General features: G+C 43.3%; 3 protein-coding genes and 1 non-coding gene across 5 annotated transcripts; 3 read left to right on the top strand and 1 right to left on the bottom strand.

The window, feature by feature from the left end:
• Positions 1–27,787: 27,787 nt before the first annotated feature.
• XKR6 (XK related 6) lies at positions 27,788–348,077 on the top strand. 2 transcript variants are annotated; one of them, XM_047091360.1, is made up of 3 exons: positions 27,788–29,087; positions 322,768–322,964; positions 347,113–348,077. In XM_047091360.1, exons 1-3 carry the CDS (start codon positions 28,342–28,344, stop codon positions 348,075–348,077), a joined length of 1,908 nt encoding a protein of 635 aa, XP_046947316.1. In that variant the 5' UTR covers positions 27,788–28,341. The 2 variants fall into 2 exon arrangements, 1 of the variants encoding a protein (XP_046947316.1); XR_006964325.1 differs by lacking the exons at positions 322,768–322,964; positions 347,113–348,077 and adding exons at positions 117,868–117,980; positions 120,025–121,648 and having other exon boundaries at positions 29,011–29,087.
• Positions 130,408–130,514, bottom strand: LOC124521378 (U6 spliceosomal RNA). The gene has a single exon (XR_006964477.1). It is a non-coding gene; the product is annotated as a U6 spliceosomal RNA (small nuclear RNA).
• A 65,615-nt stretch (positions 348,078–413,692) lies between the features above and the next one.
• Positions 413,693–500,856, top strand: PINX1 (PIN2 (TERF1) interacting telomerase inhibitor 1). Its single transcript, XM_047092226.1, has 7 exons — positions 413,693–413,806; positions 419,175–419,284; positions 421,196–421,288; positions 423,099–423,177; positions 437,552–437,644; positions 444,164–444,240; positions 500,165–500,856. The coding sequence occupies exons 1-7, from the start codon at positions 413,788–413,790 to the stop codon at positions 500,630–500,632; spliced, it is 939 nt and encodes a 312-aa protein (XP_046948182.1). The 5' UTR covers positions 413,693–413,787; the 3' UTR covers positions 500,633–500,856.
• A 37,335-nt stretch (positions 500,857–538,191) lies between these two features.
• Positions 538,192–543,259, top strand: SOX7 (SRY-box transcription factor 7). The gene is made up of 2 exons (XM_047090859.1): positions 538,192–538,429; positions 542,337–543,259. The coding sequence occupies exons 1-2, from the start codon at positions 538,192–538,194 to the stop codon at positions 543,257–543,259; spliced, it is 1,161 nt and encodes a 386-aa protein (XP_046946815.1).
• The last annotated feature ends 24,861 nt before the right edge of the window (positions 543,260–568,120 follow it).

Consider the following 568,120-nt stretch of genomic DNA (forward strand, 5'->3'; position numbering starts at 1 on the left):
CAAATTTTGCATTTTTTTTTTGTTTTGCTTAAGAAACCCATAGTGTGTCTGGAAGGTGGGGTGGGGTGGATGGGCTAAATAGGTGATGGGCATTAAGGAGGGCACTTGTGATGATCACTGTGTGTTATATGCAAGTGATGAATCACGAAATTCTACTCCTGAAACCAATACTACACTACATGTTAAGGAACTTGAATTTAAATAAAATCTTGTAAAGAAAAAAAAAAAGAAACCTGTGATGTGGCTTGGTGGAAGGGAAGGGAAAGCAGCCTTTTTATAGGGGAATAATGGAATATAGAGAGCTGTAGAGGCAGGAGGGAGAATGGTATTTTGTCAATTTGAAGATACAATAAGCCCCGGGGTTGTAGAAAGAGAGGGCTCCTGAATAAGTTAGTGGAAAACGTCAAAGCCCATAATTAGTTTATATTTGACTCAAGAAACAATTGGAAGCCTGTGCTAGTTTCTCAGAAGAGTATGACAGAAGCCAACACTTGCAAGAGATAATTCTTATGGTACACCTAAGCCCTGCAAATGGGAGACACGGCATGTCATTGGGAGCCATTGCGGAGAAAGGACAGGACTTCGTGACAGAAGGAACTCCAAGGAAGACAGAAAGGAATCATAATTAGTTTTAGAATAGTAGCTGGGGTGGGGGGAGGGGCGGGTGTATTGGAGGCTGAAAATTGGGGTCACTGAAGAACTCACTGAAATGACAAAAACCTCATCCTCCACATCTATCCTGCTCTCATGCCTACCTCTCAAGATTTCAGGTAGATTTTCTAGGGGTTGGGTGTGTCTTGGGACAACCTCTCCAGCTGATTCTGACAGGGCATAAAAGGATGAAAAATGACCCCAGTAAAGCTCAAGTCTAACACACGCGTAAAATAGTAAACCAGAACTGCAATATGTTGTGTCATGCGGTACGATGGAGATGTATAGAGAAAGCTCTGGAAACTCATGTGAAGGAATAATTCCGTCTACATAGAGGGGAGGGTCACAAAAAGGTACAAAGAAGTTGTTCTCAACCCTGGTTGTACATTTCAAACAACCAATTAAATCAGGGTCTCTGTGAGGGTGGGACCCAGGCACTATTTTTTAAAATCTCCTCAGATGATTCTAGTGCAGCAAGGGTTGAGAATGGCTGTTGGAGATTGAATTTACCCCAGCCTTTGAAGAAAATGTAGACATTTTCTAGGCAGAAAGAAAAATGGGACACACAAGGGCATAGAGACATAGAAGTAGCATGTTTGGAAAATGGGGAAAAGTCGATTGTGGCTAGGACTCTGGGACTCAGGAGGAGACACTGGAAAGGTAGGCTGGGGCTACATTATGAAGATGATGGTAATGGTGAAGAGGAAGAGAAGGACGAGGAGGAAGGTAAGGAGGAGGGGACGAGGAGGGAGAAGAGGAGAGGGGGCTGGAGGAGGAGCAGGAGGAGGAGGAGAAGGGGAGAGAGAATGACAGCAGCAAGCAGGAGGAGGGAGTGAATGAGAAGGGGATCACCCTGAAAGCATTACGACAGGTGTTTTGCAAGAGTGAAAAGGGAGACCTATGTTATACAACAATTCTGAAGGATGAGGATGGATAAAAAGAGATGTAAGGACGGGGCGCCTGGGTGTCTCAGTTGGTTAAGCATTTGACTCTCGATTTTGGCTCAGGTCATGATCTCACGGTTCATGATATTGAGCCATCAAGAAGCCTGCTTGGATTCTCCCTCCCTCCCTCTCTGCCTCTCCCTCACTCTCTCAAAATAAATAAATAAACTTTAACAAAAAAGAGAGAGATGTAAAGATATCCAAACTTTGGCTCGATTTCTTTGGGCCATGGGGCCCATTTTTGCCTATAGTTGTCATAAAACAATGGTCAGTGAGTCTTTGAAAGTAACATGCTTGATAGTCCAACGATGATTGTCTTAATTCTCCATGAAACACATATTTTTAAAAATGAGAACTGTCAAGGCCCATTTCCCCTCTGACGTGTGAAGTTGTTTCCCTTCCCCCCACTGAAAATTAGAAGTGATTTCAAGATTGTTTCTGCTTCCATGTTAGGAACTTAAAATCCCTGCCCCAACTCTTTGTAACAATTTCACCCAATGCATACATATCTTACACATTTAAACGCAGGCATCGTAAAAGTAGTTTTAGACATTGAGGTCCGTCCTTGCCCCATGGGGCACAGGAGCCCAACCTCAGATCCTTGTATCCTTCATTTTCCTTGTCCTGTCCTTTTCTTTCTCTGTCTCCTTTAAGTGGTCTTAATATTAAACTGAAGTTTATTTTAATGGTTCATAGCTCTTACTGAATAATTTTATTTCTGCTTTGAAGTTAAAAAGTCACCCAGGCACCCTTTAAATTAAGGAGTGCCTGGGTGGCTCAGTCAGTTGAGTGTCCAATTCTTGATTTCAGCTCAGGTCACGATCTCACAGTTCATGGGATCGAGCCCCGCATCGGACTCTGCATTGACCTTGCAGAGCCTGCTTGGGATTTTCTCTCTCCCTCTCTGCCCCTCCCCCACTCTAACTTGTGCGCTGTTTCTCAAAATAAATGAATAAACATTAAAAAATGCTTTAGGGATTCTGGGAAGATGGCGGCGTAGGAGGACGCTGGGCTCACCGCGCGTCCTGCTGATCACTTAGATTCCACCTACACCTGCCTAAATAACCCAGAAAACCGCCAGAGGATTAGCAGAACAGAGTCACCGGACCCAAGTGCAGACGAGAGGCCCACGGAAGAGGGTAGGAAGGGCGGCGAGGCGGTGCGCGCTCCACGGACTGGCGGGAGGGAGCCGGGGCGGAGGGGCGGCTCGCCGGCCAAGCAGAGCCCCCGAGTCCGGCTTGCAAAAGCGGAGGGGCCTGACGGACTGTGTTCCGACAGCAAGCGCGACTTAGCGTCTGGGAGGTCATAAGTTAACAGCTCTGCTCGGAAAGCGGGAAGGCTGGAGGACAAAGGGAGGGTGAGCTGCGGAGCCCCCGGACGACAGAGCTCAGTTTGGCGGGGAACAAAGGCGCTCGCCAGCGCCATCTCCCCCGCCCATCCCCCAGCCAAAATCCCAAAAGGAACCGGTTCCTGCCAGGGAACTTGCTCGCTCCGCGCGAACACCCAACTCTGTGCTTCTGCGGAGCCAAACCTCCGGCAGCGATCTGACTCCCTCCGGCTGCCACAGGGCCCCTCCTGAAGTGGATCACCTAAGGAGAAGCGAGCTAAGCCTGCCCCCCCTGCCGCCGTGCACCTTGCCGTCCCACCCCAGCTAATACGCCAGATCCCCAGCATCACAAGCCTGGCAGTGTGCAAGTAGCCCAGACGGGCCACGCCACCCCACAGTGAATCCCGCCCCTAGGAGAGGGGAAGAGAAGGCACACACCAGTCTGACTGTGGCCCCAGCGGTGGGCTGGGGGCAGACATCAGGTCGGACTGCGGCCCCGCCCACCAACTCCAGTTATACACCACAGCACAGGGGAAGTGCCCTGCAGGCCCTCACCACACCAGGGACTATCCAAAATGACCAAGCGGAAGAATTCCCCTCAGAAGAATCTCCAGGAAATAACAACAGCTAATGAGCTGATCAAAAAGGATTTAAATAATATAACAGAAAGTGAATTTAGAATAATAGTCATAAAATTAATCGCTGGGCTGGAAAACAGCATACAGGACAGCAGAGAATCTCTTGCTACAGACATCAGGGGACTAAGGAACAGTCACGAGGAGCTGAAAAACGCTTTAAAGGAAATGGAAAACAAAATGCAAACCACCACGGCTCGGATGGAAGAGGCAGAGGAGAGAATAGGTGAACTAGAAGATAAAGTTATGGAAAAAGAGGAAGCTGAGAAAAAGAGAGAGAAAAAAATCCAGGAGTATGAGGGGAAAATTAGAGAACTAAGTGATACACTAAAAAGAAATAATATACGCATAATTGGTATCCCAGAGGAGGAAGAGAGAGGGAAAGGTGCTGAAGGGGTACTTGAAGAAATCATAGCTGAGAACTTCCCTGAACTGGGGAAGGAAAAAGGCATTGAAATCCAAGAGGCACAGAGAACTCCCTTCAGACGTAACTTGAATCGATCTTCTGCACGACATATCATAGTGAAACTGGCAAAATACAAGGATAAAGAGAAAATTCTGAAAGCAGCAAGGGGTAAACGTGCCCTCACATATAAAGGGAGACCTATAAGACTCGTGACTGATCTCTCTTTTGAAACTTGGCAGGCCAGAAAGAATTGGCACGAGATTTTCAGGGTGCTAGACAGCAAAAATATGCAGCCGAGAATCCTTTATCCAGCAAGTCTGTCATTTAGAATAGAAGAAGAGATAAAGGTCTTCCCAAACAAACAAAAACTGAAGGAATTTGTCACCACTAAACCAGCCCTACAAGAGATCCTAAGGGGGACCCTGTGAGACAAAGTACCAGAGACATCACTACAAGCATAAAATATACAGACATCACAATGACTCTAAACCCGTATCTTTCTATAATAACACTGAATGTAAATGGATTAAATGCGCCAACCAAAAGACATAGGGTATCAGAATGGATAAAAAAACAAGACCCATCTATTTGCTGTCTACAAGAGACTCATTTTAGACCTGAGGACACCTTTAGATTCAGAGTGAGGGGATGGAGAACTATTTATCATGCTACTGGAAGCCAGAAGAAAGCTGGAGTAGCCATACTTATATCAGACAAACTAGACTTTAAATTAAAGGCTGTAACAAGAGATGAAGAAGGACATTATATAATAGTTACAGGGTCTATCCATCAGGAAGAGCTAACAATTATAAATGTCTATGCGCCGAATACCGGAGCCCCCAAATATATAAAACAATTACTCATAAACAGAAGCAACCTTATTGATAAGAATGTGGTAATTGCTGGGGACTTTAACACCCCACTTACAGAAATGGATAGATCATCTAGACACACGGTCAATAAAGAAACAAGGGCCCTGAATGAGACATTGGATCAGATGGACTTGACAGATATATTTAGAACTCTGCATCCCAAAGCAACAGAATATACTTTCTTCTCGAGTGCACATGGAACATTCTCCAAGATAGATCATATACTGGGTCACAAAACAGCCCTTCATAAGTTTACAAGAATTGAAATTATACCATGCATACTTTCAGACCACAATGCTATGAAGCTTGAAATCAACCACAGGAAAAAGTCTGGAAAACCTCCAAAAGCATGGAGGTTAAAGAACACCCTACTAACGAATGAGTGGGTCAACCAGGCAATTAGAGAAGAAATCAAAAAATATATGGAAACAAACGAAAATGAAAATACAACAATCCAAACGCTTTGGGACGCAGCGAAGGCAGTCCTGAGAGGAAAATACATTGCAATCCAGGCCTATCTCAAGAAACAAGAAAAATCCCAAATACAAAATCTAACAGCACACCTAAAGGAAATAGAAGCAGAACAGCAAAGGCAGCCTAAACCCAGCAGAAGAAGAGAAATAATAAAGATCAGAGCAGAAATAAACAATATAGAATCTAAAAAAACTGTAGAGCAGATCAACGAAACCAAGAGTTGGTTTTTTGAAAAAATAAACAAAATTGACAAACCTCTAGCCAGGCTTCTCAAAAAGAAAAGGGAGATGACCCAAATAGATAAAATCATGAATGAAAATGGAATTATTACAACCAATCCCTCAGAGATACAAACAATTATCAGGGAATACTATGAAAAATTATATGCCAACAAATTGGACAACCTGGAAGAAATGGACAAATTCCTGAACACCCACACTCTTCCAAAATTCAATCAGGAGGAAATAGAAAGCTTGAACAGACCCATAACCAGCGAAGAAATTGAATCGGTTATCAAAAATCTCCCAACAAATAAGAGTCCAGGACCAGATGGCTTCCCAGGGGAGTTCTACCAGACGTTTAAAGCAGAGATAATACCTATCCTTCTCAAGCTATTCCAAGAAATAGAAAGGGAAGGAAAACTTCCAGACTCATTCTATGAAGCCAGTATTACTTTGATTCCTAAACCAGACAGAGACCCAGTAAAAAAAGAGAACTACAGGCCAATATCCCTGATGAATATGGATGCCAAAATTCTCAATAAGATACTAGCAAATCGAATTCAACAGCATATAAAAAGAATTATTCACCATGATCAAGTGGGATTCATTCCTGGGATGCAGGGCTGGTTCAACATTCGCAAATCAATCAACGTGATACATCACATTAACAAAAAAAAAGAGAAGAACCATATGATCCTGTCAATCGATGCAGAAAAGGCCTTTGACAAAATCCAGCACCCTTTCTTAATAAAAACCCTTGAGAAAGTCGGGATAGAAGGAACATACTTAAAGACCATAAAAGCCATTTATGAAAAGCCCACAGCTAACATCATCCTCAACGGGGAAAAACTGAGAGCTTTTTCCCTGAGATCAGGAACACGACAGGGATGCCCACTCTCACCGTTGTTGTTTAACATAGTGCTGGAAGTTCTAGCATCAGCAATCAGACAACAAAAGGAAATCAAAGGCATCCAAATTGGCAAAGATGAAGTCAAGCTTTCGCTTTTTGCAGATGACATGATATTATACATGGAAAATCCGATAGACTCCACCAAAAGTCTGCTAGAACTGATACATGAATTCAGCAAAGTTGCAGGATACAAAATCAATGTACAGAAATCAGTTGCATTCTTATACACTAACAATGAAGCAACAGAAAGACAAATAAAGAAACTGATCCCATTCACAATTGCACCAAGAAGCATAAAATACCTAGGAATAAATCTAACCAAAGATGTAAAGGATCTGTATGCTGAAAACTATAGAAAGCTTATGAAGGTAATTGAAGAAGATTTAAAGAAATGGAAAGACATTCCCTGCTCATGGATTGGAAAAATAAATATTGTCAAAATGTCAATACTACCCAAAGCTATCTACACATTCAATGCAATCCCAATCAAAATTGCACCAGCATTCTTCTCGAAACTAGAACAAGCAATCCTAAAATTCATATGGAACCACAAAAGGCCCCGAATAGCCAAAGGAATTTTGAAGAAGAAGACCAAAGCAGGAGGCATCACAATCCCAGACTTTAGCCTCTACTACAAAGCTGTCATCATCAAGACAGCATGGTATTGGCACAAAAACAGACACACAGACCAATGGAATAGAATAGAAACCCCAGAACTAGACCCACAAACATATGGCCAACTCATCTTTGACAAAGCAGGAAAGAACATCCAATGGAAAAAAGACAGCCTCTTTAACAAATGGTGCTGGGAGAACTGGACAGCAACATGCAGAAGGTTGAAACTAGACCACTTTCTCACACCATTTACAAAAATAAACTCAAAATGGATAAAGGACCTAAATGTGAGACAGGAAACCATCAGAACCTTAGAGGAGAAAGCAGGAAAAGACCTCTCTGACCTTAGCCGTAGCAATCTCTTACTCGACACATCCCCAAAGGCAAGGGAATTAAAAGCAAAAGTGAATTACTGGGACCTTATGAAGATAAAAAGCTTCTGCACAGCAAAGGAAACAACCAACAAAACTAAAAGGCAACCAACGGAATGGGAAAAGATATTTGCAAATGACATATCGGACAAAGGGCTAGTATCTAAAATCTATAAAGAGCTCACCAAACTCCACACCCGAAAAACAAATAACCCAGTGAAGAAATGGGCAGAAAACATGAATAGACACTTCTCTAAAGAAGACATCCAGATGGCCAACAGGCACATGAAAAGATGTTCAGCGTCGCTCCTTATCAGGGAAATACAAATCAAAACCACACTCAGGTATCACCTCACGCCAGTCAGAGTGGCCAAAATGAACAAATCAGGAGACTATAGATGCTGGAGAGGATGTGGAGAAACGGGAACCCTCTTGCACTGTTGGTGGGAATGCAAATTGGTGCAGCCGCTCTGGAAAGCAGTGTGGAGGTTCCTCAGAAAATTAAAAATAGACCTACCCTATGACCCAGCAATAGCACTGCTAGGAATTGACCCAAGGGATACAGGAGTACTGATGCATAGGGGCACTTGTACCCCAATGTTCATAGCAGCACTCTCAACAATAGCCAAATTATGGAAAGAGCCTAAATGTCCATCAACTGATGAATGGATAAAGAAATTGTGGTTTATATACACAATGGAATACTACGTGGCAATGAGAAAAAATGAAATATGGCCTTTTGTAGCAACGTGGATGGAACTGGAGAGTGTGATGCTAAGTGAAATAAGCCATACAGAGAAAGACAGATACCATATGGTTTCACTCTTATGTGGATCCTGAGAAACTTAACAGGAACCCATGGGGGAGGGGAAGGAAAAAAAAAAAAAAGGACGTTAGAGTGGGAGAGAGCCAAAGCATAAGAGACTGTTAAAAACTGAGAACAAACTGAGGGTTGATGGGGGGTGGGAGGGAGGGAAGGGTGGGTGATGGGTATTGAGGAGGGCACCTTTTGGGATGAGCACTGGGTGTTGTATGGAAACCAATTTGTCAATAAACTTCATATAAAAAAAAAATAAAAAATAAAAAATGCTTTAAATTGAGTTTACAGATATTTTTGCATATATGTTGATTTTTACATGTATGTTCTTGGGTTGTACTTTTTTCCTTGTCCTCTCTGAGTCCATAGCCTTAAAACAAATACACCAATACAAACACCGTTTCCAGATGGCAATAAAAGCTTCATGGTAGGATAGGATCGCTGAGGACCTGAGGTTTACAGATGCCTGATCTTATTTTTAGATTCTTTGGACGAATTTCCTTCTTCAAGGCACCTGTCAAGCATTCACTGAATACCCACAGAATACCCACTATAGGCCAGGTCCCTTGTGGGAGAGGGTTTAGAGGTGAATAAGTAGTCCTTGATCTCACCTCATCTTCCTAAAAACTTTAAGATACATGAAGGGGACAAGATTATTTTTACCTAACGAAACTGGAGCCCAGAAGGGTTATGGGCATGGATCAGGTCTAAACAAAAGTGGATCCAAGATGATTCTATCCTTGGAGTGGTGCTCAAATTAAATTCCTACATGATATGACATGTTTCAATAGTACCTGCGTTACTTGAGGAGATGGTGGCAACTGCTAATTTACGTCACTACAATGGAAAATCTCACATTTCCATTACATACTATTGTTTTGAGATTCTAAAATGTGGACTGAAAAAAAATGAGAAGCTGGTAAAGCAGTTATTTAACATACAGAATGAAATACTTCATCTTTAACTAGTTCCTGTTAGAGAAAGAACAGAATGTCTGAAGAAAACATTTTAATAGTTAACATTTTAAAAATGCTTTAATAAATGGTTTTCCTCAAACTCCTTTCATAATTACAAACCCTTAAAAAAGTTTTAATTGAGCCTGTGACCATTAAGTTCCAAATGATTCATGCTTCTATTTTTTTTTAATTTTAAGTAAGTGTATCAACAATTGTGATAATGATTATGTATTTTCATGTAACTGTCCTAAAACTTTGAAGTGCCTTGAAAATATTAAACAGTAAATACTAACATCCTAAACTATAAGGAATCCTTTTGGCTTGACCCAGACTAGTGTTTTACACCTTAAAAAATTCTTACCGTATCCTTAAGTGATCATATAATTCTTTATATCTCAGTTGACACTGAGCTTCATTAAAAAAAAATGGGGGGGGGGTTCCTGGGTGGCTCAGGCGGTTGAGCATCCGACTTCGGCTCAGGTCATGATCTCATGGTCTGTGAGTTTGAGCCCCGCGTCGGGCTCTGTGCTGACAGCTCAGCTAGGAGCCTGGAGCCTGCTTCAGATTCTGTGTCTCCCTCTCTCTATGCCCCTCCCCCACTCATGCTGGAGCGCGCTCTCTCTCTCTCTCTCTTTCTGTCAAAAATAAATAAACATTAAAAAAAAAGCAACAGCAAAATTTCTGAGGTATTGAATAGATACATAAATCTACCTTTCCCTTTCTACTCACTCTAACTCACTTTTCTTCCTCCATGAAATAAGCCTTCCCTTTTCCATTGGATAGTAGAGATGATTCTGGTAACTTCCTTCAATTCATCTAAGTAGCTAAAGTATACTTCATTAACTTCATATTTTACATTTTCTAAGTTGAAAGTTTACCCACAGTGGTACTAAGCCCTCCGTCCCATTTCCTACCCAACTCTGACCACTTCTGTTATCTTCCTTTGCCTGCTGGGTATGCTATAAAGATCATGAACCCCTGCAGCCAACTTTCAGATGAACCTGAATTAAAACCCCAGCTTCACCATTTACTGGCTGTTAAGTTGGGGGGAAATTACTTAACTTCTCAGCATCTCAGTTTCCTCCTGGGCAAAATGGGGATAATTTCTTGTCTTCTGGAGGGTGGTAAAAATTAAATAATAATGTATGTTAAACTCCTGGCCCAATGCCTGGTACAGAGTCAGTTCCTAATTGAAGTGAGTTTTCCTGTCCCTGCTTCTAGGAAGAAAATAAATAGAGACAAACAAACATCTTTTTTTTTTTTTTTTTTTTTTTTACTCTGGGTACTTGCCTTCCTAGGTCCTCTTTGTTTTAAGCCACAAATCACTTTCACGGGCTCTTCATCTGGAATCAAACATTTTCAGATGTACACGCCATGAGAGTCAGTTCTTATTTATATTCTCTAGAAAAAGAGCACGTATATTACCTGTCGTCTCCTTTGGGAAATGCTAGTTTCACTTCAGAAATCTGAATCCTAGGAGTTTGAAATAAACATTTTTTTTATTATGAAATTTATTGTCAAATTGGTTTCCATACAACACCCAGTGCTCATCCCAACAGGTGCCCTCCTCAATGCCCATCACCCACCCACCCCTCCCTCCCACAGAAATAAACATTTTAAAAAATTGTCTGAGTTGCAATTTTAGGCACAATTAGAGTATATTTTATTATTTCTTTTTAATATTAAAAACAATATTAAAGAATAAAATATTAAACAAAATAAAAATATTAAAGAATAAAAAGAATATTAAAAATGGGTGCTCATATTCATTGGATAACTAGCCATGGGTATAAAGGATAAAACTGTTTTTTCTGGACTTTTATAGGAGTTTCTGCCCAGTCTCCCCCTTCTCTTGGGAACCCAGCCTTCCCACGACCCACCACGCAATGTTCTTACCTAACTCACTGTGCCCTCCACCCAACCATGACCCATCGATGGGCTTAGGAGAGGGCACCTAGAAGCAGAGACCATGAGTTCTTTCTCTAGGGTTTTTGGCCCCAAGGCAAAAGAGGTCAATAAGCATTTCTCTGGTGGCACAAACTATGAAGCGTGAAACTTGCAAACGGGGGACACATTTCCTACTACCTAGAGAAACCCAGTGCAACAAGTAGACAAGAGAGATAGAGAGTGAGTCTTGGAAGTGTTAAGTGCCAGCCATGCACCCATTTCTGTGTGGGCTTGGAATTGTCTAGCACTTAGCAGACCCTGGGGGGCTGCTTCTCTTTATTCTCAAGATAAAGCATTTTGAGTGTGGAGGTGGGAGAGGAAAAAAAGAGGAAGGGAAACTTAAGTCCTCTCTCTTTTGAGAAAGTCCTACTGGAGACGGTTTTAAATCAATCTATTCATACTCAAGCATTTGCAGACTACAGCCTGCAGTCAACTATTCACGGGGTTTCTTCCTCCTTTTTGCCAACGAATTGGCCCCTACCGTTGATAATATGATGATTTTGGATGAGGATCAGAAGACAAAAAGCATGTGTTTGTGTGTGTGGGGGGGGGGGGGGGTGGAGTTCAGAACATTTGGGGCACGGTATTTCAAAATGAAAACAAAACGATAGCTAATAGTTACTGTGTGCCTAAGATGTGCCATGCACTGTTCTTAGAGTTTACATATACCAACCCATTTAATTCTTACAACAACCAAAGTTAAGGTAGTTGTCCTCCACAGAAGATATTGTGGCACAGAGAGACTCAGTAACTTGTCTAAAGTCACACAGGTAGAGTGCAGGGGTAGAATCAGGATTCAAACCCAGGCAGCCTGGCTCCAGAGTCCTTGCTCTCTCTTACTGTCCAGTGCACCTGTTTTTTTTTTATGACTGGATGCAGGGTACGATGCTTCATAGTAACGATTTTTGAGCCCCATGGGATCACTGGACTCCACTTGGGGAGGGAAGGTTTTTCCAGACCTGCTGTCATTCTCTGCCCACGGTGGGTCATGGGCTCAAGTATGGTCCAATCACTATTATCTGGGGCTTGTTGGGGCATTAACTCACTCTGTTGTAAGAAAGGCTGCATTTAGGGAGTTATCAAAAGCACAAGGATTTCTTTACATATAGTAAACATCAATATAACTGATGAATGAACAAGTGAGCAACAGCTATTTACAAAAACTGTTTAAGTGTATACCAGGAGTCTAAGACTTAATGGGCTGTTTGTGGGTGGTAAGATTACAGATGATTTTCACTTTGAGTTCTTCAAGTTTTTAACCAAGGATATGTATCTTTTTTTTGGTTTTGTTTTTAAAGTTTATTTATTTATTTTGAGAGAGAGAGAGTGAGAGAGCACGTGCAAGCAGGGGAGGAGCAGAGAGAGAGGAGAAGAGAGAGAATCCCAAGTAGGCTCCATGCTGTCAGTGTGGAGCCCGAGTTGGGGCTCAGCCTCATGAATCGTGAGATCATGATCTTAGACAAAATCAAGAGTCGGATGCTTAACCAACTGAGCCACCCGGGTGCCCCATCCCTTTTTTTAAATCAGAAAAAATGGTATGCTTCAAAAGAGAGATACTCAGATGCAAGGATTATCATGTGTTGGTTTTTGTTTCATTTTTGTATTTTATACCCCAAAGTCAAGAAATATTTCTTGGGTCCCCAGTGTAAAGTTTCATGTAGATACTCAACAAATACTTGTCATATTTGTTAATAATATATTTGTTAATAATATATTCTATTTCCATAAGACCCTGTCATTTCTGACTGAAAAAAAAATCATACAATTCTTTTTTTTTTTTTCAACGTTTTATTTATTTTTGGGACAGAGAGAGACAGAGCATGAATGGGGGAGGGGCAGAGAGAGAGGGAGACACAGAATCGGAAACAGGCTCCAGGCTCTGAGCCATCAGCCCAGAGCCCGACGCGGGGCTCGAACTCACGGACCGCGAGATCGTGACCTGGCTGAAGTCGGACGCTTAACCGACTGCGCCACCCAGGCGCCCCAAAATCATACAATTCTAAAATATCTACTGGAACTCTTAAAACACTGGGATTAGACAAAGTACAGATCCTCATACTTATTAAGAATAGTGTAACTAAATAGCACTTTGAGATCTTAATTTTTTCTGCATTTTTTGTTTCTTTCAACTCAAGCAGCTGCTTTATAACCTTAGGGAAGGCAGTGGCAGTCAGGGAGTAGAAAGAGTTCACCAGATCTCCGGGCTTTTGTTTCAAAAAGTCAAATTCATCAAGGACGATAAGGTCTGAGGTAAAGGATATCTTCCCCAAACCAGAAAGAAAAATTTCCCATTTGGATGACAGGAGTAAAACCTGGAGGTGTTGCAAGAGCAAAGGCCTCTCTGTCATCACCGTGGGGTGCAGGGTGATAGTGGGGGGCTCTCTCATGGTACAAAACATCCTCAGGGATCCTACCCTACAGACCCATTTTTTTAAGTTTATTTATTTATTTTGAGAGAGAGGGAGAGAGAGTGTGTGAGTGGGGGAGGGGCAGAGAGAGAAAGAGGGAGAGAATCCCAAGCAGGCTCCGCACTGTCAGCACTGAGCCCGAGGCAGGGCTTGAACCTACAAACCATGAGATCATGACCTGAGCCAAAATCAGGAGGCAGACATTTGATCAACTGAGCCACGCAGGCACCCCTGGACCCGTTCTTATACCCCAACCCAGCCTGAAAGCAGCAGAAAGCAATTGGTCTGAGTGGCTCTGGTGTCTCATGGCCAGAGATAAGGCTCTGGCTCTCTGTGTGGAACACTGGCTGTTGGCAGAAGGAGTTACCCCTGGGTAACTCCTTGGTTGTGATGGGCTGAGTTGTGCTCTCCCGACCCCTGTAAATTCATATGTTGAAACCTAACCCTCAGGACCTCAGTATGTTACTGTATTTGGAGAAGAGGTCTTTGAAGAGGTAATTAAGATAAAATGAGGTCTCATGGGTGGGCTTTAATCCAATCTCATTGGTGTCACTATAAGAAGAAATTAGAACACAGACACACAAAGAGGGAAATCCTGGGAAGACAAAGGGGGAAGATGGCCATCTAAGAGCCAAGGAGAGAGGTCTTCAGAAGAAACCCACCTTTCTGGTGCCTTAATCTTGGACTTCTAGCCTCCAGAACTGTGAGAAATACATTTTTGTTGTTTAAGCCGCCCAGTCTGGGTCATTTTGTTGTGGAAGCCGGAGCAAACCAATACATGGGCGTTGACCCTTAGTGAGACCTCAGAAACTTAGTACACCCCGGAGAGGATCACTCCAAGAGGACTGAGGCTGAAAGTTTGCCAATCTTATAAGACTAGGGCTTAGAATAGAAATTCAATTGTTTAATGGAAAATAAAATAATGCTGGGGCACCTGGGTGGCTTAGTCAGTTAAGCATCTGACTTCGGCTCAGGCCATGATCTCACAGCTTGTGAGTTCAATCCCTGCATCAGGCTCTGTGCTGAAGCTCAGAGTCTGGAGCCTGCTTCGGATTTTGCATCCTACCCCCCCCCCCCCAACTCTCACACTCTCTCTCTCTCATAAATAAGTAAACATTAAAAAAATTTTTTAAAACAGAAAAGAAAACAATGCCTTATTTCTTCCACATGTAAATTGGAGCTATATGATTCAAAGTTATTACCCATGCTATTTGGTTTCATGTCGATTTTGCTGCACTGCATTTTGAGGGATCTGTTTTTATTTTTACTATTTGTTATACATTCTTTTAATGTATCTCTCTTAGAACTCGTTATTTTATGACCCATTGTGAAGTTGCTCAAAATCACCTAGTACATTTCTCACTTCTTTATTCTTTCCAGGAAGCTTGGCTATATTGATTTTTGTGTTTAGGTGTTCAAAATTCCACTATAGAGAAGAAACTTGGAAGGAGGAATTGGAAACCAACCCCCCCCCCCCCCAATTTGCAGGAAGAACTAACCAGCAATAAACAATGAAAGCAATGAAAAAGCTTGGACACTTCTGTGATTTTATCAGCAGATGGCAAGTGTAATTTAACATAGACAAACTAATAATTAACCAGGGAGGAAAGAGGCCAGCCCAGTGATGTGTCTAGGCAGAAAATCATCTTCTAACACACAGATCAAGAAAAGGATTTAGGGATTATTCTTGAAAAAATCATTAGAACTATCAGTCTAGCGCAGAGTTCTGGGAACAAAAGCAAACACTGTGTTAGCAAAGAGAAAGCACAGAAACTGGAGGTGCACCTGTTAGCTTGAAAAGAACTTGTTTGATCTAGTCAGCAATATCATCATGTTAACCGTTGTTATGCAAGAAGGTAATAGAAAAATGATAAAAACCCAAGAATGAAATGTATCCACTTATCCAAGAGGGATGCAAATTCAAATGCCTTCAAGGACCAAGCAGGTAGGGAATTGCGTGAGCTGTCATAGTAAGACTTTTGGGAATGGTGGGAATGGGGTCAGAATGGAGGTGTTTAAACTTCTAGATTAACACACACACACACACACACACACACACAATGTGGCAGCCCCACAAGATCTGCCTGCCTAATTCAGTGCTTTGGTTGCCAGGGCGGATCCCTGACTTAGAAAGTTTTGTTTTGTGCCTTTCTTCTGATTCCTCCCAACTCTGAGGGTCCCTGGAGGATAGGCATCCTGCCTGGCATCGAGCATAATACCTTGCCCCATGAAGACTGGCTGAAAATGTTGCAACAAAGAAAGAGCTCCGGGCTGTATGGGGCAGAAAAGGCTGCTGCTGATCGCCGGGCCTAGTACTCAGTGGCGGCTGTGTCTCAGGTCGCATGTCTAAAAGAGCTCTCGAGTGGGCCCAAAAGCCCACTCTGTGCTTGACTCAGCCTCCCAGTACCTAATTTCCATGCGGTGCATAAATTATTTCTGTCTCTGTTCTGCATAATGTTGCGTTTTCTCTCTTCTGCCTGCTCCTCTCATCCCAGATCTTTGTCTTCTCCTCTTCAGCAACATAAAAAGGACTTTTTCAGCTGGCTTTTCCTTTTCTGTCCTCTCCTCCTGGTTGGTTTTGCATCTTACCTTTTCCTTTGTCTCCTCATACCTGTGCTGCAAAAGATGCGAGACCAAAACAATTTCATTGAATTACGTCCTCAGGCAGTATGACATTCTGCTTAGCAGAGTTTATGTTGAACTGACTATGTTAACTCCTTCAAAGAGCACAAGCCTTTTCTGGTAGGTAACAGAAATAGATTAATAATTAAGAAGCACATTACAGTGAGGATAGCATCATGTATACACCTGAAACTACTATAATATTTCGTGTCAACTATACTCAAATTAAAAAAAAATTAATAATAATAAAAAAGAGGTACTTTAGGCTAGTCTTGATGGTTATTCATACTTATAAATTGTGCTTTGATGTATATGAAAGAACCAATATAACATATATGTAAATTATAAAGCACAATAAAATGGATACCTGTGAGCCCACCTCTCAAGAACTAGAACATTAAAGGGGCGCCTGGCTGGCTCAGTCAGTGGAACATGTGACTCCTGACCTCAGGATCGTGAGTTTGAGCCCCATGTGGGGTGTAGAGATGACTTAAAAATAAAATCTAAAAACAAACAAACAACAAACAAACAAACAAACGAACAAAAAAATTAGAACATTACAAACACTGTTGGGGGCATCTGGGTGGCTCATTTGGTTGAGCATCTGACTTTTGCCCACGTCATGATCTTGTGGTTCAAAAGTTTGAGCCCCGCATCGGGTTCTGTGCTGACAGCTCAGAGCCTGGAGCCTGCTTCAGATTCTGTGTCTCTGTCTCTCTCTGCCCCTCCCCAGCTTGCACTCTGTCTCTCTGTCTCTCTCTCTCAAAAGTAAATAAAAGCAAAAAAAAAAAAAATACAGTTGAAGCTCTGTATTTTACCTGGTGTTTCTTTGATGGCTTCCAATCGTCCCCTCCCTTAAGATCATTATTATCAGCATCAGTTATGACTATATAACACTATGGATGCCCAAATATATAAAATGAGCCAATGTTTTCTCAAAATATAAAATGAAGCTCTGAGTTGTTTCTTGCTTTGGTCACCTCTTTGTTCCAGATGCCACTGCAGTGGCTCAGGCCTGAGAAACTTCACTAGACTGTGGCAACAGCCCCCTCCTGTATCTCTGTGTCTCCATTTTCATCCAAGTTTGAACCAGCAGCTGCTGGATGAAGGGGCAGGCCAGTAGGGCAGCTATGGGTGAGGGAATTCCATCTTTAGGAGGCATGAAAATATTTGAAATAATTAGAAATACAGTGCCAGTTAACTGATTCTCCTTTTTAAAAACGGGACACTGGAGAAAATAATGGTTTCTTTTGGCTCTATTTAAAAAAAAAAATCAATCAGGGGCACCTGGGTGGATAAGTCGGTTGAGCGTTGGACTTTGGCTCAGGTCATGATCTTGCTCGTGGGTTCGAGACCCACGTCAGGATCTGTGCTAATGGCTCAGAGCCTGCTTCAGATTCTGTCTCCCTCATTCTCTGCCCCTCCCCTGCTCAGGCTCCATCTGTCTCTCTCAAAATAAATAAACATTAAAATTTTTAAAAAAATCATTACAAGAACTAAGAGAATGGAAGACAACATATAAATAAAATTAAAATGTGTGGTAGAGATTCTAAATGCTACATGATTTTAGAGCAAGAAGGTATCATTCTCTGTAGGAGTCATCAAGGACATTTTTGCTGAAGAAGGTGGGATTCGAAACAGGTATGAAAAGAGGAGAGTGATTTGGGGCCATGGCTAGCATGACACCTTCTTAAAAGCTTAGTGCTTTGAATTTTTGAACTGAATGATGGGCAAAGAGAGGAGAAATGACTTTGTGAATGAATAAAATGCAAGCTCAGAAGCACCAATGCAAGAATGAACTGGATAGATGTGGACAATGTGGACATTTTCATGGTAAGGGTGTGTTCTGGCCAACAGTGAAATTAATTTTGATTATGTAGGTTAGAAGAAGATAATGGAAGATCTGAAAACTAAGGGGTGTAGTTTGGACTTGGTACAGTAGGCAATAGCAAGACCTTACATGTTCTTACAATAGTATTTGAAGTTTCTTAGTCTGATAGTACTAAGCAGACTGGATGGGAAAAGAAGAAAATAAAGTCAGAAACATTAGGTAGGAGGCCTCAATTTGGATAAAAAATAGTTCCATATTTTTTACACCTCCTTATGATTTAGAAAGCATCCAAAAAACCCACAAAAGAAGTACTCACAACAAGCCCTGGAGGAAGCTAGGGGAAATATTAATATTCTTATTCTACATGAAAACTGAGATTCAATCTAGATTTGCCCAAAGTCATAAAGCTGGTAAATGGTGTCATTGGAACTCAGATCTACTTTTTGCTTTTTTAATCTCCAAACCCAGCATTCTGGTCATTAAGAGATAGAGATGAAGGAGAAGATTTCAAATACTGAAAATGAATACTCTATGCAACTTTATAAGGTAAATGAGTCAGTATAATTCACATTATATAGTGGTAAAAATGCTGGCCTGAATATCAGGAAAGTAAATCCTAATCCCTGAGTTCATGTGACCTTAAATAAATGCCTTCTATGCTCAGCTTCCTCTTCCTAATCTGTAACATGGGAGTTGTACACAAAATTCTCTTTATTTTTTTTTTTTAACATTTATTCATTGTTGAGAGACAAAGTGCAAGCAGGGGAGGGGCAGAGAGAGAGGGAGACACGGAGTCTCAAGCAGCCTCCAGGTTCTGAGTTGTCAGCACAGAGCCTGATTGCAGGGATTGAACACATGAACTGTGAGATCATGACCTGAACCGAAGTCGGATGCTTAACCCAATGATCCACCCAGGCATCTCCAGAAAATTTCTTTAAATTTGTTCTGGCTCATCGGGCTTGGAGTTTGTGAATGAATCATCAATTAGCCATCTGGATGACCAAGTGAGGTAGGTATCACAGCGATTAAGAAAATTGGCACAGTCAATTTGAGGGCTAGGGATGATGAGCTCAGGTTTACATATCAGGAAGGAGTTCGAGGGAGTGGTAGGCAGAATAACAACTCCCTCAATATGGCCATGTCCTAATCCCTGGAATCTGTGAATGTTGCTTGACATGGCTGAAGAAATTGAAGATGTAATGAAAATAAGTATGTCGCCGCGTAGATTATTCTGGATTACCTGGGTGGGTCCTTAGAAGGGAAAGAAGAAGGAAGAAGAGTCAGAAAAGATGGGCTCACAAAAGCAGAGGTGAAGCAATTGCTGGCTTTGAAGGTAGAAGAGGAACATGAATGAGCCAAGGAATGTAGGCAGCCTCCAGATCTTGAAGAGGCAGGGGAGACGATTCTTTCCTAGAGCCTCCAGAAGGAACACAGCCCTTCCGATACGCTGACACCCACTGAGACCCATTTTGGACTTCCGACCTCCAGAACTGTAAGATAACAAATTTGTGTTGCTTTAAGCCACTAAGTTTGTGATAATTTGTTACAGCAACAAGAGGAAACAAGTACGGGGGGTGGGGGGGGGGAGTAGGGAAGGACAACTGATATTTACTTAGCACTTTTTAAAAATTTTATTTATTTATTTTAAGAGAGAGGGGGTGGAGGGGCAGAGGGAGAGGGAGAGATAGAATCCCAAGAAGGCTCCCATGTCCCTGGGATCATGACCTGAGCAGAAATCCAAAGTTGATTGCTCAACTGACTAAGCCACCCAGGTGCCCCTTAGCACCTTTTCTAAATTGGGCATTGATATCACAATAGGCTTGTTGTTGGGGAACAGTAGGCTATTTTACACATTAGGAAAATAAATCTGAGACCTGAAATAACTTGCCCAGGGAAGAGCCTGAGCTGGGAATTCAGACTCAGGGCTGCATGACTGCCTGTTGTATCATACAATTTCTGGTATGAAAGGCAAAACCTGTACAAAGCCTACACAGTTACTTAACCAGATAGTGCTAGAAAATCAGGAAAACGTATGATATGAATCAATGAACCGGGGACTTGGGAACCAGGAAGACTTTCATAAGGATCTGGGAACATGAGGTAGGGAAAGGCCAGCATTAACCACTTATTCAGAAGCAGATAGTTTTTGCACACATTATTTCATTAAACCACCACAAATCACACCACGAAATAGATTTTACTCTCCTTATTTTTGTGGTTGAGGGACTGGGGCTTAAATAAGAAAGTACCTTGCCCCACATCCATAGCTAATTAACGACAAAGCAGTGATTTAAACACAAAGCTTATTTCCTGTGAATAAAAAAGTTAAAAATTTTATATATTTTTTGAAAAATAGGAAAATCTGGAGGAGGGCATGAATTAATCATCACTTGAAAATATATGATGCTTATGCCCCCAAACATGCACAGAAGATTGTAAAAGGCTTGAGGTTACGAATGTTTATAAAATTTTTTGTTCTCCAGGATCCTTAGAACAGTCTTGAGTATATTATTGGCACCCAATGTATACTCATTAAATGAAATCAGTTAGTGGGATAGAGGGACTTCTGTATAAGATTAAGTAAGAAGTCTGGAACTCCTATGTCTGGAAGGATGAAGGTTGAGAGCTGGTGGGACCCGAATGTAACAAGGTCTCCTCTTCCCACTTAAAGATTTCCTGGCCCGCCCCATGACTTCAACCATCCTAAATTTCCTCTTTTTCTCCTTTCTAATTGCCCATAGTGCATGCCTCAGCCCCAAGCACTTGGGTACTTGATCACTCAGTTTAGCATTTTACTTCATCCTTCTGCCTTGATGGCAAGGGCTGCCCTGCTTTGGGCATTAAGCCTAACTTTCTGGTTTCCATTTCTCCCTCTCTCATCTTTCCTCTCCAGCCTTACTACCTGTCCATGCAAATCCTTGTCTCTGTTTGACCAGATCCCATGCCTGGAGTCAGGGAATCCTTGCCTCACACCAACCACTCCTTGTTATATAGATCCTCCTTCTTCATTGCACCAATGTTTTTGATTAATTCTCCCCTCAGCCACAATGCCTTCTTTAACTCTTCTCTTCCACTTTCCTAATCCTTTTGGTATTATTGCCTGTACTGTATAATTTACACTGCAAATAAAATAAAAATTCCTTAATGTGGTGCAAATGCTTCCTTCTTCAATCTCACTGTTGATTTTTCCCTCCATTTTTTTTATTGTGGTAAAATGCACATTGCATAAAATGTACCATCTTAGCCATTTTTAAGTTCAGTGGTATGAGGTACATTCACATTTTTCTGCAACCATCACCACCATCCAGCTCCAGAGTTCATCTTGCTAAATAGAAACTATCACACAGTCTCCCTTTGGTCCACCCTCCTTGTTGGCCACTAAGTGCTTACACACTGCCCTCTTGTCAATTTCTCCAGCAGGCTACAGTGACAATTTCCCCAACAGTACCTTCCCCCACTTTTTACAGAAAATGTAGCATGCTTTATTGTTTTGCAGGTCATAGTTCAGGCCCTGAAACAGGCGATTTTCTCCATCCAGAAGGCATTTCTCCAATATTATTCCCACTCCCACCCGATGGTCAACCAAGACTGGTCCATCCTCATTTTTTGCTCTCAACTTAAATGTCACTTTATCATTGGCTTCCTGATTTCTCACGTTTCTGTAGATTACCTACTTAAAAACCAACCAACCAACTAACCAACAAAACACTTCTTGGGTATTTTTTTTTTATGCTTATTTATTTTTGAAAGAGAGAGACAGAGTGGGAGTGGGAGAGGGGCAGAGATAGAGAGAGGGAGACACAGAATCCGAAACAGGCTCCAGGCTCCGAACTGTCAGCACAGAGCCTGATGCAGGGCTCGAACTTGGGAACTGCAAGATCACGACCTGAGCTGAAGTCAGATACTCAATCGACTGAGCCACCCAGGCGCCCCTTGGGTACCTTTTAAAGCTTCTATAAATACTTTCTTGTTTTTATTTTTACAATTATTTACTTGTTCACTGTCACTTCCACTTATCTGTAAGCTTCATGGGGGTCACAGCCATGTCTCTTTTATTCTTAGTGCCTACTAGACTGCTTGGCATATAGTAGGTAGGCACTTAGATGTTTGTTGATAAATGCATATCCTATATCTTACTCTCTAATCTCTAATTGTTCTCTAAATTTTAACATCATTTCATGACGTATTTATAATGCTGTTTTGTTAACTGCTATTTGCAAGGTGTCTATTTTCTTTCAATGGGACTGTAGTTTGTAGAAATTATATTTCATATTTCTTTGCAAGAAAGGAAGATAGTGGATTTTCAATAAACGCTTTCTGAATTAGGTTAGATTTAATTTAATTTGGTGTCTATCACTTTCTGAAATACTACAGCAGGAAACATGTCTAAAATGTGAAGGAGATCTTGCTGTGGGATTTCATATGACTTGGGGGGCCAGTGGTATCGGCTAATGTCTGAGGTCAGCACCGAGCATAAGAGCCGTGTATGCTCAAAATTTTCTTCGCATTGGAGACATCATATCAGTTTGCCAAAAGACCAATTCATCAAGCTTTTCCTCTAGCATCAGACCAAGTCTTATATCTTTGGTTGAAGATCAGAGAAAGGACTTACTTGACTTGGATTTGGGGGCCATATTATAGGCCAAATACAAATCTTTAAATTCTAGAATCACACTTGGCCTGGCAAGACAATCATATGAGAAACAAAGGAATGAAAGTCTACTGTGGAAATAGCATACTTTCATTACCCATCTCACACTCTATGCGAAGTCATACACCCCTTCTCTGAAGTGGCCTATGTGGGTTGACTTATTATTCCTTGTTCTTCATTTTCTTTCGGTTGAGCATGAATAGTTGATTTCACATGTTAAGTGTATATATGATGAACTTTTGCTATACTCTGCTCTTTGGGGAATTAACTCATGGATCTCACTATCCTTAGTTAGACAATAAATGAGTAAGAATAAAAGTATAAGAAAGTTGAAGAAGGGTTTAAGTCATTTCACAGATATCAAAGTTCTTGAGACAAACACCTTTACCAAATGATTTTCAGCGGTGTTCCTGCACAGAAGAAATACTGACATGCTTACCCCTTCGTTCCTACATTATCTCTCCCAACCCACATATGTGTGCACATTCCTCACCGTGTCCAAAAGACTCCTGTAAACATTTATTGTTTTTCTCCCATCCCACCCCTGTCATCACCCTATAGGTGTTTCTTTGCTATCTTTCTTGAACTACTTTATGTGAATACAAGAAAATAGGAATAGATAACCTTCTGCCTTCCCCCACTTTTTACAGAAAATGTAGCATACTTTATTGTTTTTCACCTTATTCTTTTTGTACAACAACGTGTCCTGTAACTCACTCTATATCATTAAAAATAAAACCATAATATTTCAATATCACTGCATAGTATTTTGTCATGTGGATGTGCTACAATTTGTGTAACTAGTATTCCTTTGGACTGACACTTGGTTTTTTTTCCTCCTCATTTTTCTTCCTGTTATAAACAACAAACAATGCTGCATGTATAACCTTGTCCACGTGTCATTTCTGACATGTGCATATTTATCTGTAGGATAAATTCCTGTAAAAGGAATTGCTGTTGCAGAGAATGACTGCATTCGTAATTTTGATAGATCATGCCATATTCCCTTCCATAGATATTGTACCATTTTGTAACACCAGCATGAATCTATGAGAATGCTTGCTTGAATTGCAAGTCTTAGAATCAAATAGAAAAAATGGAGCTTTTAGGGATAATGGGCTCCACGAGCTTACTCCTCTGTACTCAAAGAAGTCCTGCTTCTAGAGACCATAGATACAAGGAATAAAATTGATTAGGATGACATCCATCTACTGGTTTTGAGGCTTTATCCAAGCTCAAATTAGGAAAACCTGGTGAAGAATGTATGAGGAAGCCCCCACATAGTGCTTTTTCTGGGGCAAATCCCCACGCTGTAATTCAAGTATTCTGTCTCCCTAATATGTAACAGATTATAACAGGCCCCTCTAGTGACTAGAACTGTAAGACTGGCTTCATTTCAAGAGGCCAATAGCTGCTTGGCCCAGAGCAATGTGAAGGTGAGAGGTTTAGGCTTTGGAATTAGGCCTCCTTTGGACTGGAGGCTGTTTTCCAGCTATTAAAATTGGGATATCCCCATGCCTTTTGGGATGGTTGTAAAATTAAATAGAATGCTGTTTGGGACGGTGGCTAATACATAATGGCACTTAACAATAAATTCCCCTTTTGCCTTTCTGAAAACAGCAGAGATTCAGGAAGAAAAATGCCAAAAGTTTGGGGGCAGTGAAACTGTGCCACAACTTCTGTGTATTAGGTCTGTCTTACTTTACTCACAGAAGACGCTCTAAAAATCGATTTACCATTGTATTGCATGTAATTCCAACATGACTTCCCAGCCTATGTCAAAGTGGAAGTAAAAGAAGTCAAAGTTGGTAACTGACTGAACTACAAATAGCAGAGATTTAAAAAAAAAAATTTTTTTTTTACATTTTATTTATTTTTGAGAAACAGAGTGAGACAAAGCATGAGCGGGGGAGGGGCAGAGAGAGAAGGAGACAATCTGAAACAGGCTCCAGGCTCTGAGCAAGCAGTCAGCACAGAGCCTGATGCGGGGCTTGAACCCACAAACTGTGAGATCATGACCTGAGCCGAAGTCGGACGCTCAACCGACTGAGCCACCCAGGCGCCCCTAGCAGAGATTTTTTTAAAAAAATGTTATTTAGAAACAACAAGAACCCAAGTATCCAGCAGGCCTGGGGTGGTTTCTTAGTAGGCTTGTTCAATAGACAGAACCTCTTAGCATAAGTGTACCTTAAGGTCAAGTCATCAAGAAAAGGTTAACTGGTGTGCTTGTAAAAAAGCAGACCAGTGGTCAATGAATTTCTTTTTATTCCTTCCTTGTTTACGAAAGGATCAAGGTATCTCTGTAATACATCAATGGTTTTATAAAGATTTATATCATCAGATGCAAAATACCTATTTTGGGGGGGGGGCTTTGAAAGGGTAAATTTCAGTTATTTCAAAAATTATTTTAATTCACTTATTTGACTAATATTTATTGAGTGCTTACTATGTGTTCAGCACTGTGCTAAGCTCAGGACTTACTTGGTATAGCTAATTGCCCCAAAATTCTGGGTTAAAAAAAAGTATCATTCATAGCACAGTTCTAATTTATGTTAGCCTTTCAGTGAGTTTTCATGATAGCTTTATTATCACTGTAACTGATTTTAATTTTAGAACCTTCTGGGTTCCACACTGTATACCTTCCACAGAAGTCAGAATGCTAAAATTGTTGAAACAGCAAATGTAAAGTTGAAATCACTTGACAGCCTGCAGATCTTATGCATCCACTTGAAATTTCAATTGTGATAAACCCTTTTGATTCAGTCTCATTTGTCAGCTTTATACAGTAAGTATAATTTACTTAGCTAATTTCACTAGTAGATTATGTTCTTTCAGGGCATAGAGAAATAGGAATCATAAATATGTCATTGCTGCCTGCTATTGTATCTCATTTCATTGCCTCCCAGGCTTAAACAGAGAAAATATACTTAAAGATACAAATTAGTTGTACCCGTTTCCTGGAAGCATTTAAAAATGCCTTCATTTATTAGAGATACCAAATCTATCTACTGAATGATAAAATTTAAGTAACTATATGTTGGTACCATACAAACATATCATAATAGCAATAAAAATAATAGCAGTTATCATTTATTTAGTGCTGACTACCTATCAGGTATCATGTTGAGAGTTTCAAATGGATTACCATCTTTAATCCACCTAACAACTTTTCAGAGAACATGTCAACATTGTATGATGGTATTATCCCCATCATACAATGGAGGGAACTCAGGTTTAAGGAGGTTAATTATCTTGCTCACAGTATTCATGTTAAAGAATAAAAATTCAACCGAGTAAATGCAAAGATCTAATTGGCTTTATTAAATGATTCATGAATCGGGCAGCATCCCATCTAGCAAGTAGAGAGGAGTCCCAAGGAGTTCTACAGAATGGAAGATTTTCATAGGAAGGAAGGTGGGGCAAGAAAGTTACTAGCAAGAGGAAACAAAGAGTTGTGCCAGACAAGGTCACCTTCCCTTAGCCGCAAGGGCAGGGGTTCTTATTAGGTAAATTACCTCATCTTCCTTTGGGGGATGAAAAGGGCCCTTATGACAAATTACCTCATTGGTGCTGCTCAGAAAATTCCTGACTGACTGGTTAAGACTCCATTGGGGAAGGTAGAAACTGCAGTGAGGTATTAAGCCCTGGTTTGGTGACTTGGCCAAAGTCATGCCATTTTGGGCCTATGGTTTTCTTTTTACCATTCACATTATTATTTTAGTGGAACTGGGATTCAAACCTAGGCAGTCTTAATCTACACTTAAGCTGTTTTTCTAAAATGTTATTAATTCAAATTCAGTAAAGAAAGAGGCCATTTATTTATATGAGGAAATGTCCTTACCTGTTGGCTATAAGTTTTGCTAGCACAGGAACAAAGAGGCTTAAATCGTGGTATGAAATCAAAGGATAGAGTTACTTGTTTCCAAAAGCAGATTTTGGAATTACTTGTCTTCTTTCCCCTCCCCCCTCCCCAATGGCTGGGGTAAAAATTCTCTAGGAGTACTTTCTGTAAGGTCTTTATAGGATTTACCGTGGCATACTGACGAAAAGTTGTGTCCTAAAATATGGAATCCTTGTTTGCCTTGCCACCCCCAATTAAGTAGGTGCTATAGTGTTAAGTATCATATACCTCAAAATAATCCTGAAGATTTCATAGGCACCTTTCTTCCACAGAACTTCGGTGCAAATATTACCTAATTTGACCTCAGCATTCCAAAGAAAACTACAGTATTATTAGGTTTTACTGAAGAGAGAAGTAGACAGGGTCAGAAAAATGAGTACAAAATTCAGGGTTTAAAGAGAATTCAGAGTTTAAAACATTTTTTCCCCTCTTTTTTTAATCTCAAAATGTTTCTTTCCCTTGATCAGCAACAATTGTAACCATGTAGCTTGCTTTGTCTGGCTTCAAATGTACTTTCACTAGAAGATCATTGTAATTCAAATCCATTCAGTGCTGCTTCACTTTTGTAATTTGTTAAGATTAAGTAGTGTACCCTCCACATGTTTTAATGATATAGCACATTGATAACATTTTCACTCATTTAAAGCCGTGTTTACTGACAGAGTTTTAGCACCAAAAACATTCTAAAAGGCAATCTTCACACATTCAAATAGCTTGAACAAGTAATTGATACACCTTAAACTCTGGCTAGTTCTGAATTTTCCAAATTAAGGTCACATAATATAAAAATCACATACTTAAAAAAAGTTGGTAGAAATACATTTCAAAGATGAAGAAAATACATTCAAGGTCACAGATGCCAATTCAATCATCGCTCTAACATTCAAGGTGCAATAGGCTGACTTTTAATTGGACTTTGGATTTTTCTTAAGGGAATGATGGAAACTTTATTACTAAAGATGGTAAAGTTGTCAGTGACAAGAAAATCAGGGGGTCAACAGAGGGAGGTGTCCAAATACAAGTGAGAATCAGTCAGTTGTGTGTGGGAATCTAAACTGATTTATGCAATTTCTCAAGACCCTCAAAATAAGAAAATAAGAGAATTTTGAAAGAAGGAAAAAAAAAAAACCACCAAAGAGGTGAGACACAGCCATTTTGATGGGGGGGGGGGTGCCTAACTACTCAATGAGGTCATCCTATCTCCCGGAAGTGACACGTAATCACCTGCTTTGCACGAGCTCCGCCCCTTCCCTCAGAGGTCCCGCCCCTTTGCCAGCAGCCGGGAGGGTGTTAGGGGGCGTTTCTCCAGGAGGAAAGCTGTGAGCTGCGACGCTGAGGAAGGGGACCCCAAAACGTCTGGCACTGCCCCCTCCAGGGATCACTTTGGACCGCATCACTCGGCCCAGCGGGATTCAGAAACGCCGAGGGGTCAACCTGATGGGTTTCGGGGTCAACGGAAGAGGGGAAGGGGAGCCCTGGCGGGGAGAACCCCCCGGTCCCCCGCCCAGCAGCTGAGGCACAGGAGGGCGGCCATCTTGGCCGGGAGGGTAGGGCTGGGGAGCTGCGGGCGCCGTGCGATTGGGGGGCTCGCCCGGAAGTGACGCCAACTACCCGGAAGCGGAGGGGGTTCCCTGGCCCACTCCCCCCTCGTTCGTTTGCTCCCCCGCTTCCTCCCCGCCCCCCTTCCTCTCCATTCGTTTCCCCCCCTCCCCGTTCCCTGCCTTCTTCCCCCCCCTACCCGTCCCTCCCCCCCCAACCTCCGGAGCTGGGAAGAGAGTCAAGATGGCGGCGAAATCCGATGGCGGTGGCGTGGGGGTGGGCTTTGCCCAGCTGCACAACCTGGACGAGGCGGTGGGCAGCGGCGGCGAGGAGGACGGGGAGCCCGGGGGAGGCGGCTGCGGCGGCGGCGGCGACGGCAGCGAGCCCGGCGAGAGCAGCTCGCTGCACATCTGCCACTGCTGCAACACCTCCTCGTGCTACTGGGGCTGCCGCTCCGCCTGCCTGCGCTCCCTCCTGGGCAAGAAGCCGCGCCGCAGCGCCGCCGCCGCCGCCGACGGGGGGGACCAGCCGCTGCAGCCGCCCGCGGCCGCCGGCGCCGACCACCACCCCCCGACGCCTGCCGCTCGGCCGCAACCGCCGCCGCCGCAGGTGGAGCGGCCGTGGCTCGACTGCCTGTGGATCGTGCTGGCGCTGCTGGTCTTCTTCGGGGACGTGGGCACCGACCTGTGGCTGGCCCTCGACTACTACCGCAAGGGGGACTACGGCTTCTTCGGGCTGACCCTCTTCTTCGTGCTGGTGCCGTCGCTGCTGGTGCAGAGCCTGAGCTTCCGCTGGTTCGTGCAGGACTACACGGGCGGCGGGCTGGGCGCCGTGGAGGGGCTCAGCAGCCGGGGCCCCCCCATGATGGGGGCCGGCTACGGCCGCGGCGGCCCGGGCTCGGCCACGCCGGGGGCGCAGCGCCTGTGCCGCCTCTCCGTGTGGATCTGGCAGTCGGTCATCCACCTGCTGCAGATGGGGCAGGTGTGGAGGTAAGAGCACTGCGGGGGTGGGGGCGGGGGCCCGGGCAGCCGGCCCTGCGGAGGGCCCCGCGGGCGAGGCCAGAGCCCTCCAGAGCGCGTTCTGCCCTCGAGGTGCCTCGCAGTTGGGCCCCTCGGACGGGTCTGCCCCGGGGTCTTGAAGGAGGGGTTTGCCGCTCACTTCCCCAGGCGTCTGAAAAAGACCGTCGTTTGATCTGGATCCCTGGCCACGCCTTTTGGCCCTGGGAGGCCCCAGTCCCGCTGTTTGTCTATCTTCTTCCCGGGTTCGCACTTACCGGAGACCCTGCCTCATCCTTTCCTTCCCTCACATCTCTGTAGACCTCTTATTCCCGTTGTCCCTTTCCCCTGTTTCCCAAGGTAACCAGCCGCTGGCGCTTTTTATCTGCACCCCAGCTCGCCTCCTGTTGAGGGGGGGGGACCTTCCTTCTTCCAAGCTGGGTTTGCATTCGGTTTTGTCCCCTGGTGAGACATCTTCCCCCCTTCCCCGTCTTCTCTCCGCAGTGGCCTGTGTGGGGCCCTGTGCAAAAAACCCCTCTCTGCCTCTCCTTTTAGCACTCCTTTATTCCACACGCCCTCCCCCCTGCAATCCTATCCCCTGCAAATGACTCTAAACCGCTGCCCTCCTTGAAGGAAAAATGACTTTTGTTTCTTTTTTCTTTTTTTTTTTTTTTTTTTTTTTTTTTTTTTTTTTGCTGGATTAGACCCTTTTTTTTGGTGACAGGTAAAATTGTGTCGTATATACTGGGTGTAAGCGTTTGTTTTTAACTCTCACCTCCAGAAAGTCAATTAGCCACCTGGACACTGGAGGAACGTTGTTTTTGATACCTAGGCCAGTGCGTAGGGGATTTATGTTTACACAAGCCCATGCTTGGCCCTGCGGCCCTTTCCTCTTTTGTAAATTTCCCCTGTGCCTGGTGAATACCTCCCAAACCACTTGCAGAGGTTCTTTTTGCTACCCACCTTAACTGGCTTAACTAAGGAAATGATCCCTTTAAAATCTTGGTAAATCTTTGCCCTCCAACTTAAAAGCTTGAGTGTATTCTGGAGACTGTGAGTTTGTAGGTAAACATTTCCAAGAGAAGCGAATCTTAACTGAAGCTGAATTACACAGAGCTCTTCGGGTACATTGCTTCTGTGAGAAGACATTTTGCCTAGATTGCCCTGAGTCCGGCACCTAGTAGGAGGTTTTAGGTGCTCTGTATTTCAGTTAACTGAGATGTACTTAGGTTAACTGACATAAAGTTCATTGTCTTTTGAATTGTTTGTCCAGATCTCTGTTTATAGTTTCGAATAAAGACGTTTCAGAAAGCATGGGATTGAATTAAGTCAAATCATGAAAGTGACTGCAAGAACTTTGTCCTGTAGGGTTTATATGCAGATTCAGAATTGGGGACCTGTGAGTGGTTCTTGATTTTTCTGATACTTCTAGGCTTGTTTACTGGTGCTCCTAGATTGAACCTAGCAACCTTTTTTTCCTAGCTGTACTTGTCTGCAAATAATTGGTTTCCTGCTGATAAGTTTATAAGAAAGGGGTAGTGGGATAAAATAGGGGGGAAAATGATGATTAACTTTTAGCAATTTTGAGTGTAGCATGCGGTCAGGTAAAATTTTGAAATATGTTTTGCATTTGAAATCTAAATCTAAAAACCTACCTGAACACCCAAATCCATATTGAATCAAAGGTAGTACGTTTGATACTGGAGATACTTTTTTTGATTTCTTGCAGGTTGGTAAGATGCAAAAGAATGAAGGGGGAGAGGGACAAGAAGGATGGGGGAGAGAGATTTTGAAATACTAGTAAAGATAAACCGCATATATTTAATAACTAGGTTTCTGAACAAGCCAAAGTCCCCTGTCGCTCCCTGTCTTTAACTCCTAAAGTGTAGACAATCAGTATCTTGGTGTCAGGTTCAAGTTCCTAAGAGAATGTTTCTAATGTAATCCATCCTAGGTATTTATTAGTAGTGAGCTTTTGGGACATGATGGAATTGGAGTTCAGCTTCACAAATTCTTAGAACAATTTTTCCCCTAATCTTAATTGCATTTGGATAAAGAAGTCCAGATTTTGGAACAAACTAAAAAGTACATTTTAAGTGTAATTTTACGCTTTTATACTTGTTTAAAATAGGGTAATGTATTTCTTTCCCAGATCTTCCTTGAAGTTTCAAGATGTGCAGTGGTATAGATATTTCAGAAAGATGCCTGTGATTTTACTATGTTTAAATTTTTTTTCAAGATTAGAATATGTGTCTAAATTTTTCATAAAGCTTTCAAAGTATAAAGTACTAAAAGATACGTTAATTCAGCTAAGTTATTTATTCCAACGTAGCAGTACTTCAAAAGAAATAATTGCTGATGAAGGATTTTCTTTCCTTGCTTTAAAATTTTTCAATAAGCTTGTTTTGTTTGAAATGTCCCAGGAACAGAGTCTCCTCTTTACTACCTGCTAGGCACGTGGCTTGCATGCAAATCATTCACATGAAAAGCATTACAAGAAGGTTTTCATCCTTTTTTTGTTTGAATTTCTGGGCAAACAATTACTTATTGTGTGTATAAACACACATCATCTCAGAGTTTACTGCAGATTTTTGGGGTTACAGTTGTTCCCTTAATTATATTTGCTACTTAAATTTTGCTATTTCATGTGGTCATGTGACGAGGGTAAGGCCTAGGAATTATATCACTGATTTGGGCTACATTTCTAAGAAACATGTTGGTAAAGTTGTACATTGTTAAAACTGATTCCATTAAACCATGAATACCTGTCTCTTCACCTGCTTCTTTTTTTTTTTTTTTTTAATGTAAAATCATTTGACTCATGCTTGGACAGATCTCAGTGCTAATTTAAGAGAATTTAGTTTTCCTTGATAGTAGGGTGATACACTTTAACGTGTGATGCCTTTCCTGTCGAGATGCAAAATACTTGATAGCTCTTTCACCAAATGACTTTACAGAATGTGAGAAAATATTTTTGGCTAGGCCAGAATTGGAGCGTGGAAGAATAGTTGTCTGTGGGATGATTTGGTTTCATGAACCTCCTTTTGCAGAGTTTTGGTGTGTGATTAAGGTCTACTTAATGTATGTGTTACTCTCACTAATTACTTAACATGTAACTTAACGGTGTAGCTTTATGTGCTCTATTTTTCAGGTGCTTTTCCCAAGGATGGAAGGTATATGAGTCACTCATAACAAGAATGTGAGTCACGCCGGGCTTCAGTTTAGTGAAAGTGTTATTAGAAAGCGCGATCATTTTCTTAGAGGGTTAGACCTTAGGAACGGTTTGATTTAGTTTGTGTATTTGCATCGTTGTAAGTTTTTTCCTTCAGTGTATCAGCCTTCCTTTGCTTTTGTGCTACCTTTAGAGGGTGTTTAGCGTTTCGGCAGTTCTCTGCAGTCACGAAGCAACAGTTCTTTGAATGAAATTTCATCTAATGTCATGATATCGCAGCCAATCGTTAATCTCCCTATTTGTTTTTATGGGTGTGTTTACACCTTTCTTTTTCACAAAGTCAAAGAAGAATTTATCTAAAATCTTAATAATTTTTGCCATTTTTAAAGTGAGTATCAACTGTCTTTTCTCCTAGGAGATGGTGTGGGGTGGAGGGTTGCCTTCAAGGGAGAAAAAAGAAAAAGGTGTTTCACATAATGGCCCCATCCATCTATGAACAGTTAAAAGCTTTGTGTGTTTTGCAGTTTTTCCTGTTTTAAGACTGGCATAATGTAGGGACACAGCTTAATCAGCAGCAGATGTTGCTGGGCTGGTGAAGATGGTTTTTTCATTACTGCTTCTTCACCCCCCCCCCCCCCAAGATATAGGGATGCTTGGCATTTTAAGGGCCTTTGTTCTTGTTGAATCTTTTAGAATGTTGGTTCCTAACTCTGGCTGAAACTAGAACCTACTACAGCTTTAAAAAAAAAAAAGAAAGAAAATGTTTAAGGTCCCAGAGTGGGACCCAAGTAATCTTATTTTTAAAAGCTCTACAGGTGATTACATGGGCAGCCAGAGAAACAGTTGAGAAACAGTTTTACAATTGTTTCAGCTTATTCATTTGGAGATTGTTGTTGGATTTGTGTTTTTAATAAATGATGGAACAGTTGGGAATGGAATGATGTGGTACTATGACTTTAGGTTCCTGGACCCACTGTAACAAAAAGACTTTGCCTTGGAAACAGTATCTAAAAATGTACCTGGAGCTGTTTCTAGTATATGCCCTTAAGGTACTCTTGTTTTTTGTTTTGTTTTGTTTTTTTTTGTTTTGAGCCCAGTATGGGTCTTCTAAAAGGATTTCTAAGTTGAAAGTACTCTTGAATAAAGGTAACTTCTTTGCTTTTGTGTGATCCAGGTAGTACTTTTATGATTATGTTGCATGTAAAAGGTATATTACTTTTAACTTTGAAATGAATCTCGGGCAGGCTTAAGGTAAACATAACTGGGCTTACAAGTGGTATTGGACTAAGTGATCTATAATGTTCTTCTTGCTCTAAGATTTTGTGATTTAAGAATGGAAATGTTACCTTGCAAATAAGGAAATTTCGTTCGTGTGGGGCCAGACTGCCAGTCACTGTCAAATGAAGATTGTATACACGTGTGTGTGTGTGTGTGTGTGTGTGTGTGTGTGTGTGTCTCGGGGGCTTTACATATCTGCTTATTACTAGATGGGAATCTAAATATTTTAAAAATACATTATATTTTATCCATAAATTTAATGGAATTCTGTTTCAAAAGAAAGTGGGATTTTTTTTTTGAGGGGAAACGAGAAAAATTGAGAGAAGTAAATGTTTTTGCACAATCAAAAAAAGTCTTGTTGAAAAAATGTTGAGACTTACCAGAAAACGGATGTGCTGTAAAGTGTCAATAATTAGAACAACGTGTGGCTGGCAGAGGAATTAGGCAAATAGGTAGTGAAACAGAATAAGGTGTGAGGTAAATAGACAGGTTTATGGGAAGTTAGCAGATAGTAAAGCATTTCTAATCCATGAAGGGGTAAAGGGTTATTTAACAAATGATATTGGGGCAAATGACTACCCAGTTGGGAAGAATTGATTTCTACCTTACATAAATAAAGATTCTAAAAGAATTAAAGATATAAACATAAAATAGTACATGTAAAAGAAAATATAGAATAATTTTATAATTTTGCAGTGGGCAAGACCCTTTGATACCATAAAGGAAAAAAGAAAGGTATCACAACATTAAGTAGTCTTATCTTAGTAGTTATTCCCTTCCCCCTCCCACCACCCGAAAAATCATAGAAATACATAATTAGTGGAAGTTATATATGTAGATAAAGAGCTACTTCCTCAAGGAGAATGACTATGAAGAGAGCTTCCCTGAAAATTATTTCTCATTTTTCAAAGAATAGAAACAGTAAAACTTGACATTTATGGTAACTTTTCAAGGGAAGGTGATGAAAAAAATGGCATGGCGTTGAGTAACATTGCAACTAGTGATGAAGGATAGTATTTCCAGAATGATAGAGAAACAAAGCCTTAAACTCTATGTTACAGAAATCTAGCGTTCTAGAAATGTAGTAGGCACATGTCAGAAATCACAGGCAGTTCATTTCTGTCTCTTAACAATACACATACTGTTTTGCAGTATGATTTGATTTTGCAAACTTTATCCAAAAGTCACTTAGGCTTATGTAACTGATAAATTCTGGACTATTGCAAAGATTCTGTGGGATTCAAAAGTAATCTGTGTCTGACGTATTGCCATTTTCACCCTGGGCTGGTAGCTTTATGGTGTTACTTCTGCAAGGAAGTTTATGGCTAAAACTTTAGTTTATTCCTTCATAATGTTCTGTTTACCTACTTTCTTCTAATTAGAATTCTGGATTTCTTGTTTCTTTCTGAACAAGTTAAATTTTTTTAAAATGTCATGAACATACAACCTCATTTAAAAAGTTCAGTGACTTTTTACATTTGCCTGAAGACAATCCACTACTTATTGTTATTGGAGATTTTTTGTTGTTGTTAAGGGACAGGACATACATAGTGTGGTATACAGGGAACACTGTGTATTGGAATTAAGAAGTCTGGTTTATCATTCTACAAGTTACAAAAAAATCTCTGGCTTCAATTTTCTCATATTTATCAAATGAGAAGTTAAAGTTAGTGATCTTTAAGGTCTCTTCAGTTTTAAAAAGTTTATTATGCTGATAGGGATTAACACTCAAGTTTTAAAGAAGCAATTTCATGCTTTAGTTTGAGCAGTTAAAATATTTTAAAATGTATAGGTTTCCCAGGAACTGCCTTGAAATTTTACCATGTGTTATTTTGATATACTAAACACATTCTCATTATTTTCAATAACTTTGCTGCCTGTAGAGGCATTTTTATCTCTCTGTAGTTAATGTTAGAATTCATAGCAGATTAGACTTTCTAAGAAATGTGTTAATGCTGGTTTATTAGCTAATTTTGTGAATTTGCAATTTCAGCTAAAATTCACATCGTTTAAAGTTCATTTTTTGTAGTCTTCAGTTATAAATTTTTTACTGTTAGATTAAGCTTAAAGCAATGTATGTATCCAAGTTCTAGATATTGGAGGTTTTCCTGGATTGTTTATTAGATTAATTTCTTTATTGGGGAGGAACCTCAAAGTCACCTACTGCAGTTTATTATTTGCTATGTGTTCTCTAACTTTGAAAAGTTAGTGTTTGTAATTATTGTTTTTTAATGGTAGCTTCTATGTCAGTTGTGAGCTGTTCTGGGAAATAATTCTAAATGAATTTTGGTTTTGGTATTCTTAGATTATGGCATAGGTACTTTTCTGGTTCTAGTTGTATTTCCTGATTTTGCTTGGAGGACTTAGTGAATATTGTTACAATGACATTGATAACATTTCTACACAAGATTCACCTTTACATTTTTCTTTTCTGTGTATATGATATGTATATATCTTGGTATATTACATTGTTTTTATCCATTTTAAAACAAATCACTATATCCCTAAGGTATTTTACGTATTGCTAACAAAGTTTCTCATATATCACTTTTACCTTGAAATGCCAGTTTTTAAAATAACTTTTTTTACTGAAGAATAATTGACATACAGTATTTCATTAATTTCAGGTATACAACATAGTAATTTAATAGCTCTGCTGTGTATTACATAACTGTGTCATATGCATTTTATAACTGGAAGATTGTGCCTCTTAATCCTCCTCACCTGTTTCGTCCATCACCACACCCCACTCCTCTCTGGCAACCGTCAAGTTTGTTCTCTGTATCTGAGTCTTTTTTCTGTTTTGTTTTTTAGATTCCACATATAAGTGAAATCACTGACTTATTTCACTTAGCATGGTACCTTATAGGTCCATCCATGTTGTCGCAAATGGCAAGATTTCATTTTTTAAGACAGTTTATTTGAAGTTAGGTTTTATGTGTTTATTTATTTAATCAATCAGTCTATCTCTACACCCAGTGTAGGGCTCAAACTCATGACCCTGAGATCAAGAGTCGCACGCTCTTCCAACTGAGCCAGCCAGGCACCCCGAGATTTCATTTTTTATGGCTGGGTAATATACCACATCTTGTTTTTCCATTCATCTATTGATGGATACTTAGGTTGCTTCCATATCTTGGCTATTGTAAACATTGCTATAATGAACGTAGGGGTACACATGTCTTTTCAAAGTGGTTTTTGTTTTCTTTGGATACATACCTGGAACTGGAATTGCTGGATTGTATGGTAGTTCTATTTTACATTTTTTGAGGAACTTCCGTACCGTTTTCCACAGTAGCTGCACCAGTTTACAACCTTAACTACTTACAGTGCACGAGATTCCCTTTTCTCCACATCCTCGCCACACTTGTTACTTCTAACAGGTGTAAGGTGATTTCTTGTGGTTTTGATTTGCATTTCCCTGATGATTACTGAAATTGATCATCTTTTCATTGCCTGTTGGCCATCTGTGTGTCTTTGGAAAAATGTCTCTTGTTTTGTCCTGTTTATTGTTTTGTTTTTAGAGAGAGAGAGGCAGAGGGAGAGAGAGAATCTCTAGCAGGCTCCACATTCAGAGCAGAGCTTAACGGTGGGGCTTGATCTCATGACCTGAGTGAAATCAGGAGTCAGACCTCAACCAACTGAGCCACCAGGCACCCTCCTCTCCCTCCTCTGTCCATTTTTTTAATTGGAGTGTTTATTATTAGTTTTTAAATACTGAATTATGAGTTCTTTATATAGTTCACATGTTAACCCCTTATTGTATATATCATTTGTGACCGTCTTCTCCCATTGCCTTTTCATTTTGTTGGTCATATCCATTGCTGTGTAAAAGCCTTTCAGTTTGATGTACTCCCATTTGTTTGTACAAAAGCTTTTTAGTTTGTTGTAGTCAAAAGTTTTGAGTGCGGTATTTTGGTCTTTTTTTTCTTTTTCAATTGTGAGGATACCATTTCTGTTTTATTTTGGTTATCAATTTGTAGACTATAGACTGTGTACTAGTTACCCATTTCTAGGAAGAAATTTGAATATTCAGTTCAGAGAAAGGTAAACAAGAATTCTTTAAAGCACTCTTGGGAGTTAGAGTTGCTAATTATTGTTTACCGTGGGGAGATGCTCTCAAGGAATCATAGGTACATGAAATAGAAATCTTTTACTATTATGCCTCCTTTTTAGTCCATCTTAAATATACTGGACACATGAAGAAAGATGGCAACAGTGAGGAAGATACCAAATCCATTGCTTGGGAAGCCTGCCAATAAAATAGAGCTGGCACAGAGTTTAGAACCCAAGCTCTTCCAGATAGTGGACACACCTTACTTTCTGTCTTCAGCTGTGTTTCTTAGAGTGGTCAGAGAACATCTTGTATTTTAGGATAGGCCCCGGGGCTACTTGAATGCAGATTTATGGGCCTACCACAGGCTTAAGGAATTAGAGTCTCATAGAGTTGGGCCAGGGAATGTGTTTTTCTTAGTCTTCATTATGGAAACTTTTAAGCATACAGAGAGTTAGAAAGAGTAGTGAACACCTGTTACCATCTACCTGGTTTCAATAATTAACGTAGATATCTTTGTCAGTGTATATTTGTGTATCTAACATATTATGAGGAAGCACCTCTCTGTACCTCAAATACTAAATAATTAGAGTAATTCTACATAGCTGTAATACCATTATCCCATCATTATCAATGATTCCATAATTTTACAGAATCATGTAATAACTGCTTATATTCACATTTGCCCATTTGCCCCCAACAATTTCTTCTATAGGTTTTTTCCCCTCCAAACAGGGATTTAATTATAATTCACTCATTGCTTTTGTTTCTGTTACCCTAGAACAGTTTTCTTACATTTTTTTCCCCTCGCGACATTGACTTTTGCAGACTCTAGGCCAGTTCATACATGTTCTATATTTTGGATTGCCTAATTGTTTTTTCCAAGTATCATCTGACCTCTCTGTTTTCTGGGTCAACTTTAAGGTGCATCTAGGGGCTTGATTTTATTCAGGGTACATATGTTTGCCAAAATACTGTTTCCTACTTCCTTTTTGCATCCTGTCAACAGGCACATGGTATCTGATGTGTTGCACTGTTAGTGATGCTAAGGTTTATCTCTTGGTTAAGATTCTGACTGCCAGATTTTTCTGTATAGAGGTATATATTTTTTCCCTTTTGCAACCAGTAAATAACTCGTGGGATAATACTTTGGCAAGATGTCAGTGTTGTTTCCTAGCAACCTTTTACCCACTGCCATTAGCAGCCAGTGAGAATCCTCCCTGTTATCAATTATGACATTGTTGGTGGGAGGTGGGATTTGTATTTTAAACAAGCTCCCCAGTAATTCTTACCTTTCTTTAAAGTTTGGGAGCCTTTGCTCTAGAGTAATCAGTACCTGAGAATTAAAAAAAAGAAATTCTGTCCTGAAGAAGTGAGTATGAATCTAGGCCCTGATGAGTTCTCAGTGGGTTGTCAGTAGACAAAGTTTAAACTGCATGTTAGTTTTGGAGGAGCAAAATTAGTGTTCTCATGTGTTTCTCATATGTAATAGCAATAAGTCAAGGTAAAGACTAACAGAGATATGTAGTAACTATTAGTATGTATGACTTAAAGGAGAGTGGTATAGAAGAGGCGTATAGAAATTACTAAGGAGGAAAGGCAGCTGTATTGAAAATTCTGTTTTTGCAAATATTGTCTCATTTAAATTTTCATAAGTTTTTGTGCTCATTTTATAGAGGAAGAAATGGGTTTAGAGAGGTTAAGTAATCTGATGTTACTGGTAACTAACTGGTGGAGAAAGGTTTTGAAGGTAGATCTCATTGATGGCAAAATTTGTGCAGTTTTCTTTATCAGACTTCTCTTGTAATGATCAGAAGGCTCTTCTCACTAATTACTTTGCTTTACTTTGGGACTTTGCTGTTCTGCTTATAAAAAATGGAGAAATGATATTCTTGAACCACTGGGCCCTCTTGATGTAAAGCTAGGGTCCTTTGAGACCTCTGATTTCTAGTCTAATGTATTAAACTCTGAGGAGTGTGGTAGGCTTACGACTCTTAGTCAGTTGTAACTGCTGTTGTGATTCAAGCAGCTGAGTGGTACTGCTGAGTGTATATCTTTAGGAAGTTATTTTCTGTACTTCACCCTAGTCTCTTTCTTGGGATAGGTGATCCTTCCAACCCCGTGATTTCCACATTACAGAAAGGAGTATGTAGGGTTGACCACACCCTCTTGGCCACTCTTTATCCTTGCAGGTCCCACCTAAAGGCTGCACCCATATGTTGGTTCTTAGGTGACCTGTTGGAAACACTGAGAGCAGCAGCTCTTAAGATTCCTAAGATTATAAAGCTATTATTTCCAAACTTTGGCTGTGCATTGGAATCATCTGAGGAGTTGGATATTTGGGTACTACCATAACAGATTAGGATCCATTAGATCTGGAAGGGCCTTGGAATCTGTATGTTTTAAAAGCCTGTGTTTTCACAAAGGTCCCCCAGCAGTGCACCGAGATGAGAACCACAGTTGTATAGGTTGATTTCTGCCACTATTTGCAGTGATAGTTCTTGAGAAGCAGTTTCTGTTAGGATCACTTGGAAAGTTTTTATAAATCTGAGCACTGGGCATGCCAGATTTAGAGCGGTGGACTATACAGAGGAAGTTGTGATGATGATTTTAATGGATCACACCAGTGTTAAAGCAATCTCTGATTTGACCTTACCCTTAGTTGGAATGGGTTGGTGAAAGTGTGTATTAATCAAGTAGTAGCAAGATTTGTCATCTATTATGGCATATGGATTACCATAAACTAAAGCCTTAGAATATTGTAAAGACATTTAACTTTAAAACTGTATGGTGTATAATTGAATATTCCTTTGATTCAGAAGCTTCTTTGGAAGTTTCAAGTACTTCGGGGTCATTATTAACACAAATTACCACTGTTAGTGTTCTAGAAGTGCCAGGTTAGGTGTTGGGGAGATTGATATTCAATCCAGAGTGAATTTCACATCTCGAATTTTCAGAAATGTTGTATATGTTGAAGTCAGTACTAAGGTAGGATTCCTAAAAAGAAACCAGTGAGTGAAAGAGGAGAAGTGACCTAAAAGGTATTAAATGGGTGTCATTACACACAGGGATGAAGGAAGCAGAGAAGAAAAATGATTTCACTACATTTTGCTTGACAGATTCATGAGCAGAGGGTGGATAACTAGGGAAGGGGATCGGAAGGGGTCATGGAGTGTTTTACTCTGTTACTCCATGTTGGTAGGATATCAGTACAGTAGATCAACAAGGAAACCTAGAATCCGCACATACCAAAATAGTGTCCCTCGGGGTTCCATGTGGGAATGTAGTGTGGCAGTGGTGAGGCAGTTCAGGCTCCTTGTAACTGGGAAGTTTGGGGTCAGAAATCCTAGTGGAGGCTGGCAGAGATGGGGCACAGAGTTTATGGGCGAGCACCATGTAGACCAGGTTGGATCCTCTGATTTTGGATCGAAATGAGCAAAATTCCCACATCTGTCATTTTGCTTGGTTATGAGGAATGCAGCTCTGGAGGAGTCACCTAAATAGTATAAGGAGCCTTGTATGTTCAGGATGCTGCCATTTTGCCTTCTTTAAAGCAGTTTTCATGAAAGCTGACTCCGAAGGAAAAGATTATGCTTTCTAAAAAGGAAATTATATTTTCAAAATTCAAGCAATCCCAAATGGTTTGGTTAGACCTAGTGTGTGGTGGTGTGCCTTTGGACTAGGAGAACAGAGAAGCTACCTAAAGGATTTATTACTCTGTTTGCAGACTAAATGACAGTTGTAAAAGCGAAGCTGAAGTTAAAAGCAATTATATTGTAGATTTGGAAGAATAGAGAATTAGAATATGTTTGTAGCATTTATGGACTATATGGTTTCCATTGTTTGCTAGGGACTACATAATTTTTAGGTAGGTTTTCAGATGGTAGTTGTCTAGGATTAAATGAGATGGTGTTTGTCAGGCTGCTAAAGGATTTGTAATGGGGACCCATGAGGTTGGATTGTGTCATTTTGCCTGTTTGCTTGACATTTGCAGTTCACGATCTCAATTTGTGATATGCTCATACCTATTCCTGAAAAACCTCTCATTCTGCAAAATCACGCACTAAAACTAAGGCCTGTGGGAAAAAAAAAGGATTAAGGCTAGACTACTTAAAACTATGTAACTTTGTAACCATAGCATTAACAAAAACAATGAGAATCCAGATAAAAATACCACTACGGTAGTATGGGTGACATTTGCACTCCCTGCCAAGATGATTCTAGGTCTTATTTTATTCTGGGACATGTTTTTCTTTGATATGTAGGTTCCTGTAGCTATTAGCTTCTATTGGAGGCCGGTTTCACCGTAATTAAAGCTCTGATGTAAGGTGTAGCCTTCATGTGTGTCCACAGCATCACAAGATAGTGGAGAGCATAACGGACCCTAAAGCCAGTAAAGTGACCACCGCTATTTGTGCCACAGGAAGGTAAGACTTTGGTAAGATTCTCAGTTACCACTTTTCTTAAAATCTTTATTTTGTTTTTCCCTCTAAGTCTTTCTCATTATTTCTGAACAATCTTGTCCAGGATAGCTTCAAAACATTAACATGCTAGGAAGAATCACTCAAGAACCAACATTACTTTCCCATCACACTGTTGTCATTCCCATTTTGCCAGGCAGGTGTGAAGGAATCCATGGGACAGAAGCATGCATTTTGGCAGAACTGACATATTTTTGAATCTGATGGTTTCATGATGCAGCTCTTGAAAATACCAAGGTTCTATTGTTTTGGGAAGTTCTAGTTTGGGAGACACTAGTGTTTCAACGTTAAGTGAAATTGGTACCCTTCTCAAGTTTTGTTTTGTTTTGTTTTGTTTTTTTTGGCCCTTACATACAATAAGTAAGTGAAGAGGGGCTATTTTAATCCATTTTAAAATGTCTGCTTCTATCACATAGTCATTGGATGGAATGTGGGGATGTCTCAGTGCCGCATCATTTGAACCACATATGTGGAGCAGGAATGGTTTTAAATTTTGGTTCATTTGAAATGTGGTTTTAGTGAGCTTTTAAATTAAAATTCATCTGAGCATACAGTAAACAGAAAAAGGAGCAACAGTAGCCAGTTGTCAAGGAAAAGACTGATGGGTAGAATAAACAGACGGCTTTCAGCAATATAAACAATCTGTTTTCAGAGAGTGTTTTTTTTTTTTAAAGGATGATTGGGAGAATTTCCAAAATAAGTAGAAGTTAGTTAAATGTGAAAGGCAGCAGATATACAACATTTATGTTAGTGACTCTTACAGTTGGTTTCCTCAGTAAGTATAATAGCAAAAATTTCGGTGACTTAACACAATAGAAATGTCTTGTTTCCTGTGGGTGATCCTGGCTGATAGTGGCTTTTACATCCTTTAGGGACTCAACACCCTCAGCATTCAGCCAGTGAAAGGAAAGGGAAAATGGAGAAAGCATAATTGCTTCCTAAAAGCCCTACCTAAAAGTGAACACATCACTTGTGCTGAAAATCCATTGTGAAGAACTAGCCCTGTGACTGTAACCACATCAGGTGAGGCTGGGAAATGTATTGGTGCCCAGGCAGCAGCTTTGGACCATAGAAGAGGAAGCTTAGATTTTGGTGGACGCGCTGAGAAAGGAAGAATTCTGAGCTTAGACCAGGTATCCTTCAGATTAACGGAAGGTATATACATGTGGGTGTGTGATGTAAATTGCTATCGACTGAAGTATCAAAGAGAATTTCTTTTTTAAAAATTTTTTTTTTAATGTTTTATTTATTTTTGAGACAGGGAGAGACAGAGCATGAACGGGGGAGGGGCAGAGAGAGAGGGAGACACAGAATCTGAAACAGGCTGCAGGCTCCGAGCTGTCAGCACAGAGCCCGACGCGGGGCTCGAACTCACGGACCGCGAGATCATGACCTGAGCCGAAGTCGGCCGCTTAACCGACTGAGCCACCCAGGCGCCCAAAGAGAATTTCATTTTAGTTTGATTCATGTTTTAATTCAATACTTTAGGATTTGTGAGTCGTGTCAGGCCTCCGTCTCATTGTATCCTTTAAAAAATGTAAAAACTATCCTTAACCTGAGGGTCGTATAAAAACAGGCCAACCCCTGTTTTAATTGGTCAGGTAAAAACAAGTAACTATTTAAAGTAGCCTTTAATAAAAATAACTAAGTTCAAACATTTTAAGTGTGATCCATACTAAATATACTAAATTAAAATGTAATGGAATAATACAACTAGAGTTAAATTTTTCAGATGAAATTTAATTGAGGTAAAAATGTCCCTCATAAACTAAATAAAAAGTATTGTGGCCCTATGTCTAACCCTTGTCAGTATTTCAAGTCTTTTTTTTTTTTAAAGTTTATTTATTTTTGACAGAGACAGAGTGCAGGCATGAGCTGGGAGGGGCAGAGAGAGAGAGGGAGACACAGAATCTGAAGCAGGCTCCAGGCTCCAAGCTCCAAGCTGTCGGCGCAGAGCCTGACGCGGGGCTTGACCTCACGAACTGTGAGATCATAACCTGGGCCCAAGTCAGACGCTTAACCAACTGAGCCACCCAGGCGCCCCCAGTGTTTCAAGTCTTAAAAAATAGTTCATCTGATTCAGGACAGTTTGGGATCTTGCGACCTGAGCACAGCTGATGTGAAACAAAGCTATGTCCCATACTTGGAGACCTGGTTGGGCACTATTCCCCAGTAAGTACCCCTGAAAGTCACTTCTTGTTTTTCATTTGTTAATTGTAAAGGCCACCAAATATATGACCTAAATATATGTGTAAAATTCATACTTAAGTTTTGAATTTTATGCTAAACTTTACATCATTAAAATTCTAGATTCTATTTGTATGCTAGTAACCACTGGGGATGGATTAAAATTATCTAAAAATTCCTTACAAAGTTGTTGAGGCATCTAAGTATTAATCAGTGTAAAACTCAAACTAAAATGTTTTCATCAAAACATGTCAGCGTGTTTTAGAGGTTCTTATCGAAATCCATAAAATATTTAAAAAATAGAACCTATTACTCTCGTATTGAAGGTTTAACAGTCAACTGGTTTAAGATGTTTGTTCTGTTAATTCCAAATATTATTTAGGTTATGTTTTCTGGTATTCTTAATTGGCTTTAAATATTAGCTTACTGAAACGTTAAAATAATAAATACATGTGTTATTTAGAGGCTATTTAATAAAGTTCCTCTACATAATATCACCATCAGTTGAGACTCTATGAGGGGTCTAGATGAAGATCCTTGTTTTTTCTACAAAGCCAAGATCTGTGACTTGTATGCAGTTTTCTGAGACTATTATACTGTAATGATAAAACTGCAAATTAGGATAAAAATTATACACCAAAACCTTTAACAGAAGCTATATGGTGTTACAGGTCAAATACACATTATTTGAGATAAAACTTTTGTCCCATTGATCTTATTAATATAATTTAATACTTTCAGTATATTTATTTATATTATCTGGAGTTGGCTTAGTCTTTCCCTCCCACTAGTCTATCTGTTGTAGCTATGCACTATTTCCCACACTACAAACAGATCTCACTCCCCAGTATTGTATAAAGCCACAAGGTGACCCTGTCTGAGCTTGATCAAAATAAATACTGGTACATCTATGCATTCCAGTATTACTGCTTCAGATGTTATAATGGTTACGCTGTGTTTAAAAGCTTATTCATAAGGCTTTTCAGGTTTTAATTTATCAGCTCACTTTTGGGTGGACTCTTCCAAAATCATACTTAGTGGCATTATAGTAATGTTAACACAGATCTTAGGGAACTCTAAGGCCAAATTAAAGGCCAAATTAAAAATAAGTAAATTAACTTCACATAATACTCTTGATTGACACAGATACAATCTTGAGTAATATTTTTTTAAAAATTGAGCAGATAACGCTTCACACCCATTAGGATAGCTACAGTAAAACAACAACAGCAGAATAACAAGTATCGGTTAGGGTGTGGAGAAACTGGGACCCTTGTGTGTTGCTGGAAATGTAAAGTGGTGCAGCCATTATGGGAAACAGTATGGTGGCTCCTCAAAAAATTAAATGTAGATTTCTATGTGATGCAACAATTCCACTTCTGGTTATAAACCCAGAAGAACTGAAAACAGGGACTTGAGATATTTGTACACCTGTGTTCATAGATGCATTATATATACTAGCCAAAAGGGGGAAACAACCCAATGTCCATGGATGGATGAATGGATAAGCAAAATGTAGCATATACATAGAGTATTTATTATTCATCCCAACGAAGGAAGGTCTGACACAGGCTACAACATGGACGAACCATGAGGATGTTATCCTAAGTGACATAAGACAGTTAACGAAAGCAGGTTACTTAGAATAGTAAACTTCATAGAGACAGAAAGTAGAGTGGTAGTTACCAGGGAGCAGGCAGGGAGGGAAGAAGAGAAAGTCAGGTACAGTTTCAGTTTGGGAAGATGGAAGGAGTTGTGTGGGTGGATGCTGGTGATGGTTGTACCACACTGTGAATGTATTTCGTGCCACTGTACACTTAAAAATGGTAAGGATGGTAAATTTTATGTTAAGTGTATTTTACCACAGTTAAAAAAAATCAACAAACCCTTCAGATATTTTGACTTCTTTCTAGCCTTACAACTTAAAACATAAAAACGTGAACAGATGAAATCTTTTTCTCTTCCTCACCCAGGACCGTTGGCCAGTTTAAAAAACAAAATACTGATATTTTGTTTTTTAATACTGATGAATACTGTCCTCATAGTCAACCCATTTAGCTTAAGGCATACCTCTTATTAGTGTTGTAGTTAGACTGTCCAGCTGGTGACTGGCTGTTGTGTTTCCTAAAAATGCTTAAAAAATTTTTTTTAATGTTTATTTATTTTTGAGAGAGAGAGAGACATACACACATAGAGTGCAAGAGGAGGAGGGGCAGAGAGAGAGGGAGACACGGAGTCCAAAGCAGGCTCCAGGCTCTGAGCTGTCAGCACAGAGCCCAACGCGGGGCTCGAACTCATGAACTGTGAGATCATGACCTGAGTCGAAGTCGGACGCCCAACCGACTGAGCCACCCAGGCGCCCCAGCTTCCTAAAAATACTTTAAAATTGGTCATTTCCATAACACAGTGTGATCACTGTTGGGTAAAAAGTTAGTCCTGGTGTTAGCCTCCACAATGATAACCTATAGTGTCAGATTTGAAAAAGAGAACCCCAACATTATTAAATCTGAAATTACTCTAGTGAAAAAAAGGTAGTATTTTGTATCAAAAGAATGTTCTTCCAAATTCTCCCTTCTATGGCATGACCTGTGGTTATGAGGCCCAGTGCTGCCTAATAAGGAGGACTGAGGGAGCCAGTAGAGTCTGAGCCTTCAGGGCATGCCTTCTGGAGCCTGAGTGATTGGTCTCAAGCTTGCCTCAGGCCAGTTGTTAACTTGGACAAGTTATTTAACCTGTCTGCTTCTGAGTTTCCTCATAGGTAAAATGATCAGGAGAGAGATCAGGAACAGCTTTATGGGGGAGGGTATCACTATCTTACATAGTTGTTTGAGAATTAATAGTTAATACACGTAAAGTCTGATACATAGTAAGTGCCCACTAAATAAATGTTTGGGACACCTGGGTGGCTCGGTCAGTTAAGCGTTCGACTTCAGCTCAGGTCATAATCTCGTGGTTTGTGAGTTTGAGCCCTGCATCAGGATCTGTGCTGACAGCTCAGAGCCTGGAGCCTGCTTCAGATTCTGTGTCTCATTCTCTCTTTGCCCCTCCCCCACTTGTGCTCTCTGTCTCTCAAAAATAAATGTAAAAAAATAAAAAATAAAAAATAAAAGAATGTTCAATATTAACAGCTTTTTCTACGTGGCCCACAGTCTTTAGGATTGTACCTGGCATTGATAAGGTTCTACTTGGCCAAATTTTCCTCCTTTATCTATTATCTAGATCTCTTTCTATACATACCAAGTACCTTGCTTAGGTATTCAAAGTAAATTCTCCAAATAAAGATATGATAATGTTAAAGGAGTTATAAATATGTGTTTATTAAGTGACTGTTCTTAGTGTAAGTGAAACCAAGGAGAAAACTATAGTCACTTTGTAATTCGTTTACATTTGATAAATGCTTGTGTAAAAAGTGGGTTGTGTATATTTAAGAATGAAGTTAGGTGGCTATGTCTTTTGAAAGAAAAGTCAAAAACATTATCTACTACCCCCAAAATCTAAAACATGAGCTTTTAATTTTGTTATTATTGATTGATTTTTTTTTATGTGAACTTTTTAAAGAAAAAATGTTGGGGTGCCTGGTTGGCTCAGTTGGTGGAGCATGTGACTCTTGATCTTGGGGTTGTAGGTTTGAGCCCCACGTTGGGTATAGAGATGACTTTAAAACAAAAAAAGAACGTTGCTGTAAAATACTGTCATGCATGTATAAACTTTTGATGGAAAAAGAGTTCACCACCCTATAGTTGATGAGGAAAACACTGTGTATAAAGGTTTAACTATGCAACAACCCTTTAAAATCCTTTCAGCAAGGAAGGATGTTAACTAGCCATTTTACAACCTTTCCAAACAACATTATTGACAGAGCTTCTCTGGACCTGCTACTACTGGGTCAAAGATCTTCAGTGGCCCCTCTTCATTCGCAGAATATACTCCAAACTTTTAACTAGTATCTTGGAGACTTTTTGGTTGTCATAGCTGGAGAGTGCTGCTGGCATCTAGTGGGTTGAAGCAAGGGACGCTACTAAACATTCTGCAGTGAACACGACAGTCCTCTGCGACAAAGAATTACTCAGTCTAAAAGATAGAGTGCCTGTGTTGAAAATCCCCCACATGGGTAGTCCTTTGTATTGCTCTGTTCAAATTCTAACTATCTTTTTAATGTTTATTTATTTATTTTGAGAGAGAGAAAGGGAGCATGAGTGAGTGCCAGGGAGGGGCAGAGGGAGAGAGAATCCCAAGCAGGCTCTGCACTGTCAGCTCAGAGCCTGACTTGGGGCTTGATCCCACCATCACGACATCATGACTGCGCTGGAATCAAGTCGGACGCTCAACTGACTGAGCCACCCAGGCGCCCCTCTAATGATTTTTTATGACCTTTTTAAATGGTTAACTTTTCCATGAAAATGGGTACTGGTCTTTCCATTCAAATCATCATTCTTGACTGTTCGCTTTCTCAGGGAAAGTACTTTGGCACTTAATATTTTTATTTTATTTTTTATTTTATTTATAATTTGTTCTCTCCTTTAAGAGTGGGCTCTGTGTCTGATTCGTATTCATTTCTTGCAAAGAAATTTGTACATAGAAGGGTGCACTGTTTGAAAGAATGAACAAACGTGGCATTAAAGCATTGCATGGTGTTGACACAGGGCAACTAAGCCACCTGTCTAACTGAACGGTAGACACTCAGTACTTAGAAGATGGGTGTAAATGGGAGTCTCTGAACATAGGGTTTGAGTTGGGCTTCAGTGAAGGGGTAGGACTTCAACACCAGAATTTTGAGGGGGAGACACAAGACTGTGATGCGAATATTAGTATACACACACACAAACACACACATACACACACACGGTATTTTCATTCTAATGCTGCCTTGAAAATAGCCTTCACCAATTTGGGAGGTTTGCTTGTGACAGTTTCTTAGGGTCTGGTTGGCTCAGGTGGTGGTTTTAATCTCTTGCCTTTGAAATGTTACATGAACTAAAAGTATGTAGTGGTTTATTTTAATCTTTTTTCCGTGTATGGTGGCTAAAGGCTAGGTGCCCGGTAGGAATTAATAAGAATAATCAGTTATTTGCTTTTAAAAAGGAGACATCTGTCAACTTGTAGTCCCAATTGTCAACCGTATCTTGGTTTTCTCCAGCTAGATATCTATTCTTTGGGCTATTGGGCTCCTGTAGGCTCAGACAGAACCAAAACCAGTCAGAAAATGGAGAATTAAAGAAGGATGTGTTCATCTGTATTTTAGCAATTGTGTTTTTTTAAGGGCTTTGTCTCAATTTTATTTACAGCCCAGATTACAGTGAAACTAGAAGTTTTCTGTTTGGTCCACGCTCTTCTCTCATATCTTTTTTTTTTTTTAACCTTTAAATGTTTCTACTTAAAAATTAAATTTTTTTTTCTTTTCCTTTTTTTTTTTAGTGATTTCTTCATGGCTGGGAAATTTTGTATCCTTTCTTTTTCTCTCCGAACTTTAATGTGTATGTATACAAAGTTTCTTTTTGGTTGGAATTTAGTTGTACTCTTCAGAAACTGCTTGATGACCACCTGACATCACATGAGACTATTTAATGAAGTAACCCATTTTTAATACATTAATTTTTGGGCCAATTTATAATTTTCCAAGTTTCATAATATTCTTGAGGTTGCTGCAGGTCAATCCCAGAGCTGATAAACTTTCAAAAGATTATACCAGAGTAGACTGATTCGTTGTTGAACATGTGAAATTATTGATTTGACCAGAATCCACGTTTGTGGTCTGTTTTTAGTCATTTTGCCAGTAATAGTGTCGATTAGGTTAACCTCTTTATCCATAGGACGGTTTCCTGCCGCTGCCTGTTGATTGGAAGACCTGGCTCCCACCCAGCTTCTGTGGCCTGGTACCTTGCTGTCTGTTCTATACCCTGATTTCTTGCCTCTGTTACAAAACTTAGTACGATGGGATCAGTTCTGTGTAGTTCCCAGTACAGAAGGAACTCAGGCTTCAGGCTTTCTCTGTCAGAGAAGTATCTTGGAATATACGTTAGATCATTGTTATCAGTTTCTTCCTAAAGGCTGCTGTAACAAAGGATCACAAACCGGAGAGCTTGAAACAACAGACATTTATTCTCTGACAGTCCTGGAGACAAGACTGAAACCAAGGTGTCGGAAGGACCATGGCCCTTCTGAGACTGGCTAAAGGGCTCCTTGTCCATTCCTAGCTACTGGTGGTGACAGTTAGGCCTTGGCACCCTTTGCCTTGCAGCTGCATAATTTCATTACCTGATTCCATTGTCACATGGCATTCTTCCCTCTGTGTCTGTGTCCAGAGTTTTGTTTCCTTACGAGGACAACAGTCATAATTGGGTTAGGGCCCAGCCTACTCTAGTATGACTCCATTTTAACGTATTACCTTTGCAACTACACTGTTTCCAAATAAGATCATATTCTGAGATACTGGTGGTTGGGACTTCCACATATCTTTTTAAGGGACACAGTTCAGCCTGTAACACTCAAGACTTTAGCATAGCAGGGTTTAAAATTCTCTTTCACAGCCGATGCGTCGATTTGACTAAAAATGAAGGCAGTTAGGGTATAGGTGGCTCTTTGAATAAGGGAATTATATGCCGTAATGGTTACAAAGTAGGTAAATCTACAGCTTTGCCATGTGACAGGTAGGAGTCTTTGTGGCTATCCTGTTATGTGCGTTGTCACACAACTTGTTCCACCCAACTTCGTATGTAACAAGGGGAACTCCGGTAGGGCTTCGTTACGCATTACCCTGCAGATAATGCCTTTTTCTCAGTTTCTGTATAGCGCCATTTAGGCTTTGGAACAGATGACACAGTTCTTAGTTTGCCCACTGGTGGAACGAGAACTCTACCTCCCTGGTAGGGTTATTCCGAGGTTTGGACGAGAGGATGTTGGCATCGTATCTGGCGCACATGGCGTGTTTGCTCTGTGGGAGTTGCCCTCTCCTCCTCTCCATCTTCTCTTAGCCTTGGCCACGCTGGAAGTGGCTGTCAGCGGAGCAGCTGGAGTTCGTCGCGCTGCCAGCAGTAACATCTTGCTGCCAGTGGTGCCAGACTTTGCCCAGTGTTGAACTGGCTAAAAATAGTAACCAGGAAGACGGCCAGGGGAGGTCTCTCTCGCTCAGATTTCGAGACTTTATGGCGGTTTTTCTTTGAGAATGGTACTCACACCTTACCAAGATGCACTGATGGCTTGTGGACCTTGGTCCCGTTGGGTGCAGTGCTGTGCAGCACCGTGACACCCTGTGTACTTGGGGGTGGACCTCATCTGCCCTTCTCACCCAGGTGTTTAAGTAGTCCTGGATTTGGGGATGGCGGGAAATTTTGTGGGACAGACAGCACCCGAATATTTCAGAGAAGAGGTTGATAAGAAATTTGACTCAAGTTTTAAAAACGTATATGTGTTCATTTAATAAATAAAGGGATAATATAGTAAAATCACCAGTTTACCAGTATATTTGAGACCATTTCCTAACCCTTTAAAGTGTCAATATTATGCTTAAGTTTTCTTTGGGGGGAATTTGTTCTTGATGTAGTAAATCTGTCAGATCCTTGCTTATCATCTGTTGCGTTAGGCGATTTTACTCAGCTCACCCTCAGTTTCTGATTCTGTAAATTGGAAATGATAGTACCTATTTTATTAATCTTAAGACCATTACGAGCATCAGGACAGGATTTATACGTGTTTGTCAATTAGGTCACTTCTCAGGTTTGTTTCAATTACGAGATTTTTCAGCTTTTTCAAATCAGGTAGCTGGTAAAAGTGCGTTGAAGATGCTAAGTGTGCAGAGCAGTGAAACCGGCAGTTTGGAAATACCGGCACACAAGTTGGGAACCTTGTAAAATGAGTTTTGCGAGGTTTGTTTTACACTCGTGGAGTAGTACATTATTCAGCCCGTCTCTTGGGAGTCAGAAATTAGTATTAATGTGTCAGACTTTAAATGTAAACAGCACTTGTCTGATTTTTTTGAGAGGGACACAGTTGCATACCTGTATTTTTGTAGCGGCAGTTAAAAAAGATCATGAAAAATGCTGACCGGCACCACTGGTAATGCTGACAGACAGCTGAAGATACAGTGATTATGTTGGGGTGTCATTGGTCTGGTAGGTGAGGAAAACATACTGGACAAAGTGTAAAAATCCTGTATTGCTTTCAAAGTGAAATCATTATCTTCAAGTAGATATCAAAAATTAAAAAAAATTTTTTTTGAGACCCTACTACAGAGGGACCTGAGGACTAGATCTTGCAAACAAATTCTCTTTCCTTTTTTCCCTTCTGTATTTTTGTAAGATCAGTTGTCACTCATTTAGTTTAGAAAGGAGGAAGGGGTAGGGGTACCTGGGTGGCTCAGTCGGTTAGGCATCCGACGTCAGCTCAAGTCATGATCTTGGGGTTTGTGAGTTTGAGCCCCTCCACCCCCCATCAGGCTTGCTTGCTGTCCGTGCAGAGCTCACTTCGGGTCCTCTGTTCCCCCTTTTCTCTTGCTCACTCTCTCTCTCTCTCTCACACAAATAAACATTAAAAAAAAAAAAAAAGAAGAAAGGAGGAAGGGGATCCTAATACTAAAAATTACTTTAGGGGCACCTGGATGGCTCAGTTAAGCATCTGACTTGATTTCATCTCAGGTCATGGTCTCACAGTTGTGGGATCGTGTCCCCAGTCAAGCTCTTCGCTGAGAATGAAGCCTGCTTGGGATTCTCTCTCTCTTCCTCTCTCTCTGCCCTCCCCCCCTCAATAAATAAATAAACATTAAAAAAAAAATAAATTACTTTAGAACTTTGGCTAAATGTCCTCAAAACTAGAATGTGGCTTCAGGTGTTTGAGGGGTGAAAAGATCCTTTGGTTGTCCTTTTTTTTCTTTTGCCTCACAGGATGGTGGGAAAGGGGCTAATGGAGAGAACTGCAGGATGTGCTCAGGAGACTTTAGGTGAGAGCAGGAATTGGAAGAAAGCTAAGGGCAGGGTCTCTTCCCTGTAAGTCAGTATAACCTCTGAATGGATTAATAAGCAACCAAATGAAGGCACTTTGTGTTCTCAGCTATAGTCACAGCCACTTTGTTCCTTGAATCAAAGGAAGGAACAGAATGTCTAATTATAATAATCTCCTAATAATTACAATATTTTGCATTCATTTTCTTTTAAAAATCTATTTGAGTAACTACTAGCCTTCCGAAGATGTTGGAAAATAGTATTTAGGCAGCAGCTGGCAGCTACCAGTGTTGGAGCCTGCAGTGTATAGCTCGTAGAAGATTTCATTAGTTGGACATACACTTTGATTTCCTTCTTGCGGCACGAGTGCATTCTCTTGAGCAGCTGCTTTGGAAAGGAACGTACAATAAACATTTCTACACTTGTTTTAAATATGTGGGTTTTGTTGGAGTGTCACTTGCCATCTGGTAGAGAGAGGAGTGACTTAACTGCTAGAGAGGAAGTGATTGGAATCTCAGCACGTGTTCCTAATGCAATCTCAGGTTCCCTCTTCGTTTCTCATTCACCGAGACAAAAATTGACAGCTGTAATTATTTTGTTCTGTCAGATCCTTAGAAAGAACCACACTTAGGATAGGATTTGCAGAAATACATTTTGAGCTGTACCTGGCTTGAAATTGTTTTAATTGGAAAGCAAATGTTTTTCGTAAATGTTTATTGACATTTAGCATTTTTAAACGAAAAAGATACTGTGAACAAGTCAGACAATTAAAAAAAGTGAAAGTCTTCTCCTCATGCCAAATCACCATCACCATGAAGGTGCTGCATTCACCACCACCCCCAATTTTTTTCTGTGTGCTATCAACTACCTTGATACCAGAGTGACTTATGAGAGGAATTTTTTCTAGTAGTGACTTGTGGTTGCATTATAATCACATTGATTGCTTTGGATAATGGCAATCTCGTGTTGGTTCTCGGGAGGCTGCCGGGGCATTGAGGGACTGATGGGGGTGGGCTGAGTAAAGGAAAACCCTGCTTCATCTGGGAAGTGGCCAAGAAGGGTCATTGTCCTTAATTGGTACTTACATACTCCTAATTGGAAAAATGCCATCACAATGACTAACTTATACTGAGGGCTTCCTAAGTGCAGGGCATTAAGCTCTTTACATGTGTATTACTTACTGAATTCCCACAGTAACCCTGTGAGGTAAGTACTGTTATCCCCATTTTAGAGATGTGGAAACTGAAGCACAGAGAAGTGAGCAACGTGCCCAGTGTCTCAGAGCTTAGTAAGAGATTCACAGTTAACTAGTCTGGCTCCAGACTCCCGTTCTTATTCTGCCATCTCTTGGAAACATACCTGTGTTCGCTGGAAGCTGCTATATTTTTAAAGCATACCTTTTGGCCCAGGAGTTAAGTGAATGGGAATTATAGATATGTTAATAACTTAAATACCAGAGAAGAAATTTTGTATAATTAAATATGTGTCTTGAAACAATTCTGTTGCCAGACTGCTTGCAGGAATCCTCCTTCTGGTTTTGCTTTGTTAAAGTAAACGTTTCCCCCCGTGAGTCTTCTGTAGTATTTTATTCTGGGTATTTTTCTTTGGAGCCTACATGTATTCTGGCTTTTGCTCCTGCTGAGTAGGCAAACATATCTAGAGACAGCCATGGAGTAAAGGAAAAGAAAAGCTTTGCAATTTAAAATTGATTTATGTGGAAGCTTTTTCTGTGGTTCCAAAAAAAAAAAAAAAGAAGAAAAGAAAAAAACCCTTCTGTTCTTTCTATCTTGTCATCCCCAGCTACAGTAAATCAAACCCATTTTGGGGGGCGGGGTAGGCAAGAGTCTGTGGAAAGCACTCAGGACAGGAAGTAAATGCCACTGTGATAATCAAGTGACTTTCATGAGAAGCTCTATTGTTAAGAAAGGGTACTTGTGTGAAAGTAAAATGTGCAGGAGAGAACTCCTGGAGGTCACCAGACCCACCTAAAGTATGTGCTGTAGTGAATGGCATTTTAAGGGCCACAGCTCTTAATTTCTGGTAATTCGTAGTGAAACAGGCAAAATGTCCCGGACTGATTTTTCCCCTCTCCCCACCGGCTCTTGAATTAGCTGTGTGTATGAGTATGTGCGTGTGTGTGCGTACCGTTAATTTTAGCACTAGCAGAATTCTTTTTTTTTTTTTAATGTTTATTTTTGAGAGAGAGAGAGAGAGAGAGAGAGAGAGAGACAGTGTGAGTGGGTGAAGGGCAGAGAGACCGAGAATCTGAAGCAGACTCCAGGCTCTGAGCTGTGTGCACAGAGCCCGACACGGGGCTCGAATTCACAAACTGCTAGATGACAAGCTGAGCTGAAGTCGGCCACCCAGGCGCTCCTAGCAGAATTCTTAATGGCAGTTTTTGTTCTGAGGTTCTCTGTGTACAGTTAATCTCTCCAGTGGCCCACACTCCAGCGAATCCTTTTCTTCCTTACGCTCTTCTGTGGGCACAAGGCATGTGATACTTATAATAGCATACACTTGAGGAACTCCAGAATAACATATATATAGAGGACAAAATATTTTCTCAATTTTTCCTTATAATTTCTAAATTAGTAAGAGTCAAGAATTCAAGGTTGCTAACCTAAATCCTTAAGTTGGAATAGCCATTGTGAAGGGTGAGAGAACAGATAATTATTCTGTTACAGCAGTGGAGGTTAATATGTAATGTTCCTCTGTAAATTATTCAAATCTAAGAATATTTTCCAACATTGCAGAGACTTAAAAAACAAACAAGAGTTTTCAGAATGCGTTGTGTATACAGATGGCATTGTTTTTATCCCACTGAGACTTTGCTTCAACACTTGAGATATGAGGATCAGAATGTCAAAGAGCAGCATTTATTTTTAGCAGCTAAGATCTAATTGGCAACCATAAAATTTACCCACTTAAAGTATATAATTCCGTCTTTTTAATATAGTCACGGAATTGTGCAGCCATCACCACTATCTAATTTTAGAACATTTTATCCCTCCAAAATGAAACGCTATGCCCATTGTTAATCACTTCTCTTTCTCCCTTTTCCCCAGCCCCTGGGAACCATTAACCTACTGTCTGTAGAGCTCTGGACATTTCATATAGAGAGAATCCTACAATACCTACAGTGTATCGCCTTTTCTGACTGGCTTCTTTTACTTCCACATAATGTTTCAAGGTTCATCTGTGGTGTAGCCTGTATCGGTGGTCCATTCCATTTATGGTTGAATGATATTCCGTTGTATGGATTTACTACATTTTGTGTATCCATTTGTCAATTGGTGGACATTTGAGTTATCCCCACAATTTGACTGTTACTAATAGTGAAAGTTTTTGTACGGACTGTATTTTTATTTCTGTTGGGCATATACCTAAGAGCGGTCTTGCTGGGTCCAGTGATAATTCTGTGTGTAATATTTTGAGGGACACTGTGGACAGTAGTGTGATAGCATTATATTCATTCTTTGTTTAGCACAAGACATTATCTAAGGCCCAGAGCTTGTTTAAGTCACTCTTGTTTAAGACTGTCATGGGAGCACTGCTGGGGTGGCTCAGTCGGTTGAGCATCCAGCTCTTGATTTTAGCTAGGTCATGATCCCAGGGTCAAGGGATTGGGTCTTGCATTAATTCCACACTGAGCATGGAGTCTGCTTAAGATTGTCTCTGTCTGTGTCTCTCTCTATCCCTCTCCCTCTCTCCCTCTCCCTCACTCGTGCACTTGCTGAATCTCTCTAAAAGAAAAAAGACTATCCTGGGATACTAGTCACTAACCCAGATCTAACATCAGATCCAACTAGAAATTGCAGACTATTTTCATGCCTATACAGGAGAAATTTTATTATATACCTCTGTCAAATCATATAGATTCTGTGTCTTGCTCTGCTTTTATATTTAAAAAAGTTACTGTGGTAAAATATTAACGTCAGATCTACTGTATGTGTGTGTGCGTACCGTTTAAGATTTTTATCATTGTGGTAAATATGCATAATATAATATAAATTACCATTGTAGTCATTATTTTTTTTTATTGTGGTAAAATACGCGTAACAAAATTTACTGTTTTAACCCATTTGCCAAGTGTATATAGTTCATTGGCCTTAAATACATTGACAGTGTTGTGTAATCATCACCACCATCCATCTCCAGAACTTTTTCATCATTCCAAACAGTCTCTCTACCTGTTCAGCATTAATTCCCCAATGCTCCCTTTCTCCAGCCCCTGGTTACCTCTTTCCTACTTCCTGTCTTTATGTGTTTGCCTATTCTAGGTGCCTTGTATAAGTGGAATCATAAATTTGTCCTTTTGTGTCTGGCTTATTTCACTCAGCATATTTTTTAAGGTTCATCTATATTACAGCATGTGTCAGAATTGCATTCCTTTTGAAGACTGAATAATAATCCATTGTACAGACATATACCACATTGTATTTAGCTGTTGATCAGTTGATGGATATTTGGGTTATTTCCACCTTTTAGCTTTCATGAATAATGCTCTTGTGAACACTGGTGTACAGATATCTGAGTTCTTGCTCTCACTTTTTTGAGTACATACCTAGGTGTAGAATTGGTTGATCATATGGTAATTCTATGTTTAAGTTTTTGAATAACTACCAAACTTGTTTTCCTCAGCAGCTGCATAATTTTACATTCCCACCAGCAATGTGCACATGTTCTGATTTCTCCACATCTTCACCAAAACTTATTTTCCTTTTTTTTTCCCCATTGTAGTCAACATAGTAGGTATGAAGGTCTCTCATTGTGGTTTTGACTTGCATTTCCTTAATGACTGATTATGTTGAGCATGTCATGTGCTTGTTATTAGCCTTTTATATACCTTCTTTGAGGGAATTGTCTGTTCAAATCCTTTATCCATTTAACTGGCCTGTCCTTTTGTTATTTAGTTGTAGGAGTTTTTTGTATATTTTGATATCCAAATACATGATTTGGAAATATTTTTTCCCATTCTGTAGGTAGTTCTTGCACTTTCTTCATATATTGAACCATCTTTGCATTCCAGGATAAATCCCAATAGGTCATGGTAGATAAAATTTTTTTTTAATGCTCTGTTGGATTTGCTTTATTAATACTTTGTTGAAGGTTTTGTGTATATATTCATAGGGCTTTTGGTTTTTAATTTTCTTGTGATGTCTTTTTCTGGCTTTGGTATCTGTGTTGCAGCCTCATAGAATGAGTTGGGAAGTGTTCCCTTGTCCTGGAAGAGTTTGAAAAGGATTGATGTTAATTCTTTAACAGTGTGGTAGAATTCACCAGTGAAGCCATCTGGTTATGGACTTCTTGGGGAGATTTTTGTTTTTTCTTGAGTCAGTTTATATAATATGTGTGTTTCTAGGAATCTGTCCATTTCATCTAGTTGACTAGTTTGATGTATAGTTGATATAATTCTTCTGTAATTCTTTTTACTTCTGCAAGGTCAGTAGTATGTCTCTACTTTCTGATTTAGGTTATTGTGTCTCTTGTATTCTTTGTAAGTCTAGCTACAGGTTTGTCAATTTTGTTCATCTTTTTCAAGAAGCCACTTTGATTTTCATTGATTTTCTTTATTACTTTATTTCATTTATCTCCTCCCTGACAGTCATGGTTATTTTCCTTCTCTGTTTCTTACGATACAAAGTTAGGTCATTGATTTGAGATAATTCATCTTTTTTGTTTTTTGTTTTTTAACTTTATTTATTTGGGGGTGGGGAGAGGGAGTGAGGAAGGGACAGAGGGAGAGGGAGAGAGAGAATCCCAAGCAGGCTCCACACTGTCAGTGCAGAGCCCAGTGCGGGGCTCAAACTCACAAATTGCTAGATCATGACCCGAGCTGAAATCAAGAGTCGGATGCTCAACTGACTGAGCCACCCAGGTGCCCCTCATTTGTCTTTTTTAATGCAGGCATCACAGCTATACGTTTCCTTTTGAGCATTGCTTTTGCTGCTTCCCATAAGTTCTGATATGTTTTGTTTTTGTTTTTGTTTTCATTTGTCTCAAGGTATTTTCAATGTCAGGCCTTGTCAGGCACTTTTTTCTGTCAATTTTGTTTTTTTGCATGGGCCATACCTTCCATTTTCTTTTCATGCCTTGTGATTTTTTTTTAATTGAAAAATGGACACTTGAATTTGATGTTTATAATATTTTATCTCTAGAAATCAGATTCTCCCCCTTCCCTGTTTTTTAATTGTTGAAGGCAGTGGTATTTCTGATATGTAGTAACTTTTTGCAAATATTGTTGTAGGAATCGTATTCCTTGTTGTGTATAGTCACTGAAGTCTCTATTTCTTGGCTTGTGTTCAGTCAGTGATTTCATAGAGAGTGCCTTGTATGCCAGAAGCTAGAAAACAAATAAACCTCTCCGATTCTTTGCAGGCTGGCTATGTGCTGGTGCCTGTTTTCCTAAGATAGTCAGACTTGGAACTAATTTAGCATTCAGCGTGTGGTGAAAGCTTAGGGTTTTCTCTGAGCATGCGTCCTATCCTGGGCATAGCTGCACCTTTCTAAATTTCCTTAGATACTGGTGCTTTTGACTGCCCTAATTTCCCAAAGAAACTCTCTTCTTGACTTTTCCTCCTAGATCTTGGGTAGTCGATTGTATGTTTCAACTATAATCCTTTACTTCAGGTATCTGCAGATGTTCCTGCACCTTAGATGTTTTGAGCAGTGCCCACCACTTCTCCAGCCTGGATGAGTTTGAGTTAGGTGAGACAGAAACCCTATCTTGCCCGTCCTTCAGATGATCCTGAGATAGGTTATAACACAGTTAAAAAATAATTCACAAGTCAGGTCTGGTCTGCTTTTTCTAGAACCAGGGAGCCCAGGTCCCATTTTAGGAACATAGGCTGCTGCCACACCAGAGATGGGGTAGGGCAAGGACAAATGAAAATGCCACAAATGTTTCCTACCATTTTAAGTTGACTTTTCCTTGATCCAGTATTCAGTTGGTTGCTGTGTTTTCCAGAGTTCTGATGAAGTTGGTTCTGACAGTTGGTGTTTGTTTTGCGACGTCATGGTACCGTAGGGGGCTGTGGGTGGGAACATGGAGCCACTTACTCCGCCATGTTGCGGACTTCACCCTCACCCTGTCAGACCTAGATATCTTCTGGTAGTCCAATTTCAATGCCCACAGAAAGCATTTTATTCTACTGCATCTACAAATTCTGCAGATAAGAGGTGCTCTTTTTATATATCCCTGGCAATCACCAGTTTCTGTGACACTATTTTCAGGAGTGTTGTTGACTGAGTAGTAGCATTAATATTTTTTTCTGAGTAAATATTAGATTAAGTACTAAATACTAAATACTTTTAAAAGTTTGGTGCCCTAGGATCTTTATCTCTTACGGCCATGTTTTTGGATATCTTTTCTCCCTGTGCAAATGCACTTTTGAAATAACCCGAGGCAAGGGTAAATATGATTTGATTTATATACAGTTATGCATTTACTGGCAAAACTGAGGTACAGCTAAAATGGTCTTTTATCTATGTGGTGGAGAGTATGCATTTATAATCAGTTTGCAAATATGGAAAGGTGGCATCATTTGGCAGGACATTAGACAATGACCACTGCATGTGGCTTTTTAAGACCTTACTGCCCTCTTATGTAACATGAGGTGGTATAAGACAGAGTGTATTCAGGAGAAGACAAATTCTGTCACTATACACAAACCAGAAATGACCACTTGAATAAGAATTTGAGACCTTTGGATGTAAGAATGTATGATGGTCCTTCTGGCATTCTTTGGCTGCTTTTAATGTTGATCAATCGTTTTGATACTAGATTGGGATCACTGTTTGTTTTTCAGGACTTTGACCTAGAAGCTAACCTATCACATTCATTCTGAAGACTGAGTTGAGCCCAAAAATGGAAAAACAGTTGGTAATAAATTGCTTACATGATGTGAACCTGAGGCTGCCGTGACCCTACACTGCACACCATTTTCCCAGTTGTCTCTTACTGTCTGGATGTCAACTCAAAAACATAGTTTGGTTAAAATTCTCCATTAAGGCATAGGAGTTAGTAGATCTGTGCTTCTCTACTTAAAATAGTTATTGTCAAGGGAAAGAGTGGATGATTTAGTACTGTCCTGTTGTGTCAGGGGATTTTTTTGGATTGAAGGTGTATCTTAAGCCTGTTGGTACCTCTAGTTCTTTGCTGTCCTTACATATCATCTCCTTTGAACCTTAGATTATGGAGGTGAGAGGAAGTGGGATTACCTTTGTTTTATGTATCAGTAAACAAAACTTCAGTAACATCATTTCTTAAGTAAGTGATGGTGTTCTAGGAGCCAGGTCTCAGGTGTCTAAGGCTAATGTTCTTTCTAATTTTTCACATCTGACAAGTGGATTTTGAGAAATAGTTGATTATATGGTGAGAGAAGAACAGTGTCGTTAGAAATTAGTGGATAGAAAAGGGGGATGCTAAGAATCAAAGACCCTCACTATTATGGCATATATGTTTGTGCGTATGTGTGTGTGTTTATTTCTTTATTATAGTTAGGCCATATTCATTGTAGTTTAATGCTTGGTTCTTTTGAAAGGAATGAAATTGGAAATAGGATTATCTGTTAAAACAGTGACTTAATACAAGAACCTCTTGAATTTTCATTTCAGTTTTATTTTATTTTTTTACTTTCCTCCTTTCAGACCTTTCATTTTCCCCATAGTAACCCATAGGGAAGAAGACTTAGAATAACATAAACGTAGGGGCAGTAAAACCAAGGGGAAAAGGCTAACAACAGTTCTGAGCAAGTGCTGGGAAAAGAGCTTGAACACCAGGGGAGGAGAAAAGGGAAAAGTCTAGTGCCTGCAGTAATTGACCTCATTCTAGCATGGCTGCGATGACACACAATTGCAGAGTTTGATACTGTAAAGGATCAGAGAACTGTTGGCTCTGCTTGAGGCACTTTCAAACCTTACTACTCTACCTGAATTGAAGCTGAAGCCTGCAGGTGGATTGGCTACTGGCCATGAACAGGCTGACTCCATAGGAAAGTAAGTAGGAAACAGTGCTGGCCCGGTCACGTTCATTCTTCCTCGTTCTAGACAGGGGTCTTCGTCATATAGAAAGGGAGAGAACTAGGGTAAAACTAAGATGAGAGTGACTCTTCCAGAAACTTACCTCCACGTTCCCATTTTGAAGCATATGTCTACAACTTACCAGGATGACTGGGTTGAGGAATGGTTGTCTTTTTAATGTCTGTTTACCTTTTTTTTTTTTTTTTCACATTAATTTTTCAATGAGGGCTGGGCCAGTGACAACAGAGAAGGTTTAGAACAAAGTAAAATTTAAACCCTTCATTCAGCTCTGTGATACCTTGGATACCTTGACAACCTCTCTTTCTCTCTCTCCCTCCCTTCCTCATCTGTGAAATGAGGTACCAAGAGTGTACCTACCTTATAGGTACAGTAAGTGAGTTTATGGATCTTAAGTGCTGACACACTGCCTAGCACACAGAAGTGTTCTTGTCAGAAACTGAAAAACTAAGTAACAGACCATGCAGACAACAAAATGGACATGGATTCTATCCCACCTGAATTAGTGCTTTTACCAAATTCAGTATATATTTTGTTACTCTTCATTTTTTAATTGTTACCCTTAGGTTTTATTAATGAGACTTAATTTTGTCATGGATGTGTATCTCCCGCAGATCAGGATGTGGTCAGTTACGTGACCAGGGAAAGACCTAGCACATGCAGACTTAGGTGGGTTTTGCGAGCTTCACGCGAGAACCTGGAAAGTGACCCTGGCAACAAAAGATGCCAAGTCTCTGGTGTGCGGGTCACATTTTTCCTGCAACAGTAGTTATGTATTAGAATTAAGAATGTATGGAAGTAGACTTGGTCATATATTATTCTGGGTGATAAAGGCTGTGCGGTGCTTGTACTTTACACAAAACTATGTTTTTAAAACCTTCTCATGTTTGAAAGACGCCAGGTTTTAGGACTGACCCTCCCAGAGTATGGTTTGATGTTTTCTAACAATTTTTTATTATCAAATCTGTTGATTTTTGATCATTTTAAATGGCCCTGATTTTATTAGAAAATAATTTTACGTTTTGACCACTTGTTTTTTTTGTATGTCATTGTATTCCCTGTTTTCAGGTACAGGGGAAACAAATTCGATAAAATAAACAGTTTCTCTTTAAGGAAGAGCGGTTTTCTTTTTCCTAAAATGGTATTTTTGGAGGCTCATGGTCCAAACAGATTAGCTGGGCTGAGAATGAGATTAAGTGATGAATCCATAAAAATGTGGGGTCTGAAATGCTTATACTGGGTAGTTCGGCTAAGACTCAGCCATCAGATATGTCTTTACTGTTTATGTGTAATGATTTAAAGAGTCCCTGAACTCATTGTGGCTCTCCAGAGTTTTGTTTTGTTTTTTTTTTTCTGGCTCCCCAGTGTCAGTCAGACAGACCATCTTAAAACTTTGAGGTTCATTGCCTCACTGGATTAACCACTGGGCCTTTTGTAATAATGTCCTCAAAATTTTTAGAAAATCAAAAGTCATATTTTTATATAAGCCAAAACAAAAAAGTGAAGTTCCTCTTTTGTAATTGTGGAGAGTAAAGTATGTTCTGTAACTTTTCACTGCCACAGTGTCAGTATGAAACATTTTGAAATTCCAGTTTAGCTGCCTTTAATGAAATGTGAAATAAAACCACCTAGTAACTATTATAATTAAAAGTTAGGATTTTTTTTTCTCCTTCTGCAATTGATCAGTTGTGAATCTCAAGTCACAGTTTGGAAAATTAAGGCCATAAAGCTTCAGAGTTGGGGATGTCTGAGGATGGTTCCTGTGGACTAAGAGAAGGTGACGGAGAAGGAGACTTTTTCTGAGTTTACAACGTGGAAGGCATGTTTATTCCTGTTTGATTTAATACAGTCATGTGCTCTGTCTGCTTCTCCCTCCTTTGCCTTCAGCTTCTTGGATTCCTAACTCTTGGATTCATTTCTCTGTTCATTCTTTAAAAATTTCTGGAAGCTAGCTCCTTTAACTTCTATTTATAATTAGGTAGTTTCCTGTCTCAGAAAATAAAGAGAGAGTTTCTTTATCTTGGGTATATCACTCAGAATTGTTCTGGGTCACTGTTTTTTAAATATAAAATATGATGGGGTCAGATTACTTTTCAAGAAATGTCATTCTGTGAAGTAGGATAAGATGAGATGGATCGTCCCATAGACCTTCCTCTTGTTTTCGTTATTCCGCACTATTTATTTGCTAGGACTTGGACAGCTCAATCCAATTCTTCTTTACAAAGGCAGATTAACCCTTTATTCTTTTCCTTCTTTGCCAGTTAAGCCAACCAGAATTTGAGTTACAAGTTCCATGATACAAAGTTTAATAAATATTTTGCTGTTTAAATACTAAATTCTGACTGAGAAAGACTTGTGATAGCTTGTCTTAGCAAAGTGATAGCAAAGTGATTGATTAATCAGTAAGATTTATTAAGGCTTTAAAATGCTGCTAACATTGTGAAGAATTGTGGGTATCCCTGAACATGTTTGTATTATAGGAAAATAAAAATATCTGAAAGAAAGAACAAATCAGGTGCTAAATCTTGCTCTCTTGTGTAAATACAGTCCCAGTATAGAGGATGATGTATGTATTGTGGTAGTTATTGGCAGTTGCTGGGAAAAGAATCGTGGATCCAACCTAATCATGGAACTGGGTATTTTGGTTGCACTTTGCAAGATTTGCAAATTCCACGTGGGCAGAAAGGGTTAATGATGTGCTAGGCGTGTATAGGAGACCTTATGAGCAAAGGCATTGGACAGGAATTAGACTGGGGGCATAGGGAGAGAGGAGGGTCTTGGGTAGCTTTGGGATATGGACACTGAGTAGACTCCATAAGAAGTGGAAGCTGTATTAAGGTAGGTAGTGGTAGTGGAGAGAGAACTTTAAATCCCAGGCAGAAGAGTTTAGGTTAGAGTAGGTAGGTATTTAGAAGTCTTTAGACTTCTCTTCTTCTAGCCTTCAGATGTTATTGATTGTTGATTTGATGCTTAGAGCTGCTGCATCTTACAACCCTGTGAGGGTTGTGAATTCCATCCCATATCCTTGATTTCTCAAATTTAGTTTCACCTAGATACTCTGCTTGGATCAGGTCCAGTTGGCAGTTGTGATTTGGTTTTGTGTTTTAATGCATCTTTTTACCTTTGCTATATTCTAATCTCATAATATTTTAGAGTCTTACAGTTGGAAGGATGCTTGGAGGTAATCTGATCCACCTATCAACCAGTACAGGAATTATACGCTTAATGATTGAAATGATTGTTCTGTTTCTGCTGGAATGCATGAACCATCTTTTAATACAACTCTTTCCATTGGTAGGTTTCATTCCTTAAGTTAAAATATGCCTTTTCTAGCATTATCTGGAGCTATACAAAGTCTAATATTTTTTTTTCAGGTATTCCAGCCCTTCAGATATTTGAGGAAACTTATGATGATGTCTTCTTCTAAACTGTCTTTTCTCAGTCTCAATATTTTACTTTCTCTTACTTTATACTTCAAGATTCTCCACCATCACTCTTGTCCATCTTTTGTGTATTCTGGTCTTAATGAAGACCCGGAATTGAACATAATACCCTTCTTTAAAAAAATCAGTTATTGGGGCACCTGGGTGGCTCAGTTGGTTAAGCGGTTGACTTGGCTCAGGTCATGATCTCACAGTTTATGGGTTCAAGCCCCACATCAAGCTCTGGGCTGACAGCTCAGATCCTGGAGCCTGCTTCAGATTCTCTCTCTCTCTCTCTCTCTCTCTCTCTCTCTCTCTCTCTCTCAATAATAAACATAAAAATAATTAGTTAAGATTTAGCAGGCAACAGAAATCCCCTTCTCATTTGGCTTAAACAATAAGGAATTTACATTTTCTTCATAATTGAATGTTCTTGAAATTGAGACATTTTGAACCTTTATTTAAGTGAATAGAATGTTGGTTTAGTGACAGCCTCCCCCCCTTGATGATTCATAAAATAATGATGCATCCAAACCATTGAAATGTCTTAACTGAGGAAACGTGATGTTATCTCAGATATCAGGAGATCTGATGGATAGAGTGGATCCATGATTGGATATTTTTTTACCTTGATTATATCAGCAAACAAGTGTGGCAGAGAAGTTTTTGGCTTGCCTTCTTATGACTGCGAGATGGCTGCAACAGCCCTAGGCATCAAATCTCTGTAATCAAAAACATCTAAAGGCCAGAAGAGGGAAAGTCCCTTCTTTGTGTTCTTTTTTTAATAATCAGAATTTCCGAAGTGACCCTCCTTGGTCAGAATCATCATATGCCTGTTCCTAAACCAGTTACTGACAAGAGATAGGGATTACCATTAATGGCTCAGTGGTTCTCAGGCTTGTGTGCACCAGAATGACCTGGAGAACTTGTTAAAACACAGATTTCTGGGCCCCACTCCCAGAGTTTCTGATTTAGTAAGTTTAGACTGGAGACTGAGATTTTGTATTTCTCCCAAGTTCCTTCTACATGATGCTGATGCTGTTGATCCAGGGAATGGAAATGTCTGTCTCCAAATGTGTGCCCGACTGATACCCAAACAAAATCAGGATTTCGTTAACAAGTACGGTGGGCCAGTGGAGAGAGATAGGCAGTGTCCATTTCTGCTGTAGTCTAGATCAGTATTTCTCCTAGATGTTGTAACACACTGAGAAGTGTGATTGTTATTGTGGGTTGTACAGAATATATTACTAGTAGTAAACTAAGCTTTGAGAATGAATATAGAGTAGATCAAGTAGATTCAAGATAATGTTTGTTATTTTCTGACATGCTTTCTTGAAGGGGAGAGAAAAGGGTGGCTATTCAGTGAGGGCACAGGGAATGTACACCTTTGGAAGTATAGAGTGTGTATTAATGATAGCTGAAATGTATTGACTCGGTTAAACATCAAACTGCATCTGTGAAATAGGTAATATCCATACCTTCCAAAGGAGGAAACTGAGGCCCAGAGAGCTTTAAGTAATTTGCCCAGTGTAATACAATTAGCAGATGGTAGAGTTGGGTTTCAGAGCCATGAGGTTTGGCCTCACAACCTGTACTTTTAACCATATGTTTGACTGTCAGGTAGGTCCTCTGTTGCAGGAATGTCAAAGCTAAGATGTTCATTGTATGTTTTTGACTCTGCCAGTATGGTGGGATTGGTGTTCTGGTAATTATACCCTCCCTTCCTTTTCTCCCTGGTTCATAGCTACTTATATTTAGTGTTATTGATAAATTTGAACTTAAGTGTGGAACTTAAAACATGTTAGCAATGTCTGCCAGCTTTTTGCCATCTACGCATTTTATAAACCTGCCTTCCTTGTCTTTTTGCACATACTAGGGCAAAGAAAACTGTGTAGATAGGATCGAACATAGAGACTATGGTTAAACATTTGTTTTTTCTGTTGCTGTTGAATGTTATGGTGTGGAGGCTAATTATCTTTGTAAGAGGGGTTGTGTTGCTCAGTATTTATGGCAAGTAACAAACTAATATGAAGGTTTCTAGTTGCTCCAGAATTATTGGGAAAGGTAAAGAAACTTTAGGCCAGGCTTCTAGGCATGACTCCCAAAAGCAGACTGAAAAATTGGGCGGCTGCATTTTTTGCCATGCCCTGCTTAGCACTTTAAGCTGTAGCCACACTGAACAACTGGCCATGGTCTCTCACTTGTAGCTCTTTGTGCAGGCCTGTTGCCTTTGCCTGGTATACTCAATCCTCTTTTCTTGGCTAATGCTTCTTAACCTTCGGATCTCATTCTAAATTTTACTTAAAAAATTTTACTGATCCTCCCATCCTAATCTCCCTCAGACAGTCCTAAGAGTCCAGAGAGCTCCTGTTTTCCTCCCGTTGCATCCTGTATCCCACTGTCCTAGTACTTACCCCTTTATTACTGCTTATTGGTCTTTCCCCGATTCCACATTACATCCTAGTGCCTAGCACAGTGTGATGCTTGAATGTAGAGAGTTGAGTGGTTCAGATTTAAAAAGCCACTAATGACACATTTGAAACTTCCTTATCAAGAAATAGATGCCAGTCACTAATGTCTAAGTTGTAATTTATAATTTTCGTAATTATAATTGACTGGACAGATTTTTGCTTTGGTTTGAGTATAGCGTCTTTTTTTTAATGTTTGTTTATTTTTGACAAAGCACAAGCAGGGGAGGGGCAGACAAAGGGAGACAGAGAATCTGAAGTGAGCTCTTGGCTGACAGCAGTGAGCCCGATGTGGGGCTCGAACTCACAAACCGCAAGATCATGACCTGAGCTGAAGTCAGATGTTCAGCTGACTGAGTCACCCAGGCGCCCCTGAGTATAACACCTTTTATTGCATGTCTAATGTAACTTACTGGAGATTGGACAACAAATCTGTTGCTAATAATTCTTCAAAAGTTTGGAAGCTGGGAATCTGAAAGTTTGTAACTACATGAAAAAAGACTCAAAAAATAATAAAAAGTTTATTTTTTGAATAATTGTAAGTTTACCAAAAAACGGTACAGACCACACAGAGTTCCTGTATACTCCCACCCAGTTTTCCCCATTTGTTTAACATCTTACATTACCATGGTACCTTTGTGCAAAGTAAGACACCCACATTGGTACACTGCCATTAACTAAACTCCAGATTTTATTTGGATTTCACCAGTTTTTCCATTTGTGTCCTCATTCTGTTCCAGGATCCATTCCAGGATACCAAAGTACATTTTGTCGTCATATCTCCTTAGTCTCTTCTGGGCTGTGACAGTTTCAGTCTTTCCTTGTTTTTCATGCCCTTGACAGTTGGGAAGTCCTGGTCAGGTATTCTGTAGAATGTCCCTCAATTTGGGTTGGTCTGATTTTTTTATCCATGATTAGACAGAAGTTATAAATTTTTAGAAAGAATACTATAGGGATGAAGTGGCTTTCTTGACACATGACATCAAGGAATGCGTGATACCTGCATGACCTCGTGGGTGAGGTTGACCTTCAGTTAAGTAGCTAATCCCTTGCTTAAGGTGGTGTCTTCAGGTTTCTCCACTGTAAACTTACTATTTTCCTCTTTTCCACTCTATTCTTTTGAAGCAAGTCACTAAGTACCCACCCCCACGGACTGTGTGTGTCGGGGGGCCAGAGGATTAAGCTCCGCCTCCTAGAAGGGGCAGTGTGTGCATATGTTATTTAGAATTCTGTAAAGGAGATTTGTTTTTTCCTGTCCCTGTGCAGTCACTTTGTATGTTTATATTGATGACAATTTAGTAGATGCTTAGTGGGTCTCTACTCTGTGACAGATACTGTGCTAATTTAGGGGGCAGTATTTTTAACTCTTTTGGGGTCACATGCGCCTTTGAGAGACTGATAACTGCTATAGACCTCTCCAAAAAACATAAGATACACAGAATTTTGCTTCTAATTTTAAGGGTTTCACAGATTTTTGAAACTCTTAGAACTTGAATTAAGACACTGTCTACTAGTAATTTAGAACAGCTGAGGAGACAGGCAAGTTAAAAACAATGGAATAGGATGTGTTGTGTGCAGTCAGGGAAATTTGAGTAAAGTATTATGGGAAAACAGTTACGGGAGTAGCTTTACTTCGGGTGTAGGGAAAGCTACAGAGAGCAGCTACAATTTGAATTTGGCATTGAAGAATGAGAAAGAGTTAAATCAACAAGAGGTTGGAAAAGCATTCTAAGCAGAAGGAACACAACCAACAAAGACCTGTGCAAAAATGCATGCTGGAGGAGCTAGATCTTGCGCGGTATAGATGAAGTGGCAGATGGCTTGGATATAAAATTGGTGGAGAGGTAGGAGAAGGTATAGAGCGGAAAGAGCCTTGGATAAGTTTCTCAGTTGATAAATTTTGAAATGTTTAAATGAGTATATAATGGTTTTGTACACAGATTATTTTCATCTTTAGTTTTATGACTCAGTAATTTACTTGCATCATGCATGTATGAGCTAAGGAGTGACTAGGACATGAAGAAACGTACACCTCTTTCTCAAGAAGCATGGATATGAAGGGGTGTGGTGAAGGAGACAGCTAGAAGAGATTGTGGCATCCATAGGAGTTTTGTTTTGAGTTGGGAGAGACTTGAGTGTGTTCAAATGAAAGGAAGGAGCCAGTAGAGAAGGAAAGTGATAATTGAAATGACGCTCCTGAAAGGGAGGAAGGGTTGAACTAACACAGAATAGATAGTTTGCATTAGGAATTAATCTAACTTGTACTTAATTGCTTTTGTACATTTTATTTAGAACGGTCTTACATATCATATCGGACATAACATTTGACTTATAGGTAAGTTCAGGCTGTGACCTGACCTTCCATCTTACTGTATTCAGTATGCTTATTTAATCTCTTGTATTAATATATTTAAGGTCTTTGCTAAATTCTGGTGATAGAGAAAGTGTCAGAGAGTCCATACCCTTTGTGAACTTGGTTGAAATAATTAGGATACAGGACAGATATATAAAAGGATCAAAAATAAATATGTGAAATTCTCCAGTTCTTTCTCATGCTTTGGGCTTCAGCCTTTGGCCAGAGCAGTCACTCTATCTTCCTGTTTGTTTGTTTGTTTGTTTGTTTGTTTTTTTACGGTGCTGGAGAAAATGAGGTTATGATTGGCGGTAGTTTATCTTGTTCTAAATAGTGTTTCTCAATTAGGAGTGAATTCAGCTGTTTCTGCACTAGAGAATCCTTACTTGATATTTTTCTTTTCCTCTTAGATAATTTTAACTCTGAGCTATGAAGAAGACTAATTTTTATGGTGACCTCTTTTCTTCCTTTTCTTTTAACTTAGGCCACAATGTTAATCGCTGGTTTCTAATCTGATAGATTCTATTTATAAAGGAATTGAACCTCTTAGGAAGGAAATTATTCCTAAATAAAGCATTAAAATTTAGCACATGTTTGAACATAGATTTGACCCTATGCTTAACAAAAGGTTTTTGGTTGTGGTTTTAATAAAATGCCCTTTGGGCATGGTATTAATTGACTTTGGAAATTAATTTAAAATGAAACTTCATTAGGCAGCCAGTAATCTTGCATTTATATTCTTTCTGCTCTAAATCCTTAGAAAACATATGCTCTTTAAATAATTAAAAAGTGTGTACTGAAGTTTTATTGTTGAAAAACCACCTAGTATTGTAATGGTAAATAAACAACTTTCACTTTAAAGCATTTTCCTTTTGTGATGGATTTTTGAAAAGAAATTTTAATAAAATTACATTATTTGCACTAACAATTGACTTTGAAACCTTTAAAGTCAGTATATTTTATGCTTCTGGACTCATTCGTTCATTCAGCAAAAATGTGCAAAGCATGGCTGGATGTAGCAGTGAGTAAGAAAGACTTGGATCCTGTCCTCAAGCTTCCAGTCTAGTGAGACGAATGGAATAGGTGTGCTTAGTGCTGCAGAAGGTTAGGGTGTCTGATGTGAGCCTGTGAGGGCACTTTCCTCGTTTGTGGGAAGGCATCAGCAAAGATCTCTTTGGTAACATGAAATCTGCAACCAGGGGTGAGTAGAATCTGGGAGAAGGGTGAGGGAAGGATGTATGGAGCAGAGGGAATGGTTCTGAGGGAGGGAGTAGGGTCTGGGGAGGGTGGGGGTCCTGTGCAAGCTGACCCTGGAGGCTGAAGTATACACATGCAGGGGAGAGCAGCACGTGGCGGCAAGGGCCATGTCGTGAGAGTCTTATAAGGATTTTGACTATCCTGAAGGCTCCAGAAAGCCATTGATGGGAGATCAGATTTGCATTTTGAGTAAGATCAATCTGCAGCAGAGTATAGTGGCGTGAGGCAGAGTGGAAAATGGGTGGGAGAGTTGAGCAAATGCAGGAAGGCCAGTTAGCCTTCAGTAGTAGTCTCTGCAAGGGCTGGTGATGGGTGCTTTCTGACAATTCAGTGTTAAACTCCACATTCTGAAAGACCACTGAAGGAGTGAGGTGAAAACTGCGTATGTGTATTAAACAGACAGCATATGCCGGGTGTAAAGCCTTGTAGCGCATGCAGTTTTCAAATTTCATTTAAGGATCCATATCCTGAAGATAATGCACAACTACTGTGAAATCTTAATAATTTTTTTCTTTTGGGGGGTATCCTGTGTTTATTTTATAAAATGAAACTAATATTCAAATTATGAAGTCTTTGGTTATAGCGATACAAAAACACAGTTCTAAACATATTCGATTAGCACTCTGGAACACTTGACCCTCAATTAACTAGTAAGGCAGGGAACTCAGCGTGCCCAAATGTTAAATAATGCTGTTTAACATTTGGAAGCCTGAAGCAAGACAAGGCAGTGATGACCATAACCAAGCTGAGAGGACTACTTTGTTTCTTTAATTATAAAAAAATGTTTATTTATTTTGAGAGAGAGAGTAGGAGGAGGGGCAGAGAGGAGAGAAGAGCCAAGCAGGCTCCACGCTGTCAGCACAGAGCCCAGTGTGGGGCTCAGTCCCTTGAACCATGAGATCATGACCTGAGCCGAAACCCAAGAGTTGGACACTTATCCGACTGAACCACCCAGGAGCCCCAAGAGTACTCTTTTTGCGTAATAAAGTAAGCTTGTAAAATGTATACAGTTCTGGACAGTACGTCATATCAAGACTAGAGAAGCAGGTGCCACTGGTTCGGGGCCTCAGGTTGAAACCATGGGCCTTGCCAGAAGATTCTTACTGTTTTTATCCCTAATGAAGCTCAAATAAATATGAGGCTGTGCTTGTAGAAAATCTTTTGTATTCTCTATTTGTCTTTCTTTTCCAGGGGAAGTAGAAACTTTACATCACAGACTTAAGAGAATATGATGAGAAAATCTTACAATTCAGTTTTGAGTCCATAAAGTGAGGGTGGGCTGCTGAGAATATTTGAAGAGGATTGAAGCAGCAGCAGAGAGAAAAGAGAATGGAGGGAAGGGTACTTTTGTTTTCTCCTGAAGAATGAGAGGGTAGACCACCATATTTAGAGGCAGACAAGGAACCAACAGAAAAAAAAAAAAAGATTACAAGTATGCTAAAAACTCTATTAATTTGTAAGAAAACTATAAAAACACTCTGATACCTTCCTGGAGTTAACCAAACTGCAGGTTTGTGGGTGCAGGCCCCAGCACTGTCTTTACCCCTGACGCCAGCTGCAATTTCAGGGGGTTGCCCAAATCACCCTGAGGTTCAATAATTTGTAAGTACTCACAGAACTCACTGAGAGCTGTTATTCTTACAGTTCTGCTTATTACAGAAAGAGAATACAGATCAAAATTAGCCAAAGGAAGAGACTCCTAGGGCTAATCCTAGGGCAAGGCCTGGGAGAATTCTAAATGTGTAGCTTCTTTTCTCTTCCTCCTTGGAGCCAGAATGGTTACCCTCTTGGTATCAGTGTGTACATGATGTGTAACCCTTTGCATGGAGTATTACTAACCAGGGAACTCACTCAAGCTTTGGTTTCCAGAGTTTTTAATGGGGCTTCATTACATAGGCATGATTGGTTGATTGCCCATGGAGTTGAACTCACTCTCCATGTCTGTTGGTTGTGTGTGACCTGAAGCCCCCATACTAAATTGGTCTTTCTGACATGGCTAGTCCCCATCCTAAGACTGTTGGGTATGGCCATTCCTATGCTAAGATGGGGTATGACCAGCCCCTTCCCTAAACAAGGTCACTTCTGTCAGATATGACTTAGATTACCTCCCGAAAGCCTAGGCAGTGGCTAGACCTCTTTTTGGGCAAGACCAACTTTACTACACACATATTTTTAAAGGATTGTTTTGAGTTTTATGTTGAGATTGGTCTTGAGTAGGGGCAAGGGTAGAAACAAAAAGACCAATTAAAAGGACTGTTGGCAGTAGTCCAGAGGAAATGTGCTTAAGTTGACATGTTAGTGGTAAGGGTAAGGTAATAAGAAGTGGTTTCATCATTAATTCTGGGGTACCTGGTTGGCTTAGTTGGTTAAGCGTCCGACGTCGGCTCAAGTCATGATCTCATGGTTCATGAGTTCAAGCCCTGCATCTGGCTCTCCTCTGACAGTGCAGAGCCTACTTCCAATCCTCTCATTCCCCTCACTCTGCCTCTCTCCTGCGTGTGTTCTCTCTCTCTCTCTCTCTCTCTCTCTCTCTCTCAAAATAAATAAGCATTAAATAAAAGTGGTTTCAGTCTGGGAATATTTTGAAGGAAAGAAGCAGTAGGATTTATTGCTCTTAAGGATGGAGTTGGCATTATACTGAAAGCCAGTTGTCCATCATAAGAGTTAGGTGGCTCCCACCACTACCATCAAAGAAGAAGTCTCAAAAACTAGTCTGATATTGATGATATGTTGAGGTTTATTAAAAGCAAATCATTTCTTGTGTTTCAGATACTTGAAAAAAGAAATCTGTTGTACCTTATAATAATGCCATGTGAGGACTTTGAATGAACAAAAGGCCAACTTAACTGATACTAATACCTTTATATTGATTCTTCTCTCATAATATTTTCAAAGTGATCCAAACTATATTTAGATGTTTCAAATTATTTCTGAATAGCAACAGTAGTAGAGTTTCTGGACCTAAAATTATTTAGCTTATTAAAACTGATAATACTTTCAGAAGTTTTTGCTGTGTTATACATGCTACATGCATGAGTTATGTCATATTTCATAGTTTCTTCATGCTATCTGCTGACCTAGTGAATTGGTTTATTTGGGTCAATTGAGAGCATTGATCTAAAGGAATAAATTAATATTGAACTCAGTTGTTCATTATCTTCATGTATCTTTCCTTAGCTTTGATGATGGTTATTTTTATACAGGTTCAGTTTCTTCATTGAGTTTAAGTGTGAATGTTGGCAGTTAGTTATAATTCAATGGATAACACAGGGTAATCTAACTGTACTCTAATTGTAACTTAAAAATTGATAATTAAAAAATTCTTCCAAATAGCAAAATTTTGTTAGTATCACTCTGTTGATGTTAAGATCAGAATAATGCCAAACCATTTGGCTATTCATCTATATATCAGTACATAACTTATCATCTGACAAATCTGTCAGCTAGAATTTGTGCTGTTCTCAAGCCCTAGTGACCCAGTAATATCTTTGCTGCATTATGGAAAGTACAAGGTTCGCTTAAGACTGCTTAGGAAATTTCTCATCATTGGAAATTGTGACTCAATGAACTCAATTCTAATTACATTTAAATTTGTTTATAGCAGTTAAAAGGGTTAACTAGAAAAGAAATACAATTGACCCCTGGACAGCATGGGGATTAGGGGTGCCAACTTCTGTGCAGTAGAAAATCTGTGTATAACTTTTGAGTCCCGAAAGCTTAAGTACTAATAGTCTATTGTTGACTGGAAGCCTCACTGATCACATAAACAGTTGATTAACACATCTTTTGTATGTTATATGTATGATATACTGTCTTCTTACAATAAAATAAAGCGAATGTTAAGAAAATCATGAGGGACAGAAAATACATTTACAGTTCCGTGCTGTATTTATAAAAAAAAAAAAAATCCTGCATACAGGTGAAATTCAAAGGTCAGCTGTATTCTGTTCAAAAGCAAGTTAAGGATCAAATTGTCATTTCTTGACTTTCTGTTCTGGCTTAGTTCTTTGAGCCACTAACTTAATTCTATTCATTTGTTTTGGAAAGCAAAGATTAGTGAAATAAAACAGATTGGTGTTACTAATGTTAGAACAGAGAATGAAAACCTTTGGTCACGTGTATACTTTATTTAGGAAAAAAGTTCAAATTGAAGTTCTTCAGGTGCCAGAAATCTTATCCTGGTAGTGACCAGTTATTCTTAAGTGGTAGAGTACATTGCCTTTTCCTCCCTCCTTTCTTCTCTCCATCTCTCCCATCCTCCTTCCATTTCTCCTTCTGTCCTTCCCACAATTTATATATCTAGATTCAAAGCTTAAAAAATTAATATTAGTCTGGCTTTAAAAAACGTGTTACACCTTGAGTGGTATAGATGAGGCCAGCAATATGCCTAGGTATTTTATGGAGTCAGAGCTGAGGATATTGTCCCGAATATTTCAGAGAGGACCATTGTAGACAGTGCAGGGAACCATGCTGTTACTTAATGTCTTCAGAAAGACCTCTCCCCCCCAACTAGTATCACACCCCTGATGCCACTGATTTATTCCAGTGTTTTAACTGCCCTTACTGCTAGCAGGGACATTTTCATCAGGTATCATTTGAATTCTGTGTACTTTAGCAAAAGTTTATATGTATGCTCTTAATGTAAATTGGGAACTAAAAAAAGCCTCTTTTTAATGTAGTTTGTTAATAAGTATGTTTACCATTGTCATTCTCCTGTGATCTTCTTGTCTCTAAGTGGCATTCAACCTTCAGTTTAATAATCTATTGAACAGGACCTGTAATCTTCTTCCCAGTCAGTTATGAGAATGATGCCATTGCTTCTTGTAAAGCCAAAATCACATTAGTACAAGTTTATTAATTATTTCTCTTGCTGGTGGGAGTTGTTTGGAACTTTTGAAGACAGATTTATGATATTTTTAAAGTGGGAGAAAATGTGAAGCAAAGGGGAATGTGAATTGATAAGTTGAAAAAGATTGAGAAAAATGTAAATAAAATACTTGCTGAGAGATTCTCAAATGGATCTTGGGTGTACATCTTCTGAAACTAGAACTCAGTTTGATCTGAATTCATCATGCTTTCTAGCTGCTTTACTTCTTTTGCTATTAACGCTGTAGTTTTTAACATGAAATTTTAGGAAATGGTACATTGTGTTTACATGGGTGGAATTCTGTTACATTCTTCCCTTGTTATTCATGAACAAAGTTAAAGTCTTGCCATACGAATAGATGAAATAGTAAACTATGTTCATGTTCTTTGGTCTTACACGATTACCTACTGCAGTCCTACAAAATACCTTTCAAAGATAAATATAAATATTTTGAATTATGGCTTTTCATATACACGTTTGCCAAATGTATTAATGTGTGATTTTTTTTAAATTAGTATAAGATCACTTAGGTGTGTAAGTCCAGTAGGCATAGTGGTTTAAAATAAAATTAGGAGAGAAAATTCAAGACAATTTCAATGTTGCTTATTTTTATTTGCTTGTTTGTTTATTTAATTTTAAGTAGACTCCATGCCCAACATTGGGTTTAAACTCATGACCTTGAGATTGAGTCACATGCTGTATCAGACTGAGCCAGCCAGGCACTTTTCCTTACTTTTGTTTACTTACTTTTAACAGTAGAAACTTTCACCTTGGAAGGTACTTTTTGGGACAAAAAGTTGTTTTCTGAATAGCCAATGAATATTTATATCATTTGGGAAAAAAACAGAGGAACTGGAAGAAAATCCCAGAGAGATTAAGGAATGCTTTTTCTGGGCTGTTCACATAGAATTTATTTATTTATGTCTTTATGTCTCTATTTATTTACTAATTTTTAATTTTTTTAATGTTTATCTTTGAGAGAGAGAGAGAGGGTGTGTGAGTAGGCGAGGGGCAGAGAGAGAAGGAGACACAGAATCCAAAGCAGGCTTTAGGCTCTGAGCTGTCAGCACAGACCCTGACGCAGGGCTCCAATTCCCGAACCGTGAGATTATGACCTTAGCCGAAGTCGGACGCCTAACTGACTGAGCCACCCAGGCACCCCACAAAGAATTTATATGAAGCAAATTAGTTTGGGTTTCTTTTTATCTCGGGAGAAATTCTAACATAATTTTAAATTAAGGAAAGAGAAAATAAAACTCAGTGAATATAGTGGAACAGCACACATCGTTATTATGGCTAAAGGAGGTAGAAGAAAAGGGAAGGGAAAAGATAAAGGATTTCAAGGTTGGAAGGAATTTTAACTGATCATTATGTTCAGCTCCTTTTTTTTCAGAGAGATAATATTGCAGTTTAGGAAATGAGGTGGGAATCAGAGGGAAAGTAACTCAAACTGGAGGGTAAAGGTGGAGAAGGAAGTTTATCTATTAAAATTGCTTTCACCTTGTGTTTTCTAGAGGGTTTTGCATAAAGGATAATACAACAGTAGGTTTTTAAAGGAGATTTAAAGCATAGGCATTTTTGAAATATTATCATCTCATTAATTTTGTATATAGTTTTTCAGATTATAAAAGCATGATACATGCTATTTCAAGCCAGGAAACCATTCTGAATATGAAGTGTAGAGATTCCTCACAATTTCACCCTCACAGAAAAAACCACTATTAAAAGTTTGTTGAATAAACATTATTTTTATTCACTTTTATAAAAATGGGAGTATACCATATATATTATTTTATAATTTGGTATTTTTAGTTAACATCTTGCATGCCTTTGTATATCTGTATATATAGTTCTGCTAATGTTAAATGTATACATAGAAATCCACTGGGTGGCCCTTTCCATTGTGCCGTGATTTGTTAATATCGTTTCTTAGTGAAAATATTTAGTTGGTTTCTAGTTTTTTAATGAATACAGAGAGTATACATAGAAGTACAAATAGTTCTTCAGTGAAATTGGTGGCATGTTTATTTACCTTTTGTACTTGTGTTAGTATCTAGTAGGATAAATATTTCTGGATTTCAGAATGCAAACATAAAAAAAGACTCAAAGTGGCTACTAATTTATATTTCCTTCAAGGAAGTATTTTCAGTTTTTTAGTCTGATAACCAAAACATGTTTATTAATTTGTAGTCCTTAGTTTGTGTCTTTTTTGTGAATTTTCACAAAGTGAATACTCCCATGTGACCAGCACCAAGGTCAAGAAACCACATCCACAGAAATACCCTTGGTGACTGACTCTTTAGGCACTAAAACTATTCCGCCCTCCTCCCCCCCACTCCCACCCCAACGGTAAACACTAACACCATTGATGAGTTTTTACCTGTGTTTGAATTTTATGACTGGTATCACACAGAATTATATAGATGCTTTGGTGTCTGACTTATTTTATTTTATTATTATTTTTTAATGTTTATTTTTGAGAGAGAGAGACTGAGTGTGAACAGGGGAGGGCAGAGAGAGAGGGAGACACAGAATCCAAAGCAGGCTCCAGGCTCTGAACTGTCAGCACAGAGCCTGATGCAGGGCTCGAACTCATGAACTGGGAGATCATGACCTGAGCCGAAGTTGGACACTCAACCGACTGAGCCACCCACGTGCCCCTGGTGTCAGACTTCTTTAATTCAACATTGTTTTTGAGATTCAACCATGTTGTTGTGTGTACTAGTTGTAGACTGTTCTTTTTCCTTGCTGTATGGTGTTCCATTGACCGAATATACAGTTCACTTACCTGTACTAATATTGATGGGCATTTGGGTTGTCCTACTTTTTGGATATTAAGAATAATGCTGCTGTAATATAAACATGCTTGCGTTTGTCTTCTGATGAACATGTATATACACTTCTGTTCGGAGTTACATTGCTATGTTATAATTTTGTTTGTTTTAATATGTCTTTGGCCCATTTTAATATTAATGTTTGGTTTAGTTCAATGTTATGTTATTCTTTACTGTTTTTAAATTTTTTTTTTAACGTTTATTTTTGAGACAGAGAGAGACAGAGCATGAATGGGGGAGGGTCAGAGAGAGGGAGACACAGAATCTGAAACGGGCTCCAGGCTCTGAGCTGTCAGCACAGAGCCTGATGCGGGGCTTGAACTCACGGACCGCAAGATCATGACCTGAGCCGAAGTCGGCCGCTTCACCTACTGAGCCACCCAGGCGCCCCTATTCTTTACTGTTTTTTTTTTTTTTTAATTTTTTTTTTTTTTTTCAACGTTTATTTATTTTTGGGACAGAGAGAGACAGAGCATGAACGGGGGAGGGGCAGAGAGAGAGGGAGACACAGAATCGGAAACAGGCTCCAGGCTCTGAGCCGTCAGCACAGAGCCCGACGCGGGGCTCGAACTCACGGACCGCGAGATCGTGACCTGGCTGAAGTCGGACGCTTAACCGACTGCGCCACCCAGGCGCCCCAATTCTTTACTGTTTTTATTTGGCATTTTCTTTCTTCTTGTTCTCTCTGCATATTATGATCAGTTTTAGTAGATACTGGCAAACATTTCTATAAAGTGGCTGTGTCAGTTTGCACTCCCAGTAGCTGTTTGCTTCACATCCTTGCTAATATCTGCTATTTTATTTTCCCATTCTACTGGGTGTGTAAAACTCCAAACCATATTAGTATAATCTATACGTTTGATTTGATATCTGGTACTTTTTTTAATTCAGAATTTTCTGGTCAGTCCTGGTTATTTATTCATCCAGTTGACCTTTAGGATTATTTTGAAGTTTATAAAATAAATATGCTGGGATTTTTATTTATAATTTTATTGATTTATAAGTTACATTGATGTGAATTAGCAACTTGTATTATTTAGAGTCTTCCAATTCAGAATAAGACATGAGTTTTCAATTAATTTAGGATTTCTTTTATGTCCCCCAGTTGAGTTATATGGTTTGTTTTGTAAATCATTCATATTTGTTACTAAGTGGATACTTCATTGTTTTATGCTTGTGAAAGTGTGAGTATATATTCTTCTTTTTAATCTTCTAATTGGTATGAGAATCCTGATAAAAGTGTATTATTTCTTTTAAAGTTTTGCTGTGTTCTTTCTATTGGATATTGGGTATTCCTCAGTTTTCATACATGAAATTAACATGTCTTTTTCATATGTGTGTGTTTATGCATTTCATTATTACTCTTCTTTCTAAAAGGAGTTGACAAATTTTCTTTTATCTGTTTGCAGGAACAATTTGAATAGCATCAGAACAGTCTACTCTTTGTATAAAAGATCACAAATGAAAAATCTGGACTTGATTTTTGGACTGTAGCTTTTTGCTTTCTCAGTTCCATACAAAGCATTATATTACCTATTTAGGTTTACTGTTCCATGAGTCAATTTTGCTGTTTATTCATTGGACTTTATTCTCAGATTTATGAACATTAGTTAAGAAAATAGTCTCCTATAATTCTTTTTGCTTTCTTATTTTTTTCTAATTTCAGTTTCAATATTTATAGTTTCTCTTTAGATTTTGAGTAGCTGATTAGTGATTTATACGTTATATTGAATTTTAATCAGAAATACAGTCTTTGTTCTTTTCCTATGTGGACTTCAGTTGATATTGTTATTAATTCCTCTTCTCTGATTTTGTAGATTCATGTTATTCTTTCTCTGAATTCTTTGTTTTATATGCTTATTAATTTGTTTTTATTCTTAGTAGCATAGATATTTAAACTTCGAGCTTTCTCAGATTAACAGGGTAATGGCCCACAGATTTTGACATGGTTTTCATTTTAATTATAATTTCCTGGATAATCTATAATTATACCTTTGATTTCCCCTTTGGCCTAATATTTATTAGAGAGTATTTTAAATTCTCAGATTAGTGAATTTTGGGCTGCTGTTATTGTTTTGTTGTCATAAATCTCTGGCTTTATTGTATATGATTAGACTGTTTTGTTAAGATGTTCTCTACTAGTCCCATGTGTGTTCATTTTTTGTGTAGTGTTGTGAATTCTTTAATAAGAGCATAATTCTCTTTTCATGATACAGAGTTAGGTGCGTGAGTATGCCCTTGTATGTTCCAACTTAATATTTTCTGTATTGTTAGTTTTTTACCTCCTCCGTCAAGGCCTGAAAGAAATTTATCAGAATATTATGTCATTTTCTCCTTGGTAGTTTCAAATGTTTGCTATTTAAATTTTTTAACAGTTTTGTTGAAATACAGTTGACTTACAGAAAACTACACACATTTGAAGTGTTTAATTTAATAATGTTTTGAAATACATATCCCTACCGTGAGATCCACAATCAAGAAAACCAAAATATCCATTACCCCCCAAAGTTTTCTTGTGCATCTTTATCACTCCACATTGTTTTCCTCCCTGTCCTCAGGTAACCCCTGAATTGCTGTCTTTCACTGTAGTTTACCTTTTGTAGAATTTTATTTTAATGAAATTATACACTATTTTTTTTTCCTGTTTGGTTTCTTTTACTCAGCATAATTATTTTCAGAGTCATCTATGTTGTGTGTATTCCTTTGTGTGTTGTGTTCCTTCCTTTCTATTGCCCAGAAGTATTCCATTGTATGGAAACACTTCATCTGTTAATGGATACTTGGGTTTTTTCCTGTTTGGCGCTATTATACATAAAAATGCTATAAACATTTGTGTCTAGTCTTTGTGTGGACATGCATATTTTTTTCTTTGCTTTTGGGTAAATCCCTAAGAGTGGAATGGCTAGATCATATGATAAATATATATTTAAAGTTTTAAGACACTGTTCCTGTTTTCCAAGTTGGTTATACCATTTGGCATTTCCATCAGCAGAATGAGAATTATAGTTGCTTTATACCTTTGCTGTATCTGTTTGCTAGGACTGCCCTAACAAAATACCACAAACTGGGTGGTTTAAACAATAGGGATTTATTTATTTATAGATCCGGAGCATACGATCAAGGTGCTGGCAGGGTTGATTTCTCTGAGGCTTTTCTCTTGCTGCCTCTTCACATGCTCTTTTCTTATGTTCAAATTTCCTCTTCTTAGAAGGACACCAGTCAGATTGAGTTAGGACTCACACTAACCTCATTTTAACTTAACCATCTCTTGAAAGGCCGTATCTCCAAATAATGGCCACATTCTGAGATACTGGGGAATTAGGGTTTCAATAATAGTTTGGGGGGGCACTTAAGCCCATAGCACTTGTTATGATCAGTTGTAGTTGTATAATTTAGCCTTTCTAATAGATGTATAATGGTGTCTCATTGCGTTTTCAATTTGTATTTCCCTGATGATGTTGAGCATATTTTCATGTGCTTATTGCCATCCATGTATCTTCTTTGGCAAAGAAGATTTGGGGTTTGGTTTCTTACTAGTAAGTATTGAGAAATCTTTATTTTGGATGCAAGGTCTTTATCGGGTACACGCTTTGAAAAATACTTTCTCCCAGTCTCTGGCTTGTATTTTCAATCTTCTAATGAGTGAAAGTTTTTCATTTTGATTAAGTCCATTTTATTAACTTTTTCTTTAATAGATTGTACTCTTGGTATCCTATTTTACTTTTAAAGTTTATTTATTTATTTTTATTTTTTTTTTTAATTTTTTTTTCAACGTTTTTATTTATTGTTGGGACAGAGAGAGACAGAGCATGAACGGGGGAGGGGCAGAGAGAGAGGGAGACACAGAATCGGAAACAGGCTCCAGGCTCCGAGCTATCAGCCCAGAGCCTGACGCGGGGCTCGAACTCACGGACCGCGAGATCGTGACCTGGCTGAAGTCGGACGCTTAACCGACTGCGCCACCCAGGCGCCCCTAAAGTTTATTTATTTTGAGAGAGGGGGGGAGCATGCAGGCATGAGAGAGAGGGAGAGAGAATCCCAAGCAGGCTCTGTGCTGTAAGCACAGAGCCCAACGTGGACTTGAATGGTGATGGTGAGATCACCATCTGAGCCAAAATCAAGAGTTGGATGCATAATAACTGACTGGGCCACCCAGGCACCACTTGGTGTCTTTGCCAAACCCAAGAACACCAAAGATTTTCTCCTTTGTTTTCTTCTAAAAATTTTATAGCTTTTGGTTTTACGTCTAGGTCTATGGTCCATTTTTCAGTTACTTTTTGTATATGATATGAAGTATTGATCAGTTCTTTTTTTCCCCATATCTGAATATCCATTTGTTCTAGTACCATTTGTTGAAAAAGGTTATTCTTTCTTTAGTGACTTTCTTTGCACCTTTGTTAAACAGCAGTTGACCATAAAAGTATGAGTCTGTTTCTGAGCTGTGTTCTGTTCCATGGATCTTGTTGTGTATCTTCAGGCCAATACCACACTGTCTTGATTACTGTAACTTTAAAAAAAATTTTAATTCCAGTATAGTTACGATTACTATAACTTTTAAAATGAGTCCTGAAGGTCATGCATTGTAAGTCTTCAAAGGAAAAGTTCTTCCTTTTCAAAGTTGTTTTGGCTCTTCTTGGTTCTTTACATTTTCATATGCATTTTAGAGTCAGTTTGTAAATTTCTTCACAACAGTGTGTGAGGATTTTTATTGGGATTGTATTGAGTTTCTAGATCAGTTTGGGAAGAATTGAAATCTTAACAGTATTGAACCTTTTGATCCATGAACATGGCATATCTCCCCTCCTTTAGGGGTCTTTAATTTCTCTCAGCATTATTTTGTAAGTTTTAGTGTAAAGTTCTTGTATCTTTTGTCAGAATTGTCTCTGAGTGTTTCATATTTTCTGACCCTATTGTTAAAGGTATTTTGTTATTAATTTCAATGCTGATTGTTCGTTGTTGGCTTACAGAAATACAGCTGATTATTTTGTATTGATATATTAGTTTTAATAACTTTTTTGGTAGATTTGATGGGACTTTCCTTGTAGATGATCATGTCCTCTACCAATAAATTTTATACCAATGTACTTTAATATGGGTCTTTTCATCCTTTGTTCTGGTTCGTAGCCTTTTCAGCAAAGAAAGTCATTTTTAGTTTTGGGACATTTTTCTAGTACTATTTTTTTTCTTTTTTGTTTTCCCCCATATTTCTGTTGTGAAACCTAGCTGTCCATATTCTAGTGTATGAACAAGAAAGGGCTCTGGAGATAAGGACTTGTATTTCTCTTGTGGAATCAAAATAGAACATAGGGGTTTTTTTTTGCATATACTTTCCCCATTCTTCCAATTGTTTCTTTCCCTCAAGTTTTTAACAGTTGTACTGTGTCAGTATATTACAAAGCTTTTAACTCTCACTTAATGTTACTTCTTCAAGTAACTATATAGTTAGCTATACTCGTATCAGTCTTTATATATGTCTTTGTAATCATTTTAGTTTTCTGAAGCTTTAGTTTTGTTCTCTAATAGATTCCCCAGAAGTTGAGAACAACTTTTCTAGGGTTCTTACATAGTGTCACCTTGATACTTGAAGGTTAGTTTTGCTGGATGTAAAATTCTTGGCTTGCATTTTTGTAAGTATCTTAAATATATTTGTTTTATTCTGGTATAAAATATTGCTGGCAGTGTCCAATGATAATTAAGTCATGTGCTCTTTTGCCTAGAAGTACAAAGGACTTTTTCTTTAAAGTCTAATAATTTTGGGGGGTGCCTCAGTGACTCAGTCAGTTAAGCATCTGACTTTGGCTCAGGTCATGATCTCATGGTCCATGAGTTTGAGCCCTGCATCAGGCTCTGTGCTGACGGCTCAGAGTCTGGAGCCTGCTTCAGATTCTGTGTCTCCTTCTCTCTCTGCCCCTCCCCTGCTTGCACTCTTGTCTTTCTCTCAGCAATAAATACACATTTTAAAAAGATTTGGAAAAAAAAAAGTAATAGTTGTTTTTTTTTTTAGAATATCTCTGATGTTGGTCATTCAGGGCTGGTAGTCTCAGATATGTGGTATGTTCTTTCAGTATTTAGCTTCACATTTTTTTCAAGCAGACGTCTTTTGTATTATAGTTTTCAGTATTCAGTTCTATTTCTTTCTTGTTTTAGTCAGCAACTCCTGTTTTCTGTGTTATGTATCCTCACCCATCTTTAATATTTGTTATTTTCTATTGTATCTTAATTTTTATTTATCTCTTCATTTTCTTTTATTTAAAAAATTTCTCATCTTCCCTGTTTCTCTTAAAGCATGTTTGTGTTTATTTGCTCTTGTCTTCTAAAATAATGTTCATTTATTTTTTAAAAATTATTTATTTTTAAGTGATCTCTACACCCAACATGGGGCTTGAACTCAATGACCCCAAGATCAAGAATCACATGCTCTTCCAACTGAGCCAGCCAGGTGCCCCCATAATGTTCATTTCTAAACTGGTGTTTTGTTTTTCCTTGAGTTTTATCCCCTCTTTTCTGAATTAAAAGAAAATTCTGACTTACATTCTTTCATGCCTTATATCATCTTAATATCTTTTATCTGGCTTTAATTAGTTAGGTGTGCTTTCATTGTCTGTGGAGGATTTGCTGTTTAATCTCTTCTTCTTATAATAACTTTGGGATCTGATTTTAGTGCTTTCTGTTGCTCATTTTTATGTGAAGTTATTTTTCTCCAACTCTTAAAGTGAGGATTAGTTTAGGGTTTTTTTCTCCCCTCTTGCACTCCTTGTGTGTGTGTGTGTGTGTGTGTGTGTGTGTGTGTGTGTGATGTTTATTTACTTATTGTGAGGCACAGAGAGCGTGCCCAAGCCTCCAAGAGTATGAGTTGGGGAGGGGCAGAGAGAATGGGACAGAGAATCCCCAGCAGGCTCCCCTGTCTTAATCCTCAAGGCTTAATCCTTCCAACCATAAGATCATGACCTGAACCGAAATCCAGAGTTACATGCTTAACCAACTGAGTCAGCCAGGCACCCCTTTTGTGGTTTTTGTGGTTAAGTTGCATTTTCATCTTAGCCATATTTTTAGTTTACAGGACGTTTATCAGGAAATAACTCCATTGTAAGCTGAGGAAGATCTGCATATTCATAAAAGATTGTACCAATTTACATTCATACTCACAGTTAAAAGGACCATGGTATCCTCTTTTCAAAAAATATTAAAATATTCCATGTGTAAATTCTGGGTTTCGGTTCCATAAAAATCTGATAAATGAAAACACTAGCTAGGATATTATTCCACACAGTCACGCAGCACACACGAATGCCTGCCTTTGTGCCTCGGATACAGAAATGGGTCACTGGGTGTATAGTTTTTTCACTTACAATAGTTGTTGCCAAATTGTCCAGCAGTGTCTGAGGCTACCCATTTTTGTACATCCTTACTTATATTTTTAATATAGTTTCAGATGTTTTAATTTTTGCTAATGTTGGCTAAAGATAAGACAAAAATCCTTTTTGTTAGGGCCCTTAAGGTATTGGGGGTGGGAAGGGTGCAGGACAGGGGATAATCCCAGCAAACTGTGACATGCATTGTGGTAAGCTCTATGAAGGAAGCGTGGGGTGCTTTGGAGAGTCAGCCTCACTCCTCAGCACCCAAAGCACCTACTTCTCCAGGTTCCTCCAGGATGAAGAAGGAAGGACCAGCCCACATTTACCCTCCAACAAGTTGGAATAATATGTGAGTGTCTCTTAAAAGACTCTGAAGATAACATTCAGGAATATGAGCAAATCCTCAAGACCAAACAAGCAGAACAATATGAATCTTTTGTGAAATGCACATAGGAGCAGGTTATGCGACAGTATGGGACAAGGTCAACAAGCTGTTTGTCCTGAAGCTTTCTTGCATGTCTGGGTACCAGGTTTGACCTCAAGAGATGGCTGCTGTGCACTTTTTGCAACTGGTTTGGTAACACATTTCGTCTCCAACTTTGCATCCTGAGAACACTAAACGTTTTTGCAGGTCCGTTTTATACAATTTGAAAGACCTTAAAACTTTCTGGTTGCCACAAGCATATCTTTCTTTTCATCAGGATCTTTCATCCTGTTTTGAAGAGGTGGAAGTTAGGTGTACATTTATTTTTCACATGTTACTTCTTCAGGACCACATTTTTGAGAATGGCTTGTTTCCTTTATTGTTTTTGGAAAGGAAAGTTCTATTGAAATTGTTTTAGTGTGAATGGAATAGTTTTATTAGTTAGAGCTTAGTTTGAAAATTTCTGAGTTTAATTCAAATGTATGCCGGTTCCTTCCAAAGTAAGGTAATATTCAGAGACAGTTCTGAGCAGATGGCTTGGAGAAATTTCCGCCATACTCATATTCACAGATTCCTTATCAACGAACATCTTTGACTTTTAAATCTAACCAAAAACTGCAACATTATTTTTTGCCCATTTCATTATATATTGTTAACAAGCTTAATTGCAAACAAATAAAGTACTTCAGCTATTTGGGGAAAAAAAGTGCAGGGAGGTTGCTTGCGGACACACATGAGCCATCTTGGGGTGGTGGATGAGGAAGGCATCATAGAGGAAGAATTGCCTGGCCGGTTTGAATGTTGAGTGTACGGAGGTACAGAGGTATAAGCCTAAAGGATGCTTTTGGGGGGAAGTACAGGTGGTTTGAGGATGAAGTTTTTTTTGAAAGAAGTTCAGGGCAAAAAGGTAGGAGGCCAGGTCATGAGTGGCCACATAGGGAAAGTCAGAGTAATCAGACTTTATTCCATAAGTGAAGGAAAGTCGTTACTAGATTTTAAAATAGGAGATGACATGATCTGATTAGGTATATGATGTAATAGAAGGCATAGAATTAGTTATGTTTTGAGCTTGGGAAATAACTGGTTTTAAAAGGAATCAGACTACTGAGGACAGGGAGGGTTTTGGGCAATGGGTGTCACAGCTACCTCCCTATTTGTAATGCTTTTTCTATTAAAGGCCAGACCATTCTTGTGTACATAGTTCTTCCAGAACTCAGGCCTATGCCGAGTCTTAGCCTGTAATGTATTACATTTGTTCCTCTTTGAATCTCCCTGGAGAATTCTAAGGGAAGCTCCACTCCTCTCCAGCTCAGGGTCTGTTCTCAGCCTTGTACTTTCCAAGAGAAAGTTGGAATCCTCAGTTTTTGCCCCCTTCCCAGGAAGGGAATGCTCCCATTTGGCCCAAGGATCTGAGCGTAGGTCCAGAGTTCAGAGTTATGATTTGTTGCTCCAGTCCACCTCCGGCTTGCCTCACAAAGAGGTGCTCTGCATGAAGCTGTCACCATATGTTTACAGATCTGTCCAAATATGATCCTGGCTGCTTACACAGTAATGATAATACTTCATTCTGATGCCTAAAGGCTGTAAAGATTTTAATAAATATGCATTTAAATTTCAATTCCTGGTACTCATTTGCACCCTCTCCCTTGTGTGCTTATTTTTAAAGCCAATTATATTTATGTTTGCAGTATAACTTACAGTTCAGTATTTCCCTTCATTATAACATTTGGTGTCAAATGAATTTCTTTTGCTCATTTTCCTTACAGAGGTATTTGATCTCAAAAATGTGTAAATTTACATCTAATCCTTCTTTTTAACTTGAGTCTCTTTAATCTGACTCCAGCAGACTTCTGTCCTTGGGGCATTTATTTCTGGCATTTCCATTGGAAGACCTGTATTCTCCTTGCACATCACATGACAGAGAGAAGTGTAAGTGGCAGAGACTACTACCAACAACAAAGTCTGCCAAGCATGAAGAAAAAGTTGAATATTGGGTTATTAGCAAGTATGACAGAGGCTTGAATCAGAGGTTTAGATGAGAGGAAATTATGTAGACTGTAGAGGAGAGTTTCTTAGTAGTTCTGGAACCACCAGCCGAGGCTGTGATACATAGACTTCGATTTCAGAGATATCTGATGTCCATAGTAGATTACTCGGTTATATTAAGATCAGTTCTTTTCAAAGTGTGGTCCTGGCACTAGCAGCATCCCATCACCTGGGTGCTAGTTAGAAATGCGGATTCTTGGACCTCACTTCAGACCTCCTGAACCCGAATCTCTGGAGGTGCCTGGGGCACAGCAGTTTTGAATTTTAAGGTTCACTGTTACTAGTTAGAACGTAGAGAAAATAGAGCTCATTGGATCAACAGTGTTAGGAAATAATGCTAGTTATGTAACTGAGTACCTGGTATCAGAGATTCTTTCTCCTGGAGATTTCTTTTTTGTTGTGGTAATCCTTGTTAGGAGCTATAATTTCAATGAAAACAGAATTCCAAAGACTTGACATTATATTGAATTGAGCATTTATGTGATCTCATTTTACGGAGTGTCTTTCATTTTCTATAGCTTTGAGATCTCAGCCTTTCTCTGTTTGTACTCAAAGAGTACAACTACTCTCTCCTATTTCTTTCAAGTTCTTAATCCAGATTATACCTCTTTAGATTTCTGTGTGGAAATGTGTGTGTGGATTTAGGAATTGAAATTTACTTGAAAGATGTAAGTAAGATATAAGAAAGAGAGAGGTAGTTCAAATAGAAGGTACAATGGAAGACATTGAATTTTCTTTTAAATTTATGATATGGAAAGGGAAAATTCCTTAGAAACATAGTTAAATTTTATTATTTAACTAAAACTAATATTTGAAAATTAACTCCTTATTCAAGACCTCTTTGACATGGGTCTTGGCTTTAAGTTTTTGAATCTTGACACCAAAAGTAAAAACAAAAATAAACAAGTGGGATTACATCAAACTGAAAAGCTTCTGCACAGCAAAGGAAACCATCAACAAAATAAAAAGGGAACCTACTGAATGGGAAAAAGTATTTGCAAATCATATATCTGATAAGGGGCTAATACCAAAATATATAAAGAACTCCTACAACTGAAGAGCAAAACAACAGTCCGATTTAAAAAGTGGACAAAAGATCTGAATAGACGTTTTTCCAAAGAAGACATCCAGATGGCCAACGCATACTTGAAAAGATGCTCAACATCACTAATCCCTAGGGAAATGCAAATCAAAACCACAATGAGAGTTGTTATTTTACACCTGTTTGACTAGTCAAGAGAATAACATGCTGGCAAGGATGTGTAGAAAACAACCTTTGTGCATTGTTGATAGGAATGTAAATTGGTGCAGCCACTGTGGAAAACAGTATGGGGTTTTTCCTCAAAAAATTAAATTTGGAACTTGTCATTTGCATCAAGATGGATGGAACTTGAGGCATTATGCCAAGTGAAATAAGTTAAGACAAAGACAGATACCATATGATCTCTCCTATATGTGGAATCTTAAAAAAAGAAATATAAATTAAACATTACAACCAAGCTCACAGATAACAGATTGGTGGTTGCTAGAGGTGTGTGTGTTGGCGGAGTGAGGGGGTGGGTAGTAGAAATGGATACTGGGAGTCAAAAGGGATAAAACAAAACAAAACAAAAGAACTTATTGGAATGAAAATACGAAGTCTTTTAGGAAATGTTAACCTAGGTTTTTGAACTAGTATTAAAAAAAATAAGATAGAAGGTATGAGAAATATTAATGTAGTAAAATTTCTTGATCTAACTAAAGCTAATATTAAGAGTATTTTTGAATGGTTTAACAGAATAAAATTTAAAAAGTAAACAAGGATATATAGTAAAAAGCTTTCCTCCATCTTTTTCCCTTTGAGGTACCCAGTGTTTGCCTGTCCTTTTATACACACACACATACATTTGTATATATTGCAAATAGTATCTTACTACTATACCTTTAATAATAGACAATCACATTTCTTTTTTAAAATTTTTTTAATGTTTATTCATTTTTGAGAGAGAGAGAGAGAGAGAGAGAGAGAGAGACAAAGCATGAGTGGGAGAAGGGCAGAGAGGGAGGGAGACACAGAATTGGAAGCAGGCTCCAGGCTCTGCACTGTCAGCACAGAGCTCCACGCAGGGCTTGAACTCACAAAGCACAAGATCATGACCTGAGCTGAAGTCAGACGCTTAACCCACTGAGCCACCCAGGTGCCCCAACAATTACATTTCTTAAACTCTTTTGCCATCATTGCTGTGATACCGTGCATATATGTATGCCACACATGCATACACACACATATATACATCTCATCTTCACACATATGTAAGCAGAGCTATAGAATAAATTTCTAGAAGTTTACTGGTTGTGTCCAAGAGTATGTATGTATGTGTGCAATTTTGATATATATTGGCAAATAGCCCTTCTCAATGACGGTCAATTTGGACTCTCATCAGCAATGTTAGAAGGCGCCTATTTCTTACAGCTTTACCAACAAAAAGTTTTAAATTTTTGCTAGTTTGGTTGGTGAAAAATACTTTCTCGTTGTAGTTTTAATTGTGTATAGTGTTGATCTTTTTATTTGCTTGTCTTTCTTTCCCATGAAGTATGGATAGTTTCTGAATATTTTTTGAGGAATGTCTCTCCAGCTCCTGTGGGCTTTGGGGATACCAAAATAAAAAATTCATTGTGAGGTTAGTTTTTGTTTTTGTTTGTAATTAAGATGGAAAACACTTTGTCTCTCTTTTTTTTTTTTAATGTTTATTTATTTTGAGAGAGAGTGTACCTATACTCACACAAGAAGGGGAAGGGCAGAGAGAGAGGGAGAGAATCCCAAGCAGGCTCCACACTGACAGAGTGGGCTCTGTCTCACGAACTAAGATCATGATCTGAGCCAAAATCAAGAGTTGAACACTTAAACCATCTGAGCCACCCAGGCACCCTAAGATGGAAGACACTTTGAAATGGGCAGCACATGCTGAAGAAGACAAGCCAAGAGAGAGGGTGTGCTTGAAAATAAATGAAACATGGCACAAAAACAGACACACAGACCAATGGAATAGAATAGAAACCCCAGAACTAGACCCACAAACGTATGGCCAACTCATCTTTGACAAAGCAGGAAAGAACATCCAATGGAAAAAAGACAGCCTCTTTAACAAATGGTGCTGGGAGAACTGGACAGCAACATGCAGAAGGTTGAAACTAGACCACTTTCTCACACCATTTACAAAAATAAACTCAAAATGGATAAAGGACCTAAATGTGAGACAGGAAACCATCAAAACCTTAGAGGAGAAAGCAGGAAAAGACCTCTCTGACCTTAGCCGTAGCAATCTCTTACTCGACACATCCCCAAAGGCAAGGGAATTAAAAGCAAAAGTGAATTACTGGGACCTTATGAAGATAAAAAGCTTCTGCACAGCAAAGGAAACAACCAACAAAACTAAAAGGCAACCAACGGAATGGGAAAAGATATTTGCAAATGACATATCGGACAAAGGGCTAGTATCTAAAATCTATAAAGAGCTCACCAAACTCCACACCTGAAAAACAAATAACCCAGTGAAGAAATGGGCAGAAAACATGAATAGACACTTCTCTAAAGAAGACATCCAGATGGCCAACAGGCACATGAAAAGATGTTCAGCGTCGCTCCTCATCAGGGAAATACAAATCAAAACCACACTCAGGTATCACCTCACGCCAGTCAGAGTGGCCAAAATGAACAAATCAGGAGACTATAGATGCTGGAGAGGATGTGGAGAAACGGGAACCCTCTTGCACTGTTGGTGGGAATGCAAATTGGTGCAGCCGCTCTGGAAAGCAGTGTGGAGGTTCCTCAGAAAATTAAAAATAGACCTACCCTATGACCCAGCAATAGCACTGCTAGGAATTGACCCAAGGGATACAGGAGTACTGATGCATAGGGGCACTTGTACCCCAATGTTCATAGCAGCACTGTCAACAATAGCCAAATTATGGAAAGAGCCTAAATGTCCATCAACTGATGAATGGATAAAGAAATTGTGGTTTATATACACAATGGAATACTACGTAGCAATGAGAAAAAATGAAATATGGCCTTTTGTAGCAACGTGGATGGAACTGGAGAGTGTAATGCTAAGTGAAATAAGCCACACAGAGAAAGACAGATACCATATGGTTTCACTCTTATGTGGATCCTGAGAAACTCAACAGGAACCCATGGGGGAGGGGAAGGAAAAAAAAAAAAAAAAGACGTTAGAGTGGGAGAGAGCCAAAGCATAAGAGACTGTTAAAAACTGAGAACAAACTGAGGGTTGATGGGGGGTGGGTGATGGGTATTGAGGAGGGCACCTTTTGGGATGAGCACTGGGTGTTGTATGGAAACCAATTTGTCAATAAGTTTCATATATATATATAAAAAAACACATAAAAAAAAGAAAATAAATGAAACAAAGTATTGTAGAGGAGTTAGGGAAGCAGGAAATACCTATTTAATCAGAGACACGTTGTGTGTGATACCATGACACCATTTCTTGGTCTTGTGCTCAGAATTCAGGTAGTTTGACGACAGAATTTACTATTTGAGAACACGTGTTTTTCCACAAGATTTGTGTTGACATCACTGCAGTAAAGTGCAATCTAAAAAAGGTCTGAGGTTTTGGTGTCATGACACGTCTAGTAGGTGTGCACATATGTGGATCCAGTGTTCTTTATAAAGGCTCCCTAACTTTACTTCTCCCTTCCACATTTACTTCTACTCCTCACACATTCCTCACATCAAGTGAGGAGTCCCTTGGACTCTGATGTCCCTTGGCTTTTGATGGAAGGCCCACAATCTGTACCTTACTCTGAAGAATGAGATATATAGTGTTTCGTACAAGGTTCTCAGTGACCAACTTGTAGGCAGAGTACCCAGAGGAGAGTTTGGTCAGAAGCAGATCTCAGGTAGGTAGGAATGAGAACCAATTATAAAGTAGTCACTAAAAGATTTATTTTATTTTTATTTTATTCTATTCTATTCTGTTTTACTTTTGAGGGAGCGTGAGCAGAGCAGAGGGAGAAGGAGAGAATCTTAAGCAGACTCCAACGACCATGAGATCATGACCTGAGCTGAAATCAAGGGTCAGATGCTGAACCAACTTGTTCTTTGGGAAACTTAAAAACTTCAAACTCAGATCTTGATAACAAAGTGAAGAGGAAACGAGTTTTAATTATTTATTGAAAAATATGTCAGTTTGGAAGCATTTTAAAAAGTTAAAACTGGAGGGAGCCAGGGTGGCTCAGTTGATTAACCAAGCTACTTTGTCTCAGGTCATGATCTCACGGTTTGTGAGTTCGAGCCCCACGTCGGGCTCTGTGCTGACAGCTCGGAGCCTGGAGCCTGTTTCAGATTCTTTGTCTCCGCCCCTCCACTGTTTACACTCTGTCTCTCGCTCTCTCTCAAAAATTAATAAATGTTAAAAAAAAATTTTTTTTAAGTTAAACTGGAAACTGAGAGTGAACAGTTTTAACAGCAACCCGAAAATAGATAAATAAATCAGCCATCAGTAGTTTTACTTTATCTTAAATGTTAAATGCTGGTCTTGTTCTGGAACTGAAAAGGACTTCCTTGTCTTTCTAAAAGTATATGTGCTGAATATATAATGACATTGCTTCTTCTGTGGCTCTGAAGAATTAATTTTGCTACTTTATGGTCAGACCTTGTGTGTAAGAAATCTGATAAGGAATATGATCAGGGATTTCCCATGCAACTTAGAACCGAGAATTCCAATTGACACTTGAGCTTTTTATCTCAAATTTCCCTTTCCTTTATCTCTTGTTATATATTAAATAGGTGAGTATTTTTAAAAGTGACAATTGTTTTCTCATTTATTGTGAACTGGCAGAAGAATGGAAAGGATCGTCCTTTAAGACAGTTGACTTGGATGGATAGAAAATATTCCTCTCTATTTCTCATCTCCCTGTCCTCCTTTTCACCTTGATTTAAAAAATTAGACACAAATACAAAATCCAAAACTAACAGATGTGGAATAAATTAAAATTCAGGTAAAATTAAACTATTGTAACATATCGCATTTGACTCTAAATATGTGTAACCTTTTTATTAAAAAAAAGGTTTTTTTCAACGTGTATTTATTTTTGAGAGACAGAGCATGAGCAGGGGAGGAGCAGAGAGCGAGGGAGACACAGAATCCAAAGCAGGCTCCAGGCGTTGAGCTGTCAGCACAGAGCCCGATGTGGGGCTCAAACAGACCATGACCTGAGCCCAAGTCAGATGCTTAACTGACTGAGCCACCCAGGCATTCCTCTGTGTAACCATTTTAAAAATGGTATTTTATGTTTGGCCTTGTCCCATGAATATTCTCATTAAATTCTAGAGTTAGTTATTAACTCTTAAAGAAGAGATAGTTTGAATAGCTAGTGGTTTTCCTGTGGAAAATGGAAGGCAGATCTCCTTTTAAGCCAAGGAGAAACTACTCAAGAAATGTTTGATGATAAGAGTTTGGTAAAAGTTCCATTAGCGGAATAGTGAAAAATCACTTTTTTTACCTGATTTGGAAAACATGACTGCAATAATAAACCTTTCAGCTTTGAACACTGGGAGGATTTTCTACAGAAAGAAGAGTGTGCTGCCCTCCCTCCTCACCCCAATCTATTCTACTGAATTGAGGAATCACTCAGCAAATGAAAAGGAACTACTCCTTGAAGGCAGAAATTTATCTTATTCTTTTTTTTTTCCCAATGTTTGTCTATTTTTGAGAGAGAGGGAGAGAGACAGGGAGGGAAACTGAAAATCCCAAGCAGGCTCCACACTGTCAGCACAGAGCCCAATGTGGGGCTCAAACCCACGAACTGTGAGATCATGGCCTGGGCCGAAATCAAAGGGTCTGGTGCTCAACCAACCGAGCCACCCAGGCACCCCAGAAATGTGTCTTATTCTTGCTTTTGAATTGTGGTATCTGTTTTAAAACACATGGCACAATAGGAAATATTCATTAGGGTGGTTGTCATTAAGGAAAGGTTAGTGTGTGCACTCTGTTGTAGAGCAGGGAAATGTGTGCTACACAAAAGCTTGCTTTCGAAAGAGGTTAACAGCAAGAGTTTCTGCAGGTAGAATGATTTAATTCTGAAAGCCAGAAGAGAGGTCAGAGATAATCTAATTTAGCCCATTCTCCTAATTTTTGTAGCTGCAGAAGCTGAGACTCAGAGCAGTTCGATAGCTGAGGCACAGGACACTCAGCCCGTTAGATAGTGGCAAAGCCGGCATTGCATCCAGAGCTCTCACTGTGTAGTGCTTGCTTGTAAGCCAGAGTCCCCTGACAGGTTTCCTGGTGTGCATTCCACCTGATGACTCTGCATTACTACCTCACAAATCAAGGCAATGGTGGAAGGAATAGAAATTTTAGGTAATAGCAATATTTTTGAACCACTTGATGTAATGTTCACTGTAATGTGAACTCCTAAAAGGTACCTACACATGTATTTGGTCTGCAGTCTTCTTTGCACTGTTTATTTCTAACCAAAAATACTAGTTCATTTTTAGTTTAAAATATTCCATTTTCTATCCTCTTGAATTCAGAAGAGGTGCTTTTACATTGCCAAGTAGACAGTGGTCTTTGACTAGGCCTTTGTTGTTAATTTCCAGTTCCCTTCCAGTTTGGCTAGCAAATTCGGCTTGTGTTGGTGTTTCTTGTGGAATGTGTTGAGATTTTCTTCATGGTGGTCGAGTCTGATGACAGGCCTTCAAAGAGCCTGGGATGTGTGACAGTAGAAGGAGAAGAAGTGGCACTGAGGTCATCAAGAGACAGATTGCCCCAAAAGGGCTCAGGTGTGTGGCATGTGGGAGGAAGACAGCCTTCGCCTCTGAGAACTGCAGGAGAAGCTGTGTTGTCAGGTGACTGGATGCAGCTTTAGCACAGGAAGGTGAAGGAAATGTTCACAAGAGAAAGACTTCTGGGTATTGGACACCCAGTGATTTTTTTTTTGTATTTTAGGCTCTGTGTGGCCCTTAGCTTCAGATGAGCTCTTGAAAAAGAGATTTTAATGTTCTTGGGTCATACTTTACTTTGCCTCAAAACTAGATCGAGGTTTGCTCCATTGCCTTCTCCCATGGAGTGTTGCCGTAAGGAAGTCTGAGGCCAGCTTGATTTCTTTTCCTTTCCTAGGGGCTTGCCTTTTCTGCTTGCAAGTTGGAGGAAGAAAAAAAAGACAAAATAGCAGCCACATTAGATAATGGACTGGTGAGCCACATTAACTAACTCATAAAGTGACAAGAACTCTGGCATTTCTGTATGTTTATTCCTTTACTTGTGTGAGTCTCATGGGGTCTGCAGAGATGCAAAGAATTGTTCTAGATATGGGCTCTGTTTTTGCATTCTTCAGTGATTTAGCCCTTCCGGGCTTCCCCGTGGGCAGGGTCTGATTGTGACCCTTCAAATCCAGACTAGCCCTGAACCAACAACTGCACCTCAACCAGTTACAGACAATGTGACTCCATTCTGGAATTAATCCCTTTTGTCTAATTATTGCTCCCTGATGTTTAGAATCAGATTTATCTTGAATAGTAAAATAACCATATACCTTCCAAAGTTGTATTCAGTAGAGTTGAGAACCTTAGGAATTAGAACTTAGAGTTTTTTCTGGGGCTGGGTGACAGCAGGGTATGATGGCTGGAGCGTGGGCTTCAAAGTCATCCCCACCCTACATCAAGTCCCAGAGTTGCCTCTGATTACTTTGGTTCAGCACAAGTTGCTTGGCAAAATGGGGGTTAAACAGCCAACATTCCTTGGTTGTTGTAAGGAATGCAGATAATATTTGTAAACTCTGTTGCACAGTACCTGTCATGGAGTTGGTTAAGTGGTAGTAGTTTTCATTAGTATTTGTAAATTTGGTAGCTGTTACATATGAAAATTTAACAACATTAAATTAAATTTGGACATGTTAAATCTAGTTAAGGCTACTTCTACGTGGCTAGTTATATGTTGGGGAGTGTTTTTCCTTGTGTAAGACATAAGCGAATTACTGTAATCAGACTGTTTTATTACCCTATGTTAATTGGGATTAAACTTTGAGATGGCATAATAGTTGACTAGCACCCTGTTTTAACTCCTGAACACTTGGAGATCTTAAACTTACGGCTTCAGGAAAGTAGCTTCTTTTCTTTCCTGCAATCTTTCTTCAGCCCTTCTTACTTTATAGTAACACTATATAGTGCAATGTTAAAGCATTGACTGGGGCTGAGGACAATCTTAAGTATGACCTTTGACAAGCTAGGTCATTATAGAAGCCAACAGTGAACACTTTGCTGATGTGGCTTAACTTGGATTCTCCTCATGCCTACAAGACTAGCTGTTCAAAATAGTTCTAGCTGCCTGCCTGAGAATACAATGCCTGTATTTACCTGTGGCCCTCCCAGTCTGAGCATATCCTCTACCTGGTACTAATAGAAATATAGTCAACTTTTTTATACACTTTACAGTGCGTTTCATTTTCATTATCTCGGTTGATCCTCACAATAGTCAAGTGTCTTCATTTTACACATGAAAAAAAAAAAAAAACTACAAAATCTGTAAAGCTGGAAAGACTTACTCCAGACTACATACTTTAGTGAAATAACCTAAGTCACACATACGGTGGTGTTGACACTGGATTTTGTGTTATTTTGAATTGCCTGACTACTGTTCTGTTTCAAAAAATAAAACATTCTGTATGGGTCTTATTGTATTTATTTATTGAAGTGAAACGTATATAACATTCATGTATATGTGTATGTATATAACATAACTGTTCATGGTGAACAGTTTGGTGGGATCTGTTACATTCACAGTATTAAGCAACAACCATCATCTCTGTTGAGCTCCAGAACATTTTTATCACCCTGAAAGAAAACCTGCTACCCATTAAGCAATGGCTCCCTATTTCTCCTTCCCCTCAGCACCTGGCAACCACCAATTTGCATTCTGTCTCTATGGATTTACCTATTCTGAATGTTTCATATAAGTATAATCTTTAATGTCAGATTTCTTTCACATATCTTAATGTTTTCCAGCTTCATCCACATTGTAACATGTATTAATACTTCATTCCTTTTTATATCTGAATAAGAATCCATTGTATGGATGTACCACATTTATTTAACCATTTATCTGTTGATGAACATTGTTTCCACCTTTTGGCGATTATGAATAGTGGCGCTCATGCATGTGCATGTTTCTGTCTTATTACACCTACCTTTGCTGTAGGTACTTACCTGAGGAACCCATATGTCCACAAAAAGACTTATATAAGAATTTTATAACTGCTTTATTCATAGTAGCCCAAAGTTAGAAGAATTCTGTCTTGATTGGGGTCTTGATTACATGGGTGTATGCAATTGAATTGAAACCTGACGTCTGTTTAATTTCACTAGGTGTACATTTTACATTATTTTAAAAGAGAGAGGAACAATAAACCATGAACCATAATTTAAAAAATAATTCTAGCTGTTGTCCATTCAGGCTGCTATAACAAAATACCACAGACTGGGTACCTTATAAACACAAGAAATTTATTTCTCATAGTTATGGAGTCTGAGATCAAGGTGCTGGCATGATTGCATTTTGGTGAGGGCCCTCTTCCTGGTTGAAAGCAGGCACTTTTTTGCCAGGTACTCACATGGCAGAAAGGGTGAGGAAGTTCTGTGGGCCCCTCTTTTATAAGAGCACTAATCGCATTCATGAAGGCTCCACTCCCATGACCTAATCACCCTCCAAAGGCCCCACATAATACTGTTACCTTTGGGGGTTAGGATTTCAACGTAATGAACTCTGGGACAGAGGGGACACAAGCATTCAGGAATAGCCTGGGGGCACCTGGCTGGCTCAGTTGATAGAACATGGGATTCTTGCTCTCAGGGTCATGAGTTCAAGCCCTACAGTGGGCATGGAGCATACTTAAAAAAAAAAAAAAAAGGAAGAAATAGCATATAGTATTAAATAAACCACAGGAACAATAGTAGAAGTGGAAGCAGATTGTTGCTGTAACCTAAGTAAGAGATGATGATGGCTTGGCTCAAGATGGTAACGGTGGAGATGATAAGAAGTGGTCAGATTCTGGATATATTTTGAAGGGAGAGCTAATTTGGTCTGTTGATGTGACGGTGTGGTGGATGTGAGGGAAAGAAAGTTTTCAAGGATGATACTAAGGTTTTGGTGAGATAGTGTTCCCACATACTGAGCTGAGAAAGACTTCAAGGAGCAGGTTTATAGGGAAGATCAAGAATTTGGTTTAGGATATGCAGAGATACCTGTTTGATATATAAGAGAACCTATTGGGGGAGGTAGTTGTGATATAGAAGACTGGACACCAAGGATCTGATACAGACCGAAAATACAAAATTTGGAATTGTCAGCACAGATAGTAATTAAAGTCCTGAGACTGAATACCTTCTCAAGGGAGTGAATGTAGACGGTGAGGCCTAAGGCACTTTAACTTTTAGAGTTTAGGGAATCAAGAAGAATCCAGCAAAGGGGAGTGGGAAGGCCTGGCCATTGGTAGAAGGAAACCCGGAATGGTATGGTGTCTTGCAACTGAAATGTGAAAAATGCTTCATAGAAGAGAAATTGATTGTCTAGGTGAAGTAATATAAGGACCAAGCATTGACCTCTAAATTTAGCCATGTAAAAATTATTGATGACCTTGATAAGTTTTTGCTGTGTGTTGAGGGTGAGCACTTGGTTTGTGGGCTTAGGAAAAGGTGTGAGGGAGGTGGTTGGAGACGTTAAGTGTAATGGGAAAAATTACAGACCTGTTTGTATGCTTATGGAAATGATCCACAAGAGAGGAAAAATTTGATGAAGCAGGAGACAGGGGAGGATTGCTAGAGCTGCAGCCTTGAGTTGGTAACAGACGAGAAGTGATCAAAGGCAGAGTGAAGCAGTTGGCAATTATCCAGACTAACAGGAGGGAAAGGAGGGTATAAGGGTGCACTTGGAGTCAGTGGGTAGATGAGTAGATGATGAGGTGGGACCTGATGGATGTTCTGTTTGGGAGGGTAAATAATTATGTGTGGAAAAAAATCACCTGGATTAAGGAAACGTAGTTTGATTAGAGGGCAGCTGTAAAGGGCCCATTTGAGATGAGTGGTGGAGGTTTTCTCCTCCCAATGTTCTACTGTCCTTGGGCTGGAATGAAGTAGATGGAAAGTTGTACAGAGGAGTGTTGCTGGTTTTTGCTAGCCAAGTACCATGAGATGAGAGAGGGGAGTGATTATAACAACAGACTATGAGACCTAAGTTGCAGTGTGAGGGTGAGAACGGGGTAGGGAGAATGAAAGGTAGTAGGATCCCGGATTTGAAGGTTGAGGAGTTGTTGGAGCTGGCATTTACATATTCCTTATTAGTTTAATTTGTCTCATATTAATTCATGTAGCCTTGAGGGTTTTAATGATTGCCTAACCCTTATATTTTCTTTTCCTCTCCATTGATGAATCAAACACCTGCCATTTTGTATCTGAAAACTGAAGTAAAAAAATGCAGTCTAATTTTAGTATGAACATGAAAATAGCTGTGTCCTCCCAATTAACAGTATTGAAGTTTCAAGGTAAGATGGAATTTTTTCACCAAATTTAAACTGGTTAATATAAAATCAGTGGTAGGGCTTCTGGGTGGCTCAGCCAGTTAACCATCCAATTTCTGTTCAGGTCATGATCTCATGACTCATGAGTTCGAGCCCCACATTGGGGTCTCTGCTGTCAGCCCAGAGCCTACTTTGGAATCTCTGTCTCCCTCTCTGTCCCTCCCCCACTAGCATGCTCGCTCTCTCTCTCTCTCTCTCTGTCTCAAAAATAGACATTAAAAACAAAACATAAAATCAGTGGTGAAACTATAGTACTGCACCTCTGTAGTAGGCAGAATCATGATCTTCTAGTGATGTCACATCTTAATCCCCAGAAACTATAAATATGTTACCTCACATTCTAAAAGAGACTTTGCAGATGTGATTAAGGATTTAGAGATGGAGTGATAATCCTGGATTATCTAGGTGGGCCCAATGTAATCACATGGGGGCCTTGTAACTGAAAGAGGGAGCCTGGAGAGTCAGAGCGTGATCTGAAGATACTGTGCTGCCGATGATGTTAGCTTTGAAGATGGAGCAAGGGGCCTTGAGCCCCTGAATGCATGCGATCTTTAGAAGCTGGAAGAGGCAAAGGATCCTCCCTGAGGGTCTCCAGAAGGACGAGTGGGCTTTGAACTCAAACGTTAATGACTCCCAGGCCTTAAGATAGGCTAACCTCCAGGTCATTGGCACTTGATCAGAACTTGGTGGAGTTGCATTGCAACTAATTAAGAAGTAGGACTGTCAAGAAGGAAGTTTCTTCCTCATGTAACCAAGACATATTTTAACAGTGTTCATTCAAGTACCAGGCACAGTACTGTTTAGAGAATGATCCATGAGACTATTTACCCTGGTATTGTTAAATATATGTTAGAAAACTGATTCTTTTGCTTTGATTTCTATGCTGAGTAAACAAACATTTGAGTATAATTTGGCTTCCTGTGTGGTATGCTCACATGGAAAGAATTAGAGTTTGCTCTAATGATTTGCTCAAATGATTCAATTATCTGGTTTCTTTGGACTATATATTGATTTCCAATATGGTTTGTCTGTGGGCAGGAGTGGGCAGGTGGGAATACATTGGCCACAGAACTCTAATTTCTCTCAGTTCCTTAGCTGTTCTAATTTTCACTTAACACTTTTGAGTTGACATTCTGGTTTTAGTCCATAGAAAGTCCATCCCTGGGAAATGGCTCTTTTCAATGCATCTAACAGATTATTTTGCTCACCTTATGAGGATTAGTCTCTAGATCTTGGAAATTCAACAAGTTAATGCAATCCCAGAAGGCCTCTTGTGAGAATAAGATGTTTTCTCAAGGTGACATATCCCTGCTTCTGCAAAGCTGAGAAGTAAACATGAGTGTGTTTTCCTTAAGTTTGAATTTCTGTAATTGAAAACTAGGAAAATGGCAAACATTAGTTTTTAGAATTAAAAAAAAATTCCAACAACTGCTTAGGTTGGAAAGATAGGCCAAAAATAAGGTGAAGTATAGGATAATTAATTGTAGAGTTTTGCACTATATCATCTTTACAAATAAAGTATAGGATATAGAACACAAAGAGGCTTATCGTTTCCAGCAAGTTTATTGGAAGTCAGGAGGGGAGTACCAGAGAAGCAACAGAGTGTATTAGATGGCATTGATAGAACATGGGAGATCATTAGTTTCATTTTACTGGTACTAAACATTTTAAGAGGGCCTGGGCATTTTTATGAGGGACATTAGTGATCAAGATGGTAAAAACATGTAGAGAGATACAAAGTCATATATGTAGAACAGTACACCAAAACGAGAGGAATAGGAATTTCGGATTGAGGATGAGAGCACACAGTATTTTTTTTTTTTTTTTTTTTTTTGCATATATAGAGTTTGTGTGTAGTTAAGTACAAGTATAACAATTTCTCCAATTAGATCTAGAGGGTTGGGGCACCTTGGGTAGCCTCAGTTAAGCATCCAACTTCAGCTCAGGTCATGATCTCACAGTTCCTGAGTTTGAGCCCGACATCAGGTTCCACACTGGCAGTGCAGTTTGCTTGGGATTCTCTCTCTCTCTTCTCTCTGCACTTCCCCTGCTCGTGCTTTCTCTCTCTCAAAATGAATAAATAAACTTAAAAAAAATTATTTTAAAAAATATAGAGATTAGAAATTGCTGAAAGAGCAGATTTTGAGGCCATGTACCCATAAGCAAATGTTGAAATCACTTTTACTTTCTCTGCCTTTCCTCTTCCCTTCCTCCTAAGAGAATTTTTATTTTGTTTAAGTAATCTACCCTTTCTTCATAGCTTTGTCAAGAGAGGCAAACCCCAGTTCAGGGGGGCTGCGGGTGGGGGTGTGGGGCAAATGATAATCATTCTCAATCACAATGGACCTATTTTCCTTGCCAGTGATTGGCCAGGTGTAGTTCTGGCCAATAAGATGTGTGCTAGGGAACTTCAGACACAGATATTCCTCTCTGATAAAAAGTTATAGAAGGGAAGAAATAATCTTTTTATACTGGACATTATCATATCCGCATGTGAAGCCTGGAATGATGGGAGCCATCTTGAAACCATAAGGAGAGCTAAACCAGCTTGCTAATGGCAGAGTGAAAAGAGCCTAGGCCTTTGATTGTTGAACCACTGGAATAACAAACCACTGGAGATTCGTGACCTTGGAACTTCCTATTATTGAACAATAAAAAAACAAATGAGTTGGCCTTTACTTGAAGTAATTAATGTAACATTTTTTATTTTTCCTAAATTGTATAGGACCAAAATGATTTCCAACAGAGCCTCTCTGAAATGGAAAAGATTATTTCCAAAGAAACAGCCTTTTTGTCCTCTGAGATGTTTAAACAAAAGCTGTAAATAAACCACTTAATAGACTTGGGATTCTAGCACTGGTGAAAGTCTGGACTAGATGACTTTAGATTCTTTCTAACTAAAAGATTCAGGCTTTACCATTCTGAAAACAAAATACTGGAGCAATCCACAGTTGAAATTGGGTCCACTTAGCTTCTCCATTTTGTGCCCTCTTTGCTCCCTTAGGATCACTGCTTTGAGAGATGAATGTGGAGCATTGTTTGTCATATCACATAGCCCATTTTCCTTTCTCTGAATATGTTGTCTGCTGCTCATGTGGAAATACTGGGGTTCGAAGCTGATGGCCAAAAAAGAATTCTTGAGACGTCTTTGGTGCAAAAAGGTGGTTTTCTTATAGCACAGGGACAGGACCCTTGGAAAAAAAAGCTGCCCTAGGATTGTGAGGAGTGACTGATTATATACTTGGAAGTTGGGGGAGGTAAGGACACAGGGAAGTTTCCAAAAGGACTTTCATATGTTAAAGACAACTCACCCTGAAGGCCTAGCTATTGTCAAGCTAAGGTTGTTTCCCCTCTAACAAAGCATTAACCTTAAGACAGTGGGGATTTCCTGGAGGAATGTCCTACTCTGCCTGCCTCAAGTATCTGTCAGTGGGCTGCAGGTTTATAAGGAAATTTAATTTTATCTACATTTCTTTCTGCCTTTGTTCCCCTACATCACTGCTATTTCATAGTTTCCAGAGGGAAGGAGATAGAACATGCTTTAGTGTAAAAGCATTTGTTGTTCAGATGCACTAATTTATGGAGAGAAGAAAGTGTCTTAGAGTAGATGCCAGAAGTTTTGTTTTACTTTAGTAATTTAAAGAATCTTAATCTTTTTAGTTTTGTTCTTTTTCTGCTGGAAGATGAACCAAGTATTTCTAGTCTTACTAATAGAGGATGTTGTAGGGACATACTGAAATGATAATCCTTTTGGAAAGTAATAATAGTGGTAAGCATTTATTAGAAATATTTTGTGCTTTTCGAGTTTGTAAATTGGGAATACATTATTTGACGTCAAAATAAGTGGCTTGCTTATTAAATTGATGTCTCTACCCTTTGAATTTCAAGATGATAATGAGAAGCTAAAATAATTTAAAAAACAAAAATGGAATACCAATGAATCTACCTTTATACATGGTGGACATTATCAGAAACATCAGGTTTAATTGTTCTCAATGTTTGAGCTGTCTTATATCAGAAATAAAGGCAAAAAAGAGGGACTGTCCATATATTATTGTGAAGCTTTTTTCTTTCTTTTTAGTTTTTTTCTTATAAAGCGTATTTCGTTTAATCTATCAGGATATCAGGAAAATAAATTAACATACATGGTTTATAAAAATGACAGTCTTTTCTTACACATTACCACATTTCAGAAATTAGAAGATAAATTCCAAAGTAAACAAATTTGTCTCCTGGAATGGCAGTGTTTAACTGATAGTTTTGTGAGATTCTTTTTTTCCTCTTTATTTTAGACTTTTTTTTTTTAACTCTCCGAAGACCCATTCTGGTATTAAAACTTGTTTCCTGTCCAACTCCAATTCCTCCATTTCCTTGCCTAATGGGATTTTTTTTTTTAACCGTGGCCAATTCTGAGTATTAGTCAATAGGGGAAATAGTCTTAGGTCTTTCCTATTCTTTATGTTACATATTTCAGATATCATTTATGGGTTTCTTGTCTTCTTGCTCTCAGTCAGCCATATTGATCTTTCTTGGGTGGTAATAGAATCCAGATCTAATTCATTATGCTTCTTCACCAAAATGTATCTACTGTGTTTCCTGCTTAGTAATCTTCTATTCAACTAGGGAATTGTGTTAATAGCTGTTAATGGGTTACCACTTCCCCCCACCCTCTTAGTTAAACAAACCAACTTGGAAATGCCTGAAGAAGTATTTTGGCCTTGCTCTGCCCCTTAAATTGTACCATGAGTGCCAGTGGCTTCTGTGAATGCCTGCTGTACTTAAAGGTGGGGGTTCACTTTGGCCTTCCCCTGCTTTTGCTGCTTGGAGCAATTAGTTGTCTCACGTTAGGTCTTCAGCTCAATATTCAGGGCCAGGGTCCCAGGGAGTGCATTGGGTCCCACAACTGCTCTAATATTTTTCTCCTGCTACCCTGAAAGTGTTTTGTGTTTTTTGTTTTTTGTTTTTTTGTTTTTAAAAACAAGGGCCTGCATTTCCCTTGTAAGCTAGGCCCTGGAAATTATGTAGCCATACCTTGCATAAACTTTGATTATTTGTGGGCTTTCTCTCCTTTTGTTTCCAGTTTTCCCTGTGAGCTTCCTGTACTGCCTGATAACTCACCAGCTTCTGCTCACCCTACTTTGCCCCCACCCCATCCCCCTCATATTTTTAACTCTTTTTTTCTTAACTTCTCTCTTTTTAAAAGTGTATTCTTTTTAATTTTTATTTTATTTATTTATTTATTTTTAATTATTATTTATTTATTTTTAAATTTACATCCAAATTAGCATATACTGCAACAATGATTTCAGGAGTAGATTCCTTTAGTGCCCCTTACCCATTCAGCCCATCCCCCCTCCCACAACCCCTCCAGTAACCCTTTATTTGTTCTCCATATTTAAGAGTCTCTTATGTTTTGCCCCCTCCCTTTTTTATATTATTTTTGCTTCCCTGCCCTTATTTCATCCGTTTTATATCTTAAAGTCCTCATATGAGTGAAGTCATATGATATTTGTCTTTCTCTAATTTCGCTTAGCATAATACCCTCCAGTTCCATCCACATAGTTGCAAATGGCAAGATTTCATTCTTTTTGATTGCTGAGTAATACTCCATTGTGTGTGTGTATGTGTATATATATATATATATATATATATATATATATACCACCTCTTTTTTATCCATTCATCCATCAATGGACGTTTGGGCTCTTTCCATACTTTGGCTATCTATCGTTGATAGTTCTGCTATAAACATGGGGGTGCCTGTGCCTCTTTGAAAAAGCATACCTGTATCCCTTGGATAAATACCTGGTGGTGCAATTGCTGGGTAGTAGGGTAGTTCTATTTTTAGTTTCTTGAGGAACCTCTATACTGTTTTCCAGAGTGGCTGCACCAGTTTGCATTCCCACTGCATTCCCATTGCAGTGCAAAAGAGATTCTCTTTCTCTGCATCCTTGCCAACATCTGTTGTCATCTGAGTTGTTCATGTTAGCCATTTTGACAGGTGTGAGGTGTTATCTTATTGTCGTTTTGATTTGTATTTCCCTGATGATGAGTGATGTTGAGCATCTTTTCATGTGTCTGTTAGCCATCTGGATGTCATCTTTGGAAAAGTGTTCATTCATGTCTTTTGCCCATTTCTTCAGTGGATTATTTGTTTTTTGGGTGGTGAGTTTGAGAAGTTCTTTATAGATTTTGGATACTAACCCTTTATCTGATATGTCATTTGCAAATATCTTCTCCCATTCTGTCGGTTGCCTTTTAGTTTTGCTGATTGTTTTCCTTTGCTGTGCAGCAGCTTTTTATTTTGATGAGGTTCCAATAGTTCATTTTTGCTTTTGTTTCCCTTGCCTCCAGAGAGGTGTTGAGTAAGAAGTTGCTGCGGCCAAGATCAAAGAGATTTTTGCCTGCTTTCACCTTGAGGATTTTGATGGCTTCCTGTCTTACATTGAGGTCTTTCATCCACTGAGTTTATTTTTGTGTATGGTGTAAGAAAGTGGTCCAGGTTCATTCTTCTGCATGTCGCTGCTCAGTTTTCCCAGCACCACTTGCTGAAGAGACTGTCTTTATTCCACTGAATATTCTTTCCTGCTTTGTCAAAGATTAGTTGGCCATACGTTTGTGGGTCCATTTCTGGATTCTCTATTCTGTTCCGTTGATCTGAGTGTCTGTTTTTGTGCCATTACCATACTGTCTTAATGATTACAGCTTTGTGATACAGCTTGCAGTCCGGGATTGTGATGCCTCCAGCTTCAGTTTTATTTTTCAAGATTGCTTTGGCTATTCGGGGTCTTTTCTGGTTCCATACAAATTTTAGGATTGTTTGTTCTAGCTCTGTGATGAATGCTGGTGTTATTTTGATAGGGATTGCTTTCCTAACTTCTCTTCATCTTTACTAACCCTGAAGTACTCTTGTATTCACAGGGTTTGGCTTTTATAATTACTTGATCAACCAGTTACAGTACTGTCTGGAACTTTGACAAAAACCTTTATAAATATTCTGTTGAGGAGCCCCTGTAATAATTGTTTCTCCAGCTTCTGCTTGTGGTTTCTGTACTTCAAAAAAGATAGGCAATATGTGCTTGTTTCTAGTTGGTTGTGTTGTGTGTTTAATTGAGGTGTAACTGCATTCACGTTGAGTTGTCTCAGAGATGGGTGAGTTATGGATGACCTCGGGTCCATCACAGGTTATGGGTAGAAACTTAGCTGTAACAGTATCCTGGTTTGCTATTTTGCAGATAGAGTAAGTGGGTAAAGTATACGATCTACCCTCTAGATAATAGAATAGCATTAAAGCTTTTTTTCTTCCTTGAATGATTATACCATAAAATACAGTTTCAGATATAAATGCCAGGAAACTAGAATCAATTCTGGTAGGGGAGATAGAAAATAAATGAGTTAAACTATGGGATAATGTTAGCAGTACATTATTCTGGGCAGAAAATGGCAGCACACAGAAGGGGCTCTGGGTTGACTGGGAAGGGATGAGTAGGAAGGGCTGTTTGATTTTAGACACATTGATTGGATAGGGTGGCCTCCCTGAGGAGTTAGCATTTGAGCAGATACCTTACTGAGATGAAGTGGGATGACTGTGACAATTACCGAGGAAGAGCCACCCCAGAAGAGACAATACAAATTCAGGTTTCTTCAGGAGATTCAGTCCCTTTGAAAATGTAAAATACAGAGGATGTATATTTTTTGATGGTAAAGTATCTTAAACTCTGGCACACTTGAATTTTTAATCGACGTGTGTATCAGCCAATGAGTATTTCTGTTCTTAGGTCCAGTTTGAGGTTGGTGATGGCATTGAAGAAACTTCAGGCTTTACAATGTAGCAGATGGTCCTAAAGGTGGGGCATATCTTCATGCAGTTTTATCTACTTTAGTTGACTGTCCAATATGAAGTAGAAAAGCAGATTTGAGTATTTATTTTAAAATAGAATTCCCTAATTAAATAAATCTTTATTTGGGGGTGCCTGGGTGGGTCAGTCAGATGAGTTTCTGACTTCTGCTCAGGTCATGATCATGCCGTTCCCGAGTTCGAGCCCCGCTTTGGGCTCTGTGTTGACAGCTCAGAGCCTGAACCTGCTTGGGATTCTGTGTCTCCCTCTCACTCTGCCCTTCCCCTGCTGGTGCTCTGTCTCTGTCTGTCTCAAAACTAAATAAAACGTTAAAAAGAAAACAAATCTTTTTTGTAAAATATACTGAATAGGATTTTTCCAATTTAACTTTATAAGAGCATAAGTTCTGCAGTCATAAGTTCAGCAACTGAAAGCAAATTGTCATGAAAAATATTGTATTTTTATTTATATGTGGGGCATGTACTTTTAGTCATTTAAATTTTAGAGCGTTAGTGAATTTGTTTATTCTGTTACTAAACAGTAAATATAATTGGGTGTTTATTTTTCCTTCCTTAGTTTTTCCCTAGGAAAACATTGCCAACACTACAACTTTTCGGCATTACCCCAAGAGGCTGTTTGCTTATTTGAGAGAACTGTAGTAGATTGCTTGCTGCCTTATGGAATGTTTCCAGAAATTTTTCCAAAACCTGTTATTTTAACTTTGAGTTTTTACTGGTAGATTTTGTTACGGCATTTTTGTGATTTAAAAGTAGTTTGTGTTTTTCTGACTTTGGTAAGAACAACAAGAAATCTATTATTTAATAACTAGCTGGTATCTGTCAAGGCTACAGGTTAAGATACAGCTGTCTTAAGGTTAGTTTTTCTTTGGGAGCCCCAAGTAGCATTCCACTGTATTTTCATTTAGGTCTTTTAATTCCTGTACTGTTAATATTTTTAGCATTGAGTGAGCTATAAATCTAATATTGTGTAATATAGTCTGCTTAAACCAGCCTGATTAGAAGAAAACATTTATTCAGAAATATGGAGGGGCACCTGGGTGGCTCAGTCCGACTTCGGTTTAGGTCATGATCTTGCAGTTCATGGTTCAAGCCCCATGTCGGGCTTGTGCTGACAGTTTAAAGCCTGGAACCTGCTTTGGATTCTGGGTCTCCCTCTCTCTCTGCCCCTTCCCCACTCACACTCTGTCTCTATCTCTCAAAAATGAATAAACATTAAAAAATTAAAAAAAAATACGTAAAGAATGGTGATAGATTATTAGGGATCTTGAAATACTTGCTAACAGATTGGGACTCCAGCCAGTCAGTTGTGTTTGAAAAAGTTATGTAACATGTAAAATTTGTATACTCCAAATTTTTATCAAGTTTCAGTTGTCTTAAAAATAATTGTTTATCATCCTTGTACACTATTAGTGGGAATGTGCTATGGAAAACAGTTTAGAGGTCCCTCAAAAACTGAAAAGTAGATGAGCCATTAGTTCTCCTTCTGAATATATACTCAGAAGAATTGAAAGCAAGGGTCTTGAGAGTATTTGTACACTCGATGTTCATAGCAGTGTTATTCACAATAGTCAAAAGGTGGAAGCAACCCAAGCGTTCATTGATTGATAAGTAGATAAAACATGGTCTGTACATACAAATGAGTATTATTCAGCTAATTTAAAAGGAAAGGTGCAGGGGTGCCTGGATGGCTTCGTCGGTTAAGTGTTCAACTCTTGATTTTAGCTCAGGTCATGATCTCGCCTTTCATGGGATGGAACCCTGCATTGGGCTCTGTGCTGACATCACGGAGCCTGCTTGGGATTCTGTCTGCTCTCCACCCCCCACCCCCACTGCCAGCTTACTTTCTCCCTCTCAAAATGAATAAATAAACTTAAAAAAAGAAAGCATGCATTAACAAAACAAACGGATAACTGGAGGACATTATGTCAAGTGAAAGAAACTAGATACAAAAGGATGCTTACTGTAGGATTCTTGTGTGAGGAGGGTCCTAGAGTAGTCTCATTCATAGAGACTGAAGGTAGAAGGTGGCTGTTGGGGAAGATGGGGAGAAGCAATGGGCAGTTACTGTTGAATGGCTGCAGAGTTTCAGTTTTGCAAGATGAGACGAATTCTGGAAATGGGTGGTGGTAGTGGCGACACCACAACGTGAATATATTTATTACCACCAAACTGCACGATTTAAAAATGGTCAGACAAACAAACAGAAAAACAACTTAGTTGTAAATTTTACCTCCAGGGCCAAAAAAGGAAACTAACAGTCCTCATTAGTTGGGGAGTGAGGAGTGGGCAGAGACACTGGTGAAACAGAAAGGGCAGGATGTTGATTAGCTTAGTTGTGAAACAGAGTTGAGGGTACTTGAGGGTTCATTGCACTTGTCTGTTTACTTTTGTATACGTTTGAAATTTTCCATAATACAAAATATTTTTAAATGATGATTTGTCATTCAATTTAGAAGACTGAAGTTATTCCCCCAGGGGGTCATAGTGGCTGCAGTGGCCCTCCATGACTAAGGAGCGTTTCCAGTGTAGAGGGGCTGTGGCTGGTGAGGAAGGGAACAAATTGTGAAGGATGCTGTTAGCTATTAACAGAAAGGACGCTGGAAGGGGTGGCACTTCGTGTAGGCAGTTAAAGTCTGTGAGTCCTTCCCAGTTGCCTTCCTTTTATTAGATTAGTACAGCTACTTCTGAGACCAGGAAGGTGCCAACAGTTTTTACTGTCCCTCAGTGTTCTTCATTCCTACGGCCTTTTTCTTCTCAGGAGCCCAGGCTGTTACAGAACCTGGTCTGGATCCCCAGGCGGAAGACCCAAGCGGCACTCAGGGATCTTGCAAGGCAGGGGTTTATTTCAAACCCTCGGGCTCAGAGGGGATCCCATTCCAGAGGTTTGATCCCCGAGTAAGCAGAGGGAACGATTTATAGTCTGTTACTTCCGCATTCCTCATTAATAGTAATTTGGTGGGCGTGCCAAGCGGGGTGGGAAGAAGAACCTGGAAGGGGAGTCTTAGGTCGGGGACTCGAATGCCCCTGTCAGTCCTGTCGGCCGTCTTACAACAGATTTTTCCTATCAAGACGGGGCTGTACTTGTTGTCTGTGTTGTCGGGAACTACCACAAAATGACATGGTCATTTCACACTGTAAAGATCCCATTTAGACCATCGTGGGCTGTACTTCATAGAGCCTGAATTTGTGACAGATGTTTCTACTTTAGGGCGGCATGCGTCTCTTTTGCCTCACTGGCACTGTTTTCTGCTCCAGTACTAAATACAGACTCTTTTTCCTGTCCCGGTCAGATTGTGCCACCCGGTTGTTGGATGTTTAGTTATTAGTCTGATCATATCTTTTGGACAACGCTATCTGTCTGTTAGCGCGGCTGAAGCTTCGAAGGCCTGTAAACATCCTATCTACTGCTGTGAAAACTAGACTTCGGACCCATATCCATGTTAAACTTCAAAATGTGCAAAATCTGGTCTTTTTAACCCATTTAAAACCAAGTGTGAAGCAGATGAGAATTTTTTAAACCAATAACATTTAATCTTTCTAGAGTTATCACTCTTGGTTATAAAGACACATAATATGGGGGACTTAGTATGAGAACCATGAAAGTACATTTTTATTTGTTTTGTGTAGAAAATATCTAATTAAGTGTAATTATATGATGGCCTGATTCTGGGCACAACTCAGATCATTCTGCAGACACAAAAAGATCTGCTTTGAAAGAGCTGAAATATCTGCAACTCATGGTAGAGGAAGTGTATTCCTATTTAAAATAAACAAATCCTACATTTCTTTCTAAGTCTGTACCAATAGATCCGTGGGATGTGGGCAGAGCCGTTAAATGTTGAACCCAGCAAATTTGACATCTTGCCCTACCTACCAGAATAAGGTGAAAATACCCGGTGCTTGTCTTCATTTAGAACAGAAGTATGGTAATTTCCTGCTAAAATCTATAAGTGTGGTGGCCCTTGACTTTTAGCGTTTGTTAAAATTATCAAAAATGGAAGAAATAGCATATTCTACAGTTACTAAATGATAGATTGCCCCTAAGTAAAGCGTACCTACAATAACTTGCAGAACGTGATGGCTAGTTTAATGTGAGAGGTCGTTGGCTTGTACTGTCTGTAACAGAAGAACAGAGGAGTCCTGCTTTTCAGTTGAATGTACATTTTAAATGCTGGGAGCCGGTTGTCTAGTTTTTATAGGTATACTATGGAGGAACGAGGCCACTGCCATACTTACACCTGGTGGTGAGCACAGAGAACGGCCGGGCCACCTCAGCATTGTGTTTGTGGACTAATAAAGTTATAATTGGGCATTTGTTTAAAGAAATTTCTGGAGTTCATAAATATTTCATCCCCACAAGAGAAAATCAGGCAAGTCCATAAGTTGAATTAAAGCAATTTCAAATAGACATCTAATAGAGAATCTTATTAAATATGATTGCATTTTGTACTGTCGTGATTAATTTTTCATCAGTCTGTTTTCTTCCAAGACTGATTTGTCTCTGTACAAACTTTGAATACCTAGTACGTATAGAATGTTAAGCTAAATACTGAGAGACGTAGAAGACAGGAAAATCGGTGACAGATTATGTTTTCAAGCTCAGGGTGGAAGCCATTTCAGAAGCTGAACGTAGGCATTCCTTGTCTTATTGTGCTTTTACTTTATTGTACTTCACAGGTACTGCATTTTTCTTTTTTTTTTTTTAACTCATTGAAGGTTTGTGGCAGCCCAACGTCAAGCAAGTCTTTCAGTGCCATTTTTCCAGCAGCATTTGCTCACTTCGTGTCTCTGTTACATTCTGGTAATTCTCACAATATTTCAAGCTTTTATTATATTTGTTATGGTGATCTGTGATCAGTGATTAGGACTCTCTGAAAGCTCAAATGATGGTTAGAATTTTTTTTAGCAATTAATGTGCTTTTAAATTAAGGTATGATTACGTACAGGGCCTTTTTAGACATAATGCTATTGCACACTTAATAGACTACAGTGTAGCGTAAACATAACTTTTATATGCATGGAAACCAAAAATCATTTGACTTTGCTTCATTGCGCTAGTCTGGAACCAAACCTGCAGTGTCTCTGGGGTATGCTTGTAGTCAGTTCCTGAGAACTGAGAAGACCCTGTGTGTTAGAAGTGTATGGCTGGCTGTTAAGAGAATAGGTATGAGTAGTAATCGTGCTGCAAAGAGCTAGATGGTTAAGGGTGATCAATGCAGTCCCCACTGCACTTAGATTAAAGCCCCAAATCTTCATCGTGCCATTTGAGACTGGTTAGTCTGCCTCATACCTGTTTGTTCTTCTTCCGTGTGCTCGGTCCTCATTGCCCTTCTTTCTGATCCTCCCAAGTCACCATATTCTTTCCTGTCCAAGGACTTTCACATAGTTAGTTCCCTCTATGTGGAATGCTACCTCTCTTATTCTTTGCCTAGCCATTTCCTGTTCAGCTTTTAGATCTCAGCTTAAATGCTGTTTCCAACAAGAGACCTCACCAGCACTGCTGTATGGTAAGACCACAGAGCTCTGTATGCCAGAACACCTAGCCCAGGAAGAGAAGAGCACCTGCTGAGGTTGCTCAGAGTGGCAGCCCAATCTAAACCCCCTGTTGATGCTCTGTCATATGTCATAGCCTTGGGTGTTACTCCTTCACAGCAGTTAACATCTTGAACCCACAGATATCTATTCTCTGTGTAATGGAACTAACTTACTGGAATTCGTTGATCTTATTAGTGGTTTTTATTTTTTTTATTTTTTTATTTTTTTATTTTTGAGAGAGACTAAGCATGAGCAGGGGAGGGGCAGAGAGAGAGGGAGACACAGAATCTGAAGCAGGCTCCAGGCTCTGAGCTGTCAGCACAGAGCCTGATGCAGGGCTCGAATTCACAAACTGTGAGATCATGACCGGAGCCGAAGTCAGATGCTTAACCGACTGAGCCACCCAGGTGTCCCCATTGATTGTATTAAATGGGAGACCTCAGAGTGACATTCCTGATGTGACAAGTGGAGTTTTATGATTAGTATAACTTAAGATGGAGTATAATATTACTTGCCTCAATAAGCTGTAAATCATGTCTTCTGAGTCATAAAATCTCATGACTTCATCATGAAAGGCCTTGATCAAAGTGGCAGTAGTGAAAGTTGTAGAATTCAAGAAATAATGGTTACATCCTCTGGGCTGGGTGGATTGGTTCAGGGAAATGATAGGACTGTAACTTGTAGAACAAAACGGACTATGATTGATGCAAAAAGGAATGAAAGCTACTTAAAGGAAAGATCCAAGTTTTGGAGAGGCCAGTGAAGCCTCTGGTTGCTTTTTGTTTTTGCCAAAGAATGGTAGCAAACTTGAGTTGAGAGGAGCTGTGAGCTAAATGATAGGTTTTCTTGATGGATGCGGGACAAATTTGGGACTTACAAATAAGTGAGTGTTCGAGGCATAGAGTAGGAAAAGTGTGTCTATCAATTAGTTATGTTTTCTCTGGAATTTACTGAAAATGAAAGGGGTAGGGAATCTGTGATGCATGTGGGAAAGGAAGAAGTAGGAACTGCTTCCAAATAAGGCCAGCATTCAGTTTTCCTTGGTTAAAATTTGAGTGCATCAAAATACAAAACGGTTAGAATCATTTTATGAACTTTCAAAAGCTTTGTTGATTAAAAAAAATACATTTTCACTTAGTGCAAACCATATTCTAAAACCTAGGTATAACTCAAAACAGTTCTTTTCTTTAAATATTTACGTGGAAATGGCAAGTTATTACTTTAAAGAATGGTTCAGAAACCTATAAACTTCAGAGTCAAGCCATTTAATTTTGTAACTTTTGTCTAGATACTAAATGTACTTGGACTTCACATGAAAAACTGCAGAAGCTAAGCTAATTCAGAAATCGTTTTACTACTCTTTATTTAAGGTGAACATTGAGCTTAAATTGATTGATTTTGATGTGTTTTGGTAATGTACCGTGTTCCGCAGAATTAAAGACTTTCATTGGTATACATAGATCCAGCAGAAAAATGCAAAGCATTAAGCAGTAATGTTAGTATAGACTCTAGTGATGATGTATTAATTCTATTTAACAAAAGTATATGCATGGTGTAAAAAAAATCTCATAAGCAATTTGTCTTCATTATGTTATAGTTAAGGCCAGTTCTTAAAGCGTAACTTTGGCAACAGAATTTCTGCATTTTAAAATATGGCTTCTGTTGAATGAAGTATTCCCCTATTAAGTGACTGTTGAAGGTGCTTGGCAGATTTCACCTTACCAAATAATACGAGACATTTATATTGAGGATTGAAACTACCATGCTCTACAAATGAAGGAGAATTAATTTTCAGGATTAATGAGGATTTTGAAAATATAAGCTTCGCATTGCAGAGACCAAATACTGACTGGACGTCACTTACAGCATAAGATTTAGGCTTCTCAGTGGATTTTGTTTTAAACCCTGTAGTGTCATTCTTTTGTCATATATACTGCCCTCCTCCCTCTCGTGGAAACATAGCAATCCTTATTTTCTGTCTCCTTCGCAATATAGAGCCCAGACTTGAGACAAAAACTTAGGAGATAGAAAGCCAGGATGCCACTTGCTGAGGTCTGGAACCCGGCTTTCCTATTCAGCATTTGGTTTCCAGCACTTAGAAACATTCAATATTTGTGGAGTGAGTGAATGCCTTATTTTGATTGTAGAAACAAGTTAATTTTCATGTACCACCATTGTTGCTGTTGGAATTCAGAGTTTCTAAATACAGAAAAATAATATTTCTAGGGCCAGCCCATTGTTCTGTTTCAGCATTATGCTTTCTTTGCTCGCCTTGGTTTATTTGCATAAAAAGAGCTGAGTTGCTATCTAATGTCATTAGATTCATTAATGGTACTGTTGTATTTAACTTTGTGAAAAAAGGAGTGGGGGGATGTTTCAGAATCTCAGGAGATGAGTGTAATACTACTGTAGCTTTGTGGAACCACCTTTGGTATTAAATTGTCATTGTTACTATCAGAGCCAGCAGCTGACGGGCAAGAGTACTCTTTCCTTCTAAATAGGATTGTGATGCTCTGCATAGAAATGTGTATGTTTTCATTTTTCTGTGATAAAAATGGCTTCTGATATTTTCTATTTTAGTGTCATGTTAGAGATTTCATTCCATGCTCATTTGTTCATTCACATGTATTTTTATTTTTAGCTCTAAGCGAAAGACATGAGGCCTAAGACTGAAATGAGGTTGTTTTGAGGCCATCTGATTTCTGACTAGAAGGTGTGCGATCGCCTCGTCCTGAAACCACTGCAAACAGAATGGTAATGGCAAAACTTAAGAGAAAGAGAGGCCTTCATGTTTTTCCATGTCTGTTCTCTTATCCCAATTCCTTCCTCTTTAAGATTAAAACAAATTTTTTAAGTTACGAACAAAAAGTATTAAACAATATGCTAATATACCCTAACTGGGTCTCAGGTGAAGAGTTGTGTAAATCTACATGGTAAGCCTTGTATAGTTGTTTGAACTTTTTAGTGAGCTACTTAAATTAGTGACAAAATCTGTATTCTGTGAAAACGCCTGAGCCATTAGGAATTTGCAGATTGAAATAATTTTCTTCCTTTGAAAAATGATAGGGTTTGCTCTTAGAAGGGACTCCAGACTTGTGAGGTGTTTCAGACTAGGAAGTTAGGGTTCTTGTCACAACTTTCTTTTGCTGTCATAAAGAATTTTAATGTCTTATGTATATGTTTCTGTTTTTCTATTTAAGATGTAAAGTCCTATTAAGAATGTTAGTAGTATCAGTTAGCTCTACTTTAATTATTACCGGTATCTTAGTTCAAAATGTATTTTATAGTTGAGAACAGCACTGTTTGTTTTTATTACAGTAAAACTTTTTTGAGAGAGTGCTACTATTTATTAAGTTTATTCCAGTGGTCCAGGTCCTGTTAAAATAATGTTGATGTGGCAATTACTAGGCTGAATCCCGCTGGGAATAGAATTCCAATAGGGTCTTTGCTCAAGTTCAGATTTTATGCAAAGCCATCTTTTCAGAATAAATGGTCACTTGTTATTTCTTGTACTACATGTAATAGTGTTAATAGCAAAAATAGTATCACAAGTTTACTTATATTTAGCCTGAATTATATGTTTGTTTAATTGATGGCATGCCAAGAAAATGAAATTGTCATCCCCTTCCAGAGGGTAATGGGGTGGGGGGGGGGCAAATTCTATGGAACTGTGACAGCATTAATATATTTTTTAAAGTCATGCTTCTTTCCATGTTTTCTTCTAGGGTCTCGGTTGTTGGTATAGTGCTACATTACCTCATTTCTCTACAAACAGTATTTTCTTATAAAGAGTATTACAAATAATATCTTATAAACAGTATTTTCGCAGATGTTGAGAGTGACTTAAAGTTTTAAAATGTATTTTTATTTGTATATGTGGCTTTCTGTGACGATAGACTTAATCACATGCCATGCAAATCCAGGCACCAGTTAGGCTCACAGCAGTGTAGTTATCTTCTGTCTGTGATCTTGGTTTAGCCTTCAGTCAGTCAGTCTAGCTTTGTTCCGAAGAGAAGCAGTTTTCCTTTGTTTTCTAGGTCTCCCTATGTGTTGTTTTAATTCTTCTGGAAATGTGAACTCTGACCTCTTGCTTTTCTATGGAAAAATTAAACAGGCCAATCTAAAAACATAGTTTTTAAGCCTGTAGTAGCAGAATTGTTCATATAGTTCACTTTTGTGTGTTAATGCTTTAATAAGAAACGAATAGATTGTTTTTATTTTTTTGAAATTCTTGTTTCTTATGTTTACCCAAACACTTTTTTTCTTCCCTCAAATAAAGCCTATCTAGTTGACCCTGTTTGAAGTTAGAAGAACTTTGAAGGTCATCTTTTATATTTCTATTTCATGTGCTAAAAATGAATGTGATAGAAGTACAAAGACTTTAACCACTATTAATTGGCTAAAAATGTGGTTTCTAAAGGCATGTGTTATATAAGAATGAAATCAGTAATCTCATTTATACATCTGAATATCTGTCACCATAATAATAGCTTATTAACAGAAAATATAGAACTGATGCCACTTTAATTTAAAGCCTGAAATTGTAAATGTGAAGATATTTGGACCCAATAAATATTAAATAGGTGATATATATGAGTATAGTTTAATATTTTTTAATAAGTAAACTGCCTTGTTTCTAAGCAAAACTTTAATGTTAGACTTAAGAGCTTATAACTGTAAGATGAGAAAGAAACATTAACTTTAAAATGTCATTTTGAAAATTATAAAAGTAAATATTGACCTTAGAAAGTTTTTTCCTTTTGACATTGTTTAATTTTTTTTCCTTTTTGTTTTTTAGGTTTGCAATTTTTTTTGGTGATGGCATGTTCAGAATCTTGGATCCCTAAGTTGAATATGTTGGAAATATTTAGGAACTCTGGAAATTATTGTTTTGTGTATATAATGGCTTACTAGGTGAATCAGTAGATTTAATAAAAAGTATATAAAAGACTAGGTATTATAATTTTGTGTTTCTAAGTTGACGTGCATATCTCAAATTGTCATCTATCAGTATTAGTGTCATTCTCTGGAGATAGTCCTATTTTGAAGATTTGGGGGTTTTTATGGACCCCGTATTTTCCCAGGCAGTTTATGTATTCCCCCACTCCTCGGGCCAGTTTGTTCAGCTCCTTTACCTTTCTACTACTGTGCAGTGTAGCTTACTTAGATCAGTGGTAATTATTGAACAGGAAGAGATCAAGTGACAGTCCTAGAGATAGTAATTATAAAATTTCAGCCTGGAAATGACCTCAGAACGGTCTGTATTCGAATATACAGATTATATCCAAATACACTTGTGACAAAACGCTGCCGATTTTCTCCTTGGATATTATTATCTAGGAGCAGAAGTGCTAATAGGGAGGAAAAAGAACTGTTCAGTTTTACCTCTTCCCTCTCTCCCTATTGTTGGGCGAATGGGTTAGGGGGAAAGTAAGATGGCCAAGAGATAGACCATGTAAACGAAAAGGAGGAAAAACAAATTTTAATCTCCAAGAAAGAATATTTCCCTTTAAAAATTCGAAAGTTAGCTCCATTCTGTGTACCTGAACATACTGTTTTAAAACTGTGGGCTCACTTTCACATAGGCCCAGAATGTGAGCTAGGGTATGCTTATGCTTAACCATAGAAATGGCTGGAGAACTTGTTATTTGATAGGAGAGTCAGACAGTCCTTGGGTGACAGTCAGTGGTTGACTTGTTCCCTGACCTGTTCCTGCTGGGATTAACAGATTTGAGGAATTTTCTGGGGCAGTTATTTTGATGGTCAAATGATACAACAGCCTCTCTACCCCTTTGACCAAAACTGAGGAAAAAATTGATTTTTAAGACTGTATTTAGAACAGCCTGAAAAAGGATCATGGGAAAAGGCTGAGGTAGTCCAGTAGAATGTTAATGTATTTGACTATTACAAGGTTTATTATTGGTAGATTATCCAGTAATACGGAAGTTGGTGTATAACCCAAGTTTTCATAACGTTTCTATTAGAAGACTTCCAGAACTAAATAAAATACACCCTCCACCCCTTTGCTTTACTTTGCTTTGCTTTAAGAGGATTTGACTGATAGGTATATTTAATAGGTGGCACAATGAAGACATTAGATTTTTAAAAATCAGGTTACATTTTAATTTAAATGTGTGTTGCCTCTTTGCTGCTTTCCCATTACAACTGGCTTTTTAAAAACTCTCCTTCTGTGATACTTTTGTCAATAGAGGTGTTTCCTCTTAGCCAATTCTAGCCACAGTATTGACTGGGCCTCGGCATTTGATATACCCAGAAGGAATTAGACAGACAGGAAAAAAGTTGGTCTATACTGAAATGAATATTTTAAAAACCTTCTTAGATTCTGAACACTTTGAGTACAAATGAAAGAGACCCAAGAGGGGGGAAAATTTAAGAGCCCAAGAATAAAAAAATGGTGGGGGTGGGGGTGGGGGATAACCCCTTACATAGCTAACTAAGGTATAATAAGGGAAGGAAATTAATTTCCTGGAGATTATGAGATAGAATATGAAATCCCTTGGATAGTAGGCATTCTTAGACTCATTAGGGTAGTTCACACTAGCACACTGCAGTATTGTAAGGACAGTGGTATGTGATCTGGGGAAATATTAATGGATTTCCTAACACAGAGTTTGATATTTATTGTAGTGTGTTATAAATGGGTATGCAGCTCAAAAATGAATATAATTCAAAATAAGTATCGTAGATACTAGAGAAAATATTATAAAATCTGGATCTTTTGTCTCTATTTTGCAACGTTAGAGAGTAATGTAGAATACAGAGCATAGTAGAGAATTGATGGCATGACTGTAATCAGTATTTGATGGTTGCTTACTAGAAACTTCTAAATAAAACCTGACATTTGTCTAATGTTGTCCTTAGTTGTACTGTAACAATTTTAGTGAGAAAATGTGTACCTTCTTGGGTCACTCTACTCCATAGTCTGGCACATCACTGTGGAAATGTAGAAATCTAAGCTTGTTTACCCAGAGAGGAACGGATCTTTGTAAATTTGGATACAGTAAGTGCGTAGGGACACACACAGAGTGTGAGCCTAGAACAGTGGTTCTTGGTATTTCGGCACTTTTCGACCCCCTTTTGAAAACCTGAAGGTAACTATGGATCCTTTCCCCAACAAGACTGCAATTTCTGAGGGTAGAGGGACTGCCCTTGGCTGTCAGGTCAGGAAGCCCTGATCTACAAGATCATCTTCATTTTACTTCTGACCTTGCTCTTGACTTTATTGTCAACTGTCTGTCAGGGGTTCTCGAATGGAGCTTCAAATCTTGAAGGACGCTTACTGCCTTACTCATTGAACTGAAGCCCCATGTCCAGAGCTCTGTAACGTAATGGAGCAGACGTCGTTCACAAGACGCTGCCCCACAAGTACAGTGGTAAAAAGAGAGCCTGAGGCATCTGTGTGTGGCACAGCCTCCTGGGTAGTACCTCCTTCCTACTGGCACAGGGGGGTTTATTCCATAGTAAGTTGAATCTTGATGTTCTGTTTTTAAAATGAGCATATTTCTTCTAAAACCTCGAATTATTATAAAGGTTTCTAACTGTGATTTTTTCCTCGTGTCATAGGATGTCACATTAATGGTGTAAAATGTGCACTTCAAATTAACATAGTAACTGGGAACCTGGGATTGTTATTTTGTGACTCAAATCTATAACACGTTTTCAGGGGAATTGTTGAGATGACCGGATAATTCAGTCTTTATTCCTTTCAAGTTCCTGAATGTATGATTGTTTCTGAATCTTATTAAGCCATTTATAAGATGAGACAAAACTGTCTTCAGTTCGTATTTTGACACAGAATGCATACATTGAATTGATCTTATTAGAAATGTGTTTTTGACAAAAAATTCTATTTGAGTGGCTCTAATCTTCATTTTGGAATCTCAGATCCCCTGCTCGTTATGTCGTTCACTGGGACTTTGCTGCAAAATACAGCTTCGATGAGAAGGCCATCCTTGAAAAATCAAGAAATCTGAAGAAACTTACTTTGGGACTTGAGTAAAGAGACGGAAGAGCATCGTCAGATTGACAGCGCAGCACACTCTGGAAACATCTTCGACTGCACTGCTTTTGTACATGAAACAATTTGACTGTTTTATGAACTGGACCTATAGAGAGAGAAAACAACCTCATAAAATGTATCTTTAATATAAGAAAACAGGACTCTGGCCTTTGAAACATTTCTGTCAGGACAGTTTGTTCTGACTACTCACTGAGGGAGGGAGGAGCTTGGGTCATTGAACTCGACTGAAAGTTAGTTGCCATGTATTCTGGATTTGAAGGTGTTTTTTTAATTTCCTGTCAGAATATAGTGTTTTGGGCTTTTGCACCATCTGCCTTCCATGTGCCTTTCCTGTCCCCTGAGAGAGGAGCTGGAGTTCACCTGTGCCCTGATACTTGTTCTCTGTCCTTTCTTTTCTATACTGTTGACTTAAATGTGGGGAAATGTGGAGCAGGTGGAGGATTCCAGGATCCTGTTAAATCTATCCCGCTATCCCTCCCAGGTAGTTGTACTGCATTTCCTTTTCAGCTCCTCTCAGTGTTGCCCAATTTTAGCCCCTCGGTTAGGTCGAGGCGGCATTAAAATCACACCTTTTGAGGCTCCCTTCCCATCGTCCTTTTTGTTCTGCCTGCAGTGGGCGGTTTTCAGTTGTCCTACTGGGCCACATGTGCTCTCTCATTTCCCTCCCCCTTCTTGCGTGTTCTGCTGGAGAGAGAAAACAGGTCTAGACTTGGGGATTTGAGTTGCGTGAGGTTTGCCCCCACAGATGCACAGCACGGTGTTTAAAATACAGCCTCTTAGCTGTGCTGTCCACAGTAGTCTCCTTCATACCTCTGCTCTGTGCTGGGCACTGTCCCCTCGTCCTCTCCACCGCTCGATTCTCCTGAGGCCGGGAATGGACCGCATGGCGCCATCCACACAGGGGGAACCGTAGTTGACCTCTGTGTAAGCTTGCTAGTTCTGAGGTCATGAGTTAACGAGGGAGCTGAAGAGTTCCCCGGGTCCTCCACCGGACTCTGGTAAAAGCAGATCATGTGCAGAGAAAGTCCTCATGCCAGAATGATTTTGAAAACAAGATTTGTCCAAAGAAATAGGCCAAATTCCAGGTTAACCGTGAACCCACATTGACTCTCCTGGTGTGCCTTACTTTCCACAAAATAAAAACCTTACCAAATGAACCCTGACGTAAGTCAAATGTGGTATTACTCAAAAAGAGTTTTTACAAGTAGTTTTCAGAAACATGTGCAAATAAATATGTTTTGTATGAAAGAGTATATACTATGTACAATAATTTTCTGATTCTTGCTCTAATAAATATTAAACTTAAGCGGTCTCCGCATTTGAGCCCTAATAGTTTGAAATTATTTTTTTGAAATTACTTTTCTTGAGTAACATTTTAAGGTACACAATCTTTTTACTTTTCATGTAACGTGCAAGTGTTCTTAGAAGCTGTTGACACGTGTTTGTTTTCCACATGTGAACCTACTGTGTCTTCAGTAAGAGTTTCTGAACCTTTGGCTGTAATTACCAAGCGCTGGGGGTTGGGCTGGCTGGAAATGGCGTGTTGAGCTTTTCTGTGTATGCAGCAAACTGTGTGCAAATAAAGTAGCTTTGTACCCTGAAGGAGCTTTTAGTAATTAAATTTTTATGAAACATGAGCAAGTTAGACAAGAGGAAGTGAACAAAAGGAGCTGTAAACGATGGTCTAAATTAGAGGTTTGGGAACCTTTATGGAAGGTAGCAGTGGTAGTGAGTCGGTGGGAATGGGGTGGGGTGGGCTGTGAAGTTTGGAGAGGAGCGCAAGACCCCCATCTGGAGTCAGTAGTGGTGTGGGTCGGTGCGCGTAAGCTGTGCTCCGTGGACGCGGATCCAAGGTCAAGGAAGCTTGGTAGCAGAAGTCTATCCCCACCGTTCCTGACTGATCAGCAGATGGGTGCCATGAGGCAAAACAGGAAAAAGAAAATCAAGGGTGGGGTGGGGACTTCAAAAGTTGTTTTCACTTTAAAAAATTGACCTTTTAAACTTCTGTGTCGTTCTCTCTATTGTGTACCCCTGGTAAAATAAAACTCTTGCCATCTCAAATTAGTTCTCTACAGATACCCAAACAATTTTTTTTATTGACCTGTGAAATCAAAAGGCTGGGTGCTGCTGTTTCTTGGAAATGTGCAGGATTAGCATAGTCAGGTCTTAGTTGTCCATCCTACAACCCATAGATCATGGGACGCTGTTTAACGCGCCAAAGAACAGGGCAGGTTTACATAATTCCTTCAGCTTTGCTGAAGAGTAGAGTGGGAGACCCTGTCTCAAAAAAATTAAGGTAGCTGTTAAGGGGCGCCTAGCTGGCTCGGTCACTGGTAGAGCACGCGACTCTTGATCTCGGGGTCGTGAGTTCAAGCCCCACGTCGGGTGTAGAGCTTACTTTTTAAAAAAAGGTAGTAATTAAAAGGACAGCTGTTATCATCCTGTTTCAACCAACAGTTGGCCGAGAAGTCATTCTGGAAATCTCTTGAACAGATTTCCAGTATTTTACATGAGGATGAACTGAGACCTCTAATAATGCAAAGATCCACTACAACACAAACTGAAGAAATCATTTCACACTCCCTTGCAGATAATTTTTCAACCTGCAAAGTAGTCACAAACCTCCAAAAAATTTTACGCTGATAAGTGAGTGGCCAGAAACAATGCAATGGTTAGAACTTGTCTTATGTCTGCCTGTCTCCAACTTTTAAGATTTACCCTACATACCATCGTCTTGCATGACTAGACTGCTTTTTAATATCCGCTTACATGCTAGCCCCTGCAATAAGGTAAATGTATAAAATGTGTCGAGGAGTGAATTTTCAAGAAAGATGTGGAGATTTCTTCCTTTGGCATCTAAAGATGAAGGTTGGTATCCTTCCTAAACGGGTGCTTGTATGCAAGTTCAGAGGAAGTCCGTGATCTCTAGTCATGGTTCACAGCACTCCAAAGTACGGCCCTTTATCTCGGAGATATTGCAAAATTCGGAACCGTATGGCTCTACTAGTATTCCACGCTGTGTTCCTTAGAGACTTTTTCTTAGGAGGCCCAACTTTGAATTATTCAACCCAGGGCTAAGATTAGTGAGGCAGACACCTGCTTTCAGTATTCCCTGGGACTCGAAAGCGAGAATGAAATTACTAAATAAACTTGAGATTGAGGGATATTTTGGACTTCGTTAGCTGTGTGCTATGCATCCGTTCCTGCAGGCAGGGCGCTCAGAGGGCTGGTAAATTTCTCAGTACTAGAAGGCATCACTTTGCCGTGAAAATTTTGGATTAAATATTTTTGAACGTCCTCAATTTTGTAGCATAGCAGACAAAAGATTATAAATAGATACATACTGATTGAAATCATTTTACCTAAAGTATGACATGACCAAACTAGATTTGCAATTTTGTATTTGGAAGAAAAGACACAAGTGACTTGCTAGGGGTCTTTGATGACAGTTACAAGCAGGAAATTTAGTTCTGCCTCTAATACCAAGTTACGTGTTTAGTCAAAATAATACCTCAGAACTTTTCCGTTAGGATTTTCTTTAGCTCTTGAGTGGCTCTTGGTGGCCTGTCCAGGCCCCCTTTTTACCTAAGAAAGCCACATCAGAGAATGAGTTCCACAATTTTAAAAGCCCCATTTGTGGGATCTTCTGGAAAACACTAAAATACATCACTGTAGGATAGTTTCCCTCTTTGAGAAACGGGGAATTATCCTTAAGTGAGAGGCCAAACCAAGGCGAAACAGGTGGTTCACAGATGGCTTGGTCTGTGTCTGTGGCTGCCTTCAGCACACTTCCGGTGTGGGGGCTGAGTGGCAGTGGGGGTGGGGGTGGAAATGTGGCAGGTGTTGGGAGAATGGCTTTTCACATCTACTAGCGTAAGCAATTCCTGTTTGCCTACTTTTTATGTAACATCTTTCTAAGGAGTCAATTGTAGCAAACCGTAGTTTCTCCCTTCCCCCAGATTAGAATTTTGTGACTTATCTGTTTAAATTAAGAAGTAAGGTTAACTCCATAGCTGCCATTTCCTCAAACAAACAAAAACAAAAAACCCAGCAGCAGCTGACCTAGACTTCCATCTTGTACTCACTATTATGTAAGTCCTAAATTCTGATTTAAAAAATGATAAATTCGGGGCGCCTGGGTGGCTCAGTCGGTTGAGCGACCGACTTCGGCTCAGGTCATGATCTCGCAGTTTGTGGGTTTGAGCCCCACGTCGGGCTCTGGGCTGACAGCTCAGAGCCTGGGGCCAGCTTTGGATTCTGTGTCTCCTTCTCTCTCTGTTCCTCCCCTGCTCACGCTCTGTCTCTCTCTCTCTCAAAAATAAGGATTAAAAAAAAAAGTTTTTTAAGTGATAAATTTGGTCTGAAGCAGAAAGAGTGTAATAAGCCTTTTCTCTAGTCTTTCACCCTTCAGATCCTCTGGCCCCCTATGGTAGTGAGGCCGGGGACCACCTGAAAGGTTTGAAATTCAGAGCAAGAATCAGAAAAAAATAAGAGCAGGGGGCCTGGGTGGCTCAGTTGGTTAAGCGTCCGACTTGATATTGGCTCGGGTCATGATCTCACGGTTCGTGGGATCTTTCATAAGGGGGTGTTAGGAGGAAAAAGGCCAGGCAGAAGCAGTGCCAGGAGCTGAGGCCCCAGATTGAGCAAGGTCCAACTTACTGGTGATTAAAATGAAAGAGATCGTGGAGGCCCCCTAAGTTCATGCTGAAGAGTAGGGGTTCAATTCTACAGGCAGGAGGGGACCTGTCCTCTGTGGCTTTGCTCATGTGGGAGTTTCATCTGAGTATGGCCCAGAATTGTTGGCCCCTGTGGGTTCTCAGTTGATCATCTCAGGCAAGGGAGGAAAGAGAGAGAATTTGATTAGTAATCATTCCCTCTCTCCTGTCTCTCAATACTTGCTTTTCCAAAATGCACATAACTTTTTCCTCATAAAAAGGAGATGATTTATAAAAATTCACACGGTGCAGAAAAGTAAGAGTAAAGTTCGCTATCTTACTGCTAATATTCTGATCATCAGCAGTTTCGACTTCTACATCATCTGTGCTAACGGCCTCCTTGGTAAGGGCTGCTGTGTGTGGATGCAACCATCTCACTCCCTAGTGCTGAAAGTTAGGTGGTCTACAATTTTCATTATTCATGTTCTTTTCATTTTCTCACTCTTGCAAAGTTGGTTTCCCGTGAACGTCCTTATGCATAAGATCTGCATTTACCCAGTTATCTCCTTGGTATAAACAGAAGGACACCTCAAAAACTTGGGATGCCTAGAGTCACCTGGGTGGCTCGGTTAAGTGTCCAGTCCCTGATTTCAGCTCAGATCATGATCTTGGGTTCTTGGGATCAAGCCCCGCGTCAGGCTCTGTGCTGGCAGTATGGAGCCTGCTTGGGATTCTGTCTCTCTCCCTCTCTCTGCTCCTCCCCTGCTCATGCTCTCTCTCTCTCTCTCTCAATAAATAAACAACAAAAAAGTTTGAAACCTAGAACTGAGGTCCACAATACCAGAATTTAGTACAGACATTACCGTTGAGCAGTTTGTGTGCGTGTGTATGCCCACATGTGCACTTTTCAGAGCACTTTAGTAGCAACTTCCGTCTTGAGATCTGCATAAAACATTGCGAGGTGGGTTAGTGGAGATGATGGTCGTTCCTTTGGGTGGGTGTGGGGGGCTCCCATCTCTCCTCAGCACTGCTGTCACATGGCAAGTGCCTGCTGCTCACAAAGCACATTTGCAATCAGCTTTCAGAACATCAACTCCAAGGCCAATGCCAACAGAAGCTTTTGGAATACACGATGATTAGCACACATGATAGCCAAACTAAAAATGGAACTTTCCGGCTTCCACACATGAAACTGCTTTGATTCCAAGTTTTCCTATTTTAATTAGGCAGATCAAAGAGACAACACGTTTTTCTGAGAAGTTGAAAATCATATGGCAAACCGCTCTATTTTTCAATGTAGGAAGTCTTTACAAGGGTTAAGTGTGAGCGATGTTCATTTTGGTTCTTTCAGGGGAAAGTACCTTCTGGAAGTGGTCTAATTGGATCCCTCGGTGGTGGTCTTCTACCCAGGCCCCCTCCCCAGCCATTTCTCGTCCATAAGATCTCTGGATGGTTCCTGGATTAAACCACTTGTACTAAACATAATGAGAACTCAGAGCTAAAGACTCCTTGTCCTGTTATGTAGAAGGCTTGGTTTAGGTTGTAGTCATAAGTTCCATTCTTTCTTCTTAAAAATGAGCCCTACTTGGGGTGCCTGGGTGACTCAGTCGGTTGAGTATCTGACTCTCGATTTTGACTCAGGTCACGATCTCATGTTTCGAGGGATTGAGCCCCGAATCAGGTTCTATGCTGGCAGTGCAGAGCCTCCTTGGGATTCTCTCTCTCCCTCTGCCGCTCCCTCTCTCTCTCTCAAAATAAATAAACATAAAAAAGAGAGAGAGAGAGCCCTACTTAACAAATTGTAGCTCTAGCACTCCTGTACTCAGCAACCAGGCCCCTTAGCATACTCCCACTCTTTTGTGTCTCAGGGCCTTTGCACTTGCTGTTCCCTTGGCCTGGTCTGCTCCTCCCCAGATGCTCACATGGCTCTCTCCCTTGCTTCTGTTAGCTCTCTGCTCAAACGTCTCCTCATCAGAGAGCCCTTCTGACCCACCTGTCTATCTAAAATAGCATCTCATTCCCTCCCTCCCTTATTTCCTCACAGCAGTTACCCCACGCTGACAGCAAAGATTTGTCTCCTCCACAAAGCAAAAGCTCAGAGAGGGCAAGGCTTTTGTTTTGTTCCTGGCTGTTCCTTCAAAACAGAGAACAATACCTGACCTATGTTAGAAACTCAGTAAATGTATACTTTTTGAATGAGTGAACAAATCCCCCCATGTTCCTACCTAGGAACGTGTGAAGACACTTGGAACTTTCAAACACCAGAAGAAAGTCAAGGACTTGGGGAAAAGGAGCAGTGATCTCAGGGCGGGATCTCTGTGTCGGGCCGACCTGGCCCAGTGGCGCCATTTCTGCTTCCAGCTCCTTCTCTAACTGCATGTTCACATGGAGCCATGGCTTCTTTCTTTCTTTCTTTCTTTCTTTCTTTCTTTCTTTCTTTCTTTCCTTTTTTCTTCTTTCTTTCTTTCTTTCTTTCTTTCTCTTTCTTTTTATGGAACGCTTCACGAATTTGTGTGTCATCCTTGTGCAGGGGCCATGCTAATCTTCTCCGCATCGTTCCAATTTTAGTATCTGTGCTGCCGAAGCGAGCACGAGCCATGATTTCTAACATCCCCCCCCCCCCCCACCAGTGGAGGGTGACTTGTGCTAACAGTAGGCACTGCCTTTAAAAAGCGTTTCAGTGGGGGAGTCTGGGTGGCTCAGTCGGTTAAGCGTCTGGCTGGATTTCGGCTCCGATCGTGATCTCACGACTTGTGATTTTGAGCCCTGCATCGGGCTCTGTGCTGACAACATGGAGCCTGCTTGGGATTCTCTCTCTCTCTCTCTCTCTCTCTTTCTGCCCCTCCCCTGCTTGTTCTCTCTCTCTCAAAATGAATACATTTTTAAAACTTAAAAAAAAAAAAGCATTTTAATGGATTAATACATGCAATAGATATTTACAGAGCAACAACTACGGTCCCAGGCATTGTGCTAGAGGCCAGGGTTATAAGAGGCCACAAGACACTCACTGAGCTGACAGTTTTTCAGTATGAGTTTGGTTGGCCAAGATTGCCCTCCTGCCACCTCAAGCTAAGAGAAGAGCCCTGAAAGAGGCGAAGCTTTGCCCAGTGGGGAGAAGGGCTGTGTGGGGCGGAGCCCAGGTATTGGTGGGCAGGTGGGCTTACTGTGTGGTGTCAGGGTTTGGCTTCAGCTCCCCCAGGGCTCAAGAGGGAGGAAGCTCTCTGTACGCTTGTTTTCTACTAGACCACATCAATAAAAAAAATTCTTAAAACTACCACGTTTTTTGGTTTTGGTTAGACTTCTGTGGACTAAATTCAGAAGCTAGCAGTAATTTTAAATATTTCCATGGGTGACTCTTCGAGAAAGTTCCAAAGCCAGAAAGTCTATTTAAAAACAACTTTGGAAACAACAAATTTGTGTTTCTCCCCACACTTAAGATTCAAAAGAAAGAAGAAGAAGAGGAACAACAAAAACTTTCTCCAACAATGCAAATAGACTAAAATATAAGGAAACAGGAACTCCAGGTGATTTTTCTCACTTATTGAAAGCAATAAATAATGAGTCCTTCAAATACTCTATGAGAGGTATCTTGAACTTCTCTGTAAGGAATATTTCGCTGAAAAGGAGTGTAATGCAAACATGAATGACCATGTAATCCTCCCCTGTACGTAACTCAGGGATTTGCACAGAGGCATAGTTTTTGGCCTCTAGTTATGTAATTACTGAAATACAGTTCTATGGTGCTTTTACAGTGTTTTAAGGGGGAGACATACACGGCACTCAGATCATCAGGCGAAACCAAAGACTGGTAAGAATAGGGCCTCCTTTTCATTTCACTTTGTTGTATCCTGTCCACTGGGTCCTGTAGCTCACATTCTGGCTCCCTCTTTCTCGCTCTCTCTCTTTTTAAATGTTTTATTTTATTTTTGAGAGAGAGCGAGAAAGAGAGAGAACACATGCGTGCACAAGTGGGAGAGGGGCAGAGAGAGAGGGAGACAGAGGATCTGAAGCGGGCTCCAAGCTGACAGCAGAGAGCCTGATATGGGGCTCGAACTTACGAGCCACAAGATCCTGACCTGAGCCAAAGTCGAATGCTCAACTGCCTGAGCCACCCAGGCACCGCTTGGCTCCCTCTTTCTCAAAGTGTGTGTGTGTGTGTGTGTGTGTGTGTGTGTGTGTGTGTGTGTCAGAGACAGAGACAGAGATGGAGACAGAGACAGACAATAACGTGGGGACAAAATTCAATTGCAGATTCAGACTCAACTATTTCTGAAGTGAGACTTGGGAATGATTCTGCTTTTCTAACGAGCCAGCTGGTGAAGCCAGTACAACTGGTTCACAAACTCCATGGAATAGTAAGCCTCTTAGCCTACCAGGAACTTTCACATGCATTTTTTTTTTCATGGAACTTTGTAACTATCCTGTGAGTTGAGCACTGCTGGTGGCACCTGCTTTTATACATAATAGGGCAGGTCCCAAGAGGCAGATTGCCTAAACAGAGCTTGATGCTAGAACCCAAGCTTCCTAACGTCCCATGGAGTGTTTTTATTAAGGGAGCTCTAGCTTGGTGGTTGAGTCATGAATACGTGGGGAGTGGGGAGGTAAAATTAAAATTTTTGGAAACCCAATAGAGAAAATGCACCCTTTTGTTATTACTGTTGTTATGATGTCCCCTGAGGTCCTAGAGCCAGCGCTAATAGACTGGGAGATGGTCACATGAGAGTTCTTACACTTGCCATTTTTAGGCAACAGGAAGACAGCAGGTGGCGAGTGTCCTTCTGGTGACAAACTTAACTATCTTTGGGAAAATGGGATTTAACTTGACTGTAGGCTGCCTTCCATCTACCGGATGGAGCTAGAACTTGAGAGCTGGGTGGCTTTGATTTATGGAACACCATTCCTGTCAGATGGTACAAAGGATGTGCAAATCATATGCAAGTGGGCTAAATCTCACTCAGAATTTGCCAACCGGAAACACAACGTCTTGATTCCAGCTGGATTTTAATGTGATCTTTGGGTAACTTTCAGTGAAGTCTCCACTAGGCTTACTTTTAGCTGAGAAATAGCTAAATCCTGTCAAATGCAAGAAAGGTCCGAACATGGAAGTCCAGAGTGGCATTTGTGACCGTGGGTCCTGTACCCCATCTGGGGAGAGGAGCCCCAGCTGGCCTTGGGGTAAAGTGAGTCTCCTATGGTCTTTCACTTTCACAAGTTCTCTTTCTTTCTTTCTTTCTTTCTTTCTAAGAGGTTACTTTCTTATCTGTGTTGGTCCAACCTTCTTCCTTTTCCAAACTGTCCCTCTCAGGCATTTGCTGCTAAGCAACGCAATGGTATAGAACAATTGGATTCATGTGGGATCTTGATTCAGTTCAAAGACATGACCACCTTGATTTTGGTGTTCTAAGAGTGTCTTGTTATGCACATAATACCTGTTCACTGCAAAAATTTTGGAAATTAACAGAAAGTGTAAAGGAAAACATTGCTATACTCCCACCACTCAGTGATAACTATTGTTATCATTTTGGTAAGTATCATTCAGGAACATATTTTACCAAGTTGAGATGATGACGCTATTAAAGTTTTGTTTTGTTTTACTATTTAAGTCTTGTAACCTCCTCTTTCCCATGAGTATTAGAGTGAATGTTTTCCCAAGTTCTGAAATATTATTGAAGAGGTTTTCATTGGCTTGTTAGTTTGTTTTGCGGGTTGGTGTACCATCAGATGGATGCATTCTAGTTTATGCAGTTCTCCCTTATTGATGAGCATGTAGTTTGTTGCCTGTTGTTTAATATGTTATGCTCCGAGAGAGAATCCTTGCAACGAATCTTTGTGCACATCTCTAATTATTCTTTTAGGATAAATATGGAGAAGTGGAATTACCAGCTCTAAAGATATATGTAAAATCGTTGTTGGATAAATGATGCTTTTTGATAAATGCTACCGAGGGGTGTTCCAGAGTGGTTGATCCAATTTATATCCTCAACCAACAGTGCACTCTGGCTGTTTTGGGGTATTGTGTTTAAACTGCCTCTTTGACAGTTCAAAATGATATCCCTTTGTTTTAATTTGCATATATTTGATCTCCCGGAGACTGAACTGTTTACAATTTCTTTCTTTTCCTTTGACAAATGCCTCTTAGGTCCGTGGCTCCTTTTTTTTTTTTTTTGGAGTTTTATTTTGTTGTTGATGTTGTTTTTCAATGATCCTTAAAAGCTCTGTCTTGTACACATATTTTCCCTCATTTGTTTTTTTTTTCACTTTGATTATAGTTGTTGGTTGACATTCAGCAAGTGTTATGCTTTCACCTAGTTGGATTTTTCAATCTTTTATTTTAGGCTTTCTTTCTGCTTGAAAATGTCTTCCCAGTCCTGAACTAAAATAGGCTAGTGAAGGTAGCTTTACCTGTACACTTCACTGGAAGATGGTGGAATTAGAGATTGGCAGAGTGTTGAGGAAAACACAACCACTAATGAAATGTGATCTAGTCTTAACCAGATGTGTACCTCAGAATCCTGTTAGAGCTTTAAAAAATTACCAATTCCTGGGACACAGTCCAGTACCACTGAATCGGAAACTTTAAAAAAAAGGGGGCACCTCGGTGGCTCAGTCAGTTAAGGGTCTGACTTCGGCTCAGGTCATGATCTCATGGTCTGTGACACAGTTTGAGCCCCACATCAGGCTCTGTGCTGATAGCTCAGAGCCTGGAGCCTGCTTCAGATTCTGTGTCTCCCTCTTTCTCTGCCCCTCTCCCACTTGCGCGCGCGCACGCTCTCTCTCTCTTTCTCTCAGATAAATAAATATTAAAAAAAAAAATCAAAAAAAGAAACTTAAAAAAAGAACCTTACACAAATCCACAGACTTAGAAAGGATCAGAGCCAAGTTGCATGTGATTTTTTTTTTTTTTTTTTTTGCTTGCTTTGAGCATTACATTTTATTAGCGTACCGGATGTATCTTGTCTTATGCGTTATCTGTTAATAATGAAGATCAAAATGCTTTTGTGAGGAGGGGAATTCAGAACAGTATGCTGTGTGGGGTGTTCTGCAAAATTACAGCGGTTCTCTAAAAGCATCAGTCTCATGAGTTCCGTGGCTGATTCTGCCTTCGGTGTCTCTACACTATGGCAAGTGGACTTTTTTCAAATTTGAAGTGACAGTATATTTACAAATGTAATGTATTTTGAAGAATATCTGGAATACATAAACTATATTAGAAGATATATTTACAAATTGCAAATGTTAACACCTTGCATTTGTATATATATATATATTTTTAAACCAGCATTCGTTATTCTTTGATTTACAGTAGTATCTCATTTGAAAATGGGGTATGAGCCTGCAAATTAGCATTTACAACTTGGGAAAAGAAAGTCAAACCAAAAATGGCCAATTTGACATCTCTGTACAAACTTGAACTATGCTCATTGGTTAACATTGAAAATACCCTCTTATTTCTCTAGCCTGGAACTGCTTCATTAAAAGGTTTTACTTTATAAGGGGGCTGGTTCCTGGGTGGCTCAGTAGGTTGAGTGTCCAACTTCGGCTCTGGTCATGATCTCACAGTTCATGGGTTCTAACCCTGTGTGCCTGGAGCCTGCTTCAGATTCTGTGTCTCCCTCTCTCTCTGCCCCTACCCTGCTCGCACTCTGTCTCTTAAAAAGTAAGTTTTTAAAAAAGGTTTTATAAGGGAATTTGCCTATGAATCAACCTATTTGTTTTAGTGTCCACCCCATAAGCAGCATCTTGGGTTTAAAAAAAATTTTTTTTAACATTTATTTTTATTTTTGAGAGACAGAGCACAGCAAGGGGGCAAGCAGAAAGAGAGGGAGACATAGAATCTGAAGCAGGCTCCAGGCTCTGAGCTGTCAGCACAGAGCCCGACACAGGGCTTGAACCCACGAACTGTGAGATCATGACCTGAGCTAAAGTCAGACCCTTAACTGACTGAGCCACCCAGGCTCCCCTCAGCATCTTGGATTTGAAGGAGAAGGCAGTCAGCCTGTAGGAGGTGAGAGGGAGGGCATGGAAAGGCCTTGGCTTTGGGCAAGGAACTTAGTATCTCAGAGCCTCAGAAATGGTGGTGGTGGTGATGACGATGGTGATGACAATGATTGTGGTGGTGTCACTTCATCGGGGAGCAGGCATGGTAACATAAGTCTAGCGTGTGGTGGCTAGCAACAACTTTGTTACTGTTGGTCCCCCCATCCCTCACTCTGTTCACTGCACTGGATCAGTTAAAGGAAGATGTAAGGGGGTAAGGGGCAGGAAGCAGAGGGTTCTAAGGAGGTTTCTATGTTTGAGGTCCCCTGATCAGTTTGAGAAATTATATATGCTCCAAACAAAAAGTAGTATAAAGTGCTAAAGTTAGTGTTACAGTTAATACATTTATTTTTTAACTAGATTTACTTATTTATTATTTTTGAGAGAGAGAGAGAGAGAGAGCACGAGCAGAGGAGGGGCAGACAGAGGATCTGAAGTGAGCTCTGTGCTCACAGCAGAGAGCCTGATGCAGGACTCAAACTCACAAACCGTGAGATCATGACCTGGGCTGAAGTCAGATGCTTAACTGACTGAGGCACCCCAGCGCCCCAATAGATTTACTATTTATAAGAAATCAAAAACAGGAGAGACAGGTGTGGCCTAAAGAGTTACTATGCTCTTTTGTATATCATTTTCATGTATAAAATGCTTGAACCAGATTTGGATGCATCTTAGGTAATTTCAAGAAGGAGGAGGAGAAGGAGGAGGAGGAGGAAAGGTCATGTTGCTAAAAGTCTATTATAACTAAGAAGCTAAGAGTATGTGAAAGGGTCTTAAGTGCTGGCAGGACAAAACCCAGTCCGTGGTCTGGCACAGGGGACAAGGGACGCACCAAACTTGATGCCAGATGAGTTTTTTTTTGCATAAGCATCTTTGTGCCATGGTTGAAGTTATGACTTGAGCTAAACAACGGATGAGAACTCTGAGGTAGCAGATGGTGCTGCAGGACGGGCCACTGTAGCCATTTGCAGGGCTATGGGGTGCTCAGACAAGCAGCCAGGTCAGGTCTCCCCACATGGTGAGCCCCGGGGCCGCCCATCCAAGGTCTCCTCGTAGCACACAGCCTCCTATAAGACGAGGGAAACGACTGGCTGAATTGTGTGGTCTTCAGGTCCATTTCAGCTCTGACATTCCAGGATGAAAAACCAATTTATTGATTATTGCAGGCCAGAAAAATTGAAAGAGGTTGAAAGGGATTCTGAGTTCTTTTCTGGCTGAGGTTCGTCCAGAGGCAGAGCAAAATGAGCTTCTTGATCGCCATCCAAGAGGAAGAGTTTATCTCTGGACCTCTTTCCAGTCTTCTTGCTGATTTCTGCAGGGCAGAAACACGGCCAGCTCTTGGCAAACTTGTGAACTAAGCAATTTCTCCCCCTAATCTGTTATCCCCTTTGATGTCCCTGACCCCCAAGCACAGCACCCCTCATATCACACCTGGGGTTCCCGCCAGCCACCCCAAATTTAGAGGGGGTCTCAAGGTAAAAAACGTTGCACGTACAAAGTCCATAGTGCTGTTTGTACACTTAACGCTCTTCATTTTGCTCGATAGATATTTAGCCAGCATCTATTGTGTACAAAGCACTGTGCTCGATTCTTGGGCAGTAGTTTTCCAACTACACGTTATCGCCCATTAGTGGGCTTTAGTCTCAATTTAATTGGCTCCAACCAGAATTCCAAACGCAAGTAGAAAACACATCAAAGTGTCTCACACATAGTAAGGCTAAGTACTAGTTAATAAAACATTTGCTTCAGTTTTACATTTGTAGATGTGTGTGTGTGTGTGTGTGTGTGTGTGTGTGTGTGTGATGAATGTCCATGGAAAATGTATTTCTCACTGCAATATAGTTAGAAAAGTTTAAAAACCAATGCTGTGGGCTCTCAATCCCTTAACTGCAACTCCATATTCCAAAACATGAAAATCTTTTCTTAAGTTTGGCACAAGTTCATTTGGCAGCAAAATATGACCCAAAGTGATTTGAGGGTATTTATAGTCTTTCTCTCACTTACTGCAAATATTTGTACACTTAACTGCAGAATGGAGTCATACCTTTGACCCCACTGGGCATGTTGCACTCAATTACTTTCCTAAGGGCCAAAAACTTATGAACCATAGCACTTTCCACAAGACACCATGGATCTATATAAGGGATATAGCAGTTTTCATCCATTGGGCAAATATTTATCGAATGCTTACTATGAGCTTGGTATTGTGCTGGGTGTTAGATATGGAAGGAAGAAGACTAGTATGCGATGAACTCCTGCAAAATTTCACAATCCCATGGGCGAGATAGATTTGGGGCCACCAGAGCTGAACTTCAGTACTCTCCTTATACCTTTCTTCTCGCTGCTAGTTCACTCAGATCCTTGGCTGCAGAGATTTCTCTGCTGATGGCTTCTAAGTCTCCTACATCACATTTCTAACCTGACTTCATAAGGGCACTTCAGCACATTTAAAACCAGACTCCAAACTACTTCCTCCTGTATTTCTATATCCTTAGAAGTACCACTGTCCATCTCACTTGGACACAGCCTTACTCTTGTCTTTGACTCTGTCATCCAGTTATTGTTCACTTCTGTTGATTTTTTTCTGTTGGTACAGATGCGAATTACTACTTCTACCTGAACGAATGGTCTGGAAGAGTAGTTGGGAAGAGCTTGCAATTGTCATAGGATCATAAAGACCTGGGCTCAAGTTGTATCTCTTCCCCATTCTGGCTGAGGGACCTTAGGCAAGTCACATAGGATCAGTTTTCACATCTAGAAAATGGAATTGGTGATATATATTTTATGACTCTTATAATTAAGAATAAAAATATATTCACTAAAAACAATATTAAAAGATAAGTCACAGGCTGTGTGCAGATATTTGTAGGGCATGTAACTAACATAGGGTTAGTATTCAGAATTTACAAAGAACTTTCTCCAAATCAGTAAGGGAAAAAAGATCAATATTTTTTAATGGGCAAAAGATACGAACAGGCAGTTTCTAAGGTGAAAATCAAAAGACCAGTAAATATATAAAAAGATGTTTAATCCCATTAGCAATCAAAATTTTAAAACAGTGAAATACCGTTTCACATCTATAATATAGCCCAAAATGTAGGCAAGTACATCAAGCAATAATAACTCATATTGCTGGTGAATGTGTAAATTGTTCCACCCTCTATAGAGGGCAAGTTAGCAATATCTAATAAAGTTGATGATATGTATACCCACCACTCAGCAATTCCTTTGCCAAGTATGTCCTTTACAGCTTTGTTTTTAATGACAAGAACATTAGAAATAACAAAAGCATACGTTAAAAGGAGTCTGGATAGGGGCGCCTGGGTGGCTCAGTCGGTTAAGCGGCCGACTTCAGCTCAGGTCATGATCTCGCGGTCCGTGAGTTCGAGCCCCGCGTCGGGCTCTGTGCTGACAGCTCAGAGCCTGGAGCCTGTTTCAGATTCTGTGTCTCCCTCTCTCTGACCCTCCCCCATTCATGCTCTGTCTCTCTCTGTCTCAAAAATAAATAAATGTTAAAAAAAAAATTAAAGAAAAAAGGAGTCTGGATATTCATTCAATGAAATACCATACAGCAATTAAAGTGAATAAATTTGAACTACATTTGTATCACCATGGATAAAGCTAAAAAGAAAGTTGAGTGAAAGAAGCAAGCCACAGAATATCGACAGTATGAAAACATTCATGTAAAAAACATTAAAGTATGCCAAACAATATTATTTATATATAGTAGGTATATGTGGGTGCATGTACCTGCATATGTATAGGTGAATATATACCTAGCTTATGAATAAGTGTATATCTAGCAAAAAATACTAAACTGTGCATGAGAATTCAGTGCAATAGTTATCTTGGGAAGGAGAATGGAATGGAGAAGAGTGCAGAGAGGGTTGCAATTGTTAAGTGATTTACTTCTCAGAAAGAAAATGAAGCAATGAATGCAAAGTGTTAAATTTTGACAAAGCTGAGTGGGTATATTATTGTTCCTTGTAGTGTGCCCTTTACTTATGTGCTTGAAATATTTTATTTTAAAAACGCATTCAATCCCAGTCTGACACTCAGTGAGAGTATAATAAATATTCCTTCCACCCCATTCAGAAAGTTTCTAAGGCTTCCTTTCACCTGAGTAGTTGAGTACCATTCCCTCCAACTGGCCCTCTAGATCAGATGAGGTCTAAACTGCCTGGGGAGGCAGTCTTTACCCTCCAGTCCAGTCTGTATTTCCAGCTTTATGCTCTAGCACTTTTCTCAATGGACCTGATGTTTCAGCCATGGGATCCTAGGTCATGCTTGATGATTTACTGCCCCTTTGTCTTGGTTTGTGTGGTTTTCTTGGCTGGAATTCCCTTATCCCTTTTTTTCTGGTTATACAAACCCAATCTTTTTTGCACCCATCCATCCGCCCATCCACCCATCCTTCCATCCATCCATCCATCCATCCGTCCATTCATCCATCTATTCATCCATCCATCCACTCATTCATCCGTTTATTGATCATCTTTTATGTGCAAGGTGCATACAGCGTAGCCTAATCATAAAGTAATCACAACTTTCAGAAAACCTCCAAAATCCCTTATACATCTAATATGGTATTTATCATATTAAAATTTACTTTATCTTGCTAGACTAGGCACTGAAGGGCAGTTACCATTCTCTTCATTTTTAATGCCTTGCACTTATAGAAACTCATTAAACACTGGTTGAAGAAATAAATGAATTTCAGATTATATGTCCAAAACACTGAAATCAGTATTAAGATTGTGGTTTAATCCTCATTACTTGAATTTAAATATTTAGTGTCTTTAGCTCACTGATTTTCATAAGACTACCATTCATGCACTCCCTTCCATCTTTGTCACCTGAAGGAAGGGAGGACGTTCTACCTCAGCCATTCTGTCTTCACGTTTTCTGAAAACCCAGACTCCAGTGCACCAGGCATGATCTCACCTCTCTAAGGACTTTGCATTTAGTTAGAGAGGAAGACAATGCCACAATAAATTAGTTAACATGACAAGACAGTATGGGGTGTGGGTCAAATAATTGGTGTTGACATCATGATCTGAAATCATCCTTAATGAAACAGCTTGTTTCATGCTTGGCTGTGTAAGTCTGGTTTTGAGATTCATTCTTTTGCAAAGGGATCTGGGTCAGATTTATCATTTTGTGTCAGATTGGGTTTCTGTAAAGTCCCCCCACTCCCACGCTTTTGGCTCAAGTAGATATTTAACAACATCTCTATTATATGTAAACTGATACACAGGTGTGGATTTTAAGATGTCTTCTGATATCATTTCAGAGATGGGAGCCTGAAATATCTTTCTGACCTGACATTGAATGGAATTTTCTTTGCACTTTTTCAAGACAGGTGTCTGTGAATTCTTAAAGCTACTAGCCTTCCTCACACCCCTTCCTTTCCAGTACACTCCTGGAAAACAATTTTCAATCTGACAGCAGCTATACTTTATGTTTCCAAAAACAGATCTCAGGCTGTTTGCTTGTTTTCATGGTTATTCCTTATCCAAGCAGGCTGTGTGAAAACTTGCGTTGGAGAGTCATTATATGGACTTCACTCTTTCCCGGACAGAAGCCGCTTCTCTGCCTTATGCCTCTGCTTGAATATTTCTAGTGGTGGGAAACTCAGAATTTCTCATTGTTAATGACCTTTACATGTGGACTTAGAGACTCATGGGTTGTCTGAATATAGTGGGAGGGTTGGCCTCCAGTAGTGGGGCTCACAGAGCATTCCAGGAAGACCTTATCCTCCTCTGAAGGTTCAGGATATGCTGGCAGATCCCAATTTTTTGGGACATTGGATCTATCGCATCTTCTTTTGAGTCAAGAATTATTGGAGTGCTGGCTTCAAGAATGCTGGTCATATTCCTCTAAGATTATTGTGAATGAATGTTGTCTTCTGAGGGGCAAGGAATGGAATCTAATTCTGGCTGTCTGATTGGGGGGGGGCAGGAAGAATGAGCATAGAGGTAGAGGAAGAATTTGGGCGCCTGTATACATCTTGGACAGGAGACCAAGTAACCAGGTAGAAGCTGCAGGGGTCCTGACAAAGTCCTCTCAGCAGGGACAGGCTGGTCAGTGTTGCGGGTATGACCCTGGAACCTCCAGACATCAGTCGGTCAGCACGTCTGATTGGCTGAGACGTAATCGTGTACTTGAGCAACACTCCAGTTGTGTTCCCAGCAAAGGAGGGTCTGGATGGAGCTTTCCACCTCCAGGGTGGACAACTGCAGTACTGGGGGCTGGGGACCCAGTGGATGGGTAGGTGGCTACTAGACTGCCAAAACAGCAACAAGGATTCCTTTTCAGTAACAAACTATGAAGAAGTCTTCAAGGCACCATATTGAATATGACACTGTATGAAAAATAAAAAGTATATAAATTGGTTTACTTTTTCTGATTCTTTGCTTTGAGCTTTGGCATGTCTGTTTTATTGGCTAGGGAGGTAAATGTGAGTTACTAACAAAACCAGTGCCAGTTTGGCCCTGCCTGATAGGATCCAGTGACCGTCTGCCAAGAGGAGATTGGAGCTGGCATTAGGATGTATGACACAAACGATAATCAAGTTCCTCCATGACTGTAGTTTTCTCACTTGTACAGCACAGTCCTTCTCTTCTTGAGTAATCAATCCCAAAGCATGGTCAACGTTGTTGGGACTGAAGTGTTGATATGCTCTTTGTATCACAGAAAAGTCTGTTTTCTCTTTCTTTGGGTGATGTGTGGTGTGATGGAGACCCTGGAGACCCATAATGCCCGCCCCTCACTGCTGTGGAGCCCTCTCCACTTGGCTGGGCCATGTCCTGTCCTGGGATCCCTGCCTGCATGCCTCCCTCTGGCATCATCTTGGCACGCTTTCTACTTGGTTTCCCCTGTCTGCCCACCTTGCTCCTGTGCTTACTGCCACACATCCCTTTCTGCTCTGGTTCTCCCAGCTCTTTGACTTGGATTCTAGAAGCCAGTTTCCCAGCATCAACTCTCTAAGGAATGTGAACATAAAGAGAAGGTGCACTTTTCATGATTTTTTTTCTTAAGGCCACCCTTAGGTCCCTTAAGGCCTTTTAGGTCCCTTTTAAGGGACTTAAAAGCTGAAAGCAAGTAATGGATTCACAGCCAGCTTAAGTTGAGTTAGTGGGAGCTGCTTGCTGGATAATTAATAGCTGCAGGTGACTGAATGGAAGGATCTTATAAGCAGGAGTCATATTCAGACCACTGGAAAGACTTGCCAAGCAGATGCCCCTGAATCAAAATGAATGCCCCCTTTGGCTCCTGGGCTAGGAGAACTGCCTGGTTACTGCACTGTGATGAGTTTGGGGGGTCCTGACCAGGGGGCAGGGGGACAGGAGGACCACTTGGGGTGGTGGTTTACCATGCAGGAGAAAACTGACCAAGATGTAGTGTATATTTCCAATGCTTCTTTTTCAGAGGACGGGATTTTTTTTTTTTTAATTTGGTTTGCTTTTTCTGTTTGGATTGTAGTTGGATGTACACCAGCCTCTACATTACAAATCTTCTCTCTTATGCCAGTCTGAGCCTTCTCATTACAGTTGAGAGGGACATAGACTCCAGAGTGAGAAAACTGGAACCCACCCCATCTACTCCACACGGTGGCTGTGTGACATCTCGTAAACCACTACTCTCCTCTGTAAAGTGGGCCTGATGGTACTTCCCTTTGGGGGACATTGTGAGGACTCAACAGGGTGATGTAGGTTAAGCATCTGGCACTGTGCCAACCACTTCAGTTATATCCTGGAAAAGGCACAACCTTTTAAGAAAGGCAAGGCTTGTTTTGAATCCTGGCTCTACCATTTACTATCTATGTAATTTCAGGCAAGTTAACTTCTCTGAGCCTCAGTTTCTTCATCTTGCAAATGGAATTCATACCTGTCTCACAGAGTCAGAAAGATTAATGGAGATAACATATGAAATTGTCTAGCCCAAAGCTAGGGCCATGGAAGATCAATGAATAGCAATGTTTTGTTCATATCTTCCTTTCTCTCAGCCATTAAGATCTACTGTCATGGTGGTAGTGGGTCTTGCAGGGACAGTATTTTAAAGAGCCACTTGATGGGGCTATAGGTTGGGGGATGGCTGATCATACTAGCTCCAAGCAAAGCAGGCTGCAGCTCTCACGTCCTCTCCACCCCTCACCCCCCAGGAATTCCTTCTGAACTTGGAAGCACGGTTGGTGGCAAGGCTTGGAAAGCAACCAGACAACACTTTCAGATTTATGGATGGATCCTACGTTTTTTCTTAAGATTTTCAAAAATGTTTTTTATTTATTTTGGGAGAGGGAGAGGAAGAGAGAGAATCCCAAGCAGGCTGCTCCATGCCGTCAGTGCAGAGCCTGACACGGGGCTTGATCTCATGCAGTGTGAGATCATGACCCAAGTGGAAATCCAGAGTCGGATGTGCAACCGACTGAGCCGCCCGGGAACCCCACCTCTGGGTCTTGTTTTTCTGATTACAAGGTGTTGATATAGAATACCTCATCCCAAGAAGGCACCACTCTAACTTCAAAGCAAAAGAAAAATATATATGAATCTGATTTTTAAAAAACTTATGTGTCATATAAAATGCATACTCAAGGGTTAAAATTGAAAAGATTGTAGCCAATGTCTGCATCTGGCTATAGTTTAATGATAAAATAATCAAGTGACTTTTGTGCCACTCTCATGCAAGGGGAGGCGTTCATAACTGGCATCTTTGTCTTTGTCTTGCACTCCATCTTAGTATGGCAGTCCTTGCGAAAGGACCTTGTGTGCCACTGAAGAGGGGAAGGGTAGCGGGTTGGGAGGTACAAGGTATTGGAATAGTCCTCACTCTTCCACCAAGTAGCAGTGAGGAGACTTAGTGAGCTGACCCCCAGTAGCTTGTCTGGGGCCAGGGTTCTGATCTGAAGAACAGTTTGCTCTGACTGTAATTGTCACCTTCTTCCTTGATAGAGGACACAAGAAGCCAACCCCACTGGGTGCCTCTGTTCCCTGATCTAGAGCAACAGAGAAACAGAAGGCTTCTCTTGGTTGACCACGTTCAGACACGTGTGTGGCGCCTAGGTCTGCACTGTAAATACTGCCCTCCGAGCCTCTTACGCAGTGGATGTGCCACCATTCCTTGGCACTTTCAGATAGGGTTGGACAGCCTGCACCCTTTCCCCTGTCTGATTCCCAGTCCCCTTTAGCTGGGCATGACTTCATCTGGGAGGCCTTTCCTGACCCCTCCAGCCTGGCTGTTTTCTCCTCCCACTGCCTTGGTTTTACACATCTCCCACTGGGCTATTAGCATCTAGAGGGCAGGAACTGTCTCATTTCCTACCATACCCTGTAGTGCCCGGTACTGAGTGAGCTCTCACAGTAATAGCATCTGTTGAATGAATGGCCAATGAGAATATGGCCAAGAGAAAAAAATTATCATGGAGATGTTGAACTGGAGCAGGATTTAAAGCCTCCATTAGCTGTACAGATATGCAAGGTGGTTCTATGGATGGGGGTGGTTTTCTTTCAGGGTGGGCAGAGCTGAGGCTGGAATCTGGTCTGAGATTCTCAGGACTCTCAGCACCATTGCGGCCCATTGCCCTCCCCTTGGTCTCAAGCTCACCCTGTGATTCGGCAGCCCCTAGGCCCGTTGATCTTCAGCCCTCTGTACTGTCCTTGTTTGTATCTCTCTCTCAACACAGAAGGGACTCGATAATGTGTTTTGCAATAAATGAATGAACAAATGAAGCCTCAGACAAAAGTCCCTGAGTAAGACAAGAAAAACAGTCAAAGGGTCCAGATAAAGATCCTCCCCTTTCTCAGAGGTTTTACTGCAATTAGAACACTCCAGACTTCTAATCATGGGATCCCCGAAACCAGTCTAGCCTCTAGAGAAGGAAAATGGGAAGGACTATTTTAATGAATTTACTTTTGCCTCATGCCTATGGGTGTCACAAGCCCCCTCACAGCCATCTCCTCCGAGCCTCTCAACAGCTGGGGGAGGTAGCATAATTTATCTGTGTGCAGCACTTAGATATTGCCTGGCCCGTGGAAAGTGTGATGCAAGTGTTAGCTATCATTATACATCAATATCCCCACTTCACAGATTAGAAAAGAAAGGCTGATGGAGGCAATAACAATGATCTGTAGAAGGTCATTCGCTGGAAAGTGGCAGAGGTGAGATTTGAACCCTGGTCATCTGACTCCACAGTCTGTCCCTGTCCCCTCCTTGTGCAGAGCCCTTCTATATCTATAGGTCATTTCCAACCTCGAGCTGTATCTCATCCCTTCAGCAGGATGGACACCTCTTAGGTTTTTGAGATTTCACATAAAACCCTCTTAGGAGGCCATAGCAGACCCGACATTCTTCTGGGCCTTTCTCCCACCAAGCAGAACCCAGATGTTAACCATCTGGCTTATGAGAGCATCTCATATATCCATGCCCCAATATGCCACAGAGTCACTGGCTATTTCATTTCTCTCCTAGATGCACATATGACTTGGACAGCTGGTGGAAATGCTCTGTTTCTGCTATCCAGGTGCTCCAAAAAGACCAGGGAGAGAGGCTTATGGTGGAACCACTTAGGTTGGCCTCCTCTGCTCTTGAGAGTGGACCTGTTGATGTGTGTCAGGGTCAGGGAGCTCAGATGAAACCTGAGTCATTAGCCCTATTTTCCTAAATCCTGATTACACTAGTTAATGCTTGCAACTTAAACACCAAAAAAAAAAAAAAAAAAAAAATGCCTGTAGACTGAAGTCGTGGTGTGATTCTTAGTACAGAAGGGATGGTCTAAACACACGATCTCTCCTCCTACTGGTGGATGATGAAATTGGCCTTACTCACCCAAATACTCCAATGATATCACTTGTTATTGATATTTGATTCGGTGCCTGTGGCGAGCAGGATGCTGGCCATACTCTACTCACTAGTGAAATGCATCCATGTCTTCCACAGAGTTCATAACTATAGCATCGGTCGATTGTCATTTATTTATTATGTCTGTTTATACAGACTTTCCCCAAGAAAGGACGGAGGAACGGAAGAAATATAAGCTATGGCTCGTGATCCCCCATCTTAGACTCTGGAAGAAAGAGAAGGCATGAATGTTGAAGGTGTGAAAAGTGCAGTGCAGAGCTATATTTGGTAAGAGGTCTGTGTGAGCCCCAGGTAATGGATGCTGCATGAGTTCAGAAGCAATACAGAGCTCTCGAGGCTGGGGTTGTCAGAAACGGCTTCCTCTCAGTAGCCTGGTGGCAGTCCCCAAGGGTGAGTCTGGGACGCTCCCTTCCCCCATCCTGCAAACTTGGGCTTCCTTTTCTGCTTTGAGGGACTTTCTACTGGGTCACAGTTTCTTTGGCTAGAAGGACAAGTCAATTTCCATCTCCTCCATTACCAGGAAACTCAGATATAAGGAGGTTGAAAGCAAATTCCAGGTCCAAAAATGTTAACAATCCCACATTAATCCATGTAGCTTTCTCTGAATCCCTGCTTACATCAGAACCTACAGAGGCATTGATTACTTGTGTTTATTTTGTTTTGAAGTCATGATTTGACCTCCAGACTGTCCAACTTCAAGAAAAAATGATTTATCTTCTCCTGGATTTAAACAATCCCACAGTAAAAGGAGCATGGCCTTTGGTTAATATTCAGGTTCTCCCAGTGCTGGGGAGCCTGCTGGCTTATGCTGGCAAACAAAGTGACACTACATGATTGTAGTGATTCTGCATGATTCTGCCTGATTGTCTTGCCCCCAGAGCCAGAAAACATCATTCAAGTCCTATTTGCCAGGGGGGCCGTTTATTGTGGTCTAAACGTAAAAGGCTCCACCAGGGACTTAAGTTTTTAGAAACTGAGGGAGTTTAATTTACATTCCAGTCACATAAAAGTAATCTCTAAACCGCTAAACATTTACACTTATATGTAATATGTTGGTCCTATGTGTAGTTTGGAAATTGGTGTTGGTTCTATTCTGTCTCATCAACTAAACTCCAAGAGTAGAGAGATTGCTAATCAGTTTGGGAGCTTTTGTCTACAGGTGCAGAGAACATGCTTCAAAGTAGCCTATATAATAAGGAAAATGTATCATGTCATTTAATAAGAGGTCACTAGGGAATGTGATGGTAGGATTGGTCAGTTCGGTAGCTCGGTGATGACTTCATAGACCCAGGGTCCTTCAATCTTTTTGCCCTGCTGTCCTTATAACATCAGGAGGGCTCCCTTTGTGCTCGCTTAGGGTCCTCCTACTTGGCTACCTTCCCTAGAAGTCCTTCCTTTTGTGATTGCAAAATGACTTTCACTGCCCCCAGTATACTTTTGAGATATGACAGTGTCCAGAGGAAGAAGAGAAGGTCGCTTTCCATGTGTCTCTTTTTTGGGAAACCTTTCCACAAGTTTCCCCCAGTTCACTTCCACCATATCTCACTGGCCAGAATCCATCATGTTGCTGTGCTTCAAGTTAGTCTCTGGAAAGAGGAACAGGGTTGTTGAGCTTGACAGGGGCAAATTAGAATTCACCCTGAACCTGAGATCCACACGAGGGGAGCAAAATCAAGATCAGAGTTATGTTATCAAGGAAGGAGGGGAGGAACGGATGTGGGTGGTTAACCAATAATAGCAGCCAAAAATGTTCTTCACTGAGACAGTCATTGAATGCCTCCTCGAAGGGTAAAATTAGCAGTATTGAAACACTGAGTTCCCACACTGTGGTGTTATAGGATTTGGTAGGAGGAAAGGAGGCACGTTATAGACAAAGACTTCTCAAATGTACTGGATTTCAGACCTTAGAGTGAGGCGAGTGCGGCGAGGGCAGGACAGAGGAGAATGAGTGAGTGTATGGGGCTGCGTGAGGCAGGGGGGAGTTTGGGGTTGATGGGTTCCACTTGTTCACACCCCCAGCCCTTGAATGTGGGCAGATCCCTGTGGGAGGCAGTCTCAGCCTCGGAGCCATGCCTTGGAGATCTCTAGGGACAGGACTGATCTCTGTGGGACAGGTCTGGCCCGGTGACCTCCAACGTCTCTGTTCTCTTTCAGATATTTCTAGCATTCAGCCTTTTCATAGGATGCAGGAGACAGCCACACCACTGCCTCTCTTCACAGCAGACCAAACTACTGGGCTGACTTTTTATTTGAAGTCTCCCCTTTCACTGAGGAGGCAGCAGGATCTAGAAAAGAGATACTATCAGAGTGGGACACGGGAGACCTGGGTTACATTCCTGCTGCCGCTGGGGATTTACTTTGTAGCTGAGGTCAGTCACTTAACCTCACCATGCTGCTTTCTGGAGTATGCAACTGGACTCAATGCCGTTGAAAGCTTTTTACTCTTTCTGACGTTTTAGATGTTTCAGTCTAGGGTTGCCTAACTGGGTTGGGCAGGATACAGTGTCTTCATTGTTAGGGTCCTTTTCAGGGACGGTGCTAATAAAATGACGACATACAGTTTTGTTTTTTTTAACTTTTTTTTTTAATGTTTATTTTTGAGAGAAAGAGAGAGAGAAGAGACAGAGCGTGAGCAGGGGAGGGGCAGAGAGAGAGGGAGACACAGAATCCGAACAGGCCCTGAGCTGCCAGCAAGGAGCCCGACCTGGGGCTCAAACTTGTGAACTGTGAGATCATGACCTGAGCTGAAGTTGGACACTTAACCAACTGAGCCGTCCAGGCGCCGCTGACAACACACAGTTCTGATGAGGACCTCCACGTTTCATGTCCACCTCGGTGGAAGGCTGTCATTTATGGGCAACAGCAATGACAACTTGTACTGCTTGGGCACCTACTGTGCACTAATGGCCCTGGCTCATTAGTCCTTAGATTTTCAGAATATTCCGTGGGTCGGCCAGGTTCTGCCCTTGTGTTGACCTGTAGTGTGATCTTCTTTCTCAAAGTAATTACTTGTATTTAAGCAACCATTCATAAGCCACCGAGTGAGTGCATTAGCAAGAGTCTGGGGGAGGGACATGCACTCTACTTTTTTTTTTTTTAAGTTTATTTATTTATTTATTTTGAGAGAGCGAGTGAGCACAAGAGGGGGAGGGGCAGAGAGAGAGGGGGAGAGAGAAAATCCCAAGCAGGCTCCATGCTGTCAGCGCAGAGCCAGACTTGGGAATCGATCCAACCAACTGTGAGGTTATGACCTGGACTGAAATTAAGTGTCAGACGTTCAACTGACTGAGCCACCCAGGCACTCCTCTACTTGTGTTTTCAAAACACATTTGGTTTCGCTCTTAATTCTTCAGCTGAGGGGATGTGGACAGCGGGCAATGCTGTGGGCACGTACAGAGAGTGTCCTGCAGGCAACTCTGGCCTGCTCACTGAAGAGGGGACCTCGTTCCTTCCATCAGTGCTGCTCAGACTTTAGTGAGCGTCAGAATTCCCTGGGGAGTTTGTGACACCCTGGGTCCCACTTGAAGATACTCCTCAGTCCCCATCTGTAGGCACTCCTAGCCTCTCCCCCACCTGCATACTTTCCCGGGTCCCACCTGCCGACAATCTGACCCAGTAGATTTGGGGTGAGGCTCATGTGCCTTCTCACAGCTCCCCAAGTGATTCTGGTGCAGAACATCTGTGGGCCCCAGGTTGGGAAACACCAGTCTCACTGAAGTGTAGAAGGCTGGCCCATGGAAGCAAAGTAAAAGATCTTTGAAGGACAATGGAACTGGGACACAGTGACTCACTCAGTGCTCTGGAGAGGCAGGCGCTGATGCCAACAGCAAAGGGAACAGAGCCCAGTCAACTTGCTCCCACTAAGCTTTTTTGGGAAGAGATAATTTGAGCTGAGGTGTGAAGAAGGTGGGGTAAAGATGGCAGGATGGAGACCTCTGCTGTCCCAGATCCACACTGGTGGTCCAGGGATAAGAGTCTTTGAGGAGAGGTCTGTGGGTGGCAGCTTGAGCCCATGGCCAACCAAGCCTGGGCCAGAAAGCAAAAGTTACCAGCGGCCTGACCTCTGGTAGGCTTTCTTTCCTGGATACCACACTGGGTTCACCTTGCCCCCTCCGCATCATTCTAGCACAGTCCATTCTCCACTCTTCTGTCCCTGGTCAATGTCATTTAACCCTTTGGAAATTTTGGTGATCTCATCTATAAAATGAGGAAAACTACCTTTTCTCATGAGATTGGTGTGAGGATTAATGCAGTCATCTCTCTCTCTCTCTCTCTCTCTCTCACACACACACACACACACAGGAATCCCTTTCACATCTAATGAACATGTCCTTAGCACTCTCCCTGGGCCAGCTCCCTGCACAGGGCTGTGGACTCCCTGAGAGCAGGAACAGTGCCACATGGCACCTGGTACACAGAAAAGGCAAGGCATGAATACCTGTTGAATCAAAGAAGTCTCATTGCCAGGGACATAGAGTTGATGAAGACATGCAGTGCCCTAAAATAGCTCCCCATCTAACACAGGGGAGCATGGAGGTAAATTTGTAAGTATAATAGGGTGAGGTAAGTACTCATGCTGATAGAGCTTTAGGCAGACCATTGTGGGGTGATGGGAAGGATGGGGCCGGGCCTGGAGGGGTCAGGAAAGCCTGCAAGGAGAGCCTGGAAGAGAAGGAGGTGACCACAGGCACAGAGAGGGGCTGGGGAAAGGCCGTGCCAAGCAGAGGGAGAGCTGGGAGATGAGAAACAGAGTAGGGGTGCACCTGGAATACTGGGGGCACCAGATCCCAAAGGCTTGTTTTGAAGTGAAGGAGACTGGGATTTCCCTCATAGATCGATGATGAGTATCCCTTGAATTCCATTATTCAGAAAATACTGTATTTCATAGACATAAGTCAGTGTTTCCTTGGGAGCTGACCGACTGCAAATTTGTGAGGAAGACAAAGGGCGTTAGAGTTCTCTTCCATCTTGTGTGTGAGTAGTGTCCCCCTTCCCTTGAAGCTGGCAGCAGGCCCAGCACTGCCACAGAGGAGCACGGAGAACCTTCCCTGAGCCTTGGGAAATAGCTAAACCGTTACTGGCCAAGTGCCTCTTTGAAAAAGGGAAAATATAGATCCCACACATTAACTCTGAAAGCTGGTGAAGTCTGGTAACTTACTTCAAACAGATTTGGACTGAATCAGAAATACACCAGGCTGGTGGGTGGAGCTCTAAATTTACCCCTTCATCTCATCATTAAGACCGGGTAGAGGTTTCATTAGCGTGAGGTGCTATGTAAATACGAAGTGCTTTCTGAGTAACTATGTTCTGCACACCACCCCCCCCACCCCCAATTAGGATATGCTCAGTGGTAAATAGTGCGATTCTTAGAGACAGGAGAGCTTTATTTATAAATGACAGTATAAATCATACCTAAATTCTGGGAAGTGCTAAGTTATCTAGCCTTGAAGCAATATAGTAGTTTCCGTTCGTGCACAGGAAAGTCAGGCGCGGCTGAAATCGTATGTGGGAAATTGCTCTAAGCAGATTTCCAGCTCCCTGGGTTTGGTAAATATGGATGGTGGAAGTCATGAGCTAATTAGGTCAGTTCACACTGTTTGTGGGTGGACACCGGATCTGGAAGATACTCTGGCAGTTAACACTGTGGAATTAGTGCATCGTTGTGGAAACTGGGGTTCCAAGAGGTGTGTCCAAGGCTACGTGGTTAGATAGACCAGAGACAGGACGAGGATCCGAGACTTAGGGACCTTCGTTTAGGACCCCTTTTGTTGCCGGCTTTATTTTTTTCATTCAGTGTTATTTATTGTAAAAACAATAATGAGTTAACAAAATTTATATCTCCCTAACTCAAGAGCTTTAAATAAATCAAGCAAATTTAGATTTATTTAAATTAATCAAGTAAATTTAGATTTATTTAAATAAATCGCATTATTTAGATTTATTTAAATAAATTAACATTTGCAAGAAAACTTATATATTTGCAAATTATATATTTATAAATTTATATATTATATATTAAAAATATATTTCTGCATTTTCTTGCAAAATCTAAAACACACAGTTATAATCATTATGGCATACGATTCCATTTTCCTTCTTAATGTAATATTCAAATCGCTTCCCCTCATAGTTATGTGTTTCTCATAATTGCTTTTATGACAGTTTACCAGAGTTCTCATTGATACTAAGCATTCCCTTCATTTGGGGCACTTAGGAGGATTGCAAATTTTTAACTTTGACAGGGGTGCCTGGGAGGCTCAGTCGGTTGAGCGCCTGACTTCAGCTCAGTTCTGGGTTCCAGCCCCGCATGGGGCTCTGTGCTGGCAGTTCCCAGCTTGGAGCCTGGAGCCTGCTTGGGATTCTGTCTCTGTCTCTCTGCCCCTCCCCTGCTTGCGCACTCGCACATGTGCACTCTCTCTCTTTAATATAAATAAACGTTTAAAAAATTAAAAAGATAATAAAATGTTTTCACTTTGACACGTAATGCTGGCATTAACATTGTTATGCAGTCGGCTTTTTCACCTTGAACTAGTTAGTCCCTTGCCCTCTTCCCCCCGGTGAGGCATTCCCAGGCTGAAAAGCGGAAACCCAGCCCGGCACCAGTATTTTGTACTCTGGCCCAGCAGGTGGCTAAGGAAAGCTTTGACCCCAGCTGGGAGTAGCCCACCAGTGTAATAAAAATCCAGCCAGACCCCAGTGAGGATGCCACAGCCTGTAGTCCTCTGTGGGATCCGGGCATAAAAGAGGGGTGAAGGCGTTTCAGGAAGGTGCACTCCCTGCTGATGGTGGGGCCTTTGTGGGAAGGGAAGGAGCCAGTTTTCGGGAGAAGGGGGTAGAGGAGGAGCGAGGTTAAGGAGGGCACTGGTTTGCCTCCCCAGCTCTGCCCCAGTGCTTGATGGGGGTGTCACTAGCAGAGTGCAGGGTAGCCCATTGGCTCTGGGAGGCGGCTGGGCTCCTTCTGTCTCCACAGGGAGGTCCTGAGAGTGGCCTCCTTCTGCAGTGACAGCCCAGGAGTTCTGGGGAAGACTCAAAGGATCAGGAACAACAGGGTGGGGAATGCTAAAGAGCATGGCTCCAGCCCACTGGCTTTGTAGAAAGGACCAAGGTGGGCAAGCCTTGCTCCCCTTCCTCTGACCCTCTTTTGTGGAAGGAAGCTAGAAGCATACCAAAGGCCAGAGCAACAGTAGGGCCCAATCCTTGTTCAGGAAAGCCTGGTGTGTCCACTGAATATGTGCACTGTGTCAAGCCTCTGCAGAGTCTCCTAATCCGCAGGAATTGCAGAAAGCTGGGTGCCAAGCAAGGGCCGAAGGGAGGCTTTGGGGGTCACTTTTTCATGATCTTCTCCCAGGCTGCAAGTGGAACCGCACTTTATTTCAGCTCAGATTTGATATTTGCCGGCGATCTTAACTGAGTGCCTTCTAACCTTGCCTGACTCTTGCTCCTGCTGTTGTAACACGGTACCAAGTGATCGCACATTATTATTTGAGTCCCACCTCGGCTATGTGAGATGTTCTGGATCTTGTCAGCAAGACCTTACAAAGAATGAAGCTAGACTTCACAGACACCATCCCCCCAAGCAAGGGCGGACCAGCTTTCTAAGTTCAGAGGAAACCATCTCCTCAAATTTCCTATACCCAGCTCACTGCTCCTGGCCACACAGCAGAACATTCTGGCTGTGGAAGGGGCTGTCTCTGTTCGCAAAGCCAGAACTGCGCCGGTCTGACTTCTGGCTCCCCTCCACCTGGGGTCTCTGGACATTCATTCCCTCCTGGGTCTTAGCAGAGGGGGCAGGCAGGCAGGAGCATCCTCGGTTGGGTTCAGTGAACAGTGACTCTCTGGCCAGCTGGCTCCTTCCTCATCCTGCTGCAGAGGGCAAAGAGCACGTGCTTCTGCCGACTTTGACCGAGGCAATGAGGCTGCAGACTGAGTAGCACCGGGGGAAACAGTGGAACTCACATGGACTCCTAATGAACTATTACAGAGTAAGCCCCCGACTAATTAATGCACATTAAAGCTTCTCTATCTCCCCATTAAGCCGACAGGGCTTATTCTTGTTTACATCTTCTTTGATTGTAAGATTCCCTTTGAACTTGATGGTCAGAACTCAGGGTGGGGAGCCGTAGGGAAAGGAGAGAGAGAATCCAGGCTGAGCAAAGTTGCCACCAAGGGCTCACCGGAGCCTGCTGACTCGGGAATTCCTGGGATGGAACAGCCCCGGGAGAGGAAGCAAGGCAAGATGCATTTAATTTCTTGATTAAAACGAGTTAAATGACCACAATTTTGATGTGTAATCAAATCATATTTGAAATACACTGGGCCAAATATATTTGTGATGAACTGCTGTGCAGATAATGGAAATCATTTCAATAAAACCCTCATCCATACTAAGACCTTAATCAAGGGATAACCTATTTGACATTGGATCACAGAGGACTGTGTAATTCTGCCCCTGCAGGAATAGATTTATTCCATTTGTGTGATTAATGCATTAGGAAGCTGAGGTCATGATGAAGTTAAAGTCCACCTTCTGGATTTCTGTGGCACTTTCCAGTTTTTTAGTTTCCTTGGGAGCAATGGTCTTTAATTTTTGTTTTTTAATGTTTTAAGTTTATTTATTTCTGAGAGAGAAAGGAAGTGAGGACAGGACAGAGAGAGAGAGAGAGGGAAGGAGGGAGAGAGAATCGCAAACAGGCCCCACACTGTCAGCACAGAGCCTGACATGGGGATCCATCTTACAAACCATAAGATCATGACCTGAGTCGAAATCAAGAGTCCAACACTTAACTGAGCCACCCAGGCACCCTGGGAGCAATGGTTTTTAAAGTGTGATTCTCATGCTTTTCTCAGTAATTTTTACTTTTCCCAGAATCTGGTCTTCTGGTCATCAAACCGATGCCAATTTTGAGGTCAGTGTAGCCTAGAAAGTGGGGGCTACTCCCCTCCCTACCCCTAGAGGTTCCCTGTGGTACTGTTACCTAGACTTATTGGTTTCCAGCTTACCCAAAGTTTTGCCCTGGATGGGCTTTGTCCCGAGTAACCACAGACCACTGTTTTTCCTTCATGATTCTTTACCAATGGTCAATAGACATTTTGTTGGTTTCGTATACATCTCTTATTCTACCACCCTCAGGCTCCTCACATGTGAGATGGGGATCATATTGGCTCCATTCTCCTTCCCAAAGAGGTTGGCAGCTCCAATGGGCAAACGGTGCCCGAAAAGGCTTGTGTAAACCGCAAAGTACTGCCAGATAACCGTGACCTCTGGTATTATGGCGTCCCTTCCAGGGGTCTTCTCTTTCTGACTAGGTTATATGCTTTTTGTGGACAGGGGCTCTCTGTCTCCTCCCCCAAACCATTTCCTGGCACAGACCAAGGCTCAACAAAGACTTCTTGACCGACTAGCTGGATAGACTGGAAGTGGGTTGTACAGATGGGTCTGGAGACCAGCCAGGGGTGCCCGCCCATCTTGTCACCAGGACGAGGAACGTGGGCAGACTCAAACTGGTGGCGGCCACTCACTTTACGTCTTCAGGGTTCTGATTACTCCATTCCGCGGAGAGAAATAGATAGTTAAACTGTTAAAATGAGCCCAATAATCAGGTCAGTGGCATTGTAAAAGATATCTCTTTTGACATGTTCTGATTTCTTTTTTCCTCTCCTTTTACCCTCCTCTTAAAATCTGTCCTTTCTTATAAAGAGACAGATCCCTGATTTGGCATATGCTGTAGCTTGGACAAATTACGTGAGAAGAGATCTCTTTTTGTTAGTTTGCTTGGAAGCTGTCTTATTATGGGGACTGAGATGACTGGAGAGGCCCGAGCTCGTGTAATTAGGCAGAGAACAAAAATTACATGTCAATTAAAATACGCAAGTGGGCGTTTTTCTTGCTTTTTGAGGTGGGTCTCTGCAAACATTTCAGGATGTTGCTCATTCATGGACGGACACAGGTCTCAAGCACGCACTCTCTAGGGGTATTTGGGATTCTTTCGTGATTATTGAACTTTATTTTTTATTTTTTTTTCTTTCTTGGTTTTTCTGACAAAATGTTCCATGGTCTTTGTAGCAAAATTCAAAGTGTATAAATTAAAATCATATTATCTTCCTTCTTCCTACCTCCTCTCCTGGCTCCCCTCCCCGCTTCCCGTCCCCGAGGTGACTGCTATTAACTCTCGGTGTGATGGCAACTTCCAGACGATTTTATATGTATGCTTAGTCAAACTCATATGCAGATACACAGATTTTATTGAACCAAAATGAGATAGCAGGAGGCATAGTTTTCTGCAGCTTTTTTCACCGTGGACATTTCTCAAGTCAGAAATAGAGATCTATTTCATTATTTTTAATAGCTGCGTTTACTCGATGGCTTGATATAACCGTAATCAAACACTCTGGTGCTGCACCAGGCTATATTCATTTACTGATAGACATTTAGGTCAGACCCCACCCCCACCTCCAACACACGCACTTCCTTCTGCCGTTACAGGCCGGCTCAGAGATGCCCACGCTCGGCTGTGTGCACTGGGTATCTCTTGCTCAGAAGTTACTTTTCTGATGGGGCGGAGGTGTTTGTGCCCTGTGAGTAGGTGGCTGGAAATCAGTCTTGGGTCTTCATGTCCTTTTCCCTGATCCCAGAGGAGCAGAGCTCTGATGGCAAAATGGTGTTTTTAAGGCCCACGGGTGCCCTGTTTCTCTGGCCTTGTTTGCTCTCCTTCCACCAGAGTCATCCTGCTGTGGCCCCTGTGCTACTTTGCCTTGGCCATCAGAAGGTATGCTTGGCCATTAGCCTAGGTTGGTTGGACAACTCATGGGGACAGGGCCCTGATGGGAAGGTCTCTTTGCCTTGGGGATTGGATAAGAAGGCTGGTGCCCACGCTGTGGTCCCGCAGCTATACGGCTGGAGGCCTGCAGGGCTGGCTGGGTGGATATCCCCTTCCCTTCTCACCATCCCTGGCATGCCAAGAACCCCCAGACGGGCTCTTGGTGGCCAACTGCTAGGATCCTCCTGGATCGCCACTGAGACTAGCCTTTACCCCTATCCTGAGGTTGTCCTCTGTCAGGCAGGGACTGAGTGGCCCTGCACCAATCAGCCGTGAGGTGGAGGAAAAGAAACAGGTGTTGTATCAGAAGACACTGAGGTGGTGACCCTTGTTAGACAAGGCAGTGGTCAGAGAAAGCACATGTCAGCTGAGGGAAGAGAAGGAGCCAACGCGAGATGTGCTCTGCAAAGCATGTTCTGGGAACGGTCATGCAGGGCCTACAGCAGAGAGATCCTTCAGCCAGGGACATGCGGCAGCTCTGGGACCCGGTGGCAGGGCGGCACTGGACAGTGAGAGAGGGGACAGTGGCAGGAGAAGAGTTGCAAAGGGGGCTGGACAGACACCGGGGAGAGCCAACGCACCCACATCTGTGCCTTAACACATTGTCAGGTACTGAACTTCTCGTCGGGCAAAACTACCTCATTTGGGGGACCTCGGGGATGGAGGCAGAAAAACGTACTTGTGTTCACCCGGAGGCAAGAGTGCTATGGCGAGACCGGTCAGAGCACCATCAAGGGCTGGCGTCACCCACGTGGTGGGAGCAGGGCAGGCAGCACAGGGCTGGCCCGTGAGGGAGGCCGCTGGGACCTGCAGACACACTGGGGGGACATTTCTGGCAGAGGGAGCTCTGCACTAATGTTCAGAGGCTTGGAGCAGGGACAGGTGTGGGGAACAGCAGAGAAAGGCATTTGGAGCAGAGACGTGTGAAAGTGGAAGCGTCAGGCCAGGCCTAGGGCAGGGAGCCTTGAAGGCTGAGATGTGCACTCATTTCCATAGGAAAGAGGATGGGGCAAGCTGTTTGTTTCTGAGCTGGTTTGGGAGAGAATAGAGGCCTGTGCCTTGTTTGGTGTGCTTGTGGCTGTGTGATTCGGTAGCTTATTTCACTCCATCAGGATTTAGGGTGTGGCACTCTAGCCAGGACCTTGTCTTGAACTGCAAATGGGCAGGCCTGGGAGGTCACCAGGGCACCACCTGTCACCAGCTTCAGGCCCTCACAGAGTGGAGGCTTAGTAGGGATGGCCAGAGTGGGGCCTGCCAGCCAAGGTCACACAGAGAACCTGGGGTGGGAGGGCCTTCAGCACGACCCTCCCTGTAGCCAGAGAACATTCTCTGAGCAAAGAGGTAGAAGGAAAAAAAAAAAAACTGGCAATCTGATCAGTGTTCCGTGTTGGGCACTCTAGAGTCCCAGGACTCACGGGAAGGGAGTTGTGACATCTGGGTCCCGCGAAGACTGCCCCATCCTACCCACTGGTTGAGGCACATGCACTTCCTTCCTCCAACCGTTCCTTAGAACTGCAAGTTACCTCAGGGTGCCTGGTGACAGGAAATAGCCTGCCCTCACATGTGGTCAGAAGCATGGTGGCATAGTGGAGAAAGTGCAGGTAGAAAAGGCAGACCTCATCGTGGTCTGGATTCTGACGTCAGGATTCCAAAGCTGCGTGGCCTTGGAGAAGTAGCTAGAGCTCTCTGGGCCTCATTTCCTCATTTAAAACAGTGGCAATAATCCCCAGGCTGGCAATGCTGATTAAAGTTGGCGACGTCAATAAAGTCTCAGGGTGCACAGTAAGAAATTCGATAAGAGTCAGTTCTCTTTTCCCTCTGGAATTCCTTCCCTGACTTTATCCTTCCAAATGAAATTTTTAAAATAGGCCTGTCTTCCCAGTAGACTTGGTGAGACTCAATAAATCCTAGAGTGAGGTACCAAGAGGATTGCAGAATACGTTTCCCCAGAGAGCCTTAAGAATGCAGGTGTCTGGACTGGCTTGGGGTCAAGCTCAAGGTCAATGGTGAGGCCTGTCCACCTGAGGGTAAGTGCTGTCCTCGCACCTGCCCCTCGCGCCCCAGGGCAGCGTGGTGGCCAGTGCAGTTGAACACTGCGAGACTGTTCCCAAATTCAGCTTCTCGCCTTTGAATCCCTGGGGTCCTGATTCTGAGAACAGGCTAAGCGTGTGAGGGTTCCCCCTCCTTTAATTTTAGCAGCAGCAGACTACTTTGTGCTGACACAGATTGCAGCGGTTGCCATGGGGACCAGAATCTGTGCCCAGATTCTTTCTGGAACTGGGAAGGCAGAGTGGGGCTCCCCCAGAGAGGTTGGAGGGTTTCTACTTTATAGAGGGAGCTGGAGGGGAGGAGAGCCACAAGCCTCTTCCTTGGCTGTTCCAGCTGCTTCAGTCAAAGGTGACCCAAATGAGACTGAATGTGGAAGGTCACCGCCTCCTGGAGATTTGCCCCTCAGTGCCTTGGGGCCCTTCCTCAGGTACCCAGGGAAGCATTGAGCCTCACCCATCGCCTGGAGCCACCTAGCTTCCTCCCACACTCTCCTCCCGGAGCTTGGTGAGAAAGAAGATGAACTGCTCACCTGGGTCCATGGTCCTTTATCCAGAACACCTGGCACCAGTTGTGTTTTGGAGTTCGGAGTTTTGGGGGTTTCGAAAGGGGATGTGGCACGTATGTGTAGATTGTGCGACTCCGTCAGTGGGATTCCGGGCAGCACCTCGTAATCAAATGCACGAATGTTTCTGGGGCAAAGCACAGGAATATGCACACACATAAAGATTATAAATAACCTCCTGTCGGTTCAGGGCAGATCTCCCTGCCAGGAGTTATGAAAAAGCTTCTGGCATCTCGAGCTTTTTGGATTTGGGAGTTGTGGATAAGGGGTTGTACTTCACAGCTATTTCTACTTTGTCGGCAGTTTTACATTTGTCATCGTGTTTTATTCTCCAGCAACCCTGGGCATTACTACATCTATGTAACAGATGGGAAAAGTGGGTCTTAGGGTAAGGGACTTCTAGGGTGACAGCAAGCAAGTGCCAGTGCGGACTGGATGCATACACCCAAGTTCCAGTTTCTTTCAGGTACACTGGGTTTTACGGAATTTGGAAAAGAAACGGTTTGCCTCCAAATAATAATGATGATGATGGAAACAACAACAATACTAGTAGGTGGCATTGCTGGAGCACTTAGGGCAAGCCGGGGGTCATGCTAAGTCCTTCTGGGTGAAGCCCTCAAGTAGCCCCGCTACTCCCCTGCACCATGGTCAGGCCCATTTCACAGATGATGTAGCAGCACGTGCAGATGAGGTGATTTGTATAAGGGGCACAACTGGTCCATGGCAGGGCTGGGACGTGAACTGGGGCCTGGGTGATGCCAGAGCCTCTGGGCCCACCCTGTGTTTACTGCCAGAAGCTAATGATTTTTGAGAGCAGATGGTCTCACAATCTAATATAAACTTCTGGTCGCCATGAGGGGCATAGGTAGTTGCTCTGGCTGGACCAACAGAAGTACCCAAGCCTGGTTTTGAGGTTTTGAGAAATCACAGCGCTGTGTGCACCCTCCCACCCCTAAAATCTGTATGTTGAAGCCCTAACCCCCAATGTGATTGTATTTGGAGATGGAGCCTTTGCGAGGTAATTAGGATTAGATGAGTTCGTGAAGGTAAGGGGACTGTGTTGGGGCTGGTGCCCACAGAGAAGAGGCCATGTGAACACACACTGAGATGGTGGACATTTACAAGCTGGGAGAAGAAACCTTTCTTCCCAGCTCCCTGACCTTGGACTTACAACCTCCGGGACTGAGAGATGAATGTCTGTTTAAGCCACCCAGTCTGTGGCACTTTGTTACGCAGCCTGAGCTAACTAAGACACACAGAGATAGTTTCCCATCCTGAGTTCTTCCTCTGCATCCATACTGGGCTGTGGTAGGTTCTGCTGTGGGAGGATGCCACCAAGATGGGGATGGAGGTGTGTGAGAACAAAGCTATCCATTTCTCCATTTTTATATTGGGCACTGGTCCTTATCCTGGAATATCAGGCTTATCCTGGACGGTCTCCTCCACCCTCCACTTGGGGGACCCCAGAGGCCCAGCAGCAGCCTAGGTCCGGCCCACTGCTGGCGTTAGTCAATCATCAAATCTTAATGTGGGGATAATACACCCTTTAAATCCAAATGAGGAGCCTAGGGTCAAGGGTTGGGTTACTCACTTGAAGGAGGCACAGCCAAGAGGGGCTTGAGTTCTATCTCACCAATCCTAATGGGTCCTGAATGATGCCTCACCCACCTCTCCCATCTCTTTCTTCCCTCCCAGTCTCATGGCCAACACATGGTGCAGGCTCTGTGCTCTGAGCCCCTTGCTTGGTGTCCCTACCCTGTGCTCCCATCCCCCTACAACTGCCAGAGCAAACTTCTCATTTGGTGTTCATGCTATTCCCTTGACCTATGCTATGGATTGAATTGTGTGTGTCTTTCCCAAATTCATATGTTGAAGTCCTAATTCCCGATGTGGCTGTGTCGGAGAGGAGGCCTTTGAGGAGGTAATTGAGGTTAAATGAGGTCATAAGGGTGGAGCCCTGATCTGGTGTCCTCATATGAGAGGAATAGACACCAGAGGTCTCTCCCCCCTCTCTCTGCCACGTGAGGACACAGGGAGAAGGCAGCCTTCTGCAAGTCAGGAAAAGGGCTCGTACCAGAGCCTTGTTCCTGCAGGAAGCTTCACTTTGGACTTTCCAGCTTCCAGAACTATGAGAAAATTAATGTTTGTTTTTAAACCACCCAGGGTATGGGCTTTCGTTATGGCAGCCCGAGCTGACTACCACCACCTGAATTCCTTTCCCCCAAACCTGTGTGTAAGCACTTCTTCTGAGACCCAGGTCAAGACATCCCCCAGTAGGAATGCTCCTACTTCTGAGCTCTTGTCCACTTGTGTTAAAAAGAACACTGACATAGTAGCCAAAAGGTGGAAGTAACCCAAGTGTCCATTAACAATGAATGGATAAACTGAACGTGTTTGATTCATACTATGGAATATTACTCAGCTTTTAGAAGCAAGGAAATTCTGACACACCCTACAACGTGGATGATCCTTGAAAACATTATGCTACGTGAAATAAGCCAGTCACAAAGGACAAATACTATTTGGTCCCACTTTATTTGAGGTACATAGAGCAGTCAAACTCATAGACACAGAAAGTGGAATGGAGGTTGCCAGGGACTGGGGGAGGGGGAAGGAGAAGGTTTCCCCCCCCCCTTAAGTGTTTATTTTAAAGAGAGAGACAGGGACAGAGACAGAGAGAGAGGGAGAGAGAGAGACAAAACACGAGCAGGGGAGGGGCAAAGAGAGAGGGAGGGAAACATAGAATTTGAAGCAGGCTCCAGGCCTCTGTCAGTACAGAGCCCGATGCAGGGTTCAAACCCACAAACCGTGAGATCATGACCTGAGCGAAAGTCGGACACTTAACCAGCTGAGGCACCCAGGTGCCCTGGAGTTTTGTTTCGTTTTTTTAAGTTTATTTAGTTATTTTGAAAGAGGGAGAGAGAGAGAGAAAGAGAAAAACAGAGCAGAGGAGGGGCAGAGAAAGAGAGAGGGAGCACAGAGCCGGAAGCAGGGCTCAATTTCATGAACCGTGAGAAAATCAAAAGAGTGGGGCACTTAACCGACTGAGCCACACAGGTGCCCCGAGAAGTTGTTTTTTTAATGAACGATACAGAGTTTCAGTGTTGGAAGATGGAAAAGTTCTGGAGATGGATGGTGGTGATGGTTGCACAATAATGCAAACGTTCTTACGGCCACTGAAACTACCTCAGAATGGTTAAAATGATCAGTTTTTTGTATGTATTGTTGCCACAATAAAAAAAAAACAACAACACTTATCAAGCTTAGGAAACCTTGTAGGCCGGGAATTCAGGCTATTAAAATGGATGAAATTAGTTTAACTAAACAAACAAAACAAACAAAAAGAACACCGGGTATAGGATCACAGTCTTGGTCTGGTTCCTTCTAGCTGTCTGGCCTGCACACTCCCCGACCTTTCTGGGCATGAAGGGACGTAGTGCCCAGCAGTTCATGGCTGTCGGGCAAGAGCGCCTGTTGAACATTATGGCGCACGCATGCGTATTCATCGATGCAGCAGTACATATGGAGCACCCGCTGTGTGCCAGCGCTGTTCCTGGCCTGCAGGATACCTCAGTGAACACATACAGGCAAAGATCCTGCCCTCGTGGAGCTTACACTCTCGTGGAGGGAGAAAGACAACAAACAGCGGATAAGAACCATACACGGTGTTTTAGAAGGTAGTAAATGCTAAGGACTGTGAAGCAAGGGAGGTGGGTTAGGAGCATGTGTGTGTGTGGAGCGTGCTATGAACTGGGTGTTTGCTTGCCCCCCAAATGTATATGTTGAAATCCTAACCCCCAAGGTGGTGGTATTAGGAGGTGATTAGGTCACGAGGGTAGAGTCCCCCATTAATGGGAGTTGAGACCCCCGAGAACTCCTTGGCCACTTTCACCATGTGAGGACAATGGCGAGAAGACTGTGAACTAGGAGGAGGGTCCTCAGCAGACACTGAATCTGCCAGCACCTTCATCTTGGACTTCCCAGCCTCTAGGACTGTGAGAAATAATTTTCTGTTGTATATAAGCTACCCAGTCTGTGATATTTTGTGATAGCAGCCCGAATGGACTAAGACAGAAGGGGTTTGTTCAATAGGGGTTTGTTCAATGGTCAGTGTGGGGCTCACAAGAAGGTGACATTTGAAGTTAGTGGTGGAGTGCTTTCCAACATGGTAGCCACTGGCCACGTGTGGCTATTTGAGCTCTTGGAATGTGGCTGGTCCACACAGAGATATGCTGTGAGCGTAAAGCACACATCAGACTTCAAAGACAGGTTGCAAGACAAAAAATATAAAATATGTCTTGAATAACTTTTTATTGGTTACATGTTGAAATGATCATTGGATATAATTGGGTTAAATATATTATTAGCATTAATTTCAACTTTCTTAAATTTTTTATTGTGGCTACTAGAAAGTTTAAATTTATATATGTGAAATATAAATTTGAATGATATATGTGAAAAAGCACTTCCATAGATGGTGCACATTTGTGGCTGTCATTATGTTTTAGTGGATGGTGTTCTAGGTGGGGGTTGCTAAGCTGAGAGCAGGCCTGGCATGGTCTGGGATGGAGAGAAGGCCAGAGTGGGGAGGACGCAGTGAGGGAGGGCCTGAGAGGTGCAGAGACTCAGGATTTTTTTTTAAAGCTCATTTATTTATTTTGAGAGAGAGCGAGAGAGAGAGCAGCATGAGCAGAGGAGGGGCAAAGAGAGAGGGAGAAAGAGAATCCCAAGCAGGCTCTGCACTGTCAGCGCAGAGCCCGAGGTGGGGCTCGACCTCATGGACCTCGAGACCATGACCTGAGCCGAAATCAAGAGTCAGACACTTAAGCTTAACTGACTGAGCCACCAGGTGCCCGCAGAGACCCGGGATTTTGAGTGTAGGTGTAACTTGGGGCTGGTGATGTCCTGCCTCGGTCAGCTTGAGCTGCCATAACAGAGTAGCACAGACTAAGTGGCTTAAACAATAGTCGTTTATTTTCTTGCAGCTCTGGAGGCTAGGAGTCCAAGACTAAGGTAGTACAGATTTAGTTTCTCCCGAGGCCTCTCCTTGACTTGCAGATGGCCTCCTTCGTGCTATGTCCTCACATGGCCTTTGCTGTTGGCACGCATCCCTCGTGTCTCTCTGTAAGGACACCAGTCATACTAGATTAGGGCCCCCCTTATCACCTGATTTAACCTTAATTACCTCTTAACGGTCCTATCTCCAAATAGAGTGATTTTGAGGGTTAGGACTTCACTAAATTTTTTGTGGGGGCACGCAATTCAATCCATAACGTAGCCTTAACAGCCATAGTGTGTTTTGTTTTGTTTTTTGTTTTTTTTTCTGCCGGCTAGCGTGAGGGAAGGTTGCTTTGGGGTAGGACTCTTCCTGACTCTTCTTCCTGTCCCCAGCTTGAGCACACGGTCAGTAGTGGGTGGTCCCAAACTCCTTGCTGTGCGCCCTGGACATCTTCTCCCCCCACCCCCGCCCCAGAACCTTCTAGGAAGCTTTCCGTGGTCTTACTGAGACCCCCTGTATGCCGGTCCCCGAAGTCCAGGACCCCATATAATTCTCTCAGCCACCTTGAGGATGGGCCACGGTTCCCCACACTTTCCAGTGGTGCTTGAAGAAATGCAGAAATATGCCCAGGGTCCCACAGTGATTGGAGGCCATGCTAAGCCCATCAGACCCTGAGCCTCTCTTCTGACCTCTGTGTGGTGCTGCTTAGGCTTCCTGACAGTTGGACACAGCTTTCCAGTTTTTGAAGGATCAAGTGAGTCGGACTATTACTTGTAAAGGACTGGACTTTCTTGTCCCTATGGCCTGAGAGTCAAGGTTGCAGTGGGTAAGTGGACATTCCTGTGCCCATCCATTCATGGGCGGCGAACACCTGTGCTGACCGAGTCCTGGGTCCTGTCTGGACTTAGCCGAACCCTTTCTAACTGACCCTGAGGCTCTCACCTTAGTGCCCTGGGAGCACTTTACTGTCATTATTGTGTTTTGGCTTCAATTTATAGCTTAGAATTGAATCTCAGTGAGGTGAGGGAGCACAGTCACATGGCTAGTGAGACTCACCCAGTCGCTGGCCTACGTCCAGCCTGTGTGCTGTCTTGAGTGTCCCGTGATGATGGGGTAAAGGTCAGGCCGGTGGCCTGATGGTCAGGACGTGTGGGTTCAAGTCATTTTTTACAAAAAAACTAAACATTAAAACAATTTTTGATAAAATACAAATAACATAAAATTTACCATCTTAATCATTTTTTAATGTTTATTTATTTTTGATGGGGGGGAGGGGCAGAGAGAGAGAGGGAGACACAGAATCTGAAGCAGGCTCCAGGCTCCGAGCTGTTAGCACAGAGCCCAACATGGGGCTCGAACTCACGAATCGCGAGATCATGACCTGAGCCAAAGTCAGACACTTAACCGACTGAGCCACCCAGCCTCCCCATCTTTAAAAAGAACTTTTTAATGTTTACTTACTTACTTAATTTTACTTATTTACTTATTTACTTAAAAATCTTAATCATTTTTAAGTGTACAGTTCAGTGGTGTTAAGTTCATTCACACTGTGCTGCAATGAATACCATCCAGCTCCAGAACTCTTTCCCCTTGCAGAACTGAAGCTCTGTACTCATTAAACACTAGCTCCCCATTTCCTCTTCCTCAGCCCCTAGCAACCCACATCCTGCATTCTGTCTCTGTGAACTGACTACTCTAGGTCCCTCATGTCAAGTGGAGTCATAGAGTCCTCGTCTTTTTGTAACTGGCTTCTTTCACTTGGGTTCATCCGCTTTGCAGCACGTGTCAGGACTGCCTTCCTTTTTAAGACATTTGAATGATAGTCTGTTGTATGGATATGCAGCATTTTGTTTACCTATCTGTCTGACAGTGGACGTCTAGTTTGCTTCCACCATTTGGTTATTGTGAACAGTGCTGCCGCGAACGCGAGTGTGCAGATATCTCTCGGGTGTCAAGTCACCTTGTTAATCGATGCACTGGGAACAATAATACCTGCTCTGCCTTCCTCCCGGGACTCTCTCAAGGATAAAGCTGTGAATATGTGTGGAATGTCTTGTGAAGTGTGAAGTGCTGTCTGATGTGGGGAGCGGGGTCATTAGAGTCCTTCCTGTCCTCCACCTTGATGGGAAGGGTTAGCTTTCACCACGAAAGTACAAACTGGGAATATTTTTCTTAAATCCCAACCCTAGAGGGAATTTATTTGGCAGAAGAAGACACTGACCTAAGGCCCTAGTTAAAGGGACCGGCCTAGGGGCGCCTGGGTGGCTCAGTCGGTTAAGCGGCCGACTTCAGCTCAGGTCATGATCTCGCGGTCCGTGAGTTCGAGCCCCGCGTCGGGCTCTGTGCTGACAGTTCAGAGCCTGGAGCCTGTTTCAGATTCTGTGTCTCCCTCTCTCTGACCCTCCCCTGTTCATGCTCTGTCTCTCTCTGTCTCAAAAATAAATGTTAAAAAAAGAAAAAATTTAAAAGGGCTGGCCTAGAGAGCTGCTTCAAGGCCAGGCTCTTCACCTGTGCCCAGTCTCTGTTTACTTCCCAAGTAGGGTTGAACAAGGAGAACTTGGCTGAAATCTTCAGTCAAGGGACCCATGGATGGTGGATGGACCTACCATCTTCTTTCCAGAGCTCAAGTCTTAGCAGGCTTCTTTCACTTCCACTCCCAGACATGACGGGCCACCTTGTAGGAGCCTTTGCAGGGCTGGGGCAGCATTGAAGTGGTCCTCCTCTCCTGTCTCCACCTTTCTCAATGCCTCAGCTCCCCAGGATGGTGCCACCGGCCATGTCCTGTGGCCATTTGGAAACTCTCCTGTTCCCAGGCTGTGCTCTGAGTCCAGGACTGGCCTGTCACCCGGTGGGAACACTACTGTGGTTTCTACTGAGCCTCCAGTGGTTTTTCCCAGTCCTTTGTCACCTTCTTGCCCTCATCCTGGGTCTCAGCACCGCTTGTTCTCATTCTGCTGCCAAAAGACTGCTGCCTACAGAGGCTCTGCTGGTTAAAACTTCATTATGGACCATTCCTTATCTCCTTGCTGGGGCCTGGCATGCAGCTTCGACTTGACAATTTCTCCCTGGCACCCAGGGCCCCGAGGCTGTCCTGGCTCACCGCCTGTGTAGCATGTATCACTCCACCATACTTCCGCCCATCTCCCACACTGGACTGTGAGCTTCCTGGGGCAGGGATGCTGTCCCCAATGCCTCGCATCGCTCTGGTACAGAGCAAGTGCTCAGAGCATGTTTGCTGATGGAATATGTAGGGCTCTCCTGCTAGGCTGTCCTCTCCACAGCAGAGCTTGTGACTCAGTAATCACCTGCATCTCTTTCTCCATCCCCCACATCTGGAAGAATGCCAAGACCCAAGAAATGATTGACTGAATAAATGAATGAATCATGAGGCAGGAGGCTCCATCAACCCAGGGCAGGGCTGGGCAGTGCAGCTGGGTGGACCTTGTTGTCACATCATCAGCGTCACTAGATTGAACAATTACTCTGTTATATGTGACTGTGGGCCATGGGGCCGTGGGGCGCTGCCAACATGGGGAGACCTGTGGTGGGAGAAAGGGCATATGAGACACAGGGCCCGGCTCAAGCAAGACTTCTGCTAACCATAGCTCTGGGTCCCCTGGCTTCTTACTTTCCGCTTGGCTGGAGCTGACAGAGCATGCCTGTTGCTGCGGCCATGTGGGTGCCTCAGGGATAGGACATTTGAAAAGCTATCCAGGCTCTTGTTGTCCCAAGAATAGACAACACTGCTTTTTTGAAGAGTCTTGTCTTCAGCAACAAAAAGTCTGTAATTCCTAACCTGCCGTGATATCATTTATCTCTCTTCTTTTTATCTCTCTTCTTTAAACTAGCCAAACAGACTGCTAGGTATTTTCTGCGTGTCTGGTTTGTTTTCTGGTGGCGCTCTGGAACCTGTCGCCTGGGCTCCTGGCCTATCGAATGGGCAATAGAGCTCCAGGTCACCCGTCTTGGAGCAGCTCACCAGTGGGCGCCTGGATTGGACAGTTCCCTCAGGGCTGTTAGCTTTCCTCTGGAGCTTTAGTTCCCCTGGAACTCTTTGCTCCACCCTGGTCCCTTTCCATCTGCCAGAGGCCAACAGAACAGCCTCTTGGCAAGGGTTTCTACTTCTTAATCCATTTTCACAACCTGTGATTGAACTATGTGCAATGCAGGCATCAGAATTCAGTAGCATCTTTTAATTCTCTATTATTGATGAAAATTTTTGGAGTGGAAAGAAAAACTGGTTTGGGGATTGATTTTCGTCAGTTTAACTCATCTTCGGTATCGATCCGTGCATATCTTAGAGTGAAAGACTAAATCTGGGCTGTTTCAGGTGAATGGGGAATGTTATTGCAGAGCATCTAAATTCAGGGTACACTTATAGCATAGGATCACTGTCACCATAGGGTGCCTTTTACAACAGTCCTCCATGTACTGGGATGCTTGCCCCAGGTTTGAGGTCTCTGAATTACCCTTCTAATCCTCTCCCACCCCAACCCAATAGACTACCTGACACACAGTTGGCTCTTAGCCAACATTTGTTAAGCACGTTTGTTTAAACACAGTCTCCAGAGTTCATAACAGCCCTTAATTATTATTCATCAGAAGGGAATCGCAATACTCAAATCATGCACGTACGTATGAATTCCATAGGGACAAGGATTCTGGGAAATGTACTGGATATTAATCATACAAGATGATGAACAATTACTCTTCTCAGGAAAATACAGATAGGACCCTAATTTCAGAATATGCTAATCGAAGTTTCCTTTAGCATGTGGCAGCGACTTTAGCAGACAGCTCCTGGCACAATCCAAATATATTGTGGCCACAGCTGTCCTGACCTCTGATCACCAATGTCCTCCTACCCCCACCCTGACCACACAGGTTGTTGCCTGATGGGTATGTCCCACTCTCCCTCTGCCCAGAGTCCCAGGGCAGGCTTGGGGGTGCACAGAGTTTCTTCCCTGTTTCTCCACTCAACATGAAACCTAGGGACAGAAATTCTGATTTGACTCTTGGCCCCACCAGTGCAAGACTCACCTTGAGCAAGTCCCAGAACCTCTCTCTGGGCCTCCAGGCCCCCTTGTGAATGTGGTTATTGAGAGTTGTCTTCCTGATTCTCTGGTGGACATTTCTAGAATGCAAAGAGGTGGGGTATGTGAGGGACACCTGGGTGGCTCAGTCAGTTAAGCGTCTGACTCTTGATTTCTGCTCAGGTCATGATCTCACAGTTCGTGGCTCTGAGCCCCACATCGGGCTCTGTGCTGACAGCACGGAGCCTGCTTGGGATTCTTTCTCTCTCTCTCTCTCTCTCTCCCTCTCTCTCTCTCTCTCAAAATATGTAAATAAAAATTAAAAAAAAAAGAGGTGGGATATGTGAAAGGACAGTGTTGGCTGTAAAGGTCATTTATTGTCATTGATGTCATCAGCTGGCTGGGTGTTGCAGACTTATGTGGGGGCAGAGCCACCCAAAGAGTTCACTGCTTCTGAAGAAACATTCTGGGTTAACTCACAAAGTGGCTTTCAGTGTGTTTTCTGTGTTAAAAAGCAGAGTGCTTTCTCTGTATTCACAATCCATATTTTTATCTTACTCTTCTGCATTTTAAGGTTTTCAGAGGGAGGGAACAGATGCCACATCTGGTCTGATTTTCTTGGCATAGTGCATATATTCAGCGGACACTTAATATTAGGAAAGGAGTCATGAATGCCCTGTGATGTTAACAGAGGGTATTTACATGGACTATTGCCCACTGGAGAGAGGGGGCTGGGCCACCTTATACTTCCTTCTTGAGTCCCAGCCTGACCTTGGGCCTGTTAGTCAGCCAGAGCATTTTTAACAAAGTACCACAGATTGGGTGGCTTCAATGGTAGAAACTGCTTTTCTCAGTTTTGGAGTCTAGGAGTCCAATATCAAAGTGGTTTCTCCTGAGACTTCCTTCTTTGGCTTGTAGATGGCCCTCCCTGAGTCCTCACATGGCCTTCCCTCTGTGTGTGTCTGTGTCCTAATTTCTCCTTCTTATAAGGACACCAGTCATATTGAATCAAGGCCCATCCCAATGACCTCGTATTAACTTAATTTCTTCTTTAAAGGTTCTATCTCTAGGGGTGCCTAGGAGGCTTAGTTGGGTAAGCATCTGACTTTGGCTCAGGTCATGATCTCAGGGTCTGTGGGTTCGAGCTCGACGTCGGGCTCTGTGCTGATAGCTCGGAGCCTGGAGCCTGCTCCAGATTCTGTGTGTGTGTCTCTCTCTCTGCCCCTCCCCTGCTTGTACTCTGTTTCTCTCTCTCTCTCTCAAAAATAAATAAACATTAAAAAAATTTAAAGGTTCTGTCTCCGAATACATTCTGAGATGCTGGGGGTTAGAACTTCAACTTAAATTTTGGGGTGGGGGGGACACAATTTATCCCATAACAGAGCTTATCTTGTCTCTTTCAGTACCTCTGTGTCCCTAACTGCTGAGCCATGAACACATGCCTGGAAAGCAGCTGGACCTCCCCTCTGAAAACTTGCACCCATTTCTCTGTACTGTCCCAACCCGGGCCCAGCTATGAGAATGTGGACACGGTTCCCACAACAAACTTCTGCTTTTACCATTATCCTGTTCCAGTGTATGAGGTGAACTTGCCAGGAAGAGATGGTCACTCAAGCAGGTCACCAAAGCCGTGGTGCTGTGCTCCTTGTCACAGCCAGGCCTCTGTGTGCCGGTGATTATCGAGCCTCTTGGGATGGCACTCCAATGGATGGTTGATTCATTCATCCATTTCTTGGCATCCTTGCCCTCCAGATGCTCTAAGTCTAGTGGCTTCAGCAGGAGAGACGAGAGGCAATGGGCAGAAAGGCACTAAGCTGGGAGATCTTAAGCAAGCCACTTAATAACTGATTGCCAATCCATAAAATGGGGGACTCTTGCTTCCTTGCCCAGTATGCGAGGATGTTATGAGGATTAAATAGAATAATCTCCATGAATGTGTTTTGTAAGCTGAAAGTGCTACCTAAATGTAAGGAACCCTTATAGTCACACTTTTATCCTGTTTGAGTTCCTGTTGGGGTCTAGTAGTTAGGTGCTGCTGTGTTTGGGGATGGGATTAGCTGTGTCCACTAGCCTGCTCACTCATTACCTGTTTGTTTTTTTTACTGCTGTCACCACTAGCACCCCAACTTGCCTCTCTCTGATCCTCTTATCCCACCCAGAGATAGGTCCTAAATCCTCAGAGTGATTGATTATATGTATGTGAAATCTAGCAAGCACATTCCTTTAGAATTATTGAGAAAATACGCTCTCTCCCCTTATTGGAAATTCATGGTGCACATTGATGTGTTAAAGCTTTGGGGGGTTCTGCAGTAAAGAAACCTTGACCCCAAAATTCTACCCACTCCCCTTTGTTTTGTTTTCTTATTACTACTCTCTGGAACACTGGGAAATGTCAATGAACTAATGGCACTTTAGAGAAATTTGCCTCTACATTCAGGTTTAGGGTTAGGGAAGGTGGTGATTGGGGTTTGAGGCCCTGGCTTATAAAAGTACCCATCAGGGGAGTCATCGGAGGAAGTGTAGGAGAAAGAATTATAAGTTCAGCCATCCAATCTGAGCCCCATGTGACCCTGAAGTTCTGTCTGGCAACATCAGCCCCAGGCAGGGCTCCAGGGAGGGCCTTGCAGGAGAGGTGCTTCAGGTAGAGTCTGGGACAGATGGAAGAGTTGGCTTCCTCCAGTGGGAGTTGAGGCTAGTGGAGCTGCTTATTCTGCTTCAGACAGAGAAGGAACCACAGAGCACCTGTCAAGGCTGAAGGACTGGGCAGGGTCCTCCCAAATGTAGATTTCTCAGCCAGATCTTTCAGGGGAGAAGAATATGCTTATCTCATGAAGGACAGTGGGCCTTTACTATTTATTCCATTAAGGAGGAACCCTAGAGCTATTTTTTTTTAAGTTTTATTTATTTATTTTGAGTGAGTGAGTGAGAGAGAGAGCATGCATGAGAGCAGGGGAGGGGCAGAGAGAGAGGGAAGAGAGAATCCTAAGCGGGCTCCACTCTGTCAGTGCAGAGACTGACACGGGCTTGATCCCATGAACCATGAGATCATGACCTGAGCCAAAATCAAGAGTTGAACAATTAACCGACTGAGCCACCCAAGTGCCCCAAGCCAAAGACTGTGAGGTGAATGTGACAACCACTACACTCCAGAAACTAGCTGGTGGCAAAGACTGTGGTGTTGGTTCCAGCCCTGCTGATGGAGAAGAGGAGGTGACCGACATGCAAGGCCAGGTGGTTGCTCTTGGAAGTTAGCCACAGTTAGGGACACCAAGTTAGATTAAACTTGGAGCACTGGGTAACTGCTTGGCTGAGAAGTGGTAGTCTGGGGTGGGGTGATGGATGAGAGAATACAGGCGTGGGAGGGAGTGAGGGTGAAAGTAGGAGTTAACTGCCTATCAGATGCCTTTTGAAGGACAAAATCAATTATGATCAGTGTGGTGGGCAGTCAGGGATACAATGCACATAACTGTGCTTTTTGGTGGCCCATGAATGTGTGTGTGTGGGTGTGTGTGTGGAGGGGGGATGACAAAGGGAGTAAGGTCCCATATCAGCCAGTGTGGGTTGTTTACCAATGGGAGCCCATCTGGGGGTTAGTGTAGGCTCCTGTAGGGTTCCAGCTGACCTCTTTGCTAGGAACGGGGAGCTGTTTTGTGGTCCTTCTCTGGGAGAAAGTCCTGCTGGACAGTCTGTGTTCAGACAAGAAGGCCATGCTACCCCGTGTCAACCCACATGTGTAGGACCTCGGCCCAGCCACCAAGTCAGGGCTGCTGGAAGCAGTCAGCTCCTCACAGAGGCTACTGGAGAGAAGGAGGAAGAAGGCGCTGTGTAGATGAGGAGTAGGCAGGGAAAAGAGAGAAAGCTTTCAGCATATGGGAAGGCAAGGAGGGCAAGAAACCATGGGAAATGTCACAGGAAGTGTCAACATCATAAGCATCAACATCAGGCCAGTAATGGCATTTGAACAGGACATTTTATTGCAGCTACTGTTGTCCCCTGAAGAATGTTTAACCTTCCCAGCCCACACCTACTGTGTGCCAGGAATGCCCCCCACTCAGTCATCAGGGCAACCAAGGCCACTCCACTCATCTTCCAATGCCCCCATGCTGCCTATGCTTGGGAATGTTCACCAAGGCCCCTGTTATCACCAATAGTTTGAGCTGATGGAGCTGTAAGTGTCCCCCGACTCCCCACCCAGGATAGTCACAAAGGCCATAAAGAGGAGATGGGCTAGAAGAGGCTGTTCAAATGGTGACATTTTTTCCAAATAAACAAGCCACTATTGAGTCAGGCACTGACACAAACCCTGGAGGCTCGAGGAGAAGTAAAACCTGACTCTGGACCTTAAAGAGCTCAGGGTCCAGCAGGGCGGGCAGGCAGACAGACATCAGACATATGACACTCAGTCAAAAATACAGGGTTAGAAGTGCAATAATGTATCAGTTAGTGCAGGTGCAGCTTCAGTAACAAATAGACCCCACAAGCCTGGTGACTTAAGTTCATTTCTTGATCATGGTGTGGTTGGAGGTGAATGTTCCTGCTTGGAGGGTGATGCTCCTCTGTAACTGGAGCAACCCAAACTTGCTTCATATCTGCCATCCTTGTCACCTGCATCCAGGTGGCATATGGAGAGGCTCATCCACTTAAGTCTTGTCTTGGAAGTGACATATACCACTTCTACTCCTATTGTATTCTCTAGATCTAGCCATGTGGCCACATCCAGCTACAAGGAAAGCTGGAGATTGGGGTCCAAGAATAAGACGAAACTGCATGTTGGCAAACGGCAAGCTGGTTCTACCCCAACAAGCACAGGCCAGGGGGAGAGGCAGCCTAGTGGAGGGCAGTTTTTTCATCTTGGGAAACTTTACCTTTACAGAAACATCTCTTGTTGCTTGGTTCATATCTAAGACAAATAATCCTTCACTTCATGGGGCAGAGTAGCCCCTCAAAATATTGTAAATGTTTATAATCATGTAACGTTAATACTAGAAGGGACATCAGGGATCGTCAAGTTCAACTCTTTATTTTTCATTTTTATTTTTTAGCTTATTTATTTATCTTTGAGAGAGAGAGAGAGAGAGAGAGAGAGAGAGAGAGAGAGAGAGAGAAAACGAATTGGGGAGGGGCAGAGAGAGGCAGAGAGAAGCCCAATCAGGCTCTGCACTATCAGCACAGAGCCGAACACGGGGTTCAATCTCACAAACCATGAGATTGTGACCTGAGCCGAAATCAAGAATCAGACACTTAACCGACTGAAACACCCAGGAGTCCCATCAACTCTTTAGATTTTAGAAGGGAATGCTCATGTTCAGAGAGGAAGTGACTTGGTCAAGATCACCCAGGTTGGGGAGTTCTGCCCAGGCCACCACAGTGGCTGGTCCAAGTGTCTGGAATTTGAGGGAACGCAGGAAAAAGTTGCAAGTAAAACTACATGTGCAGGTTTATTCTAGAACCTCAAGCCACCCCCACACTCTCTTGCCCTTGCCTCTGCTGGGAGAGTCAGAGCCACATCCTCCTCAGCCAAATGAATTGAGTGCTTGTGTCATGCTTCCCACGCAGACAGCTGCTTCTCTTATCCCCTGCCAGCCTCCGGCAGCGCCCTAGGCCATCCATGGCTTACATGAGCCACCTCTTCTGCTAGAAGAGGCAGCACCAAGCAACTCTGTCCCCACATTCATCCTGACCTGGGGTCTTGTCCTTTCTTTGCAACTTCTACATGCACCTGTGCAGCCCCATCCCATTCCACTGACTCAGGGCTCTAAGCAGCGGGAGGTAAGGTGGGGAAGCTCTTAGCTCCTGCCTCTGGAAGCTGAGGGTCTATGGAGAAGAGGCCTGCAGGGAAGAGGCAATGACAGAACAGAGTGACCAACCTCAGACCAGAAGCAGGCTCAGTGGGACCCAGAAGAGGGCAATTTAATTCCACGTGGGAGACCCGGGAAGGCTCCCTGAGAGGGACCAGCTAAACTGAGTCCTGTAGAAGGAACACAGGGCAAGGTGGGTGGGAGAGCAGAGCAGGAAGAGGGAGCACCTGTTCACACATCACAAGGTGGGAGAAATGTGGCTTGTGTGGACAACTGCTGTATTCACCCCAGTCCGCCCACGTGGCAACGGCCAGACATCCACAGAGTGTGAAGATGTTGCAGGCGAGAGATGCAGGTGGGAGCCAGGTGGAGGGGAGCGAACTTGGTCTTGGGGGCAAAGGACAGCAGCGTCTGAGGGTCTGTAAGGCCAGGGCCGACAGGCTTCCTGTGCTGTGGCGGAAGGGCCTAGGGCTCCTTCCCTGGGCCCTGAGAGGCTGCTGTGTGCTGACACCTGTGGCTCATGCTTTCCTCCAAGGCACTGGGAATGGGGAACCTGAGGTCAGAATGTTGAAGACCCGGATGCATGTCCTAGGTGAGCCTATCCGAGTCCTAGCACCCTGATCTGGAAAACGGCCACAGTGATTATAATACTTTGTTTTAAAAAATGGTAATAGTTGGATATCTTTAAAAAAATTTTTTTCAATTGTGCTACAATACACGTGACATAACATTTGCCATCTCAGGCATTTTTAAGTGTACATTCAGTAGTGTTATACTCACATAGTTGTGCAATAGCTCCAGAAGTTTTTCATCCTGCAAAACAAAGCTTTGTTCCTATTCAATGAAAATTTCCCATTCCTTTCTCCCTCAGCCCCAGTAGCCACTATTCTACTTTCTGTTCCTATGAGTTTGACTACTTTAGATACCTCATGTAAGTGGCAGTATGTATCTTTTTGTGACTGGCTTATCTCACTTAATGTCCTCAAGGCCCATCCATGTTACAGCATGTGTCTAGATTTCCTTCTCTCAAAGGCTGATGAGAAATCGTACCTCAATTTGTGTGTGTGTGCGAGGATCAGAGGACAGTATATGAGACAATGATGTGTAAACTCTCAAGTGCTGTGCACATGCTTCAGAGGAAAACCCCTTCACAGGAGTGGCCTCCTTAGTTGGTAGAGTAGATCGTGGGACAGGGGGCTGACTTGAGCTGGGCCATGAAGAACAGAAGGAGGAGGTGCTAATGACCACACTTTGAACACCATGGTCTCAGTTGGTAACCATGAGACAGTCTGGGCCATGTCATCCCTACAGGATACAAGTGGAAACTGAGGCTCAGAAAGTTTAAGCCACATTCTCAAAGTTATGGAGCCAGTAAGTAGTAGAACTGTGGCTAGTACAGAATGCTCTGATACCCTGTGGCTTATGTGCAAAAACAAGTCTTTTTATATAGGACAAACATGTCTTCTATTTCTGAGGGTGCCATAGAAAAGGTGGGAAGCAGAGAAACTGAGCAGAAGAAAATGGAGGCTGAAAATAGGCTGTGTAGAACCAGCAGCTACCAACCAGTTTAAGGCAGGGATCAGGAACATAAGGCTGTCCAAGGTGCTGGGACATGTCTGCCATGAGCATAAGGTGGGAAGTAGAGGGAGTTGTTTTACAGACAAAAATGTCTACTGACTGCTAAAGAATTCACTGGTAGGACACTGGATGGAAATCGCAAGACACCTTTGCAGCAGAAAAAGCCAGTGTCAGGGTGCACACAGGGGAATTTATGGAGAGGGCAGTGGGTACCAAAGGAAGCAGGAGTTTAACATGGTGGAGGGGCAAGATGACAGAGACCTATGTAGTTCATAAGGGAACATTTGGCACAAAAGAGAGCCAGGGACGTCAGAATTGCGCTAACAGACTCTCAAGGATGGTATTGTATTTACAGGCATTTATTTAATGTGTATTAGGGAAAACATCCTGCAACTCACATGCCAAAACAATGACTTCCTGAATGACACAAAATTTATTAAGTAGAAATGTGACTAAAGAAAAAAATATGTCGGGACGCCTGGGTGGCTCAGTCGGTTAAGCATCCGACTTCGGCTCAGGTCATGATCTCATGGTCCATGAGTTCGAGCCCCGTGTCAGGCTCTGTGCTGACAGCTTGGAGCCTGGAGCCTGCTTCGGATTCTGTGTCTCCCTCTCTCTCTGCCCCTCCCCTGTTCATGCTGTGTCTCTCTCTGTCTCAAAAATAAATAAACATTAAAAAAAATTTAAAAAAAGAGAAAAAATATGTAGACAAGACTACAGTTGGTATGGCTGATATGGGCACATATCAAGGTCATGGTACCCAGATGACTGGGAAACACTGAGTCAAAGGATAAGGGGAAGTCACATCGGAGGGAGAGAGCTGATAACAGGATGAAACCATTGGACAGTGTAGTATGCCAGGCATTTGAGGATTATGTGATAAGAATCCTTGGAAAGTTCTTTCTAAAGATTAAGGGAAATGACAAGACCCATATGACAATTTCCTCTCATAGTTCTTAGGAGGCAATCACATCTCTGCAGCTGTGGTTAGGAAAAATTCAGTAATCTTCCCACATTTCCATTTTTGCTGTGGGTACTCAGAAGCTCAGAGCTAAGTTCTGTACTCAAGTGTGTTCATTCCCTTGAGTTTAGCTTTTAAAAGAAAGTTACAATTATTTCTGCTTCCACACATATATTCCCATTTAGCATGTCTCTTGTCCTTATTTTTATGGTAATGATTTTTTAATGTTATGCTGTGTCGTATCCTTTTAGCAAACAGGCAGGAAGTAGAGAAATATTTTAGAAGCATTTCCAGGACTTTATTACAAGAGTAACAAAGAAGTCAATCATGTACAGTATGCTTTCTAATATTAACCATTGGGATCTTTGTCCCATTCCCTTCCTGCTTTGTCATTAACTCTACTTCAATTGAAGTTTAGGGCTCAATTTTATGCTCAATGACAGTAACTATCCTTAGTCTAAGATGCACAGATCCATTGACGTTGCCCCTTCCTTAATTGGCTCACAGTCTTTTGTAAGTTATTTTAGTATTTCTGTGCCTTCTGTTGTGAGCTGTTACAATTCTATTTGGTAGTGGAAGGGGTATAAATACCCAGAGGTAAAAAGGAAAGGCTGGAGTCTGCAAGGATTTGAAATGTATAAAAAGATTTGATAAAAGTTGATGTGTATTTATTACAATGGCAGAAAATGGAGTGTTTAAGGAGGTGAAACTGGAGAAGAAATCCTGACAATTCTTGTAATATACTTTTGGCTCAGCAATTTATTTCCTTTACAAACTGTTCTGCTTCTTTTCCTGAAAAACAGTGGGGCTTTTATCCCCTCCTTAGCATGAGAGAATTTAGGACATGGGAGATCAGAAGACAAGGGGTTCCCACCACAGGAAGCAGGGTAGTAAGAATGGCAATGACCAACTAACTTTTAATTAGTTTTCCACATGGCTCGACTTAACTAAGGCAGAAGTTAACAAGCATCAGAGGGGAAGTTTTAACTTCTCTTTCCTAGTTGAAAGCAGGACATGTGTCTTGGAGAATAAGTGGGGTTAAGATTGGGGTACTGGGAAGGGAGGAAATGCCTGGAAGATGAGGGAAAGCATTTCTTGGGAAAGAAATGGCAGCAGGGCAGGGCGGAGAATGAGGCGGGAGGACCTGAAGAGGCCGCGTGGAGAAGTGATGCGTGAAAGGGACAGAGCCCAAAACACAGTATAAATGGAAGGGTTGGTGCGTCTTGCTATAAAAGGCAACTTTAGAAGGTTGAGTGAAATAGAAGGTTAGAGCAAGGCACTCAGTAAGCTTTTTGTCAGACCCGACGGCAAGTTCAGAAGATTTTAAGGAAAATTATTAGCTTAAGGAAAAATCTGGACAGAAAGAGATGCATTCACTCTGTCTCTAATTGAAAAAAAAGGCGGGGGGTATGTGCTCAGTTAGGTCCAAATGTCTGGCAGAACAGTCACTAAGGGGGAGCGTTAAGGAGAAGTGATCAGTGAGTGTCCGTGGCCAGGTCCAAGTTGCAGCTGGGGATGGTGGGGGGGTGGGAAAAATTTGCACTGAGACAAATGTCTCTGTGGGTGTTCCCAAGCATGGGCCCCCTCCCTGCATCTTCATACTTGACTCTTACCTGTACATGCCCTACCCTGGCCTGGCTTGCCATGTGCTGTGCACATAGTAAGTGCTTTTTTAGTTAGGCTAATGTTGGATACTGTGATCCATAAATGCCAAAATGTTGGTAGCTTTACAGGATTTAAATTTATTTCCTGTCCATATAAGAGTACAGTGGGGTCACTCATGGGCAGCCTTCCATATGGGGGTTCAAGAACCCAGGCTTCTCCATCTTCCATCTCTAGCCAGCACATGGGGAAAGAATATGGTTGGTTACCCGTGGGAGAGTTTTGCGGGCCAGGCCAGGAAGGGATGCTCACTTCCGCTCACTTCCCATTGGCTAGAATTTTGTCACGCTGATTGCTACGGAGGCTCGGAAATGCCGTGTGGCTGTGTGCTCAGGAGGAGGGAAGGATCCTCCTTATTTTTGGTAAATACATACTTGCTGATGTCACAGTATTTAAAAGAAAGTTTGTTCCATAAAATAAGCAGAACTCAAACTTTAAGACCAGATCTCATGAGAGGGCAATTGTGTTTCTTACTGTGGGATTCTTTGCTCTTTTGAAGGATTTAGCAAAATTGCTTTAAATAGAAGCTTTCTGCCTTTAGTGCATTTAATTAGTCTTCAATCCCCATTTTGTCTGTACCAGGTACAGAGCGGAGAGGCAGTGAGGATGACGTGACTCTTGACCTCCCAAAGCCAGAGTCTTGGTGCCTGCACATGGATTTCTGACTGGGGGGTTGTGGGGGAGTGGGGCTAAGTGAAGGAACATACAAATCCAGGCATCAGCCTAGCTGGAAATGTGATTCTGCCCACAAACATGTGGCTTGTAGATCACATGTTCACCGCCTGGGTCTCCTGAGAAACCCTGAAGCTTCTCCCCACTCTTTGGCCTGGACTCCCCTGATTTCCTGGGTACATGAGTGAGCATTTCTCCAGATAACCCATACCTCAGCGCAGAGAAAGCACCTCGTACACACCAGGCAGAGTGCCTTTCCAGGGAGAAGATCCTGGCCAGGTGAGCCTGGGCACAAGTAATGGAGGACGCAGGATGGCCCAGGTGTAAGCAGCTTCTTCTGCCCTGTCACCCTTCCAGATTGGATCTGACTTGCTGGCCACTGTCAGGTCTGTTTTCTCTCAGCATGCTGGTTATCCCGGCCTGTCTGTCCCGTGGAATTCTGGGTTTTCAGATTGCTTTCCCCTGCGTGTGTTAGCTTGCTGCTGTCCTGGTTTCACCCCGTTACAATTCCTGCCTGCTCCTCAGAAGGGGGGAGCACGGCCAAGGGATGCGGGCCGGGGAGCTAAGAGCAGCAGCATCTAATCCTGGCGGTGTCCTTGCCTGACCCATGCACACCGACTCAGACTTGTTTTAATGGGCCTCAAGTGAAGTCCTTGCTCTCCCAGCCAGCAACTCTCCTCTGTCTTCTCTCTTCTGCCCAGCCTCCCTCCCCCTCCTCCGCCTTTGGGTCAAGAAAGTTGAATGGGCTCAACCTGCCCTTGGGCCACCTGCTCCCCGATTTTTAATGCTTCTTCCTCCTCTGTGTTCCCATAGCACCCTGGACAGGGCCCTTCCAGCTCTAACCTTGTGTGGGATGTGTGTTTCCATCTCCCTGATTGGGGTTTAGAGTTCTTCAGGCACAGTTTCTCACTGTGCATTGAATGAGCAAATGAATATGTGGGCTGGCATCGGGGGAGAATGGGGGGAGGCTTCTGTGCATCTACGCAGACTTGGGGGTGGGCCCGATGGCCCTGTGCTTCTGCCAAATGGAATTGTCAGATGGTGGCTCCTAGTCCAAGTGTCTGTTCACATTTTTACTGGCTCAGAATTTTAAAAACAGGGCTCTCCAAGTATAGCCCTAGTCCACGTTAGCCTCAGCAGAGTTTTTGCCATTCTCGGTTTGAACGTGGGGCTATATAGCCCCACTGTTTCCATCGGGAACTGGGAGTTGGGCCATTTCCAACCCCTCCCCTCGGTGGCCATTTGCAGTCAGGACACCGGCTTTGGTCCTGCCTCCAAACCTTGGCTCAGAGATCTTGGTCCAGTTGTTTCTTCTCTTTGAGCCTTTATTTCCGTATCTGTAAAATGGGAGATAATCATGTTTACCATTCAGGGTCATAAATAGGGTTGGTGTCAAGACTGAAAGAGGTATTTCCCGTATGGCACATGGATTGTCACTGAGATTACAGTGGGCTCTTGAACAAGGTGAGTTTGAACTGCACGGGCCCACTTATACATAGATTTTTTTCGATAAATACAGTAAGGTACTATAAGTGTATTTGCTCTTCCTTATGATTTACTTAATAACATTTTATTTTCTTTAGCTTACTTTACTGTGAGAATACAGTATGTAATACATATGACCTATAAAAATGTGTTAATTGGCTATTAATGTTATCAGTAAGGCTTCCGGTCAGCAGTAGTTTATTAGTTGAGTTTCTGGGGAGTCAAAAGTTGTACGTGGATTTTTGACAGCATGGGGGATTGGTGCCCTAACCCATGTGTTTATTCAGTGACTGACTATTTTTAATTGCTTCTCCTTGACTACAAGACTTGCGCTCTGCTCCATCCTCAGGGTCCAGTTCATGGTGCAAAAAGTATTTACTGAATAGATTGCCAGAGAAGCACCAACTTAGTCCTTGGCACAGAGCAGGCAGGTGTAGTTCCTGCGATTTGTCTCCCTCGCCTCCTAGAATAGGAGTTCCTTTGTGGACAGAAACGGTGACCAACTCTTTGTCATCACTTTGTAACCTCTTCAATGCTTACACCTGGGGGAAAAAAATCCAAACAAACCAATTGTACAGAAGCAAGCCCCTGGGCACTGAAAACCCAGGACAGGCACTTCTCACCACCATCCCTTGGAGAGTGTAGGGGGAGCAGCTCCATCTCATGCGGGAGCTCTGGCACCATCAAGGCTCCACAGGCTTCCAGAAGAAGCAGGAGATTCAGACACAGGTGCCGGCTAGGGGAGGTCTGCAGTAGAGGCAGGGAGGAAAGGCTGCCAGCTCGCCTCTGTCCCCCAGTTGGTGTCCCTCCACTAGCCCAAAGCTCTTGTGAGCCTGAGTGACCGCCCTTTACCTTTGGGATGGCAGCCAGTTCCCTGGAGACCTGCGCTTAAGGGTGGAGTTTGCACGACGTGATTCAGCGTTGTCTGTATCCGCTCCCGCCAAGCTCCGAGCCTGCCCTGGGGCTTGCGGCTGCATGAAACGCACTCGCATCAGAATGATTTTTTCAAAATGATTTTTTTCCCCCTTAATGAATTTTAATCCAGGCCTCATCGTCTGTACCTGGGACTGTCTGAAAGGGGATTCCTGAGTTGGGTGGGAAACTGGACTAGAGAGACATTTTGTAAAATGCTCATCCAATCACCCACGGCGATACGACGATAGCTTCTGTGTAGTAAGTGCCGCCGCGTGCGTTACCCCCTGTAATCCTTAATAACACAGATACTAGGGTTCCCGCGGCCTGCCTTCCAGATGGGGTCGTAGGTGCCTCTGGTTGGGGCGGGAGCCGAACTGCAGGGCGAGCCTTCGCGGGCGGGTTTGGGGTGAGCGCAGGCGTGGCGGTGTGGGCGGGCGGACGGCCCGGAGACGTGCTGGCCGCGCCCCCCGCGCGGGTCCGGGACGCGGCGCCCACCCCGGTCCCCGGCGCCCCTCCTCCCGGGCTGGCAGCGGCCGCGGCGCGCCTGGAAGCCGAGCGCTGTTTCTCTCTCGCGCGCAGTCTGGTTTGTAAACAAACACTGGGGCGGGCGCCGCCGCCTGCGCAGCAGATGGCTCCGCAGCTGCCCGCCCGGCGGTCCCTCCCTCTCCGCTGCGAAGCGGACGCGCGGGGCCGATGGCGCCTCCCAGTGCCCGAGGCCCAAGGGACACCGTCCCACCTCCTCCTGCAATCTGGAGGCTGGAGACTGGGAGCGTGAGCCCGGCGGGCCCTGGGGTGCTCCTTCTGTTTATTTCACTCGTTCATTCGTTCATTCAACGAAGATCTCTAGTGTTGCAAGGACCGGGTGATCCCTCCCTTCACGACATAGAAGGGAGACGAGCAAGTAAACGGGTCACTGTGGTTTCGTTTAATGGATCAAGGAAGGCTGCCTGGAGGAGGTGCTGTGGGGGCTGACAGAATGGGCAGCAATTAGGCAAAGTTTGGAGGAGAATAGGAAAGAACTGCCCCAGGTGGAGGTAAGGGCACTTTCTGAATATTTGGAACAGGGGAGGAATTAGCTCTGAGAGTAGTAGAGGGCAATTAAGGGTTCAAGGCACAGGGTGAGCCCCTTGGGGTTTGTATTCCCACCTTCATAAAATGAGAGGGCGGAACTAGATGATCCCCAAGGTAGTTCCCAAACTGAGATGACCCTGGAGTGTACAATAAAATACAAATTCCAGGCCACACCCCAGACCCGTTGTATCAGAAGGGGATAAACTCTGGAGTCTGTATTTTTAGCAGTCTCTCCAGATGACTCCTGGTTAAGGCTTGAGATCCAGTGGTCCGAGGAGATGGCAGAAAGGAGGCGAGTAATCACACCGTTGGTGAGGGCGATCTGTCTTCATGATTGTTGGATGAGGCTGATTCTTGGCATGGTGAGCGCCTGAAGCAGGTCACAAGTGCATGGTGTCTGTCCCCGGAGAGCGTCACAGATGTGTCAGAGCTGTGGACATACAGGAGAGAAGGTGCAAGTTGGGGCCCCAGCTCCCTGTCTGAGTCTCTGCTTCATCAAGTGTAACATGAGGAGGATACCAGCCTCACAGGAGTATGAGAGGGACCAGGAAGTAGCCAGAGGAGCCCGGCCACTGAGTGCTCTGAGCATGTGGGCAAACTTCGGCTGATCGTTGGCTTTGTCAGTGTTTCAGACTCTGGTCCCACACTTGACCACCTGTGGGAGCTTTGCAACATGTCCCCTCCTTGCCCCTGCCGAGAGCTTCTGAGCTGGCAGAAGGACAGGTCTTCATGGTTTCAGTAGGCTCTATCGATGATTCTGATACCCACCAAAGTTCAAGAGAGTAAGCTGTCGTCGGTAAAAGGAGTTGGCTAAACTCTTGCTTAAGTGCCTGCGACTTAGTTCCACCCAGCGAAAGCACTAGCCGGGGGGTGTGCAGTAGCATCAAGGAGAACAAAAGCTTTAATGAAGGACTGACACACGCCACAGCGTGGGTATCTATCTTGAAAACGTTATCCTCAGTGAAAGAGGCCAGGCATAAAACACTATGTATTTTTTAAACTTCATTTATTTATTTTGAGAGAGAGAGAGAGAGAGAGAGAGAAAGAGAGAGTCCCAAGCAGGCTCCATGCTGTCAGCACAGAGCCCAACGCAGGGCTCAATCTCAAGAACTGTGACATTGTGACCTGAGCTGAAACCAAGAGTCGGATGCCTAACTGACTGAACCACCCAGGCGCCCCAAAAGACCATGAACTGTATGATCCCATTTACAGGAAATACCCAGAACAGGTAAATCCATAGAGATAGAGAGCAGATTAGTGATTGTCAGGGGCTGGGGGGAAGGCATGGGGAGTGACTGTTAACGGATACAGGGTTTCTTTTGGGAGCGATAAAAATATTCTTTTTAAAAAAATGTTTATTTATTTATTTTTGAGGAGTGGATGGGCAGAGAGAGAGAGAGAAGGAGACAGAGAATCCCAAGCAGGCTCTGCACTCAGTTCAAAGCCTGACGCGGGACTCGAACCCATGAACTGTGAGATCATGACCTGAGCTGGGCATTTAAGTGATTGAGCCACCCAGGTTCCCCAGCGATAAAAATATTCTTAAATTTGATGGTGGTGATGGCTGCACAACTTTGTGAATATGTTAAAAGCTACTAAATTTTACACTTGCGTTTTTTAATTTAAAAAATAAATTAAAAAAAAAAAAAGAAGCCATCCTATCAGGACAAAGGCTAATGGGTCAGTTTTGCCTTTCTCGACCATGGTCCTCAAGGGTGCTGCCCTGCTGCCTTCCCCAGCCAGTGGGGAGAAGCGGGAAGCCATGTGTTTTTCCCACTTTGACTGGTGCATGTGTCACCGCTGCTCCATATCGAGGGGAGGTTTGGTCACATGGCCAAGAGAGGCTGGGAAATGTGGCCTAGCTGGGCAGCCGTGTGCCTAGAAGGAAGGAAGAAAGGATGGATTGGGGTGGAGGGCTGGGCAAGAGAAGAATCTTTGCCAAAACAGTAAATTACACAACAATCAATTTCCATTTGGTTATTTATTCTTGCAGATATTAGTAATAACAGCTAGTGCTGTAGTATAGTGCCAGGCCTTCATTTTAGCTCCTAATGCACATCATGTCATTTAATTACATCAAAATGTATTACATATGTTACCATACCAACTTAAAGATGGGGGAGTTGAGGCACAGAGCATTCAATGTTATCTAGGGCTATGCATCTGGTAGATGTCTGGCTTCTTTCACTGAGCATGTTTTCAAGGTATAGATCCATGGTGTAGCGTGTGCCAGTCCTTCATTCATTCTTATGGCTCAATAACATTTCAGTATGTGTGTATACTGTATTTTGTTTATCCGTTCATCGACTCGGTTGTTTCCATTTCTGGCTATGGTGAATAATGCTGCTCCGAAGAGTCATGTACAAGCTGCTGTGTGGACATGTGTTTTCAGTTCTCTTGGGTGTAGAACTAGGAGCAAGCTGCTGGGCCACATGCAGGTTTAACGTTTTGAGAAGTTGCCAGATTGTTTTGCAAGGAGGCCACACCATTTTACATTCTGAACAGAGCTGTCTACACCCCTGGACTATGACATGCAAGAGAAACGAAATCATATTCTGTTTGAGCCATTGCCTTTAGGGGTGTCTTTGATACCGCAGGTCAGCTGTCACCCCAGTATATTATTCCACCGAGTCTTCTAACTGGTCATGAGAATAAAAGGAACACCCACAACCCATGCATCCGGTCCTATGTTTGTTTATTCATCCGTCAAAAAGATTTGAGGGGAGCCTGAGTGGCTCAGTCGGGTGAGCATCTGACTTCAGCTCAGGTCGTGATCTCACGGTTTGTGGGTTCAAGCCCCACATCCAGCCCTGAGCTGACAGCATGGAGCCTGCTTTGGATTCTTGTCTCCTCTCTCTGCTCCTCTCACACTCTCTTAAAATTAAATAAACATTTTAAAAAATTAAAAAAATAAAAAAAGATTTGAGCTCTGAGGATTTGCCAACCATAATTAGCCAGAGTCTCTGCCTTCAGAAATCTTACGGTTTAGCCGGAAAGCCAGGCAGCGTGGCCACCAGGATAGACCTTAGGCATGGAATCCATGCAAAACTGGTAGGGTCCAGATTCCGCCTCATTTGCTGGACGAAGGGCTCTGGGGGAATTGCTTCAGCTCTCTGAACCTCACTTTCCTCGTCTGTAAAGTGGGGATACTAGCATCTACCTTGCAGGGAACTTGTGTCGATTAAAAACAGTGTGTACTGGGGCACCTGGGCGTCTCAGTCGGTTAAGCATCTATCTTCGGTTCAGGTCATGATCTCGTGGTTCCTGGGTTTGAGCCTCATGTCGCGCTGTACGCTGACAGCTCAGCACATGGAAGTTCATGGCCTGGTTGGAGAACAGTTCTGAGCCTTCAGTGGAGAAAAATCTGAATCTGTGCTCCCCCTACTCTGTCCCTGTCCCCCGCGCCCAGAGCCAGTCTGGCCCTCACCTGGCCCCAGGGGCTTCTGTGGCCTCTGCTCAGGAGGGCTGGGTTTCCACAAGCCTTTGAGCTCACTTCTTTCCTCCTTCTCTGACGTGAAGCTCTGCTCATTCAGATGCGGGCTTTAATCAGATCTTAAGACCAGTTGAACCCCCAAGGATCTTGGTTGCCTGCCCTGGTTTTTTAAAAAATCCAGACTCCATCTGGGGTTGGGGGTTGTATTTCCTTATTGCATTAGGGACAAAGGAGTTCGGTTTTTCCATTCAAATGAAAATCAGGGAGATGATGATGGAGACGACTATGATGAGGGCTATACTGGGATTAATAAAATAATAAGCTTCTGTTGAATAACTCAGGGGGTGGGGTGGGAAGAGCACAGCATGGGTTAGCAGGGGATCTAGACTTTGATCCGGATCCTGTGAAGCATTCTCAGCCCTTTCCTCTTCCGAAAAGCAAGGGACTTGGGCTGGATACACTTCCAGGGTTTCCCACCCGACAGTCTGAGATTCCACAGAGGGACTCTAGACTGTGCCATCCAGTTTACCATCTCTAGGAGCACTAGTCTTGTGTTAGAACCCAGCCTTGCCTTCCACCAGGGGACTCGGGTGAGTCTGTCCACCTCCCTGAGCCTCTGCTTCTTCCCACAGGTTGTCTGGGGGTTGCAGACAGCTATGTGAACTAGCAGGGTCTCGTCCTGAAATGGAGGTGTGGGGGACCATTTTCCTGGAGGAGGATGAGCCCCGGACCTGGTGTGACAAGAAGTTTGAAGGCCCAGATCTAATGAACCAGCTCCTTGAATCAGAGGGCGTAGCCTCCCTCAGCGGGGCTGTGTTAACTGTGTGTGTCATTTATATTTGTGTGTAGTCTCATGCTTTGACATCTGAGGCCTTGCTGACCTTGGAGGGACCGCCCCTCCCAGAGCTGGACAATTCCTAGAGATAGCAAACAACTCACCAGCTAGTGTACTTTTCAGACGTAGCCACCTCCTTTATTGGCTTCAGAGACTTGCCAGGTCCAGGATAATCACCCAAGGGCCAGGTACCAGACAACTAGGGACACTTCCTATGTGCCAGGACCCACCCAAATTATTCGGGCTAGCCAATCCTAAGCCTACTTACCCTGCCTTGCTGTTCTTTGCTGCAGAAACGACAATAAAAACTCTTGCTCACAGATTCCCCCTCTCCTTCTGCCTCTGACCCCAGAGCTTCGAGTGGCCCTCTGTGGCTTGGTTTACCCCCTTTTATTGGGATCTGTGAGTAGCAAACTCTCTTTTCAATGTCTCCAGTCTATTGGTAACTCAAATTTTCTATTAATACACTATGCATGAATACATAATATACTAATATATATTACATATACTATATAGATAACATTATATAGAGAATATATTAAGAGATAGCTAGATTAAGCTTGAGAGAAATATCTGGATGTTGAAAAGGAAGGTTAGGGTTAAAATACCTAGATGTTGAAAAGGAAGGTTAGTGTCATGCATGGCAGTATTTACAAACAAGAGTCTAAGTATTTTTAAGAGCTTATTTAGTAACATTTCAACAGTGGAGTGAATTTGAATATATGAAAATCTGAAAAAGTATTAGGTATATTTATGAAAAATTCTCTCTATATTTTATCCATTCATCTATATCTGTTTCTGCCTTCAAAATCTATTAGGCACTGCCTCCATTATGGTTCAATCAGCTCAGACAAAGCAATTTTAAAGCTATTTTCTTTCCCTTCATTCATTTAACAAGTGTTTATTGCAGTTCATTATTTGTGAGATGCTGCATGTGTTCTGGGCTGTGATTCAGATCCATGCATTGTGCCTTCAAAAACTCACCATTTAGTTGTAGAAGATAGATGTGCATATCATAAAAGATTTTTTTGTAATGTGATTAAAAAGCCAAGGCCCAGCAGTAGGGATTAGGGACAACTTCATGGAGGAAGTGGTGCAGACAGGAAGACGTTGAAGGTGGGCAAGGTTAGGACTGAGGATTAGAGGGGGATGGAAAGCTCGGGAGGCAGCCTATGGGGTGCAGGGCTCTGGAGCAGAGAGTGACATCTATGAGCTTGGGCGCTGGGGTCAGTCAGGCCTGGGTCCTTCATCACCCCACCATGCACAGAGACTGTCTAGCCAGATAAAACTACCATGTGCTCCCGCTTTACCGCATCCAGACTGTGTGACCTTGGGAATTCATGGAACTTTCTTGCACAGGTAAAGAGAACAAAAGTACCTACTTTTAGGTGCTATGGCAAAGATGAACCAAGATAATGCAGGTGTAGGGAGAACACTGGACACATGGAACTTCTCATTGTTCATTCATTCAGTGCCTGATGTTTAAGCCCCTGTTGTGTGCCCGGCCCTTTGTGTTTCATAGCACTGAGCAAAACAGACAAAGATCCCTCCCTTGGAGGCTCCTGGGTGGCTCAGTTGGTTAAGTGTCCGACTTCAGCTCAGGTCATGGTCTGGCGGTTGGTGAATTAGAGCCCCACGTCAGGCTCTGTGCTGTCAGTGCAGAGCCCGCTTAGGATCCTCTGTCTTCCCCTCTCTCTACCCCTCCCCCACTTGTGCATGTATGCTCTCTCTCTCTCAAAAATAAAAAATAAACATTAAAAAAATCCCTCCCTTGTAGAGCTTACATTGCAGGGAGATGGAAACTATGAGAAGTCAATAAAACATATACTTGAGTTAGACAGTGACAGTGAGATAAAGACAGTTGTAACAGGGGATGGAAAATACTGGGGGTGCCATATAGGATAATTGACCTTATCATTGTTTGTTGCTTAGTTTGGGTGGAAAACAGGTTCTGTGAAGTGGGGAGAGTAGCAGGAAAATGTTTTTGTGAGTAGGTTGGGACCAGGGGCACCAAGAAAAGCTTCCAAGCAGTGGTGTGACCCGAGCTGTGCTTCCAGAAGGTAGGGTGGTTGCTTCTTGTTCTGGGATTAAAGGGGCCTGGGTGCAGCCAGCAGGGACACTCTGGCAGGGAAGGGAGGGGAGGACAGGGGAATCAGACAGTCTGGGATGAGGCGTGGGCTGGTGGGCACTAAAGTGGGCAGGGTCCCTCTGGCCAGTGGGTTCCTCGGCACAATGGGAGCCAGCCTGGCTAGGGAGAAGTGAGGCCAGGGCTGCTTAGTTAAGAGACGTGATGAGATGTGTAGAAAGCTTCATCCTCCCAGCTGATCACCTGCCTGGAGCCTGGGAAGGTGAGAGGGGCAAGAAGGTAGATACACAGGAGGCTGTTGGGGCGTGGGGAAGGAGTTAATGTCTTTGGGTCACAAAGAGTACAAGTAACCTTCGGTTTCAGATCAACTGAGATTTTACTTGTTTCACTGATGTGGCTGTTTCTGTGAACTCCATGGCCCGGATGCCCTGTCACAGGAAAGCTGGGGTCTGGCAGAGAGGGGTGCTGTTATGACAATGGTTCTCTTGGCGGAATTGCCTTTGGGCTAACCGTACATCTCTCAACCAAGTGTCAAGGGACTAGTTATTTTTTTTTAATGTTTATTTTTTGAGAGACAGCGTGTGAGCGAGCACACAGACGTGCAAGCATGCAAGGGAGGGGCAGAGAGAGAGGGAGAGAGAAATCCCAAGCAGGCTCCCTGCTGACGACAGAGTCAGAAGCAGGGCTCGGACTCAGGAACTGTGAGATCATGACCTGAGCCGAAACCAAGAGTCCGATGCTTAACTGACTGAGCCCCCCGGGCATCCCCAGAGCCTAGTTATTTGTAAAGAAACTCCAGCCTGCTCTTTAGCCATTTTCCCGTGAACATGGGGGAATATTTACTCAGTAGTTCTCAGAAGAGCCTTGTGAGCTGCTGGCAGTCTGAAGCAGCTCTGTAGTTTAGCAACAAGGAGAACAGAGGGGATCGGGGACCCGGGAACTGGTGGGAAGTGTAAATTACAGCAATGTCAATAGAGAACTTCTCAGTAAACGTGTAAATAAGCAGGCCGAAGTCTCCTGGGAATAGTAATCAGGCCGCGCTGCCTTCACCCTGTTTGAGAACAGCCAGTGACAGGGCGCCTCCACCTGTTTAACAGAGGACTCGCCTCCACTCGAGGGTACTCCAGGCCACAGGGTGGAGCTCAGTGGGGCAGGACAGCTGCACATGGGGCATCCAGCAAGGGCAGCGGAGAAAGAAATGAAGGGGTACAATGAGTAACGTTTAGAGAGTGACGAGGGCTAGAGAGAAAAATCGAGCAAGGAGGGTGGTGGGAAGTTCAGATAAGTTTGTCGTGGCGGTAGTTGCTGTCTAATGTGGCCCGGCTGGAACGCAGGGTCTGAAGGGGATATGTGAGGGAAATAAGGTTCCAGCGGTAGGTGCTACCACCAGAACTGTGATCCGAGGTCCCCAAGCTGGGCCCGAGGCCCGAGAGAGCCCCTCCCCTGCCCTCGCCTTGGCCTTCCTCTGGGTACAGTGGGACCTCTGGGCCTTCTGTGCTGACTGGTCCTGGGAAGGTCACCGCAAGGCCGTGCAGGTCACTTTAGAAAGTCCTAGGTGAGTCCAAGATGCCCCACTCATGCTCTTGCCTTTCAGGGCCAATGTGGGGGAAGTAGAAGCTGACTAGGGCTGAGAATAAGGGGTGTTGTTTGTCAGAGCTCTCCTGGAATGTGGAATTTAGGGGCAATGGGCCAGAACCCCCAGTGGAGCTGAGCTTCAAGGTGGAGGGGCTGGAACGAGAACCTCCTTCCCTGCTGCTACTAAGGAAGGCCTTCCCGGACCCATGAGCTGTCTGCCCACAAATGTCCGGGCAAGACCCCTGGATGTGGCCATCTGCCTTTGCAGCCCCCTTAAGCCACCCTTTGGAATTCTTATTTACTTATTTAGAGTGCACGCACAAGCTGGAGAGGAGCAGAGAGAGAAGGAGAGAGAGAGAGAGAGAGAGAGAGAGAGAGAGAGAGAGAGAGAATCCCAAGCAGGCTCCGTGTTGTCAGTACAGAGCCTCATGTGGGGCTTAAACTCAGGAACTGTGAAATCATGACCTGAACTGAAACCAAGAGTCGGGCGCTTAACCCACTGAGCCACCCACGCGCTCCCTGGCATTCCCCTTTTATAGAGGAGAACGCATGACCTACCCCCAAACCAGGCCTCGGCGAGCCTATGAGGTCTTTGCATGAATTAGAAAAGGGGCCCCTATGCTTTAAATAAATACAATTTTTATTGAATGAAAGAAAGAAAGAAAGAGAAAGAGAGAGAAAGAAAGGAAAGAAAAAAGAAAAGGGGCCCTTCCTTGAGTAACTCCTTGAGTAAGTTAGTACCACCTGAACCCCTGTATAAGATGATTCAGCTCGGGGCGCCTGGGTGGCGCAGTCGGTTGGGCGTCCGACTTCAGCCAGGTCACGATCTCACGGTCCGTGAGTTCGAGCCCCGCGTCGGGCTCTGGGCTGATGGCTCAGAGCCTGGAGCCTGTTTCCGATTCTGTGTCTCCCTCTCTCTGCCCCTCCCCCGTTCATACTCTGTCTCTCTCTGTCCCAAAAATAAATAAACGTGGAAAAAAAATTTAAAAAAAAAAAAAAGATGATTCAGCTCACCATTGCTTGGGGAGCTCTCAGATCCCACTGGGCAGGAACCCCTACAGGCCCCACCCTCTGACCCTGCACATAGGCCAGCAGAAATACACATTATCGACCCTTCACTTCCTTCCCTGCTTCCCACCCACCACCAGGGTGAGGCAACTGTTCTATATTGTTTTCGTGGTGGGGGCAGGAGTTGGACTTCCTAAGGGACAGGAGCGAAAAAGAAGCTGCTGCAGGTCCCTCCCAGAGCATAGTTGGGACAAGGTGCCATGACACAGGCATGTACTACTGAGTACGCCAGGTGGATTTATGGAGGAGGGCTCTTTCCCCTGCTGTTGTAGGGCTCAGCCAGGAGGCCTGGAACCTCTGTGCCCATCCACAAACTCTCAGATAAGTTGGTATATGTTTACAATGTAAAGAGCACCTCTCCCCAAGATATTGCATTCTCGGGCAGTGTACAACTTGAACACCCACACATGAATGGCATTTTTTTTTTTTTAAAGTAGGCTTCACATCCAGCACGGATCCCAGTGTGGGCTTGATCTCAGGACACTGAGATCAAGACCTGAGCTGAGGGGCTCCTGGGTGGCTCAGTGAAGCATCCATCTTTGGCTCAGGTCATAATCTCCCAGTTTGTGGGTTTGAGCCCCGCATCGGACAATGTGCTGACAGCTCACAGCTTGGAGCCTGCTCTGGATTCTGTGTCTCCCTCTCTCTCTGACCCTTCCCCACTCACGCTTTGTCTCTCTCTCTCAAAAATGAATAAACATTTAAAAAGAAAAAAAAAGACCTTAGGTTAGATCAAGAGTCAGAGGCTCAACTGCCTGAGCCACTGGGGTACCCCCATGAATGGTATTTTTGTGCAGGGCACACGGCCTGTGAGTTAGGCTTTACACTCAGGTCTCATGGAGAGTTAGTAGTAGTTAGAGGTTAAGTTTGAATCACGTTGAGCTGTCTTCCTTCTCTGATCCTGCTCAGCATTCACTGCCCAGAGGTGGCTTGCCTTGGACCAGTGGGGGAAGGCCACGGAGAGTGGCCATCTCCTGGAGAAGGAAGGTGGTTCCATCCCCTAAGCCGCCAACTTCATTAAAAGATGTTGATTTATGGAGTGCCTGCGTGGCTCAGTTGAGTGAGTGTGGACTTCCACTTCGGCTTAGGTCATGATTCAAGGTTAGTGAGTTCAAGCCCAGCATCGGGCTCTGCGCTGACAGCTCAGAGCCTGGAGCCTGTTTCAGATCCTGTGTCTCCCTCTCTCTCTGCCCCCCCCCCGCCTCTCTCAAATAAAAAAATAACATAAAAGATGTTGATTCATAAGATAGCATTGCTAGGTGCTACCCACCCAGAAGGCATGACATTCTGTTCTGGGAACTTGCACCCTTTGATTCCCCATCCACTATTCCTATCCTATTTCATTTTCTCATAAAACAGTATTGTTGCAACATCAGAGAGAGTTTAAAGAAGAAAAGACCTCCACTAAGATTCTGCCTTTGTAGCGCAGCGCTCCCGCAGTTTTCACATTTCCGGTGTTCCCGCCGCCCACGAGCTCACGTGTTTGAAGACCCGGGGCACATGCACTTTTAAATCACTGAATTCTAGGGAGCGGAATGATCTAGAGAACAGCTCCCTCTCCCAGCTTCGGTGGAGTGGGGGTTGCCCTCCCCCCCACCAAGGCGCGTGAGACATGTATGTTGGAGGGAAGGAAAGGGGGTAAAGAGAAGTACTGTGGACTGCGGGGGCAGGGGTGGTGTTTTTATTTTTATCCGCAAGGTAAGTGAATCTTGATCCCCGTGGGGATTCTCAGGAACAGAAGGCTGGAAACAGATTTGATCAATGAAAGCTGTTTCCGAGAGAAGGAGCCATTGATGAATTCCCCGCACTGGCCAGTTGGTTGGAGTTCATCTGTTTGTGGGAGCAGAGCGGAGCCGGGAGGGTGACTGTGCAGGGGCGGCAGTCCGCTGCCTTCTGGGAATGAGGAACAAGTCCAGCTCCTCAAAGCCAGCCTCTTTGTAATTAGCTCCAGTAAGATCAGGGATTGATCTTTGGCCGTGATTGATGGGCTCCCCCATGCTGGCTGGGGGAGGGGCAACTCATGGAGAGGGTTAAGTGTGCAGGGCCGGAGAACTTGGGACTCCTTAATGCAGGGGCTTTAGAGACTTCAGAAGTAAAATGAGCCATATCCGCCCCCCCCCCAAGTCCTTGTCCCCTCCCTTTTTTGGTAACCGAGAGGAGGCCTCCAGGAGGAAGTGATTCTTCCAAAATGACACACCCATCCCATCCCAGGTGCACAGCATGGCAGGTGCAGGGCAAGCTGGGCGTCAGCCCCCCCCAGGTGCCTCTCCTGGGCACGCTCTAAGCTCTTCCCCACCCCTAACTTAACAGCCCTTCAGCGCTGTGACTGCAAGTCCTTGGAGGAGACCCCCCCCCCTTACGGTCAGGCCAATGACAATTTTATCTGGAAGAGTTGAGTGGGGGGAGGGGGGGTGACTGAGGAGTGGGTGGAGGTGCTGGTGCTGAGTGGGGTAGGCGTGACGTGGAAGAGCTTAGCCAGGGGGTTCCGGAGCCAGAATGCAGAATCCGTGCCTTCCCGAAAGCTCTGGTTGGTGGGGGGGGGGGGGGGGGGGAGGGAGTGGCGCTGCAGCGGAGGGACACTTCTGAGCAGAGCATAGGGAGGTGGCCCTGGGGGCTCGAGGCCAGGCTGGCAACTCTCTGGGTGCAGGGAAGGAAGTGTAAGTGACAAGGAAGTGTAAGTGACATGATGTGCAGGGAAGGGCTTGCCAACAGAGGAGCTAGGACTCCATACATGCAAACACATGTGTGCACACAGGCACAGGCATGCACGCGCATGCGTGCATATGTCATACATCATTGCTGTTGCTAGAGGCGCTGGTAACACAGTTGTTTCCAACAGCTTTTACCTAGGCAAGAGCATTTTATTCATTTTCATTCAGATGGCGTTGTTGTCTGAGTGACTGGATGCTGTGCTGATATCATGCCCTCCCTTCTGCTTCCAGGCCTTCTCCCATCTCCTCCACCTCCTCTCCTTCCTGTCCCTCTCTCTGCTCTTGTCTGGGGCACTGGGTCCCACACTTGTCTATCTCTTGATTTGCTGGCTTTTGACAAAGTGTGTGTCACTGGACATGTGGACATGACCTTGTCTCATTCAGCCGATGCAGGGAGGGGGAAAGGGGGGCTGAGCCAGAGTGGAAAGAGGTGGAGGTGTGTCAGAGGGAACAGGAGAGAGAGCCTCTGGGTCCTGCAGTGGCTGTAGAGTGGAAAGGGCAGGCGGGCAGACATAAATCAAAACCTTTTTTAAAAAATGTTTATAGAGAAAGAGAGAAGGAGAGAGGGAGAGAGAGAGAACTAACAGGGGAGGGACAGAGGGAAAGAGAATCCCAGGAGGCGCCATGCTTAGCGCAGAACCAGACTCAAGACTCGATCTCACTGTGAGATCATGACCTGAGCCGAAATCAAGAGTTGGACACTTAACTGACTGAGCAGCCCAGGGGCTCTGAAATAAATCAAAATCTTAAATCTGTGACTGCACAGCTGTGGTGTCCTTGGGTGAGTTATAGAACCTCTCTGAGCATTTGTAAAATGGGAAACCAGGGTTGTTATGATCCAGTGGGTGGAGTTGGGTGGAGCTGGCCATAATGGCAAACCTGGGCTGGAGACAGGCACAGAGTTCTCCCACCGCAGGGTTTCCCTGACCGAAGGCGCTAGTGCATAAGTGATGGGGCATAAACCACACCCTTAGGGGTCTTGCCTTTCTTCTGTGTGGATTGTTCTATGGTCTTCTCAGCTATCCCAACCGACCGTCCAGCTCAGACCCCTCCCCTAAGGAGAGCTGCCTGACTCTCTCCAGCTGGGCTCTGTGCTCTCTGTGCACCCCATACTTGCCAGTTATGACTCCTGGGTATGATATTCTGCTATTGGACATCTCTGCTTAGATGCTTGCCTCAAGCATCGTCTGTGTTCTCCAGAGTGGACGTCGGGACTGTTTCAAAATCCCCAGTTCTGGCTTGAACACAGTACCGAGGTGTTTAGCAAATGTTGTCCAACTGAAAGGCAAAAACAAAATAAAACAATACCCAGAAACCACAGCTCTTGTCCTCAACTCAGGATAGCAGAGGAGACAGATGTGAAAATCAATTTCAGCCATGTACAGAGTTCCTACTATGTGCCAGCTGTGTTAGCTGTCACATGCCCTGCACCACTCCCCTCGCCCTGAAAAACAACCTTTGTAAATATAATCTCTATACAATGCCGGGAGTGTTCTGGAAGTGTCTGAAGAGCGTAAGTAAACTAGTGCGTTAGGGAAGGCTCATGAATCAAGTCTTGAAGGAATGCAGGAAGTTCACCGGGAGACTGGAGTTCCAGGTAGAGGGAATGGCATATGCAAAGTTACAGAGGCATGAAAGAATGGGAATGCAAAATGTGATTTGGTTTTATGAAAGCTAACTCTAGCCAGGTAAGGAGGCTGGATGGAAAGAGGCCAGGTGAGAAAGACAGGTCAAGGGGTGAGCAAGGATAGGTACAAAGTCCCAGGGCATTCACCACACCCTGTAGCCCTGGTTGGCTTTCTCATCTCCTGTGCCCTCTGGCCTCTCTTCCCTACCCCTCCCACTCCCTTAAGAAGTCTAGGATTTTCTGTCCTGCCATTGAGTGACATCTGGCTGCAACCAATTTCTGCTCCTAGACGAGATGTAAGATTTCAGGCCCTGTGGTCAGAAGGCTGAACATTGAACTACCTGAGCTTCAGTTTCTTCATCTGGAAAATGGGTGTGCTCAGGAGGTCTGCCTGCCTGCAGATGACAGGGTAGGCAGGAACACGTCCTCACACGTAGGCATGAGCGGACTCCTGTTCAACTGTGTGCGTTCACCGGCAAGCGGCGCTTGCACACGGGGCCGCTGGGGGTTTTCATATGCATTGGCTGCAGGGTTGCTTTTGCAGTGTTGTCTCCAGCCCATCGCTTCTTTTTGTTTGCCCAGCTGGGCCCTCGTCAAGTGCCTTGTCGGACCCCAGCTGCATGACCACCCAGCTACCTCATTCCTCTCTGTGGCTCTTGCTCCGCTGCCTTCAACCTGCTCACTAAGCCCCGGGATGATCTCGGGTCCCTCCCGCGGTGTTGTAGAATACAGACTCTTTAGCCTGGTCTTTCTAGCCACCCATGGGCTGTTTCTCCCGGCCACCCTGCCCCCCCTTCCAAGTTGCCAGTTAGTCACCTGCCACCTGAGCCTCTCCATTTGTCCCCACCTCCACAGGGACATATGGCTCCTCTGGATACTTCTTTTCTGACCACCCACAGCCCTTCCAGGAGCCCTGAAAGTGGCTCTGCTCCAGGAAGTCCTCCTCCCCCTTTCCCCCAGCTCGCTTCTTCATTTTGCGTCTTTGGCCTTTCCCCATAATTGTTCCCTTTCTCTCCCTAATTCCATTCCTTAAAGTCTTACAGATTTTACTGTGCCAGGACAGTGCTGCATCCCCGGGACCTCCATGGGTGGAATGGATTTCTCAAGAATGCTTGTATGGACCCCTGTGGTTTAGCAGCAGGCCCCCTGTGAGGGTGCCGAGGCGCCCAGGCACCTCACCCCCTGCTCGGCCCCCAAGCTCCTGGTAACGCCTCCTCCTAGCATCATGTGACACACTCACACGCATGTGTGACACGCATGTGTCACATGTGACACACTCACATACATGAACACGCCATCTTTTCTGCTTTGGCTCAGAGACCATGCACAACCACATGTGTCTCTCCCTAAGCCTCTCTGTTCATTACGATGTGTGTAAGCCAAGTCCAAGGGCTTTGAGAATCTCTTTCCTTTCTACCCTCTGGTCACTCAGTCTTCCCATCTGTCTTCCTTTCTTGTTTTGCCTTCCCATCCTTCAGACCTTAACTCAAAGGCCACCCCTGCAAGGGGTCTATCCCTGACAGCCAGTGTATGCAGCCCCTCCTCTGTCTCTTTTACTCTTCCTTATTTTGACCTGTTTTTGTCTTTTATACCTGTTTTCCCACACTAAAATGATCTCGTTTGTTTGCTTGCTTCCTCACGTGCCACCTGCCTCCCCCAGGACACTCGGGGGTCTGAGGGTGAGGACTTTGTCATGGGCACCGTCCTGTCGCCTGCACCTGCACAGTGCTTGGCACTTACAGATGCTTATGCAGACGCTGGGGGAAGGAATCTGAAATAGTCAAACAGGAAATAGACAGAGCACTGCCCCAGAATCAGGAAGCCCTTGTTGGGTCCTTGTGTGGTCGAGGATGTTCGATTCTGCGGCTCTCCCCTCCAGGAGTTGGGGTCTTCTCACTTCCCTTCCTATTGTCCCTCAGAACCAGCACATTCTAGGCCCCTGAGGGGTGTTCTCAGGTGCCTTACTACTTTTCATTTATTAATTCAAAAACTGGTTATGGGACACATGCTAAGTGCCAGATGCTGGGGACACAGGAGTCAATAAGACAGATGTGGTCTCTGCCTGCTGAATGTAGTTTCTAGCCAGATCTTCTGTGGGACAGACGACAAATACTCATACACTAAATAGTTAAACTTGGGGCGCCTGGGTGGCTCAATCGGGTTAAGCACCTGACTCTTGATCTCAGCTCAGGCCATGATCTCATGGTTCATGGTTTCGAGCCCCGCATCCGGTTCTGTGCTGACAGCTGACAGCTGACACAGCCTTCTTGAGATTCTCTATCTCCCTCACTCTCTGTCCCTCCCTTGCTCCAGTGTTTTCTCTCTCTCTCAAAATAAAGAAATAAACATTTAAAAATGTATAAATAAATAAACTTTGCAGCAAGTGCTAGGAAGCAAAATGCAAGGCAAAGAGGGTGGGTGGGTGGGGTGAGGAGGATGTACTTTGCAGAGGCTCATTCCTAAGACCAGAAGGGGGAATAAGTCTCTCAGCTTTCTCTACCTTACTCTGCTTGGATCAATAGCTGATTGAAGAGGAGGCCGGAAGGGCACCGCAGGGCACGGGTGGCTGGTCAAGCTTGCAGGGTTTCAGGGATGGAGATGTCTCCAGCCCTGCTCAGAAGCTTCAGACAACCCAGGGGGCTCCTGAAGAGCAGTTGATTCAAGACCCAGAAGCATAGAATTTGTATTAGATCCTGCTTGGGGGCAGGGAGAGAGGGAGGGGAGAGCCGGCAGCCAAGAGCCTGTTGGCAGTAATTGTGACTGGTTCACAGAAGTCCCTGAGGGCTAGGCCTGGATGGTCAAGGTGATCCTGCCAGGAAAGGGAGAGAAGGAAGGAGAGGAAGGTAGTGGGGGTGGGGCGGGGGGGTATTGACTGGATGACACACCCCTCTGCCGGAGGCAGGCCAGGTCATTCACTCTTGAATATTTATCAAGTACCATCTGTGTGCCAGACTCCTTTGTGAGCACTGGGGATTCAGCGGTGAGCAAGACAGACAAAATTTCTACCTTCGTGGAGTCTATAGTCTCATGGGGGAAGGCAATAAACAAATACAATAAATCATTTTAATTTCTAATGATAGTAAGTGCTATGTAGAAAAAAGAAAGCCGGGGAAGAGGATAGCACCTGGGGGAGGGTGCATTAGATTGGGTGGTCAGGGCTGTGACTTTTAAGCAGTAGTGATGTAAGAAGTGATGTGAGCATAGTGATGTAAGAAGCATATCAGCTCTGAGAAGCCCTTGGGGAACGAGCCTTCCAGACAGGGGAACAGCAAACATTAAGGTGCCAGAATGGAAACATGCTTGGAATGTGTGAGCAAGGAAGCCAGTTGGAATGAGTGAGGGGCAGAGTGACTGAGGGGGACAGTGGTAAGGGATAGGCAGGACCTGGGAAGAAATTTGGATATTATATTAAACATAATAGCCATTGGGGGCTTTCAATATAGGAGGATGTGTTAGTCAGGATCCTCCAGAGAAACAGAGCCAATAGGATCCATACAGATACATAGAAGAGATTCCTTACCAGGGATTGGCTCATGCAATCCTGGAGGCCGAGGAGTCCTATGGTCGGTCAGCGGCAGGCTGGAGGCCCAAGAAAGCAGGTGGCATCATTCAGTCCAAGTCTGAAGTCCTGACAATTAGGAGCCCTTCTGTTGTCAGAGGATCGCAAAAGAAGCATGTTCCAGCTCAAGCAGAAAGAGCAGTTTGCCTGTCCTCTGCCTTTTTGTTCTATTCATTGGATTGGATGATGCCCATCTACAAACCCCACCCCCCCAAAATGATGGTGTTGGGAGGGGGGACTTTGGGAAGAGATTAGGATTAGATGAGGTCATAAGGGAGGGGCCCCATGATGGGATTGGTGCCCTGGTAAGTCACCAGAGAGTCTCCTTCCTCTCTGCCCTCACCTTGTGAAGATGCAGCTAGAAGGTGGTAGTCTGCAACCTGGAAGAGAGCTCTCACTAGAATCAGGCGGCACTGGCATCCTGATCCTGGGCTCCCAGCCTCCAGAACTGTGAGAAATAAGCCACGCAGGCTATGGTATTTTGGTATTGCAACCCTAATGGGTTGAGACATTTGGGCAGACATAGAGCTTGGAGACGTAAATTTAAGCTTTCAGTGTGTAGATGATATTAAAAGGCACGGTGTGGATGAGACCACCTAGGGAGAGAATAAAGAGAGATGCAAGCTGAGGTCTGAGCTCTCCAACATTTGAGGGGCCGGAAGTGGAGGAGGGAGCAAAGAGAGTGGGAATAGCCAGTGAGCCAGAAGAGACCAAAGAGGATGTCTGGGAACCTAGGGAAGAAAGGATTTCAACAGATAGAGGATGACCCACTGAACTAAATACTGCCACAAGGCCAAGTAAGATGGACACTGAGAGATGATCGTTAGACTTGGGAAGACTAGGGCCTGCGCTGATTTTTGACAAGGATGATTTTGGTGGGAGGTGAGAACAAAAGCTTAATTGGAGAGAATGGCAGGTGATGGCGGTGAACACTGACAGTTTCCTTGAGACATTCTGTTCCAAGGGGAAGCCAAGAAATAAGGGCAGTAGCTGGAGGGGACTGTGAGGTCAAAAGATGTTTTTCACTTTTGAAGGTGGGGAAATAGGACAGAATGCTTTTATGCGGAGGAGAATGACCCAGGAGAGTCATTGATGATGCAGGAAAGAGTGGGGATAGGTGCCAGGTTAGGTCCCTGAGCAGGCTCTGGGGAATGGGGCCAGCTCCGAGCCATGACCATCCATCCTCTGGGACAGGGGCAAGGCCAAATACAGGGGTGCACGTGTGAGGGCTTGGTAGATGTGGTAGTAGGAAGGAGAGGTTCTTCTTTACCCAATGTCTCTTCTCTTTGAAAGAAAAATATCTACATCTGTTCCTTCTTCCCACATGGCTTCCTTTGTCTTCCTCTATTGCCTTGCTGGGGATCTGAAAAATCAGGGTGCGTTTTCTCATGAAGAGAAAGTTTATTCCCACCTCTGTTTCTCTCCCTCTCTTCACTTTTCTGTCTCTTGGATTCAGCTGGGGACCGAAAAAAATGTGTCTGTCAACACACTTGTTTTTCTCCTCGTTCTTTTTTAAAAAAAATTTTTTTTAATGTTTATTTTTGAAAGAGAGAGAGAGAGAGTGAGCATGAGTGGGGGAGGGGCAGAGAGAGAGGGAGACAGAATCCCAAGCAGGGTCCAGGCTCTGAGCTTTCAGCACAGAGCTCGACGCAGGGATTGAACTTGCAAACCGCGAGATCACAACCTGAGCTGAAGTCGGACGCTTAACCGACTGAGCCACCCAGGCACCCCCTCTCCTTGTTCTTCATAGAACTGTAGACAGGCAGAGCTGGGGGACCTCCAAGGCCACCTTTCCAGGTCCACTCCCTTCTTTTTACAGATGAGGAGGTCATGGCTTGGAGAGACTGAGTGACCTACTCCAGCCAGGGCTTTGATATGGCCTCCGCTACAGGTGAGGTCAGCTGTAATCTCGCCAGAAGCCAACAGTTGCTCGGATGCTTGAAATGATATCCTTGCCCTGTTGCCAATGTTGCACAGGTCTCCATCTGTATCGGGCGTGTTTCTCTGTGCTACTTAGTCTGGCATCATTGAATTAGCCCGTGTGACAGAGCTCAGAGAACAGACAGTGGGTGCTGTGCTAGCCACTGCAGCCCCAGCTCCCGGTTTAGGGCGGTTTCTTTGCACGTATTTACATTGTGCAAGTAAACGTCCTGGGGAAGAGAACATATCATTCAAGGTCGCAGAGCAACTACTGCTGGGCCTCTTCTAGCTTGACAGTTATGGCAGGGGGCTGGGAAGGCCACAGATGTTGTAGTTCCTATTTGGTGAGGGTAAACTGAGGCAGAGTAAAGGAAAATGTCCTTTCAGCTGCTCTGTGAGGGCACTGGGACAGCATTTCTGTGCTTGCCTGTGTTGGCTCTATTTGTCCCTCAATGATTCTTGAAGGGTGTTTAAAGGTGAATAAAAAGAGATGGTAGAAAAATCTGCCCATCAGATTTGGCTGACTTTTTATTTTTCTGTATTATTTGTCATCCATTGCTAGAAGGTATTAGCCATACCCTTTGGCTTTGATAGGCTGGGTGTTTCCCTTGGAGTGGCCCTCCTAAGACCCTGGGGAGGTGGGCGCATCTAGCAGGCTTTGCGGTTCTGCCCTGCGGAGGTGGGTTTGATTGCCAGGGACGCTCTGTTGCCTGCTGTTTCATTTCCTGCCCTTGGGTTTCCCCGTAAAGAAAGACTTGGTGGTGGTGGCAGTGACAGATCCAGCTGGCTTTCCAAGGTTTTGGTCCTCAGGCTGTTCCCTCTCCTGGGCATGGGGCTGCCCCTGGACAGGGCTAACCCACAGCCCCTACAGAGAAACACGGGGGTGGGGGCGGGAGCAGACGGTCAGCTCCAAGCCTGAGGCTGTGTTCTAAGATCTGGTTCTGCTTCAGGCATTGATGTCTCTGCAAATAAATAGACCTAACACACAGCGAAAACCTAAGGGGGGCTCTGAGCCCTTCTGCCGATCCTGAGAAACGGGCAGGATCAGAGAAAAGCGGGAACAGACAGAAGTTTGGACTACTCACCAAATAAGAATAAAGTGAGGCAGTGGGAGCTGCTAACAGAAGATTTCATGAGGCCAACTGGCCCATTCTAGCCATGAAAACTCCAGTTAAGACTTTTATAAAAATAAGCTTCCCCACAGCAAGCTGGGGAACGGTGCCTGTTCCCAGGGAGGGCTTCTGAGCTTCCCAAAGTCTCAGCCCCATTTGCTATCCCCAGAAAAGTTTTCTGCCACCAAGACCAGCCACTTCTACAGGGTGACCTCTAGAATGCCAGCCAGGGCGGCAGTCACAAGGATCTTGTCCTGACTCATCCCTAGCAGATGCCCTGCTGATCCCATTGATAAAAACCTGCAGCCGCCGCCTCCACTGAGTACCCGGGCAGCCAGCCAAGCCCGGCTTCATTCACTGACAGGCTGCCCGACCGGGGGGAGTGGGATAGGAAAGCGAAGTGCAAGTTAGAGAGGAATGGAGCAGAGGCCTGAGGTCTGGCACAGGACAAAACAGAGCCAGAGACACCAGCCAGGGGGTGGCGACCTGAGGTTGGGGCTCCTGGGGTGGGACAGTAACCCAAATCCTAAAGACTGTAGGTATGCTAGAGGGTCCAAGAATAACCCGGACAGGGACACCCACACTCTGAGTTTTCTCTGGCTTGCAGAAGGCCTCTGGACACCAACTGGATCAGTTCTTCTCACACCTTGGGGCTCATCAGAATCCCCTGGGGTGCTTAATTTTTATTTTTTTAATTTTAATTTTAATTTTTATTATTTATTTATTTTTATTTTTTAACCTGTTTTATTTATTATTTTTTTTAAATTTACATCCAAATTAGTTAGCATATAGTGCAACGATAATTTCAGGAGTAGATTCCTTAGTGCCACTGACCCATTTAGCCCATCCCCCCTCCCACAACCCCTCCAGTAACCCTCAGTTTGTTCCCATATTTATGAGTCTCTTGTGTTTTGTCCCCCTCCCTGTTTTTATATTATTTTTGTTTCCCTTCCCTTATGTTCATCTGTTTTGTCTCTTAAAGTCCTCATATGAGTGAAGTCATATGGTTTTTGTCTTTCTCTGACTGACTAATTTCACTTAGTGTAATACCCTCCAGTTCCATCCACGTAGTTGCAAATGGCAAGATTTCATTCTTTTTGATTGCCGAGTAATACTCCATTGTGTATATATACCACATTTCTTTATCCATTCATCCATCGATGGACATTTGGGCTCTTTCCATACGTTGGCTATTGTTGATAGTGCTGCTATAAACACTGGGGTGCATGTGTCCCTTCGAAACAGCACACCTGTATCCCGTGGATAAATGCCTAGTAGTGCAATTGCTGGGTCGTAGGGTAGTTCTATTTTTGTTTTTTTGAGGAACCTCCATACTGTTTTCCAGAGTGGCTGCACCAGCTTGCATTGCCACCAGCAATGCAAAAGAGATCCTCTTTCTCTGCATCCTTGCCAACATCTGTTGTTGCCTGAGTTGTTCATGTTAGCCATTCTGACAGGTGTAATGTGGTAGCTCATTGTGTTTTTCATTTGTATTTCCCTGATGATGAGTGAAGTTGAGCATTTTTTCATGTGTCGCTTGGCCATCTGGATGTTTTCTTTGGAGAAATGTCATTTCATGTCTTTTGCCCATTTCTTCAGTGGATTATTTGTTTTTTGGGTGTTGAGTTTGATAAGTTCTTTATAGATTTTGGATACTAACCCTTTATCTGATATGTCATTTGCAAATATCTTCTCCCATTCTGTCGGTTGCCTTTTAGTTTTGCTGATTGTTTTCCTTCGCTGTACAGAAGCTTTTTATTTTGATGAGGTCCCAGTAGTTCATTTTTGCTTTTGTTTCCCTTGCCTCCAGAGACATGTTGAGTAAGAAGTTGCTGCGGCCAAGATCAAAGAGGTTTTTGCCTGCTTTCTCCTCAAGGATTTTGATGGCTTCATGTCTTACATTGAAGTTTTTCATCCATTTTGAGTTTATTTTTGTGTATGGTGTAAGAAAGTGGTCCAGGTTCATTCTTCTGCATGTCACTGTCCAGTTTTCCCAGCACCACTTGCTGAAGAGACTGTCTTTATTCCATTGGATATTCTTTCCTGCTTTGTCAAAGATTAGTTGGCCATACGTTTGTGGGTTCATTTCTGGGTTCTCTATTCTGTTCCATTGATCTGAGTGTCTGTTCTTGTGCCAGTACCATACTGTCTTGATGATTACAGCTTTGTAGTATAGCTTGAAGTCTGGGATTGTAATGCCTCCTGCTTTGGTTTTCTTTTTCAGGATTGCTTTGGCTATTCGGAGTCTTTTCTGGTTCCATACAAATTTTAGGATTATTTGTTCTAGCTCTGTGAAGAATGCTGGTGTTATTTTGATAGGGATTGCATTAAATATGTAGATTGATTTGGGTAGTATTGACATTTTAACAATATTTTTTCTTCCTATCCAGGAGCATGGAATCTTTTTCCATTTTTTTGTGTCTTCTTCAATTTCTTTCATAAGCTTTCTATAGTTTTCAGCATATAGATTTTTCACCTCTTTGGTTAGATTTATTCCTAGGTATTTTATGGTTTTTTGTGCAACTGTAAATGGGATCGATTCCTTGATTTCTCTTTCTGTCACTTCATTGTTGGTGTATAGGAATGCAACCGATTTCTGTGTGTTGATTTTATATCCTGCAACTTTGCTGAATTCATGAATCAATTTTTGCAGTTTTTTGGTGGAATCTTTTGGGTTTTCCATATAGAGTATCATGTCATCTGCGAAGAGTGAAAGTTTGACCTCCTCCTGGCCAAACTGAATGCCTTTTATGTCTTTGTGTTGTCTGATTGCAGAGACTAAGACTTCCAATACTATGTTGAATAACAGTGGCGAGAGTGGACATCCCCATCTTGTTCCCGATCTTAGGGGGAAAGCTCTCAGTGTTTCCCCACTGAGGATGATATTAGCATTGGGTTGTTCATATATGGCTTTTATGATCTCAAGGTATGCTCCTTCTATCCCTACCTTCTTGAGGGTTTTTATCAAGAAAGGATGCTGTATTTTGTCAAATGCTTTCTCTGTGTCTATTGAGAGGATCATATGGTTCTTGTCCTTTCTTTTATTGATGTGATGAATCACGTTAATTGTTGTGGATATTGAACCAATCCTGCATCCCGGGTATAAATCCCACTTGGTCGTGGTGAATAATTTTTTTAATGTATTGTTGGATCCAGTTGGCTAATATCTTGTTGAGGATTTTTGCATCCATGTTAATTAAGGAAATTGCTCTATAGTTCTCCTTTGTAGTGAGGGTCTCTGTCTGGTTTTGGAATCAAGGTAATGCTGGCTTCATAGTGTTTGGAAGTTTTCCTTCCATTTCTATTTTTTGGAACTCCTTCAAGAGAATAGGTGTTAACTCTTCCTTAAATGTTTGATAGACTTCTCCTGGAAAGCCATCTGTCTCTGGACTCTTGTTTTTTGGGAGATTTTTGATGACTAATTCAATTTCCTTACTGGTTATGGGTCTGTTCAAATTTTCTATTTCTTCCTGTTTCAGTTTTGGTAATGTATATGTTTCTAGGAGTTTGTCTATTTCTTCCAGATTGCCCATTTTATTGGTATATAATTGTTCATAATATTCTCTTATCATTGTTTTTATTTCTGCTGTGTGGGTTGTGATCTTTCCTCTTTCATTCTTGATTTTATTTATTTGGGTCCTTTGCTTTTTCTTTTTGATCAAACTGGCTAGTGGTTTATCAATTTTGTTAATTTTTTCAAAGAACCAGCTTCTGGTTTCATTAATCTGTTCTGCTGTTTTTTTGGTTTTGATAGCATTAATTTCTGCTCTAACCTTTATTATTTCCTGTCTTCTGCTAGTTTGGGGTTTTATTTGCTGTTCTTTATCCAGTTCTTTTAGGTTTAAGGTTAGATCGTATATCTGAGACATTTCTTCCTTCTTTAGGAAGGCCTGGAGGTTTTGGGTTGTGGTATTATCATTTTCACTGACTTCCATATACTGTTTAATTTCCTCTTTAACTTCTTGGTTAGCCTATTCATTCTTTAGTAGGATGTTCTTCAGTTTCCAAGTATTTGTTACCTTTCCAAATTTTTTCTTGTGGTTGATTTCGAGTTTCATAGGGTTGTGGTCTGAAAATATGCACGGTATGATCTCGATCTTTTTGTACTTACTTAGGGCTGATTTGTGTCCCAGTATATGGTCTATTCTGGAGAACGTTCCTGTGCACTGGAGAAGAATGTATATTCTGCTGCTTTAGGATGAAATGTTCTGAATATATCTGTTAAGTCCATCTGGTCCAGTGTGTCATTCAAAATCATTGTTTCCATGTTGATTTTTTGATTAGATGATCTGTCCATTGCTGTGAGTGGGGTGTTGAAGTCTCCTACTATTATGGAATTACTATCGATGAGTTTCTTTATGTTTGTGATTAATTGATTTATATATTTGGGTTTCCCCACATTTGGCACATAAATGCACCAAATTGTTCACGATTGCTAGGTCTTCTTGTTGGGTAGACCCCTTGATATGATATAATGCCTTTCTGCATCTCTTGATACAGTCTATTTTGAAGTATAGATTGTCTGATATAAGTCTGGCTACTCTGGCTTTCTTTTGTTGACCATTAGCATGATAGATGGTTCTCCATCCCCTTATTTTCAATCTGAAGGTGTCTTTAGGTCTAAAGTGGGTCTCTCATAAACAGCATATGGGTGAATCTTGTTTTCTTATCTGTTCTGTTACCCTATGTCTTTTGATTGGAGCATTGAGTCCACTGATGTTTAGAGTGAGTACTGAAAGATATGAAAGTATTGCCATTGGAGTTTCTGGTGGTGTTCTCTGGTCCTTTCTGATCTTTGTTGCTTCTGATACACACACACACACACACACACACACACATATATATATATATATATATATATATATATATATATATCTTTTCTCCCCTCAGAGAGTACCCCTTAAAATTTCTTGCAGGGCTGGTTTAGTGATCACAAACTCCTTTAATTTTTGTTTGGGAAACTTTTTATCTCTCCTTCTATTTTGAATGACAGCCTTGCTGGATAAAGAATTCTTGGCTGCATATTTTTCTGATTCAGCACATTGAATATATTCTTCCACTCCTTTCTGGCCTGCCAACTTTCTGTGGATAGGTCTGCTGCAAACCTGATCTGTCTTCCCTTGTAGGTTAGGGACTTTTTTTCCCTTGATGCTTTCATGATTCTCTCCGTGCCTGAGTATTTTGTGAATTTGACTATGATATGCCTTGTTGATAGTTGGTTTTTGTTGAATCTAATGGGGGTCCTCTGTGCTTCCTGGATTTTGATGTCTGTGTCTTTCCCCAAGTTAGGAAAGTTTTCCACTCTGATTTGCTCACATAACCCTTCTATCCCTATTTCTCTCTCTTCCTCTTCTGGGACCCCTATGATTCTGATGTTGCTCCTTTTTAATGAGTCACTGATTTCTCTAATTCTTAAATCATGCTCTTTTGCCTTAATGTCCCTCTTTTTTCTGCTTCATTATTCTCTATAAGTTTGTCATCTCTATGGCTGATTCTCTGTTCTGCCTCATCCATCCTTGCTGCTGCTGCATCCACCCATGATTGCAGCTCAGTTATAGCATTTTTAATTTCATTCTGACTATTTTTTACTTCTTTTATCTCTGCAGAAAGGGATTCTAATCTATATTCGACTCCAGCTAGTATTCTTATTATCATGATTCTAAATTCTGGTTCAGACTCTTGCTTGTATCTGTGTTGGTTAAATGCCTGGCTGTCGTTTCTTCATGCTCTTTCTTTTGGGGTGAATTCCTTCATTTTGTCATCTTGAAGGGAGAAAAGGAATTAATGAGGTAAAAAATTTGAAATTAAAAAAATTAAAATAAAAAAATATTAAAATTAAAAGTTACACACACACATGCACAAATCGAATAGATGATGCTAGATTCTAGGTGTGTTTTGGTCTGGGTGTTGAAAGTGGTTTGACAGATTAGAGAAAAAAAGGGGAGGGGATAAAAAAAGGAAATCATTTGAGAATTTGAAATAATGAATACACTGAAGTAGACTAATATGAGATGATGGGGGTAAAATAGAATTTGAAAAAATATACACAAAAGTAAAGAATATAGTAGAAAAAATTAAAGGAAAATATTTTAATAAAAATTAAAAATAAATATGAATTTTTTTCTTTTTCTGTATTCAAGAGAAAAGAAACAAAAAAGATAAAAAAGATAAAAAAGAAAGAAAAAAAGGAAATTGTTTGAAAATTTGAAAAAGTTAATACACTGTAGTAGACTAAAATAAAATGATGGAAGTAAAATAGAATTTGAAGAAATTTACCTAAAAGGAAAAAATATAGTAAAAAAATTAAATAAAATATTTTTAATAGAAATTGAAAGTAAAAATGAAGTTTTTCTCTTTCTGCATCAAGAAAGAGAAAAGAAACGAAAAAGAAAAAAGAAACAGAAAACAGAAAAAAAGGCAATCGCTTGAAAATTTGAAAAGGTGAATACACTGAAGTAGACTAAAATAAAATGATGAAAGTAAGATAGAATTTGAAAAGATTTACACAAAAGTAAAAAACATAGTAAAAAAATTAAAGAAAAATATTTTTAATAAAAATTGAAAATAAAAATGAATTTTTTCTTTCTGTATTCACGAAAAAGAAAAAAAAAAGAAAAAAAGAAAATTGAATAGGTGGACCTGCTGACAGATTGAAATAGGACTGAAATTACTTCGTTTTCCCCTAGAAGTCAGACTATGTAGTGCTTTATAGTCCATAAACTAAGTGGGCAGTGAGACTTGTGTTCTTGAAGAGCGAGGTTGGCCGAGTTGGGCGGGGCTCAGTGTAATGGCTCCATTCTCCACTAGATGGCGCTGCTAGCCTACTGGGGTGGATTGTTGTGACGCCCGTAGGTGCGTATGCGCATGTGTGGGAGTGGTGAAAATGGTGCCACCCAGCTACCCAGTCTGTTCTCCCAGATCAGCAATTGCACACCTGTCCTCTGTATTCAGCTTTCGTCCACTCCCTGCTTCTTCACTGTCCGTGACCAAGCCCCAGGCAGTGCCTCTCTCCTGAGTTTTGTCTCAGATGCGGCTGTTTTCCCCGGCCCCTTATTTCTGAAGCACTGAGGCTTTGACCCGTTCGCCCCCTCTGCGAGAGGGTCTCACTGAGCAATGGCTGAATGAGCAATGGCTGAATGTCGGCTGCACCCAGGAACACTTGCTGGACCCTGCTGCTGCCGGTGCCCCAAGACTGCGGCCAGGTGCCAGCCTGTCCCAGAAAAAGTTTGAGAGATAGTGTAGCAGCAGCGTTTCAGGGATTATGGAAAATCACAACACACATCTGGCATCAGGCTTCACCCTTAACGACCTTGTTCCAGCACCAGCAAATGTGGCCATTTTCTGGGGTCTGCTGGGACCAGGTGGCTTGAACAGTCTCTACCAAATGTCCTTCCAGCAGTGGAACCGCTTTTCCTCATGTGGCCCGAGAACCTCCTGGACCTCACTCTGTTCCTGGGGATTCGCCCTTCCTACCCGAGCACTGCCAGGTATTGAGCTGTGGAATTGCAGACTTTGTGCTTCCCTTGTTTATAGTCTTAATGGAATTTCAACCCTTTACTTTCTCCTTTCTCCCTTTTTAGTTTAGTCCCTGCGGCTGTTTCCAATTTTCTACTTTCTCTCCAGCTGCTTTTGGGTAGGGGTGCTTTTCCCATATTCTCCCCTGCCCCCCCCTCCCCCACCCTGCCAGTCTTCATCCTCTCTCTGCCTGCAAAAGCAGCTCCCTGCCCACTGCCGGCTTCTCACTCACCAAGTTCACCTCTCCACACCGAGTACCTGCTGAATTCTGTGGTTCAGGTCGTGCAGATTGTTGTGTTAATCCTCCAGTCAGTTTTCCAGGTATGTAGGATGGTTTAGTGTTGGTCTGGCTGTATTTCATGGACATGAGACACACAAAAAACTTCCATGCTGTTCTGCCATCTTGGCTCCCTCCCCCTCCTCCCCTGGGGTGCTTTAAAAAATTTCTGGGATACCTGGGTGGCTCAGTTGGATTAACACCCGGCTTTTGATATCAGGTCAGGTCCTGATTTCTTGGTGGTGAGATTGAGCCCCGTGTTGGGTTCTGTGCTAACAGTGTGGATCCTGCTTGGGATTCTCTGTCTCTCCTTCTTGCTGCCCCTCCCCCACTCGCACTCGCCCTCTCTCTCTCCAAAAAAAAAAAAAAATAAACACTAAAAACCCACAAATTTCTAAGTGCCATCTGGAAAATTTGACACTTGGGAGTTGGCTCCAGGAACCTGTATTTTTAGCACATTCTCCAGGTATTTCTCAGGGCCCATGGAGTCTGGCCTGGCCTGTGGGCACCAGGGTAGTGGGCCACGTCCCCTTCCAGGTACCAAGGGATCTCAGAAAGCTACAGGACTCTATAGCTGCTCATTGGGATGACACCTTTGGGACCTACAAATTGCTTCGGTTTAGATGCTCCAGCCATCTTGTGGTGGTTGTAAGGGGACATACATACAGACCCGCAGGCACAGGAACGCTAGGCTGGAGATACTGTCCTATCACTCTCTGTCACATTGCCCGGTTTTATTTTATATATTGTGCTTACCACTCTCTGACATTATTTTATTGCTCGTTGATTGGTTAGTTGTCTGTCTCCTACCATTGATATTGGGTTTCCATGAAAGCAGGGGCCTCATCTGTTTTGCTTACTGCTTTCTGCCTAATACCCAGAAATGAGCTGGCGTGTCACCAGGCCTGGATTCCTGCTTGATTGGTGAATCTGAGTTACAAGATACCAGAGGCTCTCAGGCAAATGCCCCAAGTCATCTCGGTTTCCAGGGAAGCTCCTGACATTCCCAGTTCCTGTGTGTCTGCTTCAGGAGTAGAGCAGGAGGATATCATGGGAGATTGGACCATTCACCTCCTCTCTGAGTCAGGATGTCCCAGTGGGGCCTGGCTGTTAGTATGTTTGATTGGTTTTAAAATGAGTCTCCCTGCAAAATGTCATAGATATCTTACTCTAGTGTAGATTCAACAACATTCCTGGAAAAATAGAGACTGTACTCAAGGTCCCAGGCACAGTCCACATCTCTGCCCTCCAGTACTGGTAGACCTAGGAAGAGATCTCTATGTGAGCTTCTGCAAGTGTGAAACCATCTCATTGGAGGGGCATAGAGACGCTGGCTAGTGGGGAGTGGGAGAAGACAAGGACCCCATAGAGGCCGTAGTTTCTCTTCCTGCTGGAAGAATCAGACTTCCCCTCTGGGTGATCTGCTCTAAATCGCACCCCTTCCCCTTCCCCCTCCGCCCCCCAGAACTGCAGGCAGATAAAATATTGAAAAATAAGGACAGGATGCTGCTTGCCGATGGCACATTATGATCAAGAAGGTTTCCAAGGTCAGCCCTACAGTCCATGTAGGCACTAGCTATCCACATGGCTAGGTGTCACTGGAACAACATGTGACTTCTGGCTACTGCTGTGATCAAGTGTGGGCAGTGTGTGGGTGCGTGTGAAAGAGGGGCAGAGGGAGAATTACATGACCATCACTGGGTTGCAGAAGAGGTGATCCTAGTCAGTGTAGTGGTCAATCCAGCACAGGCTTTGGGGTCCAACAGGCTTGTATTTGAGAACCTTCTGAGGAAAGCAGTTAACTTCTCCAAGCTTAGTTTCCTCATCTGCAAAACTGGGACTTTTACCACCAGTTATAAGGTTGTTTTAAGGAGTAACTGAAAAAAGTACCATTCACTTAGGAAAGTTCCTGGGACCGTGTAATTATGTTTTAGTTATTGTTATGGTGTGTGTGTGTGTGTGTGTGTGTGTGTGTGGTAAAACATACATAACATAAAATTTGCCATTGTAACGATTTTAAGTTAATTTATTATATATATACATATATTTTTTTAGAGAGAGTGAGAAAGACTGTGCATGCAAGTGGGGGAAGGGCAGACAGAGAGGGAGAGAGAGACTCTTAAGCAGGCTCCACATTCAGCATGGAGCCCAACATGGTACTTGATCTCATGACTGCAAGATCATGACCTGAGCTGAAATCAAGAGTTGGACACTCAACCCACTGAGCCACCCAGGTGCCCCTTAACTATTTTTAAAAAATATTTCATTTAATCTTCACACCCAACATGGGGCTCAAATTTACAACCCCAAGGCCAAGAGTCGAGTGCTCTACTGACTGGGCCAGCCAGGTGCCCCTTAACTATTTTTAAGTGCACATTTCAGTGGCATTAAGTACATTCACATTGAACCATCAGTGCCATCCATCTGCAGAACTTTTCGTCTTCCCAAATGGAAACTCTGTCCCCATTAAACACTAACTCCTCACTCCTCCTTACCCTCAGCCCTTGGCAATCCCCATTTTACTTTCTCACTATGAATCTGACAGCTCTAGGTACCCATATACATGGAATCATACAGTGTTTGTCCTTTTATGACTGGCTTATTTCACTTAGCATAATGTCTTCAAGGTTCATCCATGTTGTAGCTGTCAGAATTTCCTTTATTTATTTATTTATTTTTATTTTTTTTAATGTTTATTTATTTTTGAGACCGAGAGAGACAGAGCATGAATGGGGGAGGGTCAGAGAGAGGGAGACACAGAATCTGAAACAGGCTCCAGGCTCTGAGCTGTCAGCACAGAGCCCGACTCCGGGCTTGAACTCACGGACCGCGAGGTCATGACCTGAGCTGAAGTCGGAAGCTTAACTGACTGAGCCACCCAGGCGCCCCTAAGAATTTCCTTCCTTTTAAAGGCTGAATCCATTGTGGGCATATGGGTGGCTCGGTCAGTTAAGCATCCAACTCTTGATTTCAGCTCAGGTCGCAATCTCACGGTTCGTGAGATCGAGCCTCGCATAGGGCTCTGCGCTGATAGCACGGAGCCTGCTTGGAATTCTCTCTCTCCCTCTCTCTCTGCCCCTTCTCCGCTCCCGTGTCCTGTCTCTCAAAAATAAATACATAAAGTTAAGGGGAAAAAAAGGCTGAATCCATTGTATGGACAGACCACATTGTGTTTATCTGTTTACCCATTCATCCTTCAGTGGGTTGCTTCTACCCAAATAATGCTGCCATGAACGTGGGTGTGCAAATACTTCTTCATTTCCCAACTCTCCGTTCTTCTGAGCGTATACAATTCACTGTTCTTCCATGTATATGCATATATGTGTATAAGTATAATTGCTAAATCATATAGTAGTTCTATGTTTAACTTCTTGAGGAAACTCCATACCGTTTTCTACAACAGATGCACCTTTTTATAGTTCCACCAACAGCACACAGGGTTCCAGTTCTCCACATTCATGCCAATACTTGCTATTTTCTCCTTCTTTTTAAAAAATAATAGTCATTCTACGGCTACTTTTTTAACTTACAAGCATTGAAACATACACAGGACACATTTCTTTTCCATTTTTCTGGGTGGTATCTGCTAAGCCACACCAGTCTGCTGTGTGGTGGAGACCACAGAAAACCAGTAAGGAAGGACAGCAGGAAAAAAGGCAGGGAGAACACTTTGTAATTTATCAGGAGAGAAGTGTTCTATGTTTTGGGAAATGTGTAGAAGGAGTACACTTCCACGTAGTGCACGCTGTCGGGTAGCATATAGTGGTGCTCAGTGAGCGTGTGTTGAGTGAACTGGGCATTCGTGTGGGAGGAAGACCCAACTAAGTGCCCATTAGTTGTCAGACCGGTTGCTAGGAAACCCTTGGAGGAAGTGTCGAGTCTCTTTACAAATGAGAAAACTGAGGCCCAAAGAACCTGAGGGTGGAGGTGCATGGGTGACTCAGTCTGTTAAGTGTCTGACTCTTGGTTTCAGCTCAGGTCATGATCTCACTGTTCGTGAGTTCGAGCCCTGCATTAGGCTCTGTGCTGACAGCATGCAGCCTCCTTGGGATTCTCTCTCTGTCCTTCTCTCTCTGCCCCTCCCCTCCTCTTGCTCTCTCTCTTAAAATAAATGAACTTAAAAGCAGCTGAGGATGAGTCTGTGCACATATGTCTGATGAGGGGCAGAACTGGGATCTGAACCCAGGTCCTCGGACTCCACGTTGGGGCTGAGGAGATGGCGGCATTTGCTCTTGCCCTGGAATGAATACACAGCCTGATTTCAGACAAATCACCTCTCTTTTCTAGGCCCTGATTGCTTCTTCGGTGACACAGAGGTGGGATGGAGGGCTATTGGAGCCCCTGAGGTTCCCTGGTTCTGTGGGGCTCTGCCCTCCATCTGGTCTCCGGAGAGCCTGAGCCTGAGAGCAGCCAGCTGGGAAGAGAGGGGCCACCATGTCCTGCAGGGCACTGAGCGGCACAGGAGCGTGTGTGGGGGTGTGTGCGCTGGCTGGGGAAGGCCCAGCGGACAGGAGAGTCACAATGAGGATCACATGAAGAGCCTCCTAGATGTGTCCATGGGCACTGGCCTGACAGCAAGGGGCTCTGCTTTCTGTCCCAGCTGTAGCCCTAACTGCTGTGTGGCCTCCAGCTCCCAGACCCAGTGCTTCCCTTCTGTGGATGATGATAATGGTGGCTGGGCTTATGAGACCACTTAGTGTGTGCAAAGGTAAGCGCTAGAATGAGTTATTCAATTTCACCCACCCCATCACCAGCTCTGTGAGGTAAGGGGTAGTAGTAGTCCTGTCCTATAGAAGAAATGGAAGCTTAGAGTTCTTATAAAATGAATGAGTCCCACAGACCTAGGAAGTAGGGGCTGGGTTGAGAGTACCTGCCCGTCCTCCACTCCCGGCATTATTGGGACAATCAGAACCAGACTGATATAATGAGCATCTATAAGAGTGATTTCAGGGTGCAAAACAATGCAAAGAACAAATAAGGCATTTATGTGAGCAAGCAGAGGTCCCTGCCGTGGAGGTCAGAAAGCTAGTGTCCTTTAGCAAGCTGCTCATCTTCCCTAAGCCTCAGTTTTCTCATCTGTTAAAATGGGAAAACCATTACCCCCACCTGCTTACAGGACAGAGGTGGAAGGAGGAAGATAGAAGGGCAGATTTGTAGATATGCTTGAAAAACTATAAAACACAATCTACACTGACTGGTAACAGAGAGACTGCCTGTGGGAAAGTTCATGTGAGAGAACTTTCTCTTCCCTCCCCTCCCCTCCCCTCCCCTCTTCTTCTCTCCCCTCCCCTCCCCACCCCTCCCCTCCTCTTCCCAGGGTAAGTTTCTTGAAGACAGAACTTCCAGAGGACACTAGGTGGGTAAGGGTTGGAGAAATCAGGGTAGGCTGCATGGTGGAAGTAGGAGCCTGGGAGGAGGAGGGTTTGTTTCAGATTTTCATACACTTGCAGCTTGGAAGCTGAGCTCCCACTGTGCCCTGTCTGGGAGACTCATTTCCCCAACGCCCCCCCCCCCCCATTTCTCAGCCTTGCCTCTGCTGTGAGTCTTCCTGTTAAAAGTGTTTTTTTTTTCTCCTCCTCTTCAGCAGAGGTGCACCAAGCATGTATAATTTATAATAAATAAATTAATATTTTATATTTTATAAGCCTAAATCGTTCATAACTCTCATAATGCACAGAGTCGCTGGGAAGCCCAGAGTGTTATGGGCATTCCGTGGAGGTCCTGCTTGAAAAGAAGCCCCTCTGGGCAGGCCTCAGCCACCCACGGCTGGCGAGGGGTACTGCAGTGCACAGAGCCTGGCGGGATGAGCCACTGGCTATCACTATCTCTGAAGTGCAGTCTGGCTGCCAGACCGAGGTAGCTGGTGGCCCCGGGGTAGCTGGTGGGGCTGGCCGGTCTCCTCCACCCATGTTCACTGGGTTCTGGAGACCTGGCAGGAAAAGGGGTGTGTGGGGCCTCCTTGGAGCCTGAGTGCTAGGATGCCCAGGGCGGCTGCCCCCAATTCTGTGATGGTAGGGGCCATGACAGAACTCCCTCTGGGGACCCTAGTGTTAGTAGTAAACTGGGGAGTGAAAAGGGCAGGTGCAGAGCAGTGTGTTTTGAATGCTTCCTATTGATAAGAAAGGGGATATCAGTGCATTCTTAGTTGCTTATACAGCATAAAGCACTCTGCACAGTTACAGGATGGTGCCTACCTCTGGAGGCTGCTGGAGGCGTGGCAAGAGGACTGTATATGCACACATGTTTACATATAATACGTATGTGTGGGGGTGTATACACAAACTTTTGAACAAATTAAATGTATTAAAACCATTTTTTAAAGTTTATTTTGACAGAGAGAGAGCGTAGGAGCAAGCACAAGCAGGGGAGGGGCAGAGAGAGAGAGGGAGAGAGACTCCCAAGACATGGGGCTGGAACTCATAAACCATGGCTTGAACTGAGATCAAGAGTTGGACGCTAAAACTACTGAGCCACCCAGGCACCCCTGTATTAAAACCATTTTAAATATATTCTGCCAATAGTACAGGGCTCCAGTGTCTTTCCTGGCCTGGGCCAGATGGAAGGTGGCTTACCTTCCAGCCCCTCCAACACCCCCTGCAATCCTGGCCAGGGCTTGGACCTGCTCCTCTTCCCCCTGCTTCTTGTTTCCATCCCCTGGGGCACTCAACCTCTCCCACAGCTCCTTCCTGCCAGCCCTCTGCTCCTCCATCCTGTCTTCATGACCTGGTCTTCTGCTTTTTGATGTGCACCTTCCATGCCAGCTCCCCTGCTCCCCTGTCTCCTTGGGCCCTGGCAGCTTGGCTGGCCGGTCAAATCTGTTTGCTCTGAGATATTCACAGCCGATAATGACACGTCAGATGCATCAGATGTCACCCTCCCCCCAGGCTGTGATAGTAATACCTTCTCATGGGATAGAACTTGGAAAATATCAACATATCAATTTCTGAATGACCCACAACCTCACTACCCAGAGATCACCAGCTATCTACCCTTCAGTACCTCTTCTGTTTCAACATTCGTGTCGTCAACATTATTTTCAAAAGCTAAGTTCATATCCTGCTCTTCTCACATTTTTCTGTTCTGCTTGTTTTCCCTGAATGTTCTGTTAAAAGCATTCTCCAACTTTTAAAACCTTCTCATGGATAGGGGCAGCTGGGTGTCTCAGTCGGCTAAGTGTCCAACTCTCAATTTCAGCTCAGGTAATGATCTCATGCTTGTGAGATCCAGACCCTCGGGTTGAGCTCTGAACTGACAGCACGGAGTCTGCTTGGGGTTCTCTCTCTCCCTTTCCTTCTCTGCCCCTCCCCGCTTGCATGCATGCACTTTCTCTTTCTCTCAAAATAAACAAATAAACATTAAAAAAGAAAACTCCTCATGGATAACACTTTTGAAATTTATTGCAGAGATGTACCATACATTGAACTGCTCCCTAATTTCTTTTTTTTTTTTTTAATTTTTTTTTTCAACGTTTATTTATTTTTGGGACAGAGAGAGACAGAGCATGAATGGGGGAGGGGCAGAGAGAGAGAGAGACACAGAACCGGAAACAGGCTCCAGGCTCTGAGCCATCAGCCCAGAGCCCGACGCGGGGCTCGAACTCACGGACCGCGAGATCGTGACCTGGCTGAAGTCGGACGCTTAACCGACTGCGCCACCCAGGCGCCCCATCTCCCTAATTTCTAAACAGCATTTACTCACTGACCCTGGCTGGAGTTGTAACCACTACCTCAAATGCATGTTGACAGAACGATGTGCTGAGATCCATAAAGGGCCTAGATCCTCACCTAATGCAGAGTAGATGTCCAAGAAGCACCTCATGCATGCACTTGCCCAATACACCCACCTGAATTGACAGCTCTTCTTTAGGTTCCTAAACTCTGAGGTTTGGTTTTCCCTATGGGAATGTAACAGCTGTGACCAGTGATTCCTGACAGGAGGCCAGGTGAGCCAGGAAGGAAGAAAGAAAGGAAGGAAGGAAGGAAGGAAGGGAGGAAGGAAGGAAAGAAAGAAGGAAGGAAGGAGGGAGGAAGGAAGGAAGGAAAGAAAGGAGGAGGGAGGGAGGAAGGAAGGAAAGAAAGAAGGAGGGAGGGAGGAAGGAAGGAAAGAAAGAAGGAGGGAGGGACAGAGGAAGGAAGGAAGGAAAGAGAGGAAGGAAGGGAAGAAAGAAAGAAAGAAAGAAAGAAAGAAGGAGGAAGGAAGGAAGGAAATGCCCTGTTTCTGAGGAAGGGAAGTGGAAAGTGGGGGCACCTTTGCCTGTCTTCCTTTGTCATGGCAAAGCCTTGTCCTTTCTAAGGAACTGCTTGTGGTTATTTTTCTTCCTGACTTCTTCACTTCCCTAACCTGGGGGTGGAGGGCTGGCTGGATGGGAAACGTGAGTGGTTGCTGAAAGGCAGGAAACTCCAGCCAGGGAGGCATGAATGATTCCTGAATAATTTTGTGCATCAGCAGTTAGCAAGTTAGGCTGCTAAGAAGTGAATGGGAAGCTTGTTCTGCTAACGGCTGACGTCCTTTTGCTCTCTGGAGAGCAGCTTTCCCCACTTGGGTCTGCTGGTGAGCGGGAACTGTATGCACAGGTGGGGCCTTGGACATTCATTCATTCATTCAACAAACACGTATTCAAGCACCTGCCATCCCGGGAGGCTGTGTGAGGGAAGGGGGGAGTACAAAGGGGAGTTGGTGCAAATCCTCATGGAGGGCTTGTGGTCACCAGGCTGGCTTTCCAGCCACCAGTGTCAGCCTGTTGTTCCCTGACCCCAGTAATCCCACTCTTCATGCTCACTTTGGAAGACAGGGTGCTCTCTGCTCCAAGTCCTTTGTTGGCACCAGCCATGGTTCCATCTGGGCCCCATTGTCCTCATCTGTGAAAGGACTTGGTCCACAGAGGTCCCTCATGGGCCTGCCAGGCCCCAAATACTCACCCAACACACACAGGCCATGCCCAGTAAGAAGGGACAGGGTGCCTCAGTGTTGCCATGGTTGCTGGGGGGGGGGGGCCCTGAGCCTGCAAATCCCATGCTCCCGGGTTTCACCCACACTGTCAATCTTGGTCACCTTGTCACCTTGGTCACCAGGTGCTCAGTCTCTCTCCTTCCATGCTGCCTCTCCCTGCCTTTTTTGCTACACTTTTCCTCTTTCCTATTTCAGACCAGTAAGTTAGATCTAAAATGGATTTGTGTGCCTGGAATACATTTGCTTGCTTACTTATCTTGGCTTTTCATTGGCCAAGCAGGTGAAGTGAGTGGTGCATGTTTCCTTTCTGGGTCTCTGTGGCAATGATTACACCTCAGGCTTCTTCCCACCAAAGTCTCCTTGGGTCTTCTGGCTCCAACTGGGTCCTGGGTCTTCCCGGAACCAGCCTCCGTGCCCAGGGGAATGTGAGCTCCGAGTGGCCAGGTCTGAGGGACCTGCCCTTCCCACAGTGAGAGTGGACTGTGGGCTGAGATTTTGGGGGTGCAGCAGGGGGCTTCCCATTTTCTAATGGATAGGTGTAACCATGTAGTTAAGGCAACAGAAGCCCACCCACTCCCCTCTGGCCAAAGAGAACAAAACTAATGATTTCTCCAAATCCTTAAAGGATGAAAATCACTAAAGTTATTAAATGACTAAAATTACTTCTCTGAGTCTCTGAGGTATACCCTTCCCTTCTCCCCTCAATTTATTAGTGTTCCTCTGTACAACAAATGTTTCCCTGGTTTCTGGTTTAATTATATTTAAAATACCTGTATGACCTCAGGTGACTCCCATCACCTCAGGAAGATTCAGATCCCTTATCTATAAAATGAAAAGATTGGCTGAAATTATTAATTTTCTATCGTTTTAAAAGCAGAGGCATCTTTCCCTCAAATGTAACCTTGTATGAAGTTCTCAAATACAAAATACATACAAGTAGTGTTGTTCATATAAAAAAGGGTCCCATAAGTTAGAGTTTAGAATGTTTGCTTTTTTGAATTAGTAAGTGGGGGGAAAAATGGGTCCACTCTGCCAATACGCAGATTTGAAGTCAGGGGCTATAGTTAATATACTTACACATCATTGTTGACGTTAATTACTCCCATTAAAAAAATTTTTTTTTAATGTTTGTTTTATTTTTGAGAGAGACAGAGTGCAAGCGGGGGAGGGGCAGAGAGAAAGAAGGAAACATGGAATCTGAGCTGTCAGCACAGAGCCCACTGCAGGGCCCGAACTCATGGACCACAAGATCATGACCTGAGCTGAAGTTGGATGCTTAACCGAGCCACCCAGGCGCCCCTAATTACTTCCATTGTGTGTGTGTGTGTGTGTGTGTGTGTGTGTGTGACAATATTAAGAAAATTCTGATCAGCTCAAATCATATAGCTCTAAGTGGCAAGAGTTTTCTAAGAGTCCAACTTGTAACTGTTGAGCTATTTCCTCTTGAGTGAAACAAATCCAGAAACTTGACAGAGGAGTCTTGGATAATTTTTGTTCCACAGTGAAAACATTGAATGACATGCATGCCTTATCATAAACATGAATGAGACCATAATAAATAGAAAAACCTACTGAAGGCAATGATGTTATCTATGAAATGACGAGAACAGGACAAGTTGTGCATTTCCTGTGATTGCACAGCTGGCTGTCACACCAAGTCAGGAAGGCGTCTGAAGCATCTGCACGCCTGGCATTCAGTGAGCATAGCCCACGGGAGCCAGCTCAGTGGGCCAGCGAGTGCATTTGACAGGGTTGGGCATACACAGCTCTGTGCTCACAGAAGACCTCTGCACAGCCATAGCCATCTTCTGGGGAGTTCAAACTTGAGTCTCCTGGCCCAGTCTGCACAATTGTGATGCAATCCTGTGGCCCAAGCTCATGGTATTGGTGGCCTCCCAGGTAGCAAAATTTGGTACATAACTTAGAGCATTAGGGCTATTTTTTAAAATGTTTTTATTTTTTATTTTTGAGAGAGAGAGGGAGAGAGAGAGAGAGACCAAGGTGGGGAGGGGCAGAGAGAGGAGACACAGAATCCAAAGCAGGCTCCAGGCTCCAAGCTGTCAGCGCAGAGCCCGATGTGGGGCTCAAACCCACGAACCTCTAGACCATGACCTGAGCAAAGTCGGATGCTTATCCAACTGAGTCACCAAGGCGCCCCAAGGGCTATTTTTTTTATTGTGGCTTAAAAACATCATTATATCAACCTCATGAAACTTGCCTCCAACTTCTGTTGAACCCTCCCCAGATCCCTTTTCCTCACTCTTGACAGCAATGTTTCACAAATTTCAAAGTGCACCAGAATTAGTGTGCTATGTGCTCAAAATTTAGCGTGCAGTCACCTGGAGGGTTTGGTAAAATACAGATTCCTGGGGGGGTGGGGTGCACCCCCAGAGATCTTGACTCAGCAGGTCTGCGGTGGAGGCTGAGAATTTGCATTCCTAACAAGCTCCCAGGTATCGCTGATGCTGCTGGTCCACAATGAGTGGTGAGATTCAAGTTCAACAGCTTGAAAACTACTTGGTCAGAACATCTCTATGGGGTCCTTCTTATGTTAAACATACACGATTCACTGAGGCAGGGCACAGAGTGTGTCATTCTAGGATCCCTCCTCTCATCTAGAACTAGGTGACTATCATATCAGACTGGAAACTTTCTGAGATCCTATAACCTCTGAGATGCTCTTCTCTGTACTTGTTAGGAAGGGACTTTCACAGGTGACATCTAATCAGACACAGAGCAGCGCTAGATGAGGAGAGGAGCAAACCTGCCTTTTTCCTTGCTGTGAGCTGTGGCACTTTGGGGAAACCACTTGCTTCCCTGTCCTCAGTTACCCCATCTGCAGCATCAACTTACAAATCTCCTTGCCTCCCCGACAGGATGATGTATCCAAAAGTGTTTTGTAAATGACCCGCCACTGTCTGTACGTATGTAAGGGACTGTTACTGTCAATACCTACCAAATCCTTTCATGTGCTGTTTCTGGGCAGAATGGGACATTTCAGGCCTCCGGATTCTTCATCAAGAACCCCCAGAACTCCAATATACAGCCTGGGTTCTGCAAGCTTAGCTGTAGAGCAGAGCATGCTCTCAGGCTTTGGAGTCTCTCTCAGGATGCCCTTTGTGTGGGTGCAGTGAGCCCCAGTTCACCCCCATTTGGACTCTTTGGCCCTTGGAGGCCAGACAAGCCTGTCTGGGTGCAGAGATTTGGTCTTGATCCTCCAGAGGCTGTGCTTTGCCCAGCGTCTGAAGCAGAGGGCTTCATCTGTGTTTTGGTCTCCTGGTTCCTGCGTGGCTAATAAGGGGCCTGACCCACCGCAACGCAGGAAGATGATTTGATGATATTCATCATCATCCAAGCCCATGCTGTGCTGGGCACTGAGCCACATGTGTCATACTTTGTCTCCCAACCTCAGGGCAACCACTTAAGGTGAGTATCATCATCCCTGTTTTACAGATGAGGAGACTGAGGCTCAGAGAGAATCTGCAAATAGGTCAAGATCACGCTACTACTAAATGAATATGGATCTGAGATTCAGAGTCTTTGGGGCTCCCGCTGGTGTTACCACCTCCTTCACCCACCCTGCCTCTCAGGGTTCGGCCAGCACGTTAGCAACATACCCCAAGAGAAGCCTGCCTTATTTATTGTCACAAGGGAACAGACAAGGCTGGACTGAGATATACCGAGTATACCGATGGGTGCGCTGGGTTGGGACACAGCATAGAGCAGCCTTGGGCATTAAATGTCACATATTCACCCTTCAACCTGTCACCCCATCCCCATCAAAGGCAGGCAGGAGATGGGAGGGTGGACAGGCCTAGGCAGCTGTCCCAACTGGCATCCCCTGGCCTCCCCGGGTACTGTCTCCCATCCATCTAGTTTTAAGTTGCCATCGTGGTGATCTTCCTAAGATGCATGATTCTCCCTTACTGGAAAGCCTCCTGTGGCTCCCCGTTGCTTATACGGTAAAATCCAAGCTTCTCAGCATAGCACTGGGCTCATGCTGTCTGGCTCTTCAGCCTTGTGCCTTATGTGGCTCTGTCCCACCGGGAGCTTCTTCCTCTTACCCACAAACATCCTCCACATTCCTTCAACCTTTTTATGCCTTTGCTTGTGCTATTCTCTCCGCCCACAGTGTTCTTTTTATTTTGTTTGGCAAATTCTGCTCATCCTGCAAAGCTCATCCTGTAAAGCTCCTTCCCTGCACACTGTCTCACACAACCGTTGAGACGCTCCATGGCTCTAGCCGTGCAGCCCCTCCCCTGCTCCCCTTTCCTGGCACTCACTTTCTCCCCCACCCAGGTGGTGTGCTTGTTGAGGGTGGGCATTTCATCTGATTTGGTTTTGGTCCCAGATAGTGCTCTGCAGACAGTCGGCACTCAACATATCACTGTTGAATAAATAATAGGCTGTGCTGGGGTGCAAGCACACTGCTCTTGGATTTTGAGGATCAGGTCTGGTTTGGGCTCCACCATCCCTGGGCTGCTCACCTGTTTCTCTCCAGGCCTCAGTTTTTTCATATGTAGAATGAGCGAGTTGGACTTCACAGGTGGTTCTCCACTTCCAGTTTCATAAGAACTACCTGGGGAGTGTGGCTTAAAATGTGCTTCCAGGCCCCACCCCGAGAGTCACAATATGAAATTCTGGGGTGAGCTGAGGATCCGCATGGTTCATACACACCCGGGGAGCTTTCTGGTGCTGGTGGTTCTCAGATGATCTTTGGGTGACTGTGGTCCAGGTAGGCTTTGAGGCAGGTCCTTTCTGAGACAGGTAGAGCTGTGGGAGAAAGAAGGGGCTGTGGAGCTGTGCCCATGGTAGGTGAGGCAAGAGCCACCATCACCATCACCATCATCACCATCATGATCATCTTCTTCATCACTATCAATACCATCATGGCCTTTGTCGTTGTCGTTGTCGTCATCATCACCGTCACCATCCTCCTCCTCCTTTGCACACCATCACCAGCAAAGCCACCACCACTCCTCAGTGCTCACCAGCAGCTAGGGCTGGTGCAAATGCCATTTTGGGCATTGTCTCCTTCAATCTTCTCAAGTTCCTTGTGAGGCAGGGCTCAGAGGAATGCCTCGCCATGACCCCGCACAGACCCTGGGTGCTCCAGTCTGTGGATGGCCCCATGTGCCAAGCCATTCTGCTATCGGAGGGAGCCTACACCTTCCCTGGTGAGCCTGGAGAGAGCAAATAGGGTGCTTGTCCTCTTGGTATCTATTCCTTCATCCAGCGCATCTCTATTATGGGCCTCCTTCGTACCAGATGCCAGGTTTGAATTTGATCCAGGCCAATATTTTTTTTTCCATTTTCACAAAACAAAGATTTTATTTTTTCTTTCCCCAACCCCTTCCTTCACAATTTAAACTCCTGCAAAAATAGCATGCGTAGCTGAGCCTCAGGCCAATTTGTGTCTTTGTACTCAGCACACACACTCCATCTTTCACACCACAAACAGCTTTGCTCAGGAAAAATATGTTTTCCCTCTGCAAAACTGCCATTTTAGGGCAACACATAGAAGGCAGAAAGAGACTATTTCACTTTTTCTTCCCCTGGAAAAACCCACCAAGATGTTGTTTTCCCTTGCTTTTTCTGGAGGGGAGATATTTTTTGACAGCTTTCGTCGCTAATCTGGCTCTCAGCCCTACGTCTAGTGCCAACTTGTGAAGGAGGCAAAGAAAAAACTAGATGAGCAAAGGCAAGATTCTCCTAGAGGGGCACCAGGACCCTGTAGTTCAGGAGTTGTAAGGGACCTTGTGGTAAGCCCAGTCTCCTGCCCCCAGGGGAAGCCCCTCTTGGAAGCTTTGGATGGGGACACAGCTGTGGCAGGGTACCTGCTGATAAGGGTCTCGATGTGCACTCATTCGATAAACATCCATCCATTCTTTTTACAGGCTGGAGAATGGACTGGGTGTTTTGGGACTCCACAAATAAATCAGTCATGGATTCTGTCTCCATACTTTCCAGTCTAGTACAGAGTGAAGATTTATATATTAACTTATTATAACATTGAGTAGAAAGAGAGATGTATAGCAGCTCCTGGGTGGCTCATTCAGTTAAGTGTCCGACTTCAGCTCAGGTCATGATCTCATGGTTCGTGGGTTCGAGCTCTTCACTGGGCTCTGCGCTGACAGTGTGGAGCCTGCTGCAGATTCTCTCTCCCTCTCTCTCTCTGCCCCTCCCCCACTCTCTCTCTTTCTCTCTCTCAAAAATAAATTAATAAACTTAAAAAAAAGTGATGTATAGACCAGGAAGTGTGACTAGTGTTCTAGTTTCACATGGGAGGCTCGTTTTAGCCTGGGGAATTAGGGGAGATTTGGAGGACGAGGTGGCTTGAGCTGAGACGGAACTTTCCAGTGAGGTTCTCTCCAGTACCCTGAACTTGGCCTCCATGGGGCTTCCAGCCATTTGTCATCCCTCCGCCCCCTGGTCCAGCTCAGAGCAGTTCTCCATTCTGTGTGTGGCAGCTCTTTGGGTCCTGGCAGACAGCTGCTGAGTGTCCCTGAGTCTCCACTTTCCTGTGCTAGCTTTCTGGACCTGCGGAGCCTCTCGGTTCTGTTCTCATGGCCCATCTCCATGTGGGAGTGGAGTGGAGCGGAGTGTTTCCTTCCACCGTGGAGCCAGCTTCCTGAGCCAGGAGCCTCTGGGGGCTACGCTTGTCTCTGCAGCCGCAGGGCTGTATGTAGTCCAACCTTGATTGCATAGTAGCCTTCTCGATGTAACAGAAACCAGCGAGCTGCCATAGCCCGTCGGAGTTATCTCAGGAGACCCAAGGCAAGAGCTGGGCCCTGGGATCACCACAAGTCAGCAGGTGGAAGTCCAAACGATCCCAGGTGCTTTCTCTCCCTCCCCTTCTCAATCTGTCTCAGCACTTTTCTCTCCCAGTGCCAAGTTCTGAAGGGTTCAGCTTGGGTCAGGTGCTCTTCTGCTGAGGGGGCGGAGTCTGGGGAAGGGCTTCTGATTGGCCCAGTTTGAGTCAGGAGTCCATCTCTGATCCAGCCAGCAGTAGCCAGTGGACAGGGTCAGCTCCGTGAGGCGAGGCTAGCGGGGGCCCACCCTTGAGACTGGGGGAGGGGCAGTTAGAGAAGGAAGGTTCACCGTGAGCCAGGGAGGTAGTCACTCAATGTCCCGGACACCAGCTCTGCCTTTTTCTAGCTGTGCAACCTCCACGGGCTTGAATTGTCTAATCTTTAAAATGGTAGTAGACCGACCATTTGTTTGATAGGATTCTTGCAATATTGAAATGGAGCAGCACTTAGGGCTCTTACCCCAGGCCTGGCACATGATTCACATCTGTTAAGTGGTAGCAACATGTGTACTCGGTGAAGGAGCTGAAGGGAGGCTTTCCCTGGCTGGCCTCCCGATTCGGGGTCTTTCAGATGAGGGCATTAAAGTAGGGGGGTTTCACTTGATGCCATTGCCACCCTCCGCGCCTCAGAGATCGTTGATACAACTGTTAGCACTGTGAGTCTTCTGTCGGAGGTGGCAAGAGGCCCCTCATCCTTGTCTAATAGGAGACTGGACTGGACCTGGTCCTGTCATCACAGCCCCCAAAATATTAACTGAGCCATACCCCCTCCACCTCACAAACATCCCTTTGACAGGGATCTCAGGTTCTATGGGACACTTGCACGAGGTCACTGCATGGGTATCATTCAGCCACATACCAGATTTCTCAAGAGGAAGGTTATATTTTATTGGGTGTTGTCACTAGATTATTTTTTACTTTCATGTTGATCAAAGGTTTCAATCTGCGGTTTTTTGGGATACCTTCTCACTGTAGATACCTGCTGTAGGTACTAACTAGTCTACAAGGGACTTGAGCTACCAGGTGTCAGGGGAGAAAAAGCAATGGCAACACCAGGCTTCTCTCTTTGGACAGTCAGGAAGGACCAAGGCCACAGGGATGGCATTATGAGACAATTTTCCTGGCGTGGCCAGATTTGGGACCATTCTGGAAGGCCTGTTGGCATCCAGATGGAAAAGGAAGAAGGACCAGGGCATTTTGGGTCAGGGGATGGTATGTGGAGCCACTTGGAGATGGAAATGAGCACAGCTTGGGCAGGCAAGAGACAGGGAGCTGGCTGGGCTAGGGCAGAGATCTATGTGGGGTGAGCTGAGACAGGCACAGCCTGGGGGCTGGATTACTGAAGACTGTGAATACTAAAGAGTGGATTTAATCCAGTGAGCACTTGGGAGCCATAGCAGGTTGTAGAGTGGTGTGCATGGTTTGGGTATTATTGTTTGCAGATTTATACATAGGATGGACTGGATAAAGGGACACTGAAGGAATGAAGGCCAGCTAGACTGTAACAGTTGTTCCAAAGTGGATGGAAATCACTTGGAACAGCAGAGTGTAGCAGGGATGGAAAGGAAAGGTTTAGTCTGAGGGGAGTTCTCAAGGGAGAATTGAGAGGTGAGAATTTGAGTAAGAGAGAGGAGTTAGATTTCCAGGTTTCAGGATACTGGCAGAAGGGCAAAAGGAAATACCACTGAAATGGGGAAATGGGGATGGGGTGGCTTGGCAAGGGGAGACAATGAGATCTTTCTTAGTCAGATTGGGCTGCAATAACAAATATCACAGACTGGGCAGCTTGAACAATGGGCATTTATGTCTCAAGTTACTGAGGCACCTTGACCCAGCATAGTTGGGTTCAGGTAAGAACCCTCTCTTCTTACGGTGTCCTTGTATGATAGAGGGAGCAAGCCCTGTCCCTTCACCTCCTTATAAGGGCATTAATCCCATCATGGGGGCCCATGACCTCATCTATCCCAATCACCTCCTAACTATATCTCATTGAGGGCTAGCCTTAGGTTTTGGTTTGCTTAAACAGGTTGCTAAGGTATTTTTTTTTTAGATGTTTATTTAAGAGAGAGAGAGAGAGAGCATGAGCGGGGAAGGCATAGAGAGAGAGAGAGAGAGAGAGAGAGAGAGAGAATCCCAAGCATGCTCCACACTCAGTGTGTAGCCTGATGTGGGGTTCGATCTCATAACTGAGAGACCACGACCTGAGATAATACTGAGAGTTGGACGCTTAACTGACTGAGCCACACAGGCGCCCCTCAGGTTGCTAAGGTATTAGAACCACCTGAGGTGTCAGCACATGAATTCTGGGGGGACACAAACATTCAGCCCATAGCTGAATGTGATGGCAGAGGGCCATTTAGGAGAAGTGCCCATGGTGTTCAGAGATAGAGAGATAGAGAGCCTTTCAGGGGGCCGGGTTAGGTGTGAGATTTGAGGGTCGTCAGCCCAGAAGGAAAAGTGGGGATGTGAGGGTGCAGGAGCCTGGGAGAGAGGGGCATGGATGGCAGAGAAACAAGTCTGCGTTCTTGGGGACAGCCCATGTGAGAGGAAAGAGCAGTGCCTGTGAACATAGGACAGGGAGGGTCACTGAAGGCTCAGCCAGCATTCACAATGACCGCCAAGAAGGCACAGTTCCAGGTGAGTGAGGCATGGTCCTGGTTCAGAAGGAGCTCACAGCTAAGACAGAGACACGTGTGTCAGGAGCAGCCCAGCCCAGGGGTAACCTGCAGAGGGTTTGAATCCCACCACTACCACCCTCCAGCAGCAGGGTCACCTTGGCAAGCCATGATCATATCTGAGCCTCAGTTTCCACACTTGTGAATGGGGATAATGATAGTACCCACGCAGGGTTGCTGTGAAGATTAGTAGGAAGAGTTTTTCCCAGTGCCCAACTCATATTAAGTGCTTTCCATTAGCATAATTATTATTAAGGAGCAAAGGTACATACACCGAGAGCTAAATACCCACAGGAGCCTCAGTAAAGTTGGATAGCTGGGGTCTGGGCTCAGCAGGCAGGGGACACAGAGGCACAGCTCCTAAAAAGTAGCATGTTACTAGTGGTAACAGCTCATCAACAGTAGGGTGGTCTCTTATTCATTGCCCGTGGGAATGCAAAATGGTGTGGCCACTTCGGGGACAGTGTGGCAGTTTCTTAACAAAACTAAACATACTCTAACCATATGATCCAGCAGCTGTGCTCCTTGGCGTCCACACAAAGGAGTGGAAAACCTATGTTCACCAAAAAACCTGCACATGGATGTTTACAGAAGCTTTATTCACAATTGCCCAGACTTAGAAGCAGCCAAGATGTTACTGGATAAATAAACTGTGGTGCATCCAGACAATGGAATATTATCCCTCAATAATTACCACTAAAAAAGAAATGAGCATATCAAGGCATGGAAAGGCTAGACGAAAGAAGCCAGTCTGGAAAGCTTGATTCCAACTGTATGACATTCTGGGAAAGGCAAAACTATGGGGACAGTAAAAAGATCAGTGGTCGCCAGGGGTTAAGGGGAAGGAAGGAAGAACAGGTAAAGCACAGAGGATTTTAGGGAAGTGAAACTGTAATAGTGGCTGCATGATGTTACACATTTGTCCAAACCCACAGAATGTACAGAACCTAGTGAACACAAGAGTGAACCCTAATATAAACTAAGGGTTCTGGGTGAGAATGGTGTGTCGATGTAGGCTGATCAATTGTAACACACGTACCATGCTGGGGTGGGAATGTTGCTCACGGGAGATCTGTGTGTGGAAGCACGTGCAGGGGATACATGGGAAATCTCTGTACCTTCCCCTCCATTTTGCTGGGGACCCAAAACTGCCTTAAAAAGGAAAGTCTGTTATTTAACAAGAAAGTAGCATGGCTATGCAGGAGCCCAGGCCTCATGGCAAGTCGTGGAGCGGTTAAGCGATCATCTGGGGACCATGGTGTCGGGCACAGAGAATGCAGGGAGGAAGGAACCGCTCTTGTTAGGCAGGTAGCAGCCATTGTGGCACCACAATGCAGGGGTGTGGGAAGGGCCAGGTGAGGACAGGCCCTGGGAAGGGCGGCACCAGGGACGAGGGGGCTCTCAGCACAGCCTTGGGAGCTGTAACTGTCGGTGGTTGTTGAGAGCAGAAGACAGTGCATAGAAGGGTTATTTTTAGGATATGTGATATTAGGATGATTGTCTCCGCTTGAAAGCTGAGAATGTATTTCCTGCTTGTTACTATACCACATCAGGTGAGGAAGCAGGTGAGGCAAAAGTGAGTTGTTGATGCCTAATGTGGTATGACCTGGGCCAATTTGCCACTTCTCTGAGCCTTGGTTCGCTTGTCTTTAAAATGGTGCTGGGGCCCCTGGGTGGCTCAGTCAGTTAAGCTGCAGACTTTGGCTCAGGTCATGATCTCGCAGTTTGTGAGCTGGAGCAGGACTCGAACTCTGTGCTGACAGCTCAGAGGCTGGAGCCTGCCTTGGATTCTGTGTCTCCCTCTCTGTCTGCCCCTCCCCCACCCTCAAACATAAATAAACATTTAAAAAAATGTTTTTAAATGGCACTAATGCTGGGTGGCTCAGTCGGTTAAGCGTCCACCTCTTTATTATGGCTCAGGTCATGATCTCGCGGTTTGGTTTGAGTTTGAGCCCCACATCCGGCTCTGTACTGACAGTGAAGAGCTTGCTTGGGATTCTCTCTCTCTCTCTCTCTGTTGCTCTCCTACTTATGCTCTCTCTCTCTCTCTCTAAATAAATAAACTTAAAAAAATATTTTTTAAAAAAATAAAATGGGGCTAATGCCTACTTTGGAGACTTGTGAGTTTTAAATGATGCTCTAGACCTCCACTGGCCAAAGGAAACATGACGTGGACCGAAAATGCAAACCATGTTTGGGAGTTTACATCTTTAGTAGCCACATTCACAAAAGTAAAAAGAAGTAGGTGAAATTAATTTTAAGAACACATATATAGTGATGTTTCATTAATCCAATATCTATCAGAAATATCATCACTGAAACATGTAATTGATACAACATTTATTCTTGAGATATGTCAGTGTTTTGTAGTAACTCTGATATCTGGTGGAGACTTACCATGCGCAGCACCTCTCAGTTGGGACCAGCCACATTTCTGGCGCTCACTAGCCCCTTGTGGCCTGAGGCTGCCCTGCTGGAGAGCACTGCTGTTTATAAATATAGGGAGTTTCCACCCCTCCCTCTACAAGCGGGGATAACAATATCACACCCCAGAGCCTCACTAATTATTCATCCAGTCACACTCTATCTAGCGTGTATTAGTATTATTAGATCAAGAGCTTTATTTCACGCACCACGATTGTATATTCATAAATTCTAACTCATGAATTCGCAAGCTTGCAATCACAGGCCATGCAAACCCAGGAATTAGCCTTTTGTTCCTGAAGCAATTCGTGTTCACCTCTTTCAGAGTAGTTACCAAGCCTGGCATGTGTTGGGATTAGTTGTGTGAGTCTTTAGTTTCCCTCACACTGCCCCGACTCGGAGCTTTCTGGAGGGAAAGGATGTGTCTCTCGCATCCTTCTTTCCCCCACGACCCCTCCCTGCACCCCAAGTGTCTAGCTCCTGGCTGGCCCCAGCAGGTATTCAATAGGCATTTTTGAATAGACTCCATCAACCAAAGTATCGTTTCCTTTTAGAAGAGAAGCGTATTATAAAGAAAGGCTCTAAAGTCAGATGATGTAAAACTGTGTTGAAAGGCGCCAGGGACATCAAATGTAACCACCGAATTGAAGTTTTTATTTGAGTAGACATGAATCTGGAGAGGTGAGTACAGGGTTCCAACAGATGGGTGGCTGTTTGGGAGATGATGCCAGAACAAAAGTGTCTGGAAATTTGTCACAGGCATTTGAACTTCTGGTGAACTAAATTCTGTCTCAGCCCTGCGGGACATGCTCTAGTCAGCTTCAAGGCGCTGTGGAAGGTGAGAGCACCTTGCTCCCCGTGTTCATGTCAGAGCCCTCTTCAGGAGCAGATCTGACCCTGTGGCCCCGCCTGCAGGCTTTGATTACTGAGGAACTGCAGGGACTCTGAGACAGCCGAGTCAGGGAGCGGGCTTTGACCAGGTTAGTGGTGAGCATGAGACTTGGCTGGCCACAGTTGCTAATGCAACTCAGGACACACCTGCAACCTTGGAGGAAGGAGGGACAGTCCAGCTTTGGGTGTCCCCAGGGCTCTCAGTTCCCACCCTGTGTACTGTCTCTTTAAGAGGCATCAATTCTAGACTCTCTTCCACATCTCCTCGGCAGCCATGGAGGCCAGGTGATGGAAATGATGGAGGGAGGGCACCTCTTAGAAGTCTGGGTGATTTGGCAGAGGTGCGATGGCACTGGCATGGAGGTGGATGAAGTCCTTGAGTAATGAGCATGAGGCAGGGGCTGAGGACAGCCACATATTTGGTAGGTAGCAGTATTTCAGTTCATTAATAGCAGTGATGATCAATTCATGCTATCATTTATGGAACACTTTTTATGTGCCAGAAACCCTACTAAGCCTTTTACCTGAATTACCTTCTTTAATACTTGGAGCACCAAAAGCTTGACACAGCTTTTGTCTTATGCCCATTTCACAGGTGAGGAAACAGATCAGAAGTTGGGTAACTTGTCCTAGGTCACCCAACTGGGGAGGGGCTGGTGGGACAGGGGGACAGGAGTCAACAACCCAAAGTCACAAAATCAGAAAAGGAGTAAACTTGGATGGAGAATCTCTGTCTCTGCCTCTGCCTCTGTCTCTGTCTCTCTTTCTCTTTCTCTCTCTCACACACACACCCCTCTTAATTTTGTCTGCAACAAGGGAAAATAATTTATTAACATTTCATTTAAAACTATGGGAGAGGTAATTCCTGTACTGCTTCTATGGAGCAAAGAGTGGACATTGGAAAGCAATTGTACATTATCTTCTATGAGTACTTTAAGATGCGCAACATGGCTTTGGCTGAGGGCTGTGTATGCAGTGATATGTGTGTTATAATGTAAGAGCAGATAGTTTTGAGGACTTTCCTCGGTTCTTTTGCAATCATGATTCTCCTCACGCCCGCCTGCCCCCGCCTGAGCGTCCCCCCCCCCCCCCCCCCCGGCAGTGTTTCTCAAACTGTGGCCTATGAACCACCAGCTTCAGAGGCCCGGAGGGGCTGGTGAGGCGCCCCAGCCGCCCGGCGGGCAGGGCGGGGCGGGGAGTCTGCAGGTGTCTGTTGCGCCCACGGGGTCTGAGAGCAGCGCCCCTGGCGGAGGCGGGGCGGGACGGCGAGGGTCGCGCAGCCGTGAGAAATGGGGACACCGCGCCGAGGGCGAGCCGTCCTTCCCGCCCCAGCACTTTCTCGCCGCTCGCCCCGACTCACTGATTGAGACAAGTTCCTGTCTCTGGTTTTTGTTCAGCACATCAGAGGCTGAGTCTGAGCCTTTGGTCTGGAGTTTGAACAAATTGGAGCTGAAATTGCCTCAGCGGGGTAACTGGGAGCTCTGTTCTGTTGGCGCCAGCGTTGCGGCGGCGCCGGATCGGGGAGGAGGGGCACTTTCCCGCGGGCCTGGGAAGGCAGGAACCCAAGTTTAAGGAGACTTGCTATAGAGACGCCTAACCGAGGCCCTAAGACATTGAGGATGTTTAAGAGTGGCCTGATGGATTAAATATTGATTCAATATTAATAACAAATATAGAAATTGAAAGTATACCTGACAAAGCCCAAGCGTTAGGAACAAAAATCCGGGGTCTTGGTTCTGCCACTTACCAACTGCAGCACCTTGAGCAGGATAACCCCTCTGAGCCTCAGTTTTTGCATCTGTAAAAGGGGAATCATCAACCATAGTTGTTGCAAAGACAGGAGAAGATAACAGGTGGAAGCACAGAGGTTCTCCACTCCCACCACCTGGCTTGTCCCTTGAGGGATGACTCACTTTGGCAATTTGACACTCAGTCGTTGTCCCACACACCGAGTCCGGGATCTTCTGGCGTTGGCCTAATGTCATCATGTGCCCTCGCCTTTGAGGTGGACCCTCTGCCTTGGATCCAGGGACCAGTTGGCCACTTCTTATCAGCCAGAGAGTTTTGGTTCACTGAACCCAGCACACAAATTCCCAAGTCCACGTTTGAAGATGCTGCTCCTCCCAGTGACGGTCATGGTAACCTAGCAGGTTGGTGGGCTTGGTCACCACTGCAGGCCTTTTCCAGGAGGGCTTATGGGAAAGCTGCTCTTCAGCGCCCTGTTCTAGACTGCATGTGCTTTCTGCCCCCACTGTCTGTTATGTGTCATAATCACATGCGTGAGAAGCACTGCTGTCTTTTAAAGTTTTTCTTTTAATTTTTTGTAATGTTTATTTATTTTTGGGAGACAGAGAGACAGAGTGCAAGCAGGGAGGGGAAGAGAGAGAGGGAGACACAGAATCTGAAGCAGGCTCCAGGCTCTGGGCTGTCAGCTCAGAGCCTGACGCGGGGCTCGAACCCACGAAGCATGGGATCATGACCTGGGCCAAAGTTGGACGCTTAACTGACTGAGCCACCGAGGCGCCCCAATGCTGCTGTCTTAAAGAGAGGGGCTGCTTTGTCTAGGACACGCTGCCAGTGAACTGCAAGCGTTCCAAGGCCCGGCCTGCTTTGATTACATTCCTTGCAAAGTTCTGCAGGGGGCTGTGGACCCCTTGTGGCTGGTGGCTCTCTTCTCTTTGTGTTCTGCGGTGTCCAGTCCAGTGTTCGGCTAGAGGCAGGGGCTATATATAAATGCTGGTGGGAGTACAGAAGCAGTCGTTAGTACTAGCCAGCAATAATGGTGTGAGGGTCACAGGCAGGAGGAAAGAGGGCTAGGTGGAACGAGGCCAAGTTCAAGGAGATAATTGTTCCTTGAGGGCAGGGATTGTGTCTTACCTATCACAGTGACATCTTTGGAGGCTGGTTAAATCTTAGCATAGTAGAATAAAGCAGCAAAGCAAGGAGGGAGGATTTGAGGCTCTGTTTGGATTTTTTTTTTAATTAAAAGTATAGCAGGACCAAGAATATACAGCAGGCATGAACTCTGATGTGCTTCACAACAAAGCCTCCATGCACTTTGGAGCTTTTGAGGATCCTACGTGATGTTGGTTGGACTCTTGGTCACAGCTTCCTCTTACTCTTTTGGGGACTGTTTTCTGCCTGAGGGGGCAGAAGACCAGAAGCTACTATGAACTGTGCCAGGCTCCAAAGAAGCAAATAACTATCGATTAATATTTGTGTTGTGAGTGGTAACCATTATTTACAGGCCGTGCCTCTGCCTAAGGGTTTGTATACTGAGAGCATCCTTAATCTGATAGAATGCAATGGAAGCCTGCAGCATCTAGAAACCCTCAGCTGTCCATCGCTTTAGTTGTATGCCTTGTTCTTCTCCTTATCACAGTGAAAATCCAACATGTTCACCCACCTGACTGTAGGGAGAGCAAAGATAGCGTTCTTCATTTACCCCTTCTTCCCCTGTGAGACTCTGTAGTGTCTAGTCTGAGTTTCCAAGAGAGGCCCTGAGTCTCCTCCCCAAGAAAGCTGTTATATGGAGGTGGGTTAAGGTCTGGGGAGACTAGGGTTTGATGTATCTTCAAGCCAAAAGCAATTGTCCAATAGACTCCCTGAGGTCCTTGGTGAAAGGTGAGCCTGAATCCTAATTTCCCATGGGCATATGGCATCATGGTCATAAGCAGCTCACCCTTGCATACTGTGTGCCGGTTGTTCAAAACACTGCATATGCAAGCCCTTCAGGTTTTCACAGTGGCCCCGTAAGAGAATTACTCACACTATCCTACACTTTACAGGTGGGAAAACTGACACACGCAGAGGTCACCTGACCTGCTGAGGTCATACAGCAAGTTTTGGGGGGAGCATACTTTTGTAAAGACGTCAAAATTATATCTTCAATCTTCATATTAGGATAAAGTACAAAGCTGGCCTGAGAAATTAGCCAGTGATGTCAGTCAAGGACTACCTGGCTGGGATTGCAAGGACCAAGAGGGGGAAAGGCGTTTGTTAGGGGGTCTCTTGGAAGCATCCAAAGGGTTTCTCCCTGTCAAGTCACATCTCCCAGCATGCGCTTAATACTTCACAGGCTGCAAGCCCGTGACATTGGCTTTCTCATTTGATTCTCATGAGGGCCCTATGAAGCACAGGTCATAGGTAGAACTACCACCATTTTACAGGAGGGGGTCACACAGAGTAGGGTCTCAATTCTTGTTTGTTGAATTAATTCTTGAATGACCAGGTGTTTGAGTGACTGGGTGTATGGATGAGTTTCTGTAGGGACTGAGGAATGACAGGAGAATGGGCTCGGGTTTCTGGGTGTGGTTTGTGCATATAGCGCCCACTTCCTGCATTCATTCACATTGACTGGAGCGGACTCCTGGCTCCACAGCCAAGCTCCCTCACCCCATTCCCACCCTGTAAGCCCCCATGTTCCAGGAGTCAGGGCAGGTGCAAGCCCTTCTGACAAAGGCCAGGGGACTGTGACAGGGCTTAGCTGGAAGGTGGCCCTTTGTCCCCTGTCATCTGCTCTAACTAGGCCTGGCTCTTCCCTGGAGAAGCTTGCCATGCTCAACCAGGGGGAAAAGAGCCTTCTTCTCTCTTTACCATTGATATCTCAGTGGTTGCTTCCCCACTATTTATAACCCATTGCCTTTCTGCCATGCTTTGGCCCAGCTGGAAGTGAGCACCACGACCTGTGATCGGATTTCTCTTTTCTGGGTTCAAGCTTATAAGGAAGCAAAGAATCCTCAGAGGTCACACCTCCTGAGCCCCACGGGTGCCCAATCAATGCTCGTACTCTTAGTTGAAGGTTGGAACCAATTAACCGCGTTAGCCTTGCCTCTGCAGGCTGTGTCTGCAAGCTCTGCTGAGGCCTGTCAGGGTTCCCCCCCGCAGCCTCCCCAAGCTGTGTTCTGGAGACCAGAGCCTGCCGCCAAGCTGCTTACTCCCCCACTAGGTGAGGTCCACACCCTAGGGCTAGGCCTAGGTGTAGCTGGAGCACCATGTGCCTGTTCTAGCTAGAGGCCTGTTACTGAGTCTCTTGTCTCCTTTGCCTGATGCCAGGGAGCCCTGTCTCCATCCCCAGAGGAGAAGGCCCAGAAACCCATCTCCCTTTGGGCAGCCATAGCTCTGAAGAATTGGGGGGGGGGGGGAAGTACCATTACGAGGGGGTCCAAAACTCCAGAGGGGAAGGATCTGGCCCCTCTGCTCTTGGAGCCCCATCTCTTTACCAGGGGAGGGAGGCTCGTATGGCTGGATGTGTGATGGCTAGTCCATCCAGGGTCTCCTCACTTATCTTTGGTGAAGCTTTTCAAAACCAACTCAGAGAGGGAGGGCGAATCCGTACCGTGCAACTTATATTGGTTTTGGCTCCAGTCTTGGCCCTCTGAAGGATAAAGGGACACCAAAATAAACAAATCCATGTGTTAGCCTTCAGGGGCCGTGTGCCATGGTGGGTGATAGATACACTTAAATCCATATAATCCATGACAGACTCAGTTTTCTACTAGGGGTCCAAAAAACCCCTAGTAGAGGGAAGGAGGGATGTCATTTGAACTGAGGATAAGAAAAGGACGAGGGAGCCTGAGGATTGGGGCTGAGCTTTGAGGCTGAGGGTGACTTGAGGATGTGGACATGGTGAGAAGCCCAGTCTAGCGTGGGCTAAGCATACTGGCTGGAGAACCTCTGGGAAGCAGGAAGTGGTCTGCCAAGGCTGTGGCATTGGGGGTGGTGGGACTCTGTCAGGGGCAGCAAGGATGGTTACTAGCCAGGTCACGAGAGAGAGGTATAAAAGGGAGGCTGGGGCCAGAGTGAGAGTTTGGTCTTCCTGGCACTGGGGAGCTATTGAAGGTTTGGGGCAGGAGAGTAATGGATCATGTTTCAGGAAGAGTATTATGGTGCTGTGTGTGTGTGTGTGTGTGTGTGTGTGTGTAGATTTGATGAGAATTTTATAGCATTTGACAAAAAAAGTGTGCCTTTCTGCCAAGTGTATTCTTGAAGGCTACATATGTGTCATGACTTGGAATAGTGGAAAATCCTGGGTTTTTTTCCACAGACGCTAAACTCTGACGGTAGTTCTAGCTCCTGCCTTCACGTTCTCTGTCCCCCTCCCTCTGGAGACTTGAATCTTATGGAGAGAAATACCAGCCTAGCGTCCCCACAGTGGAGGCATCTGTCATGAGGTCCCCCCTTCCCTACCACTCCCCCCATTCTGCATTCATGCAGGGAAAGAAGGCCCTGAGATGCCACCTGTCAAATACCTCTGCCGGTGAGCAGCTGTGTACCCGTGTTGATTTCAGGAGCAATTTAGACACCCAGGTCTCCTCGGGAAACATAGGTATGAACTGGCTCCTTGGGATCACTATGGTAACCAATTACACATCTCAGCCGGTGGCAGGAAGTGAGCCATGAGCTGAGTCACCCTGAGGGGGAGGCAGTCCTGGGTGGGTGGGGGGATTTAGGTCAGACAGATGGAGGGCCTGCTGACAGCAGTGTAACCCTTTGACATCCGGAGCCATCTCCCGTGGGAGGGCTGATTAACTCTTGTATTGTCATGTGTCCATGGTTGGAAGTCCTGGCCAAGAGGCCCATGTCACCTTAGGTGCCTGGGGACAGGTCTAGCAGAGGACTCTGGAACGGATAAAGTAGACTGATGGTCAGGGCCCCTCTCAGCCTGGCCTCAGTCAGCTCTCTCCTCTTTGAGCACAGTTGGCTACCCACCTGGCCATCCAGTCCCGCAGAACTGCCCCCATCCCAGAAGAGGTCGGGCCCATCCCTCCTATAGGCACATGATGGTGCCTCTACGTAAAATACCTTTCTTTCTTCTGGAAACCCCCAACCTATTCTTCAAGACCCAGGTCAAAGGCTTTCCTTCCTGTGTGTTCCGTAATCTCCATCTATCACCTGTGCCAGGGCGCCTGTCACGTGAGGTTACCGTGCAGGGGTCTGATGTCAGAATGTCAGCCCCTCACAAGCAGGCACGCGCCCTGTTACTCTCTGGCTCACAGGACCCAGCCGTGTGTGACTGCACAGTAGGTCAGAGAGGCTTGTTGAAAGACTGGCAATGCCAACAATCCAGCCCAGTAGAACCAGAACTGTGCTCAAACCATCTGCAAGCAGATCTTGGGTTTCCAGGCTAAGCTGCTCCAAGCACTTTACAGTTTGCACAGCTTAGGCAGCTGGAACCCTGCAGCTTCCTTTCTATGAAGCAGGTTGTGAAAGCCTGGGTACTGTCCTGGCCAGCCTGGAGTCCTGGGTTATCCCTTTTGTATATATTTGCGTATCTACATATCCAACCATCTATCCATCCATTCACCTGCCATCTTCCTATCCATCTACCAATCATCAATTTATATTTATCTATTATTTTTCTATCTCTATTGCCCATATATCCAACTATCATCTATCTACATGAATCTGTTATCTATATATACCTACCTATCCGTTTATCCTATCTATCTGTCTATTATCACCTGAAAGTGACTCCTCAGGACTGGGCACTGGAGGGTCTGAGAGGAGGTGGAAGCTACGGAGGAACTGGGAAAACAGAGCAAGAGGAGGCTAGTCTGGCTTTGGGCCTTGCCAGCCCTGCGCGGGAAGAGATGAGGTGGGTGGGCAAAGATGTGCTGGCTCCGAGCGGGGGTGTGGAGGATAGAGGGCCGAGAGCAGGCAGGGACGCCTCGGTGCCGCTGGACATCGGCTGCAGAAGGCTAAGGCGTGGGGGCGAGGGTTCCGGGGGGGGGGGGAATGATGTCATTTTCGGCCGTGGCGAGGAAGGCGGGGGCTTTCGAAACGCCCCCGCCCAGGGCTCGGCGCACCCGCAGCCAACCGGTGAACGGCGCTCGCTCTCGGGGCGCGGACGGGGACGTCCTGCTGACAGCCCCGGCGACCCGGGGCGGGGACGTGCAGGCGAAGGCGTCGGGGCGCTGGGCCGAGGTGCGCGGAAGGGTCTTTAGGCTCCGGATGCGGGGGGCCCAGCGGCGAGCGTGCTGTCCGGCGCGCACACTCACCCGGGGTCGCCCGCCCGGGCGCGCAACGTCACCCGCGGCCGCGACGCCAACTTGCTGCGCGAAGCGCACTCTCACCGTCCAGGGCGGGGGTGGGGGCGTAAGGGTGGAGGAAGGTCCCTCCCGGAATTAGGGCTCTGGATCCAGCCTCTAGACCAAATCCCCATCGCCAGGGTGCGCGTCCCTCGGCCTGGCGGGCTGCGCTCAGGGGAGTGCCTACCGCGCGAGTTCCGACGGGCGCCCGGAGGAGGGCGCGCGGAACCGAGGGCTCAGCTCCTGCAAGGGGAGATCAGAGGACTGGGTGGTGTCGCCGAGCGAGGGGAGCGGGCCAGGCTGGGTGTTAACGAAGGATCTGCTGAGAGAGCCGAATTGTTAAAGTACCTCTGCCCTCCCTAGTCGCCCCCGCCCAGCAGTCCGGCCAGAAAGAGCCCAGATTTAGAGACAGGTGTGATATGTTGGCACCCCCACCGACGGATGCCCAGCCCACCCTCAATACAGGTCAATTTTCTTTCTTCCTCCTTTCTTCTCCTTTCCTCCTCCCCATCCCTCTCTCTCTCTCACTCCTCCAGACCCCTCCCTGGCTTTCTCTATCCCCTCCTTCCTTCTGGTTCTGAACTCCAGCCAGTGTCTGCCCCATCTGGCGGTGGGTCTCAGGTTGGGCCTGCTTTGCATCCTGCCAGAGGATGGAGAAACCCAGTCACCTGGCCTGGCGTCAGTTCCCAGCTTCAGAGACTTTCAACAGGGAGACATCCGTCTTTGTTACACCTGGCTGAGGTTTTGTCGTCAGCCCCCACCCACCGCTAGGTACCCCTCTCCAAGGTGGTGGGGTTTCTATCAAGTGTGGGAATTAAGGGGCAAAGAATCGCAACCGAACCCCCAGTCCATTTAGAGACATCCTTGTTACTATGAATACTCCCCTTCCCCCAGACCTTTCCTAAATCAACAGTCTGGACACAGGATGAGGAACCCCTTTCATCCAGAACGGGGCATCCGGGATATGCCCAGAAGAGCACAAATAAAGGGGCAGCAGACAGTGATTTAAGAGCAATAGTAGAAGAAACTGGGGAAGTGAAACTAGAACTAAGGAGATTTGGATTGCCTCAAAAAAAAAAAAAAAAAAAAAGTATAGCTCTGTACTTTTAGCCAGAGTAAACACACCAGGTAAGTAGCACCTAGATCAAGCTATTATCAGCACCTTAGACAGGCCCACACATTTTTCCTACCAGCCCTAACTCCGGGGCAACCAGCATCTTGGCTTCTCCCATCATAGAGTAGTTTTGTCTATTCTAGAAATCTGTAGGAACAGAATCATATGCACTCTTTCAGACCTGGTTTTTGGCTCAGCATTATGTTGGGGAGGGTTGTCTATGTTTTACCTGTGGTGCCAGGTGACTCATTCAGAATTTGGGTAGCCTTCCTAATGGTTCAGATAATTTTTCTATTCCAGAGACTAGAGGGGCAGTAGTGTAAGTCTTTCTTGCCTTGGATTTATCTTACTAGGGGCTTTTTCTCACTGTTCCTGGGGCGTTATTTTGATGACAGCAGGAATCAACTTCCCTGTTGCCCACTGGGCAAAGGCTTTACCCAGGATGTTGGCTGAATGGCCCACAATCCTGACCCCTGAATTTCTCTTAGCAAATTGCCTTTCCTTTCCCCAGGAAAGGCTTTGAGCTGAGACCCAACTGGAAAAATGATGCTGAAAAAGATGTTTGGATGAACCTGTGCTCTTCCTACATGGCCTCCAGGAGGGAACCAATAGGGGCGGGGGACGGAGGGGGAGGCCTCTGACCTGAATTGAAATGTTTTCAGGGGCCAGTTGTGTAATTAGTATCCTTGGGAGCCCGTAGGGGATTTTCCTGCCTTCAAGGAAAGAACATTTGCAGGCCTACACAGGTTAACAGCTTCCCTTTAAATATTTTCCTTTTGTGGTTAGCTCCGTGCCTGCCTTTGAAAATGTGGTCATTTTAAAAAACAAGAATCAATTCTCCCAGAAGGGAATGTGAAGGGCTGCTACACTCCTTGGGAGCCTTTTCTTTCTCACGCATAATAAAGATTGAGATTATTTGGTAGGACAAATGCTTAGGGGCTCTGAAAATATGGATTATGCAAATGAGCTATTTAAGGACCTTTAAAAATGCTGACCCGGTCCCAGAGTATTTACTAGCTGTTAGAAAATGTGGATTGTCTAAATGGGCATTTGGGGACCTTTAAACACTCAGATTATGATGGATCTGGAGAGCCTAACAAATCCCTCTGGCCCGTTAGGCCTGTCTGCTGTGTAAGTAAAGAAGTGTTTGGACAAAGAATTTTTGCGCAGTGGCCTGGGATGGATTTGGGTCTGTCTTGCAGGCCTAGATGTTGGTGAAGGAGCACAGATGCTGGAGGAGGTTGGTGGCCTCACATGGAACCCCCCAGGAGTGGTTTGGGTACAAGTGGGCTGGAAGATGACCTCTGGTAAGTCAGCCTTAACAGGATGACTCCAGAGGTCCATCTGTGGCCCCCAGCCTTCATATAGCAAATCTCTCCTACTTAAGGACCCCCTCTGAAGTAGGTTTTGATTTTTGTTTATTTCCTTCTGCAAAGCACGGGGGGGAGAATCAATATAAAAATGCAGGCACCGGTTTCCATACCTACTGCAGGGACATACTCTTCTCTCCACTGGTTATGGATTAATGGTGGCATGGTTCCCATCGGCAGCACAGATCCTGGCCAGATGTAGGCGCTGCAATTTCACAAAAAGGGCCCAATAGTAAGTGAATGAATCTGTGGCGACAATTGCTGGTACGAAAGTGCATCCTTCACCGTCTGGAGCCTGTCTCTGCCAGGCCGACCCAGACAGAGCCCTTACAGGTGGCTAGGGAACCGTGAGCATAAGTCTCGAATAAGCAAACACACAGCCTTGTTTTCTGACATGGCCCCTCTTTGGCCTTAAGAGACAGTATTTCTAGACCTCACTTTATGAAGTGCTGTGGTAAATCCTCCTCCTCTTCCTCCCTCAAAGCCCTCCTTCCCTCTCTTCCTTGATGGAGAGCCTCCTAGAAAACCACCTTGTGGATAAGATCAGTCTTCTCAGCTTCCTCCTCCTAAAGGTAGACCTACCTTTACAAGGAGATCTTGGGCAGTTTCTGTAACTTTTCTGAGCCTTGGTGTCTTTCTCTGTAAGAGAGATATTGATGGTACCTGCTTTGAAGATTAAGTGCCTGGCATGTAATAAGGGCTTAATACATGTTAACTTGGAAACCCAGGTTCCCATTTCAACTTGGCCCCCAATCTGCTGTGTGACCTTGGGAAATTCACTTCCCTTCTCTGGGCCTCATTTTTATTTTCAGACTGAGGGTAGGTGTGGTCTAAAGATGTATCAAGGCTCTTATAGCTCTTATAAGTCAAAATACTGCAACTCAACAAGGCACTGCTTCATTCTTGGGGCACCAGGACAGGTCAGCAAGGCCTTGGGTGACAGATGTCCTCAAGTGCAGAAGGCAATTATTAGAATGGAGTTGTGTTTGTTACAGCAAATGATTAGAAGTGGCCCGACATGAGGCAAAATGTATTCATTTGTGGTCATTAATGAGCTGCTAATGTACTTACCAGTGAATTTACTGGGGAAGGCTATCAAAACAAAGATTAATCCAGAGAATGAGGGTACTAGACTAGAGAAGAAGGAGATGGCCATGGAGAGGAACACATAAAACTGGGGGTGGAAGACACGTAGAGAGAAGGGGGAGGATATCTTGTCCAGTGTTTACATTCTTCCAGCTCTCCTCCATCCCGGATGGTGGCTGGAAACTCTTAGGTCTACTAAGAATGTAGTTTGGGGCTATTGTCAATCAGAATGCTAATAATAATAATAGCAGCAGTTACAAGGACACTAATAATGAATAGACACTCAGTTATTGAGCTCCTACTATGTGAAAATGGTGTTGTGAATACTTCACATTTGTTAATTCATGTAATCTTACCTATGACATAGGTGTCATTATTACCCCCATTTCACAGATGAAAAAATGGAGGCATGGAGACATAAAGTAACTTGCCAGGTGAAATTTACCTGCACAGCAGTTCCCTAAGCAACTGAGATTCTTTTTTTTTTTTTTAATTTATGTTTTTGTTTTATTTTAGAGAGAGAGAGAGCATGCGAGCAGGGCAGAGGGGAAGAGGGAGAGAGAGTGGGAATCTCAAGCAGGCTCCATGCTCAGTATAGAGACAAACACAGGGCTCCATCCCACATTCCTAGGATCATGACCTGAGCTGAAGTCAAGAGTCAGGTGCTCCACCAACTGAGCCACCCAGCCCCCAGCTGAGATTCTAAATAGGCTTGGGCCATTACTTTCCTGCGTGTCCCCGTGCTGGTATTCAGGGTCAGGGTAGGGGGATGTGGTGAAGGTCCTGTGCCTGGAGTGCCAGGCCAGGGATCATGTGTGCAGGCACAGGTGAAGTGGGTGGATTTCCCCGTGTGCGCTGATAGGGGCTTCACAGTCCTGCCTCCTGTGCTCCCAGTACTCCTCACTCAGGTCCTAAATGGGCACGAAAATAACTAGGGCTTCCATCATTGACACAGCTGATGGTCCCAAAGCTGAAAGCATGAACACACCTGAACTGTTCTGTTGCACCTGTAGGTGTGTGTTACTCCTCTAGCATCACAGGAGCCCCTCAGTGAACCCCAGAACAAGTGGCAGCTCTTAGCTGGGGGCTTTGGTGGCTTTCTCCCACTGGGCTCTTTCAGCCACTCTTACCACCAGGACCTTGTTCACTTCCTCCTGCAGGTTTTTACTAAAATATCTCAGTGAGGCCTTTCCAGCTACTGAAACTCACAACCCTCTGACCCCAGATAGTCCCTGTCTGTCCCCTGTCTGCTTTATTGCTTTATTCTCCATAACATTAAGGCCATCTGAATCACTTGTTTGTTTATTGTCTCCTTCCCCATTAGATTGTAAGTTCCCTGTGGCCAGGGGGTGTTTACCCCTTGTGTTCTCTGCTGTATCCTTAGCAGCTAGGATGAGCCTGGCACTTAGTAGAATCTTCATAAATACTTGTTGAATGAATGAATGAATGAGTGAATGAATGAAAAAATGAATGAAAACTTTCAGGACCCTTCTCAGCCTGGTACCCACCTCCTTTCCAGTCTCATCTGCTATGTACCTGTGTCCTTCGGTAGAATGCTCATCCCCTCTGTGGCTGCAGGGCCAGATGGCCCTCCCCTCTACCCAGCCCAGCCTGAGAACCCTGTCCCTTGTAGTCCTGCTGATTTCCTGTGAGAGTCCACATTCCCTTCCTCTTCTTCTTGTGGCATTCCCCACTTGCTTATGTGAGGGCACTGTGTCATTGTATTGTTGTAATGGCTTGTTTTTATCCCAGTCTCTCCCTGTTAGGTGGGGGTTCCCTGAAGGGACTTCAGTGTGTGGGAAGGAGCATGAGTTTGGGGCCAGAGTTCAAATTTCAGCTCTATTGATGACTGCTATGGTTTTGGGACTGTTAAGGTTTTACTTAACTGTTCTGAGTCTCAGTTTTCTCATCTGTCAAATAGGGATAATAATCTTGACTTTGTAGGGTTGCTGAGAAATATAGAGGCAATGTGTACAGTGTGCATAGCAAAATGCCTAGCACACAATAGGTATGGCATAACAGGAGGTTATGAGTAAAAAATTACCATGTCACTCCAGCCAGATTTTAGCTGCTACTGTGGCAAGAAGCTTGTGTTCAGTCTACAGTCATACTACCCTGAATGTGCCTGATCTCATCTGATCTTGGAAGCTAAGCAGGTCAGGCCTGGTTAATACTTGGGTGGGAGAGGAAGCTTGTGTTCTTTGGCCGGCTGGGAATATCTGGTTTAACTCTGTGTCGATGTCATGAAAGAAAGAAAGGTAAGAGAGGGCTGCTGTTTTAGACCAAATGTTAATAAAGAGTCCTGATAGTAGAATGGAATATATGAGGCTTGATGTTGGACCAAAAAAAAAAAAAAAGTCTATAAAGGACATTTGGGGGAAAATAGGGAAGTTTTGAATATGGACTAGTTCTTATTGACTCATAAATACATTTCTTGGGTGGTATTTTAAAAAAATGATTAATGAGTGCTGATTGCGTGCTAGGCATTGTATTGGCAAGTCATTTTACATGTGCTGTATCACTCCCATGAAATACATATCGTTATTCCATTTTATAAACGAGAAGCAGAGGCTTAGAGAAGGGAAATAATTTGTTCAAAGGCATACCACATGTAGTGCTGGGACCAGTTATTATTATTATGTTTTTTTTTAATTTCTAAAAACATTTTATTTATTTATTTTGAGAGAGAAAATGTGAGCAGCAAAGAGACAGGGAGAGAGAATCTCAAGCAGGTTCCATGCTGTGAGCACAGAGCCCGATTTGGGGCTCAATCCCATGAACGATGAGATCATGACCTGAGTCAAGATCAAGAGTCTGGTGCTTAGCTGACTGAGCCGCCTGGGCGCCCCTATTATTATGTTTTAATAAACATCTTATTTTATTTTATTATTTTTAAAATGTTTATTTATTTTTGAGAGAGAGAGAGCAGGGGAGGGGGAGAGAGGGGGACAGAGAATCTGAAGTAGACTTTGCATTGACAGCAGAGAGCTTGATGTGGGGCTTGAACTGACAAACCACGAGATCATGGCCTGAGCTGAAGTTGGACATTCAACCAACTGAGCCGCCCAAGTGCCCCTAAACATCTTACTTTAGAAAAGTTTTAGATTTACAGAAGTATTGCAAAGGTAATGCAGAGAGTTCCCATATATTCCATACCCACTTTCCCCTATTATTAACACCTCACATTAGTATGGAATATGTGTCACAATTAATGAATCAACATTGATACATTATTAACTAAAGCCCATACTTTATTCAGATTACCTTGATTTCCCCAATGTCCTTTTTCTGTTCCAGAGTTCTGTTCAGGATACCACATTGCTTTTTTGTCATCCTGTCTTCTTAGACTTCTATAGACTGTGACAATTTCTCAGATTTTTCTTGTTTTTGATGACCTTGACAGTTTTGAGGAGTACTGGTCAGGTGTTCTGTAGAAGAAAGAATGGCTGGGACCAATTTTGAACCCAAATTTGTCTTATTCCAAAGTTCATGCTACCTCCACTAGGTCCTGTCTCTTGTCATTGAGAGAGGTAGGAGAGGGGGACGGGGAGAGAGAGGGAGAGAGAGGGAGAGACATTGATTGATTTACTGTGGAGTGATTTGCCAAAGGCCAAGAAGTTATAGAATAGAACCCACCCACACCTACTGACTTTCATTTTTTTTTTAACATTTTTAAATTTATTTTTGTGAGGCAGAGAGAGAGAGAGCATAAGCAGGAGAGGGGCAGAGAAAGAAGGAGACACAGAATCTGAAGGAGGCTCCAGGCTCCGAGCTGTCAGCACAGAGCCCAACATAGGGCTCAAACTCAGGAGCCATGAGATCAAGACCTGAGCCAAAGTCAGATGTTTAACCGACTGAGGCACCCAGGCATCCCAACACCTACTGACTTTCCAGGAGAGGTGTAACTTGGAGTCTGGCTACTTGTCTGTGCTAACAAACCCCCTTTAGACAACAATTTAAGAAGATTGACTCTAGCCCTTGCTCTTTTTGAGCTTGATGGTCCTCTTGCATCTAAATGGTGTCCCTCAGCTCTGGGAGAGCCCCACTAGGCTGCAGTGGACACAGGTGCTCTTTTCCACTAAGCCTGGGGCCCTATGACTGGATTTCCTTGCATGATATGAGCAGCTTGGCCTGTGGCTCACCCAGGCTCCCAGAAGCACCTCAGCCCAGACAGATGTGTTTCATCTGCTGTTGGACTCTGTGGGAAGCCTTTGGAGCCCCCGAGAGGCTGAGCACAGCAAGGGATGGGATGCTCCAATCTGAGGAAGAGGGAATCAGAGAAATCCTTGGAGATAGGTAGCAGTTTTTCTATGCACTGCCCACCTGCCTGAGTGTCTGGGCCAGCCTTTAGGGTAGACATTGGAGCTAGGTGGGAGACAAGGCCACTGTGGTGGGGTATTGTGGATGATTGGGCTAAAGAGATCAGGCTTGATTCTGTAGACAGCAGGAGCCAGTGAGGGTGTTTGAGCAGAAGAGGGCATTATGAGAATAAAATGAAAGAATGGTTCACTAAACCAGCAGCTTCTCCACAGGTGTTTTCCAAGTGAGGTGCAGATGCAGAGCTGACAAAACCTGGTTGGCAGAAGACTTCATTGTCCTCCCCCCTTGAGCAAATGCAACAGAGATGCAATTCAGTCCCTGCAGGCAACATCCAGAAAAAAGCATACACATGCTTCCCTCTCTTTCCTCACTCAGCCCTGGTTTCTTTGTCAGGGCCCTACACGCCTCTGCCCTGCCATCCACCTCTGTGACAGCAAGCTCCTTTCTCCTGGTTGCCACACTCACCTGGATTTTACCTCCTCCACTCCAAGGGAAGGAGAGCAAGCCCAGAAGAAGGAGCCTAGAATGAAGCCAGGGCCACCAAAGATGAACTTCAGGAACCCACAGTGCTACCTGGATCACCCTTGCATCTGAGTAGATGAGATCTGGGTAGAGTCTTTTCCCCCTTTTGTTTTGCTTCCTGCGTGTTTCACCTGTTTTGTTGGGGGGAAGAGAGGAGCTAACTCCACCAGTCTGTCTTCCTCTGTGGGTTTGATATAATTTGTCCTGCACTGGGCTCGTTGACAATTGATGGCAGTCATGGTGTTGATAGCTGGGTGGAAGCTATTTTAACAGCGTCATTTCTTTGTATGTGTAAAAGGCTGCAGAAGGTCTGACCTGATATAAGGGAAGTATTGGTTTTTAGGCACCAAATGATCATTGGGACCCAGGCTTTGCTGCCAGACCAACAAAAGCTCTCACATTATCACCTGGTCTCAAGGAAGTCATATTACTAGAGATGCATTTAGTGGCAAGGAATAGAATACCCAATTAACAGAGGCCAAATAACAAAGGAATTTAATTATCTTACATAACAAGATGCTAGAGATGGGTATTTCCAATAATGGTCTAGCAGTTCAAAAGTGTTAGGATGTTGGACCTTGTCTCTGTGACTCTCCTGACCTGTCCCTCTTGGTCATAAATTGGCTGCCCCAGCTCCAAGTATCAGAGCAGCATCCCTAGCTGGAAACAAGAGGACAGGTATAGAATGAGCCTTTTCCTTAGCAGTTCTTTCCTTTTATAGAGGAGCAAAATCCTAGAGGGTTCATCTATGTTATAGCATGCTTTGGAATTTCCTTCCTCTCTAAAGCTGGACGATATTCCATGGTATGTGTATACCACTTTTAGTTTTTCCATTCATCCATTCATGGACACTGGATTGCTTCTACCATTTGGCTATTGTAAATAGTGCTGCTATAAAGATGGGTGGAAAAATACCTCTTCAAGTCCCTGCTTTCACTTCTTTTGGGCATATACCCAGAAGATGAATTGCTGGATCATACATACCATCATTTTTAATGACTGCAAGGTGTTCCATTGTTTGGATGAGCAATGAGTTCATTTAACCAGTTTCCTATTGCTGACCTGGTAAGCTGTTGCCACTTTTTATAAGCATCAGAATAACAAACATCCTTGTCAATATATCTTCATCCCACAGTGAGCTTTTTGAGACAGATTTGAGCATCTCACTGCTTTGGCTCAAGACTCCCAGGGCTCCTCCAAACTCACAGACTTAACTCTATTCTGTAGCTCAGGGGATGAGGCCCTTACATTCTGGTCCCAGCTGTCACTGTTCTCCCTCACTCCCTAATTACTCACTCATACAATGTTCTAGGACCTTCTGTACACTGAGTGCCCAACACTCCTTCCCACTCCCTGTTTTTGTACATGCTCCCTCCTCTCCTTGAGACATATGGCCATCCCTCTTTCCCCTAGGATTTGAAAGCCTTCCCAAGATGTCTCCTTGACTGTATCTTCCTCTGTGAACTTCCTGCTCACCATCCCAGGCAGAATTAACCACACTCTTCTCTGTACTCCTGGAGTTCCTTACCTATGTCTGTTAGAGCATTTATCATGTGTTAGCATAATTGTTTGTTGATGGAGGCAGCATGAAAAAGCAAAAAGAGGGAATATTTTGCAGTCCCACTCCAGAATCCCAATTCTTACAGTATAACACTGGGCTTATCTGAATAAGGTTGTGTGGCTTATCTGAATCTTACTTTGCCCATTTGTAAAATGGGGATCATAATTTCTACTACTAAAAGATTATTTGAGGATTAGAGGTGATGAATGTAGCCCATAGTAACACAATTAAGTGTTTTAGTATTTATATCAGTATTGTAGCTATGATGAGCAAAGCTGCTGCTGCTGCTGCTGCTGCTGCCGCTGAAGACGGAGTGATGACGATGGTGGTGGTGATGATGGTGGTGTTGGTGATATTGGTGGCAGTGACAATAATGATGGGGTTGATGGTGGTGATGATGATTATGATGATGATGGTGATGGTGGTGATGGTGATGATGGTGGTGGTGGTGATGATATTGGTGGTGGTGGTAATAATGATGGGGTTGATGTTTGTGATAATGATGGTGATGGTGGTGGTGATTATGACTGGACTGATGGTGGCAATGGTGGCAATGATAACGATGGGTTTGATGGTGATGATGGTGGTAGTGATGATGATGATGATGATGGTGGTGGTGATGACAATTAAGACAATGATATACCTATCTCTCTGACAGAATGTGATTACTCCTCAGGCAGGTGCTATGCAGCTTCATCTCTGCTTTGTCAGTGTCTGCTAGAAAGGAAATCCATAGTAGAAAATACATTAATTGCTTCAGTGCTAAATTGCTTTGGTGGGGGACAGTCCTTCCTGAATTAACCTGTTTAGTCCCAGCTGAGCCTCCCTTCTGAATCCTCCCTGACTATGAATTTTGTGAGCTGAGGCAGCACAGTGTGTAAAGCCCTCAACCTAGAACTATGAAATTGGGGTCTGCCCTCAGCACTGCCCTTAACCAGGCTGGGCACCTCCTTCCTCTCAGTTTTGGAGCCCCCATGGGGGATGCCTAGTCAAATCTCTCATGCAACACTGGTTTCCATCCAAGGTGCCTTGCTCTGAAACTGTACCCAGATTATTTCCAGGATTGAGTTTGACATTCCAACTGGAATGGGCACAAGGGCCTGAGGATGGAGACTACACTCCATTTCCATTTTGCCTCTTTTTCCTTGCCCTCTGAGTGCCCAGGGCTGTGCTCAGCACAAAACTGGCATCTTAGCCATGATGGTGGTGGGGCTGGATGGGAGAAGACAATGCTCAAGGTCACTGAACTCATACATCATCATGACTTAGTCTGTCCCATGGTTAGGGGGTGGTAAGAGCAATTAGCTGTTGCTAGTGTATCACCTGTTGGGGATGTTACTGGGTGCCTCCTGTGCTGGGCTGTGGGGGGGCGGAGATCTGGACATTTACCTCACCTATTCCTTTCCACTTGCTATATATATTGGTCAATTTATGTTCTCCATAGTTCCTTTCTCCCCCAGCAATGAAGAGAATGACAAGCACTGCTGAGTGCTTGGTCTATTCAAGGGTTATAAACCTGCCACATCTGTATACAGAAAGAGTCTTCCCCTGAAAAGCTCACAGTCTAGGAGGGAAGATCATATATGGACACAAGTAATTACCAAATGAAGAAAGCATGCCTTGGAGAGCTTTTGGAATTCAGAGGGGAGTGTCCTTGTGGAAGACTGCACGGGCCCAGGATGGGGGAGGGCAGAACATTCCTGGCAGGGGTATGCCTTGAAAAAGTGCACAGAGGCAGAAGTGGTTTGAAGTAATTTGTACTTCCTGGGCAAGAACTTGGAATGACTCTATATTCTTTGGAACCCATACAGTGACAACATGGATTCGTCCTCTGAAGGCATCTACTAGAGAAGAAAAGCAGAGTTACCCTTATAATTCTAAAGGTCTGATTAGAAAACGGAGGTCTGTTGAAAGGAAGTGCTGTGGGGAGCAAGGGGACGATGAGAGAGTGTGTTTATAGACTTGGGAAGCCTTTAGTGCAAAGGGATGTGAGCACCCTAAGGTCTCCTGGGCCATCGATGGCACAGGATCCAGAGCCTGCCTGCTGCTTGCCCGTGACTGGCTCTGAGCGGCCCAGCAGGGGACACTGTGGTGACTCTGGGGCCAGTGAATTTCTGAGGCATGCAGGGCCAGGAAATTCCTTCTCTGTCTTGTCCTGGCTTTGCTTCAGCACATGGGCTCTCTCTTTGCTCTCCTTTCCTTACCCTAGTGAGTTTCCAAGACGCAACAGTGACAGCATCCCCTCGTTGTGGAGGCAGGTGGACCCAGAAGTAGTGATGGAGCAAGCCTCGCTTGCCATCTGGGGACCAGCTCCAGGGGGCGGAGGAGAATTTTTCTTTACATCAGACAAATTTCTGCTCAGTTGGAATAAACTTGTATTGTTGTCAATGAGATAATAGTTTGAGTATCTGAGAATCAAGACACTGTCTCTTCCTAGCTGTTTCTTTCAGCTTCTATTTGAGGGAGCCTCAGGGAAGTCTGTAAAAAAGAGACCACTTCCTAACTGGGTGACTCTGAACAGGTCACTTTTTAATTCTCTGAGCTTTGGTTTCTCCATCAAAAATGGGGTTCTTCTTTCACAGGGTTGTTTTCGAATTAGAGGAGTGTATGGCATCTAACACTTAGCATGTGCTCAATAAATGTTAGTTCCATTTCTCATTGCCCATGTGCTAAATCATTATATAAATCCAGCGATTGTTCTGTTCCTTCCTCTGCCTAGATCCAGATTTCAGATATATATAGGGTTTATTTTAAGTGGGGGAGGGATACACTTTCTGAAGCAGAAAGGCAAACGCTTAAGGAGATGAAATTACACAAAGAATCTCTAAGGAAAGAATAACGATGTTCCACAACATGTAGTATATGTATATAAAAGTGCAATTATGTGCTCAGTGAAGAAGAAAACAAGATGCTGTGATGCATTGTTACCCGTTTCTCATTTCGATCCCATTTTAATCTTGAGAAGGGCTTAGCTGCAGTCATCTTGTTTCTTCATTAGAAGGCGCGGGGGCAGTAAGGCTGCACTGGCCTCTGTTCCTGCCCCCTTCTCCATAGAGCTTCAGACAAGCTTCTAAGTGTGGACTTTACCATCCAGAATTAGTGACAGAGGACAGGACTAGGAGTCAGGAGGGCTTGATTCTTATCCAAAATATGTATTTAATTGGTTCCATGACTCTGGGAAAAAATACTTCACCTCTGTGGGTCTTTCTTCATCTATGATCTGAATGTCTTGAGTTAGGTGCTCCTTGAAGCTCCTCCAAGGACAAAGCTTTTGGTTGTCCTCACAGATGGAAATCTCGATTAACTAAACGTATGGTCTGGGCAAGTCATAGGAAACAGTGCATCCAGACATTTTCCTCTCTCATATTCCTTTAAATTGTTCATAAGCAACGGGAGAGTTGTACTATTTGGTCTTAAATCCTGGAGAAGCTTTCTCAACCCTGCCCCATGACTTTCATTATAGCATGGAGCTGACTGTCTCATGTGTCCCAAAGTGACTTCTGGGCTCTGTCTGCACACATTTATGCCCACCCCATCTGCAGGACGGCAGCCAGTTCCTTTAAAGCTTCCTCTCAACTCACTTTTTAACCAATCAAACCAGATGTGGAACGAGATTCATTCCTTCTGTTTCTTTGGGCTACCTCACTATTTGGTGAAATATGGAAAACAGCTTTTTTCAGAACTTTTAATTTATTTTGGTGTCTAGGAAGAGACTTTTTGTTCCCCCACGATGTCAGCCCAATTTTTCTCTTTTGAAACTAAAAATCTGGCGACCGTTGACTTATTTCTTTAAACATTTTGTTCTTGGAATAAAAAAGCGTAAATGAAAAGAAAACTCTCACTGATAAGGCCTCTACCCAGTACCAATCTGTCAACATTTTGCCTAGTTTTATTTTAGTGTTTTCATTCACATTAATGAGATTATATTATAGACACAATTTGCATGCTGAATTTTCCCCTTAACATCATATTGTGTGCATTTCCTCATGTCAGTAGAATAGAAATTGAATGCCTGCACACGACTTCATAGAAGAAATGAATCTTAACTTAGTCATTTCCTCAAGGTTGGACAGTGAACTTGCCTTCAGTTCTTCAATGCCGTAAATAGCTCCATGATTGAACCCCTACACAAACATGGTAGCTCCTTCTGACTGAAATTTCCCCTTACCTAATGTTACCAAAGTGTGCTTGAAAGAGTAAAACAGCTGGGCATACAAAGGGGGAAGTAAAAGAACAAACATTGAAAGATTTCTGTTACCTTCCAGGCATGGAGTGGAGGGTAATTTATAGTTCACATTTATCCTTAGAACAACCATAGGTTTTGCGGCTGGAAAAGAGACTTCAAGAGATTTGGGAATTTGGCTGTCAAGTCACCCAGCTAGTTAGCAGCTGTGCCAGGATTTGACCTTCAGTTTGTCTGACTGCAGAGTTGGCTTCTCCTTCATTGCCATGCTGCTTGGAGACAGAAGGAGCAGAGTCTGTGGGGTGTGGACCGGGATGCGGGGAGCTGGCATGCCCACCACCAACAAGAGGTTTCAGATCATAGGTTGAGGTGCTTGTCTGCTCAGGGGAACCAGAGCTGGCTGGGGGCAGGAGACGAAAGGAGCACCCCACCTGGAGAGCTGAGGAAAGTTGACCTGTTGGAATCTGGGGCTGAGCCTCTGCCAAGGTTTCTAGCCTGTTTTGTTGGACAAACAGCCCAAGTCCCTGCTTCATCGGCTCCTGCTCTTGTCCTCCCCTTTTCTCTACCACTTCTAATAAATCTGAATCACAGTTTTTGGCTTTGTTCTCATAAATTTGAAGTGGAGTTCTTACCAGGCCTGTCAGTAAGATGGAGAAGGGAGGGTGAGAAGGAGAGGTGAATTCCAGGAATCTGGACTATTTTTAAACACATCCTCGTTATTCTAGAGCTTGCAGGTCACTGGTACCAGAGAAGAGTTTTGCAGACCTGACAGCTGGTGTTAAAACAATTAGGTTCAAAAATGACAACGACAGGATGTGTGTATGTGTGTGTACGTGCATGTGTGGCCACTCTTCCTCATTCTTTTCCTTACCTCATGGGGAAGCTCTCCTGGATGTGTTTTGGACAGGGCCAGCTGGGTCAGTGAGAGGATGTGCAGTTTTGGGGGGTGAGTTCTAGACTCTGTCTCAGGAAAAGCTGATGCACCCCTCTGGCTGCACACACAGGCATCACCCCAGACCTCCTCTCCCTAGACCCAGCCTTCTCTTGTATAAACCAGAGGGTGGGATTAGGACCTCTCTAAATTCCCCTTTAGCTCTAGGATGCATCCTATGATTGGGACTGCAAATGCCTCTCACTGTGCTATTTTATGGTCTTTGTGAAGTCCTTTCCCCATTGTCCCTGACCTGCCCTGATCATGCCAGACACTCCACTTGGAGAGTTTTACCTCTGGAATTCTCTGGAAGGGCAAGAGACAGCTTTGTCTAGCTTCTCGTCCATGATCTCAATCCCTTTTCATTATTTGGACACAATTAGCCTTTCTTTTCATTCCCCCCAGCACTTCCTACCTGTATTGGTTAGGGTTCTCCAGAGAAGCAGAACCAATTAGAAGACGTAGAAAGAAATAGAGAACACAAACAGAGATGGAGAGGTATTTATTATAAGGAATTGGCTCATGCAATTATGGGTGCTGATAAGCCCCAGGATCTGTGGTTGGTGAGCTGGAGACCCAGGAGAGCTGATGTGTAATTCCAGTCTGAATCTGAAGGACTGAGAATCAGGAAAGCCAAGGGCGTATTTCCAGTCTGCAAGCTGGCAGGCTCAAGACCCAGGAAGAGTTGATGTTTCAGTACGAGTCCAAAGGCAGGAAAAAAGTCATCCCCATTTGAAGGCTGTCAGGCAGAAAGAATTCTCTCTTATTCAAGGGAAGTTTAGCCCTTTAGTTCTATTCAGGCTTTCACTGGACTGGATGAGGACCACGCATATGAGGGAGTGCAATCTGCTTTACTCAGTGTACTGATTCAAATGTTAATCTTATCCAGAAACACCCTCATAGAAACACTGCGAATAATATTTGACCAAATGTCTGGTCACTCATGGACCAGTCAAGTTGACACATACAAACTGCATACCACCCAATATTCTTTACCCCACCCACACACTCATTGCTTTTCATGGCCCCTACAAAGGTTCCTGTCTACAGGCTATTAACTGTGCTATTCCCTCCCTCTCTGCAGCCCCAGTCTGTAAGAAGAAATTTTAGGGACTCCTGAGTGGCTCAGTTGGTTGAGCATCTGACTCTTGATTTCGGCTCAGGTCATGATCCCAGGGTCTGGCTCCATCTGAGCGTGGAGTCTGTTTAAGATTCTCTGTCTCTCTCTGTGTCTCTCCCTCTGCTCCTCCCACACACTTGCATGCATGCACTCTCTAAAATAAACTTAAAAATGAAAAAAAAGAAGGAATTTTACCTGTGGTGCCTTAAATATTTTTTCATATGGCCATCTCACCAGCTAGAAGGAGATATCAGGGTCTGCAATGTTCTGAGGAGGTGAAAAGCATAGATTCTGGCATTCTACTCTCTGGGTTTACACCCTGGCTCTTCCAGTTACTAGCTCTCTGGCCTTGGGTTAGTTTGTGCTCCATCTCCTCAATCCGCACAAAGTAAATAATAATAATACTTAACTGGTGGGGTTGTTTTGAGGATTAGGGTGATGAGATATTTATAAGGAATTGCTGTGGTTGCTGTAGTCCCTGGGTTGAGCATGGAGCCTGACATATACCAGACATTCCCTAAGCCGTTGTTGAGTGGAGTCATTTATAACAAAGTGTGTAGAGAAGATATGAAAAGTGAGTACATATGAGGTGATCTGAGGAAAAACTATGAAGACATTTGGTGTCCTTCCTGGAGAGACAGTGCACATGATTAGAAAGCTTGTGGTGTGTGTGTTTGCGTGTGTACGTGTGTGTGCACCTGCACCTGTTTGGTTGGTGGGGAAAGACTTTGCTTATTACTCTCCTTTTCCCCAAGGCCAGTCCCTTTTCTATGGACCAGGGCAGTCTTCACAACAACACCATGTGTAAAAAGTTCCATTTATATCTTCTCTGTATACAGGAGACAAAAAGCTAAGGGGATGCAAATGGGTGGGTGTAGTGTTTTATTGTTCTTCAAAGAGGAAAATTACAGAGGAAACCTGTAATTGGGAAAATTTTATTTCTTGCTCTCAGCAGTGTAGAGATGTGCTCTACTTCTTCACACTTAACTTCTGCTGTATGTAAAGAGCATAAGGGAAAAAGCAGAGACTATAGAAAAACAATTCAAAGCCTTTCCTCAAATTAGCTGGAAGCAGTCAGAAATATTGTCCGGAGAGAACAGAAGTCACTGACACAGGAAAGTGCCTTGTAGAGCTTCGGACACCCAGTTGATATGAAGCTTAGCATGCCCACTATACTGCACACCCCCGAAAGTGATTCTTAATAGAATACAGATAGTCATGGTGAGTTACAAAGGCTATTTTAGTCAATATCTATGAAAAATATTATTGATGTGAGAATTTGACAGTAGATAATGATTATTAAAGAAAAGTATTTAATTTTCTGGGTATTTCTTCCTTTAAAAGTTCTCTCTCCATTTATATTAGGTGGATCTGTATCACAGACTATGATAACTTTAATCCTGAAAAGGTTTTAGAGAAGATCTACTTCAACCTCTGTTATCATATAGATGAGGAAACCGAGGCCCAAGAGGATGCGCAACTTGCCCAAGGACACATGACAAGTGTAAAGTTGCAGGTCTTTCATATGATATGATCACATTCACTTAGTGCTCACCTGTCCATGTCCAGCAAAGAAAAGAGATGTTGTCAAAGAGAGCCAACCAACTGAGGGGAGGGTGTGACTCATGGGTAACTGATGAATGGTGTGCGTGTGAATGTGTACAGATCTACAACCTCTCAAAATTCCATTAGGCAATGGAATAATATACTAATTCCTAATCAGTAGGACCTTGTCACTTGGCCCAGTGATATTGTTCCCAATAGGAGGAGTACTGACTCTAGGACAAGCTAACCTCTGTGGAGCACATGTATAAACTGTGATGGTTAATTTTATGTGTCAACTTGTCTGTGCCATAGGGTGCTAGATTAAACATTATTTCTGGGTGTCTGTGTGGGTGTCTCCAAAAGAAATTGACATTTGGATTGGTGGACTCAATAAAGCAGACTGTGCTCCCCAATGTGGGTGGCCTCATCCAAGCCATTGAAGGCCCAAATAGAACAGAAGGGGAAGGAAGAACGATTTTGTTCTCTCTACTTGAGCTGAGACATCCCTCTTGTCCTGCCCTCAGATATTGCTGCACCTCATTCTCGGGTCTTCAGACTCAGACCCAGAATTATACCACAGGCTTTCCTGGGTCTTCAGCTTGTAAACTGCCATAACTGTGAGAGCCAGATCCTATAATCACCCTCCTCTTCTATGTATTTGTCCTACTGGTTCTATTTGTCTGGAGACCCCTGACTAATATGTAGACATAGTTCCACTTAATCCTTACAACTGCCCCATGCAGTAAGTAGTATGAGTCAACCCCCTCCCTCCTGCCCCCAGTCACAATGCTCAGTCCCCTGCCCTGTTGCATCTCATTCAGTGTGTTACTGGTGCTGGACATCATCCAGGCTGGAATATAAGTCATTTTCAAGAGAATCTCAGGGGGTAACTTGGATCTGTGATAGATGATAAAGAAAGAGAAAAGTTGGAGCAAAAGCAGATTAAAGCCCCCCAGCCCTACTCCATTAGAGAGTCCTGTTTATGGAATTGGATTCTGTTCTCCTTGGGTACTGATATTCCCATAAAGTTCCCCAGAGACAGTCTCTGCAGGCAGAATCTTGGCTTGATGTAGGGAGACTTTCTGGAGCAGGGCTCTTCCCTGGCATTGAATGTAAACATGTAGGTAACTGGGTCTAGATGCTTTTTCCTGCAGATTCCTACAGAATCCTAAGATTCTCAATAGATGAGTGACTTCCTAAAAAGGCTGAAGACCAGGTCTGAATGTGCAGCATTTCAGTGGCAGGGTGTACATATGTGTGTGTGTCGGGGATGGGGGAGCTTTCCTTCTAAGGATATGGGTCCTCACACCCTCAGCTGTGGGATCCATCATAAGAAAACATCTTGAGAAATGATGAGAAGAATAATCATGGGGAACCTCGCATGTCCCCAAAACCCTGCCTTTGAAGGTGACCTAGAGAATGGCTGGAAGGACCCTTTGGGGCCACCTAGCTTCTACCCCTCTCATATTCGTGCCATCTCTACTGAAGGAGGCTCCTCTTCCTCCATTAATTTCACCCTCTGGCATGCTGCAGCTTCCAATTAAGCAGCTTTCTTGATTTCCAGTTCAGCCTTGCAAATTAACATCCCAAATTTAATAGCTCACAAATTGATTTTTCCTATCTCCCGCCTCTTACCAGCATGCACTGGTAACAGAGACAAAAATGCTTTCGTGTCTATATATCTTGCATGGTCACTACTTGCTGAGGCTTCTTGCAGCGTTGGTCTAGCCTAAGTCCCCCATGTTCTCAGACAGTGCTGTCTAAATACAAGCAGTCCTTGCCAGGAGACTGGTGAATGTAACTCAGGGGTCAACCTTTATCTCTTATAACAGCCTTGGCAAAGATGTAACTTGTGATACAGGAAGTTTGTTTTCTGTGTGGCCCTACCCATCTTCTCCTCCCATTCCCAAGCTTTTTCTGTTCTTTTCCTGGGATGGTGGGGGGAATATCATGAGTTTTGGAATTAGATAGATTTTTATTTGCATTCTGGCTATACCATTTATTAGTTCTTGAGATCAGACCAAAGTCCTCTGAGTTAGTTTCCTCATCTGTAAATGGGTATGATTTTTCCTGTTTATAGTTGTTCTGCTGATTGAATAATACATGTACAAACAGAGAACAGGCATTTCATAAATATTAGTCTCCTTAAACCTCTCAGGCACCTGAGTGTGGAGATAATTTGTAAATAACACAGGGGTCACCTCTAACTCTGATTGTTGAGTCTGATTTCAAGATTTGATTCTTAGAGTGACTGCAACCTCATGACCAGGCCTGAGGACAGTTATCTTGCCAAGCCTCCTCTGCACTTCCTGGGACAGGGTGCCTCCTGCTGGTCTCCCACTGACTTGACATGACATCCCCCCTAATTCCAGCTCAAGTCCTTCAGCCAAGTCCTAACGGGGAAGCCTCAAACTCCAGAGGGCTTTGCTGAGTGCCACCCTCAGGAGCAAAGCTGGGAACCAGGCCTGAGGAGGTGGAGCAGTGAAGACAATGTAGTAACTAAAGAACAGTAGGGTCTGAAGGTATATAACAAGCTTGTGCTTGATTCAGGTTGTACTGATTTCCCCAGGGTCTTAGTTCTTAGTAGCTCCCTGGCATGGTGACATGGGTGGCTGGTCACATTACATTGTGGGTTGCTCTGCAGAGGGACTTCAGCTCCCAGCTAGGGGTTAGGGTCAGGGCCCAAGGGCTGGCAGGGATTTTAGGAGCCCAGCCAAGGCAGCTACAATTTCTAATGTGTTCTGACCATAGCAGTTAAGTCAAATACTAGGCAGGATCTAGGCCTTATGATGGGGGCAAACGAAGGCTTGGTGGGCATGAGGGTTTTTTGAGCTCTGAATTCACTGTAGGCCCCACCCTGATTAATATGGGCTGGGCTAAGGCTGTGGGTAGAGGGCTTGTATAGCTATGGCTCTGTGGGGTAGGGAGCCCTAGACTCTCTTTGGAAGACTGAAACTCCAATGGAACCATTACAAAGGACAACAGAGGAGGATCTACGGTATATATATGGGCAAGGTGGCTAGAGCAGGACTGTTCCATGACACAGGCCCCCCAGCACGTGGTGGGACGGAGCTGAGGCAAGGAGCAGAGGAGCAGAGCAGAGGGAAGATGCAGAAGACAGCTATTTGGCCTCCCTCCTGCCATGCACTTCCTATCCATTCTGCGTCAGGAGCTTTGGTTGGCGGGGCACCTGCTCCTCAAACCTCTGAGCATTGCAGCATGTCCACCCTGAAGACACAGGCCCTGGCTCACAGTTCAGCCCTCCACCTGGCTGGGAGAGTTACACCAAGGAAGGAAGCATCCATTCAGAATGAGGTGGGGGCAGAGGGGCTGGACAGTTGGGCTTTTGCCTCCTCCCCCACCTCACGAGCTCTTTCCCACCCCCCTTTCTGTCCTTCCTTCCTTTTATGACGTCACCTCTCGCCACTGCCCTCACACCCCGTCCTCTCCTGCTGTCTGCTCCTCTGCTTCCTGACTGCGGGGCTGCTGCTGCAAATGGTAGGTGCTGATTAAGATGGATGGATTCGTAAGAGGCATTCAATGTGACTAGAATAAAAAGCACCACAGCCTAGCCTGGACGTGAGGGCATGTGGCCAGAAAGTAGCATCACTCAGGAGATTACTTTACTACTGCAGCTTGTCCTTAAAATAGCATGTGCCCCTCCATGTTCCATTTTGGTTGCTATTTATATAAATGTAGATACGCACATATATACATTTTTAAACAGAATCTTTTCTCTATTTCCCACCTACCCTCTTCTCTTCCTCTTTGGTATTTATTCATGGAGACCAGACACCAATTTTTTAAAGGAAGTGTTAAGGGTCCAAGGTCGTTGGGGAAAGATGACATTCTCTGACCTTCTTAGGTAGTTTGCTGCTTCAGGTCAGCTTGAGGCTTAGCACCATTTAGGAACTTAGTGGAGCTGGGCTTGAGATCATGGAGGTCCATCTGGTGGTGCTGTCCCAGGGGTTGTGAGTATGTCCAAGGATCACTCCTTCCTCCATCTCCTGCAAAGCTCTCACTGCAACACTTGTCCTCTTGGAGACTTTCTCTCCAGATGCAGAATTGGCATGCTTAATACACAGTCACTGCTTGGTTAGCAGGATGGAGGAGGTCATGAAAATTGTTCAAGGTCATGTGTAAGTGGAGGCTTTAGTCCCAGGTTCTTTCCTGAGGTGTCCAATCAAAGCCTCACTTCATGGTAAGAACGAGGGAGATTAGAGTTCCCTTTAACACATCAGATCTATTTTAAAGGTTCACAGGCTGCTACTCATTCAAGGTTAAACCCTGAGTTTCTCACTATACAAAGAAATAGAGACCTTGTTTATAGACAATGCCAGTGAATTATGGAGAGAAGCACATCTGCCCCTCTGGACATGGAGAAGGCATTAGGGACTAGCTAGACACAGGAGCTCTGGCATACAATCAGAAGGGTGGGCTTATTCATTCTAATAAGTAGCCATTAAAATCTAAAATCTATTGGTCTGTGGTATGTGTGTGTGTGTGTGTGTGCACGTGCATGCGCACACATGCATGCTTATGGTTAAATGGTGCTATAGAATTTACCACCATCTATTAATTTTTTTGTAAGCTCTTTAAAAAATAATTGATAGCTGAACAGCAACAGGCTAGAAGGTGATGATATCATCACTCTGCTATTTATAGATCTCCATTCCCTGAAGAGTGCAGATCTTGATATTTAGATTATGGAGGCCTGTGGGTAGGACTCCTGCCCAGTTCTGTGCTTCCTGCTGTACCCATCACATGGCTGTCTCATGACATCCGTTGTTAACCACCTGTTTATAAAAAGGAAGCTGAAATATGAAGTCAGGATGTAAGTGGAAAATGAAATTATCTAGTTCTGTTTTCCCACTTTTTTTTTTCACTAGGCTTTACTCTCTTCATGTATTTAGAAGCAAAACCAGAGGCAAACAGCATTTGAACCAATTCCATTTTGGATGTATGGTCAGGAATAAAAGAAAAAGTGCTATCTTACATAGCATGAGGAAAGAAAGTTGAGAGTGAATAGGAGATAGACATTGAATATAAATTACCGAAGACAGTAATCCTGCAACTTCAACTTTAATGAAATTTAGACTAGAAACCATGGCTCTGGTCTGATATGGGTCCAGAGATTAACCATTGACTGCTCACTCAAGTCCGTAGAGAACCTTGCTTGAGCCTGAGTCATTCTTTGTGTGGAAGGTCCCCTGAGTCTGCTCCTGTATTGATTTGAGCTGTGGTTTTGCTGCAAATTAAGACCTCTGGCAATCCTGAGGACCCAGAAAAGATAGACTCATCTTGTCCAGATCTTAACATCCAAATTAATCTTGAAATTGAACCTTCTTTGAATCCTCTGAATCATAATGATCCTCAGGCTTCAGTTAGCCAGAAGATCAAGGAAGAACTAACTAGAGTTTAAAAGGAAAGGGGAAGGCACTTTCAGCTAGAGCAAAGCTTTGAACACTGAGAACAAGTATGAGCCACAGTGAGTTGTGACAGCTATTGTTTGGACCAGAGAAGGCTTTTTGAATCCATGGTCAGCAGCTCTTGGTGTGAAAATAACAGTTAACTATTCTGCAGCTACCTCACACTCTGCTAACTCCTAGCCCCTCTGGCTTGTGGACATGGACAGCTCCTGTTGGAGCCAGAGCCAGCTTTTCAGAACCATGGCCAGCAGCAGCCCCATACACTAACAGCCCCTGGATAGAATCTTCTCTGTACTGGAGCAGTTCTTTGTTAACATTGCATTGAAAATCACTACGCAATATAACCCCTACTCATCCAGATACTTGGCTGTTACAAAACTTTTTTTTTTGTTTTAATATAGTAAGTCTGTCACTTTACAGCCTTTCAAAGGAGGTGTGGCATATCGTGATGTCAATCAGGATTTTACAAGGAGCGTCACTGCTCTCTGGGAGAGAATGATGATGTCCTGTAGATCACATGGTACAACAGTGACATGACCTGATTCCCAGTGTGTGATCTGCTCTGCAGATCATATGATCTCCTGAATATGGGTAGATAAATATTGAATCATGACATTTCATCTGACTCTGTTACATGTAGCAAACAGAAGTCAGTCGAACGACACTAGAAGTGAGGGACCAAGGAAGTGAGTTTGGCTACATCGTTTCTTACATAACCTCTGCCAGACTATTTCCTATTCACAAGGAAGCACTTTTTTCCTATAGTCTGTGACTCAGACAGGATACTTGTCCCCTGCATTGTCACAGTATTATTAAAATACTTTTTGAGTGCATACTATCTGCAAGGCACTATGCTAAATGCTTTACATGTATTATCTCATTAATTCTCATAACTTTAGTTATGTAAGGTAGAATGATATTGGCCCAATTTTATGGCTATGACTGAAATTTAGAGAGATTAAGTAAGGAACTTACTAAATGTTATGTATGCATCAGGTGGTGGAGCCAGGAATTGTGAAACTATTCTTCCAGACACTGTGCTATATTGAGGGCTTTTCATTTTAGCCTCTTCTCTCCTTCATGACTTCTTTCAATGATGGAAACAGATTTGATTTTTAGAATATGCCTAATATGGATACTGGTGATCTCATGTCTCATTTGGTTTGTGATTTTGGCCTAGGCAAGTTTCAGCTAACTGTTACGTCCAATTGCAAGTCATTGTATAATGATCCCTCCCTCTCCAGCTTTCTTGTTTTCTCACAGACGATACAACCAAAGGAATTGTTAGAAAAGTATTAACCCACAAACAGTTTTTGTCAGCTTTGGTGATATTTCACAACTCATTTTCCCTCATCCAAGCAAATGAGTCTTTTATTCACTTTTTCTGTTCAACCACTGGGTTCTTCAGGTGATTGCACTCACCTGGACATTGCTCCTCTTAGGCACTACCCAACTCCCTATTTAATATGACCTGCACAGAGATCATGCCCCTTACTAGACTGTAGATGTCCCCTTCCTTGTCTGTTTCCTAGTACCTAATACAGGTAGTTGTGGTGAATCAACAGAAGGATGTAGCTTGTTCCCAGCGGTGTTCAATGAATGTCAGGATCGAATCCCACTGGTAATGTCAAGTATGTCTTTTGTGTCCAGGGTATTGTCCTCTGTCTTTTCCCTTGAGTCACCTAGAATGGTGTGAGTTTTTGTCATTGGGATATACTCCACAAGCCACTGGGTGGAAGAATAAATCTTCAGTCCACAGCAGGGTCTATGGCAGATTGAAGACCTTGAATTCATAGAGTCATGGTTCTTCGCTTTTTCAGGTTTATTCTGTGAAGAATTGGGATCAGTAACTCTCGTTGTCTTCTTTCTTCCTTTGGCATCCTAAGCTGGTACCAAGTTCTGGGATTGTGATACATTTTATACCTCTTGGCTGTGAATTGTTGACAGGCCTCAGAACAAGCACAGAGTTATTCCCCTTTGTAGCCAATATGTAATGAAATCTACACTGTCTTCCTCCTCAACAGCCCTGATTTCTAAGTGTACTCTCTATGGAAAAGCAGAGAAGGGATGGGAAAAAAATGGAATTGAGCTTAAAGTCCCTCCTCCTTCAGATCATGGTTATATTTGCATGACAATGGAGATTGTCAGCTTTCCTGGAAATGATGGTGATGTCTACATGGTGTTGATAGGTCTACATAATGTGTATAAGGTCTACTGGGGATTTCCAAAGAATGAAAGCAAAAGATACCAAAGGAGACCAGAATTTGCCAAACAAAATCACTGAATATCTTAGGGAGAATGACTGAGTTAATTCATTTACTTGTTTATTTAACAAAAATTTACTGAGCACCTCTTTTATGTCAGGAGCCGTGCCAGGTGCTGGGGAGACAGCAGCAGGCAAAATGGATCAAAAATCCATGCTGTCATGGAACTGACATCTTAGAGGGGAGTTAGATAACTGGGAATATAAATAAAGAAAATGTTAGACAGTGAGAAGAAACAAAAAACAAAGCAGGAGATGGGGATATGAAGGACTATTGAGATTTAGATTGGATGGCCGGAGAAAGCCCCCCTAAGAAATCAACTTAAATAATACTTTTTCAAAATGTAAATACTTAAACATGTTACAAAGCAGAGAGGACAAAATCATTAAACCTCCAATGTACCCATGCCGCAGAGAAGGTGATTCTTGAGTAAAGATGTGAGAGAAGTGAGGACTGGAACATGCAGGTATAGATGAAAAAGCATTCCAGGTTTCTTCAAAGGCCCTGGGACAGGATCTTGCCTAGAACTTTTGAGGAGTAGCAAGGAGGCCATTTGAGCTGGATGGGGAAGAAACTAGGGAGGGTGAGAGGAAACGATGTCAGCCCATGAACATCTCCCGAAGGAGATTGGGGCCCATGCCATGAGGAGTCTTGGGAGCCATAGTAAGGACTTTGAGTTTCTTTTTTAGTCTCTGTGTTTTACATTAGATCCTCAGACATTATTCATCTAAGCTGAAAGTTTGTACCCTTTACGAATCTCTCATTTCCTCCCATCCCCCAGCCCCTGGAAATCACTGTTCTATTCTGTTTTGGTGAGTTTCATCTTTATTTTTTAAAAAGGCTTCCATATTTAAATGAGATCATGCAATATTTGTCATTCTCTGTCTGGCTTATTTCACTTAGCATAAAGCTCTCAATTCCATCTGCATTGTTGCAAATGGTAGGATTTCATTCTTTTTCTTGTGGCTGAATAATATTTCATTACACACACAAACACACACCAAATTTTACTTATCCATTCATTCATTAGTGGATACTCAGGTTGTTTCCATATCTTGGATATTGGGAATAATTCTGCAGTGAACTTGAGGGTGCAGATGTCTCTTTGACATAGTGATTTTGTTTCCTTTGGATGTATACCCAGAAATCAGATTAGTGGAGCATATGGTAGCTCCATTTTCATTTTTTAAAGAAAGCTCCATACTGTTTTCTTTAGTGGTTGTACCAATCTACACTCCCATTAACAGTGTACAAGTGTTTCCTTTTTTCCACAAAATCATCAACCCTTACTTATCTCTTGTCTTTTTAGTCATGGCCATTCTAACAGGTATTAGGTAATATCTCATAATGGTTTTGATTTGCATTTCCCTGATGATTAGTGATGTAGAGAATGTTTTCACGCACCTATTGGCTGTTTGAGAATCTACTTTGTAAAAATGTTTATTCAGTATCTCTGTCCATTTTTAATGTTTATTTATTTATTTTGAGAGAGAGAGAGAGAGTGAGTGAGAGAGAGTGTGAGCCGGGGAGGAGCAGAGAGAGAGAGAGAGAGAGGGAGGGAGAGAATCCCAAGCCGGCTCTGCACTGTCAGTACAGGGCCCAGTGCAGGCTCCGATCTCATGAGCCGTGAAATAAAGAGTTGATGCTTAACCAACTGAGCCACCCAGGCACCCCCTCTGCCCTCTTTTTAATTGGATTTTGGGGGGCTGAGTTATATGTGTTCTTTATATAGTTTGGATATTAATCCTTTATCAGATATATGATTTGGAAATATTTTTCCCCATTCTATAGGTTGGTTTTTAATTTTTGTTGGTGGTTTCCTTTGCTATGCAGAAATAAGGATGTTGGTATTCAAAGTAAGGACTCTGAATTTTGATCTTAGTGAAATGGGAATCATTGCAGGTTTTTGAGGAGAGACATGAAGAATAACTTACAGTTTAACAGGATCCCTCTGGCTGCAGTGAAGACTAGAGTGTGGGGACAAGGGTAGGAGTTTTTCCTGCAGGGAACATCTATTACACAGGAATAATCAGGTGGGAGAAAAGGTGGTCACAATAAAGACTGGTGAGAAGTGGTTGAAATATGAATATATATTTGAAGTTTGCAATATACACTAATAGATTGGATGTGAAGTATGAGACACACACACACACACGCACACACACACACACACACAGAGAGAAAGAGAGAGAGAGAGAGAGAAGTTTAGGCTGACTCCAAGGTTTGGGACCTGAATAGCTGGAAGGATGGGTTTCCTAGTTTTCTCAACTCTAAATTGCATGATAATGCTGCTGCTCTTATCAACTGGATTATTGAGAGTTTTGAATGCATTGATGAACTGGTGATGACATTTCAGATTTCTAGCACAGAAGGTGTCTCTCCAGGATATAGTATTGTTGCACCCATTTGTTCAGCCTATATATAGATGCATTTCTGTGTTGTATTTTGGACTTTCTTAAATATTTGAAGCTGCTCAAACATGACTTTCTTAATACATTGGTAATATTTATAGGTTGCTATATATCATGCACTTAGCTAAGCCCATTATATACACTTCATTTAATCCTTAAAACAAACCTGTGAAAAAGATCTCAGTATTCTTACTTTGTAAATAAGAAGACTGAATTCCAGTGAGATTAAAAGAAATATTGCCCCTGACCACTCAGCTGATATGTGGTGAAGCTGCATTTTAAACCAGCTGTGTCTAATTCTAAAGCTTGTTCTTTTAACTGTTGACATTTCTACTGCCTCCCACTTCATTTTTCTGCACCAAAATTGCCAAGTCCCTCTCTTGCTGATCACAAAGTTCCACCACCTTTTTGTAGGAAAAACTTCTTTTAAAGCTTCTCCAGAGGACCAAGATCATAAAATACAAAGATGATGGTTGTCCTTTTATCTTTAATATGAGTTACAAAAATTTCCCCAATTGGTTGTTTGTCTTGATTTTTTGGTACCTTTTTTTAATGGAAAAATTAATTAAAAAAAAATCCATACATTTGGGGTGCCTGGGTGGCTCAATCAGTTAACTGTCCAACTCTTGATTTTTGGCTCAGGTCATGATCTCACACTTTGTGAGATAGAGACCCGTATCAGGTTCTTCGCTGATAGCACAGAGCCTGTTTGGGATGCTCTCTCCCTCTCTCTCTGCCCCTCCCCTGCTTACACATGGTCTCTCTCTCAAAGTAAATAAGTAAACTTAAAAAAAACCCCACATTTGTAGATCCTTTTTTTTTTTTCTGGACATGTCATATTTAGAACAGCTGTCTGAGTGATGAGATTATACAAATATTTTCCTATTGGTTTTCTAATCCTAATATAATTTCATTGTATGTCTAAATATTTGATCAATCTGAAATTAATTTGCTATATGTTGTGAAGTATATATCCAGTTTCCATTTTTCCAGAAGTCTAATGATCTGTGTGACTATCATTTATTGAATAATCTGTTCCCCTCCCCCACTAACTTGACATGCCACTTTTATTTATTTTACTGCAGTGTGCTTTTCACTCTATATCTGGCCTTTCTCATTTATTCAGTAGATCTGTCTGTATCTGATACGTCAGAACCACACTTTTATTTTTTTAAGTTTATTTATTTTGAGAGAGAGGGAGAGCGCATGTGCATGTGCACAAGCAAGTGGGGGAGGGGCACAGAGAGAGGGAGAGAGAGAATCCCAAACAGGCTCTGTACTGTCAGCTCAGAGCCCAACATAGGGCTCGACCCCATGAACTGAACCAACCACGAGATCATGACCTGAGCGGAGATCAAGAGCTGGAGGCTTAACAGATTGAGCCACCCAAGCACCACAGAACTACACTGTTTTAACTGTTACATAGCTTTGCAATATTTTTAGCATCTGTTAGTAGTCTTATTTTTTCCAGAAACTTGTTAAGTATTCTTGTTTGTTTATTTTTCCATGTGAATTTGAGAATCAACTTATCTAGTCAAGCAAATATCCACTGGTATTTTTGTTGGGGTCATATGAAATTTATGGATTAACTTAGGGAGGATTTAAAATCTTTACCACATTGGAACTTTCCAACCAAGAACATAGGACGTCTTTCCATTAACGTAAGTCTTAGTAGAGTTTTAATATTTTCTTCACACACATATCCTGCTAAGTATATTCCTGTGTATTTTATCCTTTGTGTTACTATTATGTTGGTATTTGCTTTCATCTACCTGTCATTTTCATTTGGAAAGCTGATGATTTCTGCTTATGAATTCTGTACAACCACCTACTTGGATTCCTTTACTTACCAGATGATTCTCTGGAGTTTTTACCTGAAAATCAGGATAATTTTATCTTCCTCTTTCCAACTGTGTACTCTGTCTCTTTCTTATTCGGTCTCTAGTTGAGTTGACTAGTACCAATGCTAAAAATTTGTATTACTAATCAATGTTCTGGGGATACTTCCCATGTTCCCTAAATAAGTACAACACAGACTTTTGAGTTGAGATGTGTGTATATGTGTGCATGTGTATGTGTGTGCATGTAAGAATTTTATCGTATTTAAAGATTAAACATGAGTTTTATTTTGATTGAGAATAGATGCTGACTTTTATGAAATGCCTTTTCAGTATCATAGAATATCATATGATTTTTCTCCTTTGATGCATTAATATGGAAAGTTATGGTAATAGATTTCTTAAAACATCCCTGTGTATGTGGATACATGACTCATTTGTGTAAAAGGTACCCTTCTTTTACTGTGCTGCTGGGTTCTATTTGTTAATATTTCATTTAAAAGTTTGCAATAATATTCCTAAATAAGGTTAGACCACAGTTTTTGTTTTGTCTTTTTAGGTTTTGACGTCAATGTTATACTAGTTTTATAAAAGAACTAGTTTTTGTAAGCTTTCCTTCTTTTTCTGTGCTCTGAACAGTTTCAATAGCATTGCAGTTGTCTTGTTTCTTTCTATTGAAGGATTAGATAGAATTTTTCTATAAATCCAGTTGGGTCCAATTTCTTTTAGAAGGATCAGCTCTGTGACAACTTTTTTCTATGGTAATTGTTCTCTTTACTTTTTCTGTCTTTCCAGAGGTTGGTTGTGGGAATTTGTACTTTTCTATTAAATGTTCATCTCACTTAGGTTCACAGATTTCGCTGTATAGTTTGCAAATAAGTCTTATATAATTCCTTTAATATCTTCTGTATCTGTGACTATTTCCCCATTATCATTTCTTATTTTGTGCATATCTGTTTTCTTCTTTTTTTTGTTGTTATAACTAATAATTTATTCTATTTTTCTCCCAAAGAAGCAACTTTTGAATTTATATATCTGTTCTACATTTAAAATTTTTTGGTTCAGTAATTTTTTATCAATATTAATTCTTCCCTTTTACTTTTCTTAGGTGTATTACATTATTTTTCTTTCCAGATCCACCTCAGAGTCTACATTTGTACATTATTTACATATTGTAAAACATATTCATATATATTCTTTTATTTGATTCTTACAGATCTGTGAGGTAATTGGTATGTACCCCCATTTTACAGATTTAAAAAGGCCTAGAGAAGTTAAACGGCTTGCCCAAGTTCACATAGGTACAAAGAAGCAGAAATGGGGTCCCAGGGGGGCCACCCTACCCAGATGCTCTTCTCCCAGCCTGTCCTTGGACACACAGCCACGTGTCCATGGAGCTGCCACAGGCCTGCTCCCTCCGAATACCTTCCAGTCTTTCGGTCCTCCCTCAGCCATGTCACCTGCTACAGGTGAAGATCACAGCACTTAGAGGCTTTGAGAAAAGCCAGGGCTCTAATTCCAGCTGCAAATTGGTTGCTGGTAGTTTTTGACCTTTGTACCCAAAGCACTTCCTCTGAGCTTATAAAACTGACTCCAGAAAGATCTCTCCTGGACTGTGGTCTCTTTGCCAATGCTAATTGGACAGCAAAGAGAACATTCTTCCTATTTTGCTCATCATCACAAAAAGCCACTAAAATTCCTTCCCAGCCTTCAGGGGTGAGTTAAACATTGGTACAGGGCCCAGGCACAGAGTCACAGACAGGCTCAGACATAGGAGAGGGGTTGCTCAGAAACAGCATTGCATGTTCTGTTTCAGAGGTGGGACCTGAGCTCAGCAAGTTAACTGTGCCTATCATTTTTGCATGCATTATACTATGGCATCTTAGAGAAACCAGGACACGTGGGAAATCTCCCCAGACTGCTTTTTTCTTGGAAATGATTTTCAACTGGGAGAAATCAAAGGGAACGTGCAGTTCTTGCTGTATCTTTTATTTATCTTTACTTTGTTGCTACATATTAATTTTGCCGCTGCCATTCCCCTTTGAAACAGAGCTTATTGGAAAGATGTCATAAAGAGGTGAGTGCAGACTTCACTGGTGTTAACTGATTTGCATTTCCACTTTGAAGTGTTTACCCTCATAGTAGCCTCCACATAGGGCAGCAACCACAGCTTCTGTGCTGACAGTGGCCTTTAGTGCACAAAAGTTTGTTTGGCCAGCATGGGCCTTACTTTATACAGGCTTAGTAACTAACCTTGGAATCCTGAATAGCCTTAATATAAACCATGAACTATTTCTAAACAATTAGGCTTTTGAATAAAAGCACAATTCATGGATTTACCCATTTTCCCATCAGCCCTTATTTGGATTTGACATGTGATATCTCTGCATAATAATAGGTGCTATTTTTTAACCACAAAATGGTGGCCCTTCCACTGGGAAAAGAAGGAATAAGCAAAGACAGACATAAGGTACAGCGTGAAGGATTAAACTTAGTTGTAAGGAACAGATTGCTGGACACAAGCATAATCAGACACAAGAACAAGTTTTGAAGGAAACTGGGCAGTGTCACTGCCTAGACATCTTTAAAAGAAATTTTGTTAGATTTTATTATTTATAAGGTATAGCTGATAGTAAATTGGGAGGTTTATTCTAGATCCCTGGATCTATGAATTTCTAGATTCAGGGTTAGAAATGGTAGGCTATCTTTTCTCTTAAACTACTTCTATCCAACCACCTGGTGATAGGGTTCAGCTAGACCGGCCACTTCCTGAAAACCCTTCATCTCTTTCCAAAGCTGTCCTCCTCACCCTTGTCCTCCTCATATCTGATCTCTTACCAAGCCCTGCTGGCTTGATCTTGGAAACCTTTCTTTTCCTTGTCTCTTCCCTGCTGTGCATTGGTTCAGGCCACTGTGGGCCCCAGATGAAACACACCCATGGATCCCAGACCACATACATGACTGATAGAATTCATCCTGCCATAGGAGTTCTGAATAAGTTCACTCTCAGAGAATCTATTTACCTCCTGTCTATGCACTCAAACCCACACCTGTGGGCACACCGATCTGTGGGAAATGGCCATGCTCCTTGCCTCTGAGTTTTTGTATGAGTTTTGTGTCTATGTGTGTTGCTCTGCTCTTTTCTCATTGGGCTTCTTGCCTGAGCCTACCTAACAGTGGATAAGTGGTAGCAGACATTGAAAGTTTCTGGGGTGGGGGCAGAAATGGGATACGAATTTAAAATTTGAAGAAGTGTCTGCATTTACTGGGTATTTATCCCCCTAAAAACTTGCTTTTGCTGGCTTTTTTTTACTACAACAATTTATGGGGTCCTACTGCCACCCCAAAGTGTTGCTGTCCCTAGTCCCTCTAGCCCCTAGTTACTGGTCATAATCTGAGAGAGAGAGAGAGAGATCATAATCCATCAGTCACAACCCATACAATGCCATTTGAGCATCTACTGTGTGTTAGGCACATTCTCTGTATTTAGGACCAGCAATGAACAAGGTGGATGAGAATCCCTGTCCTGAGTGGTCCTTTCTGCACATAAACCAGAGAGACCAATCTGTTGTTTAACATCCTAGAGTAGCTCCCTGTCACCCAGGAGATCTGGTGCCAACGTCTCTGCCTGGAATCAGGGTCCTCCTCACTTGGACCTCTGAGGGTCTTGCCAACCCTTCTTTGTCCCTTCCCACTTGCAGCCCTAGCCAATGGCCCCTTCCCAACCTCCTGAGCACCCCCACTTCTGCCGGCTGCTCCCCTGCCTTGACCACCCCCAAAGAGACAGGGTGCACCACCTTCAGAGCCCAGCCCAGCGAGCCTTTCTGAGACCCCTCTGCCTCTGTACTCCTGGCCTGCCCAAGGCATCTCATCGTGGCTACTGACGATGACCACCCCCCCCGCCCTCAACCAAACTTTGGCCAGCCTCGTCTGAACCGGCTTCCCAGCTAGGCCTCCATCTACCTTTGCACTTCTGTGTCTGTCTCTGCATTGACCAGTGTTAACAAAAGCCCTGCCTAATCAGTTTAGCCAGAATCCCCACCTCATATCGAATCAATTCCCGCACTGCCCCCCTCTGCCCCCCACAGTGAGGTCGGCTGACCTGACCTGCTTTAGTGAGAATCCTGGTAGGTGGGTTTCACCTGAGTCCCTACCTGTTAGAAACTTTCTATCCACCGACCTCCTTCCTTGCTCCTTGGTTATAAATCCCCATTTTTCCTTGTTATTTGGAATTGAGCCCAGTTTCAGTTTGAGGTCTCTTTCTCCTATCGCAATAGTTCCTGAGTAAAACGTGTATTTACCTTTAACTACTGTCCAGCTCTGGTTTCCTTTGGCGCCCCCTGCTTGTCTGCATCAGTTGGGGAATTCCCAGGAACAGAGTTCGGCCTCAAGGTCCACATGGACGAGGATGGGGCATAGCTGACTACAGCTGTAGGCTTGGGGTTGGGGCGAGTGAACCTTCCCATGGACCCTTTTCTCAGGGTCACTGTAGAGGTCCTTATAGGGCCTCCAAAACACCAAGAGGGGTGGGTCCTCTAGTCTTTTGCAAGATCTCACCCACCACATCTGCACAGCAGCTCACCATCGTACATCTCCTCTTTCCAAAGCACACAGGCCATGGTCAAAGCCCAGAGAGGAAACTGCAAGAGGCCAAGGCAGCCAGGAGCTGCTACAGTCATCAGCAGTTCCAGCTACCACACTTGTCCGCAAAGGACCTGCAAACATGTGACTTCATGTAGCCCCATGAGAACGCTGGGACCCGGGTAGGGGAAGGCCTAGCCCACTTCACTGAGAATGAAATGCACTCAGTCAAGTGAAGTGATTTGCCCAGATTTCCATGTGCATATCTTGGTTGTGTGGGTGGCTGGAGAGACAGGAGTCTTTTTAAAAGACCTGGCTAGAAAAGAGACTGTCAAAGAGGCTGGGTCTGATGTGGTGACCCTGGAGTTGGCCTCAGTTCCAGGTGGTTCCACTAGGAACCAGGATCATGCTGGCTGCTGGGCAGGGCTGAAGATGCCTGGGGCCACCAGGACTCCTGTGCCTGTGGGTGCAAGCACCTGCTTGCTTCCTTGTTTTTCTGTGAATGCAAAGGAACATTAGTTGGTTTTCTTGTGTGTTATCTCAGCAAATGCATATTGAGTCCCGTTGGGCCCTGCAGGGGTGAGGGGACAGGTGAGTGGGCCATGGCCCCTCTGGGAGCCTTTCTAGTAGGAGAAAGGTTGGAGGTAGAGTCAGGTATGCCATGAGACCCTCAGGGAACCTGCAGAGGAAGGTGAGCTCTTTTCCAGCTGGGGATTCAGAGAGACTGTAGAAAGGACAGTGGAGATGGGGCTGGTCCTTGACCCTCAAGCAGGACGTCAGCAGGAGACATCAACAGGATTCCAGGCAGGGGAAGCACAGGACGGAGAAGTGTGGGCATGACAGCAGGGTAATTCGCCTAGAGGGGCTTTCGGTGTGGGATTATTTAGAGCTGTGGCTGGGAAGGTGGCAGGATGACACTCGGGAGGCCTGGAATGTCCAGCTAGGGAGTGTGGCCTTGCCCACAGGCCGTGGTAGCCACTTTATTTCCTAGGCAGAGAGCGACAGGACAAGGTGTTGCGTCAGCCTGTGGGGAGAGTTTTCTGGCTGCCTCTGGTGCTGAAGAGGGTGACTGGTGGGTAGTGGCCCACAGCAGCATCAGTGTGCTGGGCCTAAGACACACAGTCTGGTGGAGAAGCCCTTGGCAGCCTGGGGCCGGGCTGTTGAATGTGAGTGAATCCATGGAGACAGTGGCTGAGGCTGAAGGTGAGCACCTTTGTCAAAGCAAAGAAGGGAGGAGGGTCAAGGACAGAGCTGGGGCAGGAAGGGAAAGAGGAACCACATTTCCTTCTGTGTTAGAGTCAGAGGCTAATACTGTGTCTAACACAGCCCCCATGAACAGGGTGTGTTAAGGTGACTCTCTGTTTCTTTGGAAGAGAATGCATAAGAGTCCCTAATAGAAAGCTCAACTGATAAAATACACCTATTTCTTGTTAAATCAGGCTTTAATAAATTGTCCTCCCCCCAAACACATTATTTAACTTGTTTGAGACAGAGTGCATTTCGTAGGATGTATAAATCCACAGAAATTTATTAAGTCTTGACAAGAGTTATTGAATGTTATATTAAGTTTTTCAAATTGGCAAATGTTGGATGGCTTAAAAATTATTAATTAATGTATAACATTAAATACCAATAAATTGCACAGTGTATTTATGAACTATCTTTGAAGATCATTAAATATACATATTAGGCAATAAATCTATTCCCGCTTATAAATCTGTTCTGAATTGTGGTAAGTTATGGTTTAGGTGGTAGCGGAGGGGGAGGTCTAGACTGTCATTGGATGTCACTGGGTCCCCAGGCAGTGCCCAGGAACTAGGGGCCAGTCCCCTTCAGTTTCCATCCCTCTGGCTAATGGAATGGGAAGGAAGTTCAAGAAGGTGGACTCTTTAGGTTTCAGACATGGGATTAAAAGAGTCAAAATATGGAAGTTGGAGCGATGCAGATGACAATTTCTGCTCCGAAAAGCCATGTCTTGACATCATCACCCCATCACCACAAGCAGCCAAAGTGCTCTGACAGCACTTTTCAAAAATTAGCCCCTCTGATTCTTACACAAAGTTGGGAGGTAAAACAGAGGTTAAGTAGTTGGCCTAATTTACTCTCTCAATTCCAAAACCCCACCTCATTCCATGACCCTATGCTGTCTCCATTCCAGGACTGGCCTCAGTTATAGACCATAAGGGATGGAGGGACTTGGCTCTCCTACCACCTCTGAGAGGGTGACAAAATTGATAATTGGAGAGCCCAGGCTCTGCTCTTCCAGTTTTCAAAAGCTGTTGGGGCTTATTTGTTTGTGTAGTGCCACTTGCTATAAAGTTTGAGTCACATCCCCACTTATCGCCTGTCTCATCCCAGATTTCTCCAGTGATGGGGGACTCACCACCTCGCAAGGCCCACTGACAGACTATTTCAGTTTTTAGAAATTCTCCTGTTTCTTTCTTTTATTCCCCAAATCTTATTAAGATATAATTGACATGCAGTACATATAGGTGTAGGGTGGACAGCATAACAATTTGACTTGCATGTATTGTGAAACAATTACTGCTGTAAGTTTAGTTAACATCCATCATCTTATAGAGATAATATGTAAAAAAGAAAGACAAAGAAAAAAATTCTCCTTGTGATGAGGACTCTTAAGATCTACTGTCTTAACAATTTTCTGTGTATCATGGGACAGTGGTAGCTCCTGTCATCATGCTGAACACTATATTCCGAGTACTTATTTATCTTGTAACTGGAAGTTTGTGCCTTTTGGACATTTTCACCCAATTCCCCCTCCCCCAAATCTCCCCTCGAGTAACCAAAGTCTGATTTCTTTTTCTATGAGTTGGGGAGGGTGTTATGTTTTAGATTCCACACATACAGCATTTGTCTTTCAGTATCTGACTTATTTCACTTAACATAATGCTCTCAAGGTCCGTCCGTATTGTTGCAAATGGTAGGATCTCCTCATTTTTAATGGCTGAATAATATTTCATCACACACACAGACAGACAGACAGACACACACACACACACACATACACACACAACTTATTTACCCATCAGTGGACATTTGTTTCCATATCTTGGCTATTATAAATAATACTGCCATGAACATGGGGTGCAGATGTATCTTCTACTTAGTATTTTAATTTCTTCTGGATAAATAAGCAGAAGTGGAATTGCTGGAACATATGGTAGTTCTATTTTTAATTTTTTGAGAAACCTCTATATCTTGTTTCTTTACCTTGGATTAGAGGATTTGTCATTTTTCACAGGTGTTCTCCAGATGGCCACCAGAGGGCAGTGTGGCAGGGGGCGGGTGAGAACAATAATGGGATTAGGAGTCAAGGGTTCCAGACTTTGCACCACTCCTGAACACATGCCTTCTCCATCTTAGAAACGAGGGTACAGGCCTGGACCACCTCTGTGGTGCCAGCCAGCTATGGGAGGCTGCCAGGTTGCTTCTAATGGGAGCTTCGATGAGATGAGGTCTCATGCGGGAAGCAAAGGGTCCCAGGTGTGAACTCAAGAAAATTTACTAGCTTTGTAATCTCAGGCATATCACCTGGCCACTTTGAAGTACGTTTCTATTAGGGGGGGCATCCTTGGACCTTGGAAGTCGTTCAACATCTGGTGGCCCAGGCCTCAGTAAAGTGGAAGAGTGAATGAGGCAAGCAAGTGAGGAATGGCCCACGTGGGGGTCCGCAAGCTCAGGCACTGATGAAGTGCATGCTCGGTCATGACCATGTCCTGTATCCACACATGTGTTCCTGGTTCACTCGAGCCCTCAAGTAAATGGGCGCTCAGGCAGCCAGATGTGTTCTGCTTTCAGTGAGGCCACATCAGTTTTGGAGGAATTCATTGTTAAATTAATTAATTGCAAAATTGTCCTGCATACCCTGCTCTGAGAGAGTGACAGAGAGGGAGAGAGAGAGAGAGAGAGAGAGAGAGAGAGAGAGAGAGAGAAACAGAGACAAATAGTGAGAAAGTCAGCAAGTGGGCTGGTTTAGGAACACTGATGCCACGAAGCCACTTTAATGGCTTCATGATGTTCATTCACTCAATATTTATTGGGTGCTCTTCTGTGCCAGGCACTAGAATAAAGAGAAGAATGACACCCGGTTGGTCTGTGCCCCATTGCTCTTCCTAGACTGTGGAGTTAACACTTCTGAAGGCAGGCTGTCTCTTTTCCATACTCACGCGCCCACTGTCTGGCACCCGGCAGACTCCCAATAGTCATGTATTCAGTGCACGAATGCGGAAGCGCTGTCCTCAAGTAGCTGGTGGTCTGATGAAGACAGCAGTGCATACAGATCTCTCTACCACGACTAGGTGAGGTTCAGAGCTAGCATGTGCTGGCTCCTCTGGCTCGCGGGTCCCTATCCTACAAATAAGGACTGGACCAGTTGCTGTCTGGGGTCCCCTGGGTCTCTGGGAATCATGTCTTTCCTCTGGCTCCTTCCCATTTATGGAGCCTCCATGGTAATGGAGAGCAATGAAAACCATGGCTCTTTGCTGGGCCCATTTACTCTTCTATTCAGTCATTCAATAAGTACAGATACTTTTCTATTCATGACCTCATAAATGCTCTCACAGTGTTGGGGACAAGTTTTGATACTATCATGTTTCCAATGGGGGAGACTCAGAGATGGAGTTGTTGGTCCGCGGGGTAGAGCAGGAATTCAAACCCAAGTCTCCCTTGGAGACTGTGGTAGAGGCAGCAGTGGCCTGAGCAGAGCCCATGTCGAAGTATTGTCAGCCCAGCTCCCGGCCAGCCCATCTCTGCCCTGGGATTGGAGTTCTGCCTTCCTGACTCTCTGGACAGTGCTTCTACAGAGGGCTGTGCCTCCACTTTCTTGAAAAACTCCCTGGAACTGATTCTTCACCTTTTCTCCAGCCCACAGAGGAACCACGCAGATCAGCAAGAGCACATGTGTTGTTGCCAGCGTGGGCCTGAGCAGAGATATAATTTTCCCTCTTTCAGCCCTGTGCCCAGAGCAGGCTGGTGGGCGAGGGCGCAGGAACACTCCTGCAGAGGGAAAGAGCCACCATTCTGGCCCACTCAGATGACAAAGGTTTGAAACACATTGCTTAGCTGGTGTTTGCTTTTCATCACAACTTTATTTGAACCTGACTTCTCAGAGAGCAGGGGGATTGTGCCAGAGTGGTTTTTATTCGTGGGCAGCAGTCCGCCTCAATGCTGCTGTGTCCTTTGCTGGGAGAAGCAGTTCTGTTGACCGCTCATGAGTGGGAGACACAGGAGTAGCTGGGGTCAAGTCAGCCACACCGCCTCCCACGGCATTGTGCACCTGGGGCAGCAGAGGGGGCTGTCTGCCAGCCTGCAGCTGCTGGTTCCCTCCTGTCCCCTGTAGCTACTGGTACAAATGCTAGAGCTTTGCAGGTCATATAATCATAGGGTCGCTTGACAGAGAAGATACTGAGGCTGAGGGAGGCTAACCCCACCCTAGATCACAGGCCAGCAAGTGGCATAGCTCTTAGATGTCTGCCTTCTCCCTCTGCCTTCACATGGCCCTTTCTCAGAGTGTGTTCATGGAGGGAGAGAGAATTCTCTCTCTTCCTCTCCTCATAAGCTCACTAATCCCATCATGGGGCCCCACCCTCATGATGTCATTGGGACCTAGTCACCTCTCAAAGACCCCACCCCAAAATATCATCACATCGTGGGTTAGGGGCTTCAACATATGAATTTGGGGGGACACAAACACTGTCCCTCTTCTGCCCACGAACCCTGGTATGCTGACATTGAGTTCTGTGTTCTTTCCTCTGCCCCTTGCCACAGATGGAGCCTTTCTTTGGAAGCAGCCCTTGGGAAAGGAATGGAATCTCACAGGAGTAACGTTTCTCAGCAAGAGGGAAAGGGGAGAGTGGGGATAAAAGCAAAATTGTTCTCCGGGCATCCTAGAATAACCTAGTACTCATCTGTCACCTTCTCCCCCACTGAAGCTGGGCTATGGATGAAAGAAAAAGTGATTTTTCCTGCAGAAGGACCAGCCCAGGATGTGGCCGAGCTGCCCAGTGACTAGGGCCTGGCAGGGACTGTGGTCAAGTTTCAGGCTGGGGCAGAAGTACCCTTGCCTCTCCTGGGGTCATCCACCTCCCCCTGAACTGGTCACCCTAACTCGCTGCTGCCCATGCACTGTTCTGAAAAGGAGGGGATATGGCAGCCCTGGTCCCACTGTGTGACTGTGGGTGAGATGCTCTCCTCTCTGTCCATCCATTTTCCTGTCATTAAGAAGCCCTCCAGTCAGGCTTTGCTCATCCCACACTCCCAAGGAGAGGTGTTTCTCCCTAATTCCCAGCTTACATATTAAAACTAGAAGTATACAGCACAGTGTTCTCTGAAGACTGACATATCAGAGTCTGCTACCATCTGTTGAGGCCCACCTACCTGCCAGGTACCTACTAAGGTACCTATTCCTCCTTCCCACATCCCACAAAGGCAACTGGGATATAAGGAGGAGAATTGCCGGGTGATTGGAAAGATACGTGTTCCATTCTGACTCATGCACTCCCTGTGTGATCTTAAGCAAATGGCTTAACCTCTCCGAGCTTCAATTTCCTACTTGTAAAAAGAAGAAGGGGCACATGGGTGGCTCAGTTGGTTAAGCTTCCAACTCTTGATTTCGGTTCAGGTCATGATTTCACAACTCATGAGATCAAGCCCCACGTTGGGCTCTGCACTGATAGCACAGAACCTGATTGGGATTCTCTCTCCCTCTCTCTCTGCCCCTCCCCCCCCAAATAAATAAACTTAAACATATATTTAAAAATTTTTTTTAAATAAAAAAGGAAGAGGAGGATTACGAGGGGGAAGGGAAGAGGAAGATCCAGAAAAATGAGATACCATTTGGAAAGCACCTAGTCACAGTACCAATGCAAAGTAGGCACTCAAGAAATATCAGTAGCCTATGCCTTTCTTGGGGCTCAGTTTTCTCATTTGTGAAGTGGGGATAGAATAGATTTCAGAGGGCAGTTGGGAAGATTGAAGGAGTATATGGGAAAGTTTGGTACACTGAGGCTCAGTTCATGTCACTCCTTCCCTTCACAGACTGGAGCCAGTAGCCATGGAACCCTAAACTTAGAGGAACTCTTTGCAGGCATTCTGAGCAGTGGGCATTTTGATGACTGCCCCGGGAGGAATGGCCAGTGTAACATCTCTTTTCCATAGTTGTTTTGTTACTCGTAGTGATCTTCAACTAAGATACTGAGACATCTGTGACAGTTGGTGATGGGTTACTTTAAATTCTTAGCTTATAACACGGGTCAAGTTCATTCTTTCAAAATAGGTGTTCCATCAATTCCTAGTAATTAAAACCCTAGTCCTATGATGCATATTCTCAAGGAACACTCCTGAATGGTGTACAGGAATGCCCTAATAGTCCAGAAGAACTGAGTCGTAAGCCTCATCAATTAGCCATATTCCCAAGAAATAGGAGAGAACAAAACTCTTACTGAACAGCCAGATTAAATCCCACAAATTCCATACACAAAGACGTATGAATATTCCTCCCAGAGGCATGCCAGTGTCTCCCTTGGGACCTGTGGTGTGTGACTCCTGGTATAGTTCTTTTTTAAAAAAAAGTTTATTTGTTTATTTTTGAAAGAGGGGGCGGGGAAAGGGCAGAGAGAGAGAGAGGGAGACAGAGGATCTGAAGCAGGTTCTGCTCTGACAGCGCTCAGCCTGATACTGGGCTTGAACTCAGAACCTCAAGATCATGACCTGAGCCAAAGTCAGAAGCTTAATCAACTGAGCCACCCAGGCACCCCGTATAGTTCTAAAATTTTAAGTTCTTTTCTTTTATTGTGGGAAAATACACACAACATAAAACTTACCGTTTTCACCATTTTTAAATGTATAGTCAGTGGCATGAAGTTCACTCACAGTGTTGTGCAGTAATCGCCACCACCCCCTTGAGGACCCTTTTCATCTTCCCACACTGACACTGCACAGAACTCCCTATGTCCCCCCCACACCAGTCCCTAGCAACCCACCTTCTACTTCCTGTCTCTATTTACTCTAGGTACCTCATGTAACTGGAATCGCACAGTACTTGGTCTTGTGTGACGGGCTTATTATCACTTAGCATAATGTCCTCCAGGTTCATCCGTGTAGCATGTCTCAGAATGGTTGCACTTTTTAAGGCTGAATAATACCCTATTGTGTATATAGACCACATCTCATTTACCCATCCACCCTCAGTACGATTTTAACAAGCTTGTCCACTTCCACCGTTGCTGACTTATTCCAAGATGCTGACCGATGGCCCTTTGAGTTTACAAAGCACCTTTATGTACGTGTTCTGTCCATCTCCTACCAACACTATAAGATAGATATTATCCTGAGAGAGGCTAAGTAATTTGCCCAAGGTCCTACACCATCAATTAGCAAAGCAGACACTCAAACTCTGGTCTAATGTCAAACTCCAAACACCATGTTATTTCTCCTTGAAAGCTCTGTTCTGTTGAACCTGGGCTGATAATTCAAAATAGTGAACCAACTGTGAGGCACAGTCACTGATAGACCTCCTTGGGAGGGGGTGACCTGGGGCCCCTGGGGTTTGGGCCAGACAAACCCCAGAGTAGTTGGGGATGGGGACAGGGTGTCTCAGCCTGTGGCTAATCACTACTCAGAACAGAAATATTTCAACAAATATTTAATAACAGGTGCCTGGTACCGATGCAAGTCACCGATCGTCACTTATGGGATTAGATCCTAGCAGGACTTACAGAGATGGAAGGGCATCATCTTAAGAAGAAAACACTGCAAATATATTTTTGGAAACTGAGAATGGAGAATCGGCCCCAAGAAATTATATATATATATATATTTTTTTTTCTCACATCTGTCATTCACCAAAAGAAGTGATGCAAATGTATCTGATTGGTGAGCTACTCATTCTCATAGTTGGCTCCATGCTCCTCGTGTCCGAGGAAGAGGCTACAGGATGCCAGAAAGGTGGGGGCAGCCAGAACCCTCCACCCTCCATTAGTGTGCACAGTACACGTTTCTCCTGTGTTTGGGATCTCAGCTGCCTACTGGGAAGAGGAACTACTACCAGGGTCATTAGGGAATCGTGTGAAGGGTGAAGGTAGTTAGGACCACTGGGCTGGGGGGTGGGCTTTGACTTGAATCCCCTTTCAGTCACAACACACTGACTAGCATTAGGTAAGTCACTTACTTTCTGGTGCAAGAAAAGGGCTCTTGAAGCTTTCACCTTCTGTAACTCTCTGGAATATTTATTCCTACTCAGTTCCAAAATGTATTAAGCCTGCTCACAATTACAAAACACACAGGAACAAGAAAATTAAGAGTCTAAACTAAAAACCCAGTTACAAGAGGCCAAAGAATAGATGTGCCAGGTGTCGAGATGAATATAACTGCAGTTAAGCATTCAGTTTGTCACTGCGCTTCCCAACAGCCAAGGCAAAAAGGGAAACATGTCATATTCTCTGATCAAAGAGTACTTCAGATTTTTCTTAAGAGAGACATCTTGGCACTAGAGGAATTTACTACCTGATATTATCTTGTCTTCATAGCAAAGGCAAAAATAACAGTGTTTGGTGGAAATTTTGTTACAGACCCTTTTTTCAAATGGACATTTCTCATTTTGCTCCCTCATACAATCTAAGAGCAAACACATTAAATTTTATCCCAGGGAAATCATCCCAATGGTTAAAATAATATGCTCTATGTCTGTTACCTGACTTAAAACTGAGGCACTTGATGAGGAACGACAATGAGATTCTACATGAATGAACACTTAACATTAAATGTCTCAATGAGTTTGGAGCATTCCTGGGTCCTGGTCATTTCATGTTTAAATCCTCTGGGGAGGGCCTGTTGTGTTACTAATTTGAGACTTTGTGCCTTGGCATCTATGACAGCACCAGGCACATGGTAGGCACTCAATGAACATTTGTGAAATCATATGCTGATTTCCAGACATGGAGAATTCAGGCCACAAAGGACCTGAGAAAGTGTTTGGTCCAGTGCCTTCATTTTACAGATGCATCATCTAAGGCCCAGAGGGCTGTCTGGATCTGCCCATGATCACACAAAGGCTAGTGATGGGTTTGGGTTTAGTACAGAGTCTCTGCCCTGGGCCACCACTCAGCACTGTGTTGCTGCCATGGTCTGGTCCCCTGACCTTATAGGACGGTGGATGCATTTATAGAATGCACGGAAGTTGTCTGTGTCTCCCATCTTGAGAGAAGTGCATCGATAGGTGGGAGCATAGTTATGGTGGCACAGAGCACGGAGAAGAGCCAAGGTGTCTGACCAAAGATCACTTCTCCCACTTGAGCCCAAAGGCTATTGACAATTAGCCCGAACCAAGCTGTTTGTGAGCCCTGCTGTGGTGAGCATTTAGTGTCTGACGTGCATTTTCACTTGAGCAGGGCAGCCTCAGGGGGCTCTCTGGGCATCTAGGGTTGGCATGGCATTTTCCTAAAGAACCCACGCAGGAACCCAGGGGAACATTTGCCCGCTCCCCTCATACAGGTGAGAAAGCTGAACAACGATTGTTAACAAAGGCCACCGGACGCATCCCGTCTTTGGCTGAACTGCAGATAAACTGTCCCAGTCGGATGAGAGTCAGGCTTGGTATTAAGCTCTGTGGGGGACATGCTACCTGCATAGTCAGTGTCTAGTGACCACTGGGCAGGAGTCTAAGGCTGAGTCTATGACCTCACGTGAACTCAGCCCTCAGTGAAAGAGATGGGCGGTGCTTCCGTTTCTCCTCAACGCCCTTCATACTCAGAGTCTTTTAAGTTCTTGTCTCAAGGCCGAATTGCAGGGGTCCTTTGGCCTTTTATAATCACACCCACCCAGCCCTTAACTCTGTTGTTGCACTTCCTTTTGGGCTAAGTGCACATTCTCTATTTCCATTAATGCTGTGAATTCTGGACAGGCATGCCTGTGTGCAGTTAGGGACCCACAGTTATCTTTTCTTTAATGTTTTAAATTTTATTTCATTATATTTTAATCTTTTTATTTTAGAGAGAGAGAGAGAGAGAGCAGGGGAGAGGGGCAGTGGGAGAGATAGAATCTTTTTTTTTTCTTTTTAAATTTATTTTAATGTTCATTTATTTTTGAGAGAGAGAGAGGGAGAGCATGAGCAGGGGAGAGGCATAGAGAGGGAGACACAGAATCTGAAGCAGGCTCCAGGCTCTGAGCTGTCAGCACAGAGCCTGATATGGGGCTCGAAACCACAAACTGTGAGGTCATGACCTGAGCCAAAGTCAGATGTTTAACCGACTAAGCCACCCAGGAGCCCTGAGAGAGAGAATCTTAATGAAGCAGACTCCATGGCCAGTGTGGAGCCTGACACGGGGCTTGATCCCACACCCTTGGGATCATGACCTGAGCTGAAATCAAGAGTCTGACACTTAACCAGCTGAGCCACCCAGGCACTCAGGAACCCACATTTATCTTATCCTGCTTGATTCATAGACTTTCCACCTACTAATTTATATAATCCAACCCATCATCTTCATTAAACCTATTCCTGAACAGTCCTTTTCACTGAGTTTCTTTAGATACTACTAGGTAACATCTCTAGCTGGGCCCAGCCTGGTTTGAGAAAATAAGACCGTGATTTCTTTTCTTTTTTTTTAAATATAATTTATTGTCAAATGGGTTTCCATACAACACCCAGTGCTCATCCCAACAGGTGCCCTCCTCAATGCCCATCACCCACTTTCCCCTCTCCCCCATCCCCCATTAACCCTCAGTTTGTTCTCTGTATTTAAGAAAGACTGTAATGTCTTTAAAACAATTTTTTTAATGTTTATTTATTTTTGAGACAGAAAGAGACAGAGCATGAGCGGGGGAGGGGCAGAGAGAGGGGGAGACCCAGAATCCAAAGCAGGCTCCAGGCTCCGAGCTGTCAGCACAGAGCCCGACGTGGGGCTTGAACTCACCAACCATGAGATCATGACCTGAGCCGAAGTCAGATGCTCAGCTGACCTAGCCACCCAGGCGCCCCAAGAAAGACTGTGATTTCTTAGGAGTCCAGACAGTTTCTAAGAACCGGCAGCTCATGAGTGTTATCGAGACACTCGCATGCAAGACGTGAGTAAACTGAGACTCAGAGAGAACGAATGCCTTGTTCATGGGTCATACAAAGTAGGTATGGGCAGGAGGGGGTCTCTAAATCAGTGAATGGAACGTAGGCTTCATTGTGCAGACCAACCACTTAGAGACCGCGTTGAAATGTAAATTCTGGCACAGCAGACTAGAGCCTGAGCCTGTGCACTTCCAAGCAGCTCCTGGATGGTACTCAAGCCACTGGTCCTGAGACCACACTTGTGCAGTGGGGCTCTAGACCTGAACATCTCAGGCCTCAGCTCATTATAATTATCCGGGGAGCTTTAAACGTAAGGGAGGCCTGTGCATCACTGCCAGAGATGGGAGTGCAGCTAAGCACTCGGAGTGTTCCTCAAAGGTTCAAACACTCTGCCCCAGCCCAGCGCTTCTCAAACATGAGTGTGAGAATCCCCTCAGCATCCCCCAGAGGTCTTGCTGAAACCCACACTCCCGGGCACTGCCCCTAGAGATTCTATTCTGGAGAGCTAAGTACAGGGCCTGAGAACTTGCATTCCTACAAGTGTCCAAGGGATGCTGGCCCTCCTGGCCCAGCACCATGCTTCGAGTGGCAAGGCTATATAGACCTGTGGTCTCAAGGGTGGTCCTGGACCAGCAGCATCAACATCCTTTGGGAATCTGTCAGAAATGCAAATTCTTGGCCACCCCCACCCCCGGACACACTGTATCGGAAACTCTGTGGGTGGGGCCCGGCAATATGTGTTTCAGCAAATACCTCCCCCACCCAGGTAACTCTGATGCACTCTGAGGCTTGAGGGCCCCCACTGTAGACCTCTGGCATCACTGCACCTGAAAAGATTCCAACTCAGTCTCCTGGGCCCGGGCCGGCAGGTAAGCCTGGTGCCCTTGAGGAAGCCTAGTATTTGGGATGTTGAAGATCATTCTTTGGTTCCCAGAGAACTGGGAAGCCTGCACCTGCTGGGCATGAGCCAGTACCACAAGGAAGTCGGAAGTGCCTTTACTAGGCCCAGACCAGATGCATCACAAGCTTCTCTCCACTGCGTGAACGGTCGGAAGCAGGAACATCTGTTAAATCGTTCTCACTTTCGTGTTTTGTGCGAGTAAGAGTTAAATTGCCAAATCCTGTCAGACAGCCGTCTGTTGCCCCGGCAACACCCTGCAGCTGCTGGAAAGAGAGAGAGAGTGCTTTCAGGCACCAAGCCCTCAACCCCTCCCACCCTTCAAGTCTCAAGTGAGCTGTTTGCTGTCTTCCTTTTCCTTCTGGAAAGAGAGTAATCTGGAACTGCTCCCCCAGGGCCCCTGAGTGCCTGAGATTACCATGTAAAATGACCAGAAAGTGAGAGCATTGCCATGTTCTTGTATTCCTCCTACCTGTGTTCATGGAGCCAATTATTCTGTGAACACCAGGTGCTGTGCCAGCCGGCAACAGAGGGACAGTTTCCTCCAGGCAACCCCTCATGTAGGTATGTCTGCGAGCCCTCAGACCCTCAGAGGACCAGTGCTTGGGGGAAGCCTGACCTTCCATTGTAGCTCTGTTCCCTCTACAGTGAGCAGATCAAGGGAATATGCCCAACCCAGAGCCATGCCACCAGGGAGTATCCACGAGTGGGTAGCCCTTGGCCAGCCCTTTCAAGGAAGAGGGAAAGGAAGGAGATCTAGAACAGAGCTTGGCTGCTTATGGAAGAGGGTTGGAAAAATATTGTGATACTGTGGACAGCAGGTTTTGCGGATCGTGGAGTGCCGATCAGGAAAACTGAGTTAAGCGGCAGCTCCCGAGGATATAGGCCCTGTGCAGGGAAAGGGGCTTTAGAGAATGCTGCTGACCTTAGCCCAGGCTCATCCCCTTGGCATCAGGAGCAGCTCTGGCAGCAAGATGGTTCCCATGCTGCGGTTGCTGGAGAAACCGAGAAGATAATGGGCCCCTGCCCTGGCCAGGGCCAGCTCCAGGATGGGCAGGGAGCATCTTGTGGGTGCAGGTCATGGTGACAGGCAGGTGCAGATTGTTGGAGACTTCTGGAAGGTGATTACTAGGATTTCCTTTTGTTTTCAAGACCAAGACAATGTTGCTAGGGTGTCACTTCCCCTGATTGAAACGATCAGGGTCGGTGTCCTCACATGTTCCAGGTGAACCAGGTTGCACTTTGGGAGTAGTGTGCGTCATGATCGTTCTCCATGCCCTGAATATGGGGATCTGAGGCCCTGCAAGTGGGAGCCATTGTTCCACCTGTGGTTTTGAACCTCCAGCTTTGAGCTCCAGCCCTGAGTAAGGCTCGGCGTCAGCAGGACAGGCCCTGAGGGTATCAGTGTGCTCTCTCTGGTCTAGCAGAGCTGAGAAGACCCGTATCCTGGAAGCCCCAGGAGGATGTGGGGGTGCAGGGTTTATAGAATCAACCACTTATTTCTCCCACAACTACCTCTCCTTGCAAGGTGTTCCCTGGGATACATAAAGGCTGTAAGCAGCCCTTGCTGTGGAAAGGTGGGTTGGGGGAGTAAACCTAGTCCGGGATGCCCAGGAGAATGTTCTTGGAGTTCACAGACCCCCAAGTGGTACCCAGGGCTAATGGTCAGTGAGGGCTCAGGGCCCCTTCCAGTCTGTGGACTCTGGATGGCTGGCGATGCCCTACCAGGGCTACCCCTCTGGACACACTGAGCTCTTCCATTACCACCAATGAATTCTGCAGCCACTGACATTGGGGGTGGGGGTGTGCAGGAGATGGCAGAATGTTAATATCTGTTCAGTCTTCATTCTGTGCCCTTCACTGTGCTAGATGGTCTACATGTTCCTCACAGACACCTTCTGAGGTGGGGACTATGTCACCCATTTTAGAGACACGGAAATGAACGTTTAGACAGAGATTCACTAACTTGCCCAGTGGCACATGGCTAGGAGCTGGGATTTGAATCCAGGGCTGACCCCATGTTCATGCTTTGCTCACTTCATTCATTGACTCAATAAACGCTTATTAAGGGCCTCCTTTGTGCCAGACTCTGTTTTAGGCCCTGGGGATTCACACTGAGCCAAAATCCTTGCCCTCATGACACGATCATTCTCATGACAGCAGACAGGCGATAAACAAGTGTCTAAGTAAAATGGTACAGCGAAGTTGAGACAATAAAAATGGCTTGGAGAAAAATAAAGGAGAGAAGGGAGGAGGAGCATTCAGGGGGAGGGCTGAGATTTTGACAAGAGTGGTCAGGAAAGGCCTTGCTAATAAACAGAGGAAAAGAGCATTCCAGGTAGAGGAAACTGGCTGTGCAAAGACCGTGAGGCAGAAGCAGGCCTGAAATGCCTGAGGGCCACCTGTGTGGCTGGAGCCCAGTGAGTGAGGGGGACAGGAGGCGGGTCAGGGAGGGAGCAAGGGGCTTTTGTTAAGACCACAGCTGTGGCTCTGAGTAAGCCAGTGGCCACTGGAGGGGCCAAGCAGAGTAGTGGTGGCTGTATTGAGTATTGAGTCTACTGGCTGTAGGGGCCCAGGGGGGTTGTGGGCGGACTACTGAGGATGCTCAGGGTCAAAGAACAGTCGATACTTGGAAGTTCTGACGGGCCCAAACTGAGATCTTCAGTAGCTTTAAAAACAGATGAACCAGGATATCAGCCTAAAAATGGAGCAGGGGAGATAAAAGACATTGAACCTAATCCCCCTTCCAAGTTCCAAAGATGCAAAACATGAAAGATAAACAAAAAATACATTTGCACCTTTTAGAGAAAATTCTCCCTGGACCACAACTCCGGAAGGAGGCAGTCAAGTCCTCTGTCTCTCAGAGTGCCCAGGGATGCCCCTCTTAGGGTTTACTACAGCTGGATTCCAAGCCCCGCAGTGGCAAATTGGGCCTCAAGTTGGGGGCCTCAGAAGCACAGTGCGAATCTGTCTCCCAAAGCTGGTCACAGAACTAAATTGTATAATGCGTTTAATAGCCCCTCCATTGTATGATAATATTATGCTTCAGAAAAAAAGCATTTAAGCCTACTTATGGTTTGCATTTTCTTACCTCTTAAAAAAGATTGAAAATAAGTCCTCTCTTGTTCTCAGGAGGCACCCCCTCCTCCTAACTCCGCCCCCCCATAAAAGTCGAGATTAGACCAAGGTTTCCTTCCCTGTACTTCAAAGAACAGCATGCAGCGAGATCAGCATTTTAAGGGAGAAGGCGCTTAATGCTCTCCCCCTGAATAAAAGGTATAGCTTTTACTCTGAAAAAGGTAGTGTATAATTACACGTGCATTTGCGGTTGATGAATACAACATGGCCCGTTTTATTGTCAATGAAATAAGAACAATTCTTGTGGCCCTCGGCATGGTGAAAGCTGGCCCCACTCACTGGCCTTTCTTCTCTCTTATGAAGTCCTCTAGGACAGCAGGGTCACAGGGGAGTGGTGGGGAAACAAAGTGACCACAGCCTCACATTTAAAAGGTAAAAAGAGGCAAACCCGAGTGCACACTTCTGGTTTCCACATTCTGGGTCCCGGTTGCCACCCTCTGGGGTCCACATGCAGTTTTGGCCTGATGATGTTGACGAAGCTGACAGCACCCTCAAGCCACATATGTCCTCCATCTGGGCTGGCCCACATGACTGAGATTCTGCCTGAAGGGACAATCTTGAAATTCCCTTGGATTCCTTCCTTCATTCATTAGATGTTGACTGTGTCTTGCTCTGAAGGTCAAGCTGGTGTCCGCAGTCTGGCTTCCAGCGAGTCCCCTCCCCGATTCCTGTTTTGGCCACCAGCACCCAGCTAGTCAGTGACAAAGTCATGCAGCTTCCTGTCTAAAAGCCATTCTGTACCACTGACGTCTCTCCACCTCACAGCTCCCACAGTCATTCTGGCCACCGCCCTCCCTTGTCTGGAATATTGCCAGTAGCCAATCGGCTACCCCGCGGCCTCCCAGCTTCCCAGCTTGATGGCATATGAGAGCCAGTGTGATCTTCTTAATTGGCAAATTGGACCATGTGCCACTCCACTGTTTAAATCTTGTCAGTGGCTTCCATGTGTACTTAGAAAAAATCCAACTTCTTATGTGGGCTCATGGGCTCACCTCTGCTTTTCTTTCTGACCTTGTGTTATGTTACTTTTTGTCCCCTGCTCATGGTGCCTCAGCCATCTGACCTTTCCTCTGGTCTCCTAGGCACCTGGGCCCTCATTCTTCCCTCTGCCCTGAGTGTTCTTACCCTGGACCTCTGCGTGGCTGTCTTCTAGTCATTCAGTTCTCAGGACAAATGTTTCTTCCTCAGAGAGAACTCACTGACTGGTCAGTCCAACCTGGTCATACCCGTACTGTCCCCTATCACATTTTTCTGCTTTTGCTTTCTTTCCTTTTTTTTTTCTAAGTTTATTTATTTATTCTGAGAGAGAGAGAGCGGGAGAGGGGCAGAGATAGGGAGAGAGAGAGAGAGAGAGAGAGAGAGAATCCCAAGAAGGCTCCATGCTGTCAGAGCAGAACCATATGTGGGGCTTGATCTCATGAACAGTGAGATTATGACCCAAGCCAGAATCAAGAGTCAGATGTTTAACCAACTCAACCTCCCACATCCTCTCGGTTTTGCTTTCTTGATGGCACTGTTGCTTAGCTTATGTGTTTCTTCCCTGCCCATCTCTAAAATGCCAACTATATCCCAAGCTCCTAGAACAATTCCTGCCACACAGTAGGCCCTTAAATAATCTTTCTTTGAGAGACTGAATGGATGAGTAGATGAGGCAGTGAGACAATAAATGAAAATTCAGGCTTTGGGGTCTTGAGGCAGCTGGTTTTGGTGTCAGACTTGGGCTTCTGTTTCTCTGTGTCTTTTGGCAAATCCTTTTAAGTCTCTGAGCCTCTGTTTCCTTATTTGTAAGTTGAGAACAGCCCTCTCTTGCTGGACTGTGTTGCGGGTCAAATAAGATAACTATGCATTAGTTCCTGACCCACAGTGGGAATGTGATGAGTTTTCATTTTCTTCCTCTCCAGTGGAGACCTGGCCTTATTCCATGATCAAGGGGAGGGCCTCACCTGTTACTTTAGTCAGACTCTCTCCTGCCTTGGAGAACTCAGGACTCCTTTCCCCAGGGGCTGATGCTGTCAAGGTAATGCCTCTAACACTGCCTGGTGTTCTTGGGTTAATTGACTTGAGGGTTCCCTTGACGTCCCAGAGGAGACTATACTTGAACCAATCTGCATAGGAAAAGGCATTCCTGAGGCATTTGGGACCCTGGGGCAGGTTGAAAACAGGGCCAGGACTCATGAGAGTCAAGCAAGGCACCAGGGCACCAATGTGAGGAGGCCCTCACTTTCAGGGTTGGGTAAGCACAGGGTCTCACCTGAGAATGAGTGCACCTTAAATTCTGCACTCTCTGCTCCTCAGGTCTTCACCCTAGTCCTTTGCTGATCATGGAAGCTCACGTTTGGAAGGGACACTGAAAACCACTTCCCACCCGTTCTCAGATTCCTCCCAGAGCCATAAAAACACAGAGAAAAAGTGTTTTGTCCAGCTGCATATGTGGCTGATTCCTCTGCCTCTTCCTCCTATCTTTTCTGATACAGGCTGTGATAGACTGAATCCTTGTGTCCCTGCTCCCCCAAATTCACATGTCAAAGTCCAATGTGATGGTATTTGGACATAAGGCTTTGGGAGGTAATTAGGGTGAGGTGAGGCCATAAGGATGGGGCCCCCATGATGAGATTGTGTCCTTAGAAGAAGAAGAGGCCAAATCTCCCTCCCTCCACCATGTGAGGATGCAGCGAGAAGCTCACCATCTATAAGCCAGGAAGAGAGCCCTCACGAGAGCCAAATCCGCCAGTGCCTTCATGTTGGACTTCCAGTCTCTAAGACAGCGAGAAATAAATGTCTATGTGTTGTTTAAGCCACTGGCATACTGTATTTTGTTATAGCAGCTAGAACTGACTAATACACTAGGCAAAACCAGTTTCCTTAGAACATCTGCCCATTGCTCCTATCTGCTCCCACCCTTTGGGACCTCAGGGAACAAGTGTAGCCCCTTTCTATGTGGCAGCAGGGAGAACTCTGTCCCTCTCTCACTTCTGTGGTCTCCATATCAAGCTCACCTGGGAGCAGGGAAAGGAGAATTACTAGAGAAACCCATTGGCCATCTTGGAGAGCAGGGAAAGCCACACAAACCATCATTATCTCTGTGTGAGCCCATGTTTGGGGAGCTACATAGCAAGCAGATGCCCATTGTGACCCAGGAGAGATGGTTGGAACTCAGGGGGTCAGTTCCCCACTTCTGGCTGCAGGAGCCCTGGAGAGATGTGTGCTGCAGTCTCCAGGAGGGTTGGCCCCCCTTCTTAGGCTTAATGTTTTCCCACTGAAGTGCAGATGTAGCTTTTGCACAAAAGGAGAGACCCATCCCCCAAAGCAGCGATGCTTCCAGGACTTGCTTCCGAGCAATCAGAGCGAGATGAGAATGATCCCTCCTAATTCCTCCTTCTGCTTTCTGTCTCCAAGGCTCTCAGTGTTACTTTCTCAGTTGAGCTCCTCATTCGTCTACAGGACAGAGAAGGAGTGCATCACTCCATTCAAAGGCAAGAAATCACAGGTACAAATGGGCACCTTTGTCAGCTAGCTACCCAGGCCTGCTTCTCCAGGAGAAGGTTGGCTGGGGTGGTGGCCCAGGGCTTTCCAACCCCAGTTCCTATGTTCTGCCCCTGACAGAAGTAGGCACATTCTTTCCCAGGCAACAGAAGCCTCCTAACCTGCCTGCCTTGCTAGTGGGTGTTCAGATCTCAGGATGACCCCTGCCCAGAATAAATGGGGCCTCCTGGGAGAATGGCATCACCCACCAGGCAGCTCATTGTCACTTTTGATTTAACCAAATGAAGCACAGTGAAAACCAAGGTGAATGTCCTAATCACATAATTACATTAGTGCCGGCTCCAAAGAGTCAGCAGGCTTCCCTAGTCCTAGGGTTCGGTCCTCTGTTTCCCAGGCTCCTCACAGATGGCACATATAGAACATTCCTTTTCCAAATGACTTGTCTTGGTTATCATCCAGACAGAGAACTGAACCTCATGGAAGTCTGTGCAGAGTTCACTTAGAGACTATTTTGAGATTTAGGGATTAAACAGCAGTAAGAGCCATTGAGACCTTCTAGCCTGACATAAATAAGGGAAACTGAGGCCCCAAAAGAGCAAGTGACTTACCCCAGGTCACACAGCACATCATTGGACCAACACACTTTCCAAATCACTGTGGGTTTTTTCTTTTTGTTTTGTTTTAGAAATTCTAAAACAAGTTCTAAAATAGACATTTTAGAAAATGTCAATGTTTAATTAAAAATCTAATTATAATTCACTAGTTTTTTTAAGAGTTAAAAAAATCAGTAAAAAATAGCAAGAATAAGAATATTGGGGTGATTCTAAGATTAGCTATACTGTTGGCTCTTAATTTGGGTTAGTTCAAGTTCCTGCATCAAAAAAACTGAATTCTGGTCTGCATGGGTTTCCCCAGTCCCCAGTTTGGCTGGTTCTGAGGAGGGAAGGAGAGGCCTGTCTTGGGATGAGGTGAAGGTCCCTGTTGGCAGGATTGGATGGCCAGAGAGGCATGAGAACATGCTGTACGAGTAAGATTGGGCATCAGAGCAGGGAGTCAGCGGCTCTTGGCAGGTGAGGTCTCCATCTGTCCTGCCTTCCCTCTTATTTTTTCTTCCTGTGACTGTGGCATCAGTATCCCAGGGTCTGCCTGTCTGTCTCCTGGGAGGCTGCCAGACGTTGACACTTAATCTCCCCATCCCTGGGGGCTTGTCACTGTGAAGAGAAGTAAGTGGAGTCGAGGGCATGCAGTGGACCTCAGGTCTGCTTCTCAAAGCTCTCTTCAGACATGAAGTGCCCAGCTGAGTGGAAAGACCTGTAAAGAGAGAATCAGTTCTTCTGATGGGGATGCAGATGTGATAGAGGCCTCACTTGTATCTGAGAAGCTGAAGGCAGTTTAATCCCAAATTCTAGTCCAGTCTCTCCTCAGTAGCCACTGGGGTACAGGGTGGGCCGGAAAGGGCAGAGGGAGCAGCCAGCCATTTTGCTGTGCTAATTGGCTGTGTCCTCTGTGAAGTCACTGGTTTGACCTTCTCTTTTCTTTGGTGCCTGTTGAGTTTCTCATGGAACGCCCTGAGCGGCTGCAGACTCCTGATTCCTTGGAGCTTGCTGGGCTCCCATTGTGCCTTGAGTGTCCCTCCCTGCTGATAGTCAGCCAGGGTCTGAAGTCAGGGTGAGGGCTCTTCACCCTCTCCCACCTCGGCATGAACTCTTTGCTTACTTGGGGGGGGGACTTCTCAGAGTGTGGGACAGGCCTTTGGTCCCCACTTTGTAGGAAGGCTGGAACTGGTGCCTCAGGGCAGGGAAGATAGGCCCACAACAGGGCTAGAGATGTGGCAAGCCACTAGCATCCACCCCCACTGTCCACCTGCTGGCGCATCTCAGGCCGGGCTAAAAATAGAGGGAAACAAAACCAAGGAGGTGACCACTGAGATGAGGAAGGTAATCTAGTCCTTGGGTCACAGAGGGATGTTCTGTGTCTTCACAACTTGTGATTAACCAAGTGGCCTCTGCTCTCCTTTCTGCACCCTACTGGCAACATCTGGCCCTGGAAGACGACCTGCAAGGGAACGCAGCAGGTGGCAGAAAAAACACAGGCCAGGAGCCAGGAGACCAGGGGAAAAATCACAGTGAGGCACATCTCTCTTGGGCCTCCGTCTTCTTCATCTGTAAAGGAAGGGGTTGGATTCCTGCCCATTCTACCACTAACTTGTGAGTTTTGCAAAGCGAGACAAGATGTGTTACCTCATTTGGCTTAAGTCAAAGGAATGACTGTATGACAGCAGGAAAGGGATTGAAGCTTGAACTTCTAGGTTCAGAACCGCTTCACCCACACTCTGCACCCCACCTCATCTCCTTGCCAGATGGTCACCAGGCCCGGCGCTCATGGGGCAACAATTTGCTGAATGAATAAATGGAGGCTCCCTTTCTACATGGTTGGTCCTAGGACTCTGTTAGTTTGTAATTGACTTCCATAACTAAGTACCACAGGCTGGGTGGTACTTACACCCGGTAAGTACAAACAACAGAAACCCATTTTCTCACGTTATGGAGGCTGAAAGTCTGAGACCAAAGTTTCATCAGGGTTGCTTTCTAGTGGGGCCTCTCTTCCTGATTTGTAGATGGCTACCTTCCTTTTCCCTGAGTCCTTTTCCCTGAGGTGGGTTCCCAGCTGGCCTCTAGGGGCTCCTGCAGGGGTGGGAGGAGTCCTTTTCCCTGAGGCCTTCCTTCCTGTGTGTGCATGGAGGGAGAGAGATCTCCAGTGTCTCTCTCTCTTCTTATAAGGAAACAAGTCCTATTGGATCAGGGCCTCACTCTCATGATCTCAACCTTAATTACCTCCTCAAAGACCTTACCTCCAAATACAGTCACAGTGAGGTTAGGGCTTCAACATATGAATTTGGTTGGGGGGACACAATTCAGTCTATGTCAGCCACCTTCTCACTATGTCTTCTTTTCTTTTTAATTATTACATTTTACTTAAATCCAAGTTAGTTAACATGTAGAGTAATAATGATTTCAGGAGTAGAATTCAGTGATTCATATAACACCCAGTTCTCATCCGAACAAGTGCCCTCATTAATACCCATCAGCCATTTAGCACATCCCCCCTCCACCCAGCACCTCTCCAGCAGCCCTCAGTTTGTTCTCTGTATTTAAGAGTCTCTTATGGTTTTCCTTCCTCTTTCTTTTTATCTTATCTCACTGTGTCTTCTTATGATCATCCTTCAGTCCTCCTGTGTCTGTCCTACTCTCTTCTTATGAGGACACCAATCATATTGGATCAGGATCCACTCTAATGACCTTATTTACCTTAATTACCTCTTTAAAGATCCTGTTTCCAAGGGCAGTCACAGTCTAAGGTGTGTTAAGACTTCAACATATGAATTTGGAGGGAACACAATTCAGCTCATAGACCCCTGGGTATCCATTTCTGGGAGTGACTTCCCTGTACAGATGACTTGATATTCCAGGATGACTGTGATGGATGAAGCCAGGGAGAGCTAGCAGGACTTCCATGGCTGGGGAGGGTGATGTTGGAGAACCCAAGAATACCAGCCTGTCCAGAGGTGCATGACTTTAAATGTCTCCATGGGTGAAATTCACTGAGTCCAACCCTCACAGCCCTCGGTGTCCTCATCTGTAAAGGAGGAATAATAATGCCTATTTTATCTACATCATCGGCTCAAGGGAAACAATAAATGGGAAGTGCGCTGAGTTCCATACATTGGTTACTCTATCTGGTTTGGGAAGAGGTGTGTGTTTTGGCCCAAGGATGGATTTTTGTGGTTGGTCAGACAGACTTCTCTACAGAAAGGAGATCTGTGAGAGTAAGCAAAGCCAGTTTTTCCTGTAGAAGAAAGGAGAGTGGGGTCCACTCTGCAATGGGAGCCTATTGCATTGTCTGAAACATCATTCCTTTTATTCCAAGCATTTAGCTCCTCTGTTTGGAGGGATAATACCTTAAGCCATTATCATCTTAGTGTGAATTAGCCTAATCAATTTTTCTCTTCTGTGACAGGAAGGATTTGAGGGGCATGTGAGTCCTGACCGTGGGAAGAGGGAAGGGCCAGGATGGGCAGGTGGGTTCCCAGCTGGCCCCTGGGGGCTCCTGCAGGGGTGGGAGGAGGCTTGCTAAACTGTCATCTGGGTGGTCTGGGCAGCAATAATTCACTAAAAGCTGTCTGAAGACTAGCTTGATCGCTGAGTGACTTTTCTAGTGCTTTCTCTGAGGCAACCTGCAGTCTCATTCATCCACTGATTTAGTCTCTACTCATTCATTCCTCCTTCTCTCCCTCTCTTTCTCCCTCCCTCCCTCCATTCCTTCATTCCTTCATCCTTCCGTTCCTTCCTTCCTCCCCCCTCCCTCTCTCCCTTCCTCCCTCCCTCCCTTCTTTCTCAGAAAATAACTGAACATGGCCATGAGCCTAGCCTTGTGTGGACAAGTCCTGCATTAGGAGCTCATGATCTTATAAAGGGGGCCAAAGGAAAAGCAAATCACAGAACACAAGACTAAGACACTGAATGCCATAGTGACAGGTGCTGGGGGAGAAGGGAAACAGGGGAGGGGCACCACACTCTCCCCTGGGGAGTAGAGATGGGGGAAGGAGAGTGAATTCCCAGAAACAATAGTTGGGCTGGGTCTTGGATAATGAGGGGTTAATCACTTGAATGGAAAAGGGCATCTCAGGAGTCTGTAGAGTATGAACAAAAAGAGTGAGGAATAGTTTAGCTTAGGATGTGTTGAGGGGGAATGTCTTGGGACAGACAGGAGGGAGGGGAGAGGCAGGTGTCTCATGAGTCAGCAGCCCTACTTCCTGCCTGGAGCAGGGGAATTGTCAGCCACCCCAGCCCTGACCTTCTTGCTGGGTGGGCCTATTGTTCATAGACAGGTGTGGCTTAGGTGCCAGGCTCTGTGCAGTGGGGCTCTCTGCAGGGGTGACAGCAGCTAGGAGGAGGCTGCCTCCAGCACTAGGGAGGTCTAGGCAGTGTTAATCCAATGAAAGCTGCTGACTAACAGCCTGGGGAGACTAGATCCCAAATGAGGGAGGCTGCAGAGATGACTCAGTCACCCTGTTCAGCCAGTGTCAGCCAAGGCCTGCTGTGTGCCTGCTGAGGTGTGGGCTGTCTGTAGCAGGGTCACAAGGATGGGAAATGGGGCCACTAAACTCCTGGAGCTTACAGTTTCAGGAAGGAGACAAACTCCAGGGATACTGCTAGACAGAAAGTGATGGGTGGTACAGTATAGTGGGAACAGTGACCCCATGCAGTCCTGGTCCTGAACTTGCTTCCTGGGCAGTAAGTTTAGGCCCCTTTACCTCTGAGGAGGACCAGGGATCTGTTTAGGCCCTGGCCCAGCATCATGGCCCCCACTCTCCTGGCCAGGAGCCAAAGGAATCACCACATGGCCACTGTGTCAGTATTTTGACAAGGCAACTTCACACTGAAATGAACATGCAGCACTACATGGAAGCAGGAAGCGGCTAGTGTGGGCAGAAGAGGCCAGGATCTGTAGACCTGGATCTCATCCTGCCTCTCTCACAGTGAGCCTTAGATAAGCCTCTTTACACCCCAAATGTTTCTCTATAAAAGGGGAGGCCCAGACTGGTTCACTCCCATGTTTCTGGCATCACCATGGGTGTCTGAGCCACATGGCTCAAGTTCATCTCCCAACTCTGCCACTTACCACTTGTGTGGCCTTAGGCATGTTACATGACTTCCTTGTGCCTCAGTTTCTTCATCTGCAAAATGGGACCACATGGAGCCTACCTCACAGGTCATGTTAATTGAGTTAATGCACACAACACACTTAGGCTTATATTTGACATAGGTCTGAACTCCATATATGTTAGAAAACAGAGAGAAAAAGAGGGAGGGGGCAATTCTGAAAAAGAATAACAAAACTGGAGCAGTTATACTTTGTTTTCCAACCTTACTATAAGCTGTAGTAAGCAAGACAGCATGGTGCTATCATGAAGACAGACATGTGATTCAAGGGAACAGAATTGTCTAGAAATTCACCCCTATATTTATGGTCAATTGATATTTGTCAAGAGTGCTGAGATAGTTCAATGGGGAAAAGAACAATCTTTTCAGCAAAGGGTGCTGGGACAACTGGCCATTCACATGCAAAAGAATAAACCTGGGATCTTACCTTACATTTTACGTAAAAACCATCCAACATGGATTATAGACCTAAATGTAAGAGGCAGAACTATAAAAACTCTTAGAAGAAAACACAGGAGTAAACCTTCATGACCTTGGGTTAGGCAAAGCATTCTTTTTTTTTTTTAATTTTTAAAGTTTATTTATTTATTTTGAGAGAAAGAGACCATGAGCAGGGGAAGGACAGAGAGAGAGAGAGTGCGAGAGAGAATCCCAAGCAGGACTCCACACCATCAGCACAGAGCCGGATGCAGGGTTTGAATTCATGAACTGTAAGATCATGACCTTAGCCGAAAACAAGAGTCAGACACTTAGCCAACTGAGCCACCCAGGTGCCCCTAGGCAAAGCATTCTTAGGTATGACACCAAAACAACAAGGAACACACGAAAACAAAAACTGACAAGCTGAACTTTACCAAAATCAAAAACTTTCGTGCTTCAAAGAACATCATCAAGAAAGTGAAAAGACAGGCTATTGAATGGGAGAAATATTTGCAAATTACATATCTAATAAGGAACTGGTATCTAGGATATATAAAGAGTTCTTACAAATCAATAACAAAAAGACAAATAAGCCCATTAATAAAAGGACAAACGTTTTGAATAGTCATTTCCCCAAAGAAGTAATACAAATGGCCAATAAGCACATGACAAGATGTTCAACATTATTAGTCATCAGGGGAATGCAAATGGAAATTACAATGAGATGTCCCTTGACACCCATGAGGATGGCTTAAATTAAAAAGACAGATAATAGCAAATGTTGGCAAGGATGTGGAGAAATTAGAACCTTCATACATTGCTGGTGGGAATGCAAAAGGGTGTAATCACTCTGGAAAACAGTCTGGAAGTTCCTCAAAAAGTTACACTAGGGTTACTATAGGACCTGATGCCTCCATTACTAGGTATATAGCTAAGAAAATTGAAAACACATGTCCACACAAAAAACTTGTACATCAATGTTCACAGCAGCATTGTTCATAGTATCCAAAAACGGAAATAACCCAAATGTTCACCAACTGATGAATAGAGAAACAAAAGACAGTGTGTATCCATCCAATGGAATATTATTTGGCAGTAGAAAGGAACAGAGAACTGACACAGGCTATAACATGGATGGACCTTGAAAGCATTATGCTAAATGGAAGAAACCAGACACAAAAGGCCTCCTATTGCATAATTCCATTTCTATGAAATTCCCAGGAGAGGCAATCCTTAGAGACAGAAAACACAGTATTGCTTGCCCGATGCTGTGGTGAGAGGGGACTGGGGAGTGACTGCTAGTGGGCTCAGGGTTTCTTTTTGGAGTGATGAAAATGTTCTGCCATTAGAGAGCATTAATGACCTGGCCTAGAGGCAGGTGCGACCTAGGCATGAGGTGGGGGCTCTGGAAAAGCCAAGGAGGGGTGCAGGGATGCTACAGAAGGCCATGCCGTGGACCCTGGTGCTGTGCTCAGGGGAAAGAAGAGACATCTGTATAGCTGGCCCTTCTTCCCAGCCATTCAGCCCTGCTCAGAACCAAAGCTGACCCTATGCTCTCCCAGCCCACTGAAGGAGGGCCAGGGACTGGTGCTTTTCTCTTGGTCCACCTGTCAGCCTCTAGCCCAGTTTCTTCCAGTCATGCGAACCAGATGCTGGCTCCTTGCTTTGGCCCCCTCCCCAGGCTCAGGATCCCCATGTCCTCCTCAAGCCTGGTAAGGAGGAAACTACATCCCTCCTGTCCCCCCCTCCTTTGAGGCCACCAGCCATGTGTGGGCTCATTTCATGCTGGCTCAAGCTGTGGCAGGCCACAGAGGGGTCTTGTGCTCCCCGACAGCTGACCGCACACAGGTTCCTATTGGGGTCACCTGCCCAGGAGCTGCTTGACCGCACCACCCTGCTAGCTGCACCCTTCCCTAGGGAGATCACCTGAGCAGAGAGCAAGGGCAGGCTGCTGGCCTCTCAGGCTGGGCCACATGTTCCCAGGCTTGGCCCTAACCCCTAGGAGAAGATCAGGTTCTGGTCCCAAATGCCCACTGATGGCATGGAAGGAGATAAGGGGCAGTAAGTGTTGTCCAGACCAGCGTTCTCATCTTACAGGTGAGGACACTAGCGTCCTGAGAAGTTGAAGGACTTGTGTAAAGGTTGCAGAGTGACATTGGGACAAAGATCAGAAAGAGACAACGCAATATGTAATGTACGAGTAGCTACTGCTGTTATTTGGGACTAAAACCAAGCTCTTCCCTGCTGAGCCCCAGGTAATCCTGTCTCTTCTCATGCCCGCCCAGCCTCTAGACCCCAGGAGGGTGTCTGGCTGCAGCTCCACTGGCTGTTCTCCTCCTTGGACTGCAGACTGGGTGCTCCTTCTGCATGGCTCAGTCCCTCGCTCCACTCCGGCCCGGGGTTCTCCCCGTCAGGTCTGCCGTGGCCTCCCCTGTTGGGTGTGCGTGCACATGCACGTGCACTCCTCCGGCTCCCTCCCTTCAACTGCTTTATTTGGCCTGCAGCACTTATCACCCTGGAGAATGAAGTTGCCCCTTTGCTTTTTTGTCTGCCTGCACCTGGAACATGAGGTCCAGGTGGGGCGGGGCTGGGGATGGGATGCCACGTTGGTCCAGGGACTAGCCCAGGATAGCTTCTCCTGGGGAAGCTGATGGGTGAATGGCCCCGACTCAGCACTTAGCAGTTTTGCAAGTACCTGCACAGAGAGACCATACAGCACACTGCTGAGATTCTAGGGCTCACAGTCAGTCCTGGGTGTGAGTCCCAGCCCCCCCGTCCTTGCTCTGTGACCTTGGGCAAGTAAAATATCATCTCAGGTTGCTCATGTGTAGAAAGGCACAGTAATAATACCTGCCTGATGGGACAGCCGTGAGGGTTAAATAAGATGGCACATGAGAAACTTCTAGCAAACTGCCTGCCGCATAGAAAATGTTCAACAATTACTCACAGGAGATGGATAGTATGGCTAGTGAGTGAAGTCTGTGGTGCTGGCCAACTGTATCATATGCTGCTGCCATCTCAAATTCTGTTCCGAATGTGCTGAGGTATGAATGAATGAATTATTAAGCATTTTCTGTCTGAGGGAGGAGACAAGGCTGTTTCTGTTCTTGTTATGTGTTATTAGATGAAGATCATTGTACGGCCACATCATTTTCTTCGCTTGCACCTGTAAGACATTAGAAGAGAATCCACAAGAGATCCTTCTCCCATTTTATGGATGAAGTGACCGAGGCTCGGGATGTTGATGTGATTCTGGCCATCTCTGGGCTGGTCAGTGCGAATGACAGAAAAGGCCTGCACAGATGGTTCTTGGTGTGGCCGCCCTCTGCCCTGTTAAAGACTGGGTGGCATAAGATGGGTGCTCTCAGCTCCAACAGGCTCCTAGAAGGAGCTCATGCTGCTTCCTGGCTTGGAGCCCCAGAAAGTAAGGCATCTCCAACTTGGCAGGTCACCTAAGCCCAAATAGACACCGCTTCCCACGCCTACCCCCAGCCAGGGTGAAGCTGGCGAATGTTATGAGCAGAGCCAGCTCTCTCACCCCTGTCCATATGGCTAAGGTGTTGTCCCACCTCCAATGGCCTCTTTTGTGGCATTGCTGCCAAGGAAGAGGAAGGCAGGCCAGAGCTGGGTCACCCTTCTCCCTGCAGGTTATGGAACAGTTATAGAGAGTCTGCATGGCTGCCCCCTTAGAACAGGGACTGGGGAATTATCATTCATTTCCTTACTTTACAGATGTGGGTCTGGGGTCGGGCAAAGAGGGCAAGAAGTCCCAGGCCCTCATGCTAGTCAACTGCAGAGGCAGCCGTGGAACCCAGGCTTCCTGACTCTCAGTCACCACTCTTCCTGCACTCCCTGCTGTCCCAGCCCAGAATGGGGACACTGTCAGGGTGCGAGCAGCCCGAGTGTGAGGCTTACGCAGCAGAACTCTGGCCTGGGTGCAGGAGAATGCCCTGGCCTTTGCCACCCTCTCTTGCACCTGACTTTGGGGGGCCTCCCGGCGAGGTTGGGCTGCCCAGGACATTGGTGAGTGGACCTTAGCCTTGCATCACCTGGCACAGTGCAGACTCCACTCAATGCCACCGTCTCTTTCTATTTTTAGCTTACTTCCCTGGGCGGCCCCAGGAAATAGCACACATGACGTTGTCTGGCTTCCGAGGCAGGAGACGGGCCTGGATATAGAAGAGGACTAGAAGGAGCAGAGGCTGCCTTCTTGGGAGATGCTGAACCTCTCCCATGAAGGACAGCAGCCTCGGGGTGGATAGGTGGAGATGGTCTGGGAGGAAACAGCCCAAGTCCTATAGGGTGACCACTGATCCGGAAAGATCTCGGAGTAGCAGACTAGATCCTGTATGGCCTGCAGTCTCAATGTAGCGTTAGGGCCTCAGAGCTCATCTGGTCTTATCCACTCATTTCGGTAAGAAGGAAACACAGGGGCCACGAATGTTCCCAAGGTCACACAGCAGCCTGGACATGGTGGAAGCAGAACAGCCTTGAGGCCAGGGTCAAGTCCATCAGTGAGTCATCACGTGGATTCCTCAGTCCATTTCTCACTCGTCAACAGCAGCGTTCACAGCTAGAGCCTAAGTATGAAACTCGCACACCACCGGGGCAGCGATTGCATCTTCCGTCGGAACCGACAGAGCCATGGGATGGGGGCGGGGCAGGGACTAGGGTGGGCCTACCGTACCAAGCACAGCACCTGGCATGCAGTGGGAACTCAGTTATGTCTGTCGAATGCTTAAATACAGATGGGAGGTGTCTGGGTTGCTGCTTGTGAGAGTCTGAAAGGGAAAAGCTGGGGCGAGGGAATGAATAGGGGATGAATATGAGAGAACAAACCACTGGGGCACATGATCCCCAAGAGCCGCCTCAATTCATTTCATTCAATTCAATTCAGTTCACACACCACAGATCCACTGTGGGCTAGAAAGGGGATACTGCATCCACGCGCTGCACCTGAGGCTTACGACAAAGGCACAGGCATGTCCTCCTGCCTAGTGTGCCTGGGATTTCCTGGGGTCACTGGGCTGGCGGGGAAGGGGAGAGTCATGTTTCTATGTTTATCACATGACTCAAAGCCGCTGGCAAAGTGGGGGTGACTTTACTTTGGATCAGTGGGCCCCTCCCAGAATTGGGAGGTACTTTTACAGCCATGAATGATTTCCCTCATTTACAGAGCTGATCTCCCCCATTCTACTGCCACCACCTGTGTGCACAGGGGCTACCTTGGATCCCGGCAATGCCCTTTTACCAGGATGCAGGCAGGGCAGTGTTTTGGGGGGCCTGTTGTCAGAAGTCTTCATTCTAATTTGGGGAACAGCAGAGTGGCCTCTCCCATTGTGGACATGCCAGTGGTTCCACTTCCAAGCTGAAAAGCACAAGGCAGTGCTAGCCATGGGCCTGCTTGCCTGGTTGGAAAGAACACATGCTGGTCAGAGCAAAGAGTCAAGTCACTCAGGTCTGGGGACCTGGGCTGGGCCAGAGTGAGGCTCAGAGACAAGAGGGAGGGAGGGAGGGCGGGGAGGAGGCCCGCCGAGCTGCTCCAGCTCCAGGTCCTGGGTGTCCCAGTGGAGGCTCAGGGCGATCCCGAGCCTGGAGGTAGGGAGGCTTTCCTTATACCTGCCCTGGGCACTTAGAATATAAATGTATGAACTTTCTAGAGCTCAAGGATTTTATTAGCAGGCTGTCTGATTGGTTCATTCTTTCATGAGACAGACACCGAATGCCTACCAAGTGGCCGATAATGTACCATGCATCTGGTATGCAAAGATAAATCGAAACCCCAAAACTTGGTCTCTGGCTTTCTGGGAGCTTATGATAGGGAACAAGACGCGTTTCTCCAATATGTAGGTTTTCAGGACGTTTCAATATATATTTTTATTTTATTTTATTTTATTTTTTTATTAATTTATTTTTGAGACAGAGACAGAGCATGAACGGGGGAGGGTGAGAGAGAGGGAGACACAGAATCTGAAACAGGCTCCAGGCTCTGAGCGGTCAGCACAGAGCCCGACGCGGGGCTCGAACTCACGGACCGCGAGATCATGACCTGAGCCGAAGTCCGATGCTTAACCGACTGAGCCACCCAGGCGCCCCTCAATATATATTTTTAAATGTTTATTTATTTATTTTGAGAGAGAGAGCGCAAGCATGAACAAGGGAGGGGCAGAGACAGAGAGGAAGAGAGAATCCTAAGCAGGCCCTGCACTGTCAAGCACAGAGGCCAACGTGGGGCTTGATCCCATAAACTATGAGATCATGATTTGAGCTGAAATCAAGAGCCGGATGCTCAACAGAGCCACCCAGGCATCCCAAGGTGTTTGAATATTTTTAATCAAGTTTTTTGCAAGGTCTCAGAGAAGTAGCCTGGGCCTCACTGTGCTGATGGGGAAATGGGGCAGGGTGGTGTGGGGGCAGTTGTCACCCATGCTCTGCTCTTCTGAGCCCCGGGATGTCAAAGGATGCTTAGGCTACCTGTCAACCAAGGCACATCCAGGGGGACTGCAAGATGACACCCAGTGATTCCACATCCCTTCCCTGAAGCTGTCTGGTGCTTTCCCCGCTATTTCCCCTGGGCCCTGGCAAAGAAATGCCATTTCATGCCTTCCTTCCCAGATGTATGCCCCAAGCCTTCCACCATTGCTCAGCTGATGTCAGGGACACTGGAGAGAAGGGCTAAAAATAGCTCTGATTTGATGCTTAGCTCTCGGGGTGAGCTGGCAGCTAGCCCCTCCACCTTTCCTTTACACAAAAGGCATTTCAGTTGGAGTGTATCTATGGGGGTTGTCAGTGGTGGGGTGGGGTGGGAGGGACAGAGGCTCCCAGGGCCAGCTAGGAAGTGGAAGTTTCTAGAGTCTGTGCTCATACTCAGAGAGAGCCCATGGCCCATAGTTGGGGCTGCGTGGGCACACACATTCCCCTGTGCCAGACTTGAGGGCCCCTCAAGCCACCTGGAACTGGCATCTCAAGCAGTTTTGAGGGAGGCTGCAGGTAGACTTGTGCATGGACACATGTGTATGCTCTTGGGGGTGTTGGGTACACTGTGCTGTGCCTGTGATAAAGTGCTAGGGCCGAGAGGGCCCCTGGCTGGTGTAGCTGTGATCCTCCATGAGCCGGAAGTGTCTGACATCTGACAGCCCCAACAGATGTGCTTCTGTCTTCCTCAACTGTCCAGAGAGGGGCAGAAAACCTGTCTCATTGCAGCGTTGTCCTGCCACGCAGGTGGCTGAGTTTTCTCTTGTGTACAACCCAAATCTTTCCTGCTTTTTCTTTGAGCTCCTGGCCCCATTCCGGCCATCTACCTTGGGGAGTGTGCATTTCATGTGTTTGAAGCTAGGGTTGCAGGCATCTCCTGGCCAGATGAGACCAGTTTTCCATTAAAGCAGGGGCTACAGGGGCGCCTGGGTGGCGCAGTCGGTTGAGCGTCCGACTTCAGCCAGGTCACGATCTCGCGGTCCGGGAGTTCGAGCCCCGCGTCGGGCTCTGGGCTGATGGCTCGGAGCCTGGAGCCTGTTTCCGATCCTGTGTCTCCCTCTCTCTCTGCCCCTCCCCCGTTCATGCTCTGTCTCTCTCTGTCCCAAAAATAAATAAAAAAACGTTGAAAGAAAAAAAAATTTTAATAAAGCAGGGGCTACATCCACCTTAGCTCCTCTGCTGGATGTTCACCATGGTGGGCCGGGGCCACTGGGTGTACAGATGCCTGTCCTGGGGGTTCACATCTAGCTGGGAAGCATCTCTGTACGCACGTGACTTTGCCACAGTGTGAGCCTCAGACAGAGCTATGGTAGTGGAGGCGAGGGGCCTCCAGGTGGAAAACAGAGCCAAACAAACAGAGGCTTAAATTTGGCTTTCTAATTTGGGCATACCGTTTCATCCTTCTAAGCCTCAATCTCCTGATCTGTGAAATGGGGCTAATAGGTTATCTAATAATTGGGTTGTTGAAAGGAGTACATGAGACGGGGATGGAGGGGAAATGAGAGGAAGATAACGAACAGCAAGACATAGCGTACCGGGTTAGAAGCAGCCTGTCTGGACTCCAGCTACCCGGTGTGGATCCCAGTAGCTATGCCTTGGGCTTTCTCTTGCTTCAGTTTCTTCACTGTAGACAATGTTAAAGTTTTTGTGTCAAATGACTTAATACGTGTAGAGTGCTTACATTGTGCCCGGCATGCAGGGGAAGGCCAATAAATGGGAGCTATTACTTTACTGGGGACTCGGTATAATGGGAGGATGCAGAGGAAAGTCATTTGACCTTGACATGGAGTAAGGCACGTGGCTACAGGGCCCTCCTGCTCCGACCTGTGGGCTGACACCTTGCTGACTCTCCAGGTGGTGGGGAACAGCATAAAGACATACAGACAGGCACACACCAGGGGATCGGGGGGTGGAGACCCATTTGGTGCAGCCAGGGGGCAGGGAGCAGGTGTGGGAGAGAGATGGGGGAGGCAGGAGACTGAGTCCCTGGATACAGAGCCAATGGAGACCCACCCAAGTGACTAAACCTAGGTCAGCTTTGATTTCCTCATCTGTGAAATGGGAATGGTGATAGTGATAACCAGATAGAGGCTTACAGACTGTTCCCTGATCATGTCTGCTGGTGTCCTCCAGATAGGTAAATGATCTGGGAGAACTGGAAGGACTTTTGCTCTGTCCCACTGCCTGCTCTCTGCTCCAGGACCCCAGGGAACAGCCACAGGGTTTCCTGCTGGGCATGGAATCAAATGCATGCAGATAGCAGCACAGCTTCTATGCCATAGCAGCCTCAGAACTCCCCAGTCAGTACTTTCCTGAGTGGACCTGGTGACCCAGCTCAGCAATTCTCAGCAGGGGACAAGCCCCAGACAGGTGAGGTTTCCACACAAGCCCCCTGAAGGCTCCTCCACCCCTCCTTTGGCACATCCTCTCCTACGGCCACTGCATGGCCATCAGCCCTAGATCCTTCCTGTCCCGGCATGTGGTCAGAAATGGAAAGGACACCTGGGAGGCATCGCTGCCACCTCCAGAAGGATGGACCAGACGAGAATGCAGATCTTACAGTCTGCGCTTACAGTCCCAGCACCTCTTAACACCTCGGCTGCTACCATGACAAGTCAGGATTCCCAAATCAACCAGGTAGAGGTGGAGGGAAAGTGGAATACGTGTGAACAGGGCTTAGAGGGGTACTTCGCGAGTTCAGATAGCAGTGAGCCCTTGGGGGCTTTGGTGGCAGCTAGCCCAGCTTTGTCCTTGATATTGGGGGCAGTATGTCATCGGATTTGCAAACCCCTTACCCTCTTACTTCTCATCTGACTAGTATTACAGTGTCCCTGTTCTCTGATCTGGTTCACAGCTACTGAAGAGAGCTCAGGGCTTTGATGTGGGTTTGGCTTTGTCTCTGTCCTCTGTGTCTGCTCACCCATTCGTTAGGAGGCCGTGATGACAGTTAGTGGCCAGGAGCAGGAAGGACTGGGGGGGGCATGAAAGGAAGCACGGGTGGGAGACCACCCCCTCTGTGATCCAGGGTTGGCCGTGACACAGGGATGCCGTCATGTGCCTACAGGTGTCTGTACAGCTGGGGCTTAGACATGTGAGCCATGTACATTATATGGTGGTTTGTACATGTGTATCTCTGTGCTGTGCAGGGCACGGTGCATCTATGTAGTGTGGCTGTGTGGGTGTATGAATTTCATGTGTAGTTAGCATGTACATACCAGGGAAGTTTCTGTGCAAAGTGTGAGTACATTGTGGTACAGTGTGCATGCGTGTCTATGTGTGGTGCTGGTGTGGAGTGGGTTCTTAGGGGTGGTGTGTGTATGAAAGCAGTTGCTTATGTGTGTGTGTGAGAGAGCACGTGTGCCACACGCACCCAGGATAAGAGTAAAGGTGCCTCATGGTGGTCCTGGAAGGCATGGTTACTTGTATCTAAATGCAACAAAAATATAAAGACATATTTTTTAAGAATAGCGAAGAGCTGTCCAGGTGAATGACTCTACTGTCATTAGTTTTAGAGAAGTGTATCTTGAGTTCGAGGGCAGCTTTCTGAGTCTTTCTGGAAAGAGCTGGAACACTTCTTGGCCACGGAGGGGCCAGCTGTGGCCACCACACAGGCCTGGTTGCTGGTGGCCGAGGCGGCCGTGGCTCTGGGGGGTCACAGCCCTGGACGGGCTTTGGGGGCTGAGTGCTGCTGTGGCGTTAGCCCAGACTCGCCTCTGGGCTTCAGGGCCCTTCCGGGTGAGCCAAGACCCTGTCGGTTGGGGTGGTCTTCAGCCTACTGGCCTCTCCAGCCTCCTCACCTCAGGGAGCACAGGAGCAACCAGGTAGCATGGCCACACAGATGGTGGGCTCTGAGGGCCAGAGGTGGGGACTCAGGCCCAGCCCTGCTCCCTCATTCAGTCAGCAGATGTTCTCCTCCCGTGTACTAGGTGCTGTGCCGGGGGGCTGGGGACACAATTTTGTTGCAAAGCTGGGTTCTCTCCTGGGCTTAGGGTCCCACAGGAGTGACAGGTCTTTTTGTTTTTAATTAATTAATTTATTTTTATTTTTTTTATTTTTTATTTATTTATTTTTAATTTCTTTTAATGTTTATTTTTGAGAGAGACAGAGAGAGAGTATGAGAGGCAGAGAGAGGAGACACAGAGCCCGAAACAGGCTCCAGGCTCTGAGCTGTCAGCACAGAGCCTGATGCGAGGCTCAGACTCACGGACCATGAGATCATGATGACCTGAGCTGAAGTCGGACGCTTAATGGACTGAGCCACCCAGGCGCCCCTAATTAATTTTTAAATGTACATCCAAGTTAGTTAGCATATAGTGCAATAATGATTTCAGGAGTAGATTCCATTGATTCATCCCCTAGTGACAGGTCTTAACTACCACTCCCACACATACCCAGCAGCTGCATGGTCACTGTACAAAGAAAGGTTCACAGGCTCTGAGGGCACACATGGGGGCAGCAGACCCTGGCTGGTGACACCAGCAAGTTCCATACTCAGCTTCCCCATCTCCAGAGGCGGGTAATAATGCCTGCCTCACGCAGTTGGGGAGGGGGTGTGGTTAAATGAGATGATGTAGGTAGCATCTCAGGCCTGGGGCACGTTGAGTGAGTGGCTATTACAATTCCTCTGACTTTTTGTGTTGTTGTTATACTATCCCCGGTTGCTGCCTCCATGTACCAACCCTGCAGACAATTCTGCAGTTTGGGACTTACAGAGCAATTAACAGCCTTTTGCAGTGAAGGGCTGAGGCTATGTTTGGGGGAGCAAGGGTGAGTGGACAGGTGTTTAGGGAGAGGAGTGAGGTAAGAAGGGCCAGAAAGGCAGGATGCTGTCCAGCTAGTGGGGAGAGGCTTTAGGCAGGGAGGGAAGACACAGGAGAGGGTAGAAAGAGAACAGGGCCTGGAGAGAGGGGCCCCTGGTATCATGAAGGCAAAGAGGAATGGCCCCCTCCTTGGGCTCTTCCCCATTGAGGTCTGCCTCCCTGCTGGAGCCACTGAGCCTCTACCATGCCCCCCTCCCCCTTGGTGTCTGAGGAGCCTGGTCTGGTGGCCTAGCCCTGTGGCCTCCTGGCAGCTTGGCAGCCAGGCCCAGGGCTGTGTCCTCGCACGACCTCAGCCTTGGCATGTCATTTGTACTGAGCCAATTGCATGCTGGTGCAGGGCCCAGGAGGACAGCCCATGTGCTGGCTGAAGGGAAGAAGCTGCCCTTCCCGTGGCTTGGTTGGAGAGGATCAGGGAGCCTGGGGCCTCCCCAGCTAGGGAAAGTGGGGATTTGCTGGCTGGGGATAGGTTCATCAGCTCATGGCTGGGGAAAATGTTATGGTCTCTGTGTATAAGTCTTGTACGTTCGGGGTACAAGCAGTGTTACTGCTGTCAACCAAGATGCGCTCCTTGAGGTGGCACACCAGTGGCTGCTTAGCCCCTGGGAGCCCCATGGGGAGGGCAGGAGCTGTGTTGTGTGCTTTTGTTTCAGCTCTGCCACCAGACTGCATCTGCAGATGCCCGTGAGGCAAGACGGTCGAAACTCACCACCACTCTCCAACGCTGCCCGGTAGAACCTGGCCAGCTCTCCCCACCTGGCCTCCTCCTACACCTGTGTGTTGTAGGTGAAATGCAGGGTCTGCTGTAGCCTCCACCTGGCATATGCCCAGCAGATTTCTAGCGGCTTCCTGGGGTCACAGCCCTTCCCTGACTCGCATATGAGCCTTGGAGGAAGAGCCTTATCACAGTGACACCAGCTGGCCCTGAGCCTGGAGACTTGCACACAGAGGAGGAAGGCAGGCCTAGGGGTTTGGTACATGCAGTTGGAGCCCTGTCCGTGTGTCCACAAGACCCGTTTGTACTTCCTGCTTCAGTATGCCACCCTCGTCTTATAAGGGTCTTTCTTTCCCTTCCTAAGGGAAGTTTCAGGGACCGAGGCCAGATGGAGGCCCGAGGCACCATCTGAGGTGACCATCACTCCCTGGGTGGAATGTAAGATCCCACGAATTGGGTTCCTGAAGAAGCCAGGTGCTAGGTGAGTTGTGAGAGCTGGGCGTGCTAACACCGCCCTGCCTGGGTCCACTACCTAAGTAGATGGTAAGGCCCCTGGCCTCCCCCCAGCAGCTCCCTCAGCAGCTCATTTGTCCCCAGGGCCTCTGGGGGAGGCCTGTGGGGCCAGCTCTGCCTTAAATCCTTATAGCTCCTACACACTTAGCCCCTACCCAGGCTCAGGGCAGCCCCTGGGGGGTGAGTCCATGCCCCCCCCCCACCCCCAGCCATTTCTCCTCCTACCCAGGGGTCCATCAGCAGAGTCTTGTCCTCAGTGGCCAGGTGCTCAGGGCCAAGCCCAGGGAAGGTGAGGCAGGAAGCCTTCTTGTATCTCCTTTGCTTGAGTTCTTCCTACCCTCCTTCTCGTGAGTAGGCAATTCTGAGAGTTCTGCACATATTCTAGAGACAAGTTCTCCCTCGTCTTCATCAGATATGTGACTTGCAAATATTTTCTCCCATTCCATAGCTTGTGTTTTTATTCTCCTTATGTCATTCACAGAGCAAACACTTTTAATTTTGATGAAATCCAATGCATCGATTGTTTTCTTTTATGGATCATGTTTTTGCTGCCCTATGTAAGAGCTCTTTGCTAATGCAAGGTCACAAAGATTTTCTCTTGAAAGTTTTCTAGTTTTACATTTCAATCTCTGATACATTTTAAGTTAGTTGTTTGCATGGGAAAGATTAATTGTGCCCACATCATTTGTTGAAAAGACTACTTCTCTTCATTAAATTATCTTTGCACCTTCAAACAAACATCAGTTGCCCACATATGTATGAGTCTGTTTCTGGGCTTTTGTCTGCCCCATTGATCCATTTCTCTGTCCTTGCCAACAACACCCTGTCTTAATTACTGTAGTGTTATAGTGAGTTCCAAAATCCAGCACTGTGAGCTCTTTAAATTTATTCTCCCCTCCCCCCCACTTGTGTTGGCTCTTCTGGTTCCTTTGCCTTTCCATATCAACTTTAGAATCTGCTTGTCTATATCTGCAAAAAATCCCTGCTGGGATCTGTATTGAAATCATGTTAAATCTATACATTAATTTGAAGAAAATTGTCATTGTGTCATCACTATATTGAGTCTTTCAACCCATGAACATGGTGTATATCTCTCTATCATTTAGATTTTCTTTGACTTTTTTTTATTAGTGTTGTAGCTTCAGTATACAAACCTTGCATACTTTATTAGGCTTATTCCTAAGTATTTCAATTTTTGGAGCCAATTTAAGTGATATATATTATATTTATATATTTATATACCACTTTTTTTTCTTTTTAAAATAATTTTTTTTATGTTTATTTATTTCTGAGACAGAGAGAGACAGAGCATGAGAGGGGGAGGGGCAGAGAGAGAGGGAGACCCAGAATCGGAAGTAGGCTCCAGGTTCCGAGCTGTCAGCACAGAGCCTGACGCAGGGCTCAAACTCACAAACTGTGAGATCATGACCTGAGCTGAAGTCGGTCACTCAACCGACTGAGCCACCCAGGCGTCCCTACCACTTTTTTTTTTTTTTTCCGAGAGAGTGTGTGAGTAGGGGAGGAGCTGAGGGAGAGATTTGAAAGAAAGTCTTAAGCAGGCTCCATGCCCAGTTGCAAAGCCCAACTAAAGGATCGATCCCATAACCCTGGGATCATGGCATGAGCTGAAATCAAGAGTCAGATGCTCAACCAACTGAGCCACCCAGGTGCCCTTAAGTGGTATATATTTTTTAAATTTCAAATTTCAATTTCCAATTGTTAATTAGTAGTCCATAGAAATATACTGAATTTCTATATGCTGACCTTGTATCATGAGACTTTGCTAAACTTCCTAATTAGTTCTGTGAACTTTTTTGTATATTCCTTGGGGTTTTCAATCTAGACAATCATGTCGTTTTCAAATGGGGACAACTTGACTTCCTTCTTTGCAATCTGTATATACTTTATTTCTTTTTCTTGACTTATTGCACTGACTGGGACTTCTAATATGATGCTGAGTAGAAGTGATAAGAGTAGACATCACTGCCTTGCTCCTGATCTTAAGAGGAAAGAATTCAACTTTTATTATTGAGTGTGACATTAAGTGTGGGTTTTTGTAGGTGTCCTTCATCTATCAGGTTAAGGAAGTTCTCTTTTATTTCTAGATCGTTGAGAATTTCTTCTTTTTTAAAAAATCATGAATCGATGCTGAATTTTGTCAAATGCCTTTTATCTGCATTAATTAATTAATTAATTAATTAATGTGTGTTTTGTCTTATTAATATCTTTGATTACAGGGATTGATTTTTGCATATAGAAGCAGCCTTACTTTCTCAAGATAAACCCAATTGGCTCTAGTGTATCATTCTTACTATATATTACTGGAATTGATTTGCTAATATTTTGTTGAGGATTTTTGCATTTGTGTTTATGAAAGGTATTGTCTGTAGTTTTATTTGGTTATACAGTGTTTGTCTGGCTTTGATATCAGAGTAATGCTGACCTCATAAAATGAATGAGAAAGTGTTCTTTCCTCTTGAATTTTTTGGGAAAAAAAGGGTAGAATGGGTGCTATTTCTACCCTAAATATTTGGTAGGCTTTATTTTTCTTAAAAAGGATTGTCAAGTTTCAGGCCCCACAAAATCATTTGGGGCTTCGAGGGTGGGTTGTTCTTTGAAAATACGGTTTCTGAGAATGTCACCAGAAGCAGCATGTGACTGTAGGCCCAGACAGCAAACCTGTTCAGCCTCCTGCCTCTTGTAGAAGTCACTGTTTTCTCATCCTAGCCAGTTTTAGGCAGAGCTATAGCTAACTCCTAGTGAGGCAACATAGTTTGGGTAAGACCATCTTCGATTTGCCTGAACTATGACTGGCTGTGTGCCTGGGGGGGAATCACCCCACCTCTCTGAGACTCAGATGTGCCAGATGGGAAAGAGAAGGTAACAAAGTATCTTCCCTCAAAGGGCTGGTGAAAAGGTGAGAATATGCTCAGAGAACTAGAAAGTTCTTCTGGAGGCAGATATGTGGAGCTTTGAACAATTCCATGGTTTACAAAGTAAGAGGAAGAAACAGAGCTGGGATAACCAGCGTGTGCTGAAGGAAGGACAGGAGGGGAGCACCTCGGGAGGCAGGAATAGCTGCCCTCTGGGCCATCTGGTCTCCCAGGTAGTCTCACACACATTTGAGGCTTCTGCGACTCCCCAAGGGGGCATGTTTGCCTGCATTTATTTACTCAACATATCCTGAGATCCTACTCTAGCCCAGGCTTCTGCGACGCCCCGAGGGGGCATGTTTGCCTGCATTTATTTACTCAACATATCCTGAGATCCTACTCTAGCCCAGGCATTTGAAAGATGTGGAAACTGAGGCCCAAAGGGGTTAGGAGATGTTCTCCCCAAGGTAACACAGCCAGTGAAAGAACTGGAAGAGAACCCAGGTGGTCTGCTTTTCCACCGTAGTGAGGGGAACGAGTTGGACTAAGTTCAGAAGGAAAGAGGCAGACGGTCTGTCCCTGATCAGCACGTGGGTGGGAGCTAAGAGCACTGGTCCTGGAGCCAGACTGCCGGCTTGATGCCCTGCTCGACCACTTACCCAGCTGGGCAAACGGCAGAACAGAACCTCACTGCTGCAGTTTGCCGTCTGCAAAATGAGGCTCATACTGCATCTACCTCATAAGGTTGTTGTGAGGGTTAAACGAATTAAATGAATTCATAGGTACAAAATGCTCAGTACAGTGCCCAGCACATGAGTGTCACACAGACATCGGGTATTATTATTTATGAAGATGCTAGGGCACACTTCAGTTTCTCTGAAGCCACTCGGTTAAGAAAGGATAAAGTTGTGAAAACGTTGGCGGAAGCTTGAGGTCCTCGTCTGCCCTCTGCGGTGGTGAATGGCACAAGCTCCGCCTTGGGACGGACTTGCCCAAGGCCATGCAGGTCCTTCAGATTGTAGACCAAATCCGCCCAGCTTTATGAGCCCTCGCTCTATCATGACACACTTCCTCCCTGCTTTTAGACCCAAGCATTTCATGATCTGATGTTCTTGGGAGAGAGATGGCATGACAGGTGCCATCAGATGTGGAAACAAATCTGGGAAGAGACTTGGATGTCTTCTATCCTGAGCTAGTGTCCAGGGGCTGGTGAGCTTTTGGAACCTGCCAGGCAAGTTGGGGGCAGGGGGTGGCGGGGATGAGGGTTTGGAGGAGCAGCAGCCCTCCTTGTGGGGATTTGGCACATCTGGCCCTGCTCTGGGCCTCGCCTGCGCCACCTGCACCCCAATGCTACTGCATGGAAGGGTGCAGGCCTTAGGAGGCTGCCTGCTGGGAATGAGATCACCTCGCGGAGCAGCGTTTCCCCCGTCGCTTAGGGTCTGGCGCCACCTTGTGGCCACAGGCCAAAGCTGTCTTTGCACAGGGGCTGGAGCCTTAGCAGAGGCAGCTACTTGGACGGCCCCAGAGGTCACCTAGACCCCCTCTGGATTTTACAGGTACCCTCAGTTGCCTCTCGGGGACCCAGAGACTCAAGGACAGAGGAGAAGGGTCCAGGAGCCAGAAGGTGTGGAATAGGTAGAAGGCACTTGATTGGGAAATCCTGAACTGGATTCCGTGACGCAGCTCCCATTACAGGGGGTTGAGGCTGTGTGAGCTGGTGTCTCAGGAGGCATGATTTCCAGATTTGGTTTTGGACTTGATCCTGGTGCACTCTGGGCTGCCAGCATCTGTTTGCTCATCAACACAGTGGGAGAGGCTCTGGTTTTGCCCACTCCCACCCTTGTTTCTTCCCATCCCTTGCGATGTTCTCCCAGAAGAAAATTCAAGGCTGCTTTCTCTGGCAGACATTATTAGCTGAGTCAGCATGTCCTGGGCTCATTGCCTTCCATTTCCATGGGCATGATGGGGCACAGGGGCTTGTGGCTTGGGGAAAATGGAGATGGGGGCACACATCAAGTGCTCCTTTTGCCCTAGCAGGACAGAGCTAGGTGAATCTGAGTGTTGACATGACCCTGCCCTGGGACTGGAACACGTAGGCTTGGCTCTGCCATTTAATCATTCCTCCACCTTGTGAGGCTGGGAGAAGCAGAGTCTGTGGTCTGAGTGTACCTCTGAGAGAGTATAAATTTGTGATCTGGTCCCTGTGAGAGACTCCCTGTGGGAGTCTGTGGCCTATGGATTGTGTGTTACAGCTGCCACATGTGGGTAGAGCTCAGGTTTGGGTCATGGAGGCCACATCTGACCTGTGAGACCCAAGGCACCAAGGCTTCACTAGGCACATGGTCATTCTGGGTGCTGTGTGGAGTTTCTAGACTCACAGCCCTGACCTCAGCCAGTGCACCTTTGTCCTCCACTGCTCTGCCTTCCCAGGCCACCATCAGATCCGACCAATTTGACCCTTTCCTCCACCCTTGCTCCTCAACCCCTCCCAGACTACTTGTGACCATATCTCTTTACAGCAAACCCTCCCCAAATATATCTTTGCCATGACTTCTTGAAGTTGGTCTTCTCCTTCAGGCCCAAAATTGTGACACTGCTTTCCTCTCCTTTCTCTCTCTTTGTGTTCCCTCTCACATCTCTCTCTTTCTCTCTTTCTGTATTTCTTCTCTGTGTGTATGTGCTTTTCTGTCTCTGTATTTCTCTGTGTCTCTCTGTCTGGCTCTGTGTCTCTGTGCCTCTGTCTGTCTGTCTGTCTCTGTGTGTCTCCCTGTCTCACTCTCTGTCTCTTTGTCTCTCTCTCAGTGACCCCGTAGCTTTACAACAATGTCCCTGACCTTTTCCAAGCCTCCTGCCTCATTCCTTGATTTTGGGAAAATGACTCATGGGCCATACCACAGATAGTAAGTGCCAGAATCTGTAACAGAACCAGAATTTGATGCTTTACTTCACTTGAGCCTCAGTTTTTCCCATGAGTTAAATGACAATAACCAGACCTGCCCCACGAGGCATGGCAGGGACTCCAGCAGATGGCTGGCCTTCCGCACCTGCCCTTCTCACACCGGCCCCACCCCAGCGCCTTCCTGCCTTTGAGTCCTCACCCCCAGGCTTCCCCGCTTTAGTTTTCAGCAGGACTGTTGCTCTGCTCACTGTGGGGAGCGCATCTGGAGGGAAATAAGGTGTCCATCCCAGCTTCCCAGGGTGGGTCTCTTCAGAGATACCATCACCCAAAGGCTCTTAGGAATCTAGAGAGGCAGACATAGTATTACTCATCTGGTGTGGGATGGGTGCCCTTGTTGCCAGCGTGTTTGTTGTAGGTCACACCAATGGTTCAGTGGGGCTGCTTTGTGTCCCAATGCACAGTTTAGGGGACCCTGGAGCCTTTGTTCATTGAGGCTAATGGTCAGGAGGGAGACCCACCATTTTGGAATCAGAGAGGAGCATCACTTTACAGTTTTAAACTATTTTATAAATGCATGCTTTTGCATCTTTGCTTCTAAAATGTGAGCTTCTGTAACATCGATATAAGGTCTTGAATGCCCCGCTCCTCCCATTGCTCCGGGGAAATTCAGAGCCCCTCTTAGTGACTGGCTTTATGAAGCTCTTCATGAATTTGCTGCACATGTGGGCATGGACTACCTTCACAGTATTGTGACAGTGTTGTCCCACCAGGACACCTCAGCCTTGCAGGACAGGAGTCCTTCTACAGGACAGTCTTCCTTCTACATCCATAGGCACTGAGGCAATGGTGTGAAAAAACACAAGCTCCCGTGCTCCAGGAGAGACAGAAAAGACACAAGAAAGGAGTGGAGAGAGAGTGGGAGGTGGGGCTGGAGGGGCAGGCAGGGCCCCATGAGCCATGCGAGGCATTTGGATCTAAGCATTCTAAGCATTATGGGAAGCGTGGGAGGGTTGGAAGAAGCTTGGGGATGACTGATTGCACTTATGATTTTCAAAAAGCACCCTGGCTGCCGTGTGAAGAAAGGGTTGTTCTGGGGCAAGAGTGGACCCCAGGAGACCAGTTAGGGGGCTTCTGCTTCAATTCAGGCAAGGGGGGTGATGGCAGAGACCAGGCTGGGGGTGGTGATTGGGGCAGAGAGAAGGGACTGCCTGGTAGCCCCAAGTAGGCACCTGACAGTGCTTGAAGACAACAGGCACTACGGATTGTGTCAACCATGCTCTCTCGACCCCTATGATGCAGGCTAGTGTTTTAAAGGGCACAGTGATAGGCATTCCCAGGGAACAATCAAGGTCACACATGTGCTTCTGTCTGTTGGCCGTGGCCCTTGGTTTATGGTTCATGTTCTTGATCTTAACTGGGCCTGCAAAACCGTGCTTCCTGAACCTCACTCTTGCCCTGGCCCTACTGGCCTCTCTGGCCCAGGCTCAGCCTCAGAGACCGCTGGATGACTTAGATGTATCTTTAATCCGCCCCTTGACTGTGGTTTAAAGACAGCTTCCTAAAGTTCAGGTATAAGTGAGGCACGGGGGACGCAGGATGCATGTCCACCACACACATTATCTCCTTGATCTCCCCGCCAGCCCCGTGATGCTATGATTCTTTTCCCCATGTTAGAGAAGGGTAACAAGGACACAGAGTTGGAGTAATTAGTCCAAGATCCCACAATTAACAAATGACAGAGTCCGCATTTGAATCCAGAGCCCATGTCCTCCCCCTACACCCACTTTCTTTGCTGATGGAGCAGGGTCAGTACAGGGTCAGAATGACTGTGTCCTGTGTCACCCTTGGACAAAGACTCCATTGCAGCTTCTGTGGCTCCCTAGTGTAGAGCTCAAACTTTGGTGTCTGGCAGTCTGGGGCCAGCTCCCATTCGGTTCACCATCCAGCTATGCAGCCTGTACAGGTGTGGTGCAGCGGTTCCCCATGTGTCTTACATAGGAATTACACCTGCGGGTCACCTGGGACCCTGGAACCATGCGGCCAGCCAGCCAGTGGTACTTCGTAGGAGCCTCACAAATGCTAACTCCCTTCCCTTCCTCACCCAGAGAGGGTGCAGGGCTGTGCAGAAGAGGTGAATATCTGCTGGAATGTTCCCCCTGGGGTTTTGAACGTGAGAAAGGTCATGCGTCCTCTGAACTCACCTATGATGCTTCACTGGCTGGCCCCGGGAGATCATCTGGTCCCACTCTTTCATTCTCATTTTTTTTTTTTTTTTTTTTTTTGATGAGCAAACCAAGACCAGGAAGGGAAGAACTTGTTTACGACCCCTTCCCTGGCCTGTCCCCCTCCACTCCCAATCCCTTCACTCCAAAGCCTTAGCACCTTGTCTGTGGTCTGGAAAAAACCCTGGTCCAAGCATTTGGAAAACTTCACAGCAAAGGAGGGGACATCGGCACAGGCAAGCCTTGGTTTTGGGGAATGGCATGACCCTTCCGCATTCCCTGCTCCCACCCACGCTCTGTGTGTTCTGTCCTGTTCTCTCGGCAGGTATATCCGCACCATGTACCTGGGGATTCAGAGCCAGCGGCAGAAGGAACACCAGCGACGCTTCTACTGGGCTATGATGTATGAATATGCAGACGTCAACATGTTGCGCCTCCTTGAGACCTTCCTGGAGAGCGCCCCCCAACTGGTGCTACAGCTCTGCATAATGATCCAGAAGAACAGCGCCGAGACGCTGCCCTGTGAGTGTCCCACACCCACCCCCCACGGAAGGCTGGGGGAATGACCTGGGCTGGGACAGGGCTCTGCCCTCTGTCTGGGGACCACTTGGTGACTGCCACCTGCACACTCAGTGCCTGGCACATCCTGTGGGCATTGCCCATCCTGATCCCCGAGTCTCCACCTTGCCCAGGCCCCCATGTGATGCTGACCCAGCCCACACCAAAAGCACATGAGTGGCACAGATGTTCCCCATACACCCATGTGCCAGCTGCCCTGCTCAAGACCTTATGTTCTCATGAACAGAGCAGAGCCAGGGGCTCAAATGTCCCTGGGAGCAGCAGAACAGAGGGCTCTGTGTCTCCCAATCTGGGAGGAGTGCCTCTTTTTCTTTGGTGCTGGCCTGAGCCGAAGTGTTGCACATACACAGGATGGGGGAGTCAGCCTAATACTAAATCACAATAGGCAACACCAGCGATTTTAGACATTTGTAAGCTGTGGTGCTACTGCTTGAAATCAAAGTTTATGTAGCAGCCCCATTTTAAAACATGCTCAATAGCTCTGCTTTAGTTAGATGGGGATGGGGATCTAGAGCCAGGCGCACCCCACCCACCTCCCTCATGTCCCCTGTGGCCCCAGATGGTCTCCAAGGAGCCCCAGAAGCCCCCAGAGCCCAGTGGGATAGCACTGATATCTGCAGCAGTGGGAAGTCTCTAGGCACCTCCTGGTTGCCTGAGAAACCCTTCTGAGGTTAGACTTTGTTGGCCAAGGCAACACCAGGTCACCGATGGTCAGACAGACTGCAAGCAGCATGGCTGTGTCTCAGAGCATGTTTCAAGGGGACTGGAGCTCCAGTAGGTCTAGGATGAGGAGGGGCTGAAGATCCCATCATGTGGGGGACACTGGAAATGTCTAGTTTGAGGAAGACTTGGGATGCAAGAATCCCAACGTTTGAAGGGGAATGAATGGCCATCCTAAAGGGATGGAGGGAGCTATAGGGAGAGTGTTACTGATGCAACATGTGGCAGATATTTCAAACAGCAGGAGCTGTTCAGTGGTGGAAAGAGTGTCTCAGCAGGTAGTGAGTTTCCTGACACTAGGAATATTCAAGCAGAAATGTTGCTGAGAAGACTCAGCCCAGAGGTTCCTGACTCCACACCCTCCCACCTTACACCTTGTGGTCTGTCAAGAGAAGCCAAGCTCTGGCCTTCGTGAAACAGCTTTGCCTCCTGACTTTTTCCAGACTGGCCAGTCCTTGGGAATGTCCAGTTCCCTGGTCACTTGTGCGGAAAAGGAGTTTAATCTTCCAAGGCCAGCCAGAGAACATTGAGCTGTTCAGCTTGTGAACTCATTCCTGACATTTAGAGCCCAAGCACCTAGTTCTGAGCCCAACTGCACTGCCAACAGACACCCCCAACCCTATGGGAGCTTGGCTCCCTGATGAAGCCTCCTACCAACCCCAAATCAGCATAACCCCAGCTGGAAGTGCCCCCAAGGGAAAGAGGCCTCAGGGCAGATCCCTCTGTCCCACAGAGCACCGGCTGCAGTCTTGTGAATCCCTCATGGAGGCAAGGAGAAGGGGGAATGTGGGAAACTTTGGGGGGCAGTGCCCACTGTTAGGAGGAGGCACCACCCAGCCCCTGGGCATCAGCTGTTTGGAGCCAGGGTCCAGTGGAGTTTGCAGCACCAGTGACCTGTCCTGGAGAAGAGCTGGAAGGAGCTAAATAGACGTCTAGCTCCACTGGGGCATCTGGACACTGAGCAGGAAGCCGTGGTGAGGGAGGCAGGGCTGGCAGTCCGTCTGGCCTGTCCCTTCTCTTTTGGATAGACTCCCATTCATATGCACACACACTGCCACTGGCATCGGAAAAAACTAGGAAACATGGAGACCTTGTCTTCAGGGTGCCCGCGGAGCCAGGCCATCTGCTTAGGCAATGATCTGGTGTGACTGCCCACGCCGAGGCCCCGGGAGCCCCTGCTTCTCTGAACCTTGGAGAAAAGTGTGCATCATTTAGAGAGCGCCATTTGTTTCAGGACCAAGAGAACCACTCAGGGGTTGATTCTAGAAGAACACCAGTGTCGCAGGGTCTGATGTGCACAGCCTTGCTCTGCAAGTCTTGAGGGAGTCCTCATGGAACCCTGATGATGGGCTGAGGTGCCCAGTGATAGGCACAGTGACCCTGCCTACTCTCTGGAGCCCCCATACCCAGACTGCCCTCCATCCATGGGCTGTACCTCCCCAGATCAGGGCAACATGCTCCAGGGGACAGATTTGCTGGGGGACTGGGGAAGGCCTCTTTCTCTCCCATCCAATTCCTCCTTTTTCCAACTCTGTTGCCGAGACCCCAATCTAAACCGTCCTTTGCTGTTTCGGTTGTTCAGATCTCCTCCCAACCCCCAGAATCACCAGGGAAGCAAAGTTATCCTTCTTGCACCCTTCGCCACATCCAGGCACCGCAAATAGATGGGACAGGTGGCAGGGTGATGTAAGGGGTGAGTTCCTGATAGGACATTCGTCCCAGACCAAGAGCCTGGTCACCACTTATACCCTGGTATGATTTTGGACCTTGCCCTTCACCTTATCAAGGCCTCCTTTTCTGTTTGGTGTAATGAAGGAGATGACAGCACTACCTAATATTTAGGGAGGATGCAATAATGTAATGCATGTAGATCATTTTGTAAACTGTCAAGCTCCAAGGGCACCTAAGGGTGTGTGTTTGTCATTTCCAGAGCCTGGTGGTGAGTGGCGTGGGCGAGATCCTAGGGAGATCTCCACCCCACCCCTTTTGGCTCTGTGGGTCATCCCTGTTCCAGCCTCCTTGCTGAGACTGCCCTTTCTATGATAGCTGCTCATATTATAAACACAGAGAAGCTGATGTGAAATCCCTGGAGAAGAAACTCAAGGGGCAGTAGATGTTGCTCCCTAAGAGCCCTCTTGATGTGGGAGTCCCATGGGGCCAAGTCCGTGAAGGCCAAGGGGCTGCTTAGTTGTGCTGCCATAAGCAGGCACCCTGGGAGAGGAGCTGGAGTGACGAGGGTCAGGCTGCTGTGGGGCTTTTGCCCTAGGGAAGTTGTCCCTGGCTTTTTCTCCCACACACCCCTCTTTTAGAGTGAGCAGCTCACTCAGAGGTCAGGCAAGCATTCCCCCACATTTGTTTGGTATGTGGAATAGGTATTTCTCCAAACAAGCTTTCGTGGTTAAATACATTTGGGAACTGCTGGGTAAACAAAGGTCAGTGGCAATCTTTGCTGTTGGAATGTGATTTCCCAAGACAAGGATGGGGTCTGTAGCATTAGCTGGATTGATGGGAAGGAAGGAAACCTGCCCTCACTGAGCACAGACTGCAGGGGGCTTGGCATTTCCCTCTTACTTAACTTGTAGAACATCTGCTCATCACTGGACCATTTTGTTTGGAAATAGATGCCTACCTTCTTTTTTCCCATAAAAAGCTGTATGAAATGTACACACATTAAAGAAAGTCTGTTACCCTGGGAGGGACATGGTGACATGGAATCTTCCAGCCATGTGACTGCTTAGAGCATGGCAGCATAGAAAGATGCGGGTGACTCCCATGCTGATATCTGATAGCTGTTTGATCTGTGGAGAGTTACTGAGCCTTTCTGTTCCTGAGCTTTCCTGTTTCTTAAATGGGGATAATATTAGTACCTACCACAAAAAGTTGTTATGAGCATTTGATGACATGACCAATATCATGCCAGGTACAACACCTGGCCATTTTGTTGGTGGTGGGAGAACTTTTATTGTAGATACACTTCCTGAATTGGACTACAAGCTGTACTGGTGGGATCCATGGCTAATTGGCCTTGCTTTGTGGGCTTTGATGACATAGCTGCCCATTTACACTGTTAATACTAGTAAATGGTTAGGAAGACCGTTGCCACTGCCACTTTATTTTTTTAATGTTTATTTTATTGTATTTTGAGAAAGAGAGAGAGACAGAGAGAGTCGGGGAAGGGCAGAGAAAGAGGGAGAAAGAGAATCCCAGACAGGCTCCACGCTGTCAGCACAGAGCCTAATGCAGGGCTTGAACTCATGAACCGTGAGATCATGACCTGAGCTGAAACCAAGAGTCAGACGCTTAACCAACTGAGTCACCCATGTGCCCCACCACTATCACTTTAATATGCGAGTTCTCCACTGATCTTGCCAAATGCCAACCTTTCCCAACCTTTCCCATCTCTCCACCTTGTGGCCCTCACTTATTGCTGGGCTAACCCTGTGGTATTCAGCCTGCAAGATGGATTGTATCCAATTTCCCCAGAAGACCACATTCAAGTGAAAAATATGGTAATAATAAACAATCATACAAATATTATGCTGAAGTCACTTGAGCATCTCAGCAGGGTTTCCTTAAATCTGATGTTTTGAAAGTTTGAGTAAAGATAAAAACAAAGCTTATTCTGATATGTCATCTATATTGGTGGTGACATTGTAGTGTCTGCTGAAAGCTTTGCCAGTATTCTAGGTAGGGCCAGGGTTTGGAAAGCAGTTGGTGGGGCAGGAAAAGTGAGACTGAGTGTCAATACCACCATCCACCACTTACTGCCTTTATGGCCTGGGGCAAATTCGTTTCCTACCTGGGCCTCTTGCTCCGTAAAATGTGAATAGAAGCTACCTTTGGGGTGTCGTAAAGATCTAATGAGCTGCACATACACTGCTACAGCATCTTGCTTGCCATGTGGTGGGCACTTGATATGATCCACCGTTCCACAAAAATGCGTCAGGTCAACTGCGATACTATGTGCTGAGGGGCAGCAGGGAACAGAACCGACACAGACCCTCTCCTCATGAAAGTCTTATTTTTCTGAGCAGACAGAACAAAAACAATGGGACCGATGACACATGTTAAGTGCTTTGAAGCAAACAAACCTGGTGCTGAGACCACAGATAATGTGGTGAGGGGTGGAGAGAGCTTACTTTGGGCAGGAGTGTCAGGGAAAGCCTCTCCAGGGATCTGATGTTTAGGCTGAGTATAAGCAAAGAGAAGGAGCCACCTGTGGGAAGAACAGAAATAACCTCCCAGGCAGTGGAAAGAGCATATGCAAAGGCCCTGAGTAGGAAAAGCCTGGCTTGTTCCAGCAAGTGAAGGACCCGGCATAGCTGAGGTTGGTGGGGCAGGGGGAGGAAAGTGATATCAGGGGAGGATGGAGAAGTCAGAGGCCTGATCAAGCAGGGTCTGCAGGACCCCACAAGCAGTTTGGGCTGATACCAAGTATACTAGGAAGGGTTACATAGGAAAGCTGTAGGATTGGACCTGCATTTAAAGAAGATCTCCTTTTCTGCTGTTCAGGGAGGAAGCAACAGCTGAGCTAAGAGATCCAGGGATGAAATTATGGGGTAGAGAGCATTTGGGAAATGATACCAAGTGCACGAATTTGAGGGCTGTTCTGGCGATCAAACCAATAAGACTTAGTAGAACTGGTGTAGGCAGTGATAGACGGAAGAGGTGGTGATTTCTCACTGGATATGTAGAGATGGAAGAGACCTTATGGGGGAACAGGTTTGGGGGACTGGATCAAGAATTAGCAGCTCTATCACTTTTCCTTCTGGGTTTTTCTGATCCTTCCATGTAAACATTGGCAGGGGTCAGGGGTGAGCCCCTTACACCCACATAGCACCTGAGCCTGCCTTTTTTGGTTAAGCACACACGGAGGAGTTATCCTATAAGTAGGGCTCTGCCCACTTTTTCCCGGCATCACACCAGCACTCTTTGTCAGGTACCTGCCACAGGCCAGGTGCCGTGTTGGCAATGGGCTTGCAAACACACCTACCCTTCAGGAGTTTATGGTCTGGTGCAGCACATTTCAAATTCTGTGATAGGTGCATATACAGAGGAGGGATATATTGCTGTTTCTGGGGGCATGAGAGAGGAGGTAACATTTGGTCTAGATCTCGATGGATGCACAGGAGCTTGCCTGAAAGAGAAGTTTGGGGGCTCTTATGGACAGGGGAACCATAGGCACCAAGAAATGGACACCTGGGAGAGCAAAACGTAGATATGGAGCGAGTGGTCCTGGGCACCTAGAGCATAGGGTATATTGCATCAAGCTGCCGGGGGGAGGGGGAGGCGCTGTGGTAGGGTAGTGATGAGGATGATGCTAGCAATGCTGGTTTAGACTTTTGGGGAGCTCCACTGTGTGCCAGAGGCTAGTTTAAGAGGTTTACATGGGTTAACCCATTAAACTCCCGTGGCAGTCCAATGAGTGGGTACTTTTGATTGCTCCCATTTTATAAGTGATGAAACTGAGGTCCAGAGACTTTAAGTAACAGCACGAGGCAGCCACAAGGCTTGTAAACAATAGAGCTGGATCTTTACCTAGGTGGTTGGGCTCTAATGCCTGTGTCCTTAGCAAGGATGGCTGTGTCTGAGTCTTAAAGAGACAGACTTACATGGGTTCTTGGGGAAGCGGTTACCGATACAGGGAGGGAGCACGGGCTGATATGCACTGCGGACCAATCAGCTCCAGCGTGTATGTGTGTGTGCATGCGCACGTGTGTGTTTATGTATCTTAGATGCAATTATACTGACAAGGGCAGAAGATGATGCTTCTGCTTCTTGCCCCCGAAATCTCTGCTCAGAGGTTGGCATTTTGAAAATGTTCTCAATCTTCCAGAGCATTTTGTGTACGCCTTCTCTACTAGGCATGCAGGGCAAAGACTTGCTGTCTCACTATGGAGCTAAGCTTGGCCTGACCAAGGAGTGAGGGAATGGGTCCAAGACCCAAGACCTTCACAGCTCCCCAGACACCTATTAGCGAGAAAGATACACTGGCCTTTCTTTGAGGTTAGTTTCTATTCTGACCCTGGAGACCAGGAGAGCTTGGCCAGACACAAATGGGTGGCATACCCAATTAGAGAGAGATTTACTATTAAAACCCAGTGCCCCTCATGTCTGTATGGTGCATGTTCCTTCTGTCTTCTTAAATCCATCTGGGAACCCTTAGAGAAAATCCCAGGCACCTCCAGATACCCTTTGAGCTATGTGTGTCCTCCTCAACTCTCTAATTCAGCTAGGGGGCAAGACTGGAAGTTTCTGGATGGGACCAGAGGCTCAAGATAGCCACAAGGGCTTAAGCTAGGGCTGGAACTTGAAGGTGGAGCCCACCTCTGACCACAGAACAGAGCTAGCTGGCACAGTGCAGAACAGTCCTGCTCGGGGGGCACACACAGGGGGTGCGCTTCTCCTGAGGGCAACGGCTTCTCTCAGAGAGGATCAAAGCAGAGTTGACTTGTTCTCACAGGTGACAATCCACCACGCAAAACCTTGCAGGGGTTCCAGGACCCCTGTGAGTGGAGGTCAGGCAAATGCTGGCAGAGGGTACACATAAAGGTATGTCTGGTGTGAAAAGACTTGAATCTCACGACTTCAGTTTCCAAAGGGATTTAGAGCAATGGAATCTTTAGAACTGAAGAGGTTGACTAGGCCATCTAACCCACCATCCTTGTTTAACATATGGAAAGCCGAAGCACAGAGAGGTAAGTAAGCTGCCTGAGGTCACTCAGCAAGGAAGCCTCCCAAAAAAGTCTCCTTTTCTTGCCACACTGGGCCTATGGTTGAGATGGTAGCATGGCATCTATAGGATGTAGTTCAAATACCAAGCCTCACCCAGGTAGTTCTTCCCACCCCGCACCTAACCATCAATAACCATGATATCCCAGCCCAGAGTTATATAAAAACAAGCATCTTTACTAAGACAAGGAAGTATGAGAAAATATATACTAAACCCTGTCTTTAGACACTGGTTTTGTTTTAAACAAATGCTGAGTTCTAAGATCCAATTAGGGCCTTTTCTTTCTGTCTCTTTGGTGTTAACCTCCATAATAGTCTTCTTTCTTAACTTCCCTGCTGGCTCCTCTTACATCAAAGCCCGTCTAGTGACTTGTACTTTAGCTTCTCATTTATTTCTTTTTCTAGCAAGAGCCCTGACCGCATCCCAGAGATTCACAAAGGCAAGTGTTCATTCCCGTTTCTCTGCTCCTTTTGAGCTAAACTGTCTGTGCCTTTGTCTGCAGCTGCTAGTTCCCCAAACACTTCCTCCTTTCCTGACTGAGGATGAAATGCATCCCAGAGGAAACTTCTCCAGCATCAATCTCCCTGGTCAGTTTTCCCTTCCTTGTGAGGGACCAAGCCACCTGGTTCGGGCTCTCAGGTGAGGGGAAAGCCCAGAGGGCTGCTTCTTAGCTGTCAGATGGCTTAAACAGCCCTCTCACCTCCTCCCACAATGGGAAATTTCCATGTCCCTCTTCCTGGTAGGTTTCTTTTTACTTATTTGAAAAAAATGCATTCTGGTCTCTTTCCAGTCCTATTCATATGGACATTAGCTGTCACTCTCTATGTCTGGGACACAAAAGTTAATTCCTTGATCTTTTAGGATTCTGGTTAAAATTAGGTGAAGCTGCAACCCAAAAAGTGATGGCAATCTGGTTGTGTGGCCCGAAGATGATGGATCTACACCAGAGTTATGAATTTCACACTCCACTTTCTCATTACCAAGAAGTAAAACTTGCTGTTAAAACAACCAGCCCACTGCATCAAACAAATCACATAATGAATTGCCTTTCCCAGAGTCATAGGGAACTTCCATGCCCCTCATCCCTTACTAGTGAATAGAGCCCTTTGCCCTAGCTCATTCCTGTGCTGAGCTGGAATTGCCCATCTCTAAGAGATAGTCCCAGGGTTTCAGACCAAGTTGGTACAGAGGTCTTCCAGCCTTTGATGGCAATTTCCAGGCCTCTTATCACACATCCGTGTCTTAGCAGGGAGCAGATAAAGAAAGGAAAGGATGCACAATATCCCCTGTTGACTCGCATCTCCTGGCTGTCTTGTATCTTCATCTATAACTGATATGAAGAGAGGCACACAGGTATGACTGCCTTTTCCGGCCAGAACACGAACTCAGCCTCTCCCAGTTTCCCCACAGTGGCCTCTCTGCAGCTGTATCCTGTGCTGCTTTTGAGGAGGCACCCTCCTTCTCTCCTATGCAACATCTACTTGGTGTCTGCGCACAGGGTTCCCTGACCAGCCAACTCCAGAGCACGGTCCGGCTTCAGTGACCAATGGCTCCTTGTTAAACAGCACATTAAAACCTTACTCTCTCAAACAGAATTTGCAAGCATTTTAAGCAGAGACCTAAACCCTTTCAGTGCACAATCCACCTTGAATCTGACTACAGTTCTGAGGCCCTGGCTGAGATTGCCCCTAACAACTGGCAAGAGAAGGACAGAGGCAGAGTTCTTTTCTCCCCCCGCCCTCTTTTTTAATTGTAGTAGGAACACTATATGTGAAATCCAGCCTCTTAAATTCAAATTTTTAAGTGCAAAAGAAAATGTAGTACGTGCATACAAAAGAGACTTCTTAAAGCAGCAGAAAAACATATGAGAAAGGCAAACTAAATTGATTTAATTAGAGTTGCCACAAATGAAATTGCAATTGGCCATCTGGAGATGCTTGTGTGTCAAATGCTGAAATGCGGAAGGACTCAAGGTAGGCTTCTTCAGCGCTCACTGGCTGACCAGTACAATCTCAGAGGGAAAGGCTCTAAGGGATGCAGATTCAGAAGCCTGAGCAGCAACTATAATTGTGCCATTTATTCATTTAATCAATAACTATTAAACACCTACAATGTGCCAAGCACGGTTCTAGGACCTAGGGACCTATATAGCCATAAACAAAAGAGATTGAAAGCCCTGCCCTCACAAAGCTTACACTGCTGGTAGAGAGAGGCAAACAGCGAACAAAACAAGTATTTTATTTTCTATATTAGAAAATGATAGGCACTAAGGGAGAAGATGTCACAGAGAGATGGGAGGGGAGCAGAGCTGTGGGCAGTTTTCATTGAGGCGGCTGGGAAAGGTTCCCTGGAGAAGGTGACTCCAGAGCAAAAATGTGAGGATAGGAGGGATCCAGCCCCACAGGCTTTGGAGGCAAGTGTGCCAGGAAGAGGAAACAGCCAAGGGCAAAGGGCTTGAGCTAAGATGGTGCCTCCAGTGTTCGGCCGAGATGGGTCTCTTGACTGCTTCTGTATCTTACCCTTGCCCAGAGGTCTTGCCAGCAGAACTTCTCCTTATTCTTTATTAGAAAATGCCTAAATAGGGGCACCTGGGTGGCCCAGTTGCTTAAGCATCTGACTCTTGATCTTGGCTCAGGTCATGACCTCACAGTTTGTGAGTTCAAGCCCCGTGTCAGGCTCTGAGCTAACAGTGCAGAGCCAGCTTGGGATTCTCTCTCTCTCTCTCTCTCTCTCTCTGCCCCTCCTGTGTGTACTTTCTCTCTTTCTCAAATAAATAAATAAATAAATAAGCAAACAAACAAAGGAAAAAATATTTAAATAGCTTTACTGACATACAGTTTACATAGCATACAATTCACCCACTTGAAGTGTACAATTCACTGACTTTAGTATATTCACAGAGTTGTCACCACCACTCCGATTCATCTGAGAACATGTCCATTGCCCCACAAAGACACTACACCCCTCTTAGAGCTTCCCCCCTGTAAGTTCTTCCCCCGGCTTCCCTGCATAGGGAAAAGGCTCACCTTAGGTGGTGTGTCTGATTGGGAGAATATGAGGGATCCCAGGCAAATCCCTGCAACGTCATCTTCTCTGGACCTGGCTAGTGCTACTGTGGGTAAGGGCAGGAGGGACTCCCAAAGACCCTTTCAGCCCCGGTAGCATTTGACTCTAAGGAAGGGAAAAGTGAAACTAGGGCAGTAGCAGTCTTTAATTAAGCTTGACATTCACATTAGAGACAATCGTGAACTCTAGGCCTCGAGGGAACTTGGGGCTCCAGGAAAAGACAGCAGTTAAGTGATCTTCAAAAGATCTTTTGTATCCCTTAAGATTTCCAAGGCAAGAAAGCTCATGAGTTTCACAAGCAGTGCCCTTCCGTGTCACACATCTGTCACCACCAGGGAGGGGGCAGGATGGCAGAGACCCTGAGAAGGAAACCCCTGGGGGTGACCCCCATCAGCTGTTCCACTTACTGTGTGGTTATGAGCGAATCACCCTCTCTGAGCCTCAACTTTTTCATCTGTAAGATTTACCCCCAACTGGACCCAGTTGGAGGTGCGAGTCAGGATATCAGGAGGAGTTCTAGGCTGTGGCATTCACTCTAAGGCCAACCTGAGATAAAGATGGGTCTAAAGCTGAGCAGAGGAGAGCTGAGTCCTCTTTTAATTCTAGGCCTTCTTGTGCATTCAGACATCATGCATCCCAGGCTGCCAGACCCTGGAGTTGAGGAGCCTACCGGTTGGAAAATCTGCCCACCTGTGACAACATGGGGGCCCCGTCATTTCCTTTACACTTCACCCTTCACCAGTGACAGCCTGGCATGTTGAGTCCTCTTCTGCTGGTCCACATGGTGGTCTCTTGACCCGGTCGCTTGCAAGACAAGGTGCTGCTCCTGTTTTGCACCATAGAAAGCTCCTGACGTGGGCCTCATAGTCCTGGCGTCACACACCTGCTCTGCACATAGGAACCACACATCCTTTCCAACAAGGCCTTTGCCTCTTTGAGCCTAGGGGTTCTCATCTGTAAAGCACAACTCATAGCTCCTGCCCCAGGGGGGTTTTGTCAGGAGGAAGTGAAATGCATTTGTTCTTGGCACAGAAGAAGCACTCTGACAATGGCGGCTAGTATTTCTACCACCTACCGTGGAAGGTACACATTGCTGCCATCCTCAGCACCTAAGGCTCTGATTGGACCACATCATTTTACCTGGAAGGTTTTTCTCATCCAGGACCACTGACCACAGAGAATTTGAGCTAAGGGGCCAGGACCACTCCCGAGTCAGCCCTGCACAGGCACACACCCACCTCACCTGCTCAGCAGTCCTGTGTCCCTCTGCAAAACTGCCCACCTGAGCTGCCATGGAACTAAAGAGTATCTGAGAGCCACCTGGTAAGGAGCCCCTTACCCCTCCTGAGCTTCTGTCACAGCTCTGTCCAGTTAATCAAGGCCTGTCATCCTCAGGGCCTCAGTGGCCTCAGGTAAAGGAACCCAAGACCATTTTGGCTGACAGAATTTCCAGGGCTTTGACAGCTATCTTATCCCACGCCATGGGAGATAGGATCCACCCCAATTCTCCATCTTTTAAAAAGATGTTATCAGCTTAGGGGCTGCTGGGTGGCTCAGTCAGTTAAGCGTCCGACTTCAGCTCAGGTCATGATCCTGGGGTGGTTGGATCAGGCTGTGTCGGGCTCTGTGCTGAGCTTGGAGTCTGCTTGGGATTCTCTCTGTCTCTCTCCTCTTCCCCTGTCCCCCACTCAAGCGTGCGTCCTCTCTCTCTCTCTCTCTCAAACAAAAACAAAAACAAACTTAATAAGAGCTAATGTACGTGAGGCATTTTACAATTCCCAAAGCACTTTTCCACTTGTCAGGCTATGTCAGATGAACAGCAGCTCCAGAAAGTAGGCCTTACTGCCATGCCTTCTGAGCCCTGAGGTTCAGCATTGTTGACAGGACTACCATGTAGGCACATCTTTGATACTACAGAATATGCAATATTCAATATGCATATTCAATATGTGCATATACACTATATATATATATATATGTTCTTTTTTTCTATTTATAGATACATGAATATATAGTATAGTATGCACACATATCAAAGATGTGCCTATATGTTTTATATTCATAACTTATCGAATACTCCAAATCCACATTTTTACCCATGGTTCACAAACAATATGCTAAGCCCAGATCTGTTTGTACCAGTGCTCATGTCCTTTCCAGGGCATCTCACAACCTGGGTTAAAATGCACTCATTCTGGGAGCATCAGGGGAATGAGCCTCGTTGGCCATTTTCTCTTCAATGAGAAGGGACTTACTGGAACTTTCTAGTGACGGCAGATGGCCTTCTTCACTGTGTGCTCCAGGCCAGCCAGGATCCAGGCATCTGTGAGTCCTGCGCCACACCAGCTGAGTGGCTGACATTTGTTCTAGAATCTCTAAAGTTTGTCTTTCTCCAGCTGGCTGTGAAGATAGTGTTTTGATAGCGCTGAGAGCATCTTAGAGAGAAGAGACAAGCAAAGCAGAGGGCTGGCTCTAGCTTTCCTTCTGCTGTGTCCTTTAAATATCAGTGCTTGACCTTGAAGCTCCTTGAGGGGCATGCTGCTACCTTGCTATGTCCACCATGTTCCCAGAGTGGATATGAGCTCATGGTGTGCTGCTCAGAAGAGACTCATCACACAGATATCAGACTGATGCTGTTCTCATGGCCTCTCCCGATGTCATTGTGTCTGTATCCCATGGACCTCTTCCAGGATAGTCACTTCTAGTCTAGAAAGTTTCAATCTCCAGCTACTAGACACACCCAGGTTCACAGTTTGGTTTTTGACTTACTGAGAATATTGAGGAAATAGGAAATACCCTATCACAGGGCTTCTCAGCCTCAGCAGTACTATATCTGGGGCCCAGCAAGTCTTCATGGTGTGTTGGGGGGCCGTCCTATGCATTGTAGAATCTTTAGCAGCACCCCTGACCCCTGCCCACTAAATGCTGGTAGCACTCATACCCAGAGTTGTGACATTGCCACGTATCCCTGGTTGGGGGTGGGAGCAAAATCACCCCCGTTGCGGACTTTGCTCTGCTGTTAAATGGATGATTATGGGCTGAATGCGGCCCCCTCTGGATTGGTTGGTTTACATGGAAGGGCACCAGTTGTTTGCTATGCACAGGAGTCAGCAGGGCCCCAGATGTTGAAGCATGAGAATAAAAGGACATGCTTAATGCAGGAATCTCAGGCAAATCCTTTTACGTCTCTGAGCCTTGGTGGCCTCGTCAGTAAAATGGAGCACCAATAGACATTTCACGAGAATATTGTCAGGGTTAAATGAAGTACCACATGCAAAGTATGTGGCATAATGCCTAATACATGGGAAACGTTCAATAGATGTTCGTTTCCTTTTCATCAGTCTTTTCTCCCCTCAAGGATTTCTTCCTGAAGGATGAAGGGATACATGTTGGCTCCCAGGGAATTTTCCTTTCCCACATCTAGGGCTAGAGGTGGGCACTTGTGATGGCTGGTGGGGTGAGAAGCCCCTTTCCCTATGGGCCCTCTTAGAAATCAGAGGCTACTGTGGGCTGTTTTATGAGAAAAATACCCACACAATTTTGCACATAGTTTCAGAAGGAGCAGACAAAATAGCTGCCCTGCCCTTGGAACATATGGGCAAAACAGGGAGGGGAGGCACCTAGGTGGTTCAGCCAGTTGAGCATCTGATTTTGGCCCAGGGGGTGATCTCTCAGTTTGTGAGTTCGAGCCCCACATGGGGCTCACTGCTGTCAGCTCTGAGCCAGTTCTGGACCCTCCACCTCCCTCTCTCTCTGCCCCTGTCCTACTTGTGCTCTCTCTCAAAAATAAATACACATAAAAAAGAGGAAGTAAGAGTAAGAGATAAAGTCTATCAAGTGGTGGGGGAAATGCTAAGGTAGAAAATAAAGCATGGAAGGAGGCACTGGCGGGGCAGTGTTGGGGGGGGAGCTGCAGTTTCCAGTGTGGTGGTCAAGGATGGCCCCGCTGAGAAGCTGATCTTTGAGTCAAGGGCTCCATGAGGCACTTGGATATCTGCGGGAATGTCATTTCAGGCAGAGGAAGAGCAAGTGTGTGCGCCCTGAGTTGGGGGTATGCCAGGAGCACATCTGGGGCCAAGGGAGTGTGAGGAGCTGTGGGAGGTGACCCCCTAGGGAGAACAAGTAGCTGTCTCAAATAGGGCTTTGCATGAAGGCCTGATGCCATGAAAGGAACTTAGATTTGCACCCACTGGAGAAGGGAATTACTGAAGGGCACAGAAGAGAACTGACAGGTTACACTTGTAACTCCCAGGCCGTATCATGTAGGGCCCTGAAGGTCTCTTAAAGGACCTACCATGGCGTTAACACCAAACAAGATGGCGTGTCAGTCCAGATAGGCTAGCCATGCTGCAGTGGAGGATACCCCAACAATTCCGGTGGCTTAAAATGTTGATTCATTTCCTGCTTGTTGCAGTATGTCTATCACAGGTCGTGGGTGGAGCAGCCTGTTTTTGGAGCATGGGAGAGCCTGGCTTCCTACCTGGAAGTGACACCCATACTTCTGCTCATGTTTCCCTGGTCAGAGCAGCCACAGGCGGGAACCGGAGCTGAGCAGGGCAAGAATGCATATCCTCCCATGGGAAAGGTGCTGAAAATCAGGCACCATGACTGCCTATCGTGCCTGGAGGGCCATGCAGAGGGGCATACTTTAGCTTAGTCACTTTGGCTGCATAATGAAGAGATTTCTGGGACGAGAGCAGGTACAAGGAAATGAGTTTGGAGGCCATGCCAACATAGAATAGAGATGTCACTGCTTCTGCACATACTGGGACACTCAGACAAGGCCTTCCAGGGGTGAGTCCTCAGTTTGGCAAGCCCACAAACTTGACTTTGTGCTCACAGAGATGATCAGAGAGCTGCCACACAGTAACCAAACTGATAAGAAATTGATGTATAAATCTGAATGTTTGTTCATTAATCTGTGGGTATGGATGAGGAGCCATACCTATCCCGGTGTTTAAAAAAGGAATCTGATTGGGGTGCCTGGGTGGCTCCATTAGTTAAGTGTCCAATTTTGGCTCAGGTCATGATCTCACTGTTCGTGAGTTCGAACCCATGTCAGGCTCTGCCCTCACAGCATGGAACCTGGAGCCTGCTTGGGATTCTCTGTTTCCCTCTCTCTCTGCCCCTCCCCCCTTTCAAAAATAAGTAAATATATATATATATATATATATATATATATATATATATATATATAAAGGAGTCTGAGTTTTGGAGTTAGGCAGGTCTGCGTTGAAATCCCAGTTCCATGATTTCTTAACTACCTGATATGGAAAAGTTCCTTAGCCTGTGAGCCTTAGTCTCCCCCATCTTCAAATCAGTCCCCTGCTTCAGATATATTTGCAGGAAAGAATAGTTGAGTTAATTCTGTCACAGGCTTAGCACAGAGTCTGGGCTAAGGTAGCTGTTCAGTAAAGGGAAGTGATCGTCATTATTGAAATCTTTATTAGAGATTAGCAGATACCGATCAGCCTGGATACAAAGGCAATAAAGAGGTATTTCCTATAAACCATGGTAAAACGATGTTCTACAATAGAGATCACATCTGTAGTGGCCAAATTTGATTTCTGTCCTCCTTGTCCCATCCCTCTGATGTTAAAGAGCTTTTTCTTCAGCCAAGGTATAGTATGGTCTTTGTATAGATGTATAGATGTACATCTTTGTATAGATGTCGGTTTTCCTGACACCTTCCAGTCTTTCCTTCCTATGTTTGTATCAGGCTACTTTGATTGCCCTTGGGTTTTTCCACATTAACTCAGCCACAAACATCTGTCAGTCCTGAGGGTTACATCCACAGATGGTGGATGCCATCTTCTATTTTGACCCTTCTTAAGGATCAGTCTGGAAATATCAAGGGTGTCTTAAGGTCACCCCATGTGGTAAACTCATGTAGGAATCACACCCTCTCCAAACACAGAAATGTGATGAAAATGAGGGTGTCAATGCTTGCAAGTGACGGAAATGGGAAGAAAATGGTCAGATCTTCAATTATTTACCATGAATGTATTTTTAGTGAAACTTTAAAAAGGAGATTGGTTCCTTTGTTGCTTTCACATCAAGTCTACTAAGTATAATTCTGACTGATCGTCAGTAGCACATCTGGTTTGCCTAGAAGTGCGGTGTTGGAATAAAGAGGACAGCCTTATGGGGCTCATCTAATGTGCAATGAGGCCCACTGAATTCTTCAAGAAGGATAATAGGTCCTGCCAAGTGATATGCTGGTAAATGCTTAACAACCAGCTCTTAGCAGAATTGGGGGAACCCTGGTCTGTAGCAGTTGCCAGTTTCTGTGGTGTAAATATTCCCACCATGCCTATTTCAAGCCTCCAACATGACATCAGCCAGCCTGCAAAATCCCTGCAAATTTAACAATTGGATGTCATGGGCCAGGATGCGTTGGCTTGAACACGCTGATCATGCCTGAGGAGTGAGATAATCCCAGGAATCATTGTTAGCACTCTTGCTTCCCACCTGTGTAACTTTGGCTAGGTTATTCAACGTCTTTGAGCCTGGCTCACAGGAGGCATCTGTGAGGCTTATTTCCTTCCCCTAGTGGTTGCCCGCATAGGAAAGTAACTTCATACCCATGCTTCCTTGCTGTGCCTCCTGGGTGGAGGTGAGGACAGGAGACAGGCAGGAATGTTTAGACAACCTTGCACACAGCTGCTCCATCTTTTTCCTGGGAGCATTTCCAAGAAGAAATGAAGCTTTTTAAAAATGTAGGAGATAGAGGGAGGTTGGATGGGTGGAAAGTGAAGTATTACCCATCTAAAAGGAACTCGGTGTGGAGAAAATACACAGGGGGAATTGAGGAGCAGATGGTTGACTTTCCCCAAACATTAACTTCAGGGAAGAGGGGAAGGTTGAAAGAGGTTAATATTGACCTTGATGTGCAGGTAGACAAATAGCCAGTTGAGCATGTTTCTTGGTTTGGGGAACCTCTAGGGGTACAATACCATGCAAATTAGGTGAGTATGTAATGTCAGAACATGGCTGCAGCCACACTGAAGTCTCTTAACTTCAAACTCAGTTTCCTCACCTGTAAAATGGGAGTAATAGCCCAGCAAAGAAAGGATACCATAACTAGGGGAATAGCTAATGGCCCAGCGTGAAGGACAGAGGGGCTCCAAATGCCAAATGTCACACAGAGGCAGGAGAAGAGATTAGTCATCTGCATAGAGGAATTGGTTGGTGACTTCCAAGAGAGCTCTCCATTGAGATTGGAGGTCAGGAGTCAAGGGAGCAAGGAGAGTACCCTCAAGAAGTTTGGAGAAGAGACAAAGAGAGGTGGGATCTCATTGGCAGAAAATGCAGGGTCTTGAGAGCTAGTGTTTGTAAGATAAGAGGAACTTGACTGTGGTTGTATGCTGATGGGAAGGAGCCAGGAGAGAGGGAGCTGGGAGCGGCAGGGCCGACTCTTCCTACCCCTGCTCTATCCTGTGCTTAGCGCCCTTTCCACCCCTCTTCTGAGTGTTTCTCCACCATGTGATTTAGTGGTGGAACAGAGCACTGTGGCAGAAAGGTTGGAGACGGCAGGTGCTGAAGACCTGGGTGTGCACGTCCTACCCAGCAAAACCAAATCCTGCTGTTGCCCCCTCCATTCTTGCTCAGAAAGTCTTGTGGCCATCTCTAGATACCCCTGGGGGTTCTCAAAGGATCCTCAAACCCACATGCTATGTTCTCCCTGTGAGATACTGTAGTGTTCTGGTTTCTCCTTCCAGTTTCCTTTCTGCTTATGTATTGGGGCTCCCACTTGCTGGCCCCTTGGTGCAGCCCTGCCCTGATCATGGCCCTGCTTCAGTTTGTCATATCTCAGCTTCTCTACCTCACCCTGGTGGCTGGGCCCTCCCACAGCCCTGATCCCTTCCACTGCATTGCATCTTTCCTCCTGATTCAGCCACTTCATCTGCTGCTTGCCCTCTGATTTTAGAATCCCATCCTTCCCCAAACACCATTATCACTATGCTTTTCACACGATGGGATATCCATACTCACAGCTTTTGTTTTGTTCCCCAACTGGCAACCGTTCAACTGACAGTGACCCTTGGATATTGCATTGATGCCACCAAATTGGGCCTTCCCTGATGACTAGGGCTAGTCAACTGCAGATTGGTTGCAACTGGTAAGGGGTGTCCCACTGCAGATTGCAGCCTTTCATTCTCTGTTCTGTTGGTCATAAGGTGTGGCCATTCCATTTCTGGAAATCTTAAACCCTGGGTCCAGTGATCAGAACCTGAAGGCCCCTCTCCCAAGCTTTTCTCAGAGGGAGTGGCTTCCTAGGAGGCTCCAGCTTAGTGACTTCCTAGCTGATACAGCTGGACTCCAGGCAGCTCAGTGGGCCAACCGCAAGCCCCGCCTCCTAGTCTGCACCACTAAAAGTGAGCTAGCTGTGAAGGTCACTGCCCAGAACTTGTCACAGCCAAACGTGAGGTGTTTAACAATTTCCAGTCTGATCTTTGGAATGTAGAAACGGATCAGGCCATAGTGGAAGCAAATCATAAAGCTCCCCAGCCTGTCTGAGAATTTCACTGGGGGCCACAGGGCCCCTTCCAAGGCTGATTCCTGTGGGCTTGGGTCCTGGCCAAGATAATGCATTGACTTTTGGATTGACCTCAGGTGAGACAGAAATCTTCTAGTGAGCCACAGCAGTGAGGGAAAATCTTGCACCTCTTCCCTCTGCAATGGAATACACTGTAGGCCTTTGAAGATTAATCACTTGACAGAGGGAAAGCCATCTCACCAGAATCACCTCTTTACTTGTGGTTTGAATGTTACTCTCCTGAGGAAGGGAGACTAGAATGCAAATTTGGGTTTTAGCTCCAAAATCAAGGGCCTCTCTCAGATACCCATGGCTATTAACTTCTTGTCCACTCAGCAAAAGATTCAAATCCTTTGTACCCAGAGAACCTAGACTTTCTCTCCTGTCACCTCACCCAGCCCCCTTCTGAGGCCATGTCTGGAGGGCCCGTTAGTACAGTGGTTACTTTCAGGACCACTGGAGTCAGACTCTGAGTTTGAATCCTGACTCTACTTCTTGATAGATGTATGTATTTTGAAAAATGTCTTGGGGCACCTGGGTGGCTCAGTTGGTTGAGCACCAACTTCAGCTCAGGTCATGATCTCATGGTTTGTGAGTTTGAGCTCTGAGTCAGGGTCTGTGTTGGCAGCTCAGAGCCTGGAGCTTGCTTAGGATCCTGTGCCTCCTTCTCTCTCTGCCCCTCCTCCACTCACACTCTGTCTCTCTCCCTCTCTCTCTCTCTCAAAAATAAAATAAACATTAAAAAAAATCTTAAGTTTCTTCATCTAAAAAATGGAATTAGAGCACTGTATTAGTTTTCTAGGGCTGCTGTAATAAAATACCACAGGCTGGGTGGCTAAAACAACAGACCTTTATTTCTTCCCTGTTCTAGAGGCTGGAAGTCTAAGACCAAAGTGGAGACAGTCTTGGTTTCTCTGGAGGCCTCCTTTCTTGGCTTGCAGATGGCCACCTTCTCCCCGTGTCCTCACATGGCCTTTCCTATGTGTGAGCACATCCCCTGGTGTTTCTGTGTGTCCAAGTCCCCTTTTCTTATAAGAACACAAGTCGGATTGGATTAGGGGCACCTCTCATGATACCATTTAACTTAACTACCTCTTTAAAGACCCTGTCTCCAAATGCAGTAACGTTCTGAGGTGCTGGGGATTAGGGCTTTGACATGTGAATTTTTTTTTGTGGGAAGGATGACACAGTTCAGCCTACAAGAAGTACCTACATCACAAGGTTCTTCCAAATAAGATAATGCATGTACATGCTCAGTGAATCATGCTATGTTCTCTGGGACAGTCAGGTACACTGTTAAGGAACACATCTGTCTGGTACTCTCTCCCTCCCCCACCCCAGTTGAGCCCCCAGAATGAACTGGCTTCCCCGAAGCACCTTCTGCTGACAGTCCTTCAAGGAAGAGATGCCGTTAGAGTCCTGTGGGTCTGTGAGGCCACAGGCTTTGTCCAGTGAAATGATGCAAAGGTGGCAAGTCATGAGACATTTAATCCCTTGACCAAGCGTAACAAAGGTGCCAATGTCACAGATGGGGTCCAGACAAGTTTCTTGGAGGTGAGTTGATAACAAGTACATCTAATGGCTTCTACCATTGGTTCCTGAGCCCTCAGAGGACAAGTGTTTCTCTGTGTTGAGCATCTAGTGAGAAACTCAAGTCCCAAATGGCTTCCTAAAATGGGCCTGTTTTTTCTGGGCTCCACTCAGGATGTACTCAGCCTACTAACTCTGGACCCAAAAAATGTGTCCGGAGCTTTACACAGAACAGGGAGTTCTTTGGTGAATGTGGTGAATTATAAGGTAGCCACACCCAGACATTCCCTCTTTCAAAGGATCATCTTTGTCAATGCTGCTGGCAGAGAGAGTAGGGCAGGCTTGTCATGGAATGATGACCCCACTCATGTTTCTTCCTGTCCCTGCTTGCCATGCTCAGGCTCTGAAGAGAAGAGAGGTCCCAGACAAATGCACTCTTTTTGGTCTTGGGCAGGACCTCCGCCCTGGGCACCCTGCACATGAGCCAAATGTCAGAAGTTCCCACCTTCCCTTTTCCCTTTAACTCAGAGCATTTGCACAATGCCAAGGATGTGGCCTGGCATTCAAGGCCCTGAAGGGCAAACAGCTTGGTGTTAGAACAGACACCTGCTATTAGAGACGGTTGATGGCCTTTATGACCTCAGTAAAGGCACTACCTGGTGGAGGGTCGAGCTGACAAAGGGATAGGATGCAGAAAAAATGGAGTGTGGGACCAATATGAAAAGGCAGGCAGACAGCTGTGCTGTGGGCCTAACATTACTGTCAGTAGTTGGGTAATCTTGGGCAAGGCACCCACATGCCTGTACTTCTGCATCCTGTCGAATGAGTGGGTTGAAGTGGATAGTCCATGAATCTCCCTGTGGATATTCTGTTTGGTGATATACAATGTACCAAATTGGGACAGATAAGGCAGAGAGTTAAGACTGGGGTTGGGCATCAGCTGACAAGCAGCCCCAGAGCCAAGTGCTCAGATGTGTCTCCCATGTGACTGTGTCCCAAGTCCTCCTTATAATTAGCATTAATGTCTTATGATGTTTGGGGAGCATTCATGTTGTATTCTAGAGAGCAACTCCAGTAGCATTGACCAAGATCCAAGGCAGCGTGTGGGTCAGCTCAGAGGGAAGCAGTTTCTGTAATACTTCATGATGGGTGGAGCAGGAACAGAACCCAGACCTCAAAGCCACAGGGACAGATCAGGAAATGGCAGAGGTAACCCAGAAGATAGAATAATGGGGAACAATTGTATTTGGCTTTGCTATGTGAGATTGATGGACATTTGAATTCCTGTTTATTCATATTTGGCATGGACGGGCTAATGTCACAACACACAGAATATCGAGATCAGCATGGTGAAGGCTGAGGGGCTGTCCTACTTCTGAACCCCACGTCTGTTCAAAAGCACACCCAGAGTAAGACTGAATGAGACCACGCTCCGGCAAAAGATAAGCTGCTTTTTCTTATTTCTCCAGCTTGGCACTCATGTTTTTCTTTTGAACTGGGGGAGTAATACATTCTGATTTATTAGAAGGAAGAAAAAAAAAATCAAGGCTTCTTCCCATTCAGTTTCTGTAGAACTCCCATCTGATTATTAAAGGTCAGCTGTACCACCAAGATTATTAACAGCAAGAAATGAGTTTACCAGGAGAGGGTTTGATGTCACAAAGATGTTTAAAAGGAACTTTCTGATGATGCTCCAGTATTGATAATAAGCCTGGCACAGACTGCTGAGATGATTGTGTATTCCCTGCCCTCCAGAAACCTACAGCCTAAATCATGTGACTCCCAAAGCACCCATTCTCTTCCCTGCCCAGTGCACCAGACAGCACAAACACAGGAGGCTCTAAAACGTTAGCATGACCACTGTGACGTGGCTGTGGAGCACACATGGTCTTAGCAGATGCCAGTGGGAATGCCCTATGCATACAAAGGGCAGAGCAAGACACACAGAGTATCATGTTCAGAACTTTCCAGAAAGGTGAGAGGAAACTGTTAGGTGTTTTCAAGATTGGCTTTCAAAATTGCTATGGTTTCTCCCCTGTTTGTTTTCAATCTTGGTTGCTATTATTATGAAAGCAACACATACTCCTTGCAACAGTTGACAGTCTGGGGGTTTTTTCTAGGTTCACGCCAACATAATGGTTTTTGTTATCGCACTATATTGTTCTGCAAGCTGTGAACCTGAGCGTCTCTCAGGTTGGAAGGAAGCTCCGTGAGGTGGGTGAGGAAGGTGGATGCAGGGAGGGTGTAAAATGACTTTGACTCTTCACTGGGGCTTGGAGGGGAGTGGGGCGGTGAGCAGGGCCCAGGGAAAGACAATTCAAAGACTACAGGGCTGGGGCAGTTTAATGAGTCACTTGATGAGACAGTATTCAAGACCTCAACCAAATTTAATTGCATTTAGTTCTGAAATCTGAGGAGAAAGGAAAAATGGAGGCTCCAGATGGTCGGAGTGGAGAACAAGTGTGAGAGACTAGGGGTGATGGGGAGTCTCGCCTGAGAGGAGATCACATGGTAATACCTGACTAATAGCTGGTTGCTTGTGCATGGGTCAGAGACTCCAGTAACTATTTGTTGTGTTCAGTTTGATTCAGTTACACATACCAAATAGGCAGCATTATTAATAAAATTGCTCCATAATGATTGAAGTATCACTGAAATGCAGGGGAATGATGAACAGCGGTGCTGAGTGGAAAAGGCATTTCCAAAGCATGAGCAACACTCCTGAGTCAGGACAGGTACCAGAGAAGCATGGGCCTCCAAGTCAAGGCTTCGGAGAACTTGGAGCCATGCTGGGGTGGGGAAAGCAGCAAGGACTGAGTGAGAATGAGAGAGAAAGGAGTGAATGAGAAAGGCAGCCACCCAAACAGACAGAAGATCCCAGGGCTCTTGGTCAAGGTGGCCTTAGGCAGCGGATGGAGAAGCTAAATGCAAAGCTTCAGTTAAGATGCATTGGGTGAGCTGATGAAAAGGTGGGAGAGATGCCAGTGTCTTCCCAGAGGAGAATAGTTGTGCAACTTGGGGCAATGAGCAAGCTGTCAGTCTTCACCATCAGTGATCCCTTCTACGGCTCCTCTAAGAGCACAGGCTGCTGGTGACAGGGACACCAACCCTGGCCACATGTCAGTGTGCAGCAAGGATCCCCCACAAGCTCATGATCCCTTCAGACAGAACACGTGCCACCCGACCCACAGCAGATGCAAGGAACTGCCACGGTGGCTCCAGTTCTTGGCTTCCTGGGCAAGGCACATCAGCCTCAGCCTTCACTCTTGAGTTGTGAGTCCCCAGAAATTCTGGACTGGGGCCTTAAAACTAAAAGTTGATCTCAAAAGTTGTCAGTTTAGGGAACATCTATAGCCTCTGTGGCCCGTTCCTGATTATGTGTTTCTTTCTCCCTCCTCATTTAGACTTCGGTGTGTGTGGGCATCTCCTCGGCCAAGAGCCCCACTGTGCCCCATGTGGGATGTCCAAGGTTTTGACTGTGTGGGTTTGTGTCTTTCTGGCAGGTGTCTCCTCTGTGACTTCCCTGATGTCCCTGGCTTGGGTGCTAGCCTCCTATCACAAGCTGCTGCGGGACTCCAGGGACGACAAGAAGAGTATGAGCTACAGAGGGGCCCTCATCCACCTCTTCTGGCGCCTCTTCACCATCTCATCCAGAGTTATCTCTTTTGCCCTCTTTGCTTCCATATTCCAGCTCTACTTCGGGATCTTCGTGGTGGTTCACTGGTGCGCCATGGCCTTCTGGATCATCCATGGCGGAACAGACTTCTGTATGTCCAAGTGGGAGGAGATCCTCTTCAACATGGTGGTAGGGATCGTGTACATTTTCTGCTGGTTTAACGTCAAGGAAGGGCGGACTCGATATCGAATGTTTGCATATTATACGATAGTCTTGACCGAGAATGCTGCCTTGACGTTCCTTTGGTATTTTTACAGAAACCCGGAGACCACTGACTCCTATGCGGTGCCAGCACTGTGTTGTGTCTTTATTAGCTTTGTGGCTGGGATCGCATTGATGCTCTTATATTATGGTGTGCTGCATCCCATGGGGCCGCGAGCTAAGATTTTTGCCAGCTCCTGTTGTGCTGAGCTGCTCTGGGGCATCCCTCTGCCCCCCGATGTTGAGCCCATGGCGCCTCAGACCCCTGGGTACCGGGGGACCCAGGTCACGCCTACCAGAGCCGTAACGGAACAACAGGAGGATCTCACGGCTGACACTTGCTTGCCCGTTTTCCAAGTGAGACCCATGGGGCCCTTGACCCCGTCGGGGCGTCCTTACTACCCAGAAGGGCCCCTCATTAAGATTGACATGCCAAGAAAGAGATACCCAGCTTGGGATGCTCATTTTGTAGACAGGAGGTTGAGAAGGACTATTAACATTCTGCAGTATGTCACCCCCACCGCAGTAGGCATTCGGTATCGAGACGGACCGCTCCTTTATGAGTTGCTACAGTATGAGTCTTCACTCTAAGAGCATCTTGACCCAAGTTGAGAAGGGAACTTAAGTTTGGGTTGTGGTAAACACCGCTTACAAGAAATATAACCCTCCCTTTCCCCAACACACAGAACCACCACCACCACCACCACCACCACCATCACCACCAACACCAATGCTACAAAAAACAAAAAAGAAAATAAGTCACAACCCCTTCAGATAAGCTTTCTTTCCAGTCGCTGTATGTATACAAAGATATTCTCTATGTTTTGTAAGTAAAAACAAAAAGAAAACTTTTCTTTTGTTTTTTACACATAAGAAACAGTATTGAAAAATCCCACACTATGGTTCATAGGGTGGAGAAGGAGGAGTTGTCTCCACTCCAAAAGAAAAACAAAGTTTTATACCTTACACCAAGTGTAGATCATTTACGGGATTGGTGCTGATTGAAAGAACAAAACAAAACAAAACAAAACAAACAAACACAAACAAACAAACAAACAAAAAAACCTTCAACTGCCTTATGCCCTTAGGTGCTGAGTTTCATTAAGTACTGTCACGTTTTCTCATGCAAAACTCTCTGGTGATTTTTGCACCAGGAGAGGGAAAATTAAACAATCAAATGAAACAAATCTAGAAACAAAACAAAAACCAACCAACAAAAAACCACAAAGCAATCATTCTTCCTATCTGATTATTTGTATTGAACAAAACAAATTTACCAAAAGCAAAGGCATAAAAACCCTTCCTTCTTTTTGGTTTCTCTCCCAGTCTCCTGTCCTTGCCCCTAATTAATCAGCGCCTTCTAGGAGCCAAAGTCTGGCTGTTTGAAACTCAAATGGCTGGAGAAGCTACTTGAAGGTTGACTATGTGCCATTTTAGCATTCACCCACTGAGAATCACATTTGTTTCCTGGTGTAAAGCAACACAGAACAAAACAAAAAGCCACCCCAATAATTCTGTAAGAACAGGAAATTCTAAAGCAAATTAAAGGAGATTTCCATTTCTGTAATCAAAGAACATCAGTAATAATAAAACTCAGCATAGTAGCAAAAAGAATGACATCAATTTAAAGGCACAATACTTAATCAGTGACCGGCAAAAAATGATTTGTTCTGTCATTTTAAGGCCGTGAAAGGTATACATTTATCACATGTGATATTGTGTAAGGCCTCTTCTGTTTCCATTTGGTGGGAAGCCTTAAATTGATCTGGAAAGAATTCTTCATTTTTCATTTGTGCTTTTTAAAAATATTAACAAAAGAGGAAAATTAGAATATAAAAAAAAAGTCAAATTGTAATAACTGACCCATTTCAAAGACTGTTTGGTGCTTCTGTCTTTCACCATTGTGGTTGGCTGAAAGTCATTCAGCTCACTTGGTGCATCTGGGTTGAGTGGGAAATTTTGTGTGTGTAGTGAGTGTGTGTGTGTGTGTGTGTGTGTGTGCATGTGCGTGTGTGTGCCCATAGCACACGTCTATGTGTGTGTATGTGTCTGCTGCAAAGTCTTGCCAGAAATGTAGAAAACTGATACAAGACAGACTCTGGGTATGGCTGAGGTGGAGTATAAGGGTGCTGGGGAGTGGGAGCAGGGACAAGGGAATGGTGCTTGAATATCAGCCCCTGTCTGGATGGCGAGACTCATACCAGCAGCAATACTCTGGGTCTTAGAGGCACGTCATTTGGGTGAAGATGTGATTCAATTATTTATTTTCACGTTGTACCAAGTTGAATTTCTGGAGGTGTTGCAAGTATGTTCAACCATTTTTAAATGTTATTTTTCAAAAAGTATTGCTCCTGTAAGGAATATTCTGTTCTAGGGCATCTTTTCAATCCCATTGTATCTCTACTTGGGCACAAAAAAAAAAAAAAAAAAAAAAAAAAAAAAAAAAGGAAAAGAAAAAAATCACAAAAAGAAAAAAAATCTCCACAAAAAAGATATATATATATATATATATATATATATATATATATATAAAACTCTGTGTATGTGTGTGTATATACACATATATATATGTATATGTGTATATACACACACAATATTTTTCGGTAAATACTGTTTGTCTTTGTTGTGTGGAGCTGCAATTTTTTTTTTTTTAATTCCAGATATAACTGTTTAGGGTGCAAGACCTCACATTGAACTATTCTCAAAAGAAGTTCAAAACCTGAGGAATTTTTTTATGTTTGTGGGGTTTTTTTTAATTATTATTCAAAGAGGCTTCTCCTTTCCACCCCCTTTATTATTTATCTAAAGCTGTTTAAAAAAAAAGAAAAAAGAAAAAAAAAAGAACAAGTTTTAAATTTTCTTTCAGTTGTAAACTGGATGCTCCTTTTTTTGTTCAGGTCCCTTTGATTTCCTTTATTATTACTAAACTTAGCAGCGCCGTCCTGTCCCTCTCCCTGACTCGGTTGTCTCCTCAGGTCCTTCCTGGCAGAAAGGAGGAAGGGAGGAGAGGTGCAGAGAGCCTGTGGCCCTCGTGCCCATCCGTCTAGGAAGCATGATGCACAGAGCACACCCAGGCCTTGGCAAAGACCAGCCATGCGGGACTGTCACCGCCCATCCAAGGGACAGGCCCATGGGCCACTCAGTAGTTAATTGGGAATTCCAATCTGGTCAGCGGTGCTTTCCTTTTTATTCTGCTTCCCTGCCGAGGGTTTATCTTGCTGCTTACTCTGCTGAGGCCGGAAGAGGTGAGGCCATTTGAGAGGGGCCATCCCATCCTGGCTTGCTATAGTCCTAACTCTTGTCTGCCTCGGCTCTGGGGCCGTGTGTGCCTAGAGCCCTATAGACGTCCATCACTGGAGCAATCCTAGACATTGTCCCCCGTGCATCCCTTTGGGACCTCTGCCACTTTGGCTTGTTTGCCTGTCCTTTCTCCTTCTGTTTCGTTTTGATACAGTCACAGGCTTTAATTTGCCACCTGTATTCTACTACTCCACATTTAGCATGTGTGCACGTGAGTGTGTGTGTGTGTGTGTGTGTGTGTGTGTGTGTGTATTTATGTTTACATGCAACTGAGAAAATTACCAACATTTGTGGACCTGGAGCGCCAAAAGTTGGGGTGACAACTTCCAACTCAGGGAGGGCCCTCTGGGGTCTTAGCCACTGGGAGCAAACGAGAAGACCACGGGCATTTCAGAAATCCTTTCTTTCGATCTCTATTGGACTGGGCTCCACAAGACTCAGGCAGGAGAGCACACTTATCCTGTGAAATGTTACTCCCCACCTCTCCATTATGCCAGTTACTTTCCTAATGATGAAAATGAAAATATGCATTATGAGCAGTAGCAGGGAAATCTGTCTTGGCATAGGGACAGAAGAAGGAAGAAAAGTCTGGAAAGAAGTAGAAAACATGGGAGAGGGGCAGGGACACATGAAGAGAATGAACAGAGGAGAGTTTTCATTTGCCTTCTCAGTACCATCAGCCAATAGCAGGTCCTTAAGTTTTCCAATCCCCTGGACACCCTCTGGCCACTAGTCCCAACCAGCAGGTCCCCTTGGGTCTTCTCCCCGCCTCCAGTTGCTTCTGGGGCTGCTGGTGGCTGGCGGAATGCACACATTCCCCTGCTCAGAGCCACCCCTGGGAGGTCTGTCTCCTTACCCGGAAGACATTCGTTTTGAAAACCCAGACCCTTCAGGCTGCTCTGTGGCAGAATCACTCAGTGAGCAGTGGTGGCCTCATCCCACACTGGGAACCTGCTTTTAGTCTGCCATTTGCCTGAGCGCCTGGCAAACCTCTTAAGGGCTATGCTGCCCCAGCTGCCCCCCAGCAGAGTGCTTGATGAAGACTAATTAACTCTCTATATTTAGTTCTGGTGGGAGATGAGCACACTGTACAAGCAGCTGTAGAAAAAAATAGGAAGGTAATCTCCTTTCTTTACTTACTGCCACTCCCCCCATCAAATCTGCCCACAACCCCCCATAGAACTTTGGCTCTTCATTCTCAGAAATATGTACTATCTCTAAAATCTGGCTGATTTTGTTAGCATCCTTTCTGCAAGTTCTGTTTCTCCCTTGCTCAGGGACTGTGCCTTTTCTCTGGGCCTCGGAATGAAAAGAAACCTCGTTCTCCTCAGATAATATTGAGGTGATGTCCCTGAGCTCATTGCCACAAACCTGTGACATCCCAAGTCGGAATGTCATGTCTCTTTAGACCATGAGGAGGGGAGCTAAGAGGGTTTAATTTATCAGATGAGCCCCCACTGGCCTCACTCACCCCCCAAAGTTTCTCCTATCTCAAACACACCTCTCCACTCTGTCTCCAAAAGGTTCACCTTGTTCTGAACAAGTTGGCCAGGGGTGCTATGGGGAACAGGCACCATCTCTCTTAATGGCACATGCTGCCAACATGTCCCTTTCCAGTCGAGGAGGACACTTCCTTATGGCCCCAGGGGCTCCCCCACTCCTGCCAGATCCCCCTCACTCTACCTCCCCAGGCACAAATTCAGCCAATACTCTATGGCCCTGGTGGCCTAACTTACCATCACCTCAATAGCCATGGCCCCTCTGAGTCCAAGAATGGCTTAAAAGAGTACAAATATACCTGTCTGGACCATGGTCATGAGGATGATTCTATTGGCCTTGTGGCACCTCATGCCATAGGCAACAGACTCTATGCCACCCAATTGGAGCCTTATTCTTAGAAAAATTTACAGGTTTTTAAAAAACACCAAACGAGATCATTTTCTCAAGTCTCCCTCTACTTTTACCCCCTCCCACACAGTCATAGTGGCAGAAGCAGAGGTTTCTGATGCTGATCTTATTTGGAGGACCTCTTAATGGACATGGTCCCGCTCCTCTGTATACACAGAAACTTCTTTCCCTGTGTTTATGTGCCTGATAGAGCATACCTCCCCTTTCCTTGTCTACTCTGCTCCTGGGGATGGAGGGATCTATAATAAGCCTCAAGCCCTGATGCCCCTAGACTGTAGCAAAATTTTCTCCATTACCTGGGAACAGATGCAAGGAAAGGACAGTAGCATGCAGGCTTAGAGCCTTTGGTCTAGAGAAAAGGATGTCAGATCCCAAAGGAGAATGGGCCTGGGATATATTCTACCTACAGTATCCACACCTTCTGGCTCCCAGCTTCTCCAGTGGGGTGAACTGGGCCACCTAACATTTGCTTAGTATACAAGATGGCATTTTCTTTTCCAAGGAAAGTGCCTCATTATTCAAAGTGAGCCATTTCAGCCCTCTTGTATGTGATGACAGCACCTTCAGGTGGTGGCCTGGATGTGGGTGCATTCCTTGTGCACACTCATTTGATTGTCTTATCAAAAAGCTAAAATCTGTTATTTCTTTGCTAAACCAAAAAATGTTAAAATAACACTGCCAGATTTGGTGGGGGGCATATAAATTTGGAGAATGCAAAGAGAGCTCATTGCAATTAATTTCACTTAGATTCCAAGTGATGTTCCTAGTGTATACTTAGAAAACTGCCAGGAAAGTCTTGAAGAGCTCACAGGAGTCCTGGGAAAGATCCTGCATGATGAAAGAGAAGGACACAGATGCGTAGACAGACTCATCCCAGTGGCTGGATCAGCCTTACAGGTAGCAGTTCTGTTCATTTCATTCTCAAACATTTATTGATTACTAGATTCTGTTGGGCAGCCCTCCTTATGAAGCACACACAAGTATCCTATGATACTTGTGAATTTAAGTCAACATCAGCTTCTCTTATTAAAGTCCAGGTGTCAATGAGGTGAATAAAATGGGAAGTTCTTCAAGGTTAAAGTCTGTAGCATTATCCCTTCATCTAAAACTGGCCACAGTTATAGGTAACATTCCATTCTCATCTGCAGGTCAACCTCCTGGACATGGAAATTGCAGTGGTTGACCTATCACAGGCTATAAAACCATAAGTTTGTATGAGGGCTGCCCCCAGAGCATCTTAAATCAATGTGTGTCTGTCCCAATTGCAAAACTTGTAAAGAGGCAACTCTGCCCTCTCAGAGATTTTTTCTGAAGCCCCTCACTGGGGAAAATGATGCATTCCTGCAATGACAACACAAGCCTCTTTCTCATCCATCTTTAGCTATTTTAAACATTTTGTTTCTTGCTTAAAACACTGCATCTTGTGCTATTGGCCAAATATCAAAAGACAAGGGCACTGCCTTGATCTGCCTGCAGCTTTATTTCTTTGCCTGCCTGGTTCTGTCTGCCTTACTTGACTCTCTCGGGCACCATCTGCTTCTTCTCCACCTCCTGGAAAGAAGCTGTGCCTTCTCACTCCCTCTACCTTTCCTTGCAGTGACTGGCAGGACATGGCTGGTATGTACTGGAGCCAAAGGTTGGGAGTGCTATTAATGGCAGCTCCTGAGGGCAGCAGACGGACAACCGTAGGAGTTCCCCCTGCACATGGCCAACACCTTGTGTCAAGGGCTAAGAATAGACCAAATTGGAAATGAGCAGGCAGGACCTAAAGGGCATATGCCCTGGCCTGCCCCATCCCATGCAGAACAATATGCAAGCCCAGATAGGAGACACCTGCCCCTGCCAATCCTTAACATGAATCACAAGACCCCACAACACAAACTGAAGTCAGTCAGCGCACCCATGCTCATCCAGGAAGGACTACTCCTAAAGTCCATCCTTAAGGAGGACAAGTCTACCAAGGAGGACAATAAAAATAATTTCCTTTGGGTATAGTGCCAATTGGTAACCCAGTGAACATCTCTCTAGAAGCAGCCTTTGGCCATATGTCATGGTGAATATAGACAACTGGTCACCAATTCGATGAACTCCTTTGGTCTGTTTCTCTATCCCCAACATGGCTCTGGGATCCTCAGGCTAGAGTGGGTTTAGGAGATTTGTTTCAGCTGTAGGCCTCCTAGAAGCTTTTCTTTAGACCCAGAAAGATCAGGAAATATCACAGGCTGATTCAGGGTCCCCACTGTGATCATGGATAACTCACTTCACCTCTCGGTGCCTTGGTTTCTCCATCTGTAAAGTGGAGAGAGAGAAAGCCAACCTCTTCTTTCTCTCCTGCTCAGGGATGCTGTGAGGATTCAGTCATTATTGCCTGTAGCGAAGGCATCATATAAGGAATAGTGGTGACCTCGTTACTTAGGAAGTAGAACCTGGAAGCCCACAGGATGAGCAGTACTGCTGGATAGGGAGAAGTCTCACACACGTATAGTTCTTAGACACTTCACAGCACTGTGAACCCAGCACAATGGTACTCTGGTCAGGTGACCAGGGGTCACCTAGCTCAAGCCAGCCACTTGTAGTTCTAAACCAAATGTCCTGATGTTAATTTTTCCTAAAGTATCAGAGAATATATGGAGGGATCAATTTGAACACTGATATTCATTGAGCTTTGGGAAGACAAGAGAATAGGTGCATGGGGAGTATTTGGATGGTTTTTAAGGTGGGTGAAAGCTCTTTGGGAAATATCCCTCACTTTTGTTCTTTCTCACAATCTTTTTCAACCTTGAGGCTCACCTCATCAAATGGACTCACCTTGTCTTTGCCTCTCTGCAGAGTAAAGTAAAAAACTTTGTTTTTTAAAAAACATCCATCAGCCAAAATGTGTGTCCCAATGGTGGGTTTTAATCATTCCCTGGTGTGCTTTGAGTGCAGCCTGCAGGCAAAGATTCAGAGACAAACAGGGGCTGGGGAATATCACTATTGATTTTTATCCAAATCAGGGTATTTTTTTCCTCAACATTTGAATTGGAAAATTTAGTTGAGTTTCTTTTTCTTTCCTTTTTTCTTTTTTTTTCTCTTTACTATGGTTTGACTGTTATCAATTCAACTACCAAGATACCCTTTGAACAAGAAAATAGACCCATGCTAAGAATCTCCATGTTCTTAGGACTCAACTAGAGTGAGGGCAGGTGGGAGCAGTGGAGAATAACACTAGCACTTCAGGAGGACCAGCTGCAACATTGATTTTCTATTGGCTCTTGGAACCTTCTTGGAGAGGAGAATTCTAGAAGTTTCACCTGTTCTCAATCAGTCAACCTGGCTCTGGCCCTTGGAGTTCAGGTATATTTCAATATAAAAATTCTATATAAAAAAATGCACCTTCTGAGACTATCCCAAAGGAACAGATAGTTCACCCAAGCAGGTTCTAGTTGTTGCTGCAAACCCTCCTGCTCTTTGGCTGTGGATCCCTGACAAGAACTCCTTTCCCACCTGCTCTGACTCTGTTCTCCAAGACTAATATTATTGTTTTGATAGCACAAGGGACCAGACCATAGTTTGGAATTCAGTAATGACTTCTGTTTGATTTTGTATCTGACCATTCTGTGGATAGGCCAAATTCTGCTGGGATTATTTGTTTCCACAAGGTATTTCTGATGGTTACCTGAAGGAAGGAATAAATGAGACCTCCAATTGATTCCCTGTTCTCATCGGCATTCCCCTTTTGACTGGGATGGATGGCAAATGAACTGTATAGCATTTATGAATGAGGACTTCGAAGATGGACACGTGGAACCACAGAGAACAAAATGACTCAGTAGTTGGGTAGGAAGAGTGATAAAGAAGAGGAAGGCTTCCGGAAGTATGTGGAAAGAAAATATTTGCAACAGTCTAATTGTTACTTCCTACACACTCTGGGGGCAGAAATAGCAAAGCATATTCTATTCAAACAGAGGAAATCGATTTTACTGAGTGACATATTTAAGCATTATTGTTTTATGGAAGGGTCAGAGAAAGCATCTCAAGAAAAGAAAGGCACGTTCTCATGAACAGATCATGTCACTAGAAGTAAAATATCCAGGACTCTATCCTTCTGCGGACCTAGGTCAAGGCACTCTTGGGGCCAATTTCTCTTTCTGTAAAATGGGAAGAGTATTGCTTACTTACCTCACAGGGGTGTTGTGAGGATAAGGTAATTAATGTCTTGGTAAAGCACTTTGAGGATAAAAGTATTATGGTTATCAAGTTTGCTTCCTATTTAAAATCCTTTTAAACTTCAATTGAGCTCCTTCAATTGAAGGGGAAGGTGATCTAGCTCCTCTCCTCTTTTTTGATTAATAGATATTTTTAAATGATTACAAGAGGACAGAATAACAGAGTTATCTCTATGTGGGTCAAGAAAGATGTTCTCTGTCTTTCCACCCAGAAAGGCTACTTTTCTTTCCTTCCCAAATATTTGGGCAAGAAGGAAGGGCTTTAAACCTTTTGGCTTCCATCAGAGAATGCTATTCTGAGAAGCAAACTAATATTGGTTGATTTCCTCCCTTTGGGGGAAAATGAAGGCAAATCTCAGTGAGAGCATCCTGTGACCAGCAGATACGGCTCTATTATTTCAATCATTTCTCCTGCTCAGCCTCAGTATTCCCATAGCCTTCATCTTCTCTCTCCAGACCCAGAGAACAGTTTGCTTATGCTGTGCTGGAACAATAGCTGGATATGTTTTGGTTGGTTTGTGTCCTTGGAGAGTCTGGTATACTGTTGTTTGCTGGGAAGTCTTGGCTTCCAAAGACAAGGGTCTTTACTAGAAAACAAATCAAAACATGTGACTTGTCTTTAAAAAACTTTTTTTTTTCCCATGGTGGTTGGGGGAGGAGTTTTCAGTTGCTTAGCTATCAAAAGTCTTTTAAAATTTCTCATCTGTTTATCCATGTGCAAAGTTCTTCCCTTCCCAAACACACTCAAGGAATCAAGTCTGGATTCTTAAATATTCTAAAATATAGCACATCTCAAATGACTTGTTGAGTGCTGTGCCCAAAGTTCTCTAGTTTCTACGAAAAGTCAAACACCTATTGAGCTAAACAGGTTGGAACTCCAGCCCCAAGGTGAAGCTTCCTGGACGTGCGCCAGAGCTTAGTTTTGGGAATGTTCTGTCAGTATTACTAGGGCTGTCTCCCCAGCCCCCCAGAAATCTCCGTGCCACAGAAAGAACATCCTCAGAACTCAGTGGGGGCTTCCTCTGGGTTTTAGGACCAGAGTGAAACCATTTGTTATTTTGAAAATGATTATATGATGCCCGTCTTTAGGGAAAGAAAAGGATTACTTTCCTTTCCTTTCAAAGGGCAGAAGGGACAAGGAGAAAGGGAAGGTTATTTGGTTTGAAAAGATGTGGGACTCTGTGGTCCACAGTGGTTCTCTCCACCTTGGACACAGGACTTGGGAGGCCCTATGTGAGTTTGCATAGGAACCCAAGGTAGTACGGAGCCCTTTTCCTTCCAACCCAGGACCCAAGGAAGGGATGTCTTCAGCTTTGGTGCTGCCTGGCCCCACATCACGCTGTGCTTCTCAGCCGCTTCTCTGCCCTTCTCCAGACTGTGTCCAAGACAGCTCCCACCTCTGGTGTTCATTCCAAAAGGCCTTCCTTCCCTAAGGCAGGTTCTCATATGCGTACTGCTTCAGGTTGGCTGTTTGTCCAAACTCAACCCCTTTAGCCTTTTCCCTCTCCTTGACCCCACTGCTGCTGCATGCTTCCACCAAATATGTCATTCTCCCCTCATCTGAGCCATGGCCCCAGCTTCTCAACTGGCCCAGCCTGCCTGAGGTCAAGGACAGGCTACATTTCTTTCTTCATTTACATACATATATATGCCTTTAAAAGGTGTGGCTCTTTAAAAGGGTTCTGAGGGAGACTTATGAAAGAAGGGCAGGAGAGAAAGGGTGACTGTTCCTTCAGCATTTGGGGACACCCACTGATAACTTATGAGACTAATATTGGCCTCCAAGTGAACATACACTTTTCACAGCCCCTGGGCTATCTAGGGCATTTAGCACATCAACGTAGCAAAAAGCCCTGTGCAATGTGATGGGTCACACTGTGGTAGGGTCCCCTCCAGTTTCAACATGGAGGCTAACCTATGGTACCTCCTTATTTTTGAGGGCTTTATTTTTATTTGCTTGAAATTATAGCGATTATGAAATGCCAGAGACAGAGACAGAGACAGAGAGAGAGAGTACACTGGAAATCACATAAATTATGAAGTGATCTGAGATTCTGAGATTACTGCAAATTGTGCAGAACTAAAAGGAGCCCAGTTGAAGTACATGATCACATAACTGCATTCTAAGCTTACTGATCACTGCTAGATACATAAACATGCCAATATTGGGCACATATATGTCTATATAGGTATACTATACACACACACATACATATGTGTGTGTATAGATATATATGTATCTTTTCCTTAAAGGGACTTAAAAAGTTGATGAAGCAGAGTATCTTGATGTTCAGGGCTCTTGCCGGACTTGAAATAGACCTAGCCTAGATGGGTTTTTCTTTCTCCAGGGTGTGGGGCCATGAAGACCCCCCTGGGCTGAGATGCACCTTCTTCTCCTCCACCCAGTACATGAGGCCAACAGGGCTTGTGCTGGGCTTTTGAGACTCTCCAGTTGCTCCCAGAATTCTCAGCAGGTCCACAGAGCAACCTATAGACTCCGGGCAGTAGCTTTCTTGATAGCTCCCCACATTTTGGAGTTCAGATCACACCAAATAACTCTGACCCATTGGCACCGCCCTCCCCATTGCAGGTGAAGAGAGGGAAGCATACCAAAAGAAGCAAGGTGGAAGTTATTGCCTGGACCCTGGTCAGCACTAGATGTCCTTAGGCTGCCAGATTTCTGGCCCATGAAACCCAAACCTGATGGGTCTGGCCCTACAGTAGCCATGTCTTCAGATGATGGGAAGATAGCCTAGTGAAGCAGCCTCCTCCCTGCTGGAGACTTGGGGAGTGTGACATCCCCTTGTGGTGACTTTAATAGAGGGGAGACATTTTGGAGCAATCACTTTGTAGGCCTGGATGGCCACAACACACCTGGAGTCTGTCAGAGGGAAGACATAGGTACACTCATTGTGAAAAAGCCACTCAAATTCCCTCCTGCCCTTGTGGCAGAATCCACATGACCCAAGGTGCCAGGATATTTGCTTATGCTGGGTGAAGGGAAAAGAGCATTTGAGGTTACCTAGAGGGGAAAGGTACTAATGCAATACAGTACTTTGAGTTACAGGCCTTCTTTCCTGACTCGCATCCCATGCTGAGGTCCCTCCTTTGACTGGAAGGGCGAGAGAAGCCACCTGCAGTGATGTGAGACATATTCTAAGAATGTTTGGAATCTGGACAGGTGCGGGTAAGACAGCCGCTGCTATCCAGAAGGCCTTGTGTTAAGTAGGAGAAAACCACAGGGTCTGGACAAAACCCCTAGAAATCTTTTCAAGCCCACTCCATAGGAACAGCTTTTGGGGTCCCTGCCCATAACATGTCACAGATGCACATCTGGTGGTACGGCACACAGCCAGCTGGGCAAAATGCCATTCCAGGAGCATATGTGACATCCTCCCCTATCGATGTCCTCTTATCCCCAAGTCATTCTTCAGTGTATAACAGTTCCATTATCTTTATTCCTACACGGACTTTTTTGTGACAAGACATGTTTCCAAGAAACCTACTTTTCTATTGGTGTTACTGAAGATGGGCTCCAACAAGGAGAGAAATTTGGAGGTAGGAAATAGGAAGATGAGACAGAATTCCGGAGGGGCTAATGGTGCAACCCTGCCTTCCTATGTGACTCTTTTCCTTTACTTAAAAAAATTATAGATTTGTTACAGAGGAAAATATACAAGCAGGGAAGGAAGGAAGGAAGGAAGGAAGGAAGGAAGGAAGGAAGGAAGGAAGGAAGGGAGGAAGGGAAGTGGAGAGGGCAAAAAGAGAAAGGGAAAAGAGACAAAGAAAGAGAAACAGAATGCCCTCAAGTCTCTGTCATGTCTTGATGTCTGTGGGTTTGCCGTTCAAAGCAAATACGGTTTTCTCCCTGCAGCTGGGCAGACTTTGCAGCATTTTCTAAGTCTGTGTCTGCCTGAGAACAGACCACAGAATTGTGGCTCTGGCCTCACTGACTTCACCCTGCAGTAATGTTTTGGGTCTGCTCCTGTGCTCACCGGGTCACTGGCTCTCTCAACCCGCCTACCTGGTTAGGTGATGCAGCCTGCAGTCGTCAGAAGGCTGCAATCGAATCTCTCTTCTCAAAATGATGATTATTTTTCAGGATGTTTTCACATTTGTTTAGTCTTTCTTGGATATTTTTCTACTAGTCATTCCTCCGATTTTAACCCAGTAAAGATGGTGATACTGCTAACTGACTATGGAGCAGAACTATTCAAATTCTCAGGTAATTCAACAGCTTGAGTGCATACAATTTGCCATTTTTCCTAAAAGGCTAACAAAGTATTCTCTCATTGCTTCTATTTACTCTGAGCATTAGCCATGTCTGAAAAACTGGTTTGTATGAATATTGGAGGATTTAAAGGAAGCAGAGTTGTAAACACCATTAATTCTGACATTCCAGTTATTTTCCCCCCACTGAGCAAATGATCTGGGATGCATCCATAACAAGAAAGTTCTGGAACTTGTCAATTCCAGGCTGATGCTGTGTACCCTAGTCCCTCTCTGTCCATTTCAACGAGATGAGGAGTTTTCTCTCACCCACATGAGACTCACCCTTGTATCTGGCTGCAAATTTTTCCTTTTCCCTTTTCTTCTGTTCTGAGCAGCAGCTGTGTGAGTGGAATATAGCTTCCAAAGCCTAGACTATGTCTTCCTTGACTCTTTGGTGGTGTTAAAAATAATTTAGAGTGAACTGTAGGTTAAGGATTAGGTCTACCAGCTGAGCCTCCCAAACATATAGGTTTATGGCCACCTGCTGTTGACCAAAGTTTCAACCTAAGGGAATAAAAATGAGCCTATTTCTAGTCCCTTCTTTCCAGAGAAAGGACTATTTGAAAGTGGCTTAGCCAAAGAAAGTGGGTGGAAACCTAGGAGGGACTCTTGCCCTTCATCACACTTGACCTACACAGTATGGCTTATGCAAAGAGATCTGTGTTACAGATCAATGAGAGCCCATCAGCATTTGACTGCTGACATGTGCTACGTAATTAATGTACCCCTTGGATAGGGAAAAAAAAAAGCTCTTATTCTAAAAATTGTGATTTAATTTCATTTAACTGAGAACCTAATACATGCAAAACACAGTCCTTACCCATGGGTGATGCAATAAGGGAGGAAAAATATTGAATGAAAATTTGGAAGGTACAGATGCTAAGAACGACATCTCCATTGTCCTAACAGAACAGTATGAAGACTCCCCGTCAGAAACTAGTAAATCTGAGCTCTGGCCCAACACTGTGTAACCTTGGATCAATTATGTAGGCTCTCTAGTCATCAATTTGTTTCCAAAATGTTTCTTTCAGCTCTAACACACTCTGACCACTATGACTCGGCTAGAAACTCAAAGAACTCTAGTGCAGTGGAAGGCAGAATATGATAAATACATAGAGGCACAAAGTAAATGCTGTAGGGGTCCAGTGGAGGGAGTGCTTGACTTTGAAAATAGGGAAGACAACACGTTTGGAGGAGGCAGCTCTGAGCTAAGCCTGTCAATATTTCCCTTCTCTAGGGCCACAAACCAATGCTTCTGGTTGCCTGGTCAGCAACAGGTTGTGCCTTCCACAGGTTATAATGACAGATTTGGATTTCCCTTCTTTCTGCCATCTCTGCTGGCCAGCAGCAGCAGGAGGAGCTAAAGAGGAAGGCTGGGAGAGTCCACCTTCCCTGTCCTAGCAGCTCAGAATTGCACTTTCCCATCTAGACTCCACCTACTGTGTTTGCTGGGACCGTGGCCAGGACACCAGTCACCTTAGGTCAATGGAGAGGCAGGGGCTTGGAGGCCAGTTATACATGTCCTGTCTAGGAGGAAGTTCTGGGAACCCTTGTTAGAAATAAATGGACCGAGAGCATTCTCCTAAAATCATGGGCAGAGACTCCCAAACACCCAGGTCTGTTATGGCAAACATGATTGGAAACAGCAAAAAAGGAGACGTGGGGGAAGGGGCCAAGGCAGGTGGTGTAACCTGGTGATTTTCCTCTGTCCCAGGAAGGTTCTAGAGGAGATCCTTTGCAAATGGGGGACTCCTCTGGCAGAAGTCTTTTGTTTGCCCCTGTTGTCCACACCCCAAAAGTAGGTTTGGAAAAATTAGTTAGATTGCTAGAAGGTGGTAGGAATGATTTATTTTTCTTTGTGCTGAAATGGGAGTATTATTTTTAGTATAGACAAGCATCACAATTCAAAATAAGTAAATAAATAACTTAAGCTAAAACCCCCTAGCTCGAGAAACCAGAAAGAAAAGCTATAATTCAATTTAAATAAGGATGCCACAGAGATGTATCAAGAACCACCACCACCACCCCTGCCCCCAACCAGCCTTCTGTGTTCAGTGGGAGCATTCACCAGAGTTTGGGAAGAGAGGTCCCTGCAGTAAGCCATTTCGATCCTGATCTCAGGCCTCCCCATCCGGTCACCATGCGCTTAGACAGCAAGTCCTAGGAGCCTTGTAGATCACACCAGCATGGCTGGCTGACTTCCCTTTTTTGGACACAGACCAGGAGCAAAGGAAGGAAAATGGCTGGAGAGGAGAACTCTGTACCACTCACCCATTGAGACTTTCTGCAAAAATTATAGGTTCTCTGTTCCCGTGTGGAGTATATTCCCCCACCTGGAATGAGAAATAGGAGGGGATATTTCAAGGCTGGCAAGTACCTAATAAAAATAAAAATGCCATTTAACATCCACTCTGCAGTCCTTGACTGCCCCCTCTTTTTTTCTGGTTCATCAGTGGCACACATGATTCTTGGTGCTCCGAATGGCCAACGACCTCCTATTTTCTTGGCCAGACTATAAGGATGAAGTAATGTTGATTCTAAGCCAACACTCCTGGTTCTCAGCTTTGTGGACAGATGTGGACATCTATGTGTCCTCATCAATCTAGACCCGGTGCTATTTGTGGCTAATGGTGCCTATGGATGTAATTCCATCATTTTCTCTCTCTCTCTCTCTCTTTTTTCCCTAATGCATTGCCACCAAGGAATCATATTAGAAAGACAGATTTTCCATGTAGGACTTTCCTTAGCACAAGACTTTTGTTCTTATTCTCCCTTTTTTAGGATGGCTTGGTTTCCAGTGTCTGAGTCCCCACCCTCCCCCACCCCCACCGCCTTTTCTTTTTAAAAATGAAAATGCTTTCCTTTTTCCAGTAGCCAAAAAGAAATAGCAGTAAAACGAACCACATCCGGCTCTTTTCTTCCCTCTCTCCCTGTTGAGTTGAGTTGGATGTATGTGGATTGGGATAATCTTTGAATCAGTTGTTCCAGGGTCCTTGCTAAAGATGAAAGACTTTTCTGTTTCCCCACCATGGCGAGATCAGGGCGGTGACAACAAACAATTTAACTTCTTGAAACCTTGTGGTGCCTTTTCTCGTGGTGCTTCTCTCTCGTGTAACTCCAGTCAAGGCGGCCACTTGCAGCAAACAGCAATGCCAGTACGTTACCTTGGTATCACGTGCCAGTGCAGTAAAAGACTTTAATGTATACATATATAAATAGATATAGAGATAGAGATATCACTATAGTTATATAATTATATAATTGAGGTTCTGATGCAGCTTTGGTGGGAGTTGATCATTCCTCTGCAAAAATCGATGCTACTCAACTGAAACTAACAGCGCTGTGGAGCGTTTGACTTTGGGGAAGGGCACCCACAAAAGAGATGGGTTACTCCTGTGACTAATTTTCTTTTCCCTTCTTGTGAAAGTTGCTGTCTCCGTAATATGGGATGTTTGATAAGGGAGCAAAGAGCAGCTTCTTTTGAACTTCCTTTGGTGCTGATATTTAAAAAAAAAAAAAAAAAAAAACTGTTTGTTTGTTTTGCTTCCTCATCAGTGGCCAATAAGCTGCTTTTCCAAAATCTCAAGTCACCAGTTAGAGGTGACAAGGAACAGTCTGGTAGTAAGAGGCGAGAGGCTGGGCAACCCCCCACCCTGTTTCTTACCCAGACAGTTTCCTCTGTGACCTGTGTATGGTCTCCCAGACTCAGTCTCCCCATTTAAAATGGACATCATAGTATATATTTCCTTACCTCATGGGGAAGGATAACCTAAAGGGATTCATTGGTGGCCCTGAAACACTAAGTCATTATTAATTTGGAGACAGCAACTTGACACGGTTTTAAGATTTTATTTGTATGATGCTAAGACTTTAATCCTGGGGTTTTGTTTTGTCCCCACTTGCTCCTGCATCGCCGCCGTGTCGAGCGTCCTCCCTTTGGCAATGCCTTTGAGAACTGCGTAACCGATAGAGATTCACCTGAGGTGTTGGGTACTGCTAATTTCTCCCAAGGGAACAACATCACTAATACTGCATAAGGTGCTAGAATCAAACCTCATTTTACAAACCTTGGTTCTTAGAGAAAAACAAAACATGCAGAATTCTTTCTGTGAAGCCTTACTATAGATTGTTATAGCCAATTGTTTATCCAAAAAGAGAGAGAGCATAGAAAATAAGGATAAGATGCAGTGATTCTGTATAAAATGTAACTAAAAACCTCTGTTATTTCCTATATTAATGTAAACTATCATATATATGTGTATATATATATATATATATATATATATATATATATGCTTGAGGCAGATAGAAAGGATGAAAAAATGTAAAGTGTGTTCATCTCTATTTTAATTTTTCAGTTGACTCACAATTTTTAGTATGTGAGCAAGAGAGGTTTACCGTGGGTTGGGATACGGGATGCCCAGTATGATATAGACAATTAATCAGCTTTGTTCTGCTCTATATGTTACTAGAAGGAGTTGGCCGAATGAGAGGAAGGGGAAATGAGTTAAAACGGGGACTTGCTTTCTAAATGTTCTTAAGCATCGATGTTACACTTTGGTGGTGTTTCCTCCTTTTTGCAAAGTTTCTCAACAGCACTATAAAACGTGTCTGCTGCCTAAGGTGTTAGCAAATAATGTTTACCTCAAGAAAGCTTAAGAAAAAAAAAAGAGGCAGTTGTTTCCTATCTCTTAAAAACTAGTGAGCCCCTAACCAAAATGCGAGGCATTGCCACAGAAATTCAGTGAGAGAATAGAACCATTTCCGGTGCTTTCCTCGAAGGCCGCCCCCCCCACCCCCCCCACCCCCTCTCAATCCCTTTTGCTAAAGAAACAATCCGAAACAGGAGTTTTGACAAGAAACGGGTCAGGATGTAGCAAAAGCAAATAGGAACTTTGCGCAGAACGAGTGGGGCGGGGGCGTTTTCAAGTATGGCTGTGTAATTCAGGTGTTTAGCGCTCGCATGTGTGTGTGTAGTGTATATATGTGTCAGTGTATGACATGTTTGGTGGACAGAGAAAAATACCGTGAACAGAAATGAACAGAAAAAAAAATCAAACGCTATTTTATCAGAGGACGCACTTGTTCACCTTGATGAGAAGCCACTGTTTCACAACTATGCAATCTTCCTCCCTCCTTCACCTCGGACCTCCACCTCCCTCCCAGATTTTCCTTTGTACAAGAACCACAATATCCAATCCCTGGTTCAAGGTGAGCATGCTACAGTGATTCTTTTCCTAAATTTAAGAGCTCCCGAGAAGAGTTTTCCTTTGCTTTCATTTTAAATGATTCGATGTAACCCTGTTTGGTTCTGTAAGTGAACTGATGTGTATTTTTATGTTTCAGTTACATGTTTACAACTTGTTTTCATCCTCTTCTTGATTCAAAATATTTATCTTCTTTATGAAATCTACTTTTATAGGATATGTTTTGGGGATGTGTTGGCTTAAGGCAAGAAAAAAAAATTTGGCTTAAGTGGGACAATGAGCATGTGACCTCTGGGATTGGGGGCTGGGGGGATGACAGGGACCTTCAGCTAAATCAGCACCTACACCTTGGTCCTGAATACAGACCCTGGCAAGGAGCTGGCATACTCTGGGAAGGATTTGACCCAGGTGTTTTTGTTCCTTATTTGTGGTCATCTATACGGAGTAACCTATCCCCAGAGGGTGAATATTTTCTACCTTCGCTTTATGCCAATGCCTCCTTCCCACTGACTCTACGTGCTCTACCTAGTGCCAAATCCCACCTCCCTACCTTTGCACTACTTTTTGCTAATACCCCTCCTCCCTTGCCAGCCAGTGACTGCAATGTGCCTGGGTGGGGTTACTGCATCTGCTTTCATTCTGAAAGTCAGACATAGAGAGAATCTTCAAGAGCCCAGCATCAAAAGCATTCGGGAACTCAGCCCTCAGGCTGGTCATCCTTTAGAGGTATTTGAAATAGATGCTCAGCAGCTCACCGAGAGGGAGAATAGCGGGTTCTACCCTGTAGCCAATTTGGCCTCACCTGCCTTCACCAGGCTTTAAAAAGAGCCGCTGGGAAGAAGAGAGATCCTGGGGTTAGACAAAGCACAAATCAGGCAGGGGAAGCCCTGCGTGCAGAAGACAGGTTCTTACCTTCTCTGGTTGCCTGCACAAGTCTGAGTTTTGCACACGGTTTACGAATCTCGCACAAGGTGGCCGAGCCATCCGAGACAGTTTTTAAAAGATTAATTCCGACACTGCCTAAACTGCTCCAGCACAACACACTTCCGTTCTCTGGCTGGTGGGAGCTTAGATGGAATTCCTTTGGATTGAAAAAGGAAGTCGGTCCTTTGACACGAATGCATTTTCTCTGTTGGCCTCATTCCTCGACTCCTCCCCCACCCTACACATTCTCTTAGCTACTCAGGGGATCTTAATGAAGTGCTGTTCATTTGCTTTTGTCCTGTTCCATAGGTCATACCTGCTACGATCCATCCCAGGAATGTATCACTCATTCTTTCTGCTCCTGAAAAGGTAGCATTCTGGAGAACTTTAGGCCTACAGACCCAGGAGTCTTTCCCAGAAGCCGGCTTGTCTTTACAGCTCAGAAAATATCAAGGGAATCACTTCCAGAACACCATGTGATTTTCCAACTCCTGGCCCTTCCCAAAAAGTGGCTGGGGAGCTGGTAGGGGCTTCTCAGAGGTTGCCAAGGTCCAGCCCCATGAGCCCACTCTTCTCTGGCCGGCCCACTGGTGCTCAGGCCCTGTGATGGCTTCAGGGACCCAGAGGCTGCAGGTCTTCCATTAGGGTCAGAGCTCAGGGCAAAATGAAGAGGGGATAGAGGGTGGAAGTGTTCTAGATCCCTTGCTCCTTCACCAGGGCTGAAGCAGAGTGTCCAATACCTATTTTGGGGTTATGACAACCTGCCTTTCTGGGAAGGGGTGGGCCACCTCTGAGCCCACAGCTGCAAAGCTGGCATTATTGAGTTGCAACCATAAATCTAGACCCAGGGAATGTGTCTATCATGAAGCCTGACAATTCAGCAGCAGCACAGACAGAACCTTTGTTGACGAAAACCTTCCCCATCAGAGTGGAAGGGTCCTGTTGTGGTATGTCGGCTGACCCTTTGTTAGCTGGGTTCTTGCCATTGATTGGTACCTGAGACCCTGCAGGGGACAGGTATAGAGTCCCAGATGCCAGGGCCAGAAAAATCAGGTATAGCCCCAAGCTCTCTCAGGCTGGCTGATTCTGAAGAAAAAGTCCCTTTAGAGATGTTGTGTTTCCTCTCATGGGGAACGGGGCAGTTTCTTTAGAGGAAACAAGTATTTAGGATTACTGGAGTCTCAGGAATGTAGGGGTGTCAGAGTAAGTCCAATGTAGCCTGTGGCAGGTGACATCAGCCATGATGGAGCAGAGCCCTTTGTGGAGGACAGGAGAACTGAGACTCGGCTAACATTGACTGAGTGCCAGTGATGTATAGGCTCTGTCCCAGATGCCTTCATACAGTGATCTTAGCTAAGTCTTTGCAAGAATCTCACAAGGCGAGAAACTCTGCCCCATTTTACAAATGGGGAATCTGAGGCTCAGAGAACCTGCATGATTGCACAGGGTTTCGTGGTCAGTAGGGGTACAGCTGGGGGCAGGGAGTACGGGCTTGGAGATTTGGTCCCACTCTTCCTCAAGATCCAGGCTCCACTCATGTCCTTTCCCAACAGCTCATAAAGGCCAGGTAGCTCAGAGCACCCATCAAGGACCAGCTGGGATGAAGGCAGTCTTGGCATTTTTGTTTTCTTGCAGATGGCCAGAGAGGCTAAGAGAGTGTGGGAGGTTTTAGGGCACTTACAAATTTAGTGACCATTTATGCAATAAGGTATCCCCAGGAAAAATGATGCCTGTTTCCCACAGGTCACCCTGAGCATGACCTGTACAGTATGAGTTCTTGGAGACTTCCATGGAATGGGAGCCTCCCTATAAACACTTTGAGATGTCTTTTCTGGTTGGCCTGAGAACTTCTGTGTCTTCTTTCTGTAGGTTTTGTTGTTGTTACTTTTGTGTGTGGTCTTAAAAGGTGAGGAGATTTCCAGATAAGTGGGTTATTTCTCCAAGGATCTGTAAAAAGAGTTGAACGGTTGGAGTTAGGGCAGATTCAGAAATGTAAGCCTCACAGGGTAAATTCGGAGTAGGTTTCTGAACACAATGCCTATGACATGGCAGAGAGTAAGAGCCATTCTAGGCCAGGCATGGCAAGAAGCTGCCTGTGTTAGGCCAGGGGAAGGGCACTGGTGGTGGGGGCAGCCTGGGAACCTGCATTCTGCTCTTGTACCCATCATTCCTCACCTAGTAGCTTGCCTTCTGTAAGTTTCAGTTTCCCCATATCTAAAACACAAGGGTGAGCCTGGTGATCTCTATGATCAATCCAAACCAGAAAAGTAATAAAATAATGAGACAGGTTATTGCATTTGGTGAAAGTCATTTGGGATGAGAAGTCGTTGAAAGACACTGTGAATTCCTAAGCCAGGGAATGAAATGACCAACATCAAAATATTAGGCTTAAGAAAGTGATTGTCACTGTCATGTGCACTGACAAAGGGGACAAAAACTATCTAAATCAGAGAGGAAGAGCACAAGGGACGACAGGAAATGGGCAGGAAAGGGCAGATTAGAGAGAGTCAGGGGAAGGGAGTAATGCACCCTACTTATTGTTTCTCTGAGGCAGCCTCATGCTTTACATGTTTGCTTACAATTATGTCAGCTTAATGCCTACTGGACAGCTTCTGAGCATACCTGCATGCGTGTGCACACAAATGCATGCACACACACATGCACACACCCTATCCTAATCCTGCCATAGTCCCAGCAATTATACACAAAGAAAAATCCCTCAGTCCTTGAGCAAAGCTGGAGCTTCTTCAGAGCACAAAGAAACAATGGAATCTCAGGGTTTGAAGGAGACTCAGACATCACCTAATTTTTGCTCCTCCTCACAGACACAGACAAAAAAATATCAAACTTCTTCTCAAGGGTCTCCAAGGAAAACATTCTCCTTGCCTTCATTCACTGTTGAATGCCTGGTAGTCAGATAGTCTCCACCTTATAATGACTTGAATGATGCGTCTTACAATCCTGACTGATTCCTTTTGCTTTGGGTCTCTGAGGGGACAGAGATCTAGACTCTGGATTAGTGAGCTTTGGGATGTTTGGAAGTGCCCATGGCCTTGCCTTGCCCAGGATCTCCTGTAAGGTAAGACTGGGAATCACTTGAGAGTGATAGTTGCAAGTTCACTTTGTCTTTGCCTTCTGGAATTAAGTACTCAAGACAGATTGCACATACTGCCCCCCAACCCCGCTGATCTTCCAGGCCAGTCAGGATGGAAGCAGTTGCCCAGCTTTGCTGAGACCTCAGTTTTGACATATATTCAGATGAATTGTGTTCAGTTCCTTTCCCATTGGGCCCTGCTACTGTATTATTTCCTCTAAGTATGTTTTATGTTCAAAATTCAAATGTGAGTATTCACTTGAGATGCATCTAGGCAGGCAAAAATACACCCAGCTATTGCCTTGAGGGGGAATATGGGGTCTTCAAAACCTTTATGACACTGGACACTTTCTCTTCTTTCCCAATCCATTCTCTTACTCCATTTTCTAAAAATGCAGTTCAACCATGATGATGCCCTCTATTGGCTAGGCCCTGGGGTAGGCATTGGGAAGACAAAGAGGAAAGATGGTCTAGCAGGGGAGATGATGCACAAACACATGGGAGAGTACTGTTCACACTCTGGCTTCCAGAAAACAGCGCCTGGCCCTGCCCAGCATAGGCTGACTTGAAGGTACAATATGCTCATGTGACAAATCTCTCCCAGGTGGCTGCTTATCAGTTCCTTGCCCATCCTTCCATTATCCCCAGTTCACCAACCATTCCTCTGGGACCCCTCTGTCTCCTCTCCTGCCTGAGGCTGACCTGTTCTGCAACTGTTCCCAGATATTTCTAGGAGCAGAGCAAATCCTACCAAAAGCAGATCACGTCCACCGTAAAAATAACTATTAAACAATCCAAGGGAGTTTGATTTTATTCCACTTTTAGCCCCATTAATGTCTTTGGGCCTTGCGTCTCTCACATTCTCTTTAGGGTCTCCAGGGTTTTCTAGGCACTGTCAACAAACCCAAGTTACTCCTTGGCTTTCTGGGTGGACCCCCTTAGGTCTCCATTGGCCAACTGTACTTGCCTGACCTGCCCCTTCCTCAGTTGGGCATTTCATTGCTCGGCTCTCCCAGCTGCTGCTTCAACCAGCCAAGTGTCCTCTCCAGGTCCCTTCTCTTCACCCCGTCCTCCTTCCATTCAAGACGGCATACAAGGAAGGAGGTGGTCTCTGCCATAGCCATCACCACCTGACATCACATTTTACAGTGAAAATGCATTCATAAGTAAAATTGAAGATGGCAGAAGATGGCCTTCTCAGCTCTCCATTGGAAAGGGTATAAGAGGGATTGATAGGGGAATGAGGTGATCCCAGTGTCCCAAACCCTTGCCTCACCCACCAAGAGAGCACATGATCCTAGAAAGGTAGAGCTATACTAGAGACTTCACAGCTATATTGATTTCCAGCCATTTCCTGGCATGTTTCAGGAGCCCTCAAAGGCTAGTGGTCCCTGTCACTGTGGCTGCAGAGGTGAGCATTACCCTAGGGAAAAGGAAGAAGGAAACCCTATTTCCTTACCGTCAACAGCTGGCTACAGAGCTCCTGAGGCTGACCCAACCCCACTGAGCAGGAATACACGGAAGAAACCTATGGGACAGGTTACTCCTAATTGGACAGGTAAAAATTACTTTTTTTTTTCTCCTGGCACAAAAGCAAAAACAACCTCCCCCCTTCTTTTTTATTTCACCAGGGTTTGCGATTGAACACATCTGATTCCCTGACTTTTAAAAAAATGTTTTTTTTTTTTTCATTTTGAAGCAGGTATTTTTTAATGGGGCTTATTTTTGGGTTTGAGATCACTGGGCTTCTTGCCCTGTGAATCAATGCTTGCTGCTGTGTTGAAAATGCATACATTGGTGACCACAGTATTAAGCCAAATTTAAACTCTTTAGTCTCCTCCATCTGTAAGTGTTATGTATCTACCTCATTATGATTTTTTTGGTTTTCTGTGCTTTCGTGTTGTGTACAATGTCAGAGGTGAAATGTAGATAAAAATATATATATATAAAAATATATATTTTTTGCTTTGCAATAAAGTTCAAAGCTATAACACAGAATATTCATAAAATGTCATAGCCTTTTATTGTGCTCTATCTCCTTAGTTGTGAATTGTCCTGGGGAGCCCTTTTGCCTATTCACTAGAGTCAATATAATTGTGTTTGTCATTTGATGAATTATTCTAATTATTTTAACTGTACTTTTTCAACACATTGAATAAGACACTAGGATTCTTGAACAACTCTTGGTTCCAAAGGTGCTTTATTTCTGTGGACTCAAGTGATCAATGGAAGGGGAGTGTCTCTGCAGACTTGAATCTTCCAGATAAAATTACTGATCTCAATGCCATTGGGTTTAAAACAAAAGGTTTGTGCATAGGGGGAAAAAGGAAACATTGGTTTGGCTTTGACTTTTTGAAGCTTTCAATATTGATTTATGTCCAACTTTCTTTTTTTTTTCTTTTTTTAATTTCAATTTCTTGGCATGGAATATGGTACTCACTGACACCCTAGCATTCTAGTCTGACCTGGCTGCTTTCAACTTTTTGATTTTGCTGTTTTCTCTAGGTTGATTTTGTGTGTTGTGCTATTTGGTGGTGAACTACCTTGTGCCCAGCCCTCACATCTTCTCTAAACTTTCTGGAACTCTTTCCATACTATGTGTTAAGAGGGATGGTGATTTGGAAACATTTGTAATCTACAAGCCAGCGATGCCATAAAGACTCAAAATTTTCGGAAGAATCCTGACCAATTACAGTACAGGGTGAAAGCATCTTAAATAGAAAATTCAAGGTGGATTGTCTGCAATTGATTCCCTTTTTCTATGTGTTTAAACACAATTATTTTCCTTAAGCTAAGCACATCTAAGTCGTGAGCCCTAGATACTTTGTATAGTTCAACAACCCTTGTTTTTCTGTGTCTTTTGCCAAAATATATGACATTTCTCGAACTCATTAAATGTTTTAAATAGGATAAAGAAAGATCTATAAGTTAGAATGAAAGATTCTTAAAAATGATAAATCAGCAAAACTCTGTACATGTTTTTATTATTCCCTAGCTCTAGAGAGAGCTAGGGAAAAGTAACTGAAGGGGGGAGAATCATTTCTACAAATGGCGAGTTTTCCCTTAAAATACATACAAAGACTACAAAAAAGGAAAACACTTAAGATTCAATTTCATAATATGTCTTTTTCTCTGCCCTTTTTTCTTCTGATGACCTTAAAGAATTGCGAGTGTGTATTAATAACAGACATTTTAGCTTGTATTTGGGGGAGGTTTGCTCTGTTTTTTAACAATGCTGAACCGGCACTTAAAACAATTCTTGCTAGGTTATACTTTGCCTATTCTCAGCTATTTCTCTCTTTTTATGGTATTAATGGTCTGTCTATGAATTGGAATGCAGATAATACATGTGTACTGAAGGTGGAACACACTGGTGTTGACTTGAAGGGAGGAAAATCCATTGATAAATATGTATTTCTATATATACCTGTAAGTAGGTGAGTGGGAATATATGATATATTCACTCACATGCACACACACACACACACACACACACACACACACACACAGAGGCACAATGACAATATGCTTCCAAATTTGGTTTTTGATTCTGAGGAATTTACCATCTCACTGAGCTTCCCCGGATTACAAGATTTCTTTTGAAATAATTAAATGCTTAAGAAAAGTTTTGATTTGTTTTTTTAGGTACAATAAAGCACAATTCTTATTATTCCCTGTTCTTTTGTTGACATAACTATTGCAGATTGAGAGAAGCCAGTTTTTAGGTGGGGTTCTGTGGGATTCCTTCTTGTAGCATTACCCTCCAGCCCACCCAGTGCCCAGAGAAAGTTCACTACATAGCTATCCACACCATCCTCTTTTTGCTCCATCTTCCTAGCATCTCAGAGTCCCCGGTTCTCCCACAAGGGACACCTTGTTTACTGGAGACTTTTCTGAAGCTTGAATACTGGGCTGACTTCTCTTTGCAGGCAGGTTATGGGCCATTTCCACACTTGGATGCCCACACCTATTGCACCTCCAAATCACTACTAAGACAGAGATAAGTAGGAGATTTCAGAGTGAACAGAAGGAACTTGCTGCATCAAAAATAGAGACTTTTTTAGGTGTATGTGTTGGTAGCCCTAAGCACTGGGTTTACTCTTTTTCCTAGAGGGGAAGGATCTGAGTGGATCAAACTCTTAAAAGTAAACCTAGTAGAGGACATGACATGACTTCTGACCCAGACGAGCCAGTTTTGTCCATGTAGTGCTCCACTGCTGACACATGAGCGTAACTCCCTTGGTTGAGAGGGAATCCGGGACATGTCAGAACAAGCATGGGAGTGGGGAAGGGGTGTAGAACATCACCTCATTGTGGAAAGGTATTGTATCTTCTGCCCTTTCTTTTCTGAGCAGAGACCAGGTCTCTGCAAAGTGGGTTAATTTTGGGGCTTGACTGTTGCTGTAGGGCTGTTGTGGGAAGTTTTTGTACTGCCATGAGGATGCTGTGATCTTTCTTTCGTTGTTACTAGTCTGGATGTGATATTTTTTTCATTGTTACTAGTCTGCCCCCTTTGAAGGGAGAAGGCTGTCTTGGGATGTGAGTATTCTAGACAGAGATGCATTTAGTTCTGTTTATGGTTGTTACTTGGTCTTAAACTTCCAGAGAAATCTTCAATTTGGAATTCACTTCTGACTCGCTAGCTGCTTTCTGGATGCCCTGCTTTGAACAGGAACAACTTCTATGCTTGAGGAACTTTGAAATCAGAGGTAGGAGGTATATTTCAATGGGATGTGGCAAATAATAGAAGAATTTGAATGGTACAAATGATACCTGAATTTGAGATGTGGTACAGCCATGGTAGAGACTCTTTGACCTTGGATTTCTCAGAGCACTGGGTCTGCCATGCCCTGATCCTCTTGGCATGAACAAGGTGGCAGATAATAGATTTATTTTATCCCACTGGAGCTTTCCTGCCAGAACAGTATTTCCATTTCAAATTCAATCATTCACTTGGCTATCAAATATTTATTGAACACCTACTATGTCTGGTGCAGAGCTAGAACTGGAGGGGTTTTAAAGATGATACAAACCCCAAGGAACTAAATATGAGGCAAGAAATGTACATAAATAATTACCATAATACAGTGAAAAATAAAGCCCTAAAAGAGGTGTTATGGGCTTCTAAAATAGGAAGCGATACTTTCAAGTAGAGGTATAAGAGAAGGCTTCACTAACATTTGCATTTGAATTGGGTTTTGCAGGATGCATAGAATGCATGAAGATGGTCAGTCTTGTAGTCATGTTACATTATTCATTCACATTGATTGCTTTTTTTTATGAGGGTCCAAGACAATTTCCAGAAACTTATATTTAAACTATATTGTCTGTTAACATCATCATTCACTGTCTGTTATCATTCACCCAATTTGGTTGAAAGAATGGTCTTTCAAGCTGCAGCCAGTTATTCTTTGTTCAGTAATGTGATCCAGAGAGTAGTTCCCCCTTCTGGGTAACCTCCCTCCTTCTTCCGAAGCTTCAGGGACCCCCCCCCGCCCCCGCCACAGCAGGGCTTGTAGATGTTGATGTGTTGATGTGCATGGCTTGGTTCAAAAGTTAGTTCCCTGCAGCTTTGTTGTGAATGTATAAAACCCATTCATCTGGTCCTTCCCACATGGTGGAAGCCTGGTGGAATGGAGCCTTAGAGTGGTGGTGATTTGGATATCTCTGTTGGTGAGGGTAAACCAGAGGATTGGAAGGTGTCAATTGGCCATTCTAGGTTTGATGTCTGGAACCACTGAGTTTTTAAAGCCAAACAGAAGGAATTCTTGAATAATGAATGGAATTTCTTAAAGCCCAAAGCTTCCCAAGAGACACAGGGAGGAGCCTACTCTGTTTCTTAATAAGATTCCAATTAACCCTGGTCATGCCAACCTTCCAGAATATTTGAGACCACTGCAGCTTCCCATAGCTAGTCGAGCTCTGCATTCCTCAGTCAGCTCTGGGCACTCACTGTAGCAGCCCAGGAGCTGGTCACTATGGGCAGAGCATATGCACTAATGGGGGACTGAGTCTTTGGAGTCTGGGCAAAGACCCAGTTTCTCTTATAACTAGTACAGTGGTTCTGCGCCTTTCCAAGTACCACAAAAATATGGGAAAGATGGAAAAGGAGGCTATGAAAAATTGATTTTTTTCAGCTCCTTCCCCAATGGCACCTAATTCCCTCAGCCCTACACAGAGATTGCCCCACAGTTTGTTCATCTAAACTTCATGTTCTGAGATTTTAAAAAAATAAATAAACATTTAGACATTGGATGAGAGATGCCAGGTACAAAGAAGCAGAGCAAGCATGAGAACTTACTCACAGATGGATCTATTCCTGGAATTCATATTTCCCATTCAAAGAGTGGGCTGGCCTTTTATAAAGACTTTGGACTCTTAGCATGTCTCCGTGGAAATGCAGGGGGTGGCTATTCTGAATACTAGAACCAATTAATAAAATACACAGGGTTTTCAATTGGAAATCCCTAATTCCCTTGATCTGGTTCATTATAGTCATTTAACCTCCATAAAGTAACTCTGTCGTTGCCAATCCATGACCCAGAATCTCTTTAGAACAGGTGGGATGGTGAGCCCCTGCCTCCCTGGGCTGATAGACTAAGTGTATCAGCCCAGCATCCATTCAGAAAAGGTGGCTTCTATTTTACACAATTCACTTTTAACTCTAAGCTTCAAGTTATTAAATTTTGAGTATTCCCTTTCCCGCCCACTAGTTGTGGCTCTGCTGAGCCTGACTGCCTGTGTGGCCCAGGTTGAGGGTGACATCCAGACACTCACTGGCTCTCATATACCTCACACTCCTGTCATCTGTGTCGTCCAAATCTTCATTCATCTCAGATTTAGCTGATGCCAGGAAATTTGCTCAGTGTTTTTCTATATGTTTTTATTTAGTTTATCTAATTTATTTTTCATAGTAACTTTATTATCCAGGGGGATTTAATATAGAGCTTTATTTCACAAAGGATAAATGGGACTTAGGGGGTTAAATGTTTTGCCCAACTTCCTCTGATTACTGACAAAACCATGATGCAAGCTCCAATGTCTTGAATAAAAGTCCCTGCCTTTTCCATCCCATCTGACAGTGTACCCCCATCTTAAATTGGTGAGGGCATCTTACCTTCCTTTTCTTTCTGCTGCCTTATCAAACTTTGAGGGTTCACCCCTACAATAGCACATTTATCTAAACCTACAGCAACTCCAAATAGCTTGATCAGTGCATAAACCACTCATATTGAGATAGCCTAAGAACAGGGGCTTTGAGGAATCAGCTTACATCTGACATTTGAAAAAGAAACCCTTTCCCTGATTTCCAACAGTTTTCCCTGAAAAAAAAAATGCCTCAAATATATACTATGAGAACTTACTTTTTAAGTGAATTGGTGTCCATCTGATTGTTCCCAGGAGGCTCTTTGGGCAGGGTCCATCCATGTTGTAGAGAAGGAATCAGGGCATTGAGTGGCACCATTATTTTTTGAAGCCCAAGGTGCTGAAAAGAAAGCAAACAGCAACACTTTGCATCTAGTAAGAGTTAGATTACTACAAACTGAATGACCTGAAGAACTGGGAGAGTCCTGGCTCTAACTTTGCTTCAGAAAGCTTGTGAAGATCTTGCTTTCCCTCATGCCAGCTCCCAAAACCAAAGCAATCTCTCCTGGGGTTAAAGGAGATTTCCTCCCTTGAGAACCAAGGGCCCAGCTAGACTCATGAGCTCATGCCCAGTCTCTTTATTGTGCTCATTAATTTAGTCTTCTTACTCACTCAACATTCACCCAGCAAAGATCCCAGAGACTTGACTAGTTCCTGTCCTTAAGAAATTCACAGTCTGGTTGAGGAGCTAAAGCCTATATATCCAGGGCTGAAAGGTAAGACTGAAAATGATGAGCAGGTCTACAGCTCTTTGAGCAGAAAGGAAGAGGTGAAGACATGGGGCACTGAGAGGTCTCTGCTTTCATTTATCTTTCTGAAGGACTGCTAAGCATTCCTCATGGACAGCACAACCTGGGTTTGGGACCTGAATACAAAGTATTCCCTCTTCTTCCTCTCTTCTCCCTAAAAATAAGTGTGTATCAATATATTAGATTCCTTAATAGCAATTTTTTTTTTTTAGATTCCTCATGTAAGATCACCAAGATCCCTTTTCAAAATCAATCCTGTCTTAGGAAAAGTGGCTTGACAAGAAAGAACAGACAAAGAGAGGAGAGTATTGAGATGATTCCCCTTTCCTTGAGATAGATTGCTCTAGAAAGAAAGAGGGTGCTTCACCCATAATTATGTTAGCCTTGATCTGGATGGAGACTTAAAAGTGATGTATATCAGGGAAGTTAGGAATGCACTCTGCCGTAGTGCCACTGCTGTAACAAAACAACATGGACTGGTTGGCTTACACAACAAACATTTACTCCTCATGGTTCTAGGGGCAATAAAGGCCCAGATCAAGGTGCTAGCAGATCTGGTGTCTGGTGAGGGGTCTCTTTATGGTTTTCAGATGGCTGCTTTATGGTTTATCCTCACATGGCAGAGAGAGCTCTGGTGGCTTCTGTCTTACAAGGGCACTAATCCCATCATGGGGGCTTTACCCTCATGACCTCATCTAAACCCAGTGTTCTCTCTAGGGCCACACCTCCAAATTCCACTGCATTGAGAATTAGGGCTTTAATATATGGATTTAGGGGAACACAACCATTCCATCCATAGTAGACCCTATGGTCAGGACTTATGAAAGACCTGAAACTCAACACCCCTACACCATTCTAACTATTGCTCTTAGCCATCATTTCTTTATATCCACAGAGCATATGCCTCCATCCTGAGTTCATGGACTTACAGAGTTTATGTTAAGAAATATGCTATAAACATGTACATGGATTACAGAGAACTCGAGAGAAGGCCATTTTCTTAAGGACAGCCAAGAGAGAAATGGGGCCAAATAGCATGACACATATCTTGTATCAGTCAACTAACCTGTAAAGTTTTCCTTGTGAAACAAGAAGCCCTGGGTCATCCCCCCAAAACACTCCCATAATGCCCAATTAGGCCAACAGTGAATTATCCTTAATTTCTGTTAAGAATGATTCTTTGGCACTGCTCTATTCTCATGGTGAATTCTGATATGTCTTGAGGTGCATTGTCAAAAGAGTTTCTGAAGTCAAGACATATCACATCTATCACATTCATCATTCACCATGTGCCCATTTCCAAAATATTAAATATACAGTACATAATACATATATAATATATATATTACCTTACCTTAAATTACATATATAATCTTAAAGTAGGTCCATTTTAAAGCTACAAGTTATATTCATTGGTAGTGATTTTTTTAAAAAAGTCCTCATTGTTTAACAGTGATGAGAAATAGGGTTATTTTTTTAACCTTTAAGAAATAGTAATTCCTTAGTCTCCTAGTTCAGTTCACCAAACCGGACCACAAGAAGTTTACCAGTCATTCACCCAGTGTTTTTCTCTAGGGGTGCCTGGGTGAGACTAGGTTGGAAGGAGTCCTGTAAGAGAAAGATGGATTGTTTAGGAAGCTGTGCTGTTACATCCATCACAGGGCCACAGAGAGCTGTCCTCCAGCCCCGCCTCCCCTCCAAGCTGGTCACACCTTCTTGCAATCCACTGCAGCAGCAGGAGCACCAGATTCACCACTATTCCATTGCACCAGCTCCCTCTTCTGCAACATGAAGATGACACTTCCTAAGCTCCCTTCTGACCCTAAAATCCTATTATAAATGCACACACTCATTCAACACGAGACAAATATCTGTCTCCAGACTATGAACTTCTAAGAAACCCAGAGAAAAAATTTAGCTCCTCCATTTTTAACCCAACCTAATTGTTATGAATATAAGAATCCAAGGAGATCATCCTTAAATCAAAGGTAAGCATCTCCTAAATCAACTATACTTTTCTCTTTGAAAGAAAAGATGAAGCCAACTTCTCACCATCTTAATAAGTATTCTCAAAATATATATCTTAAAGGTAAAAAGAATTTTCTTTCTTCTAGCCCTTCTTTATTATTTGTGTCAAGTGATTTAAGTGGAGTGGGGTAAAGACAAGAGCATCCACTTGTCATGAGATGAGAATCAGCCATATTGGATGCACAGAGACTATTGACCAATCAAAACCAAAGCAAGCAAAGAACTCCCCCAAGCCCAACTGCCTTTTGGAGCTCCACTTACAGCAGACTACCACCTTACTAAGAACATGCTTTAGACACAGAAAACTATCTCATTCGTTTCATGTGGAAGGTATGATTCTCTCATAGAGGTGGATGAGGCTATACACCCACATCTGCATATGTCTGCAGAGTGCTTTCACACAGTGTCTCATGTGATCTTCTCAACAACCCTGAGTAAAGTAGCATCACATCCAACACGCAAAAGAGGAAACTAAGGTTCTGAGAGGTTAAGCTGTCCAAGATCATAAAGAAGTGAGGATATGACCTGGGAATCTGATGCCCTAGTCAGTGATGTCCAATCCCCATCCTCCTGGGAAGTAGGAGAACAACATTGCACTTCCCACCAATGTCCCTGGACTAAATGTGCCTGCTCTCCAAAACACCATTCCTGGAGATTTCTTTCAGCCAGAGGCAGCTCCATAATTAATAGTAAATAGTACTAAATAGTCCCAGATACCAAAAGTGGGGGCATCACAGCCCAGTTACGGGGCATTTTCACTGGGCTTCACATTTGTCTGGGGACAGCAACAGGAACTTAGCATAGAGGAATCTTGGCATGTTGCTTAAGCCTTTAAGGCACACTATGTATCACGTCATTCCCTAACTTCATTCTGTTGCTTCACTCATGTGAATACATCTGTGATCACATATCCTCAAATGCTATTTCAACCACCAACTGCCAGATCAGAAACACACCATCTAGAGAAAGCAGATCTATCTAGGCAGAGGTTTGGGGATTTATTTCAAGAAGAACATAGGTGTTTGTAGGGCCATTCAGGCAAACCAGCTTGCACATTTAAAAAAATCCTCCATTTGAGGGGAGACTCATAGTCAGCGAAGCCCGTAGACCTCGGCTGACTTGGAGGGAAACAACCACTTAGTGGCACCCAGGGCAAAGAGCATAGGGTTTGTTTGAGGGTTTGTTTGGGGCCTACCACCTCTGTACCCCAGAGAACCAGGCCTTGGGCTGTATTCTGAGTCAGAGCTGGGTGGGGAGCACAAGAATGTTTCCAGGGAAACTACTTTGCTCTGATAGGTGCAGAATGGGTACTGAACCCTGGGAAAGCTAGGTAGGTAATGGGATTGGGAAGCCTGGTAAGGTGCAGGATCTCATATGGCTAAAGGGATGAGAAAATGTAAGTACCTCATGCAAAAACAACAGACACACACATCCATATTCTGCCTGATTCCACAACACCCTGGGGCAGAACAAACCATGGGACACGTGCTGTAGGAAGCCACATTCTATGGCTGTCCACCTCCACCCATGAAAGCATGAACCAGAACTGTGTGGAAGTAATGTCTGCCAGAATTTTCTTTCCTCCTTGAGAAATGTAGCGAAATTTGTAGAGGAAGCCTGAATGTCCTCCAATGGCCAGATTGTGAAACAAATTATTGAGTGCTTTCTAGGCACACAGCACCTCACATTGTATCTCAAAGGCAGGGAAACTTTCAAACATGGTAGAGGAATTTGTGTTTCTTCCCTTTCTCAGGCTGTGGGTGTGAGTAAAGCGTTTGCTCTTCTGTTCAGGTCACTAGTGTGAGGCAGGTGGATCCAAGCACATGATTACATCCCACAGATGAGAGGGTGTTTGCACATCTTACATAGGACTGGCAGATTCCAGGCCCTAAATAATAAGCCACTGGCTGCCTAAAATAGTCCCCTTTTAATTTCAACAAACCCAGAAAGAGTTTGCCATATACCATTTGTAGGACCTCAGAGGGACCAAGTAAGGGGCCAGTCAAATAGATCAAAGAGTAGTTCTCATGGGTATCTGCACCAGGATGAGGCTAAAGAGGGGCTGTATGAAGAATAGGCTTCTGGACCTATGGTTGTGCCCAAGGTTGCCAAACATCTGCCTCTTTCTCTTGGACATGGAGAGAAGTGCTCCTTGAAGTTTTCCAGTGTGTCTTGCCTCTCCTAACCCATCCTGGACTGGTTGGCTCTACAAACCTCAAAAGAGGACAATTCCTCAGTCACCCTTGCTTCTTCTCATGTTCCATGACATGAACATGAAGACTGCCACCTGATCACTTCATTTAGCCACATTTTCTCTTTCAGTCATATGCCCACTCCCAAAGACAAGGCTCTGGGAAAATGGTGGCTCTTTTTTTTTCCATGTAATTTGGGGTCTCTTGACTCTTTCCTCTTCTTCCTTTCCAGAACACAAGGCTCTGAGTGTCACAATGGTCTTGATGAGGGATACTCTCTTGCCAGATGAAGGTTCCTCTGTCCCTTTCCAAGCCTCTGAGCCCCCCAGCCCCTGTAACTGGTTATTTTTCTTTCCTGGGGGGGTGATTCTTGATGGCACAATGAGGCGTGACTGTATTGTGGTTTCCTTTGATCCCACGAGGTGCTGAAACTCCCTTTCCCAACTGCCTGGGACAAGGAGGCAGAAGCACAAAGCAGCATTGCCCACTGAGGCTCATGCTAAAACAATTCTTTTTATTTTTAACTACAGTGGGAAAGCTCAGTGACGTGGGAAACTCCCTTCAGATGCTCCATCCTTCAGCCCCAGATTTCCAGTCCTTTTTCTGTTGGAATTTTAATATCATCTGTTTATTATTTTTATTTTTATTTTTAATGGAGGAAGAACCTCATGCTAATGAGTTGTGCAAATGACACCATTCCTTTGTTACTATTTGAAGGGGTAAAGACCGTAGTGAACTGTGTTTTTGTTAAGATATCCATTTCTTGTGCCGGGTTGATTTCAGATTGGTGCATTCCCACTTATCAGGGACCTCTGATTCTAGCAGAACAAAAATCAGCTACTTACTCTAGTTACTGTAAGCAGACACATAACTTTTACTGTAATTTGAAAAACCTTGCACTGTAATGGTTAAAAAAAAGCAAATCTTATTGAAACTGATTTTGTATTTTTGATTACATCTGAATTTTCACATTTTTGTATCTAACCGTGACCACGGTAGTGCTTCCATAGCTTGTGTTCAAGGTCTTGTTTCTTTCCAGGTTGAATTCTTAGGATCGTGTTGACACCAAATGTTTAAGGGGCAGGACTGGGGCCTTGCTAGGAGAACCTGTCATGGGGGTGTGTCCTTCCTCCGCCAGATCACTGGCTGGCAACGGGAACCTTGCCTAGACTGGAGCAAGTTGACGTCGCATCTCATTGCGTGAATTTCCACAGACAGCTCATATCTCCAACTTATTTCAGGCCAACGGTTTTGGCCAAACCCTTGCCAAGGACTCTCAAAATTGAGCTGCCCCCACCCCTGCACTACCCAGCTTCCTGGGTAAGGGAGGACATTTTTGAAAACAAAACTTGTGAAATTAATTTGTGATTATGATTTTTTCTTCTTGCTGGAAACGTGCTGGGAACCAGACAGCATGATGTTATCGCTCTTTCTGCTTTTCCAAACCAATACACCTGTTGTGCTCTTTTGTTTCTTAGTGAAGAAAATTCTAGACACAGACCTAACTATGAACTCTTTTCCTCCTGTATTTCTGATTAGCAATTCTCCCTCTGTATTCCTGACTTGTTGAAGTGTTTTCCTTCTTAGCATTGCTTCTCATATTTTACTTTATTTCTTTACTGAACAACAACAACAAACCCACAAAGGAACAAATAATCTCTTTCTCTTTTTCTCTCTTTCTCTCTCTGATGTGTAATGTTGTGTTGTCCAGATTCTGTATAAAAATATGTATATGATGTATCTGATATTTGGCAGCCACTGGCTGTAACTTTAACCAATATAATTAACAAAAATGCATAATGTTGGTGTTTGATTTTTTTTACAAAAAAAAAAAAAACAACCTAGTTAAGATGTTTGTGTATTTTTGCATGGTTAAAATGTACTTAGTGCATTGAGAAACGTTGTGGAGGTACTCAGTGAAAAGGCCGGTTTACTTTTTAATTCTAATGGTGATTGGTTGTTGACCAGACTATTCCCTATGATGTCCGTCTTTAATTTAGCATAATTCTATTTATAACTTGTTTTATTACTCAAGATTCAACATATTATATCTATCTATCTCTATTGTATTTACTGTTCCTTAAAACCAGGTTGTGGAAGTTCACTTCGTCTGGCACAGATGTCTACATTGCTGATTTCCGTTGAGTTGTGTTCCATTTAATTTGCTGTACAGTCCAGATCTGAAGCACCCCTTGGCCCCTAGACAAAGCCTGTCATCTCTCCTTCCAGAAGTCTATTTCTTTGAGCAGTACTGTGGTTTTCCCTCATCATGGATCTTTGTTACCCCTCCCTCCCCCAAACCTAGTTATATAAAGGAGGAGAGGAGGATAGGAAGTTAAGTAGGAATCTGAGAATTATTTATATTTTATACATAATAGTACATATAATATATTATAGATAGACAGGCAGACAGACTTTAACTGTGAATTAAGTAGAAAGACAGTGGAAGATGTTGAAGGATTCAGAGATGGAGGTCCTGGGATTTCCTCCCAGGTATGTCACTAGATCAATATGAGAGATGCAAGAACCCTCTGTCCTTCCTTGTGCCTCAGTTTCACCATATGTAAGATGAGGAAGTGCAGAGTTTTCAGGGAGGAGAGGCAGCTACACTTTCTTGAGTCTTCAATGCATTTAGAGCAAGAGTAGGTCTTTAACAGTCCAAGAGATTTAATTGCTGTGTATTTGGAGACCCTGCTTGCAACATCCCCTCTCCTCCTCAGGACATCTGGGCCTGCTTAGGGGGAAAGACAGATCTTTAAAGTCATGAGCTATTCTGGGTTGAGGTTACCTTGGCATCCAAAGTCTTCTCTTCGGCTAGGTGGCTCCTTCCTGCACATCTTGGAAGGAGATGGGATTCGTAGGAAGTATCTGTGGCAAATGAAATTGAGCTTCTGTTTCCTAGAGTCTTACCTTTTCTCTAATCCAATCAGAATCTGTGTGCTTGTTTTATCCAGGGCACACAAGGAGTTTGCCATCCTCTGTTTTCCTACCAAATACTTTGATAGACAACCCACGCCCATTACTCGGAACCAGCATACATAGTTGTATTAGAAGCACCTGTATTTCCAGTATTTGTGGTTTTGCAGACACTGGTCTTTTGGCAGACAAATGCAACCTGTCTCCAAGTGGGCCTTCCCTTCCTCCTCAAGTCTGGAGACTTAGCCAGTACTTTGAGGTCTTCGGGTTTCTTGGCTCTGCAGTGAAATGTCAATCCTGATAGCCAGCCAGGTAGAGACAAGTACTGCCTTTCTCACTCTTCAGAGGGAAGGCCTCAGAGCCTCAAACACTTCATAAGCATTTTGTCATAGGCACTTAACCTTCTGCAATGTCTGTGACCATGAGTATTGATCTCATTACTGACCATGGTAGTGGACAACTTCAAAATATATTGAAATTTTCATTAGGCTTGAATAGCACTTGCTACTTTTCTTCAGAGTCAAGGTTGATTGCAAAGGGGCAGGATTCCATGGAGATGTGGATGGTACTGCTCTTTTCCTCCCTGGCTCTTCCAAGGCCAGAATTCACTAGATGGAGCAGCATGAACATGCTGACCTTGTGCAGGGGGATGAGCTTCTCTTTCTCAATTACCTACCCCCCCACCCTACCCCCCCCCCCACAGTGACATTAGCCAGGAGTCCCAAGGAACCTGTTAGAAAATTTACTCACCAAACCTAGGAACAAGATTTGTTCTCTTTGATACAATGCTAATAGAGACCTTCTTGATCCTAGAATTCAGCCCCTACCTCATATCTATTCTAGGCCAATAATCAGTTCTCTAGATCCACAGATTATAAATGTCAGAGAGGTCAAATCTCCTCCCTGTACAGATGAGGAGTCTGAAGACCAGAGATGAAATAATTTTCCCAAAGAAATGCAGCTAGAAATTTGCAGACTCAGAATCAGATTCCACATCAAAATGCTCTTTCATCCTCTCCTGACTTATAACCAGTAGCTCAGAGTCCCTCTTTTAATTTGTAAAGTTCAGATATGTCCCATGCTGTCATGCTTTATATAAGTCTCTGGAAGACAGAAGAGTTTATTTTTTCATGACTGCAGGCAATGTGAACATACACATGTACACACTCCCTCTCCAAGTCTACCTTTCTGTAAGCCAAGTTAAGATAGTTAGGATTTTGAAAAAGAAATGAGCTGATACCTATATTTTTGAGGGGCAAGGAAGAACAATGAGAATAAGAAACAGCAGAATCTAACTCTATAACCTATAAACTGCCCTAAGTCTCTTGCTAGAACAGATTTTTCTAAATAATTAGAGTGGTCTGTCCATCCACCCTGCCACCCCATCTCTTCATTTAGCCATTCTTTTTGGATCTCTTCCATTCCCAGGGCATCTGATGTCTCCAGAAAAAACTTTCCACAGTTGCTTTTGGCTATCTGTTTCAGGAAGCCCACAACTTTTTAATCCAAGCAAGTCTTCATAATTTGTTTTTTTTTTAAATATGTACACCTCTATCTGCTAACTTTTTATTTTATTTTTATTTTTTTAAGTAGACTCTACACCCAACATGAGGCTTGAACTCAGGCCCCCATGATCAAGTGTTGCATGCTCCACCAACTAAGCTAGTCAGGTGCCCATCTCTGCTAACAACTTGAATCTCAACCAAGCTACCAGGACCCAAAGGGTGTTTTCCTCGTGCAAAATGGTGGGCCCAGGGACTTCCTTGTGTGTCATTCTTTCAGAGGCTTTCTGACCTCACCTTTCCCCTACAGAATCTTAGAAGCACCTGGCTTCTCTGGTCTGTTTTCCTTTGGGAGGACTCTTTGAGGTTTGTCCTCATAAGCTTATAAAAATATATCTAGAATTTTTATATTTTAATTATCAAAATAAAATTTATAGTTTTATACTGAACCTTCATTCCCTATAAGTGTCATCACTGAGAAGGGCCCAGTGGGTCCTCCCTTTCCCGAAGCAGCTAGTTCTTAAAAGTCTTGTTCTTATTCAATTGAGAAATGTCTTTGATTCCAATTAGATTATAGTGATATTTCTCTAAAGAGATTCAATACCTTTAGTTGAAGATTTTTATAGAAATTTATTCCCTTAAATGGCTGCTATTCTTGCCCTTTACACCCTACCCTTGTCATAAATGTGATGCTCCCCTCCTTCCACCAGGCCTTCAATCAGGTTCTAGAAAAAACTGAATGCTGCCAGGGGCCCAGAAACAACATTCAGTTTCCTTCTTGGTGGTGGTTCCCCTAAGAAGAAGTGGCTACAGTGACTGGTTTGTCACTGGGGGGGTCTCCCTTTGAAGTGTTGGAGCTGAAGAGAGACTTCAAAGAAAGTGTCCCCCTGGGGCTTTATGAGAGAAGGGTAACTCTTAAGCTAATTGACAGGAATTTTGAAAACAACCACCTGCTTTTCAAGGTGAGAGCAGAGATCAAGAATATGACATTTATTTAAGAGTGCAATGCTAACCAAAATATCCTAATCCCTGCAGAAAGAGTGCTGGGTTCTAGTACTGGCTCTGCATGAACTCCTCATGTGACTTTGGGCACTAAACCACTGGGTTCTGTCTGTAAAATGAAGGAGTAAGCTAGATAATCTCCAAGGGGCCTTGTTTTGTATTGTGGATAATTTCAACCCATATATTTGAACACATAATAAAGTCAAATTGCACAGCCAAGTCCTGCAGACCTACCAATCGACATCAGTAATGATCAACTCATGGCCAATCTTGTTTCATCTGTACACCCACAGCTTAATGATCACATTTGCTTTATTACAGATTTATCATAATCCTTGGATTCCAGGACCAAAACAAGACAGCTCTACCAGAGAGAGAGGTCAGGCAGAGCACTGGTCCCCAGATGGCTGGACACTGCAACTGGCATTTCTCTTTCTGAACATCTTGTCCCCACAAATGCCCCCATTGGAGGTGGTCCTGAGTAATTAGAGCACAACCATTGTGTCCAGGACATTGCATCCTTAGACCCCAGGCATTTCATGCAGAGCTCTTGTATCAGACTGCAATCTAATTTTACAGGATGAGGGATCTCTGTCTTGTTCACAGAGAGCACATGTGGTTCATTTGCTGGAGTAAGTAGTTATACCTTTTAGCAATTGCCTGAGAGCCAGTTCTTCCATTCCAGGGTCTCAGTGGTCGGATCACCCAGCATCTTGCCAGAAGCTGCTCAGAATGGCAGGCAACTCTCAAGGTTTATCCTTCCCATAGCATTTCAAGGTCCATCTCCTTTACTCCAGAACAAGAAGAAAAGAAAAGATTCTTCCATCTGTTCTGTTCCATCTTCTGTACATTTCTCTGTGAGCGGATTCAAGTCAAAGGAGTTTCTATTACTCCCCTAAGAATCCACCTATGGGCTCACAAACCTTCCAAGGATCTCACACTTCCATGGACTTTGTAGCTGTCATTCAATCTGATGCAAGGGAAATATTCCTGAAGCTTGAAAGGCTAGTCCTGTTCTCCAGGTGAGCATAGGTCTCACTGAAGCATGTGAGCATCAGGCCTGCCTTTCTAGGATAGATGGTGTTCAAGGCCATTGAAATGGACCAGATGGTCTATAGCAAAGGACTTATTCTAACTGCACAAACTTTGGTGCTTCCACTTTTCACTCAATAGCTGGGTGAGCATAGCCTGCCCTCCTGAAAGAACTTCAACAAAGAGAGTCTGAAGAATAAAATGCCCCAAGTCAGGGATAAGCCTTCTTTTCCTTGGAGCCTTCCAAAGGGCACGCCCTCTGCTACTGCGTACTGTAAATTCAGCGCTTCAGGAGCCGAGGCCTCCTGTGCTTGGGGGGGATAGGTAGCTGAGGAGAAAGGGACTCCTTCTCACCTTTTGTTTACCTTCAATCTGGCTGAATTTAGCTGCCCTTAACTTCTAGTTTGCTAAAGTCCTTATTGCCTTAACAACCACCTAATAAGCAGTCAGAACCAGAAGAGAAAGCCCCTTTGTTGGCATTCATTGTTAACCCCTACACCTGTCCCTGTCTCCCTAGTGCTGCTGTGCCTGAAATGAGTCCCAACCCTATCTCCAAAGCACTGGGTTAGCCTCTGCTGAGGCAGAGACAAACCCATGCCAAGGACAAACCCAGGACTGCTCAGACGGGGAGAGATCCCCACATCACATTTTCACTGCTGACAACCATTTCTGTCCTTCAGACTTGCTTTGCTTCAGATCTGGACTCCTCACGCTCCCTCTCCTCCATCTCTTGTTCCAGAGACCCTCCACACCCCATCATTCTCAGTGCCGTTCCTGAAGACCATCTAGACTTTTTGTTCTCCTGAACATTCTACTCACCTTCAGCTGCAGCGTATTTCTTCAGCCTCTCCACCAAGCTCTTTAAAACGAAAGGCAGTTGCTGTCTTCCCATGGACAATAATGAATGTATCTACTGTAAGTGCAGACCATGTAGAGAAGTGGCTGGGTTTATCAAAAAGAGGGTTTTTGTAAAGCCTGTTTATTTTTTTAAGTCAGTTTTGAGCATTTCTATTTTACCACCCTTCACATGGTTTTGGGGAACCCAAATTGTATCAAGGTCTCATGCCAAAACAAGCCAAAAGTTGTTTTCTTTACCTTTTTCCTCCATGCACCATGATTTAAATGATTGTTTCAGTGTCATTTTAAATGTTTTCTTGTGACATGTACTGACGATAAAAGTCATCTTGACAAAAAAAAAAAAGATTTATACATGAATCAGAAAGTATTTATTTCAATTTTGTACCTTTCCATTTTAATACATTATAATGTATTGACTCAACTGAGATAATATAAACAGTTCATTTTAATAACATGTGTGTGTGTGTCGCTTTTCATTTATTCATGGTCAGGGAGGGACAAATAATCACGGAGTGAAAAATTCTAGGGATTTATTGGCATCAGTGTGAGCAGAGCGTTGCCTCTGAGTCAACCAAAGGCTTCTTGGCAGCAGCTGGAGACCCCTGGGAGTGGCAAAGATTTTACAAGGGAAACAAGGAGGTAAGTGGGCAGGCTCTCCAGGCATCAACTGCCTGCTGATATACTGACACACCTCTGCACATAGGGAGCACCACAGAGACGCCTCTACTTACCCATGGAGCCTGAATGCAGGCTGGCAATCAAAGGTTGGCATAGGGGCCAGATATGGGAAAACCCAAAGCAGATAAAATGAGAAGAAGCTAGGGAGAAAATTCAGTGTTAAAAGTGCTGGAGGGTGAAGGGTAGGAAGAAACAGAAGACTTCTGTGTTATATTTTCTGGATACAACCCCCACCCCCACCCCCTAGAACCTTATGCTAGAAATGCTGCAAATGAATCCCTGGAGAAAGTTGCCTTCAAAAAGCCCACTGACAACCAACCAAATGGTTTCTATTGCTTCCTTAGTATAATTCCTTATGGCTATAGTAGTATAAACACAAAATTGAACACAACTGTACTCATTCCTGGCTCTTTACTGGAAGATAGGTGAGAAGGTGGGCAGGGGTGGTGACAAGTGGAAGCAGGTTTCCAGAAGTAGGCAACCAGAGAAAGAGGGAGGAGGTGTCAAATGCAATTGCATCCAAACATCCAAAGGGCTTTATTAAAAACTTTTTCCAAGCATATTTGGCAAAGGGGGTGGTAATTTCATGAGCCTCATGACATTAATCTCTAGTCTTCTCTATATGTTTGAACATGTTCCATTTTTACTTAAAAGATGTCATCTGGGAGGAGAGAGAGAAATGCTACTTGAAAGGAATCTATCAGCCCTTTCTTCCTAGTAAAAGTTTGGCTCCACATGAGACTCCTCTGAGGAGAGAAAGAGACTGAGAGACAGATTTTATGTCTAGGACTCTGAGAGGTCTGTCTTGGGTATGTCTAGGACTCTGGGAGGAAAGATGGATGTTCTCAACAATCAGTCATTTGGTCTTCTGCATCCCCATTCCCTCCCTTTTCCTTCTCCCAACTTTTAAGCCTACAACTTTCTACAACTGCCCTTCTTGGGCACCTCCCTCTCTGGCCCAGGCTCCTTGAGTGCAAACTTATCTCAGCCACCAAGAACACATCAGAAGACAACTCTGGCTAGTGAGCCAAGGGACCTCCCTTTGATTCCTTCATCACCCCCACACCATCTTCAGCCTATTCTTCTGGGAACATTTGTATGTTCCATACAGGAGATTCATTAATGGATTATTTTAAGTCCTAAACCAATACTTTAGAAATGATCAGTTGCCAATTACATAAAATAAGCAGCTCTTCAGCCCTACAAAGGCTCAGCTACCAGGAAAGACATAGAAATTCCCCTCCCATCCACTTCTTTCCAAATCTCTTTTCCAAAACTCCCATTAAACTTATGGTAATCTTTAGCTTGCAGGGGATTTAGCTGTTTAAAGAGAGCTTGGGTTCTAAGGAAAGGATGTGGGAGGCACTTATTATCTTAAACTAAAATCCTTTCTAAATTGAGTTGATCTGCTTTGGCAAACCATTTCATCACAGGCAACATAGAAGACCCTTTTCAGATATATGGGAAAATTGCTCTTTGGGAAAAGTAGTCCAAAATTTCAGATTCTTCCCCTGTGCCAATGTATATTTGCATTTGGGGATTTGTGATTCTGGACCCTCTTTTCTCCTTAACTTGTAAAGAGAAGTCTGGGTTACCTTGGTCCCTGGTAGTTGGAGCTGGGTGATAGGCTATTGTAAACAATCCCCATAGCTAACTGCTGTCAAGTTCACATTTGCTGGTCATACACAGACACATACACACCCATGTTCATGATACCCCAATTCCAGGAGGTCCCAAAGCACCACCCATCAGCCCTTGGACCCAGGCATCCAGTCAAGGGCTACAGAGACCTGTCTGGATGCACTAAAGCCAAGAGAGGCAGACGTTGAGCCATCCTTCCTCTGTGCCCTGCACTGCCCTTCATCTTTTAACTTAGTTTTCTCCCTTCTGGCCCCTTCTTTTGCTTACTCTCTCTCAGACCTTACCTGATTTCCTCTGCTCCCAGATTTTAGCCCGTTGATTTGACTTATGATCCCTTTCCACAATTTCAGTGTCACAAGAAGGAAGAGATCATCCCTGGGACTGGGAGTGAAATTCCTCATCCTCCCTCTGCCAGACTTGGGCAGAGTAGAAAAGAAGTCCTCATCTGAAAACTCTTTGGCAAAAGACCTCTGAGAGTAGAATTCCAGTTATTTCCTTGCCTTGAGATATTCTCCATCCTTAGGAGAGGTTTTTTGTTGGGTGCAGGGTAGGTTTGGGGGCATATTCATTCAAATAAACTCATGGTCCTCTCCTAATGAGGAGACCCACACACCAGCCCCTCACTTAATACATATTAAGCCTAGGAACCACATATGCTGCCATAGCACCTTCAGGAAAAGAACCCCCCTTCCCATCTCCCACCCATATACACAGTGATGGCACAAATGTGAGGCTTGCAATGGGCACAGGAGAAATGTATGCAAAGGAAGGAGGTCCCTGGAATCTTCAGTAAACATCACCAGGCTACCTGGGACAGCCTCATCCTTCAAAGCTGCTTCTCAGGTCCCCTACATGCACCCCACCTCAGATGCCGGAAAGGGAGCACTAATCTAACTCAGCGTTCAATTTTCAGACCAGACTGCAGCCTGTGCGGCTTCCGGCCAATGGGAGCTGGTCTGGTCTTCTGCACAAACAGAGGCAAAAGTTAAGGAGGCTCCTCCTTTTTTTTTTTTTTTTTTTAAAGTTTATTTATTTATTTTGAGAGAGAATGCAAGCTTGACCAGGGAAGGGGTAGAGAGAGGGGGAAAGAAAGAATCCCAAGCAGGCTCCACATTGTTAGAGCAGAGCCTGATGTGGAGCTTGAACTCATGAACTGTGAGATCATGACCTGAGCTGAAATCAAGAGACTTAACAGATTGAGACACCCAGGATCCCCTAGGAGGCTCCTTTTAAGGACACATGACACAACACTTAGGAAAAATATAGAACACAAAGTAACAGCTAACAATATTTACATTTCAATATGTACATTGAAACCCCCCAGCTCTATTTGAATTACACTCTCATCTTGTTATGTAACTCTCCCCACCTGTACCCTTCTGAAGAGGAAGGGCCTTGGGCATTTGGGGAGGAATGTTAAAAGCTGCACTAGGAATAGGGAAAATCTGCTGTGTCTTGCCCTCTGCCTAGCAATAACATATAAACATTAACAGAGAGAAGGAAAGAAAACATGGAGGAAAAATTTCATTTTCTGTTTTTTGGGAGTAGCTATTCCCTTATAGACTGTGAACCAAGAGCACAGAATCATAAAATGATGTTGGATGACTTCAAGAAAACATATATTTGCCTCTGGAAAATCAGCTCTGCTCAGAGCCTAGACTCCCAAGTGGTGTTTTCTTCCACTTGATTCTCCTGCTTGGTGAGGGATATTCCCAGATTTGCTTTCCAAATGTCCTTACTGAATATCAGGTAGGAATAAAAGGGAAACAAATAACTATCGGGCAGTAAAACACAAATAGCTGAGCCCCTGTGTCTCTCGCCACTGAATTCTACAGGTGCTCTGAGCTATTTCAGCTCTGGTCCTAGTAGATTGGCATGGCCTCCAGAGACCATACTAGAATCTCTCATTTCTAAGTTCCTGGCCTGGTTCCGTGCAGAGGACGTCTTCTTACAAGCCACCGCCTACAAGGTCCCTTATCAAAAGCTTGCCAACTTTTTGAATAAGGCCAAGAGAGCTGAATCCCCCTGGGAAGTGTTCCTGGAGTTTCTCTGCCCCTTTTCTGTTTCCTTTGAGAGACACAATTCTTCTCTCTGGTGACTGATGCAGGGGATAATATCACCTTTTAGGTGAGACCCCAAATCCACAGAGGCAGCCCTATCCTTGTAATGTCAATAATTAATTATTAAAACATTGGATCTCAGCTGTGCTATCAGAATGCCTGGATTTAATTCTTGGCTCTCACTGTCCATATAAACTTATTAATATCTCTCTGCACCTCAGTTTTCTCATCTGTAGAGTGGGGACAATAACAACCCATCTCACAGGGATTTTGTGAACAATAAACGGGATAATACATGTAAAAAATATTGAACAATGCCTGCTCCTGACAAAGATTCTCTCCTTGACTAAATTGTAGCCAGGCTCCTCTGAGCCCTCTCATCTGCTGGGCTTCAACCTTGGTCTATAAAGATGTGAACAAAATGTTAACACAGTGTCTAACAGCTCAAGTTTACATCTCCTGGATGACCCTAGCCCACCTCTAAAAGTGCCTGCCTGAGAAAACTCAAGGCTGCCCAAAGAATTTACTGTGTGTTCCAGCCAACACCTGAAGATGGCCCTGTCTGCCAGCCTTTGTGGAAGGGGAGGAGCCTAACTTGGATACACTGCAGTTAGCAAACCCAGATGGGTTTCATATGGGCCAACCCCCTTCCTGATTTTTGTAATTTTTCACTTCCCTGACTCTACTGAGACCCCACTAATCCTCCTCCCTATCCCCTCATCTTCCCTTTAAAATGCAAGTGCAAGTCAAAGTTGAGTTCAGTTCATGGGGACACTTTGCCCTATTGCCCTCATGCATATATTACTGACTAAAATCTATCCTGACCAACTTCAAATACTGTCCAGCTTTGTTTATTGTTGACGCTACACACTGGCACTCAGTAAATGTTATCCACTGTTATTATCATTTAGCACTATATAATATTCTCCTTTCTGATTGACTGTTACAAGCTCTAGGCCACTGTTGACCTTTAGCTCAAGTTTACGGTATGTATTTCTATACACTAACCTCACCCTTGAATTATCTTATTTTGCTTACCTATATTTTCTCCCTTTGACTGGACTTCTTCATATTTTTAAAATTTCTGTGACCCATGTATTTTTGCATGCCACCTCAGGTTTTCCTGATGAAGGAAGCAATATATTCTAAAAATAAAGTTAAAATATTAAAAATTAAATATAGAAAGCAGGAAGATCAATTGCTCAAAGCTGGGTTTTTGTGGGTTTGAATATTTGCTTATGCTTTCTACAAATATATTATGGAGGTTGATACCTAGAAAGAAAACTTAATATTTGTCACCTCCCCATCTCACCATACAGTTAGAACCAACTAATAAAGATGAGAAGTCATGGGGCGCCTGGGTGGCTCAGTCCATTAAGTGTATACCTCTGGATTTTGGCTCAGGTCATGATCTCACTGTTGTGACATGGAGCCCCATGTCTGGCTCCTGGATGGGTGTGCAGACTGCTTGGGATTCTCTCTCTCCCTCTGCCTCTGCCCTTCTCCCCCCACCCCCCCACTTGTGCATGCTCTCTCTGTCTCTCAAAATAAATAAGTAAACATTAGGAAAAAAAAGGATGAGAAGTCATGAGGTCTAAAAGCCAGAAACCATTTTCAGAGGCTATAGTTTCAGGAGCAATTTGTGTGTGTTTAGATTTGGTTCTGTCTGTGAAGTCACTAAGTCACACAGGGGAGTCACCACTTACCCTGTGCTTTACTTTTCCTACATAACGATGTGATTCAGAGATGGTCCCTTGCTGCTTTCCTTCTCCCCTGGAATTGACATTCTGCCTTTGCCAACTCCCTGGGGCTCACTGAGATAAAACTAAGCAAAAGCTGATGGATTTGGAGAAAGAAAGCAAGAAAAAGGAAACCTACTTAGCTGCACAACTTGAGAGACATAAAGGATGCCACAGAAACCAACCTCTAGTTTACTCTGAATAAAGAGAGTTAATACTCCTTGTCCAATGGAGCACCTACACAGCTAGTGTAGCTCACTCTTGTACCACGGAGATTTCTTCCCCAATTTCCTTCCCTACCACCCAGTCCTCTTTTCTGCATTATTTGAGTGTAAAAATATGCTGAGTTCAGCACTAGTTCAGCTGATACCCCAGCATTCCTCCCTTGCCACCCAATAGACTCCCTCCTTAGCCTTTATTCTTAAAAAAAAAAAAAAAAAAAAAGCTGCAGACAACGCTTGTAACTATGCCAAAGGCAGTTCTTGTCCAAATGGAAAACTCCCACCTGCCCTCTTGTTTTGAACTCAATATTCACCCACATTTTGTTATATAGACAAGGGGTAAAACCATATAGGATCCCTGGGCCAAGGAGAAGAAAAGTTTAAGATGAAAAAGACTTGGGTTTGAGCTAAGGCATTCTGGGTGATGACCGGGTTAAACACAGTCATTATCACAACTATTATATCAGCTACTAGTACTTATTTACCATTTATAACTCACTTTCAAGCATACTGCCCCATTTGGCTAGGTATTCCTCTCTTCCATTTCATAGATATGGAAACTAAGCCACAGAGATGTCAGTTGACCTCCTGCCCTGTAAGTGGCAGAACCACACCTGATTTTGGGGACTATCAGCCCCACAAACCTGTGTTCTTCCCACCACACCACTGTCACTGTACCACCTTATGTACACATTCAACCTTAACAGTCCTTCCCACCAAAGCAAAAAAGAATGCATTGACTGCAACAGGGGACTGAATAGAACTCTTTTGGGTCTAGTTAACTATGGATTTGCCAGTATTAGGAACAGAAAACCAGGAAAAAGAGCTCCTGGGACAGAAAAAGCATTGAAGGCATACTAATAGCAGCAAACAACTGCAGAGAACATGAAAGAAGCCACAAGTCCAGGAAGGAAGTCCTCTTGGTTGACATCTAAAAGGAGGGGTGGCTGAAATCATGAGAAAGAAGGAGCCCCAGAAGGGAGCAAGATAGGGAGAGGAGGAGAGATCAAACAAACAGCTTAGGCATAGCTAATGTTACACATCTGGAGGAAGATGGTAGCAAAGGGGGAGAAGATAAAATGTGGGGAAAACAGAATAAGACAAAGAAAGTACTTAGCATGTGTCAGGCAGTGAGAGCTGGGGAAGGCCCTTGGGCTTCCCCATGTTGAGTTTGACTTTGAAGAATCATTAGCTCCATGAAAAAGGAAGTGGTCCTAGCAAGATCCTATTAGCATGGAATCAGGTTCTTCTCCTAACTGAGCTTCATTATTACCTGGGAATGTAGTGTTCACCCCAATGCACCATGTTTGGTAAATTAGATTGGAGCCCATGCCTCTAAGTGAGGCTTCTTCTCTGCCTTAAGTCTAACTCCTACCCCAGCTGGCTGAAGATCTACAAGGCTACATGGGCACATGCAGAGAGGAAGAGAGAGAAAGCAATATGGGCAAGCCTGCCCCAGAGAGACAACCCTGACTCAGCTCGTTCCTTCCACTACCAGAGAGAAAGCCACATCAGTGTATGACACATGATCTTCACCACATACAGCAACCCTGACCACTAGGAAATGTGGTCTTATTGGTATCTTGAAACCTGGACCCCATCAGTTCAGTATAACTTTAATTTTCTTATGGAGGAAGAAGCTGGAGAGCAGGGGATAGTATATATCTTCTTGGTCCCCTCTTTAACCTCCCACAAGCTGCCAACAAATGTAAAATGGTGCTTCCTATGGCTTTGTGATTCATATTGCTGGACTTTCTATGGAGTTAACTCCATTATTATTACTATTATTATTTAATGTTTAGTTTTGAGAGAGACCACAAGTGGGAGAGGGGCAGAGAGAAAGGGCTGGAGGATCTGGAGTCGGCTCCATGCTGATGGCAGCGAGCCTGATGCAGGGCTGAAACTCACAAACCATGAGATCATGACCTAAGCTGAAGTCCAATGCTCAACCAACTGAGCCACCTAGGCATCCCTCTATAGGGTTAACTTTTAAGAAGTGGTTAAATATGGGCAAAAGACCTGAACAGACATTTCCCCAAAGAGGATATACAGGTAGTAAATAAACATACAAAAAGATGTTCACATCATTAGCCATCAGAGAATTGCATGTTAAAGCCACATGATATCACCACCCCACCAAAAAATAGTGACAACACCAAAGGCTGGAGAAGATGCCGAGAAACTAGACCACTAATACATTATGGATGGGAAAGCGAAATGGTGCAGCTATGCTGGAAAACATTTTGTGAGTTTCTTACAAATCTAAACATGCAATTATGTCTTGACTCAGGAATTGCATTCTTGGGCATTTATATCAAGGTAATAAACATCCATGTTCACACAAAAACTTGTACAGGTATGTTTGTAGTAATGGTCCAAAAATAACAACAGCCCAGATATCCTCCACCAGGTGAATGGTTAAACAGTAATACACCTACACCCTGGAATCCTAATTAGCAATAAAAAATGGTACAGACTGTTGATACACACAACAGCTTGGATGAATCTAAAACCTAAGGCCATAAATGACTGGCCTGTCTGCAAATACTGCACTTGTCGTTTTCATCAGGAGGGACTTAGCCATATTAACTTCAGAGCTCCCCTCTAAGATATCTAGAAATTTCCCTAGAGTTGTGTCTGCCAATGCTAGGCAGGGCTGCCCAAATGGACCTAGAAATGTGGTCATGGTGTCTGAAAGCCTGAGACAGGAGAGGCAATCAAGAGATTAGACCAGAAAACAAAAAAGAAAGTCAAACCAGGATCAAGAAGTGGGAGCCTAGAGGCCAAAGATCCTTAAAAGGGACACATTCAGAAGTAGGAACTGGGAAGTCACAAGAATCAAAGCTGTGGGAACAGGAAGTAACATGGACTGGTGGCAGGGCAGAGTGGCTAGGAACAGGCAGTGTGTATTAGGAGCAAGGGCATCCATAGGGGACCCCAGCTATAGTCAGCTGATGTCATTCCTGGTGGTTCCCATTCACATGTTTCTGCCTCAGGAAAATGCTAAATGTGTCCAGTGGTTTCCAAAATGCGGACAGATTTCTGTCATCTGTGCCTAAAATGAGTTTCCAACATGCCTTGGATTGAGTGGATAAGGTGGAATTAAGTGTCCAGGCAAAATGCTTATGTCCATTCCATATACAGACAATAATTTTAAAGGGAGCATGCATGCCCCTTTCACATATTAATAAATAGAATATATACATTTAAATTGTTCTGGTATAACAGAGAAAAAATATGGCATTATAATTTAAAAGTTTTGGCAATATAGAAATATACATTGCAGAAAATAAAAAGTCTCCTGTAATTCCTTTCCTGTTCCACTGAAAATGCCAATATTAGCAGTTTGGAATACAAGCTTCTCAGATTTTTCCATGTATATGCTAACTGTGTATGTATGTATATGTACACTATTACATATACTTTTTAAAAAATTTTTTTAACGTTTATTTATTTTTGAGGCAGAGAGAGACAGAGCATGAACGGGGGAGGGGCAGAGAGAGAGGGAGACACAGAATCGGAAGCAGGCTCCGAGCCATCAGCCCAGAGCCCGACGCAGGGTTCAAACTCACGGAGTGCGAGATCGTGACCTGAGTCGAAGTTGGACGCTTAACCGACTGAGCCACCCAGGTGCCCCACTTTTTTTTTTTTAAAGAGAGAGAGAGCATGGGGCTTGACCTCACGACTGTGAGGTCATAACCTGAGCCAAAGTCAAGAGTCGGATGCTTAACTGATTGAGCTACTCAGACACCTCAACATATACTTTTTTATTTTTAAAAGTGGGGTTTTAAAAAATGGGGTGTCTATAACTGTGCAAATGGTATTACTTAATATCTCTCATAATCATGTTTTTTAAAAGGACTAAACGTGAATTAACTCTGTATAAGTCAAAAATGTCTGAAAGGACTTCTAGAGATTTCCTAGGTAATATCCCCTGATGTAAGGATTTGTGCTTCATGATCATGGCCTCCTCTTCACCACCTCCTCAATCAGCAATGGCCTCGGCTAGTGGCTTAATAGGTCTCCAATTCTTTGGGACTCTAGGTCTAATGACAACCACCACCCAGGAATCTCTCTCATCTGTTACCCTGCTGAGATCACTACTGGACACATCAAGATGGTGGCCTTGGTGCGCACTTAAAAAACAAAACTGTGCACACTCCAGTACAAACAGCCATTTCTTTAGTTCCTTCTTTATGTTCCTTCTCCTTGTGGTAAACTACTTGAGGATTTCATTTAGGACATTCATTGAATTGCTTTTTCAACCAGCATTGCAATCCTTTGAGGGAGGTACCAGTATCAACCTTAAATGAGGCACAGAATATTTAGTAACTTGCCCAGGGTCAGCAACTGGTAAATGGCAGAAAAAGATGAAAGAGGGACAGGAAGAATAAGGAAGGGGCAGATTCAGCCCCCAGAACTGCATGTAATTCTCAGGGTAAACAGCAAAGGCCACTTGCAGTATTACAACACTATAGCTCACTAGGCGTTCCTGTGTGTCTTCCACTTAATTTTCACAGCAAACCCTGGGATAGCAGATGCGGGATCAGAGAGAGGACATAAGTTGCAGTCGTCAGAGCTAGATTTGAACCCTCTAACTTTGGAACTCACTCTGTTAATTACTGCACCAAAGAAAATCATCATGGTGAGGACAGACTACACCAGTAGAGCTCCATGGGCTGTGGACTACTTACCTAGAGAGCAGCAGAAGCCAGAAAGATTCTAGAAGGGGTCAGGGAGAGGCAACAGTAAGGCTTAGGAAACTTCCTTAGGTGATTCCAGAATCTCCATTCAAAATTGCCACGGTCCCTGCCTGATGGGATGCTTTCCCTCTCTCAGGACCGGGGGCCTCAGCTAGCAGCTCAGGTCTGGAAACCCTCTCAAGCCACTAAGTTGGCCACCACACCATCCTTTTTCATCACCCCAACTCCCACCCTGTGGGTCTATTCATTCCCTTTGCAGGCATCTCCCTGACCTCATCCCTATCACCCTCCCCTCTACCACCTGCAGCCCTGAAAACACCTCAAGGTATAAGAAACTAAAGTGTCACCACCTCACTCAAAGGCTAGAGAAGGCTAATCTAAGACAATAAAAAAAAAAATGTAAGGCAGTGAGGAAATCGGATTTTTTTTTTCTTTTGACATGATTTTGTGAATTTGATCTCTGGATGTGATTTTCCACCGTTGAGCTTTACAGATTTTGTGAAGTCTAAAGCTTGAAGTCCTAACATTTTGATAGGAAGTATAAACAGAGGAGGAATCTCATGCCGGAACTGCCGCCAGGAAGCCAGAAGGCATTTCTGGACCAGTATCAATAGAGAGCCTTCCCTTCACACTGCTCTTGGCTAGGTTTTGTCTTCCTATGTGAGCTTCTATAACATACAAATACTGCAAGAGAGGACAACAAAATCGATTACAGGAGGCTTTGAAGAGGAGGGCCCTGAGTTGGTATTAGCTGAGCATGTCAACTTAAGGAAAAAAGGGTCACTCACACATTTTCCAGACTCAGAAGCACAGGCAACAGAAACCAGGTTGAGTTTAAAGTAGATTAAAGGGGGAATAGCCTAGCAAAATAGGATACTTCCTCTCCCCCCTCCCTCCACATCGGCCAGGGAATGGGTAGATAAATCTCAGGAAGACATCATATCAAGCACCCATTTCTAGTGTATTGGATCTGAGAGTGGGAAGGTGCTTCTCAGCTTGTGGTCTGAGGCAGGCTTCAGCAGGCACTGCAGGAGAAACCCTTCAGGGAGGGATGCGCCCTCCATGCTTTGGGTAACAGCCACTAGATTGGCACATTTAGAGAGTTTATAATAGATACAGCTCCCCTGATAACTGACAAGAACAGACTCCGTGGGCTGTGTCATTCCTGCTTGGGCAAAATATCCCCCAAGGTTGGTGGGGGAAGGGCGGAGCCGAGGCCAGCAGTGAACTTCCAAGGCAGAATTAGCTTTAAATAAGTGAGAAAACAAAGCTATTTCCCTCAGCCTGCTCCCAGGCTCCCCTGCTCCAACCACCACAATATGCAGCTCTATGGAAATTCAGAATGCTCTCTGAGATGTTTATAGTTTGTTTTGGTGACAGTGGTGGTGGTGGTGGGTAGTTTTTTTTGTTTGTTTGTTTGTTCTTGTTTTGTTTTTAATAGAAGTCATTCAGAGCAAATGATATCTCATTTCTGCTTTATGCCATTTTAGGTTCATGTGTTTTCACTAGTGAAAAATTGATTTGAAGATAAAATTGGGTTTGTTGGCTTAAACCTTCCATGGTTCTAACTTGCTTGTTACTGTATAGGACAATTTTACTTTTTAAAGACTTGTTTTGGGGTGTCTACATAGCTAGTATATAAACCATATAAAACTTGAAACATTCACAAAGTATTAGGAATCTCTGCTTCCAGCCACAAGAGAGTAACAGGGACTGGATTTATCATCCATCTTGAACAACACAAAACTGGATGAAAGGTACAAAATACTGGTTTTCAGACATTAAGCAGTGGGCAGTCAAGAACTGTGCTCCCCAAGAGATAGAATGTAAAGGGTGTGAACCCTCTGATTGCCCTTATGTCCTGCCTGGAGAGAGTTTCCAGGCTGTACACGGGGATGGGGCCCCCAAACAGAACTCAGAGGGTCTCCCTGAGCCGAGGAGACACAGATCAAAGTAGCTCGAATCCACAGGGCTGTGTATTGGAGAGAAGAGAGCTATACCAAGGGATGGCTCCACATACCGTCAAAGAGGTCCCCTCCAGTCTTCCAGTGAGCACTGAGCAAGGGACACATGTACAGAAACTTCAGGGAAAGAACCGCCCAAGAGAAACAGGCAGAAAAAATCCCCAGAGCTTATGCAGGGCCAAGAATAACTTCCTGAGCAGGAAGAACTCCGAACACATGGAGCATTAAATAGAATCCTCAGAAGATTGTCTTACCTCAGTTGTGGGACCAGATTACATCTAAACTAAAAGACTATTAGCCTCCCACCTAACAAAGCTTGAAAGAAAGTCTTGAAAAGATAAAATTATTCCCCCCAAAACCTAACTGTATCCCAGAATGAAATATTTAAAGGAATATAAATCCTCCCAAACCCAATAATATAACACAGAATTCTTGTCATGGCATAACAAGTTATCAGGTAGGTAAGTAAAGAAGCAGGAACATATGAACCATAATCAGGAGAAAACCTTAAAAAGCATTAAGAAGATCAAAAAATAACCATGACCTTACCAATAATAAATGATCTTAATGATTCAGGTTATTATTACCTTTTAGGCTTTTATTTGGTACATATTTTTTAAGTTACTGAAATCACATTAACTATGGCTGATCAAATATAGGTACAACTTAACTTGGTTGAGAACTTTTCTGCCTTCCTGCCTTCTTTCCTTTTTTTCCTTTTCTTTTCTTTCTTTTTTGGTGATAAGAACCAACACTCATTTGGGTTACCTCAAATAGGAAGTGTATTATAAGGAGAACACTAGGTAATAAGGAAAGAGGGTTCTCAGCTAAATTAGCCAAGGGAGAACAAAAGACAAGTAATTGGACCTTGTAGGAAGTGAAGGCATGAGAATTGCTCAGAACCAGAACAGCTTCCACATGTCGGCAAGAGCCTTAAATATTTCCTCCGATGCCCCACCTTAACAAGCCTCACTCCCCATGAACTCAGTATTCCTTCTCTTTGTACATCACCTTGTTGCTTCTGTTGTACACAATGGGTTCTGGCCTGGATCATTCAAACCCATGAACATCCACCTGACTTTAACCAAACTGAGAACACTTTACATTAAGGGATTGAGAACAGAGATGACAATGACATTCATTCTCTTGGTTGTGGTCCCAGGACAGGACCTGAGCACAGGTAGGACATTTCTCTCACTGCCTCCATTCAGGAAGCTATGGCTGAAAGCAGAGGCAATGTGGGTGAGCTTTCTTCAGTCAAAATTTGCCTGCACATCCAAGAAAAAGTCAAATGTTGGGGTATATATTTGAGCATCAACTGCACAGAAAGGATACACAGATTACAGTAACTTCCTTCATGACCACAGGGCTCAACTTCCAGCTCTTAGCCATCAAAACGGGGCTATCCCCATCAAGCAAGTTTACTCTGTTAGAAGCAGAGAATTGTTTTTCATTGGTCATTTCTCCATAAAACCCTGTAAAAGGAGTGAGAGTCTGTTTACTATTGGATTTGTTGCTCTATCTTATTTAGAGGTTGGTACAATATTATCTTTGAGCCCTTGTATTTATGTAAATGAAAACATCCTCAAAATTCTATCTTAAACATTGTCAGTGTTGTTTTTATTCAATTATGAAAAATTTCAAGCATAAAGTAAAGCTGGGAGAATGTTATAGTGAACATCCATCGAGATTTTACTCTACTTGTTCTATCATACATTCACATAATTGTCCTCTCTCCATCCATTAATCCCACCTATGTTTGGTGCATTTCAGAGTAAGTTGTAGATATCAGAATACATTACCCTAAATAACTCAGCATGAATGTTGTTACCTAAATTTCAATGTTTGCTAACATTTTTTCCATGTCTACACAATAAAATGTGAAAATCCTAAAAGTGCACCCCTGAGTTAAAAAAAAAACACATTGAACTGGGTAACCCAAATAATTATCAAAATCTATGACACCATCATCACCCCAGAAAATTTCCTTGTGCCCCTTCCCAGTCAATTTGTGTCCCAGTCCCCAGAGACAACAGCTGTTCTGATTTTTTACACCTAGATTTCCTTTGCCTTTCCAGAATTTCATGTAAATGGAATCACAGAACATATACTTCTTTCACCGAGCATCATGTTTTTGAGATTAATTCAGGGCACAGCAAACTTTTTCTTAATGTATTTTTAAAAGTTTACTTATTTTGAGAGAGAAAGAGAGAGTGCGCGCACACACACACACACACATACACAAAGTGGGGGGAGGGGAAGAGAGAAGGAGAGACAGAATCCCAAGTAGGCTCTGCACTTCAGTGCAGAGCCTGATGCAGGGCTCAAACTCACGAACCTTGAGATCAGGACCTGAACTGAGATCAAGAGTCTAATGCTTAACTGACTGAGCCACCCAAGCGTCCCCTTAATATTTCTAAGTTGAAATATTTTAGCCTTTGGGGCCATACAATTTCCCAAAACTACTCAATTATGCTGATGTGGCCAGAAAACAGCCCAACGCTAGATAAACAAATGGGGTTGGTTGTTCCAATAAAACTTTGTTTACAAACACAGGTAGCCAGCCCATAGGCCATGGTTTGCCAACCCCATTAAATGTTGTGTGCTTCAGTAGTTTGTTTCTCCTCACTGCTGAGTAGGATGCCATGGTAGGAATGTGCCAGTTTATCTATCATTTGCTAGCTGATGATCACCAGGGATGCTTCTAGTTTCTAACTATCGTGAATAAAGCCTCTAAGAACACTCTTGTACAAGTCTTTTTGTAAAACTGTGTTTTCATTTCTCTTGAGTAATACTTAGAAGTGGAATTGCTGGGTCATGGGGTACGCTTATTTTTACTTTTATTCTAAATCTATAAAAAAAAAAACAATAAAAAACAGGTGCCAGGCATCAGTGTTACTTTTACTTCTCTTTACTAGGGAGAGATAATTATAACCACGTTCTGTAGAATTGTCTTCTCTCCACTGAAACGTCTCTCCCTCTCCTGCCCTTTCCTTACTTTCACAGTGAGATCATCACAAACAAAACTTTAAAAAACATACTTTACACAGCTATCTCTACTACCTGGCTGCTTCTTTCTACTTCCTGGTTCAAACTGCCAAGAGGAAGACTCATTTCAGCTGATCATCACCTCATGAATGGCCAGCTTTTCAAGGTGGCCTCATGCCAGTGGGTGTTGGCCTTCTAGGGAGTGACTGCATGCCTCATCTAACAGGCATCTAATAGGCAAAGTGGTTCATAGGGTAGAGATGGGGCTTCTATAAAGGAAACCTGGAGGGCTGTGTCTCTTGGCTGAGCAGTTTCCCATAGCAAGGATGGTAGATGTGGCTGGCATTTTAATTGACATATAACTATAATGATTAATAATTACCCTATTGTTGGATATTTAGGTTGTTTTCAATTTTTTGTCTCACATCTTAGGCTGCAAAAAACACTTTGAAACACAAATATTTGCATAAAATTGGCAATATTTCTTTCTAGACCCCCTAGAAGTCATATTACCAGGTATGAGTATCTGATATCAGTGTTTCTCCTACTTCAGCATGAACATTACGGGTAGGGCTTACTAAAACACACAGGGCTGGGACCCATCCTAGAGTTTCTGTTTCAGAAGGTCTAGGGTGGACGTGAGAATTCGCATTTCTAACAAATTCCCAGGTGATGCTGACCTGGGAAGAGGAATTTTTCTTTCCTTCTAATGCTTCTACAGCCACTTTCTGCTACTTTAAAATATTTAACACAATTTGCATTGTGTTACAATTAAAATTGCACATATCCATTTCCTCCCTAGAATAAGAGTTCCATAAGGTCAGGTTTTGCATTGTTTATCTTCATAGGCACTAAAGTGCTAAGCACGAATACTGTGTTTCCAAAAAAGAAAAAAAAAAAAAGGTTGTTATGTCAATAATCTGCCACCTACCTAATTTCCTTGTTATTCTCTGCTTTGCAGTATTAATGCTGTCCCCAATTCCCCCAATTTCATTGGCAGACACTTAAAACTAGTTGCCACCTAACTTTTGATTATTGCTTCAATTTTTGATAAGCAATAGCTGTAATTTTTCACGCCTGGATTTTATACCTCCTCTTGTCATTAAGTACCCTTGATCCAAATTTTCCTTGGGGTGGGTGATAGTGGAAGGAGGTTGTGAGGGAAGATTGGATGGCTTGGCTTAGCTCAAACAGTGTCACAAATGCATAAACAGAGATCTTAAAATTAAAATTTTCCATTAGCATCCTTGAAATCAAAATCAAAATGAGATGTCTGTGAAAGACTTTGAAAGTAGTAAAGCCCTCTCTAAATCATAGAATTATTAATATGACACCTAGGTTATATAATAAACAGAGGAGAGGAAAACATTTAGGAAGTAACCTACCCAACTTTATCCCTGTCACAGTTCACACAGACAAAAATCAGACATACTTAAAACATTTAGACCACAATGCAGAAACTAAAAGATGGATAAACAGCACATTCAGACCAAAGTTAGGAGAGTCTCCATGAGTTTGTATTACAGGAACCACAGAAGTTTTTTTGACTCAGATTTGTGGTATTTCCATACCATACAGTAAAAGTGTAAAATGTTTTGAATGAACTGGCCCTAATTGCCTCAGAACATCTTAAAGTGAGAAACTTTCCCTCTGGTTTATTTCACCTGATCCCACAACCTCTCTCTTCATCCAAGGTATGATCTAAAATAGGACTCACAGCCCATTTCCAAGATTTTCAGGTGATATAAGGTCAATGCACCAAGGAAAGTACCTGTTTGCAATTACATATATGTAATTGCATGTAAGTATTTACTATAGGTACATACAATTACTATGTCATTGAATATACGTACTTACTATCCTTTTTCTTTTTTATTTAAAGTTAGTTAACATATAGTGTAATAATGATTTGAGGAATAGAATTTACTGATTCATCACTTACACATTACATCTAGGGTTACTATCCTTTTTCACGAAGTTTTCCCCGTCATCTCCTGGTAGGATGAAGCTTGTCCTTAATAGACTTCTCAAGAAAGGTTCATGAGTGTAGTATTCCCTGAGTTGTGGCAAGTTTAAAACTGGTTTTCTACAGATTTGACACTTGAAGGATACCTAGGCTGGATACAAAATTCTTGATTCATATTTTCTTTCCTTGAGTGTCTTAAAATTGCTGCTCCATGGTTGTCTTGCTTTCTACGTTGATATTGAGAGGTCTTATGTTGACTTAATCTTTTGCCTTTATTATTTTAAGCAATTAATTATGTTCATTAATTAACTTACTATTTACATGTTATTATTATTACCTTGCTTAGAGATTTTTCTTTTTTTTTAAATTTTTTTATTAGTTTTCTTTATTTTTGAGAGGCAGAGAGAGACAGAGTGTGTGTGGGGCAGGGGGGCAGAGAGAGAGAGGGAGACACAGAATTAGAAGCAGGCTCCAGGCTCTGAGCTGTCAGCACAGAGCCTGATGCAGGGCCTGAACTCATGAACTGTGAGATCATGACCTGAGCCGAAGTCAAACACTCAACCGACTGAGCCACCCAGGCGCCCCAAGATTTTTCTTTTTGAAAAAGTCTAATAGTTTTGCTAGGATATGTCTTGGAGTTGATTGTTGTGGCTTAGTTTTCCCAAGTATTTGATGGACATCTTATTGAAAAAAAAATTTTTTTTCATGGACTTTTTAAATATGTAGAATCAGATCCTCTTTTATTTCTGGAAAGTTTTATGGACTATAGTTGTAAATGTTAGTTCTGTTCCATTGTTTTCTTTTTCTTCTTCAGGAACTCCAATTTTATATATGTCTGTTGGATCTTCTTTGCCTCTCTTCCATTTCAACAGCTTTCTGACAGTTTTTAAATTCCTTTTTAAATTTTATTTTCATTCTCTTAGCTTTCTTCAATATCTCTTATTAACTTTTAATTTGAATAGCTTCTTCTGGGCATCTTGTAATCTTGTCATCACTTCTGATATGGTTGTGCCTTTTTACTTCCATTTCTTTCCTGTGTACAATCAACTCTCATTTGATTTCTTTCTGTTTTTTGTTCCTGTGAGTCTGAATTTCCAATTCAGAGTTGTTTTTTCCCCTCCACATCACCAAGTAATTAATTTGATATGGCGTATTACCTATACTTTTCTTCTGGTTTTGGTTGTTTTTACAGGGGTAGATTTTCATCCATTGAAATGTTTCAATTCCCACTTTCTGTTTTCTTCTCATAGAAGCCTTGTATAGATGAAGACTATTTTTGTTTATTAATTTCATGGACAGGCTCTTGGCTAAGGCGTAGTGCAAGAGTGCCACTTACTCTCAGTGTAGCAAAGTGCCCTTTCAAACAGTAGCTCTCTTTTTAGTGTGTGTGGAGGGGAAATTGGGGAAAAGAAATGTAGATTCCTTGATTGTTTAGGATTCTCTTTTGCTTGCAGAACTCTAAATCTCCTCTTCTTTTATTTTTTTAATCACCTAGTCTCCAAAGGAGACTTTCAGAAGCATTGAAATTGGTTCACTGCTTCATAAAAATCATCAGTATTCATACTTGATCTCTTGCTGCTTTCAACATTGCTGATCACTTCATCGTTATCTTAAACATTTCCCCCCCCCCCCCCCCCGCTTTTCCTCTTACCTCTACAGCAGCTCCTTCTACCTCTCCTAAGAGTCTTGTTATTCTCTTCTGGCTATTAAATTTAGACTTCCTCAAAGCTTGGCCTTTTGCTATTCTCATTCCATGTGCCTTCTGGGTGCACACATTATGGTCCATGGCTTCCTTTAACATCTACATTTGCATGATTCCCAATTTTTATCTCTAGCCCAACCTGTTCCCTGAGCTCTGGACACCTATGTCTAACTGATGAGGTTCATACTCAGAGACACCTCAATCATCTCATATCTAAAACTGAGTTATTTTATTCCTCACTCCCAAATACCACCATTTCAGTTGTAGAAATTTTGAGATTATTCTTGACAACTTTCTCTCTCTCAACTCCCAAATCAGTCTTCCCATATATACCTTTCTCCCTTCAATGTGTTCGGCCCATACAACAGCCATAGGGAACTTTTAGAAGCTATAATGTGTGTTACTCCCCTACTTAAAAATTCTTCAGTGACTTCCCATAGCTCTTGAGACAAAGACCCAGACCGTTATTATGACCCACAATGCCTTGTAAGAACTGGCCCCTTATTCAATTTTGTGGCCTTGTTTTCCCTTGCTCTGAATTCTAGCCACATCAAGTCCTGGAATAGTCCATGTTTTAATTCATTTGTCACTTCCTTGTTGAAGCTTTCTCTAATTTTCCTAAGTTAAATCCCCTCTTATATTCTGTCCTAGCCGCATGTATTTCTCTTTCACAACATTTACCTTCAGGTCTAATTCTATATTTATGGTAATGTCTCTCTTCTTTGCAAACTCAATGAGGGTAGGGGTCATGACTGTTTTGTTCACTTTTGTAATTCCAGCACCAAGCACAATCTCTGAAACAATAAATATTTGTTGAAATAATCATCCTAACCTCTATTTCCTTTAAAATTATAATAGTGCATTATTGAGTATTATATTGAGTGTTTCCTATGCGTCAGGTGCCTTTCTAAGCACTTGACATGTATCATCTCATTATTTCTCTTAATAGAGGAATAGGGAGGTAAAGTAATCTGCCCAAGATACACAGAAGGTTACCAAAGCTAGTAAGTGACAGAGCTAAGATTTGAACCCAGAAAGCGTGGCTTCAGAATCCTAGCTCTCTGGGGTGCCTGGGTGGCTCAGTCGGTTGAGCGTCTGACTTCGGCTCAGGTCATGATCTCACGGCTTGAGTTCAAGCCCCGTGTCAGGCTCTGTGCTGACAGCTCAGAGCCTGGAGCCTGCTTCTGATTCTGTGTCTCCCTCTCTCTCTGCCCCTAACCCACTCGCATTCTGTCTCTGTCTCTCTCAAAAATAAATAAACATCAAAAAAAAAAAAAGAATCCTAGATCTCAAATATTATGATATTATAGTCCCTTTAATGTTCATATCACTGACTTATGCTTTTCTGATTAAAGTAATTTTCTGAAAGTCTTTCAGATGGAAATAATCTCAGTGATAATTCTTTTTTCATAGATTGGATCAGTGTTATAAAAAGAGGTCATTTCAAGATGACTTTCTCAAGATCACACTCCAAGCTGGTAGCAGAATTTAGGCTCTGTAATATTTTCTGACTGCTTTTTTCTTCCTCCATTGTTATCAGCCTGGTGCCTCTTAGGACTGGGCTAAGTTTAACTGGCAAGATTCAGTTCTATTTCTTTTACAGATAAAAATTTTAGTGATACATCTGATATATAAAGATGTAGTACAGCATATGAGAATTCCTTTTTGTGATTGTACAGAATGTGTAACTAGCTTTTGTAATTGTATGTATGTGGAGTGTGTGTGTGTGTGGGGGGGGGTTGTTGACTGAGATTTGCCAGAGCTAAAGAAAAGAAGTAGCAATCATCTATCTCTGACATTGGTCTTTGCTTGCCTGAAGGTGGGGGACTATGTCAGATGACTTATCCAAGCAACTTCTAGGTTCAGTTCTTTCGTATATTGAAAGCATTTGTTACCTAAAGGTATTCTTCGCAAAGTACTTTTCTTGAACAGAAAAAAAAAAAGGTATATTTTAACCCTGCGTTCATTCATACCTTTGGTTGTTTAATGGCCTGCTGCACAAAGGAAGGTCTGTGGATCATCGGCACCCACATCCTTGGAAGCTTGTTAGAAGCGCAGAATTTCTGGTCCTATCCCAGACCTGCTGAATGAGAAACTGCATTTTAATAAGATCCTCAGATGATTCACATGCACATTAAAGGTTGAGAAGCACTGCTCTGAGAGGGTCTGCCAAGAAAGAGACTGAAGAATAAGACTGAATGTCTTATACTGATGTGTCTTATTTTTATTTATTTTTAAATTTTTTAATGTTTTTATTTATTTTTGAGAGAGAGTGCGCGCATGACTGGGGCAGGGGCAGAGAGACAGGGAGACACAGAATCCAAAGCAGGCTCTAGGCTCTGAGCTGTCAGCACAGAGCCTGATGTGGGCTCGAACTGTGAACTGCAAGATCATGATCTGAGCTGAAGTTGGACGTTTAACCGAATGAGCCACCCAGGTGCCCCTGAATCACCTTGTTCTTAAAAGTACAGTATCCACTCCCAACTGACAATTTAAAAATACACATAGGGTTCTATATACATTTTTTAAAGCCCAAACTTAACAATAGTTTTTTCCCATTATAATGTGCACTCTGGAACTTGGCCTTTATCATAATCATCTCTGTATGCACATAGACACCTAGCAGAATAGTTTGAGTACGGTAGGAGCCGTTTTGTGAATTTTAACTGAAGTGTCTCAGTCTCCAGGGGAGTTCTAATGAAATTCTGGCAAGGAGACTGTCAGACAGAGAGGAGGGACATGTGACTCTCCGCAAATTTCAGGTGACTATATAGATAGAAGGCTTTCTTCTCATGAGTAGAACATAAAGAGAGCATCCTAGGTGCCAAGAGAAGCTGTATGAAGGACTAGATTCCTGTTCTAGATAAAGTTTCCCTTTAACTAGGGGTCTAGACCATCAAGGTAAACTTACCTAGTTTCATAAACATTAGAAAAAAGAAATACAAAAGAATAGTTGCTGCTAGCAGTGAATACCCAGGAACTGAGGGGAAAGAGGAGAGGCAAAATCAATGTAACTTTTATAACTAAGTCAGGGAGCACATAAGTTGTGACGCAGAAAACAGGAGTAAAGTAGGGAGTTGGACTTGCTCCAAATGAGAAAGGCAGGATCACCCAAGTCTTTGGATAATTAGCTGATCTGTTTGATAAGATAGGAGAAGATAGAAGGTAGTTACATGAGAGTGGACAATAGTGAATTGATCAGGAAGTCAGCATTTTCAAGCACCACATACGTTGGTATACGATTGCAGGAAGATAATTTTGTCTCTTTGATGGTCAGAAACATTGAGACAGAAGTTTGCATCACTGCTGGTGTGGTCTAGGTCAAAACTAAACTCGGATTGTTGAGTGTGGCAGTGAATAGTAAGGAATGGTTGTGCCTTGTGATTTGGTGAGCTGCCTTTCCTGGAGATGTTCAGTCAGAGACCAAAAAAGGAATCCTATAAAAGGGACTGCATTTGGACGAATGCAGGATAGACTAATGGTTTCCATGGTTTGTTTCAACTCCACCATTTCTTGCATCTATGACATCTCTATGAGGATTATATATTGAAAAAAACTATTAGTCTTGTTGAAGACATCATGTTAAAGACAGACAACATTTTAGCCACGTTTAGTTATCTTATTAACTTGGGATCCCACAGATAGATTCGTAGTTATGTGTCTACTTACCTATCTACCTCAGAGGGCAGAGGTGGGACACCATACTGCAAAATCCTCCCCTCCAGGTGAGTTTGTCAAACTCCTCATACACACCGTTTTAATAATACTGGCGGCCCTAAGAACTATTGTTTACATGTTTCTTTTCCTCAGGAGATTCTGAGCGGAGGGCAGAGTTCATGTTTTACTTCCAGAAACCACCACTCTTGGCATTTAGTTATTAATATTGAGAGTGACACAGGTAACCCTATTGAGCGCTTGCTCTGTGGCAGACGCTTTTAGAAGCGTTTACACGTAGGCAATCATTTAGTTCAGGAACTTGCTCATGCGAATAAACCCACACCCTCCCCTCCACCTGCTTTAGACCCGGAGACCTCTGACCTCTCCCCCTGGGTGTCCGCAAGCCCGCACCTTCCGGAATATACTCTCCCCGGCCCGCCCCTCCCCCAGAAGGCCCGCGTCCCGCCCACTCGCCGCCACGTGGTTGAGGGCCGGTCGCGGCCCACTGACGTCACCAGCACGCGCCTCGGCCGCTGCAGTCCACCTGGTTTGCGAGTCTGGTGGTTGCAACTTCTCCGCGAGCCGGCTGCTTGGTCGCCGCCACCTCTCAGATCCGGAGGCTCGTGGCGTCACAGGCTCTCGACATGTCAATGCTGGCTGAGCGTGAGTGGAGGGAGCGAGGGTGAAGTTTCCAGGTGACGCGCCTGGCCAGACCAAGTGGTGCGGGGTGCGGGTCTCCGGCGCGCAGCGGGGCGGGGGATGCCAGGGGACTGGGTAACCCCGGTTCGGCTCGCCCTGCCTGCCGCAGAGATTTCCCGGCGCAGCCTTCCCCAGGTTAGCTACTGGTCGGTTAGTGAAAGAGACTGCCAGTGTCCACGTGGGACTTTGTCCTCAAGCTCAGATCTGGGCACGCGCGCGGTGGGCTCGAATGGGAGCCAGAACGCCGATCGTAGGAACCCTGACTTGGTCTTTCACTTCGCCGGCCCTCAGCTTCTTCTGGTTAAAAAGAGGCGGCTGGGCCGGCAGAATCTCTTCAGGCAGTGAAATCCCGTTCTCGAAGGTTTATTGAACCCAGAAAAAGAAAAGCAAAGGGGTTAAAAGCGTCAAACGCAGGAAGTTAGCCTGTTTTAGGGGATACAGGGCTAATGAGTGATTCTAAGTAAGAGTGGCTTAGTTGGGCTTAGTTGGAAATGTTAACATTCTTGTGTGACAGGAGTGTTGGCTGTAACGCCGCGTCCTGCTTCAGTTTGCTTCTGACACCACCACTTTGTGAAGTTCATCAATTCCCTCCCTCTGGAGAGGCTATTTGACTTCTGAGCGGTATCTGTAGCTAAGGTTTCCTGCCACCAGATGGCAGTCGTGCTTTGGCCATGAAAAGATGGCCCATAACTTTTTGGAAGTGTATAGTGAGCAATGAACAGAAACCGCTTGAACAGACCTACAGCAACCACATAGGATTCTGTGAAATAAATGTTATCAGCATCCTCTTATCTAAGAAGGTGGAAGAATGGGGGCACAAGACGCAAGGAGTAAACAGTTTTACAGGGAGTTCCAGTTTTACAGGGGATGAAATCGAGGTGCAGAGGAAAATAATTTGCCCCGAGTCACTGAGCTAGAAAGTGACAAATTTGATCTAGTTATCTCGTATCTTAACTTTTTTGTCACTAGGACCAGCAGTTTTCTATTGTTTTTAAATAGGGACTTACAGAAAAGGATATGTTCTAGACTGTGACTCTGTGGGCTGTTTCTTCATTTGTAAAACTAGGGCTGCTAAGATCTTTTCTGGTTTTAATATTTTCTGATGTATGCTTAATTTTTTTTTTCAACGTTTTTATTTATTTTTGGGACAGAGAGAGACAGAGCATGAACGGGGGAGGGGCAGAGAGAGAGGGAGACACAGAATCAGAAACAGGCTCCAGGCTCCGAGCCATCCGCCCAGAGCCTGACGCGGGGCTCGAACTCACGGACCGCGAGATCGTGACCTGGCTGAAGTCGGACGCTTAACCGACTGCGCCACCCAGGCGCCCCCTTACCCTATTTTTAAAATCTAGTAGTTTTGTGTTTCTCAAATATATTTTTTATTTATTATTTCTGTAATTATCAAGTGTTATTTTATTGGGTCTCCTTTGTGTAAGACAAAAAATCTAGCTTACCGAAACTTCTCCCTATGTAAGACAAGAATTTAATTTATTGATCTCACTTCCTAGTCTTTATATCATTTGAAGTTTTAGACCTGGATTTTTATCAAGATATTACTCTTTTCTTAGATTCTTTCCTTTTCGAGACAATTTTTGACACTTCTAGTCATATTTATAGTCAAATCACACTATAGTTAATGGATTTTAGTGCTCATCGCATTAAGATTTTTATACTGCAGTTTCTTTAACTTTGAATATGTCTTGAATAATTTTTTAATAGGAATACATGGTACATGGATGGTATATTTTGAGCTCTTGAATATCTGAAAGTGTCCTTTGAAAAAGAAAAAAAAGACAAAACTTCTGTCCCTGGCTTTTGGGACTCAGCACACCTTTCAGAGTAAGCTGAATCCTGGCATAAGTCATGTGGTATTAGGCATGGAGTAATTGAAAAGTGAATAGAATTGAGAGTCTAGAAATAAACCGTTATATTTATACTCAATTGATTTTCAAGAGTGCCAAGACAATTCAATGGGGAAGGAATAGTTTTTTCAAAGAACGGTGCTCAAGCAACTGGATGTTCACAAGCAAAAGAATGAAGTTGTACTCTTATTTAGCATGTATATAAAAATTAATTCAAAATTAATTATTTAATCATATTTAAATATAATTATTTTGGGGTGATGAAAATATTCTTTAAGTAGGTAATGGTGATGGTACTACTCCATGAATATACTAAAAACCAATGAATACTACACTTTAAATGGGTGAATTTTATGGTTTGTGAATTATATCTCAACAAAACTACTTAAGGATTAAATAGTTGGAAAATATAGTTGGATATTTATATAATCTAGAGTCAAATAAGGCCTTTCTAATGTTACCTAGGTAAAAAATATAGCAAAAAATGATTTATATACTTGATTATAAATTATTTTTATAATTTCTCTATTAAAAATGCTATTAAACTTTGCTTCAACAGAAAAAAAAAAAGAAAAGGGTTATTTATTGGGGTTACCCCCAAAATGCCTTGATGGAACCATCTAAAGTTGGAACTCCAAATAGGAGGAGTCTGGCTAGCGGATGGCAGAACACATCATCCTAAATAGTGATTCTGCAGATTCAGGGTACTCAACCCTGAGGCCCAGTGCTCCAGACTCCCAGAAGGAAAGCCAAGTATTCAGTATAAACCATATTGTTTGTATTAACAATTAGGCATAGTGAGCCACTCACCAATTCCGAGAATGCTTGGAACCCTCCTAAAAGCCAGGTTCCCAGCCAAGGTGCCAACCTTGTAAGCAAGCCTTTCGAAGGTTAGTAGTGAGGCCTGCTATGTTCTCTTCTGCACACAGGGTTAACAAAGTTGACATCTAAGCGCAGAATGATTGTGGAATAAGAATAACAAAGCACATGTAAAAGTTGATCCAATCTGAACAGACCAGTGACAGTCTTTTCCTTGCCAGGATTTCCCAAACCTGGAAATTCTACAGCCTAGAGCCCGAAAAGCCTTCCAGTGAAGTAGGGTTCGGATCAAATAAATTAGGGAAACATAGCATGCCTGCTTTGCCCTTAGAGGATCTACACATCTGCATATGAAATGTTCTGGGAAAGTCTCTAATATGGGACACTATTAAATTTTGTTTCACACAGTGTTGCTCTATTTTATTTTAATGGGAAGCTCCCCTGATTTAACATCCTCACTGGGGAAACCCTGCCCTACCCCTTTATTTGAGGATACCTGACGTTTCTGCAAGGAAGAGGAACTGACCTTGGTGATCTTTTGTATAAGCATTATTACAGTCTGCTGTGTATGTGTATGTAACATAAAGTGTTGGAGTTCTTATTGCATAAGGTGGGTTCATTCATTCTCAGAAATGTCTTTTTCATATAAGCCCCAGTTAGAATCCCTGGCAGGCACAGCTGTGGAGAGACATGAACGCTGACACATACCAGTAAGCAGCCTTACAAAGAGAACATGGCTAAGAAGGCTCATATCTGGTATGTTGTTCATAGCAGAGGCAATGTTATTCTCTGTATTTACTAAGATAGGTAAAGTGGTAACTTACTCATGGTTAACATTTTGGGGTCACCTTTTTCTTGCAAAACTGTAGATTTGAGCCCAACTTGTTTTGCTTTCCTGCATGCTTATAAAAAGTTTACTTTTGTTTGGATGTGTGTAGTTTTGGGTCCCTTTATTGATTTTACGTGTTATACAGTAAGCCTCTCACTGGAGGTTGTATTATTTTTAAATTAATGTTGTGAAGATGTGAGGGCGATCTGGCTGTAACATCTGTCACCGCATTGATTGCCAGGGTCGATTTGGCTGACCTGGCTGGTTAGGTGGGTGTCCCCTTCCCCACTGCTCTATGTGTGTCCCTCCCGAAGCTGCACAATAGGTTGAAGAGGGCGACCTTCCGCTTTAGAAAAGGGATAGAGGAGGACTGTTCTTCTGTCAAGGGTATACTAGTAGCTGTGCTCCCCTTCTAGAACCTTCAACCCAAGGTCCGTTTGTAGAACGTAGGGTAATCAAGCTTCCAAGACTCTAGACACATCCAAATGAGGTGCAGCATGTGACACTCTGCCTTCCTTGAAAGAGGAGGGGACGCAGGGAGTTAAGAGACTGCCAAGCATAAGACTGTTGTTGATAGTGAGATACTGTGCTTTGATTGCTGCAGTAGGTGAACAATAAGCACACTTGACCTCCAAATTTCTCAATTGGCCACAATTTACTTTAGGGCTTCGTGTTCTTGTTCTGTGAACTTTTTGAGGTTCTATATCTCTGCAGCAATTTTCCATAAAACTGTACTGATAAATTTGAGTTCCCAACTGTCAATTATTTGTATGCATTAAAAAATACTTAATACGAAGACATTCAAAGCAGTTCCCTTAATTATGTTCTTTCCTTCCTTCATTCCTTTCCTCTTGTCTCCTTTTTTCTTCCTTCTTTCTTTTGAATTCACTCATACATTCATTCACATATTTCCTGAGTGCCTGCTGTGGGCATAGTGTTTTCTACTTCTTGCAATGAAGCATGAAAAAGAATAGCACACAAATGTAAGCTGTAAGGAGATGATGGTTTCATAGGAAACATAAGAGAAGGATATTAGTAGTCATAATACAGAAGAATGTGTGTTCAATGCCAGAAAAGAAGCAGATAGTTTATTTTCGAAGTTCAGAGAAGGGGTCATGGGTCTCTAGGGCATTTCAGTAATAAGGGATGACATCATAACTATGTGTAGATCACATGTGTGGAGGGTACAGTTGACTCTCTCCAAGATCATAATGACCGTTATATATTGTGGATTAAGAATATAAGCTTTGATGTCAGTAGGCCCTTGCTTTGTATAGAGGCTCTGATATTTGTTTGGGGGCATTAGGTACATTTCTTTCTCTAAGCCTCAGATTTCCTCATCTGAAAAATGGAGATAAGAATTTCCATCCTCATTGGGTTACTGTGCAAATCGGATACAATATATGGATAACATTTGGTACATAACGTATGGCACCGGAAGCTGTAGTGGCTGATGCTGCTGGTGGTGATGATGACACTGGTGTTGACAAGTGCTTACAGTTGCTGCCTTTAGCTGAGTGTGGAAGGCCAACTGATGGTATATCATGTATTTCTATTTGTCACATTTGGAGGGAACACTGTTATTTTTATCTTAGGCCAGTTTGTATATTGAGAATACAGCAGTTACTGGGAAAACCAGGGTAAGTGATCCAATCTGATGATATTTCATTGAATGCTGAATGTGATATCTGTATCTAATAAAACATATTGTTTGTCGTATTTTATGGGAATATGTGTGTACGTATTAGGTTTTGTGTGTATTTGTGTAGTGTTTTCCAGGTTTAAAAGATAAATTGCTGATGAGATACTTTGTCATTTGCAGGTCGGCGGAAGCAGAAGTGGGCTATGGATCCGAGAAACACTGCCTGGAGCAATGATGATTCCAAGTTTGGCCAGAGGATGCTAGAGAAGATGGGGTGGTCTAAAGGAAAGGTATGTTGGAGAAGAGCAAAAGAAATTGGAGCCATGCATAAAGGCAAATCAGGAGAATGCATCTTTCTTAGGACACTGGGAGAAATTTGTGTTTTTGATCAGTAAGTGATTTTGGAGACATAACTAAATTGTCATGATAAAATTAGAATTGAACATAAAGGTCAGTTCTCTTTGTTTATCATTTAAATTGCTGTGATTAGCATCTTTCATAGATTGTGCCTTTTAATTAGCTGCACTTGGAATCATACTTAACCATCAGTGTTTTTATATTGCTAAGAGTAATATTTTGTTCCCCTTTATAGCTCAGAATATACATTTTCCCATTTTCCTCACACTATTTATTCCTGGCTGAAATGGGTTTCTGGCGATACTTTTGTATTTATTTATTTATTTTTTTTAATTTTTTTTTTCAACTTTTTTTATTTATTTTTGGGACAGAGAGAGACAGAGCATGAACGGGGGAGGGGCAGAGAGAGAGGGAGACACAGCATCGGAAACAGGCTCCAGGCTCCGAGCCATCAGCCCAGAGCCTGACGCGGGGCTCGAACTCACAGAGCGCGAGATCATGACCTGGCTGAAGTCGGACGCTTAACCGACTGCGCCACCCAGGCGCCCCGATACTTTTGTATTTAAATGGTTCTTGTGATGGCCTTTAATGATCTTGTTCCCAATCCAGTGGATCCTTTTTTATTCTCACGTTACTTAATCCCTTAGCAGCATTGGACATACTGGACTATTCTTGAAATACTGTGTCTTGGCTTCCACAGTACTGCTCTCCCCCCTGTTTTTCCTTCTACCGCATTGGCCACTCCTAAGTATGTTGCTGACTCTTCCTCTCCAGCCTTTTGAGCTTTGGAGCTCCTCAGCCCCAGGCCTTTTCTGTATTCTGAAAGGTGAGCTCTTTGATTCCATACCATACTTAGAATGGTCTAAATTCTGAGAATTATCTGGTCCAGATCTGTCCTCTGAGCTTCAGGTTTGTAAATTCACCAGCCTGCTTGGCATTTCTACTTGAGTGAGCATCTCAACTTTATAATTTTTGTTATAAAATTCTTGATACCCACCTTCCAGTTTTTTCCGTCTCAAGTTTTCCCCATTTTTGTAAATGGTCTTGCTTGGTTCCTCTACCTCTCTCACTTCTCGCATCGCCAGTCATTATTCCTCTCTATCCGGGGCCCCATCCTGGTCCACACACCATCACTGCCTGCCCTCTCAGCTGCTTCCCTCCCTCCTTTTCTTCCTCTGGGCCGTTTGCCAAACAATAGCCAGAATATCTTTTGAAATACAGAAATTAGATCATGGCATTCCCTTGCTTAAAAGTTCAGTGGCTTCCCATCGTTTTAAAAAATTAAATCCAAATTTCTGTAATTTCTAGGGTCCTGTGAGGTCTAGCCCCTTTATTTTATCTTATTTTTCCTCTGTCCACTCACCTAGAACCACCCTGGTTGCCTTTTAGTTTCTTCAGTACAGCAGCCTCTCTGAGACACCTTACAAATGAGTGTTGATTGATTTAGGGACTTGGGGTTTCCTTTCTCCACTCTCTCAGTGTTGTTTTGTAAAATTATGTAATGGAGAGAGCCATAGATTTGTAATATCTCCAATGGGATTCCATTAGTTTGGTAGTAGTACTCTGATTCCGAGCATCACAAAAGGCATGTTCTGCATAGTGTGTACATGGGCCGTGAAATAGGTCTCAGGTTGAAGAGTTAGCATTCATTATTGTAAGTACATCCTTGGTATTACAGACATACTTTGTAAGAATCCATTAGACTGTATCCTCTCTGAGGATAAGGATAGTGCCTCACTCCTGGATATTTCATAATTAGTCGAATAGTTGATGAAGGAAGAAAGATGTGATCTCTCTTTATACTTGATAAAAATACTAACTCTCTTTGTGCTTGACCTCCACAGGGTTTAGGGGCTCAGGAGCAAGGAGCCACAGATCATATTAAAGTTCAAGTTAAAAATAACCACCTGGGACTTGGAGCTACAATCAATAATGAAGTGAGCAACAGTGTGTTTGCTGGGGGTTTTCCTTGCATGATTGGCTTTTTTTTTGTAAATACACATATTTCATCAAATTGATGAGGTTTTCACTATGCACGTGTGTATCTTCCATGCTGTGGTTGAGTAAAGAGCCCATAACTAAGCAGGCTTTTCGCCACACACCATGCCTTCACCTTGCCTTGTTGTCCTTATGGGATTCTTTACTTGATTATGTCTAAGAGATCTGAATTAGTTTTGTTCCTAAACTTTGAAAAAAATATTCTTTTTATAGAAATATTCATTTCAGTATAGAAAGGAATTTTTATCTTTATCTTTTTTCTAATATTTGCTTATACTATTAAAAGTTAGTGGCATTTAACTTCGGAGAGAAATTAAGTTTTTTCTGCAAGAAAGTGGTGACCTTTTCCTGTCCTTTTGTCTATTTTTTAATTTCATTTTTTAACATTTATTTATTTTTGAGAGAGACCAAGTGTGGGAGGAAGAGGGGCAGAGAGAGAGGGAGAGACAGTGTCCGAAGCAGGCTACAGGCTGTGAGCTGTCAGCACAGAGCCCCATGCCGGACTCGAACCCACGAACTGTGAGATCATGACTTGAGCCCAAGTCGAACGTTTAACCAACTGAGCCAACCAGGCGCCTCCCTTTTGTCTGTTTCCGACTATTGGTATATAGCAGTTGAATTTATTCACGTTTCTCCTTAAATACTGGTGCTTTGAAAATATAACACCGTAATTAAAAATTAATGGCCTATTGTGCTTTTCATTTTCAGTATTACTATCGTGTCTATGTTTTAAGTGTATAAGTATATATAAGTGTATAAGTATTCAGTATTACTATAGTGTCTGAGCTGAAAACTTTGTTCTTAAATTTTTACAGCCAACAGAATCTGATAGGAAATCTGGAGAACTACTTATTATTTTGGAGAACTACACCAAATTATTTTGATTTGATATACTGAGTACTGGACTAGAAATAGTAATTGCGCTGTGTGATAGAATAGAGCAGCTAAAATTTTTCGGACTAACAGCTAAAATTTTAAACCACTAAAGAGTTTATATGAGGTTGGTTTTGAAGGTAGTTGTTAAAAGATAGATGTATAGATACACTTAATTTTTAGGAGAAGCGTTGCCCAGTAAACCTATTTTTAACATGCCTTAACCTTCAGCATTCTTAAAAAAGTGTGTATAAGGCAAATTTCTGCATTGATACTTGCTTCCCACTGGTTAGATTGTTTCGGAGATGCCCATTCCCTTTTAAAGTCAGATTATTTTTGTTACAATGAACATATTAGCACCACTTCATGAAGGTGCCGACTGAGGGAAATTGGAGTCTTTCTTACTCCTTCCTCAGTGTGGTTTTGTAAATTGGGGGTCAATGCAAGCATGTAGAATTGGGCAAAGTATTTTAAGTTCACATGAGCACAAAAGAGAGCCCTGAACTCTGTCACTGCTTTTTTCCTTTGACCCACATAATATTTCCATAATGAGGTAATGATTTTATTTTGCTTTATTTTAATATTTAGCACGCAGGTTGCCTGTTGATTATTTGATTATAAGTGGACTGTTGATAAGTTATCCACATTTGAAATCAGGACTCAGGCTTCATATAAGCCCATTTTTAATACTGACACAGATAAATTACATTTTAAATTTATATTATTTCTTCATTCAAATTTATGTCATAATATTTTGATGAAACATTTAAAGTTTCACATTAACCACTAGATTTCCTTGACTCCAAAATAAATCTCTCTCAACTGGTGCAAGTAAACTGTAAGCTTACCTTTATTTGATTTTTTGGGTATTTTCAGGATAACTGGATTGCTCATCAGGATGATTTTAACCAGCTTCTGGCTGAGCTGAACACTTGCCATGGGCAAGAAACAGCAGGTAGGGGAAACCTTTGCTTTGTTGTCCATTGGATCTATAGAAGACACGTCTCAGTTTAAATTTTTTTACCAACTCTTTTTACTATAAGCATTATATATCTGAAAGTTAATTGATTGAAGTTATTACAGATAGGCATTTCTGTTTACATTTTAATGGTGCTCTCCCCATCAAAAGCAAACACTTTTTCCCAGTAATAGTTTGAGAATGGCAAGATAAATCTGTTCAGTTCACAATCTCAAATAGTGAAGTGACCTTTCTGGGGATCCTTGAATGTGACTAAAAACATGTTTTTAAAATATAAAGCAAAAACAAATATGTGTACAAAGCAAGAAATATCAAGTGGGACCACAAACCAGCAGCCAGCAAAGGCTTACTAGAAAAGCCTTTTTTGTGTTGATACTACTTAGTGAAATTTGTTTTACCTTTGAATGTATATAAGAGATTCAGAATGCTCAGGTAAAGTAAAATTTGTTACAAGGGGCTCAGTACTAGAAATTGTATACCTAAGGTATAGGAACTGGAAATGAAACAGTTGAATATTGGGCATTCCGTATTAACAGAAAAATAGTACTGTTAAGGGGACATGGATGGTATAGTCCTCAGACTTTTGGGCCTTTGGTCTAATTTTAGAGTTTAAAGGAAGTTTTTTTTGTCACGTGGCTATTTGGAAAGCAAGGACATGATGTCAGCTAATTCTTGAAGAAATCTAGACTGTTAGCTCTTTGGCAAACAGTTTTTTTAAAAGAATAGTGGTAAAATACACATAAGAAAATTAACCATTTAACCGTTTTTAAGTGTACAGATCAGGGACATTAGGTACATTCATACTGTTGTGCAACCATCACACCATCCATCTGTAAAACACTTCATCTCGTAAAACTGAAACAGTGTCCCCATTCAATACTTACTCCCCATTCTTCTCTCTCTCAAGCCCTTGGTAGCCACCATTCTACTTTCTGTCTCTGAATTTGACTACTCTAGGTACCTCATATAAGTGGGATGATAAGGTATCTGTCCTTCTGTGTCCAGATCATTTCACTGAACAGAATGTCCATGTTATACCATTTCCAGGCATTCGGTTTTGTATCATTCCTTCCTTTTAAGGCTCAGTAGTGTTTCATTGTATGTACATACCACATTTTGCTTATCATTCATTCATCCATCAGTGGACACTTGGGTCGTCTCATGGTAATTCTAAGTTTTTGAAGAACTGCCACAGTATTTTCCGTAATGGCTACACCATTTTACATTCACAACAGCACACATGACTTCTAGTTTCTCCATATGCTTGCCAACACTGGTTATTTTCTAGGTTTTTTGGTTTTTTTGATAGGAGACATCCTGATGGGTGTGAGGGGATATCTCATAGGCTTTTGATTTGCATTTCTCTAGTGATTAGTCATGTCCGACATCTTTTCATATACTTGGCTGTTTTTATGTCTTCTTTGGAAACAGGTCTTCAATTCTTCAATTCCTTTGCCCCTTTCTGAATTGTTTTGTTGTTGTTGATGATGATGAGTTATATTCTGCAAACATTTTTGTAAGGAATTTCTTTCTGTTCCCTGTCATTATGTTTGGCATACACTGAACTGTCAAAAGATGTCTGTTAAATTGGAAGAGGAAAAACTTTGTGGAATTAAAAATCAACCAAGTTCAGCAAACATTTATTGAGCTGTGTACTGAGTTAGACTTGAGGATATGTAGATGTATGAGACAGTCCCTGCTTAAGAGTTAGCTAGAGGATATGCTGGTAATTGGTAAAATTATAGGGCAAATTCAACTCTGGGAAGATTTATTGCAGTACTGCTTATAGGACTGAGCCCAAAAGCATGAAGGGAAAGGTGCTGTGTTTGTGTTTTCCCTAATTCCTTGTTAGAATCTATAACTTGGACAGTTTTCTTATCCATGGGATAACTATCAGAACTATCCTAATAGTTCTGTATAAAAAGATATATGGTCCTAATAAAAAAGATGCCAGTTTGTTAGCCAGAGAAAAACATAAGGAAAATGTTTTGTGAAAACACCAACTGGACTGGTATCAGGAAATGCGGGATATATGCAGTAGTAAATCTCAAGGACATTTAACCCTTACTAATTATAAACAAAAACATCTTTACATTCAGAATTTTAGTTGAAATCAGTAGAACCACAGATATGAATGTAAACATCATCATCTAAGACTTGCAGGTTTTGACTGAAGAGTAATAGAGTGTCATGGTTTAGAGATGAACACTAAACCATGTGCCCAGATTGACAGCTCTACTTGTGTGACCTTGACCTTGAGTACATTACTGAACATCTCTGTACCTTGGTTTCCTTTTTGGTGAAATGCAGATAATAGTACCATCCTCAGAAGGTTGTTGTGAGAATTAGTTATATTAATATAACTAAAGCACGTTGAACACTGCCTAACCTATAGTAAGTACTCAATAAGTATTAGCTGCTATAATCTTTATGACTGTTGTTATTTGTAGAGATAGAACTCCATAGTAGAATATTTCCTCTTGATTACTTTTAGTAATTAGAATATAGTGCCACCAAGAAAGTGTGTTACTTTTCAGGTGGATAGATTTGGGCTCATTACTGAGACTGTTCCTAAGTGTCATTAATGAAATCAAAGGCAATAATGTGCTTTCTCCCCAGATTAAAAAAAAAAAAAAAAAGAATGCTCTTAAGATAATGAATATTATAAATAGCCTCACTTGTTGGCAGCTAGATATAAATAAAATTTGAAATCTTTGTATGACTGATGGATGATCTGCAATTATTATAAGGTAAAAAAAAGATGAAAACCCATATATATGGCATGAGTTTGTAGGGAAATATAGAGAGGAAATACATGTGTGTGTGCTTGGGTATGCATCAGTGGTTTTCAACTGAGGGCAGTGTCTGGAGACATTTTTGTTTGTCACAACTGGAGGTGCTTCCGGTGACCGGTAGATAGAGGCCAGGGATGCTGTTTAATATCCTACAGTGCACAGGATAGCCCCCGATAACAAAGAATTATCTGGCCCCAAATATTAGTGGTGCTGAGGTTGATATATATAGAGTAGCTCCAGAATATCTATTCTGTACATATTTAATATACATAAAATATCTGTGGAAAAATACGGAAGAAACTGGTAAGAGTGATTGCGTCTGGGAAGGGAGCTGAGTGGCTGGGAAACAGGGATGAGAGGAAATTGAGCTTGTGCTATAGTCCTTTTGTACCTTCATGGCTTTGTACCACGTGTGTTTTGTCCTACTCAAAAAATTGTTTAAAAATTAAGTTTAGAGGCGCCTGGGTGGCTCAGTCGGTTAGGCGTCCGACTTCAGCTCAGGTCACGATCTCGCGGTCCATGAGTTCGAGCCCCGCGTCGGGCTCTGGGCTGATGGCTCAGAGCCTGGAGCCTGCTTCCGGTTCTGTGTCTCCCTCTCTCTCTGCCCCTCCCCCGTTCATGCTCTGTCTCTCTCTGTCTCAAAAATAAATAAACGTTAAAAAAAAAATTTTTTTTTTAAATAAAAAAAAAATTAAGTTTAAAACTGTTTCTTGAGTCCATTTCCCTCATTTACGGCCACTTCTGATGCTTCTGCTCTCCTTTGCCACAGAACTCGAGTTCTATACAAATTGATTTCAGTTCTGTTCTCTCTTTTTAAAAACTTTTAACATGGATTGAGTCAGTCTCAGACAGTCTGTTTAGCTGCTCTGCCTCTCTTTCGCCTCTTCTAGACTTGGCAGACACTCACTGTGTGGGGTGGGGAACCCGAAACATCACACTCACTTCTCTGGATTTTCTTAGTCTTAACTGGGACTGTGTAATTCTCTGCTTTGCTCCACTATAATATCTTGGAGTCATTCCCCCCCTGCCCCCCAATATTTTGTTGCGGTTTTCTTAGTAAGAGAGACCATTGAAATGAGCCAGTTCACCATTACTGGAAGCAGGACTCTGGCTAGAATTTTTTTTTTTTTTTAAATAAACCTTAGTGAGGTATAATTTACATATATACAGTGTACCCATTTTTGAGAGTACAGTTCCATGAGTTTTGACAAATGAATATACCTCTAATATATAATATCGTAATAACCATGATAAATTTTCATTATTATAAAAAATTATCTTGGGTCACTTCCGAGTCAGCCCCCTGCCACTCTCCCCCCACCCCTCACTTCATTCTCTGGCCCCATACAACCACTGATCTCTCTATATAGACTGGTTTTGTATTTTCTTTTCTGCCTGGCTTGTTTTTCTCAGCACAAGTCATCCATGTTGTGTTTTATCCGTGGAGATTTATCCATGTTGCGTTTATCAGTAACTCATTTCATTCCTGAATAGTATGCCATTGTATGCGTATGCCATAATTGTTTATCTGTTCACCTGCTGATGGACATTTGGGTTGTTTCCAGTTTTTGCCTACTATACCCAGAGCTGCTGTGAACATTTCTGTGCACATCTTCGTATGGACATACATTTTCATTTCAGCGAGAGCCCTGTGCTCCCTTCCTTGTGCTATGTCCAGAAATTGCCTCTTGACAGAAATCCAGGGCAGTCCTTGAGCTCACGTCCTTTGTTGCCCCTCTGTCAAGGATGACAGTCCTATGCTGCCTGTCATCAGTATCTCATGAGTTGTTTCATATCTTTTGTTTTCCCATTGTTTATAGTAGAGGGGCGTGCCCCATGGCAGTTACCTTTTGTGGGCAGAAGACAGGGAGTCTTCCTGCCGTCTCTTTTAAACCCATGTCAGTCAGACTTTGCCTCACTGCTCCACAGAATCTGCCCTTGCCAAAGTCACCAGTGACTTCCATGTTAGCAAATCCAGTGGGTATTTAAAAAAAATTTTTTTTAGAGGGAGAGAGGGAGAAAGAATCTCAAGCAGGTTCCATGCCCAGCATGGAGCTTGACATGGGGCTTGATCTCAATGACTCTAAGATCATGACCTGAGCCAAAATCAGGAGTCGGACACCTTACTGACTGAGCCACCCAGGCATCCCTCCAGTGGGCATTTTTTAATGCTCATCTTACCTCGCCCGTGACATAGATGTTCACTGCTTCTTGAAGCACTCATTTTCCTTGGCTTCTCAGACCCCACCATCTCCTGGTTTTCTTCCTGCTTCACCGGCCACTCCTCCTTAATCTCTGTTGCATTTTTCTTATCCCGGGCTTATCATGTCTGGGGCCCAGCAGTTCAGTCCTAGGACTGCCTTCATCTGTTACCTACACCAATTGTTTATTATATCATGGCCGGATGTAACAACATGGCTGGGATGTTTAGTGACAACGGCCAGATTGCTCGCTATGGTGTCACCCTCTCTCCTAAATTCCAGACTTGTATTGAACCCCCAACTCAGTATTCTTCATTTGGGGTGTCATCAGCTATCAACCTCTCACACTTAACGTGTTCAAACTCCATTTCTGACTACTTCCCCACACCTACCCTCAGACGGTTTTATCCAGTGTCTTTCCTATTTCAGTTGATGTCAGTTCCATCCTTCTAGTTATTCAAGCTCAACACCTGTGTCCACTAGGAAATGTTGTTGGTTCTGCCTTCAGAATATATCCACACCCTGACTGCTTCCTGCCACCTGCACTATATCCAGTATGATCTGAGCAATCATTTTTTCTTGTCTAGATTTATAACAGCTTCTAAAGCTGGTTTTCTTGTCCATGACACTACTGAAGTTTTAGCCTAGATAATTCTTTGCTGTGAGGCAGGTCCTGTGCAAATAGAATGATTAAGCAGCATCCCTGGCCTCTATCCACTAAATGCCACTGGCACCTCTCCCACCCGCCCAGTTGTGGCAACCACAGGTATCTGCACATATTGCCAGATGTCCTTTGAGCAAAATACCCCTGGTTGAGAGCACTGTTCTCAGTTGATCTTTCTTCGTCCGTCCGTGGTCTCCTTCTGCATAACAGTGATTCTTTCAGAGTTTAAGTCTGTGCTATTCTGCTTTCCTGCTCAAAGCTCCCCGCCCCCCACCCCTGCCACTGTTTCCTCCTTTTCATTCAGAACAAAAGCCAAAGCCCTTTCAGTGGACTTCCAGCCGTATATAATATGGACCTTTTCTCTTTCTGACCTCATCTCCTGCTACCCCTCTTCTTACTCATTCCATCCTAGTCACTGACCCCTGTGCCAGTTTGTGAATACATCAGGCATCCTCCTGCCTTAGGATTTTGCCCTAGATGCTCTGTCTCTCTAGAACACTCTTCCCCCAGTTAGCTTCTATGCATTTTCTTAGCAAGGTCCACACTTACTGCCAGTTTAAAATTGCTTCTGTTTTTGGAAGCCAATTGGAAATTGGTAAGAAATAGCAGTATAAGGATATTATTTAGAAATATGAAGGAAGTAAAACCCAGGAGAACCAACTAAGAATGGAGAGAGATGGGGCAGGGAATTTGCTGTGTTGTTGTTTTTTTAGCTTTGTTGAGATACAATTCACATGGCATATAATTTACCTATTTATAATGTATAGTTCAATGGCTTTTAATATATTCACAGAGTTTTCACCAGAACCAATTTTAAAACATTTCATTACCCCTAAAAGAAACTCTACCCGGTGGCAGTCATCCCCCATGACCCCCCTACCCACCCTAGGTAACTGCTGATTTACTTTCTGTCTCTAAAGATTTGCCTATTCTGTACATCTCGTGTAAATGGAATCTTACAACATGTGGTCTTTTGTCACTGGTTTCCTTCACTGAGCATAACGTTTTCAAGGTTCATCTTTGTTGTAACACGTATCAGTACTTTATTCCTTTTTGTTGCCCAGTAATACTCCGTTGTAGAAATATACCATGGTGTATCCATTCATTAGTTAATGGGCATTTGTGTTTCTTCCACTTTTTGGTCTTTTATGAATAATGCAGCTGTGAACACTATCAGTTTTTCTGTGGCCTGTATTTTCATTTTTCTTGGGTATAGATGTAGAGTGAAATTGCTGGGTGGTATGGTTACTGTATGTTTAACTTGACTTGAGTAACCACCACCTTCTTTTCCAAAACAGCTACACTATTTGACATTCCCACCAGCAGTGTATGAGGATTTTAATTTCTCTTTATCTTTGCCAGCACTTGTTACTATCTGTCTTTCTTATTATAGCCATGCTAGTGGCTATAAAGTAACATCTACATGTGGTTTGATTTGCATGTCCATGTCGGCTAATGATGTTGACCATTTTTCATGTGATTATTGTCCATTTGTGTCTTCTTTGGAGAAATAGCTATTCAGGCCTTTGCCCAATGTTTAATTGGGTTGTGTGTCTTTATTCTTGTTTAGTAAACTTTTTAATATTTTCCAGTACTAGTCCCTTATCAGATACATGATTGTGAATATTTTCTCCAATTCTGTGGGTTGTCTTTTCACTTTCCTGATAGTATTGTTTGAAGACTAAGGATACAGAAATAGGTTAAAAGACTCATCCCATTGTCTGAAGAAACTTAAAATCTAGTGCAAAAGAAAGAAATGAAATAAATACCAAAATAATTTGATCCTCCAATTTTTTCAGTTCCTGAATAGTTGAGAGAGAGTAGCAAAGCTTTGGATGGTGAGGGTCTTCTTTGCAAATTTATCCTTATCTCTTTGTTTTCTAAGCTTTTTATTTCCTATCAGGTATCGCTAAGTTTGTATTACTGATGACTGTGGCTGGTTTCTAGCACACCTAGGCTTGGATACTAAGTGTGCTATTGGGTTGTTGGTTTTTTTTTTTTTTTTAATGTTTATTTATTTTGAGAGAGAGCGTGCAAGCAGGGGAGAGGCAGAGAAAGAGAGAGAGAGATTCCTAAGGAGACTCTGCATTGTCAGCATGGAGCCTGATCCACGAACTGTGAGATCTGACCTGAGCCAAAATCACGAGATGGATGCTTAACCTACTGAGCCATCGAGGCGCCCCCTATTGGGTATAATGACAAAGTGGACACAGCTGAAGAAAGTCTGGAAAATAGACTAGAAAACAGCGACCCAGAATGCAGCTGTGAAAGAGGAAAAGCTGGGAAATATGAAACAGAAGTTTAAAGTGGGAAGACCAGCAGCACAAAGAAGAGAGAAAATGGGACAGAGGCAGTGTTTAAGGGGATAAGGGCTGAAGATGGTCTAGAATTAGTGATAAATCCACAGATTCAAAAAATTTAATGAATCCGAGCAGATTACATTTAAAGAAATCTTCACTTACAAACATAATAGCAGATGTAACTGTGTAACAGTATAGCAGAACGCCATACACACACATAAACACAAACACACACACACACACACACACACACACACATTCACAGAGAGGAGACTCTTAATGCAGCCAGAGAAGATACACTGATTATCTGCAAAGAAGCAACGGTTATAAATGAAAGCAGAGTTCTTAACAGTGGAACCCAAAAGACATTGAAGTAATATATTGAGGGAAATATAACTGGCAACCTAGAATTTTACCCCAGCAAATAAATTTTTCATGAAAGTGGATGGAGAAAGTTTTCAGATAAAGCTTTACCACCAGTAGGCCTTTGATAAAGGAAATTTTAAAGGATGTATTTCAGTCAGGAAGAAAGAATACTTATCATCTGCAGTATCCCCAAACTGGCGGTAACCCAACTGTCCATCAGCAAAAGACTGGATAAGTAAACTGCTATATGTTTGTAAATGCAAAGAAATGAAGTATGGTTACATGCAAGAGTAGAGAGCAGGAGTTGGTAAGCTTTTTCTGTAGAGGGCCACATAGAAATAATTTGCAGAGCATAGGGTCTCTGTTACAACCACTCAACTTGACTATTGGACTGTAAAATCAGCAACAAACAATATATAAACAAATGGATGTGACTGTGTTCTCCTTAAATGTTATTTACAAAAACAGGTGGCAGATCAGAGTTGGCCTGCAGGCTATTATTTATTCCCTGGTGTGGAAGAATCTCATTAACTTCATGTTGACAGAAAGAAATGAGACACAAAGATAATATCCAGTATGATTCCACTTGTATAAAAATTGAAAGGGCAGGTGAAAATCTGATATTTAGGTGCCATACTTGGGTGGTCAAGTTATTTTAAAATACAAAGAAGTGATTACTATGTTAAGACAATAGTGATTACTTTGGGGGAGAGGCAAGGAGTTGGCATTGAGAAGGGGCTCACGGGGAACTTTTAGGGTGATATTAGTGTTCTGTTGTTTTTTTTTCCTGGTTGGCAGTTACATAGGTTATTTGTGAACATTATGTCATATGTACTTTCTGTGGCTGTTACTCTCCCACCCTCCCGAAAGTAAATGGTTCAAAACCAAAACCAAAAGCAAGAGGAAGAGTGATTATCACAAAACTGAGGATAATGATTACAATTAGGACAGTGGTTTTCAACTGGGCGTGATTTTGCCCCTCGTGGGACGTGTGGCAATGTCTGGAGAGAATTTTGGTTTTCACAGCTGGGGAGATGTTAATTCTATCTAGTGGGTAGAGGCCAGACAGCTAAACATCCTACAGTGCACAGCACAGCCATGCCCCTCCATCCCCGAACAAATAATTACTCACCCCAAAATGTCATTAGCTCAGAGGTTGATGAACTCTATTCTAGGAGGAGGGGCCACAGGGGTGCTGGATGCTTCTGGGTGCAAGCAGTGTTCTGTTTTCTAATCCAGGGAGTGGTGGTGGTGGTGGAATTTCTTTATAACTAACTGTATGGACTTCAGATGTTCCTATATATGATGATATGTGTCACAATAAATCTAAAAATTACTTGGTCCCTTTCTGGTAGACTTAATTACTTGAGTAGTTTATGTAATATTAAACCTGTAATGAAGGTTGACTGAGAGTAACGTGCAGCAGTTTCATTATCAGGGTATCAACTGTAAATGGCAGTCAGTTTTCCTACACACATTCAATGACGTGCTTAGGTGTTAGATAGACTTGAGCCGACCTTGCATGACCATGGTCATGGAGGCAGAAGCTTTTGAGTCTGGGGCTTTTTTTCTTAGAGACATCCACACATTCTTGAAGAGGGAAAATGAGTTGACTTTGCACTTTGGTATCATAACTTCCTCCTTCCTGTACTGAATTAGAGAAAACTTTGTAATTTCTTAGGTGATAGGGTTATCAAGAAATCATCAACTCCAAGATTCATAAAGAAAGGAGCTATGAGATTCATTTTTGTAGGTACTAAGAAAAGAAAGCAGAGTTTTCAGTTGTTTGCTTTTGAGATTTGACAGTGCTAGCTAGAAAGTTACTTTTTCTCTTTGATGGTATCGTGATTACTCTTTTCTGAGAAATGCCATCGTAGTTGCAAAAACCTTGGTTGGGGACAGATGTACTTTGTTCTATTGCTGATTGCTGAGGCTGGGCACAGTGTAGTTGGGCCTTTGTGATGTATTCCCAGAAGTGCAGTCAGTGAAATGTTTAAAGTGACCCAGGGGACCCTGTATTATTTGTCAGGAAGGTAGTGAGTGTGTAACAGCTTCCAAGTGGTAGTGCTTTGTCCTCATGCAGTCCGGCCCACATGTTTATCTGTGCAGGCTGATTCTTTTGTGCATAAAGCAAGCAGAAGACAGCTGGAGAGTTCCTTATCTGTAGATTAAGTTCCACCTCAAGACCCGTAGAGGGTGCTGGTAGCTCTGCAAATGGGACGGAGCAGCTCACTGCTTACTGTCCTGCCCAGTAGAAACCAGGCCTTGCTAACTGCTGCTCCCAATACTGAAAAGCCTTTAGAATCTTCCTGTAAGGGAAGACCTATCCAAGGAATGGACCTGGGCAACTAACAGGTTATTTTTCTGCCATGTCATCCTTGGCAAATATAGTATCTTCATCCAAGTGAATTTTTTATCATATTACTTGTATTAAAGCTGAAAAGCAGATGACACAATAACCCAATAACATATTTTTCTACTATTATAATATTTTTAGTTCGTTAAGACTGTGTATCAATTCATACAGTATTGTTTTAACTAAGTAGAGATTCCATACTGTTCGCTTCATAGAATGTCTTGCAAAGATTCTAGAAATAACCCTTATTTTCTTGTGGGACATAAAACTCGGTGTATTCTTCAGAATTTCATTTTTTGGAATTATTTTATTAATTAGTTCTCTCTACCAGACTCAACTTAGCTTTTCAGTGGACTTCATGGTTTTACGAAATGTTTGTTACTTCCAGAAGATATTTTGTCCCTTATGATTTTAAATATTTTTGAAAATAAACTGGGATGCCAAACACCTGTTTAGGACAGGGGTCTTCAAGTTTTTTTGCACTTTGAAAAACAGTATACCCTGTCTCACATTTTTTTTTTAAGTTTATTTACTTCTTTTGAGAGAAAGTGAGTGAGCTGGAGACAGGCAGAGAGAGGGAGAGAGAGAATCCCAAGCAGGCTCCGCGCTGTCAACACAGAGCCCAGCACAGGGCTCGAACCCACGAACTGTGAGATCATGACCTGAGCCTAAATCAAGAGTTGGATGCTTAACCGACTGAGCCACACATGCACCCCCCCCCCACCTCCGCCTCACATTTTTGAGAACAACATTTGTAAGGTTTTTAATCATAGCTTTAAATCATTGCAAAAAATATAATTTCTGGCCTATTGGGAAATACTAGCATTTTAAAATAATACCATTATGTTGTTAAATGTATCCAGTGGATGCTGTATACCAGTACAATTTGATATTCATTGCCATGTATTTATAAATACACCAGCAAGTCTTTAGTAGTCAGAAATGTTATATTTCATTGTTCCTTTTCCTCTGAAATAATGTTTCCATTGCACATACCCCATAGTATTTTATGCTTATATGTTTCTTTTTGTTTAAACTTTTTAAAATTCATCATCCTATTCTATTTCTCTGCCACAAAACAAATACGTATAAATACACCATTCCTGGGAAAGACTGCTCCTGTGTAAATCAGCCCCCAAAAGTCTCTGTTCCTAGAGTGGGATTTGCCACCATACCTCTCCAAAAAAGAGACAGAGAGAGAGAGAGGAAAGAATTTGAGCAATTCAAGGTTGCTTTATTTCTAGTAACCCCAAGATTTTAAGTGTAAATATTTTTCTTTGGATGAAGTTGTCATTGTATCAGTAGATGGCAATGAATAAAACTGGGAAATATATTACAAGTTTTGAAAATTATTATAATAGTGCAACCTTTCTGAAAGTGCGTCTCTTGGTAAGATAGATAGATTGGTGCAGGCAGGGGGCTGCTTTTGCTGCTTTGATTAAAAGATACTTCCCAGTCCTTTGGTTTGTGCCTTGTTTATATCCTTGCTGAGAGGAGAGTTGTGCCCCTCTTGTAAAGTGAAGGAAGGACCCATGGGAGAAGTGGAGAAGGAGAGCCACATTGCTGCATCCGCTCATAGTCAGAGCAGTGTGGGGAGAAAGCTAGGAACTGATTCCCCTGGGATCTGTCCGTGCTCCATGTACTGTGGGAAGCCTGTGTCCTCGGCAGGTGAGAAGCTCTCCCGGTGAGGCTTAGTGTCCTCTGAAGTGCAAGAGCAGCTCTGATGGGGACATGGTGTAATGGCTAAGGATGTGGACTGTCACTCATCTCTGCCTAGGTTTGAATCCCTTCATAGCCACCTCCTAGATGTGCCTCGTTTAATCCCTCTGTGCCTCAGTGTCCTGTGAAGTACAGTTAGTCATCATGGCCCCTCCTTTGCAGGACATGCATAGAAAGCTCTGGAGTCCAGGGTCTCGTGCCTCATAAACCTTCAGTTGATCATAACTACTTATCTAAGCTCAGAACTTACTAAGTGACTTGTGTTTGGAACATCAAAATTGAGAATATTACGTACCCTAAGAAGTGTTTGACCTCCGAAAGACAAGAAAAATTCACTCGTGGGATGTCTGAAAAAAACTCCAAGCTGTTTGTGAGAAGTGGCTGCAGGAGAAAATGTTTTGGGTTGCTGATATGATTAACCCATGCTAAGCATAGTCTGAAACCTTGAGATATCTATACATCCTTTGGAGCCTTACTATGTAATTCACACTTTGTTTTTAAAATTGCTGATTTCTAGGAGGGATTACAGCTAACTCCTATAACATAGTCAGTGGACGTGTGCTGGTTTTGCTCCAGTACTAAGGCAAAATTTTCCTTTCCCCCACTTTCTCTAACCTCATATCTGTATTTCTTTATGGAAAATTCAGGCTCTTTTCTACCTGTGGTGTTCTGTTTCTGTTGTACTCTGCTGCCTGACCTTGACACATAGATAAAGGTGAGGGAATACAGGCAGCTAGTTAACTAATTGACTATAATTGACTCTAACCCCAGTTGTACTTGCTCTGACATTTTAGGCAAGGTACTTTCTGGCTCACATTTTCCTTTTTTATCAAAAGAATAAACCTGAGTGTCTTCCTCAATTTGTTTGTGTTTTTGTTTTGTCCTTAAGGTAAGTCTCTAGTGAAATCTGGTATTTGAGGCTATGGCTCAGTGCTAGCTCTGCTCCTTCACACTCTGTCATCTCTGATCTGGTTTTTGATTATCATTTAACCTCTTACCTTTATTCAATTTTTAAAAGAATTTTTTATTTTGAAACAATTATAAACATATAGAAAATTGCAAAAATAGTACTACGAAGAGTCCTGAGTATCATTCACCCACTTTTTCCCAGGGGTGACATCTAATATAGCAACAGCGTAACATTGAAACCAGGAAATTGACACTTGTGTGGACTGTTAATCAGACCATAGACCTTATTAAGTTTTCATCATTTTTTTTAGCCTTCATTTGTGCGCGCATGCGTGTGTGTATGTGTGTATGTGTAAGTTGTGTGGAATTTTATCGTGTGTATAAATTCATGTAATCATCACCAAGTTAAGATACAGGATTGTCTCATTACCACAGAAGAGCTGCCTCATGCTGCCTTTTTGCATGCACACCCACCTTCCACCCCTCCATCCTCCAGCACTCCCCATTCATCCCTGACCCCTGGAAACCATGAATGTGTTCTCTGGCTCTATAGTTTTGTCATTTTGACAACGTTCTCTAAATGGAACATATAGTGTGTAGGTCCACCTTTTTCACAGGCACGAGGTTGTTGCATGTATCCATAGCTTGATTCCTTTTTATTGCCGAGTAACATTTCAGCGTAAAGATGTACCAGAATTTGCTTAGCCATTCGCCCATTGAAGGAATTTGGGTTATTTCCAGTATTTTACAATCATAAATAAGACTGTTATAACATTCGTTTGTAGGCTTTTGTGTGAACACAAGTTTTCATTTCTCTTCCTTGAGGATTTTATAAATTTCATGTGAATAGCCTTACCTGATCCACAGTACACAGTTTAAGGAGAGTGTTTCTAATCCTATGAGTAGAGCTCAGTATTAAATAATAGGGCTTCTAAAGATTTTATTTAAAAAAGACCATGTCATGGTAAGAGAATGAATGAGGGGATGGGTTTCGGAGAGTTTAATGCTTTTCTTTCTTTCTTTCTTTTTTTTTTTTAAAGACTCCTCAGACAACAAAGAAAAGAAAACTTTCAGCCTTGAAGAAAAGTCCAAGATCTCCAAAAACCGTGTTCATTATATGAAATTCACAAAAGGTAAAATTAAGCATTTCTTTATTTGTTGTTGAAATCCCCATGTTCATACCAGGTTTCTTAAAGCATTTTTAGCTCTCTCCAACATTACTTCTTGTTTTATGTGCAGAATGGACAAGTATGGGTGGCCTGCCTGGCTTGATGTACAGCAGTGCTAAAGTTTCAGCATTTATTGTGAGTCACCTGGAGATCTTGTTAAATTGCAGATCCGTTAGCTCTGAGGTAGGGCCCCACATTCGGTTTTAGATTACATGCAAGTCCTTTGGCAAAGCTGGAAGCAGAAGTCAACTTGCTATGTAAAAGAGAAAAGTGACTTTACGTCACTAAGTCAGAAAATAATTTTAATTTATTGCTCAGCATTTTTACTTACAATTTCTAGTTTTTGAAGTCTAATGTTGGTATTGAATAACTCTTAAATTATTCCAATTTACAGAATTGTGTTCTATCTTGAGATCTCCAGTATGAGAAATCTCCCTCCTAAACTGATTTATATTATTTCACACCATTTCTTCATTGAATGGAGTGTTAACTTAGGCATTCCATGGTCATGGCAAAGTAGCATTAGAAAACACATTTGAGAACTGGGTAGTGAATCCCATCTTCTTCCATCACCGCCTCCCTACTCCCTTCCCAGTAAACGCCGCCAATTACAAGTGCAGTTGTCCTGTGTAACCACCAGGTGGCAGTCTTGTATTGGTAAGAAACAATTTAACTTGAACTCCTCAATTCCCCCAGATGTTTTCCCATAGAATAATATTATGCATTAAGTACACTTTCCAGGCACAAAAGCTTATTTGTTACATACTATATTTCAAGTATAAATGTGATGATAATCCTGTTGTGCTATCTAGTCACCATATGATGGCCTTTCTATGGGAGATGGGATGTACCTTTCTATCTTTATATGCCAGGAAGCACACATCTCTTTGGTTTAGTCTAGTTGGCATGATTGAGAATTCCCTAATTCCTAGAACTTGCCTCAACAGCAGTAGGAGCTGGAATTCCCATTCCTCTTGGCAATTAATGGTTCTCGCTTGGGTCAAAACCCCAAAGGTTTGGGTTTGGTTTTGGTTTAAGTGAGAGCCCGTGGCAGAGTTTAATGGAGTCGGGAGCTGAATAGCTTCGGGAACATGTACAAAGAGAAACAGGCACTTCCCCTTTCCCTCTTCCAGCTGCTGTGGTTTGTATGGCTCTTCATGTCTTCCCCTCTTCTTTCAGTTTAGAACCTTCTTTGTTGTTGTCCTCTGTGGTTTCTGATTGGGGTTTCTCTCCACTCCACTTCTGTTCTGGAACAAGAACAGTCCCTGTTACCTCCTCAGTCTTTCTGAGAAGAGGCTAAATTGCCACTTTATAACCAGTCGTTAAATATCCCTCCTTTTTTCATTATAACCTATAGGAAAAAAGAGACATATCACAGAAAGATGCTGAGCAAATTCATGAAAAGTGGCCTGTAACTTTTTAGATGGCATGTCGGCCTTTGAAGCTTTCACTTTTGCAAATCTAGTTTTCCTTTAGTATCTAACTACATGCATGATTTCACCCGAAGTGTTTGCTGAAGCTGGGATAAACCTCTTTAATCTGCTTTAATCTAATGGATGCTGGGAGTATCTGCTTTCTATTTCTAGTTAAGCCACTTCCTTGCCAGGTGACCCTGTCGGCCTGCTTGATGTGTTGTGCCTTCGTTTTCTCTGAATGAGGTTTGCTGATTTATTAGCCTTGCCTGGGGAGAAAGAGGGCATTGGTATACAGGGAAAAGATATATCCTTTCAAGATATATTGTCAGAAAGGAAGCAGAGATTGAGTGGGAAGATACAGGAAATGCAGATTGAGAATAAGTGGAAAAGGTGGGAAAAGGAGGCAGAAATCCAGGTGGTGAAGAAAATAATTATTTACTACTCATCTTAACAATCCACAGTGAAAGCAGGTTCTAAAGTTCTTTCATTTAATAAATCTTTTCTTGTAGAACAATTGTCCCTGGTTACGAATGATAAACCCTCAGTTTTCTCTAAGGTGGATGTTCTTTTTTTTTTTTTTCAATATATGAAATGTATTGTCACATTGTTTCCATACAACACCCAGTGCTCATTCCAAAAGATGCCCTCCTCAATACCCATCACCCACCCTCCCCTCCCTCTCACCACCCCCCTCCCCCAACCCCCCCATCAACCTCAGTTTGTTCTCAGTTTTTAAGAGTCTCTTATGCTTTGGCTCTCTCCCACTCTAACCTCTTTTTTTTTTTTTCTTTTCTCCTACCCCTCCCCCATAGGTTTCTGTTAAGTTTCTCAGGATCCACATAAGAGTGAAAACATATGGTATCTGTCTTTCTCTGTATGGCTTTTTTCACTTAGCATAACACTCTAAGGTGGATGTTCTTAGATCAACAGGAAACTTGGGTTCTGCCATTAGTCTCTCACATCACTTAAGCACTTACCTTCTTTCAGACTCAGTTTCCTGTCTTAAAAATAAGGAAAGATTTCAGGGGTGCCTGAGTGGCTCAGTTGGTTAAGCGTCTGACTCTTGATCTCAGCTCAGGTCTTGATCTCAAGGTTGTGTGTTTGGGCCCCATATTGGGCTCCATGCTAGGCATGAAGCCTATTGAAAAATAAGTAGGTAAAATGAGGAAAGATTTCTCAGTCATTATAAAGTTCTAAAGTAGGTTCCATTTTATGACTTTTCAGATATGACCCATGTTATGGAACTTTTGATTGTTCAGCATATTAAATGATAATCATTTTAGCCTGCGGGTATGCCCCGCAGTAACTAATTTGCTTATTTGATGAGGGTGATTCATGTTGTAACTCCCATGTGTGGTCCAGAGACCAAATCATGGGAAAATGGCATTTTACATAGCTTGGTTTGAAGAGTGAAGATAAAAATTTGACTTCAGTGAGATTCCAGTAGTGAATAGCACTGTAAAATATACTGTTGCCTAAATACTGGCTATATCATTTTAGTTCTAATACATAATTATTCCTTTTTCTGGTCCCAAATTTCTGCTTTTATTTTGAAACAATTTATAATATAACTTAAAAGTTAATTTCGTCTGTATTTGTTTAACAAGCCTAAATTCAGTGCAGTTTCTTTTAATTTGAAAAATGTTTGTTGAGGCCTCATCTACAGAGAGGAAAAGATAGGGAGAATGTGAAATTCTACAAAACCATTTTTGAAGTGTTTAGTATATGCAGTGGGAAGTTATCAAGAGAACGCTGCTTCTCCTGCCCCCCCCCCCCACTGCCCCGCATCGTGCGGTGGCTAGAAGAAGGGTCGCACGAACTGAAGCTGTGCAGCTTCACCCTAGTAATATTACTCAGCCTTCTTATTCCTGTGACAGTTTGCAGTATTTGCTTCTTAAACAAGGAAACTGTGCGGACAGCACAGGTCCTGGTAGCCGGCTTGCTAGCCTGGACACACCAGACTCTAGGACTGCTGGCGTGGTGACCTCCTCCCCATGTCGCACTCTGCTGGTGACGGGCATCCAGTTTCCTCTTCTGATTCTTTTGCCATTTAAATATAAAATAGCGCCATGGCAGGCTTTTACAGAATCCTGACTGTCTTATTGGTTGTGAGGGTCTCACTTCTTTTCATTCCCTACTCTGATTCCTTCAGTTTTCCTGGTTTTCTGACATCACCCTTTCAGTGACGTTGCCATAATCTTTGGTCGTAGGATTATTATCGGTCCCATGTATTTTCATTAAAAACAGAAATCAGAATGCAGTGTTTTATCCTTTATTGGGGAACGCAAATGAAATTTCTAAGCAAATGAAGCTTCCTACATACACCTGCAGTGGTTTTTTTGTTTGTTTTTTGGGTTTTTTTAAATTTTAACAAATGTATTTCTCAGACCTGCATTTCCTTGCCCTCGCCCCTTTACTCTGAGTAGAAAACTCAGGGTTTTTTTTAAGTCTTTGTTACAATACAGTGCTGTAATACATTTTTTTCCTTAGAACTTGTTGGGTTCTATATGACTTTTACCCTTAAAGTAAGAGTCTCCAAATCTCTATGATTCTTCAATTCTTATGTTTGTTTTTTGTAGTTTCATTTGCTTCCCTTGTGGACTCCTTGGTGTTGTAAAGTGTATCTGACTATAGTGCTAACTTCTCTCCTTTCCAAATTGCCACTTGGATAGACTGGAAAACCTAATAATCATGATTACTAGAAACACAGCTAAAAAGATCATAAAGTACTCTTTTCTGAAAGTACTTGTTTATCCTTTTATGGACTTAAGTTCTATCAGCTTGGCTACTGGAAGCTGTTTTTCCTGGTTCTCAAAATGTTATGGCCAATTGAAGACCAATAGATAGATGACCCAAATTCAGACAGAGAACACATATTTCCTTTTAGTTTTTGATTGTCATTTTCTCTAACATCTAAGTTTATCAACAGTATTTGTTTTGATTTAACCTTAATTCAAAACTGAGACCAGTAAGCTTTCAAACTCAGTTTTAATATATTTACCTGATTCCAAAATGGCCATAATTTTGTAACGTTGATAAACTTTTCACCCAAGACCATTGACTAATAACTATTTCAGTATTGCTTCCATCTTCACATTTTGATCTATCTTTAAGTCCCTTTCCATTGGTCTCTGACTCTTAATTCTTCTCTGTGTTTTGTTTTCCAGATCAAATCCAGAGCAAGGCCTGTAACAATCCTGGTTTCTACATTTACTTAAGTGAACTTTCTAAAGGATAAAAATTTCTGATACAAGAACCCGTCACCAAAACCTTAGAAACACTTGCACCTTCATTGGTACAGCTTACTCTCTCTCCCAGCTTGGCAGTTTTCCCTTTGATGTTTAGATTTGTTTTCAATCTCTGCGTGTTCATAGTTTGACATCCTGTTTTAGAATTGTGATCTTGCATGTACCCTGCCTTCTTTAATCCCTTCAGCATTCCTTTTAGTTGAATTGCTGTAAAAGAGATCTTAATTTGCATTTCTTTTAGGGTTTCTGTTCCATTCCAGAAGATAGGTTGGGGATAGATGGCGAATACATATTTTGAACTAAGTATAACTCCTTTTTCTGAAATAGAAGCTGCCACCCTGAATGTGCTCTGCCGTGCAAAGTGGGTTATGCTGATGACAAAGCTAAGAATAGATCTCTAGACCTCCTCCTGAGGGTTTGTCCACTTATCCCCACCATGAGCAGTGTTATTCCCCACTTTTCTGGTTCATTTTCTGAGTTCTTGTCTGGGATATGCTTCATTTTGTTCTTAAGTAGGTTTCCTATGGGGTCTGTTGTATGGGTCTGCTTAATAATCAGAACCAGGAGGGCTTTGTTTCTAGCTCAGGAAGAAAGGAGAGAGTAACACAGAGCCACGAAGGAACATGTCCTTCCTGATAGAAACAGGTCGTATTGACTGGACCATTGAATCTGGTACTGCTGCCTATGAAACTGGTTATGGCGCCTGGCTTTGCATTAAATCCAAGGGTGTTTTGTTTTTTAATTTCATGGAGTCACTGAGCGATATCATATTTGAATGCCCCAGTGATTGTCAGTGAACTAGAACTTTCTGGGTCATGCCATTACTTTGCCAAGTCAGTTTGCTACAGGAAGCTAAGAAGACCAGTGGGTCCATGACATTGGAACTTAGGCTTCCTACTCAAAACAAAAATTCCTGTGTCTAACCTAGAGCCTAACTCCCCCGGAGCCTCAAGACTTTACATGTTGTAGTTACATTTTAAAGTGCATTTGCCATGTAGTTGACAAATGGGAAGAGATTCAGTTGACTGCTCACAGAGTATTATTGGTAGAAGTGGAAATTCCAAAGAAGTGAATTTTAAATTAGTTGGTTTGTGGGTTTGAAATTAAGTTAAAGAGTTTAGTGTTTTTAATAAGAGGCATAGGTCCTTTGGACAGTGCTTTGCCAGAAGCCATTTCATTTCCTGCTCTTATTATGTATCCTTTTATTTAAAGATGATATAACAGTAAAGAACATTTTAAAGAGAAAAATCTGAAATCCTTTCACCCTAATGTAGTAATTTTTGTTTGCATTTATTCTTTTTAAATTTTTTCTCATTCATTCAATTAGTTATTGAGCTCCTATGTGTCAAATACAGTATGCTCTCATTCGTGTGTGTTTAAAAGCTGTAAAGCCACCAGCATTTTTTGTTCTGCATTTCATAATCCTGAGTAACTCATGTCTCCTTGAAGTAAAAAATATCTGTTTTATAAATGGGAAACCCAGAGACCCAGAAATCATAAGTGAAAGGTATACCAGTAGTAGAGCTAGCTTTGAAATTCAGTTTTCCTCTCATGCTACACGCTTTTGATTGTTTCTACCATAAAGAAGAGAACATCACGGATTCTGGTTGTGAAACACTGTCTTGAGTTTTAAGTCATTTTAAAATTTATTTGATTTTACTTGTTAACTAAGGAGTTGTTGTGAAGGGAGGCAGAAAGTAGTTTACAAAATTGTCTCTTTTCCAAAATCCATTTTGCTTTCAGGATTCTCATAGTTTATATTTGTGCCCCTTATTTTAGAAAGAATGGTATTACTGAAAGGCACCGTGTTGTTTTTCTAGGGAAGGATCTATCATCTCGGAGCAAAACAGATCTTGACTGCATTTTTGGGAAAAGACAGAGTAAGAAGACTCCTGAGGTATTAAGCCACATACAATTGATATGTTCTGTTTCAACACCGCTTGGTTTTCAGCTGTGCGTAGAACTATTTATATCTATTACTGATAGTACTCTTTAGATAAAGCTCCAAAAAAAAGATGTGAGAAGTCTCAAAGGCTAAATGTGACCTTCTTAATAATAGTAGTTGGAAGATACAAGGATTGTAAAGAAGAGTATGTGTCACCTGCTTTTCCCTTGTGTGAGGACTGGAGTAAACTCTGGGAAGAATGCCTTTGCTGACATATTCAATGGGGAAAATGTCTCTCCCATCCGAGGATGCTTGCAGCGGTTTTGTTTGCTCAGACTGCATAACTGTTTGGGATATGGCTTGGGAGGCACAATGTCATCTACATAGTCCTGTCCTGGTCTGCTTCCTTTTAAAAACATTTTGAAAGTGTAGGATCATCACCAAGAATCTGTAAGGGATTTAGATGTAGTATTTCCTCCATTGTACAATAGTGTTTGTCTTAAAACTAGGTGAGAGCAGGGTGACTACACCGTACCCTACATGAGATGAGCCCATAATTCATAAGCTTCATTAGTAAATTGGGCTTTGTAATTTAGTATGGAGTTTTTTGTGCCATTTCCAAAGTAAGAGGCAGTCCTGAGTTTGGATGTCAAAATAGAATTTGTGAAATAGGGGTTTCTGGAGATATAGGAGTAAAAATTTAAAATTGGTATCGCCTCCAAAAATCTGCAGTATGGTTGCTATAACTATTACTCAGTTAATCTGGTGTGTCCTACTTAGGTTTCTTTATTGGTTTCTAGCCAAGGCCCTGGTGCAATTTTTTCTGACATTTCTCTAGACTGACACGAATTTTTCCAGGGTAGTAGCTTTTTGTTACTTCATATTATTTCCGAAGACTCTAGAATAAGCAGTTATTAGAAATTTTTGCTCGGTGATTTCCTTTGCAGGTTGGGACTAAATTCCATTTGTCAGGGCTTTTCTGCCCCTACACCTTTAGCAGTGAGGACTGAGGAAGCAGTGCTCCGTTGGCTCGCTGAGAGGCGGTGTTTATAGGTCTCTGCTGAGTCATGTCAAAGGCAGGTGGGTCGTTAGGGAGGAGGCGTTCTGCCATCAGGCCACACTGGATGTTTCGCTCCCAGAGAGGCTGTTGGAAAGAGCAGAGGATCATCAGACAGCCCTGCTTCTGGTCACCCCTCTGCCCCTCAGTGGTGACTGTATGACCTGGATTGGCTCAGGCAGGCCCCTGCCTTCTTCACTAAAGACTGCATTTGTCTTATCTGAGTCTTCCTCTTTGATCACTGTCCTTTGATCATGCTCCATAATTTGAGTATCCTCAAGGATGTTCTATCACCTCTGCACTGACCTAACCATGCCCTCCCATGGCCACACCTGGCACCTTTGCCTCGGCCCCGTAGTCCATCCTGGACCCCTGAAAATAACCTTTTTGTTCCAGCTCTGTCAATCCTGCATTCTTACTGTGCTGGCATTTCTGGATCTTTGCGTTCTTGGATTACTTGGCTCGCCTTTTTCTCCCTGCTGCCTGAAACCGTGGTCTTTTGTAGCACTCTGTTTGAAATTTTATGGTTGAACAGATCAGGGAAGGAAACTTTTGGTAGAGCTTTAAAAGAACTTCTGTGGTAAGCACAGGAAAGCTTTTTGTTAAAGGCAATTAGAGGTTTCTAATCCTCTGGCAGACATCTGATGTTAGGTGCCTTGAGGTTTTCAACACTGTCTGGTATTACTTGGCCTTTTGACGGTGATGTCATTCGTGACCACGTTGACATGAGCCTGTATTTGAGGAGCTTCGGAAACAATTCCCTGGTACTAACCCAGGGAAAATCTATTTTGGTGCAGTTGGTGTGGAGAAGACCGGCCTTATAGGATCCTGTGCTTTGTGCAAGATTTATATCCAGGCGTGTCTTCATCTCTCATTCCAGCTTACGGTCCTCCTCTTGTTGATGCATTGAACATCCTGATTGTTCGCTGAGGCAGTTTTATATCAGGACACAGCACTTGGTCTGTAGCAGTGGTTCTCAGCATCTCTTGCACTCAGTCACCTAAGGAGCTTTTTAAAAAATGATAATGCCAGGGTGCCACCCCAGGCCAGTTAAATCCTAATTTGGGGTTAGGGTCCAGGAATAGGTATTAAAAAGAGAAGAAGAAAAATCGTTTTAATATCAAATAAAGCCTACCCAGATGACACAGGTGATTATTGGGAGTAAGGATTGAGAGCCACTAGTAGAAGCCCTGTCATATGTGACATCTGGGAGAGCTTCTGACTTTAGGATTATGAATATTGCCTAGGACAGGGCTTCTGAAATCTTAATCTGGACACAGACCGTCTGGGAATTTTATTAAACTGCAGGTTCTGGTTCTTGAGGGTGGGGTGGGGCCCAAGAGTCTGCATTTCTGAGAAGCTCCCAGGTGATGCCGATGCTGCTGGTCACACTCTGCTGCATGCAGTACAAGGAGTAGATTGGGCCCCGGTAGTATTTGACATTTAATATACATCTGTACGTATTTGCGTATAACATGGAATGTATTTAAATCTAATCACATTTTAAGACACCAACTAAGAAGTATTTCTGTAAAGCAGAGTCACTTTTAAGTTTTTATTTAAATTCCAGTTAGCATTAAGTACAGTGTAGTATTAGTTTCAGGTGTACAATGTAGTGAGTCAGCACTTCCATACAATACCCGGTGCTATCACAAGTGCCCTCCTTAATCTCCATCACCTCTTTCACCCGTGCCCCCACCTACCTCCCCTCTGGTAACCCTCAGTTTGTTCTCAATAGGTAAGAGTCTATTTCTTGGTTTGCCTTTCTCTCTAAAGCAGAATCACTTTTAAATTTAAGTTTTAGATATGTGTGGATTTTCATATATAGAGTTGGCTCTCATTGAGGCACACCTGTACCTTCCCTGAATAAATTGTTGCTATGAAACCTTACCATGTTAGTTACAACGGTCCTTATAGCCAAGGGCAGGAGGCCTTTGATGAGATTTGTTTGAAAATACAACCTCTTTTGGTTCCTGTTTGCAGTTGGAAGTAGGATCACTTGTTTTTACTCCCTTGACCCCCTAACAGTATTGGCCTGAAATTATATTTGGCATTGCCAAGGTAAAGGTGCTGCTGGAGGTCAAATACCTAAAGAATCTTAGACACCATGGCAGTGTTGAATGTTGAAGTAGTAATCCTCCCTGGGTGCTCTGGTTAAGGTGCTGATGGTAATCTTGTCTTTGCATCTGGATTTAAAGAACCTTGGGCATTGACCACATCTGGCTTGGGCAACATTGTCTCTCTCACAACTTAGCCTGACTTACTGATTTCTATAACCCCTGACTGTTGTAGTGATAGAAAAGAAACTACAACCTTATGAAGCATGTATGTGCTGGACACTGTGAGAGACATATATGATAGTATTTCATTTAATCCTTGTAACACTTCTGTGAAGTAGGCATTATTATCACCTTTTTAGCAGTAAGGAAACCAAGGCTCAGAAGGATTTGTTATGAAGGTCCAACACAGCACAAATGGGGTTTAAATCCAGGTCCCTCTGACTCCAAAGTCCTTGTCCTTTTCCCTCTGCCACAATGTTAATTAACTTTTGTGCATTAAAAAAAAAAAAAAAATCTATGTTTAAATGAGTCCAGTTATGCCTCAGAAATTTTCTTTGAGATTTTGTTAGAGACATAAGCAGTTAATACGTCATCATAATTTTGTGGGGAAATGGTTGGCTATTATTTTGCTGAAAATAATGGTTTAACTTCCAAAACCTCACTGCCTTGCCTTCAGTCAGAATTGAACTATGGTGGGTTCAGAAGCATATTACAAATGCCTGGGCCAGCTTTGGGAACAATTTACTGTGCTGGTGGGAGCTGAATTAAGAAAGAGCCAGCCAGGGGCGCCTGAGTGGCTCAGTCGGTTAAGCATTCGACTTTTGGTTTCAGCTCAGGTCATGATCTCACAGTTTCGTGAGTTTGAGCCCACCAGCTCTGTGTTGGCAATGAGGAGCCTGCTTGGAATTCTCTCTCTCTCCCTTGCTCTCTGCCCCTTCCCCGCTTGTGCTGTAAAGAAAAAAAAGAAAGAGCTAGCTTTAGTTTCTGGAGCACAGATGCTGTGTTACTTGTGCATTTTCTGGTTTCTCATATGCATCAAATGATCTGAATACATTTATATTCAAGAAATATCTGCAACCCTTAATTAATAACAGATTTTTTTTTGGCTTTTTGCTTTAAAGCTTCTTATTTGGAAATAATTACAGATGCATAGGAAGTTGCAAGGATAGTTCAGAGGGGTTTCTTGTACTCTTCACCCAGTTATCCCAGTGATTACATTTTGTACAACTATAGCATAAGATGAAAACCAGGAAAGTGACATTCATACAGTCTGTGTGTGTAGTTCTGTGTATGCCACTTTATCCCATTTGTGGATCCTGTAACCACTGTCTCAGTTAATTACAGAACTATTCCCTCACCATAAAGATCTCCCTCATACTACCTCCACTTGTAGTCAACTCCCTTCCCTGCACCTTCCCCAACCTCAGCAACTGCTGCTGTCAACACAATTGTCTGATTCAAGATTGAATGTTCTATGTATCAGCCATTTGATCTCTCACAGTTACATGCTGGGTCCACTTACATCTGTAACAATCAGTACCCAGATTTTAAGGGCTGATCGTAGTTTCCATGATCTACCTTGGACACTTAATGCTTGCTAGCTTTTATGTCTTTTGCTAGATTGTATGTCTTCTATCTTGTGGAACTTTAGAAAATGCCCTGTAGAAATCAGATTATTTGATGTCTTTAAAATCCAAATGTATTGGGGCGCCTGGGTGGCTCAGTCGGTTGAGCGTCCGACTTCAGCTCAGGTCACGATCTCGTGGTCCGCGAGTTCGAGCCCTGCGTCGGGCTCTGGGCTGATGGCTCGGAGCCTGGAGCCTGCTTCCGATTCTGTGTCTCCCTCTCTCTCTGCCCCTCCCCCGTTCATGCTCTGTCTCTCTCTGTCTCAAAAATAAAAATAAACGTTAAAAAAAAAATTAAAAAAAAATTAAATCCAAATGTATTGATGAAGTCCTTTACTTTAGTAATGTCAGAAGTACATGAAACTGTAAAGTGATGATAAATATAAAGTGGTATCATTATTATATGACAGGTTTGTTCTGTGCAACATGTCAGTGCAGGAGAGGTCCTTGGACAGTATCTCTGGGTACACTCATTATAGTGGGTTGGTGAACTCCTCTAAGTTGCATGCAGAATTTGTTTGTGGGCTTATGTACATGTAGGTATGGATATATAAAGTCCAGAGCTTTCATCAGATTTTCCTGGGAGTCCTTGATCCAAAAGGAATTTTTAAAATCCAGGACTGTGCATAAAAAATCTCTTCCTAGTTAAAAAAAATTATATAAAATGAACATTTTCTTTGTGAGGGTAGTAGTAGTAGTGAGCCTTGTATTATGTAGAGGAGCAAACTGTGCCAGACCAGGAATCTGATTCTTTAATTATTTTGAATATAATATGTAGGAAAAAAAACCACATCAAAATAACAATCTAAGCTAAACCTAAGATGTCTGGGACACATTGATGAAATTTCGATTATGCCTTTTATCCTCTCTCTGATCTTGACACATCAAATGAAGAAATCAATCTCCTGTATTTTTACACATGGAATTTTTCATCCATCACACACACTGGACAGTAAACTACATAAAGAGAGAGGATTTGTGTTGTATTCATCTCTGGGCCTCTGGCATGGCCTTGAGTCAGTGCTTGACACATGGTAGGAATTCAGTAAATTAAAATCTCCTTGCACTTCTGTTTTTTAAAAATGGACTTGTTTCTCATCTTAAAAATGGTTTGTATAGCTTCAAGGTTGATATTTGAAATATTTTTTTCCTTTTGGAATGTTTTAATTAATAAATAGCTGTCTCTTCTCTGAGAGTAGGAAATATTCATCAGTTAACTTTCAGTCCTATGCCAAGCATAATCCACTGGTACACCTAGTAGTTTCTCAAGAAAGGATTATTGAATGAATGTTTGCTTATGCCATTTTGTGTTTTTAAAAATCAATCCCATTTGCCAGAAATTGGCCTTTAGACATTGCATTTCACTCTGGAATAGTGTTTCATAGGCTTAACTGTGTTGTATTTTTAAAGAAATTAAAACCTTCCTGTCTCTTTAGGAACTACCCTCTGACTTTCTCAGTGCTCAGTGTTTTCTCAAGCCGCAGAGACAATCTAGCGGCACTGTTGCCCTATCTGAATCTGGCTATTCAGAACTACTTGCTTAAATAGTGAAAGATCCTCACACACTACCAAGTAGTCAGAAACGTTTTAGTAAACTGCTGTGTATGGGAATGGTTGGTTGTACATTTCTAATTTCCAAGTCCTTCCTTTCCCCATCATCTTTGTAATAGGAAGACAATGACTCTGGGTTGGAGTGCACCTAAATTGGAGATGTATGCACTTTCTATGGAGACAAAGAAATGATCGAATATATTGAACTGAGATTGCTAGGGCCCCTTGAGACCTACAGCATATACTTGTGCTGGCCAGTGCCTGCCAGGAGTTATAGATACGTGTGTGTGTGTGTATGTGTGTGTATGTATCTTTTCTCACTTGGTGTGCAAGTGGGAGTTGGAGACGCTAAAAAACAAATTCCATTAGTTCCTATCTTGTTGAACTTCCTGATACTCCTCTTTTTTTTTTTTTTTTGCTTCTCTCATTTTTTCCCTCCCCCCACCTTTCCAGTTTCCTTCCTCTATCCAGCTTGTTTCCTGATTCAGCCTTATCACTAGAGAAAATACTCCTAAACCATATCAAGGATTGAGAATGTGTTACCAGCATTCCTACTTTGTTTCTCTAAACAGCGTGTTTCTGGCATAGTCTCTTGACAAAATAATTGTGTATTTAGTCACCTCTATAATCTGATTGAATTAGAAACTTTGTTATTTCTTACATGCTCCCAGGATACCCCAGTTAATGATCACTTTGCTTGAATAATCTGATGGCTGTTGCCTTTTGAACCAAAGCATGACTTTTGGGGTTTATGTCCCTTTCTTGTCAGTTATCATGAATTCCCTCTCTTTCCCATTTCTGACTGTCAAATCTAAAAACTCACTTCCAAGCAGACCCTTCTCTTTTAGCTAATTGAATTCACGGAGGTATTTTTGACCATTCCATTAGTTCTATAAATTGCCCTCAGTACCTCTTAAGGGAAGATCATTGGGAAAAGAAGAGTCTTTTTTTGTTTTTTGTTTTTTTAATTTTTGTTTGAAATGTCCTTGAGGGATATTTCTCCTTAGTTCCAAATGTTCCTTTTAATTACCTATATTCATGAATTAAGTTGAGTTTTATAAATTGTTTCCAGAATACAAACTCTTAAATTTGAATGTTTCCCCCTTCTTGCAACCTCTGTCACTGCCTCCCCCTCCTCACCCCTGATCTGGGCATTAGCATTCAAAAGCTGGGCAGTTTTCCTATACTAGTATTTGCTAAAGCCATCTTCTAATGAAGAACCTTTTAGTTAGAGATAAATTTAAACCAAGCCCACAAACAAGCCAAATAATACATTTAAGTCTATATTAAGTTTATTTTTTTGCTGGCATTGATGACTTCAGTAATTCCCGTCACCATTTTGACTACTGATAACAGATCCAAAATAATCTGTCTAAGCTGGAAAACACTTTATTTAACCAAACTAAATAGATGAAAATTTGTGAAGATATGTAAAGCCTCATTTAATCCTGGAAAGATCCTATTTGGTAGCAGTTAGATGAGAATTAACTTAGAGGCCGGGACATGCAACCTGACCACGGTTTTACATAAGCCAAAGCATGTAGTATGGCAGCTATCTTGCATGGAGGCTTGTGCTGTGTCAGAATGATTGTGCCTCCATGCTGAAAGAAGCAGGCTTTTTGCTTATTTTCTGCACTGGTGACCATATTTGAACTAGTCTGTTCAGGCCTGGGTGCCATATTTTAAGAGTGTGTTCAGACATGAGCCCTGGGGACCAAAGTATCAGGAAAGCAGGTTATGCACAGAACTAGCAAATGAGCAGTTAGGAAATTCTGCCTGAATTCTGAGAAATCCTGACTTGAACTTAAATAGTTTTACTGGTCCTCTAAAAAAGGAACAGATTTGTTTGTTATGCTTCATAAGGAAAAACTAGTACTGGTGGATGAAATTGATAGATATCTACCTAGAGAAAAGAAGCAACATGGGCTGATCAGCTGTAGGATGTACCTTGTGGTTTGTGTGAGGAATTCTTGAAATGAGGGAGTCTGAACTAAATGCTTTTGAGTACTTCCAAGTCTAAGGTTCCCTGATTCTGAAGTAAAGAGGACACATGAAATATATTTGAAATACGTTTTATGTTGTCCTAGACTACAAAGGAAAAACATTACTTGGATTCTTCTTCTTGATTCTCCTGTACTTGGGACAATTTTGGCTTTATCTACTTCTGTTCCTTACCCAGGAGATGAATGTAAAAAGTCTTTGGTGTGTTTAAGCAAGAAATTGCATAATATTGAGGTAGAATAGCAAGTTGTCTTAACAATTCAAGTCTTAAAGGAGTTATTAGAAATGTTGAGTGTCAAGGTGAAGTTAACCGTCTTGGATGTTTTTTAATGTGTAAACTCCATTTTCTTATTTAGTGAGAGCGTTGAATTGTATGTCCTTCAACTAGATTTCTGTTTTCCAGAGGTTCTCCTCGGTGATATTTCCCATTCCACATACTCTTCTAGATTGACCCTTGCCACTGTCTAATCATGACAGTGGATGAGAAGTGGAGCCCAGTCCCCTCCCTTTCCATCTGGGCAGGACTGTGACTTGCTTATAGTGATAGAGTGTAGCAGGGGGGATGCTGCCTGACTTCAGAAGCCTTGCTGGCTAAAATACTTACTGTTGAAGGCTTCAGCCTTCATATAAGCAGTGCAGTAGCCCTGAACCCCCAAGCTGTAAGAAAGCCCAAAGCCCAGACTAGCCCACATGGAGAGCATGGCACACAGAATTATGCAGGTGCCCTTTCTCTTCACGAAGAGCAAGAGGTTCTGGTCAACACCCTTTGATCGTTAGAGAGAACTGTAGCCAGACTCTTTGCCCAGCCAAACTCTTCCTTGAATTAGTGACCCACAGAAATAGCATGTGGTAATGAAAGGATTGTTGTTTTAAGCTGCTAAGTTTTGCAGTGATTTGTTGCCCAGATAACTGAAGTGGTTCTCTTAGGATCTGTCATTCTGTGGTTCTGTGATTATACATTGATGGTGAACCTGGTAGATCTGTCTTAACCTGTGGAATGAGGAAATGATGTCATCAAATGAATTGTTTTGTTTCTCTGGTTTCTTCTAAAGGGAGGCTCAATCAATGGAATATGGCATTGAGCAGGCACTTCAGAGTTTGATAAACCTGTGTTTGATCCATGAGTAGTGTGAAGACTGTGTGATTTGGAGCAAGTTACTTACCTCTCTGAGCCTCAGCTTTTCCATTCATAAAATTGGCATAGTAAATCATCTAGCAAGATTGAATAAGCCGTGTAAAGTTCTCAGCAAGTCTCTTGCATGCAATAAGTGCCCAGCGTATCTTTGTTGCTGCCTCTAAGATCACTGTCATTATAATTGTTAATACACTCAAATTTAAGGTGGTAAAAATAAACCTAATATAGAAATGAGAAAATTTTAATCCATTTGCACACAGTCACATGCTGAGCAATATTTAATATAAATGTACTGACTAAACTTACTCATTGCCAATAAGCCCTTCCTTAAAGTCCTCCAGCAGGGAGGCTTTTTTGTTGTCATTTTGCTATTGTAGCAATTATAGAGGATTTCTTGGCATATCGATTTTGTTTTAATTAATATTTAAGATGAGTAATAACTAAGGCAGTGATCTTCCTTGTAATGTGATGTCCTGTACAATTCGGGTAGAGGTATTAGCATTTGTTTATCATGTAAAGAATTCATTGCTTTTAAAAAACATGAGAAAAAGAAAACTGAGGTAAAAGCTCTTTATCACCATCAACATTTATTAAGTATTCATGGAGATGATGGTACTGAATTTAATAAGTTTCAAAATGTATTTGATGCTATCCCTATTCCCAAAAGATTTACAGTGGTTTAGTACTGTTAGAGTCTGTTTGTTTATGAAAAGATAATAGGATCTCAGGACAGATAGACTCTTAAGATCATCTAGTTTATGCCCCTGTATCAAGCAGGACTATTTCTGTCATCATTGTGGAAATTAGTGTGATTCCATTATCAGAAGAAAGAGAAAACGATTTTTTAATGTGAGCTTCAGAGATTAAGTTAGATATAAAGAATGTTCTTTAAAGAGGAAAAGTGGATGGTACAAATTATTTAGAGAGGTCATAGAAAATTTAACTTCTGGAGATACTTGCAACTGGAATTAAATGCCAACTAAGAGAATTGAGGGACAGTCCATTTAGGAAGTACCAGGAGACCATTACCCTCCCCTTTTCTTTCACTAAAGTTCATCTGAGCAACATGACATCCTGGAGATAGTAAAGGACAAAATAGTAAATAGTTTACCAAGGATATTAAACTTAAATCAAGATGATCCTTTGTACCTGAGTACATTCTTCACTTCTATTAATCCTTTTTTTTTTTAACGTTTATTTATATATTTTGGGAGAGAGCACGTACACACACATGTGTACGTGGGGGAGGGGCAGAGAGAGGGGGAGAGAATCCCAAGCAGGTTCCACACTGTCAGCACAGAGCCCAGCACAGGGCTTGATCTCACAAACCGTGAGATCATGACCTGAGCCGAGATCAAGAGTCAGATAGATACTTAATCGACTGAGCCACCCAGGCACCCCTGTATTAATACTTTCGAAACCAGACACAAAAGATATCCTCTTACAGGATATGTTCAGTTGTTTTCTTCTCTTCCATAATAAACATAGTTTGTTGGCACTTATTTAATAATTGGAAACTGGGAAAACTTCAACGGTTATAAAAATTTACCTAGTGTATCCCAAGTATTACTGTAATTGCTGAAGCTGCGAAGATGACAGGATTTGGTCCCCTTCATGGAATTCACGGTCCTCTGCTAGAGGAGATAGATGTCGAAATATCTTGAATATAATGTAATAAATTCTATAGGAGAGTGTAAAGAGTCTTTTCTGCAGTGTATTTTTTTTATAGCAGCTTGAGTGATCTTTTGAAAATGTAATTGAGAGCATGTCACTACTGTGTTTAAAACCCTCCCACATTTTCTTGTCACACTCAGTGCAAAAGGCAAATCTTTACAGTTGCCTAAAGTCCTATATGTTGTGCTCCCCCACCCCCACCCCGGCCCTCTCTCTTATACAGACACACATACACTACCGCCCTACCTCATCTTCTGGGTTTTTGGTACCCACTCTGCCCTCATCGCACTGGCTGCTTTGCTGTTTCTCTATAGGAAAGCTTCCACCTCAAGTTTAAGTACTTGGTGGCTCCTCTGTGTGGAGTGGCTTGCCCCTGCCTCCTCTGCGTTTTTGTCCAAATGTCCTCTCAGTTGGTCTTCCTTGATTATCCTATATATAATTGAAAACACAAACAATAACAACAAAAAACTGTGACACTCTTATACCTTCTCCTTTGCTGTGTTTTTCTCTATAACAGTCACTGCCATCTGATGTACTAAATTGTTTACTTACCATCTTTCTTCAGTAGATCGGAACCCCCGTGAGGGCAGGAATTTTTGTACTGTCTAGCATTTAGAAACATGCCTGGCATGGAGTAGGTTCTCAGTGAAGGTTTTGTTGAATTGAACTCAGTTACTGAAGTATGTTTTAAACATTGTGGAAACACAGACCAGAGAACCATTAACTTTTACCATGATGTCAGAAAAATCTACAGAGAAGAACTGGTGATTGATCTCAGCCCAAAGGGCAGGAGTGTCTGAATGGACAAGGCATAGAAAAAAAGGTGTAACATGAACACCTTATCCTGGGTCTCAAACTCAAATGTCAATGGGATCTAGGCATCTGACTGTAAATGTGTGAATAGTCTAACTGTAAGATTATAGGGAATCAGGGAAATTGATATCCTGTCTGGAAGTCTCCAAGATTCATAAAATAATAACCATGATGTTGATGATGGTAGTGGTAGTAGATCTTGTTCAGGACAAGTGAAACGTGTTTGTGATCTCATGTAACACAGACTGCTGGTTTGGAATCTTTGGCTTAGCTGGAGGTGAGAAAGCCAGGGAGTTTTATGTACGTAAGTGTGCAAGTGTGGAATTGCATGGCAAAGACCAGCTGCTCAGGACCACCTTGCAGAGGCTAGGCAGCATACGACACATATATAAGAGGTGCTTCCTATCTCCTGCATTTGTGAAGATTCACATCAATCTTCTGTGGAACTTGTATTCCTCTGATATTTGAACTTGTACTTCATGCTTTGTGGTGCCTGTCAGAGGCATAAGGATGCTAAGAAACTGCAAGAGCCTGCAGCACCATGGGCGGCTGCTTGACTGGAGTGAGAGCTGAGTGTAAATAATGCCTGAGATGAGGTTGCTCGTGGCCTCGTCTAACTCAGCGTGCAGGTGAAATCATTCCAAGTGAGTAAGAAGCATTGCAGAGCTAGATTTTCTATTGAGCACAGCTTTTGATAAAAAGAACAAGAGCTAGATATTGACTTTTTGGTGCCTGTTCTATCAGTGGTCTGTTAATCAACAGAGGATAAATTATTGCTCCTCAGAAACAGGAAAGGATCCCCTTGGCTTGAAGGCATTTCCGCCTTTCTTTTCTTTGTTTTTTCTCTTTATTGGTAGAGGATCTTTCCTCCAGCCATTTGCTCCTTGGGGGTTTTGTTAAGGACTGAAGGGAAACTGAAAGGAGCTCTTTTGATTTATCTTCTATCCTTTCCTTTTGGTCACTCCACAAGGCTAAAATAGCCGAGTTGGCTTTAATATGTCGCCATTAGAGACCAAACATTAGCTGGAATAAACCATCATGCCTCACAATGAAAAATGTCCCCTGATTGGCTAATTAATCAGTCAAAGGGGAATGACATGGCTCTCGGCTTGAGGGACTCTGCTAGAGAGAAACAGGCTGTTGATAAATGGTTTTCCAACAAATTCATATATCAAGGAAACTTAGTCATTTTTTAACTATAGTTTGTGTGACTGTAATTTTTTCCAACTTTTTCTTTTCTGCTGCTCTTGCTGTTTGGGCTGCGTTTTTTATTGTTGATAAAAAAAAATATGGGATTTTAGATATGAGAAAATAAATGCTTTCTACTTATTCATGTCTCTTAGTCTGATTCGTTGTGACTGTCTAGGTTTATCAATAGGTGGAAATCCACTTTCTCCAAAATAATTTATGAAATTAAAGTTTCCTGGCTTTCTTCAAAGTTAAGATCTCCAGATTGTGGTCCACGCTGCCTAAGTTTGAACCCTGGCTTCATCAGTTGCTGGCAGTGAGCTCCTAGGCCAATTACCTAACCTCTCTGTGCTTTAATTTCCTCACCTTTAAAATGGGGTAATAATGGTATTACCTAAAAGGATTCTTAGTTTGGAGATTAAATGAGATCATCTGGAAAGCAGTTCAAATAGTCCCAGGCACGTAGTGATAGTGAGCATTCATTTTGTTCCTTGTTATTTTTCAAAGTGATACCTGCACATTGATTTTAAAAATTAAGCTGCACTGAACAGCTTATAATGAAAAGCAGCATTCTGCATTCACATCCTGTGCTGCTCCATCTCCCAAGTGTTCCCTCCAGAACCTCAAAGTCTTTTAAAATTATAGGGTATTTATTTTCATATTTAAAGATGTCTGTTACAGTGACATTCTTTTTTTTTTTTTAACGTTTATTTATTTTTGAGACAGAGAGAGACAGAGCATGAACGGGGGAGGGTCAGAGAGAGGGAGACACAGAATCCGAAACAGGCTCCAGGCTCTGAGCTGTCAGCACAGAGCCCTTCGTGGGTCTCGAACTCACGGACCACGAGATCATTACCTGAGCCGAAGTCGGCCGCTTAACCAACTGAGCCACCCAGGTGCCCCTACATTGACATTCTTGATGAGTTAATTTGTTTAACATCATCTGGACTTCTCTTTCAGTAGGTTACTGAAGAGAACTGTACTGACATAATTATTAGTTAATTTAAAATTTGGTATTTATATTTTTATGACTATGTAAATATTGTTCCTTGCTAAGCCGAGTAGTGTACTATTATTTCTTTTATAAGTGTACATGTCCTTTTATAATTTTGCATTTTCTGGGACAAAGGGTGTATCCATGTAACTTTTTCTATTTCCTTAATAGCCTTTTAATAGAATACTTTTCTGCAGTGTCGAACATAGTGGGTAATCATTCAGCTCAGTTTTTTCCCCAGGGATTGCCTTCATTCTGCTTACTTTGGCCATTGGGTTTGCTCTAGCCCTGTCATCCCAAATTTTCCTTCCACCCTGCTCCTCTTCTCTCTTTTGCCCTGTGTCTCCTCGCTCCTCTTCCTCCAGCTTTCTGAGAAGGTTTCTTTTCAGACTTTTGAAGGTATTACTCTAGTCTCTTCTGATTTCCATTGCTGCTGTTCTTATTGTGTTCCTCTACGTGTATCTGTTTTGTCTTCAGGAGTTTTTAGGATCTTTTTATCCTTGGATTTCTAAATTCTCATGGAAATGTGAGTTGGTTGGGAGTTTTTATTCATGAGATACTTGATAAGCCTTCCACTGTGAAGATTCATGTCTTTCTGTCAGTTCTGGAAATACCTTTTATTCATTCTTTGATAATTTCTTCCTTTCCTTTTTCTTTGGAAGTCACTAGTTACATGGTGGGCATCTTCAATTATTCTTCAGATTTTCTTCATCTTTTGTCTCCTATTTTTCTGTATCTGAATTCACTTTTGGATTTTCTTGGATATTTTTTCTTTCAATCTTTCTATTAAATTTTAAGTTTTGTTTTCATATTTTTAATTTCCAAGAGCTGCTTCTCATCATTTGATTGTTCCATTTATTTATTTATTTATTTATTTATTTATTTATTTATTTATAAGTAGCATCCTGTTCTCGTTTCATGGGTGCAGAGTGCCCCTGTATCTCTCAGTGCATTATTTTATGAAAGCTACAGGTTGTTTTTCTCTTCTTCCTCTGAGCTCCTTTTTTTCTGTTGGATTTTGGGTGTGGTTTCTTTCATGTTGGAGACCTTCTCTGTAGTCAGATGTTCCTTTGCTCTCCAGCCCTCATTTGAGTCAATCAGTGAACAGCTGATCAAGAGCTCTGTTTGCATAGGCACCACTGCTTTCTTTTAGTGAGGTTCAGGTTCTCTAGAAAGGCACTGTTGCTTTCTAGAGAACGTGGCCTGGGTTCTGGTAAGGGATGGGGTGGGGAGGTCATTGCTGTATACTCAGGCCTCCTTGTCAGTGGAGCATCCACCCTGCCCTCCAGCTGCAAGTTAGGTTGTACCAGCAGAACCTCTCAAGGTCAGTCTTTCCAGAGATGAAAGCTCTTGTCTCCTCGCACATTTTTATTTTAGAGGGAAAAATGTCCATTTTTACAGAAGTTACCCATTCTGTAAGTGGATAGGGCCTAATGTACAGGATATTCAGCAAATCATCACTAAATGAAAGAAGGTTGGAAACATTAAGATGAAACCCTTTCACCTCAAAATAAATATTTTTTTGGAAATTTAGCAACCCTTTTTCTCATCCATTAATTCCAAATGTAAACTATTTTATCTCAAAAGACTTGGGCCTGGTGAGGGTGGGGATTGCTTTCAAATCATGGGCCTAGCATTATTCCTGCTTTAAAACAAAACACTCACTACTCAGATTTACTTTCTTATAAGATGTACTTAAACAAGATTGGCCTGGACATCAACTAAATTTTACATTATCCCTGGTCTCTCATGTGGACTTCTCCTCCACTTCCTCATTCTCCTCCTCCTCCTCATGACTGTCTCCTACTTCAGCCTTTGGAATGTATGTCTGAGGAAGACTGAAGATGCCCCCACTTTGAAGTGAAGGAGGGGGTATATTTGTCTTCACCTCTCTCCCTCAGCTCTAGTGTTGGTTCTTCATGTAGGTTAAGTGCAAGTAATTTGTTGAGTGTCTCTGTTGTCTAAAGTATATCATAGAAATATATTATTCCTAATGTATTATATACCAGTGTGTGAGTGGGTTGCAGAAAGTACCCCGAGCTTCCAGAAATACATTGTTAACACCTTGACATGGAAGTCTTTGGGTGTGATTTCTGTAGTCAGCAAGCTGCATCTGTTGTATCATTTCTCCAAACACGCATTGAAGGAGGCCGTAGGTCAGACATCTTGCCCCTGGCTCCCATTTTCTTCTCCCACCGAAAGAATGCAAGGTGTTCTACCAGGAGAGACAGGCCTCACCTACTGACAGGTTTGCCTTTCTTAGAAATTATAATTGCACTCTTGAGAAAGATTAATGGAAACTAGTTATGTTGTCGAAGTGGAAAGAGTAATGAACTGAGAGACAGGAGTAGATTTCCATTTCAGTGTTAGATCTGTTGGTAACTACCCTTGTGACTTTGAGCCAAGCCTTAACTTCTCTGGTCCTGAGTTTAGATGGAAGCATTTGTGGGGTGGCTTCATGTGAGAATGACATCGAGTGGATTAAATGTACCCAGAGTTGTGGAGAAAAAAGTAAAACCGCGGACTACCTTTTCCATCAATGTATGTTGTATTTACCCAACATAAGTTGGATAATGAACTTGAGTATGATCTTTGATTTCTTTCTCTCCTTTGACCTTCATATGCAATCAGACCATCACCAACTCTTGTTGACTTGGTATTTTTAATACCTGTGGCATTCATCCTGCTTTTCCATTTTTACCAATATTATCATGGCTGTTATTACTTCTGATTGTTATTACCACTGAACTACTCTCCTGACTGGTCTGCCTGACAGCAGTTTTTCTTATTTGCAGGGCATCCTCTTATCTGTTTTCATGAAATCTCCTTCTTGTAGTTCCAGTAGTCCCCCATGTCTAACGAATGCACTGCCCTTTAGCCTAGCGTACCTCCACCAACCCTCCTGGCTCTGTATTCCAAGGGCTAATGCCCACTGATCTAAAATAAAGATCACCAGGACCGTGTCAGTCAGCTCCAGACATCTTTTGTCCTCTCACAGCTTTGTTTCCCCACACCGTTGCCTCCGCTTTCACTGCCCTTGCCTTGTCCACTCCGCCTGCCCACTTCTTCCACTGCAGCTCAAGTCCAGCCTCCCGCCATTGAAGGAAGAGAAGGAATGCACACTTGTTCAGTCGAATAAGCATTGGTATTTAAATCCTGTTTCATTCATGTATTCAGATTTTTATTAAATGCCTCTGGGCCAAGCACTAGTCTAGATATTAATGATGCAGCAGTCAGCAAAACAGATAAGGATTTCACTGCCCTCTAGGAGTAAATTTCATGAAAGGGTTCCCCATGGTGGTCTTGCCTTCACTGAACTCTGCATTTGTCTGAGTTTGCTGTCACTGTGTGTTACCTTCACTTGTTACCTCTTTTATTATCCTTTTAATAGTGTATGTCTTACTGTTCTACGGCCATGACTTTGTGTCCCTTCATAGACCCTAGCTCAGTGTCTTTAATAGTTGCTCACTAGGAAACTAAGTAACTCTGAATTAGCTGGTATAATTAAATGGATAGATAGATTGAACTTTTGTAATATTCATGGGAATCAAGTGTATGGTTTTAATTGCAGGTTAATTTTCCTGCTTCTTAATTGATAACTAAATATAAGGACTGTTAAGTTTTGGTTACTGCTAACAACCGTACGTTATCTGCTTTATTAAGAGTTACTTAAAAATTACTTCCATAGTAATCTATGGAAATCTATTTCAGTAGCAAAAAATATTTTTCAGTGCTGATAAAGAATCTGTCACTGATCAATCTTAGTAATGTTAAAATCAATCTTAGATTAGACCTTGCATGCACCTCACATATGCAGTATCAACCTATGAAGTATTCTTGCTATAAAAAGTAGAATCAAAATCCGTTCAAATCTCTAAAAGTAACTTTCACTCTCAAAAAATAGTGTATGGTGGTACAAGCTTAATGACTTTCTAAGGAAACAAAATTCCATAATGTGGAAAATTGTTAAGACAACTAATCCTATTTCTACAGTAAGTCATGGCATGGAAAGACATGGGATTTTCAGGGGGAAGGAGACTCTAGAAAGACCCTAAGAGATATGTCATTAGATATAATATGAAGGCCTAGTGTGGGACCTGATTTGAACCTTGAGAAGGTACACGTGAGACAGTTGAGAAATCTACTTGTGGATTTGTGTTAGATAATACCAAAGAATTCTTGTCAGTTTTGTTCGGTGTGCTAATGGCATTGTGATTGTGTAAGAAAATTTCCTTATTTTTTAAGAGATCTATACTTAAAGGAGTAGGGCTAAAGTGACTTGGTATCTGAAATTTGCTTAGAAATACGTAAAGAAATACATAAACGAAGAACAAAGAAATGCTGTAACAATGTGGTAAAACCTTGTTAATTATCGATAAGAATATTGGGGGCTCACTAATTATGTATATACTTGAACGCTTTCATAATCTAAAATTTGGTAAAGAATCTACTAATTATAATATTCTTTAACATTTATTTAGCTCTGCTCAAAGAATGGTATGATTATTTTGTGTGGTAGGTTCAAAATATCATGGTCATCCTTCAAGTGCAAAGTTGTTAGTGCCCAGTTTATTTTTGTCCTCATATGTCCTAGTTTACTCCTTCCTTAGATCCTTTCAATAAGTCTTCTTGTCATTTATATTAATATTAATAGAAATCAGGGATGGAAGCCAACAGAGAGAGAATAAAGGTGGATGAAAGAGAATTGCCGTTAGAGAATGGCTAGCTTGATTCTTTCAGAGAGCATAATTCCTTGTTCTTTGAACACCTCATCCTCTCATACCTATAGGTCTGCCATATTCCTTGCTTATGGTTCATCATCCTGATTGCACAGGACAGAGAATGAGGCGTGGAGACAGTAGAGTGCCTGATTCCTCCTGGGTCCATTATCATTTGTCTACTCATGAGTGCTTGGGAAATCTAGATCTGGGAGTAGCAAGCAGGAGGGAAGATTAAGGAATATAGGATAACTAATAGGTTTTGGTCATCATCTGGGTTCTGGCAGAGACCACAGTCCCCGAATGAGATCAGGTTCAAAAAGTGGTTGTTTTATGTTGTAGTGGAGTATGGTTATGTATGTATGTATGTAGTGGAGTGGTTATGTGGAGCAGATTTACTCCTTTATGAAGGAGTGTAATGCATGGGGCGCCTGGGTGGCTCAGTCGGTTAAGCGTCTGACTTCAGCTCAGGTCACAATCTCGCAGTCCGTGAGTTTGAGCCCCGCGTCAGGCTCTGGGCTGATGGCTCAGAGCCTGGAGCCTGCTTCCGATTTTGTGTCTCCCTCTCTCTGTGCCCCTCCCCCGTTCATGCTCTGTCTCTCTCTGTCTCAAAAATAAAACGTTTAAAAAAAATTAAAAAAAAAAAAAGGAGTGTAATGCAAAACTATTCCAGATCTGGAATATCCAAATTTAGTTGGTGTTCCAAGGTTGAGAGTTATTTTCATAAGTGAGGTTTACCCTTGTATGTGGAGTGAGGGATTCTGAGAAAGTTGTCTTTAGTGTATGAGGAACTCACTGTGTGTAAGTCACAGAGGTTTGTCTCACTAGCCAAGGTGACCCTGGTGTTGTCACCTTCATGAGCTTATTCCGGAAGCTATTCTGTGTGTTCTGGAGAAGCAAGATGCCCAGAGATGTATGTTATGGGATTTATGACTTGTTCCAAGAAGTTTCTTGATTATTCTAAATCTTATTCCTCCCCTCCTCAATGCCCCAACCTGTCGTTTTGTTTGTTCATGTCCTTGAAGTCTGTGGGTTCTTTTCTTTGTTTTCATTGTACATTTTTCAGTTTATTGGTAGGACACAGTTGTGACTCATAGGCATACAGAATGTCTTTTACTTCCCTTCCACTTTGGAGGAATAGTACTATAGATTGGCCATATTTCAGTGGCTCTTATATAAGACATGATGTTTTCTTTACCACTTTCAGTCTGTGACCAGCAGAGTCTCTCATGGGACTATGATGATACCCATACTCAAAGGAAGGTATACTTATTGGTCTAACAGGATTCTTGAGCTACTGATCATACAGACAAAGAGTCAGGTTACAGTGATAACAGAAGTTTTATTTTATTAGAAGTGGTTTGGCATAGTTCAGTGAGTATTGATTGTTTTAAAAGCCAGAGTACTTAGATGAAAGTCCCAGTTCTGTCAGTTAACTAGCCCTCACTGTGACTTTGGGCAAGGGGTAAAGTTTAGAATTGAAAGAGATGATCTGGGTTTTTCTTTGACTTTTCAAAAAGGAAATTGAGGACGATAGAGGTTGAGCTTGACCACCTAAGTGCTGGGCTGAGAGAATTCCAGTTTTAACTTTTGGGTAAAGGTATCGTACCACTTATCTGGTGACTTACCTGCTCTGGGCTTCTGCCTCTCCATCTGGAAAATGTGGATAAAATAACTTGTGTGAAAGCACTGCGAGACTCATTAAGTCATGAAGCAAACATAAAAAGTCTAATTATCTTTGAAAGGATGGGAAGGAAGTACAAGCAAATACCTGGAGTGATACTTGTTTTCTCTTACTTTAAGTGTGTGAGAAATAGAGTTTAAGGTGCAATTCTTCGAGCTGCCAATGGAAGTCCATTCCATTCCTGTATTTCCTCCTGCCTTACCTTCCTGCCTGCAGGATGAGGCATGATTAATCTGTGATACTAGGAAGAGTTCACTTAAGTTTTCGTATGTTCTAGGATTCCATTTTTTAGTAGCAGTATATACATAACATATATTTATATCTATCTTGCTGAGCTTGTGATGATAAAATATAGAGCTAAAGAGATCTATGCCAAGGATCCAGCAAGAAGGTGACTATCTTAGATACACTTAGGGTTTGCCGGTGCAGAAAGAGAGCGGGGCCAGATTTGTTGTCCGCTTACTTAGATAGATGGGTCCCACTAAGTCAGTGCTTTGGTCAAGTGCTGTGGTTGGAGGCTGTGGGAAAGCACAGAAAAGAGAATAGTGTCTTTTTCTTTTGAGACTAGTGTCACACTAGGAATTTGTACTGTATCCTCAACCAGATCATATAGATAAACTCCATTTTATTGTTTTAGTTAACCATGACCAAGAGAAATCCAATTTACTCATAACAACACGTTCAATAAAAGAACCACAAGGTAATTATCATTGACATTGCGTAAAACCCTTCAGTAACATCTGATCGCATCAGTGCAATGTAGCAACAGGGCCACCCTTAAATTGGACAGGTAGGTTTATAAGTGCGCAGTGTTAAAATATTCATTAAACCTGAAGACCTGTACCAAATTCTGTATGTCAAGCTCTTAATAGGTAATGTTCCCAAATCCAGGGTCTCACTTTGTGCAAGTGACAATGTAGATATAGAAAAATATAATTTAAACCAAAACTAGAAAGGGCAAAAATCTGAAAGAAGTGATAAATGCAAAAAACGGTGTAAGATAGTGGGAAGAATACAGGCTCTATGCGTGCCTGGGACTCAGTCTTGACTAGGCTCTCATGACTCACGCAGTCGTGGGCAGGAATTTAATCTTTCTGAGCCTCGGGAGTCAGCTAGTGACAAATAGCCCAGCAACGACTAACCTTGACCCTAATTCAGAATGAGTTCCCTGTTCAGCTTGTCAGAAGTCACCCTAACTTGGAGAAAACCTGCTTTGCCCAGTAAAATTCCTAAGATCCATGTTCAAATCCATAGTCCTTAAAAATTGCTGCCTGATCTCCTGCCAGTCGACTCTTCTTATCTCATGGCCCATGACTGCTTACTCAACTGCTGCGCACCCTCATTCAGATTTTTGCGGACGTCATGTTTTTCATCCACTGCACCCCAGCTGAGAGAGAGGCGGCGAGCGGTATTAGACAGCTGTGGTGTTGCCCACTCGGCTTTAGCCCAAGTGGCTGTATTGTTCCCTGCATGCTTGCTTCAGGTTAGGCCCGTCACCTGTGCATTTCAGACCTTATCAAAGACGGACTTTTATAAGCCAGGCAGATTTGGTTGGGAAAAAACTGGAGTCTTTTTTGGCAGCTATTGAAGGCAGAATAAGGTGAATGGCAGAGCCAGGCTGGAGAAAAATGAAACAGGAGCAGACATGTCTGTTCATCATCTCCCCAGCAACTGTCAGGCCTCTGGGGCCTGAAGAGGACTATTTGTCTAGTAATGTAAAAGCAACAACATCAGAACACATCCGGAATGAACATACCTTTTTAAAGTCTTGTCAGTTTTATTAATACTATCTTACATCAATACCGTATTCAAATTCATTAATAGTAGAAAATGTAAGTGCAGGTTTATCATCGATTTAACTGAAGATTAGCCTATTGTTTCTCTGTAGTTTCTTCTTCTGTCCAAATATAATAGAATTTTTAAAAATTAGACAAAAACAGAAGACCTTTCTCTAAATGTTGTATTTTATTGAAAAGAATTTTAAATATCCTGGTGCACATACCAGGTTTCTAAAAAAGTCGGAAGGGTCTTCATCTCTGATTTCTTTTTTGTGAAAGTGTGTACAAACTCACTTTCTCACAATTCATGTGATGAGAGGGACAGCTTTTCTTGCAGAGAGAGCAGAAAATGATGTACAGGCAAAACCTATAACTCAAACATCATAAATATTCCCTAACCACATAGCTAAGAAGAGGGGAAGGTATTTTTCCCCATTAGTGCAAACAGATACCCTTTTCTGTGACCACTGGTAACTGAAGGGGTGTTGATTGTTGTTCTGACATCAAATACGGTAGTTCCCCTTTATCCGTGGCTTCACTTTCCATGGTTTCAGTTATACGTGGTCAACTGCAGCTCCAGAGCAGATGGTCCTCCTTCTGATACATCTTCAGAAGGTCAGGAATTAGCCTATGCTACATCACAATGCTTTTGTCACACATCCACCTCACTTCATCTCATCACGTAGGCATTTTGTCATCTCGTACCCTCACAAGAAGAAGAAAAGGGTGAGTACGGTACAGTGTGGTCTTTTGAGAGAAAAAGAGAGAGGAACCACATTTATGTAACTTTTATTACAGTATATTATTATTATTGTATTTTATTACTAGTTTTTGTCGTTAATCTCTTACTATACCTAATTTATAAATAAAACTTTGTCACAAGTATATGAAAAAACACCTATATGTAGGGTTTGGTTCTGTCTGCGGTTTCAGTCATCCACTGGGGGTCTTGGAAGTAGCCCCCCACAGATGAGGGGGCACTACTGTCATTGCTTCTTGTGCCCAATTTGGGAAAACTTGAGTATTTTCTGAAAAGCTGACACTAGGAGGAGCTACTGAGCAGTAATTTATTCACTGCCTCCAGTAAGAACTTAACTCCAGTTCTTAGGCAGAAGGATCACCTGATGAGCTTGTCAAAAATGCCTATTTTAGGCTCTGGGTGGACTCTAGAAATAGGCATTTGTAACAAGCCCCAGTTAACTGTGATGTGCAACTTCAAAAACACTTGACTAGGCCTTTAGACTCAAAAGAATTTACTTCTAAGAAGTTAGAAAGGGTGGCTTTCCCTTTTTGAAAGCAGTACAAAAGCATTTGATGGGGTTGTGGAAGGATTTTAGTTTTAACCAGCTTACTGCCAAAGGATTTTTCCTAAATACCCACGAATACAGCTTTTGAATTGCCTGGTTGGCTTTTATTAATCAGGAGTACCAGCTGCAAGCTTGATTGATAACAAGAAATTGCATATTTTTCTCTTCTTCACTAATTTCATTTCATATTTTCTTTTATATATACCAAGTGAAAGTATGCCTTCATATTGGCATTTTAACCAGTGCTACTTAAAAATTGGTAAAAGTAATATGTAGCCACAAGAACTCATTCTGAGTTGTTTCCAGTGATGTTGAAGGCAAATAGATTTGGGAAGGCGTGGAAGTCAACTTTAAGTGGTAACTCCTTGAAGCAGAGGATTATGCTTCTCTTCGTAATTCAGTGGTACACACACACACACACACACACACACACACACACACACACAAACGCACATACATTTTCATTGGCACTTAAGTGCAACCCAAGTCAGATGTACTCTGGGAGAAGTTAAGTTTTCCAAGATTTTGGCTGACTAGTTTACTCAAAGAAGGCCTACCTGTGTCTGCAGTGATCTCAGAAACACATCTGTTGATGGGACAGATCCAGAATGGATTGTTTCACCTAATCTCTTCTTCACTTCTAGTTTAGCTTTTATACCTGAAAAATCAAGGTAGATTCATTTTTCTCTCCTTAAAAGCCAAAAATACTTGGCTTTTATTTCTTATTAAATAAAATAGCAGTTGTTGTTTTGACTTAATTCATCATTTAGCAGAATTGTATACTTCATTGCATTATTAAGATGACTGACATTTCTCTGACATGGATATGTTATTGCATATTTCCTCTCTCCATCAGAAACTGAAAGGACATTAATTGCTGTTGTACCATTTCCTAATGACCAAATGTTTAAAGAAGTTATTATGAATTTCTTTCTATGACTATTCTATGTGCTATTAGGGTTTTTTTTAATGCAAATTATTAGAAGATACCAAAAGGTGGTTTGGGGAGCTTTTTGTCATGATGATGAAGCATTACAAATAAAAGTGATTTTCATGTGTCCCTTTTCCTAGATATCTGTGCTAAGAAGATTTTTTTCTCAATCTCTGATTCAGAGGTTCTCTTTATTGTGAATAAAATAATAGCTTCTTAATACTCTCCAAACTGCAATGATCTACATGACTTAGACCCTGTTTGCCTTTAGAAAATCGTTAACAACTATGTTGTTATAATCTCCTGTTGCCATGTGTTCAGATTTTAATTGAGATTGGTAGGGCACCACTATAGGCTACTTCACGTTCTGCCTGGTAAGTTTGAGCTAAATGCAGAAGGTTCATATTGTTAAACTGGAGGTTTTTTATTAGACAGGAAGTGGCTTAACAGTATAATAATTTTGGTTTAGAGAGTACAGTCTCAACATGGTTTCATTCTAGACTATTAGACAATCCTTGAGAGGTAGACAAGACAGGTATTAAATATGAGGAAGATTCAGAGAGTTTAAATGAAGTACCTTGTGTCATGACTGTTCAAAAACCAGATGTTTTTGACTGTAGCTCAGTAGCATTCTTGCTCCTGTCTTGCTTTACTGTGCTGCAGATTGATATAGGTGGGCCACAGTGGGGTCAGGGAGACAGGGATTGGATCAACTTCAGTTCAAGTTGTGCTGTGGTTTCTTCTGATTGGTCTGTCAGCATTGGTCTGTCAACCCTGCTGTAGGGCAGGGTTTTCCAAAGGTTTTCAATGGGACAAGAGATAGTATTAATAGACATTGTGGGGAAAAGGGAGGGGAGGAGGCTGATGGTTGTCATGTCACATTTTCAGATACGTTTGGGAAACACTGGATTAAACATAATTATATAACAAGTTTGTTGCTGTTGTTGTTGTTGTTGTTGTTGTTGTTGTTGTTTAAACTGCATCCTTAAGAGCCCTTTATGTGGTAATGAACATGGTGCATCTCCAAAGCTTCTGTTACTCATTGGACTGTGGCTCCCTCTTTTGAAAAACTACCTCTGTACATCTCTTAGAACAAGTTGAGGAAAGCTCTCTAGGTCACTAAGAAGAAATTTAAAAATTTAGGCAGAATAATGAGTTTTTACAACCTATCAGAAGTCAAGTTGGTTTTCTTGGACTCCTTATGTTCTAAACATTTTATGGTTTTAAGGATAATATGTTACCAGGACAACACTAAACAGATAGAACAGCAGTGTAGAAGGCATGCTTGGCTAGCTGAGTCATCAATATATTAGAGAATTACTGTCATTCTCTTTCTCCTACTACTCTCTGAAATTTGATACAATGGCCCAAGTGATACTATGATGGAGGCTGGAATACAAGGTAGGAAAGATATAATGCACCAGATTCTTACAGATCATCTCCACTGTGGTTAAAATTAACCAAATCAAAATACCTTTAAGCTCTATTTGGCTCAGAGGATGCCTGTGCCTTTCACCTGCCTGCGGCCTTTGACTTCAAGTGGGAACACTCTACGGCTTGATACCTGGTTTTTACTGGCAGTTCCTCAGAAGCCTTATGTGAAAGGACAAGCTACTTCCATGCATTCAGCACTTAATGGATGTGCTTTTTCTCACCATCATTATCTGTAACCCTAGAAATCTTCTGTCTCACTCTCATTTGAACCCATGAGTTCTCCGAATTTCAGAACTCTTTCACCACTTGGCATCCAAAGGCATCAGTCAATTCCCTGAAATACCTTTCTTTACCTTTCTTCTGTGAGGGTATGAGTTTTTAAACTCCCCTCAGGCAGTTAAAGCAGTGGCTCTGTTTTATTCACCCATACAAATTCTTTGTTCAGTTAAAAGGGAATGACTGCTTAGGCAATATGGAAAAGATTCAAATGATATTTATGAATAAATAAAGGTCCTCTTGTTGGGTTTTGGTGACTGTCATAATATCTGGAACTCCCTACCATAGAGTAGATTAAAAAAAAGTGAGATCATGTTCATTTTAACTTTGCCTATTTAGGTAATAAAATATGTTTTAAGAGTCTTGAGTTTGTTGTTGTTGAAAGCAGTGACTATAAAATAAGTCATGAAGTTACAAGGTAAAGACTTTGTTTTTTATTTGAGGTGACATTGATTATTGAAAATTTTTGTTGTCACTTTTAAAAAGGACCATTTCTGCCTCGTTGATTATAGCAGCTAAGAAAGCATGGGAGTAAGCCAAGTCCTTTGTGGCTGCATCAGAGAAATGCTGTGAACTTCATTGGCTAAGGTGGAGGTTTGATAGCCCTCATCCATGCATGTCTGGTGAATTTTCTTACTTTGATATTAGCACTTTCACCCAACCCATGTGATTTGTGGTGTTGTTGAGTGAATTGATCTTAGAATTTTGCCCTTGTAAAATCAAGATACTTCAGTTTTATTTTCTGATTCTCTAAGTGAATATCCACTTTCTAGATGAGCATAACATTTGCCATGTTTAAATATTTGGGAACATGTGATGTGTTCATTTCTGAATTCTTTTTTTTTTTTTTTTTTAACATTTATTTTTGAGACAGAGAGAGACAGAGCATGAACAGGGGAAGGGCAGAGAGAGGGGGAGACACAGAATCGGAAGCAGGCTCCAGGCTCTGAGCCATCAGCCCGGAGCCCGATGCGGGGCTCGAACTCACGGACCGCGAGATCGTGACCTGAGCTGAAGTCGGACGCTTAACCGACTGAGCCACCCAGGCGCCCCTCTAACTTCTTTATTAAGCCATGTCTCTTCAGTAATGTTAAATTTCCCATTCTGACATGGACAAGGAAGCTTGCCCTGAATAAATACAATAGATAAATGGTCTTTCTGTTCCTGGGAAGAATTCAGAGCACTTTTTGTAGTTGATGTCACTAAAAACAAAATTCCTTAAAAATGTTTAGGCACTCAGATTTTAGTTTTAAATTCTAAAAGTCTAATTAGAAGGCATCCATTATCTTTTCACTCATTTAAAAGTAATGACAAGCAAAAAGTCAGATCCTTTTTCTTTGTACAGGCATACCTTGGAGATTTGGTTTGGTTACAGAAAACTGTAGTAAATATCACTATAAAGCCAGTCAAATGAAGTTTTTGGTTTTCTAGTGCATATAAAAGTTATGTTTACACTAGACTGTGGTCTATTATGTGTGCAAAAGCATTACATCTAAGAAAAATTTACATACCTTATTTAAAAAATATTGCTTAAAAATGCTAACAACCATCTGAGTTTTTCAGTGAGTCGTAATCACTGATCCCTGATCACCATAATAAATACAATAATGAAAAAGTTTGAAATATTGCAGGAATTACCAACACATGACACAGAGACACAAAGTGAACAAATGCTACTGGGAAAATGGTGCCCATCGGCTTGCTTCATGCAGGGTTGCCACAAACCTTTAATTTGTAAAAAAAAATACAATATCTGTGAAGTGCAGCAAAGTGAAATATAGTGAAACAAAGTGTGCCTGTAATATTGTTTCAGCCTTAAGCAAATAGGTAATAAAGCTACTTTTTGTGAGAAAACAAAAGTTGCTTTCCTCATAGGTTAATGGAGGTGTGTCAATGTTTTATATGATCTGTGTGTTTTAAAATATATTTGTAAATACAGATTTTAGTTGATGTTAATTACGCAGTGAGTTGGCATTAATATTTTGCTCCTTATGAGCTTATTCCTAGAAATACCCCTTCATTGCCTTTCCATAATATTCCCATTTTTGAAGAGAAAAATCAGTTGTTATTATGTTGACAAACAACTGCTAAGCAATTCGCAAATCCATTTTTTAACAGCTCACAGTTGTTCAAATTTCAGAGCATTCCTAAAGCTTTAGATGTCATTGTGCTTTTATATGAAGCTGTTCTAGGCAGCATAGCTTTCACACACACCTCCAGCTGAATTATCTTTGCCTCTTGTTTGAATCTGTTAATAGATACTCATTGCAATAATATTTGTTTTACGTTTATCTTAAGTTAAATCTCTGCAGGTATTGAGGAATACACTAAAATGCTCATGTGAGTGACTCACGTTATTATGATTGGTTATAACAGTATTCACTGTATTCATGTTGCTTTGGCAGATATCCCTGAGGCCAAATGAGTTATAAACACACCCTACTTTTATTTTTGAAAGTAGAGCTCTTTTTGTTTGATTATTGAAATTAGTAATAAAAGGTAAAACAAGTGCCTACATTCTACTGGACACAAGTATTCTTCCTTTAGCATTAGCCCATATGGAGCTTTTTGTTGGAGACATAATTGTCTAGGTCAAAACACTTGAACAAACCAAGCTCAGGAGCACCACTCTTTGTTCAGAAAAGTCTTGTACCGTAAATAATAATTTGGTTTGAAGTTTTTCAGTATCTTTTTAATATTTATTTTTGAGAGAGAGAGAGAGACAGGATGTGAGTGGGGGAGACAGAGAGAGGGAGACACAGAATCAGAAGCAGGCTCCAGGCTCTGAGCTGTCAGCACAGAGCCCGATGAGGGGCTCGAACTCATGAACCATGAGATCATGACCTGAGCCAAAGTCAGACGCTTAACTGACTGAGCCACCCAGGTGCCCTTAAAGTTTTTTTGTCAATCAACAAATAGAGGATTATATAGATAATATACCCATTAAAATAGTTGAAAGAATGCAGACACTCAGATATTGGAGGGCAGGAACTACTCAATCTTAACGCTTCTAGAAGCTCCTCAAGGCTAAGACCTCCATCCCTAGCAAAGTACTGGCACATAGTATGCGCTCAAGAGATGTCAACAAGGGTTGGAGTAGTCCACTGAGATACACTTATAGATAGCATGATTTGGCAGATACATGTTAAGTAGGAAAAAGACGGTGTGAAATAGAGCTGGGAGTATGAATGGAAAGTCAGCTTTCATGTGGCAGCGAGACATCCCTAATTGGGGAAAAGGTTGAGCAGTACCCTGAATGAGCTGAGCTGTGAGAGTCTCATTGAGATGGGAGTCTCAAATAAAAAAATGGTTTATTTTGTTTAATCATGCATATTATATGTTACAACTATGCATAAAACACATTACAATATAAGTAATTAATGCAGGTTGTAGCTATATCATGTATAAGTATGCATATGTATGTGTATATGGTATACGTATATATACACAGATATAGATACAGATATATATATAGATATATCTATATATATAGATATATCTATATATATAGATATATCTATATATATAGATATAGTTTTGAGTGCCATTTGTTTCTAATTCAGAGTTGTGTGTACTGTGGGTCACAAATCACAACATTGAAGCAATCCTGTCCTTTAACTGATTCCTTTTTTTCTAATGCATTCACCCGTCGATACTACCATTAACCTGAAGATCCTAAAAATATCATTAAACCTTACATGAGTCCCTGTGGTCTGCATATGGCACACCATTTGCAAATCTCTCATGAATTCAATCACTAAGATTATTATTTCTTTTTACTGTAAACCTGCTTTACTTCAGTCATTAATCCCATAAACAGTTCTCGAGCGTCTGCTGTGTGGCAAGCACTCTTAAAAGCTGTACGCTGGGAAGATAAGACATAGTCCATCCTCCCAAGATGCTGACAGTGGCATGGAAGAGAGAAGTGGTCCATCATTTCAGTGCAGTTTGGTAACTTGTGCTAGAGGTGCACACATGGCTCCTACCTTCTTGGAGGTGGTAGTGTCTCAGCTTATCTGTAAAGGACAAATAGATTAGTAAGAGAAGAGGCAGGGAAGGTTTTTCAAGCAGAAGTTGCAATTTGTGCAAACATGAAGTCGAAAGAAAGCATGGAGAGCTGCAGAGTGCCGGGAGAGGGCATTAGGAGGTGAGGTACAAGCCAGATTGTACGGGGAATGCACTAGTCTGATTAGAGACTGGTTGTCTGGGGTGCCTGGGTGGATCAGTTGGTTAAGTGGCCAACTTCAGCTCAGGTCATGATCTCACAGTTTGTGGGTTCGAGCCTTGCGTCGGGCTCTGTGCTGACAGCTCAGAGCCTGGGGCCTGCTTCAGATTCTGTGTCTCCCTCTCTGTCTGCCCCTTCCCCACTCGTGCTCTGTATTTCTCTCAAAATTAAATAAACATTTAAAAAAAGTTAAAAAAAGAAACTGGTTGTCTAAGTCCCTATATAAGTGGACCTCTATCCAGAGACTCAGACTCTCAGTTTGATACAAATATAAACCAGCTTCAGTGCTACCTCTTGTTCATCCTGAGTGATAGAAGGGAAGAAAGGAGAAGCCCTGGCCAGAACAGGGAGCTTCCCCTCACACCAGGCAAGGTATAAAGGGCACCTCTGTGTAGAGATTGAGATTGGAAGATGTTGTCCGGAGAGCCACAGGTCTTCCACAGCTGGCTTCTTTCTGGTCGGGCTGGAAGAGGACTTCCACCAGGGGGCCCAGGCAGGTACTACAGCTGCAGCACAGGCCAGTACAAGTCCTTTTGCCCTGGTCAGTGCTGGAGAGAAGCCATGACCAATGTTGCCTTTCTTTTAGCTGCTAAGTCAGACTCTTACTGGAAACTCATATTGGGCCAACGATTTCCTAAGCACAGCAGGGGTAGCCACAAAGACAAGAGCTGGGGCTCCCCAAACAGAAATACTCTACCGGTTCTTTTAAAAGAGTATAGTATATTTCCAACTTTGTACTGAACCCTAACTTCTAACTGTAGTTTGACAAGCAGTTTCACCAGCCTGCTTTATTTCTAAGGCTGAGTTTAGCAGCCAGTGTGCCATACATGAATGCATTGCATGTGTGCTGAGTTACTGATCCCCTGAACCCTTGGAGCAGCCCAGTGGGGCCTGGAGTAGCTGATGTCCCTGGGTTGGTCACCTTCAGCTAGCTGCCCCCAGCAAGCTGCTGCATGCATTTACCCTTGGATGCCAGATATGTATTATTGCCAATATGCGCTCTACTGAAAAGAGTTGGAAGCCACTATTAAGGTGTTGGTATCACAGAAAAGAAAGCCTCGCTATAAATTAGTTTTGACTTTTGGACTGGGTGTTGGAAGAGGGTTCCTAGGGAACCCTATTGAGATACATGCTAGGAGCTTAAATGGTATTCTCTGCATGCATTTGGGAATAACTGAGGGATTTGAAGCATAGGAGGGGTGTGATTATTTCTGCAATTTGGAAAGACACAAGGGAGGAGTAAGTCTGTGGCTACTGATCAACAATGAAACAGTAGTTAACAGAATGTGTCTGCCACCTGGGCCTTCCATGCAGTCACGCTTTTACTTTATTCTCACTCACTGTACATTCACTTGCTTATCATTTCCTTGCTATTACTGTTAACTAGTTGTGTTTCCCCCCCACACACACTCACTTTATTTGATGTTGTGAGTGCTTTTCTCGTGGATCCATCCACATCTGCCAAACCCATTCTCCCCTCGAACCTTGTCTTCCTGGTCAGCTTCCTTATTCTCATTTGGCTACTTTCTGTTATCACTACATGTGACAGAGGCTTTTTCATTTGGCCTCATTAGAATCCCTATACATTCAAGCTGATGTGGTATGATGGGGGGAAGGACCTTGAGAGAGGCATTAGGGCCATCTGGAAGTGAAAGAGATGAGGGAAAGAGCATGGAGCTGGTGGCATAGGTAGCTCCAAGATGCCGCCTGCTCTGATTAGTTCACCTGCCACTTGGGCATGACTGTAGTCTGACCCAAACATGATCCTCTTGGAGGAAAGAGCAATCTGCCCTAAGCTTGTAGGTTTTTTCCTGTGTGTGTTGGGGGCAGGGGGTGAATTTCAAATGATTAAAAAAAATTTTTTTTTTATAATGTCTATTTTTGAAAGAGAAAGAACATGAGTGGGGGAGGGGCAGAAAGACTGGGGGAGAGAGAATGCCAAGCAGGCTCTGCACTGTCAGCACAAAGCCTGACGCAGGGCTCAAACCCATGAACCGTGAGATCATGACCTGAGCCAAAGTCGAACACTAAACCCACTGAGCCACCCAGGTGCCCCTCAAATGATTTTTTTATTATAAAAGCAGAAGACAGGGGTGCCTGGGTGGCTTAGTCAGTTGGATGTCTGACTCTTGATTTCGGCTCAGGTCTCTTTAGGAACTTGCCTTTTTAGCTCTGCCACTAAGCCTGTGGAGTGTGTTGCTTGCTTGCGGGCTGTGTGCTGGTTGGCTGCATTCCTAAAACGCTCCTTGCTTTTAGGAATGACCGCTGCTCTCTCTGCAGTGAAAGGGCACATGCCCAGCATGTCCCCCCTCTCGTTGGCCCATTGTTCTTCCCTTTACCTAGCATCTCCTTAATTCTGCTCATTCTTTGTGGAGAAGATTCCCTTGTCATGTTCTGATGGCCTAGAAGTTACCTGGTAATCGAGGGAAAGAAGAAACTGGCTGAAAGGGGTGAGGCTGCAGGAAGTTGTCCTGGGCTGGATCCCTTTAAGGGCTGCTGAGAGGCTTTTCCATTCCCGCCTCCAGCTTCATCCTGTCACTCTTCTCTACCCCTCATCCTGCTTTTCCCCCAGTGTCCTCAGTTCCCTGGTATTACATAATATTCCTGTTAGGATCAGTTCCTGTTTTGCTAGCGAGAGGAATTGTGACTCTTTCAGGGAAAAACCCTGTTCTAACATTAGTAGTGGCTGCTGGTGGCCAATCCATGATCTCATATGGGAAACGCATCGTTTTGCTGGCTTCTCTTTTCCCGTCTGAGTCAGCGCACAGATGGGATTACCTTGCTGCCTTGTTTGGGTTCCCCTCTGCCTGGTCTCTTCTGTAGGAGTCCACGATGGTTTTTCTCTTATGATAATGGACCTGCCAGTGTCAGGCCAGTTAGTGATCACTTTCACTTATGCACAGATGCCCTGGGTTACTTACTGCACTCCAGGAAAAATTGTCCTTATACACTAGCAGACGTACATTCACTTTTAAAAACATTTCATAGTGGTAAACTTAAAATGTAATAAAAGCCAAGTAACAAGAGTTCCTACGTACTCATTCCCAGCTTAACAACGATCAGTCCATGGCCAGTCTTGTGTCAGCTGTACTCCATTCTCTCCCCAGTTACTAAAGCAATTCCCAGACATCATATCATTTGATCTTAGTTTCTTATTTTAGCATTTCATTATACACCTCTTAAAGATAAAGACTCTTTTCTTAAAGATAAGGACTCTCAAACACACAACCACAGTACCATTATTATACCTTAAAAAAATTAACCGCAATTACTTATCAAATCCAGTCAGTGTTCACATTTCCCCAGCTGTCTCATAATCTTTTAGTATGCATGTGTGTGTCTGAATTAGGATTCTAACAAGATCTGTATATTGTGATTGGTAATTTTTTTTATTATAAACTGCCATTTGATATTGAAATTTTTATTCATTGTAAATATTTATGTGATACTGTATCTGATGTGCCAAAACTCTGGCTTTGAGAAAATAATTGGGGATATTAATAATGACTAATAGTTATTCATTTATTTAGTCATTTGGCCTTTTCAGTTTTTCTTATTCAACCAACAAATATTTACTGAATATCTAGCACACATCACACATGATCCTAGGACAATGGGGATACAGATATGAAACACAAAGAGATTGATAATGTTTTTTACTCTTAACCTGTAGGTTTTCATTTCTTCTTTTTTCCTTGCAGTTTATTTTTGAAGATACTTTGGGTCCTTGTCTTACAGAATTTTCCATATTCTGGATGTTGTTTTTATCTTTAGAGTGTCCTTTAATACATTCACTTTTTAAAGAAATGCTACACTGAATCATTTTATAACGTAAGTTACCATCCCTGCTGGCCCCCCTTTTATCATTAATTTTATTTGCATGGCTCTTTACCAGGTATATGGTTCCTGCCTTCATGTAATTTACAATGTAATCTGAGAGACAATAGATAGTATTGTAAGCTCTTCCAAGATAATGTCAAATATAAATATAATACAAATAATATCAAGTAGAGGCATTTCTGCTATAACACAAGATATGTGTTCATGAAAAATGTTACATTTTGCAAATTCCACATTATAAAGAATAGAACTTATGGGAAAAGACAGGTAAGAGGCAGATTAATAAATCGATGCAGTTTTGTAACTAAGAACACACATGTTGTTCCCCCACCATCTCTTTTCCTCTCTTATACACACACACACACACACACACACACACACACACACACACAGTAGCTGTTGGCTCATGGTAATTCACTCAGACGAGGGAGACTACTTAGGAGATCTTAAAAATGCTCAGAAACAAATAGAGTGAACACATTGGCTTGTTGGTGCTCAGTTACTAAGGATGGAAGCGGAGCTCTGAGTTGTGGGCCACCATTTAGGTGAACACAGGGGCATGGAATCTGCTACCAGCTGAGAGCTCTTTGGGGCAAGAGCCCTGGATGCCAGTGTGGTTGCAAATCTGGGTGAAGCAGACTCTAAAAATGGATGCGAGTTTAGCATTGTAGGAAGCGTATTGGGAGGTGTTTTCGAGATTACTAGCTGGGGGTGGGCGTGTGCAAAGACAGAGGAAGCAGGATTGGGCAAAGAGAGAAGTTGGCCTGCTATTATATGGTCACATGTCCTCAACTGACTCCACAGGGCCCTCTTCAAAGCTGCCCTAGAGGCTGGGTCTTTGTGGCCCTGCATTGGCCAGTCACTGGGTTCAGCTTCCCTCTCCAGGAATGGGGGCGTGACCTTAGGTCAGGTGGCTATTCCCAGAGAGGACTGACAGCTGAGAGTTGACAGCCCTTGGGGAGCAGACCCTTTAGTCTGAAGGGTGGGTTTGGGGGTACAGCACAGCATTCATTACCTGTGCTCATTTTAATTTTCTGAAAATAGAACTAAAGGGATCCTGCCTGCACAGCAGCCAAACTGAGAGATTTTGGGGTTTTTCTTGCCTTCTGGGGGTGTGATTCTGTCCACACGGTCCTGGTTCCTCTGGTCTAGGAAAAATACACGGCTTCCACATTTTACCATTACTAGTCCCCTGTTTACCAGCCATGGATGAGCTACTTGGTGTGAAAAACAGATATCACAGAACGGACTAGTTGAGAAGAGTAAGCAATGGCATCAGGGCCTCTTCACATTTTCACTGACTGCAGAAAGTGTCCACACCATTCACACTTGCCTTTGGCAGCTAATTACCAGATACAATTGCCTTGAGAAATTCACCTGCAGTTTAAGGCGCTTCCCTTGGTGGCACGTGATAAATTATACCTAACTTATTCATCCCTTCCATCAGACTGTCACAAATTTACACAGTTAGTTACTACAAAACAACAGAGAAACTGAGAAAATGTTAGATTTCTCTGGCCATCAAAAACTTCAGCTGGCTGATTACTTTCAGTGACTCTTTAGATATATTGACAAACAAAGGACAGAGGATTATTGTATAGCATTACAGGGCATTTTGGGTTAATGAAAATGTGGAAAAAATCACTAGGATCATGAACTCCAAATAGCATTTTAACAAATGCTTAAACTTATGTTTTGACTTCAGTAATCTAAACTTGGTGGAGTTTCTATTTCTATAAATAGAAATGCTGACCTGGGGAAGCTACTTTACCTAAGTACAATCTGAACATTTCATGTCACAGAGAATCTGTGCACCTTCAGCAATAAAATGGACAGCCTTATCTTTCTACTTACTGTGTTCTAGTTCTGCCGAGTTAACCAGGTAAAATCCTTTAATCTAGTGATAGACACATTCCAGAGTCTTTTTAGGTAACTAATTCTGCCATCTGGAATTTGGTGTGCCTAGCAACAAATTTCAGTACTTGTCTGAGGAGGAAAGAAGTAGTCACAGTGCATTGTTTATGTTCCTTTATAACAATGCATTACTCTAACCTTACATAGGGTGTGTGTGTGTATAGATGTAGATGTACATAGACAAGCAACATACATTCCAAATTGGGTACCTAAAAATTGACCTTTCAACACTAGTTTCTTCAGTGTTGTGAAAAGTATTTACAGTCAAGATTTTCTTTAATTTCTTATTGAAGTTTGGAGTTTAAGAGCCTGTGTTCCACAGGAAAAAAACCACTTACTTGATGAGAACTAATTGTAATTAGTACAGCAAATTGTTTGTATAAATGAGATCATTAAATTGCTTGAAGCTACCTGAAAGAATTTCTTTTAAGTAATTGAGGTATTTCCCTTGGCCATAGGAATTCTTTGTAATTCAGCCTATTTTGTAATCATGTCATTTAGAGAATTTGTCATTGAAACACTGTTGGATCAAGCTTAATAATCTTGTCTTTTTTTAGACTTTGGTTCTAAGGTAAACTTTTAAGGAGGATTCTTATTGTTAATTTACTAGGGCCAGTCCTTTTTTTTTTCCATTCATTTTAATTTTTAATTTTTTTAAACATTTATTTATCCTTGAGAGACAGAGCATGAGTGGGGGAGGGGCAGAGAGAGAGGGAGACAGAATCCGAAGCAGGCTCCAGGCTCTGAGCTGTCAGCACAGAGTCCAATGCGGGGCTTGAACTTGTCAACTGCAAGATCATGACCCAAGCCGAAGTCGGACGCTCCACCGACTGAGCCACCCAGGTGCCCCAGTTTCATTCATTTTTAGAGCAAAGTGATATCCCATTGCATATACCACATCTTCTTATCAGTTAATCCATCAGTGAATACTTAGGTTGTTTCTGTATCTTGGCTATTGAAAATAATGCTGCAATAAACATTGGAGTACATACGTCTTTTCTTATTCTTCAGATAAATACCCAGAAGTTTAATTAGTTGCTCATATGGTAGTTCTATTTTTAATTTTTTGAGGATGCTCCATATTTTTCATAGTGGCCACACATAGGGCCAGTTCTTCCATAGAAATAATGTGAGAAACTTAAACCCAGCCCTAAATTAGTATCTCACTAACAGCTCTAAGTGTAGTTTAGCATATTTCTTGATGCTTATCAGTCATTAAATTGTAATGTTATGTAATTCCATTGGAACTGCTTTATAACAACCAAAAAATTCTGTTTAAAACTCAGTCCTTAACCTAAAACTTTATGGGAATTTTCCAAATAATTATTTTTTTCTTCCATAAGATTTAAATTAGAAGTTCTGTGTGTGTGTCAGAAATCACAGTACTGGTAGGTCTTTCTGATTGCCAAGGTTCTGTTCATTCTTATCTGAGCCTCTAGGAAGTTCACCCAGAGGTTTATTTCTTCTAATGGCACTCAGACTTTGCAAACAGCATAAGGTTACAATGGTTGGGGTTTTATTTATCTTTTCTTCATCAGAGAGAGTTGTTTCAAACAGAGTAGTAGCAGTAATGACAGCCAGCCTCCAGTCACTACTGTCCCCTGACATCTAGGACCCCTTCTGTCATTCTCATTCCAACTGTTAAAATCATGTGGAGGCTCTAAGTTTTACTTGACTGATACTGAAACATTTTGTTAGCCTGAACTCCAAGTCACTTACTTTTTCACAAGTGCCTAAACTTATTTTATATCTTGATTTCAATAACTTAAATTTGGTGGGGTTTCTGTTTCTACAAACAGGAAAGGTGACCTGGGGGAGATATTTAATACTTAAGTAAAATCTGAACATTCGTATCAACACCCTTTCTAAAAGGAAGGTGGCTTTATATTATAGGAAATTGTTGATAGACTCTGGAAATCAGTAAAGTTAGTTTTATTTCTGTGTATCAGTGAAACTTGTAAATAGAGTGTTAGCTTTAGATATTTTTCTAATTCTTATTCCATAATTGTTCAAGTTCCAGATTGGAAATTGTGTGCCTGTTTACTTTGTGATCCTAAGAAAATTTTTTAAAAAACTTATGATATACTTTTTAAAGTTAAATATTGACCCTATTAATTTAGTTAAATCCAATCATTTAATTTTAGATTATCATCCTTAATGCTCAACCCATCCTTTCCTCCCTTTTAAGATGATAAATATATTATTAGGGAAGCAAAAGCATGGCATTCATATTACTTTGTTTTTAATGGATCCTGGTTACTTAGAATTCTATTATGCATGATGCATGACACATTATCATCATTGGTCACATTTTATTTCAGACTCCTTTTTCCTTATAAGGATCTAGAAATGACACCTTGGCACTTTCTTAAAATTAATAGATAAAATTATAGGTCAGTTAGTTGAAGTAATGAGTGAGCCATAAACAGAGCCTGCTTTCCATTTATCTGTACTTTGAAGCTACAGGATCAAGCTGAGGCCTACTCGGTGTCTTTACATGAGGCTAGAGTCTTGGTCCTGACTCCGGCAGTGTAATAATCTCTCATTTCATCATTCTTCTAAGAAATATTATCATAATTGTTTTCTTCCTATGTACTTCCCCTGCTTGAGACTTTTCCAGTTCCTTCTTCTATTTTGGATGTTTGTCCTTGTCACCCAGTAGCACTATTGCATGACAAATGATTAAATGAGTAAGACACAGTCCCTACTCACCGTCTAGTTGGGAAGTCAAGATGTATACAGTCAACTGGAGAAGAGGTGAGCCAGAGGACTGGGGACGTATGTGAGGTAGTGATGAATTCAGCGTGCACAGATTAAAGAAGGTAGTAGCTGGCCAGCCTGAAAGGCCTCACAAGGAGGAAAGAAGAGCATCTCCACAAAGACACACATCCTTGAAAAAGCAAAGGGCCTTTTTGGGGGACAACTGGCATACTGATATGGCTACATTGTGAAGGTGGATAGAGAGGGGTACATACCCCAGACACCTCTGCCTGCTGTGGTACTTTGAAATAAATCCCTGAACTCATAACATTTCATCATAAATATTTCAGTACTTCAGCATACATGTCTAAAAGTTAAAGGACTTTTTTACATAACTCCATGACTATTATACTCTACAAAAATTGATAATAATTGTGTGCTATCATCGATAATAAGTGTTCAGTTGCAGTTTTTGTAAATGTTACAAATTTTGTCTTTCTTTTAAATCTCTTTGACTCAGGATCCAAATAAGAGTCACATCTAACAATTGGTTGATATAGGTTTTGTTTCTTTCATTCTGTGGATTCTCTCCAAATCTCGTTCTTTTTTTTTTCTTTTTTCAATTTTAGAATGAAATTTAGAATAGAAATTTTCACATACCCACTAACTGTTTAACCTGAGGTAATAAATAAATGATAGACATTTTATTTGTTTTCTTTATTTACCAGTTTTCAAATAGGGGAGGTTCTCTAGCATTCTCTGAATGTGGACCAATGAATTTTCCTTTGTGCATCACTCATGGAGTGAAATATATCTGTTACGTTTCAGTACATTGCATTTATTATTTTTATCGATGATCACGTTTTCCATCTTTGCCTAGTGGATGCCTCTTCAAGTTGGTTCCTGAATTCTTTTGACATGACCCTATAATGATATTTGATCATTCCTTCCTACTTGGTGAAAGATTTTCTGGACTTAACTTTGTACATTTGCTGCCCCAGACTTGGAGTCATCCATTTCTCCCTGGTTCCTTTTGATGGTAAATGATATTTAGAGACCACAATCTGGGCAGTAGGGTTGCTAATTGATATTAGGTTTGCCTTTATTCTAGTTCTTGTTACATGGATAGAACTATACTTTTTTTTAATGATAAAATATATTGAGTTTCTACTCATATTACTGATTCAAAATTCAGGACCACCGGACTTAACATTATTAAGTTAGAATTATTATTAAATAGAATTATTATTAAGTTAGAATTAATAATTCCTGGAATCTATGGAGTCTAGAAATAAAAGCATTAAACAGTTATTTTACTCATTTGCTTATTTCTCATTACATACATGATAGTCACAAAATAACACCAATAACTTGATTATCAAAAAAAAAGTAGATTTGAGGAGTTGTTTTGTTTTGTTTTACCAGTTCTTTTTGTCTTTAGGGTATATCCCATTAGGGTATGCACAATCAAATTACAGTGTTTTAAAGTTATTTGGAATTCTGTTCTGCGTAGGTATCCAACAACTGGTGCAACAACTGGTACAAAGCCAACGTGTTTTTCCATTTTATTTTTAGGATTTTCTTAAATTTTAATTTTGTTATGTGTTTATTGATTCTTGATTATGTTCTCCATTTTTATCCTCTTGATCATATTAGAAATTATTTACAATTCTGTAGTTTGAACTTTACACAGACTTTTAAATGGAACCTGGTCCTAAGATCTTTCTTCACTCTGGTTATCCCACTGGTCAGAATATATAGCTCTTACATAATCCTGAAAACAAAATGTGATTAGATTACATGCCATTTTAAAACTTGAGCCACACATACTTGTGTGATTTAGGACATGTTATTTCTCTGCCATCTCCCATTCCAAGATCAAAGAATGATATTTCTAACTAAGCCTGGGAATGGATATTCCCATTTCAATAATGGGATATCTAGGGAAGAGCTAGCCTCTTTTGCCAAGGCCACCTGGCAAGCTGGTTGTTCATAACGGAATACTTGTCTGGTCTTCTTTTCACTTCCCTAATAGGTGTCTGCCAGTTTTGCATAAAATGTGTGGTTCGTTGGTAGAAAGCCCACCCCCTTAGACAGAACAAGGTAAATGAAAGATTAAGCTATAGGATTTAATCAGGAGAACTCGTCTTATCCAGATCATAGGGTGTCTGTGCGAATAGACCTTAAAGCAGGTTCAGCAGAACACTAATTCCACAGGTTGTTGATGGATTTTATACCAAAAAGGGTTCCAGTGTGAAATAGTTTGGGAAGTTCTGAAGTTTAACAGCTACTGGGTATATCAGATGATAGAGTGCTTTATGAACCAAAGGGAAGAATAGCATAAGTTTGCTTCACAAGTTCACTTAACCATGAATCCATCCCAGTTTTTCATAAAGGAGCATGCCATATTGGAGAAGTGCTACGTTAGAAAATAAAGCTGTCTCTAGATTTAACTCTACAGGGCATGCATTAGACAGAGGAATGTGCTAACCCATACCATACCACAGGGATCAATTCAGCAAAATTCAGATTCTGGGAGAACTTTATAGCACAGATACCTTGGTGTCATCAATAAGAAGTTGCAAAAACAAATGAGGGAATGAGAACCAATAGCCTAAAAGATGAGACATATCAGCTAATCACAGTATATGGACCTTATTTGGAAGCTGATTCAAATGAACTGTAGTAAGAACTTAAAAGTCAATAAAAATATTGTGAACACAGACTAAATATTTAGTGATGTTAAAGAATTTTCTATTAATCTTTTTATGTGATCATATTAAAGTTAGGGATTTTTTTTAGAGCTGTTATCTTTTAGACACACTAAAACATTTATAGATGAAAGTATATGATATCTTTGATTTGCTTTGAATTAATGGGAGTAGAGTTGGTAATGGTTATGGGTTGATAATTGTTAAAGCTGGGTAATGGGTATTGGGTTCGTTTTACTATTTTCTCTGCTTTTCTGTGTTTAACAATTTTCGTGGTAAAAGGTTTAAAAAGAAGACTGCTAAATTTTTAAATTAGAAATAACGAGGCCATAACTAATTTTAAATTTTCCTACTTGGTCTAGATTCTTCTCCAGCAGCTATCTTTGTTTCCCAGCCCAAAAAAGACCAGGATTTCTGAAGAAGCATAGAATCCTTCTTGAATTCAGAAGTGTCATTTTTTGCAGAATGAAAGAGGTCACCAGTGACATCCTTGTATATTTGGAGGACTGTCTCATAGCCTCGCTTGTTCCTTTGCAATATGGAAATGGAATTGGCCCCAGAAAACACTGGTTGTCTAAATGAGGCATGTGTGCCCATAGAAAGCCTTCTGTCTGCAGCCTATGGTTTACAGGCCCCTGTCAGAGCATAGACAGCAGATGGGTCCTGTGCTACGTGCCCAGGAGCCAGTAGCACAAAGCAGTTAGGGGCAGGGCCCAAAGCAAGGAAAGTGGTGGTGCATTCCAACCAGAAAGGAAGTTCTTACAAAAACTTTTATTCCTGTTACTGCAGTTTTAGCAAAAAGAGATGTAAAATGTGTGTGTTTAGTAAAAGGAGGGGGGCAGTTTTATTTGGGCCACACCATTTTAAGATATATTAAAAACCTCATCTCTTCATTCTGTACCCCTTCCTACCTCACTCCTTCCAATCTCAAGCTGCTCACACACCCAGCCCCCCTTAGACTAGTTTAGTTTATTGCCAGTCATGATGCTGTCTGCTCTGGAAAGTAGCAGGAAAAGCTGATAAGGTGCTGAGGACAGAAATCTCTGGCCTTATCTCTCCCTAGCACACAGTGCTGAGAGTGCATCCTTTTCCTGTCCTAGGACAAGAGACATAAACCGACCATCTCCTGGCAGCAAGGACTTCAAACAGAGCTTGGGGGCCTGCCTCTACTTTCTATAAGAGCCAGAATGGAGAAAGTGGGTCATTGCTTTTTTGAAAGTTGTTTTAGTACCAGTAAAAATGTATGTCAGTTAATAGGTAACAAACTAATTTATAAGAAGACATTCATTAAACAAGAAGAAGAAGAAGTGGGGGAGTGAAGGGAAGGACTACCAAAACAACCCAAGAGTTGTAAGTCGTTGGACTGTTTTGTTTGGTTAGACTTTTGCCAGGGCGTAGGTTTGTACTGAGTGGATTAGATTTGGCTTTTTGTTTGTTGACAGATCAAGCGCATGGTTTTGAGAGCCTTTGTGATAATAAGAAATTGACACACAGATGGCCCAGTGTTGGAAGAGAAGAGTGAAATATTGGCTCATTTTTCCTTCTATCCCTCTGTCCTGCCAGGAAAACAGAAATAACATTCTCTCCCAGATTTTCATGCTGTGATGTTATGAAAATAGGATGAAGAGCAACTTTCCTTTGGGTTAGAGTGCAGCCTTGACTGGTGAGCAAGCTATGCTTTGCTTCTCTTGCTATAGTCTGAAGGGACACCGGTGATGGGGTTCTGAGCATTACCATCCCCTCTGGGCCTTCTTTGGAGCTAAACCACATAAAGTCAGAAGAGTCAGCCAACCTTGACAACATTCTGAATCATCGGGTCCTCAGAGAGGAGAGGACCTGCTTTGCAACGTAAGACTTTACAGTATTGAGGAGACCAGGCTTGATACCTCGTTACCATTTTTGAAAGAAATTGGTCACTGGACAGTTCTGATAGACAGCTAATTGTTGAAATTTTAAAAGCGAATGACAACTTTAAGAATTGTGCATATTATATAATAGCAAAAGCCTGATTTTATTCCTTTTTTTAATGTTTGTTTGTTTGTTTATTTATTTATTTTTGAGAGACAAAGAATCTCAAGCAGGCCTCACGCTATCAGTGCAGAGCCCCACGCAGGTCTTGATCCCACAAACTGTGAGATCATCCCCAGAGCCGAAATCAAGAGTCAGACGCTTACCCAACTAAGCCATCCAGACAACGTCCCCCCTGCCCCTTTTTTTAATGTTTATCTATCTATTTTTGAGAGAGAGACACACAGAGAGAGAGAAGCCTGATTTTATTCTTGAAAGCTTCTTCGTCTCCTGATTCTGAGTGCTGTGAAATTATCAAGACTACACATTACAGTGTTAGAATTGTAATGGACCTTAAAAAACATAGCTGCCATTTTTGCACCTTTATTCATAGAGCTCTAGGAGTTCCTCAGAGACGCCTCAGGGGCCTTACAAGGGCAGAGTAGGCTTAGGACATGAGCTTTGGGTCCCCCTAACCCCACCTCCACCACAATTCTGATGCGTTACATATTGGCCCCTGTTTAAGATTGCATTTAAAGAGTGTCACACAGAGCAAAACCGTGTTTGAGAAAAGTCATTGAGTAGCCCTACTTCCTTGCTTTGCACAAAGTTCACTTTGAGGCCCAGAAAGGCCAATAACTTGTCCAAGATCACATATTCTGTCAGATGTGAGTCAGGTTTTTTTGACACTCAGGTGATTGCCACTTGTACTACATTGAATTCAGCACCTTTCTTTTTGTTCCTTTGGTAGCTAATACTGTATACAACCACCACTCAAAGGATGGTCCACAGACCAGCCCAGGACAAGGACAGAAATTAGAGTAAACATTTAAGAACTTTTATATTCCTTGATATTAACTTCTGTAAATTGGAATTTTGGTTTTTTATGTCTTTTTAGAATGTCACTTTCCTAGTATTTCATACTATTTTATTTTACTTAGTATGTTGCAAAAATCTTGGTCCACAATGGATTGGAGATTTTAAAAAGAAAAATAAATGGCCCTTCACGAACCCCGATAGTCTGAGAAGCACTGTGATATAGGGCATTGACTTTCTAGAGAGATGAAGCCAGTTAGGGGCCACAAACAAGAAGCAGGTCTTTACAGAACCTTTCTGGATTCTGAGCAGGTAGGAAGGCAGCTTTACTTGTTCTTTTTGCTTAAACTTTTAATATAGTGTCATTTTTCTTTATCAAGTAAAAATTATTATAGCTTGTATAAAACTAAGAGATTGTGTATTTAATATGTATAATAATATATGAGGATTATATTTTTAATAGTAATGTTTTTTTATGAGCTCTTTAGAATTATGATCTCAATTTAATTGGTTATGGGTTTGTTGAACCGAGTTTCATAGTTGGTTTTCTTACCATTTAGTTTCTTTATTCTAAAAATAAATTCTCCCAATGTATTTTTTAATTTTAATTTTCATTGTTATTGTGATAAGATTACTTACATGAGATCTATTCAGGTCTTCTTCTTCTTATTATTATTATTATTATTATTATCACCAGTATTATTATTTTATAGTCTGTCTCCCTTAGAACAGGAGCTCCTAAGGGACGTCCTTAAAGGGTCAGTCCCTAAGGGACCAGTCCCAGTCAGGTAAATAGTAGCTGCCTGGTGAATGTTCATGTAGGATTGGATGGACCAAATGTTTGGACCTGAGCCTTTTTAAGATCTTATTCTTGTGTAATTTACTTTTATTACATGACTCAGTGAGTTCAGAATTTTATTTAATGTACTCTTACTAACTTAAATATCCTTTAAACACAGAATTATTTTGCCCAACCAAATTTACTCCTAAAAAGTATTTTTAAATGTTTTTCATTGTTATTTTGATTTCTGGTCAATTAAAAAGAGTATATAGAGGCGCCTGGGTGGCTCAGTCAGTTAAGCGTCTGACTTTGGCTCAGGTCATGACCTCACAGTCTGTGAGTTCAAGCCCCGCGTCAGACTCTGAGCTGATGGCTCAGAGCCTGGAGCCTGCTTCAGATTCTGTGTCTCCCTCTCTCTCTGACCCTCCCCTGCTCACACTCTGTCTCGTCTCTCTCTCAAGAATAAATAAACATTAAAAAAATATATATAAAGATTAATCTTATATAATATGCAAGAATTGAAGAAGGGGCTTTTTTTTAATTTTTAATTTTTTTTTTAATGTTTTTATTTATTTTTGAGAGAGAGAGAGAGAGACCGAGCATGAGCAGGGGAGGGGCAGAGAGAGGGAGAGACACAGAATCCAAAGCAGGCTCCAGGCTCTGAGCTGTCAGCACAGAGCCTGATGTGGGACTCGAACTCATGGACTATGAGATCATGACCTGAGCTGAAGTCAGATGCCCAACTGACTGAGCCACCCAGGCGCCCCAGGGCTTTTTTTTTTTTTTAATGATTTCACTTACCTTAATTAATTTACCTCTCTCTTTAAAATAATCTTGAGTATTCCAGATAACTATTTCTGTTCTAATCCTAGTTTCAAAATACTAGGTTCTCTGAATTCTTCAAAAAATGCTATTCTTTCTATAATAAGGGGCCTAAATTTGAGTTTTCATGATTCCTTAGCAACTTTGAAGTCTTGTGTGGAGTAAAGATGGAAGAGACATCCTCTGTTAGCCTCTGCTTCTGTTCTTTGAGATTCAGATACTAGCCTTCAACTGTGGATAAAACTATTTGTCCTGCCTCCAGGGAGCAACGAAGAGAACCAGTTGACCTAGAATTATAAAATGTAGTCAATTTGGATTATTTTTAGATTTCATTCAAAGAAGTTGGTGCTTATGTCACATTGATCATTTCTAGCTTTGGAGGAGCCTCGTTTATCTTATAAGGGCCAGTATGTTGTGAAGTGTTGTCACATGAGTCACTGCAACTTTCCAAGCCCTAGGACCTTTCAGGGAGGCAGGAAACCTGCTCCTTTTTTCTTTCCCCTCTTTTTCCCCAGAGGCTGTATGACTCTTGTCAATAGTTTTGATGTCAGTTACTTGAGAAGTTGTTGCCATAGAGAACCATCCTTTTAAAACATGTTTATGTTGGCTTTTCTTAATGAATGGTAATTTGAGCAGCTGACAAGGCAACTGGGAAAAAAAAAAAAAAAGAAATGAACAGCTTTGTTAGCATTGGCCTTCATATGAGGAATTTGGCATTATTTGTATTGCTCTACAGTTGTCCAGTACAGAGTGAGATATTTTGTCCCCTCCAGTTCCCCATTATCTTCTCTGAGATGTCCAGTTTATTTGTTGGAGTTTGTAAATTCCAAGCAAAGTTCTGATGCCTAATTATTAGAAAGTTATCTATAGGCTTATAGGGTGTTGAAAGTTCTCTTTGATATCTGGTCACTTCATCACCAGACTTTCTCCTTGTCTACCATCCTTTGCTACTTGAAGTCAGACAGCAATTAGCAGCCTCTCCACCATTCACTAGCATTAATTCAGGAAGTTAGCAGGAGACAAGAGATTGAAGACTCCCATCAAATCCAAAGCCCCCCAGTTCCATATATATGTGTATGTATATGAGTCTGTATGTGTATGTGTGTGTGTATACTTCAAAAGCATCCAACATTTCCAAACAGCAGATCATATTTTATGATAAATTTGTTCATTTCTTTGTTCAGCACATATTTACTTAGCATCTATGTTTATTTATATACTAGAGAGAAAACACACTTCTACAGATTTTTTACTGATGAAATTCAAAACTTTATTTATAGACACTGATATTTGAAATTCATATAATTTTTACATGTCATGACATATTCTTTTGATTTTCCCCCCAATTTAAAATGTAAAAACTGGAGCATCTGGGTGGCTCAGTCGGTTAAGCATCTGACTCTATAGATTTCAGCTCAGGTCATGATCTCATGGTTCGTGAGTTTGAGCTCTACGTTGGGCTCTGTGCTGACAGTATGGATCTGCTTGGGATTTTCTCTCTCTCTCTCCCTCTCCTCCCCCGCCCCTCCCCCACTCATGCTGTCTCTCTCAAAAATAAATTTAAAAAATAAAATGTAAAAACCTCCCCTCCACCCCGAGAGAGAGAGAGAGAGAGAGAGAGAGAGAGAGAGAGAGAGAGAACACGAGCAGGGTAGAGGGGCAGAGGGAGAGAGAGAGGAAATCTCAAGCAGGCTTGACAGCACAGAGCCCAACATGAGGCTCGATCCCATGACCCTGAGATCATGACCAGAGCCGAAATCAAGAGTCAGACACTCAACCAATTGAGCCACCCAAGTGCCCCATTATATTTTTTATTTTTACCCCAACTTTTAATCAAAACTTCTCTTCAATCAGGTGGAGTTTTACATTTGTTTTTAACCCATGTGATGCTTTCTAATACTAAAAACAATTGTGTTTCCCAGGTAGATTCCCTAAGACTGGTTACAGCTGAGACTTGGTATGTTTAGCCTAACTCCAGAGTGAGTGATGGAGATCTTGGAAAAAAAACAAAACAAAACACAGAATTTCACACTTCAATAAACCTTTTGTGAGTGCAAACAGCTCTTTGTCAGTAAAACACTGAATGTTTCCAATTATACGGAAACCAAAAAGGTACCTAGAAAGCAAAAGAAATGCCAGTGTGGTGGCACACTTCTTGCTTTCTATCTAACGGTATGGACCACTGCTTAGCTTACCCCTTAGAGACAGACCCATTTAGTTGACTCCCTAGAATCAGAGGCTTTCCCGGGTTGTATTTTCTGCTCAAGATACAACATACCTGTACCTTAACAGCTTGCTACCAGGGGCTTCTAGTGGAACTTTCATCCAGCTATTTGTCTTCTCAGAGTAAGCCCCTACCTTTGCCTCTGATAGGCCCGAGAACTTTCTTGCTGTCCAACTTTTTCTTTTACAAAAACAGTTCAGCCCATGCATGTGGTTTTGTTGCTGTGTTCACCCAGTGCACAGAGTGCATGTGACGGTTCTCATACAATAGGACCTATTTTTTTCTTTTCCAACTGGGAGGTGACTATGGAAACGTGTAGTAATAGACCAGAGAAGTGTGTGGATTGGTTGACCGAGCTCCTCCACAGCACTAAGGGCCACAGGAAGTAATTGGCTGATCACTCTGAAAGGCACTCACTGTACCTTGCAGTAGTTAGAGAAGCAGTGTGCACCAGGAGGCCTGGTGGCATCTGATGAGAAGGGAATGGTTTCATCTGGATGGAAAGAATATACACTACAAAATGCTGTCTCCTTCCTACTCTTCCAAGCACCTTCTAGTCATTAGGCCTGCTTGGCATGCAGACATATCGGTACCAACAAATACAAAGCTTATGGCTCAGTGGGTGGCAGTGGGGGTATCTTTCAAGCCTTGTAGGCTGGTGTTTTGTGTGCTTTCCTTGAGCACTCACCATGCAGTTGTTCCTTATTAGAGAGTATGTGTGCTGAATATAAATGAAATAATAATGGTCTTTGCCCTCAAGGAACTTAACATTTCCTTGGGAAGATGCTTACAAAGCAAATACACAAAATCAGAAAACAGAAGTCATTAATTAATTGCTAGTCACAGACAGTAAACAAGACAGGATGTTCCACAAGGGATCAGGCTTGTTGAAAGAGGCAGTTTTGCACTTGGTCTTCAAGAAGGTGATGCACCTGGGTGCCCAGGTGGCTTAGTCAGCTAAGCGTCCGACTCTTGGTTCCAGCTCAGGTCATGATCTCACAGTTTGCGTGTTCGAGCACCACATCAGGCTCCTTGCTGACAGTGCAGAGCCTGCTTGGGATTCTCCCTCTCCCTCTCTTTCTGGCCCTCCTCCACTCTCTTTCTCTGTATCTGCCTCTCTCTCTCTCAAAATAAATAAATAAACTTAAAAAAAAAGAAGAAGAAGAAGGTGGTTGCACCTATGTGTAAAAAATCTGCGAGAACATCATCGGCCCACATACCAAGTGACTGCATCAGCCCACCCTGCCCCCTCCATTGGCAGAGGGTTTAGTGCATACACATTCTGGCAGGACTTTCATCTTGACAAGTGATGAAACCACTTCATGAATTTATATCTGTCCAAAATGAATGGATGCAATTTCGACAACCCAAGAGTAGATCAAGACGTAATTTGTGTTTGTCAGAACTGTCCTGGTGAAAAACTTGGAAAAGATACAAAATGTTCTTTCAAACCACTCACTTGCCAAGCTTTCTTAACTTTTCACAGACTAATCCAACACAAGCTGAGGACAGACAGATGAGACTGAAAGTGAACATGAGTTCATCACAGGCAATAGCTATCAGAGCTAATAACTCCAGTGGCTAAATCCATTACTCTTGAGCTCTGGATGTCTACTTTTTCTTTCAATGAGGAAAGTTCATTGAAGGATTACTGTTGCAGCATGCTCTCTGTGTTTTAACGTGGAAATCAAAAGGCTTCAGTCATCTTATCACTTAAGATCAGCAGTGACATATGAGAAAGGCTGGTGAGCTGAAAGCCTTTTGCCTTTGAAACCTCACCCCTGGACTAGTCCGCTACCATGAGTTAAGATTTTATATTTGCCCCAAACACCTAACTGAATCTTCAATCCAGACTTTGTTTTCCTGCCCTGCAAGATACTAACAACATTCTTCTGAGAGCAATAAAGAGAATACTCCTTATTTGGGCATTCTGCTGTTAATCCAGTTTAGTACACATGTTTGAAAGGCACAGGTTGTGAACCCAGAAGTGCTTGAGCACATAGCTCATTAAGCTGCAGAGCCTCTAGAGAGAAATACTTAAGAGAAACAAAGAACAAACTCATAATTCTGTAGACATTTGAGAAAAGTTGACACGCATAGCTTGGGGCATCTTCCAGGCACCTGAGATGGTTGCGTTATATTATAATTGATGTCTTCAGAATCTCCCTCTGCAAGGTCTTGTTTCCTTTGCATCCATTCTGCCCCACCGTCCCTAATCCCAGTGGTAATTTGGAACCGCCAAAACAAAAACTGTTTTGTTCGGAACTGCCAGTGGTAATTGGGAACTGGTAATTCGGTATAATTGGCACACAGTATGCAGTCTTGAACCACTTGATCTAAATGTTGCTGAGAGAAAACAGACAAAGCAAGTCAACAGTAGGAGGGGCCGCCTGCCTCACCAAGTGATCGCTGTCTGCATTCAAAGTGTCCAGGTGGAGGTTGTAAGACATTTGTCCAGGAGGGAGTCTTGCCTTAGGTGGAAGGTTGGACTTGGCTTTTTCTTCCTGCTTCAAAACACTCACACTTTGCTAAGTGAATTTACATCCTAATGTGACTAATTAAAAAACTCTTAAACCTGGCTTTGGGCTATTTTTTATTTTTATAAATTGCAAACTAGACAAGAGTCTTTGTTCTGTTTCGAAAGTAGTATCTATTTCTGGTGACATTTTTTTCTACACTGAAGCTTTGCATCAGTTAATTTCTGCCCTCATCAAAGCTGAGTCCATGGGTTATATGACCAACGAACATATATTTCAGTTTTAGGATGATTTCTGAAGGAGAGGAACAGTGACAAGTGAGTCTGTGTGACAGGGTAAAAGTTAGGATGCCGAGTGGAAAGAGAAAGGGCTTTGTGTCTGGCAGTCTTGGGGCTGAATCCCCCTGCTGCCGGTTCCTGCCACAAGATCTACTGCACAGTTAAGTGTTTTGAGTGTCCATTTCTGCCTCTGTGAAATAGAGAGAATGCCTCTCCTCGGGTTGCTTTGAGGGTCACATGAGATGACTTATGATAATAAGTGACTGGCATGTTGAAGGCATCCAAGAAATGATAGCTGCTTCCTTCCGTACCCCCAGGTGTGGCCACTTTGGGGAAAGTTGCCGTATGTGATTGCATGGAGTGTTCCCACACGGTTTTTCTAGCTTGAACCCATTGAGGTTCTGTGAAGTGAGAAACAGGTCCTCCTGAGTTCTCACCCACAGAGTATTTATTAATTGGGTAGAAATTAAGTCCCTAGCTATCATTTGGGAAGACTGATTATCAAATGTTTTTTCAACACATACTCTTCTATGCTCTGAAAGAAAGGAGAACACTGAGGCTTTCTGGGAACAGACAGTATTAACTCATGAAACAGTTTTTAGAGCAACACAAGAGTAGTTTCTAAAATACATCAAAAATATTTAAAGTCTCTAAATGTACCTTGGGCCTTTCTGATTGACAAAAAAAGAAGGTAGTACAATGGGTAGATTACAGATTTAGGAAGAGGTGTTTTAAACTGTTTTATTAATTTCCATTACCATTTCCCCTCCTCATTCACGGACCTCTTTCTTTGAAAAGCTTATTCATCTTAAGTCCTGGGCATGCACAGCTACATTGGACACGTGCCTGCCCTGGCTGAGTGTGGAGTCTTGTGAACTGACCAGTCATGGTCGGCACAAAGGCTAGGGGTGCCCATGTCAGAGCCCAGCTCCAACACATACGACTCTCCCACCTGCATGCGTCACTGGACCCCAGCGAAAGCCCGCATTTCTTTTTGCACATGCTGTTCTCAAGCCGGGACTTAAAGAATCCTAGATTGTGGAGGCATAAAAGCCAAGGGAGAGGTTGCCAGGTTATTCATTACAGAAGCCCACCACATTTTTTATTCTAGTCGGGTAAAATCATTAGCATTTCCCTTGCTGTGCCTTTGGAGAACACAAGGTTAGGGTATGTGAAAGATCAGTGGAGATTTTCAAGCCAAGGTCTAGAAAAAGAGAACCTTCAAAATTGTTAAGTACAAAATGAGAGCTTATTATTTTTTAAAGTTTTAGATTTTTACTACCTTCCTTTGAATTTGGGATGATTTCTAGGATGTAGGTGTAAAATAGATGCATCCTCCAGTTTTTGTTTTTTATTGATTTTAGCCTCTATATAGTGTCCGTTCTTTTAAGCAAATTCTAAACAGCTGTTCAGTACAAAACAGTATTTGGCTCTTTCACCTCTTCTGAATGGTCTTACTGGATCTGCTCTTCTGCTACATGCGTTCTTACAAGTGGTATAAAAAAGTTTCCACAGGTAGACTGTAGGTAGATTGGTCTCACTGCTTGGCTTAGCAGTGGGGTGGTAGTTTTCAATGAACAGAGTTGATCTGCCTGCTTGTATACTGTCTCACTGAACCTTCTCTCCTCTCTTATATCATAGAGAAGGGGCCAGCCACAAGTGTCTCTTCAGAGATCAGGAAATTTTAGGCCTTCAGGGGACCTTAGAAGTTACCTCATTTTGGGGTGCCTGGGTGGCTCAGTCAGTTAAGCATCCGACTTCAGCTGAGGTCATGATCTCGCGGTCCATGAGTTCGAGCCCCCCCCCCCCCCCCCCCCCCCCGGTCTGGCTCTGTGCTGACAGCTCAGAGCCTGGGGCCTGCTTTGGATTCTCTGTCTCCCTCTCTCTCTGCCCCTCCCCCACTCACACTCTGTCTCTCTCTGTTGCTGAAAAGTAAATCTTAAAAAAAAAAAAAAAAGATGAAGTTACTTTGTTTGACCTACTTCTTTGGCTTGATAATAGGTAATTGAAGCCTAGAGAGGTTATGGGATTTACCTGAGGACCTCCATTAGTTAACAGAAAGAATTAGAATTTTAAAAAAAACAAAAAAGTTTCTGAATCCCTAAGCTTGAATCAAATGTTTACTAAGGTGACTAGCTAACCATATCTCCTTTGGTAGTGTTTAATATGGAACTGGAAGTTTTCAACCTATTTGTAAATTTATTTTACTCGTTTTTAGAACATTGTTAGCAAACTGGTGCATTCTCAAAGTTTACAAAGTAGTTAAAGTGACATTTGGTATTACAGATTTTTTTTTTTTTGAGGTTGTATTGTGTGTTTAATGGAAATGTGGAAAGGTGCAAATTGTTTGTATTTCAAACAACTAGAAAGTAACTCTTGCTTTTTTCGGTACTTACTTTGACGTAGAGACGAAATATGAAAAGTCCTTGTTTTCTTGAAAAGCTGTACATTTTTCATATTCACGGACAAGAATCTAGAAACTGGGATTACAATCACTCTAGTAAAACTAGGTTTATAATTTATAAAATCATAAAATATGGACTTATGAAGTATGAATCCTGGGCACTGCTCCTACAGGAATTCAGATCTGCAACTGATTCCTGCTGTTACCATGGTTTTTAAAACAGATACATTCCTGTAGTGTGGGAGGGTGGCTGCCCTTGGCCTTAAATGGCTCCCTTCATCAAGTCTTTGTTTTGCCTACACTTTCTTTGAGATAAATCGGATTTGGGTGCTGGCACCTCTTGCTTGTCTCCATGCCCTGCTAAGCTTGGTGTGCAGTAGCCCATGGTTATTAAAATCCTTATCACCATAAGGAGTTAATTATGAGCATAGTTATTTTCTGGGATTAGAAAGGCCTGCTGAATTCAACAAGTGACTCAAAAATAGTCTTATATTTCCTAATAGTTAAAAGTGTGATTAATACCAGCAGCTAGTTCTGTGATTTAACTGTTAACAGCAGGAATTCAGGAGGTAATAAATAGGTGAGCAAGGTAAGGAGCCATAAGATATAATTTAAATTTGAGTTCCTCAGACACAGAAGAGTTGGCCCACATAAGATAAACTCCTTTTAATGCCATGAAACTAAATGAGATCTGTTTTACATAAACGGGCCACCTTCACAGACTATCTACTGTCTGGGTGTGGTTGTGTGCCCTTAAATGGAAGGCAAGACCGTGCTTGTCCATTAAACCCGGATTGGCTAACACCAGGAGACCTTGAGGAGACTTTTTGTTCTGCTGTGCAGAACTTCAGCTTTTTCAACATTTAAGAAATAAAAAGACAAATGACCTTGTGTTTTTCTCCTGGGGCAGCTATTTTTAATTTTTTTGCACAATTACCCAATGGGATTGCAGCCAGAATTGAATGCTGATAGGTAACATTTGAACTTCTTCCCAAGGCTTAGTTGGTTTATTCTATATGTTCTGCATTTTACATTTCAAAATTTTAAAATCGGCCACACAATTTTGTGTTTTGGGTCTTGAGTAAAATAAGGTGTGTGTTGATTGGATACGTTGTGATAACAAGGTGAGATACCCTTTGGAGAGCTCCCTGGGGCAGTGGACACTCAAAGCCCAATTGTTCGTTGATGGAATATTAATTCTGCTGGAATTTCAAAAAGGATGCTACGTTAATTCCACTGAGCTGGTTTTTGAGTTCTGTATCAAGAAAATGCATAGTCCGTTTATATATGTTGGTTTGTGATAAAGTTCGCTGCACGGGCAGAACTTTGCCTGCCAAGTTCAGAATAATTTGTAAAATGCTAGTTTGGAAACTGATTTATTCAGAAAACCGTTTACCCACCCTTCCAACATGAAAGGGTCAGACAACCAGTCTCTTCCTGTGAAAATAAGTAAATATGAAGGAAGAAGCCAGGTAATTATGGAAACCTAAGTTTAGCATTATTATTTAATGGCTTGATTACTTTAAAATTTTCTGTGGGCACAGTTCTAGATATTGACATGACTTAAAGCAGAGTCCTTATATTCTTTATCTTGTAGGTACTTTCTTTCCTCTCACATGTTTTCATTGCCTTACTGCCAGCCAGCCGCAACCCATATGGTGATACCAACATTTCATTTTTTATTCTAGCCTATTAGGAATTTTCTCACTTCTAAAGCCTTACAGCTGAATGTATTTATTTAAAATTAAGATATAAACCCCACTTAATCCCAGCTGTTATGAGTGAGTAAATTCTTCACATTTGGAAAAAAGACTAACACACCCATGAGTATCTAATCCATGTCAGCATAGGGATGGGGCCATCTCCCTTCTCTCCGCCCCCAGCCAAGGGAAAGACGACTCCTCATGCTAACCTGTTCTTTCTGAGAAGAGGAAGGAACACCTTCACTTCCAGTCACGGTGTGTCCTCTCCTGGAGGGCCACCCTCTGCCTTCAGAGGAGACAGGTGTTCCTGACACAGCAGCTTCCGGTTGGTGTTGGGCTCCTGTTATAGGAAGGGTTAACATAGGCATGTGTCATCTGTGTTTCTAGGTCTAATGCACAGAGACTTGTCTAATTGATAACAGAGCTGAAATAGGTGTCCAACAAAATCACAAAGCTAGAGGACTTCAGTGTCCATGTTTTTTAAGGGAGACTCTGGTTACTTAGTCATCATTTATAACATTGTTGCTAAGGAGCTGTTTACTCAGAATTCCAGGTAGGTGACTTACGAAGCTAACATACGAAGTTAGCTTCGGTCTGGTGGAATACAGCTTTCAACCAGTGTCTGGCTGCCTGGTTCTGTGCTTTGCAGTTCAGCTCTATCAACGGGGAGAGAAAGAGATGAGGGGGAAGCCAGGCACTCAGCCTGGTCTACTGGTGAGTGAGAGTAGCTCTGTGTGCAGGCCCCCAGGATGCTGTGAGGAGTAACCAGCTGATGCCTAACTGATTTTAACTTTCTTCCCCACCTTAGGATGATTCCAGCCCAGCCACTCCAGATGGGAATGCACCCTCCACTACAACAACCAGCGCCTTCACCATCCAGGAGTACTTTGCCAAGCGGATGGCAGAGCTAAAGAATAAGCCACAGGTCATAGCTGCAGGGCTTGACCTCACAGAGACCCAAATGGAAAGAAAAAGGGGAAAGAAAAGAAAGAAGGAGGCAAAAGATAAAAATGTGGAGAATTACACCGAACCCAAGGCCAAGAAGAAGAGAGACCAAGTTGAATGGCAGCTCAGAGACCCTTGTTGGGACGAGAATTCTGGTGTTTCTGCTGAGGATGGAGAGGATTGTGTGTGGCCGCCTGATGACCAGGACATTGCCCCAAAGCCCAAAAAAAGGAAACAAAAGAAAAAGCTACGAAAGCAAGTTGAGGTAGCAGTGGATGCTATATTAGATGAAATACCAGTGAAGAAGAAGAAGAAGAAAGGTCCCAAATAAGTTCTCCAGAGCCAGGGCCTTCCAGCCACTCAGATGTCAGGGCACCACGAGCAAACACCTTTGGCCTGAAGTCAGAACAGAGTTCACCCAAGAGGGCTTTGACATGCCCAGGGGTTGCTGAGTCTCGCCCTCTCGCCACGTTTTTCCCAGCGTTTATCCAGAGAACTTTCTAATGTTCCAAATCATGGCTCTCATAAACAAATAAATTTCTTTTTAGACTGTGAGCCCTTCAGCATGAGTGTTTATTCATATTTATCTGAACACATAGTTATGTGTGTGTGCACATGTGTATGTAGGTATGTCACAGTCTGTATTTGCTCTTGATTTCCTTCAGTAACAATGAATTTTGCTTCCTTCTCAAGGATTTAGTCTAATTAAAGGATTAAGAGGCAATAGTTTAGATTCAGATAGTTCTTTTTGTTCTATAGCCAACCATACGTTTTTGCCAAGCAGGTATTATGTGATTACATTCCCAAATCAGAGCGTTGTTGGGTTTAGTTTGGTTTTGATGGGGAAATTGTTTTAATACCCTCTCTTCCACTGAGCGATGATGGCCATGTGTTCTGAGGTCTTCTCCCCAGAACGTCAGAGTTTAGGAAGTGAACTGAGACTCTAAGGATAGTGTAACCTTCCCGTTCTCTCAGGATGTCCCTCAGCCGTTCCTCAGCCAGTGTGGGCCGTCAGATCTATTTCCATGTGGTCGTGCTTGGGGATAGTCCCCTGTCGTGGGCTCTGCCTTATTTGTAATGATCAGGAGTTTCAAAAATACTTAGAATATAAGGTAATGAAATTAATTTCCTCTGGAAGGCAGTCTCTAGATTGGGACTGCCTTATGAAAGTTCTTAAAAGTATAATTATTACATATATAATAAAAGGTATCTTTCCATCCTGCTCAAACCAAAAGGTGTCACCTCGTTGTGTTTATCCTTCTGTCTTCCCACACCCTGGCAAGTCTCCCGGTGTGCTGGTTAAGCTCTCTCTGTGTGGCTTTGCTTCAGACACCCTCACGCCCTCTTTGGGACACAAAGTGAAAAAGGTTTGGAGATCCAGGCCTACTGTTTTCCCAGCTTCTTTGCCCTCTTCTGCTTACTTTCTTCTCCTCATCTCTCCCTTCTTTTCTTCATCCTTTTCCCCTTTTACTCTTTCTTCCCTGCTCTCTCCTTATCTTTGCCCCCACCCACTTTCTTGTACCCCCTTTCTAGCTTCCTACTCCCTGTGTCACTCTTGCAGTTTGCTGCTGTTTGGCCCGCTCTGCCAGACCTGTGAGCATAGCTGGGAGGGGTGGCGGGTGGGGTAGGCTATATGCGTCCTCCACCTGATTTCTAGATTGCTCTGGGGTAGTAGGAACCAGAACTCCCACACAGGTTGATGACCTTTTGCCCTTGATCCTAACTCTCAGGTTACATGTTACACATGAACCATGGCCCTGAAATGCTTAAAATTGACAAAATACGTAACATTTGGTTTTAAGTCTTAAGAATTCTGAACAGTGTTGCTAATTGTTTAAACACACTCACACACACACACACACACACACACACACACACACCCCACAGAGAAAATTCTCAGGAGTTCAGAGCCCGAGATCTAGTTTCTCAGTTTTATCTTGGCCCCCAGAATTTAGAATCTCAGGCAATGGTCCAGTCTAATAAAACACCCAAGATTTTTTTTAAAACAGTTTTTGCATTTCAGAGTTTATTTTTGAGAGAGTGTGAGAAGGGGAGGGGCAGAGGGAGAGAGAGAGAATCTCAAGCAGGCTCCACGCTGTCAGCATGGAGGCTGACTTGGGACTTGATCTCATAAACTATGAGATCATGACCTGAGCCAAAATCAGGAGTCAGATGCTTAACCCACTGAGCTACCCAGGTGCCCCAAACACCTAATATTTTTAAAGTCAGTTTTCTTTATGGAGGCACATGCTCAAGTTATCTCTTCTTGTCCTATCTTGTTTATGAAACTATAGTTCCAGAAAGGAGTGGGAATGTATGAAACCTAAAGGAAACTATCTTTTAAGTATATATTTATATATATATAGGTTTTTTTTCTTTTTTATTAACTTTCACTTCTTTTACTAATAAAAATGAGTGTCAGGAGAATATACTGAATTGTGTGTAGGAGGAGGAAGCAAATGGCTATGTAGGAAGCAGAGTACAATGCATCTGGGTCAAATGGGGTGAAGGGGCAGCTGGGAAGACCACAGGCCAGAGGTGCTGAAGGGACGTTCTTTGCAATTCCAAGGTAGTCACACAGCAAGATAAAGCACAACTTCCATAGAGCAAGCCTGTAGACTGTGATGATTATTTTCTGAGAGAGAGAGAAGGAGCATGAGCAGGAGGAGGGCCACAAGGAGAGGGAGAGAGAAGCCCAAGCAGACTCCATGCTGTCACCATAGATCCTGAGGCAGGGCTCCAATCTCACAACCATGAGATCATGACCTGAGCCGAAATCAAGAGTCAGACTCTTAACTGACTGAGCCTCCCAGGCGCCCCTGTGATGATTATTATTTTATTGGGCTGCAGAAATAACTTCTAAATGGTTTTAATCACAAATGGGTAGCCTGAGTATAAGGCATGTTTTCAGCAAATAGCAGACAGGGTGACCATTTGCTTTGAAACACACGAGTCTGTTTTCTCCAGACATCTTCAGCTTCCATTTTTCCCAAGTGTCTCAGAACACTGAGTTTTCTGGATCTAAGTGGAAGTCAGAACTATGAAATAAATCCTCTTGAGAACTGCATTTCATAGGCATATTTTTTAAGTTAACATACGAATCCTATTTTTTACCTTAAATTACCTCAGTAAAAATATATTTCATATTCTTAAGTACTTTTCTTCAGTTTTGAGAGGGAAGGTAGGTTCTCAGGAGATTTATCCAGCAAGGAGGTTCCAAACGTTGTCTAGTAGTACCATTCTTTTTTGTTGTTGTTAATTTATTTTTTTTTCAATATATGAAATTTATTGTCAAATTGGTTTCCATACAACACCCAGTGCTCATCCCAAAAGGTGCCCTCCTCAATACCCATCACCCACCCTCCCCTCCCTCCCACCCCCCATCAACCCTCAGTTTGTTCTCAGTTTTTAAGAGTCTCTTATGCTTTGGCTCTCTTCCACTCTAACCTCTTTTTTTTTTTTTCCTTCCCCTCTCCCATGGGTTTCTGTTAAGTTTCTCAGGATCCACATAAGAGGGAAAACATATGGTATCTGCCTTTCTCTGTATGGCTTATTTCACTTAGCATCACACTCTCCAGTTCCATCCACGTTGCTACAAAGGGCCATATTTCGTTCTTTCTCATTGCCATGTAGTACTCCATTGTGTATATAAACCACAATTTCTTTATCCATTCATCAGTTGATGGACATTTAGGCTCTTTCCATACTTTGGCTATTGTTGAGAGTGCTGCTATAAACATTGGGGTACAAGTGCCCCTATGCATCAGTACTCCTGTATCCCTTGGGTAAATTCCTAGCAGTGCTATTGCTGGGTCATAGGGTAGGTCTATTTTTAATTTTCTGAGGAACCTCCACACTGTTTTCCAGAGTGGCTGCACCAATTTGCATTCCCACCAACAGTGCAAGAGGGTTCCCATTTCTCCACAGCCTCTCCAGCATCTGTAGTCTCCTGACTTGTTCATTTTGGCCACTCTGACTGGTGTGAGGTGATATCTGAGTGTGGTTTTGATTTGTATTTCCCTGATAAGGAGCGATGTTGAGCATCTTTTTATGTGCCTGTTGGCCATCTGGATGTCTTCTTTAGAGAAGTGTCTATTCATGTTTTCTGCCCATTTCTTCACTGGGTTATTTGTTTTTCGGGTGTGGAGTTTGGTGAGCTCTTTATAGATTTTGGATACTAGCCCTTTGTCCGATATGTCATTTGCAAATATCTTTTCCCATTCCGTTGGTTGCCTTTTAGTTTTGTTGGTTGTTTCCTTTGCTGTGCAGAAGCTTTTTATCTTCATAAGGTCCCAGTAATTCATTTTTGCTTTTAATTCCCTTGCCTTTGGGGATGTGTCAAGTAAGAGATTGCTACAGCTGAGGTCAGAGAGGTCTTTTCCTGCTTTCTCCTCTAGGGTTTTGATGGTTTCCTGTCTCACATTCAGGTCCTTTATCCATTTTGAGTTTATTTTTGTGAATGGTGTGAGAAAGTGGTCTAGTTTCATCCTTCTTCATGTTGCTGTCCAGTTCTCCCAGCACCATTTGTTAAAGAGACTTTTTTCCATTGGATGTTCTTTCCTGCTTTGTCAAAGATGAGTTGGCCATACGTTTGTGGGTCTAGTTCTGGGGTTTCTATTCTATTCCATTGGTCTATGTGTCTGTTTTTGTGCCAATACCATGCTGTCTTGATGATGACAGCTTTGTAGTAGAGGCTAAAGTCTGGGATTGTGATGCCTCCTGCTTTGGTCTTCTTCTTCAAAATTACTTTGGCTATTCGGGGCCTTTTGTGGTTCCATATGAATTTTAGGATTGCTTGTTCTAGTTTCGAGAAGAATGCTGGTGCAATTTTGATTGGGATTGCATTGAATGTGTAGATAGCTTTGGGTAGTATTGACATTTTGACAATATTTATTCTTCCAATCCATGAGCAGAGAATGTCTTTCCATTTCTTTATATCTTCTTCAATTACCTTCATAAGCTTTCTATAGTTTTCAGCATACAGATCTTTTACATCTTTGGTTAGATTTATTCCTAGGTATTTTATGCTTCTTGGTGCAGTTGTGAATGGGATCAGTTTCTTTAATTGTCTTTCTGTTGCTTCATTGTTAGTGTATAAGAATGCAACTGATTTCTGTACATTGATTTTGTATCCTGCAACTTTGCTAAATTCATGTATCAGTTCTAGCAGACTTTTGGTGGAGTCTCTCGGATTTTCCATGTATAGTATCATGTCATCTGCAAAAAGTGAAAGCTTGACTTCATCTTTGCCAATTTTGATGCCTTTGATTTCCTTTTGTTGTCTGATTGCTGATGCTAGCACTTCCAACACTATGTTAAACAACAGCGGTGAGAGTGGGCATCCCTGTCGTGTTCCTGATCTCAGGGAAAAAGCTCTCAGTTTTTCCCCATTGAGGATGATGTTAGCTGTGGGCTTTTCATAAATGGCTTTTATGATGTTAAAGTATGTTCCTTCTATCCCGACTTTCTCAAGAGTTTTTATTAAGAAACGTTGCTGAATTTTGTCAAAGGCCTTTTCTGCATCAATTGACAGGATCATATGGTTCTTCTCTTTTCTTTTATTAATGTGATGTATCACGTTGATTGATTTGCGAATGTTGAACCAGCCCTGCATCCCAGGAATGAATCCCACTTGATCGTGGTGAATAATTCTTTTTATATGCTGTTGAATTCGATTTGCCAGTATCTTATTGAGAATTTTTGCATCCATATTCATCAGGGATATTGGCCTGTAGTTCTCTTTTTTTACTGGGTCTCTGTCTGGTTTGGGAATCAATTAATACTGGCTTCATAGAATGAGTCTGGAAGTTTTCCTTCCCTTTCTATTTCTTGGAATAGCTTGAGAAGGATAGGTATTATCTCTGCTTTAAACGTCTGGTAGAACTCCCCTGGGAAGCCATCTGGTCCTGGACTCTTACTTGTTGGGAGATTTTTGGTAACCGATTCAATTTCTTCGCTGGTTATGGATCTGTTCAAGCTTTCTATTTCCTCCTGATTGAGTTTTGGAAGAGTGTGGGTGTTTAGGAATTTGTCCATTTCTTCCAGGTTGTCCAATTTGTTGGCATATAATTTTTCATAGTATTCCCTGATAATTGTTTGTATCTCTGAGGGATTGGTTGTAATAATTCCATTTTCATTCATGATTTTATCTATTTGGGTCATCTCCCTTTTCTTTTTGAGAAGCCTGGCTAGAGGTTTGTCAATTTTGTTTATTTTTTCAAAAAACCAACTCTTGGTTTCGTTGATCTGCTCTACAGTTTTTTTAGATTCTATATTGTTTATTTCTGCTCTGATCTTTATTATTTCTCTTCTGCTGGTTTTAGGCTGCCTTTGCTGTTCTCCTTCTATTTCCTTTAGGTGTGCTGTTAGATTTTGTATTTGGGATTTTTCTTGTTTCTTGAGATAGGCCTGGATTGCAATGTATTTTCCTCTCAGGACTGCCTTCGCTGCGTCCCAAAGCGTTTGGATTGTTGTATTTTCATTTTCGTTTGTTTCCATATATTTTTTGATTTCTTCTCTAATTGCCTGGTTGACCCACTCATTCGTTAGTAGGGTGTTCTTTAATCTCCATGCTTTTGGAGGTTTTCCAGACTTTTTCCTGTGGTTGATTTCAAGCTTCATAGCATTGTGGTCTGAAAGTATGCATGGTATAATTTCAATTCTTGTAAACTTATGAAGGGCTGTTTTGTGACCCAGTATATGATCTATCTTGGGGAATGTTCCATGTGCACTCGAGAAGAAAGTATATTCTGTTGCTTTGGGATGCAGAGTTCTAAATATATCTGTCAAGTCCATCTGATCCAATGTATCTTTCAGGGCACTGTTTCTTTATTGACCGTGTGTCTAGATGATCTATCCATTTCTGTAAGTGGAGTGTTAAAGTCCCCTGCAATTACCACATTCTTATCAATAAGGTTGCTTATGTTTATGAGTAATTGTTTTATATATTTGGGGGCTCCCGTATTTGGCACATAGACATTTATAACTGTTAGCTCTTGCTGATGGATAGACCCTGTAATTATTATATAATGCCCTTCTTCATCTCTTGTTACAGCCTTTAAAGTCTAGTTTATCTGATATAAGTATGGCTACTCCAGCTTTCTTTTGGCTTCCAGTAGCATGATAAATAGTTCTCTATCCCCTCACTCTCAATCTAAAGGTGTCCTCAGGTCTAAAATGAGTCTCTTGTAGACAGCAAATAGATGGGTCTTGTTTTTTTATCCATTCTGATACCCTATGTCTTTTGGTTGGCGCATTTAGTCCATTTACATTCAGTGTTATAGGAAGATACGGGTTTAGAGTCATTGTGATGTCTGTATGTTTTATGCTTTAGTGATGTCTCTGGTACTTTGTCTCACAGGATTCCCCTTAGGATCTCTTGTAGGGCTGGTTTAGTGGTGACGAATTCCTTCAGTTTTTGTTTGTTTGGGAAGACCTTTATCTCTCCTTCTATTCTAAATGACAGACTTGCTGGATAAAGGATTCTCAGCTGCATATTTTTTCTGTTCATCACATTGAAGATCTCCTGCCATGCCTTTCTGGCCTGCCAAGTTTCAAAAGAGAGATCAGTCACGAGTCTTATAGGTCTCCCTTTATATGTGAGGGCACGTTTACCCCTTGCTGCTTTCAGAATTTTCTCTTTATCCTTGTATTTTGCCAGTTTCACTATGATATGTCATGCAGAAGATCGATTCAAGTTATGTCTGAAGGGAGTTCTCTGTGCCTCTTGGATTTCAATGCCTTTTTCCTTCCCCAGTTCAGGGAAGTTCTCAGCTATTATTTCTTCAAGTACCCCTTCAGCACCTTTCCCTCTCTCTTCCTCCTCTGGGATACCAATTATGCGTATATTATTTCTTTTTAGTGTATCACTTAGTTCTCTAATTTTCCCCTCATACTCCTGGATTTTTGTATCTCTCTTTTTCTCAGCTTCCTCTTTTTCCATAATTTTATCTTCTAGTTCACCTATTCTCTCCTCTGCCTCTTCAATCCGAGCCGTGGTCATTTCCATTTTATTTTGCATCTCATTTAAAGCGTTTTGCAGCTCCTCCTGACTGTTCCTTAGTCCCTTGATCTCTGTAGCAAGAGATTCTCTGCTGTCCTCTATACTGTTTTCAAGCCCAGCGATTAATTTTATGACTATTATTCTATTTTCACTTTCTGTTATATTATTTAAATCCTTTTTGATCAGTTCATTAGCTGTTGTTATTTCCTGGAGATTCTTTTGAGGGGAATTCTTCCGTTTGGTCATTTTGGATAGTCCCTGGAGAGGTGCGGACCTGCAGGGCACTTCCCCTGTGCTGTGGTGTGTAACTGGAGTTGGTGGGCAGGGCCGCAGTCAGACCTGATGTCTGCCCCCAGCCCACTGCTGGGGCCACAGTCTGACTGGTGTGTGCCTTCTCTACCCCTCTCCTAGGGACGGGATTCACTGTGGGGTGGTGTGGCCCGTCTGGGCTACTTGCACACTGCCAGGCTTGTGGTGCTGGGGATCTGGCGTATTAGCTGGGGTGGGTAGGCAAGGTGCATGGGGGCAGGAGGGGCAGGCTTAGCTCGCTTTTCCTTGGGAGATTTGCTTCAGGAGGGGCCCTGCGGCACCGGGAGGGAGTCAGACCCACTGGAGGGATGGATCCGCAGAAGCACAGCCTTGGGTGTTTGCGTGGTGCAAGCAAGTTCCCTGGCAGGAACTGGTTCCCTTTGGGATTTTGGCTGGGGAATGGGCGAGGGAGATGGCGCTGGGAGCGCCTTTGTTCCCCACCAAGCTGAGCTCTGTTGTCAGGGGCTCAACAACTCTCCCTCCCCTTGTCCTCCAGCCCTCCCATTCTCTGAGCAGAGCTGTTAGCTTATAACCTTCCAGATGTCAAGTCCTGCTTGCTGTCTGAACACGCTCCTTCGGGCCCCTCCGCTTTTGCAAGCCAGACTCGGGGGCTCTGCTTGGCCGGCGGGCCACCCCTCTGCCCTGGCTCCTTCCCGCCAGTCCGTGGAGCGTGCACCTCCTCGCTGCCCTTCTTACCCTCTTCCGTGGGCCTCTCGTCTGCACTTGGCTCCAGAGACTCCGTTCTGCTAATCCTCTGGCGGTTTTCTGGGTTATTTAGGCAGGTGTAGGTGGAATCTAAGTGATCAGCAGGACCCGCGGTGAGCCCAGCATCCTCCTACGCCGCCATCTTCCCTGTTCCCTGTTGTTGTTAATTTAATAGTTAATGATTATTACTATATGAAGTCCTATGTGACAACTCATGTAGTGCTCCCACCACCCAGTAAGATAACCATTACTGTAATCGCCTTTTACAGATAAATTCTGTTTTGTAAGAGGACCTCTTTCAATTTGTTTAACTAGATTAATGCTGCTGCCGGAGAACCAGATGCTTCAGTCCCCTGTCTACACTGGTCACAAACCCTTACCCCTTTTGGTCCTTGCCTTTGCCACATCCAGTTTCACCTGTCATTAGCAAAATTTTCTATTGCTTGCCCTCTTATCACATGTCACTGTTACTTTATTTATTCTTGATTTATTAAAAAAAAAAAAAAAAACCATTTCACCCATTTCTTCCACCCCCGCATCTTGGAACCACCAGTCTGTTTTCTGTATCCATGTGCTTGGTTTTGTTTTCTTTTTTTTTTTTTTGTTTATTTGTGTTTTTTAGATTCCACATGTAAGAGAGATCATATGATATTTGTCTTCACTGACTTGTTTCACTTAGCATAATGCCCTCAAGGTCCATCCATGTTCTTGTAAATGGCAAGATGTCATTTTTTTTATGGATGAATAATATTCTTCCCTGGGTGTTTTTAAATTTATCCATTCATCCATTCATAGACACTTAGGTTTTTCCCCCCTATCTTAGCCATTGTAAATAATGCTGTAGTGAACATGGGGGTGCATATATCTTTTCAAATTAGTGTTTTTGTTTAGATAAATGTCCAGAAATGGAAATGCTGGATCATATGGTAGTTATATTTTTAATTTTTTGAGAAAGTTCTATACTGCTTTCCATAATGGGTCACCAGTTTGCATTTCCACCAGCAGTGCACAGGGTTCCTTTTTCCCACTTCTTCATCAACGCATGTAATTTTTTTTTTTTTTAATTCTTACAGAGTTTTTTTTTTTTTTAAGTTTTATGTATTTATTTTGAGACAGAGAAAGAGAGGCAGAGAGAAAGGAGAGAGAATTCCAAGCAGGCTCCGCACCATCAGTGCAGAGCATAATGCAGGGCTCGAACCCACAGAACCGTGAGATCATGACCTGAGCCAAAACCAAGAGTCAGATGCTTAACCGACTGAGCCACCAGGCACCCCTCTTGTCTTTTTGATAATAGCCATTCTAACTGGTGTGGGGTAATAATCTCATTGTGGTTTTGATTTGCATTTCCCTGATTAATGATGTTGAGTATCTTTTTGTGTACCTGTTGGCCATCTGTATGTCTTCTTTGGAAAAATGTCTATTCAGATCTGCGCATTGTTTAATCATATTTTTTATCTTTTTCTTTATTTTTTGCTATTTAGTTGTATGAGTTGCTATTGAAACTTTATATATTTTGATATTTGTCCCTTATCAGATACATGATTTTCAATTATTTTCCTCCCCTTCAGTAGGTTGCCTTTTCATTTTGTTGATGGCTTCCTTTGTTGTGCAGAAGCTTTTTAGTCTGATGTCATCATACTTGTTTATTTTTGCTTTTATTGTTTTTGCTTTTGGTATCAGATTTTTAGAAAATCATAGCCAGGATCTACATCAAGGAGCTTATTGCCTATGTTTTCTTCTACAGTTTTATGATTTCAGGTCTTCTGTTCAAGTCTTTAACCCATCTTGACTAAATTTTTGTGTATGGTGTAATACAGTGGTGCAGTTTCTTTCTTTTCTATCTGGCTATCCAGTGTCCCCAACACCATTTATTGAGGAGAGTGTCCTTTCTCAATTGTATATTCTTGGCTCTTCTGTCATAAATTGATTGAACATATATGTGTGGGCTTATTTTTTTTAATGTTTATTTATTGGGGGGGTGGGGTAAAGGGGGAAAGAGAGAGAGAGAGAGAGAGAGAGAATCCCAAGCAGTTTTCATGCTCAGCACAGAGCCCGATGAGGGGCTGAATATCACAACTGTGAGATCATGACCTGAGCCAAAACCAAGACTCAGACACTTAACCAACTGAGCCACCCAGGCACCCCTGTGTGGGCTTATTTCTGGGCTCTCTGTTCCATTGACCTGTGTGTCTGGTTTTATTTCAGTATCATACAGTTTTAATTACTATAGCTTTGTTACTAGACTTTAAAATCAGGGAGTGTTTTCCTCCAGCTTTGTTCATTCTCAAGATTGCTTGACTCTTCAGGGTCTTTGGTGGTTCCATGTAAATTTTAGAATTGTTTGTTCTGTTTCTGTGAAGGATACCATAGGCCTTTTGAGAGGGATTGCATTGAATCTGTGCATTGCTTTGGGTAGTGTAGTATGGACATTCTAACAATATTAATTCTTCCAATCCATGAACATGGAATATCCTTCCATTTATTTCTGTCTTCTAGTTTTTTCATTAATGTCTTGTAGTTTTCAATACATGTCTTTGACCTTGGTTACATTTATTTCTAGATATTTTACTCTTTTTGATATAGTTGTAAAGGGGATTGCTTTGTTAATTTTTCTGATAATTTGTTATTAGTGGAAAGAAATGCAACAGTTTTTGTGTGTTGATTTTGAATCCTGCAACATTACCAAATTTGTTTATTAGTCCTGACAGTTTTTTGGTGAAGTCTTAAGGGTTTTTTGTATATAATATATACAGCATACATATAATGACAATTCTACTTTCTTTCCAATTTTGAGTGCTTTATATATTTTTTCCTGTGTAATTGCTCTGGCTAGGACTTCCAATACTGTGTTGAATAAAAATGGTGAGAGTGGACATCTCCATCTTTTTCCTGATCTTAGAGAAAAAGCTTTTCAGCTGTACACTGTTGAGTGTGACGTTAGCTGTGGCCTTCTCATATATGTTCTTTATTATGTTGAGATACATTCCCTCTATCATGTTTTTTTTTATCATTTTTTTTATCATGTTGAATTTTTTAAGTGCTTTTTCTGCATCTATTGAGATGATCCTATGATTGTTATCCTTCATTTTGTTAATGAAGTGTGTATCACATTGATCTGCAGTTGTTGAACCATTCTCACATTCCTGCAGTAAATCCCGTTTGGTCATGTTGTATGATCCTGTTAAGGTATTGTTGAACTTGGTTTGCTAACATTTTGCTGAGGATTTTTGCATCTTAATTCATCAAAGGTATTGGCCTGTAATTATTTTTGTGTTGTTGGCATCCTCATCTGGTCTTGGTGTCAGGATAATGCTGGCTTCATGAAGTGTGTTTTGGAAGAGTTTTGTCCTTTTCTACTGTGGAATAGAGAAAGATCGGTATTAATTATTCTTTGGATGTTTGGTAGAATTCATCAATGAAGCTGTCTGGTCCTGAACTTTTGTTTGTTGGAAAGTTTTTATTACTGATTCAATCTCCTAGTAATCATTTTGTTCAGATTTTCTGCTAGTAATCATTCTTTTCAGATTTCCTATTTCATGAAGATTTAACATTGGTACATTGTATGTTTCTAGGAATTTATCCATTTCTTCTGTGTTGTCCTATTTATTGGCATATAAATGTTCATTGTAGTCCCTTACAGTTGTCTTCATGTAGAAAAGGTGCTTGGCGGGGCGCCTGGGTGGCTCAGTCGGTTAAGCGTCCGACTTCAGCTCAGGTCACGATCTCACAGCCCGTGAGTTCGAGCCCCGCGTCGGGCTCTGGGCTGATGATGGCCCAGAGCCTGGAGCCTGCTTCCGATTCTGTGTCTCCCTCTCTCTCTGACCCTCCCCCGTTCATGCTCTGCCTCTCTCTGTCTCAAAAATAAATAAAAAAATGTTAAAAAAAATTAAAAAAAAAAAGAAAAGATGCTTGGTATGATTTCATTCTTCTTAAATTTGTTAAGACTTGTTTTGTGCCCTAACATAGGATCTATCTTGGAAAATGTTCTGTGTGCATTTGAGAAGAATGTATATTCCGTTGCTTTTGGGTGGAATATTCTGCATATATCTGTTAAGTCCATCTGGTCTAACATGTCATTTAAGGCCAATATTTCCTTACTGATTTTCTGTATGGATGATCTATCCATTGATGTCAGTGAGGTATTAAAGTCCCCTACTATTATTGTATTCCTGCCAGGTCTGTTAATGTTTGTTTATTTATTTAGATGTTTCTTTGTTGGGTGTATAAATATTTCCAAAATTATAGCCTCTTGTTGAATTGACCCCTGTATCATTATCTTTCTCTCACAAGGGTCTGTGTTTTAAAGTCTATTTTGTCTGATATAAGTACAGCTACTCTAGCTTTCTTTTGGTGTCCGTTTGCATGGAATATCTTTTCCCAGCCCTTCACCTTCAGTCTGTGTGTGTCCTTACATCTAAAGTGTATCTCTTGTAGGCAGCATATAGACGGTCTTGCTTTTTACCCAGATACTGTATGTCTTTTGACTGGGGAATTTAATCTGTTTACACTTAAAGTAATTATTGATAGGCATATGTTTATTGACATTTTGTTAATTGTTTTCTGGCTGTTTTTGTAGTTCTTGTCAAGTGTTCCTTTCTTCTCTTGCTCTCTTGCTTTGTGGTTTGATGACTTTATTCAGTGGTAAGCTTTCTCTTAATATTTCTTTCTCTTAACGTTTTGTGTATTTCCCATACGTTTTTGCTTTGTAGTTACCATGAGGCTTACACATAACAACTTATATCTACAATGAGACTATATTTGAAAGTAACTGGCAAACTGTAAAGAGTTTTACAATTAGCTTGAGTTAGTATTACTATGAACTGTATAAAATACTTCAGTGTATACTGCACATTAGAAATTCTCAATGGAGATCTGGCTCAACTTGCTGTCTCCACCAGTCTGAGGAAAAAAAAAAAAATGCAGTGGATTTTCCTTTCCAACCTGGTGAAAAAGTTGGTGGAAAATTGGATAAGTCACTCAAATTCTTAAAACCTATTTGCCAGTTAAAAAAAAATTCTAATTTACAGAAAATATTGATGCTTCTGAAAAATGAAACCAAAATGAGCATTTGTTTTAGACCACAGTTCATACCTCTGCTTCTTTCTTCCTTCACCTGTTGGCTGACACCAGCAGGAGCAAGCCAGGACCTGTTTTTTTGTTTTGTTTTGTTTTGTTTTGTTTTGTTTTGTTTTGTTTTTTAAAAAGTGTCAGAGAAATGTTTCAGCACAATCTGCCCAAACAAACTCAGCCCTTGGACTAGCAAGCAGCAGCTGTATTTAGATTTAAGTAAGAAGTTCCCCACTGTCACCCTGTTTATCTTGCGGGTTCTGCAGCCACTGCAGTTTGGAGCCTGTTGTGTTGACGTGTAGGGATGGGAAGGTCAGATTAGGTGCTCTGATGTATAGTTTTATAGTGTTCAGTTATTAGTGAGCAAATTAGTGTCATGTCCTAATAAAGTGGATGACTAGACTCCTTGCGTAAAAAGTATACCTATCTATTAGGAAATATTGAATACACTAAAATGACATCCACAAAGCCTGTAAGGGACCAGTAAGGGGAAGTGGGTGGGTTGGGGGGAGCCAGAGAGAGAGACAGCATGTGAAAAACGGTATGTGGGAACAAAGTTGCATTTGGGTTGCCAAAATGTGGATGGTTGCAGTGTGTGGGCTAATGCAGACATGCTCACTGAGCTCTTCTCTCAGCTGATTTGAAACTTCTCTACCTATTGGCCTTCAACACCTACCCCAGATGTCATCAACAATTTCTCCAGCCCTTACTCAAAAAGCTCCCAGAAGCAATCTCTCCTTTCTCTGAATTTTCATACTGCTTTCATCATGACTCATCAATGTCTATCCTGTATTAGAACTTTTAGATGTATGATTTTTCCCCTTCAAGTCTGACTCCTCTGAAGGTGAAATTAATCTTTGTGTCCCTACAGCATCCAGGACAATGCTTTGCACATAGCAGGTACAGAGGGACTCTTAAGTGAAGAAGCAAATGAACAAACTACAGCTAGAACAGGGCCCGTGCTCTGAAAGCCTGAAGTGTATCCCAGGATGAAGATGAAGAATCAGGGGTGCACTGCTGTGGCCACAGCTTCTACTTTCCTTCAGATTCTCAACACTACAACATATGGTAAATGTAAAGACCTGCTCACCCAACTTGACAGCTTAATTGTGAATTCCCCACTTCTCCCCTAGGCCTTCCTTATGACTGTCACCTTGCCACTCGGATCTCAAATGACCTCCTCCCAGGGCCCAATTTGCAAGCCTCCCTTCCTTGAGTGGTAGTTGTGGTATTAGATGAAAAAAGGACCTACCAAAATACCTGACGGAAAGCCCTTCCATGCGTTTTTCTCTCTTCTTCCAAGCACATGGGGAAAAAACAATTCTTACAAAAAGCCGAGGACCCCACTCATGGGAACACAACTGGTGTCCTCTCAGATGAGGAAGTAATGGCAGCCGCGGTCCTGCCAGTGCTCTGCAGAGCTATCACTGGGGCTCCAGAACCACTTTTTATGTGCTGCAGTGATTCTTTCTCATGACTGACAAGCTCCAGGATGAAACAAAAGGTGTGGTCAGGTCATCCTGAAGACATGAGAGTCCCAGGAATGCTTAGGGCTCCTCACTGGAGGAGGTAACCTGTGAGCAGACCCTGGGGCAGGGTGGGGTGTGGTCACATTGACTCAGACTTCTGAGGTGACAGGTTTCAGGATCCTGCCCTTGTCTGGGTCTCCTAGGCAGCTCTGAGTGGAGCAAGTTGTTGCAATTTCGCTTGGAGGGTTTACAAAATCCTGCCGTGATGAGGCAAGGCACTATCAACCTGCAGTGAACAAATGTTAACAGGGTTGGAAGAGGGAGAATGGGTGTATTCTGGCCACATAGCCCAGTGGTTCTTCCAAATTAGAGGATCCTTCCAAATGCTTATCCCTGAGACAAGTAACCCTGCTCACCTCAATCCTGTAGGGGCTATATCATTACATTCCTCATTTTATAGATGATGAAATAGGCTCAGAGTCATGAAGTACCTTGACCGAGGTAACCGGTTCATAAAGTGGCAGATGGAATGGTTATCTCCCCTGGCTCCAACCCCTTTTTGCTGCTAGAAAGGTTTTGGATACTATGTTTGATTTTTGTTTTAATAATTGAATTAATTCAATGTGTGATTTAGTCCATTTGGGGATGGAAGGTGCCTTCGTAGCAATTACAGTGTAATTCACAGGTAAGAGGAGAGATACACAAAATGATGCAGGAGAGCATCATCAGAGGTGCTCATATAGTCATTCCACAAACCTTAAGTGGTTAAGGCTCAATTCTAGGGGCTAGGAATACAGATATGACAAAGACATGATCCCTGGCCTTACAAAGATTACCATTTAGTGAACTGTGTTTTGAAACTTGGAAGAACTAAAGCCAAAGTTGGATATTTACAATTTTATGTACCTAAATTCAGGAGAAAGTTGTCAACTTAAAAGATTTTGTAAGCCAAGAAATGCCTATTTGGTGTCCATGGGTAGCAAGACGCCTTTGTATACAGGTGTGCATGTGACAAGTCAGAGTTAGAGCTAGTGCCAGTTTATGCTCTTCAGAGTCAAGAGTGGTGACCTTGAAATTTTTTGCTAGACCCAGACTTTTGTTTTGAGTTTTGCTTCATGGATCTTGGAGTTTTAGAACTGGAAGGAACTGTTGTAATTTCACCAGAAATGGGAATGCAAATTGGTGCAACCACTGTGGAAAATAGTCTAGAAGTTCCTCAAAAAATTAAAAATAGAACTACCTTACCATCTAGTAATCACACTAGTGGGTATTTACCCAAAGAATACAAGAACACTAATTCAAAGGGATACATTCAGCCTTATGTTCAGAGCAGCATTTTTTACAATAGCCAAACTATGGAAGAACCTAAGTGTCCATCAATAGATGACTGGATAAAGAAGATGTGATGTATATACACAATGAAATGCTATTCAGACATAAAAAAGTGAAATCTTGCAATTTGCAACAACATGGATAATGCTAAGTGAAATAAGTCAGAGAAAGACAAATACCATATGATTTCACACATGTATGGAATTTAAGAAACAAAAAAATGAGCAAAAGAAAACAAAAAGAGAGACAAACCAAGAAAGAGATTCATAGATTCTTAACTATAGAGAAGAAACTAATGGTTGCCAGAGAGGAGGTGTGAAGGGGGATGGGTAAAATAGGTGATAGGGATTAAAAAGGAGGGCACTTATCATGATGAACACTGAGTAATGTATAGAATTGTTGAATCACTATATTGTACACTTGAAACTAATATAACAGTGTATGTTGTCTGTACTGGAATTAAAATTAAAAGCTTAATTTAAAAAAAGGAAAAGAAATTTCACCAGAAAAATGCAAGTGAGAGCAGCAATTTGGTGCAGAACCGTTCTGGGTAGAAGGAGAAGGATTAGATGAGTTCCTGTGTCCTCTTCCAGTTTCTGGGCTAGGTCCTTCTCCTGACAGGCTCCTGAGAGGTGCTCAGGCTGCAGATCAGTATGCCAACTCTGTTGGTCATGTGTGACACTCTGAAAACCTTGAGTTTAGGGGCTCCAGTCCCTTCTTTACTCATTCTTAGTATTTTACCAGGATGGTAGAAAGGTTTATAATAACCAGGAAGGGTGGTTGACATGTGTGTCTCATTATCAGTTATTAATGGCATCCTTTATTCAGCTGGAAGATTTATAATTATTTTCTCTTTATTCTCAAAACAACTCATAGGTAATAATGATTACCCAGATTCTGAGTGTGGAAAAAAATGAGATTCTGCTTGATGGGCATTTTTCTCAAGGTCACACAGCTAATAAATAGACCATTACTGGAGCCCACATCTGCCTGACTCCAAAGCCCCCACTGTTTTCCTCTAGGCTACATAGCCTCTTAGCTATCCCTGAGGATCATTATGTGAACATGTTTGGAAAGAAACACAATATATTCATCACTCAAAATTTAGCCCACAGTCCCCTGCTCTCCTGATCACTCTTGGTCTTGGTTACATATCCCTTTTCTGTGTTCCTTTTGGCACTGAGTGTGTGCTTTTTTCTATACTTACCATGAGAGAAGCTTTTTCTCACTGCATCCCGAACACCTAACACAGTGCCTATTCCCTAATACATGTTTAAGAAATATTTTTGAATACATTATAGATAACACGTGGGCAAACGAAATGATTTCCTCTTATTCCCATATTTCTCTGTATTTGGGGGCAGGGGGCACTTGTAGCCCAAATAAATCCATGTCTTGTGCTCTGCATTGGATTTTTAAAGTCAGACTGATTGAAGTGTAATTTACAAACAATAAGTTCACCATTTTTAAGTATGCAATTTGATGAGTTTTGAGAAGTGGATATAGTTGTGTAATCACCACAACTATTGTCTTATAGAACATTTCTATCAGCCAGTAAGTTTCCATGTGCTCCTTTACAATCAGTCACCTGCCCCTGTGCCCTGGCCCTCTGGCAACTACTGATCTACTTTCTTTCATTATATCTTTACTGTTTCTAGAGTTTCATAAAAGTGGAATCATTTCAACTTAGCATAATGTGTTTGGCATTCAACAATGTTACTGTATTTGTCTGTAGTTTGTTCGTTTTTATTGCTAAGTAAATTACACTTGAGGATAGACCAGTTTATCCATTCATCAGATGACCATATGGGCTTTTTGCAGTTGTATACTCTCATGCTTAAAGCTTCTATGAACATTCAAATATACGTCCTTATTTAGATATATGCTCTCATTTGTTATGGAGAAACACCTAGGAGTGGAATGGCCAGGTCATATGATAAATGTTTGCTTAACTTAGAAACAGCCAGTTTTACAAAGGCTACAACTTTACATTCTCAAAAGCAGTTTATGAAAGCTCTGTGTGCTCCACATCCTCACCAACAGTTGGTATTCTCACTATTTTTAATTCTAACCATTCTAATGATGTATAATAGTATCTCGTTGTGGTTTTAATTTGTATTTCCCCCTAATAACTAATAATGTTGATCATCTTTTCATGTGCCTATTGGACATTCTTATATCTTCCCTTGTAAGTGTCCAAATCTTTTCCCCACCCTTTTATTGTATTTTCCTCTTTATATTGAGTTGTGAGATAATTGTCTACATAAAACTATCCCCAAGAAGTCTATCCCCAAATCTTTGAACTGTAAAGAGTTTAACAAGCTCACAGGATACAACGGCAACACACCATTACATTTTATCTTTTAATGAACTGTTGGAAATAGAAATTAAAAACAATATCATGTACCATCAGTCAGAAAAATCAAGTACTGGGGACCTCAGCAAGGTGACAGAATAGGAAGCTCCAGGCCCCAGCTCTTCAACAAAACCATTAAATAAACAACTATAAGCTAACTAAGATAACTTTGTAGAAGCTCTGGAAATCAGCCAAATATCTACAGAAACCAAATGAACGCCCAATCCAGAAAAAACTATACTGAAAATGCTAGGAGATTTCATGATGTTTTTACTTGCCTTCATCCCACCCCACCCCAACAATGAAATCAAGAGGAAGTGACCCAATCTTTAGTTCTGTCCCCTGGGCGAGAAAGAGTAGAGGGGAAATTGTAACATTCTAGCCTATCTGTGGACTGACCGAGGAACTCATATCTGTCTTGCCTGACTCAGAGCTCAGACAGGAAATAGCAGCAAGGCTTGGATCTTAGGCTGGAAGCCATGGAAGGAAGTGGTAGGTGCCATGGCATGTAAAACTTAGGGGGACTGCAGATATACAGATGCCTGGAAGGAAAGAGATTGTGGGCAGAAGAATATAACAGAACATCTACAGCCCTGAGAAGAAGTTGGCCTGAGACTCTTAGGGAAATTAAGACAGTTAAAACCAGCAAAGGAGAGGCACCTGGGTGGCTCAGTTGGTTAAGCATCTGACTTCTGCTCAGGTCGTGATCTCACAGCACATGAGTTTGAGCCCCACGTCAGGCTCTGTGCTGACAGCTCTGAGCCTGGATCCTTCTTTGGATTCTATATCTCCCTCTTTCTCTGCCCCTCCCCCAGTCACGCACTGTCTTGCTATCTGTCTGTCTGTCTCTCTCAAATATAAACATTAAAGTTTATTTTAAAAGCAAAATAAAATGGGGTGGGGAGGGGAGGATCGATACAGGAGAGCATATGCATATAAGCCCAGAAAGATACATGCCCAGAAAAGACCTAAAAAACTCTTAAATCTTCACTCTGTGCTGATCTTCAGGCTCAGGGACCTGCTAGTTAGTAAAGGTCTCCCATGCCAATCTGCAAAGACTGGTAGGACAACAATTTTGTCAAATTCCCAGTTTTCAACAAAAGCTCACAAGATATACAAATAAACATGGAAATGTGCCCCTTTTGAAGGAACAAAATACATCTCCAGAAATAGTCTCTGAAGAACACACACAGTGGACTTACTAGACAAAGACTTTAAAACAATTGTCTCAAACATGCTAAGAGCTAAAGGAAAACACAAAGAACTAAAGAAAATCAGGAAAAGTATATGTGAACAAAGTGACAATATAAATAAAGAGTTAGAAATTATAAAAATGAACCAAAGAAAATTCTATGCTGAAAAATACAATACCTAAAATTTCATTAGAGGGTTTCAACAGCAGATTCAAATATGTAAAAGAAACGGTCAGTAAACTGTAAGAGTGGACATTTTAAATTATCAGGTCTAAGGGGCAAAGAGAAAAAAGAAGAAAAGTGAATAGAGCCCAAGAGACTTGTGAGACATTAACAAGCATACCAAATAAGCATTATGAGGTTCCCAGAAGGAGAAGAGAAAAAGGAACAGAGAGAATATTTGAAGAAATAATGGCTGAAAACTTACCAAATTTGAGGAAATGTATGGATATAAGTCCAAGAAGCTTAACAAACACCAAGAAGGATAGACCCAATGAGACATATTATAATCAAACTGTTGAAAGCCAAAGATAAAGAGGGAATCTTGAAAGCAGCAAGAGAAAAGTGACTTGTTCATACAAGAGATCTCCAATAAGACTGTCAGTAGATTTCTTAGCAGAAACCTTGCAGGAGAAGGCAATGGGATGATATATTTAAAATGATGAAATGGGGGCAGGGGAGACCTGTCAATCAAAAATTCTATACTCATCAAAACTGTCCTTCAAAAATGAGGAATAAATTAAGATATTCCCAAACAAAAACTGAGGGAGTTCAGTGCCATCTGTCCTTTGAGAAATTCTAAAGGGAGTTCTTCTAGTTGAAATATAAAGACACTAGAGAGTAACTTGAAGCCATATAAAATATAAGGTTCTAATAAAGATAAACAGACAAATATAAAAAATAGTGTTGTAATTTTGATTTGTAACTTAATTTTTATTTTCTACAGTATTTAAAAGTGAAAGAAATATAAATTTATGTTAATGGTTATACAATATATAAGGATGTAAGTTGTGACATCGATAACAGAGTTGGGAGGAGTAGAGCTGTAAAGCGAAAGAGTTTTTGTATATGATTGAAATTAAGTTGCTATCAATTCAAGGTAAATTGTAATGACTTCAGGATGTATATCTAATCTCCAGGGTAACAACAGAGAAACTATCTAAAGAATAAACAAAAATGAAATGAGAGGAGAATCAAAATGCATCAAAATGATTACAAAAAGTCAACTGAACACAAGGGAAAGCAGTAATGGAGGAAATGAGGGATAAAAAAAAAAGCTGTAAGCATACAGAACATTTTTTTTAAATGTCAAAAGTAAGTGTTTCCACATCAGTAATTATTTTACATGTAAACTGGCTAAACTCCTCAATCAAAAGACATAGAATGGCAGAGTGGATACACACCAAAAAAATCAGGATCCAACTATATATACACTGTCTATAAGAGATGTACTTTAGACCTAAGGATCATAGGTTGAAAGTGAAAGGATGTAAAAAGATATATTGTGAAAATGGTAACCAAAAGAGAGCAGGGGAGTTATACTAATATTAGACAAAGTAGACTTTAAATAAAAAATTTACAAGAGACAAGGATATATAATATTAAAGGGCCAATTCACCAAGAAGATACAGCAATTATAAACATATATGCACCAAACATCAGAACTCTAAACTATATGAAGCAAATATTTACAGGATTGAAAGGAGAAATAGACATCTGTACAATAATGAGAGACTTCAATGCCCCAATTTTGATAATGGAGAGAACAGCCAGACAGAAGATCAATAAAGACACAGGGGACTAGAATAACACTATAGACCACTTGGACCTAACAGATATATACATATCATCCTACCCAACAATAGCAGAAGACACATTTTTCTCAAGTACATAAGGAACATTCTCTCGGAAAGACAATATATTAGGCCACAAAACAAATCTTAATACATTTAAGGGAATTGAAATCATGCGACATTTCTTTGCCAATCACAATTGAATGAAACTAGAAATCAACAGCAGAAGAAAAAACAGTAAATTCACAAATATGTGGAAACTAAACAACACATTCTTTTTTTTAAACATTTATTTATCTTTGAGAGATAGAGAAAGACAGAGCACAAGCGGGGGAGGAGCAGAGAGAGAACGAGACACAGAATCCAAAGCAGGCTCCAGGCTCCGAGCTGTCAGCACAGAGACAGAAGCAGGGCTCAAACTCACAAACCGTGAGATCATGACCTGAGTCAAGGTCAGACGCTTAACCGACTGATCCAATCAGGCGCCCCACTAAAAAACACATTCTTAAGCAACCAATGAGTCAAAGAAGAACTTATAAAAGGAATTAGAATATATTTTGAGACAAACAAAAGTTAAAACACAGCATACCAAAACTTATCAGATGCAGTGAAAGAAAGCACTAAGAGGGAAAATTATAGCTGTAAGTGCTTAAATTATAAAAGAAAAAAGGTCTCAAATCAACAATCTAATTCTACACCTTAAGGAACTAGAAAAAAAAATACTAAATCCAAATCTGGTAGAAGGAAGGAAATAGTAAAGATTGGAACAGAGAAAAGTAAAATAGAGAATAGAAAAACAATAGAGAACACCAGCAAAACCAAGAGTTGGTTCTCATTAAAGGCGAACAAAATTGGCATGCCTTGAACTAGACTGACTAATAAAAAGAGAGCATGCATACACAAGAGGAGTCAAATAACTAAAGTCAGAAATAAAAGAGATGACACTACTACTAATTTTACAGAAATAAAAAGGATTATATATAAATAAATCTCTTATGAGAGTATTATGAAAAATTGTATGCCAACAAATTGGATAACCTAGATGAAATGGAAAAATTCCTAGGAACACACAAACTACCAAGATTGAAACATGAAGAAATAGAAAATCCAAACAGATCTATAAAGGAGATTGAATTAGTAACCAAAATCTCCCAAGAAAATCCCAGAACTAGATGGTTTCACAGGCAAATTCTACCAAACATTGAAAGAATTAATACCAATTTTTCTCAAACTCTTCTAAACATTGAAGAGGGGGAACTTCTGAAATTGTTCTATGAGGTCAGCATTATTCTGATACCAAAGCCAGACAAAGACACAAGGAAAACTACAGCCCAATACCCCTTGTGAATATAGATGCAAAAATCCTTAACAAAATACTAGCAAAATGAATTCAACAGCATATTGAAAGGATTATACACCATAACCAAATGGGAATTATTCGTGAAATGCAAGGATGATTCAATATATAAAATCAATCAATGTAACACACATATTAACAGAATGAGGGGGAAGAAAACCCATGTCATCATTTCAACTGATACAGAAAAGAATTTATAAAATTCAACACTCTTTCATGGTAAAAACACTCAACTAATGAGGCATAGAAAGGAACTACCTCAATATACTGAAGGCCATGTATGAAAAATCCACAACCAACATCATGGTCAATGGAAAAAGACCTGAATGCATTTCCTCTAATATCAGGAACAGTTCAATGATGTCCACTTTCACCATTTCTGCTCAGCATAGGACTGGACATCATAGCCAGAGCAATTAGCCATAAATAAAAATAAAAATAAAAAAGGTATCCAAAATTCAAAGGAATAAATAAAACTTTCTCTGTTCATAGGTGACATGATCTTACATGTAGAAAACCATAAAGATTACACACGTATTTTTAAAGATGGTTACAACTAATAAACAAATTCATCAAAGTTGCAGGGTGCAAAATCAACACACAAAAATTAGTTTGTTTCTATACACTAACAATGAACAATTCAAAGAGGAAATTGAAGAGAATTTTTCATATAATTTCCCTCAAAAAGAATAAAATACTTAGGAGTAAACTTAACCCAGGAGGCTGGGTTAAGTACCCTGAAAACTATAAAATACTGCTGAAAGAAATTAAAGAAGACAAATAAATGGAAAGGCATTCCATGTTTATGGATTGGAAAATTTAATATTTTTAAGATGTTAATACTACCCAAACAATCTACAGATTCAGTGAAATCCTGATTAAATCCTAGTGACAGGTTTTTGCAAAAATAGAAAATTCCATCCTAAAATTCATATGGAAATTCAAGAGACTCAAATAGTCCAAAATATCTTGAAAAAAAAAAACCCACAAAATTGGAAGTCTCACACTTCCTGCTTTCAAAACTTGCTACAAAGTTATGGTAACCAAAAATACTGTGGTACTGGCATAAAGACACATCTATAAACCAATGGAATAAATAGAGAGCCCAGAAATAACCCTTCACATGTATGGCCAAATGATATTTGACAAGGATGCTGAGACCATTAAATGGGGAAAGGACAGTCTCCTCAACAAATGATGTTGAAAAACTGGATATCCACAAGCAAAAAGTAAAGTTGGACCCTTGTCTTTCACCATATACAAAAATTTACAAAGTGGATCAAAGACGTACATGTAGAGCTAAAACTCTAAGACTCTTTGAAAGAAAACATACGGGGTAAATTCATGACACCAGATTTGACAATGATATCTTGGGTATGACACCATAAGTATAGGCAAGAAAAGAGAAAATAGATAAGTTGGACTTCATCAAAATTTTTTTAAATGTGTATGAAAGAACATTATGAAAATGGAACTCATGAAATGAGAGGAAATATTTTCAAATAATATATTTGCTAAGGAATTGATATCCAGAATATATAAAGAGATTCTACAACTCAACAACAAAACAAAACTCTATTTAAAAATGCCCGAAGATGGGCACCTGGGTGGCTCAGTAGGTTGAGCATCCAACTTCAGCTCAAGTCATGATCTCATGGTTTGTGAGTTTGAGCCCCACATCAGCCTCACTGCTGTCAGCACAGAGCCCACTTCAGATCCTCTGTCCTCCTCTTTCTCTGCCCCTGCCCTGCTTGTGCTGCCTCTCTAAAAAATAAATAAAACATTTTTTAAATGCCCAAAGGACTTGAATATATATTTCTTCAAAGAAGATATGCAAATACCCAAGAAGCACATGAGAAAATGCTCAGCATTTTCATTAGGAAATGCAAGTTAAAACTACAAGAAACTGTTTCACACCCACTAAGATGGCTTTTATAAAAAAAAAAAAGGGGGGGGGGAACAAAGTAACAAGTGTAGTGAGAATGTGGAAAACTTGGACCATTTCCAAGTGGACCAACTTCCACTCTTTTCTTGCTTGGATGATTTCTAAAGAGAAGTCCAATGTGATTCTTATCCTTGCTCCTCTATAGGTAAGGTAAGTTCTCCTCTGGCTTCTGTCAGGATTTTTTCTTTGTCTTTGATTTTCTGCAGGTTGAATCTGATATGCCTAGGTATAGATTTGTTGGCATTTATCCTTCCTGGTGTTCTGAGTTTCCTGAATATGTGGTTTGGGAAATTCTTGGTCATTATTGCTTCAAATATTTTTTCTGCTCTTTTTTTCTCTGTCTTCTTATTCTGCTACATGAGGATATGTGTAATTCCCTTAAACATGTGCTACGCATTTTGTAGTTGTCCCACAGTTCTTGAATATTCTGTACCATTTTTATTTTCTCCTTGCTTTTCAGTTTGGGGAGTTTCTATTGACATATCCTCAAACTCACTGATTCTTTTGTCAGTTGTATTCAGGCTACTAATTAACTCATCAAAAGCATTCTTCAATTCTGTTATGGTGCTTTTGATTCTGAACATTTCTTTTTTATTCTTTTTTAGAATTCTGATCTCTTTGTTTATGTTACCTATCTGTTCTTTCATGTTGTTCTTTCCTTAGCATATTAATCATAGTTATTTTAAATTCCCAGTCTGATAATTCCAACATCCCTGTCATATCTGAATTTCGTTCCCATGCTCACTCTACCTGTTCAAACAGTATTCTTTCCTTTTTAGTATGCCTTGTATTTTTTTTTCTTGAAAGCCAGATATGACATACTGAGTAAAAGGAACCTGGTACTGGTTCCTGTGGAGGTTTCTTCTCTTGGGTTTCTGCTCTAGTAAGTTGTGATTCTTTGTATCCACTTATCTGGCTCTCCAATCTTGGGGACAGCAGTTAGCCTTATGTTTGGAAAAACCTGTTTTCTTCCTTTTGTATAGGGGGAAAAATAATTCTTCCCTACTGTATGTTTCTTCCCTGTGAGTCTCCTTTACTACTCACACAAAGAACTTCACTTCTGGTCACCAAATGTGTGGAAATTATTCACCACATCAAGCAATTCTCTGAAACACCTGTTGACTGTCCTATGATTTAACTAAATTCTGACATTGTCTATCCAGAGATAGATAATATCAGATCCCACAGGTTAAGGGCCCAGTCCCACAAGACTGACCCCATTCCTAAGTGCACACATTTCAAACACCAGTTGCAAGCCCAGCTTATCACTTTTGCTTCTGAACAACAGATTATACATCAGAGGTTCCAATGACCCTCTACTTGGTTTCAACCAATTTGCTTGAGTGACTCATAGATTTCAGGAAAACTCTTAAATTTACCAGTTTATTAAAGGATATGATAAAGCATACAGATGAACAGCCAGATGAAGAGGTAGATAAGGTAAGGTCTGGGAGGATCCTGAGCACAGGAGCTTCTATCCCTAGGGAGTTGTGAATGTGTCACTCTCCTGGTATGGATGTGTTCACCTACCTGGAAGCTTTCTGGACATCATACTTTTGGGATTTTATGAAGGCTTTCTCATGTGGCCATGATTAATTATTAACTACATTTCCAGCCCTTCTACCCTTTTTGGGGAAGTAGGGAGGGGGCTTGAAAATTCCAAGCTTGGTCTTTCTGTTGACCAACCCCCATCCAAGAAGCATCCAGATGCCCACCCAGAATTCCCTCAAGAGAACAAAATATTTTCCTAGTGTTCTTATTAAGAAATTGCAAGTGTTTTAGGAGCTCTGTCCTAGGAACCAGAGGCATAGACCAATGTATTTTTTTTATTATCTCATATTCATGACCCTTCATGACCTCAATTCTCTAATGGATCTAAAAAGAGTTGTTGATTTTCAGTTTATCTTTTTTCTTGTTAGAATAGGATTCATGATTTCCAGGATCCTTACATGCCAGATTGGAAATTAGAATTCCCATGCTTTTACTTTTAATGTGTATTTGTGTCTAAAGCGAATTTCTTATAGGCACCATATAGTTGAGTCTTGCTTCTTTTCCCAATCTGACAATCTCTTCCTTTTAAATGGAGTGTTTAGGTCATAAATCTTTGATGCAATCATCAATATAGGTGGGTTTTAATCTAACATCTTACTTTGTTTTCTATCTGTCCTATCTGTTCTTTACCTATATTTTCCTATTTTCATGTTTTGGATAAATTAGATTAATTAAAGTTTTCATGATATAATTTTTATCTATATTAAGTCTCTTTGCTCTTTTTTTTAAAGTGGTTGCTGTAGAGTTTACAATATTTATCTTTAATTGATCAGTCTACCATTAAATAATGTAGTATTACATCACCTATAAAATAAGAACATCACAACAGTATATTTTCATTTCCCTCCTCGTGGCCTTTGGGCTATTGTTAAACGTTTTATTTCTAAATATGTTATAAATGGCATAATACATTGTTATTATTTTTGCTTTAAACAATAAATTATCTTTCAAAGAGGTCTTTAAGTTAGACAAAATGTCTTTTATATTTACCCCATATTGTCATTCCTTTATGTAGGTCCAAATTTCCATCTGGTATCACTTTCCCTTGCCTGAAGGACTTTAAATTTTTTATAGTGCCAACCTACTGACAATGAATTCACTAAGCTTTTGCCTGTTTGAAAAGCCTTTATTTTGCTTTCATTTTAAAAGATATTTTGGCTGGATATAGAATTATAAGTTGAAAATTTAAATTTTTTTCTTATAGCACTTTAAAAATGTTATTCCATTGTCTTCTGGATTGCGTAGTTTCAAGCATGAAGTCTACCATAATTTGTATCTTTGTTCTTCTATATGTTATGTGTCCTTTAAACTCTGGTTGCTTTTAAGATTTTTCAGTTCAGTTATCATGTGTATTTATGTGCTTTCTTTATATTACTTCTGGTTGAGGATTGTTGATCTTTTTGAAACAATGAATTTATAGTTTCCGTTAAATTTGGAAATTTTCTTAGCCATTATTTTCTCAAATATGTATTTTAATGTCTCTTTTTTTCTGGGACTTCAATTGCTTTTATGGTAGGCCACTTAATATTGTCTCACAGGTTGTTGCTTCTCTGTTTTTAGTCTTTTTTTCTCTCTGCTTTTCATTGTGGGTAGTTTGTCTCTTGTTCACTAATATTTTCTTCTGTAATCTCTAATCTGATATTAATCTTAGCTAGTGTCTTTTGTATTCCCAATATTGTATATTTCACCTTTAAAATTTTGATTTGAGTCTTCCTTAGAACTTTTATATCTCTCCCCATCATGTTTTTGTTTTCCCCTACCTTCTTGAACATATGGAGTGTATTTAAAAATAGCTCTTTTAATATCCTTAACTGCCAGCTCCATTATCATTTCTGGTTCTATTTCTATTGACTGTTTTTTATCCTGGTAATGGGTTGTACTTTTTTTATGATGCAATACTCTTCTGGGGACAATACCTGATGCCCCCTGTATTAAGAGGTCTTTACACCTTGGTTGATGGGAACTGAAACACTTTCTAGCCCTGTGTGAGCTCAGGAGATTATTCCTACTACTTTTTTCCAGATTTTTTTTCCCCACATAGCCTTAGTATTTTTTCACAAAATGTGCAGTTGAGTACTCAGCCAAAGATCAAGGATACTCTTCTGCAAATCTCTGAGGCCCTTCCTTTTTACAGTCTCTCCTTTGTCCTCCTTGAGCTGAGAACATTGTCTCCTTGACACAGCAAAACGCTGCGGTCTCTGCCTCAATTTCCCTTCTGTGCTATGGTCTGGAAACTTTCTTCAGATGGTGAGCAGGGGAACTTATTGGATTCACCTTGTTTATTTATCTTTTCCAAGATTATTGTTCCACTCTGTGTACAATGTCTGAAACTCTTGTTTTATATATTTCATCTAGTTTTGTAATGGTTTAGGGTGGGAAGATAAATCTGATCCCTGTTTCTCCTTCATGGGAAGAAGTGGAAGTTTCTGTAATTTAAAGTTTGCTTTCTTACATATTATATTGTTTGTTTGGGTCCAGCCTCATTTCACTCAAACCCTACATCTTGTGGAGAATTAAGCAATGAATGGGTCTTCTTGAGAGAGCTGTAGTATTAGGGCTTAGTATTTTACCTGTTCTGCCACTCACTAGCTGTCTTTTAATTTCTATAAGCCTTATTTCTTCATCTATAAAATAAAGGTTATAATAATATACCTTATTTGCTTTCTTTGAAGATGAAATGAGATGTAATTTGTAATAGCACTTTAAATAAACAGGTAAAATGCCCGTTTATACAAGTAAACAAGACTGTGATTACTTCTGCTCCAAACATTTTGTTCACTAGATCCAGTGTCAAAAGTGACAGGATGACTACAGTTAAAAACCCAGTTGAAGAAGGCCTTAGAAACCATTTTCCATACTTGAACTTCAATTCTTGCCAAATACCCCAACTGCCCCTTCCAATAAAACTTTACATATTCCAGTTCTAAATATGGATCCATAACTCATTAAGCTTTTCTCAAATGCAGCTTCAACATCCAGACCCAGTCCCATCCTTTAAATTATTTTATGGCCCTAGACACACCCTGTGCCTCAGTATCCTCCATCTTAAAAATGAAATTATTATTGCCTGATTTCTATTATTTTCTTTGGGGAAGGTTTGAAAAAACCTTTTGAAGGAATGGCATTGTGTAATGTGTGTGGACAGAAGACAGAAGAAGAGGGTGACACATTTCTTTGCCTTGACATTCACTTTGGGGTGGGAAGGAGTGTTGTTATGAGTTACTTAGTTATTTGTCAGTTTTAGACCTATGGTGTTCTTACCACCATCATCTCACACAGAAATATATCTGGTGCTGGTTTTAAAGCATGCCACAATTTTTTGACACTTCCCACATTGAGAGTTATGGATCTATGTTCCCTCCCCTTAAATCTGGCCAGGCTCGTAACTGCTTTGTCCAATGGAGTATTGGTCAGAGGTAATGCATGTGACTTCTGGGCCAAAGTCATAAAATACTATACAGCTTTTGCTTTGTTTGTGGGAACACTCATTCTTGGAGCTGAGTTAACATTTAAGAAGTCTGTCTAGTTGGAGGCCACCATGCTAAAAGGAAGCCAAAACAATATAGAAAAACCATGGATAGATACTCTGGTTAATAGTCTCAGTTTAGCCCAGCCTTTGAGTGATCCCAGCCCTGGTGCTGGACACGTGGCTGAAGAGACTTCCAAATAGTTCCAGCTCCTGGCCATTCAAGTTACTTTAGGTTATTCATGTCTTTCCACCTGAGACCTCAGACATCATAAAGAAGACAACCTCACTGTACACTATGCAAATACCTATCATAATGGGATGGTTAATCACACAGCAATAGAAAACTGAAGCACATCCTTTCCTAGATCACTGTCGAATGATAGTGGAAATGCAGGGCAAACTATTCAAGGACCAATTTAGATAGGTAGTGTGAATGGATATATTGAATGAGGGGCGTGTTTCCCAGTGAAGTCTTCATAAAGGGACATCTAAGACTGCTGAGACATCCCATCTTTCTGAATATAAATCCAGGAGCTGTTGAATGCAGTCTTTTCACATGAGTTGTGGGCAACTCACTTCAGTGTTTATGGGAAGTGAGGCTATTGAAAGCAGCACTCTTATTGCCCAACTAGCCTGCCCACCGCACATTGTTCCCATTGTCCTCCCTCACTTCCTTCTTTCTTTCCTTCCATCTTTCCCCTTTACTTGAATGCTGATTATGTGCAACCCATTATTTTAGGTTGGAGTGTCAAAGATAACTGTGTATTAACAGTCTTTTATGTTTATATCTTGGAGCTTTGACATCAGGAGCCTTGCTGACTCTGGAGGGATTGCCCCTCCCAAGTCTAGCCAATCCCTAGAGATAGTGAACAGTGTAACTCCTTGTGCACTTTTCAAATACAAACCCACACCCACAACCACATCCTTTATGGAGCTCTCACATTCTGGGCCACTGTCCACCTGCCCTAATCACCTCAAGGCCAGGTACCAGACAACCAGGGATAATTCCTATACTCCAAAGTCCACCCAAATTATTCAGACTTATTAATCCTAAACTTGCTTCCCCTCCCTGCTCACCTGTCCTTCCTGAGGAAATCACAATGAAGGCTCTTGCTGCTCTGCCGTTCCTTTCCCATGTGTACCCCAGAGTGTAGAGTCCCGTCTTGGGAACTGTGAGTTACTAGCTTTTCAATGGCAATCATCTCCTGATTTTTTCTATTAATATACTATATTTCAAAACAGAATGATACTCAATCCTGCCGTAAGGGAACTTACAGTTTAGTGGGGAGTGGGAAGCCTTAAAATGGTAGAGCAAGTAACATTGTATTTCATGATCTGAGCCCTACTTATGCAGGTGTGTTCACTTTGTGAAATCTCAGCCAGCAGTCACCATCTGCACACTTCTCTGTAGGCATGTTATACTCCAATGAACATTTTATTAAAAAGCAAAACATAAAATGATGGTAGGTTGAGACACATCAAGACAATATCATAAGCTAAATAAACAAGATGTATCCTCAGCTTCTCACAACAGAATTGTTGGCTAATTATAGAGTTCTCCGTGACAAGATCTATACCAGTATTACCTCATGACGTCGGTCATTATCCTGACACTATTTACCCAGAAATCAGACCTGTGTACAGATAGCCTAAGAAAAGACTTATTCCTATTTATTCCTATTTCCATTTTTTATTATTTAAAGATGACTTCTAGTCAGTTTCCCTTCTTCCTCTTAGGCATTTAGAAAGAATAGGCAATAGGATAAAGAGATAGAAACATATCCCCTTGAACTGTTAGTAATTTGTTGGTTTTTCCATCTAAAGTCTGAAAGTGTAGTGTCTGACTGATTAAATAAAGATCATTTCAGTGCAGGAATCCTACATACATATTACCTTACAGAAGAAAAACTGGTCATTGTTCATAGTGGAGTAAGAGAAAATTAATGTAGAAAAGGTGTGTTCTTGGCTTGGAACTCTTCCGGCCCTCATTGCTAGGGAGAAGCAAACACAAATCCCAGAATGAGCACTGGCATCTCTCTGCCCAGCCCTCAAGAGTGCACACAACAGGGCAAGCCCTTCATCTCACTGGTCTCATGTGACTCTCCACCCTGTGCATTGGTTAGGTGAATTTCTCAAATGTGTGCAGCCAGTAGAAGCTGATGGGACTGGACTTAGTGTCTTCTGGCTCCAAGTCAGAGTTCTTCTCATCATTCCTTGGGAGACACGAGTAATCAGAGATGAGCCCATTTATGTAGAGAGGGGATTCTGTGCATAGGGTATCCCAAGAAAACTTGGGTTTCTGTAGCCCAGTGTTTTGGTACTATTAAGTCCCTCGTACAAAGGGGTTTTGATATCGTCAGGAGGTCTACACTACCCACATTCAGGGACAACACAGGCTAGAAACCCTATTCCTCTTCCTCCTAGTTCCTGTAGAAAAACAGTTTACGATGCAGTGAAGCTCTGTCTATGCCCTGCCTACTTCCACTGTGGTAAGCCATCTTAAATCAAGTACATCTTCAATCCATGTTGTGTAGTTTAACCACCACCCCCCCCCCCAACTATTCTCAGTTAGGGACCTTGATGAACTTCTCCGAAATGACTATGAAGAGATCCCTCTGGGTTGGAAAAGAGAAGCTCTGAGTGCAGCTTTTGAGAGGGAAGTCAGGGTTTCTTGTTGCTGGACCAGCCTTGAGGAGTCGGAGAAGAGGCAGCTGGCAGGCCTGGGCAGGTCTCCTGGCTCTCCAGTGTGTACCTCACCCATGGCCAACAGGGTTTGCTCATTTGCTTTTCACATTTCCTTGAACTTCAGGCACCCTTTGGATGAGGAAAGGTCCAGTGGAACTTCAAGAGATCAGACTGGAGAGGGTACAAAGACAGAGGGAGACACAGCAGCTGGTTAGAAGCCCTTCTCTCTGGCCTGGGGCTCTGTTGAGTGTAGGGGAGCTGGAAGCTGACCCTGGGGAGCACAGGGACCAGGGAGCAAAGGCACAAAGGCAAGAGATGCATCTTCAGTCTCTGCTCTGCCACTGGCATGCTGCAGCCTCACCAGGGAAAGGGCTTAATAATAGAACTTGGTGGGGCACCTGCATGGTTCAGCTGGTTAAGTGACCCATTCTTGGTTTCAGCTCAGGTCATGATCTCATGGTTCATGAGATCAAACCCCGTGTTGGGCTCTGTGCTGATAGTGTGGAGTCTGCTTGGGAGTCTGTCTCCCTCTCTCTCTGCCCCTCCCCTGCTGGTGCTTTCTCTCTCTCTCTTTCTAAATAAACAAACAAACATTTAAAAAAATAATACAACTTGGGCAGCCTGCTTTGCAGAGTGTTTGTGAGGTGGCCCAAATGAGTCAGCAAGTGACCTTTACAAACACTGTCAATCAAGGACAGATAAATTAGTGTGAGCAAAGATGATGGTGGTGATGATAATTTCAACCCCCAGCCTGGTGTGAGGGACAAAGAGCACCAGCAAAACACACACACAAAACCACTGCAGAGATGAAAGCTGGTGGCTGTGGCTTCACCAGCCCAGGGCTATGCTTGGTCCAGGGGCAGAGCTCTGGTGCCAGAGCTGTGGGTCAGAGCAGGGAATGTGTACCTGATACCCCCACCTTCTCCTTCTCCTAGAGTAACCAAAATTCATAGATTTGGAAGCGATTAAGGAAAACCTGAGGGGAAAGTTTTGAAGGCCCAGCCCAATTAATTTCATTTAAAATGTCATCCATTTATTGTAACATTTCACAATTCTTTAAAGTATAGGAGGTGATTTCACAAATACTATATCAGTAATCCTGATTTTATCCCCATTTTACAGATGAAGAAATCGAGGCTGAGATCAAGTAAATGAATTCTCATGACACAGCTAGTAAGTTGCAGCAATTTACGCTCGGGGTTTCCGACTTTTAGGTTCTGTGTTTCTGGAAACCCAAGTTCAAGGAATTACAGAGCTAAAGAAAGACATGGGAAAGAGGGCAGAGAAAGGGAAAAGGGGAGGGGGGAGGAGAGGAGTAAGAAGGGGAAGAAGGGAGGAAGGGAAGCACAGAAGTAGTAAAGGAAAAAGAAAAGGAAAGAAATAAAGCAAAAGTCTTTTGAGTGAGCAGAGAGCACAGTTCACGCAATACACACAGGAAAAGGAACACTTGGCGTCTGTGTCCCGACAGGTCTGCTGCGTGGTACTCGCACAGTGTCCACTGTGTCCCTGAGTCGTCACATACAGACTGCTGGTGGAACTCTCCGCTCTTCGATTTCTGCTGAAACCCCCATCCCATCCCGTTGTCTCTGCTGGAGGCTCCTTGGTTTGTTTGCTTGCAGATTCACTGAGCGGAGCCTCTACGGATGAGCCTCAGCCTCTGGACCAACAACTGGCCTCGCCTTGCCCCCTCCGCCCCCCACCGCGGGCCAGAGCAGGTGTCGGGGATGCCTGGCGGATATAGGGCGCCCGCCTTGGCTCTCCGGCTCAGCCCTCCGAGCCCTGGGCTTTGGCGATGCTTGAGGTCTACCCGGAGTTCTGGAGGACCGAAGGTCGCAGTGACCAGAAAGGCAGAGGGGTCACAGGGACCTGCATCCCTTAGCACCGCCTGCCCCAGGGCACCTTCCCATAAAGTTACCCAGGTGAATCAATACGTGCGTACAAATTAAGATGTGAAGGTATGGAGCGAACAAAAGAGCTCAGGTTCCCGTGAGCAGATAGCTCACACGCGGAGGGCGGCGCCCGTGCTAGCCATGCGGCAGTTAATGCCCAGGTTCTGGGGAACTTGGTCTCCCGCGCTCCCTCCAGACAAAATGCAAGAAATTAAACGACTGGAAACAACAATCACAACTTGTATCTCTCTGTGCCCGCCCTTACTGTTTTCTCCAATTTTGCCAAAGGTATCAGGAATCCAATTTGACCGTTCTGCGCTACCTGGGGCCCGCGCCTCTTCCTAACCTGGTGCCTGGGCGCTGCCCCACTGCGTGCGCGCTCAGCTCCAGCTGGCAGCGCGCCAGAGGCTGGGGGGCGGGAGTGGGAACGCCCTCGGCCGGCAAGGGGGCGCTGTCCACTAGAGGCCGCTGACCCGGCGGAGCACAGTCTGCTCCCAGCAGCGGCGGTGGGCTTACAAAGGGTGGAAGCCGAATTCTTCCAGAGTCCACGACTGCAGCTCAAGTACCCCAGATGAGATCTCTTCTCCTTACCCCCTTTCCCCAACGAGCTGCCCTCCCCGGGCCTGGCGCTGCCCTAGCTCCCCACGGCTCTTAGAGTATTCTGGCCTGGGGATTTTTTCTTGAGGAATTTCTGGCAGAGGGGTCCAACACGGGAAATGACCTAGGCTTCCCGGGGTAGGGAAGTCCGCCTAGACCGTGGACACATTCTCTCCGCACCCCGCCTTCTCCCCCGCTCCCTGCTCTGCCTCTGGCGCCAGCCAGCCCCGGCGCTCCACCTTGGGTTCCAGTATGCTCTCCCAGCTGCTGGTCACCCACTTTCCAGCCAGCACCGCGCCCTGCTCCCTTTGCTGACCACACTGGCCGTGAGAGTAGCTGGTGGAGCACATGGGCCTAGCTTGCTGCTCCTGGATTCTGCCCAAAAAGGAGAGGCCCGTTCTGGGATAAAAATTATCCTGGGCTCTATAGGTTAAAACCGAGACTTAAACACGGAGAAGTTGCATTTCTCTATCCACTTGCCTTGGGGTTCGTGGGGCCCGTCCAGGAGCACGCGTTGCACATAAGGCACCTGTGAATTCAGTGCTCACTAGGACATTGAATTTGGTCCTAGAATTTACAGGGCTTTACGTCTAGAGTTATATTAACATCAAGCATCATGTAAAACTTAACTTTTCACATATATTATCTCACCAAATCTTCATAACAATCCTGTTAGTTCAAGTCTTATCATCGTCCTCATTTTAGATTTAGGAAAAAAGGCCTAGAGAGATACCTGACTTGCCCAGAGTCACACATTAAGTGATCAAATACTGAATACAGGTCCTGACTCAGACCTCAAGGTCCTCCCACTGTCCTCCCACGACAATGCTACCTCCTTTCAGGGTCACCTCTGCTAAGCCCTGAACAGGGATAGGGCTCTGTAAATATTTGTAGATTGAATTCCAGGATCTGATCAAGCTTTATGATTGCCGCATTTTATACAGTAGGGTGTGTCTAAGCCTTATTTACTCACTCACTTATTCATTCACTTATTCAGCGGTTCCTGAGTGCCTACTGTGTGCGGGAGCTGAAGTAAGAGCCAGCAGGATGGCCCTGCCCACACGAAGCTGGGTATCGAAAGAGCTGTCCTCTGGGGTAGGGGGCAGGCATCTGGCATCTTGGAGAGACTGCCAAGCTCCCACACTTCAACCCTCGGAGTTGAGCTCAAGCCCAGAACCAGTGGCCTATCTCTGGGGTGTCAAGAGACCAGGACTACCATTCTAAGGAGCAGGACGGAGAAAAGAGAAAATACAACCAGAAGAAAATTCCCTGAGGGAAGAGCTAGAGAGGAGGGGGCTGGAGACCTTGCGGACATTGGAAACAAGGGTGTTGTGAGACTAAGGGTGTTAAAGAAGAGACCTTAGTGGCGGAGTGAATAAAGGGGAACTGAGAACGCAGACAAGCCCTCAGGACAGCCAGGGAGTCTCGGGGTGTCGAGGAGGTCCTTGATGAGCGCTGCACAGAATCCCATGCAGAGTGCAGACCCAACCCTTGCAGGTTCTGGCCGCCAAAGTTGGCTGGGGGCGAGGCTGGTGAAGCCTGGGTCGTTTTAGAACAAGAGTAGAAATGTTCTCTCAAGAACAGTTCACGGGCTGCTCTGGGAGGATTCATGGTCAATGTCTCTCGCGCCTGGCCCTGACCAGCGAAACCTGTTTGGCTTCGGTTCTTCATGGGATTCCAGGCGCCAGAGGAGTTGGTGGAGCCTGGCTCCGGGAGGCCATCGAGAGTCGGGACAAGGGGCTGGAGTCTGGCTCCCGGTCCGGGGCGAGGTGACTGCGGGGGGCGCCAGCCTCCCGGCTCTGCGACACCTGCACCCGGAGCGGGCGGGACGAGAGGCGTTCCTGGGGGCATCCAGGCAAGGATTCCCAGGAGGGACTCTGGAGGCAGAGGGGCGGGCCGGGGAGGGCGCCGGGAAGTGGCCCTCCCTCCCATCTCCCCCTCCTGGCAGGTCGGAGCGGGGACGCGGTGGCCCTGGACGCTGGGAGTGGGCCCGCGCCGAGACGGAGGGAGGGGCCGCGCCGCCTTCGAGAGTCATTGGAGGACGCGACCGCCCGAAGCTGATAAATAAGGGGACGGGCCGCGGCTGCCAGCCAAGTTGGACGCCCGACCCGTGCGAGGGCCAGGTCAGCGCCTGCCCGGCGAGGCGAAACGAGGGGACCCCCCGTGCGGCCATGGCCTCGCTGTTGGGAGCTTACCCGTGGCCCGAGGGGCTCGAGTGCCCGGCCCTGGAAGCCGAGCTGTCGGATGGGCTGTCTCCACCGGCCGCCCCCCGCCCTCCGGGGGACAAGGGCTCGGAGAGCCGCATCCGGAGGCCCATGAACGCCTTCATGGTGTGGGCCAAGGACGAGAGGAAACGTCTGGCCGTGCAGAACCCGGACCTGCATAACGCCGAGCTCAGCAAGATGCTGGGTGAGTAAGCAAGCCGGCGGGCGGGGCGCCCCGAGAGGTCGGCAGGCTTGGGGGCTCGGGCGGGGGAGGGCCGGGGGCTCGCGGCTGCGGGCAGGGCGGGGGGCCCTCGAGCTTGCGGAGCGTGGGTAGGAGCCCGCGAGTGGGTATGCGCGGGGAGCGCGGGCGCTGTCTGTGCGGGCGAGGTTGGGCATCTGTGCGAGCGTGGGTGTGCGCTCAGTGCCCGGGATTCAGAGCAGGGACACCTCGACGAGGCCCAAAGTGAAACCGCGCGGCCCACTAGGGTGGGCCAGGAAGCCCACTGGCGGTAACAGGAGCAGAATTTGGGGTCCCAGGGAATAGCGGAGACCCGCGCGCACGGACGGGTTGGAACCGAAACGCAGAGGAGGCCGGGTGGAACCGGTGTTTGCTGGGAATGCCGAAGCGGGAAACCCACCATCCCCTTCACTTTACCACTGGCACAATCACGGAAGGTGGTTGTAACTATTATTAACGAATATTCGTGAAGAGAGAGCTTGTGGGAACGCAGCCCTTCTTTAACTTAATTTTTAAACCAAGAGCGAAAAGTACGCAGAGACTCGATTCGATCATGTATTTCTCAATCGCAGGAGCGTAGATAATTTGATTGGGATGCTCAGGGCCGCCAGCGAGGTCTGTCCCGGGGCCCGCCAATTTCCCAGGGCTGCTGCGCAGTCCCAGCAGGGGCAGTCGGACTGGGGACAGGGACACGCCAGACCAGGGGAGCCCAGAGAAAGGATGTTAGGTCACATCCGAAAAACCCGAGTTCCAGTCGGGTTTCGTCAGGGCTTCTTCTCTCCCACGTCTGGAGCTGAGCACTTTCAGCGCCGCTCTGCTGCTCTACTCCTAACCTTTTTGCCTTTCGATTTATTTTTATTCATTTTAAGTGGTGGAAACCTTTCAAAGCATTTCATAGGCACAGTGGGCGCCAGGACCTGAGAGAAGGGACAGTAGGGGTCACCGTAGGCTGCCCTGACCCTCCCCAACCCCACCCTGCCCAGAACTGAGCCTTTTTTTCCTTTTCCCTCTAGAGCTCAGAACTGTGGCGGTGAGGGCTGACACCCATCTTCCTGCTGGCTAAACCTGCTGGTCCGCAGAGAGGGTCCCTCCTGCAGTCCAGACGTCCATTCAAAGCAGCTGGTTTCAAAAAGCCTGCTACCCATGGCCCAGCCCCCTGGCTAGATGTGTTTAGGACACACTGGTGGGTCAGTGTCTCCATGAGCCACTTTCTTCATAAAAATATTTAAAATTATATTTCATGCTCCGGTGGCATAAAGACAAACATATTAATACACACAACAGTAAAGTATTTATCTAAAAGTTCATTTGTTTCTTCAGATTTCTTTTTTTAAGTTTATTTATTTATTTTAAGAGAGAGAGAGACACACACAGTGCGAGTGGGGGAGGGGCAGAGAAAGAGGGAGACAGAGAGAGTCCCAAGCAGGTTCCCCACTGTCAGCGCAGAGACAGATACTGGGCTTGACCTCCAGAACTGATACTGAACTCGAACTCAGGAACCATGAGACCATGACCTGAGCTGAAATCAGGGGTCCGACACTTAACCGATCGAGCCACCCAGGCACCCCTTTTTCTCCAGGTTTCTAAAGAAATGAAAACACTTTTTTTTGTGGACCTCTCCACATTTTTTCAGTGGGCCCAGGCACTGTGCCTCTTGCTGAAGTGAAGCTCTTGTGACCACGACAGAGTGAGGTTTCTGTTGCGGCCCAGGCCAGAGGTGGGAGAGGAACTCAGGCTGGGGAACCTTCTGCGACCCAGGCTGCCTGCTCCCAGGGAAAGGGCAGGCAGAAAGACCTGCCTGACAAATGCCTCTAGCGAGCTGGTGCCTGTTGGCAATTTGCATTTAGACTTCCAGAGGTTATAGTTCATTTTGCAGGAAAGACACTGATTCCTTCCTGCTTAACCACACAGCCCCTGGCCCTGGGCAAGAGGAACCAACATATTTTTAAAATGCAGACTTTCTACACTTGTTAATAAGGGGGTGGCAGGATGATCTACTTCTACTCTATGATCTTGCCCAGCCCTTTCCTTTCTGACCTAGGAAAGAGTCCCAACTCTTTTGACTGTAAGTTTTCCCATCTTCAACATTAAAAATGTCACCCAGTAGCACCCATTTTCAGTATACTATGAATGGGAAGGAACATAAAGACAGTTTTACATTTAGTGGTATTTACAGTGAATATTTTATTAATACTATGACATCCATGTATACTTAGAAACTAGAGTCCCATTTTATAGTCAGTCCACAGACAGGGTGTGGGGTGTGCCTGGATCTTGGGCCTCTTGCAACAACTTTGCAGTCTCAGCCACAGGCTGTGAACTGCTGACCAACCCCAAATCCAGAGTTCCTCACACTTTTCAAGTTGCCCTTTTAAGTGACAGCTAATTATATTAATTGATGACTCTGTCACAACAGTTATAAACTTTCATCCCAGTGGTAGAGTGCCTTTAACAATTGTCATCCTCCAGTGCCTTTGAGGGCCAGGCATCCAGAGTCAGCCAGTGTGGGTACCCAGGCAGCAGTTACACACACCTCTGCACTGGGCCCTGTGCAGAGGGCTTGGGGCAGGACATGTGGCCCCTTTCCTTACAGGGCTTGGGGATGGGGATGCTTACCCTCTGGACCAGTAGGTCTCAAACTTTAGGATACATCAGAGTCATGTGGGGAACTTTTAAATTTGCAGAATCCCAAGTCCGCCCTAGGAGGTAACAATCTAAGGGGTCCAGAAATGACTTTCAGAAAACCAGCAGCCAGAGGGATATGCAATGAATATAGACAGATGAGAGAGGTGCTAAAGCAATTTACAAAAAGATACAAAAGAGAATAAGGATGAATAGAAAATACAAGTGAAACCACCATTTTAGCATCCGTGGGATACAAGCATGGGATGCTTCTTAGAGAGTTTTGCATTGGATAGTATCACAGTACATTTTATAGTGTGAAAAATAGAGTCCCAGGGAAGTTAAAGAATTTGCTTCTGCAAAGAGAATCAAAGACTGAGCAGCTGCCCCCTGCCATAGTGCAAGGGTACTAAGTAGGTGGCAGGAGGCCTTGACATGAGTGTGTGCTGGCACACCTGTGTGCCTGTGCATGCATGTGTATGTGTGTGTGTGTGTGTGCCTGTGCATACAGGTGTGTGCATGCACTGTGTGTGTGTGTGCATACAGGGGGGTGCATGTGCCTGTGCATGCATGTATATGTGCATGTTGCAGGTAGATGCTAGCATTCTGGCCATGGTCTTTATATGGCAGAGTCATAACTGACCTTCAGATATGAGGGATAATGGTCTGTTACCCTAAGTGGGATCCTGTAATTTACTTACATATGTGAAACGATTGACTGAGCCTGAGTTCCTTCACAAGAAGACCTGTGAAATTTATGCCATAAATAAATATAGCATTATTTCCTGAGAGGCAGCAATAATCAGCAAAGACAGAGAGTTTTCATTAAAATGCACAAATGATTTGTGGACTTGGTCCACGAAGGGTAAAAAAGAGCCCAAATCAATATAGTCGTTATATATTTTTATCCTGTGTCTGACCCCGGGGTCTGACACCGTGAATCCCACATCGCGCACATTTATAGGAGAGGTGATGTGTTGGCGGCCGCTGTTGACTTGAGTGGTTTTGTAGGATGCAAGCGGGAGGGATTGGCTTGGCCTCACAGTGCTAGGGTGCTAGGAAGGGGGTAGGAGGGGCGCGGTGTCTTCTGTGTCCTTTGTGGAGTGGGGGAACCCGCCGGTGGGATGAGGGCCGGAGGCTGAGGGCATGTGTCAGTGTGGATGCTGGGAGGCACGAGTGCCTGGGACAAGGGCACCGGCCTCCCCAAGCCGCACGGATGCTGAAAGTGGCCTTCTCTGACCTATGTGAGCAGGAAAGTCGTGGAAGGCGCTGACGCTGTCCCAGAAGAGGCCCTACGTGGACGAGGCGGAGCGGCTGCGCCTGCAGCACATGCAGGACTACCCCAACTACAAGTACCGCCCTCGCAGGAAGAAGCAGGCCAAGCGCCTCTGCAAGCGCGTGGACGCAGGCTTCCTCCTGAGCTCCCTCTCCCGAGACCAGAACGCTCTGCCCGAGAAGCGGGGCGGCGGCCGGGGGGCGCTAGGAGAGAAGGAGGACAGCGGTGAGTACTCCGCGGGCTCCGCCCTGCCCAGCCTGCGGGGCTGCTACCACGAAGGGCCGGCTGGCGGCGGCGGCACCCCGGGCAGCGTGGACACCTACCCCTACGGGCTGCCCACGCCCCCGGAAATGTCGCCCCTGGACGTGCTGGAGCCGGAGCAGACCTTCTTCTCCTCTCCCTGCCAGGAGGAGCATGCGCACTCCCGCCGCATCCCCCACCTGCCGGGGCCCCCTTACTCACCGGAGTACGCCCCCAACCCCCTCCACTGCGGTCACCCCCTGGGCTCCCTGGCCCTTGGCCAGTCCCCAGGCGCCTCTATGATGTCCACTGTACCCGCCTGTCCCCCGTCTCCTGCCTATTACTCCCCTACCACCTACCACCCTCTCCACTCCAACCTCCACGCCCACCTGGGCCAGCTCTCCCCTCCTCCCGAGCACCCCGGTTTTGATGCCCTGGATCAGCTGAGCCAGGTGGAACTCCTGGGGGACATGGATCGCAATGAGTTCGACCAGTACTTGAACACTCCTGGCCACCCAGACTCTGCTGCGGGGGCTGTGGCTCTCAATGGGCATGCCCCGGTCTCCCAGGTGACATCGACAGGCCCCACAGAGACCAGCCTTATCTCCGTACTGGCTGATGCCACGGCCACGTACTACAACAGCTACAGCGTGTCATAGAGTCCGGGGCAGCCAGCCCAGCCCTGCCTCGCCGCAGCCCTCTCCTTCCCGCGCACTGAGCAGAGCCGATGGCGCCGCGCTAGCAGCTTTCCTCCAGCCGCACCGGGTGTGCAGGTCTGACCTGTCCTCGGGGCAGAACGGGGCTCTGCGGATATGAGCGCCCCTTCACTCCCGGCAGCCTGCATTTTGAGGGTATTCCTTCAAATGGGTTCTCATTGACTGCACCCGGGGAATAAGGCAAGTTAGTTGCTGAAAGATGGTTTCCCGGTAGATTTTCCTTTCCTTCTCCAGGTCCCCGTCACGGAAACAAATGTGTGAAATCCCAGCGGCTTTCATACATCTCCAGCTTCTGACACAGCCGCATGGGGCACAGCCGTCCTGATCTATGGGTCCTCCCGGTGAGGAGATCCCTGAGCTGGGATCCAGGCGACCCCCGCTCCAGTCCCAGTTCTTCCTGGGAGGGTTAGTTCCCACTCGTCTCTCTTCCCCTTCCAGCCCCTCACCCCCCGCCCCCAATCTAGGAAGTGGGGCACAGACTTGATATCTAAGTCCGCTTCCGCTCCAAGGTTTTCTGATCTAGGATTGTTTCAAGGCTAATTAAAAGGAAAACGAAGTTTGACTTAGTAAGTTCATTGACGGCCAACCTGGTGATAATTCTGTGTGCATAGCCCAAGAACACGTGGCTTTCTCTGCTTGCACTGCCTTTCAAAATGATCACAGTCTTTCAGAAGGACTCCTCCGACTTGAGAAACAACACCCATCTTGATTTGGAAAATTAACCACTAGGGTTGCCTGCGTCACCGAAAATAGGATTGAATTCAAGCTATTGTTTTTTAAACATACTTTGAAAGATAAATTATTTTTTATTACACACACATTTCAAGAGAATATACACAGCCTGAATATATAGTGTTTGTGGGACACGTACAACACACACACTTTCATGCACACCCTTAAATGCATGTCTGTGCAGCCTAAATCAGATACTCTTGTTGATGTTGGCAACTTCTTGTCAACTCCCTGTTCCTAATGACCCAAAGAGCTGGGAACCTACAGAGCAATGTCACTTACCTCCAATCTAGATATGTTGATTTCTGGAGCGAAATTTCATCATACTCTCCCCCTCTGCAGGTGCAAAAGGAATTTCCTTCTCTCTGTCTCTGAGTCCCCTTCTTCCTTTCCTGGATTTCTTTTTCTCTTCTTCACTGTTCTTCCTCCACCCCTGAATTGGCCATGAATTCAAAGATCCCCTGATTTAAAAATCCTAAGCATGATTCCTATGGCTGCGGTGGGAGTTTGGTCTCCTCACCAGCCAGCTGGTTCTTGGTAACACCTTCAGCCAACACTTCAAAACAACTTCCTTCACTATACTTACTTCCCAAAGAACAGAAACGCACTGTGATCCACAAAATGTTTCTGAGCCCTGACCCCACCCCAAAAACATTTTCATCCTTTTCTCAAAACTCCTTTGAAGGAACATAACTAGCAACAAGCAAGAAGACAGTTGTCTGTCTTTTAATTGCAGCATATTATTATTGCCTGTATGAAATATGTAAGTGTTTTATATATTCTCCTATTTTCAGCTTATATTTTATATTGTTGAGAGATCCTTTGTTTTCTTCCAAGGAGTCCTACTGTAAAATTACTTATAAGATATAATTAATCTTTATGCTATTGCTGTATATACATTTGGTAATAAATAGTAAATCATTGACAATATGATTGGCTGGTGCAGTCCAGAATGTATATTAATAATCTTGTAAAACATTATCACAGACGTTAAGCTAAACTGTTCCCCCCCTCCCTTTTTTTTTTTTTTAGTAAGAACTACACGTGCTTTGGAACGGTTGTAGATATTGATCTGTCTAAAATATTTAATTTAAATAAATGTTTTTGTACCATGACCATGCTATCATTTGAAATAGAGTTTTGTGAACAGAAAAGGTTTTCAAGGGAGGCATAGATATTATGCCCAGTTCTACTTTATGGTATTGGTCAAAATATTTTCTACATCAAGGTTTTTTTTTTTTAATTATCTTGTAGGGGTGGTTTATTTTATTTTATGAATTATGGTGAAGAGATAAAGCCTAATTTGACATGTTGGAAACAATATTGTTATGATTCACTTTGAAAGAAAAGGATAGTTCATAACCTACCTGCAGAATAATTTTCTCCTCAGGATGACTTCACACTTGTAAAGTGGAATGAGGTGATTATCAGGTGCTCTCAAGATAGGACGTAAGTTCTGCCCAATTACTTGCTTCCTTAAGGCTGCTACATTTTTTCCTTCTTCAAAATAATCTAGAAAAATGCCTAGTCTTCCCTCTTTCCTATGCATTTATCGATGTGGCATAACAAGACACCACAGCCTCCCCCAAACCCAGTGGAATGTTGTGGAGAAGGCAGAGAAGCACTCAGATTGGTAATTAGAGGATGTAACATCTTGTGAGGTTTAGGATTAAAATCCCAGCCAAGAAGTGCCTGGAAAAAAACGGATGATTACTCAGTCCCCTTGCGGGTCACCATGCCTGGCTCCTCTCCGTGGGGAAGCAGTTGTAACTTGTTCAACTCAAGGGCAGCCTCGTGTTCTCCCAGGCTCTCTGGGCCAAGAAGTGGGTTCTGGGAGGGCCAAAATGGGCATATGTTTGTCCTTCAATTCCGATCATAATCTATAGTCATTACTTTAATAGCATTTTATAGCTGTAGGGAGATTTATGGCAGGTTTTATGAGCTAATTCTCATCCACAATCTCAGGTGAGGCCCTGTCACCCATCCACCCCTTTGTGCAGCCCAGGACACTGAGGCCCAGTGGGAGGGGGTGCAGTTTAGCTCACCCCGCTCAGTTAGGGGAGGCTGGGGTTCCAGCACTTCATAGATACCTTTGTTCATTGGCAGCATTGCCAAATGGTCTCATAGCTAGAGGCTTCATGCCTTTTTTAGCGCTTCACCATGGCATGGAATTACATGTAGTCCAGTTCATGCCTCTCACAGCCCAGAGAAAGAGAGAATGAACAAAGAGGAAGTATGGGGTCAGAGTTAGATGAGGCCCGAATTCATTGCCATCCAGGCCCAGTCATTGTGGCTGGCTGACAGTGGCAGTCTGCAGGGTCATCAGCTGGCTGGAGGACTCCTCGGGCCGTGTCTGCACAGGACATCGGCTCTCAGCACTGCCAAATGGGCATACTTCATTCCAGGACTTACGGTGGGGTTGGGGGCGTTGTCCCTGCCTCTGGGAGGGCAGGAAACAGGCAGGCGACAGGACTGCTCTTTCACTTTGGCTCAGCTATGAGTGAAACAGTTGTGCCCAGAAGCCAGGAGTACTTTAGAGTTTTAGCTGCTCATTCTGAGAACGCACCTGCCCCCAGTAACAAGAGCACCTTTTTCTTTGCCTGATGAGAATTGATGGGTATGCACGGTTGTCCATTTTTTTTCCCCCAAAATATAGATGTTACTATTTCACTCTACCTTAAGATACTTCAGTACCTGCTCATCTCCCATGGCGCCCAGGGTGAGCACAGAAGTGGGGTCATGTGAATGCAATGAGGATCATGCTTCCAGGCTTCTCACTTATTAGCCCTGGTAATGTATTCACATCCCCTGCCCCCTCGCCTTTCCAACTGTGTGAGCTTCAGGATCCACAACACCTGGCTTGGCCCCATACGAGTGCCCCTGTGGCTAACCTTCTTCCTCTTTCCAGAAGCCTTTCACAGCATCCCCCACACCCCCCACCATGGTGTACCTACTGCACGAAAAGCCTATTGTTCTCTGAAATATTTTCCTTTCTGATACTTCTGTGTTTATCCCAGTGGTCTTCCCCAACGGGGGAGACCCTCACTCCCATCACCTGTCTACTGTCCAAATTCAGCTCACATGTCCCCACCCCTGCCTGGAAGAGGGGCCAGTCACTGTCCTCATTGAGCAGGCCTTGGTTACAGCACTTAGTGCCTGGCATTGGAATCATCCACCCATATGCATCTTCCCCAGCATTGTAGACACATAGTAGCTGCTCAACAGTAACATGAATGGATAAATGCATAAACATCTGAGATGTTCCAGTTAATCTTGGTGATAAAGATCTAAAAGCTCCTGGTCCCTAATTTTCCTGCCCATCTCCCTGGACACCAATACCCTGGAGTCTTTGTGTGTGTAGTTCTCAAGGCTCTGAGGCTGGATATGATGCATCCATGGCTATTCACTCTTATCTGCTAGAATGTAGCCTGTAGTAAACAGGTTAGGAATGGGCACAAGGGCACCAGAGGGGAATCTCTTCTCCCATCCCATTCTAGAGCACTGAAAAGAGCTGAGGACAGATGGTTTGTAACATTTGTAATTTGCCTACTTTCCTTTTGAAAATTATGCTCTTTATTTCATCTCAAGGAAAGGGATTTGGAAGGAAGGGAGTGGGAGGGAGGGAGAGGAAGAGGAAGGAAGAAAAGAGATCTATCTACCTACCTATCTACCTACCTATCTACTTACCTACTTATCTACCTGTCATCCTTTTAATATATCCACCCATCCATCAATCCATCCACTTATCCACCCACCCCACATACCCATTTATCATCTTTACATCCATCCATCCATCCATCTTTGTCTGCCTATCATCTATCTTCTATTGATACTGAAATTCTCAAAAGAGACAGTGTTTGTAGAAAATTTAGAGAAGAAAAGATCATCTATTATCCACAACTTTGAGACATTACTGGTAAATTTTTACATATGTCCATCCAGTCTTTAAATTTTTTTTTTGTCTAGTTCTACATGTACATATATCTTTCATAATAGATGTTTTTATTCATTAATATCAAGTAAACATTTTCCTATGATATTAAGCTTAATTTTTCTGCAAAAGCTTGTTTTTTTCCAGTTGAAAAGTCAATATGGAACATTTTTGAAAAACAGAAAAATTGATCACTCCATGACTTTGACATAACTATTTCTTGAATATATTCATTTTGGTATACAGAACTCCCAGTCTTGTATTTACGTGTTCAAAATTGTGCCTCATGTGATCATAGTGTAGATATAGATACCACTAGTATTTGGCTTTATTCTCTCAAAATCCTGTTATAGAATTTTTGCCATATTGATATTTGTCTTGGTATTATTATTTCTGATGATGGCTCAGTACTTCAGAGCATTGATGTAGCTTAATTTATTTGACTGCCTCCTTGCTATTAGATTATCTATTTTTTTCCATTATAAATAACACTGCAGTGAACATTTGCTTGTTCATGTCTTTGACTACATTTCCAGCAGGGTATCACCAGGTAGACAAATGAACAAGTTTATAGCTTTTTCCTTCAAACTGCTTGTTTGTTGGTTTTCTCAAAGAGCCTCAACTGGTAGTGAAGGCACAAAATGACTCCATTCAATTCCCAGAATGAACTGACTCTTTCTTAGCAAGAAGAATTAAAACCCCTGAAGACCACATATGACTGACACTACTTGTCATGGTGGCTTTGTCTTCCTGAGGACCTATTTTGTGCTCACTGCTGGTTTCCATTGGCAAATTGTGAGTGTTCCTTTCCCCAGACACCACAATGGATGGCATGCCCTTCTCTGAGTATCAAGTTACGATATAGGGCAACAGATTATTCTATCAGCAAGGCAGCTGGGTTGGTTCCAGAGTCCTTCAGATCACCATCAGCACTGCTGGCTGCATTCAGAGGGCACTCAGAGTTCTGGACCTGGGGGAAGAGTCTGATCTTACCCCATCACTGGATTTTAATTGAGACTTGAGTAAATCCCTGGACCTGTTCTCTCATCTAAGGAGATGGTGAATTTGTAGGCACTTGAGAAATTGTAAACTTTATATGCATGTACAGGATACCTATTGTCTATTTTATTATTATTATTTTTAATGTTTATTATTTATTATTAATTATTTATTAATTTATTATTATTATTTATTAATTATTTATTATTATTATTTTTGAGAAAGAGACAGACAGAGTGTGAGCAGGTGAGGGGCAGAAAGAGAGGGAGAAACAGAATGTGAAGCAGGCTCCAGACTCTGAGCTGTCAGCACAGAGCCTGACGCAGGGCTGGAACTCACGGACCGTGAGATCATGACCTGCGCTGAAGTTGAACACTTAACTGACTGAACCACCCAGGCGCCCCTATTTTAGATTTCTTTAAACAATTCAGATTTTTTTTAGGCTGGTACTAGTTTGAAAACTCTGGACCCATGTGATTGTCATACTGGGGTTTGCTTGTGTGGGAGAAATAAGGGGAAAGGACCCCCATAATATGCCTAGGAGGATCACAGAAGACTCACTTAGTTTCCTTGTCTGGACACTCTTGGCAGAGAGCTTCCATTTGATCTGAGAGTCCTCTAGAAAAAGGGATCTTTCTCTCTGGAAGCTAGTCTAACAGCATCCACCATCAGAAAGTTCTTTCTCCTACCTCACCTAAATCCTTCTTGCTGCAGTCCAAGTCTATGTGGGCTTGGCATCACCTGTGGAGAGGGACACATTTGTCCCTGTCTTGCCCAGCTAGTCCTCATCCTGCAGGCTGGTGGCCACACTCTTTCACTTGCTGTGGGGCTGTATCTGAGGCCAGGGTAGGGTGTGGTTTCCTTCAGGTCTGCCCTGAGGTCTGCATTCCCCTTAATCAGAGAGTGAATGTTGTAGGGATGTGGGAGGGGCAGGAGGAGGAAAGTCTCATTGTAGGTTCCTTGTGCGAGAGAGGTGGGGAATTTCACCAAGGAGTGGGAGTGTGAGCTCTGGGCACTTGATGAATGTTCCGCATGCAGGCATAGGGTGTGGGCAATTCTCAGAGGGTCACACAGCTGGGTTGAACGGTGGGTTCCCTGGCCCTGCTCACCATTTTTCCACTGGTCACTCATCTTCCATTACTCTGAGGAGCTGCTCAGTGGGACAGTGGGTGGAACCTTAAAATAACAAATATGGAGGTGCCGGGGTGGCCCGGCTGGGTTCAGCCTCCAGCTCTTGATTTCGGCTTAGGTCATGATCTCATGGTTCGTGGGATTGAGCCGTGCGTTGGGCTCCATGGTGGTAGTGCAGAGTCTCTTGGGATTCTCTCTCCTTCTCTCTCTACCCCTCCCCTGCTTGCTTTCTCTCTCTTTCAAAATAAATGAACTTTAAAAACAACAACAACGTTCCACTGGATTCTGGAAAAACCACTGGATTCTGATGAATGAAGTGTTTGCAAGCTCCAGAGGCCTCAGGGTGCTGGCTGTTAGGTCTTAGAGGCTCTGAGGACAAAATCTAAAGGTAGGGCTGTGACTTCCATGGGTAACGGGTCATGTGAAGAGGTCAAGTAGCCACAGATGTCCACCTACTCCAGCCCGTGTCTCTCCAAGCTGACTAGTTCTTAGCATGTCAGAGAATCCGGAGAGCTGCATAGATGGCTCTTCCTTTCCTACCTGACAAGTCCGAGAATGTGCTTTTTCTTCATTCCCTTTCCTGAAAAGCAGAAGCACCACCCCCACATCCCAGGGTGCCATGAAGGTCAGGGAAAGTGTGCAGCCTTAAAATCTGCAACACAGAGTGTGATCAGCTGATTTGTCCTCATGATGAACGTCAGTCCATCCAGGTACCCTCATATAAACAGAATAGTTCTGTTTTACTGGAAAGAACATGAGGCTTGGAATTAGGAGATTGTTGCCCCAATTCTGTGACCTTCAAAAAAAATCACTGGAGGTCAGAGCTGGAGGGAATCATTGTTATCATGTTGTCAACCGCCAGGTTTGATTAGAAAGGAAGCCCAGAGAGGTTAGGGGACTGGCCTGAGAGCAAAAGCTTGTGCAGGGCTGTGGAAGGGAGAGCTGTAAGGAGGGGGGGGGGGGAACAAAACCCTTCAGGACTGAGGTGGTCAGTCTTCCTTAGACAAGCAGAGTGGCTGGGATGGGGCTGTTGAGAGGCTACCCCCATGGCTCTCTCTGATGGATCAGGGGTTTTGGCAGTGGTCAGGGGCTAGTGGCCTAGGTGAAGGGATGCAGGGTAATGGGAAAAAGTGGCCATGGGAATGAGCATGTCTTTAGGAGACCTCCAAAGAAGTTTCTTCTTGTGCTTCCTGAAACCCAGCAGGTCTTGATGGGTGCTGGCCCAGGAGAGGAAGGCTGGGAACAAGCCTCCCACAGGACAGAATTCTGGTGCACTCTGATGGGAGGTAGGCACATGTCTTTAGGGTTACCAGACACTTCAGGGAACATGTGGTGGCTTCCGAGGGCCAGGTGCTGGCCCAGAGGGGCCGAATGAGCCTACCCAGATATCTCTTGGAGACATTGGAGACCTGTGCTGCGTTTCTGCCATCCCTGCCTTCCTTACCCTGTGTCCAGGTTGTAGGGACCCCGAGAGGCAGCAGGGAGGTCAGGGGCAGCAGACGGGCTGGAAGCCAAGGTGCCTGGGCAGAGCTCTGAGGGCAGCAGAACACAACACTCAACGCTACCTCTCCAGTGGGCTGGAAGATGAAGAGGAGAGCAAAGGCGTGTAGGAGGGGCCTTGAGAGGGCAGAGGAGTAGCCGGCTGCTGAGTGTTTTCCTGCCCATGGGAGCTGCTGAGACCAGGAGGAGAAGGAGGATGTGGCCGGAGCCCAGTGTTTCCTGCCTGATAAGCCAGCCCCTCCCTGGGAGCCCTGGCTGGCCCTACCTTCTTGCCCAGAGCCCTGCCCAGGGAGGGACTGGCTGAGGAGGAAAATCACTTCTCCAGATTAGCTCGCCCAGGCTGAGCCTTCCTCCCCCGCCCCTATCCCTGCAGCAGCCACAGGAAATGAGGCTGGGGCCCAGCAACCCAGAGGTCCCCACCTTCAGAGTACTCAGGCTCCAGGCCCAGGGACTCCGGTCTGTCTCGGGGCCCTACCGTCCAAGTCCCCCAAGAACGGAAGCCTTCTTGCTCCAAAGTCAACCATTTCCAAGGGGGGCAAAGCTTTCATGTGTTTGTCAGATCTCATGCCTGGAGTTTGGGCCTAGAAAACTGGTCAGTTTATTCACAGTCAGTCCACACACCAGCCCCCTCCCAACTGGCCAGCTGTCCAAGGGCAGAGTGCAGAAGGCTTGGGAGGCAAGATGTTGGGCTGATCTCTGAAACCAGCCCCTGCCCTGCTCTGCGCCGACAGGCTGTGTGGCTGGGGTGAGTCTCTGACCCTTTCTAAGCATTGCTCCCCACCTGTAACCAGGAGAGGAGAGTCACATAGAAGTGAAAGGCCTCCCTTCCTCCCAGCATTCATGATTGAGGACTGGATTTGGGGTACTTCCGGAGCAGCAGGAATGGTGGTCATCCCTGAGAAAGTTTGGGCACCCTGAGGGCAGTCCGTCCCTACCGAGGTGGGGAGGAGGCCAGAGGGAGAACACCCACCCTTCACTGTCTTCCTGGCTGATCCCACTTCGTGTTCCCCTCTCTTTTGCCCGTAAAGAGCATCTTCTTCTGGTTTCCTACCCACCATCTTGTCCTCCCAGGGCTAGACTCCTCCCTGAGAGCCAGTGTGCCTTGACTCCAGGTTGGGGGCAAGGGTTGTGTGTAGGATCCCAAGATCCCAAGGTGAGGGAGAGATGCTTCTCGGAGAACATCATTTCAAAAGGAGGACAGAGTCCCAGGCCGGGGCACTGCTCAGAGCCACGGTCACAGACACAAGGCCCACCAGGACCTCAGAACACCAGTAGCAGCTGAGCCCCACCACGAGGGGCTATAAGCTTATGGCCCAAGCATTCCTTCCTCACAGTCTGGACCCCAGACCAGCTTCCCAACCCACTCCCTGGCCCCTGCCTTCATTGGGAAGCTGATTTTTGGTAACTAAAGTGTACAAAGGGAGTATTTAATGCCCAGTACAGATAAACATGTACTTGCTTAGGGGAAAGCATTTACACAGGTGTGGACAGATATCTGAGTATGCACACTCATGTGGATGAGCAGGCAGCCCCTCTACCTTCACATTTGGGGGTGTTTTGCCATTTATAAAGCACTTTTGGGGCACCTGGGTGGCTCAGTTGGTTAAGTGCCTGACTCTTAATTTTGGCTCAGGTCATGATCTCACAGTTCATGGGATCGAGCCCCTCATCAAGCTCTGTGCTGACAGCATGGAGCCTGCTTGGGATTCTCTCTCTCCCTCTCTCTCTCTGCCTCTCCCCTGCTCACACATTCTCTCTCAATAAATTAACATTTAAAAAAATTTTTTAATTAAAAAAATTTTTTTAATATTTATTTATTTTTGAGAGAGACAGAGACAGAGCATGAGCAGGGGAGGGCAGAGAGAGAAGGAGACCCAAAATCCGAAGCAAGCTCCAGGCTCCGAGCTGTCAGCACAGAGCCTGATGTGGGACCTGAACTCACAAGCTGTAGATCATGATCTGAGCCGAATTTGGATGCTTAACTGACTGAGCCACCCAGGCACCCCAGTAAACACTGTTTTAAAAAAAGCACTTTCATGTTTGGTATTTCATGTGATCATCACAGCAATCCTGACATAGGAATGATTACGTCCCTTCACAGGTCCTGGAGCTGATGCTCAGATGGGACAAAGGGGCTGAGTAAGGTCACATCACTGGTGTCTGAGCAGACAGAGACCCTGCTGAAGGAGCAGGAGACAAATTTGCTCTTTCTTGTTCCTGCCCAGGAGTGTGGGCTATTTCTCAGCCTGCTCCTGAGGTGAGAATCCACACAACCACAGCTGAGCCTGAGTAACCCAGGTGCAACACAGGGAGGTAAGGAATCCCCTAGGCAGCAAAATCACCAGCATCCTGGTGGAGAGCACAGGGCCACCCAAGCTCTCAGACCTTTGTGATCCTCTCTGATATGTGGTCTGGTCATGGGATACCTGGAGATGAGAGAGGTGGCTGAAGGCAGGAAGACTGGGATTTACACCTTTTCATTTTATGCTCTGTAGAGCTGGCCCAGCCACGCACCTGCTGTGTGACCTTGGGTAAATCACTTTCCCTCTCTGGGCTTCCATAAATTCAATTCAACAGTTTTCACAAGCTAGAATACCCTGCTTCTCTGAGCCTGTGAAAGAGAAACAAAAAAAAAAGGGGGGGGGGAGTTCCCCTCCTTTGTATTCCTGGCCTCAGCCCAGAGTTGTCTCTAGGGAGGTGGCAGTGGTGGGGTGTCACCAGGCAGGGGTCACCCTGAGCAGAGCTATGGCTCTGACATCCAGGCCCTGAACACCTCCTACCACATCATCCAGTCCTGTCTCAGCTGCCTTGGGCTGCTGCCCACCCTCTGTCACCAGGCTACCTCATGAGGCCCCCAGATACCTGGTCTGGCCCCATTTCCATGTGTCACCCAGCCCTGGCCCCTCCTCCTTGGAACTTTGCCCCACCTTACTCACATCACCTGATCTTTCTACCTCTCCACACAGGGTGCTGGGCCAGACAGGATGAGGTAAGAAGCCTCTGTCATCTGAGCCTAGCCTGGCAGGTCCTCATGTAACCCTGACACTGAGGAGCACCTCCCTGTCAAGTCTGACCTGGTACAAAGGCTACAACTGGTCTCCAGAGGGATGCTGGGATCCCACCATAGTCTGTAGAGACTCCTGGATGCTGTCCCCTCAACCCCACTCTAGGCCCTCACCACAGCCACCCACTGGCTATCCTCCTGAGACTCTCCCCCTTCAATCCAGTTAGAGGTTCCATAAGTTAGATAGATCACTCTTTTGCTTAAACTTTGGCCTACAGGGTGAAGCTCAAACTTTTCAGAAGACATTCCGGCCCTACTCTCCTGGCCAGCCCCTTCTGCCCTGACTCACTTTCCATAGCACACCTTATGTTCTGGGCACAGCACATTTCTAAATAGGACTTGTTTCCTCATACCCCAGTGCCTTTGTACAAGCTGCCTCCTCAGGCTGGAATGTCCTTCTCCACACCTTGGCTCTGTGGATTCCTCTTCACATTTAAGGACCCAGCTCAAATGTTCCCCCTCTCAGAAAGCCTTTTCCACCCAGTCTTCATCCCAAGTGAGTTTGCAACCCCATCGTCTGCATATTCCCACAGCCCTCTCACACAGCACCCGTGGTGTGATGAGGCAATCTCTCTGTTTTTAAGCCTCTATCCTCCCACTAGTCTGGGAACGTGTTTATCTGGGAAGACATCTTATTTATCTTTGATTCCATGGGACCTATTTCATGTCAGGCACATAGTAGGTGTCCAATCAATATATTTTGGATGATAGAACAGCTACTCAGGGTTCAGACACTTACAGGTCTGTCCTCTGCTCGGTGTTCTTAGACAAGCTGCTTCATTTCTCTGTGACTCAGTTTTCTTGCCAGTTAGTGCTGGTTTATGTCAAGGGTTTTCAGAATATGGTAATAAAGAGAAGCCATGAGAATAGTTCAGGAGATGATCAATGGTGCGGTACAAATTTCTAAGACAGTCACCTTTTGATGATCCCTGGAAAAATTTAATTCTACACTGGCTCTCTGCCACCTCCTAGCCTGCATTCAGACCCCACCCTTGGCCATGGGTCAGGAATGAAAACTATTTGTAATATTGTCCCCACAAGGGCAAATTAGGAAAAAAATTGGTGCCACATGTGGGAAAATTATATATATATATACATATGTGTGTGTGTGTGTGTGTGTGTGTGTGTGTGTGCAGAGCTGGCTGCTAATTCTATAGTAAGAAGGATGCTAGATTTGTTTTAGGAGTAAATTTAGCTCTTTGGTAAGTTACCCTCTCCAGGCCTAATGAAAAAACCTTTAATTATTCCCTTTATGAACCATGCTATAGAAGTACATACAGAAAGCTTGGAAATGCATAGACGCAGCAACAGAAAGAGAGAGAGAGAGAGAGAGAGAGAGAGAGATCACCCCTATAATCTCCACGCAAAGGACACCTTCTGTTAACATTGTGTTGTATTCCTGTCAGACATTTTTTGTTCTAGGTGTATGTGTACACTCACATGAATGTGTTTTTAAACTTTATTTTGGAATATTGAGATTACATTGCGTTGTAAACCATTTTAACCAGTGAAAAGGTAACCCACATATGTTTCTGTATCAACGTGTGCCTCTACATGGATGATACACATTCTAGTGTGGGCTCTTGGAGTGCTTCTCTGTTCCCTATGCTATCAGCCCCCCATGAAGGCCCTGTGGCTTGCTGAAGTCCGAGTTGCCCTAAACGAGGACCCATCTCTTCTTTCAGAGAGCAGTTCACCTGCTCGTCACACCTGATGAGCAGAGTGTACAATCCTCACTTTTCAGGCTTTCTCAACCTTTAGCAGGACCCCCTTTCCAGAAGTAGAGCCACCCCTAGGACTCCCTCCTGTGCATGTTCCCCAAGAAGTGTGCGGAACTTTCTTTCCAGTGGTGTGTGTTATGAAAACAAGTCAGCACCAGTTTCACTTTCTAAGTATGGGTTATATCTTCCCGTTGAATGTCGGTTTTCAAACATCACGTTCCCTCCTCTCCCATATCATCCAGCCCCCTCCCCACTCAGCCAGCTGCCAGTCAGCTCTTGTGGGAAGGGCTTCTCTGGTGCAGGGAGTGTAGGCTCGGATCTGGGCGGTGAGGGACACAGGGATGCCCACTTTCAATGCCACGCCGGTGCCTGGGAGGGAAGTGACTTGTCTGAGGTTTGCTTAGTGAGTCAGCAGCTTGGCCCAGCTGCCCTGAGAGTGCTGGGAATCAGCCCCAGGCCCAGGGCTGTGAGGCCTCAACCTCTGACGTGTGCTGTCTTGCTCAGGGCGGAAACCTCTCTTCCTGGGAAGGAGGGGCAAAGGCCCTGGGGTGCCCCTGAGCCTGGAGATGCCTCCCTCTGCTAGAAACTGCACAGGGTGCTTCTGGGTGGTATTTTCCTGTGTGCGTCTTCTTTGTCCAGCCAGACTGTGACTGTGCAGGACGTGGCCTTCCTGTCTCCTGTACCTTTCCAGGTTGAACTCCTTCCAGCCCATTGCTGCAGGGGAGAGAAAGTGTGCACAGAGGGCAGAGACTAGGACCCGGCTCTCAGCTCCTCCACTCACTAGCTGTGAGAGGCAGTGTGAGTCACTTCATTTCCTCGAGCCTCAGTTTCCTCAGCTAGAAGAATGGGGACCCCGCTCCACTCTGCCACAGGGTGGATAGGTGGACTGAAATCTCATGCTGTCATCTAGTGACTCAAAGCAGGCGCTTAACAAATGAGCACTGTTCCTTTTGTCACTGCCCATCTGGGAATCACAGTGGTTCCCCACCCTGGAAACATGGCTCTAAAGTCACAGCCTCATGTTGAGTACCCTTTCCCGTATTCTCCTCCCAATCCTTGTCTGCACCAAGGCTTTGTGAAGGGGTCATGGTGCCCCAGGGAGCACACAATTTATAAAACAAAGAGCTTGCTGGGGCGCCTGGGTGGCGCAGTCGGTTAAGCGTCCGACTTCAGCCAGGTCACGATCTCGTGGTCTGTGAGTTCGAGCCCCGCGTCAGGCTCTGGGCTGATGGCTCGGAGCCTGGAGCCTGTTTCCGATTCTGTGTCCCACTCTCTCTCTGCCCCTCCCCCGTTCATGCTCTGTCTCTCTCTGTCCCAAAAATAAGTAAACGTTGAAAAAAAAAATTTAAAACAAAGAGCTTGCTATGCAGATGCAGCTTCTGGACAGGGTCTCTAGTTCCCCTTCTTGAACTTGGAGTACAGGAGCCCCCCAGCATTCCCACACAGTTTTCTGAGCCCCTGGGATTCCAGCAGCCAGCCTTACCTCAGACACCACTTCCTCCCATCCACCCTTCCTCCCAGCAATGAGCCTTTGCTCAGGCTGCTGCTATGCCCACTCAGATGGCCTGCCCACCTTCCCACTCTCTGAACCCTTGCATCCCTGAAGCCTGCCCTCTGGGGCCCTCCTGGGCCTGCATCCTGCCTCTCCTGTGATCGGTCTGCCCCTGCATGCCTATGGGCCTGATGCCTTCCGTCACATATTGCCCTGTGGTGTTTTGGCCTCTCCTCCAGATGGAACCCTCTAGAGGAGAGAGATCAAATCAGTGTGATGGCTGATTTAGGGGAAAGGGTGGACAGTTAAGTTTAGGCCAGGGTTTGAATCTTGGAAAGTTACTTATCAGCTCAGGCAAGAACCATAGGGAAGTTCCCCATCTCCTTGGAACCTGTTTCCTCATCTGTAAGGTGAGGATAATGAGACAAAGTGCCTGGCACTTGGTAGGTACTCAGTATTAAGTTAGAGATGACTTTTATTGCACTATTTTGGCATCCCCTCTGGTCCTTGCACATTCCAGGGGTTCCTCAGCTGCTCCAGAAATGAGGAAGCAGCAGATTGTGGATGGGTGGCAGCTGGCACCAGTTAGGGGCTGGGGAGGTCGTGATGGGCACAAATGCACAGGGAGACCTGATCAGATCAAATCTGAGCTCCCCCCCCCCCACGTTGGCACCCTCAGCCCTCTCACGGGCTCCCCTCCCTGCTCAGTTTGGAGAGTTTCCAATAGCTGTTCACACAGATTGGAGTGTGGCATGTCCAGGGATAGAGACTGGATAGGGATCATAGGCAGAGTTTCCTGCACTCTTCCAGCCAGCAGCACAGTGTGGTAGGAAGAGCGGGCCTGGAGAGTTGAGCCTTGGGTTGGTGTTTTCCTTGTCAATGGCCACGATAGTGACCTTGGGCAAATCCCTTCCTTTCCCTGGGACTCACTTCCCTCCGCTGTACTGTGAGGTGGCTGAAGTGGCTCCCTTCAGCTCTGGCATTCTATGACTCCTAAGTCAAAAAAACCTTCTAGTCCCAAATAAGTTAATGTCAAGGTAATATTATATTCTAAAATTTCAGATAGAGTGACAGTGGCTGTATGGGTGCAGGGAAGATTATTGTTGAGTAATCGTTGACAGCATTAATTAACCATTTATTTAACCCTCATTTACCTAGTGTTCTGTGCCAATATGGCAGATCAAATAGGACTAAAAATGCTTTGTCACTCCCTGCTCAATTTTCCTACTCCCTCGATTCTGGGCTGGACCTAACACTGCTCTGGCCAGTGTAATACAATGGAAGTGAAGCTCTGTGTGCCCCTTTCATTTTAAAAGGGCTGTCAGCTTCTACTTCCTCCTTCTTGGAGCCCAGCCACCATGTTGCAAGAAAATCCAAGCAACCACATGGAGAGGCCCATGTGGAGGAGAATCAGGGCTCTGCGTCAACAGTCTCAGCTGAGTTCCCTGTCAGCTGATCATCAACTTACTGGCTATGGAGCTCAAGCATCTTGGGAATGGATCCTACAGCCCCAGTTGAGCTGCCCTAGCCGATGCCACGTGGAGTAGAGAAAAGCTGTCCACATGAACCTTACTCAAGTTGCAAAATCATGATTATTTTTTTGAGCCTCTAAATATGGGGTTAGTTTGTTATGCAGCAATAAAGAACAGAAATAGGCAAAGCTGGTGCTGGTATATGGGGATCCAAAGATGAAGACGTGTCTCAGCCTATGCAACTCCCCAAAATAGAACCCAAGACAAAGGTTTGCTGGAAGCATGTAGTGGTTTGGAAAGTGACCGTAGAGAGCAGGAATGAAGACAAAATAGAGGAACAGGAGGGAAAGCCAATCTAAGGTGTGCTTCTGAGTTGTCCACCATTGTGGGTGACTGATGCTTGATCCCCCTGGGACTTTCTGAGGAGTCCTACAGGTTGTGTCTCAGAATTGTCTGCCTGAGATGGAAGAAAGAGGCATTTATCCACAGCTCCTACTTCCAACTGGCTGGGTTGTTCCATGGATGTTAAGTCCCCTGTACTTCCAGGATGTGCATGCATGAGTGCTGTGCTGGTTCCTGATGGTGCCCCATGCAGTGACATCAGAGAAGTCCCCAGGCAGGAAACAGGAGACATTTGGCATATGCTGGAGATAAGGTGTTGTGAGCACGAAGTGGACAAAATCTGTACGGAAGAGGTTTTTATAGCCCTGGCTCAAATAAGAGATGAGACCATGAGAAGAGGACGTAGCTCATAAGAGGTATCCAGGATAACAGGACCTTTGAGGATCTGTCTAGTGTCCCTTCTCAGCACATGGCAGTGGCTACTCCATGAAGCTGTCAGGCTATCTCAATTGCCCCTGAAGGCTGGGTTTATTCTGGGCTTTGAGTCCCAACCACCAACAATCTCCTGGTTCAGATTTTGAAAGTAAGTGCCTCTAGACAACTAAGATGGTCAAACGGTGTTGTCATGAAGACAGACAGCACTGACTCAAGTTAGTGCTTCTTGCAGAGTCTTGAGCAGCACTGCTCGACTTGCACCAATAGCTCTATCCTTTTGCTAGAAAAGTTCCAAAACCTTTGTCTACCTGTCTGGCCTAAGTCATTCGCAAATGCATGAAGGACACTTGGAATCCTCCATAAGAAAACACCCAAGGCTGGTTTACATGAGAGGCTCTGGGCCAGTTTGAGCTGTGCCACTTCCTTTGCTCTGGGGGTCATGGAGGTGGCATTTCCAGGTTCTGCTAGAAGTCTGAAACCCACAGGAAGAACAATATCCTGGGAAACTCTTTGGGAATGATGGGGACTGGGTAACATAGTCTTACTGTATCAGGTTCAGAAAACTATTTCTCTGTTCTCACTCTGGCCGAGGTGCCCTGGAGCCTTGACTGGGAGCCATGTTGCCATGTTCTTAGAGTGTTAGAGCAGGAAGAAGCCTCAGAAAGGATCCAAGGGTTACCTCTCTCCTCATTTCAAACATGTGGGTACCGGGAGTGGCCTCTGGCTTCTCAATCCTTTGAATAGGTTAAAAATGTTAGAAATGTTAGAAAGCCCTTTGAGTTCTTCAGAGGACATTTTACAAGTACCACTGTGAGGAGGTATAATAAAGCATTTACGGTTGATAGAAGTTTGGATGTAATGCATTTTGTGGTAGACACCCTACTGAATGAATAGGGGGTGATGACACTGCTGTTGGGGTAGACATTTTCTGAAGAGGGAATAATGGTGGGGTAAATTCTGTCCAGTGTTTCTCAAATCCTCCTTTTGACTTTGTGTGCACAAATTCCAAGAGCAGAGGTTCTGTCCCCTGGACCCTGAATGGTTTTCCAGCATCAAAGAGTGGATGCTGTGGCCTCATTCCAAGTCCAGAATAAAGAGTGGCTGTCACTCTTACACCACTACACATTTTCGCAGAGTAGTATACATGTGTACAGGGACGGTGCCCTTTGAGGCAGCGGATGAGACAAGAGTTCTCATTTAGAGGGTAGAAATTCTGGTCGCTTCTGCTAAGACTTCACCACGTGACCTTGAGCAATCATTTCACCTGTCTATTGGCTCCGTTTCCTCATCTGTCATGGGGGAAGCATTCTCTGTCCTGCCTGTCTTACTGACCTCAGTCAGATAAAGGGTGTGTGCACACTGGCTCAAACCACTGACAGGGGAGAGATGCCTCTAGGGTGACTGGATAAAGGAGCAAACTCTCAATCAATCTCTCCTCTTTCTCTTCTGGTTCCCTGTGTATATTGTCTTCCTTCTCTCAGGCTGGAATCACAGCTACTGGCTGCTCTTATCAGAACCCTGCTTGCCCTCTAGAAAAATCCATGAATCACTCACCAAGGCTGGGGGCATGGTGGGTGGGGTGAGAATAGAGCATTTTGATTGGTCCAGCTTGAGTCATGTGTCTATGCATGGCTCAACCATTGTGGCCAAGTGCAATGGAGTACTATGTGTTCATCCTTTGGCCCAGAAGGGAGGCACTGTGTCTAGGAACCTCCATCACAAACACTTGATTGGAGTAGCAGGAGGAAAATAGTTCTTCAAAGAAGGAATTATTGATTTGGGCAGTCAAAACTGTAAATGCCCACTGAGGTGTGGAGCTACTTTGTAAGCTTACTTGTAAGCCAGGTAAGTGTAAAGTGCCATCAATGTTTCTGTTGTTAGTCCTGTATCTGACTTTCTATGAGGAGGAAGAGGGACCGGGGCCCTGCTCCACTGTGAGTACTTTGGCCAAGGATGGGGACTTAATTTCTTACCCATCACTGAAAATGCTGATGTCATTTAAATAAAACCGTTCTCCCCTTTAAAACTGAGAGCACAGGATGAGTGCTTCTCCTCATGATGCTTCTCCTTTTCTACTCCACCCACATAGTCACTTTTTCCTGAACAGGTGGTCTTTGGCAACGCTCAAGTCTATGGGTCTGCAACATGCCCAAATGTGTGAGGTGGAAGAAGACATAACAGAGGTACAATGGCTCCTGGCTCTCAAAGGAGTTACAGACTAGCTGGAAGCACAGCTGGCCAACAAGCAACAACAGTGCGGAAGGATGAATGCTCAAGAGCTGGTGGGGTAGAGGAGCTTGGGATGCCTGGTTTGGGGAGACGAACGTCTCTGCTTTTGTGGACTTCCCCTCCTTGCTCCCCTGCCATTGCCAGACAACATGGAAAAGCAGTAAAACATGGAGGTGAAGAGGATGAGCTCCGTCTATCCTGCCTGGTGTTGTTTAACCCCTGCTCATCAGCTTTCTCATTACACAGTGGGGATGATAATACTAGTGCTTACATCATACGATTGTCATGAAATTATAAGATGTTGCTACATAACAGTGTTTACAAGAGTGCCTGACACACAGTATATGTTCAACACATATCACCATGTGTTACATTCAATATTTACTTGTTCACTTTCTCTCTCTTTCTGTCTTTCTCTCTCTCTTTCTCTCCCTCCACTAAATTATAACCTTCATGAGGAGGGATTTTTTTATTGTTTAGTGTAACAATCTCAGGGCTTGGAAGAGGTGCTAGCACACAGGCACTTACTAAATACCTGTGTATTGCATGTAAGGTGGCTAATAGTATACTTGGCTTGAAATATTTTAGTAACCTCCTCCCAGCCTCTATATCCCTCCAATAATTTTGCTCTCCTGCCTAAATCTTTTAAAGGCTCTTGGTGCTCCTGGGTGGCTCAGTTGGTTAAGTATCTGACCCTTACTTTCAGCTCAGGTCATAATCTCACGATTTGTGCAATTGAGCTGTGTCAGCTCTGTGCTGACAATACGGAGCCTCCTTTCACTCCCTCTCCTCTCAAAATAAATAAATAAATAAATAAATAAATAAATAAACATTAAAAAAAGATAAAGTCTCACAGATGAACATAGGGGAAGGGAAGGAAAAATAAGATAAAAACACAGAAGGAGGCAAACCATAAGAGAATCTTGATTACAGAGAATGAGCTGAGGTATGCTGGAGGGGAAGTAGGTGGGGGGATGGGTTAAATGGGTGATGGGCATTAAGGAGGGCACTTATTGGGATGACCACTGGGTGTCACATGTAAGAGATGAATCACTGGGTTCTACTCTTGAAGCCATGACAACACTGTATATTAACTTTAATTCAAAAGAAATAAAGTCCTCTTTCTCCACATCCTTACCAACATCTGTTGTTGCCTGAGTTGTTAATGTTAGCCATTCTGACAGGTGTAAGGTGGTATCTCATTGTGGTTTTGATTTGTATTTCCCTGATGATGAGTGATGTTGAGCATTTTTTCACGTGGCCATCTGGATGTCTTTGGAGAAGTGTCTATTCATGTCTTTTGCCCATTTCTTCACTGGATTATTTGTTTTTTGGGTGTTGAGTTTGATAAGTTCTTTATAGATTTTGGATACTAACCCTTTATCTGATATGTCATTTGCAAATATCTTCTCCCATTCTGTCGATTGTCTTTTAGTTTTGCTGATTGTTTCCTTCACTGTGCAGAAGCTTTTTATTTTGATGAGGTCCCAGTAGTTCATTTTTGCTTTTGTTTCCCCTGCCCCTGGAGACATGTTGACCCAGCAATTGCACTAATAGATATTTATCCAAGGGATACAGGTGTGCTGTTTCAAAGGGACATATGCACCCTAATGTTTATAGCAGCACTACCAACAATAGCCAAAGTATGGAAAGAGCCCAAATGTCCATCGATGGATGAGTGGATAAAGAAAATGTGGTATACACACACACACACACACACACACAAACACACACACAATGGAGTATTACTCAGCAATCAAAAAGAATGAAATCTTGACATTTGCAACTACGTAGATGGAACTGGCGGGTATTATGCTAAGTGAAATTAGTCAGTCAGAGAAAGACAAATATCATATGACTTCACTCATATGAGGACTTTAAGAGACAAAACAGATGAACATAAGGGAAGTAAAAATAATATAAAAACAGGGAGGGGGACAAAACATAAGAGACTCTTAAATATGGAGAACAAACAGAGGGTTACTCGAGGGGTTGTGGGAGGGGGAGGGGCTAAATGGGTAAGAGGCACTAAGGAATCTACTTCTGAAATCATTGTTGCACTATATGCTAACTAATTTGGATGTAAATTTTAAAAAATAAAATAAAATAAAAAAGAAATAAAGTCTCCTTTTCCCACAAATCAAGAGTTCACACTCTTTCCCTATTCTGTATAATTGGCTTCAGCCTGTGTGGACAGCTTTGTCACTTTCTCTTGCTCCAATCCCTACAACCACCTGGCACAGTCTACTCACTGTCCTAGCTCCTGCTTTTTCTCCTCCAACCTGAGCCTTTACATATGCTTTTATTTTCTTTCTGTATAACGTGCCTTCCCCTATTCCCCCCTCAATTAGAATCCTAATTCTCTTTCACAGTCCATTTCACACTGTCTTTCAGTTGAGAGCCTCTCCTTGACCTCTCCTATAGTACTACATTTCTCCCCTTGGTGTGTCTATTTTGGCATTTGTCTTGTTCTTCCTTGTGTTAACATTGGTGGAGTGGGTATACATCTGCCTCCTGTTTAGACCCGGAGCCGGAGCTCATTCAGGGCACTGTGTCTTTTTTGTATCTTCATATGTGCTTGTTGAAGAACCTAATATGTTCTTCATATGTGCTTAATATGTGCTTGTTGAAGAACCTCAAAGTTACCCCAAATCCTGTCACCTCAAAGTTATTGGAGTCCTTTACTTGCTATGGCCTACATATTTCACATCTCAGCCCATGAGTATCTTGCTTATTTACTTGCTTATTCATGTTCTCCTTTATAACATGAACTCAGAGGTGCCTGGGTGGCTCACTCAGCTGAGCATCCAACTTTGGCTCAGGTCATGATCTCACTGCTCGTGGGTTCGAGCCCCACGTTGGACTCTGTGCTGACAGCTCAGAGCCTGGAACCTGCTTCAGATTCTGTGTCTCCATCTCTCTCTGCCCCTCCCCCAGTCACACTCTGTCTCTCTCTCTCAAATATAAATAAACTTAAAAAAAAACCACAACAAGAACGTGAACTCAAAGATGGGAACCTTGTCTATCTTGTTTACATGTGAGTCCCTAGTGCTTAACAGTGTCTCATCTGAACAACTGGTCAAGTGATATTTGGGGGATGAATAAGTTCCAACTGGCTCTGACATCAGTGTCTTTGTGGGAGGAGTCTGACTCTGTCCAACTGAATTGCTCATCACTTTCCCACATCCCTCCTTCTCCATCATTTCTGCTTTCTGACTCTCTCAGTGCAGGTCTGACTTCTATATGCCCAGCAGCCAATTCTAGGTACATGTCTGTTCCATAGTTTTTTAACGTGGTGAGAACAGTGCTCTTACCAACACTTATATATTTCAAATGATATCACCTCAAAATCAATTACTTTTGTCTTTCATGTGGAACTTTAAAAAAAGCACATTCCCAGTAGTATTCACAATATTGAGAGATGTTTCACCTTGAACAGAATGAACTTCTAAAAGCTTTACTTTGATTGTCTGGATTAGATGAAAAAAAGTGAGTTGTTATTGGAATTAACAGATTTTTTCCTATCAACACATCTGATTACAATAATATAAAACTGGCATCATTTAATCATGTTTACCATTCTTCCCTTGGTGGTGGTTATCAGGTAAACAGTTATCACTTCACTCCTAGCATGTGTGCAAGAAAACTTGGAATTGACAAATGTATTGGCAGCGTTGTCCAGAAAAACACAACCAATCGATAGAAGATTATATATATTTATTTAAGAGTTGTATGATAAGGAGTTGGCTTGCATGGTTATGGAGCCTGGCAAGTCCAAAATCTTCACAGTTGATGTCTCAGGCTGGCAGGCTGCTGTAGAAACAGGAAGAGCTCACGGTCCATTTCAAATGCTTCCAGGCAGGGAGAATTCTCTCTTACTTGGGGAGAAGGCAGCATTTTATTTTATTCAGGCCTTCAACTGATTGGATGAGGCTCACCCACATTAGGGAGAACAATCTACTTTATTTAGTCTGCTAATTCAAATATTAGTCTCATTCAAGAATGCTCTGACACACACCAGAGTAACATTTGACCAGGATTTAGACAGTGTTCTTAAAATCACTGATGACCTTGGAGGTAGATGCTGATGCTTCTGGAGCAGATCTGTGTCCTGCTTTTTATGTAGTCAGTGCTATCACCACGGTTCTCTGGGAAGATGGTAAATGCTGATAACCATTTTGTGCATGTTACAGTTTTATCGTTAACTTTATTGAAAAAAGATATTTACATTTCCATTACTCATGCAGTTTCTTTTTTGTTGAACTTATTGCTACTGAAGGTTTATTGTAAAATGAAAACGCCATAGCAAACACTAAAATAAATAGTTCTAGATTTATACTGCACAGAATGTGGAAAAGTTGCCGCAGCAAGGCTGCTCCCATTACTGTCTATGGGCCCTTGAGCAAGACCACTGTCTTCTAGCTTCTGCACATCATACCTCTCACCCTGACTTTCCCCACTGACCTGGGGGGCCTGGTGGCCTGTGGTTTCCTGCACCTTGCAGGGCACGGCACAACTGGCAAGAACAGAAATACTGAGTCTGTATCTTAGCACCACTCCAGAGGGGGAATTACTCTCCTTAGTGGCTTGTGTCTATGTGCATTTCAACGTCTAGAGGAGAGCTGCACGCAGTGTCTCTGAGATGGCTGCACTGAGTCAAGAAAGGATTGGGAAGGAGAGGCAGGTCAGCCCTCATTGTCTTCCAGATGTATCCTGGAGTTGAAGTGAGAACTCACTCACTGCACATGTGACTCCCACTCCAAGAGATGCAATTGTGGCAGAAGCCAGAAGTACAAGTGAAAGGGCACCAATCCTATCTTGGCTTCTTTTAAAGCAATTATTTTTTTTACAATGTTTTTATTTTGTTTTTGAGAGAGAGAGAGAGAGAGAGAGAGAGAAAGCAGGAGAGGGGCAGAGAGAGACACACACAGAATCCAAAGCAGGCTCCAGGCTCTGAGCTGTCAGCACAGAGCACAATGTGGGGCTTGAACCCACAAACTGCAGGGGCATGACCTGAGCTGAATTCAGACGCTTAACCGACTGAGCTACCCAGACGCCCCTTAAAGCAATTCTTAAGAAGAGTCCATTACACAATAACAAACTAGGCAGGGCACTAGGACAATATGGGTCAACAGTCACGATCCATGACAGAGCATTTGGTCACCCTACCTATAGGTGTTTTATCCTTGGGCTCTAAGGGATGCTCTGATCTCAACTCAGTTTTTAGGGTCGTTTCTCTGTTTGGAGTTTCCACGTCTGTGTGGTGTCAGTGACCAGGACTTGCATGAGCGTGGGGGCAAGATGGGGATTCTGCCCTCCCGCAGACTTGCGGTCCTCCAAGAATTGCTGCCGAAGGCTGTTCAGTGATGCTTCCTAGGTGACTGGGAGGGAAGGGCTTCCCAATGGGACCACCCATTCTCTGTTCTTACCTTGGTGTAGAAAGCCCAATTTTAACTCCTGGCCTATATGGGGCCTGAGGCCTCCACTCTTGTCCCCACGGAGGCCTTAAATCCACTTGTTGTTGTGGCGTCTCTCCTCATTTCTGATCCTTGTGACTTCCCTGTCCCAGCCTCCTTCATAAGTGCAACTCAGCTACCCATGAAACAGACATGTACTGAAACCAGAACTTCTGTATGTTTGAGTAGGAGCTGAAGGGGGAGGATTGCTTAGGATGTCCCCTCCCTCTCAGACATCAAACCTCTAGGCCTCCTCTGCTTGTCCTTGAATAGAAGGCACCAAATGACTGTGGAAGTCAG

Source organism: Lynx rufus, unplaced genomic scaffold (genome assembly GCF_022079265.1).
Source record: "Lynx rufus isolate CCGP_SWC_20201006 ecotype Redwood Valley unplaced genomic scaffold, mLynRuf1.p SCAF_3, whole genome shotgun sequence".
In the NCBI taxonomy this organism is placed as follows: domain Eukaryota; kingdom Metazoa; phylum Chordata; class Mammalia; order Carnivora; family Felidae; genus Lynx; species Lynx rufus.

Coding starts and splice junctions, on each gene's coding strand:
- SOX7 (XM_047090859.1), top strand. CDS start 538,192: ATGGCCTCGCTGTTGGGAGCTTACCCGTGGCCCGAGGGGCTCGAGTGC. Junction 538,430..542,336: donor CGAGCTCAGCAAGATGCTGG/GTGAGTAAGCAA, acceptor CTATGTGAGCAG/GAAAGTCGTGGAAGGCGCTG.
- XKR6 (XM_047091360.1), top strand. CDS start 28,342: ATGGCGGCGAAATCCGATGGCGGTGGCGTGGGGGTGGGCTTTGCCCAG. Junction 29,088..322,767: donor CAGATGGGGCAGGTGTGGAG/GTAAGAGCACTG, acceptor TTCTCTCGGCAG/GTATATCCGCACCATGTACC. Junction 322,965..347,112: donor CAGCGCCGAGACGCTGCCCT/GTGAGTGTCCCA, acceptor TCTTTCTGGCAG/GTGTCTCCTCTGTGACTTCC.
- PINX1 (XM_047092226.1), top strand. Junction 419,285..421,195: donor TGGGGTGGTCTAAAGGAAAG/GTATGTTGGAGA, acceptor TGACCTCCACAG/GGTTTAGGGGCTCAGGAGCA. Junction 437,645..444,163: donor TTATATGAAATTCACAAAAG/GTAAAATTAAGC, acceptor TTGTTTTTCTAG/GGAAGGATCTATCATCTCGG.